Source organism: Ovis aries, chromosome 2 (assembly GCF_016772045.2).
Source record: "Ovis aries strain OAR_USU_Benz2616 breed Rambouillet chromosome 2, ARS-UI_Ramb_v3.0, whole genome shotgun sequence".
Taxonomy (NCBI): Eukaryota; Metazoa; Chordata; class Mammalia; order Artiodactyla; family Bovidae; genus Ovis; species Ovis aries.
The window spans coordinates 242,068,589-242,642,537 of record NC_056055.1 but is presented as its reverse complement, the minus strand read 5'-3'; the positions used below and the strand labels follow the sequence as shown (position 1 = coordinate 242,642,537).

Here is a 573,949-nt window from a genome sequence, read left to right as displayed (position 1 = left end):
CAATTTATTAGTCTCACTGATTTGAAATCCTGCACAAGCCCCTGTGTCCTTGTCTTTAGAAGTAAAATGCTGACTCAAGTGTTAATAATTGGTAAATATGAAGATGTAGAGAAAAAACAGCTGGTGGATTGGGGAACTGGTAACAATTTAGGCTATAATTCAGCCACATAGCAGAATCACCGAACTCATAGTTCTCTGAAAGAGATAAAAAAAGGTCTGACACACGTTCCTAAGTTGTTTTTACAGGAAGCAGACCTCCCTCCAGATGAAAACTGCTGACCACAAGAAGATAGACTCTAGACTGGTTGAAACCAGAAGGTTGATGATGCTTGAAACTTCATCTCGATCCCAACCAGCCCCAGAATTGTCCACGAGCTGATTATGCCGTGCTCCTTCAACGCTATAAAACTCCTCACTATCCCCTACTGGGTGCGTCACACAGTCTTGGCATTAGCCTGCTGTGGCCCCCTTTGCCAGGCAAGCTACTAAAAGCTACTCTTTTCTATGTTACCCCAAATGCTGTCTCCATGTTTCTATTCAGGGAACAGAGCCTGAGTTATGGCAACAGATTCGATGTTTAAATCTTTTCCTGTTTTAAGTTGAATTGAGTGTGTGTGTGCTAAGTCATTTCAGTCGTGTCCAACTCTGCGACTCTACGGACTGTAGCCCACCAGGCTCCTCTGTCCATGGGATTCTCCAGGCAACAGTACTGGAGTGGGTTGCCATTCCCTCCTCCAGGGGATCTTCCCGACTCAGGGATCGAACCCGTGCCTCTAATGTCTCCTGCACTGGCAGGCAGGTTCTTTACCACTGGTGCCACCTGGGAAGCCCCATAAGTTGAACTGTGTCCCCCCTAAAAGATCTCTTAAATTCCTAGTCCCCAGAATCTCAGAATGGGCCCTTACTTGGAAATAAGGTGGTTGCTGGTGTAATTAGTTAAGATGAGATTATGCTGAAGCAGGGTGGATCCTTAGTCCAATACAGTGTAGAAAGATGACGTGAAGAGACAGGGACCCACAGGGAGAACATGGAGGCGGGAACTGGGGAGATGCAGCAGCAAGCCAAGGAGCACGAGGCTTGATGGCCCCCCAGAAGCTGCGATGAAGGAAGGGAGATTCTGTCCAGAGTCTCGGAGAGAACACAGCCCTGCTGACACCGTGATTTTAGACTTCTAGCCTTCAGAACTGTGAGAGAATGTATTTCTGTTATTCAAGCCACCGTATCTGTGGCACTTTGTTACAACAGCCTCAGGGCACTTAGACACGCCCTGGTGCATTCACTCTCTACCAAGTCACCAGACTCCCATTTTGCTGCAAGTCTTTGAACTGGTCCCCCAGTTTCCAGTGTTGCTTCCTTTCCATTCCTGCCCCAGATAACAGCCTGGGTGAGCTTTCTAAAGCTCAGGTTACTCTCTTGTTTACACACATTTCAGTGGCTTCTCAGTATTCTAAAGATAAAATTCTGAACTCCCTTACCTGATACAAAAGGCCCTGTGTACCTTCCCAGCGGCCACTGGTCCATGCTGTTCAGTTCCTTCTGATACCTGTGAAATCCCCTCAGTGTTCCTACCCACTTTGACCCCTGGCTTTAAATCCCATTAGATGTCTTTTCTCCCAAAAAAGCCATCCTCGACTCTCTCAACACGGATATCGCCCCCGCTGGGTGCTCCCTTAAAGCCTGGCTCTTCTCTATCAGAACACAAATCCTGTTTGTTATGATGCTTGCCTGCTTGTCTATCCGCCTCCTTAGTCTGCAAGTTCCTGGGAACAGGGGCTGCATCTTCCCCGGTAAGACAGCATTGGTGACCAGCAGTGACTGCCCCATTTCAGGTGTTCAGTACATTGGACTGATGGGAACAGAGGGCTGACTGCTTTTCTTATCTTTCCCCTGAGTTTCAGGTTTTGAAAGATTTTAACCACGAAACACAATTTATTATTTAAGTTAACCTATTTGGTCTTATCCAGAGGTTCATGCATGGCTTTCTTTTCTTTCTTCTTACCTTCTTTCCCTTTTTCTTTCTTTCGTGTTGAAGATTGCTTTCAAACTGTTTTCCTTTTGAGGAATAACTTGGGGACCTAACTATCCTGATTTTTCAATCTAGTTCATCTCCCTGCATTTAATAGACAAGGAAACTGAGGCCCCGGGAGATGAGATGACTTGCCTGAGGTCGAAGTGAGTTAGTAATGTCACCAGGCTAAAACTCAAGTTTTCTGACTTCTATCAGGATTCTTTCTGCTCTTTTACAATACTGAGCCAGTTGTAGGTGCAACGTTTAACAACCGGCTCTCAATGGGAAACAGAAAAGAGCCTCAATTTGCATTTATCAGTTTCTGCCATTTAAATGCTTTCACCTTGGCTAATTTCAAGCTACCTCTGTAAAGTCACTGAATATGGGAGTTGCTTCCAGCAGTCTCCAAATTCCACGCTTTCTTCAAGGTTTGTAGCGTTGGAGGCTTCGCTCTTCTGAAAGTGGCTGTTGCCAGAACTTGCTAAATTCTGGCAACGAAATGCTGTAAATGGCTATAAATAAAAGTAAAGGATCCCTAAGGAATGACCTGCTGAAAATATGACAAGATGGAAAACTCAAATGAACAGAAAATGTTGTTCATTGTGATGGGTTGGAACCAAAAGCTAGTGATAACCTCTGCAAATATGAGTTAGTGAAATAGAAATACAAGTCCTCAAACAGTCCCACCCCTACTCGGTAGCTTTTCTGACTTACCTCAGGCAGAACTAATTCCTCCTTCTTTCAGTAGTTCCCGTATATTTATAGTCAGTCGCTTTTTCTTATTTTTAGAATTGCCTACAGAATGGGTCCAAAGTCCCTAGCTTGGCAAAGAGGTCTTTTACCCAATGAATTTTCAAAGGAGGTGGGGTGGGGGCAGCAGGAGGAACTCGGGCTAGGGGGCTTGTCGATTCTGGGTTCACCTTTTGTCCCACTTACTGCTCTGCAGCCTCAGGCCAGGGTCTTGACGTCAGTTTCTTTATTCTTGGGTACGTTCTTTGTGAGGCTGATGCAGGATGAACCAGTGTCAGAATCTCAGGTACCTAACAGGTCACCTTGCACATTCTAAGAGGCCAGAAATACCTGTTCTCTCCTTCAATAGGTTAAACATTTCCTGCCTGTACAAATCGTCCGTACGTTTTTTAAGACTTGTTTTCCTATGAATGAATGAGTTCATTTGCTCACTCTTGCAACAAATATTCAGAGAGAGAAAAATGCTTCTGTGGATCAACTCTCTGATTCCACCGTCTTTAAGATGTAGTGGTTTTGCAGAAGAAGGACACAGGTAAGTTCTTGAACTCAGGGGTCAGGGTGGCCAGGTAAGAGCCCAGGAAAGTTGCTCTTAAATGTGGACCAAAGTGCAGAAGTGTGGTAATGAGGAGCCTGCTCATGATTAAGTCGCACCAAAGACTCTGTGAGTTGCCCTAGTGCCCGCACTAAGGTCTGGGCACCTAACTCACAGCCTTACACCCCCTCCTTTATCCCTCCTTTAGCTTCATGGGTGGAGAAGGCAATGGCACTCCACTCCAGTACCCTTGCCTGGAAAATCCCGTGGACGGAGGAGCCTGGTAGGCGGCAATCCATGGGGTCACAAAGAGTCGGACATGACTGAGTGACTTCACTTTCCCTTTAGCCTCATGGGGGTAGAATTATCCCCATTCTGCTGATGAGGAAATTGACGCACAAAGTCCACGCTCTGTTGTGTTCCTTGTACATCTACTATGTGCCAGGCACTGTTCTGGGCACTGGGAAGAGAGCATGGACAGACAGACAAAAAGTTCTGCCCTTGTGGGACTGACATGAGCAGGGCAACAAACAAGATGAATAAGGAAGTATATACAGCATACGTCAGGTGGTGCTAAGTGCCCTGAAGGAAAATAAAACTGAGCAGGAGGTTTGGGGCAGGGGAGACTGCAGTTTGATGTCAAGTTGTGGGGAAAGGTCTCAGGAAGAATGTGGCCTCCGGGGAAAGAGGAGACAGACTGGGCCAAAGGGATAACTAGCTCAGAAACTTGCCCGAGGTTACTGGGAAGTGTCACTGGCACTGGAATGACTGTGTGTCAGGCTCTAAAGCCAAGGCTTTCATTTCATCGAGCCTCTTTTCCAAGAAGCAGTGCCACTGTCCTCTAAGCACAGCGTATGTGTGGGTGTGTGTGTTTCTTTGTCTGTCTGTCCATCTGTGAAAGTGTTCCATTTCCCTGGGCTGATCCCTGTGGGCCCCCCTGAGCTTCCCTGACAGCTCCCAGGGCCCGAGGCCTCATGTTATTGGTTTTCATGGAAACTTGGCAACTTTCTCTCTACCCGCCCTTTGCCCTGCAACCACATTCCAATGGCTTTATTTGTGTGCCTTGGAGCCGGGCCAGGGCTGGGCCTGGGACAGGTTGCCATGGTGATCTCCTACCCCTTCCAGATAGAACTTCTCAAGGATGTTGCCCTTGGGCCTGAAATAGTTCAGGCCTGCTCTCAGCTGCAGCAGGAGAAGCTGAAATAGGGAGCCTCACTTCCTCACCTTTTCAGCTCACAGAAACCGAACCTTGGGTGAGAACAACTTCTGGGGGGTCGTTCTCCAGGGCACCCTAGATTTAGGATCGGGGATGGGTTTTCCCTTGGACTGCAAGGAGATCCAAATAGTCTATCCTAAAGGAAATCAGTCCTAAATAGTCCTTGGAAGGACTGATGCTGAAGCTGAAACTCCAATACTTTGGCCACCTGATACGAAGAGCTGACTCATTGGAAAAGACCCTCATGTTGGGAAAGATTGAAGACGGGAGGAGAAGGGAATGACAGAGGATGAGGTGGTTGGATGGCATCACCGACTCAATGGACATGAGTTTGAGTAAACTTCCGGAGTTGGTGATTGACTGGGAGGCCTAGAGTGCTGCAGTCCATGGAGTCGCAGAGTTGGACATGACTGAGCAACTGAACTGAACTGAACTGAGGTGTCATATTCAGAGCCTGTCTCTGAGAGTCCTGCAGAAACAGAACAGTTTTTTAAAAACTCTGCTGAGGAATGAGCATCCAATATAATGCACCCATTTTAAGTGCAGGGTTCCATGAGATTTGACAATGCATACACTCGTGTAACGACGACCACAATTTAAGGTATAAAACTTTTCTCCCCCACCCAAGTTTCTTCCTGTTGCAAAGCAACAGGAGTTCAGTTCAGTTCAGTTCAGTCACTCAGTCATGTCCGACTCTGCGACCCCATGGACTGCAGCACACCAGGCCTCCCGGTCCATCACCAACTCCTGGAGTTTATTCAAACTCGTGTCCATAAAGTTGGTGATGCCATCCAACCGTCTCATCCTCTGTCATCCCTTTCTCCTCCTGCCTTCAATCTTTCCCACCATCAGGGTCTTTTCCAGTGAGTCAGTTCTTCACATCAGGTGGCCAAAGTATTGGAGTTTCAGCTTCAACATCAGTCCTTTCGCGGAATATTCAGGACTGATTTCCTTTAGGATGGACTGGTTGGATCTCCTTGTAGTCCGGGGACTCTCAAGAGTCTTCTCCAACACCACAGTTCAGAAGCATCAGTTCTTCGGTGCTCAGCTTTCTTTATAGTCCAACTCTCACATTCATACATGACTACTGGAAAAAACATAGCTTTGACTAAATGGACCTTTGCTGGCAAAGTAATGTCTCTACTTTTTAATATGCTGTCTAGGTTGGTCATAGCTTTTCTTCCAAGGGGCAAGCGTCTTTTAATTTCATGGCTGTTGTTACCATTTGCAGTGATTTTTGGAGCTCCCCCCCAAAATCAAGTCTCTCACTGTTTCCATTGTTTCCCCATCTATTTGTTATGAAGTGATGGAACCGAATGCCATGATCTTAGTTTTCTGAATGTTGAGTTTTAAGCCAACTTTTTCACTCTCCTCTTTCACTTTCATCAAGAGGCTCTTTAGTTCTTTGCTTTCTGCTGTAAGGGTGGTGTCATCTGCATATCTGAGGTTATTGATATTTTTCCCAGCAATTTTGATTCTAGCAACAGGAGTTATTGGATGCTATTTGCAGTTAGTGGATGCTATTTCCTCAGTAGAGGAAATATACAGAATAACCCATTCTCAAGGTTCTGAACTTTAAAGGTATAACACTTTCCTCTTTATATAGAGATGAAAAGTTGCAGAACAGAGAATAATATTTGTTTGGTGGAAGGTTTATGGGAACATTGTGACCTGACCTATGTGGACAGCTACAAGAACAAAGGATTCCAGCACCAAGAAGTTTTCAATAACCACCCTCCTTCCCCTTTCAGTATCAAAGATGCCGCAATTCTACTTCAGGTAAGCTGGTTCTTTGGGACACTAGTCTTCTCAGCCTGCTGGCTTTCTGAATAAAGTTGTTCTTCCTTGCCCCATCTCTTAATCTCCCAATTTATTGGCCTGTTGTGTAGTGAGCAGTACCAGCTTGGACTTGGTAACATGATCACAGCTTGTCCATTCTCTTATTGTTAGGCATCTGAATTGTTTTTCACCTTTTAGTTCAGTTCAGTCGCTCAGTCGTGTCCGACTCTTTGAGACCCCATGAATTGCAGCACGCCAGGCTTCCCTGTCCATCACCAACTCCCGGAGTTCACTCAGACTCACGTCATTCGAGTCAGTGATGCCATCCAGCCATCTCATCCTCAGTCGTCCCCTTCTCCTCCTGCCCCCAATCCCTCCCAGCGTCAGAGTCTTTTCCAATGAGTCAACTCTCCACATAAGGTGGCCAAAGTACTGGAGTTTCAGCTTTAGCATCATTCCTTCCAAAGAAATCCCAGGGCTGATCTCTTTCAGAATGGACTGGTTGGATCTCCTTGCAGTCCAAGGGACTCTCAAGAGTCTTCTCCAACACCACAGTACAAAAGCATCAATTCTTCGGTGCTCAGCCTTCTTCACAGTCCAACTCTGACATCCATACATGACCACTGGAAAACCGTAGCCTTGACTAGACAGACCTTAGTCGGCAAAGTAATGTCTCTGCTTTTGAATATACTATCTAGGTTGGTCATAACTTTTCTTCCAAGGAGTAAGCGTCTTTTAATTTCATGGCTGCAATCACCATCTGCAGTGATTTTGGAGCCCCCCAAAATAAAGTCTGACACTGTTTCCACTGTTTCCCCATCTTTTTCCCATGAAGTGACGGGACCAGACGCCATGGTCTTCGTTTTCTGAATGTTGAGCTTTAAGCCAACTTTTTCAGTCTCCTCTTTCACTTTCATCAAGAGGCTTTTTAGTTCCTCTTCACTTTCTGCCATAAGGGTGATGTCATCTGCATATCTGAGGTTATTGATATCTCTCCTGGCAATCTTGATTCCAGCTTGTGTTTCTTCCAGTCCAGCGTTTCTCATGATGTACTCTGCATAGAAGTTAAATAAGCAGGGGGACAATATACAGCCTTTATGTACTCCTTTTCCTATTTGGAACCAGTCTGTTGTTCCATGTCCAGTTCTAACTGTTGCTTCCTGACCTGCATACAGATTTCTCAAGAGGCAGGTCAGGTGGTCTGATATTCCCATCTCTTTCAGAATTTTCCACAGCTTATTGTGATCCACACAGTCAAAGGCTTTGGCATAGTCAATAAAACAGAAATTGATGTTTTTCTGGAACTCTCTTGCTTTTTTCATGATCCAGCGGATGTTGGCAATTTGATCTCTGGTTCCTCTGCCTTTTCTAAAACCAGCTTGAACATCAGGAAGTTCACGGTTCACGAATTGCTGAAGCCTGGCTTGGAGAATTTTGAGCATTACTTTACTAGCATGTGAGATGAATGCCATTGTGCGGTAGTTTGAGCATTCTTTGGCATTGCCTTTCTTTGTGATTGGAGTGAAAACTGACCTTTTCCAGTCCTGTGGCCACTGCTGAGTTTTCATCTTTAGTTATTACAAATACAGTTGCTATGTACGTTTATATATAGATCTTTGTGTGAATACACACTTTCATTTCCCTTGGATAATACCCAGAATGGAAAGGCTGGGTCATGTGATAAATACTGTGGAATGTTAGCAGAAACTGCCACATAACATGTTGGCCAGTAGCACTGACTGGGCGCAATTGGGTTTTGCTCACAGGGACTAGAACTACTGAAACCCAGCTCCCTTAAAACAGAGTTCCCCTGCTGAATTCGTGGTTAACCTCTCTATCCAAAACTGTATCTCTTTGTTGTCCTGTTCCTCAGGATTCGTTCAGTTCAGTTTAGTTCAGTTCATTTGCTCAGTCGTGTCTGACTCTTTGTGACCCCATGAATCGCAGCACGCCGGGCCTCCCTGTCCATTACCAACTCCTGGAGTTCACTCAGACTCACGTCCATTGTGTCAGTGATGCCATCCAGCCATCTCATCGTCTGTCATCCCCTGATTGAGGAGAATCAAAGAGATGGTTGGATGGCATCACTGACTCAATGGACATGAGTTTGAGCAAGCTCTGGGAGTTGGTGATGGACAGGGAAGTCTGACGTGCTGCCGTCCGTGGGAATGCAAAGAGTTGGACATTACTGAATGACTGAACTGAACTGAATTGAAAGTAAAGGGGGGATTGAAACTGAGCAGAATCCTGTGGGACCCTCCCAAGTACAAAAGCCCCTCTGTGTTTCCTGTTTCTTGATCGTAGGAAAAGATCTTAACCCCCTAGTTTCTGTTCCCTAAGTTTCAGAGAACAGACTCGAGCAGTTACTAATTAGGGAGGTGAGGGAATGAAGAAACAAAGGAAAAGCCATCAAGAAACAAGATTTTAGGACTTCCCTACCGATCCAGTGGTTAGAACTTTCCGCTTCCAATGCAGGGGGCCCAGGCACCATCCCTGGATCAGGGAACTAGATCCTGCATGCCGCAACTGAAATAACTGCCATGCTGCAACCTAGGATCCCGCATGCTGCAACAAAGATCAAAGACTTCATGTGCTGCAATTAAGACCCGTGAAGCCACGTTAAGAAAAGACAAGAAACTCTTCAACAGATAGAGGCCTAGTTCTTCCTCAAGGGATGTATCAATACATAATAATCTGATGCGTATTTCTGAGTTGTTCTGCAGAAACTAAGATCCTCACTCAGCTGGAGGATGGTGACAACATGCTGACCACAATCATGTAGACTCTAGACTGGCTGGAGCCAGAAGGTTGATGGTTGAGATTCCTGAAACACCAGCATGTAGCGTCACCACAAACCAATCCGAAGAAAGTCTATGAGCTGCCACAGTCACTGCAAGTGCTGTCTTTAAAAACCCTCCCCCGAGCACCATCTGAAGGTTCAGATCTTTTGAGCCTGAGTTGCCTGTTCTCCTTGCTTTATGTCTTGCAGTAAAAGCTCTACTTTGCTTTATCGCAACTGATGTCAGTAGACTGACTTTGGATGAGCAGACCCATGTTGCTTTGGTAACACTACCAGTACCTTGTGAGAAGGGCGGAGCAGGGATTTCAAGGTAGCAAGAGGGAGAGCAGGGGCCTCTATCAATGAGTAACTTGTCTGCCTATTTAGGGAAATTTCCGTGAATACCTACTGGTAGGTAGCTAAGAACACGTTGGGGAAGAGTCAGGTAGTGAAGTGGCCACAGGGAGGAATGTTTGAGGGCAGTAGGGTGAATGGGTGAAGGGGACTGTGGGGGCTTCAGAAAGATGTGTGTGTAGTGGGGAAGGGACTCAATTATAGATCCCCCAAATCTCAGTACAAAGTCTGGCTTTTGGTCATTGATGGTTCTCCTTAGGGCAGCTTGCTTTTCTGTCCTGTTTTCCACTTCTGAGTATCCCCTACTATCCAGGAGAAAGGAAGGCAAAAGGAAGAACACAGATTTGTTGTGTCTGCTGTGTCTGGGCACTAGACATACTTTTCTTGTTTAATCCTCCTGAAGACTTGGCAACGTCTGTGTTCTTTATCCAGTCTTTGAGATTAAAAGAATTTTAGTGATTAGATGTAAATACTCATCAAAGGAGGGTATTAGGCAGAGTCACTGCTCTTCGTAAAAAGGAGATAGCTGGACCAGGGCGAGTGGAGGGGTCAGACTAGCAGGGGATCAGCAGCTGAGAAGGGGAAGATGTGAGAGAGAAAGAAAGACGGTCAGAGACAGGCAGCCAGAGACAGAGGGAGGAGCAACTGTGGCAGCTGCTGAAGGGAGAGGAATTTGAGGAAAGAGCTGAAAGGCTATGGAATATGCCACCCCAAAACATGACTGTAGGCATTTAGGACTTGCTATGCCACCAAAGTTCCACTCTAATGGCAGAAAACGAAGAGGAATTAAAGAGCCTCTTGATGAGGGTGCAGGAAGAAAGTGAAAGAGCTGGCTTAAGACTAAATATTAAAAAAGCCAAGATCATGGCGTCCAGCCCCATTACTGCACGGCAAATAGAAGGGGAAAAGGTGGAAGTAGTGACAGATTTCCTCTTCTTGGGCTCTGAGATCACTGCGGATGGTGACTGCAGCCATGAAATCAGAAGACGATTGCCTCTTGGCCGGAAAGCGATGACAAACCTAAACAGTGTGTTGAAAAGCAGAGACATTACTTTGCCAACAAAGCTCTGTATAGTCAAGGCTATGGTCTTCCCAGTGGTCACTTAAGGTTGTGAGAGCTGGACTATAGAGAAGGTGGAGCACCAAATAATTGATGCCTTCGAACTGTGGTGCTAGAGAAGACTCTTGAGAGTCCCTTGGACTGCAAGGAGATCCAACCAGTCAATCCTAAAGGAACTCAACCCTGAATATTCACTGGAAGGACTGATGCTGAAGCTGAAACTCCAGTATTTTGGTCATCTGATGTGAACAGAGAACTCATTGGAAAAGTTCCTGATGCTGGGAAAGACTGAGGGCAGAAGGAGAAGAGAGTGTCAGAAGTTGAGATGGCTGTATGGCATCACCAATGCAACAGACACGAACTTGGGCAAACTCCTGAAGATGGTGAGGGGCAGGGAGGCCTGGCGTGCTGCAGTCCATGTGGTCGCAAAGAGCAGGAGGCAGCTGGAGAACTGAACACCACCAACAACATCTCAAAGTATTCTGCTTTGGAATATCCATTATTTTGAACTGTAGATGCTTGAAAAACAGCAAGGGCATGGAGAGACTTTCTTTGAACTCCCCTATCTGCCTAAAGATAAATTCTCCAAAAGGAACTGAAATGTCATAAATTCCCTCCCTGGGATTTTCATCAACCAGGGAAGAGTCGTTCTTATCACAGAAGAGGAGACTGGATGTCAACAGATACCCAGACAACATTGTCAGGACCATCTTATCGCCCACATAGTCTTCTAAGGGCCTGTTCACCTTTCCTAAACATCACGTACCTTAAGAGGCCTACATTCTCTTTCTTTTCTCCCTATTAACATAGCATTGAATCCTGAATTCCAAAACCACCTCTTTAGGGTGCTCCTTTTTCCTGGGTATCTCCCATGTATACACGACCCATACATGTTAATAAGCTTTTGTTTGTTTTTCTTTTACCCTTTCTTTCTCTTTCATTACAGGGATCTCAGCCAAGAACTCATAAATGTAAAAAGGAAAATTATTTCTTCCCCTACAGAGTCAAGGTTTTCGGGAAGTTTTGCTATGGGATGGGTACTATAATTTTAGCAAAAATACTCATTACGCATCTTTGCCTTCAGAAGTTGCGTGTGTCTGTGTGTGTCTGTGTGTGTTTTAGTGTGATTATGTGTGAGCTTGATTTGAAGTCTTTAAAAAACTTTTTAAAATTTTGAAAGTATGATAACATTTACAGAAAACTTGGAAAATACAGAACAAAGTTACATATAGTTCCACTGTATATTAGTTATTTTTTAAGTAGATGATTTAAGATTTTTAGTTGGAGTTTCAATATCAAGCTCTCAAAAATTAATATAATGAATAGATAGAAAAGTAGAAGCATACAGTAGACCTGAAAAGCACTATGAACCAATTCGGAATAATTAATATTTATACAATTCTCACACAGTAGCAGGATGCAAATTCTATTCAAGTTCCCATAGACTACAAACGGAGAGACGCTGGAACATATCCAGGGACATAAAACAAGATACAAAAATTCCATGGCTTAAAAGCATTGAAATCGTACAGAGTTTGTTCTCTTATCACTGTGGAATTATATTAGAAATCAGTTTCAAAAAATATTTGAAAATAGCCCTCTTATTTTCAAGTTCAGCGTGACATTTACCAGGAGATCTTTGACCTAGCCATTGAAAGCCTCAATACAGTCAAGAGACTGAAGAAACAGAGGATGATTCCGGAAAAGAAAGTATTTAAATGAGAAATTAGCATCAAGGATACTTTAAAAGCCCCATGAATTTGGAAATTAAACATCCACTTTCAAATGATGGGTGTATCTAAGAAGCTGTATCAAGAAAAAATAGAAAATATTTGCAACAGAATAAAAATGAAAAGAGAATTTATCAGAATTTGTCGCATGCTGCTGAAGCTGCTCACTGCAAATAAGTACAGTGTGGAATCTTGACTAAGGTATGAAAACAAATAATGGAAACTAGCCTAAAATTTTGTGAAATTTGAACAAAATCTGTACTTTAGTTAATAATACTATATCACATGTTAAATTCCTTTTTTTTATGACATAGTATTTCTTTATATTTTTAGAATTGGATTAGAAGTTTCAAGTCTCATTCAAGTTATCTTTTTTTTAGAAATCACTAAAATAATAAGCTTTCTAGACTTTTAGCAGTAATATTGGACGCCAGAATAAATGGAACTATATCAAAAGTTTTGAGCGAATATAAATTAAAAATCTAGCATTCTATTCATACTTGGTCAAGCAAGTTATTGGAAAACATAAGCTAAATGAAATGGGAGCAGTGAATATAAAATGGAAACAGTGAAACAGACCAGATAGAAGATCTTCATATAGGCCAGTTGTTTTTAAATATGGTGACTTTATGGAGCTTTGGAGAAAAAAACAATACCTGGGCATCTGTATTTTTCAAAAACTTCCAAGATAATTGTACTGTGCATCTAGATTTTTAGAATGTGATTACAGGTCTGTCTATTAAATGGTGCATGCATACACACACCATAACTTTCATCAATTTTTCAAAGCCTTCAGATCCCCAGAGGGTTACAGCGCACTGATCAAGACAGAAAATGAGTAGAGTCTCATTCCTGCCCCAAGCCTGGAAGCATACACCTCCCATCTGGGGGTCAGGAGGCAGAAACCTTCTAATTCATAGTTAGGAGGCAGTTCCTGCTTGTACTGACATGCCCTGGAGAAGATCTGGATGACAGGAAGGTCCCACCTCAGCACAGACTCTACCTCTAGGGGCGGCAGTCCTGATTCGGGGCTCCACACTGCACTAAAGTGCGTACTGGAGTGGGGTGCCATTGCCTTCTCCAAAAGAAGGTGCCAGTGCTCAGCAAATCCTGCCTCCCCCGAGCTGCTTCCTGATGAGCGGGATGATTAAGGGACGAAACCTACAACAGCACCAGGGCTTCCCAGGTGGCGCTTTTTGTTAGTTGCTCAGTCGTGTCTGACTCTTTCTGACCCCATGGGCTGTAGCTTGCCCGGCTCTTCTGTCCTTGGGATTCTCCAGGCAAGAATACTGGAGTGGGTTGCCATTTCCTTCTCCAGGGGATCTTCCCCAGCCAGGGATTGAACCTGCGACTCCTGCATTGAGGGCCATTTCCTTACAGTCTGAGGCCCCAGGCAAGTCCCCAGGTGGTGTTAGTGATAAAGAATCTGCCCTTGGGTGAGGAAGATATCTTGGAGGAAGAAATGGCAACCCACTCCAGTATTCTTGCCTGGGAAATCCCATGGACAGAGGAGCTTGGTCGGCTACAGTCCACGGGGCTACAAAGAGTCAGACACGACTGAGCACGCACAGGAGCACCAGGGGAAATAACATGAAATTTGGTCTCACTGTGGCGTGAACTTCAGTTCAGTTCAGTCGCTCAGTCGTGTCCGACTCTGCGACCCCAGGAACCGCAGCACACCAGGCCTCCCACCAACTCCCGGAGTCTACTCAACTCATGTCCATACAGTTGGTGATGCCATCCAGCCATCTCATCCTCTGTCATCCCCTTCTCCTCCTGCCCCTAATCCCTCCCAGCATCATTTTTTTCCAATGAGTCAACTCTTCGCATGAGGTGGCCAAAATACTGGAGTTTCAGCTTTAGCATCAGTCCTTCCAATGAACATGCAAGACTGATTTCCTTTAGGATGGACTGGTTGGACCTCCTTGCAGTCCAAGGGACTCTCAAGAGTCTTCTCCAACACCACAGTTCAAAAGCATCAATTCTTCTGTTCTCAGCTTTCTTTACAGTCCTACTCTCACTTCCATACATGACCACTGGAAAACCATAGCCTTGACTAGACAGACCTTTGTTGGCAAAATAATATCTCTGCTTTTGAATATGCTGTCTAGGTTGGTCATAATGTACATCACCAGATGGTCAACACCAAAATCAGATTGATTATATTATTTGCAGCCAAAGATGAAGAAGCTCTATACAGTCAGCAAAAACAAGATTGGGAGCTGACTGTGGCTCAGATCATGAACTCCTTATTGCCAAATTCAGACTTAAATTGAAGAAAGTAGGGAAAGCCACTAGACCATTCAGGTATGACCTAAATCAAATCCCTTATGATTATACAGTGGAAGTGAGAAACTTATTTAAGGGTCTAGATCTGATAGACAGAGTGCCTGATGAACTATGGACGGAGGTTCGTGACATTGTACAGGAGACAGGGATCAAGACCATCCCCATGGAAAAGAAATGCAAAAGAGCAAAATGGCTGTCTGAGGAGGCCTTACAAATAGCTGTGAAAAGAAGAAAAGCGAAAGCAAAGGAGAAAAGGAAAGATATAAGCATCTGAATGCAGAGTTCCAAAGAATAGGAAGGAGAGATAAGAAAGCCTTCCTCAGTGATCAATGCAAAGAAATAGAGGAAAAGAACAGAACGGGAAAGACTAAAGATCTCTTCAAGAAAATTAGAGATACCAAGGGAACATTTCATGCAAAGATGGGCTCGATAAAGGACAGAAATGGTCTGGACCTAACAGAAGCAGAAGATATTAAGAAGAGGTGGCAAGAATACACAGAAGAACTGTACAAAAAAGAGCTTCATGACTGAGATAATCATGATAGTGTGATCACTCACCTAGAGCCAGACATCTTGAAATGTGAAGTCAAGTGGGCCTTAGAAAGCACCACTATGAACAAAGCTAGTGGAGGTGATGGAATTCCAGTTGAGCTATTTCAAATCCTGAAAGATGATGCTGTGAAAGTGCTGCACTCAATATGCCAGCAAATTTGGAAAACTCAGCAGTGGCCACAGGACTGGAAAAGGCGTTGAACTTACCAGGTCATATTTGCTGTGGGGGTGGGAGTGGAGAGGGTGGTGGTGTTAGTGGATCCCCATCAGCTAAACTGTAGGTGGAATTGTGAGGCAGGGAGAGGCGACAACAGGGACGCCGGAATCTGGCCGTGCCAAGCTCAGTGACGGGGCCTTGGACGAGTGTGGGTAGTGGTTCTCTGCCCAGGGGGAGGTGGTAGTTGGAGCTGCTGCTGGCGGCTCACGGTTACACTGGGGCAGGAGGATCCTCTGGGTGTCACAGCCGAGCGAGGTGTAGGATCAAGCAGACAAGTAGCAATAGCAAGGTCAGTAGCCCCGGGGTGGGAATCTGGTGAAAGGGAAGAAGAGATGCAAGAACTCTTGACTCTTGATGACTCAGTCCAGACCCCTGCACTAGGAAACCTGGCCCAGCCTAGCTTGGCTTCTAGCAGTTTAAGGCTGTATCCGTGAGGCCCCAGGGCCCTCTTTTGAGTTCCTGTCTGGCAAAGCTCAGGGCCATCAAAAGAATTTACTGTTTGTTTTAACTAATACCTGACCGAAGTCTCTCACCTCCCTTTCTTAGAGCATTTACTAACAAATTTATTCCCAGAGCATTTATTTTCCCTCTATCCCTTTGAGATGTATATGTAATTCTTACAACTCAGTGGCGTCTTTCCCAAGGACCTGAGAGTCATCCTCTTGAAAGGTATCACCAGAAAGGATGGGACCTCCGTCTCCCAGTCTCTTCCCTCCATACTCCCTCCATTCTCTATTTAAAATGCCCTGATCAGGGACTTCCTGTGTGGTCCAGTGGCTAAGACTCTGTGCTCCCAATGCAGGGGGCCTAGGTTTGATCCCTGGTCCGGGAGCTAGATCCCACAAGCCACAACTGAGACCTGGCCCAGCCAAAAAATAAACAAATAAATAAAAATGCCCTAGTCACCTAGCACAAATATCACAGAGCTCAGCAGTGTCCCTAATGTTGGTGTGTGTGTGTGAAGTCGCTCAGTCATGTCTGACTTTTTGAGACCCTGTGGACTGTAGCCTGCCAGGCTCCTCTGTCCATGGGATTCTCCAGGCAAGAATACTGGAGTGGGTTGCCATTTCCTTCTCCAAGGGCTCTTCCCAACTCAGGGATCAAACCCAGGTCTCCTGCTTTGCAGGCAGACTCTTTATCCTCTGAGCCACCAGGGAAGCCTAAATCTGGCTTCATGGAGAAGGAAATGGCAATCCACTCCAGTATTCTTGCCTGGAAAATCCCATGGACAGAGGAGCCTGGTAGGCTACAGACTATGGGGTCACAAAGAGTCAGACACGACTGAGCAACTTCACTTTCACTTTCATTGTTTTAACTCAGATCCAGCTTTGTTTATCTTTGACAGTTGCTAAGGAGTTGGCAACGGCCTGGGGAGCTCAAAGCTATAGAGGGCGAGTCAGAGGTGTGCTGGTGTCCAGGCCAGGGTGACGATGACCGATGAACCGCTGCCTCGGACGGCAGTGGTCTGGGCAGTGACTGAGGACACAATGGAGGCTGCACACGGGGGCTTTGGTCCAGAAGCGGCAACAAAGTGTGCAGTCCAGAGTGGATGGATGTGGGCAGAGAACATGGGAGATTCAGTCTCTTGGAAGCCCTCGGAGAGAGGCAAGAGGGGGCCAGGAACCGCAGAAAGGAGGCAGCTGGCATTCTGCTTCTGCACTGGTGTCGGTGTTGGATCAGAGTCTTTCTCTCTGTTGATGGGGCCGCATTTGGGCACACAAACAGCAGAAGCAAACCCTTGTGTGTTATTGTGGCAGTTCTTGGAGATTCCTGTTCACCCATGAATCTCTTTACTGGAGACCATTTCTAGAGGTCATGATCATTGACCTCTTGATTGAAAGGATTTTTTTTTTTTCCCCCTCTTTTTCCCAGCAGGAGGGAAAAAGTTCCTTTAGAGGAGAAAAAATAGTGAAAAGAAAATTCTAGTAAGTAACATGGAAGGCCCTTCTTGTATGTGGTAGCTAAATGAATGGGTTCTCAGAGTGAGGTCAGACTTTTGGAAAATTAAGAAAGCCCTATTGAGGGCAGGAGTCTTCCCAGGTGTCGCTCGTGGTAAAGACTCTACCTGCCAATACAGGAGATACAAGCGATGCGGGTTTGACCCCTGAGCTGGGAAGATCCCCTGTAGTAGGAAATGGCAACCTACTCCGGCATCCTTGTCTGGAATATTCCATGGGTGGAGACAGGAGCCTGGCAGGCTACAGTCCATGGGATTGCAAAAGAGTCAGACATGACTGAGGACTTGTCAGCAGTGATTCCAGGGAGGGGAGGGGCAAGAGAGGTGGAAACAGGGGACAAAACCGAGAACCCAGGACCAGAAGGCTCCCTGCCTGCCTTCTGGTGACTAAGGGTTGTAATTTCAAAGCTGAATTTGGAGTGATATTCAATTTCTATATATAGGCTTCATATTTGCTATAGTTCAGCTCAGTTCAGTTCAGCCACTCAGACGTGTCTGACTCTTTATGACCCCACGGATTTGCCATAGTATTTGCAGTTAATTATGTTTCCTCCTCTAGTTTTGTGCTAAGAGGAATCACTGTTGTTCCAGATATTTTTCTCAGATTAAGTTGTGGGGAGCACATGCTATCTGAAGTGGGGGTACCCCAAAAGGAAATGGTACTTACCCAACACAGGGCTTCAGGTGGATGAGCTTAGTCATCTCACAACCTATCTTCAAAAGTAAACATCAAAAAAATTTTTTTTAATTTATTTTTTAATTTATTATTTTGAAAGAAATTAAAAATAAGTTTATTTGGTTGCACTGGGTCTTAGCTGGGACATGCAAGATCTTTAGTTGCGGCATGCAGACTCTTAGTTGCAGCCTGTGGGATCTAGTTTTCTGACCAGGGATTGAACTTGGGTCCCCTGCATTGGGAGCGTGGAGTCTTAACCACTGGACCATCAGGAAGTCCAAAAACTTTTTTCTTAATTTCAAAATATATTTAGGGTTACATAAAAGAAGCAAGATTCAGAAAGGTGATGCTGTATAATTCCATTACATGAAGCCCAAAAACAGGTAGAAACTAATATATGATTGTAAAAATCAAAATAGCAGTCACGTCTGAAAGGGCTTGACTGTCAAGGGCTCATGAACGTTCATGAAGAAACTAACTGGGTTGATTAAAATGTCTTTCATCTTCTTTTAAATATGGGTATTCTTGTTTTATATATTTTTCAAAACTCAACAAAATATACACTTAAGACTTACGTATTTTCTGCATACAAATTATATTACAACAATAATTAAAAAAATTTTGTTAAGGTACAGTGAGCCTTCAAGTTTTAGATGAACTAGCTTGGATTACTAGCTCCTTTCCTTGAAATCAAACCTGGAGAAACTATGGAAGCCGGAAGGAAACAGACTCCAGAATCAACGGAAAATAACGATGAGGCCACCAAATTAACCACGAATTCTCTCTGCACCTCTGCCCCTACCCCAGACGGAGGCTGCCGTGAACCTGAGTGTGGGAGGTGGGTGCCTGCAGGCTGTGTTAGACCGAGGAAGCCTGCAGTGGGGGGTGAGTCTGGAGGAAAATGGTTTTGCTTTTTTTTTCTTTTTTGGATCTGTGTGTATATTTGGACAACTACCTGTTTGATCCAGACTTGTTTTGGTTTATGTGTCTCCTTTGCTTCTCCTTGCCTTCTGGTGTCTTAGAACGAAGCTTCACCTTCCCAGGGTAGGTACCTGTTGCAGGAAAAATAGGGCACCGGGTGATGGTCATGTCCCAGGTCTCGGGCAAGTCCACGGGATAGGCTGCCAAGTGAGAGTTCTTGGCTTCTCGAGAGTAAGAGTTCAAGATCGAGTCACAGTAAGGTGAAAACAAATTTATTTAGAAACACATTCCATAGACAAAATGCAGGCCATCTCAGAAGGGGAGGTGGCCCCAGGGTACAGAGTCATCTTGGAAAGTGATAGCACCCCAAAATATGGCGTGGTTAGTTTTTATGAGCTGGGTTATTTCACAGGCTAATGAGTGGGAGGACTATTCCAACTCTTTTTGGAGAAGGGATGGGAATTTTCAGAATTTGGGCCACCACCCAATTTTGACCTCTTATAGTCAACCTGTCTTGGCGCCTGTGGGTGTGTCACAGATTATGCTAATGTATTACAGTGAGCATATAATGAGGCTCGAGGTCTACTGGAAGTCACATCTGCCATCTTGGACCTCGTACGTTCCAAGCAGTTTTCATCCAGTCCTCCACGGCTGTCATTCTCTTAAAGGTTATGCCCTGCCCCTCTTCCCTCCTGTCTCATGCGGGGTGATGTTGGCCTTTCAAAAGCCCTACTAGGGTTAGAATGCAAGTGGAAACATGATTTACTCTTGCTTTCTCCGTCGGCAGGGCTGGGGAATCAGTTTAGGGAGACGGCTTCCTCTTGAGGTTTCTTCTTTCTGAGGGTTTGAGGGGAAAGTGTGAGCAGTGTGAGCTGCATGGTGGGGTGGCTAGGCCACCAGGCAGCACTCTCGGTCACCTGGGGATACCTGCGGTGGGGGTGCTCCTGGACCTGGGGTCGTCCCCTTCCTTCTTAAGGGTTCTTAAAGGTTGATGTAATTCGAACTTTAACTTTCCACTTCCTGCTACTGCTGCTGCTAAGTCGCTTCAGTCGTGTCCGACTCTGTGCGACCCCATAGACGGCAGCCCACCAGGCTCCCCCGCCCCTGGGATTCTCCAGGCAAGAACACTGGAGTGGGTTGCCATTTCCTTCTCCAAGGCATGAAAGTGAAACGTGAAAGTGACTTACCTCCAGACAAATTAGCTGATCCATAGCTAATCCGATTCTGATTATTTAGCAACACGTTAAAACTTGGTTCCATTTAATCAGTCTCACTTTCCTTTTTTCTAAAAAAGATATTTAAATGTTTATTCATTTATTTGTCTCAGTTTAGGCACACAGGATCTTTGGTTGCAGCCGGTGAACTCTCAAACTCCGGCCCCCTGCGCTGGAAGTGCAGGGTCTTAGCCCCTGGACCACCAGGGAAGTCCCTCCTCATCTCATTGCTGGCTAGTTTGGATGGCATAGACACAGCTCTTTTCCTCTATTGCATGCTTTATTTTTTTGCTCTTTAATATCAGTCCCACCTTGGCAATTCCTTCCAGATTGTAACTCCTATAACTCTCTGTTCCTCATTTTCTCACCTCTTGCAAACTAAATATCTCTACATTTGGTATTTTTGTAATTTTGCCTCTTACTAGTGCTTTCAAGATTATCACAGGCTTTATGCTTATTGGGTATGATGGGGCTGATGATGTGTGAAAAATTACTTGGGCACAAAGATATCAACACGGTTGAGTGAAGGACTCTATTGTGCAGAGGCAGGTCTGAAATGACCTTTCACTATACCCGGTGCCATCTGTCGGTGGAGGAAGGGTTGACATTCTTTTTTCTGTTCTTATTTCTGTGAATCTATAGATGTTGAAATTTAAGTGGAAAAGTTTCTCTCTATATATTCATCTGTGGGTTTAAAAATAATTCATCCTAAGGGAGTAGAGGAGGGATGGATTGGGAGTTTGGGGATTATATATCTTAATTGCTCAGTCGTGTCTGACTCTTTGTGACACTATGGACTGTAGCCCACCAGGCTCCTCTGTCCATCAGGATTCTCCAGGCAAGAATACTGGAGTGGGTTGCCATGCCCTCCTCCAGGGGACCTTCCCAACCCAGGGATCAAATCTGGGTCTCCTGCACTGCAGGCAGATTTTTTACTGTCTGAGCCACCAGGGAAGCCCAGTTTGGGATTAGCAGATGCCAACAATTATATATAGGATGGATAAACAATAAGGTCCTACTGCATAACATAAATATTCAATATCCTGTGATACCATAATGGAAAAGAATATGAAAAATAATGTGATATATGTATATATGTATAACTGAATCACCTTTCTGTATATATGTATAAATGTATAACTGAATCAGCAGTGGAATAAGCAGTGGCTCAGACAGTGAAGCATCTGTCTACCATGCGGGAGACCTGGGTTCAATCCCTGGGTCAGGAAAATTCCCTGGAGAAGGAAATGGCAACCCACTCCAGTACTCTTGCCTGGAAAATCCCATGAACGGAGGAGCTCCGTGCAGGCTACTGTCCATGGGGTCGCAAAGAGTCAGGCATGACTGAGCGACTTCACTTTCACTTTCACTTTCAACTGATCATTACTTCATGATTTTTAAGTCCTGCACAATATTACAAGATATGGCTTTATTACAGCTTACCCAGGTAGCCCTTGATGTTGGAAATTGTTTCTTTACAAATCAAATGTTTTCTTATATCTCCTGAGATGTTCTTTGGGGGTAGGGCTTGTGTAGCTGACCAGCTATCTGAAAAAATCTTGCAGTTAATGAACTGGTTTTTGTCATGCTCTTGGTTAGGTGGTTTCAGATATTAGTGTTTTAATGTGGAGACAGAGAAGCATAGTTTTTGAACTGTATGCTCAAACACTGAGTGCCAGCCAAACTTCTACACTCTGCTTTATTATTCTAAAGAATAATGGTCAAATTCTAGTTGGGTAAGCTTTATATCAGAACTACTTGTTTCCTTTTTTGATTGATGTATGTATTTGGCTAATTGTCTTTTTGATGAAGACTTGCTTTAGGAAGTCCATAGGAAGAGTTAGTTAAGATATCAGTATTTGTCATATAAGAGGAAACACGGGCATGAAACTAATAGGACAAAATTATTTAGTATTTGAAAGTTTTTTTTTTCTTCCTTAGTGTTCATCAGAGGCACTTGTTCAGTTTGTGGAGCTGACTAGAATAACCTTCAGAGAGCAGCTTTTGCTTCTCATTGGTTCGTTCTAAGGTGTTTCTATTGATTGATGAAGCTGTAGCATATTTGATAGATCTGAGCACATACTTCTCTTGGAGCAGTCAGCGGGTGACTATAGACTTTCTGATTTCTATTTTTTTAAATTTTAGTTATTTATTTTGGGCTGTATTGGGTCTTAGTTGAGGTGTGCGGTCTTCTCTCTAGTTGTGGTGTGTGGGCTCCCGAGCGTGGGCTCGGTAGTTGCACGGTGAGGACTTAGTTGCCCCACGGCATGTGGGATCTCAGTTCTCCATCCAGGGATCCACTGCATTGGAAGGTGGATTCTTAGCCCCTGGACCACCTGGTAAGTCCTTAGACTATTTGATTCTTATCACACTTCCTAAGAAAAGATGCTTACCTCCCTCCTTTTTTCTCTTTTTCTTTTTTCTATTGAGGGATAACACACGTTACAAAATTCATAGCCATGCTAATCCTGAATGCTTGATGGATTCTCACATATGTACCTATCCACATGAATATCACCCAGGTCAAGGTGGAGAATGCTTTCAGTAATCCAGCTAGCTTCCTTGTTACCTTGGAGGTAACCACAGTCTGACTTCTATTATCATCAGTCTTGCCTGTTCTCGCACATATGGTATGTGCTCTTGTGTGTGGCTCCTTTTGCTCAATATTTCTGTTTTAGCGATTCATGAAAGTTGTTGAGTGCATGACAGAACCAAACTTGAGGCTGCTCACCCATGTATCAGTAAAGCTGATCTACTGACGCTGGGCTGTGGTGAAGGTAAGTGCAGTGTTATCCATGGGCACCAAGCAAGGAGTCCAGGCAGCGAGTGCTCAGAAGGCTCCAACTCCTCAATGACTTTCAGAGGAAGGTGTTTAAAGATAGGGTAAGGGAGGAAGATTGTAAGGTGTGTGATTAACTCGTGAACATTCTTCTGATTGGTTGGTAGTGAGGTAATTGGGAGTCAACATCATCAACCTTCTGGTTCCAACTGATTTGGGGTCTATGTACTTCTTCCATCTGGTGGGGGTTTCAGTATCTGCAAAACCGCTCAGAAGATATGGCTCAGAATATTATCTATAGCCCTTGAGGAGGAACGAAAGGTCTTTGACTCCGTTTATTGGCTAAGCTATTATTATTTTGTCTTGCTTGACTGTTTCCTTCACTTCTGCGTTTTCTTACTTCTCTAATTAAATTAATTCTTTGGAACTTGGGGAAGGCCTAAGAGGCTAAAGTTTTCCTACAAACAAGAGGCAGGTGGAGGGCGTGGGGAGGTCTGTCCTGGGAAGGTCCCACAGGTTCCCACTTGGTTACAAATGTACGGATGTCTGTTTCATTGTTGCTGTTGTGTAGCAACCCACTGTATGCCTCTGCTGCAGTTTGTGTATCCATTCAGCTAGTGACTGTGAATGTCATCTAGTGCCATAGTCACTGGCTATTACAAGGCAAGCTATCAAGAACATCTTCCACATGTCTTTTCGTGCAACCATTTCTCTTGGGCCTATACACAGGATTTGCATTGCTGAATGAGAAGGTAGCTGTATATTTCGCTTTAGAAAAATCTGCTAAACAGTTTTCTAAAGAGTTTGTACTATTTATATTCCTGCCAGCAAGATATGAGCATTTCATTGCTCCAGGCCCTTGTGTGCTAAGTTGATTTAATCATGTCTGACTCTTTGCAACCCTATGAACTGTAGGTTCCTCTGTCCATGGGATTCTCCAGGCAAGAATACTGGAGGGGGTTACCATGCTCTCCTCCAGGGGATCTTCCTGACCCAGGGATTGAGCCCGAGTCTCTTACATCTCCTGCATTGCAGGTGGGTTCCGTACCACTAGCGCCACCTGGGAAGCCCGCTAGGTGACTTCACCCGTCATAAATTCCTCAGATCAGGTATCTTTTCAGTTTTAGGAAAGGAGTTGGTCCCTGAGAGTCAGTTTAAAGTATCTGTTTACACAAGACTGGGAATGGAAATATGAGAAATTAGAGCAGTCCTGTCTCTTAAATATAAATCTGGGTAAGAAAAGCCTGAAGGAGTGGATTTTCCTGGTCCTGGACAATTACTGGCAGTGTAGTAACTGTCTTGAAGACATCTTGGATAGGCCAATTGTTAGCTTAGTGGTATGGCTATCACCTTCTCAATGAGAAAAGAAAGAAAGAAAGTGAAATGGCTCAGTCGAGTCTGACTCTTCCTGATCCCCATCGATCTGTAGGCCACTACCAGGCAAGTCACTTCCACTCCTCATGGGACCAGGATCCTCTGTCCCCAGGCAAGAGTACTGGAGTGGGTTGCCATTTCCTTCTCCAGGGGATCTTCCCAACCCAGGAATTGAATCCGGGTCTCCCACACTGTAGACAGACACTTTTACCATCTGAGCCACCAGGGAAGTCGCTCTTCTCAATGAGGCCCACCCTGATTGCCCTATGTAATACATAACACTCTCCTAATCCTCTTTACCTTGCTCTTCTCTTTCCCCCATGGCCCTTATCATCTTCTAATCTAATTTATCTGTTTATTATTGTGCCAGTTACACAATAATAAGCTGTTTTAGCTGTTTTAGCTCCAACCCACCTTCCTATGCTCTCTGGGATGCTGGGACTGGGACTTTGCAAACTACATTTCAGCTTGGCCAGCTGGTTCCTGTCAACTCTGCATAGCGTTAGTCACTCAGTCACGTCCAGCTCTTTTGCAACCCCATGGACTGTAGCCCACCAGGCTCCTCTGTCCATGGGATTCTCCAGGCAAGAATAGTGGAGTGAGTTGCCATTTCTTCCTCCAGGGGATCTTCCAAACCCAGGGATCGAACCCAAGTCTCCCACATGGCAGGAAGATTCTTAATTTCTGAGCCACCAGGGACTCTGCATAGACAATGCCTGCTGGAGGTTGCAGGGATAGAGGAGGAAGAAGGGGCTTGCTCCTTCCACTTTGCTTCCTGTTCCTGTGAGCATCTCTGTAGCTACAGATCTTCACCCTGGCAATGGCAGTTCCTTCCTGCAGCAGCAGTTGAATCCACTTTGCAGTGTTTTTTACATCTGCAGAAGCAGCTTCTCTGTATCCCCCTCAGAGATACCAGCACCAGCCAAGCAGTGGCCCCTCCCTGTCCACCCCTTTCCATCCTCACTATAATAGCAGCTTCTTAAGGGCAGGGATTGTCTGTTTGGCTCACAGAGCTATTCCAAGCAAGTAATGCTGCACCTGGGCATCTTGCTTAATAATATTTGTGGGCTGAATGAGTGGGTGGGTACATGGGTGGATGGTTGCTCATTTATGATTTCATGTGAATTACTTGTTTGGCTGACTTTTCCATTTTAGTTTTTGTCATTCTGAGCCAAGATTAACTGTAAAATGAGGTTTAAATAAATTAGAATGGCATTTTCTTTTTTTTTGAGATAGATGCAGTTCCTAAAACTTGAGTGTTTTGACTTAAGGTTCACCTAGCGAAGTTTTGAGGACATCCCTGGATTGGGAGACAGAAAAAGCAGGATAAAACTACTAATGACAGGGACAGAGGCATATTCCCGTGGTCAGTGGTTGGCTCAGGAAATCAATGTATTTAACAAAACATGTTTGGAGACAAACTCATTCTGGACCAACTAATAGCCTTGCACTGTTTTGTTTTGTTTTTGTTTTTTTTTTTTTTAATTTTAAAGAAACTAGTGTTTTATGGTCAGGGCAAGATCGCTGGTAGAGGATTCTGAGTCATGGAGACAGGAATAGACAACAATCTCTCCAGCGAGAAGCAACAAGACAAATGAAGTCACAGTGGCCACTTGTCCAAATGAAATTACTGTGGTGGTTTTCCATTTGATCAGAGAACCACTGAGTGATTAGGATCCAAGCGCTCACTTCAGCAGCACCCATAGAACTAAAATCGGAACAATACCGAGAAGATTAGCATGGCCTCTGTCCAAGGATGAGAAGAAAATTCAAGAAGTGTTCCATGATACTGAGCTCCCTCAGTTTCCATTGTGCAAGGACACAGCAGGAGATAAACCTCTAGGGATCAGGAAGCAGATTCTTATCTGCAGGCATCTTGATCTTCCCAGTCTCCATTTCTGCAGGAAATGAATATTTGTTCTTCAAGCCCAGAACAAGCAAAGCAAAACTAAGCAAAACAAAAAACCCCGCAAAGGTATCTTGAGACACCAGTGACTCAGAAGTTCACTGTTTATAAAGTAACTTTTTTTTTTAAATACTAGAATTTTAGTTCATCAGTCATCATTTAGATAGCTTTAGATTTTTAATTTGGATCTCTGAAAACTCTTTAAAAGATCTTATTGTCTATTTTTAGAGTTGTAAACATTGTCACAGGCCTCAAGGACAGTATAGAGTGAAAATATGTTATTAATACCTAATAGCAGCACAGGCCACAGAGTTGCTTCTTTAAGTTCTGGCTTCCTGTGAAGAAAATGGGATTATAGAGTAATTTTGGTTACTTTGTTAATGTGTGTATGTGAAGTTTAACTCATCGTGATGTTGCGCACAGGTTTGGTTCACTCTTTTTATTACTAGCGTTGTTATGCCTACTATAAATGCTTTAAGAAAAGAGTCTATGCCGGGGTCCAGCCCCAGTGGATCCAGGGAATTCGAAGGGTGGATGGAGTTGGCAAGGAGAGATTTATTTAATTAGACATATAAGATTAGATTAGGAAAGAATAGTGTAGTAGGAAAATTAGTGGAGAAAAGAGGCTGAATAACTTGGTTTACGTGGAGAACTAATAAAACCTCGAGGCAAGAGGTTTGCACCATCTACGTTAGGCCACTGGCACCTGTTTGAATAGTGGAGGGTGCCCTGCCTTGGGCTCCCTTTCGCGTGGGTCTTAAAAGCCAGGGCAAGTAAGTAGACACGGCGAGCCTCCACGCCCCAGATGGGAATTCAGCCAGAAATTAAAGAAGACACGGGGAGACCAAGCTGCTTCGGTGAGCGAGGCCCCAATAACTTTATTTTTTAAAAGGACTTTTGTACCTTTCCCACAAATGATGTTGTGTACATTATCTTCTGGCCTTGGAGTCCTGTGAAACATTTTAAGACCCCACTTTGGTAAAGGCTGTTCAACCAGAAGACTTATTTTCCCTTGAAGTGTTTTTTCTTTGTATTTCTAATCTATGTCAGCCTCAGAAAGTATCAAAGTTACATTTTCAGGAAGCAGAGGTGCAGTAAGTTACAACAAAGAAAGAACCAATTAGCTCAAAAGTCTGATGCGGTCAGTTTCAAGGCTACACTTGTTTTTTCTTACATTCTAACTATGTTAACCAATGTGCTCCCAGGTGTACAGCGGATAAGAGATATGGGAACTTAGCAACGAGCATTGGCTAAACAGTGAAATCTTACAGCAGCGCTACTCTAATAACTTTTAACTCTTTGAAAGGCTTTCCATGCCTCTCACAGATGGGGGTCTGTAAATAATCACATGCGTAGTTGTAAAAGATGGCAAATTAGAGAGCCATCAGAGGGGTTTGAGCTGAAACATTCCTTTCAAATGTGGAAGACTGAAGCCCTAAGTTAACGTTTTCCAGAGAGTGTCAGAAGACTGGAAAAGCACAGTACAATAAAATCAGGTTTTATTTAAACCGACTCTGGTTTTTGGGGGTAGATGTTCAGGAAAACTCAGGGGGAACCCCTGAAGCCAGATCACGCCTTTGCGTTTTGTCGGGCTTCCTTCCTCATGATTTGCCATGGGTGGGATTCCTCACGCTGGCTCCCGGCAAGTCTGGTCCTCTTGAGTGTTTGTATGGGGTAGATGGGTTTCTCAGGGGCCGCTGGTGGTAAAGAACCCTCTTGCCAAAGCAGGAGATGTAAAAGACTTGAGTTTGATCCCTGGGTTGAGTAGATCATTTGAAGGTCTTTTGGGGCCTGTTTTCTTCTTTCTCTCTCTCTCTCTTTTTCAATAATAAGGGTAAATCAGGATTTTTTTTTTTTTTTTTTTCTGGAGAAGGCAATGGCACCCACTCCAGTACTCTTGCCTGGAAAATCCCATGGAAAGAGGACCCTGGTAGGCTGCAGTCCATGGGGTCGCTAAGAGTCAGACACGACTGAAGTGACTTAGCAGCAGCAGCAGCAGCAGCAGCAGGATTCTTTTTTATACGTGTTCTTCTGATAAGATGGTATGGGCTCCTATTAGTTTACCTGTTGGAATTTCTACAATGCTTATTAACCAACGTGCTAAATTGCTCCAGTCGTGTCTGACTTTTTGCAACCCTATGGACTGTAGCCTGCCAGGCTCCTCTGTCCATGGGATTCTCCAAGCAAGAATCCTTCTTCAGGGGATCTTCCCAATCCAAGAATCTAACCCATGTCTCCTGCATTGGCAGGTGGCTTCTTAACAACTAGCACAACCTGCTGCCTCTGCTAAGTCGCTTCAGTCGTGCCTGACTCTGTGACCCCACAGACGGCAGCCCACCAGGCTCCCCCGTCCCTGGGATTCTCCAGGCAAGCATACTGGGGTGGTTGCCATTTCCTCCTCCAATGCATGAAAGTGAAGCGTGAAAGTGAAGTCGCTCAGTCGTGTCCGACTCTTAGTGACCCCATGGACTGCAGCCCACCAGGCTCCTATGTCCATGGGATTTTCCAGGCAAGAGTACTGGAGTGGGGTGCCATTGCCTTCTCCGAGTGCAACCTGGGAACCCTTTATTAGCCAGAGGGGAGAGATTTAGGCCACTTAACACTTGTGGCAGCGTGTATTTTAACTAAATTTGTCTTCTAGAAAAAAAAATGTTTAAATGCTTCTAAACTCTGGGCATCACAGAGACAATATAAAGTGTGTTGAATCAGGAGGAATTTTGAGGTGTTTAAAACTAATTTTTCAAGTGAAATGAACACCTCTTTGACATGGAGAGGATTGATCTCCAGTGGGGACTCATATTATTAAGGAGTTTCTTAGCCACAGTGGCAGAAGCAATATTTGTGTAGAGGAAGGCTTTAATTATCCCAGGGGGGAGAAAAGCCCCACAAAACATCATTTAATTGTGAAAGGTGACTGATAGAAACTGGCCTGGGAAAATTAAAGGAACATCACTTGGAGATGCAGGAGAGGACCAGGAGACCTTGCTTCACCATTTACCATCTTTACAGGCTGGCCTCATGGTGAACTAAGTTGGACTAAGTGGACTTCCTTGACTGGGTCATCCAGGAATCTGTGTTATGCAGAAACAATACTAGCTCTTTGCATATAAAAGTTTAAAATTTTCAAAAAAAAAAAAAAAACCAAAAAACAAAAAAAACACCACCCCCCAAAACCTGGTAGGTTTGGCAGACAGGGTAATTAAAAAATCCTGATCCAATGTGCTGTAAAAACTTCAGAGTCTCATCCAGTTTTATGCTTCCCTTTTCCAGGGTCAGAAGCCTGCAGAGCAGGAAGGTCGTGTGGTTGGCGTCTTGTTTTTAGCCTCCCCCCCCCCCCCCCCCCGGCTGCTGTTTTGGGTCCCTTTAGGGCCTCCCTGGTGGCTCAGACAGTGAATAATCCGCCTGCAATGCAGGAGATCTGGCTTCGATCCCTGGGTTGGGAAGATCCCCTGGAGGAGGGCATGGCAACCCACTCCAGGATTCTTGCCTGGAGGATCCCATGGACAGAGGAGCCTGGTGGGCTACAGTCCATGGGGTCACACAGAGTTGGACACAACTGAGTGACTAAGCACAGCACACACAGGGCTGGGGCAGGGGGAGGGAGAGAGCCTTTTTGGTGGCTTCACTAGCAATCTGGCATTGTTACTACTGAAGTTGTGGAAGTTGAAAGATGGTTGTCCTGTAAAGTGATTTTGTGGAATTTTTTTGAGGTCCTTTCTTTGGGGACCCCACTTGCAGTTCCATGGAGTGGACAATGCCTCCGTGTTTGATCAAAGCAGTTCCGTGTTTGGTGGTCTGAAACCCAGCCTCTTTCTGCTGATGTCATCTGACTTCTGGCAAGAAACTGTCTTGGGCAGATTTCTTTGTAGATATCCCACTCCTGGCAGTTTCCTGGGGACTGCCCATGGAAAGCACTAGTCTTTAACTTGCTGTGGGTCAAGCTTCTCCATGGAGACAGGTATTTCACCAGCTTCTTTTCCGATCTTTCTAAGGATGGTGTGGTGATGGACAGGGAGGCCTGGCGTGCTGCGATTCATGGGGTCGCAAAGAGTCGGACATGACTGAGCGACTGAACTGAACTGAAGGATGGTGTGGGTTATTGTTTGTGCTGTTAGTTAACTATGTATCGTGTCTCAGCATTAAAATCACCCTTCACTGCCCTGCTCTGTGGTAGTTAATCTGGACCCTGTAACTCTTTGCCCTCTGCCAGCCGGCGTGATGCTCGGGCTTGTCTGTGGAGCATGAGCAGGGAACACTGCAGGAGGAGGGGGGCTTCCCATCAGGACTTCTGTGTCCTGCTGCTGCTCCTGTCATGCATGACGGCCAGCAATGTGTAGGGACCAGTGGTATGTGGGACGACCAGGGGTACTCATGCCAATAAGTTTATTTTTTTCAATTTATTTCATTGAAGTATGGTTGATTTACAGTGTGCTAATTTGTGTGTGTGTGTGTGTGTGTTGCCGCGGGCAGGTGGGACCCTAGTTTCACACCACGGATCGAAGCCCCCGCACCGCCCCCTAGTGGAAGCGCAGAGTCCCAACCACTTTACCTCGAGGGAAAGGGCAGGTTCCCAGTGAGTTTCAGGGGCACCACATAAGAAGAGGTGGCAAGAATACACAGAAGAACTGTACAAAAAAGATCTTCACGACCCAGATAATCACGATGGTGTGATCACTCACCTAGAGCCAGACATCCTGGAATGTGAAGTCAAGTGGGCCTTAGAAAGCATCACTACGAACAAAGCTAGTGGAGGTGATGGAATCCCAGTTGAGCTATTTCAAATCCTGAAAGATGATGCTGTGAAAGTGCTGCACTCAATATGCCAGCAAATTTGGAAAACTCAGCAGTGGCCACAGGACTGGAAAAGGTCAGTTTCCATTCCAATCTCAAAAAAAGGCAATGCCAAAGAATGCTCAAACTACTGCACAATTGCACTCATCCCACATGCTAGTAAAGTATTGCTCAAAATTCTTCAAGCCAGGCTTCAGCAATTCGTGAACCGTGAACTTCCTGATGTTCAAGCTGGTTTTAGAAAAGGCAGAGGAACCAGAGATCAAATTGTCAACATCCTCTGGATCACTGAAAAAGCAAGAGAGTTCCAGAAAAACATCAATTTCTGCTTTATTGACAATGCCAAAGCCTTTGACTATGTGGATCACAATAAACTGTGGAAAATTCTGAAAGACATGGGAATACCAGACCACCTGACCTGCCTCTTGAGAAACCTGTATGCAGGTCAGGAAGCAACAGTTAGAACTGGACATGGAACAACAGACTGGTTCCAAATAGGAAAAGGAGTCCGTCAAGGCTGTATATTGTCCCCCTGCTTATTTAACTTCTATGCAGAGTACATCATGAGAAACGCTGGGCTGGAAGAAGCACAAGCTGGAATCAAGATTGCCAGGAGAAATACCAATAACCTCAGATATGCAGATGACACCACCCTTATGGCAGAAAGTGAAGAGGAACTAAAAAGCCTCTTGATGAAAGTGAAAGAGGAGAGTGAAAAAGTTGGCTTAAAGCTCAACATTCAGAAAACGAAGATCATGGCATCCGGTCCCATCACTTCATGGGAAATAGATGGGGAAACAGTGTCAGACTTTATTTTTGGGGCTCCCAAAATCACTGCAGATGGTGATTGCAGCTATGAATTAAAAGACGCTTACTCCTTGGAAGGAAAGTTATGAGCAACCTAGATAGCATAATCAAAAGCAGAGACATTACTTTGCCGACTAAGGTCCATCTAGTCAAGGCTATGGTTTTTCCAGTGGTCATGTATGGATGTGTGTGTTGGTCTGTGAAGAAAGCTGAGCGCCAAAGAATTGATGCTTTTGAACTGTGGTGTTGGGGAAGACTCTTGAGAGTCCCTTGGACTGCAAGGAGATCCAACCAGTCCATTCTGAAGGAGATCAACCCTGGGTGTTCATTGGAAGGACTGATGCTGAAGCTGAAACTCCAATACTTTGGCCACCTCATATGAAGAGTTGACTCGTTGGAAAAGATTCTGATGCTGGGAGGGATTGGGGGCAGGAGGAGAAGGGGACGACAGAGGATGAGATGGCTGGATGGCATCACTGACTCGAATGACGTGAGTCTGAGTGAACTCTGGGAGTTGGTGATGGACAAGGAGGCCTGGCATGCTGCGATTCATGGGGCTGCAAGGAGTCGGACACGACTGAGCGACTGAACTGATCCTTGCTTCATTCTTACTTTTAAATTTCTGTTATTTTATGTTTGTCTGGATCTTCGTTGCCGCTTGGGCTTTGGTCCGGTTGCAGCACGTGGGCGTCTCGTTGCGGTGGCTTCTTTTGCGGATCACAGGCTCTAGGGTGTGCGGCTTTAAATAGTTGCAGCTCCAGGGCTCTAGAGCACACAGGCTTCGTTGCTCCACGGCACGTGGGATCTTCCTGGACCCAGGACTGAACCTATGTCTCCTGCACTGGCAGGTGGACGGGCTTCCCTCATGGCTCAGTTGGTAAAGAATCTGCCTGAAATGCAGGAGACCCTGGTTTGATTCCTGGGTTGGGAAGATCCTCTGGAGAAGAGAAAGGCTACCCACTTCAGTATCCTTGGGCTTCCCTTGTGGTTCAGACAGTGAAGAATCTGCCTGGGAGACCTGGGTTCGATCCCTGGGTTGGGAAGATACCCTGGAGAAGGGAAAGGCTACCCACCCCAGTATTCTGGCCTGGAGAATTCCGTGGACTATATAGTCCATGGGGTCGCAAAGAGTGGACATGACTGAGTGACTCTCACGTCTTCACCACTGAGCCGTGAGGGAAGCCCTTGCTTTACTTTAGAGTTTCACTACATATGCACACGCCTGCCTGTTAGCATGACTGATGCCATCTTGGGCCCATTCAGTTCTTGCCTTCTTCCACTGACCCTACCTAGGGATGTACTGCGTAGTAAATCTCTTCTTCGTCAAGGACTCTGTAGTTGGTAGATATTGTTCATGATCGTTAGGTCCAGGTGGCCTCCATGCCCCCATGTTCGTTCCCAATGATTAGACCTTGTCTGACGTATTCCCAGTGCTCACCAGCCTAGTTACCCATCCATAGATCTTGACTTAGGGAAGCACTCTGTGTTTCCAAGCACATACTCCCCACACCCTAGGTTAACTATAAAATTGTCCCAATTTTGCCTCCTTGCTATAGAGCATGATTGTGAATGCTTTCAGATTGTCATCTGCCCAGTCCTACTCTGTGAGCAAGTTGTATGATAAACTGACCCATTGAGTATATGGAGCTGTCTGTCTCATTTTTCAGTCTTAAGGTACTCTCAGCTCAGTGGGCACTGTGCGTCCTCTTTGTCTTCCAACAGTATGTATCCTCAAAGTGTAATTATATTTATTTTTAGTTCTATATGAATACAGTCTTACTGGATGTGTGTGTGTGTGTGTGTGTGTGTGCGTGTGCGTGTTTAGCTGCACCCATGTGGGATTCCCTGGTAGCTCAAAGGGTAAAGAGTCTCCCTGCAATGTGGGAGACCTGGGTTTGAACACTGGGTCGGGAATAACCCCCCTGGAGAAGGAAATGGCAGCCCACTCCAGTATTCTTTCCTGGAAAATCCCATGGATGGAGGAGCCTGGCAGGCTATGGTGCATAGGGTCACAAAGAGTTGGACACGACTGAATGACTTCACATGTGGCAGGATCTTAGTTCTCCAACCAGGGACTGAACCTGCATCCTTGGCAGTGAAAGTGCTGAGTCCTAACCACTGGACCACCAGGGAATTCCTTGGTGTATTCTTTTATCTGGGACTTCCCAGGTGGCACTAATGGTAAAGAACCCACCCACCAGTGCAGGAGATGAAAGAGACATGAGCTCGAGGGCATGGCAACCCACTCCAGTAATCGTGCCTGGAGAATCCTATGGACAGAGGAGCCTGGCAGGCTGCCCTCCATAAGGGTGCAAAGAGTTGGACACGACTGAAGCCTCTTAGCGCGCAGGTACATTCTTTTATGTTTGTGAGATTTATCCCTGTCATTGTGTGTGGCCCTAACTCATCCCTGTATAGCATTTCGTCGTGCGAATGTGTAACATCTAGGGTATCCATCTTATGGGTGATGGGCAACAGAACTGTCACAGTTTTTAGCTATTGTGAATATTTCCCAACAGGTCTGCTACACTGGGCTCCCTCGACAGCCAGAGAGCCCCTCCCTGGCGTTGTCTCTGCCTGCAGCATCCTCCCCACTGGGACATTCTCTGCTTGGCTGTGCCTCTCTCACATATCAAGTCTCAATTCAAATGTCACCCTCTCAAAGAGACCTGCCTTGATAATGCCACCTAAAATAGCTCCATCCTCATCCTTAATCTCCGGCACCTCACCCCATTCGCATGCTGCTATGTGAAATTGTTAGCTTTTTTCAGTTGATTTTTTTATTGTGGTAAAAATATATATAACATACAATTTACCATTTTAACCACTTGTAAGTGCGCGATGCAGTGACTGTACATTCACAATGCTGTAGAACCATCACCACGATCTATTTCTAGAACTTTTCATCATCCCAAACAGAAACTCTACACCCATTAAATAATAACCCCCCATCCCTCCTCCTCGCAGCTCTGGTAACCCCTGTCCCACTTATTTTTTTTTTTAAACTGTTCTGTGAGGCTCGGGGAATCTTAGTTCCCCAACCAGGGATTGAACCCAGGCCCCCTACAGTGGAAGTGTGGGATCTTAACTATTGAACTTCCATGGTTCAGATGGTTAGTCTTAACCATCTATCCCACTTTTTGTTTCTATGAATTTGCCTATTTCTACGGTCCTCATTTAAGTGGAATTGTATAACATTTGTCCTTTTGGGTGTGGCTTTTAAGATTAATTTAGGTTGCAGTGTGTGTTAGAATTTCATTCTTTTCAAAGGATAAATCGCATTCTATTGAATGTATATAACACGTTTTGCTTATCCAGACTCCGGTTTGCTTCTTCATTTGGTGGTTGTGAATACTGATGCCATAAAGTGTACAAGTTTGTTTCAGTCCTTGTTTTCTATTGTTTTGGATATATATCTTGCAGTGGGATTAAAATGATTGTTTAGACTTTCATTAGGCTACAGTAGGCCCCAATGCTACAGCAGTGTCTGACTCACAGTACGAGCTTAAAATACATTTTTGAAATGAACAAATTTCCAAGGTAAACTGAACAGGGCATTATTATAGTAACCTACGTCATTGTTAAGGAGATTAAATGCCACATATCCTAGCATGGGGCCCTAGCATCTGATCACGGTTCAGCTTACATTAGCCCTACGTGACAACTTCACTCAGCCCAAGTTCCTAAAGTTGATGCTTGTTTTGGGGCTTCTATTTAGCTCTTTGTTGCCAGCAAAGATTTTTTTTTTTACATTTTTCCCATTTGCTGAAGGCCCTGAAGGTAGCAGATATCAAGATGGTCAAGGCCCTGCCCCTGTTCTCAGGTTTTAATTTTAATGCAATTTGTTTCATAACAGACATAACAGACAGTGTGACTTGGGAGGCCTATTCAACGTGGGTGAAAATAGAGCAAAAAATCGTCCACTGTTTGTGTTCTGTGACCTCTGATGATCCCGGTAGGATCCCAAGTCCTGAGCTAGAAGGTGACACCGCCCTTCAGCTTTACACTTCACCATGCATATTGAGTGACAAGTTGCTTAAATTTTGCTAAACTGCACTCTTGTTTCACATTCCTTGGAATTGTAATATGTGAATCTTTGCGGAAATCCTGGGTTTGGCAGGGGGAGTGGAGAGATGAAGGAAAAAGAAGCAGGCAGGGGTTGTTAATAATAGACTTTAAACAAGTTTCAAACCAACAGGTTATGATCAAGTGTCTACCGTATGCTTACTGCGAGGCAGTGAGACTGGAGCTGGGGGACAGAGAAATTCTGTCCTCAAGGAGTTTATGATCGAGGTAGAGCAGATAGAACTTTGGGCTGAGAAAAGACGTTAGTAAGTGCTGAGAGCTGAGAGAGTTGCTGGTACGAACTTGGACTGTCAGGGTGGAAGGATGCACTGAAATAATCGGATCTCATTTTAGAGAGGGGAAACTGAGGCTCAGAGAGGGTGAGAGGTTTGCCTAAGGCCACACAACTAGATGATGCCAAAGCTAGGGCTTGAACTCAGGTCTCCTGACTTCTCCACCAGTGCTTTTTCTTTTTTAAAAAATATTATTTATTTATCTGGCTGTGCTGGGTGTTTGCTGCAGCACGCGGGATCTTCAGTCTTCATTGTAGCATGCAAGATCTTTAGATGCGGCATCTGAACTCTCAGTTTTGACACGTGAGATCTAGTTTTCTGACCAGGGATCGAACCAAGGTCCCCTGCCCTGGGAGCAGAGAGTCTTAGCCACTGGACCAGCAGGGGAACCTCTCTGCCAGTGTTTTTTCTATTGACTCACAGATGTCTCTGTTAATTCAATGGTCTAGCTTGGCTCTGTCCAATAGATAAAATTCTGTAGCATGAGCCATATACAGAATTAAAAAATTCCTAATAGCCACATTGGAAAAAAACCAAAAAGAAACCAAAAGTGAGATTAATTTTAATAACATGTTTTATTTAAGCCAATATATTTGGAATATGATCATTTCATCTGCAGTCAATATAAAAATTATTAATGAACTATTTCATATTTTTCTCATTGTACTAAGTCTTAGAAAACTGTTAGTTGTTCAGTTGTGTCCAACTCTTTGCGATCCCATGGACTATCGTCCGCCAGGCTCCTCTCTCCTTGGAATTCTCCAGACAAGAGTACTGGAGTGAGTTGCCATTCCATTCTCCAGGGTATCTTCCCGACCCAGGGATGGAATCTGGGTCTCTTGCATTACAGGCAGATTCTGTACCGTCTGAGCCACCAGGGAAGTCTTAGAAATTGGTGTATATTTTATACTTCGGCACATTTCAGTCTGGACCAGCCACGTTTCAGGTGTCCACGGGTCACACGTGGCCAGTGGCTGCTGTGTTGGCCAGGGCCAGCTAGCTATTTGAATTGAATAATGTATGTGCCAGGTTTTCAGGGGATATCTTGAAGAACGTGAAAGGTGTTATATAGACATCGTGGTTCACAGTCAGAAGAGCCTTAGAGCTGGCAGCCTGGGCTTTGACTCTTAGCTCAGTTGAGCCAGGCTGGAGCCTGGGGCCCTTTGGTGCAGTGCTGCAAAGCTTGCACCTGAGCACACCTCTCCTTGAGCAACAAAGTACAAAGAAACGGTATGGGGCTAAAAATAGCCGAGTTGGCACATGTGCTGCTGCTGCTGCTGCTACTCTGTGCGACCCCATAGATGGCAGCCCACCAGACTCCCCTCGTCCCTGGGATTCTCCAGGCAAGAAGACTGGAGTGGGTTGCCATTTCCTTCTCCAGTGCATGAAAGTGGAAAGTGAAAGTGAAGTCGCTCAGTCATGTCCATGCAGTTGGGGCCAATTCTGGACAAAAGACACAAGGAGACCAAAAAAGCCAACTGCCACTTTTGAAAACCCTAGAGCAAAAGCAAGGTACTGTGCATGCCTCCTGTACACAGCGGTGTACAGCGCTGGGTGCTAAGCAGTGGGCAAAACACCTAAGCTACCCCTCTGGCCCAACCCCTGGACATACCCCTACCCTCACTCTCATATAAGGAACAAGCTCGCCACTCCCCTTAAGGAGCGACCAAGCAAGGGAAACTATTGTTTGTCCCCCTTCCCCCTGCTGTAGCAGGGGCCCCAACAAAACCTTGCCTGAATTTCTTGTCTGGCCTCTGATCAATTTCTATTGATTAAGGAGGCCAAGAACCCTGGTTGATAACACAACCATCTACTAGCTGTGTGGTCGTCAGCATAAATAAAATATATATAAGTACCTAGGGCTCAGCGGTAAAAACACCTGTGGCGCAGGAGACGAAGGAGACCTTGAGTTTATCCGTGTCGAGAAGATCCCCTGGAGGAGGGCATGGCAATGCTTTCCAGTACTCTCGCCTGGAGAATTCTCTGGACAGAGGAGCCTGGTGGGCTACAGTTCATAGGGTCACAAAGAGTCGGACAGGACTTGAGCGGCTGAGCACACATGCCCTCACACGTACTGCATATGATGTGTAATTGTATACGTGTGCATGTGTAAAAATGATTTGCTAGTGCAGCATCTGGTACTCAAAGTATTATTCTTATTTCCTGAGAATACAAAAGATTTAGAAATATTGTCATGTGGTAAGCGCCAGATGGATAAGACAACTTTATTAAGCAACTTTAATATCCTGTGAAATTGGTACCAAAGCAAGAGGGAAGCAACTAAAGACGTCACAGGAGTCAGAGCTGGGAAAGCCAGCTCATGCGGTCAAGGTCAGGAGCAGCAAGTCTTGCTGAGCCGCCAGTCGCTCTGCCCAGGGGGCCCAGCCCCAGCTGCCAGCTGCCAAGGAGAGCTGAGCTCTCGGGCCAGTGAGCTGCGTGTTGTGTAATCTGTTCTGTTAACATATTCACTTCAATTTCAGATTCAGAGTTAAATAAGGAAAAGCTCTGCTGGAAGCTGAATTGCCTCAAAACCCAGCTCCAACCAATCCATTGAGAATGGGGAGACTTAAAATCACCGGCGTAGGTAGGCACGCTTGTTGTCACCGCTTGGCAGATGAAAACACTGAATTCTGTGGGAGGTTGGGATTGACGTGTATACGCTACTGTGTATAGGGTAGATATGAGAACCTACTGGAGAGCACAGGGAGCTCCACGCGGTGCACTGTGGTGACCTACACGGGGAGGAAGTTCAGAAAAGAGGGGATATATTTGTGTACGTATAGCTGAGCCACGGTGCTCTGCAGCAGACAGTAACACAGCATTGTGAAGCAGCTACTGCAGTACAAATTTTAAAAGAAGAAGAAAAGAAAAAACCGAAGTCTAGAAAGGCTAAGTGATTGGGCCAAGATAGGTGAGCTGAGATTTGAACTCACATAGCCTGTCCCCGAAGCTGCCTTCAGGACCAGAGATTGTTACTGGAGAAATACCAAGTAAACTAAGGGCTGTGAATTGCCTTCTCATCTTCAGAAAGCAATCTGGAATCTGCTACTTTAAATGGTTCTGTTTTTAGTTCTTCACCTTGGAGAAGGCAATGGCAGCCCACTCCAGTACTCTTGCCTGGAAAATCCCATGGACAGAGGAGCCTGGAAGGCTGCAGTCCACGGGGTCACTAAGAATCGCACAAGACTGAGTGACTTCACTTTCACTTTTCACTTTCATGCATTGGAGAAGGAAATGGCAACCCACTCCAGTGCTCTTGCCTGGAGAATCCCAGGGATGGGGGAGCCTGGTGGGCTGCCATCTATGGGGTTGCACAGAGTCGGACACGACTGAAGCGACTTAGCAGCAGCAACTGACTTCTCCTTGTGGGTTATACAACCTCCAGCCTCTTCCTGTTGTCATTTTGATATGCTGTATGTGTTTGAGCTTCATAAACATCTTTTCTTTTCCATCAGCTTTCCACAGTTATCTTTTGATCTCTAATACACAGAGTTTACATATTTATCATTATGTAAATAGAGCCAAGTAATGTGCTAGAATGGCATTTTCTTTTCTGCTAATTCAATGTCACTCAAGAAGAATATCCCCAGGGTTAATTTCAAGTGAATTCTTTCATACACATCACCAATTGTTTAAAATCATGACATATTTTATTTTTTGATCATGTCTTTCCCATATCATTCCCCCTCAATTTTCTCCTTGGGAGTAATATAAATTGATAATTAAAAGGCGCTTACTCCTCGGAAGGAAAGTTATGACCGACCTAGATAGCATATTAAAAAGCAGGGACATTACTTTGCCAACGAAGGTCCGTCTAGTCAAGGCTATGGTTTTTCCAGTGGTCGTGTATGGTGAGAGTTGGACTGTGAAGAAAGCTGAGCGCCGAAGAACTGATGCTTTTGAACTGTAGTGTTGGAGAAGACTCTTGAGAGTCCCTTGGACTGCAAGGAGATTCAACCAGTCCATCCTAAGGGAGACCAGTCCTGGGTGTTCTTTGGAAGGAATGATGCTGAAGCTGAAACTCCAATACTTCGGCCATCTCATGCGAAGAGTTGACTCATTGGAAAAGACCCTGATCCTGGGAGGGATTGGGGGCAGGAGGAGAAGGAGACGACAGAGGATGAGATGGCTGGATGGCATCGCCGACTCAATGGACATGAGTTTGGGTGAACTCCAGGAGTTGGTGATGGACAGGGAGGCCTGGCGTGCTGCGATTCATGGGGTCACAAAGGATTGGACATGACTGAGCAACTGAGCTGAACTGGATCTGTTTTTGAGCAATTATCATATGCTGGGCACATTACAAAGTGCTTTACACATAATGATTAATTTAATCATCACAGCTAGCTATCCAAGGAGGAAAGTACAATAGAATCCCCATCTTATGGACAAGGAAATTGAACCACAGATAGGTTAAGTGGTGGAGCTGGGGTTTAATGCAGACTCTAATTGGCACCCATGTCCAAATGCTTAACTACAATACTGTTCTCAAAGGGGACATGAGCCATCTTCCCCACATTCCTAATCTCCACCCGCTCTGTGTATTGCTCCCCTGTTCTAATTTAGATCTGTTTCTTTACATTTGGACTATGTCTTTCTTGTCCAGCTTTTAATTTAATAAATTAAAATTTATTTTATTTATTTATATTTAATTAATTAATTAATTTTAATTGGAGGCTAATTACTTTACAATATTGTAGTGGTTTTTGCCACACATTGACATGAATCAGCCATGGGTGTACATGTGTTCCCCATCCTGAACCCCCCTCCTATCTCCCTCCCCATAAAATTTATTTTAAATGGGCATGTTTGAAGAGCCTTTATTTTGTCTTCCACATCTGCAGAAGCGGTCCATGTGGTCCTGGAAGTGAGCCGGAACCATTTGATCAGAGAATTTTGAGTTCTGGGTACTGTATGCACAGTTTGGCAAGGGGAGATGTCACGGGCTCTGTGCAACCACGTTCCCTTGGCTCCAAAGACTCCTTGGCCCATGGAAAAGGGTGTAGCCAGCAGAGGGTCAGAGTGCTCACGAAGCATGAAAGTAAAGTGAAAGTGTTAGTCACCAGTCGTGTCTGACTGTGCGAGAAGGGAATGGCCCAGGATGAGTTTCTCATTTTTAAATCCCTTGTAGCATACTGCAGTCAGCACTGTTTAAAGGGGCACATTTCCAAATGTTCTATGTCTTACATCTAACATTTCAATAGAAAACCTGCAGCATTTCTGACCTGAAACCCCAGAGGACAGAGCTGAAGGCAATAACAGCTACTGAAAAGTGAGGGGGAAACCCTGGCAAGGTGAGAGACAGAGAGAGGAGTTCTTTGTAAGCTCTGTACCAATCTCTGGCCAACCTCTAACTCATACATTCGTAGGACAAAACTTCATCTAAGGCTAAAAGAAGCGAACCAACACTTGAACGGCTTGCCCAATGACCGTGTTTATTATTTTGAGTTACCCAAGTTAATTACCTGGCAAAACAATAACTGCAAAAATCAGCACTCTGCAGGGGCTATATAACACAATCCAGAGTCTTCATAACGTAATACTCAAAGCGAACTCCAAAGCTATTTGACACACAAAGAAAAGGAAAGCGTGATTCTTTTTTCAAGAGAAAAGATGATCAAAAGAGGCTGACACTGAGATGATCAGACAATGAATTTAAAGTAACTGTTATAGCTAGTTCTTTACTGTAAAGGAAAGTAGGCTCATAATGAAAGACAGGAAACTCTTGATAGAGAAATAAAAACTCTAATAAATAAATAAAGAAAGAACCAGATGATAATTCCAAAATGGTGAAATTCAGTATCTGAAATTTAAAAGCCATTGGTTAGGCTTATGTCTCAAATGATTGTGAAGTGAGGGTGCAAGCGCTGATGGGTGATGGTGTGAGAGTGAAAAAAACAGGATCGTGGAACCAGGAGTGCAGAGACTATGGAGAGGCTAGTTTGGCAGAGATGGGGTGCATATCTGTTTCGTTTTTTGCACCACACTGCTTGGCACATGGAGCTTCCCAGACCAGGGAAGTCCTGCGGTAGCTTTAAAAACACTAAAAAGTTTTGTTTCTCTCTCTTGTTTAAAATATAATGCAAGTTTATAACAGAGATTTTGAAAATGTAGATAAGAAAATAAATATCAATGATAATCCCACCACTAGAGAATTCACTGTTAATATTTTGATGTTTATTCTTCTAGTCTTCTAAAATATATACAATTTTAATTTTCATTAAATATGTTCACATTGAATATACTGTTTGAAATCTGCCTTTTGATTTTTAACATCTATCCTGAACATCTCTTCACACGTTTAAATATTTTTCATTATTTTTGATGATTGCATACCAGTCATGAAATATTTGGACAGTAATTATATGTTAAGCATGAGCCTTATATTTTCTATATAGATCCCAAATATTTTTCTCAGTTGGTTTTTGCCTTTTAGCTTTATGGTGAGCCTCTCCATTCATTAGTTGGCCATGGTTCCAGAAAAACCAGTCACCGTCCTTCTGGGCAGCCATCTGAGAAATGGTATTTCCCATGCGGGCAAGATCCACGTCTGTTTCAGTAATCCTTTGTCAGACAGAAAGGAACCAAGAAGAAAAGCAAAAATATCCATAAGAGCAATAGACTTGTGGTTGCCCGTGGAGGTGGGGAGAGGGAAGGATTGGGAGTTTGGGACTAGCAGACGCAAACTATTACTGTGGATGGATTAACACCAAGGTCCTCCTGTATAGCACAGGGAACTATGTTAGATATCCTGTGATGAAACATATGGAAAAGAATATGAAAAAGAAAATATATTTGCATAACTGAATCGCTTTGCTACAGAGCAGAAATTAACACAACATTGAAAGTCAACTATAAATAAATAAGAATAAATCCACCAACCAGAAATAAGTACAATGGAATAGCTGTTTAATAGCTATCCTAACAGATATTGCCACCTCCAGTATCACCAGTGTCTAGGAGAAAGCCTGGAGTGAAATAGCTACTCCATAAATGTGCACTGGGTGATTGACCAGCTTCTGATTTGTGTCCCTGCGGGGAAGCCCAGGGCACCATCAGTTGGCTGCTGGCTTCCACTCCTGCCATGCAGCTAGTCTGCTTTCGACCTAGTAATTCATGTACTTTGACTCAGTAGTTCCTTTTCTAGAATCGTAGAGAATTTTTCAGAGATGCAGGCAAAGATTTATACATAAGGATATTCATCTCAGGCTTATTTATTAGCAAAAAATTGAAAACTATTTCTGGCAACATGGAAATGATATATAGTTACATGACAGACAAATATTAACATGAGGTTTTGGAATTTTTCGGGTGATGTGAGAAAAATTTTACAATTTCATGTCATAGGAAAAAACAGAGAATGTAAAATTATGTGTAAGATTTCTCAATTCTGTTAAGACTGGTAAGAAATATATCAAAAACATATTAACAAGTTGTATGTGAAGTTTAGCTCAAAGGATTGGAAACCTTGAGTTATGGTGCCTTTTCACTTATAAAGTTTTCTGGGGATCTGAGGATCTGGCATCAGCAGCTTGGTGACGTTGGGCTGGCGACTCTGCAATCCTCCTTTCTTTATGGTCACCAAATGGCTGTCCCAGCTCCAGGCATCATGTCCGCATCTGAGGCAGGAAGGAGGAAGGGCAATAGTCTGGTGTCTGCAGCGTCTGTCTCCTTTATCAGGAACATGAAGACCCTACCAAAGGGCCCCAGCAGATTTCTCTTTAGGTCTCTTTGACCAGAACTGGGTCCCATGGCTGCTCCCAGCTACAAAGGAGCCTGGTGAAAGGGAATAGTTCACTTCCCAGTCTCTAGAGGGGAGGTGGCAATGGAGAAGAGGTGGAGGTGGAGGTGGCAATATCTGTTAGGATAGCTATTAAACAGCTATTCCATTGTACTTATTTCTGGTTGGTGGATTTATTCAAAAAAATTTTTTGAATATAGTTGACTTTCAATGTTGTGTTAATTTCTGCTCTATAGCAAAGCGATTCAGTTATGCAAATATATTTTCTTTTTCATATTCTTTTCCATATGTTTCATCACAGGATATCTAACATAGTTCCCTGTGCTATACAGGAGGACCTTGGTGTTAATCCATCCTCTGTAATAGTTTGCGTCTGCTAGTCTCAAACTCCCAATCCTGCCCTCTCCCCACCTCCACCGGCAACCACAAGTCTATTGCGCTTATGGATATTTTTGCTTTTCTTCTTGGTTCCTTTCTGTCTTGTCCAATTTTTCTACAACAACCATTTATCATTCCTATCATTGGAAGGGTACAACAGATGCTACTTTAAAAATTCCCTGTGAGGTTGTGGGCTCTTGTCTCTGGAAGTGTCCGTACTGTCATCAGTCAAAATAGTGCAGAAGGAACCATTGAATTCTGTGGGAGCTGGATCAGCCCCTCTATCTTCCCCAGCGACTGTGACTGCAGGGAGTGGGTGGGTGGGGAAATATGCCATTTATTTCGGTCCTCTTAGGCTCCACTCCAGTTACTCAGCACGCATCCCCTCATTTAATTCTCACAGCAGCTTTCCTTTACAGACGAGATACAGAAACTTTAAATGACTTAATTAAGCCACACACATCAAGTAAAGCAGAACTGGATCTCAGATTATAAGCACCAAGCTTTAGTTCTGTATATTCTTGCCACATGGTAAACTCAGCCAAGCTTGTGCGGAATGAATGCAGAGTCAATGGGATCACTGGGACGTGCAATTAAAAAAAAAACAAAAAACCCTATAGTCATGACTTGATCATTATTTCTTTCAGGACACCTCAGTCAGTTCAGTTCAGTCGCTTAATTGTGTCCGACTGTTTGCGACCCCATGAATCGCAGCATGCCAGGCCTCCTTGTCCATCACCAACTCCCGGAGTTCACTCAGACTCACGTTCATTGAGTCGGTGATGCCATCCAGCCATCTCATCCTCTGTCGTCCCCTTCTCCTCCTGCCCCCAATCCCTCCCAGCATCAGAGTCTTTTCCAATGAGTCAACTCTTCGCATGAGGTGGCCGAAGTACTGGAGTTTCAGCTTTAGCATCATTCCTTCCAAAGAACACCCAGGACTGATCTCCTTTAGGATGGATGGGTTGGATCTCCTTGCAGTCCAAGGGACTCTCAAGAGTCTTCTCCAACACCACAGTTCAAAAGCATCAGTTCTTCGGTGCTCAGCTTTCTTCACAGTCCAGGACACCTACATTGCCATTAATTTTAATTTGTGAGATTGAAAAAGAGCAGGCTGTATAAATTGCTTGCCAGAGACCAACAGCTGTGCTCACTCACCTGTGTCTAAGGTCCTTGACAATTAGACACCTTGTGTCCCATTGCTGGATAAACGCCTCAGATGACTCCAGATGAAAAGATGGCCAAGGGTTTGTTTCTTGTGGAAACTTTAACGTTTTTTTTATTATGAAAAAAATTCTAAATAAGTGCAAAAGTAGAGAGCATGGTACCCATGTACCCACTACACATTTCAAGAATTATCAGTGTTTTACTTTTTCTTTTATTTCCCTTTATTCCTCTTCCTCTGAAGTTTTTTTTTTTTTTTTTTTAAGCTGGAGTATTTTAAAGCAAACCCAAAGGCTCCTTTCACCACCAACATGTCTATAATTGGAATGAAAAGGCTCTTGTGTGGCCCCGTGTTTCTCTTTCTTTAGAACTGCTAGGACAGGAAGCTGCGCTAGAAAAAGTCAGCCTGGGGGTGCAAGGGCTTCTGGGAGGCCCTGGAGAGGAGGGGCACATTCCTTGCAGGCTGTGCAATTTGTTTTGCTCTCAAGCCAGGGCCCTTCTTGGCTGAAACGCCTCCCGCCTCAGAATCGAAACTTTTCTCAAATGCTCAAAATAAACTATCTGGCTTCCTCTAGCTAGAGACATCTGGGGAGTGTGGCTTCTGAAACTATTTTTGGCGTGCAAATATCACCCAAGTTGCTTGAAGTGCTTTGGAAGTTTTAAGGTATTGAAAGCATCTGATGAGCGGTGGCTGAGGCCCAGTGGGGAGAGGTTAATTATTACACAGGCCAGGCATTTTTCCCAGCAGGGTTCTTGCGTCTCATGCGCTTCCTGTTTACAGCTCTCAGTGCTTCAGGCCAAGGATCAGTGCCTGGGGTTGGTGTGTGAAAGGTGGCATCATGGGTGTGGGGGTGGGGGCTGCTGGGGTGATCAGGGGGGAACCCACTGGCTGGTGGGCCTTCCTTCAGCCTGTGTCCGGCCTGGCTCCCTGGAAGCCCAGCAGGCCTGGAGGTCAGTGGAGGGTTCCTGGAGATCAGTGGAGGGTTCCTGGAGAGTGCTGGGACTGTGTGTCGGCTGGTAGGCTTTGCCAGATGGGCTTTCCTGGTGGCTCAGTTGCTAAAGAATCTGCCTGCAATGCTGGAGACTGGGGTTCGACCCCTGGGTTTGGAAGATCCCCTAGAGAAGGGAATGGCAATCCACTCCAATATTCTTGCCTGAAGAATTGCATGGACAGAGGAGCCAGGCGAGCTGCAGTCCATCAGGTCGCAAAGAGTTGGACACGACTAAGCGACTTAACACACACAGATAAGAGACAAAAGTTCCCAAATTTGTAAGGCCCAAAGGTGTTACCAAACCAAGCTTGAGTCCCCTCGCCAGGGAGCAGTAGATCCAATCTATCGACAGAAGAATATGATGAAGGAAAACGCAGCATTTATTGTAAAGGAAGACGGGTGGCTCGTGCTCTAAAACCCTGAACCCCCAGAAGGGTTTCAGCAAACCTTTTTTAAAGGCGAAGTGTGGGAGGGGCATCCCAGGGTGTGGGGTGCACTCCTGCACAATTCTCTGATTGGTTGAAGGTGCTCAATCTAGTGCTCAAGGCACTAGAGGGTCTGTGAGCTATGTACTCATGATCATCAAGTAGTCAAATTTTCCCCATTTGATTGTGGTTTTAGTATCTGAAAAACTCAGGAAATAGGCATCAGATACTATTATCTAGGTACTTCAGAGAGGAGCTAATGCAGAGGATATGGGCGAGAGATCTGTCTTGGGAAGGCACCATAGGGTTTTGCTCGGTTACGAGGGTACCAGGGATCAGGCAGAACCCAACTGAGACGCTTCCCAGGATGAGCCAGTGGAGCATCGTAGCTATGGAAGAATCAGAGGGGTCCAGAAAGCGGGATGCTGGAAGTAACCCAGGCTGGCGGCAGGAGTGGAGACTATCGGGGACAGGTTGAGGAGAGGAGAATATAGTCAAGGCCAGTGGTTCAGACTGCAGAATATGAAGGAGGTGAAGCTGGGGTGCCTGGGTTTGTGGAATGATGGAGTGCCACCAACCACCTACCCTGGGCTCAGGAAATAGAGAATAGATGGAGATGGAAAGGAACCCATGGGGAGGTGGTCGACTCATAACTCTGAGTTGCTTTGGCTCACAACACTTCGGACACAAAATGTGTGAGTTTTTTCAACACCAACAACCAGTTCTCCAAGTCTGCAGACGCCAGCTGGGTGCCCCACAGTTCAATTCAGCTCTGACACTGAGCGCACAGAGGTACATTCAGACTCCACAGGCTTAGAGGCTTCATCCCTCAAGGCTGCCTGCACGTCAGACGCCAGCCCCAGGTCGTCACCTGACTTCTAACCAACTGGCTATAAATCAGGGGTTCCCATGACTCCTTTCTCAGTGGATAATTTGCAGGAATGGCTCACAAAACTCAGGGAAACCTTTTACTTACAGTTTCTGGTTTATTGTAAAGAATACAAAAGAACAACCTAGATGAAGAGGTCCCCAGGGTGGGGGTAGGGGCTTGGGGAGCTCTCATGCCCTCTCACGTCAACCACCCTCCCAGCACCTCCATTTGTCCACAAACCCAGAAGCCCCCCACAATCTTGTCATTCAGCCATTTTTAATGGAGGTTTCAGCACTTAAGCATGATTCATTAAATCATTGGCCATTGATGAGTAACTCAATCTCTAGTCTCTCTCCCAGCCCCAGAGGGCAATGGAGGTGGCTAGGTGTTGAAAGTTCCAACCCTCTAGTCCTACCTCGATCTTTCTGGTGACCAGCTCCCATCCTGATGCTATCTAAGGGCCTCCAGTCACCAACCATCTCATCAGCATACAAAAGACGCTCTTTTGTCTGAAGACCCGTCTGGAGACCCCACCCTGGAGATCCCAAGGGTTTAGGCGCTATATATTCCAAGCCAAGAGCAAAGACCAGACAGAAAGTTTTTTGTTTTTGTTTTTTTAATCACGATATTCTTTAGCAAGGCCCCTTCTCCCACCTTGTAGTTCAGTGGTTAAAGAGTCTGACTGCAATGCAGGAGACTTGGGTTCGATCCCTGGGTTGGGAAGATCCCTTGGAGAAGGAAGTGGCAACCCACTCTGGTATTCTTGACTGGAGAACCCCATGGACAGAGGGGCCTGGCGGGCTACAGTCTATGGGGTGGCAAGAGTCGGACACGACTGAGCGACTAAGCACGCGCATGGGCAGGGTTGTAGGGTCATTTCTCCCACCTGAGTGGTACTTGAGGTTTACTTGGGGTTAAGTGGGAGGAGCTGAGACAGAGAACAATGAAAGGTCCTAGGGACCTCCATCCCCACTGCCCCACCCTTGACCTTCCCTGTCCACAGTCCTCCTAGGTGAGGGCCCAGTGGAAAAACTGGCTGAGCCTGGCTTCTGTAGAAGGTAGAGTAGAGAAAAGAGAGCAGAGCAATTAAGGACAATGAGGAGCCCGGTCTTCAGCAAGATTGCTCCGGGAGGCAGGGAACCCTAACCCAGGAGACTGGACAAAGAAAAACTGTCCATATGCAGCACAGCAGGGACCAACTCCTGCTCCCAAACTGGCTTGTCACCAAATCAAGGAGCTCCCAACATCTCCAGTCTAACGATGCACTGCTTTTGATGACTGCAAAACCTACTCCCCACCAACAGGGGGCGATCACACCATGTTTTAATCAGGGCCAACCGGAAGGTGCTTCTCTGGCAAGAACACGACAAATTGCTGCGGACACTTCCAATGCCTTCTGCTTCCCCGTGGAGAAAATTTTTACCGTTTTGGACACGGGGGCCAAGAAGCCACCTCCATTTATACACCTGTTCACTGATCTGCTCACTCAGCACTTTGGCGATTCTCAGGGGTTTAGTGAGAACCACAGCAAGAGTTCACCTCTGGGCTCTGGACTTTGTTAAGGTGAAAGTCATGTGTGACTCGTTGCGATCCCATGGACTATACAGTCCATGGAATTCTCCAGGCCAGAATACTGGAGTGGGTAGCCTTTCCCTTCTCCAGGGGATCTTCCCAGCTCAGGGACTGAACCCAGGTCTCCTGCATTGCAGGCGATTCTTTAGCAGCTAAGCCACTCTTTGCGACCCCATGGACAGTAGCCTGCACCACGCTCCTCCGTCCATGGGATTGTCTAGGCAAGAGTACTGGAGTGGGTTTGCCGTTTCCTTCTCCAGGGAATCTTCCCTACCCAGGGATCGAACCCAGGTCTCCCACATTGTAGACAAACAGTTTACCGTCTGAGCTAACAGGGAAGTCCATAAGCCACAAGGGAAGCCCCTGGACCCTGTGTACCCCTCTGCACGCGTAGCAGAGCAGAATGTCCTCCCAACCAGGACCCAGGGAGTCCGGTTCTTGTCCTAACTTTGCCGTGTACCACTTCGGTTCTCAACTGTCATGTCATGTCTGTAAAAATGGGGCCGATGATGATGTTCCGTTGGATCTGACAAGCACTGAGACACGAGAATGCTTCATAACCTTCTAAGTGCTGTGCCTGTGAGATTTATTGTCTCCATCAGAGTGTCGGCCTGCCTGCTGCCCTGTGTTGGGGTGATGATCATATGAAGGAGAAGAGGAGGTGCTCTGTGTGAAGATGAAGAACCTACGTAAGCATATGTCAGGCTGCTCTGGTTTTACGAATAAAGTGCATGGATACTGTGCATCCCGATTTCTTTGAAATTTGAAACATTTTTCACGGACAAATGAAAGAAGCCGAGTCTCTCCTCTGAGATTCCAAGTATGAGACTGGGAGAGTGAATGAGGGCAGGACCTTTTTCTTCATCCCATTGTCATAAGAAGAGAAAAGCAAAGGGGAACCAAGTTCTGGGGAAATAATCAAAATCTTAGGGTCAGCTGAAAGGGCCTTAAAAAATGATCTTTCAGATTTGTTTTATGGATGAAAAATCAAGGCCCAGAGAAAGGGGGGAAAAAAAATGGCCAAGATCACACAGAGAGATCTTGGCTTCAAGCCTGTCTGTGTTTGCCTCCAAGACCCACTCAATTCTCCATATTGATTCCCAGCCAGGCACGGCAGGACCCCAGCTCCTTGCCTCCCACCGCCATCACTGAACACCTGGCCTGAACTGCACCTGTTGCTGCTGGAGGTATAAGCTTCCCATCATGCCTTGATGCGCATGTGGGTGGTAAATGCAGGAGTGATTCATTTTATCTTTAAATTCGGAAATCATTTCAGCAATCAGAGGTGGGTGTTATGTTCTGGTACTGAGAGTGTAGATGAGTTTTATTTTCTCCTTCATCATTTTCAAGGTTATCCAAAATTTTACAACAAACATCTCTAACATAAATGCCCTTCCCTCCCCATCTGATTTTAAACAAGGAAATGGGAGGGTGGTGAAATGCTCAGCTCTGTATTGAGGTCTGGGAAGCAAGGCCAACCAGTATGCGTCCTGCCAGGCAGAGGCCCTGAGCTGGGAGTCCTGAAGGTCTGAACTCTGCAACGTGGTGTCCCAGGCCGCCCAGGTGGTATCACCTCCACGCCTCACCTTTGCTCTCACCAGCCCCTGCTCCCGAAATCTCCTCCCATGACCATCACCAAATCCCACTCATTTTTTAGGACCTAACAACCCATTCCGCTAGTTCCATGAAGGTGTTTCAAAGCTCACCTTCCCTAGTTGGGACGAACACCTGCCTCCCTCCTCTGACCACCAGTGGAACTTTATCTGGACCTTTTAGAATTCCGATCATCTGACTTGCCCTGGAGTCATCTGCACCCAGGTCTGTCTCTTCTGGGCTGAGGTGCCCTTGAGGGTGGGGCCTACATGTTATGTATCTTTGGGCTCCCAGTGCCATCCACAAGCCTGGCATATGCAACATTTCAAATGAATGTTTGCTGAACTTCATTGAAAATACAGCATCCTCAAAAAGGCGTATTGTGATATATCCATTTATGGCTGTGCTCATTAGCCTCAGCACTGTTGTCATTTAAGGTTGAATTCTACGTGGCAGGGAGCTATTATATTTAGCAGCATTCCTGACTTCTATCTACTAGACACCAGTGGACACCCCCAGTTGTGACAACCCCAAATTTGGACTGCCGACTGTTTCCTAGGGGACAAAATTGCCTCCCATTGAGAACCACTGATATATGATTTCAAGGAGTTTTCATAAAGAATCCCTAGGAGTAGGAATTCCTATTTGATAGATGAAAAAGGCAAGGCTCACGGAGAGTTTAGAGTTGAAACAGTCCAGCACATAAATCCTCCAGTCCAAGTCCAGTCCTGATTCTGCAATCCTGGAGGCCTCCCAGCACCCCATCTTTGCTTCTCCACTTGGGTGTGTCCACTCCACCCACTCCCATGCCCTGGGTTATGCCCTTTTCCCTCCCCTCCAGTCTCATCCCTGTGGCCTGTGCCAGGCTGTGACCCACTGGTTGACCCTCCTAGTCCACACAGACTAGACCTCAGGCTGTGCTTGAATCCGACCGTCACATCTGCAGCACCTTTTCCTCCTCCCCATGCTTGAACACGCTGATGGTGACCTGGCCTGTCTCAGACCCGTACTTGTTCTTGACAAAGACACCGTAGCGCCCGCTGTCCTCACTGTTGACCCTCTCAATGGTGATGGTGACCTCCATCCCCTTCACATCCATGTGGTAGCGGTCCAGGAAGGTGACAGGCTGGTCGTTCTTCAGCCAATAGATTTCAGGGGCAGGATCTCCTGAGACGACGCAGGTCAGGCACAGGGTCTGTTTGAAAGGACAGGAAAGGAACAGTCAGTCTCACCCTCTGGGACTAACCCTTGGCATTGCCTTCACATTCCCAGGGAGCTCCCATACGAGTTGCTCCTTGTGACAAGTTAATTATGTGTGCTTTATTGTAACCCATAAAGTAATAACATGAAAGGGAGGCATTTTACTGCAGCCCCGCATCCTCCATTCTCAACTTTATTCTAGAGGAATGCTTGCTAGAATTTCAGATCTTTATTACTTGAGCAGCGACCTGCCCTAGAGTGGCATGGACTTCGCTTTATTGCTTTCTGTTGTACACTTCATTATCATTTTACCGGGCAAATAAGCCCAGATTGCTTTTAAGAATTGAGATAAAATAAAGATTTTAAGAATGGAGTTTGAAAATTCTCAGGAGAGCAGTCCTCCATGCAGAGCACTGTAGTGTAATGGGCAAATGCCCAGAGTCTGGAGCTGGGCTGTCTGGGTGTGACTCCCAGCTCTGTTCCTTTAAGCCGTGTGACCTTACCAAAGTCCCTTAACCTCTCTGGGCCTCTGTTCCCTCAGCTATAAAGGGTGACTAGTAATAACATACTGTTCCATGTGGTTGCCTCCATGGTTAAAAAAATGGAACAGTGCCTGGTACAAGGTGAGCAACATGAAGACGTTAGCTGTTCTTTGCTAGAGTATTAGGCTTGCATGATTTCAGTCTGGAAAGGGCTTTTTCGGGCTCATTGAGTCGAACTCCTGCAGAAACTGAAGTTCACGGAGAGAAGCCTGTGACATCCGGGGCCCCCTGGAGAGATGGGGTGAAGCTGGGAACAGCACCCCGCCCCCAGGCCACACACCATACGTGTGACCAGCGAGGGGTGGCCGCTAAGCCAGACTCTGGCGGAACCAGCCCCTCCGGCTCTGGGGTCCACAGAGCTCTGTTGATTTGTGCTCTTTGACGGATGTGGGAGGGAGCCCAGGGTGGGACTGCTGGCTGTGGGCCAGGGGCCGACGGTACCTTATCTTCCATGATTGTGGCCACGTCTGGGAGCCCCCTCACCACTTTGGCACGATCTGGAAGGGAAAAAAACAAGATCCCCCACCCCGTGATGAACGTTTACCTGGAGTTGAGGTTTATTTTTCAGCAATGCTTCCTTTCCTATTGGCATTGTTTGGGGTGGACATCTTTAAACCTGTATTACGTTATTTCTTTGCCTTTACAAACAGAAGATAGAGGACATGTTTCTGTCATTGCCTTGAGGTTAATATCATGGTCGGTGGTACCTGGAGGTGATAGTGAGGTGCCCTTCCCCTTGAGAACTGGGAGAGAAGGTGAATAAGATTGCTCTGAGCCTTAAACTGGCGAAGTGCACAGAACAGGTGTGACGATCCCGCTAAGGGAGGGAACAGGAAGGAAGCTTTGGGGACACTGATTCTGGTCAAGGGAGGGGAGCCGGTGGCCCTGGTGGTTGGGCAGGAAGAGAAGGTGGCTGTAAATCTCTAAGCAGAAAGCCAACATATCCTGTATGCTGAAGTCAAGGCTGTGGGAACGGCCCCTGGATCACGATCAGGGATATGCAAAGAGCCTTGAAGCGGTTGGTGTCCGCAGTGGAGGTAGGGGAGGAGGACCCTAGATCAGGGTTGCGGGGAGGGGGAGAGATGGACCTTCATGTGGGCTTAGTGTTCACCAGGCAACAATCCACCACCCCAGACTCTGGACTTCACAAGTCCCGGCGACCACAAATGGTGAGTGCAGGCTCCCGCTGTTAGGGTCCTGCAGTGGGTGTCCTGTCCTGAGACTCGGAATCCCAGGATGGGTTGTGGGATGGAAATAATTAGACAGAGATGTGATGGGCTGAGTCGGGTCTTCAGCCTCTGGTCCTCTCACCAAGCTGGGCCGCCCCCTGTGAGGGCTCCTCACTGCCCTTAGACCCCAGATGTCTGACCCCCTTCCAGATTTCAGTTACGAACAGCCTGCGCTTCCTGCCAAGTGGGGACATTTGGGAACAAGAAGCCATATAGGGTTAATCCCTCCTCCTACACATGACCGCAAATGGTCAGTTTCTTTTCTCAGGTTGTCCGGAGCTGCTTTGCTCTGCTGCCTGAAGTCTTTCCCTCTTGAAAAGGCCCATAGTGACTGCTGGGTCCGTGGGACCGGTAAGCCAGCCTCCTGGAACGGGGTGGTTTAGCACCGGCTGTGGGGACCTGACAAAGCTCCAGCGCATGGACTTGGTGGTGCCCCTGGGCAGCTCAGAGGCTGTGTCCTGGATTAGCTGAGACCCTAGTGCCCCAAGAGCCAGAACCAGTGTCAGCTTTAAAGGCGCCCCCTCCCAGGCCTCGATCAGAAAGACCAGCGCAGCCTCGGTCCTGTCCGCCCCTGGCTTTGGAGTCCCTCTGACGTCAGCCGAGTGGATGCTGGGTGCATCCACGGTCTCAGGTATCCTCGGACTCCTTATCCACCTGTCTTCATGCTGCCGCTGCCACCCAGGTCTCCTGGCAGCTCTGTGACAGCCCAGAGCCACACAGCCACACAGCTGGGCAACCGGGCTCCAGCTGCCTTGCCAGGAGCTGTGAGCGGCTGGGAAGTCACCCCCAACTCAGAACAGGAAACCGCGGAAACATGGCTGGACTTACTCTTCTCGATGATGGCCAGGGCTCTGGAAAACAGAAATGGAAAAAGGGCTTGGGGTTCCATCATGTAAAGGACAGTCCTGCCCGCGGTTGGGGGAGGGGTGGTAGGGGAAAGGCGGATCCAGCCAGCTGCACCTCCCAGGAAGGGTCCTGTGTGCAGGCACCCCAGGGGCCTTGATCACGCTGGGAACTTACTTCAGTCTCTGGTGCTCAGCCATGGCATCCTCAAAAGCTACGAGAAGGAGGGGAACAGCTGCGTCAGAGCATCCCCCCCACCATCCCTCTACTCCACCCCCCTGACCTTTGCAACCCACAGGTGCCAGCCCAGCTGTGACTGCTCCTCCTCTCTGTTCCAGCATTCTCTTGGGGGCAGTGCCCCCAAAGATTGTAGGGTTTTCTAAACAGGTTTCCACACGGGTGGAGAGATCACCTTGCCCTGAGAGATCAGCCGAGAGCTGCCGGACTTCCTTCCCAGCCGTGATCTCCAGGATGTATTTGCCCTTGTCTGAGTCCTTGGGGTCCAGGATGTGGAGCCAGATCTCATCCAGAGTGGTACCAGCCCTCACCCGATCGCCACTCTCCAGGCGTTTCTCTCTGAACGTGAGGGCAAAGCAATGGTTAACAGGGCTGTGTCCAGGACAGGCTGGCTGCCTGCCCAGCTGTGGGCACCCCTGCCCCAGACTCCTCTCCCGGGGTTTTGTTTCTAGATGTGTGGGGACATTCGATAAGTATCTACCCACTCATCCACTCATCATTCACCAAGGCTTGTGCCTGTAATGCGTCTCTATTTGCAACATGTCCCGCAGGCTGGGACCTTGAGAAAACGGTGCTCCAGGATCAGTGGCCACCTCCCCAAACCCAACCCATGGGAGCCACTTCCTCACCTCATCCTTCTCCTCATCTTAAAAAACCTCCCAGGAGCTCTTCCCACAATAACTGGCCCCAAGCTCTTACAAACTGTATACACTCCCTTCCTTCTTTACTTAAATTTCATACCTAAAGACACCTGGCCCACGGCCCCAGTGTCGTGCTGCAAAAGTGACACTTCTGGGCTTAGTCACGGGGCTCAGAGAGCCTGGAGAAGGAGCTTTGTTGTTCTGAAATTCAACTTGGCCTTGGTCTCACTCACATGACAAGTTTGAGTAAGTCAGTCTAGCCTCCTCCCCAGAATGGCTGCAATAATGTCTGCTCCACGAGGCTGAGGTATGCACGTAAGAAGCACTGGGAAAATTCTGCTCCCAAACTCTCTGGGGTCACTTAGCTCCGGCTGAGTCCTCAATGCCTGATCCTGCCTTCAAGGCCTGGCCCTGCGTTAGCTGTCAGCCCCCAGGTCCCTCTGCCTGCCTGTCTCCCCTCAGCCTGGCTGCCTGAGTGTGCTAAGGCTGCGGAGACCCACAAAGGCACCACGACCCACGTGACCACCTGGTATTCCTTCCTTCCTGAGTCCTTCCCTCGCTCAGTTCCCAGGTGCTGCTCTAAGACAACAGTCCTCCCGTGGCCATGGAGACACTGAGAAAACGTTCTCAGCACCAGGGTGCCCACCTTCCCGGGGGAGCCTCCCTTTTGCGCCTCTGACAGCTGTTCCCTTCCTGGGCTCCCTCTGTGGACCGGGGGTGGGGGTGGGCGGTGGTCTCTGCCAAGCCCTTAGGACTGGGCTCGGGGGCGGGTGCTGGCCCCCTCCCTCCTGGAACTCCAGGGCAAGGCCAGCGTACTTGTGGAACCAAGTGGTCTTCATGTACTTCACATTGTAGTACTTGACCTTGCTGAAGAGCCGGATCCCTTCCTCCGTCCCCTGGATTTTCAGTGGGGTCGCAGAGAGAGCTGGGGGTGGGAGGGGCAGAGGAGAAGGCTGAGTCTTCCCCAAGGCCCTTTGGACATCACATCTGAGGGGCAGCCAGCTTGCCCCTGCTCTGGGGTGCGGTGGGGGGAAGGCAAGTGTGGTCACGGGGCAGGAATGCGACCCCCCACGACAGTCTCTGAGGTTGGAGTCTAAACCCACCCCACCCTGGCAGCCAAGGATGGCTGGAGGCTCCCCCGAGGCTCTGTGGCATCAGGGCAGGGCTGGGCAAAAGTGGGTGGGGCTTGCTTACCACCGATCCTGCCCAGCTCAGTGAAGATGGCATCCAGGGCTGGAGGGAGAAGAGGGAATGGTCAGCTGATATGGGGGGCTCCCCTAGGGACACACCAGGGTGGGCTCGGCCTTGGAAAAGGCTGGTGGAGCTTATGAGCAGCTCTGAGGATGCAGGTGTAGGAGCGAGGAGGGGACCCAGGGCACTCCATGACGGATGGGGTGGGGCACGCAGATGGAGGACAGATGGGCTGAGCTGACGATTTTCCTGCAGGCTGAACCTGCCGGCCTGGTGAGGACCCTGGGGCCCACTGTGGGGCAGAGCAGAGGACCCAGACTCCACATCAGGAAGCCTGGGCTTGCTGTGGGGCAGGGCAGTGAGCGCAGGCTCCGGCATCACACAGGCTGGGCCCTCCCTGGCCCTGACCTGCTGTGCAGCTGTGGGTAGGTCACCTAACCCCCCCTGGGCCTCAGTTGCCCCCAGTGACACGGGGATCACAGACTGCATCTCTTGGTTCAGCGAGAGACCCTTCTGGCCCATCTCTGACATCGCCAGCTCCTACCTTCATCTCTGAGGTCCAGGATGGTATCGTCCTCCCCTCGATCGTCGGAAACCTCGGCTCTGTAAACACCCTGGTCCTCTTTGGACAGCTGGAAGGAAGGAGGAGAGAAGGCAATATCAGCGTGGGTTCCAGAAAGAGCGATGGATGCAAATCAGGAGGCCTGGGCTCAGGCCTGCCCCTAACTCCTCCCGGGGCTCAGTTTACCCCCCTGTGATGGGCTGTCTCTGACTCCTTCCAGCTCCAGAGCCCTTTGATTCCAAGCTCTCAGTTTGCCTGGGCCTGGAGGTGGGGCAGGGAGGCGGGCCTGAGGGCAGAAACAGACGCCCCCTTCCCTTCTCCCCTCCCCCAGGGGGATTCTGAGTCAGTTGCTCTGAGCAGAGCAGAGAGTCCTCCTCACAGAGCCGGGCTGAGCCGGGGGCACCCTCCACCAGAGCTGCCCTGCTTCTGTGGGGCCCGGGATGGAGGGGTCTCTCTGCATCTCTCAGAAGAGGTGTGCTTTCTTTTGCTCAGGCCAAGGGGGCCCTTATTGGCACATGCTTGTCAACCTCGAGAAGCCTGGGTCAACACTTAGCAAAGCAAGAACTTGGGCTGTGCTTTGAAAGCAAGGTCAGAGTTCAACTGTGCCCTCTCATTACGCAGCATCTCCTCCAAGGGCTGGGTGGGGGGTGGGGGGCGGGACGATATCTGCCTCCCTGACCTGCCAAAGGGCCCCTTGCAACCATCTCCACATAGTGTGCTTTGAGGCAGGATTCGAGGCAGACACATTTCTTAAAAAAAAAAAAAAATTATTTCTTTTTAGTTGGAGGATAGTTGCTTTACAATATTGTATTGGTTTTTGCCATACATCAACATGGATGAGCCATAGGTATACATATGCCCTCTTTCTCATGAACCTCCCACCCATCCCACCCCACTCCTCAAGAAGCATCTCTTAACCCAGGGATCAAAGGACTGAAAACCCAACAGTCCTCCCCTGTGTTCCCTCCCCGCTCCTTCAGTGAAGGCGCCAAAGCCCCAGCCACATTCTGTGGAGGGTGTTTGGAGAGACTTTTGGGTCCACTCTCCAGCCTTGCATCTTGGTACTTAAACTCCCTGAGTCTCAGTTTACTCATCTGTAAAATGGTGGCATAAACTTTGCCCTGACCACGTGCTACAGTTTCCAAGAGGATCAAGGGAGATAACTTTTCGGAAACCAGAAAGTTCTCGCACGAATAGGCCAGACGGTTATGACAAGACTCAGTAGCAATAAAGCCCCTCCTTGAAGCCAAGCCCTGTGGAAGGGCCTGCACTGTGACGACAAAGGCCAACTTGTCATTATTTTGGCTGAGATTTGGGTGAGGACCCTGAAATCATTAGTTCTTTCCTTGTCAGCAAACCTGCATTTGCGCAGTACTCCTTGGCACATGGGCCACAGAAATCAGTGGCAGGGCAGAAAAACATTGAATATTTAAGAACGAGCTTTGTATTTCTATCTTAACCAGGTCACACTCCTTTGAGGGCCCTGGGGAGGAAGTGGGTAGGAGAAGTGAGCTCCAGGCCTAGAGCTCTGCCCAGAACGGCCTCCCATGGAGACAGTCTTCCTGCCCCAATCTCAGGCTGCAGCAGCAGGAAGGAATCTCATGACCCTCTCATGTTACAGGTGAAAACTGAAGTCAGAGAGGGACAGTGACTAGCCCAAGGCTACATGGTCGGGGGCAGGGCCAGGACTGGAATTAAACAAAAAGTAAAAATCAGTATGACTGAGCCTGTCTTTATTTACAATTTTGGTATTGCTTTCCCCCATGGTCTTTTATTTTGGCATTAATTTGATTCTTACTATTGCCTAGAAAGGGCTTCCCTGGTGGCTCAGATGGTAAAGCATCTGCCTGCAATGCTGGAGACCTGGGTTCGATCCCTGGGTCAAGAAGATCCCATGGAGAAGGAAATGGCAACTCACTCCAGTACTCTTGCCTGGAAAGTTCCAGGGACAGAGGAGCCTGGTAGGTTACTGTCCACGGGGTTGCAAAGAGTCGGACACGACTGTGTGACTTTACTTACTTACTTATTGCCTAAAATGCTATTTATCTCGATTACTGAGCTTTTTAGTGCCCCCTTAAAGTGCGTGCATGAGGTGAGTGCCTCACTTGCCTCGCCTTGGTCCTGACTCCCTGCCCAGTGCTCCTGGCACTGCAACTCCATGAGCTCTCAGGTCAGGGCTGCACTTACCTCTTCGATGCAGAGAAGCCCTGCTCCAGTCTGCGGGTCATACTGACCAGCTGGGAACTCTCTCTTCTGGAAGAACCACTGGAAGCGGGTTTCTTTCTTGGTATTGGTCACCTGAGGAAGGTCAGGAGTGAGGAGACTCCTTCAGGCTTCCTCTTTTAAGTGAAGCCTCAGTTCATCTGAATTTTCTTTTATAAGAACGACTCCCCCTCCCCCTCTCCCACCTTGCTCTCCCCCTAAATCTCAGCCAACCCCTTCCTCACACCGCATGTCTTTTCTGATGGCTTCTGGACTCTGGGCTTTTGCTAATGGCATTCCCTCTGCTTCTTGATCCCTTTCCTACCTTATTTTTCTTTGTAAATAGCTGTGTTACCTCCTCCAGGAAGCCTTCCTTTCTGCGCCCCAGAGTGCCCCCTATCATGAATAGTAAACTTCATGCATGTCTCCATCACAGCACAAGGCATGTTGTTTGCACAGGCTCTTGCTTTGGACTGTGGGATGCTGGAGGCCTCAGGAGACCACTTCTTCGTTCTTGTAGGCCCAGGGCTTGCAGAGTGCTTCATTTTGCTGAATAGATGCCCTTCTGGGAGTGCGCCGTCCCCTAGTTATCTGCAAGGCTGCAGGGTGCTGAGAAACAGCAGCACCAGCTCTGGAGTCAGACACACTCGGTGAAACCCCGGCTCCAGGCTCTGCCTCTTACTCTGTGGTCTTGAGCTACTTACCCACTTGCTTTTTCATCCTAAAGTGGGGATCCTAACGCCTCTCTCACAGATGGTTGTGAAGTAGATGAGATCAAATAATGCTATAAAATGCTGGGCATAGTGTCTGGCGGGACACAGGGACTCCCCCTTTATTTACAGAGAGCTCTCTTTCTTCCAGACTCCTGGCCTCCAGACTCTCCCCAGGGCAGCTAGGAGACCTAGCTCAAGGCTGACCCAGCGCACTCTAATTCACTCCAACTCTGCTCCCTGGGCTTTTGTTTTCTCGGGTAAAGGCAAAATGCCTGGGGCTACTTCCCCTGCTTGGGATCAGACTTAGCGCAGAGTATGGAGTTTCCGGGGAGTGGGGCAAGACCGACTCTTTGCGACCCCATGGACTGCAGCATACCAGGCTTCCCTGCCCATCACCAACTCCCGAGTTTACTCAAACTCAATGTCCATCGAGTCGGTGATGCCATCCAACCATCTCATCCTCTGTGTCCCCTTCTCCTCCCGCCTTCAATCTTAAGACAGCCACTGGGCTTGGGGAAAACCACTGGTCTGGGCCCACGTGGCCCGGGGACAGGGCTGGAGGCGGGGGCGAGGCTTTGCCTTGCAGGTCAGCAGCACTTGGCAGTCGTCCGTGACCTTCCACTGCAAAGGCTCCACGAAATACGGACCTGCAAGGGCACAACGACACGCCCGGCGGTCAGAGCGCCAGGATCGGCTCGCGCGCCACCTGGTGGCGAGACGGGGGAAGGCGCCTGGGCGGGGCGCCTGATGCCCAAAGGCCCCTCAGATTCCGGGATCCCGCCCTACCCTGGAGGGGCCTGGGGGGAGGCCCCTGGGGTGCAGAATTTAAGGAGGCGCTCACTCTAGGGGTTGGGCACATTTTGGCACGAGGACAGCACTGGCTCAAATGGCAGCGGCCCTCTCTAGGGGCCCCAGCAGGACGGAGGGATCTATTAACCCACTCGTGCGGCGGTTCCCCAGCGCTAGTGGCCGAGGGTTTTGGACTTTGGACCAGCAGCTCTTACCCTGTTTTCTCTTCCAGTCTCTTCTCTTAGCATCTGCAGCCCTGAGAAGTTTGTCGAACTCTGTGAACACAGGGGGTGGGGGTGGGGGGTGGGGAACTGGCGTGAGCCAGGAGGAGGTCCGGGAGTGGGTTGGGGGGCGTCTGGATGGAGCGGGAGGGACCCCAGGGCTGAGAGCTGAGGTCGGGGGCCGGGGCACTGCTGACCGTCGTCCACCAGCGCCAGAGTGATCTGGTTCTTGGCTTTTCCGTCTTGGAGCTGGGCAGTGTACGACCCTTTGTCGTCCTCTGTCAAGGGCTGGATGATAACTTCCACCAGGCCCTTCTCTGGGACGAAATTGATTTTGCGGTTCTGGGGAGAACAAAACACGAGAGTCTGTTCTGCTGTCTTCCAGTTATAGGGAATTTGTGTTGTGGGGGTGCAAATCGGGGTGTAGTTGGACTTGGGGTGGTAAAGTTAGAAGCCTTCAGGTTTGGGGAAGGGGTCCTGGATACCTCTCTTCATGTGTATAGACACACCCGGCTCCTGAGAACACCCTGGAGCCCCGCGGGCACAGGAGAGTCTTGTGCCCCAGTCAATTTCAGTTCATAATAATCCCCCAATCTCCTACTGTGCCATACTTTTTGGGTTATTTTCTACTTTTTTTTTTTTTTTGCAGTTTAATAGACAAAAGTTCCCCATAAAATTATAAAGGGTGTTATAAAAATCCTGTGTGTCTGCTACCCAGAGTTAATACTTGTTTATATTTTGTCACATTCTAACAATTTTCAAAACGTTTTGTTTTCCACATTTAGGACCTTCGCTCTGGCTTCACTTGTATGTATGATTTGAGGGAACTGCTAGTTTTGTTTTGTTTCTCTATAGTCTCAGTGCTGTGTGCTGAGTCCAGACTTTGTTACGCTTCCTCTATCATGAGCGAAAGTCATGCGTGCTTCATCTTTATGCAAAACTTTCTCTATTTTCTCATTTGTTCCTCCTGATCCTGGGGCAACCAACCCCATTGTACAGATGCAGAAACTGAGGCACAGACAGGTGAAGAGACCTGTCCAGGGGCACACAACCCACAGGAGATGAACATGAACCTTCTGACATCTAGCCTCGAGTTCTTTTCTCCTTTGTCAGAACCAGCTCCTCTCTTGATAACACATATGTAATGACGGCCACTTGGCCATCTGGAGATGGAATTCACAAATAAGATCATTTTATGATTAAATCTCTCATGAGATTGAAATTGGCATCTTTGTAAGTAAAACAGTTGAGTATGGGCAACTTTTATGGTTCATTTAGTACAACTTATTGCACACAAAATTTTTTAAAAAGCAATGTAATACCACAACTATAATAGGAAGAGGAAGTAAAAGTAATGTTTTTCAATACACAGATGCTCATATCACTCACTGGTGCTTCATGATTTACAATGAATTTGTTTTAATTTAAGAGAAGTTAGAAAAGCAAAAAGATTAAAACTATTCTGTATGGGGGAATTCCATGGTGGTCTAGTGGCCCAGGTTCAATCCCTGGTCAGGGAACTAAGATCTTGCAAGTCAAAGTAAACAAAAACTATTCTGTACAAGAACAGGAAAATGAAAAAAAGAGCAGAAGTAATGTGGCTAATAGAATAAAACTCTCTATCAGTGTGTATTAACACTGCAAAAAAGTTAAAAAAATTGTGTTTGTGTCTCAGAGTTAGAGTCTAGGCTTGGATAATTACAAGCATGAATGTAGGTTTTTCATCTTGTGAATGTTTGTCAGGATACTCAAAAATTGTGGGGGTATGGGAAATTCTTTGTGGGAGTGTCCCTTGCATTGGCAAATGTCTAGCATCCCTGCCCACCCCCCCACCCCCCCAGGTACTAACATCCAGGTGTCCCCACCTCAACTCCTTCACTGTGACAGCTGAAGCAGGTGGCTATTTCTGAAATGTCTGCTAGGAGGAGGTGCTGGCTGGTAGAGGCCACTGCCTGCAAGGCCACCTCATGGGCCAGGGACCTCATTTAGGGATTCTGAGCCCCCAGTTACCGGTGAGCTGAAGATTTCCTTCTCGTTGAAGATTAGATGCAGCTCAGCCGCTGGAGACAACTTTTCCACTTCCAGCCAAAGCCGCACCTCTCCTTGCTCAAGGATTTCAACGTTCCAGCCGGAGATCAGCTTGATCACTGGGAGGGAGAGGACAGGAAGGGGTGGGCAGGGCACCCTTCTCCCCTCCTCACTCCCAACAGCCCCACCTTGAGCACTGCGCGGACATGCCATGTGCAAAGTGCTTCAGAGTCTGGTGGAGACATAACTAGGGTGAGGGTCTGGGGAGGGTTTCCCACATCTGGTCACCCTAGATTGAATTCATCTCAGGGAATTCACCCTCCTCCTATGGCTTTGAGGCTGTGCATCTCACCCTGGCTGGACACCAGAAACGTAAGGACTTTTAAAAAACATGTAATTTCATTTATTTCTTTTCATTTAGAAATCATTTGACTTGAAAAATGTTGCAAAAACAGACATAAAATTCCAGTATCCTGAACTTTCCCAAATCACTGTATATTTTTTTAAACCAGGAAATTAATATTGATACTATTCTACAGATATTCAAATTTTGGCACTATTTACTAATATGATTTTTTTTTTTTTCTGGTGTGGGATTCAATCCAGGATCCCACACTGCATCCATAAACTTTCAAAATATCTGGCTCCCGTTCCAGAGATTGATTTATCTGGGGCATGGCCTGGGCATTTGGATTTTGAAAAGCTCCCGGGGTGATTCCAGTATACACCCAAGTTTGTGACCCCTGCCACAGGGACTATAAATGCTACTCCTTGCCAGTGGAGGAAAGCAGGGGTTTAGATGATCCACAATCCAAGAGGAAGAAGAAATCATTCACTCTGCCCTCCCTTGCACCCCACATGCTCCCTGCTGGCCACTCTTTTCCCTTTATGGACTGAGGACTCCCTGGGTGTCTGACCCTCCAGCCCCAAGATGACCCCATCCTCCCCTACCCCCTACCAGCCTAGTGTCTAGCTCTTGGCTGACTCAGCTCTGCTCAGGACACCCCAGTGGGCCTGGCATGACTGCCCAAGTCTGGAGGCTTGGATTGCTTACCTGGGTTTCTGATCTCATGGCTCAACTTCTTCAGCTTGTTCAGCTCTGGGACAGGGAGGAGCAAGAAAGAAACCAAAGAGAATGAGATCCCTGGGCTAGTGGGGGTCATGGGAACTGTTCTAGCATCCACACTGGATGAAAGTCCCGAGAGACTCAGCTCGGGGTCACTTGGTTGCCAAACAGGTTGATGATGGCTATTGCGAGCCTTGGCTCTGGGGCACCAAGGGGCCTTCAAGGGCTGCTGTAGGCCCCCCTGAGATCGCTTATTCTCCTTGTCCTTCAAGGCCTGATCAAGTGCCACTTCCCCAGAGGAGCACCTACTGTCTGCCAATCTCTGCATGATTTCAGTGATCCTCACACCATGCTGTGGATGGTGAGCATTACTATCTGCCTCCTGAGCCCCCTTGTTAATCCACTGTGACATGCTGTCCTAGAATCTGAGGGTCTGGCCCCTTCAATGAGTACTTCAGGCAACACGTGTCTGGGGCAGGTCGGCACAGTGCTATCTCATTGCTAACTGCTTCCTTGTGTTAGGTTTGTCTCTCCTGCTAAGCTGAACTCTGGACCTACATGGGTGTCTGGAACACAGCAGGTGCTCAGTAAATGCGTGTTGCACGAATGAACTGGCAGAGGCAGAGCCCATATCTCATTGTCCCTTGTAAGCTTAGAGTCCAGAGTATGATGAGTCTGGACACATGGCAAGCATCCAATCCCAAACCAAAAAACGAATCCCACTGCTCTTGTGGATGGTTTTATGCCTTTGTGGTTGGCTTTAGCTTGCATGGAGCCACGTAAGTGTATCTGCATAACAACATTGTTTCACTTGGGGTATCAGGGGTTATTACCACCCCCTTTTACAGGTGAGAAAACTGAGCCCAGAGAGGGATCATGACTTGCCCAAGGTCAAGCAGCCAGGAAATTGTGGAACTGGAATAGAAATCTGGATCCGCCTGCTAACTGTGTCTTAACAAAATCAAAGGGCCCCTTGTGTGTTCAGCAGGGAGAACAATGGCTGTCCCAGTTGCTATGGAGACAGCAGAGGGTGAATCTCAAGGACAATGAGTTTAGGCCCAGCCTCCCCTCTCTGGTGGCCACGGCCCCTACTGCTCCCTGTGGCCATCCTCACCCCTTAGACTAACTGCCTTTGGCAGTTTATCATTCCACTTACACTGTTGTTTTTTTAGGCTACGGAAAGAAGTGAAATAATTCACTGGTACCTTTGCTTTTATCAATAGTAGAAAAAGGAAAGAGAGAGATGAGAATAGTATGAGCTCCATCAGGCAGCGATTTTTGCCAGTGGGGTTCACTGATGTGATTCAGTGCGGTCGGTGCTCAACTGATACTTATTCATGGGCCTGCTGACTGAGTGGGTGGGAGAGGACCTACTTCTCTTGAAATCTCTGCTTTACTCATTTTTATGGCTTCTTGCTGGCCCCTGGGGTATTTGTGTTTGGTACTCTGGGCCTGTCTCTCTGGGGTGGTCGCGGCGGAGAGGGGCCTCACCATCCTCCGTCAGCGTGTGGCTTGCTGAGATGTCTTCGTCAGCATCTGTGACCACCACCGAGTAGGTGCCCAAATCCTCAAGGCCGGGATCTTTCAGGATGATCTTGGATCTGCAGAGACAGCAGAGCAGAGGCTCTGAGAGGGGACTCGTGACCTGGAAGCCTGGGAGCTGGGGAGTCTAGGTCGACCTTGAACGCCCTGCATCCCAGACGCAGACCCTGGCCAAACAGGGGCGTCTGCCTCCTTACCCGTTCCTGGGGTCCCCTGCCCAGAGCCAGTCTGGCCTGCCGCCCTCAATGGCCCTTGCTAGCCAGGCTCTCTGGAACAGTCTTCATACTGTCCACATCCCCCAGGCCTGCCTCTCCTTGGGCTCAAGTCATTCATTAGCTTTGTCTCCTGCTGGACGGGGCTGAAGCCAGAGCTGCTATGGATGGAGGAGCAAGACCTGGAGGCCCTTGACATCCTAACCCCTCTTTTACTGATGAGGAAGCTGAGCGCAGAAAAGTTCCAAGAGCAAGTTGCTGGTATCCAGGCTAGAAACCAAATCCTGAGCGTCTCCTTGGAAGCAGCCACATAGAGGCACATTTCTTGCAGAAAAAGGATCTCCAGATGAGTATCACCGTTTCAGCCCGTCTGTTGCCCACTTCTCCCCGAGGTGGCAGTCAGCATCCTTCACGGGAGACCACGCAGCCCCCTCAAGCTCATCACTGGGGGTCCTGCCAGGTGGTCTCACCTGTGAGCTTTTACCCATTCATCCGATAACATCCAGGACCTGTGCCCTAGGTGTGGTGCCCTTCCCCTCACTTACTTGTTAGCCTCCTCCTTGACCTTGACCCTCTCTGGGTCCGGTGGGCCCTTGTAGTCCTTGGACCACTGAAACTCGGCAGAGTCGGGGGCCTCTGGGGCTTCAAAAGCCATGTAGATAAAGCCCTCGTCATCCACACCAACCTCGATCTCCCGGGCATCTGAGGGCAGGATTCAATGGAGGGTACCAGACATTTAGAAATAATAAACCAGATAAGACCTGTTCCCCACTTAAAGCCTCCAATAGCTGCCCATTGCACTCGAATAAAATAGTAAACTCTAGACTCTTGTGGCCTCCAAGGCGTTGCATGATCAGGCTCTTTCTCAGCTCAAATGTCACCTCCAGAGGCCCTTCTTGACTACTCTGGCTAAAGTAATGCCTACCCCACCCTATCACCCTGTTTTATTTCCTTATCACTTATCATTGACTTTTTCAGCATTTACATGTTTACTGTCCCTCTGTCCCCACCCCTGTCACTAGAGTGGGAACCTTGCTGTCTCATCACTGCCTTGTCCCCAGTGCAGCGTGGGTGTCGTCAGATACTTGCTGAATGAATAATTAAAAGAATGGGGAAAGAACACACTTCATAGTGAGAAGAACTGAGCAAGTCCGGCATACACGAGCTGTGTGACTTGGTCATTTAACTTCTCTGAGCTACAACAAAGTCAGTTCTTAAGTGGGGGCAATGAGGGCTTCCCTGGTGGTCCAGGAGTTAAGAATCTGCTTCCCTGCCTGGTCCAGGGAGATCCCACACGCTGTGAGGCAACTAAGCCCATGTGCCACAGCTAAGCAGCTAGAGAGTAGTCCCTGCTCGCTTCAACTAGAGAAAGCCCTCGAGCCGCAACAAAGACCCAGTGCAGCCAAAAATAATAAATAAATAAACATTAAAAAAAAGTGGGGACAAGGACAGCTCTCTCAAGGGCTTGTTGGGAGGGTCAGACAGTGTAAGGACCTGACATAGCGTCTGGCCTGTGTGGTAGGAGGGGACCCAGGAGGGACCTGTGACTGCAAGGCAGACAAAGCCACATGGTGTATCTGAAATGCAGCTGGTTATTATTTTAAATATCCACGTTAAGAGTTGTAAGAGTTTAGGAACCTGGCGTATCAAGGATAGAGGACCCATCTCGTAGAAGAAGACCATGTGTTCAGATTTCAGGATCCATCTCAGGATCCCACAGAAATAAACGAGAGTGGGGGCTGGGAGAGAAATGGGCAGGAAGGGCTGTAGCGGGGAGGGGAGGCCCAGCCGGTCCATCTTCCTGCTGCGGATTCTCCCCTGCCTTCCCCCTACCTGGCTTGTCCTCCAGGAGTACTGGGTCGGTGGGCATGGATGGTTGCCCTGGGCCCGCTGAGTTCACAGCCTGTACTTGGAACATGTAGGTCTTCCCCGGCTGCAAATCGGAAATCTGGAGGAGAGGAGAGGGTAAGAGTGAGTCCCGAGGAGGGCAGAGGCTCTGGCCACGGGCTGCAGGGGATTGATCGATCACCATCCACCCCTGGGGGGTGCCAGGCTGCCGGGGGAGGGGACAGGCTAGGGGCTTGTTCCTTTCTTGAGCTCCAGCTTCAGACAGGCATCTCCACTGAGATCACCTCGCATGCCTGTGACGCCCGGAACTCCATCTGCTTGGAGCTTAGCTTACCATCAGCTTCCTCACAAGAAAACTCTTTCTCCTCCTGGGCCCCCCGCCTCTCCTCCATCCGTCACCCCAGAAAGAAGCTTGGGGATCATCTCTGACATCTTTTTCTTGAGCCCTACACCTCTCATCACCAAAGTTCCCATTGTATTTCCCTAACGTTTCTTTTTTTAAAAAAATTTATTGACTGATTTTTGGACGTACTGGGGCTTTGTTACTGCACGTGGGGCTTTGTCACTGCACGTGGGGCTTTGTTACTGCACGTGGGGCTTTGTCACTGCACGTGGGGCTTTGTCACTGCACGTGGGGCTTTGTCACTGCACGTGGGGCTTTGTCACTGCACGTGGGGCTTTGTTACTGCACGTGGGCTTTCTCCAGTGGCGGCGGGCAGGGCCTGCGCTCTAGGTGCCGTGCGCAGGCTTCTCACTGCGGTGGGCTCTCTTGTTGCAGAGCACAGGCTCTGGGCCGTGCAGACTCAGTAGCTGCGGTGCATGGGCTTGGTTGCTCCGTGGAATGCGGAATCTTTCTGGACCAGGGTCAAACCTGTGTCCCCTGCACTGGCAGGTGGATTCTCATCCACTGTACCACCAGGGAAGTCCCTCTAACGTTTCCCGAATGTGACCTCTCTGTGTCCCAGCCATGCCTTGATTAAAGTGTTATTTCTTCTCACCAGGGTTAGTGCAAGTTTCCTAAATGGCACCTCTGCCTCTAGACCCACCTTCCTGGTCTATGTTTCCCTCTACCAATCTTTCCAAGATGCCAGTCTGATTGCACTTAATTCTTTCAGTGGCTTCAGGGTGAACTTCAGATTTTGTGGCTTCGTACCAAAGTCTCCCTCACCCAACCATCTTCAGCCTCCATCTTCTTCCTCCGCTCTGTGCCCCCTTCACTCCCTGGCTCCTCAGGGTCCCCCATGCATCACGTTGCTTCATGCCTCCCTGCCTTTGCCCTCGCAGAGCCCTGTGTCTGGAATGCCCTTCCCTCCTCTTGGTCTAGCAACTCCAACTCATCCTCAGCCACTCAGCATGGCACATGGGACGAGTCCAGGAAGAGTCTCTTACCTTCTTCCTTGGAGTGCCCAGAATCCCTTGAACCTACCTCGATTGTATGACACACAGTATTGTAATTGCCTGTTCCCCAAGGCCTGTGACTTGAGTCTTGAGCTTTTTACATCCAGGATCTAGTTCCCGGTCTGGCACTAAGGAGGTGTCCAGAAGTGTTGAGTGAATGCCGGCCAATCATCCACACGCAGGAACGGCACCAAGTCACTGAAGCTCCCTGACCCTGGAGGGCAGAGGGACCAGCCATCTCCTGTGGCTCTCGAGGGTCAGCTGTCCGGCACTGGCTGACTCTATCGCAGGGAGCTGGCTCCCATGGGGGCAGCTGCTGCAGAATCTCAGAGCATCCCATGGGCTCTCATCCCTCTGTGATTCAGTTAAGACTAAATATTATTGTCTCAAAATGAACTATTTTAATTTTTTTCTGACTATGAAAGAAATGTATGCTTGTTGGGGAAAATATCAAAGCAATAGAAAAGAATATAAAGTGAAGGCTCCCCTCGTATTTCCACTCCTAGAGATAACCAAAGTTGCCAATATTGTAAAAATCCATTAGTGCTTGTATTAAATGCATGTAAACCATGTTGAGGGCTTCCCTGGTGGCACTAGTGGTAAAGAACCCTCTTGTGGTAGGAGACATAAGAGATGCAGGTTCGATCCCTGGGTTGGGAAGATCTGCTGGGGGAGGGCATGGCAACCCACTCCAGTATCCTTGCCTGGGAAATCCCATGGACCGAGGAGCCTGATGGGCTACAGTCCATGGGGTCCTAAAGATCCGAACATGACTGAAGCGACTTAGTACTCAGACCATGTTGAGATGTGACGCGCACCGTAGTCTGCTTGCTAGTGTCTTCTTTCCACATCGTTTCAGGCCTCTCGAGCATGCTTTTCTTTCCTCTTGGTGCTAACAGGGTGTTCACCTGTGGGGCTGAAACCCACACACCCTCCTGCCTGCTGGGAGCAAATATTCCCTCTCTCCTTAGCACTGCAGAAGATAAAATTGAATACATCTCATGGAACTTTCTTTAAACCAAGGAGGCCTGTGAGACATGTTGTTTCCAGAGACAGATACTACGGCCTGGAAGTCTGTGATCCGATGGATTGTCTGTTAGTAATTTGTGTCTGTTAAGAATGCTACGGGCTTCCCTTGTAGCTCAGTTGTTAAAGAATCTGCCTACAATGCCGGAGACCTGGGTTCGATCCCTAGGTTGGGAAGATCCCATGGAGAAGGGCAAGGCAACCCACTCCAGTATTCTTGTCTAGAGAATCCCATGGACAGAGGAGCCTGGCGGGCTACCCCATGGACAGAGGAGCCTGGCGGGCTACAGTCCATGGGGTCCCAGGAGTTGGACTTAGTGACTAAATCACCACCAAGAATGCTTCAGCGGACACCCTTGTTTTCTGACAAGACAAATATGCGGGAGTCGTCTTTGTTATGCCAGAAGAGCGTTGTTTGTGTTTCCCCTTCTACACATGTGGAAGTGAAAACAAAAGCCACAGGTGCATAAAACCAGTGATTCTGCCACATTTATCATTTATCCAAAGAGTTCAGAGTTTGCTTCTCACTGAAATTAAGAAACATGTATATGCATACGTGGTCATTAATATACAATGTGATATACATATATTACGTGCTGCGTGCTCAGTTGCTCAGTTGTGTCAGCCTCTTTTGTGAACCCATGGTCTGTAGCCCACCAGGCTCCTCTGTCCATGGGATTTCCCCAGGCAAAAATGCTGGAGTGGGTTGCTATTTCCTCCTCCAGGGGATCTCCTCAACCCAGGGGTCAAACCTACGTCTCCTGCATTGCAGCTGGGTTCTTTACCCATGAGCCACTAGGGAAACCCCTATTAAATGTTATCTAACATAAGGAAGCAACTGGACATGGAACAACAGACTGGTTCCAAATCGTGAAAGGAGTACGTTAAGGCTGTATATTGTCGCCCTGCTTATTTAACTTAAATGCAGAGTACATCATGAGAAATGCTGGGCTGGAAGAAGCACAAGCTGGAATCAAGATTGCCGGGAGGAATGTCAATAACCTCAGATATGCAGATGACACCACCCTTATGGCAGAAAGTGAAGAGGAACTAAGAAGTCTCTTGATGAAAGTGAAAGAGCAGAGCGAAAAAGTTGGCTTAAAGCTCACCATTCAGAAAACGAAGATCATGGCATCTGGTCCTATCACTTCATGGGAAATAGATGGGGAAACTGTGGAAACAGTGTCAGACTTAATTTTTGGGGGCTCCAAAATCACTGCAGATGGTGACTGCAGCCATGAAATTAAAAGACACTTACTCCTTGGAAGAAAAGTTATGACAAACCTAGATAGCATATTCAAAAGCAGAGACATTACTTTGCCAACAAAGGTCCGTCTAGTCAAGGCTATGGTTTTTCCAGTGATCAGGTATGGATGTGGGAGTTGGACTGTGAAGAAGGCTGAGCGCTGAAGAATTGATGCTTTTGAACTGTGGTGTTGGAGAAGACTCTTGCGAGTCCCTTAGATTGCAAGGAGATCCAGCCAGCCTATCCTAAAGGAGACCAATCCTGGGATTTCTTTGGAAGGAATGATGCTGAAGCTGAAACTCCAATACTTTGGCCACCTCATGCAAAGAGTTGACTCATTGGAAAAGACCGTGATGCTGGGAGGGATTGGGGGCAGGAGGAGAAGGGGACGACAGAAGATGAGATGGCTGTATGGCATCACCGACTCGATGCACATGAGTTTGGGTGAACTCCGGGAGATGGTGATAGACAGGGAGGCCTGGCGTGCTGCAATTCATGGGGTTGCAATGAGTCGGACACGACTGAGCGACTGAACTGAACATTTAAATATCCTGCTCTGTATTGTGCATTGTTTTAGCCACATATGACGGATACATTTTTGTGTCAAAATGTACAAGTAGCTCTACCTTGTTGTACATACTATTGCTACTCCTTAAACTCCCACAGTCTTTACTCCCTGGCACTGAGTTCGCATCAAGGATACCCTGTGATCTATTTAAACAAACCCACTGCTGATGGACGTTTAAGCTGTTTCCAACTTTTGCCTTCATAAACAACACTACAGTGAGCATCACTGTCCTGAGGTCTTTGTGCATTTGACTAACTGCTCCTCTACAGTTCAGTCCTAGAAGCAGAATTCCTAGCTTGAGGGATGTGCCTATCAAGGATGTCCCTGGTGGTACAGTGGATAGGAATGCACCCAGCAATGGAGGGGACATAGGTTCAGTCCCTGGTCCGGGAAGATGCCACATGCCACAGAGCCACTAAGCTCCGTGCGCCACAACTACTGAGGCTCGCATGCCCTAGAGCCCATGCTTTGCAAGAAGAGAAGCCACTACAATCAGAAGCCAGTGTACCATGACTAGAGAGCGGCCCCTGCTCCCTGCAACAGGAGAAAACCCCCTCTCAGCAGCAGAGAGCCAGCACAGCCAAAAGTAAATAATAAATAAGTGTTTTAAAGTGGGATATGCACACCCAAAGGCTGCTACACCTTGCTGATTACAAGTGAATTTTTAGGGAGGAGTCTACTCAGCCTCTCGATGAAAGTGAAAGAGGAGAGTGAAAAAGTTGGCTTAAAGCTCAACATTCAGAAAACGAAGATCATGGCATCCGGTCCCATCACTTCATGGAAAATAGATGGGGAAACTGTGGAAACAGTGTCAGACTTTATTTTTGGGGGGCTCCAGAATCACTGCAGATGGTGTCTGCAGCCATGAAATTAAAAGACGCTTACTCCTTGGAAGAAAAGTTATGACAAACCTAGATAGCATATTCAAAAGCAGAGACATTACTTTGCCGATTAAGGTCCGTCTAGTCAAGGCTATGGTCTTTCCTGCGGTCATGTATGGATGTGAGAGTTGGACTGTGAAGAAGGCTGAGCGCTGAAGAATTGATGTTTTTGAACTGTGGTGTTGGAGAAGACTCTTGAGAGTCCCTTGGACTGCAAGGAGATCCAACCAGTCCATTCTGAAAGAGATCAGCCCTGGGATTTCTTTGGAAGGAATGATGCTAAAGCTGAAACTCCAGTACTTTGGCCACCTCATGAGAAGAGTTGACTCATCGGAAAAGACTCTGATGCTGGGAGGGATTGAGGGCAGGAGGAGAAGGGGATGACAGAGGATGAGATGGCTGGATGGCATCACGGACTCAATGGACGTGAGTCTGAGTGAACTCCAGGAATTGGTAATGGACAGGGAGGCCTGGCGTGCTGCGATTCATGGGGTTGCAAAGAGTTGGACACGACTGAGCAACTGAACTGAACTACTCAGCACAGAGCAAGTTAAGGCCAACCTGCCAGCCAGACCTACTGCGAACTCGCTGTGTGACCCTGGCTAAGCCACACCCCCTTTCTGATCCTCTGCTGCCAGTAAGCGAGGGCAGTGACCTCTGAGGGCCGGTCCAGCTTTGATGTTCTGGAGTTGCTGGATCCTGTGGCCGTGGGGTGACTCACCCTCAGGTGGGTACCAGAGATGAGGTCTGGAGTGACTGGCTTCCACTCCTCAGAGCCTTCCTCCTGGAAACTGATGCGGTAGCCTGTGACAGGTCCCGCCCCTTGGTAGAGAGGGGGCTCCCACGTCAGCATCAGGGAGGTGGCCCGCACCTCAAACACCCGCAGGTCATACGGGGGCCCTGTGGGAAGACGGGCGAGAGAAGGAGATGGGCAGCCAGGCACCCAAATGCCAGCCACACAGTCAGGAGGCAAGCGGGTGGTAAGTCAGCAAGCTTGTCCCTCTTCCGGTCCCTCCCAGGCCTGGAAGTGCCTGCTCAGGGCCTGGTGGAGACCTGGCCCGCCTTGGCTTCATGGCAAAGCTTGGTCTGCCTCGGAAATAGAGTTAACTCTTCAGAGTGTGCCCAGTAGCACTTCCTCTGGGAAATATCCCTGATCCTCCTCATTCCCAGCCCCCACACAGCATTCATCCATTTGATCTCTTTGCCATTTCAGTGTTTAATGTAGAAGCTCAGGGTGTGGGGTTCAGGTCCCAGTTCCACCCTTTCAGGCCATGCAGACTCTGGGCAAGTTACTTCACCTTTATGCTCTTGTCTCCTCATCTGTAAAATGGGGATAATAATAGTTCTTATAGAAAAGTGCTGGTGTGAGCATTAATGACAGAATATACCTGTTAGTATCCAGTAAGTATCAGTTGTTTATAATGTTGTCTCAGGCCTCACACAGAGTGACTATCTGCCATTCAGGTAAAAGGTTTGTGCAGAAACAGAACTGAGCTGAATGGAAAGGTGGGAAGTTGGCATCCTCCCTTCCTAAGTGGGAGGTAAAGGGCTACCTTGTGAGAACGCTAATGTGGCTCTTTGTCCAGGACTGGCACACGGGACTTTTGATGATAATACGGGGAAAGTGCTGGGCAAACTGGAATGAGCTGGTCACCTAGCCATGTGCCTTTGGGGTTTGAGACTGGCCTGTGGTGAGAATCAGAGCTCCGATGGAGTGCTGAGCTAGAGAGTTAATTTGGACGGGGTTGCAGGGTCAGTCAATGGCCAACCAAGGTCAGAGCTCTTGACCTAACTGGGTTACGGCCATCTGTGGATAAGATTATGGGCCCATTGGTAGAAGAGGATGGGGAAAGAGAGCAGGGCGGTGATGTTCATCTTCACTGGTTAGCTTTGGGGAGGGAGGCAAGGACTGGTACTGGCCTTTGGCTCCTCCCAGCCACTCACCTGGTTGGGGCATCGTCCACTCTTTACACTCAAACAGCTTGCTGGGTGCCGACAGCTCGCCAACACCTGCCCAGTTTACGGCCCGGGCACGGAACTCATAGAAGTGACCTTCATGGAGGTTGCTGACCTTGAAGAGCAGAAAGACAGACTGTGAAGGCTGAGGCTGGGGAGACAGAGGATCGAGCTCACAGCGGGAGGTCTGTGGGGACTTTTGGTGAGATTGGTCTGCCCTTGACAATCAGCTGGATCGTGCAGGCCGAGGAGCCTGAGGTCTCTCAGTCTCAGAACCTCCAGCCCCGACCTCTGGTCTCTGCCTGCGTAAGTCAGGACCTCAGGCCGGTGGCCGCCTTCTAGCCTCACCTTGCAAACCTGGGTGGGGACAGGCTGCTGGTTGACCGCGTGCCAGTCCAGCTCCTCGGAGTCGTGCTGGTCCAGGAAGTAACCCAGGATCTTGCCCCCTCCACGCTGCTTCGGGGGTTTCCATCCAATGACCATTTCATTTTTCCCGCAGTTCAGGAGGGCGAAGTCATACGGCGCAGACGGTGTAGCTACAGGGAGGCAAGGGGGTGAGGGTCACTGCTCCCAGCGCGTGGCCAGACTGGGCAGGGGGGCCCGAGGGAGGTGGTGAGCCTCCCCTGGTGGGTGCCCACCCTCTCTGAGGGTGCTGACTTAGCTGGCGGTGTCCCTTGATAACTCTGACTCTGCTACACGGAGGACACCTGGGCCTCCATGCTGGTCTCAGGCCACTGTTACTCTCTCCTCAAAGGATTGGGTGGTCAGGGGCAGCATCTTATCCCCCGGGAAGGCTTCTGCCCTGTGGTCTCTGGATTGGACCCTCCAAGAGATGGTCAATAAGCCCCCAGCTCTCTGCCCAGGCCACGGCCGCCCACCCTCCAGGCTTGCAGGCTGCACCTGCCCTGTGGACTCACCCAGAGCCTGCTTGACCCTGATGGGTTCGGTGATGGCTGAGCTCTCCCCGACTCCAGCCTCGCTGACGGACCTGATACAAAACTCATACTCCTTCCCTGTCCTTAGCCCGGGAATTGTAAACCTAGGAGAGAAATGTGCTGCCTTCAGGGACGGCCAAACACTTTGGAGACATCCCTGAAGTTTCTAGAACAACCCTGTGTGGGATAAGTGGCCCCCAGCGTGGGAGGATTGGAGGGCCTCAGTTCTCACCTGAAGACCTTGCCCCTGCCCCCAAAGTGATGCCTGCATCCTAGAGGGTGAGGTCCTTAAGATTTTAAAGGCTGTGACTTCTAGAGCCTGTCATTAAAGTGCAAACACCCTGAGGACTTCCCTGGTGGTCCAGTGGTTAAGAATCTGCCTTGCAATGCAGGAGACATGGGTTCAATCCCTGGCTGGGGAACTAAGATCCCACATACTACAGGGCAACTAAGCCTCACTGCCACAATTACAGAGAAGCCTGTGCACCATTGCAGTAAAATTAAAAAAAAAAAAAAAAAGCAAATACCTTGGGAAAGGTACCATTTGAGGGCCCAGGTAGCCAACCCCTGAACCGAGCAGTCTAGTAGACCTCCAGGACTTTGGGCCTCATCCTGGGAACATGAGTGGTCTTTTTATCTGTACAAATGCTGTGACTCTAAAACAGAGTCCCTTTAAAGACCCCCAAAGAGAATAATCAGCCAGAGGCATACAAGGATACTCTGGCTTAGAGAAAAATGTCCTCCCATCCTGTCCCTTCTTAGTAAGACTCAGATTGTGAACCCTTCTCCACTTATCAACATCCTCCTGGAGCAAATCTCGTTCTATAGGGAGCTTCTCTCGGTCAGTTGACCTCAAGGGGTTGAATGTTGGAAGGCTGGAGAGGCCCTTATGGATTAAACCAGTTTCTTCATTTTACAGGTAGGGAAGGTCTTCTGCAGGAGGAATGAGGTGAGCCAAGAGCACACAGCCCATCAGGAGTGGGCTGCAGCCCAGGCCTCCTGAGTCCCAGCGCAGTGCCTGCCTGTTCATTCTTCGTTCATTCAAGTCTTTTTTGAGCATCTCCTGTGAGCCAGCTTCTGAGGGGCTCATGGCATGGTGGTGAACCAGGACCTGCCTTCCAGCTGAGCTTGCTTTAGGCCATCACCTCAGGCAACACCCCTGGGCAGCTGTGTTTACCCTCTTTCCGGCCCTGACATGCATAACCGATGAGATACACATATGTGATGAGCTCTCTGGATGTACCAGAGGGGCATGCCACTCCCATGTGTGACACGTTCTTCCGACACGCCACTCCTGTCACGTGACTCTCGCTCAGCCCCCGCCCCCACCACCAGGGATGCCCACCTGGATGCAAGTCCTTGGGGAGACGACATTCCAGGGATAACTTGGACTCTCATTTGACCCAAACCCCAAATTTAGCGGTGACAAAGCGTGAGTGACTGCGAGGCACCGTGAGCCAGTGGGGCACCAGGTCCTGTCTCTTTCTTTGGGTGAAATGATCTTGCAGCCCAGGGTGAGGGGAGCGCTCAGGGCCTGGTCAGTCGTCAGATGGAATGGGGGGATATGTGTCATTAACTGAGTCCCTGATCCCACAGGGCCTCAAAATGGAGAGAAGTCATGAGTCCAGCAGCCTGAGGCTCCTGCCTGCAAGGATGAGGCCACCGAGTGAGGAGGGAGGCTCAGAGGGGAGTAGGGGGGCGCACAGGCAGGCTGAGCTGAGGGTCAGAGAGGGCGAGTCTCTGTGCAAAGGTCCCTGGGGAGCGAGGGTGGGTGAGGAGCCTAGACCCTGGCCTTCCGGCCTGTACGCTCTGCCTCTCTGTCTCTAAGCTTCCGGAAGGACAAGACCTAGCCAGTCCCTGCTATCTCCAAATAGCGTGCCCTTAGAGAGGGTTTGCCAGAAAAGAGGCCGTCTGGGGCAGGTCCTGGTTCCTCCACTCACTAGCTAAGGAAGTTTTGGTAAGCTACTTATCTGTGCTGTGCCTCAGTTTCTTCTGTGCGATGACAATAAAAATAACAGTCCTGGGACTTCCCTGGTAGTCCAGCGGTAAAGAATCTGCCTAGCACTGCAGTGGACTCGGGTTTGATCCTTGGTGGGGGAACTAAGATCCCATGTGCTATGAGGCAGCTAAGCCTGTGAACCACAACTAGAAAAGCCTGTGTACCACAATGAAGACCCAGAACAGCCAAACAAACAAGCAAAAAGGTAGCCCTAAGTTCATAGGATTGCAGGTAGAACTAATTGATCTAACATATGGAAAAAGCTTAGGACAGTGCCCTGTGCCCAACTGTGTCTTGAAAGGCAGGCTTCATCATTATTACTGTTATTATTATTTCTGAGGCAGGAAGGGTGGGCGCAAACTCACCTGCTGCCCTGGATGGGTTTGTTGTTAACTGTTCGCCACTCAGATGATCCTGCCTCCCGGGAGTAGATGTAATAACCCAGGAGCTCTGGGCTGTCTTTCACTGGATCCCAGGTCAGGGAGACAGAGGTCTGTGTGTCTCGGAAAGCTTGAACTTGCGTTGGAGGTGGGAGAGTGGCTAAGACACAGAAATATGGGCCGAGTGAAGATGCTGTCACATGGCCGGGAAGGGGGAGAGGTGTGGGAGAGGCAGAGAGGCATGGGGGGTGGGGGTGGCTGGGGGTGGCCACAAGCCCTTCAGACATGCCCTGGGGCTTTGGGCAGCTCTTTCCTAGTCCCAGAGGTGCGGTCCAGGCTCTTGTATTCTGAAAGTCCTGTCTTCACCTCCAAACATTTCCACTTCCTCATTAAGATTCTTTTATCAATCCTTACTGTCACTTTCTCTCTTAGAAGTTACCAGATCTGACAATTTTCCTCAGCCCTTATCTCCAGTCTCTAGGAAACATGGTTTGTTTCCCCTTGAAATGTTATTTTTCATGGCTTTCTCAGACAATGTTCCTTGAGGTAGGTCTGCCATGATTTGTTAAATGAGATCTGGATGGATGGATGGGAGAATGGATGGAGGGATAGATGGATGAATGGATGGAAAGATGGACAGATGGATGGATGGATGAATGGATGGATGGACAGAGGGATGGATGGATGGACAGAGGGATGGATGGATGGATGGACAGAGGGATGGATGGATAAATGGATAGATGTCAGATCAGGACCTTCCTAGTACTCTTTGTATTTCTCAAACTCCTTACACACCTGTTTATGTTTTCCCCTCTTCCCTTTGTCCCTAAATCTGGGACTCCTCCAAGCTTCAGTTCCTTGACTTGCTCCGTTTCTCTTGAACTCTTTTCAAGAAAGGCATGGAGGGTCCACCTATGCTCATGGCTTCAATCCTCACCTCTCTGCAGGTGAATCCCCAGGCTTTACCACCAGCCCTGTTTTCTCTCTTGAATTCTAGAGCCTCGTCTTCCATTTCCCCTGGACATTCTCCTTGTGTTTTAGTGGTCCTTCAAAGTCAACAGGCAAAGGTTGAACTCAGCAACCACCCAACACAAACCCAGTATCTACTGAGTGCCTACTCTGAGCCAGGCTCTGTACTTGGCCCAGGGGAGGTACTGAGATGTAGACTTGGGGTCCTGGGCTCAGGAGGTCCCATCAGAAACTTCAGCCTCTCAGGCTGAAGGCAGTGTGGCAGTAGATGGATGCTGGGTGGTGGGGAGAGGCTTGAAGGAGGCCACGCAGGGACCATCCAAGAGACCTGATTCTACCAGTGGGCAAGAGCTGGAGCTGAGGGCATCCATGTATGGAGTCGTCCTCACACACTAGAATCTTGATTTCAAGGAGGATTTCAAGACCTGAGGATGTGTTTGTGATATAACATTAATTTTAAAAAGTAGAATGCAAAGCTCTACATACGGCTTGATTGGACTTTCAAGAAGAGGCACTGGTAGGCACGTGGTCAAAAGACCAGAAGCCCAGGTACCTGGATGCTCGCAGTGGTTACCCTGCCAGCGGGATTTTGCGGGGTGGGGCATTCTTGCCCCTCCTTCCCTCCTTCCTTCCTTCCCTCACTTCCTTTCTCTCTTTCTCTCTTGCTTCTTTTGTATTTTCCTACTTTGGGCAATACTTTCGCTTTCATAATACAAGTCAATTCCTTGTCTTTTTTTCCTCTCCTCCCCTCCTCTCTCTTCTTTTCCTCTCCTTTCCTTCTCTGAAGTGTACCAGAACCTTGCCCTAAGGCTACCTTGTGGTCCAGAGACTGCCCACATCCAATCACAAACCACTCACTGGCTGAGACCCTGAATCAAGCTTAATCGTTAACCAGATTAGAATGAAAGAAAAAACTCCATCTGCCCACCAACCTACTTATACTTATGATGAATATGTACATGCATTCACGTGGGCTAAGGCTCCTCTGTCCATGGGGATTCTCTGGGCAAGAATACTGGAGTGGGTTGCCATGCACCTCCTCCAGGGGATCTTCCCAACCCAGGGACAGAACCTGCGTCTCTTACATCTCTTGCATTGGCAGGCAGGTTCTTTACCATTAGCACCACCTGGGAAGCCTGAATATATGCATTTATATATATACATATATATATCTTTTTTCTACATTATTGAGCACTATAAATCTAGGACTTGGCAATCTTCCCCACACAGGCCTTGCAGCACACCAGGCTCTTCTCAGATGGGCAATGCTGCAGTTGGTTTCTTAAAAGACTCGTTGGTGATGGCAGCTCCAGGGACCTGTCTGGTCTTATCAAAGAGAAAGACCCCACAATCCAGAGGCCTCAGAGGAGAGAGGGCACCCTGGCAAGTCAGGATTAGTGTGGAGCTGCCGCTGGGAGGCTCAGGAAAGAGCCAGAGGCAGGGGCGGTAACCAGACCTTCAGAACAGTAGGTTTGGGAGGGGAGGACATCAAGGTTTGCAGCTCAGAAATGACCTGCTCAGGTCCATGCTGTGCTGCTATTGAGAGGGGTCCCACCTGATGAGGCAGAGCTAGGGGGTGGGACCAAGGAGAGGGTGGGAGGCCTGCCTAGGGGGCCCAATCCTGGCTGCACGAGGGGGATCAGGCTCTGATTGGAGACCTTTAGCCCTGAGGGGCCATTGGTCACAGACAGCTCCTGTCTAGACCCAGCTGGATTCTGCAACTCACGAATTGTTGATCTGAAAAAAGAAAAATGCCTGTACTTCCAAGAGCCTCTTGCTCAGGGAAATGTAATTCTTGATGTTCTGAAACTTTACAGGCCTGTGATCACGTTGCTTCTCGGCTGTGTGATAGGTAGAGTGGTCAGGAGCAGAGAAATGTGCGTGGCTCTGTCCCTGCAGCCACTGGGGGCTGGGTGCTGACAGCCTGGCCTGGCCTGCTCCCCTCTCCTGCATCCCAGGTACCTGGCTTCCCCCTCAAGGCGATGGGCTCGCTGGGCTCCGAGGGATCGCTCATGCCGTACTGGTTTATCGCTCGCACTCTGAAGACGTAAGACTTCCCTTTCTCCAGATCCAAAAGGGCGAATCTTGGGGATTTCACAGGAGTTTCTGAGTTGATGGCCTCCCAGGTGCCACTACCTATGACCGACTGTGACAAAGGAGAGAAACTTGGCGTTGGTTAAGTGGGAGAGCACTTCCCACACGAGCTCTCATTAACCTCTCTCCCCACCCCTGGATGCCCCTCAATATCTGAGCTTTGGATTCACCTGCCTCCGTGATGTCTCTACCTGGATGCCTGTCGAGCATCTCACATTCAGTGGAACTGACCCTGAACTTGCCTCCACGCCAGTGCTGCCCACATCTAGTCAAAGGCACCCATCCTTCCAGCTGCTCAGGTCAGAGTCCAGGAAGCCTTCCTGGATTCTTTCTCTCATTTCTCACCCTCAAATATACTCCACCAGTGAATTCAGTTGGGGAAATTCCCTGGAGGTCCAGTGGTTAGGCTTGGGGCTTTCACTGCCAGGACCCAGGTTCGATCCCTGATTGGGGCACTAAGACCCTACAAGCTGCACAGTGCGGCCAAAAAACTAAACAAAACAACCAACCAAAAATAACCCCAAATCCAAAATCCAGCTGGCTCTGCCTTGAAAATTTACCCAGAATCCAACCATGGTTTGCCTCTCTCAGGCTCCGTTCCAGAACCTTGATCCAGAGCCACCATTGTCTCTCACCATCTGAGAGGCTATCTCAATAGCCTCTGATCCGGTCTGCCTGTTTCTTCTACCTTTAACTCCCTTCAATCTTTTCTCCAAATGACAGGCAGAGGAATCCTTTTACAGCACAAGTCAAATCCCATCAGTGTCTGCTCAGAACCCTCCCAAGCCCCGGAGTAAAAGCTGCTTTGTGGTCTGACTCCTGCCATCTGTCTGGTCAGGTTCCACGTCCCACTTTGTCCGCCCACCAGGCTCCATGGCCCCCTGCTGCTCCCCGATGGTGCCAGGCTCCACTCCTGCCTCTGGGTCTTTGCACTTGCTGGTCTTTTTCCCTGGAATGTTCTTCCCCCAGAAATCTCTGGCTGGCTCAGTTGTGTCCGACTCTTGCGATCCCATAGACTGTAGCCTGCCAGGCTCCTCTGTCCATGGGATTTTCCAGGCAACAATACTGGAGTGGATTGCAATTTCCTTCTCCAGGGGATCTTCCTGACTCAGGCATCAAACCCGGGTCTCCTGCATTGCAGGCAGACTCGTTACCGACTGAGCTTTGAGGGAAGCCCCATTTCCTTTGGGCTTTTACTCAAAACTCACCTTCTCGGGGAGACCTCTCCAGTTCCTCCATCTAAATATCAGTAGCCCCTTCCCCTCAACACTTCGAATCCCATCCAGAGCTGTAGATAATCTGAAAAGGTCATTTAATCCAACCCCTGCCTCAGTGTAGGGCTATGTTCAGGACTTCCAGACAGGAAATTCTCTTCTCATTAGGGTTCCCCAGGGGATGCTGCTGGGGTCTCTCAGCACCTCCCTGGACCTCCACTCCTCCTCACATCCTGGTCCCACAGTGTTTCTATTTCTCCGGCTGGCCTGGAGCTGGAGCCCTAGGGGTCTCCATACCTTCTCCAGGAAGTACGTCAGCGGGGCTTTGCCTCGGGGTCTTGGCTCCTCCCAGCCCAGAACCACATAGGCCTCACGGATCTCGCTGGCATGGACATTAGTCGGGGGTGAGGGGATGGTCACAAAGTCTGGAATCAGAGTCGCCCAGGGGCTGAGATGTGTGGGCCCTCAGAGACCCCACATCTCAGCCCCCTACTTCATAGAAGAGAGGGCCAGGGCCCAGAAGAGGGGCAGGAACTTGCTTCAGTCACCCAGGAAGTCTGCACAGGGCAGGGCCGGAACCAGAGCCCGGGTCTCCCCATGTCCTGCTGGAGACTTTCCCCAATGTCTGCGTCCCCCAGGAGGGGCGCAGTCACCCCCCTGAGAGCCTGGCCCCCAAGCTGGGTCCCCGCCCACGCTCACCACCCGACCCATGCCCACAGACAGCTTCTGCCTCGGGCCAGTTTGTCCCAGCTTCCAGATCACAAGGAGGGTGGTGCTGCAGTCTTGAGGCCAAGTGTCAGGGGGTTCACACATACCGTCAAAGTCATCTGTGCTGACCATGATGGTTTTTCCCATATCAAAGGGGATCTCTAGGGTGGAGAAAGGAACCCGTTAGTGGAGAACTAAGGGCTGCAGGGTGTGTGGCTGGGTCAGCCCTGCTCTGGGGGCTAATTCCTTCCCTGCTCCTGGTCCTGACCTCTCGGCCCCTCTCTGTGTGTCCTCGGGCAGGTGGTATTCGCAGACCCCAGAGGCGCTCTGCCTGCTGGGGGCAAAGGGGCACAGAAAGGAGGAGCGATGGGGTTGGATTCCGAGGGCACAGCACACCCACATCAGGGTGACTCCTCGGGGCTGAGAGGGCTGCGTCCCCCACTCGCTGCCTTCCCGCCTCCACCCTCCAGGCTGGGAGCTTCTAAGTCAGGGCAGTTTCCCTACTGCAGGTTAAGGGCATCTGAAGAAGGTGCTGAGGTTTCACCCAGATTAGCATCTGGTGCTAAGATTTGTGTTTCTTTCAGCAGACAAGCTCTATCTCCCCCTCAGGCGAGAGGCTGCTAAGGACAGCACCATGTCTCCTCCGTCAGACTAGGGGTTCCTGAGACTGGGTCAAAGCTATGGTTTTTCCAGTAGTCATATTTGGATGTGAGAGTTGGACTATAAAGAAAGCTGAGCGCTGAAGAATTGATGCTTTTGAACTGTCGTGTTGGAGAAGACTCTTGAGAGTCCCTTGGACTGCAAGGAGATCCAACCAGTCCATCCTAAAGGAAATCAGTCCTGAGTGTTCATTGGAAGGACTGATGCTGAAGCTGAAATGCCAATACCTTGGCCATCTGATATGAAGAGCTGACTCACTAGAAAAGACCCTGATGCTGGGAAAGATTGAAGGCAGGAGAAGGGGACGACAGAGGATGAGATGGCTGGATGGTATCACCGATTCAATGGACATGAGTTTGGGTAAACTCCAGGAGTTGGTGATGGACAGGGAGGCCTGGCGTGCTGCAGTCCATGGGGTCACAAAGGGTCGGGCATGACTAAGCGACTGCACTGAGGCTGTGTCTCCTCCATGAGACCAGGGGCTCCTGAGGGCTGGGCTGCGTCTCGTCTCCTGGACCAGGGCTGGGAATGGGGCCCGGGCTCCTGTCTCCTGGTGTGCCCTGACAGACACTCTAGCATGTCCCTCAGGGCCTCTGTGCCCACCTGTCTTCCTCTGAGCTTCGTCGCGGTCGCCCATGACAACTGGCTCAGAAGCCTTGGAGGGGACGCTGCTGCCCGCTCTGTTGAGGGCTCTCACCCGGAACCGGTAGCTCTGGCCTTCAATGAGGCCTTGGATTGGGCACCGACAGGTCCCGCCGGGAGCCTGGTGGCATGGCACCCATTCCTCGGACTCTCCCTGGCACCTGTGGGAGAGAAGCCCCGGCTTCAGCCCCTGCCCGTGACTCACACCCTCCCAGTCTGACCCTCTACCAGGACATTCCCCCACCCTGGGCTGCCTGCTCAGCTCGTCTCGGCCAGGGAAACACCTGCTCTCCATTTAAAAGCCCGGCTCCAGCCTTGGGTCCGCAGGAGGCCTTCTCACCAACCAGGATGCTAATCAAAAGAGCTAGTACCTTTCATGGAACTTTCCTGTGGGCTGGAGCTATGCTGTGCCCATCACATCCATCATCTTGTTTAATCCTGAAGGTCCTTGACGTCAGGTGTGATTACTTTCATTCTACCAATGGGTTCTGAGTTTAAAGAGTGAGATGACTTGCCCAAGGTCACATGGCTCATGAGTGGGTGACTTAGCATTTCCCTCGAGGACTGTCCACTCTCCTGCTGGTGTGTGTTCTAGAGTGACCCTCAGAGTCTGGGATCTCTACACCCTCTGGGTACTGCCTTTCCTCACACTGGCTGGATGGGGCAGTGTACCTCAGTTTCTCCATCTGTAGAATGGGGCATTAGAGCATCCCCTACCCCCTCAGATAGGGATTGTCGTAAGGATTCTAGTGGTTGGATTAGGCCTTACCTCCAGCTAGGGTCTTGGAGCTGGCAGGTGGAGGAGGCGGCGCATCCGGGCCCTCCCCTTCCTGGGAAGCCCCCTCCCTTCAGGCTCAGGGCGGCGAGTAGCCACCGAAGCCTTGTGTGCTCTGGCTTCAAGCACTGATGTTTGCCCCTCCCAGGGTCAGCTCGTGCCATAAAGTGTCCAGGGGCAGTGGCTGCCTCCAGAGGTGGACACCCTCCTGTTGCCCCTAAGTAACACACCTACCTCCTGCCCTGTCCCGAGGAGAGACATGGGGTCCGTTTCCTGTGGCCCCGCCCTTGTTCTCACAGGACCATCTCCCCCCGTGGGCTCTGCCACTGAAGAGATCCACTCACAGCTCGATGGAGTAGCCGGTGATGGGGTTGCCCCTGGTGTCACTGGGCGGGGTCCAGGTCAGGATGAGGCAGTCTCTGTTCACATTCAGGCATCGAACGTTCAACGGGGAGCCTGGGACCCCTGGCTTCTCGGCTGCAGCATCTGAAACCCGGGACAGCGGGGGACGCGAGAAGAGAGTAGGGGTGGCTCTTCCAGTCGATGTCCACTCGGCAACCAACCCCCTCCCATTCCCATCCATCATTCCTCTTCTTACGAGCCCCCCAGGGGTGCAGTTGATCTTGAAGACCAAGACCTGAATGACAGCCTGTTCTTTTAAACAGCAGCATTTAGGGGTGGGTGGGTGGGAGTCCAGTTTACTAGGGGCCCATTCTACACCATCAGCCTGAGCAATTGGCACAATTCATCTTTGAGTCCCAGAGCAACTCTCCATTTTGCAGGTGGGAATACTGACTCTTCTAGAGGAAAAGCCAATCGCCCAAGGTCACCCAGCCGGTGAAGCGGCAAAGCAGGACTAGAAGGATGCCACCCCACCCTCAGCCCTCCTCTCCAGCTCCCTCCGAGCCTGAGACTCTCAGGCTGGGTCCCTTTGGAGGGTCATGGGCAATCTTAGAAAGACTCTGCCTCAACACCCTCATTCACTATATAGCAGGGACACCGAGGCCCCGAGGAGCTGGGGGCTTGCCCACATGTCCCACAGCAAGTCGGTCAAGGCAGAGTCTTGGTCCCTGGGCTCTGGCTGGGCACCCTCCCCCAGCCACCCCTTACCTCTCACAAACACGTAGGCGCTCTGCTCCCGGAGCCCAAAGGGCGAAGGCACCTGGATCGTGTAGAGGCCCTCATCCTCCTTGTAGGCGCAGGCCACCTTCAGGACTGCCTGGCGGTCAGAGTAGAGGATCTGCCGGCGACCCGAGGACCTCAGCAGCCTCCCTGCGGGGAGAGGGGTTCCAGGGTGAGCTCCTGGGCGATCTGGAGCTCACCCGGGAAACTGTAGGTGCTTTGGGGTTCACAGGCAGAGATGCGGTTGGCTGGGCTAGAGACCGAGGCTCTGCTGGGGAGTTGGGGAAGGGGGTGGTGACCTTCAGGACTCTGCCAAGGTGGTCTATGAACTCTCCTCTGTAGCAGGCTTAGTGGGGGTGGGGGTAGGGGGTGAGGAGCGCCTGAGGAAGGGGCCGGGGGCTGCTGGCTCGGTGAGGAGTTGGAAGTTCTCTGAGGAAGTGGAAACAAGAGCCGTGGGGGCCTGGTGTGAGAGGCAGAGGCTCTTTGGGAGGCTGGGGGCTCAAGGAAGGAGATAGGGCTTGGTGGGTGGGGGTTGTGAGCTCAAGGAAGGGAGGGGGCTTGTTTGGGGGATGGGGACTCAGGAAAGGGGGAGAGGACTTAATGAGAGGGTTGGGGTGTTGGTGAGGAGGGTCAGGGTCAGGGAGGAGGGTGGGAGGTCGGCAGGTGGGACTTTTGGGAGAGGGCCGGGGACTCAGGGCAGGGGCCAGGGGCACCAGGCCTTGCCCGAGGTCCTGCTGTGCACCATGCTGCTCCTTGACCCCACAAAGGCCCCTCCTCCCTGTCAGCACCTCTGTTCCCGAGGATCTGTGGGTTTGGGGGACATCTTGGCCTGTTGTCACAGCTGTTTCTTGGGGCTCGTGGCTTCTCTACTCCTCTGCCCCTAGCCCCCCAAGGGGCACCTCCCTAGGCTCAAGCTGCTGGGGGTGCTGCACTCGCGGCCCTTCGGCTGCCGGCTTGGTCAGGAATAGGGCAGGAGGTCCAGCCGTCTGTCTCCTCCCTGGCTGGTCCGTCTCTCTCTGCCTGAGCTGACTGGGCCTTCCCCAGCCCTGGCCTGTGATCCCCCAGAGGTCTTCCAGCTCATGAGTAGCAGTTCTCGCCTGCACCCACAAACGGACTCTGAAAAGCCCGAGGCAAGTGCCCTGACCCTCCTTAGGCTGACCCGCCTCCTGCGCTTGGCCTCTGTTCCTGTTGCTTCATACAGCCTCGCCCGGGGGTGCTGATGGCGGTCGTGTGTGCGTAAAGGGCTCTCAACCAGAGGCTCTAGAGCGGCAGAGGCTGCAGCTGTTTTGGCTTCCCGCCCTCTCTCGGATGGAGGGTCCCCTGACTTCATGGCGTGTCTGTGCCTACCCCTGCTCTGGCACCCAGTGCAGGGCTTGGCACCACGAATGCTCAGTGGCCCTTTGCAGGGTGATTTGATCTGAGCCCACCTGGCTTGTTCAGCTTCCCTCTGCCTCGACCCCGCTCATCACTCGGCTTGTACGTGTTGGGGGAGGGGCATAGCTGAGTTCCTCTCTCCACCAGGGGTCTATCTCCGCCTCTGCAGGCTGGGGGCCGGGACCGGGGTTCCTCACCGTCTCGGAACCACTGGATGTTCTGCTCGGCGTCCAGCACATCTTCCGAAAATAGGCAGTTCAGGGAGAAGGTTTCCTTCTCACGGGCGAAGACGGGCTTCAGCACTGATGTGAACTCCACGCTGGGGCCAAACATCAGTCCTGGTGGGAACAGAAATTTAGGACAGCAGTTTTCTGAGGCCGTGTCGGCTTAGCCTGGGGCTTAGATGGGAGTGAGGAGGACCCTTCTGGGGTGTCCCCACTCCTCTGGGTCAGGATTCACAGTTTTCCAGGTGGTCTTAACGAGAAGAGCCTGATGCTGGGGGCTGCGGCGTGGGGAAGAGATTTCTTTAGGTGGGACCAGGTGAACTGAAATGGCAAATATCTGTTTGTCTGGCTTTGCCTTTTTCTCATTCAGCTTTGGCCACTGGACAGCCCAGCGGATAGCGGCAGCTCTGGGGTGCTTAGGGGCCCCCAGAAGCCAGTCCACCAGTATTAACAGTTTATAGGCAATCCCCACGTGGACATCCCTTTGTGGGGAATGGATGGTTATATTCTAAAGGGACCCCACACACCTCTTCCCTGAAAGCCCATCCCTCCCCAGCCTCCTTACTTTTATACATCTCCGAATCGAAGCCAGCGTCCTTCCCCAGGTAAGCTGAAACCCAGAGCAAATGGGAGTTGGAGAAGGCTCAGCACCCTCACTCCTACTGGGCTTTGGGGGCGTGGCCTTTGGGTGTGGGTTCAACTCCTGGTCTAGCAGGGCCTCCCTCTAAGGCTTGGAGAACATTCCTTGGCCTATCTGTGCCTTTGTACCTTCCTGAGTCCTACCTGGTGGGGTTGGGGCTGGGTTCTGAATACCTGAGTTCCCATGAACAAAGCCCTTAGCCGGACCCTGGCATACAGTTGGTGCTCAATAAATGGTGTTTTTCTTCCCAAGGGCTTCCCTGGTAGCTCAGCTGGTAAAGAATCCACCTGCAATGCAGGGGACCCCAGGTTCGATTCCTGGGTCAGGAAGATCCCCTGGAGAAGGGATAGGCTACCCACTCCAGTGTTCTCGGGCTTTGCTGGTGGCTTAGATGTTAAAGAATCCACCTGCAATGCGAGAGACCTGGGTTCGATCCTTGGGTTGGGGAGATCCCCTGGAGGAGGGCGTGACAACCCACTCCAGTATTCTTGCCTGGAGAATCGCCATGGACAAAACCCACCCACTGCTAGGATCAGAGTCCTAGGGTGGAGCATGGTCAGACTGGGATTTCTGGTAGGTTCAGGGCAGCACCAGGAGAGTCTCCTGGAGGCTTCAGGGTGAAGTCCAAGTTGGTGTGGACACGGATCACCAGGGGACAGTGAGAACAGTTTTTGTTCACATAGTACGCACCACGTGCTCTTATTAACTCATTTAATCCTCACAGCAGCCTTGTCTGTTGGTGACATCATTATCCTCTAATACAGATGGGGAAACTGAGGCATGATCACCCAGCGAGCACCCCAACCAGCCTGAAACCACCACATGACACTTGTCCCTGGGAAGGCTCTGATGGAGGGAGGGATAGGGATTCAGAGGAGGTGATGGAAAGGAGAGGTGGACAGAGGGAGGCAGGGTCTGAGGGCCTCATGCCTGACCTTGCACTCGACTTTGGACGGCTCAGATTCCACCCAGAGAGCCTGGCCCGGCAGCGGGGACAACTGCCTCCCAAGAGCTATTTGGGGAACAGGGAAGAGGGGTGGAGAGGCTGTGAAGGACAGTTTAACAAGGAATGATGAGAGCTGGGGGGGTGGGGCTGAGCTCCAGCCTGCCTGCCACCCAGTATGTGTGTGAGTGTGTGTGTGAGTGTGTGTGTGTGAGTGTGAGTGTGTGAGTGTGTGTGTGTGAGTGTGTGTTTGAATTTGCATACATGGAGTTTCTCTCTCTGGGTCCTTAGGGCAAGGCCTTGGGCTAATCAGTCCATTCTAAAGGAAATCAGTCCTGAATATTCATTGGAAGGACTGATGTTGAAGCTGAAACTCCAGTACTTTGGCCACCTGATGCGAAGAGCTGACTCGTTTGAAAAGACCCTGATGCTGGGAAAGACTGAAGGCGGGAGGAGAAGGGAACGACAGAGGATGAGATGGTTGGATGGCATCACCGACTCAACAGACATGGGTTTGAATAAACTCCAGGAGTTGGTAATTGACAGGAAGCCTGGAGTGCTGCATTCCATGGGGTCACAAAGAGCTGGACACGGCTGAGCGACTGAACTGAACTGGACTGAGGCTCAAAGGTGTGGCCTCCTTGGCTAGACTCTGCCTGGGCCATGGGCTGATAGGGTGGGGAGGAGGATTTCTTTCTCCAAGAGCTTGCGGCAGCCAAGATCTGCCTGAGTGAGTGAGTGGAGTGAGTGAAGTTGCTCAGTCGTGTCCAACTCTTTGCGACCCCATGGACTAGCCCACCAGGCTCCTCCATCCATGGGATTCTCCAGGCAGGAACACTGGAGTGGGTTGCCATTTCCTCTACCTAAACCAGCTCATTTAACCCACGGGAGCATCTGAGGTGGCAGGAGGGCTCCCCGTTTGCAGGTGGGGAGGTCAGAGAAGCAAGATGGCGCCCAGGCTCACACGGCCCATCAGCATCAGAGGAAGCTTGTGGTCTGGGGTCTGGTGGACTCGAGGGTCTCTCCTGCTTTGGGCTCTGATAAATGTCCAGGAGGAGCCTGAGCTAACACACCAGAAGCTAAAAAGGGCAGTGAGGGTCAGCAGGGGAGGTGGTAGGACTCGGCCTTTGCCCCCTGAGGACTGCTGGGGGCCACGCTGCCTTCCCAGAGGTCCTGAGCTGGGTCTGGACCCAAGCCCAACCCAGTGGGATAAGCCTGCTCTTGAACAGGCACTGAACTGGGATATAGGTTGTATAGCCTGAGGGTGGATAATCTCACTTGCTCTGAAGGCCTCGGGGAAGCAGGAGTCCGGGTGGCTGCTCTGATTACTCAATCCCAGGACAAATACCCCTGCCCGACCCCGAGTCTGGCTCAGACCCGCGTCCTCATCTGCCCACTCGGGGTTTGCTGTGGGCTGCCTGGCCTGTTGGGCACGGGAGGACTCACTGCGGACAAGGACTTTGGCAAAGGAGGAGGCCTGGCCGTAGGCGTTCTTGACCTTCACTGTGTAGGTGGCTGCATCCTCAACGGTGCATCTGAAAAGGAGGGAGGGAGATGTTTCCCTGAGGCTGCTGGGCTCCACGGAAAACTCAAGTCCTGAGAGCAGGGTGGGTGGGGAAGGGGGTGGTTACGGGAGGACTTTGGGCTCTAGGTCAGGGCCTGCCCCGAGAAGCTGGGTGCCTTTGGGCTGCCCCCGTCCCTCTCCACACCTCCAGGCCCTCCTTTGAAAAATGGGGAAAACATAACACGGCGGCTTAAGGTGAAAGCGCTTTGAAAATACGATAGTTAGGATATCATTTGAGCTAAGTGACTGGTCCAGAGTCACAGAACAACTGGAATTCAGCCCCACTTCAAGGGGACAAGCCCGCTCTCGGGCACGGCCTCCCTGCTCTGTCAACATATCCCGGGCAGAACCCTGGAGCAGGAGAAGCCTGGGCACACTGCCAGCCTGTGCCAGACCTGGGCCAGTTGCCCAGGTGTTCTCAAGCCCAGGCCTGGGGCTCACCACCAGCCAGGCCAACCCTGTTCCTCGTGGAGCCTGGGGCTGGCTCCATCCCAGGGCCACCATGGCGGTAGGGTGTATCTGGCCCCATCGGCAAGCAGAGAGGCCCCTTGGTGCCCTCTCTCCTCCTCTGCTTGCTCGGAGCAGGGATCCCTCTGGTTTCAAAGGTCAGCTCCACCTGCTCCCCGAGGCTGCCCCGGCCCTGCGTGCTGTCCCTGATGGTGCGGTCCACAGGGCACCTCCCTGTGGAGCCTTGTAGGGTCAGGCATTTATGTCCACGTGGCCCCACTTGGCTTCTGGAGCCTCCTGTTTATATTCGTGTCTCCCAGAGCCCCAGAGGGTTGAGGTGCAGGGTTTGGTGTATTGGAAAGAACCCAGGTAAAAAGAACTGACTCAATCCCAGGCCCTGCCCTGTGTAAGTTGTGCAAGAGCCTGAATCTTTCAGAGCCTCAGTTTTCTCATCTGTCACATGGATGCAACAATGCTTCCTTGAGAGAATGAGGGTGGGCCTTGACAACTGTATTGAAAGCAGCGAGCACAGGGCTTGGCGCCTGGAGGAATTCGGCGCCTGGCAGTTCCTACGAACAGGGCGTACTTTGGGGAACACTGCGCTCATTTTCTGCAAGCACGCTGTCTCTTCCTTCAACACTGTGCTTAAGACTCACTACCTCCTGAAAGGCCTACCTAACTCTCTCTCTTCTGCTTCCCCTTGCACGCGTGCGTGTGTATATGTGTGTGTATTCTCGCCCCAGCAAGGAACTCTCCCCACATGCCTAGCTACTAGCCAAGTCCAAATTTCTCACTGTGTATTCTAAGACATTGGAATCACATGGGGGTGTCTGTTAAATACCAATTCCTGGACCCCACTTCAGACCTATTTAATCTGACTTTATAGGAGTTAAAGAAGGGTCCATCCCACATTCACTATTTTGAGGCTGACATGGTTCATAGCTCTGAAGAGGGTTTTGGACCTGCTCTGGCCTTGGTAGTGCTGGGGCTTGGGACCATGGGCCTCTCTGGGGCTCACGGTCTCACCTCCTGATCTCCAGTGTCAGCAGTCCATAGTTGTTGGTGATTCGATACTTGCCGGCAGGAAAGAGGCGGGGATCAATTCTCATGTCATTTTTGTACCTGTGGAGACACAGTGGAGCGTGGGAGGCAACGTGGTTCTGAGCGGGAAGGATCCTGAGCCTCTTAGACCTCGATCCCAACCTCAGTTTTGTGCTGCTTATTCATCTGTGTGACTCAGGGCAGCTCCAAACCTCAGTTTTTCTCATCTGTGAAATGGGAATAATCGCACTGATCTTGCAGTGTTGTTGTGATGATTAAATGGGATAAGATATGTAAAGTTTGAAGCCTGTGGATGCTCAAGGGTTTATTCTCTTCTGGAGGGCAGAGAAGAGGGAGCCATAATTAAGGGTATCTGCCCCTTCCCTTCGGAGAAGGCAATGGCACGCCACTCCGGTACTCTTGCCTGGAAAATCCCATGGATGGAGGAGCCTGGTAGGCTGCAGTCCATGGGGTCGCTAAGAGTCGGGCACGACTGAGAGACTTCACTTTCACTTTTCACTTTCATGCATTGGAGAAGGAAATGGCAACCCACTCCAGTGTTCTTGCCTGGAGAATTCCAGGAACAGAGGAGCCTAGTGGGCTGCCATCTATGGGGTCGCACAGGGTCAGACATGACTGAAGTGACTTAGCAGAAGCAGCAGCCCCTTCCCTTACCAGGGGTACCCTGAAGGACCAGTCTCCAGCTTTTCCTTCCTCTCTGAAGGGGTACCAAGGAAAGTTCTCCATCTCTTCCTTTTTGTCAACCCCCAGGACAACAGTTCTTAATCTCAGTTCTTGTTAAAATCACCAGTTCAGTTCAGTCACTCAGTCATGTCCGTCTCTTTGTGACCCCCTGGACTGCAGCATGCCAGGCCTCCCTGTCCATCACCAACTCCTGGAGTTTACCCAAACTCATGTCCATTGAGTCGGTGATGCCATCCAACCATCTCATTTAAAAATCTCCATGCTCAGAGTCTGAATGTAAGCCTCTGAGAATTTGCATCAGAATCTGCTCATTGCAGGGACTTCCCTGGTGGCCCAGTGGTTAAGAATCCGCCTTCCAGTGCAGGGGATGTGGGTTTGATCCCTGGCTGGGAGCTAAGATCCCTCATGCCACAGGACAGTGAAACCCTTACACTGCAACTGGAGAAAAGCTGCAACTAAGACCCAGTGCAGCCAAGTATAAATTAAATAAATATTAAAACATAAACTTCTCCCTGTCCTCCACCAGCCATTCTCCTCTTATTCTAAAGTAGATCTAACATGTTTCCTAGTCTCTGCTTCTGCTAGGTGTGACCACGTGACTAAGTCTTGTCAACAGAAATAAGTCCAAGCGTCACACAGCTGCTTCTGACAACACTCTCTGCCTGTTTTCACATCATCTTTCCTTCCAATCTTGAGGCAAGAATACGGCCATAAATACGGCTGCCATCTTGAACCAGGAAGACCCGAGGTCTCCAGCAGTGCATGGCAACAGGCCTGAGTCCCTAAGCTGAGGGGTGGAGTTGCCATGCAGCCCCGCCCTGTCTACATCAGACATTTACATGAAAGGGGGAAAAATATCTATCTTCTTTAAGTCATTAAAAAAACTCCATGCCCAGGCTTTAGCCCGGATCCATGAAATCAGAATTTCTGGGCGTAGAATCTGGGCATCAGTTATTTTGAAACTTGCCAGGTGATTCCCAACCACGGCCCCACCCCACTGTACCCTGGATACTTCCTTTCATTTTCTGTGAAGTTTTTCCCTCTGCTGCAAGCCCTGGACAGCCAGGTGTCTTTGCCTCTGCCCACAGCCCGCTGGGGTATGTTCTGGAGATCTGATGAGTGAATGTCTCTGAAAGTTAGGAGGCCTGGGTTCCTGACACTGTTTGCTGTGTGACCTTGGACAAATCACTCCCCCTCTCTGGGCCTCTGTGTCCATGAGGCCTTTGTGTGAAGAGTCAGTCCCAGAGGTGTGCGTGTGAGCATGCTCAGTCGCTTCAGTCATGTCCGACGACACTTGGCGACCCTATGGGCTGTGGCCCGCTGGGCTCTGTCCATGAGATTCTCCAAGCAAGAATACAGGAGTAGGTTGCCATACCCTCCTCCGGGGGAATCTTCCCAACCCAGGGATTGAACCCTGGGTCTCCTGCATTGCAGGCGGATTCTTTACCATCTGAGCAACCAGGGAAGCCTGGGTCTCCTGCATTGCAGGCAGATTCTTTACCATCTGAGCAACCAGGGAAGCCCAATAATACTGGAGTGGGTAGCCTATCCCTTCTCCAGGGCATTTTCCCGACCCAGGAATTGAACTGGGGTCTCCTGCATTGCAGGCGGATTCTTTACCAGCTGAGCTACCAGGGAAGCCCAGCCCCATTGGCAGTTGAGGTCAAAGAGGAGGCCTTGGCCAAAAGAGGGCGCCCCAGCCTCAGTATATCACCTTCTTTGGACCTGCCCACTCCCCCATGCCCTGTTTGTCTCCATGGCAACCAAACACTGCTGTACCCACATCCCACCTTACGGCAGCCGTAAGGCCGTGCCCTCTTCTGAAAGGAGCCCAGTTAAATCTTCTGTGGGGAGGGTGGTGCCTAATCTGGATGCCCAGTCTTTCCACCTCTCCCAGGCCTGGGGGGCCAAGGTCAGCCCCCCCCCCCCCCATCCCCCAGCTGTCAGGAACATTCCAAACACCTCAGCCTGGGCCAGCCTCTGCCTTTCCCAGAAAAAGCAGCAGCTGCAGCTCTGAGCATGACCTGGACAGCCCGGGACCTCAGCTCTCTCTTTGCCCAGCTCTGGGCGTCAGTCTCCTGCTGGTCCCTCAGGCCCTTGAAGGCTTGGCTGCGTGGATGAGGCTGAATGGCTGCCAATCATAAAACAGCATTAAATGAGACAGCTGAGGTAGGTGCCCAACCCAGAGCCTGGCTCAGTGAGGCCTACATAAAAGAGTGAGATTTTTTATTATTTATCCAAGTGTATTTTCCCTTACATATTCTAGTGGGTATTTTTCCTCCCGCCACCCCCAACCCCTTTTATAAATTAAAAAGTTTTTTGACTGCGTGGCTTGGGGGATCTTAGTTCCCTGACCAGAGGTCACACCTGCACTCCCGGCAGTAAGAGGACTGAGTCCTAACTACTGGACGGCCAGGGAATTTGCCGTATTTTGGTGTCAGCTTTACTTTTGCAGGTGGCTTGACCTGGGAGAGTGATTCTGATGTTCATGAACTGTGGCCAGGACCCACTTCCGCAGAGTAAACACAGCCAGCCTGGACCTTATCTGACGTGCCCTCTTGTTGCCCCTGCATTCAGGAAGTGCTCAATAATTGCTGAATGAATGGACTCTTCTGAGAAGCCTGGGGAGCCAGGATCATCCTGTTGACTTGGGCTGGGTCTCTACCAGGGTCTGCATGAAGCTTTGGAGGCCAATCCAGGATGAGCTGGCCCTGCCAGAGGTGCCTGATGATAGGAAACCAGATCCCCAAAGCCTGGAGCCCTGGGGACCCCCTGAGTCCCTCCGGTTGGAGGTGGGCCTGGCCTTGGCCTCCACCACTTGCAAGGAATGCTCAGCTCCTTGTTGTGGCAACCTTGCTGGCAGGGGTGGAAACAAGTCTCCCTCCCAAGAGGCTCCCATGGAATGCCTTAGATGTGGGCCTCGGTGCCAGGGTAGGGCAGGGCTTGGCTGCCAGGCTGACTGCCACTTAGCCCAGGTCTTCCTACCGCCTGCCTTGGTCCCCACAGAATTTGAGTGAATGCCATCTGGCAGTGACCAGCAATGACACTTCCCTCAGGACATTTTTCTTTATTGTTCTTGGCCTAAGTTCTTTCCCTTTCTCTCACTTCAGAGGCATTATAGGTGCTTTAAAGAAAAACAAAACCCCCAAACACCTGTAATGATCACTTTCCTACTCTCTTGGCCAGTAGAGATCTGGGCTGAGAGGCAAGAGACCTGAATTTGAATTCGGGTTCACACTAGCTGTGTGACCTTAGACAAGTCACACTACCTCTCTGAGCCTCTATATCCGTACCTGTGAAATGGGGATATAGTCCTAACCTCATGAATGGTCCAGAGGCTCAAATGAGAGGAAAAGTCCTGGGTCAGTGTAAGGGAGGTTCAAGTGTAAGATGTTGCTTTTTCCTTTGTGACCTCAGTTATTTATGTGCTTATCTTCTCTCTCCTACCAAAATCCTGGTCTGTACACCCTTGAGATCGGGCTTATATGTCACCTCGTCTGAGAAGCCTTCCTGGATTCTCCAGGTGGAGGCAGCTACTGTCCTCCTTCACCTCCACTCTTATCTCAAATATCACCCTTGGACATATTTTTCATTGTGTTGACATTTCTCTTCTGGACTGAGAGTTCCTTGAGGTGAGATTGTGTCTGGGTCATTTCTGTGCCTTACTGCCTGAGCCAGGGCCTGGGACAGATTATGTTCTTGGTAAATATTTGTTGAAATTTTTTCCTTGTCTCCCAGCATACTGACAATGGGCCTTAGACCCTGGGGAGCTCAGGACAGACTGAACTCAGCTGTGTGAATGACACATTTCTCTCTGGGGTGAAGTGAGACCCCAGATGCTGCCATGCCCACCTCCTGAGGTCCCTTCAGAAGACTCCTGCTTCTGCTCCCCTCTGCCAGCAAGGCCTCGACTCCATGGTTCTGTTATGAGTACATTCCCAGGAATGGCACCTCCTGCTTTCCCAGCAGCTTTCAAGTTCTGAGGGCTTCCACATTGTCATGGCATTAAATCCTTACCACAGGCAAGCTGGACAGGAGGGCTTCAACCCATTTCACAGACCAGGAAACTGAGGCAGGATCAGAGAGGCTGAATCATAGCTGAGACCACACACAGAATTAGCAGAGAGCAAGCTGGTCCTGGGCTCCTTCTCACTGAGAGCCCCCACCCTCCCTGCCTCCTCTCCTGCCCTGACCCTGGGCATGCCTCTGCCATCTTCCTGCAACCCTGGAGACGCCCAGCTCGGGGCAGCTGCCTTCTCATGCCACCAGAATCATATTTTCACAAGTGCCGGCTCCCTGGGTGGCCCAGAGCTCTAGCCCCAGGATAGCTGGGAGGCAGCTAAGAATAAGCCCTCCTGAGCTTCCTCAGCAGCTGCTGCCCTGTTTTGGGGGGAGGGCAGAGCTCAGGGCTGTGGATCTGTGGCTTTTCTAAGGCAGTGGGATCTTCTGGGGAAGGGACCGGGCCCCTGGAGGGGAACTGTGGGTGTAAGGAAGTCGCATTCAAGGGATCCCTGAGGCCTGGAGCCTGAAGGCAGGGCAAGGACCCCTTCTCCCCTACCCTGGGGGCTTACCACGTGACCTGGGGTGGAGGCGAACCCTGCACGGTACAGGTCAGCAGGACCGTGGTGTGCTCCCAGACCGCGTGGGAGCGCAGAGGGATCCAGAACCAGGGCCCACGGCCGGAACACAGCTCCCGCAGCTCCTTGGCCTCCCGGACCTTCTCCTCTGTCTGGAGGCAGGAAGGGCCTGTGAGTCCCAGGAGCCGGGGCACCACCTCCCTGGTCTTTGCTGTTACCTCTCCCCTGACACCAGGCTGGACTCTCCTTGCCAGTGGCTGAGAGGCAGCATGGCATAGGGGGCAGGGCGTGGGGCTTTGGGACCTGACCTGGAATCAAGGCCAAACTCTGCCACTTACCAGCTATGAGACCAACCATAGGCCAGGCCTCTGTTCCCTCATCTGTAAGATGGGGATGATAATCATATTGCCCCACCCTCCTGTGGGGTTGTAGGGAGGATTACTTAAGTCACTGTGTGGAAAACATGGGCAGTGATAACAACCATGTAAGTATTTACAGCTGTTCCTGTCCTGCCCAGGGATGGGGTACGGAGGTGGCTTCAGATCGCTGACATTTCCCGAGTGTCTTCTGTGTTCTAGGCACTGGGAAAGTGGTTTTATAAGCGTGTTCTTATTTACTTCCCATGTCAACGCTCAGTATTGGACCACATACGCCCATTTTACAGACGAGAAAACTGGGGCTCGGTTAGAGTCATTGCTTTGCCCAAGGTGCAGCTGGAAGGTGGGGGCCCTGGGAGGTCCAGCTTTTCTGGAGAAGGGGGTGGGGTCGGGGAGGGCAGCATGAGAAGGGTTGCAGGTCCCAGGGCCCCGCCCAGGGCCCCGCCCAGCCCTCTCACCCGCCGTCTCAGCGCCTTCCGGTCTCGTCTCTGGCGCAGCAGCCACTGGGTCCGTAGGAAGGCGATCTCTGTCCTCTCCCAGTCGTTGCCGAAGCCCACGCGCTTCTGCCCCCGCTCCTCCAGCTCCACAGCGCTGGTCTGGCGCCTCAGCTGGGCCTCCCTGCGGTGACAGAGGCCGTCGAGGCTGAGAGCCCGTGGGGTCCGCCCTGGCCCTGCCTCTCCTACGCCCGGCCTTGCCGGCCACGCTTGAAGCTTCTTGAGGACAAGGGCAACTTTAATCTTTTCTTGCCTCCAAAATCCCCTGAATGGGTCTGGGTTTTAGAAGGTGGAGCAGGGCGTGGCAACCCATTCCAATATTCTTGCTTGGAGAATTCCAAGGACAGAGAAGCCTGGTGGGTTATAGTCCATGGGGTCACAAAGAATTGGACACAACTGAATGACTAATGCTTAATATTATCGATACTGTTCACAAGGGTCTTTCACAAGCCATGGTTCCTCTTTTTTTCACTACAACCAAGCGGACAGGCTTAGTCTCCCCATTTGACCGGGTAGAGATTTGCTTTATAGGCTGAGTGACTTGCTCTGGGCCAGCCAGGAGCAGGACATAGGCCTAAGGATGCTCCCAAGCTTGGAGGCTATCCCATCTCAGGGCTTGGGTTCGACATGTGGGCTGGTTTACTTGCTTCTCCTAGCTCTATCCCTAGACTCCTTCCCCGCCATGGAAGCTGGGTGGTGAAGCACGGACCCCCATCCTCTCCCCTAGGGATGGTCCCTCGCTACTGCCTGTGGACCCATCAGAGGGTGGTGCAGTGGGCTTTGCCATCAGTCAGCCCTGGGCTTAAACCTCCGACTAGTCACCCGCTCTAGGTGTGTAATTTCAGGCACTTTTTTTTTAAGCTGAGTGTGGGAGCCCAGTAGGGAGGCAGGGGACTGGACAAGATGACCTCTTCCCAGCCCAGGGCTCTCTGGAAAGGTCACTCGACTTACCATGTTGTCTCTGAGGAGGCTGTCAGAGCCAAGGCTGCTGCGAGGGCGTAGTCTGCAGCGCTGAACTGATACTCTTCCTCACTGCCCCAGGGAAAAGAGAGTTCGTGGCTCCTGCAGATTTGGCTGGGGTCTGGCTGGGGGCTCCATCCACCCACCTCAGGGTGCTAGCAGGCACAGATGTGCTGCCCTCCTCAAACCGTGGTCTCAGAACAGGCCATGCCTCCTCTCTTTGACTGGGGGCTCCGCAAAGCAGAGCTGTGCTTCCCGTCTCAGACTGGGTTCTCCAAAAAGAAGGGTCATCCCTCCCCTTCCACCAGGACTCTCGCAAGGTCAGGGCTGGGCCCCCCGCCTTGGACTGGAGGCCTCCAGAGAGCAGGACTGTGCCTCCCCGCTTGGACTGGAGTATGCAGAGCTCAGGCTGTGCCTCCCTGGTCAGACTGGGGGTCCTGGGGGAAGGGCGGTGGCTGGGCGGGGCGGGGGGCGGTCCCTGATGCCCCACCTGCTGCGGAAGGTCCGTCTCCGCGTCGAGGAATCCATCTGCAGGCTGTGCTGCCGCTCCTCCTGCTGCTCCTCCTCCCGGCGATGCTCCCGCCGGTGCACTTGCACGGCCTGCGGGGGCCGGGGCTCCCCCACACCTCCCGGGCTGTGAGGCAGAGTCATGGCTGCGAGAGCAAAATCCTGCAGAGCCGAGGAGCACGGTTACTCCACCTGGTGTCCACCCGCCCCCTCCCCGTGGCGTCCGTCAGCATCTCTCCGGAGGTCTGCGGGTGGCAGGGGAGGGGGTGTCTCTCTATGGTGGGCAGGCAGGCGATCTCAAGACCCAGCAGGGAGCCTGGCTCGCCCACCACCCCATGGGCTGCCCCTCATTGAGGAGCAGGCCCTGACTTCCAGCTGTGCTCTGTCCTTGCCCCTCCACGTGGTCTGAGCAAGGCCTTCCCTTCTCCGGCCTCAGCTTCCCACACGTGAGGGACTGAGCACTGTGATGTTCAGGGCAAGGAGAATTGGGGAGGAAAGTGGTGCCCCAAGCTAGCTGGCTCTGAGTTCTTGCAGTACATTTTTTTCCGGATCTGGGGTACAATGTTATCCCCGGGCCTCTGAGGACCTTCTGATGCTGAAGCCCTAGGGTGCTTCTTGGTGGAACCCCTGGAATTGGCTTCCATGCTCCTCCAGGTGGGAATTTAGGATAGGCCTCTTACCTGGAAAGTCCTTACTGGGTTTGGCCCTGATGTAGACCCTGGGCACGAAGGAGACAGGAGGGGAGGCCCGCACCTTAGCCCTCTTCCGCCTGCTTCTGTGAGGTTAGGCTCTGCCCTGTCCCCGCCTCTCCTGCGGGGCCTGCTGGCCAAGCTAGAGGAGTGTGTGTGTGTGTATTGTGTTCTGACCTGAACACGCCTGTGGAGGGCCATGTCTCTAAGTCCGTGATGTGGGAGGTGGGCATGCTGGCCTCATCAGAGATCCTTGACCTGGAAAGGCCTATTCTGGGGTGTCAGAGGGCTCAGGCTGCCAAGGGTCAGTCTTAAAGGGAATTTATTTCTTCTGGTTCCTTAAAGTTTGCTCCCTTTGGGCATCCAGAAAAGAACCCCCAGGAGAGCCTGGGTCACTCTGCAGTGACCTAGCTGGGACCAAGGACTGCCCGTGAGGCTTCCTGTAATGACCTTGCTGAACACAACAGGACGTCATCTCTCGGCCTTCCTATCCAGCACCCCCACACCCCCGAGGAAGAGGCTGCCTGCACCCAGACAGTGACTGGCCTGCTCTTTCTGCGCCTTCTTCCCCTCAGCCCAGAAGAGAGCCTCTGGGTGCCAGCAAGGGAGGCCCTGGCCTGCCTGGGACATGGCCCTGGCCCCAGCAGCGGAGGGTTAACGTTCCCTGGCCTCAGCTGCTGGCTGTTTTCCCCGGATGCTCTGTTCCTGACGGGCGCAGCGGGTTGGGCCTGGCGCTCATCCTTGACCTCCTGGGCTGCCCGCAACCAGACCCCTGGCTTTAGGGATGAGCCATCGGTTCTTTTTAAAGCGCTGACTGAGGCTTGGGATTAGGTCGTGAGCAGATTGCAGCCTTCCAGCCCTCTCTCTCCAGAAGGCAGTGTGTGCCTGCTGGGGAGGGGTCAGCGATGCGTGGTGGGTCAGGAGGGGACCTCGACCCCCATTGCCCTCCCATGAGGGTGCAAAGCCACCAGGGGTCCTGCCCTGTGGCCTTCCCCACCCACTCCATTTTCTCCACCTTCCTCCCAAGCCTCTGTCTGGCCACTGCCCTGTCTGCAATGCCCCCCCACCATCCCCCAGCTCTCTGACAGCATCTCCCAGTGAGAAGGGTCAAGGAGGTCTCTCCAATTCCTCAGAATGGGAAGAGAAGCGTATGAGCCCGAGAGACTCTGAGCCCTGACTGCAGGAAGCTGGGTCCTGCGGGCAGGAGTGGAGACACAGCCTACCTGGGGGTCTGGGCAGGCGGGGACGCGCTTAATGCTCCCCACCAGTTTCTGAGGCGGGAGTGCTGGCCTGGGTTTGGTGCCAGTGAGTCCAGGCTGGATGAGCGCCCTCCCAGCCCTGCGATGTGGGCCCCGCGGCCTTGCTCTCATCCCCTGCCCGCTGGGCGGGCCAAGCAGGGCTCCGCCAGGACAGCTCTAGGTTGGCCGGACCTGCCAGCCCACCCGGGTCCCTGCTGATCCTCGATGCCTGCAGGAAAGCCTCCACTTCCCAGGGCATCCCCAAGGGATCTGGGCGGGGTGGGGGGTGTGTTGTGGCTTTCATATCACAGAAGGCTCAGCTCGGAAGACCCAGGGCCACACAGAACAGTGAGGCAGGGCAGGGATTTCTTTTCTAGAATCTCCTCTCATTTCCATGGCTGAGCATAAGTCTGCCTCTTCTTTTCTGATCTCACAGAATCCCCCCCGCACCCCCCACACCCCTACCGTACTTCCGAATGAAAAGCTGAGGGTCTCACTATCTGGAGGTCTCTCTCCTCTCCCCTGATCTCTGGAGGTGACTCACAGAAGCAGCTGTGCTCACTCAGGTGGCTCTGGGGGGACGATTCCTGAGGATGAGAGGGTCCTTGGCTTCTTCTTGCCCCAGACTCAGCGGGGACCGGGAGAAGAATGTGATCCTGGAGCTTGCATGGGCCTTAAATATAGCAGTGTGATGACAATGGCTGAGAACTATGGTGGGGAGGTGAAGGGGAGGGGCCGTTCCCTGGGTCCAGCATTGCCGGGCCGCAGTGACGGGTGGAGCTGTCCCCACACCCCCCACCCACGTCCCGCAGACAGCTCCTCCCCTGGGTTCCATCCCTTCCCCAACCCTCGCCCCCTGCTGCAGTGGAAAGAAGCTCATAGCTCAGGCCTGGGTGTATGGAAAATGGATCAGGGACAGCTTTCTCAGCTGCTGGGAGTTCTGCTCTGAATTCCTCCCCCGGCTCCCCCCAGTGACAGGTGCTTTGGGGAAGACACGCAGCTTCTCAGATCTGATTCCCCTTCTGAAAGTGGAGACAGCGAGGCTGGGCCCCCAGACATCAGGAAGACATGATGTGTGACTGGAAAAAGGACCCTTTAGTGCTCATAAGGTATCACTGCTAAAATAAAAGTGGGTTTCTTCTCGTCTCTATACCCCCACTCGGCACACAGCAGCTACTGACTGGCCCTGCTCGCCTATGGTGAGGGGCGTGAGGGTGTGAGTGTGTGTGTTTGTGTGAGGGTGTGTGTGCGTGTATGTGAGGGTGCACAGGTGTGTGTGAGAGTGTATGTGAGGGTGTGTGTGATGGTGTGTGAGAGTGTGTGGGGTGTGTGTGTGAGGGTATGAAGTGTGTGTAGGTGTGCATAAAGGTGTGCAGTTGTGTGTGAGTGTGTGTGTGAGGGTGTCTGGGTGTGTGAGGGTACGAGGTGTGTGTGGGGTTGTGTGTGAGATTGTGTGTGGGCTGTGTGTGTGCGGGTATGAGGGTGTGTGTGTGGGTGTGTGGGGTGTGTGTGAGGGTATGAGATGTGTGTGGAATGTGTGTGAGGGTGTGTGGGGTGTGTGTGTGGGTATGAGGGGGTGTGGGTGTGTGGGTGTGTGGGTGTGTAGGAAGGTATGAGATGCGTGTGGGGATGTGTGTGATATTGTGTGTGGGCTGTGTGTACGGGTATGAGGCTGTGTGTGTGTGTGTGTGTGTGTGTGTGTGTGTGTGTGAGGGTATGAGGTGTGTGTGGAGTGTGTGTGAGGGTGTGAGGGTGTGCGATGGTGTGTGTGGGGTGGATGAGGCTGTGTGGGCAGTCTGGGGGACGTGGCGCAGGCAGCCGAGGAGGGCAGGTCATTTCCTCCTTCCCCATCCAAAGTTCCCAAGCTTCCGGAGTGGCCACTGGGGAACTTTCTTCCGGATCTTTGCTCCTCCTCCCCGTCTCAATCCTCTCCCCTCACGGATATTCACACCTAGGCCTGCAGGGCACTAGGGAAGCAGAGGAGGAGAGAGAAGATGCTGGCCATTGGGATACAAGTCTCATCTAGGTGGGGAGACAGGCAGTTACAGCAGGGGGTGATCAGGAGGGGCGCCTGAGCCAGTCTCAGGGGATGCGCAGGTCTGGGAAGGCGGTGCTGGCTCCACTCCAGAGACACAGCTCCCTGCCTGGCCTCTTCCTGGGGCCTCAGGGGCCCAGCAACGCTGAGCCTGTCATCCTTCCCAGTGCCCTGGGGACTCACTCCTCAGGGGAGAGAGACAGACAGACAGACAGACAGAACACACAAGTGAGTGCTTCAGCCAAAATCTCAGCCTCCTAAAAGGGAACTCTCATGTATTTCTCACAGGAATATAAATTGGTGCAGCCCCTATGGAAAATAATATGAAAGCTTCTCAAAAAAATTAAATAGAACTACTATATGATCCAGCAATTCCACTCCTGGCTACATATTTTAAAAATGAAAAGATTAATTAAAAATATGCACGAACCTCAATCTTCATAGCAGCATTATTTACAATTGCCAAGATATGGAAGCAACCCAAGTGTCCATCAGCAGACGGATGGATAAAGAGGATGTGGTAAGAATATACAATGGAATACTACTCAGCCAGAACAAAGAATGAAGTTTTGCTATTGGCAACAACATGGATGGACTTGGAGGATGTTATGCTAAGTGAAATAAGTCAGAAAGAGACAGACAAATACTGTATGGTCAGTTCAGTTCAGTCGCTCAGTCGTGTCCGACTCTTTGTGACCCCATGGACTGCAGCACACCAGGCTTTCCTGTCCATCACCAACTCCTGGTGCCTGCTCAAACTCATGTCCATCGAGTCGGTGATGCCATCCAACCATCTCATCCTCTGTCGTCCCCTTCTCCTCCCGCCTTCAACCTTTCCCAGCATCAGGGTCTTTTCTAATGAGTCAGTTCTTTGCATCAGGTGGCCAAAGTATTGGAGCTTCAGCTTCAGCATCAGTCCTTCCAATCATACTGTATGATATACCATCACTTATATATGAAATCTTAAAAATGAAATAAATGAGTGGACATAACAAAAAAGATACAGACTCACAGATATAGAGAACAAACTAGCGGTTACGCTGAGGACAGAGGAAAGGGGACGGGGAAGATGAAGGTAGGGTATTAAGAGGTACAAACTATTGTGTATAAAATAAATAATGTACAAGGGCATGTTGTACAACACAGAGAAGATACAATATTTTATAAAAATTATAAATGGAATATAACCTTTAAAAATTGTGAATCACTGTCATACATCTGAAACTTATGTAATATTGTATACATAAACTATACCTCAACAAAAACATTAATATTAAAATAGAAAATCTTAGTCTCCTGATCTTTTTGAAAACTCTTTCCTAAGCATTCTCCCTTCATCCCTGACCGCAGTGTTAAGAGCCCCTTTCGGGGGAGATCATTTGGCTGCTCTCTCCCATCTTATACTGATCCAACTTAAGAAGGGATTTCCACATTTATGCGTTCACTGTGAGGAGTGAGTGTGAACCTGTATATAAAACCAAGAGGTGTGAGTTTCCAATCCAGCAGGAGACAGCCGTTTAAACTGGTTCTATAAACCCCTTTCCCCCAAAGCAGCCTGGTGGAGGAGCTCCTGATCACTATGATCTTGAACAAGTTCTATGATCTTGAATAACTTCTAAATTATGATCTTGAACAAGTCACTAAGCCATTTTGGTTTTATCACCTGTACAATGGGATCAGTGATGCCTGCCTTGCAGTCTGATTGAAATGATTAAATCAGGAAACTTGAAGCCTGTTGCACAAAGTCTACTGCCAATAACATTAAATGAGAGCTCCACCAATAACTTCGAGACTAAGAAAACGGAGAGCTTTCTCTGCCTTCCTTTGGGTGTGGTGTTCCCATGTAACCCTTTGCAGACCAAATTCCAGTGAGGCCCTCACTCTTCCTGGGGTGCCTTAATGTGAGCACAACCAAGCCTCAGGCCGTGAGGTAGAGCAGAGGTCAGACTTGGTGCTTTATGAACCTTGGTTTAAATACCAACCTCTGGCACCTGTACTTACTAATGGGGTGAACTTGGCCTCCTTTCTGGGCTGCTTCTTTATCTGCAAATTGTATGCAAGCTCTGAGACAACAAGAAATTGCCTGCCTATCTTGTTCACTGTATCCCCAGCCCCAAGAACAGTGCTGGTGTACAACCCGGTCTCTGATATATACTTGTTAAAAATGAATGAATGAGTGCCTGTCTTGAAGAATGTTTACGAGATTTAAATCAGGTTAAAATGCATGAAATGCCTGGTATAATACTTAACTCACGGCTTGTTGTTGTTTAATCGCTAAGTTGTGTCCAACTCTTTGTGGCCTCATGGATTGTAGCCTGCCAGGCTCCTCTGTCCATGGGATTTCCCAGGCAATAATACTGGAGTGGGTTTCCATTTCCTTCTCCAGAGGATCTTCCAGACCCGGGGACTGAACCTGTATCTCCTGCATTGCAAGCGGATTCTTTACCTCTGAAGCACCAGGGAGGCCCTTGCCTTCTGGGAAGTTCTAACCCATGGGTAGTGCTTCTTAAATACTTCATACCCTCTCCCCTTCCTTTTCCTTTTCATTGCCCTCTTTGGATTTATGAACATTAAGGATACTCATCTGAATCTTATTTTTTTTTGTAAATTAATTAATTTATTTTAACTGGAGGCTAATTACTTTACAATATTGTAGTGGTTTTGGCCATACATTCACATGAATCAGCCATGGGTGTACATGTGTCCCCCATTCTGAACCCCCCTCCAACCTCCTAATTTACCTGCCGACCACCCTGAACTGCCACAAGGGTTTCTGGGACAGCAACCAAACTGTCTTTGGCTGATGGCTCCACCTGGTGGCCAAGGGGAGAACTGTCTGGTCCAAAGCTTTCTCCTACCACCTCCTTTCGTCTCTCCTCTGTCACCCTCACACTTCAGTTAATTCCCATTACAGTTCATCTCATACTAACAGGTCAAAACGCATCTTCCTCGTGCCCCTTCCTCATTAGAGTGGAAAGGGAAAACTGGCTCAAGCAGCTGAAGGGCTGAGTCGGGGTGGGGGTGCGGGGGTGGCGGATGGGGCTGGGGTCTCAGAGCTGTGTCCCTCTGTCCAGGCTGACACTCAGACTGGGGAGGGGCACAGAGGGATCCAGCCTTGCCCTGTGGGACCGTGGAGGAGCCCTCATCCCCAGTGGCCCTGTTCTCTGGGTGGAAACTCAGGCAAACCACGTGCATTCCTGGGGTGGGGGGTTTGGGAGGCCAGGAGTCTTCAGATATCCCAGTCTGAAATACCTACCCTCCCTGCCCCACCTTCTTTCAGCTCTCCACCCTCATCTGGGGGGTTAGATGGGGGTGGCTCTAGGGGGATATTTGAGACCAACGGATAAGAGAACTGTTGATATAATAGCATGGGTTCCTCCACTGGCCTAAGAGGAGTCACTAAAGGACTTTATTAAAAGCCTGATTCCCTAGGAGCTGTGGACCCAGCAGGTCTGGGCTAGAGCTGAGGAAGATGTATTTTTTGTAAGCTTCTCGAGGGCTTTTCATTGTGAAGCAAGTTTAGGAAACCTCACCTAAACCCCAGAGAAGGCAATGGCATCCCGCTCCAGTACTCTTGCCTGGAAAATCCCATGGACGGAGGAGCCTGATAGGCTGCAGTCCATGGGATCTCTAAGAGTTGGACATGACTGAGTAACTTCACTTTCATGCATTGGAGAAGGAAATGGCAACCCACTCCAGTGTTCTTGCCTGGAGAATCCCAGGGACGGGGGAGCCTGGTGGGCTGCCGTCTATGGGGTTGTACAGAGTCGGACACGACTGAAGTGACATGGCAGTAGCAGCAGCAGCACCTAAACCCTCTGAGCCACGTTTTCCTCCTTTGCAGAATATCATGATGCAGCCTATCAGGGCAGGTTAAGGGAAGAATGAGTCATCCAGAGCAGGAACTTCGCGACAGCGAGACTGAGTCCCTCCTCCTCTTACTACTCCTTGTCGGGCTCTCCTGGACTCTTATTCATTTGCTTCTGGGCTGGGCTCTGCGTGACTTGGAGGCTGGTGACACCAGACTCACCTTTCTCTGGCCTGGGTGGGGCCAGGCTGCAGTGCGGTCAAGATCTAAGACACTCAGGAATGCCAGTGCCCCAGCCCAGCTCCGGGGCCTCGGACACTCTGCCCTCTGGCTGGTCCCAGCTGTATCTGTAGCCTGAGTTTCCTGCCTGGCAGGCTGGAGACCTGAGAGGGGACAGAGCCTAGTAGATGCAGGGCCAGGCTGAGGGGGGTCACAGGACTCAGGGACTCATGGACTATAGGAACAACAGTTACCCCAGGGAGCTTAGAGAGCTTTGTGGCCTTGTGAATTGGAAGAGATGTTTACAGCTTTTAATTAAAACGTCTCTGACACCCTGACCCACTCACCTGGTGAGAAGAGTCCAGCTGGTGAGTTGGTTTTCATGACTAAACCAGGTGAGACCGTCAACCTTTGACCAAGTTCACCCCGAGTGACAGGAAGCAGGCTTATTTGCAGTGTGCGGGCAGGAGCAATCATCAGGGCCAATGTAGCAGCTGTCGGGAGGAGAATGGGCCTGCCCACCCTCCGCCAGGGAGATACTGGGTCTAGACCAGTGACCCCGAAGAGATGTTAAATATTAATTACAGATAAGGATGGTGCTGCCTGGCGCTGTGCTGCAGGGAGGGGAGGGGTGAGGAACAGGAGGGGAGACGTGCTGGGCGCACAGAAGGGAGGGCATTGCCCACCCAGAAAGGGTCTCACCAGGGCAGCTGCACTTTGACCCTGTTGCTCAGCTATGTTCAGACAGGGCTTCAGGATGTTCAGAGGGGGATGGGGGCGCTGACCCCTCAGGGTCCCCATGGGGCCCTCCCCTCCTTATGTCCCTGGAGTCTCATCCTGCAAAGAATCCAAACTGCTGTGGGAAGTTCCTTCTCTTGATGAAGACAAAACATACTAGGTTGGGGGACTTCCCTGGTGGTCCGGTGGTTGAGACTTCCCCTTTCAATGCACAGGTTGTGGGTTCAATCCCTGTCCAGGGAGCTCAGATCCCACATGCCTCGTTGCCAAAACACCAAAACGTAAAACCAAAGCAATATTGTAACAAATTCAATAAAGAATTTAAAATAATGGTCTGCATACAAATTTTTTTTTTTTTTAGAAAAATCGCTAATTTTAAACTCCAAATGTGTTGTAGCCTCAGCAGGGGCCCAGTGGGGAAGCCCCCTTCTTCTCCTTGGGCCTCTGTTTCCTCATCACAAGGATCACAGGAGATGCAGTGATACAAAGCATGTGACTGCATGCTGAAAGCTCAGATGAGAACCTGCTTTTACGGAGGAGCAGAGGCAGGGGCAGAACAGTGGGGTAGCCCTGCCCTGCCTCTGGGGGTGGGGGTGCTGGGGAGACAGGTCCTCTGAGAAGGCTGCTGCCACCCCCAAAATAGCTTCCACCTAAGAGCTCAAGGCAGAAAGTGAAAAGGAACTAAAAAACCTGTTGATGAAAGTGAAAGAGGAGAGTGAAAAAGTTGGCTTAAAGCTCAACATTCAGAAAACGAAAATCATGGCATCTGGTCCCATCACTTCATGGGAAGTAGATGGGGAAACAGTGGAAACAGTGTCAGACTTTATTTTTTTGGGCTCCAAAATCACTGCAGATGATGATTGCAGCCATAAGAATGTTATAACCAACCTAAATAGCATATTCAAAAGCAGAGACATTACTTTGCCAACAAATGTCTGTCTAGTCAAGGCTATGGTTTTTCCAGTGGTCATGTATGGGTGTGAGAGTTGGACTGTGAATAAAGCTGAGCGCCTAAGAATTGATGCTTTTGAACTGCAGTGTTGGAGATGACTCTTGAGAGTCCCTTGGACTGCAAGGAGATCCAACCAGTTCATCCTAAAGGAGACCAGTCCTGGGTGTTCATTGGAAGGACTGATGCTGAGGCTGAAACTCCAATAATTTGGCCACCTCATGTGGAGAGCTGACTCATTGGAAAAGACCCTGATGCTGGGAGGGATTAGGGGCAGGAGGAGAAGGGGATGAGAGAGGATGAGATGGCTGGATGGCATCACTGACTTGATGGATGTGAGTCTGAGTGAACTTCAGGAGTTGGTGATGGACAGGGAGGCCTGATGTGCTGCGATTCATGGGGACACGCATGAGCGTCAAGAGTTGGACATGACTGAGCGACTGAACTGAACTGAACTGAGCTGAACTGAACTGAACTGAGCTGAAGAGCTCAAGGAGGAGGTTCCATGTGTCTCTGGGCCCCTGTTTCCTCCGGTCCCTTCCCTGGCCTCCTCCTAGGCAGTCCAGCCCCTCTGACCTGGCCTGGAGCAATTCTGAGGAAATCAAGATAATCTGAGAAAATGCCTGATCCAAAATCAAACTGAATTGGGGGTTAAAAAAAAAAATCGCAACAGGAGACAGCTACTAGTTTACTGGGCACGGCCCATGTGCCAGGCGCTGTGAAACATATTTTTTTTGCGGGGTGTTTATTTATTTATTTATTTTTAATTTTATTTTTTTACTTTACAATACTGTATTGGTTTTGCCATACATTGACATGAATCCACCACAGGTGTACATGAGTTCCCAACCCTGAACCAGACATGATTTAATCTCAGCCTCACCACAACCCCATGCGGTAGGTGTTACTATCCCCATCATACAGATGAGGAAACTGAGATTTCAAACAGCGATTCATTTGCTTGTAGCCACGCGGCCGGGAAGCGTTAAGGCTGGAGCTGGAACCCGGGTGGGCTGAACCCAAGGCTGAGTTTCCAAAGTTGTGAAGTAAGTACAGTTGTAATTGTGTCTCCTTCAGGCGCCCCGTGGCCCCATGTTCCTTCCAAACCCCGCTCCCAGGATAGGGTCTGGAACTCCTGCTGACAGACAGGGTTTCTGTGTTCTCCCTGCCTGGTGGGCCTGCACTTCACCTGGGGTCCAGCCTCCAGCAGAGGATGGAAGCTGAAACAGTGCAGTTTCAGGCAGTAGGCCTGGGTGGGGCTGAGCCACAGGCTGCACTCGGCCCTGGAATCTTGCCATCTCGCAGGTTGTTCTGGTTCTGCCCAGTCTGCTGCGAGGCGTCCCTTTTCAGGCTCCTTTTTCCCCTCTTCGGGGAATCACAGAGGAGGCAGAGACCTCAGTCTGTTGAACCAGACTATGAAACTGGCCAGGAAAGGAATGAAGAGGGGTAGGCTCCAGGAGAAGTCTGTATCCAGTGTATTAGGAGCCGGGGCCCTGCACCTCTGGGAGGTCTCCTCGCATCAACTCCCTCTCTCTGACTGTCCTGCCCTGCAGAGCTTGGCGTGCTCCAGCTCATTTGCACATGATACACCTCTGAAACTGGCTGGAGCTCTTCTCACGTCTTTTTTGCTCCAAAGGGATCTCAGCCTAGGCAAGGGTCCAGCCTCCTCCTCTGCTGGTTCCTCGAGGGCACCCACCTGGGGAGGGGCTGCAGAGTGCGCAGCGTCCCTGGATACAGGAGTGAAGGCCCAGGATGTGAGCTGAGGGGGTGGTGGGGACAGGAGGAAGCCCCAGGCCTGCCCTGTTCTCTGCTCAGGACTCCCACTGCACGGTTAGGGCCAGGCCTCGGAACAAAGAGTCCAGCTCCGTGGGTGACTCCAGGTCTGGGGCCTGAAGGCCTGGGCTCTCAGCCTCAGTCTTGGATGCCGGATCCTCATCACTGGGACACACGAGAGACTCCAGCAGGCCCCAGCGACTTGGACCCTCATCTGTGGGGGAACATGGGAGGGAAGGAGTCTGCAAAGGGAGGCACCCGGGGTGGCCCTCGATCTGGACAGAGGAGAGGAGGGGCAGCTGGCCCTTTAGGGAGCTTCGTGTTCCTGGCTCCCTTTGGCCTATGGTATCAGAGTCAGAGTCTGAGTCGGTGTGAACCCCTAGGTGCTGGTGGGAGGATTTTGCTTCTTGGGGGTCCTCCATGGCCAGGGGTGTCACCCCCTGTAGTGAAAGGCCACCTGGGCTGCAGCTTCCAGCTGGCACCTCTTTCTGGAGCTGCCCCTTAGTTCCAAGGTGTTTTGGACCAAAGCGTGTCACAGGTGGGGAGTCTCTCCCAGACTCTTCCCCGCACATCCCGTAGGAAGGAGGCCAGCTGTCTGGGGTGGCCTGCGGGGTGTAGGAAGGAAGCTGGGCCTCTGAGACAGCCTGCGGAGTGTAGGAGGGCGGTTTAGCTTCCAGGGTTCCCTGAGGTGCATAGGATGAGGGCCTGCCCTCGGGAGCAGCCTGGGGGGCGTAGGACAGCGTGGGGAGTGCCTGGTGAGGTGGTCCTCCAGAGGGCCGGAGGACGGGGAGGTCTGGCTGCCCAAGGTAGGCGACCTCAGGCAGGCCGTGCCGCGGTGGGTGTCCCAGGGGCTCCGTGGGGTCGGAGACCTTGACTTTGGAGTACTGGACAGGCTGGGCCAGACCGCCGGAGCTGCTGCGGTCGAAGACGGGGATCAGGGTGTGCTCCTGGATGAACCACAGAGGCTGGAAGGGCAGGATGGGCTGGACATCCTAGGCAGGGAGAACAGCACGCCCGTTAGAGTGCCTTCTCAGCCCCCCGCCCCTGAGGATGCCGTGGGCTCCACGGTCCTCCCCAGGGGTGGGGGCGAGGGCAAAGGTAGACCGCCTGAGGGCTTTTCCAAGATCCGTAATCCCTGCCTTCTTTCCCAGGGATTTCTCTTAGTGCTGGGGCCTCTGTGAAGGAACAGAGCTCTGGCCCTGTTAGCTGAGGGCCACTGCCTGAGTCTGGCTTGGCCAGGGAGAGCGGTGAGTCAGGCTGTGATTTCTCCAGGAGGTGGGTATTCTGGAAGGAGTTGACTCAGATTTGGGATGACCTTGGGTGATGCTCCCCAGGAGGTGCTTCAGCTGCTCTTCAGCTCCCGAAGGGCCTCATGGAGGGAGAAAGGAGGGGAAGGGAGGGGGAAGCGGAGGCCGGGAGAGTTTTCAGGAAATGGCTCAGATGGGCTTTGACTTGGAGAGACCGATGGGTCCGACTCCTCCAGCCCCAGACTGTCCAGGCTCTGCAGTGGGCAGAGATGCCGTGCTGGGGGCCAGACTCGGGCTGCTGATACGACACATGAGGTTTGCTAAGGCTTAATTTAGAAAAATTAGTTGCCAAGACTTGAAACGTGGGAGAGTTCACATTACCATCTGAACTTGTGACTTCATTGGTAAAAAATGCAAAGATGTGGCCGCACTGGGCCTGTGATCCCAGGTGGCAGAGCCTGTCTGGGCTGCCCATTCAGACAGGGCACGTGTCCCCTTGAAAACGACATGGCTTTTCTGTTCCACGCCTTCTCTTCCTGATCCCCTAGCTCTTGTCAGTCCACCCCAGGGGCTGCCAGCCACGTCTCTAGGTTGGCGGGAGAAGCAAAGAGCCGGGGGTCCCTGAGCCCATGCCCTCCCCGGGGCCCCTGCTCACCAGGGAGCTGGGAGGTGGAGGCGACTTGGTGATGTATCTGTAGCTCAGGTAGCAGAGCCCTGCGACCAGGAAGCCCATGGAGAACAGGAAGGCGCCGGAGAAGGAGTAGGTCCACGTCCGATCTGGGTCAACGAGAGGCAGAGCAGGAAGGCTGAGGCTGTCAGCGTGGGTGCTGGCAACTCAGGCCTCGACCCCCAACCCCACCTCTCGGGACAGGCTTGGGAAGGCCTCTTCCACTCCCAAGACTTACGGGGCCGGGGCGAGGGCACAAATGGAGGGCCACACACCATATGTCTAAATATTAAGAATTTATAAATTGTGTTCTTGCATTGTTAAGTAAAATCTGTTCTGTGCCCCCTCCTTGACAAATATACTTTTCATAACAACCGGGAAGGCTTGAAGCTTGCTTCTTGGACTCCTTGGGGTGCAGAGTGGAAAGAAGGAAGTGCAGGGGGGAGTTCCTGCAAGCCCAGCCTGGCTCCAGTCCACCCTGCCAGGGGCCTCATGCACAAGGATATGGGCTCATGGTCAAGTTCATCCAAGGCCCATACAATGCCCGTCCTTTGGCCACCCTTTGGGCCGCAGGCTTGTCCTCTGGAAGAAAGACCCAAGGAGGAGACCTGCCGAGATTGGACACAGGCTCCAGCCATTGATGCAGGGAATTTCGAGGCTCTCAGAGTCCGTGGGGACCTGCCCTCTTGGACTTAAGGACCCTTCATCTTGTGGGGAGGGCCATGTCCAGGGCAGAGCTGGAGCAGGACCTTACAAGGGCCCCTCTTGTCTGGGTCTAAGGGAAGTCCTGCCTTTCTGGTGGGGGCTTGGGAAAAGGGGAAAGGGAGGGGGGATGGACAGTGAGAGGGGCCTGGCTTGCCCACATCTCAGTCAAGATCTGAGCTGGGTATTGGGAAAACCTCACTCAGGGGGGGAGCCTGGGAGGCATCACCCTTTCTAAAGCAGAAGGAGAGGACAGATGAGGGCTTTAGTGCTGAGCCTCCTCCCTACAGTCCTGTGTCTTTGGAATGGGTGCCTGCAGCCAGTTCTTGGCATGACACACTTCCTGTCACCAACCCAAGTGGGACTGGGAAGTAGCTTGGTAAAGAAGAGGTAGCTGGGGTTTTCGTTAAAACTGGTGATTTGGGACTTCTCTGGTGATCTAGCAGTTGAGAAGCCATCTCCAATTCAGGGAATGCTGGTTTGATCCCTGGTTGGAACACTCAGCTCCCACATGCTGCAGGACACTAAACCACTGTGGCACAGCGAAAGAAAGCCTGCGCGCTGCAGCGAGGCCCCAGCGCAGCCAAGACAGCCAACAGAAGGCTGGCGATCGGGATTACCCAGCGGTCTTGGCTTTCCAAGTCACCCTCCTTCGGTTCCTGGCCCCTGTGTGGCTTCAGCTTGGGTGATCATCAGTTGCCAGCGACCTTGGCAATGACTGTGAACCCTGGGAATTGTTGGAGACTTTACTTCCAGCCCTCTCCTTACTCCTTCCCAAGCCCCTGTGGCGTGGGCCTCTCTGGGTAGCTTCACACTTGAGTGATACCCTGTCCCCTGCCACATGACACTCCCATCACTGTACTGGGGAGAGGACCGGAGCCACATGTTTCTACACGACATGCCTAACGTGACCAGAAAACTGCAGCTCCCCGTACCAGGACAGGGACTTGGAACATTTCTGCCATCTCACTCATGGAGAAGTAGGAAGACAATACAGAAACAGCACTGGAAAGTGGGGAATTAGAGGTTGGGCTCAGCCGCCGATGTGCTGAGCTACTCTCTTCTGCATGACCCTCTCCGGTCTAAGATTTATTATTAATAATAACAGTAGCCAGTGATGAGCGAACTCTTACTACATGCCAGGCACTGTATAGAGTGCTCCACCAGTGCCATCCTACCAAACAGGTGGCTCTGTATGGCCCCTCCTTACAGATAATGAAGCTGAGTCTCAGAGAGGTTGGGTGACTTGAACAAGGTCCACAGCTACTCAGTGGCGAAGCCAGGGTTGACATGTGTAACTCCAAAGCTCATCCTCACAGCTGCTACACAATGATACCTTTGTTTCCTTGTCTATTCAATTAGGATATGGGGTGAGCCAACCCTTAGACCCCTTTCCAGCATCAGGATGCTGGGATGATGGGCCAGACATTCGGAGAGGTAGATAAAGGAGGGGCCCTGGGCTCTGGGGTAAGACAGACTCCTGGATACCTACTGACATCATTAACCTAAAGATGATGACTAGGGTGGAAACTGTTTTCCAAATCCATCCAACCCAGGGGTATCGCTTTCATCCTCTAAACTTACAGCATTACATTTCTATCTCTATGAAAATAAACACAAATAAAAATATCACGATGCTCACAATGAGAGTCGAGTTTCAATGTGCTGGAGGAAAGGAACACGGGACGCCACCTCCTTGAGCCAGTGACTCAAAACTATTTCTATGGAAGCGTAGTAATGAGAGTGTCTTCCCTGGTATTAGGCCTCGTTCTGTCTGTCACCACCTGCGCAATTTGGGGCAAGTTACTTAACCACTCTGTGCCTCAGCTTTCTCAGTGGAACCAAGATGCTTCATAGATAGCTCATGAGAACTGTGTTTGGAAGTGTCTGGTCCCTGGCTGGTCCTGCAGAAATGCTATTATAATCACTGCTATTTTCATTTGACCTGGGAAGGTAATGAGGGATCTTTTAATCTTTTCTGCTCTCCCATCAGCAGATTATTTCCCAGGATGTCTCACTTGAGTTAATATAAAGTTGAATTTGGTTTGCCAGGATACGCATGCAGTTTGCCAGAGAGAGGAAATTCAGATGTAGGCTGGAGGGTGGAGAGTAAACATTTGCTATGATAACCCACCAGCTAACTCATTTATGGATAAACAAAGATTGACTTTAATAATACACTGATCATCCTTCTGTGTGTGTGTTTTGAAAGAGCATGTTCAAGCCTCACCCGGGTTATCGGGAGGAAGGAATTCAGCAGTCCCACCTCCCTCTGGCTTCAGCGGAACTTACCTGGCAGCGTCTTCACTTGGCACCTGTAGGGAGCGCTCTCCTTGAACAAGTTTGGAATACAAATCATGACGGACCCATGGAACTCCGTGTCAGGGGTCAGGCCGAAAAACTCAAATTTTCTCTCCTTCTCTTCAACGTGCTGAATTTGACAGAGAACGCAGAGCAACATCTCTTATACACCAACCTCCATAAGGAGCCTGCTTATAGCTCCGCCAGGATCATTGACTTAGTAAAATGGCATGACCAGCTGCCCAAACCACACACTGGTAGGTCAGTCTGCGGCCCTCCATTCCCAGTCCCCTAACTTCTGGTTTCTCCCTAAAGCCAGTGAGTTGCAAGCTCAGTGTACTTTCACTTGGAACAGTGTCTGGCATTTAGTATGCACTCTATAAATACTAGGTGCTGTTATGTTACCACCGTCAGGGTGGCACCAGCACCACCACCACCACTGGCACCAACACCATCACCATCACTGTCACCAACACCATCACCATCGTGACCACCAGGACCACCACCACCACGACCACCACCATCACCACCACCACCATCACTATAAAGGACAGAAATGGTACGGACCTAACAGAAACAGAAGATATTAAGAAGAGGTGGCAAGAATACACAGAAGAACTGTACAAAAAAAGATCTTCACGACCTGGATAATCACGATGGTGTGATCACTTATTTAGAGCCAGACATCCTGGAATGTGAAGTCAAGTGGGCCTTAGAAAGCATCACTATGAACAAAGCTAGTGGAGGTGATGGAATTCCAGTTGAGCTATTTCAAATCCTGAGAGTTGATGCTGTGAAAGTGCTGCACTCAATATGCCAGCAAATTTGGAAAACTCAGCAGTGGTCACAGGACTAGAAAAGGTCAGTTTTCATGCCAATCCCAAAGACAGGCAATGCCAAAGAATGCTCAAACTACCGCACAATTGCACTCATCTCACATGCTAGTAAAGTAATGCTCAAAATTCTCCAAGCCAGGCTTCAGCAATACGTGATCCATGAACTTCCAGATGTTCAAGCTGGTTTTAGAAAAGGCAGAGGAACAGAGATCAAATTGCCAACATCCGCTGGATCATGGAAAAAGCAAGAGAGTTCCAGAAAAACGTCTATTTCTGCTTTATTGACTATGCCAAAGCCTTTGACTGTGTGGATCACAAGAAACTGGAAAATTCTGAAAGAGATGGGAATACCAGACTACCTCACCTGCCTCTTGAGAAACCTATATGCAGGTCAGGAAGCAACAGTTCAAACTGGACATGGAACAACAGACTGGTTCCAAATAGGAAAAGGAGTCCGTCAAGGCTGTATATTGTCACTCTGCTTATTTTACTTCTATGCAGAGTACATCATGAGAAATGCTGGGCTGGAAGAAGCACAAGCTGGAATCCAGATTGCCAGGAGAAATATCAATAACCTCAGATATGCAGATGACACCACCCTTATGGCAGAAAGTGAAGAGGAACTAAAAAGCCTCTTGATGAAAGTTAAAGAGGAGAGTGAAAACGTTGGCTTAAAGCTCAACATTCAGAAAACGAAGATCATGGCATCTGGTCCCATCACTTCATGGGAAGTAGATGGGGAAACAATGGAAACAGTGTCAGACTTTATTTTTGGGGGCTCCAAAATCACTGCAGATGGTGATTGCAGCCATGAAATTAAAAGACGCTTACTCCTTGGAAGGAAAGTTATGACCAACCTAGGCAGCATATTCAAAAGCAGAGACATTACTTTGTCAACAAAGGTCTGTCTAGTCAAGGCTATGGTTTTTCCTGTGGTCATGTGTGGATATGAGAGTTGGGCTGTGAATAAAGCTGAGCACCAAAGAATTGATACTTTTGAACTGTGGTGTTAGAGAAGACTCTTGAGAGTCCCTTGGACTGCAAGGAGATCCAACCAGTTCATCCTAAAGGAGACCAGTCCTGGGTGTTCTTTGGAAGGACTGATGCTGCGGCTGAAACTTCAATACTTTGGCCACCTCATGGGAAGAGTTGACTCATTGGAAAAGACCCTGATGCTGGGAGGGATTGAGGGCAGGAGGAGAAGGGGACGACAGAGGATGAGATGGCTGGATGGCATCACCGACTCGATGGACACGAGTCTGAGTGAACTCCGGGAGTTGGTGATGGACAGGGAGGCCTGGCGTGCTGCGATTCATGGGGTCGCAAAGAGTTGGACACGACTGAGTGACTGAACTGAACTGAACTGAGCCACCACCACCATCACCACCATCATCACCCTCACCTCTCCATTCTTCCTTCTTCTAGTTCTCCTTTTCCTCCTTTTTTTTTTTTTGAATAAATTAACAAAACCCTTTGACTGTCCATCAGTCCCTTACCTCCTCATTGCTTCTGTCTTGCCTGGACCTCAGTATGATTGCCCTGGACTCTTGCAGCGGCCTCCTTACTGGTCTCCAGTCTCTGGTCTCGGCCCTTCCACTTTCAAATTTAACCTGTGTCACAGTGATCTCTCTAAACAATCAATATAATTGCAAAGCTCCTCTATTCAAAATCCTTGATGGTCTAGGTCATATTACAGAGTGAAAAACCCTGGTTCCTGCCCACCTTGTTCATCCATCTCTCCTTACAGCTCACCTAAGTGTTGTTTTTCTGAAAGTTTCACTCTTCATCTATTTTTTTTTTCTTCTTCCATGTGTTTTTTTGTGGATTTTTTCTTGATCTGTGGCTCCTGTGATCACCAATGTGTGGATAACCCCTAAACTGATCTCAGTGAGATCTATGGAATTCCTGGGGCACACTGCCAGCTCTCTCCTTAACATCTGTGGCCTTCTCTAACTTCACATGTCTAAACATCCTGATCTCTCTCTGGGGTCTGTCCCATCCCCAACCCCAAACTGGCAACTGTATTTGATTCCCTAGTTCAGTTCAGTTCAGTCACTCAGTGATGTCTGACTCTTTGAGACTCCATGGACTGCAGCACACCAGGCTTCCCTGTCCATCACCAAGTCCCGGAGCTTACTTAAACTCATTTCCATCGAGTTGGTGATGCCATCCAACCATCTCATCCTCTGTAGTCCTCTTCTCCTGTCTTCAATTTGTTAATAATGTCTTTCTTGTTCTAATGTCCAAAGCATAAACCTTAAAGCCATTTTTCAACAAATGCTCTCTCATATCCTTTGTATATAATTGCCCTGAAACAATCCATAAACTTTTCTTTAAAGGTCTAGGACCTATGTTCTTGGGAGTTTAAAGGCTAATACATTTCTTCTTTGGTTCTTTGCCTTTCAGCTATGCCTTCCCTTTTCCAGGCACGTGGAGGCCAAGGGTTAGGGTATTTATGGTTTTTCTTTTGAAGGGGGTGAAGAAGTGCATATATGGATTTAACAGCTTATTATTTTATGGAACTCATATGGTTGAAATGATCATGTGATACAATTCCAGTAGAGTTTTCAAGGTCCAAAGAGTCCTTCCTTCCCCCGTTTTTTACTGCTTCCATCCTGGCTCAGGCCCTCAACATATCCAGCATGTACCATTGCAGTAGCCTTCTGATTTCCCACCCTGATCACTCTCTCATTTCTATGTTTGATCTCTCTTCTTTCTCAGTAATTTACAGCTTCTATTGGACCAGACTTCCCTAAAATAACAACTATAAATTCTGGTCAAAATGAAAATTACTTTTAGGTATTGGAAAGTACGTAAAGCAGGCAGATACTGGAGAAAGGCGGAAGGGGTAGCACTGAATGAATTTCTCTCTCTCTTTAGTATCTTTGGGCCTGAGGACAGGACTCCATTTATACCCTCTGGGATGGGTAACAGCTAGACAAAACCTTGTGATCTTACCGGTTTCAATAACCAGAAGACAGAGTTTAGGGCAATCATGAACGTTAGAAAATGCGGGCAGAAACCACAGATAGGACAAGTTCGTAGAGAGGGAGGCCTGAATTCTGTGTATAAACTTTGTCCAAATTCTTGGCTGATACCTAAAGTATGCACTAATGGAGTAGACTCCAAGCAGTCCAGGTAAGGTTTAAACTGAACATTACACAGCTGAGATTTTGGAGCTTGAAGTTCAGCCAAATTAAGCGCCTAGTAAGGGACGGAAGAGCCTTGTAGGCTGCGGTCCATGGGGTCGTGAATGACACGACTGAGCGACTTCACTTTGACTTTTCACTTTCATGCACTGGAGAAGGAAATGGCAACCCACTCCAGTATTCTTGCCTGGAGAATCCCAGGGATGGCGAAGCCTGGTGGGCTGCTGTCTATGGGGTTGCACAGAGTCGGACACGACTGAAGCGACTTAGCAGCAGCAGTAGCAAGACAAATAAAAATCAGTATTCTTTGTAGGAACATAAGAGAACCCAGTCCTTTCAACATATCATTCACAATTTCTGGGATGCTTTCCAAAATTTTTAGGCATATAAAAAGGAGAAAATGTAATCCATACTCAAGAGAAAAGACAGTTAATTATGACTTACCCCCAAGATAACCAAAATGTTTGAATTAGCAGACAATGATTTTAAAGTCAGTTCAGACACTCAGCTGTGTCCGTTCTTTGTGACCCCATGGACTGCAACACACCAGGCTTCTCTGTCCATCACCAACTCCAGGAGCTGGCTCAAACTCATGTCCATCAAGTCGGTGATGCCATCCAACCATCTCATACCCTGTTGTCCCCTTGTCTTCCCGCCTTCAATCTTTCCCAGCATCAGGGTCTTTTCCAATGAGTCAGTTCTTCACATTAGGTGGCCAAAGTATTGGAGCTTCAGTTTCAGCATCAGTCTTGCTAATGAATATTTAGGATTGGTTTCCTTTAGGATGGACCAGTTGGATCTCCTTGCAGTCCAAGGGATTCTCAAGAGTCTTCTCCAACACCACAGTTCTAAAGCACAGTTCTTCAGCACTTAGCTTTCTTTATGGTCCAACTCTCACATCCATACACAACTACTGGAAAAACCACAGCTTTGACTAGATGAACCTTTGTTGGCAAAGTAATATCTCTGGTGTTAATATGCTGTCTAGGTTGGTCATAGCTTTTCTTCCAAGGAGCAAGGGTCTTTTAACTTCATGGCTGCAGTCACCATCTGCAGTGATTTTGGAGCCCAAGAAAATAAAGTCTGTCACCATTTCCAATGTTTCCCCATCTATTTGCCATGAAGTGATGGGACTGGATGCCATGACCTTATTTTTCTGAATGTTGAGTTTTAAGCCAGATGTTTAACTCTCCTCTTTCACTTTCATCAAGAGGCTCTTTAGTTCTTCTCTGCTTTCTGCCATAAGGGTGGTGTCATCTGCATATCTGAGGTTATTGATATTTCTCCTGGCAATCTTGATTCCAGCTTGTGTTTCATCCAGCCCAGCATTTCTCATGATGTACTCTGCATAATCAGTTAAATAAGCAGGGTGACAATACACAGCCTTGATGTACTCCTTTCCCTATTTGGAACCAGTCTCTTTTTCCGTGTCTGGTTCTAACTGTTGCTCTTTGAACTGCACACAGATTTCTCAGGAGGCAGGTAAGGTGGTCTGGTATTCCCATCTTTAAAAATTTTTCACAGTTTGATCCACGCCATCAAAGGCTTTGGTGTAGTCAATAAAACAGAAGTAGAATGTTTTTCTGGAATTCTTTTGCTTTTTCTATGATCCAAAAGATATTGGCAATTTGATTGCTGGTGCCTCTGCCTTTTGTAAATCCAGTCTGAACATCCGGAAGTTCTTGGTTCATGTACTATTCAAGCCTAGCTTAGAGAATTTTGAGCATTATTTTGCTAGCATGTGAAATGAGTGCAATTGTGTGGTACTTTGAGCATTCTTTGGCATTGCTTTTCTTTGTGATTGGAATGAAAACTGTCCTTTTCCTGTCTTGTGGCCACTGCTGAGTTTTCCAAATTTGCTGGCACATTGAGTGCAGCACATTAATAGCATCCTCTTTCAGGATTTGAAATAGTTCAGCTGGAATTCCATCACCTCCACTAGCTTTGTTCGTAGAGATGCTTCCTAAATCCCACTTGACTTCCTGTTCCAGGATGTCTGGCTCAAGGTGAGTGATCACACCATCGTGGTTATCTGGGTCATGAAGATCTTTTTTGTACAATTCTTCTGTGTATTCTTCACCTCTTATTAATATCTTCTGCTTCTGCTTAGGTCCATACGTTTTCTGTCCTTTGTTGTGCCCATCTTTGGATGAAACGTTCCCTTGGTCTCTGTATTTTTTTGGAAGAGATCTCTCGTTTTTCCCATTCTATTGTTTTCCTCTATTTCTTTGCACTGATTACTTAGGAAGGCTTTCTTATCTCTCTTTGATATTCTTTGGAACTCTGCATTTAGATAGATTTATCTTTCCTTTTCTCCTTTGCCTTTCACTTCTCTTCTTTTGTCACCTATTTATAAGGCCTCGTCAGACAACCAGCTAATATAAGTATGTTAATTAAGTATGCTAATATAAGGAAGTTAAGGAAAATGTGCTCATAATGAATGAATGATTTTTCAGTAACATATAGAAACTATAAAAATTAGAGACTTCAGAACTGAAAAAAAAAAATCTAAAATAAAAATGCCCACCGAATAGTCTTAACAACAGATCGGAGATGACAGAAGAATCAAAGAACTTGAAAACAGATCAATAGAACAGACAAAATTACATAGTGGTGACGGTTGGAAAATTTCTTGAATATATGAAAAACCACTGATTCCTGCCCTTTAAAGTGGGTGAATTTTACGGTAGCTGATTATATCTCAATTCTTAAAAAGGGAAAGACTATCAGAATGCTGCCTAAAGACATACATTTTAAACATAAAGGCACCAGCTGGAAGGTTCAAGAGGGAGGGGACACATGTACACCTGTGGCTGATTCATGTTGATGTATGGCAGAAACCAGCACAGTATGGTAAAGCAATTATCCTCCAGTTAAAAATAAAATGTAAAAAATAAATATAAAGGCACTGATAGATTGAAAATATATAGATATAAAAAATATACCATGCAAATTATAGATATAAGGCTTTGTTGTTGTAAGCTGCTAAATTGTTTCTGACTCTGCCCATGGGATTTCCCAGGCAAGAATACTGGAATGGATTGCCATTTCCTTCTCCAGGGGATCTTCCTGACCCAGGGATCAAACCCACATCTTCTGCATTAGCAAGAGGATTCTTTACCGCTGAGCCAGCAGCGAAGACCCAAATACAAGGCAAGAGTCCCTATATTAATAGTAGATAAGGTACAGGTCAATAAAAAGAGTATTACTAGAGATAAAAGGGGACAATTCATAATGATGAAAGGGTCAATTCACCAGGAGGCTATAACAACCATGTTTGTAACTGTCTGATAATAAAGTTTCCAATATGCACAGAATTAAAGGGGAAAAGAGACAAATCCATAATCAAAGCTGGAGATTGTAATACTCTCAGCAATTAAGAGAACAATAGAGCTCCCCCAAATCAGGAAAGACATAGAAGATTTGATTAACACTCTTGGCCACCTTTATCTAATTGATATTTGTAGAGCACTCCACAAAACACCCGCAAAACACCTATTCTTTTTGAGGGCACGTGAAACATTCACCAAGAGAGCCCACATGCTGGGCCATAAAACAAGTCTCCATAAAGGAGTGAACTCATACAGAGTATGTTCTCTGGTCACAAACTGAATTAAACTGTAAATCAGTAACAGTAAAATATTCATTCAAACCCCAAATATTTGCCAAAAATGAGTTGTGATAAAGCCTCTTCCTGCTCAGTAATCGCTACTCACTCCCCTTGGTGACTGAAGCAAATAAAGACTCTTGATTCCTCCATTTGCCCTCCAGACATCTATAGCATGGCCCCAGCCTGTCTTTTTAGGGTTAGCATTGTTCCTCTCCATCAGTGGTTCTTAAACTTTAGGGTGATCACTGGGTTCATACTAAAATTCAGATCCCAGAGGTGAAACTCTAGAATTTGATGAAAAGAGGGCCCAAGAACATGCATTTTAAACCAAGGCAGTAGGAGACTGTGATGCCATTGGTTTGGGGCCAGGTTCATGTATTGAGAAACTGTTCTACATGTCCCTAAGATTCAGCTCAAATGGGTAGTTTTGTTCTTTCCAACACTATCCTAAGTTTCCCTGCTTTTCTCTCTGATCGTAGTGGGACCAGGTAAACTGGTGAAAGGGGGAGGGAGGGGAGGAATGTGGGCTTGGAACAGAGCTGGCTTGGAGTCTTGACTGTGCTATTATTTGCTGACCAGTCTTGAGCAAGTGACTTAACCTCTCTGAACCTCCGTTTTCTCAGTCAGAAAATGGAGATAGAATCACCTACTTCACAGTGTTGCGATGAGGGATAAATGGCACAGTCAGCATCTAAAACCTGGTACACCTCAGAAACTGGTCTAGGCACAAGAAAGTCCTCTGTTCTAGAGGTTCTTTCCAGTCTCTCTGCGCTGACACCTCTTCTCTCATTCCAGCTGCCCCGTCTCTCACACACTCTTGTTTCCCTCTACCTCTGGCTATATAAATTCTTGCTTTCATTCTTGCCACACACATTGGATTATAAACTCCTTGAGTGCAGGAATAGCCATTCAGTGGAATTATGGATTAGTGGCTCACACTGCAGGGGGTGGGGGGGGAACATACTTCATATTTTATTTTCTGAATACAAAAAGAAATGTGTAACATTTGACAATTTATGCCCCTACCTTCCGCCTTTCATTATTACTGACCTTAAGACACTGCTTGTATGCAGTTCCCTCAAAAAGTGGAGAGTCAGCAAAAAGAATTGCAGCAGTAGAAACTGATCCCTTGAGTACAAAATGAAGCAGGCAGGGCAAAGAATAACAGAGTTTTACCAAGAGAATGCACTGGTCATAACAAACACCCTCTTCTAATAACACAAGAGACAACTCTACATATGGATACACCAGATGGTCAATACCGAAATCAGATTGATTTTTTTTTTTTTTTTTTTTGCAGCCAAAGATAGAGAAGCTCTCTACAGTCAGCAAAAACAAGACTGGGAGCTGACAGTGGCTCAGATCATGAACTCCTTATTGCAAAATTCAGACTTAAATTGAAGAAAGTAGGGAAAACCACTAGGCCATTCAGGTATGATCTAAATCAAATCCCTTATGATTATACAGTGAAAGTGACAAATAGGTTCAAGGGATTAAATCTGATAGACAGAGTGCCTGAAGAACTATGGATGAAGGTTTGTAACATTGTGCAGGAGGGGGTGACCAAAACCATCCTCAAGAAAAACAAATGTAAGAAGGCAAAAAGTTTCTCTGAGGAGGACTTACAAACAGCTGAGAAAAGAAGAGTAGTGAAAGGCAAAGGAGAAAGGGAAAAATTTGCTCAACAGAAGGCAGAGTTCCAAAGAATAGCAAGGAGAGATTAGAAAGCCTTCTTCAGTGAACAGTGCAAAGAAACAGAGGAAGACAACAGAATGGGAAAGACTAGAGATATCTTCAAGGAGTTTGAATAAGCTCAGGGAGTTGGTAATGGACAGGGAAGCCTGGTATGTTGCAGACCGTGGGGATGTAAAGAGTCGGACACTACTGAGTGCCTGGACTGAACTGAACTTCAAGAAAACTAGAGATACCAAGGGAACATTTCATGCAAAGATGGGCACAATAAAGGACAGAAACAGCAAGGCCCTAACAGAAGCAAAAGATATTAAGATGAGGCGGCAAGAATACACAAAAGAACTGTACAAAAAATGTCTTAATGACCTGGATAACTATGATAGTGTGGTCACTCACCTATCACTTAGAGCCAGAAATCCTGGAATGCGAAGTCAAGTGGGCCTTAGGAAGCATCACTACAAATAAAGCTAGTAGAGGTGATGGAATTCCAGCTGAACTATTTCAAATCCTGAAAGAGGATACTATTAATGTGCTGCACTCAATATGCCAGCAAATTTGGAAAACTCAGCAGTGGCCACAAGACAGGAAAAGGACAGTTTTCATTCCAATCACAAAGAAAGGCAATGCCAAAGAATGCTCAGACTACCACACAATTGCACTCATTTCACACACTAGCAAAATAATGCTCAAAATTCTCCATGCTAGGCTTGAACAGTACATGAACCAAGAACTTCCAGATGTTCAGACTGGATTTACAAAAGGCAGAGGCACCAGCAATCAAACTGCCAATATCTTTTGGATCATAGAAAAAGCAAGAGAATTCCAGAAAAGCATTCTACTTCTGTTTTATTGACTACACCAAAGCCTTTGACTCTGTGGATCGCAACAAACTGTGGAAAATTTTTAAAGAGATGGGAATATCTTACCTGCCTCCTGAGAAATCTGTATGCAGGTCAAAGAGCAATAGTTAGAACCAGACATGGAACAACAGACTGGTTCCAAATTGGAAAAGGAGTACATCAAGGCTATATATTGTTATCCTGCTTATTTAACTTATATGCAGAGTACATCATGAGAAATATTGGGCTGGATGAAACACAAGATGGAATCAAGACTGCCGGGAGAAATATCAACAATCTCAGATATGCAGATGATACCACCCTAATGGCAAAAAGCAAAGAGGAACTAAAGAGCCTTTTGATGAAAGTGAAAGGGGAGAGTGAAAAAGCTGGCTTAAAATTCAACATTGAAAAACAAAGATCATGGCATCTGGTCCCATCACTTCATGGCAAATAGATGGGGAAAAAGTGAAAACAGTGGCAGATTTTATTTTCTTGGACTCCAAAACCACTGTGGATGGTGACTGCAGTCAAGAAATTAAAAGATGCTTGCTCCTTGGAAGAAAAGCTATGACAAACCTAGACAGTGTATTAAAAAACAGAGACATTGCTGACAAAAGTTCATATAGTCAAAACTATGGTTTTTCCAGTAGTCGTGTATGGATATGAGAACTGACCCATAAAGAAGGCTGAGTGCCAAAGAATTGATGATTTCGAACTGTGGTGCTGAAGCAGACCCTTGCAAGTTCCTTGGATAGCAAGAAGATAGAGATCAAGCCAGTCAAGCCTAAAGGAAATCAACTCTAAATTTTTGTAGAAAGGACTGATGCTGAAGCTGAAGCTCCAACACTTTGGCCACCTGATGCCAAGAGTGGACTCATTGGAAAAGATGCTGATGCTGGGAAAGATTGAAGGCAGGGGGAGAAGGGGAGGACAGAGGGTGAGATGGTTGGATGGCATCACCGACTCAGTGGACATGAGTTTGAGCAAACTGCAGGAAATTGTGAAGGACAGGGAATCCTGTGGGGCTGTCCATGGGGTTGCAAAGAGTTGGACATGACTTAGGGGCTGAACAACAAAAGAAATTGATTCCAGTATTTTCCAAAGTGGACATGTGAGAATATTAATAGAAGATGTTCTTCAGAATGTTAGAAGGCATTAGGCAAAACAAATCAAAATATGTAATGAAAATAAGGGGACTTTCTCTGATCAAATACATGTGAGAACAGTTGTATTAAACAAACTGAAACTGGAGTCTTGAGTTTGCAGGACTTGTCAGAGACTTTAGCACGCTATTGTGTGTGTGAATCTATAAAAGGTAGGCTGTAGATGTATTCTGGGAAATGCTGATTTATATAACACATCTCATTTCTACTTAAAGCAATGCAGAGAGGAAAATAGGTTTTGGAGGCAGGGAAGGGCCATGGTGGTATGTATATTTATCCTTCATTTACCATTTGGTAGGTATGGTTGATGTGCAGGTTGAAATGGTAGCGTAGGTCCTGGAAGATGTTCTCCAAGGTCAGCTGGTGGCCATTCCGTGCACGGATCACTGTGTAGGGGGGATGGACAGTCATCTGGATAGATCTCACCTTGGGGATGCAGGTCACATCAGGTGGTTTGATGTTAGCTAGAAAAGGGAGAGAGAAAAAAGAAATGAAACAGTTGGAATCAGCCAGAAGTGTCTGAGAGGCTGCCATGGACCTTGGGAAATGATTGCTTCCCACCCCTTCCCACCCCAACCCCAGCCATGCTTCTGAAAGCATCATCTAAATTAACAGGTGAGAAGAGAAGCGATTGGTGCTTGGGTGTAAGGCTGGCAAAGGGGTAACCAAGGGTGGTAGGAAGAGCCCAGGGAGAGGGTCCCGGCCCCCTTAGGCTGATCATACCCCCCTCCACACACTCCCAGTCTACTGGCAATGAGAGTTTTGGGGAGTGATGTTTCAACTATGCATCCTGAATTTCCAGTATCATTGATGTAGCCTCAAAGGCAAGGCCTAAGACTTCAATTTCTCTCAAGATGAATTTTCCAAATAACCAAATGACCTTTCCTGGTTTATAGAACCTTTTGTAAATTTGATGAATGCGTGGGCGGCTGTGATGGGTGCACTAAGCGCGGCTGAAAGGAGTTACCCCACGTCCGAGGTCCGGGCAGAAGCCTGGAGGACCCCATGCCTGAAGGGTGGCGGCCAAGAGGAGTTACCCCATGTCCGAGGTCAGGGGCAGTGGCCGACAGTGCCAGGCTGCGGCAGTGCAGGAACGCCGAGAGGAGCTACCCCGCATCTGAGGTCAGGGGCCATGGCCGGGAGGAGCTACCCTGCGTCCAAGGCCAAGGGCGGAGCCGGGAGCAGCCAGCCCACGTCCAAGGAGTCCCACGTTGAAGGTCAGGAAGGGTGGCGGTGAGGAGATACCCCTCGTCCAAGGTAAGGAGCAGCCGTGAAGAGATACCCCATGCCCAAGGTAAGAGAAACCCAAGTAAGATGGTAGGTGTTGCAAGAGGGCATCAGAGGGCAGACACTCTGAAACCATACTCACAGAAAACTAGTCAATCTAATCACACTAGGACCACAGCCTTGTCTAACTCAATGAAACCAAGCCATGCCTGTGGGGCAACCCAAGACCAGCGGGTCATGGTGGAGAGGTCTGACAGAATGTGGTCCACTGGAGAAGGGAATGGCAAACCACTTCAGTATTCTTGCCTTGAGAACCCCATGAACAGTAGGAAAAGGCAAAATGATAGGATACTGAAAGAGGAACTCCCCAGGTCAGTAGGTGGCCAACACGCTACTGGAGATCAGTGGAGAAATAACTCCAGAAAGACTGTAGGGATGGAGCCAAAGCAAAAACAATACCCAGCTGTGGATGTGACTGGTGATAGAAGCAAGATCCGATGCTGTAAAGAGCAATATTGCATAGGAACCTGGAATCTCAGGTCCATGAATCAAGGCAAATTGGAAGTGGTCAAACAAGAGATGGCAAGAGTGAACGTCGACATTCTAGGAATCAGTGAACTGAAATGGACTGGAATGGGTGAATTTAACTCAGATGACAATTATATCTACTACTGCAGGCAGGAATCCCTCAGAAGAAATGGAGTAGCCATCATGGTCAACAAAAGAGTTCAAAATGCAGTACTTGGATGCAATCTCAAAAACGACAGAATGATCTCTATTCATTTCCAAGGCAAACCATTCAATATCACAGTTATCCAAGTCTATGCCCCAACCAGTAACGCTGAAGCAGCTGAAGTTGAACGGTTCTATGAAGACCTACAAGACCTTTTAGAACTAACACCCATAAAAGATGTCCTTTTCATTATAGGGGACTGGAATGCAAAAGTAGGAAGTCAAGAAACACCTGGAGTAACAGGCAAATTTGGCCTTGGAATGCGGAATGAAGCAGGGCAAAGACTAATAGAGTGTTGCCAAGAAAATGCACTGGTCATAGCAAACACCCTCTTCCAAGAACACAAGAGAAGACTCTACACATGGACATCACCAGATGGTCAACACCGAAACCAGACTGATTATATTCTTTGCAGCCAAAGATGGAGAAGCTCTATACAGTCAGCAAAAACAGGACCAGGAGCTGACTGTGGCTCAGATCATGAACTCCTTATTGCCAAATTCAGACTTAAATTGAAGAAAGTAGGGAAACCGCTAGACCATTCAAGTATAATCTAAATCAAATCCCTTATGATTATACAGTGGAAGAGAGAAATAGATTTAAGGGTCTAGATCTGATAGATAGAGTGCCTGATAAACTATGGAATGAGGTTCATGGCATTGTACAGGAGACAGGGATCAAGACCATCCCCATGGAAAAGAAATGCAAAAAAGCAAAATGGCTGTCTGGGGAGGCCTTACAAATAGCTGTGAAAAGAAGAGAGGTGAAAAGCAAAGGAGAAAAGGAAAGATATAAGCATCTGAATGCAGAGTTCCAAAGAATAGCAAGAAGAGATAAGAAAGCCTTCCTCAGCGATCAATGCAAAGAAATAGAGGAAAACAACAGAATGGGAAAGACCAGAGATCTCTTCAAGAAAATTAGAGATACCAAGGGAATATTTCATGCAAAGATGGGCTCGATAAAGGACAGAAATGGTATGGACCTAACAGAAACAGAAGATATTAAGAAGAGGTGGCAAGAATACACAGAAGAACTGTACAAAAAAGATCTTCATGACCGAGATAATCATGATGGTGTGATCACTCACCTAGAGCCAGACATCCTGAAATGTGAAGTCAAGTGGGCCTTAGAAAGCACCACTATGAACAAAGCTAGTGGAGGTGGTGGAATTCCAGTTGAGCTATTTCAAATCCTGAAAGATGATGCTGTGAAAGTGCTGCACTCAATATGCCAGCAAATTTGGAAAACTCAGCAGTGGCCACAAGACTGGAAAAGGTCAGTTTTCATTCCAATCCCAAAGAAAGGCAATGCCAAAGAATGCTCAAACTACTGCACAATTGCACTCATCTCACACGCTAGTAAAGTAATGCTCAAAATTCTCCAAGCCAGGCTTTAGCAATATGTGAACCGTGAACTTCCTGATGTTCAAGCTGGTTTTAGAAAAGGCAGAGGAACCAGAGATCAAATGGCCAACATCTGCTGGATCATGGAAAAAGCAGGAGAGTTCCAGAAAAATATCTATTTCTGCTTTATTGACTATGCCAAAGCCTTTGACTGTGTGGATCACAATAAACTGTGGAAAATTCTTCAAGAGATGGGAATACCAGACCATCTGACCTGCCTCTTGAGAAATCTGTATGCAGGCCAGGAAGCAACAGTTAGAACTGGACATGGAACAACAGACTGGTTTCAAACAGGAAAAGCAGTCCGTCAAGGCTGTAATATTGTCACCCTGCTTATTTAACTTCTATGCAGAGTACATCATGAGAAATGCTGGACTGGAAGAAGCACAAGCTGGAATCAAGATTGCCAGGAGAAATATCAATAACCTCAGATATGCAGATGACGCCACCCTTATGGCAGAAAGTGAAGAGAAGCTAAAAAGCCTGTTGATGAAAGTGAAAGTGGAGAGTGAAAAAGTTGGCTTAAAGCTCAACATTCAGAAAATGAAGATCATGGCATCTGGTCTCATCACTTCATGGGAAATAGATGGGGAAACAGTGGAAACAGTGTCAGACTTTAATTTTTTGGGCTCCAAAATCACTGCAGATGGTGACTGCAGCCGTAAAATTAAAATACGCTTACTCCTTGGAAGAAAAGTTATGAGCAACCTAGATAGCATCTTGAAAAGCAGAGACATTACTTTGCCGACTAAGGTCCGTCTAGTCAAGGTTATGGTTTTTCCTGTGGTCATGTATGGATGTGAGAGTTGGACTGTGAAGAAGGCTGAGCGCCGAAGAATTGATGCTTTTGAACTGTGGTGTTGGAGAAGACTCTTGAGAGTCCCTTGGACTGCAAGGAGATCCAACCAGTCCATTGTGAAGGAGATCAACCCTGGGATTTCTTTGGAAGGAATGATGCTAAAGCTGAAACTCCAGTACTTTGGCCACCTCATGAGAAGAGTTGACTCATTGGAAAAGACTCTGATACTGGGAGGGATTGGGGGCAGGAGGAGAAGGGGACGACAGAGGATGAGATGGCTGGATGGCATCACTAACTCGATGGACGTGAGTCTGAGTGAACTCTGGGAGTTGGTGATGGACAGGGAGGCCTGGCGTGCTGCGGTTCATGGGGTCGTGAAGAGTCAGACACGACTGAGTGACTAAACTGAACTGATAGTTCTTTGCTCCTCCAAAATGTACATATACAAAAATCTTGCAAACAGTTTCAGGGATTCAGGTCTCCCCCTGATGCTAACTTATAAAAAGTCCTCAAGGGTCCATTGACCTCTGAGATTAAAATGATCTGCACTAAAAGAATGTTTGCTTCAGTTATTTATTAAAAAACAACAAAATCCTGATTCCTTCCAAAAGGGAAGTCAAGTAAAGTACCTCCGTAGAATGGATCATTTTTGTAGTTGTGAGATATCATGATGCGGAAAAGTATTTCATGACATGGGTAAATGTTCATGATACCATGACATGAAAAACAAACCACCAGAACAGAAAAGCGTAGACACAGCTGCTAGTAACTGCGGTTATGTTTAAGTGTTCAGATTATTTGGGCTTAGTTTTATTTTTCTTTGCATATTTCTATATTTTCCAAATTTCTTACAGTAACTATGCATTAATTGAATAAGCTGAGAGACAATATAAAATAACTTGCTGACTTTTATTTATTATTTTCTTAAAACACCATATGACTTTTAAGTCAGTTAGTGACCATCACCCGCTTAACTTGTGTGAGGAGTTTGGCCACTCATCCATTTATCCACCCATCCATCTAATCCTTCATCAGTTACGTATGGAGCATCTCCTGGAATACAATGGGTCCCACGCCCAGGCACGCCTTTATGAAGCTCACATTTCAATTCAGATGATATCCGTGCAAGCAAACGATAAAGACAGATTATGATCTGAGCTCTGAAGTCGGTGAACAGTTTATGGTGATGGAAAATAGCAGGTGATGGCCTGTATAGTACAAGGGAGTTGTTGGGGCTGTGGGGTGGGGATGTTCACTTAGGAGGTGATGTTGAAACTGAAACCATGACTGGGGATTGAAAAAGAGTCAAAGAAGGAGTAGGGGGATGGAGTTAGGAAGCCTTGGTTGCGCTCAAGTGGCAAGGTGAAGGTCCGCATACAAGAGGTCTAGAGATGAAGAAAGATGGAGAGCCACACAGGCGATGCTGTCCAGTCTGGAGTGTCTTCCCTAAAAGCCACATCCTTAACTGGCCCTGAGAGGCAGAGCCCTTCTGGACACTCCACCCCCTCCAGAGGGGAAAAGGCCATCCTCCCGCCTGCATCCCGTGCAACGAGGGGCCCCCACTCACTGTCCTGCAGTGGGCTGAAGCGGTTGGTCATCTTGGTGGCAGACCGGCCTGCCCCGTCAATGGCGGTGACCCGGGCGTAGTAGAGCTCAGTGAGGTTGCTTGTCTCCACGGTAAGGTTGCAGGATTTCCAGGTGATCCGCTGGCAGCCCTCCTTTTCCAACCACTCTCCCTCTCCATACCTGTGGGCAAGGGAAGGGCTGGAGCACACCTTTCATGAACAGGCTTGGCAGCCAGCCTGTGGTTTATTAATATTGATAATGATATCAAATATTTACTTAGCATGTGTGTCCTAGGCTTTTTATGCAGATAATCTGTTAGTCTTCAGACCAACCTCACAACAGCGTTGTGAGGTTCACACATTATTAATATCTTCCTTCCTTTTCAAGTCAGGAAGCTGGGGCTTAAGGAAGTAAAATTTGCCCAGGTGTTTTCATCATGCATGCAGGGAGACAGGATGTGAACTCAGACGGTTTGAGTTCATGTTCTGGGCACCACTAGGCCCATTTACAGGCCAGGGACCTGGGCCTCGGAGAGGGCAAGTGACTTGCCACGGGATGAAGTGGCAGGATCAGGAATGGAACCCAGGTTTGCCGATTCCTGAGCCCATGCTACCTCACCTCTCCTGCCTGGGAAGGGAGATGAGCGGGAATGGGGCTGAGTGGGGGCTGGAGGGGTGAACATGACTTTTTGTTGACTTGCGTGCATGCGTGCTAAGTTGCTTCAGTTGTGTCTGACTCTGTGCAGCTCTATAGACTGCAGCCTACCAGGCTTCCCTGTCCATGGGATTCTCCAGGCAAGAGTACTGGAGTGGGTTGCCACACCCTCCTCCAGGGGATCTTCCTGATTCAGGGATTGAACCCACGTCTCTTATGTCTCCTGCACTGGCAGGCGGGTTCTTTACCACTAGCGCCACCTGGCTGTTGACCTAGTCTTCCCCAAACAATAAAGCAATGATTGGGCGTTGGCTCTTTGCCAGGCACACATGCTAATGACTCATTTAACCCATCCAACAACCCTAGGAGGAAAGTATTATTGCTATCTTTACTTCATGGATGGGAAATGGAGGCTTGGTGCATTTATCTACCTGCCCAGGGTTATAGGACGAGGGGCTGGTGTTTGCCTCCAGAGCCCATACTTGTAACCATCATTTAAACCTCTCCCTGCAGAAGAAACATCAAGGAGCAAAGCCATGTCTTGGGGGAGAGTTGCTGACTGACACCAGTCTGGGTGCGAGGGAGGATGTGGGGACATATGGAAGAGGGGAGGGTTTTCTTTGGTTTCAGAGCAGAATCAAAGGGGTAATGTTGCTGGGGAGCCTACGTCTTATACTGGACGCTGTAGACGGTGTCGGGGGCACTCTCCAGCTTGCCGTCCCACGTCAGGATGTTTTCGAAGTTGCTGGACTGGAACTTCACGTGCTGAAGGAGATCTGAGGTGTCCTCAGTGATGTGAGCTGCCAGAAGTGGGAGCAGGGTGAGCAGATGGGTGCATAGACCCTGCGCTAGCCCCCTTTCGAGCTGCCCACCGAGGGAGTGAGCCAGCAACCACTTAGCAGGAGACTGTGCTAACCGACCCTCCTGCTCCCCTTCACTTCTTTTTTTTCCCCTTTTTATTGAGCTATGAGTCACATTCCATACAATTCACCACTTACGATCATACAGTTCTGTGGTCTTCTAAATATATTCACAAGGTAGTGTAGACCACTGCCACAGGTCTAGTTCTAGGACGTGTTCATTGCCCCCAAACAAATCCTGTATCCGTGAGCTGTCATTCCCAACCCTCCCCTCCTCCCAGCCCCAGGCAACCAATAAATAATCTACTTCCTGTCCCAATGACTTTGCCTATTTGGACATTTTCTATAAATGAAGTCATCCAGTTGGCCTTTTGTGTCTGGCTTCTTTCACTTGGCATCATGTTTTCAAGGCTCATCCATATTACATAGATTAGCACTTATTTCCTTCTTACTGCTGAATCGTATTCCATCGTGTGGACAGGTCACATTCTGTTTATCCTCCATCAGCTGCTGGGCATTGGGGTTGTTTCCACTTTTTGTCTATTTTGAGTAATGCTGCTGGTAGTGGTAGTGCACAAGTGTTTTAAGTGGACACAAGTTTTTGGTTTTCTTGGGTAGGAGTGGGATTTCTGGGTCATACGGTGATTCTACGTTGAACTTTTGAAGAGCAGCCAAACTGTTTTCCGGAGAAGTGACTGCACCATCTCACATTCCCATCAGCGATGTTTGACTGGGTGCGGTTATTTCACATCCTTGTCGACACTTGCTGTTGTGTTCACTCATTTCGCAGCACCATCTAAAATCAGTGTTCTCACCAAGGGAATATTTTAGAGGTTCTCAACTAATGTCTAAGAAGTAACTTTCCTAGAATCAGTAATTTCAAGCAAGGGCGGAGAAGATGTTTGTGAATCCCTGCCTCTCTGTCTGTGGGTCCAGTCCCTGCCCACCCACCACAGACCTGCTGAAGAGGGCAAAGGCGCCTTCCCCAGCTCCATGGGTTTCACAGGGGCAGGATACTGACTGAGGCCACGCACAGGTTCATGGGGTCGCAAAGAGCCAGACACGACTGAGCAACTGAACTGAACAGGCAGCGTGTCCTTGGGGAAGCTGTTTAAGCCATTAGGACTTCAATTTCTTCAGCTCTAAAATGGAAATAATTGGACCACAGCAGCAGCTGCCATGTCTGAAATGTACGTCAAGTGCCAGGCACTGGGCTAAGTCTCCTCATCAAGTCCTCCTGACCACCTGATGAGGCAGGTTTTGCCCATTTTATGGATGAGGAAAACTGAGGCTCAGAGAGGCAGGGTGCAATACTCGTCACAGTAGTTAGCCTGCTTTTGGGGGCAGATACAATGGGCCGAGGAAGGCGGAGCAAAGGCCAGAGCCCCAAGAAGAGGACCCAGGAGGAGGCATTGACCCTGAAGCAAATCTTCACTGTAAATGAGAGCCCTTGACTTATAGATCTGCTCTCAGCCCTCCCAGCTTGCTCTGAGGGAAGGAGGAAAGCACAGGAAAATGGTAACCAGAGTGGCAGCTGGCTCTGCGCATGCTCAGAGGGCCTGGTTGGCTGGGGTGGGAAATAGACAGGTGTAGACCCAGCTGAGTCAAGGCCTTGAGGCCTGTGTGCACGTGTCTTTGATGTGATGTGTGCCTTTTCCCCACCCCCAACCCAGTCAGTGACGATGACTGCCAGAAGGTCCAGAGAGTGAGGGAGTGGAGAGTTATTTACTCCATACAGGATTTCTGCAAGAGGGGTCCATGGGCTTGGGAGGCATTTGTGGGGAAAGGAAAGTATCTCAGGATAGCCCAACTCTGCTGTGTATCCGTCTGCTAAATCTAAGGCCATATCCCTCTTGGAATCTGGGTGGATCAGGCAGTCCCAGCAACTGCAGAATTCTTTGTGTTCTCAGAACCCCTAGACTGGGGTCTTAGGGGCCGGGGGTTTCTTCCTGCCTCTAGCCAATGTGATGGATATGGTGCTGAGTCCCACGGTGTGGCTGAGATCTTGTTTGGATCTGAGTCTTGGCAGAACTGGGGTCTGTTCTGGAGCAAGGGACTTCCAGATGGTGCTAATGGTAAAGAAGCCGCCTGCCAATTCTGGAGACAGAAGAGCTGCGAATTCAGTCTCTGGGTCAGGAAAACCCCCTGGAGGAGGGTGTGGCAACCCCCTCCTCTAATTCTTGCCTGGAGAATCCCATGGACAGAGGAGCCTGGAAGGCTACGGTCCATAGGGTCACACAGAGTTGGACATGACTTAGTGACTGAGCATGCACTCACTGAACGGAATGAGTGAGAGAAGTCGCTCAGACGTGTTCAACTCTTTGCGACCTCATGGACTGTAGCCTACCAGGCTCCTCTGTCCATGGGATTTTCCAGGCAATAGTACTGGAGTGGATTGCCATTTCCTTCTCCAGAGGATCTTCCCGACCCAGGGATCGAACCCGGGTCTCCTGCATTGTAGACAGACGCTTTACCATCTGAGCCACCAAGGGAGGGGTCCTGGATTCAGAACTGGGTCTTAAGTTGAGGCAGGGAGCCCACTTGAGGTCAGAACTCAAGGGTGACTTCAGGCAAGGTGGTGAGGTCAAGAGCAGGCAAGAGAGAGGGATTTGAGAGAAGGCCAGGGTGTGCCCGGGGGTGGGCTCAGCTATGGTCTGCTGGGGGAGGGTCTGATTGGAGTCGGTATCTTGGGTGGGCCATGTGGGTTTGGAGGAGGCAGGTGGCTGAGGCTGGGACATGCTAGGGAGGTGAAGGGCCCAGGTTGGATGGAGACGGGGACCCCTTTCCAAGAGGGAAGTGAAGTTGGCTTCCTGAAGTCAGGTGGGTGGACCTTGGCAGACCCCGCTCTGTTAGGGGCTGTTGAGGGCTAACAAGATCTCCCCCTTTTCTCCTGCCTACTCATTCCTTTTCCCTCTCGAATTCATTATCGGCTCCTCAGCCCACGACATCTATGTGCCTCCTGGGTAAAAGTCTACATTGTGAAATCGTGGGGAGACGTGTATTGTCTAGAGATTGACAGCCTGGGAGGTCTGATCAAAGGAAGTTTTTGCATTTGCTAGGAAAAACAACTCTACGTCAATCAGTTGGGAAGTTAAGGACGAACAAGCAAAAGCCATTCAACTTGCTCTGAAATCAGCCAAAGAATTCCAAAGAAGGCGTGTGGGTCTCCAGAGTGAACTTACAGACTCCTAACAACTTCCTAAAGGCAGGTACCCCCGGGTCCCACATCGTGAAGGGCCGATGGCCCCCAGCCAGGATGGGCGGGGGTCTGGAGGGACAGATCTGGGGTCTCTTGGGGGGGAAGCATCAAGTCTCCTGAACTTATCATGAATTCAGTATGCTGGGAATGCCCGGCTTGATGCCCAGGGGAGGGTGAACTGGAGGGCTGGGACAGCAGCTGGAAGCCCCGTGGATTTGCGCAGCACACAGCAGGCACAGTATTGGAGGGGCTGGCAGTTCCAGCCCTTTATGGCCTTCACCCTGCACTTGAGCTTGAAGGGACCTTGCAGCGGCCACCCCTCCCCCTTCTTCAGCTGGGACTATGCTTTCACTTTCTCAGAAAGTTCCCTGAATTTTATTAAACATCTCAGGGAGCAGAGAGACAATCTAGGATCTCAAGCATTGGTCCTGAAGTTCTCCATAACCATACATCAAAGACTCTACTTTATTGGCTGTGAAGACTATGCCCTTGAGTCCCGTTTTCTTAAGAGCGCTGGTGTTTGAAGACCTATTAGTGCAACAGACCTGAGCACTCTGTGAGAAAGGGCTCTTTCAGGTCTGGCACAAGGGGCTGGAAGAGGCTCCCTTGGGGAGCATGGAAGGAGGCGATGGCCGGACTCAAGCTTTGTCCATCCTGAGGCTTCCTCACCTCCCCATGTCAGGCCAGCGGCAGCCAGAAGCAGAGGAAGAGAAGCACAGCTTCTACCGGAAAGATGTGAGCTGTCCAAGGATGTCCGTCTCCCCCAAGCTAGTTCTCCATCCGCTCAGGTGGGAGCATCCACAGATTCAGACGGGTGAGAGTCTTGAGGGTCAGTTTAGTCTCTGGAAGAACCCAAGATCTGAGAGACCCTCTCCACCCCTCTCAGCAACCTGAGCTGGTATCTACTTCTCCTCAGAAACTCCCAGTGCAGCCCAGCAGAGAAGAAACTGAGACTGGTTATGCTGGGGCTGGATGGGGTTCCGGGGGGGGGACAGCCCTGATCATCGGCTCCTGGGTAGGGGCACGTCTGAGCGCAGGGTGATGGGCACTCACCGAGCAGGGAGCCCGCCGCCAGGATGGTCAGGAGTGTCCTCATCGGGGCCAGGCACAGGGCCCTCTTCCGGTCTCTACCCCAGACTGAGCCCAGAGGGAGGGCTGAGAAGCTTTGGCGCCTTGGCAGCTGGCTCCACCCAGGCACGAGGGCGGGGAAAGGAGGAAAGGTGGGACCTGGGCAGTGGGGAGCTGGGTACAAAGGTGCCTGGTCCGTGTGCTTCGGAATTCCAGGTCCTGGGCGGGACCCAAGGGAGTTCCCTTCCTAATTGCAGAAAACAGCAACAGTGACGGACTGGCTTGTTTATCTGGTCCAGTGGCTGATTCATCCTAATACTCTTCAGTGCTTTATTAGGGAACTGATAGGCAGAAAAGACAAAAATAATCCATGATGTACAGCCTTATCTGGGAGCAAGTTGGCACTGGGTATCAAAAGCTTGTAACTTACAAACCACCTTTTGCCCCAGTGATTCCATCCACAGGGATTCACCCTGAGGAAAGCAACTAGAGCAGAGGCAGGAGCAGAAGATATGTTCTGGAATGTTCCTTGAAGCAGAGGAAAAGCTAGACTCCTTGGTTTTGTTCTGGCAAGAAGAGATAAATGTATTTGCTTGTGTCTTGTGCTATGTATTGACGTTGGTCCGCCATGATGCATGCTGGGCTTGGGAACAGCTTTCTACCCAGAGAGGCTGCTGGGGGTGAGAAGCCCAGGCCCTCCTACCTTGAGCCTTTGGACTTTGGAACCTGCAAAACATTGGGGAAAAAAAAAGGATCTGAGATTTCAGTGACTCTTTCTACTGTGCTAGAGATGGGGGCACAATTCAGGAATGGGCTTTTGGTTGGGGACCATGAAGATTCAAACTGCTCACCCAAGCTGTCTCACCATGTGCAGCTGGATCTATAGGGATTACATGATATCCACTGGGATGGGTGTTTAGGCAATGATTTTCCCCTTCTCACTGGGCCTCAAGAGAAGGTTGAAGGGGCCTGGACTCTGATGAGGGTGGACACTGTCAGAGATCTCTGCCTCTGTGGAGAGTTTGGCCTGCCCCCGTCACACAACAGCTGGCTGAGTCCTGTAGCAGGACAGCTGGGTCCTCAGGGAGGGTATAGGGGCCTTGGTTTTAGGATGTAGGAGGCTGCGATGGCCAGGAATCTGTATTTAAGTTTTTCTTTTCTGTGTTGTACTTGTTTTCTGTCAGCTCTGAGTCCTTGGTAAAATTTGTTTGACTAAACAGCCACAGTTAAGGTGTGTTTTGGGGGAATTAAGGCATGGCTTGGGACTTTATTATTTTTTTTTTTTGGCTCCAGAATCACTGCAGATGGTGACTGCGGCCATGAAATTAAAAGACGCTTGCTCCTTGGAAGGAAAGTTATGACCAACCTAGACAGCGCATTAAAAAGCAGAGACATTACTTTGTCAACAAACGTCCATCTGGTCAAGGCTATGGTTTTTCCAGTGGTCATGTATGGATGTGAAAGTTGGACTATAAAGAAAGCTGAGGGCAGAAGAATTAATGCTTTTGAACTGTGATTTTGGAGAAGACTCTTGAGAGTCCCTTGGACTGCAAGGAGATCCAACCAGTCCATCCTAAAGGAGACCAGTCCTGGGTGTTCATGGAAGGACTGATATTGAAGCTGAAACTCCAACACTTTGGCCACCTGATGTGAAGAGCTGACTCATTTGAAAAGACCATGATGCTGGGAAAGATTGAAGGCGGGAGGAGAAGGGGACAACAGAGGATAAGATGGTTGCATGGCATCACAGACTCAATGGACATGAGTTTGGGTAAACTCTGGTAGTTGGTGATGGACAGGGAGGCCTGGCGTGCTGTGGTTCATGGGGTCGCAAAGAGTCAGACACGACTGAGCAACTGAACTGAACTGAACTGTGCCAGCCCTGTCCTGTTAATTGCAGGAAACTGTATTTCCCAGACTCCTTTGCCAACGGCTTCCTGCTAGGTTCAGTGCCTTGGGAGGCACTGGAGGGAGACAGGTGAGCTGGAGGAGAGGAGTCAGGGGATTTCTCCCCCTGTTCCTCCACTTTGAGTGGCCTCCCCCAAAGGCAGTGTCTCCTCTGGGGCTCCCGCTGCCTCCAACCAGGCAGCCGCCACCATCTTTCTGTCAGGTGGCCTGGGCTCTGATAACATCTCCTTCCATTTTCGCCTTTTGTTCAAAGGATGCAGCAACTTCCTGCTGTGGTGACTCTCTGGGCTGCTTCTCAGTTCCTGAGTGAATTCTCAGCTCTTTCATCACCTGGGCAACCAACTCCCTTATGTGAAAGTCTCTTGGTTTGAAAGACTCAAGAGGTTTCTGTGCTCCTGCCTGGACTATGATGGCTATAGGGCCTTTGGTGACTTTAGGGACAAGGGGTTGTGGGGAGATTGCGGTCAGAGAAACAAGTTACAAAAATGCCAAGAAGGGCTCATCAGGAAAGGAGCAGTCGCTGGAATAATCTGGGCTGGTTGGATGAGAGGACCGGCTGCAAGCCTGTAGGTCTGTGGAAAGTGAAGTCTTCCTTGGGGACTCTCAGAAACACCTGGAAGAAGGAATCTGTGAGAGAACTAGGCCCCCCCATACTTAGGCTGGACTATGATTACGGGACTACTAATGACAAGGAAGACACCTGGATTGTTAAAGAACTTGGGAACATCCAGACATCATTTCTAATAGTAAAAAATAAAAGAGAACAGCATTCACATCTGACTCTAGGGGTTTGGTTAAACACATAACTGTTAAGTCCATCCATTGCAGGATGAACGCGGCCTTCAAAACAACGCTGGAGAAAACTGTTTTGTGACCCAGGTAAAGGGTCACCACATTTTGCTAAATGAAAAGAAGCCTGGGGAATTCCTTGGTGTACAGTGGTTAGGACTCTGCGCTTTCACTGCTAACGGTGCTGGTTCAGTTCCTGGTTGGGGAACTAACATCCCGTGAACCGGCCACAAAGAAGCATAGCATGACCTATGCACCATGTAAGGCTTGTTAAAACACATACACACGCAGAGAAAAATCTGAGAGATATAGATGAAAACAATCATGGAATTATCTCTGGGTGGTAGTAGAATTAAATGTATTTTTATTTTCCTTCCTTTGCTCATTTGCATTTTCTAAAGTTCTTATAGGAAATATATTATTTTACGACTGCAGCCACGAAATTAAAAGACGCTTTCTCCTTGGGAGAAAAGCTATGACCAACCTAGATGCATATTAAAAAGCAGAGACATCACTTTGCCGACAAAGGTCCATCTAGTCAAAGCTAAGGTTTTCCAGTGGTCATGTATGGATGTGAGAGTTGAACCATAAAGAAGGCTGAGGGCTGAAGAATTGATGCTTTTGAACTGTGGTGTTGGAGAAGATTCTTGAGAGTCCCTTGGACTGCAGGAAGATCCAACCAGTCAATCCTAAAGGAAATCAGCCCTGAGTATTCATTGGAAGGACTGATCTGAAGCTGAAGCTCCAATATTTTGGCCACCTGATGCTGATTTGTTGGACAAGACCCTGATGCTGGGAAAGATTGAGGGCAGTTGGAGAAGGGGACGACGGAGGATGAGATGGTTGGATGGTATCACCAACTCAATGGACATGGGTTTCAACAAACTCCGGGAGGTAGTGAAGGACAGGGAGGCCTGGCATGCTGCAGTTCATGGGGTCACAGAGAGTTGGACACGACTTAATGGCTGAACAACAAAACATTAAGGAAAAGTACGGTGGCAGCGCATCGCAAGTGGCCGCTGAAGTGCCTCTGTCTGGGCTGACCCGTCTCTGGGGATTTCTTTTCCCTCAACCAGAGACCCCTTTCTTCACAGCCAGCTGGGATGGTTTCTTCTCTGCTCACAACAGCTCCAGACCATCACAGATTCACTCTAAAAAAATCCTTCGAGAAGATGTGGTATAAATATGAATATATATAATGGAATATTACTCAGCCTTAAAGAAGAATGAAATAACTCATGGATGGACCCAGAGATTACATACCTAGTAAAGAAACACAAATATCATATGCTACCACTTACACCTGGAATCTAAAAAAATGATACAAATAAAGTTGTTTTTTTTTTTACAAAACAGAAACAGACTCACAGATTTAGAAAACAAACTTATGGTTACCAAAGGGGAAAAGGGGAGAGGGACAAATTAGGAGGCTGGGCTTGGCATATATGCACTATTAAATAGAAAATAGATGATCAACAGGCAGATACTGTATAGCACCAGGAACTCTGCAGTGTGGCTCTTCGATACTCTTGTGGTGACTTACACGAGAGGGGGATCTGGAAAAGAATAGATTTCTGTATATGTATAGCTATAGTGCTTTACTGTACACCTGAAATGAAAGCAACACTATATATTAAAAAAAGCAACATTATAAATCAATTCTACTCCAATACAAAATTAAAAATTTAAAAATTCCTTCTTGAACTCTGGTCTGCTGGGTACTTGGCATTGTCCAATATTATTCTTGAGTTGCGCTCATGTTTATGACTGGAAAAAAGAGGCTCTGGCAGGGGCAAAGTGGGGTGCCAGCGTCATCTTCAAATATCAGACAGGCTGCTGCAGGGAGAAGGGTTTAGCCCCTTTTTGGTAACTGCCTCCAAACAGGAAAACCAGAGTACAGAGTAAGGGGACGTATTAAAGAGGCAAGTTCCTTTCGGTTTAAGGAAGCAGCTCTCCCCATGAAGGTGTGGCCGACTTTGTGATGGGCTGCACTTGGTTGCTGTGGGTATTCAGTGAGAAGGTAGGACCACTGGGAGATGCCCCCTAGATGACCTCCTTCTCTGGCCTCTCAGGTTTAAGGTGTTTGTCTCCCCAGTGAGGAAGAAAATGTTCTGAGCGCACAGAGCACCCCCTGTATTTCTCGGTACCCTCCTCTGTACTCTCTCTGTATCCTTTACAGAGCAGCTATCTAGCACCAACTTACAGAACTGACCTTTATCTCAGCAGATTGCCCTTGCTAGCTCTTTGACTCAGACAGCCAGAAAAATGCACGTGTTTTCCCTCTGATAAAATTTTCCAATTACACCTTGCATTGACCTGCCTCTGAGTCTTTGCACAAGCTGTACCCACTGCTCAGAACACCATGTCCATCCCACTTTAATTCCTCTTCATTCTTGACTGCTTCTCAAGCTCACTTCCTCCAGGAAGGCTTCCCCTTGTGATCAGCTCACCTGGGTAGATTAGGAGGCGCAGCTCCCACGGCCCCGTCTCTCCTCCAACCTGGTACGTATCTCACCACATTATTTGTTTCCCCATTTGGGGAACAGAGCATATAACTTGTATCCTGCACGAGCTGATACCAAGCGGGTACCCAGGAATATTTGCCGGACGAATGAATGTGCTGAGGGAGCTGGCCAGGGCTTCAATACTGGCTGCGGAATACCCCTAAGCTGTGGAAAAAGCATTTCCTAAAATGACAAATACTCAGGGATGTGACCTGCTTCTGTCCCTTCTCTGAACACCCAGGGATGCCAGAACCTGTTCTGTAGAAGCAAGAACATTAGCAGGAAGTGGGGTGTGCTTTGGGGGAGGGGAGTGTTGTTTCCATGGTGATTCAGCAGTGAGATGCTTGAAAGGGGTCTCTGACCATTCGTGGATGGGAGGAGCAAGGGATGAATCTGTGACAGTTCACCCCAGAGCCTTTTATTTAAGAAAAGAAGCATCATATTCACTTTGGAGTCATCTTCCTCCAAGTCTGGCTGTGTTAATCAGGGACATTGACTTAGATGTTCCAAGTTGGGAGCCTGGGTCTGCTCCCAACCTTGCACCTGACTCCAGGTAACCTTGAGTAGACTTTGGTCCCTCACTGGGCCTCTGTCTATGAAGGAGGCTGGGGTCTAGGAGTCCTTGAAGGGCCCCTGGGGCTCAAATGGCCTCTGCTTCTATGTCACTTTGAGGTTGGAATCCTCTCCTGACATCCTGGAATTCCCTACCCGGTTGTTGCCAGTGACACAAACACAAATTCAGCTCAGCAGTCACTGACTCTGCTTAGAATTTTAGCTGTCTCTCTCAGGGTAAGGAGTTCCAGCAGCTTATTACATGCTAGCAAGGTCATGCTTGCTCATAAAACATTAAGAATACCCTGCATCTCATGCCAGGATTGGGGAAACAGGTTTGTATGTACCCTGGGAGGCAGGAAGTGAAAAGATTATGGGCCTTGGGCAGACAAACCTAGGTTCAAATCCTAGCTCTGCCAGTTGCTTGCAGTGTGCAGGTGGCTTAAGCTCTCACCCTGAGCTTTCTCATTTACAAACGAGAAAAAGAGCCTCTACTCTCAGTGATGCTGGGAGGGTTAAACAAGCTGATGTCTCTGGGCAGTTTCAGAGGACACTTCCTGCAGTGAGTCTTCTCTGTTACAAAATGAGGAACCAAGGATCAAGAGAGGACCCTTAGAAACCTTGATAAAACACCAGCCTCCTGGGTATGCAGGCATGGAGATGGCAGGAGGTGGCAATCAGGACAGTCATAAATAACCACTTGGAAGTTTGAGTTGGCAGGAGTTTTTGAGGCCAAATTCCAGAGACGGGAGAAGTAAGGGCCTGCATCCTGCAGTTCAGGCGTTGAGGCTGGATTAGAGCTAGAGCCGGCTCACTAAGCACAGGCGGCTGCGGGCCGCCTCACTAAGCGTGGCCCAGAGGAGCTACTCTGCATCCGAGGTCAGGGGCGGGGCCGGGAGGAGACACCCCGAGTCCGAGGTCAGGGGCGGCGGCCGAGAGGAGCTACCCTACGTCCGAGATCAGGGGCGGCCAGGAGAAGCCACCTCATGCCCGAGGCCAGGGGCGGTGACCTTGAGGAGCCAGCCCGAGCCCGAGGCCAGGGCCGGCGGCCGGAAGGAGCAACCCAAGGAGCGGTGGCTGCGCAGGGAGGGCCTAGAGGAGCTATCCCACGTTGAAGTTCAGGAACGGTGGCGGTAAGGAGATACCCCTCATCCAAGGTAAGGAGCAGCGGCTGTGCTTTGCTGGAGCAGCTGTGAAGAGATACCCCACGCCAAGGTAAGAGAAACCCAAGTAAGATGGTAAGTGTTGCAAGAGGGCATCAGAGGGCAGACACACTGAAACCATAGTCACAGAAAACTAGTCAATCTAATCACACTAGGACCACAGCCTTGTCTAAATCAATGAAACCAAGCCATGCCTACGGGGCAACACAAGACAGGTGGGTCACGGTTGAGAGGTCTGACAGAGGTTCACTGGAGAAGGGAATGGCAAACCGCTTCAGTATTCTTGCCTTGAGAACCCCATGAACAGTAGGAAAAGGCAAAATGATAGGATATCAAAAGAGGAACTCCCCAGGTCATTAGGTGCCCAATATGCTACTGGAGATCAGTGGAGAAATAACTCCAGAAAGAACGTAGGGATGGAGCCAAAGCAAAAACAATACCCAGTTGTGGATGTGACTGGTGATAGAAGCAAGATCCGATGCTGTAAAGAGCAATATTGCATAGGAACCTGGAATGTCAGGTCCATGAATCAAGGCAAATTGGAAGTGGTCAAACAAGAGATGGCAAGAGTGAATGTCGACATTTTAGGAATCAGTGAACTGAAATGGACTGGAATGGGTGAATTTAACTCAGATGACCATTACATCTACTACTGTGGGCAGGAATCCCTCAGAAGAAATGGAGTAGCCATCATGGTCAACAAAAAGGTCTGAAATGCAGTACTTGGATGCACTCTCAAAAATGACAGAATGATCTCTGTTCATTTCCAAGGCAAACCATTCAATATCACAGTTATCCAAGTCTATGCCCCAACCAGTAGTGCTAAAGAAACTGAAGTTGAACGGTTTTATGAAGACCTACAAGACCTTTTAGAACGAACACCCAAAAAAGATGTCCTTTTCATTATAGGGGACTGGAATGCAAAAGTAGGAAGTCAAGAAACACCTGGAGTAACAGGGAAATTTGGCCTTGGAATGCAGAATGAAGCAGGGCGAAGACTAATAGAGTTTTGCCAAGAAAATGCACTGGTCATAGCAAACACCCTCTTCCAAGAACACAAGAGAAGACTCTACACATGGACATCACCAGATGGTCAACACCGAGATCAGATTGATTCTATTCTTTGCAGCCAAAGATGGAGAAGCTCTATACAGTCAGCAAAAACAAGACTGGGAGCTGACTGTGGCTCAGATCATGAACTCCTTATTGCCAAATTCAGACTTAAAATGAAGAAAGTAGGGAAAACCGCTAGACCATTCAGGTATGACCTAAATCAAATCCCTTATGATTATACAGTGGAAGTGAGAAATAGATTTAAGGGTCTAGATCTGATAGAGTGCCTGATAAACTATGGAATGAGGTTTGTAGCATTGTATAGGAGACAGGGATCAAGACCATCCCCATGGAAATGAAATGCAAAAAAGCGAAATGGCTCTCTGGGGAGGCCTTACAAATAGCTTTGAAAGAAAGAGAGGCAAAAAGCAAAGGAGAAAAGGAAAGATATAAGCATCTAAATGCAGAGTTCCAAAGAATAGCAAGAAGAGATAGGAAAGCCTTCCTTAGCGATCAATGCAAAGAAATAGAGGAAAACAACAGAATGGGAAAGACTAGAGGTCTCTTCAAGAAAATTAGAGATACCAAGGGAACATTTCATGCAAAGATGGGCTCAATAAAGGACAGAAATGGTATGGACCTAACAGAAGCAGAAGATATTAAGGAGAGGCGGCAAGAATACACGGAAGAACTGTACAAAAAAGATCTTCACGAACCAGATAATCATGATGATGTGATCACCAATCTAGAGCCAGACATCTTGGAATGTGAAGTCAAGTGGGCCTTAGAAAGCATCACTACGAACAAAGCTAGTGGAGGTGATGGAATCCCAGCTGAGCTGTTTCAAATCCTGAAAGATGATGCTGTGAAAGTGCTGCACTCAATATGCCAGCATATTTGGAAAACTCAGCAGTGGCCACAGGACTGGAAAAGGTCAGTTTTCATTCCAATCCCAAAGAAAGGCAATGCCAAAGAATGCTCAAACTACTGCACAATTGCACTCATCTCACACGCTAGTAAAGTAATGCTCCAAATTCTCCAAGCCAGGCTTCAGCAATACGTGAACCGTGAACTTCCTGATGTTCAAGCTGGTTTTAGAAAAGGCAGAGGAACCAGAGATCAAATGGCCAACATCTGCTGGATCATGGAAAAAGCAAGAGAGTTCCAGAAAAACATCTATTTCTGCTTTATTGACTATGCCACAGCCTTTGACTGTGTGGATCACGATAAACTGTGGAAAATTCTTCAAGAGATGGAATACCAGACCACCTGACCTGCCTCTTGAGAAATCTGTATGCAGGTCAGGAAGCAGAACTGGACCTGGACCGATGTAGGATACAGCATGCTTGGGGCTGGTGCACCGGGATGACCCAGAGGGATGTTGTGGGGAGGAAACTGGGAGGGGGGTTCATGTTTGGGATCTCATGTACACCCGTGGTGGATTCATGTCAATGTATGGCAAAACCAATACAGTATTATAAAGTAAAATAAAGTAAAAATGAAAAGTTAAAAAAAAAAAAAAAGAACTGGACATGGAACAACAGACTGGTTCCAAATAGGAAAAGGAGTGCGTCAAGGCTGTATATTGTCACCCTGCTTATTTAACTTCTATGCAGAGTACATCATGAGAAACGCTGGCCTGGAAGAAACACAAGCTGGAATCAAGATTGCCAGGAGAAATATCAATAACCTCAGATATGCAGATGACACCACCCTTATGGCAGAAAGTGAAGAGGAACTAAAAAGCCTCTTGATGAAAGTGAAAGAGGAGAGTGAAAACGTTGGCTTAAAGCTCAACATTCAGAAAACGAAGATCATGGCATCTGGTCCCATCACTTCATGGGAAAAAGATGCGGAAACAGTGGAAACAGTGTCAGACTTTATTTTTTGGGCTCCAAAATCACTGCAGATGGTAACTGCAGCCATGAAATTAAAAGACGCTTACTCCTTGGAAGAAAAGTTATGACCAACCTAGATAGCATATTCAAAAGCAGAGACATTATTTTGCCGACTAAGGTCTGTCTAGTCAAGGCTATGGTTTTTCCTGTGGTCATGCATGAATGTGAGAGTTGGACTGTGAAGAAGGCTGAGCGCCGAAGAATTGATGCTTTTGAACTGTGGTGTTGGAGAAGACTCGAGAGTCCCTTGGACTGCAAGGAGATCCAACCAGTCCATTCTGAAGGAGATCAGCCCTGGGATTTCTTTGGAAGGAATGATGCTAAAGCTGAAGCTCCAGTACTTTGGCCACCTCATGCGAAGAGTTGACTCATTGGAAAAGACTGATGCTGGGAGGGACTGGGGACAGGGGGAGAAGGGGACGACAGAGGATGAGATGGCTGGATGACATCACGGACTCGATGGATGTGAGTCTGAGTGAACTCCTGGAGTTGGTGATGGACAGGGAGGCCTGGCGTGCTGTGATTCATGGGGTCGCAAAGAGTCGGACATGACTGAGCGACTGAACTGAACTGAGAGGAGGCTCGACTGAAGCGACTGAGCGCGCTGCACGTGTCCCGTGACAGGGCTTCCCAGGTGGCGCCAGTGGTAAAGAAACTCCTGCCAATGCAGGGGACATAAGGGGTGCGGCTCCCTGGGCAGAAATCGGCCCTAGCAGCAACCAGTATCTCTTGAGTAACTGATTCATGGAACTGAATCACTCATTTAGGCAGAGGTATAACTTCTCGAAAAAGTAAGAGGGTTCCAGGAAAACATCTACTTCTGCTTTATTGACTATGCCAAAGCCTTTGACTGTGTGGATCACAACAAACTGTGGAGAATTCTTAAAGAGATGGGAATACCAGACCACCGGACCTGCCTTCTGGGAAATCTGTATGCAGGTCAAGAAGCAACAGAACTGGGCATGGAACAATATACTGGTTCCAAATAGGAAAAGGAGTATGTCAAGGCTGTATATTATCACCCTGCTTATTTAACTTATATGCAGAGTACATCATGAGAAATGCTGGGCTGGGTGAAGCACAATCTGGAACCAAGATTCCTGAGAGAAATATCAATAACCTCAGATATGCAGATGACACCACCCTTATGGCAGAAAGTGAAGAAGAACTAAAGAGCCTCTTGATGAAAGTGAAAGAGAAGAGTGAAAAAGTTGGCTTAAAAATAAACATTTAGAAAACAAAGGTCATGGCATCTGGTCCCATCACTTCATGGGAAATAGATGGGGAAACAATGGAAACAGTGACAGATTTTATTTTTGGGGGGCTCCAAAATCACTGCAGATGGTGACTCCAGCCATGAAATAAAAAGATACTTGCTCCTTGGAAGAAAAGCTATGACCAACCTAGATGGCATATTAAAAAGCAGAGACATTACTTTGCCAACAAAGGTCCATCTAGTCAAAGCTTTGGTTTTTCCAGTAGTCATGTATGGATGTGAAAGTTGGACTATAAAGAAAGCTGAGCACAGAAGAACTGATGCTTTTGAACTGTGGTACTGGAGAAGACTCTTGAGAGTCCTTTGGACTGCAAGGAGATCCAACCAGTCCATTCTGAAGGAGATCAGTCCTGAATATTCACTGGAAGGACTGATGTTGAAGCTGAAACTCCAATACTTTGGCCAGGTGATGTGAAGAACTGACTCCTTGGAAAAGACCCTGACGCTGGGAAAGATTGAAGGCGGGAGGAGAAGGAGAAAACAGAGGGTGAGATGGCTGGATGGACATCATCAACTCAATGGACATGAGTTGAGTAAGTTCCAGGAGTTGGTGACGGACAGGGAAGCCTGGTGTGCTGCAGTCCATGGCATCACAAAGAGTCGGACATGACTAAGCAACTGAACTGAACCTATAACTTCTCATCTGTTTTTTTTTTAAATATTTATTTATTTGGCTGCACTGCATTTGGGTTGCTGCACGTGTGATATTCTACCTTCATTGTGCCATACGGGGTTTTTTTTAGTTGTGGCATGTGGGATCTAGTTCCCTGACCAGGGATTGAACCCCTGTATTGGGGGTATGGAGTCCTAGCTGCTGGACCACCAGGGAAGTCGTTGGTTTTTTTTTTAAACCCCAAACTCCCATCACTTTAGCTTGATTTTGTGCACACAGGAATAAACTCCAGGAAGCTGTAAGCGAGCAGTCAAAGATGCTAAGTTTACAGAAAATAATAGATTACAGGTGGGGGCTTAAGGGCTTCCCTGGCGGCTCAGACAGTAAACAATCTGCCTGCAACGCGGGACACCTGGGTTTGATTCCTGGGTTGGGAAGCTCCCTTGGGGAAGGAAATGGCTACCCACTCCAGTATTCTTGCCTAGAGAATTCTAGGGACGGAGGAGCCTGGTGGGCTATAGTCCATGGGCTTGCAAAGAGTTGGACATGACTGAGTGACTAATCCTGGGAGGACAGAAGGGAGAACTCTCCTGCTCCACCTCTTGCTGTCAATTGCAGACTCCCCAGAAAGAGACATAACCTTGCATTGCCCGACAGGAAGAGGGCTACTATGTTACTGCCCAGGGGGAGGAGGAATTTCTCTTTGCCTGGCAACAGCCTAGCCAATGAGAGACTGTCCTCACTCGGCCAATGAAGAGCCACTATCCTTCGAACTCCCAGTTTCCTCCAACAGATGGTTTATAGTGGCCCCTCTTTCCCCTATAAGGGAACATTCCTCTCCTGTTCTTGGGACTCGCTTGTTGTTCACCATGGATCGCATGTCATCAATGGCAATTCTTTGCTCTTTCTGAATAAATCCATTTAGCTGGTAAAATGACGGGCTTTTTTTCTTTTTTGTTTAGGTTTTCAGAAGTTACCCTGAGGGAGAATTGGTGGGAGCTGGGAGACCCTTCCCCAGTAGAGAGCTACTAGAATGAGTTTGGGCTCATAAGGCTGCCACATAGGGTATTCTATATCCTTCCGTAGGCCGTTGTTGCAGAAAGGTAAGCAGCCAGGGTGGTGGGCGCAGCTCTGGCAGCACTGTGGCACTCATCTTCTGCCCTCAGTTTGATGGACTCCAACTGCAAGTACCCGCACCTCTCTGGGAGGGAGTGGCTCTCTACACAGGACTGTTAAGGGTTGGTGGATAAATTCCCCAGTTCCTGCCCCTGGTAGTGGAACATATCTAGGGGGCCCAATACTGAACTCCCAAAGCTCCCTAGGAGGACAGAGTCCCACTTGCTCAGAGGCCTTGCCTGTCTGATCGTGCACCTGGACTGGCCGCCTCCCCTCCCTCTCTTCCGCTCTCCTGTTGGTGCTTTCTGAAATCACTGCACTGCTGTGTACCCCAAGTCCTTGTCTCTGGTCTGCTGCCAGGGACCCAACTGAAGACCTTATCCAGTAAAGCCCCTACGTATGAATCTTCAAACCGTGAACTTTCAAAGATACGAACATGCATCCGATTCCAGCAAGGAACCAGAAGCTATGTCATCAATGTCAGACATGAGTGAAACTGCAGCTTGTGCTCCATCTCCTATTGCTGACAATCCTTCAGCTCTACCACCTCCCATCTCCTCTCTCTCTTCCAGTCAGTAGTCCTTTTTGCCTGTCCACTCGGTGCCAGCCCTGTATGCCAGCGGTTGTACCTTTCAAGGTACTGTGCATGGGTTCAGTTGTGTCTGATTCCTTGAGACCCCATAGACTGTAGCCCACCAGGCTCCTCTATTCATTCTTTAAGGAAGAATACTGGAGCGGGTTGCCGTTTTCTGCTCCAGGGGATCTTCCTGACCTGGGGGTTGGACCCTCGTCTTCTGTGTCTCCTGCACTGGCAGGCAGATTCTTCACCACTGTGCCACTCGGGAAGCTTCAAGGTACTGTACTGTAAAGTGAAATATATGTTATGTTTTTGTGTTTGTATGCATTATTTGTACGAGAAATATTACAAATCTATTACAGTACAGTATAGTGGAGTTAGCTGGGTACCTAGGCTAACTTCTTTGGACTTAATGAAAAAATTGGACTTACCAATGTGCTTTCAGAATGGAACACATTTGTATGTAGGGGACTTCCTCTAGTCTTAACAGTCAAGACTGGTGAAGAGCCTTTGAGAAATAAGAGCACATACTTTTCCATTTGATTTTGCCTTTTTCTCTAAAAATAGAGCTCTTTATTTAAAACAGTTTAGGGTAGGCCCCAACAAGCATTAGGAAATTATTTAAATATAATATAAACATAAAATAAAGCTAGAAATAAATACAAATATCTCAGAGCAATATACAAACTTCTCAGTAACCTAAAGAATCGGAATGTTGCTTTTACTTAGGGCATCGCCTGCTCCACCCCTGTTGTCCTTCATGTGTGGCCTGGAGCTCAAGCTGTGCAGTTCCTGGCCAGTGAGTTTATGAAAGGGCTTTGTAAACAGTTCAGTGCTGAGTATACCTAACACATGATAATATTGGCCAGCATGTTCTTTCCTAATGCTGCCCATAGTTTTTTGTTTATAACTTAATGACCGTGAAGGAGCTGGACTTTTAGAATTCAAGGAGGGTTCAGCCTATGTCAGAAATTAAACTCTGAAAAAAATACTTAGAAAACACACAAGGTTTCAGAATACAGTGCTTAGTTACTTGACACCAGCCTAAGACAACAGTGATGATAGCTTTTAGGGACTTGGAATTACCTCCTTGAAGCAGCTTGACAGGTTCCAGAAAGGACACCAGGCTTGGTCCGGGTATTTCCCTGGGAACTGGCCCTGGGCCTTCCCCAGTGCCACGGGTACAGCTTGTTTTTCTTCTCCTGTGTTGAGTGATGGATGTAGACAAGCCTCATGGGAGAGAAACCCCTGCAGACAGGCACGTGTGTGTGCCTGAGCAGGCAGGCATGTGCACGCCTCCCAGTGGTGGTGAAGGCCCCTGCGACCCCGTGCCCCTTGCTGAGACCTTGGTACTGTCTACATGGCCAAGGGGATCGGGGTTGCCCAGGCGGGCCAGAGACCTGACCTCACTCTTAGCGACATATACAGTGAAGTCAACATTTCTGCTTCCTCATCTGAAACAGAAGACAGGATTTCCTACTTCAAAGGGGGTTTGCTAACGTTTTCTTTAGCAGTGGAGACTCCCAAGCACCATTGCATGTGGAGAGTGCTGGAGAAAAAGGAGGGGTCCAGGGAGGCTGCTCTGGTTGAACCTGGGGGAACCTCTAGCTTCCCCTGAGACTGAGACTCCTCCTCCCGTGAAGCCCAGGGTCTTTCGGGAGCACAATTTGAGAAGGCCTGGAAGTTTGAGAAGCTTTTCCAGATCATTCTCTCGACGCTATACTTTTATGCTGACTTCTAAACAGCACAGCCCTGTGGGTACAAAGCTTATGAAGATGCTTTTTGCATCAGTGGAAAAATGTATTAAGTCCTGGCAGGTGAAATGGCAGAGCCAAGGTTTGTTCTGATCTCTGTGGTGCCTGCAGGGCCACAAAGCTGACAAAATTAGGTTACCGAATCAGTTGTTTGAGAACATCCATCACTACCCCTGGGGAAGAACAGTCACCTATTTCCAGAGACAGTGGTTTCTCAAAATCGCAAGGGGAAATGGGACATCTTTACAACCACAATGGGCAACTGAAGGGTCTAAAGTGCTAAACTGGGGACCACAGGCCCGGGGGCCCAATTCCCTGCTGGGCTGCTTCCCCACCACCAGTTAATCAGACTCCCTAGACAGTGGGCCATTTGGTTCTTTCTTTGCCATGAAAAGGGAGAGGAACCAGGGACCCCCTTGACTGGGCTTCAGCTTTTGAGAACTCAGTTTCCTGACCACAAGATGGGGGGCAGTGAGGGCAGGAGGTAGGTGGGAGACTTGGAGTGAGAATCCAGTCCCTCTGAGTTTGGGGTCACAGGTGGGAGATGCCCAGTGGTACCCCACCCGCCTGGAGCCTGGGTGGATGGGAGAATCCAACTGGTCACCACGTGATGAGTGCCAACGATGTGGCAGGCATCACGCATCTGTTGGACCTCTCGCCATGCCCCAGGGGGTAGCTGCGGAGGGGAGACTCAGGCACAGGGGAGGAGGGTGTCTCCCTGCCAGCCACACAACTGGTAAATGGCAGGGCTGGGATCTGGACCCAGGTCTGTCTGTGATATTCTAGATTGTGAAACGCGTGACTCAGAGACGGCTTTCAATGACAACGCCCTTCCCCTTCCTCTGCCTCTCCAACACCCTCGGCCAACTAGATTTTTCTTCACCGGGGCCCACCCTAGGGAACTCATAAACCAGAAGGCTGAGTTCTGCGGAGGAGGACGCCCAGCGGATGCTGGAGAAAGCTGCGAGTCTCTGCCCCACCAGGTGTGCCTCCAAGTCCTCTCCCCAAAGCTGGATGGGCCCTTGTGCTGTCGGCCTTCGTGTCCGCTGGGACCTGACGTTGCCCGTTTCACGTTGTCCAGAGATAATCTTTCCAGCTGGCCTATCACCCCAGGGGCAGTGGGGTGATCTACACCCAACCAACCTCTGACCTCTGCCCATTCTTATCTCCACCCCTCCTGGTGCTTGGTGCAAAGCAAGCAGGTCATAGGGCGGGTGGCTTCTGACAGCTCAGCCTGGTGGATGGCTTCTAATAGCTAGGGTTCCCCAAGGTGCTCTGAGGACCCTCTGCTGCCCCAGCAACGATGCTCCTGGGATTTCAAGTCTTGGTGATGTCTTGGGTTCTCAGAAAGCTCAGCAGCAACTGGACTCAGAGGCACAGCTCACCTGGCCAAGTAATGCCCCAGGGGTCTGACCTCGGTCCTCTGGAGGCTCTTAGCCCCCCAGCTGCCAGCACTGCTGTGCTCACTTTCTGACTCCCTCCAGCCCTCTTCCTCCTCTTCTTCCTCCCCCTCATCATCCTCAGGACTACTGTCCCAGCAGAAAGTCAGTGTCCGAAGAGAAACCGGGGGTTCCCCGGGGACTAGATTCAGCCCTGGTGATGATAAGCCCCAGCTGGTCCAGGAGGAGAGGTTGTCTTTGGGGGGCTCCCCCAGGGAACTGGAGTCCTCGGGTGGTGGGAGAGGCTTCTGGTGTTCCTCCCGACCCAGCCCCTGGCCTGGCCCCTTCTTGGCCAAATAGCCAGAGGATCCAGCCTCATCCCAGGGGGACGAGGACCCCGCAGTGCTGGCCCAGCTTCTGCCTGAAGAACTGCAGGTAGAGGAGCCTTCCCCTTGGACCAGAGGAGTCCAGGGCCCTCCTGCCTCAGTGGGCCCCGGGTTCTGGGGTTCCTGCCCCAGGAAGGGGGGCGGTTCAACATAGGGCTGGAAGCTGACACCAGGATCCAGGTCCTCTTCATCTGTGTTCTCACCGTCCTCCTCAGTGCTGTCCTTCTCTGGTCTGGCCTGGACGGGGGCTGGGGCCCTGACTCTAGAAGTCAGCCTGACCCTTCTGGTCACTTCCTTCTGGGGACAGAGGATCAAGTCGTGCAGGCACTCTGGGCCACTGGGCTGAAAGGCTGCCCCATGGAGTCTGTGTCCGGAGAAGTTCTGATTTGGGGAGAGGAGAGAAGAACAGAAGATTCAGCCTTTCAGGAAACATGACTGTTCTAATCTGGGTTCCCCGGAAATAGACAAGGAAAGAGACAAGGAATTCAAATGGAAGTCGTTTCTCTGGGAAGTGATCCCGGGGAGTGACAGCAAAGCACAGCAGCCCGCAGCGGGGTATGATGAGTCAAGTCACCTCGAGGGAAGCTGGAGCTGAGCCTTGCTGGGGACTTGGAGCCGCTTCAGTGCTCAGGCCTCAGAGCACCAGCGGGGCAGGGATGGAGGGGCTGGTGGCGTGAACTCCCTGGCACACACAGCCTGTGATTTGCACAGGCAGAGTGGGCACCAGAGGCCAGAGAAAGCGTCCAGGTTGCCGGCGCTGGCTTTAGGAGGTTGAGCACCGTTACCATGTAATGGAAGGTGGACAGAGGAGCTTGGTGGCTACGGTCCATAAGGTCGCCAAGAGTCGGACACGACTGAATCGACTACGCACGCATGCATGCTCGGGAAGGTAGAGGGATGGGGCCGGTGCAGGTATGTCTCACACAGAGGTAGTCCTCCAGTTAGTGGGAATTCCCTGCAGGTCCAGGAATGTCAAACACTTCCGTCTGGCAAACCCTCAGAGCCTATCCTCAAAGTTCCCACCCAACCCAAGTGCCCACCGAGCCCCATGTATGACTCAGCTTCCCTTTCCAGGCCTTCACTGAACAGATCTGACCTCTCCAGGCTTCCCTTGTCCCTGTGGCGGGTTCTAAGTGAGTGAGCCAGCAGACCAATGAAGAAATTGCAGGGTCTGCCTGTGCAAGACTTACCCTCGGTTAGACGGTGAACAAAGTGCTGGGACCTTTTTAAGATGTCTCCTTTCCATCCCACCCTCCCCGCCTCCTCTCCTGGCATCTCTCCTGAGTCCCAAGGCTGGGGGTTCTGCTCTTGGCACTTGACAAATCCTTAGCAGGGATGAAGTTATTTTAAAAAGGAACTTAAGGCACTTGTCCCTCCCAGGCATATCTGCTATTTTAATTTAGTGCCAAAGGAATGAATCACTAATGGTGAAAATTTAGAGGGGCAGATGGACGTTTTGCGGTCTAGGCCATCTTAATATCCTACCTGAACTACCTACCAAGTCTAGCTCCACTTCCTTCCTCTTGGATAGCCCTCCCTCTCTGTCCCATGCCCCCAGATTTGCCATACCAGGGCCTGTGGCATCTCTGTCTGCTGAAGCCAGGGGTTCCCCCTGAAGGTCTTCCACATCACAGGCCCTAAGGCAACAGCCAACAGCAGTGGAAGCAGAAGTGGTAGCAGCAGCAGGAGGGCCCGGGTGGATCCTAGGAAGAAAAAATAACAACTAGAGACACGGGGCTCCTGTCTATCAGCTGCATCTGAGCTGAGGCTTCACAGACATCATCCTGTCTAATTTCCGTAAGAATAAACCCGGGACGTCCCTGGCGATCCAGTGGTTAAGCATCTGCCTGCCAACGTAGGTCACACAGGTTCAATCCCTGGTCTGGGCAGCACACCACAACCACTGAGGCCCACAGTCTAGAGCCCGCGCCCCTCCGTGAGAGAAGTCGCTGCAATGAGAAGCTCCTGCACCCCCAGAAAAGCAGCCCCCACTTGCGGCAACTAGAGAAAAACCTCTAGCAGCAGTGAAGACCCAGTGCAACCAAAATAAATGAAGACATAAAACTTAAAAAGAAAACAAAAACTGAATTAAACCCATCCTACAGATGGTGGAAAGCAAGGTTCAGAGAGGTATGTAAATTGCCCAAAGATACATAGTGAGCAGAAGTGAAGCTGGGATTTTAATGGAGGCGAGTCTATCTCTAGACTTGGGCTCTTAACCGCCGCATGATGAAGATCCTAAGGCCCAGGGGGAAAGTCCTCACTTCTGTACCACCTGGCGCTCACCTGGGGCCTCCAGGAAGAAGCAGGTGGGCTCAGAGAACTCGCTGTATTTAGGATTGCCATAGGTGTAGATGGTTCTGGCACTGAGGCAGTGGTGCCCTCTGGTGTCTGGCTGGAGAGGAATCTGGACTGGCTGGCCATGGGGAGTGGCTGGAAACTGAGTCTGTGTGGAGAGAGAAAGAGGAGGATGGACCTGCGGGGGGAACTGGCTCCATGCGGTCAGGATGGGGTAGGCTTGGCAGGTATGGCACAGCTGGGATTCCCACAACTTCTTTACTTGCGTTAAGGCTTAAGCCTTCACAGAGCACTTCCCAACACTATCTGGCTTCTCTTCTTCACTGAGTCTCAAGGTAGAGATGGTCTGGGTTCAAAAGCAGCCCTGCCACTCAGGGTCACTCCCAGGCACACCCGACCAGGGCCCAGTGGTCCTCACTTTCGGGGGCAGATGCCTCAGGTTTTCCACCCTGAGGGCATGTCAAAATATTAGGGTGGAGGAAATCATCCCTGAAGATTCACTGGAAGGACTGATGCTGAAGCGGAAGCTCTAATACTTTGGCCACCTGATGCGAAGAGCTGACTCATTGGAAAAGACCCTGATGCTGGGAAAGACTGAAGGCAAAAGGAGAAGGGGGCGGCAGAGGAGGAGATGGTTAGATAGCATCATGGACTCAACGGACATGAATTTGAACAAACTCCGGGAGATAGTGGAGGATAGAGGAGCCTGGTGTGCTGCAGTCCATGGGGTTGCAAAGAGCTGGACCCGACTTAGTGACTACACAACACGGGGGTAGTCCCTCAGCCATTACAGACACAGAAAACTCTAGGGCTGCTTGTCCAACACAGCAGCCACTGGCCACATGGGGCTACTGAACACTTGAAATGTGGCTGGTATCAACCAAGATGCACTCCAGTATAAAATACATACCAACTTTGATGGGAGACCAACCCAAAAATCTCAGTAATTTTTATATTAACTACTTGTTGAGATGATTATATCCTAGTGAATGAAATAAAATCTACTATGAAAACTAAATTCACTTGTTTCTTTTCACTTAACTGAATGTGGAACATTTAAACGACACACTGTGTTCTACATTATCTTTCTACTGGACAGTAGAAAGAACACAAGAACACCTGTGAGGTTCTTGAAGGCAAGGACCACATCAGATGAAGATCTGGGATCCAGAGTGTGCAGGAGGCCAAGGGTGAGAGTCTGGGTTCAGTAAAAGACAGAATGAATAAGAACAGGGGTCCGTAGACTTTAACCTCTCCTTTCTTTGAAAATAGTTTTCCTGGAACATGGCTATGCCTCTTCATTTACCTATTTACTTAAGGCTCCTTTTGTGTTTCAGACTGAGTGGAATAGATGTGAAAGACGATATGGCCTGCCAAGTCAAAAATATTTATTCTCTGGCCAATTATGGAAAACATTTGCTAACCCCTGCCATAAACAAATAGATACTGATATAAGCACATGCCTACACAGAAACAAGTCTGAAACTATATACACCAAAGAGTTATTTGAAATCATCTCTGAATACTTTCGGTTTTCTTCCTAGAATTTATTTGAATTTTCTAGTTTTTTTTTCCCTAATGAATCTGGTGCCTCAGCAAGTAGGCCTCCCAGAGCCCATCATACTTCAATCAGATTTTATTTTTTTTTTAAGTTTCATAATAAAAAAAAAAAAATAGAAAACTGTTCTGTTGTTACTAGCTGTAATATGCAGGGGAAGGATGTCCTGGATTTGGCCCCTTGGGGGCGGGGGTTTGGAGCAGAGGTGAGCCACAAGTCAATCACCCTGCAAAGTCAAGGGGGTGACTGCAGCAGTGAGGGGTAGGCATGGAAGGCTTCCTGGAGGAGGCATTCAGGAACAAGGCTCGGAGGGTGAGGAGCATGGGGGTCTGCTGGGAGAGTGAGGAAGGAGATTCAGCTTGCGGGGGCATGAGAGGGGCTTCTCACCTTGTTCTTAGTCCCCTCCTTCCAGAAATCCACCTCATAGTTCAGATCTGGTTGGGGCACACAGTGTGGCAGCTGGTATGTAGCATTGACAATCAGAATCTCCTCTGTCTGGCTGAACACCAGGACGGGTGGGGCTGGCTCCACTGGAGGAAACAGAACGGGACCTGTCAGGACCTTCCGCAGGCCACAGAGCACGCATGCCCCTGCCTCCAGGCAGGCCTGCTCCTCACCCAGCGCGGAGACAGTTAACCTGCCTTGACTGGTGTGGTCCCTTCCCCCTGGGTGCCCTTCCCCTGTCACTGGCCTGTCAGCATCCTGCCCGTCTATATCAGTATTCTGTTGCTGCCATAACATTGCCACAGCCTTAGTGGCTTATATCAACACAGATTTATCATGTCACAGTTCTGGAGGTAAGAGTCTGGGTGGGCTTGATGGGGTTCTCAACGCTAGGTGGAAATCAAGGTGTCAGTTGGCCTGGGCTCTCCTCTGGGATCTTTGGGGCAGAATTCACTCCCATACTCAATATTGTTGTTAGCAGATTTCAGTTCCCTGTAGCTGTGAGGCTGAGGTTTATTTCCATGCTGTTTGTTAGCCAGGGGCCTTTCTCAGCTCCTGAAGACACCTGTGCTTCTTTCTTCTCTTTTTTAAAAATTTTTTGGCCACACTGCATAGCATTGTGGGAATCTTAGATCCCTGACCCAAGACTGAACCCATGTCCCCTGTAGCTGAAACATGGAGTTTAACCACTGGACTTCCAGGGAAGTCCCAGCAACTGCATTTCTAATCATGTTACCCCTTCATCTTCAAAGCAGAAACACCACATTGAATCCTTCTCACATTTCAACTCTCTCTGATTTCCCTCTTCTTCTGCACCTCTTCTGCCTCCAGCTGGAAAAAGGTCTCTGCTTTTAAGGACTCAAGGGACTAGACTGGGCCCATTTGGATAATCCAAGATACTCTCACTATTTTAACACCCATAAACTTAAGTAAAATCCCTTTTGCCATCTAATATTAGCATTTAACGTATTGAGAGGTTCAGGGATTAAAGCATGAAGATCTTCGGGGGGAGTCATTCTGCCTGTCATGGTCCTCCGTCTGACTCCTGAGAGACAGACGGAAATTCCTGTCTCTCTCAAGGGCAACGTACATTCACCCCATCCTGTGCGTGCGGGCTCGGTTGCTCATCTGTGTCTGACTCTTTGTGACCCCCACGGACTGTAGCCCACCAGGCTCCTCTGTCCACGGATTCTCCAGGCAAAAATATTGGAGGGGGTTGCCATTTCCTTCTCCAGGGGATCTTCCCAACCCAGGGACCAAACCTGCATTTCTTGCGTCTTCCACACTGGTAGGCGGATTCTTTACCATTGAGCCATCTCACCCCATCCCAAGGCCCCCCCAGGGTCTCATCCCATTACAGCATCAACTCAAATTTCAAAATCTCGTCTTCTAAAGTATCTAAATCAGGTTCAGGTGAGAGTCTGGGTACAATGCATTCAGCATGACTCCTGGACTCAATTCCTGTCCACTTGTGGACCAGTGAAAATAAAGTACAAGTTATCTGCTCCCAATATAAGGGGGTGGGATAGGCAACAGATAATAATCATGGACATTTTGGTTCAAATAGGGGGAAACGGGAGGTAAAAAACTCACTGAGCCAAAGCAGTTTTGAAATCTAGCTACACAAACTATTAGATTTTTAGGCCTGGGAACTACATCTGCTTGGCTTTCAACACTGCTCTCTGGGATCTTGGTTCCACTCTCTGAATAATCCTTCTTTTTCCTGAAAGATATTTGCAGGTAAATAGTTTACAGTCTGCTTCTTTCCAGTAGAAATTGGGGGACCAATAGCCTTCTTCCATTTCATATTCTCTCTGCTCCTTTTCATCCAAACTGACACTGTTTCTGCTGATATAAAATTCTCAAGAAGCTTATGGATCTCCTACAGATGTCATGGGGACCTACTGCATTCGAGAGAAGCCAGTTCCACATATCTTTTTTGAGAAGAGCCGTTTCTATTTTTGGCTTTAGCTGAGCTGGCTGAGGGATAACACTTCAGCTTTCTTGATTGAAGGCAACTGTATGTCATACCCTTAAATCTCTTCAAAGAGCCCTTTTTCTGGACCAAACACTTCGATCTTTCTGAGGTTTTAGTAAATGGCTGTACAATCATGTGGGTGTGTGAGTGTTCAGCTGCTTCAGTCACTTCCAACTCTTTGCCACCCTGTGGACTGTAGCCTGCCAAGCTCCTCTGCCCATGGGGATTCTCCAGGGAAGAATGCTGGAGTGGGTTACTGTGCCCTCATCCAGGGAATCTTCCCCACCCAGGGATCAAATCCGCATCACCTATGTCTCCTGCCTTGGCAGGCGGATTCTTTATCACTAGCACCACCAGGAAGTCCAGGTGTACAATCACATCCTTGGCTATTTCTCTGCGTCACACTCCTGGAAGATATTTCTTGATTTTAGTATCTTTTGCCATTCTGGATAGGTTGAGAATTTTCCGGACGTTCAAGTCCTGGTTCCTTTCTGTTTAGGCCCTTTCCTCAGTTTCTCTCTTTCCTCCTTGCATGTTGCTATAGTTGCCAATAATAAACCAGATCATGCCTTCAATATTTTGCTTGGAAATCTCCTTGATGAATGACCAAATTAATCATTTATAAGTTCTGTTTTCCATGTCCATGCAGGACACAATTTTGCTCATCGTCTTCCAGTATATAAGAGGCATCTCCCTTCAGTAACATAGTCCTCACTTCCTTCTGCGGGGCAGTACCTTCAGTATCCATACTTCTACTAACAGTCTGCTCGTGATGATTGAACTGTTCTTGAAAGAGATTTAGGCTTCCTAGATGGTGCAGTGGTAAAGAATCTGTCTGTCAACGCAGGAGAGGCAGGAGACGAGAGTTTGATCCCTGGGTTGGGGAGATCTCCTGGAAGAGGAAATAGCAACCCATTCCAGTATCCTTGCCTCGAAAATCCCTTTTCAAGACAGAAGAGTCTGGTGGATTTCAGCCCAAGGGGCCTCAAAGAGTCGGACATGACTGCGTGGCTGAGCACACACATTCCTGAAGGGAATGTAGGTTTCCTCTATGATGCTCTTCACTTCCTTCTGAGCCCTCACTGGCAGAATCTTTACTGTCCATTTCAACGGACAGTCTGATCAAGGTTATCTAGGTTTGACTGATGGTTTGAAGATGGAGGGGGCAGTGACAAGGAATAAAGCAACAAGAGAAAATTAATACACCATTGTTCCAGGTCCAGCTGAAATGCCACTATTTCCATGCAGCCTTCCCTGCCAAACAGCAGGAGCCTTGACCTCACTGGTCTTCCCTGCTCTGTTGTGCTCAGGGAAAGCATGGGGCTTCTGCAAGGTGCCACCACTTATGTGTTCAGGAAAACACCCACTGGACTCTGATACGTATTAAGCCCTGGGCAGGGAGCTGAGAGAACCGGGGAGACGAGGCCCCCATAAATTCTGACCTCAGGGAGCTGGAGGAAATTAGAGGGAAATGAAATATTCAAATTAAAAAAAACTCAAGAGAGAAAGTGACCCGGGTCACAGTTGAGGGCAGAAAAAGGCAGGAAGGATCATTCAAGCTTGAGGTGTGGTCTAGGAGCATCAGAAGAGCTTTAGGGAGGAAGAAACAACAAAAAAATTAATTAAAGAAATAAAAAAGTAAGCACCTCTCTGCATCTGTCCCTTTATTGTTCTAATTCTTATTCCTATTCATCCATCGTTCTTCTAGGCAGACAAACTTTCTGTCTACCTTCCCAGCTTTCTTTTCCTTTCCACCCATCTATCCCCCTTTCGTGACTATGCTTCTTTTCCTTCCCACCTACACATCCTTCTCAGCCGTCCTTCCTTCTTCCTAATTTTCCTACCTTGCTTTCTCTCCAGCTGACATTTCTTCCTTCCTATCCATCCTGTCTTCCTAATCATTTATACCTTCTTTCTTCCTTTCTTCTAGCCAATCAGCCTTCTTTGCTATCCCTCCATCCTTTCTATCCATCTATTTTTTTCTTTCCATGTATCTTTTCTTCTTGCTTTTCCTTTCTCCTTTGCCTTTCCTTCCCTCTCCCCCTCCCTCCCTTGCCAGGCACCCAGCCTTTCTTCTGTACTCTCCAGCCACTGACCCAGCCATCTGAGTTTCATTTGTATCCTGTACTTCACCTATACTAGTCCCTTCATTGTAAGCACTTATCCATCCTTCTAACCGCTTCCTTTCCATGCGTCCATCACTTCCTCCTTATCGTTTCCACACTTCCTTTCTTCTCATCCATCCATCCATGCATCCATCCTTTTGTCCATGTGTCAATCCACCCTGCCAGCTTCTCCCATCCCAATCATTGCTTCTTCCTTCTCTGTCATTTCCTGCCATCCCTCATTCAATCCTTTCCTCCCCTCCCTTCAAGCCCTATTTTGTCCTCAAACATTTTGAGAAGCCTGAGTGATAAGTTACAGATTGCAGCTCCATGAAGCTACTGTGTGAGTATTTATACTCCCTTTCTTACTCTTGACCCAAACCAGCATCTTGTCCAAGATCAGAAAGAACCATTTGACATCACATCTCTATCACTTACAGTTTCTTAACTTTTTTGAGTCTTGATTGTTTAATTTTTTAAAAAACATGGGTGGATTAAAATGAACCTCACAGGCCTATTGTGAGGATCAGAAATAAAACACACTGGAGAAAAAACTGCTCTCTTCACTCATTGTTAACAGTGGTGATTCCTGAAGGTTATAAGCATGGGGAATGTTCTCCTTCCTATTCTTATCTCTCTTTCCCTTGAAATTTCTATGGTGTACAGAAATTATTTTTTCAACTAAAATTAAAAAAAAATTGTTTCTGAAAGAGAGAGATTGAACATTAACAAGAATAGGAATAAGTAAAATGCCTTGTGTAGTTCATAACCAAGGTTGTACACAGTAGAAGATCATGAACCTCATTCGTTGGAGGTACAAACAGAACTGGGTTTTCCTGGTGGCTCAGATGGTAAAGAATCTGCCTGCAATGCAGGAGATCTGGGTTTGATCCCTGGGTTGGGAAGATCCCCTGAAAAAGGGATAGGCTACCCACTCCAGGATTCTTGCCTGGAGAATTCCATGCTCAGAGGAACCTGGTGGGCTACAGTCCATTCAGTCACAAAGAGTCAGACACAACTGAGCGACTCACACACACACACACAAACTGAACTGCTGGGGCTGGCGAACTCCTCTGATTCCCAATCGCAAAGTCAGACTCCTTGGGCCCATGGCGGATGGCTCCAGAGCTGCCCACCGCTTTGGGGAGGTGGAGGGCAGATGGCTAGGACAGCAGGGCCTCTGAGCTGAGCTCCTGGGCAGACAGTCTGCCTCTCACAGGTCCCTTCCCTACCTTCAAAGAAGTAATCCATGGACTTGGACTCTACCCAGGGGGACCTGGCGCTGGGTGAAACTGCTTGCACACGCCCCTTGAACTTGTTGCACAGGTCTTGCTTCTCCAGGCACATCAGAGAGCACACCAGCTCTTTGGTTCCTGCACACGCTTTCACCCTCCGCCATCGTCTGGGGGGCACAAAGCTGAGGAAAGAGACAGAAGAGTGTGGGTCACGGGTTCGGCCCCTTGGGGGGAGGAAACTTGGAAAATACACGATTTCTTGCCCCTCCATCCCACCTGATTGTCCATCCATCTATCTGTCCGGCCAGCCAGCCGTCGGCTGAGACAGAAGAAGGACCGTCCTGTTAGGAGCTTGGGCTCGAGAACGACAGACGAGGGTGGGAACCCGGGCTCTGCCCGTCACTAGCTCTGGGACCTTAATGCCCCCAAGGCTGAGTCTCCTCATTTGTGATGTCTCCCTACAGGGCTGCTCTGCTAGTAACCATTCTCCACCACGTTTATTCATTCAGGCAGTTACAGGCCGCCTGCTGTGTGTCCCACTCAGTGCTGGGTGCTACGTGAACGTCAGAGGGGACACCCAAGACCATGACTCCAACTTCCTGAGAATACTAAGGTGCAAAGGAGGGATCCGCTTGCTGGGCATTGTTCGTGGGGAATGTGCAATTCCTGGAAGACAGGTCCTGCCTTCAGGAACTGACACTAGAGGGAGGGGCTTTCCCACCATCGGCACATCGACAAGATAAATCCAGGAGCTGGTAAGTGCGGTGATAACAGGGGAAGGTGGGGTGACTACTTTCTAAAGGCAGCTCAGGAAAGGCCACGAAGACAGTGCTGAAGCTGAGGCTTGGATGCTGAGAAGGGAGCCAGGAGAAGGGGTCGGGGGAAGGAAATCGCAAAAGCAAAGCCTTGCAATGGGAAGGGACTTGATCAGTCCAGAAAAAAAGCAAGACCAGGGTGGCCAAAGCCCAGTGGACAAGGAACAGAGAGGGTGGGCAGACAGGAGATGAGGATGGAGGTGGGTGGGCAGAGCAGGCAGAGTCTCACCATCTTGGTTTGGAGTTTGGATTTTATTCCGTATGTCATAGGAAACTGCCAGAAGGTTCTGAACAGGGGAACTGAGGTTATCCGATTTATGTTTTTAAAATATCACTCTGATAAGCCAGCGTTTAAATGAGTTTAGGCCCCTAGTCTGGCATTTTGTCGTGGCAGCCCTGGCAGACTAACACATCAGCTTTCTTTTCTTTCGGTGTCCTAAGAAATGTGAGCCTGACTCAAGGCCACGAAGATCCTCTCCTGTGCTTTCTCCTGTGAGTCTTATAACTTGAGCATTTACATTCCAGGTCTCTTTGCGTTTTAAAAGTTTCTCTCTTCTCACCTTCTGTTTCTCTCAAGGCATTACCTACTGTATTGATTTGCTCTTATATTTCTTCTAATTTATTCCTCATTTATGAAACAAGGTGGTAGTGTGTTGTCATCTGCAGCAACATGGATGGCCCTAGAGATTGTGACACTAAGTGAATTAAGCCAGACAGAGGAAGATAAATATCATATGAAGTCACTTATATGTGTAATCTTAAATGATACAAATACACCGATTTCTCACGGTTCTGGAGACGAGAAGTCCAAGATCAAGGTGTCTGCAGACTTGCTGTCTTCTGAGGCCTCGCTCAGGAGGTGGTCACCTTCCTTCTCCCTGAGTCCTCACCTGGCCTTTTCTCTGTGTGAGAGCAGCCCTGATGTCTCTTCCTCTTCTCATAAAGGTGCTAATCCTATTGGCTTAGGGCCTCACCCTCAGGACCGCATTTAATCTTAACTGCCTCTTACACCTTAAATACGGTATACTTGTGACTCTGTCACCAAATACAGTCCCCAAGGGTGTTAGGGCTTAAACACATGAGTGACTAAGGGGTGGAACACAATTCATTCAGTCTGTAACGGGGAATTATGAATTAAGCTGCCATGGAAGTTCACATACAAGCCTTCATATGGTCATGTTTTCACATCTCTTGGATAGAGATCTAGGAGTGGAATCTGGGAAACGTGGTCACTGAATGTGTAACTTTACCAGAAACTGTGAAGCTGTTTTCCAAAGTGACTGTATCATTGTAGTTCCCGCCCACAATATATAGTCAGTATCCACAAGGGATTGGTTCTAGGACCTCCCCCACTGATACAGAAATCTGCGGAGTTCAGTTCCTTTATCTAAGGGGCTTTGTATCTGCATGCGGCACACGCACATTCTCTCATATACTTTAAATCATCTCTAGATCACTTATGATATTTAATATAAATGGAAGCACTATGTAAATAATTGTAAATATGATGCAAATGCTACATAAATATTTGCTACTGTGTGGCAAATTCAAGTTTGTCTTTTGGAGCTGTCTGAATTTTTAAAAAATATTTTTGTTCCATGGCTGGTTGAACCTGTGGCTGCAAAACCTCCAAATATGGAGGGCCATATGCCTCCATACCCACTCCAGTATTCTTGCCTGGGAAATTTCACGGACAGAGGAGCCAGTGGGCTACAATCCCTGGGGTTGTGAAGAGTTGACACGACTTAGCAACTAAACGACAGCAAAATGCCCTCCACATGCTTGCCTATATTTAGCACCATCACACCTTTTAATTCTAACCATTCTAGTGGTGTGTGTATTTCCTGTAGCTTTAATTTGCATTTCCCTAAAGACTAATGATGTTGAACATCTCTTCATACGCTTTTTGGCCATTTACATATCTTCTCTTGTTAAGTGACTATTCAAATATTTTGGGGGTGATTCATCTTATTTTTGAGATGTAGGACTTCTTTATCTATTTTGGATATAAGTTCTTTGTCAGTGTATGCATTGTGAATATATGACTGACTTTTTCATTTTCTTTGGGGTTTTATTTTTTTAAAGAACAAAAGTTTTAAATTTACTGAAACCCAGTTTACCAGTACTATTGACTAAATTGTACAGCACCCCTCACCCCGTCCCAGTTCATATGTTGAAGCCCTAACATCCTAATGTGACTATATTTGGAGACAGGGCCTTTAAAGAGGTAATTAAGATTAAACACAGTCGTGAGGGTGAGGCCCTAAGCCAGTAAGACTAGCGCCTTTATGAGAAGAGGAAGGGACACCATGGCAGCTCTCACACAGAAAAAAGGCCAGGTGAGGACACAGAGAGAAGAGAGGTGACCATCTCCCGAGAAAGGCCTCAGGGGTGCTAATGTAACAAACACCTAAAAATGAGTTAGTGGCTTTGCAGTTGGGTTATGGGTAGAAGCTGCAAGGGTTTTGAAGTTCATGGGAGCAAAAGCCTAAATTGCCTTGAAAAGACTATTGGTAAGAATATAGATCCCCTTCGTGGATTACAGCCTTGTCGTGGTGAAGGGGCTTATGTAACTCAATGAAGCTATGAGCCATGCCATGCAGGGTCACCTAAGATGGACGAGTCATGGTTAAGAGCTATAACAAAATGTGATTCTAGGAGTGATCAGATGGAAAGGAGGAATATCTTATTGGAAACTGGAAGAAAATTGATCCTTGTTATAGAGTGGCAATGAGTGTGGCTGAATTACATCCTAGTGGTTTTATGGAAAATCAGAAGTGGAAAGTGATGAACTTGGATACTTAGCTGTGGAGATTTCTAAGCAATGTGCTGCAGATATAACCTGATTTCTTCTTACTGCTTACAGTAAAATGAGAGAGGAGAGAGAGACAGACAGATAGAAGGAATTGCTAAGCCGAAAGGAACCAGAACTTGAAGATTAGGAAAATTCTCAGCCTATGAATATTGCAAAAAAATAAGAAACCATGTTCTGGAGAGAACACCAAAGTTGCGGCTGGAAAATTATTTGATAAAGAGATCATGGGTGTGACTTGCGGATTTAATCAGCCATCTCAGTAGAAGCCAGGAATAGAGATGGGATTTTTTATACACATCACCCAATTCTGTTCACTGAAAAGCTCTCAAAGCAATTGGGCATTAGTGATCAGACAGCTACACAGTGTTCTTTAAAACCATTTTTTACCAAACAGAGACATGGTTGATTTCAGGTTTTAGGTCAGGAATTGTGCAAATGAGTCTGGACTATCTATTTGCAACAAATGACAATAAAGAAATTAAGACTCACTAGGGTCAAGTTCAAAGGACTAAGGAGCCAACCTGAAGGGACTTTCATTGGCCAAAGAGAGACAATTCAAGCTTCAATGAGTAGAATCAACTGCAATGAACTAAACCATTAGATATGTTTAACTACTTGAGTTGGTGATAATTTAAAAAAAAAAAACAAAAAAACAAGGCAATCACCTTTGGGACATGATAGGGAATCAATTCATTATCTTCCAAACTGGTAAAGAAAAAAGTTTCAAGCATTTATTCTGTCTTGCCTGTATGAACAGTACTACTGAATATCAAATATTACATAAAAGGAAGCATCTCTTTGTAAAATAATTCTAGCTAATAAATGAAAAAATAGTACCATTAGAACATCACAGTTTTGGAATCTGCACAGGTGTTTCAAAAGTGTAAAAGGAAAGGAAAATATCATGAAGGTCTGAGGTGAGGCTTTCAATTCTTTAATCAGTGTATCCCACCTCCACTATGCCTAGCTGTGTGGTTTTGAGCGAAACACCCTCTTAGTGCTTCAATTCCCTCCCCGGTAGAGCGGAGTCCCTGAATCCTTCCTTGCAGGGTGGTGTGAAATTAAATACGTTTCACGCACAGACACGTGCAGACACACAACCAACACACAGGCCACGCTGGGTATTTTCTGCCTCCTGACACAGTTCTGCGCCATTCTCTCTTTTTCTTTCTTTTGGCCGCACTGGGTTTTCGTTGCTGCGTGTGGACTTTCTCCAGTTGTGATGAGCTGGGGCCACTTCTCAGTTACGGTGGATTCTAACGCTGTGGAGCATGGGCTCCAGGGTGCACAGCCTCAGTAGTTGTGGCCCACGGGCTTAGCTGCCCTGCAGTATGTGGGATCTTCCCGGACCAGGGATCAAACCCATGTTCCCTGCATTGGCGGGCAGATTCTTAACCACTGGACCACCAGGGAAGTTCCCATTCTTTCTTTGGAAAGCTCTCTACAGGTATTGTTCTTTCCCAAGCCAGGCGCCCACCGTTCACATCTGGAGGCTACAGATGGAGGCACTGTGATAGAACTGAAGAGCACAAGCTTTGGGGTCGGACGGATGTGGGTTTTTCTTCTGCTTCCATCACTGACTTCTTTACTCAAGTCACGGCCTGAGTTGTTCCTCACCTCTAACACAGGGGAAATGCAGAGCCTGCCTGGCAATATGGGGAGGCAGAAGGGAGGTACTCATGCTAGGCTCCTAGCACTCAGCCTGGCACAGGAAGAGTCCTGAGTATATGGCAGTTTTTCTCCTTCCTGCCTCTTCCTTCCCACCAATTCTAGATTAATGCTGCTGAATATCTGCTTTTATTAGCTTACTCTCTAATGAAAGATCTTCAGATGAATTCCACCTATGTGCAAAGATGAGAAATCTGCTTTCACTTTTAGACTTTTAGACTCCTCTGCATTAGCGATGGATGCCTGGGCTGCCAACGTGAGAAGGACCCCAAGGCTCTGTGCAGGGTCTGTGGGGAAAAGGGTGATCATTTCACCATGCCCAACACAGCTCTGCAAGAGATATCTCTGCCTCCTTTACCGGCTATAGTGTCAAGCACTTTACCCAGGCCCTCAAGAATTCCATTGTCGGGCCCTCACAGCTCCATCCATGCCCTGCTCTGACTTTTTTCAAAGACCCTGCCTCGCTCCTGGCAGGTTCATCACCTGGGCACTGTTCTCCATTCAGCATCACCCCCACCTCCAGAACTTTCGTGAATACCCTCTCCCAATACCTGCCGCAGGCCGTCACCCATGGGACTCAGAGAACCAGCGGGTGCTGTCCACACTGAATGCAGCTATTCATCGCAGAGAAGCCCCTCCGGCCCCTGCCCACCTCTTCAGGCCCACCCCCCTACCCCACCAGCTCAGAGGCACCCCTCCACCTTTGATAGGCCACAAAATAGGTCACGTTCTGGGGGTTTCCAGGCCCTGGGAGCCACGTCAGGTACACACTGAAGTTCCGGGAAAGCAGCGTCACGTTCTGGGGAGGGGCCAGGAGGGGCCGCCCTGTGGAGGAGAAAGAGGTCATGAAGCCTGGAGCCATTCTGATCTGAAGAGTGGCATGGCAGGCAATTGGGTGCTTGCTCAGTTTAAGAACCAGGCATTATCTGGGGTGGCTGAAGCAGATGGGATGTGATGTAGGCTGGGGCCCTGGGGGGCATGATTCCAGTTATAGCTGTGTGACCTACAGCCCCTTCCCCTCCTTAGACCTCAGCAGTCCATCTGTGCCAGGTTGGGAAGCCCACCGTGGCACTTGAGGGTCCCAGCAAAACAGCACAGAGCAGGACCACCTGACAGATCCCTGGACTTCAGGAAGGAATGGCCCTGAGGGTCTCATGGAACGGAGGCTCTGTCCTGTCCTCAGCCATGTCCCCAGCGTCTGCCTGCAAAGGTCCCTATGCAGATAGCAGGTGAACAGTGAAAATCTGTTGAGTGAATGAATGCTGTGATGACTTGGATTATCCCTAAGGGCTCCTAACTGGTGTCCCTGCTTCCAGCCTTGTCCCCTCAATCCATTTGCCATATGGCAGCAAGGGTTAAAATGAAAGTCAGATCGTGTCACCCTTTTGCTTTAAAGCCCCAGTGGCCTCTGTTTCACTCAAGGTAAAACCAAAGTCTTTGCCGTCACCCACAGGACCCTACCCAGCCCAACCCAGGACTGTGTCCCCTCCAGCCACACTGGCCCCTTCCTGTTCCTAGAGTGTGTGGGCCTATACTCACCTCCAGGCCTTTCCACAAGCTATTCCTTCCGCCTAGACTGTTCTCCCCCGGATATTCCATCTGGCTCACTTCTTTGCTTCCTTCACATCTCTGCTCAGATGTCACCGTCCCAGTGGCTCTTTCCCTGACCGCCTCTAACTGCCCCTAACTTCCCTCCTTGGCACTTCTTCCTTCTCACTGCTCATCTTCTGAAATATGCATCTGCTTACACAGCTGCCCAGTTCCTGCCCTTCCCTTGCTCTCAGAATAAAGTCCATGTTCCTTATCAGGGTTAGTGAAGCCCTGCCCAGGTTGGCCTGGCCATCTCGTTGACATCTTCCTGACAGCTCACCAACACACCTTACCAGGCTGCAACCAATCTTCCTTCTCGCCCTTCTCAAACCACTGCATTCCTCTGGGTGTCCTTGAACCTGAGTGTCCTCGACAGCGTGGCATTCACCATCTAATCCTTTAAAGACTTGATTCCAATGTCACTTCCTCCGGGGAGTCTTCCTGACATCTTTCAGAAGTGGTGGCGATGCTGCTGCTTCTCGTGATAGCAGCTAATGTGTACCGTGTCTCAACTATGTGCCAGGCACGATGCAACTATGTTAGCTGCATTTTCACGCAAACTATGTCATCTGCACTATCTGCCCCACATCTCCAGGAGGCAGGTACTAATTGTGAGCATCACATTACAGATGAGGAAACTGAGGCCCCCTCAGCTAATAAGTTGCAGAAATGGAATTCAAATCCATCCAGGCCTAGTCAATCCCAAAGTCTGAGCTCTTTCTTTTTTACATTTTTTAAAAATTTGTTTTTATTTTTGGCTGAGGTCTTCATTGCTGTGGGAGGGCTTTCTGTAGTTGTGGGGGCTGGGCTCTTTGTTGTGGTGAGTGGGCTTCTCTTGTTGCGGCAAACTGCCTCTAGAGCATGAAGGCTTCAGTGGTGGTGCGCTGGCCTAGTTGCTCTGAAGCATGTGGAATCTTCCCCAACCAGAGATCGAACCCATGTGCCACCAGGGAAATCCCCAGAGTCTGAGCTCTTGATCACACCTCCTTCCCTAGGTTCTCATGGGCCCTGTTGTTCTTCAGCCACGAAGTCGTGTTCAGCTCTTTGCAATTCCACGGACTGCAGCACGCCCAGCTTCCCTGTCATACCTCCCGGGGTTTGCACAAACTCATGTCCATTGAGTCAGTAATGCCATCCAATCAGCTCATCCTCAGGTGGCTAAGGTATTGAGCTTCAGCTTCAGCATCAGTCCTTTTCTCACAGTGCACAAAACATCCATTCTTGTCATTGAGTAACTGCATCCATCCAATCAGCTCATCCTCTGTTGCTTTTCTTCTAGCTTCCCAGTGGCTCAGATTTTGCCCTCAAAAGACCTGGATCACGACTGAGCGATTTCACTTTCCCTAGGTTTTTCAGAGCTTTTCTTCCAAGGAGTAAGTGTCTATTAATTTTGTGGCTGCAGTCACCATCTGCAGTGATTTTGGAGTCCAAGAAAATAAAATCTGCCACTGTTTCCACTATTTCCAACTATGTTCAGCATTATTCTTCCAACATCTGTGGCTCACTTCTGGTCAAGAACATCTCTCGATCACTGCATGCCAGAGGTTTCAAAGAGGGCTACAACTCCACTCCTGCCCTTTAGGTGCTCATGGTCCCATGGAGAATTCAGTGACCCGAAGGGTCACATGTGCCGTGACAGAAATCCATAGAGTTTACAGACGGGCATCGGGGAGGGAGGGGTCCATTCTGCTGATTGCCCTCAGTTCAGCCTCACATCCTCGCCCTTTTAGACCCAAATGTGGGTTCCTGCTTTCACCCCAACCTGGGTCCTCTCATTGGGACTGGATCGCCAGGACTCTGATGCTGACAGTGCTCCCAGTTTCTGGACTTTCCAGCAGGTGGCCGGCAGGAGGCCAAAATCTGTCTACAAGGGGCTTATCTGAGAATAGGCCTCACGTCTGAACTTGGCCACAGTGGAGAAATAGCAGCCCTCGAGGTGCTCGGTCACTCCATGGTGTCTGACTCTTTGTGACCCTGGACTGTGGCCCACCAGACTCCTCTGTTCATGGATTTCCCACGTAAGAATACTGAAGTGGGTTGCCATTTCCTTCTCTGGGGGATCTTCCCGACCCAGGGATCGAACCTGTGTCTCCTGCATTGGCAGGTGGATTCTTTACGCCTGAGCCCCCGCAATCCCAGTTACCCTCTACTGAGCCGTCAAAGGGTGCCAGGCACAAGGGTGGCATTCAGTCAAATCCCCATTCAATCAAAATCTCATTCAATGAAAACCTCATTCGGTCCTCAGGACAAACTATTCTGTGGTGTAGGTGTCATTCCCCTTCCACAGAGACAGAAGGGGCTACACACCCTTTACAGAGTAATAATTTAAGAGCTAGAAGGGCCCTTGGACATAATCTAATATTAATGGTAAAAGCCAACATTTGTCTGGGCAACTTCTTTGTGCTGGGCACCACATTATTCTAGTTAAGTGTCACAAAACCCAACTGCCTGAGTCTACACACCCATTATGTGTGGGAGCCAGGATTAGAACCTGGATTCAGCTTTGCTTCACCCTAAATCTTCACACCGCAGCTTATGTTCTGTACATTAAATATTCATCGCGTGTAAGGAGAGCTAGGGCTAGACAGCAAAGCTATTGAGTTTGGTGGTGAAAAGGGAAGTACAGAGGACACCCTCCCCTCCCACCACGTAGGTACCCTATTCCTCATCAGCTGCTGTGACGTCCCTGAACTGACTTGGGTGGAACGACCAGCCGCCCGCCCCACAGCCAAAGCTGGCCACACTCGCTTCAGCCTCAGGCTTCTCTGTTCTGTGTGTCTCACCACTGCCTCCCTTAATTGCTCTGAGCCTCAGTTTCCCCATCTGAAAAGGGAGAAAATACTACCTACATTGTAGGACAGTTGGGTTGTGACGCTTAACTAGAATAATGTGGTGCCCAGCACAAAGAAGATGCTCAGACAAATGTTGGCTTTTAACTTTAATATTAGATTATGTCCAAGGGCCCTTCTAAGCTCTTAAATTATTAGTCTAAGATCAGGGTGATATCCTGGGGCCAATCTGGGGTCCTTCTCCTGGGATTGGCTGGGCTTTGGGGGTTGGATCCCAACCACCCAAGGTATTCCGTACCCTGTCACTTTATTTACTAGCAACGGTGCAGAAAAAAAAAAAGGTGCCTTGTTAAAACGGTAGCACAGCTTAGACTAAGCGGGTGCTCCTTCCCCTCAGGCCTGGGTAGAACTTTTGACCCCCCCAACCCCTTCACACCCCCCACCCTCCCAGCCCCCACCCCCGTCCCCCGCCAGCGAGGGCAGAGCACTTCTGCTTGGTTTCCTGTACCAATGAGGGTCAAGTGTGGTGGTATTCGTGCAGCGGACAGGGCTTTTAGGAAACCTTAAAAATCGCTTTATAAACAAATGCAGCTGACTTTTTTGTTTTTCTCTGTTCACCTGGGGCTGAACTGGCACTAGGAAATTGGATCAGTTCCTTCTCGTAAAGGAATTTCACACTCGAGTCTGTTCAGTCCCCGGTTAGAAGAAAACTGGAGGCGGCGGGTTGGGGGAGTGGGGAGAATGGTATCTGCGGATTCGCACGACCCGGGTTACCCCGCACAGACCTCTGCCCGGCCACTCCCTCCCTGGGTCGGTCAGAAGGAGCGCCCCCGCGGCCCCGCGCCCGCCCCGCCGCCCCCCGCCTTTACCTGGAGCGGACTGCAGCAGACACAGGAGCAGGGGGGCCCAGCGTCGGGCCCCCGTCATTCCGGTCCTCCCGCGGCCCGGGGTGGGACCAGGTAGGCCTCCCACACCTCGGGCCTCCTGGTTCACACCCGGCAGGTGATGCGACCGGCAGCCAATAGGAGGCCCAGCCGCGGGCCCGCCCCTCCGGGGGCGGGGCCTGGGAGACTCCGGGACTTCCCCTGGGGCCGCCCGGCTCAAACCCTCCAGGAGCTCCCCAAAGCCTCTGCTTCGTTTTCTTCTGCGCGATCCGGGAGAGGGGGTGGAGTGGCGGGGGGCGATCAGTAAATCCGCCTGTGGAGGGAGGGGAGAAGAGGAAAACTGTTCATAGTTGATAACCACAGGAATTTCAACACGGGACTTGAAAGAAGACGAACTAGTTCAGGGCCAGTTTAAGAACGTAGCCTCAGACACCACTGGCTGTATCCGGGCGCGCTCCAAGTGCCAGGTTCCAGGTCAAGCACTTTGTCCCGTTATTTACTTTAATTCCAGCGACAACCGGGGGAGGGGGGGCGGGGTCTATCCTGTTATTCTCTACATCCTTCACGCGGGGGTGACAGCTACCAGAGGTTCCTGGGCATGTTCCCGGGAACACTGGTCCCTCTGATGCCAAAGCCTGTGGCGTGGTACCTGTCACTGGAACAGTAATCGCTTCCAGACAATGGAACAAGCCTCACCACAGAAGAGTCTACAGTCATTAAAAAAGATGTTGCTAAGACATACGTAGTCACTCAGGGATGTTTACTCAGTAGCAGAAAAGCAGGTACCAAAATATGAGCGCTTTAAAAAAATGTGTGCCTATAGGCATTTGTGGGCTTCCCAGGTGGCACGGGTGGTAAAGCACTGCCTGCCCACACAGGAGATGCAGGAGACTAAGGTTCAACCCGTGGATCGGGAGGATCTCTTGGAGTAGGAAATAATGGCCTGCTCTGGTATTATTGCCTGGAAAATTCCATGGACAGAGGACCCTGGCAGGCTACAGTCCATGAGTTTGCAAAGAGTCAGATATGACTGAGCAGGAACACACCCATAGGCACAGAGAGATTTGGAAGGGTATAACACCAGTATATTCCAGTAGTCACGTATGGATGTGAGAGTTGGACTATAAAGAAAGCTGAGCACTGACGAATTGATGCTTTTGAACTGTGGTGTTTTAGAAGACTCTTGAGAGTCCTTTGGACTGCAAGGAGATTCAACCAGTCCATTCCAAAGGAAATCAATCCTGAATATCTGTTGGAAGGATTGATGCTGAAGCTGAAGTTCCAATACTTTGGTCACCTTGTTGGAAAAGACCCTGATGCTGGAAAAGATTGAAGGCAGGAGAAAGGGATGACAGAGGATGAGATGGTTGGATGGCATCACCGACTTAATGGACACGAGTTTGACCAAGCTCTGGGAATGGTGAAGGACAGGGAAGCCTGGTGTGCTGCAGTCCATCTGGTCGCAAAGAGTTGGACAGGACTGAGCAACTGAACTGAACTGTACTGAACACCAATATGTTAGCCTTTGTTATCTCTCAATGGTGAGGATATATATATATATTTTAAGTTTTCTTCTTTCTGTTTATGTCTAACTTCTAAAGTTAAGTAATTAAAATAATCCAACACTAATTTCTAATTAATATATGTTGCTTTTCCAACAAGAAAAGTCACTTGTATTCTAAAGAAAAATCATACCTCTCATTTATGAACTCTATTTTCTGTTCTTCCACAACTCTCGAAGGAGGTTTTGCTTCCTCTTTACAGATGAGGAATCTGCCATTCTGAGAACCCTGAGAGCTCACGCAGGTGCTGAACTCTGGATTCAGTCCCAGGCCTGTCTGACTCCGTGGTTACACTGCCTCTGGGTAACTGCTTTGTTCATTCTCTGGGTCTCAGTAATGGGCCTGGTAACTGTTGATCAGTTGTGACCAAGCCCATGAACCAGTGATGCTGCAGAGAGAATTCTGGAGCTCATTTGATTGTGTTCCAGCAGTTCTTGGGAGAGAGAATGCATCTTCTGGGGACTTGGTTGCCCTGTATTTGTTCCTGGGTGCAGATGTTCAGACATTTCAGGAGACTTCTGGGATTTGCATCATGCATTGAATTCAATCAGCTCTTCTTAACATGGGCTCACAGAAGCATGTCCAGATCTCAAAGGTGAGCGAGATAGAAGCAGTCTCATCTGGGAGCATACTTAAGTATCTTTGAATTGTCCCTGGAACTGTGGCTTCATCTGACCAACTGCATTTCTTTCAGACCCAGAATCCCACTGAACTGGGAGCAGTTTAGCAGGGGGCACAGAACGGTCTTTCTTTGCCACCTGTTCCACATGTGTGGCTCATCTGAATCTGGCACCTGTTTTTTTTTTGACAAAACCTGCCACATGCTTGCTTTCCCTTGTTCCCTTTCTCCCCACCCCGTAATTTCAAATTAGGAAGTTGTGTGTCTGAATGCCTTGTTGTAACTGTTCAAAAGGACAGCTTGTGACCACAGAGGTCGGGTAAACATCTCTCAAAATGTTAAAAGACCTCATCTTGAGAAAAAAGAAAGATGAAAGAGAAAATCTCAGCTAGTTACCACAACCTAGCCTCTATGTAGGTCCTCAGGGAGCTGCTTCCGTTTCTTTCCGGTATCTCAAACACTGATTTTAAGTCCATTCTGGAGTAAACTGAGTGTATCTCTATTGAGATCTCTTTACCTGAAACAGCATTCAATAGCATTAATATATATTGGAGTCCTTATTATGCAGCGGGCACTACAGTCTACATGTATTATAGTCTTTAGTAGACACAGCAATCCCATGAGGTGGGTGTCAATATCTCTTTTAACTGATGAAACTGAGAGGTTACATTGCTTGCCCAAGGTCACACAGCAGATTAGTGATGGGGCTAGCGTTTGGATCTCAGTTTGACCTGTGTGTTTAAAACGTCTTCTACTCAGCCTCCTGATGGTTAAGTGCAGACGAAAATAAAATGCCCCAATCTTGATCACTTCCTGATTTGCAAAGATCATTAGCACTAAACTCACCAGTAAGCTGGGATGCCGGCTTCCTCTTTGGTGAGAGCAGAGGTGCTGGTAAGTGTTTAAGGACTGGGTCTCGTGGGGCAGGGGAAAGCCCTGCTTGGTAGCATTTGCCAGTTTCTGTGGTATAAATACCTCCATCAGGGTCAATTTCAGTTTGAAGCCACTGAATACAAAGTTGGAAAGAAATGCACGCCATGGGCTCTGCTGAGTCTGTGGTGGCTGGCTTCTACACAACACAGGGTGGAAGAACCAGAACCGAGCTTCTCCATGTTTTCAACAAACCATACCTCAAGACCCAAGTGGCCCATAGGGATCGAGTTGAAGTCTCTGGTCCAGACTCGTGATCCCTTACGTGGCAGTCAAATGCTTTTACAGCGGGGCCTCCACTGACCTTTTGAACCTCCCTCTGGTTCTCTGTTCACCCACACAGAGTCCTCCTGGAGCCTCTCTCTGTCTCTCTCTCCTTCCTCCTCTCGCTCTCACTCTCATGCTCACTCCCTCTCATCTTTCAAATACTGTGCCCAGGGTTCCCTTCCCCGGCTCATCTCCCCCAGAGTCTTCTAGTGTTCTTTTACCCAGTTCCTATTCTTGCTTCCTGTCTCAGCTCATGAGTCACTTTCTCAGGGAACTTTCCTTAACCCCTGACTTTGATTTGTTCTCAGTCCTCAAACATGTTTCCTTTGGCAGTACTAATCACCATTTCATAGAAATCATTTTTGTACTTTGAATATTTCTCCGCCTGGATATATCCTGACAGCTTAGCACATAGTAGGTATTCAATAATGAGTAACAGGCTTTATTTGTTCTTAGCTTTTTGTTTTATACTGGCGTACAGCTGATGACAATGTTGTGATCGTTTCAGGTGGACAGCAAATGGACTCAGCCATGCATATACGTGTATCCATTTTCCCCCAAATTCCCCTCCCGTCCCAGGCTGCCAGATAACATTGAGTGGAGTTCCCTCTGCTGTACAGTAGGTCCTTGTTAGTCATCCATTTTAAACAGAGCAGTGTATTCATGTTGATCTCAAACTCCCTAACTATCCCTTCCCCCCATTTTCCCCACTCAGCAACCATAAGTTTGTTCACGAACAGACTTTCAATGTCTGAAGTTCAGGCAACACATTTCCAGATGCCTGAGACAACTCAGCCCCACTCCTGGCTCTTAGCTGACACATGGTAGTTACTCTGCAAATGTGTATTAAGCTGTACTTGGTGTATGACTCATAATTGAAAGACCTTAGTATCTCTTCTGAAAGTATGATTTCACAGTCATGCCTTGCTCCATAGACGGGATTTTACAATCACACCTCTTCTATTGACTCTGAGACTGATCTGCATAAATCCACATTAATGGACAAGGAGTTACACCTTTCTTCTTTCCTTCCTGCTTCCAGGATCCAGCAAGGTTGGATCAGGATCAGTGGACTTTGGAAAAGGCTGATGAGGAGGAAAAAGCTAGGAGCCAGCTGGGGCTTAGGTGTTTGGAGAAGAAAGAAGCAAATTTAGGAGCCAGCCGTGGTGACTATGAGATGAGAGAGATGGAGAAAACAGATTTTAAAACTTTTCGTTCTGTTTTGGGACTGGCATCTCTTTTGGCATTTTCAAAGAGTCTAAAGATTTTAAATGTTTGAAACCACTGTTGTTTTGTCTGTTGTTTTTGTTGCTCTTGCTGTTTTAATGCAATTCCAGGCAGGCCTCAAAACAAGGACAGAAAGCCCATTTTTGTATATGGGAGTATTCAGTTCAGTTCAGTTCAGTCGCTCAGTTGTGTCCGACTCTTTGCAGCCCCATGAATTGCAGCACACCAGGCCTCCCTGTCCATCACCAACTCCCGGAGTTCACTCAGACTCACATCCATCGAGTCAGCGATGCCATCCAGCCATCTCATCCTCTGTCATCCCTTTTTCCTTCTGCCCCCAATCCCTCCCAGTATCAGAGTCTTTTCCAATGATTCAACTCTTCGCATGAGGTGGTCAAAGTACTGGAGTTTCAGCTTTAGCATCATTCCTTCCAAAGAAATCCCAGGGCTGATCTCCTTCAGAATGGACTGGTTGGATCTCCTTGCAGTCCAAGGGACTCTCAAGAGTCTTCTCCAACACCACAGTTCAAAAGCATCAATTCTTCGGCACTCAGCCTTCTTCACAGTCCAACTCTCACATCCATACATGACTATTGGAAAACCATAGCCTTGACTAGATGGACCTTTACTGGCAAAGTAATGTCTCTGCTTTTTAATATGCTATCTAGGTTGGTCATAATTTTCCTTCCAAGGAGTAAGCGTCTTTTAATGGTAGTATTACTTAAAACATTTTTTAATGGTAGGAACAGAAACCCCAAACTATCTTAAGCCAAAAGGGAATTCTGCAGGCTCACCAGATTGGGAAATTCAAGAATGGATGTGGCTTTGAGAAGGCTCTGGCAGAAAAAGATTGTGATTGGCTTGGCTCGGGTCAGGTGCCATTCCCTGAGCCAACCAGTGTGGTCAGGGTCAGTTCAGTGGCTCAGTCGTGTCCAACTCTTTGTGATCCCATGGACTGCAGCACGCCAGGCTTCCCTGTCCATCACCAACTCCTGGAGCTTGCTCACACTCATGTTTATTGAGTCAGTGATGCCATCCAACCATCTCATCCTCTGTCGTCCCTTTCTCCTGCCCTCAATCTTTCCCAGCATCAGGGTCTTTTCAGATGAGTCAGCTCTTTGCATCAGGTGGCCAAAGTATTGGAGTTTCAGCTTCAACATCAGCCCTTCCAATGAACACTCAGGACTGATCTCCTTTGACATGGACTGGTTGGATCTCCTCGCAGTCCAAGGGACTCTCAAGAGTCTTCTCCAACACCGCAGTTCAAAAGCATCAATTCTTTGGCACACAGCTACGAAACAACAGGGATGGGGTGGTGGTTGGCAATGGGACTCATGGGGCAGTCTAATTGACTAGTCTGGGTAGTGTGCCCTCCCCTGGGGTGTGAGGCCTGAATGGAACACCCTGGTGCCACCAGTTAGTAGCAAGACTTTACTATAAAAAATTAGAATGTGCTCAGTGTATAAAATTAGAAAGGAAATTTAAAAAATATAGCCCCCTCCCTAAAGAGACTCATTGTTGCCATTTATGTGTCTATCTTTGATTTATGTGTATATAGATAGTATTTTTATACACATTTTGATACTAATTTTTCCCTTACCATTATATGATGAACATGCCATTTAAAACATTAAAAAAATCAACAATATCCCAGTAAAAAAATTAAAAATAAAAACCATATTTTTTAAAATCTTGACTTTTTAATTTGAACTGCTTTCAGAAAAGTTGTACCAATTTGGGTTGCCCTGGGGAGGCTTTGAAAGGAGCAGCATGGCCCTCATCCACTCTGGTCTCTAAGGATTGGAAGACTATATCTAGGAGAGAGTTCCTTTGAGAGGGTTGTCAGAGGAGCCCCAGGTACCATCTCCACTGGCTCTTCAAGCTCACAAGCCACTGGGAAAGCCCCTTCAAGCTCACAGTTCAGTTTAGTTGCTCAGTCATGTCGGACTCTTTGTGACCCCATGGACTGCGGCACACCAGACTTCCCTGTCCATCACCAACTCCTAGAGCTTGCTCAAACTCATGTCCATCGAGTCAGTGATGCCATCCAACCATCTCATCCTCTGTCATCCCCTTCTCCTCCTGACTTCAATCTTTCCCAGCATCAGGGTCTTTTCTAGTGAGTCAGTTCTTGGCATCAGGTGGCCAAAGTATTGGAGTTTCAGCTTCAGCATCAGTCCTTCCAATGAATAGTCAGGAGTGATTTCCTTTAGGATGGACTGGTTGGATCTCCTTGCAGTCCAAGGGACTCTGAAGGGTCTTCTCCAACACCACTATTCAAAAGCATCAGTTCTTTGGTGCTCATCTTTCCTTATAGTCCAACTCTCACATCCATACATGACTACTGGGGAAAACATAGCCTTAACTAAACAGATCTTTGTTGGCAAAGTAATGTCTCTGCTTTTTAATATGCCGTCTAGGTTGGTCACAGCTTTTCTTCCAAGGAACAAGCGTCTTTTAATTTCATGGCTGCAGTCACCATCTGCCTTGAGTTTGGAGCCCCCCAAAATAAAGTTAGCCACTGTTTCCACTGTTTCTCCATCTATTTGCCATGCAGTGATGGGACCAGATACTATGATCTTTGTTTTCTGAATGTTGAGTTTTAACCCAACTTTTTCACTCTCCTCTTTCACTTTCATCAAGAGCCTCTTTAGTTCTTCTTCACTTTCTGCCATAAGGGTGGTGTCATCTGCATATCTGAGGTTACTGATATTTCTCCCAGCAATCTTGATTTCAGCTTGCGCTTCATCCAGCCCAGTGTTTCTCATGATATACCCCACAAATAAGTTAAATAAGCAGGGTGACAATATACAGCCTTGACGTACTCCTTTTCCTATTTGGAACCAATCTGTTGTTCCATGTCCAGTTCTAACTGTTGCTTCCTGACCTGCATACAGATATCACAGGAGGCAGGTCAGGTGGTCTGGTATTCCCATTTCTTTTAGAATTTTCCAGAGTTTATTGTGATTCACACAAAGGCATAGTCAATAAAGCAGAAATAGATGTTTTTCTGGAACTCTCTTGCTTTTTCAATGATCCAGTGGATGTTGGCCATTTGATCTATGGTTCCTCTGCCTTTTCTAAAACCCACTTGAACATCGGGAAGTTCACAGTTCACGTACTGTTGAAACTTGGCTTGGAGAATTTTGAGCATTACTTTACTGGTGTTTGAGGTAAGTGCAATTGTGCGGTAGTTTGAGCATTCTTTGGCATTGCCTTTCTTTGGGATTGCAATGAAAACTTTTCCAGTCCTGTGGCCACTGCTGAGTTTTCCAAATTTGCTGGCATATTGAATGCAGCATTTTCAAAGCATCATCTTTTAGGATTTGAAATAACTCAACTGGAATTCCATCACCTCCACTAGCTTTGTTCATAGTGACGCTTCCTAAGGCCCACTTGACTTTACATTCCAGGATGTCTGGCTCTAGATGAGTGATCACACCATCGTGATTATCCGGGTCATGAAGATCTTTTTTGTACAGTTCTTCTGTGTATTCTTGCCATCTCTTCTTAATATCATCTGCTTCTGTTAGGTCCATACCATTTCTGTCCTTTATTGAGCCCATCTTTGAATGAAACATTCCCTTGGTATCTCTAATTTTCTTGAAGAGATCTCTAATCTTTCCCAATCTGTTGTTTTCCTCTATTTCTTTGCACTGATCATTGAGGAAAACTTTTTTTATCTCTCCTTGCTATTCTTTGGAACTCTGCATTCAAATGGGTTCAATATGCACTCAATATCTTTCCTGTTCTTTGCTTTTTGCTTCTCTTCTTTTTACAGCTACTTGTAAGCCCTCCTTAGACAGCCATTTTGCTTTTTTGTATTTCTTTGTCTCGGGGATAGTCTTGCTCCCTGTCTCCTGTACGATGTCATGAACCTCCGTCCGTAGTTCATCAGGCGCTCTGTCTATCAAATCTAATCCTTTAAATCTATTTCTCACTTCCACTGCATAATCGAAAAAGATTTTATTTAGGTCATACGTGAATGGTCTAGTGGTTTTCCCTACTTTCTTCAATTTAAGTCTGAATTTTGCAATAAGGAGTTCATGATCTGAGCCACAGTCAGCTTCCGGTCTTGTTTTTGCTGACTTTCCCCTCAGACGCTCTTAGAAAATCAGCTGCATTTCCCATAGTGAACACCAGGAGGCACCACCACCAAAGGAAAGTAACCCTGACTGGGCGATATGTTGTATCAAGAGCGTTCTTGGGCCACTCTAAGGCAGATAGTGCTTCCCTGGTTCCTCAAATGGTAAAGAATCTGCCTGTAATGTCGGAGATCTGGGTTTGATCCCTGGATTGGGAAGATCCCCTGGAGGAGGGCATGGCAACTCACTCCTACATTCTTTCTTGGAAAATCCCCATGGACAGAGGAGCCTGGTGGGCTACAGTCCATGGGGTGGCAAAGAGTCAGGCATGACTAAATGACTAAGCACAAGGCAGAAAGAAGGTCCTTTCTCCTGACTTCCTTGACATGCTCCTGCAGCCTCTGGGGAGGATTACCCTCAGATGCGCCCATAGGAAGCTCTGGGAGTTGGAAGGGCATGTCTGGGAGCACCATGGCAGGGTGCAGGATGGTGGTAGGCGCCACGGTCTCCAGTTTTCCCATTGTGTGTCTTTGGGCCAATCACCTCTCTGCTCTGAGCCTCAGTTTTCCTCATCTGTCAAGTGGGAATGACAATTCCCTGCCCCCTCCCCTTTTCTTTCTTTCTTTCTTTCTTTTTTTTTTTTTTTTCTGTGTGTAAGTTATATAAAAGTATTCAGTTGGCCAAAAAGTTTGTTTGGGTTCCAAACTAACTTTTTGGCCAACCCAATACTTTGAAACCAAGGCATAGGGGCTCTTCAGTGTAAACTGGAGAGGGCAAGCAAGTGGCAGGACTAGTTAGATGGCTGCCACACCAGAACAGGGCAGGTGATGATGCTGGCAGCTGTGGAGGTGATAAGCCGCAGTTGGATTCTGGGTATATTTTAAATGTAGAACCAATGGGACTTGTTGAAAGATTGGATATGCCATGTGAGAAAAAGACAGGATCAAGGTGATATCAGAGCTTTTGGCCCGAGCAGAGACCAGCGATGCCTGGTACTTAGATGGGGAAGATGGTGCAAGGATGGCTTGGAGGTGCAGGGATGGCTTGGAGGTGCACGTCGAGTGTTCACATTTGAACGTGGTAAGATTGAGATGCCTTTTCGGTCACTGAGTGAAGATAGAGGTCAGAAGATTGAACCCTGATCCCTTTCTTCGGGTACTAAAAAATATCCCTGACATCACATCCCTTCCAGCATCCCTGGCAGGCATCACTGACAGGCATCACTGACTCATCATGACAATCCTTCTCAGCCCAGGATTTTACCAACCAAGTGGAGGTGATACAAAGGGGAAAGCTCTCCATCATCCTTGGACTTGATGGGGGGCTTGAGACCCTGATGCTGGGAAAGATTGAGGCGAGGAGGAGGAGGGGACGACAGAGGATGAGATGGTGGGATGGCATCACTGACTCAATGGACATGGGTTTGAGTAAACTCCGGGAGTTGGTGATGGACAGGGAGGCCTGGCTTGCTGTCGATCACGGGGTCGCAAAGAGTTGAACACGACTTAGTGACTAAACAACAACAACTGAGAATGTAGTTAAAACCATAGATTAAAAAAAATTTTTTTTGGAGTATAGTGGCTTTACAATGTTGCGTTAGTTTCTCAGTTCAGTTCAGTTCAGTTGCTCAGTTGTGTCTGACTCTTTGCATTAGTTTAGTTAATTAATTTAGTGTTAGTTTCTGCTGTACAGCAAAGTGAATCAGTTGTACATATATATATATCCCCTCTTTTAAAAATATGGAACACTTCATGAATTTGTGTGTTATCCTTGTGCAGGGGCCATGTCCTGCCAAAGTGACCACAAAAACCATAGGTTTTAAGTCAGAAAGACCTGGACAAGAAAGCTAATCTTGCCACACACGAATCTGAGACCTCAGCAAAAGAATTTATTCTTTCTGCCTCACTTTACTCATTCGAAAAAAGGGATTAGTAATAGTTCTTATCTCATGGGTTTGTTGTGAAGATTAAATGAGATAATACAAGAGGCCTACTTAGCACAGCTTCCCTGGTGGCTCAGATGGTAAAGAATCCATCAGCAATCGGGGGGACCTGGCTTTGATCCCCGGACTGGGAATTGGGAAGATCCCCTGGAGGAGGAAATGGCACTCCAGTATTTCTTGCCCCACGGACAGAGGACAGAGGAGCCTGGCAGGCTACAGTTTATATCGTTCCCAAGAATTGGACAAAACTGAGCAACTGACTACGCACACATGCTCTTAGCAGAGCACTAGGGACGCAGTCAGTTCTTTATCCGTATAAGCAGCAGCAGCAGTAATAAATCATTGACCTGTATTGTTCCAGCTCAAACAGTCTAGATTTCTTACTTGCTATTTCTGACCTCCAGGACAGAGATGTTGTAATGCTAGGCCTTTCCAGCAGGAGGCACTGTTGACATTTACATCTCCATTGCCTGCAGAGATTCAGGAAGTGGGGAGAAAGTTTCTCCAGGGGCTGTCCTCCAGGCACAGTCCTGGCAGCTGCCTAGACCCTTCCTTCGCCCAGCTCTTGGTTCTTCCCGAGCCACAGTGTCTCAGCTTTCTTCACTGGGTCTGGTCTATCTTCCTGGGTACACTTCCTGGCCTCCTCCCGCTGTGGTCCATCCGAGCTACTGAATCTGGCATCCCAGGCCCCAGCCAACCTCTCCTCACTGTCCAATTTCCCCAAGGCGACCAGGTGCATACTAGCGGCCTTCCCTTTGCACATCGTGTCCACTTGGTATGTGTCTCAGGCCCTCTCTCTTCCCCTCAGCTCTGTAGGAACCCTTTTCCCAATTCCTCCTCTTTGGGGCAGGAAAGAGACGGAGGTGGGTTAGGAGGGGCAGAAGCCAGACACGTGTTCCCTGAACCGCCCAGTCTCGGTCATGGGTGAGCTCAAGAGGAAACCAGAACCCGGGTCTCCCCAGCCTCAGGCGTAAGTGAGTCACTTGCCACCCAGACCGCATTCATCTTCCGACTCAGACTCTTATTTGGCCTGTGTTAAGCACCTGTGACTTGCCAGGCCCCGTGCCCAGCGCTGGGTCAAATGGAGATTGAGGAAGACCTTGTGCCAGGCCTCAAGGGGCAGGACCGTTTCTGGGTGGGGGTGATGGGTACCACTCCAGTGGGCCACGACAGTGCAGAGCAGATGCGCTGTAATGGAAGGACGGGCCCCCAGTGTGTGGTCGGGGGGTGACTTCTGCCTGTCTAAACAGCAGATTCAGTGAAGCACGCGCCTGTTTTAAAGGGTCGCTCTTGGATCCATCTTTTCTCACACTCGGTGGCCAAAATGGACCCTTCCTCAGCCTCCATATGCCTTTCTTGGCCAAATATCACATCCTTCCCACTGCCTTCAGCACCCCCAACACAATCAGACACATACAGACACACACACACACACACACACACACACACACACACACACACTGATGCTTACAGTAAGATGACTTCATGGGAAAGCCCTGGAGGGGGCCACTCGCTTGGGAAGTAGCCTCTGAAACTGCCCCCTCTCTGTCCCTCCCTTCCTGCTCCCCTGCCCACCACCCCTTTCCATGGGTCCCCTCCACGGTTTGGCATCCTAGAGGATGTCTGTCCCCAACCTTTATCCCTCTCCACTGGTAACCCCAGTTTGTACACAGAAGATGCCAGGACTTATGGCCTGATGAACTACAGCGTGCCTCTGCCGCCCTCCCCTGCCCAGCCCCCGCCCTCCAAATATGAAATCGGCAATCTTGGGCATGTGTTTGCTGCACAGAATGCCCCCAGGAGGTCATCGGCTGTCACGATGAACAAACGAGAAGGAAAACAAACAACAAGCAGTGGGCTGCTTCTCGGGGCTCTGATGCCCCAACCGCAATGGCACGCCTGGAGGTTTCCAGTGGAAGGGGGCACGGGGTCAGCGTAGGTGCTGGCTGGGGTGCCATATGAGCTGAAGTGGGTAGCAGTGATTCTATAGGTTAATTAAAGTAATCTCTTTATTTCTTCACATAAAAGGATATATATTAGATATTAGAGAAACTAGGAACTAGACATTTTCTGGGGTTTTTATTTTTTTAAGGAAATAGACATTTTTGATATAACAAACAAAAAGCAAAGGCATATGGTCCCCCAACCACACAGTAGGGGCTTCCCTGGTGGCTCAGATGGTAAAGAGTCTGCCCACAATGCAGGAGACCCGGGTCTGATCCTTGGACTGGGCAAATCCCCTGGAGAAGGAAATAGTAACCGACTCCAATATTCTTGCCTGGAGAATCCCTTAGACAGAGGAGCCTTGCAGGCTACACAGTTCACGGGGTTGCAGAGTCAGATATGACTGAGCAACCAACACAACATTTGGAAATGATCCATTCCTGGGAATTTCACACAAACCACACACTTTTCTTTTTTTCTTTGTACTCTTACTGTAGAAGCTGCCTTTTTTTTTTTTTTTTTTTAAAAAGGAACAATATATCATAAGTGAAAAAAACTAACACTGACTGACTCTGTGTAAGGCGCAGTGGAAGCACTTTGTATATGGAGTTTCATTTAGTCAACTGTGTGAGATTATTTACTGGCCCCATTTTACGGAGTCAGAAAGTCAGAGTCAAGTGCTCTTTTGACCCTAAAAGGCAGTTAAGAGACAGGCAGAAGCCTGGCCTGGGAGGTGGCAGACCAGGCTCCAGCTCATCTTTTCCCTGGTTCAGGGCCTCAGTCTTCTCATCTGAGAAACGGGAGAGCAGGGCCAGAATGACCTTCCCCATGTGGAGGGGGTTGCAGACCTCTTCCCCACTTATGGAGGTCACCTCCTCTGAGGCCTTGCTTCACCCTTGTTCTGAGGCTGACTGCGATCGCTCATGTTCACTGAGTCATGTGCCAGGTCATTCTAAGCTCTTCTTTTTATCCTCCCAACAGTCCTAAGAAAACCTGGGTTATTTTCATTGCCTGCCTTGACAGGTGAGGAAACTGAGGCATGGAGAGCTAGAGAAACTTGCCCAATGTCATTTCATGAGTAAGGGTCAGTGTCCAAATTCAACCCTAGATCCGATCAGCCGCACATCTGTGTTCTTAACCGCCCCCAGTTGCTTTTCAATGCTTCCTTACCCATGGGAAGACAGACACTTTACCTCTTGACTCAGTAAACACACGTATATCAAATTTTAACTGGGATACAAATTTCATGAGCTAAAATCATATCTGTACAATGTGACATGCTCTCAATGTGGTTTATGTATTTCATAAAAAGAAAAAAAAAATCCTGGCTGCAGCTGCTACCTTTGGGCTCAAAAGGGGTCGTGACCCTTAGTTTGAGAACCATTGCGTATGCAGTCCCTTCTCTGCCCTTGGAGGGGAGGCCTTTTTAATGGGTTCACAGTCTTTCTCTTTTGATCCTAGGAAGTAGCCAGTAGAGGCACTGTGACCTATCTCAGAGAGGAGGGAACTAAGGACCGAGAGGGGTAGGGCAGGTCTTGCCGGGGGCACACAGGGAGCCCCGGGGTTCCCACCTAGGGCCAGGCCTGGGCAGACGCAGGCCAGCTGACACAGCGCCTTTACTGATCAGCTGCTCTTTGTAGGCAGTCACATACCTTACAGCACAAGGCTTAGGTCTTTAAACTTCTCACCACCCAGGGTGAGGGAGAGATTAGGGGCCCCTTGTTACAGATGAGACAGCTGAGGCTCAGAAAGGTTGAGTGACTTGGCCAAGGCCACACAGCCCGGAAGAAGCCAGGCCTGGTCTGGGTCCCCACCGAGTTCCCAGGACCACGCTGGGGACCTGAAACCTAAGAGATGTTCTAATGAGTGTGGGCCTCTGGCCGGCCCCAAGCCCTCTCCCTCCCGCTGCCCACTGCCTGCAGCCAGGGCTCCGTGATTTCCACTTTGGCCCTCTTTTCTGGGAACACGGGCCCTGGGCGTGGATGGCTCCCCCGGAGTTCGGGGCTTGCTGGGGCTCCGCCTGGGTGAGGGTCCCTGGGGTGCGTACTCTCCTGAGTTTCGGTTCCAGGTCCCTGCACGCTCGCTCACTGGCCCTGCCCTGTCGGCTGGGAGGAAGGGAGGGAGGAATCGAGACCGCTCCCCTGGGCTTGGGGTGGAGGAACCCTGCTGGCGCCTCTGCCACTGGGCCTCTCCCACCCCGCCTCGCCTCTCACTCCCAGGCTGGGTTCTGGGGCCTCCTGTGGGGCCCAGGCCCTCTCTGGTCCTTCCTCCAGCCTAGGTAGGGGCTCTCCCTCTCGGTCTGCCCTTTTCCTTGGGGGAGAGATCCCAGGGAGAGGGTTGAGCTTCAGGTCTGACCCCTGAGCCGAGGTCAAGCTTCCCCCGTGGAGAGGAGCAGACACGGAGTCTTGCACCCTCTGTTCCATTCTCGCTTCGAAATGTCCCTGCCCCAGAGGAGGGGAGCCCCTGGAGTCCTGAAGCTAACCCTCCCTTCCTGAGCAGGAAGGGGTCTGGCCCCACCCCCCTAGCAGGAAGCCCAGAGCTGACTCAGGACACCTTCCAGACCTGGGAGGGGAGGAGGGGGAAGGAAGGAGGGCTGGAAGCCAGGGCAGAGGGCCAACAGCTGGGCTTTGACAGGGTTCCGCATGGTGTGGAAGTGCCAAGTGTTCAAGGGGAGTGCCATTTTCACCTCCACCCTCCTCCCTGCCCATCTGGGCCTCACCCCTCCTAAAGAGCTGGCTCAACATTGCCTTCCTCCAGGAAGCCTTCCTGGGTTGACCCCACCTCACACTGCCTGGCATCACTTTGCATCTTCCGTGAGGGAAGGAGGTGAGACTAAGACCCAGCACTGCATACACTCACAGCTGGGAGCTTACACGTCTCAGAGGGCTTGGTCTGCTTCCCATCTCTTGCACAAATGTTTGAAAATGACCCTCTGAACCCGTTCGCAGATAACACACACACACAGGCACACAAGTACCTCTATCATTTCTTGACTGTCCTATCTTGGTTTTGGCCATAGCTGATGTTTCCAAAGTGAATTCTGGACTGTCCACAGATGTTAATCCACCCACCTGACTTTTCTACCAGAATAGAGAGTCCTGTGGTCAGAGAGACTTGGAGCCCTGAGATTTAGGGATTAAGCAATGCTAATCTGATTTATGTACTACAGGCCTTTTCAGATCCTTTAACAGTTAATGCACACTGTGAATCTCCGAGTGTCTACAGTTTCCCAAGTTTACTTGACCTTAGAAATTTTGTATAGTGGAGCATCTTATGTCTAGTGTGCTACTGAGCACCCTTTGGAAAACATTGGGATATGGAATGTTCTAGAAAGAGCCAACACAACCGAGCAATAACTTATATCAACACACAATATACTTCCATGGACTGAGTGCTTACTCCCTATCAGGCTCAGTACTAAGCCTTGATGTGATAGATCTTAGCAAATTCTCAGAGCAACTCGTGAGATGAATATTATTTTGGAAGTAAAGAGGATTTTCTAAGTCATTTGGTAGGTTAATTCATGACGATCTCCTAAGCTATGGATTCTGCACTATCTGAAGTGATATTCAAAATATTTATCAACCTACATGGCACTGATGAATTTATTAGAGATCTCAGATTCCTGGATAGACTAAGCATTTGTCCTTTACTCTTTGGGTTGTGAGGAGACCTGGAAGATTCGAGTGTAGGAACAAGGATCTCTAGGGTGATGAGGAGGGTGCATTCAAAGTTAATTCCACCAAGAGGGATTTGGTCCAATTCTCTGGATGTTGAGACCTGGGGATTGGTGCCCTGGGGAACCACAGGGTGTTTTCTGCATGGTTCAGAAGAGAAGCAGCACTGCCCGTCTTGGTTGGCTTGAGGTGTGACCTAGCTTCAGAGGCAGAGGCGTGGATGACCTGGGTGTCCCGGAAGTGCAGCACGGCCAGTATGCACCACAGCCAGTATGCACCACGGCCAGTATGTATGGCTGACCTGCTGGACCTGCAAGTCTCCCTGGATAAGTCACTTTTCCTCTCTGGCCTCAGCCTTCCCATCTGTCTGATGAGGGTGCTGGAGATGTGATTGAGTTTTGGCCCTGTCCCCAGAGTCAAGCATGGTCCAATCTTGCTGCTGCCTCTCAACTGACACTCTCTCTGTTAACCAGATCCTGGGCTGTGTCTACCCTGACCCCATTCTTTCTCTCCTCTCCACTTCCCTTCTCCCAGAGCTGCAAGATCTGACTAAACTCTCTTCTCCTCCTAGAAGTCTAAAGTCCTTCTGGCTATACCAGCCTCACTCTCTCCAATGGTTTCCACTTGTGGAGCCAGAGCCTCTGAACTTTCTCCAGGCTTCTGGAAGATTAACAACAGCTCATGCAATATAGCATGTTTATGTGCCAGGTACTGTACTAAATGTTGGATGTTGATTGATCTAATCTTCACAGCAGCTCCTCTGCTCTTATTTCCAATTTGCAGATGGGAAAAGTGAACCAGAGTTGTTCAGGAACCTGCCCACAGACACACAGCCAGTATGTGTTGAAGCTGGGATACAAACCCAGATGGTGTGGCTGTTAGGGCTTTGTTGTCCAATGAGGGAGCCTCCTCCCTCATAGCCACATGTGGCTATTGAGCCTTGGACATATGTTTAACTGAGATGTGCTGTAAGCATTAAACGCACAATAGGTTTTAAGGTGTGGTATGACACAAAGAATGTAAAATATCACATTAATATTTTTTGCATTGTTTGTATGGTGAAACGGTATTTTAGACTTATTGAATTAAATAAAATAGATCTTTAAAGTTAATTTCACTTTTTCTTGTTACTTCTTGACTGCTTGAAAATTTAGAGTTATACATGTGGCCATTTTATATTTCTACTGGACAGTGCTGTTCTAAACCCTGTGCTCACAGGCACTCTGTTGAATTGTCTGCTTCTTGGGAGAAGGGAGGTGGGGCAGATGATGAGAGTGGTAATGGTAGTCATGGTGATGGTGGTGATTTGTTGGTGGTATGGTGGTGGTGATGGTGGTAGTGGTGGTGGTGGTGGTGGTGGTGGTGATGGTGGTGATGGTGGTGATGGTGGTGATGGTGATGGTGGTGATGGTGGTGGTGATGGTGGTGGTGATGGTGGTGATGGTGGTGATGGTGGTGATGGTGGTGATGATGGTGGTGATGGTGGTGATGGTGGTGATGGTGGTGATGGTGGTGGTGATGGTGGTGATGGTGGTGATGGTGGTGGTGATGGTGGTGGTGGTGGTGATGGTGGTGATGGTGGTGATGGTGGTGGTGATGGTGGTGATGGTGGTGGTGATGGTGGTGATGGTGGTGATGGTGGTGGTGATGGTGGTGATGGTGGTGATGGTGGTGGTGATGGTGGTGATGGTGGTGATGGTGGTGGTGATGGTGGTGATGGTGGTGGTGATGGTGGTGGTGATGGTGGTGATGGTGGTGATGGTGGTGGTGATGGTGGTGATGGTGGTGATGGTGGTGATGGTGGTGATGGTGGTGATGGTGGTGGTGATGGTGGTGATGGTGGTGATGATGGTGGTGATGGTGGTGATGGTGGTGGTGATGGTGGTGATGGTGGTGATGGTGGTGATGGTGGTGGTGGTGGTGGTGATGGTGGTGATGGTGGTGATGGTGGTGATGGTGGTGATGGTGGTGATGGTGGTGGTGGTGGTGATGGTGGTGATGGTGGTGATGGTGGTGATGGTGGTGGTGATGGTGGTGATGGTGGTGATGGTGGTGGTGATGGTGGTGATGGTGGTGATGGTGGTGATGGTGGTGATGGTGGTGATGGTGGTGGTGATGGTGGTGATGGTGGTGATGGTGGTGATGGTGGTGGTGATGGTGGTGGTGATGGTGGTGATGGTGGTGATGGTGGTGATGGTGGTGGTGATGGTGGTGATGGTGGTGATGGTGGTGATGATGGTGGTGATGGTGGTGATGGTGGTGATGGTGGTGGTGATGGTGGTGATGGTGGTGATGGTGGTGGTGATGGTGGTGGTGGTGGTGATGGTGGTGATGGTGGTGATGGTGGTGATGGTGGTGATGGTGGTGATGGTGGTGGTGGTGGTGGTGGTGATGGTGGTGATGGTGGTGATGGTGGTGATGGTGGTGGTGGTGGTGATGGTGGTGATGGTGGTGGTGATGGTGGTGGTGGTGGTGATGGTGGTGATGGTGGTGATGGTGGTGATGGTGGTGATGGTGGTGATGGTGGTGATGGTGGTGGTGGTGATGGTGGTGATGGTGGTGATGGTGGTGGTGGTGATGGTGGTGATGGTGGTGATGGTAGTGATGGTGGTGATGGTGGTGGTGGTGGTGATGGTGGTGATGGTGGTGATGGTGGTGGTGGTGATGGTGGTGGTGATGGTGGTGATGGTGGTGGTGGTGGTGATGGTGGTGGTGGTGGTGATGGTGGTGGTGATGGTGGTGGTGGTGATGGTGGTGGTGGTGGTGGTGATGGTGGTGATGGTGGTGGTGGTGGTGGTGGTGATGGTGATGGTGATGATGGTGGTGGTGATGATGGTGATGATGGTGATGATGTTGATGGTGGTGATGGTGGTGGTGGTGATGGTGATGGTGGTGGTGGTGATGGTGGTGGTAGTGGTGGTGATGGTGATGGTGGTGGTGGTGGTTGTGGTGGTGGAGGTGATAATGAGAGTAGGGAGGCAACATTAGTGGGGTGGTAATGGATGAAGCTATCTCATTTATAGCATCTAATATTTTAAAAGAAACATCTTTTTTTTAAAAAAATACACATCCGTTATAAAAGTGCTTTCCGAGTGGCTCAGATGGTAAAGAATCTGCCTGCAATGCAGGAAACCCGGGTTTGATCTCTGGGTTGGGAAGATCCCCTAGAGAAGGGAATTGCAATCCACTCCAGTATTCTTGCCTGGAGAAATCCATGGACAGAGGAACCTGGTGGGCTACAGTCCATGGGGTCCCAAAGAGTCGAACACAACTGAGTGACTAATGTAAAATATTATCCATTATAAAACTGACTTGAACAATAGAAAGTGAAAGTCTCCCTCTATCCTTTTACTTCAGAGATTACCAGTAGTTTAACGGGTGCGATCCCCTAGCCTTTCTCTAAACAGAAACAGCAAGAAGATATAAACTTAAAAAAAATAGATGGTTTGTTAATACATGCTGTCCTGTAATCTGGTTTTTTTTTTTCCTTACCTATCAATGCATTGGGCCTATTTTTCTCCGTCAATACAAATGAACTTAATTCAGTCTTTTTTACCATCTTATAAGTATTTCATATGATTCTGTCCAAGTTATTTAACAAGCCCTATATTACTGTTCATTTGAGTGGCTTCAAATTTTTACTATTTAAGCAGAGATAAAATGGCTCTCTCATATACCTGGTGTATCTTTGAACTTTTGAGACAACATCTCTGTAGGACTGACGTGCCAGAGCAGAGCTGCTTCACATTTACTATTTTGCTTGGATTGCCCACTGGCCCCTCAGAAACTAGCCTCCAGAGCACACGTAGGCCCCTGCCCCATCTCGGCAGCATCAGTTTCTGCTACAACGTGAGCATGAGCCTCTCAACTCTCTGTCCACATTCACCTGCCACCCTCCTGGTTTTCTCTTCACAATAGCCAGAGTTGCCTTTTCAAAACACAGATCTGATCATGTCATTACTTGTCACCTGCTCCAAAAAAGCCCCTTTGAGGTCAGACTGCCCTTGGGTTAAAGACAGAGTCCTTCCCACGCCCCGGAAGACCTGTAGTGTCTGGCCTCCGCCCAGCTCACCAGCTGCTTCTGATGCACGTTCTCCTTCAATCTCCGCAGCCACGTTGGTTCCCCGCGAGTGCCCTGCATTCTCTGTTTTTTTTTTTTTTTTTTACCACCTCAGGGCCTTTGCACAAGCTGTACCCTCTGCCTGGAACACCCTTTCCAGCCCTTATTCTACCCTTTCGCCTATGTAACTCCTGCTTATCCTTCATCTCCCAGCCCAATAGCGCTTTCTCAAGGAAGCCCTCCCTGATGCACCCCTAGACTAGGCTCTCAGAGGGCACCCCACCCCCACATCAGCACACTCCTCACTATTGCTGAGTGCACAGTTGTCTATATGATTCTCCTCCTCTTTGAAGACCAAGGCCCCTCTCCATGGAACCCAGGTTCCAGCACAATGTCTGGCTTCCAGACATTCAGTAAAGATTCATTGGATTTTTTTCTTTAACCACATCAGTTCAGTTGAGTCGCTCAGTCGAGTCCAACTCTTTGTGACCCCATGGACTAAACCACATACTTGTTCATAAAACCCTAACCCATAGGATGTGTTATTTACTTACTTGTTTTTGGCTGCACTGGGTCTCCATTGCTGCGTGCGGGCTTTCTCTAGCTGGGGCAAGTGAGGGCTGTTCTTCGTTGCGGTGCATGGACTTCCCATCACGGTGGCATCTCTTGTGGAGCACAGGCTCTAGGCCTGGTGGCTCAGTGGTTGTGGCACACGGGCTGAGTTGCTCCACCGCGTATGGGATCTTCCCAAGGATCGAACCCATGTCCCGTGCATTGACAGGCAGATTCTTAACCACTGGACCACCAGGGAGGTCCCATGATATGTTCTTGTTTGACTCTCCCTATGACTTTGCAAGGTAAACAGGGGTATTGCAGCCATTTTACAGAGGAAGAAACAGGTTTGGAAGAGGAACCTGCTTTGGCTAAGATCCCTCAGCAAGTAAATGGCCCGGGTGCAGGACTCAAACCCACCTCCCGCTGATACTTCTCATATCTGGACTCTCAATCTTTCCTTTACTCTCTGCAGAAAATTGCACCTTTATCATTTTTATTTTGCATCTATTTCTGACCTTCCACCTGGCCTCGTGTGAAGGGAAGCCAGTGGGAAGTCCTGGGCAGCAGAGTCATACAATCCAATTTATAATCTTAAAATACCACTCTGGCCGCCATAGGCAGATGGACTGTGGAAGGGCAAGGGTAGATGGGACACAGGTTAGAAATGATTGGTGATTCGGACCAGAGCGGTGGTGGGGGCAAGAAGTGGTCAGGTGTGGAGTATATTTTAACAGCAGACCTACAGGAGGTGCTGATGAATAAGCTGGGGGTGGCAGTGGGAGGGGGTGTGAGGGAAAACAGGGGAATCCAGAATGACTCCTGGACTTTCACCCTGAGCACCTTTTACTGGGTTGCAGAATCTGGGGAATTAACAGCAGTGGAGTGATGATCAGAGTCTGGGGGCATGCTAAACTCAAGACATCCAAGACAATGAGCAGACAGGTAGAATATGAACCCAGCCTAGGGCAGGGGTCTGAAGAGGTACACATCTGGGAATCATCAGCTTAGAAATGGGACCAGGGAGGCATCTAGACTCCTGGCCCAGTGCTCTTTCCACTGTTTCTCTTTCTGTCTGGCCCTTTCTTGCTCTCTCAGATCCCTGGCACATCCTCTCAGGAGCAAGCAGCTGGGTGGGTCTCTGGGGTGACACAGAGCCCTGCCCACCATTTCCCCCACCTGCCCTGGCCCTGTTCCCTTGGCAAACAGCCCTGGGCCCCCTGGGCTGCTGTATTTCAGAAAAGCGTTCCAGTTTGGCAGAGCAAATACAGCCGAGGAGAAAGACAACACCTTGCAAAATCGCACCAGGCCCTCAAAGGAGAGTTTTCTTGGTCTTTTCTTTAACTTTCTCATCTGGCCTCCAGCCAAGAATGTGTCCTGTATTTTCTTCCTTGGTCCCTCCCCACCGCCCACCCCATCCCTGGTGTCTGCAATTCCCAGAGTGTTAATCTCCCATCACGAGACTGGGAAATCTCAGAAATGGCCTGGAGCTGCACAGCTGGCCTGGGTCCCTCCTCTGCCCTCCCACAAAGCCCTGGCTTCCAGTGGAGTGCCTGGAAGGAGTGTGGGCCCTGGAGTGGGGGTGCCTGGACTTCAGTCCTAGCATGTGGCTGTATGACCTTCGGCAAGTTACTTCCCTCTCTGTGCCTCAGTCTCCTAATCTGTGAAATGGGGACAATAATAATACTACTTGACAGGCTTGTTGTGAGGTGTGCGTGAGTTAGGATAGGTAAAGCCTAGAATGGTGATAATTATGATTTCTCTGGGTTAGGTCAAGATAAAGTACACAGGCCCCAGAGGGGTACTGCCTGAGTTCAACGTCCAGCTCCACGCTTTCTACTTAATCCCTGAGTGCCTTGGGTTTTGTCTAGGGCAGAGCTGTCCTCACAGGTGTGGGGGCCTATGCAGGTGCTGCAGGCAGAGCCCTTACCAGCACCTGACACGCACCCTGAGTGCTCTGTGGATGTTGACTTAATGGGAAATCACTGTGCTTTCTTATCTGGGCTTTCTAAATCTGGCCCAGGCCTCTGACCTCCTCAGCCCAGGCTGAGATCACTCCCTGGCAGGCTTCTCTGCCCAGACTTATCCTGCTGATGCCTGAAATTCCACCATTATTGCCTCACTTCTTTGGCTTAACGCTTTGCCATCATTAAAATGCAGATAGCCAGGGAAAGGGTCACCAGTTCTATATTCTGTCTTTTATTCCTCAATGTGAGGACAGTCATCAGCGATTTTCCTGAGAGGGATAGGGGAAGGAAAAGCATGCTCTCCCATCATGCCCCCTGCCCTGGGCTTGACCCCAGGCTCTCCTGTTGCCTCTGAGGGGAGTCCAGTCTCCTTGCCCTGCCCCCCACAAACCCTGCCAGGATCTGGTCCAAGCCCATCTCTCAGTGTGCATGCCCCACGTGACCCCTTGGCCAGCCTGGATGTCTTGTCACCCATTGTTGGGCTTTCTGGCCCCAGTGTCTTTGCTCATTCGAGTCCCAGCACATAAACTATACCCCATTCTCCTACTCGCAGTGTTCTTCACCTCTCTGGGAGGGTCTGCGTCATGGCTCCTGAGCCTCAGCACTCCTGACATTTGGGACGAGATAACTCTTTGTTGCAGAGACTGCCCCACAGCATGCAGGGTGTTGAGCATCATTGCTGGCTCCTACCCACTCTTGTGCCTCTCCACGTGTGGCAGCCCCAAGTGTCTCCAGACACTGCCCAGTGTCCCCTGGTGTGGGTGGGGTTGAGAACCACTGGTGTATAATGTATGACTAGGGGTTTGGAGTTGGCTAGACCTTGGGTTCATGGCCTGCTCTGCTTCTGCTAGCTGGGGGACGGGTGGTTCGTCTTGGTTTGCTCAGCTGCAAAATAGGCACCAGAAATCCTGTCTCATAGACAATATTTTAAATTTATTTTTATTCATTTATTTAGGCCATGCTGTGTGACATGCGGGACCCTAATTCCCCAACCAGGGATCAAACTCATGCCCCCTGCAGTGGAGGCATGGATTCTCAACCATTGGACTGCCAGGGAAGTCTCCAGACAACATTTTAAAATGATAACTGTTGCAAGGTTACATTGATAGATGCTTGAAAATGTGAAGCAAAGATTCAAATGGCAACCATGCCATCTGCTCAGACTAAATTCATCCCGTCTCCTTTTTTTCAGGAAATGCACCCCTGGCCTTCTACCCAGTACTGTCAGGCCCCAAACTCTGGAGGCTTCTTTGATTTCTACACCCCTCCATCTGTCCATTTGCAAAAGATTTGAGCACCTCCCAAACCAGTCCCAATCCAGCCCTTCTACCAACTTCCACTCCTCTCATCACCCCAAATCTCCACTGTGGGCATCACAGCAGCCTCCCTAACAGCCTCCAGATTCCACGCTGTCTAGTCCACCATCTACACAGCAGCCAGAGGGCTCTTCTTACAACAAACTCGAGTTAAACCTTAGTTAACCTAAAACTCCATCCCAGGACCTCTAGAGCCTCCTGCTTGGCCCTGCCTTCGCCGCCCCGTGCCCAGCAGACAGCATCCTCCCTGGTCTCTTCCTGTTTCTCAGACAGCATTGTGACCACTGCTGTCCCACCAAGGCCTTCACACTGGTGGACACCCTGCCTGGCACGTGGGCCTCAGTGCTTACCTTGCTGGCACCTTCACACCCATTCTATCCCTGCTCCAGTGCTGTCTGGGGACCTTGCTTGAGTCCCTACCTACAGCAACCTCCCCCACCCCAGTTACACTTGGTCCCTTTATCCCACTTTATTCTCTTCACAGTCTTTATCATGATCAGAAACTATGCTCTTTATTTATTTACAACCTTGCCTGTTAATAGTCTTCCCCAACCAGAACGGTCAGCTTCTTGGGAGAGGAGTCCTGTCTACTGTTACATCCTCAGGGCCAAAGACAGCACCTGGCACACAGCAGGCATCCAAGAAATGCTCGATGGATATGTGAATCCAGTTGTAAAATTTCATCATCTTTCAAATGCAGCCCAGAGGCCACCTGCCTATAGCCCATCCCTCAGTGGGAGCCATATTCCTCTCCTCTGAGCCTCTGAAGGATCTGTATCTCTCCCTTGGCTGAATCACTTGGCCCTGTTACTTTCTTTTTATTAAAAAAAAAAATTATTAGACTGTGCTGGGTCTTACTTGCATTATGTGGGATCTAGTTCCTGACCAGAGATCAAACCGGGGCCCCCTGTATTGGAAGCACAGAGTCTTAGCTACTAGGCCTCTAAGGAAGTCCTGGCCCTGTTACTTCTTTATGGAAAACGGCCCATTTCTCCAGATGTACTGTGAACTGGAGGGCAGGGATCTGGACAGGCTTATTTCTGTATCCCCCGTAAGCTTGGCACAATAAATACAGATGGGGACAGTGAGTACTTAGGGAGGAGTAAGAAGGGCTCTGTGATTTGCTGATCATTTCTGGAGCTTGGCAGACAAACTTCATCTCCCCTGCCGTAGCAGATTAAAGATGGCTGCAAATTCTTTGACTTTCCTCCCATGGAAAGGTGGGGTCCAGGTCCCCTTCTCTTGAACCTAGATGGGCCTGTGACTGCTTTGACCAACAGAACTCAGCAGAAGTGGTGCCCTTCTAGGCACTGGCTCAGGCCTTGAGAGACTGCAGCTTCTACTTGCTGTCAGGTGGAATTTTGAGCTGTGCCATTGACAGGTCTTACTACCCTGGGTGGTGAAGTCCCACACAGAGGTCCCAAGACTGCATGGAAAGGGAGAGCAACCCACCTGGGCCCAGCCAGTGTCCATCAAGTCGCCAGGAATGTGGGTATTACTGAGGGCCCTGCAGATGAGCCCAGCTGCCAGCTGCATCAAGCAACCTCAGTAACGCCATGTGGAGCCAAAGTATTGCTCCACCGACCCCTGCCTGAATTCCTAACCCACAAAATCATGAGACGTCATAAAATGCTTGTTTAAAATCTCTAACTTTGGGGAATTTCCTGGTGGTCCAGTGGTTAGGACTCGGCGCTTTCACTGCCGGGGCCCTGGGTTCAATCCCTGGTCAGGGAACTAAGATGCTGCAAGGGGCCTGTGATCTATTAGTGATGTCTGCCACGGGTACAGAGGGGAGTAAGAGGGGTTATCACCTGTGATTCACTTTTCATATGTCTGGCCAATTCATGTTGAATACAGCTAACACATGATTTCGTTTAACCCTCATAGGGTAGGGCTTACCATCTGTATTTTGTATTCTGTGTTTTTTTGAATCTGTATTTCCTTATAAAAGTGGAAAGTGAGGAACAGAAAAGTTACACAGCTTGCCTAGCAGTTTACTCAGCTCATAGGGGCAGAGGAGATTCTGGGGCGCGAAGTCCACTAAACAAGGCAAGAACGCAGGCGTTTCCCCAGAGGCAAACCTCCCGCCCTTCCTGATTGATGGCTGACCCCTCACCCGCTCTTCTGTTTGCTAGCGCTCAGCCCGGCTTTACTCTGGGACTGAAAAGAGTTGGCACTTAGCCAGCGTCACCAGGGCCCCAGAACTACTGACTTTCCCCGCCACCCCCTCTTGTCATGGGAGGCTGGTGCTTAGGTATCTCTCAAGGGTGGAACCATCTAAGTTTGTAAAGAGCTTAAGGTAATACCCGTTTCACGTCCCCCGGCTCCCAGAGCCAGGCAAAGCCAAGCGCGCTCCCCGTTCAAGGTTCTTAGAGAGCAGTTACGCAAAGCTTTCCCGGGTCGGGGGGAGTCAGAACCCAGGATGGGGGGAGGGTGGGGGAGGGGTTGAGAGCTCAAGCCCCGCTCCACCCCTTCCTGGAGGTGTGATCCTGCACAGGTGACTTCACCGTTCCGACTCTCAGTTTTTTCATCTGTCAAGTGGGGATTATTAGACCTACCCTGCATAGTAATTTTAAAGATAAAGGGATTTAATGTGAGTAAATTCCTAGAGTCACGCTTGGCACACATGGGTGCTTATTAAATATTTCTTGATGAATGAGTGAATGAATGAACAGCTGGGTAACACTTTACCAGGCTGAGGTGTATACTTAGCTCTGGATCCCAGCTGGCTGGCTCCCTGTACTCACTGCCTGGCACAGCGAGGGCACCTAAGATATGTTTGTCAAAATAATTCTTCTAAGTCTAATCTAAGGAAGTCATTTCCAGGCACACACACACACACACACACACACACACACACACACACACACAAATCATACCGTACTGTACATTCCAAAGCAGAAAGAATTTATTCAAGTGATGATAACACTTATGCTCTTCAGACTCCATATCAGGCAGCCTCATCTGTGAATCAGGAAATAAGCCAAAAAAAAAAAAAAAAAAAGACCTCTGAACACGAAACAGACAGCATAAAGTTCATGCACCGATACCTGTGGCTTTTCTCCTGAAAGTAACCTCTGGTCCTCATTTTTAACCTAGTAACTCTTGGTTAACAAGCAGATCCAACAAGCATCATATGATGGTTTTGAAATCCACTTTTCTCAGATGAGAAGGCACAAGCTGGAAATGAAGAATGAAGAGACACCCAGGAGGAGATGATTCCCAAGGGAAATGGGGTTTTGCATCCTTAAGATAGGAATGATAACAAAATCCAACAAAACCCCACAATGATACAAATTCTGGCCAACTGAAACTGGCAGTTGGCTCCTGGTCCCCTGTAAATTATGATCATCTAGCTACCAGGCTACTCTAAATTTGCAGTGCACAATCTTGCACGTCGCGTGATTGAATCTAACCCCTACCACCATCCCATGAGATGGGTTATTATCCTCTTCTTACAGGGCAGAGTTTCTCACTGAATTTAGGGATGATATTGATATTTGATATCAGTTGACATCAATTGATATTTAGGGATGGATAGTTCCTTGTGGGGAGAAGGAAATGGCAACCCACTCCAGTACTCTTGCCTGGAAAATCCCATGGATGGAGGAGACTGGTTGGACATGAGTGAGCAACTTTACTTTCACTTTTCACTTTAATGCATTGGAGAAGGAAATGGCAACCCACTTCAGTGTTCTTGCCTTGAGAATCCCAGGGACAGGGGAGCCTGGGGGGCTGCCATCTATGGGGTCACACAGAGTCGGACACGACTGAAGTGACTTAGCAGCAGCAGCAGCAGCAGCAGCAGCAGCAGCAGTTCCTTGTGGGGACCTGTCCTGTGCGTTGCAGAATGGTTAGCAGCATCTCTGACCTCAGCCCACTAGATGCCAGAAGCACCTCCCCACTCCTGACTTGTGACAGGAGTGTCTCCAGGCATTATCAAACACCCCTGGGGCAGAATTGCTCCCATCGAGAGCTGTTAAAGATTTAGGGATTGAGGTTCAGAGAGAGTCAGGGTTGTCCAAGGTCATACAAGTCCATGGAGCAACCTAAGCTCTGAGCCCTTAAAAATTATGCCAAGTCACACTTGACTGTATAGTCAAAGCTATGGTTTTTCCAGTAGTCCTGTACAGATGTGAGAGCTAGACCATAAAGAAGGCTGAGTGCCAAAGAATTGATGCTTTTGAATTGTAGTACTGGAGAAGAATCTTGAGAGCCCCTTGGAAAGCAAGGAGATCAAACCAGTCAATCCTAAAGAAAATCAACCCTGAATATTCATTGTAAGGATGGATGCTGAAGCAGAAGCTCCAATACTTTGGCCACCTGATGCCAAGAGCCTATTCATTGGAAAAGACCCTGGTGCTTCCTTCTCCAAGACAGCAGGAATCTGGGAGAAGGTGAGTCTGGAACCCCAGGACCTGGAGCTTCCCTGCTCAGTGGCCCACCGTGGAGGCTGGGGGTTTTGGCAGGCAGATTCCTTGTAAAGCACCGTGCTCCCCAAGATTAGGGGCTGATTCAGATCTTGAGGGGGAGGAATCTGGGAAACATCTGAACACAATCACACCCGTATGGCTCCATATACAGGTCACAGCCCCAGGTGAACACTTGAAACAGCCCACTGTGTATGGAGACCACAGATGCTGCATATTCAGGGAAGCTGCTTTCAAATAGTCAGACGTTTTATTCCGAACCGTTAAATGACAGAAAGCTTTAAAACAATGGTAAGCACAAACCTTTTCTTGGGATGAATGAATTCATTCAGTAAATGTTTATCGAGCACCTCTGTGTGACTAGGATACTATCAGGCATGGCACTGAATAGAACAGAGAAAGATCCCTGCCCTCTCCCTCGAGTAAGAGAGACAGACAATGCCAAGCAAGAGAGTAAAACAGAGCACATGTTACACAGTGTTGGTGTTAAGGGAAAAAAACAAAGCAAGGAAGAGTAGGTGAGGTGGGAAGTGACATATTAACGGAAGGAGATGACAATGAGAAAGTGGTTGTCAAGTAAAATCCTGGAGGACACGAGGGTGCCAGCCAAGGGATAAGAGGGGAAGAGCATTCCAAGCAAAGGAGACAGCAAGTGCAAAGGCCCTGTGGTGGGCGTGTGCCCGCCTCATAGGAGGAACATCTGAGCGCCAGAGCAGAGGGTTGGGGGGGGAGGTTGGAGGGGGCAGAGACGTGAGAGGCCCAGGCTGTGCTGAGTCCACAGAGTGTGGTAAGGAATCTGAATTTCCCTCTCAGCACAGAGGCCATGTCGCACAATCCCCGCCCCCCCCCCCAACAGGAAGTAGAATTTTGGATAATTTGTCTTTGTTATTTGTGTGTTTGCCTGTTAATACAATGAATATCCACTGCTTTTAGAGTAAGAAAAAAAAAAAAAAAAGCCAAACAGCTTTCTAGTTTGAAAAGTTTTGCTGAGTTTCAAATATTTTTGAATATTTCCAAAATATTTGAAAGTATTTTGCTGAGTTTTCTGTTTTCACACTATATTTTAGAACAGTTCTTAAGAACATCACAAAATTCACTTTGCATTATGAAAGATTTTCCACAGAGGAAAAACCCACCGGAAGTCTTTAATGGAATGAATTGGGTAAAAATTAATTGTATTAAAAATACAAAGTAGAGGGACTTTCCTGGTGGTCCAATGTTTAAGACTCCACGCTCCATGCAAGGGGGCTCTGGGTTCAATCTCTGGTTGGGGAATTAGATCTTGCATGCCCCAACTAAGACCCAGCACAGCCAAATAAGGTTTTAAAAACACAATGTATAATATGTTTATAGGGTAGGAAATACGTTTTCCTCCAACCCAATTATTAAGGGTGTTCCCAGGGTATAAGGAATGCTGAGAAGGGTGCGGGCACTCCCAGAGAGCCTGGGCAGTGGCTAAGGGCACTGGCTGGGAAGCTGACTGCCGTGTTCTAGTGCCTGTTCCCACTCTGCCACCCTGGTAGCTTTCCTAATCACCTGAGGCTCAGTTTTCTCATCTATAAAAAGAGAATAACAATTATGCTTATGATAGTGTAGGAAACAGAAGCCACTCAAGGTTCATTGAACAAGAGGGATTTAACACAGGGGAGTAGGGGCTTATAGCATTGGTGGAAGGGCTGAAGGAGAAAGCTCTAGGATGGGCCTCTGGGAGCTGTGTCCAGAAGTGACCCATCAGGGGGGCTGTAGCATCTGAGATTGTGTTCAAGACATACCCCCCTCACTGCCAATCACAGAACAGGAAGGCAGAGTTTGACGCCACCATTACAGTTGCCTCCTGGCCCCTATGTTTAAGAGGCACAGGAATTCATTGCAGAAAAGCCTCATATCTTCCCAAACTTCATTGGCCAGCAGAAATAATTAAAAGCAGAGGAAAAGGGGGCCCTGCCTCTCTTCAAATCTCTCACTAGAGCAACTAACTGGCAGAATCTAATTTATAGCTAGAACCCTAGGTGCAAGGGAGTCTGGGAAATGTAGTTTTTAACTTTCCAACCTTTTCACAAAAGGTGAGATCATCTGGGTCTTCTGAGAAGCAGAGGCCAAGACAGAATATTAGGAGAAATGCTTGAGTAGAGTAGAGAAAATAAAGTAGTAGGTAAAGGGCTGAGTGAGGCTGGAAGAGTTGTCAGGTTGCAAAGCAAGCTGACTTAGTGAAGGGGAGATGAGAGAAAGTTGGGTGGAAGCATTTGAGGAAGTTTCAGCAACTCAGTCTGAGAATCTCTGAACCAACCTTGGTTTGCAAAGTAGTCCACGTCTCCAAGGAAGGAGTCTGTCTTAGCATCTCCATTATTGTCAGTCATTCGTGGCATCATTCCATGGGGATGGGTTACAAAGCACCACTGCTGGGGTCCCTAGGCAACTATACTCCCTGTAGTTGGACGCCTTCTGGGCCTGTTTTCATGGCTCCTCATAAGGATAGGAGGTCAGGCAAATCAATCCACAGAGCCTACCCTGATAACAATACCCGTTTCCTGGGGTTCCTGTTCTGTACCTACAGGCATGCTCAGTCGTGTCTGACTCTTTGCGACCCCATGGACCACAGCCCGCGAGGCTTCTCTGTCCATGGAATTTTCCAGGCAAGAATACTGGAGTGCATTGCCATTTTCTCCTCCACGGGATCTTCCTGACCCGGAGATTGAATCCATGTCTCTTGCGTCTCCTGCATTGGCAGGTGGGTTCTTTACCCAGGGTAATGTAAGGGTTAAATGAGGTACTAGAAATAAAGTGCTAAGAATAGTACATGCCAGAGAGTAAGTGCTCAGCAAATGTGCGGGGCAGGTAGGAGATCACGGAGGCCCCTCTGGCCCTCAAGGCCTTCCCCACCTTCTGTGGGAGACCTTGCTGAGTGTCCTGGAAACAAATAAGGAGAGGACGATGTACTGCAGGCAGGGAGGGTGTACATGGCTGCCTGTTCTTAACAATAGGGAAGCTTATCACAAGACGGTTTCCAGGTCCCGCCCTGGGAGTGCTGATTCAGCTGGTGGGAGGTGGGGCCTGAACACACACAGTTTGCTCATGAGGCCTGGGGCTCTGAGACCAGTTGCTTTGGGATCCCAGTTGTACATGTCAGAGGAAGCAGTACTTAGTGAGGTAGCGGGTAAGGAAGAGAAGGTAGGAAAGACTTTGAAGAAGAGATGGAGCCTGAATAGGGTCTAGAAGGATGAATAGGAGTTGAAAGTGAAGGAGCAGAGGACATTCCAGGTGAAGGGAACAGTGTGCATGAAGCAAAGTGGGTTTAAAGAGCTCAGGGTGTTTAGGAACCCGCAAGGTTTGGTGTGATTAGGTCAATGATGGTTTTTTTTTTAATTGAACATTTACCAATGGCAGGTTCAGTGCTAAGGATTTAACACGCTTTATATTACTGAGTTCTTACAACAATTCTATGAGATCAGTATTATTATCCCTCCCATTTTGCCGATGAAGTAACTGAGGCTCAGAGAGGTTGAGTGACTTCCCCTAAATCACACAGCTATTTTAAGATGAAGTCAGGGTTGGAATTTATTTGTGTCCAAAGGCTGAGCTGTTGACATTCCTGGGAGAAGAGGCTAAAGAATCAGGTAGTCATCTGCACAGGACATTTGTGCAGTTGGAGTGTGATGTCTGTTGATAGGAACACAGGCTTTGATGTCATCAGAAGAGGGTTCACACTGCCCTTACGGGCTCTGGAGCTTTGGGCAAGTTAGTTAGGCTCTTCAAGCCTTGTTTTCTTCATGTGTAAAATGATGTAATAATGCCCGTCTTAGGGTAGGTCATGAGATGGAATGAGTTATGGAACACACCAAGCACAATGCCCTTTTCATGCTGTTCACGGGGTCCTCGAGGCAAGACTACTGAGGCGGTTTGCCATTCCCTTCTCCAGTGGACTGTGTTTTGTTATTCATTGGAAGGACTGTTGCTGAAGCTGAAGCTCCAATACTTTGGCCACCTGATATGAAGAACTGACTCATTGGAAAAGACCCTGATGCTGGGAAAGATTGAAGGCGGGCGGAGAAGGGGACGACAGAGGATGAGATGGTTGGATGGCATCACCGACTCAATGGACATGAGTTTGAGCAAGCTCTGGGAGTTGGTGATGGACAGGGAAGCCTGGTGTGCTGCAGTCCATGGGGTCGAAAAGAGTTGGACACCACTGAGTGACTGAACTAAGCTGAGCACGATGCCTGGTTCTTAATAAGAACATGGTGATTGGCAGCTATTATTATTAACTCTAGCAAATGTGTTGGGACTTCAACTTGTAGAAGCTGGGAAACCTAGAGGGTTTCAAGCCGAAAGATCATAAATAACTCTAGAAGGTCCATGAGGGAGCAAAGCCCTGAGTTCAAGGAATGCTACTCAGATGGTGAGCTTTCAGGCATGAATTGGGGGCCCAGGAGGCTTTGGGGGCAGGTGTGATCACAGAGCCAGTTGACTCTGTGAGTTTTCTGGAAGTCTCACCAAGTGGTCAGTTACCCACTGCCCAGTCCATCAGAGAGCATTGGATATTACTTTGGAAAATCTCAGGAGGGGCTTCCTGGGCTGGGTTGAAGGAGAAGGCCATCTCGCGGTGCCCACTGCTGTAATGTCGGGGTCACAACCCTATAAAGACTCAGTTCCCCAAATACTAGAACAAACACCAAACTGTGACATATGCGTCTTCCATGGGCGGTGGAATCACTGGGGGTCCCTTTTGCGTTTTTGCATGTCTTCTACCCTGAGTATGTACTGATTTCTGTTTTTTGAAATAGCAAAGTAAATGTTATTTTAAAAGGAAAAAATAGGGACTTCCCTGGTGGCCCAGTGGTTAAGAATCTGCCTGCCAATGCAGGGGACCTGGATTCAATCCCTGGTTCAGGAAGATGCCACAATCCTTGCAGTAACTAAGGCTGTGTGCCACAACTATTGAGCTTGTGATTGAGAGCCCATAAGCTCAGATTACTGAGCTCACATGCCTAGAGCCCGTGCTCCACAACAAGACACAGTGAAAGTCGCTCAGTCGTTGTCTAAATCTGGACTCACCCATGGAATTCTCCAGGCCAGAATACTGGAGTGGGTAGCCTTTCTCTTCTCCAGGGGATCTTCCCAACCCAGGGGTCGAACCCAGGTCTCCAGCATTGTAGGCGGATTCTTAACCAGCTGAGCCACAGGGAAGCCACTGCAATGAGGAGCCAAGCCCTGAAACTAGAGAGTAGCCCCCACTTGCCACAACTAGAGAAAAGCCTGACCACAGTGTGAGAACCCAGCGCAGCCAGAAATAAATACTTAATAAATTGATTAAATGAAAAGGAAAAAATAGCCCTTGCATGGGAAGGCTGATTCACATCTCCCGCAGCAGCCCATCAAGAAGGGCTGTGACCACTGCCTACCCTCACCCCACCCTGACCTCCTCTGTGGGAGCAGTTCCATTAAAACCCTCCGGGGCTGACAAGTCCTTTATCCTCATCAGCAAGCCGTTGGTGGCGTGACTGTGTGTGTGTGTGTATGTGCGTGTGTTGGTGTGAGCGGGGGTGAGGGTGAGATGAGGGAACGGTTAGGGGAGCCATTCTCAAACTTCATCGTCTCAGGATCAGTTTACACTCTTAAAAAATGATTGAGGAATTTTATGGGTTATATCCCTGCTAATTTACCTGGCTCCAAATGTCGGTATTGCTGTTGTTCAGTTGCTAAGTCCTGGCCAACTCTTTGCGACCCCTTGGGCTGCAGCACACCAAGCTCCCCTGTCCTTCACTGTCTCCCAGAGTTTGCTCAGATTCAAGGAGGTTGCCAAACCCAATTTAAAGTAAAGATAATAAACTTTCATAAAAAGTAGCAAATTTTTCCAAATTAAAAAAATTAGTGAGAAGAGTGGCTTGTTTTTAGATTTTTGCTGATCTCGTCTATGTCTGATTTAATAGACGACAGATGGATTCTTGATTCCACAGTTGCATTCAATCTGTTGTGATATCACATGTCATGTAGCTTCTGGAAAACCCCAGAGAATGAGTTTTGTCAGAGAATGAGAGTGAAAAAGACAAATAACATCTCAGAACTACTATGAAAATAGTTTTGACCTTGTAGACCCCCTCCGAGGGTCTCGGGGACCCCCAAGGAGTCCACAGTCAACATTTGGAGAACTGTTGCTCTAGGCAGACTCTCCCAGACTGTTTCCAGAAACAACCATTGTGATTTAGGTGTGAGCACATCTGGCCCGCTGTCCCAGGGGGAGGGCGGTGGGGGGGAAGGGATTGATGAAAAGCCAAATGTGTGTCTGCGCCCCGAGCAAGCACAGCCCCCTTCTCTCACCGCATTACCGTGTCAGCTGCTAGACAATCCGTGGAAATTTCTAATGACAGCTCTCACGTTTCACCTCTGCTGAGAAAACAACAGGCCAGACAAGGGGGGATAAAAGGCCAGAGAAGAGAGTGTGGGGGAGGTGGCTCTGTTGGCTGTTCCGAGGGGCAGAAAGGGGTGCTCTGGCTTTGGGGTCCCTGTGGGGTGTGCGTGTGTGCAGAGGGCCCACGCCTTGAGCCAGGCCCTGGGAGCAGGCCTTGAGGTGGGTCGCCTGGTCTCTGACTCTCCCACCCCAGTTTCACCGGATGCAGCTGGCTAATTTTTGGAAGGAGAGAGGGAGCCCCAGTCTCTGCGGCCCAGGAGGGGTGAGCCTCACCCCTCTTCTCCGAAGAGGCCACGAATCCAAGTCGGGAAGGGTGGCCCCCTCGGTCTTCCTCTGGGCTGCATCCTTCCTGGTCCCCACACCCCCTCCCCAGGTGGTGGAGGCTTCCAGCTGCCATTCTGGGGGGCTGAGGAAATAGGAGTGTGAGGGCATTTACCGAGCGCTTGCTGTGTACAGTGGGCTCTGAGCTAATTCCTTCCAGCGCCTGCTGCATTTAACCCTAACCTGTGCTGTGGGAATCATTACTATTCTTCTCCTTTTATTTTATTTTTTAATGGTTAAAAGGGCAATCTTATTTAGATGTTACTTTTGCATAATCTTTAGTAAGATAGACAAACAGATAAAACTTGTTTACCAGGAGGCTTTTTTTTTTTTTAATATCACTTTAAATTCAGTTTACAACAGCATTGGTAATACTGCAAGATGACAGGCTCCAGTTTACAAAACGAGGATTACTTACTACACTGGTTGATACGTTCCCATGAGTCTGCAGTGGATGAAAATGTGTCGTGAATTTCAGCTGCAAATTATTACAAAGCTTTCACAATCTAGCTACTTGATGCTCAGAAAAAATTTCTGAATTCTAAAATGTACTTAAGTGAAAGTGCTAAGTTTCCAACAGTGTGGTTGATTTTCTGTTGTTAATCCCAAATTATTCCCCCTTTATCTGTGAGGATACAAAGCCCAAGGAGGAAATGACTTGTCCATGTGCCAAGCCAGGGACTGAAGCTGGGATTGGACTAGGTTTCTCTAGACCCATAGCCCAGACTAGTAACCTCTCCTCTATAAATTGTTGTGCTAAGAATCAGGCTCTGTGGCTCAGTTGATGAAGAATCTGCCTGCAATGCCGGAGATGCAGGTTTGATCCCTGGGTTGGGAAGATCCCCTGGAGAAGGGAATGGCAACCCACTCCAGTATTTTTACTGGGTTAATCCCATGGACAGAGGAACTAGGTGAGCTATAGTCTGTGGGGTTCAGGAGTTGAACATGACTTAGCTACTAAACCACGACGAACCACAAAAATCAGGCATTTACTAATATACCAGATTACTGAACCCTGGGCTAGCTGGCCCCACACAGAATGAAACACATCCCTTGCCCTCCTCCCAGCTTGTGGTGTACTTGGCTAGGAGATGTGGGGTGAGTGAGGGCTGAGCAAGCAAACAGGCAATGGCAGCTGGTTGTGCCAAGACCTGTGATGGGGCGAGGAGGGCGAGGGAGCTAGAGGAGGTCCTAACTCAGACTGCCGAAGGGGTGCCAAGGATGGCTTCCTGGAGGAGGTGGTGTGTAAGTGAGAGACAGCTTGGGACCTCCAAACAAGGAGGAGGAAGAGAAGTGTCCCAGGGAGGAATCGCAACTCAGAGGCACACAGCAGGTGACCGTGTTCCCCTTTCCACTCATTCCTGGGGCATTGCTTCCCAGCCCAAGAGGAGTTCCAGGATTTTTACCGAGTCTTGACCCCCGTTTATATTCTATTTCTGGAGTGAGAATCAGATGGTGGTGCCAGCTGAGAGAGCAGCTGCAGCCTCTTCCCCTTCCTGGAAGCTGGGGCCAGCGGTGGGGATGGGGTCTCAGGCTGGCTTCCAGGGCCCAGGGCATGGGAGGTCAAGCCACTTTTAGAAACTGAAATTTGTACATGGAGCCTCTTTTCATGTCAGGCATTGACCTGGGCTTTCCTTGTGGCTCAGCTGGTAAAGAATCCGCCCACAATGCGGGAGAGCTGTGTTTCTCTCCCTGGGTTGGGAAGATTCCCTGGAGAAGGGAAAGGCTACCCACTCCAGTATTCTGGCCTGGAGAATTCCTGTATAATCCATGGGGTCACAAAGAGTCAGACATGACTGAGCAACTTTCACTTTCATTGACCTAGGTCCTGAACATAAAGTATATCATTGGAATTTGACAATCCCCTTGAGATTCAGGATGAATTTGTTTTAGGCAGGAACATTTTCACTAAAACCTTACTTAATTCCAAATGCTCGTGGTACAAGATCAGTCCTTGCAAAGACGTCTTGTGTTTTTGTTTACCATCCAAAACATCCAACCATGAGGCTGTGGTGTGTAGAGGCTACGTGCTCAGCCTGCTGTGAAATCATGTGGGTTTTGATGCTTTTCTTGTGGGAAGGAGCCGCGTATACTCTTTCATAGTTTGGGTGATGTTTTGTTAACATGTCCTTGTACTGCACAACCTCCTTCTTGGTACCATCACTAACACCACTTTGCAGATGAGGGAACTGAGGTTTTGAGAGGTTAAGGACCAGCCTGGGGTAGATAGTGGAGCTGGAATTGGGGCTCAGGCAAACTGACCCCCAACCTCCCAATCTTTGCCCTGCTTCTCTTGTTCTAGAAACATCCCTGAATCTGGGAAGACCTCCCTCCACTGTTCCTGAGCCTCCCCTGGCCTAACTCTTAGATCACTTTTCAGAGCTTTCCTCTGAGAGAGGGAGCAGCAGTGGGAGAGGGAGGAACCTGCCTTAAAGCGTGTGTTTAAGACTTTCCCAAGTGACTGGGGAAGAATCCTGGGGGTCCATTGGACAGCAAGGAGCTCAAGCCAGTCAATCCTAAAGGAAATCAACCCTGAATGTTCATTGGAAGGACTGATGCTGAAGCTGAAGCTCCAATATTTCGGCCACCTGATGCAAAGAACTGACTCATTGGAAAAGACCCTGATGCTGGGAAAGATTGAGGGCAGGAGGAGAAGGGGACTATAGAGGATGAGATGGTTGGATGGCATCACCAACTCGATGGGCATGAGTCGAGAGATAGTAGACAGAACTCTGAGAGGTAGTGAAGGACAGGGATGCTGCAGTCCATGGGGTCGCAAAGAGTTGGTCACGACTGAGCGACTGAACACCAGGTGACTCTGGGGCTGGGCCCTTAGAGTCAGCCCTAGCATGTCTGGGCAAGGCCCCCTGTCTCTGTCCCCCCTTTCCTCAAACTAGGGAATGAGTGTGAGGCCAGATGGGGTGAGAGGCTGTAAGAGGTGGAGGTGTGCCAGTAGTGGGGATAGAATAAAAAGATCTTGAAACTGATCAACAGGAGTGAAGTCATTTCTTACTGATTCATAATAACTTCTCCCTCCTCCAAAAATAACAAAGAAAACTCAGAAACTCCTGAGAAGCCCAAAGAAGACAGTGTAAAAATCCACAATCCTAGCACTCGTGCAGAAATGCTGTTAGTATTTTGGGTGTGATTCCTTCCAGCCTTCTTCTGCGCACCTATCTTTAGACCTTTTTATAGTTATAATAAAAATGTATTCATAATAACATTTTATTATTGTCAAAATAATACACGTTCACTGTAGAACAGTTAGAGAGTAGAAATGAACAAAAGAAGGAAGTAAAAACGTTAATCTTGGCTAGCATGACTTTCTAGGTTTTTCTCTTTTTTCTCTTGATTGTGCTATAATTCTATTATTAATAATAAAAAAAAAGTTACCAGCATGTAGGCAGGTTTATTGCCATCATTTCTCCAAGCCAACAATTTGAAGATAAAGCTGTGGATTTTAGCCTCTTTTAGGTCGCAGAGGCTCTTGAGGATTTAAGAGCAATGGGCACACTAATTGCACATATAAAGTCTCCCTAAACTGTCAGGGGATCTGAAAACTCCCTAGAACCCCTGCATAGGCAGGGGAGCCCCAGTGTGAGATTTGCCCAGTTATTCATGAATTATTACCAAGTGAAGAAGGGCTTTCGCTTCCCTCAAGTTGAAAGGACAGTTACACCCAAACCCTCTGCTGCCCTTAACTCTCCTCTTTTGCATCTGAATTTGCTACCATTTTTATTCATTTATTTATTGCTGGCTGCACTGTGCCTTTGCTGCGGTGTGCAGGCTTCTCTTGCTGCAGAGTGCGGGCTCTAGAGTTCCTGGGCTTCAGTAGTTGTGGCACAGGGGCTTAATAGTTGCAGCTCCCAGGCTCCAGAGCAAGGCTCAGTAGTTGGTGCTCGGACTTAGTTGCCCCAAGGCATGCGGGATCTTTCCGGATCAGGGATCAGACCTGTATCTCCTGCACTGGCAGGTGGATTCTTAACCCCTGGATAACCTGGGAGGTCCCTGTAAGGTGCTTTTAAACTGTAACGGTTTCAGTCCTCACCTCTAAAATGGAAAAATGATAGAGTTGTAATATTGAAAGAGCTAGTATGTGGACCAGAGCACTAGCTGACCCTCATGGAGTCTCGGTGATCATCCCCAGGTGGGGCCAGACCTGCCTGCAGAAGGGCTGAGGAGCCCATGCCCTGCGCTGAGCGGAGGCTGAACAGCAGTGAGAATGGTCCAAACAGGAAAGGCCACCATCACGAGAGGCCAGGAGGCCACTTTCTCCCCAAGACTCTGCAGGAAGGCTGGATCACTAGCCCCCTCCTCCGGCTCCTCAATAGGTGAGGGAAAACGATATACTCAGACACATCTGCTGGACTTGAGTCTCGGCCCCAGAGATTTCTCTGTTGAGAATTGATGGGCGAGGTCGCTGAGGGGTGGGGCTGGAACCCGCAGCACTGTGGAGGGGGGTCTGAATTTGGTGTATGGGCACACGTGTCCACAGGCATCACACAACACTCAGGATGTAAAGACTGGAGTGTGGACGGTGAGGATCTCCATTTTTGTGTGTTTTTTTTTAAGAATGATGGAGAAGTATCTTACTTCGATATTGGGACAGAGGTTGGTTCACACCATCACGAGACCATAGCCTCGGGTTTAGGAGGGATCTCAGTGGTCGTTGCCCACTCTTTCTCACTCCTTCTCATCCTTTTCAGGAAAATAGAACAAGGCTATAGGTAAATTCAGGTTTCAGACCACAGGCCTGGGTTGCAATCTGGTCTATTTCGGCAATGTTTCAGATAAATCATGCGTTCTTTCTCTCCCTCACCTCTGCGCCTTGGCACATGCTATTCTATCTGAGCTGTCTCCTTCACCCTTTTATCAGACCAATACCCACTCCCTTCTTGAGACTCAGTGAAGATATCATCTCCTCCAAGGAGCTTTCTCTGACCACTGCTCACCCCATTTCCCCTGAGTGTAAGACCTTCCAAAGATGTTGGTTTCATCCAGCATATTACTTGTTAGTTTGAACATTCTTTGGCATTGCCTTTCTTTGGGACTGAAACAAAAACTGACCTTTTCCAGTCCTGTAGCCGCTGCTGAGGTTTCCAAATTGGCTGGCATATTGGGTGCACCACTTTCACAGAATCATCTTTTAGGATTTGAAGTAGCTCAACTGGAATTCCAAAATCACTGCAGATGGTGATTGCAGCCATGAAATTAAAAGATGTTTACTCCTTGGAAGGAAAGTTATGACCAACCTAGATAGCATATTCAAAAGCAGAGACATTACTTTGCCAACAAAGGTCCATCTAGTCAAGGCTATGATTTTTCCAGTGGTCATGTATGGATGTGAGAGTTGGACTGTGAAGAAAGCTGAGCACCGAAGAATTGATGCTTTTGAACTGTGGTGTTGGGGAAGACGCTTGAGAGTCCCTTGGACTGCAAAGAGATCCAACCAGTCCATTCTAAAGGAGATCAGTCCTGGGTGTTCATTGGAAGGACTGATGCTAAAGCTGAAACTCCAGTACTTTGGCCACCTCATGCGAAAAGTTGACTCATTGGAAAAGACTCTGATGCTGGGAAGGATTGGGGGCAGGAGGAGAAGGGGACAACAGAGAATGAGATGGCTGGATGGCATCGCTGACTCAATGGACATGAGTTTGAGTGAACTCCAGGAGTTGGTGATGAACAGGGAGGCCTGGCGTGCTGCAATTCATGGGGTCACAAAGAGTCGGACGCGCTGAGTGGCTGAACTGAACTGAACTGAACTGAACTGGAATCCCATCACCTCCACTAGCTTTGTTTGTAGTGATGGCCCTCCTGACTTCACATTCCAGGATGTTTGGTTCTAGGTGAGTGATCACACCATCATGGTTATGGGTCATGAAGATCTTTTCTGTACAGTTCTTCTGTGTATTCTTGCCACCTCTTCTTAATATCTTTTGCTTCTGTTAGGTCCATACCATTTCTGTCCTTTATTGTGCCATCTTTGTGTGAAATGTTCCTTTGGTATCTCTCATTTTCTTGGAGATCTCTAGTCTTTCCCATTCTATTGTTTTCCTCTATTTCTTTGCACTGATCACTGAGGAGGGCTTTCTTATTCTCCTTGCTATTCTTTGGAACTCTGCCTTCAAATGGGTATATGTTTCCTTTTCTCCTTTGTCTTTAACATCTCTTCTTTTCTCAGATATTTGTAAGGCCTCCTCAGACAAGCATTTTGGCTTTTTGCAATTCTTTTTCTTGGGGATGGTCTTGATCACTGCCTCCTGTACAATGTCATTAACTTCCATCCACAGTTCTTCAGGCACTATATCTATCAGATCTAATAACTTGAATCTATTTGTCACTTCCACTGTATAATCATCAGTTCAGTTCAGTTCAGTCGCTCAGTCGTGTCTGACTCTTTGCGACTCCATGAATTGCAGCACGCCAAGCCTCCCTGTCCATCACCATCTCCCGGAGTTTACTCAGATTCATGTCCATTGAGTCGGTGATGCCATCCAGCCATCTCATTCTCTGTCGTCCCCTTCTCCTCCTGCCCCCAATCCTTCCCAGCATCAGAGTCTTCTCCAATGAGTCAACTTTTCGCATGAGGTGGCCAAAGTACTGGAGTTTCAGCTTCAGCATCAGTCCTTCCAAAAAAATTCCAGGGCTGATCTCCTTCAGAATGGACTGGTTGGATCTCCTTGTAGTCCAAGGGACTCTCAAGAGTCTTCGCCAACACCACAGTTCAAAAGCATCAATTCTTCAGCACTCAGCCTTCTTCACAGTCCAACTCTCACATCCATACCTGACTACTGGAAAAACCATAGCCTTGACTAGATGGACCTTAGTCGGCAAAGTAATGTCTCTGCTTTTGAATATGCTATCTAGGTTGGTCGTAACTTTTCTTCCAAGGAGTAAGCGTCTTTTAATTTCATGGCTGCAATCACCATCTGCAGTGATTTTGGACCCCCCAAATATAAAATCTGACACTGTTTCCACTGTTTCCCCATCTATTTTCCATGAAGTGATGGGACTGGATGCCATGATCTTCGTTTTCTGAATGTTGAGCTTTAAGCCAACTTTTTCACTCTCCTCTTTTACTTTCATCAAGAGGCTTTTGAGTTCCTCTTCACTTTCTGCCATAAGGGTGGTATCATCTGCATATCTGAGGTTATTGGTATTTCTCCCAGCAATCTTGATTCCAGCTTGTGTTTCCTCCAGTCCAGCGTTTCTCATGATATAGTCTGCATAGAAGTTAAATAAGCAGGGTGACAATATACAGCCTTGACGCACTCCTTTTCCTATTTGGAACCAGTCTGTTGTTCCATGTCCAGTTCTAACTCTTGCTTCCTGGCCTGCATACAGATTTCTCAAGAGGCAGGTCAGGTGGTCTGGTATTCCCATCTCTCTCAGAATTTTCCACAGTTTATTGTGATCCGCACAGTCAAAGGCTTTGGCATAGTCAATAAAGCAGCAATAGATGTTTTTCTGGAACTCTCTTGCTTTTTTCATGATCCAGCGGATGTTGGCAATTTGATCTCTGGTTCCTCTGCCTTTTCTAAAACTAGCTTGAACATCAGGAAGTTCACGGTTCACGTATTGCTGAAGCCTGGCTTGGAGAATTTTGAGCATTACTTTACTAGTGTGTGAGATGAGTGCCATTGTGCGGTAGTTTGAGCATTCTTTGGCATTGCCTTTCTTTGGGATTGGAATGGAAACTGACCTTTTCCAGTCTTGTAGCCACTGCTGAGTTTTCCAAATTTGCTGGCATATTGAGTGCAGCACTTTCACAGCATCATCTTTCAGGATTTGAAATAGCTCCACTGGAATTCCATCACCTCCACTAGCTTTGTTCATAGTGATGCTTTCTAAGGCCCACTTGACTTCACATTCCAGGATGTCTGGCTCTAGATGAGTGATCACACCATAGTGATTATCCGGGTCATGAAGATCCTTTTGTACAGTTCTTCTGTGTATTCTTGCCATCTCTTCTTAATGTCTTCTGCTTCTGTTAGGGCCATATCATTTCTGTCCTTTATTGAGCCCATCTTTGCATGAAATATTCCCTTGATATCTCTAATTTTCTTGAAGAGATCTCTAGTCTTTCCCATTCTGTTGTTTTCCTCTATTTCTTTGCACTGATCACTGAGGAAGGCTTTCTTATCTCTTCTTGCCATTCTTTGAAACTCTGCATTCAGATGCATATGTCTTTCCTTTTCTCCTTGGCTTTTCACTTCTTTTCTTTTCACAGCTATTTGTAAGTCCTCCCCAGACAGCCATTTTGCTTTTTTGCATTTCTTTTCCATGGGGATGGTCTTGATCCCTGTCTCCTGTACAGTGCCACGAACCTCATTTCATAGTTCATCAGGCACTCTATCTGTCAGATCTAGGCCCTTAAATCTATTTCTCACTTCCACTGTATAATCATAAGGGATTTGATTTAGGTCATACCTGAATGGTCTAGCAGTTTTCCTTCTTTTCTTCAATTTGAGTCTGCATTTGGTAATAAGGAGTTCATGATCTGAGCCACAGTCAGCTCAAGGGATTTGATTTAGGTCATACCTGAATGGTCTAGTGGTTTTCCCTACTTTCTTCAATTTAAGTCTGAATTTGGCAATAAAAAGTTCATGATCTGAGCCACAGTCAACTCCTGGTCTTATTTTTGCTGACTGTATAGAGCTTCTCCATCTTCGGCTGCAAAGAATATAATCAACCTGATTTCAGTGTTGACCATCTGGTGATGTCCATGTGTAGAGTCTTGTGTTGCTGGGACAGGGTGTTTGCTATCACCAGTGCAGTCTCTTGACAAAACTGTTAGCCTTTGACCTGCTTTGTTTTGTACTCCAAGGACAAATTTGCCTGTTACTGCAGGTATCTCTTGACTTCCTACTTTTGCATTCCTGCCCCCTATAATGAAAAGGACATCTTTTTTGGGTGCTAGTTCTAGAAAGCCTTGTAGGTCTTCATAGAACCGTTCAACTTCAGCTTCTTCAGCATTACTGGTTGGGGTATAGACTTGGATTACTGTGATATTGAATGGTTTGCCTTGGAAAGGAACAGAGATCATTCTGTTGTTTTTGAGATTGCATCCAAGTACTGCATTTTGGACTCTTGTTGACTATGATGGCTACTCCATTTCTTCTAAGGGATTCTTGCCCACAGTGATAGATATAATGGTCATCTGAGTTAAATTCACTCATTCCAGTCCATTTTATTTCACTGATTTCTAAAATGTTAGTGTTCACTCTTGCCATCTCCTGTTTGACCACTTCCAATTTACCTTGATTCATGGATCTAACATTCCAGGTTCCTATGCAATATTGTTCTTTACAGCATTGGACTTTACTTCCATCACCAGTCACATCCATAAGTAGGTGTTGTTTTTGCTTTGGCTCCATCTCTTCATTCTTTCTGGAGTTGTTTCTCCGCTGATCTCCAGTAGCATATTGCGCACCTACTGACCTGGGGAGTTCCTCTTTCAGTGTCCTATATTTTTGCCTTTTCATACTGTTCATGAGGTTCTCGAGGCAAGAATACTGAAGTGGTTTGCCATTCCCTTCTCCAGTGGACCACGTTTTGTCAGAACTCTCCACCAAGACCCGTCCGTCTTGGGTGGCCCTACATGGAATGGCTCATCGTTTCATTAAGTTAGGCAAGGCTGTGGTCCATGTGATCAGATTGGTTTGTTTTCTGTGATTGTGGTTTTCATTCTATCTGCCCTCTGATGGAGAAGGATAAGAGGCTTATGGAAGCTTCCTGATGGGAGAGACTGACTGAGGGGGAAACTGGGTCTTGTTCTGATGGGCGGGGCCATGCTCAGTAAACAATTTTCTGTTGATGGGTGGGGCTGTGTTCCCTCCCTGTTGTTTGACCTGAGGCCAAACCATGGTGGAGGTGATGAAGATAATGGCGAGCTCCTTCCAAAGTTCCCATGCAGGCACTGCCCCACTCAGTGCCCCCAACCCTGCAGCAGGCCACCACCAGACACTCCTGGACACACACAGGCAAGTCTGGGTCAGTCTCTTGTGGAGTCACTGCTATGGGTCTCTTGGGTCCTGGTACATACAAGCTTTTGTTTGTGCCCTCCAAGAGTCTGTTTCCCCAGTCCTTTTTAAGTTCTGGTGGCTCTATTGTGGGGTTACTGGCAATCTCCTCTAAGAGGGCTTATGCCATATCCAGTTCTACTGCACCCAGAGCCCCTGCCCCAGCAGCAGTCCGCTGCTGACCCGGACCCCCACAGGAGACACTCCGACACAGTTCTGGCTCAGTCTCTGTGGGATCTCTGGGTCTTGGTGCACACAAGGTTTGTTTGAGCCTTCCGAGCGTCTCTGGCGGGTATGGGGTTTGATTCTAAATGTGATTTTGCCCCTCCTACAGTCTTGTTGGGGCTTCTCCTTTGCTCTTGGACAGAGGGTATCTTTCTTTGGTAGGATCCAACATTCTCCTGTTGATGGTTGTTCAGCAGCGAGTTGTGATTTTGGAGTTCTCGCTGGAGAAGAGTGCACGTCCTTCTGCTCCATCTTGCCATGTTATAGCATAGCTCTGTATTTTTCTGCCTCTGCTGCTGAATGTATAATCCTCAAAGGCAAGGCTTTTTGTTATTCATCCTATTGACTTCCCACTAGTCTCCCCTGCTGTAGCTCTGGCCACACACAGGTACATTTGGTGAGTGGCTCAATGGTAAAGAACCCACCTGTAGTGCTGGAGACATAAGAGTCATGGGTTCAATCCTGGGTCAGGAAGATCCCCTGGAATAGGAAGTGGCAACCCATTCCAGTATTCTTCCCTGGAAAATTCCATGGACAGAGGAGCCTGATGAGTTATAATCCATGGGGTTGCAAAGAATCGGATATGGCTGAGTGACTGAGCACGCACACACACACATACACACACACACACAGGCACATCAGTCAGTCAGTCACTCAATTCAGTCGCTCAGTCATGTCCAACTCTTTGCGACCCCTTGGACTGCAGCATGCCAGGCCTCCCTGTCCATCACCAACTCTCAGAGCTTACTCAAACTCATGTCCATCAAGTCGGTGATGCCATCCATCCATCTCATCCTTTGTTGCCCCCTTCTCCTCCTGCCTTCAATCTTTCCCAGCATCAGGGTTTTTTCTAGTGAGTCAACACACACACACACACACACACACACACACACACACAAATATGATGCCAGGCACCGAGCTGAAGCCCCCAAGTGCATCGCCTCTCCACCTCTCACAGAAATCCCCAGAGTGGGTCACGTTAACCACATTTTACAGATGTGGCAACTGAGAATCAGGAAGTGGAAGTGATTCAAGTAAAGTCACCCAATGAGGAAGAAGCAGCATCAGGTTCCAAGGCAGGTCTGTCTGATTCTGGAACCTACGAGGCTGATCACTGAGCCACCCAGCCTAGCTGAGAAGTTGTGCAGTTGAGTCAGTCAGCAACCAGTGTGGCATGAGGCTTGTCACCTGCACTTCCTTAGCTCCAGTGGCACCTGAAAGAGACTTTTCTCTAGTCAGACTCTTTCTCCAGGGCCCTGGAATCAGGCTGCTTTCATGGGGCCAAGACCCACCTCCCCTAGCCCCACCAGTGGGGGCAGAGGGCTTGGCACAGAGCTGAGCATAGGGTAGGTACTCCAGTCACCTTGTCAGCTGATGGATAGAGCAACTGGGTGACGCAGAGAGCCCATGGGTTACGGCCCTTGTTGTGAAACGGCTCTGGGCTCTAGAGCAGGGAAAATTCCTTCCTGCCCACCCTGGGAGGGATGGGTTGCCAGAGGGCCAAACACCCCGAAATTGAAGGCAGTCATAGGGACGGCCGCAGGTGTGGTAGATGGTCACGAAATTTTCCAGTCCCTTCCCTCCTCCTAGTCCTGTGAGCATAGCCAGCTGCCAGTCATCCCATGCACTGGAGTTCACAACACGCTTTCACATCCATGAGCCCGTCTCCAGGTAGGCGTGGATGGGAGGCAGCTTGGCCTGGTGACAGAACGCAGGTTGTGAAGTCCTCAGACCTGATTAGACTCCAGCTCTGCAGCTTACTAAACTGAAGGCTTTGGGAAATTTACTAAACCTCTCTGAATCTGGGCATTTTTTTTCTGTAAATTGGGGATAAGACTAGTCCCTTCATCATAGGGTCCTGTGGGAATTCAATGATAGTTTTCACACTTGCAAGAACTAAAAGAAAAAAGAATATTAAAAAAATTAGGTATGCCTTATGTAATGATGATAAGATTCTGTGGCCCATTGTATACGTGACTTACCCAAGGTCACCCAGCTCATAAGTGGTGGATCTGGGACTGACACTCAGTTCTGCTGATCCTGCTGCAGGGACAGTACCAATAGATGCTTTTAATATAATCCAGCCAAGCTGAAGAGGCTTGAAGAAGGGTTTCAGGCTGTCCCTCAGCTTTTATCATGCTTCTCAGGGACAGGAGAGGGCACAAAGCTGGGAAGCAGTCTGCCGCTCAGAGACAGCAATGTGGGAGCAGGGAAGGGTGGGAGAAAGCAGGGATCCCCTATGATGTGCTTGCCTCCTTTCCATGACCCCCCCCCCCCCCAAACCTCCACTGCCTAAGGCCTCCTTCCTGCCCGTCTTCTGCCTGGTGCTGAAACTTTCCAGTCTCTTAGTGATTTCCCAAGAAGAATGCACCACGCCTCAAAGAAGCTATTTGCCTAAATCATAGGATGTTCTTGGCTCACTCAATGAATGAATATTTATGAAATATCTACAAAGGCAGACAACCCTATAATCAGGGCTGGAGGGCGGAGGTGCGGGACCGAAAAAGATCTGGGCCCGCAAGGATCTTCAGATATAGAGGTGGACCCAGGAAGTAGTACTGGGTGGAATGTATTTCTGTCCCCTCCACCTCATTCCTGGTTCACACACAGTCAGATTCTTTTAAAATCAGTGTCAGTCCTTCTGTTTAACTGGCACTCCGTGGGTGGAGTTTGGCTTCTTTTAGTCCCCAGGGTCTGTCTGGCTGGGTGGGTTTAGAAGGAGCCAAGAGCAGACAGCTATTTAACATTCCCTGGGAGAGGGTGAAATGACTCACAGGTTGTCTTGGTCGGTGAGTGCCAACGGGCCCAGTGTCATATCAATATCCGGGAGTGGTAGACTCCATGCCCCTGGCTCTCAGGCCCTACCTTGAAGGCAGCTGGCATTTCTGGGAGGAAAAGATGTCGGGCAGAAGCCTGGATGCCCTTAGCCTCGTATCAGCATCTTCTTAAGCCTGTGGTCTCCTTTGTCCTAGGTTTTCACCTCCACGGGATGGGACAAACTTGAAAATATGTTGTTGTCAAGGCCTGTTGGGCCCACTTTCATTTTCTCTCTACCCCTTAGAAAGAAATGAGATGTGGAGAAAAGGGCACCCTCTTTCACTGTTTGTAGGAATGTAAGTTGATACAGCCACCGTGGAGAACAGTGTGGAGGTTCCTTTAAAAACTAAAAATGGAGCTATCATATGACCCAGTAATCTCACACCTGGACATACACCCTGAGAAAACCACAAGGCAAAAAGCTACATGTAGCCCAATGTTCATCGCAGCTCTATTTGCAATCGCCAGGACATGGAAGCAACCTAGATGCCCATCAACAGAGGAATGGATAAGGAAGCTGTGGTATGTATACACAACGGAATACTACTCAGCCGTAAAAAGGGACAAAACTGGGTCATTTGCAGTGATGTGGATGGATGGATGGCCGTCATAGAGTAAGTCAGAAAGAGAAAAATAAATATTGAATATTAATGCATATATATGGAATCTAGAAAAATGGCACAGATGAACCTATTTGCAGGGCAGGAATAGAGATGCAGACACGGAGAATGGGCGTGTGGACGCAGAGGGAGAAAGCACGGACGGGACAACCTGAGGAAGTGGCGTTGACATAAATGCCCTACAACGTGTGAGATAGACAGCTAGTGGGAAGCTGCTGTAGAGCACGGGCAGCTCAGCTCGCTGCTCCGTGATGACCTAGGTGGGTGGGAGGGGGCTCAAGAGGAAGGGGATATATGTGTACATATGTATATATGCCACTCCAGTAATCTTGCCTGGAAAATCCCATGGATGGAGGAGGCTGGTAGGCTGCAGCCTATGGGGTCGCTACGAGTCGGACACGACTGAGCAACTTCACTTTCACTTTCCTGCATTGGAGAAGGAAGTGGCAACCCACTCCACTGTTCTTGCCTGGAGAATCCCATGGATGGAGGAGCCTGGTAGGCTATAGTCCATGAGGTTGCTAAGAGTCGGACACGACTGAGCGACTTCACTTTCCCTTTTCACTTTCATGCACTGGAGAAGGAAATGGCAGCCCACTCCAGTGTTCTTGCCTGGAGAATCCCAGGGACGGGGGAGCCTGGTGGGCTGCCGTCTATGCGGTCGCACAGAGTCGGACACGACTGAAGCGACTTAGCAGCATAGATGATTTACTTTGATTGTGCAGCAGAAACTAGCACAATATCGTAAAGCAATTATACTTCAGTTAAAAAAAAAGGAAAATGAGTCACTTGAGTATTAGACAAGAAATACACATCTACACAATATGAAAAAGGGAAAAGTAAAAAGAATTTTTAAAAACTATGTTTAGACCCGCCACCCAAAGTCAGCTACAAAATTTGGCATATTTTATTTGAATCCTTTTTATAGTATCATTTAATAAAAACTTTGATGCTAGGCTTAATGAAATAAGCCAATTAGACAAAAAGACAAATACTGCGTGATTCCACTTTTCTGAGGTATCTAAAGTAATCAAATCAAAGAAATAGCAAGTAGGTGTGGCCAAGACCTTGAGGGTGGGAGACATAGGGTGTTGTTGTTTAATGGGTTATAGAGGGGTTATAATGGTTAAGATGAAAAAATTCTAGACCTCTGTTGCACAACAACACACTTGCAGTTGGCAATACTGTACTATACCCTTAAAAACTGTCAAGAGGGTAAATTTATGCTTTGCATTTCCTGCCATTATAATAATAAAAAAAAATTTGGTCTTACATGACTGTTCTGGTATACATGCAGCTTTTTATCCTGCCTTCTTCATTCAATGTAAAATATGCAAATAAAACCACATTCTTTAGTAGCACTATTTTTAGCAGCTCCATAATATTTACTAGGTAGCAATTTCATAGTTAGCATTCTCCTTTTGAATATTTAGGTTGTGACTTTATTGAACAAGCACTGATGCAGTGAGTATACCTTCTCTAAATATTTTCTCAGTTTAAGATTTCCCAAGTTAGTCTCTCTAGAGGGAAGGTGCAGGATCGAAGGATGTAAACATACCCTGGCTTTTGCTACATTGCCACGTTGTTTTCCAGAAGGGCTGCACTAATTTCCACTCTGACTAGCAATGACAGAGAGCGTTTCACCACGCCTTTGGCAATACGGGGTGTTATCATTTTCTCAAATCTGGGCTGATTTAGTAGGCAAACATTTGCATCTTGTCCTAATTTTCATTCCTTTGATAACTAATGAGAAGGAACATCTTTTGTGAATTGTTCATTCCTATCTTCTAACCATCCCTTTAGCATTTGGCGTCTTCAGAGTGTTTTGGATGGAGTTGCGTAAGACCGTCTTCCCAGGACTGAGCTTTTGAGCCATCACATAACTTCCATGGAGTGGTATGTGTCCCATCTTCTCTTCAGACTTGGGGTGGCCCTCTTCCAACTTCTGCACCTTCTTCAAGGCCCTGTTAAGGCTCCTCTTTCTCTCCGAAGCCCACCCTGCTAGCCCCACCCTCTATTTTTCCTTTCCACTTTGTCCAGCACAATCAGGCTTTCACAACTTGGTTGTGTTTTTTAGAGTTGTTTGGGTGGGTCTCTAGTGTTTCACAGGGTCTCAGCTTCCCAGGGAGCCTGGTCTCCCCTGCACTTTTGCAAGACATGCAAAATGCATGTTGAATGGATTTGGCAGACACCTGCCAGCTCTGAAACTCTCAGACTTCCTCTGCTCGGTGCCCAAACCACAGCCAACCCATGGGTCCACTTCAGGAAAAGCAGTGATACGTGCGGCTTGGGTTTGAATTCCAGCTTCTCTACTGACTTAGTGTGACTAAACTACCCATACTTGCTGGGTCTCTGTGCTTGTCCTTCCAGGGTCTCTTCTCTCAGCTGGCAAACGGGATGATGGTTTCTACTTCACTTGTTGAAGCAGAGGTTAAATGAGATATTTTGAAACAGAGTTTTGAGCACTGCTTGGAGCAAAGTAAACACACATACACAGGAGTTCTTCTGATTTCTTCACCGCTGATTCACGTCTCCTCATTCAGGAAACTCAACTATTCTGAGATGACATGCGTATTAGTTTCTTGATATTGTGTTCTCTAGCACTTCTGAAGGTCAGAAGTCTAAAACTGGTTTCTCTGGGCCTTAATCAAGATATTAGCAAGGGCCCTGTCCCTCTGAGGCTCTAGGGAAGAATCTGTTTCCTTCCCTTTTCCAGCTTCTGGAGGCTCCCTGCATGCCCTGTCTCATGGCTTAATCCCCCATCTTTAAAAAAATTTAAAAAAAAAATTTAAAACCAACTTCAAGCACTTTAATATTTATTTATTATTAGAACAGTGACTCTGGGGTAAAGAATGACTTCTATATCTTTAAATTTTCCTCACGCATAACCTACAATCCATTCCCGTACTTGTTCTTACAATTCTCAAATGTGCTTTTCCAGAATCTGCAATTTGGGAGGCATCTACTCTCTTCTAGCCAGGTTTCCCTGCTCATGCAGTTGAGACATCACTATTGTATTAGTCAGTGAGAAGTGGCAAAGGCAGTGATTAAAAAAAGCTAGCATCATCTTGAGGTAACTATTTTGAGTGAGATTTTGCACCGGCTCAGGGCTCTTCCTCCTTCTTTCAAGCACGGTTTCTTCTCGCATGCTGCTGACTCTCCCGCCTCTGTCTTGTAAGAACCCTTGTGATTACACCTGCCCCACCAGGTAATCGTTCCATCTCAAAGTCCTCAACTTAATCACATCAGCAAAGTCTCTTTTACCTAGTAGGTTAACGTGGTCACAATTTATGGGGATAAGAGGTGGGCATTTTGGGGGGCCTTATTCAGCCCACTGTATCCCCATGCCTGCCTGATTTGGCTTCCCACATCCGGTGCGCTTGGCTGGTTTGCGTTCACACAGGAAGAGACTTGGAAGGAAACATGATTGATTACGGAGTGATTCTTGGGGTAGGTGACCTGATTCATCTGGGGGTGGAGATTCTTACAATGCCATGCGGAAATCAGGACTCAGAGAGGCTCAGTGCCAGCCCAGGAGCAGACAGTGAACTGCAGACAGAGCCAGAGCTGGGCCCCAGCAGGGCCGCCTGTGTCTGGGCTGTCCTCAGTTACCACCTAGGTGTCTATGGAACGATATTCTGCATTTATCTCCTTTAAGATGGGGCTCAAGCCTGTGTCTGGGCTGTCCTCAGTTACCACCTAGGTGTCTATGGAACGATATTCTGCATTTATCTCCTTTAAGATGGGGCTCAAAGACCGCTATCTCCAAGAAACCCGAAGAAATTAATTTTCTTTTTTTTCTGGACTTCTGTTTTTAAACATTTATATTTATTTTTTAATTGAAGTATAGTTGATTTACAAATTGTGTTAGTTTCAGGGGTACAACAAAGTGAATATATATATATATATACGTTCTTTTTCAGATTTTTTCCTGTTATAAGTTATTATAAGATGTTGAATATAGTTCCTTAAGCTATACAGTAAATCCTTGTTGTTTATTTTATGTGGGATAGTGAGTATCTGTTAAACTTATGCTCCTAACTCATCCTTCCCTTCTCTTTCCCCTTTGGTAACCATAACTTTGTTTTCTTTGTCTACGAATCTGTTTGTATTTTGTAAATAAGTTCATTTGTATTATTTTTTAGATCCCACATATAAGTAATACAGTATTTGCCCTTCTCTGCCTGACTTACTTCTCTTAGAATGATAATCTCTAGGTCCATCCATGTTGTTGGAAACAGCAACATTTCATTCTTTTTTTGTGGTTGTGTATATGTGTGTGTGTGAACGTATATCACATTTTCTTTATCTATTCATCTGTTGATGGACGTTTAGGTTGCTCCCACGTCTTGGCTATTATAAATGGTGCTGTTGTGAACATTGGGGTGTATGTATCTTTTTGAATTAGAGTTTTCATCTTTTCCAGATATATGCCCAGGGGTGGGATTGGTGGATCATATGGTGACTCTGTTTTTAGTTGTTGCTTTTTTTGTTAGAGGAGCTTACGTACTGTTTTCCATAGTGGCTGCACCAATTTACCTTCCCAATAGTGTAGGAAGGTTCCCTTTTCTCTACAGCCTCTCCAGCGTTTATTATTTATAGACTTTTTGATGATGGCCATTCTGATCAGTATGAAGAAATTAATTTTCCATGTTTTCAGAATAATATGCTTGGATCTCTACCATGGATAGCTGCATATAAGCACTGTAGTCTAGCATTTGAGTGTGGGCTCTAAAGTAAGATAAACCAAGCTTTGCCCCTTATTAGCTGTGAAATGGGGGTCATAACTCCCCCCCCACAGTGTTGTACAAACTAAATGTAAAAATAAACAGAAAACATTTCACAGTGGCTGGCAGACAGTAAGGGCTAAACACAAGACCATTCTCCCCTACTACCCTCTAAGTCCTTTTATGACTGGAAGTAGACCTTATCCATCCCTGTATCTCCCAGAGAGCTCAAAGGAAAAAAGGAAATGAAATAACCGGTGACATTCATTTACTGCATGTCAGCATCTTGCTGCATACACATATTTCCTTTTAATTTCCACAACAACTGGTATTATAATTATCTCCATCTTACAGGTGAGGGAATAGAGGCTCAGAGAAGTGGAGTGACTTACCGAAGGCCATGCAGAAAGTAACTGGCAGAGCTAAGGTCTGAGTCCAGACTGTGTGCCTTCAGAGTCCAAGCTGATTCAATAATTCACCCACAGTTCAATGCAGCTTCAGTTCAGTCGCTCAGTCATGTCTGACTCTTTGCGAGCCCGACTCTTTGCGAGCCCATGGACTGCAGCCCACCAGGCCTCCCTGTCCATCAGCAACTCCCGAAATTCACTCAAACCCATGTCCAGTGAGTTGGTAATGCCATCCAACCATCTCATCCTCTGTCATCTGCTTCTCCTCCCGCCCTCAATCTTTCCCAGCATCAGGGTCTTTTCTAATGAGTCAGCTCTTTGCATCAGGTGCCCAAAGGATTGGAGTTTCAGCTTCAGCATCAGACCTTCCAATGAATTTTCAAGACTGATTTCCTTTAGGATGGACTGGTTGGATCTCCTTGCAGTCCAAGGGACTCTCAAGAGTCTTCTCCAACACCACAGTTCAAAAGCATCAGTTCTTCAGTGCTCAGCCTTCTTTATAGTCCAACTCTCACATTCATACATGACTACTGGAAAAACCATAGCCTTGACTAGATGGACCTTTGTTGGCAAAGTAATGTCTCTCTCTGCTTTTTAAAATGCAGCTTAGTGGGTCCCTTAGAAACCACTCAACTTGTGTGGCAGTTGTCACTTTAATTATGTTTCCTTGAGAGCAGATTCTGTGTCTTACTTCTCTTCACATCTCTGATAGAACCAAGTGTCTGTAGATTCTGTGCCTTGGACACGGACATTTGCTGCATGGATGGATGGGCTGATGGATGAGTGAATGGGTGAATGGATGGATGGATGGACAGGTGGATTAGTTAACGAGAGGAAGAACAGAAGAGTTCCCAGATAAGGTACTTTCACACCAAGCGTTCCTGTTTAATAGCTTTCTACTCCCTTTCCCAGGGACAGGCTTAAAGTGGAAAAGGCTGCAGGAGACAAGTGCGGAAGGAAACACTCCATGTGATGACCAAGCCTCTTTCAAATGTCGTCATGGGGTGGATACAACAGCAGTCAGATTCTAGCCGTGACAGTCATGCCCACCTCTTGGATGCCACCATGTGGGACAGGCTTCCCAGGCACTCATCAAGCATGGCGCCAGACCTAACTCATTGTTTAGCTCTTTCTTCCGCCTCTCCCTCCACCAGCACCCACTGCCCTACTACAATTCTAGAGCATAAGAAGAGAGGCCGTGGATCAGATTTTGCCACCAGAGCCACCAAACCCCCAGAGAGGCCCTGAGACCAATTTTGGCCCAGGAAGTAGGTCAAAAGCCACTGCCTCATTATTGAAATAGTAGCAAAATCCTGAGATGCTTAATCACCATATTGAGCTGATAGCATCTTTGCCTCCCCATGACAGATACCCCAGGGGGAAGGGCGGGAACCCAGGGCAATGAAGATATCTATCTTCAGCCCACACTCCCTTGCTTGGGAGGGATAAAGGAGAGGATGCATTTAAGCGCTTAGTGCAGAACCTGACTCATAGTAAGTGCTCAATAGGTGGGAGCTGCAAATATTTGTGTTATCAATTATGACTAAAGATGATTAACTGCTACTGAGGGGGCACCTTACTCTGGCTACATTTAGAAAGTATTTGAAGCCCATGGTTTCATGTCCGAGTGCATGTCACACCCTAAAGAAGTGGCAATAGATATAAAAAGGAAAGATTGGTTTTGACACCAGGCAATCTATAGAGTTCTGGGGAGTTTTCAGTTCAGTTCTGTCCAGTTGCTCAGTCATGTCTGACTCTTTGTGACCATATATACTGCAGCACACCAGGCCTCCCTGTCACCAACTCCCGGAGCCTGCTCAAACTCATGTCCATCGAGTCGGTGATGCCATCCAACCATCTCATCCTCTGTCATCCCCTTCTCCTCCTGCCTTCAATTTTTCCCAGCATCAGGGTCTTTTCCAATGAGTTGGTTCTTTGCGTCAGGTGGCCAAAGTATTGGAGTTTCAGCTTAAGCATCACTCCTTCCAATGAATATTCAGGACTGATTTCCTTTAGGATGGACTGGTTGGATCTCCTTGCAGTCCAAGGGACTCTCAAGAGTCTTCTCCAAGACCACAGTTCAAAAGCATCAGTTCTTCAGCACTCAGCCTTTATAGTCCAACTCTTACATCCATACATGACTACTGGAAACACCATAGCTTTGACTAGACAGACCTTTGTGGTAAAGTAATGTCTCTGCTTTTTATTATGCTATCTAGGTTTTTCATAACTTTCCTTCCAAGGAGTAAGCATCTTTTAATTTCATGGCTGAATCACCATCTGCAGTGATATTGGAGCCCCCCAAAAACAAAGTCTGTCACTGTTTCCATTGTTTTCTATTTGCCATGAAGTGATGGGACCAGATGCCATGATCTTAGTTTCCTGAATGTTGAGCTTTAAGCCAACTTTTTTACTCTCCTCTTTTACTTTCATCAAGAGGCTCTTTATTTCTTCTTCTCTTTCTGCTGTAAGGGTGGTGTCATCTGGGTATATGAAGTTACGGCTATTTCTCCCAGCAATCTTGATTCCAGCTTGTGTTTCTTCCAGTCCAGCGTTTCTCATGATGTACTCTGCATATAAGTTCAATAGGCAGGGTGACAATATACAGCCTTGACATACTCCTTTTCCTATTTGGAACCAGTCTGTTGTTCCATGTCCAGTTCTAACTGTTGCTTCCTGACCTGCAGACAGATTTCTCAGGAGGCAGGTCAGGTGGTCTGGTATTCCCATCTCTTGAAGAATTTTCCACAGTTTGTTGTGATCCACACAGTCAAAGACTTTGGAGTAGTCAATAAAGCAGAAATAAATGTTTTTCTGGAACTCTCAGATGACACAGTGAATATTGGCAATTTGATCTCTGGTTCCTCTGCCTTTGCTAAATCCAGCTTGAACATCTGGAAGTTCACAGTTGAAGCCTAGCTTGGAGAATTTTGAGCATTACTTTGCTAGCATGGGAGATGAGTGCAATTGTGTGGTAGCTTGAACATTCTTTGGCATTGCCTTTCTTTGGGATTGCAATGAAAACTGACCTTTTCCAGTCCTGTGGCCACTGCTGAGTTTTCCAAATTGGCTGGCATATTGAGTGCAGCACTTTGACAGCATCATCTTTTAGGATTTGAAATAGCTCAACTGGAATTGTATCACCTCCACTAGCTTTGTTTGTAATGATGCTTCCTAAAGCCCACTTGACTTCGCATTCCAGGATGTCTGGCTCTAGGTGAGTGATCATCATGGTTATCTGGGTCATGAAGATCTTTTTTGTATAGTTCCGTGTATTCTTGCCATCTCTTCTTAATATCTTCTGCTTCTGTTAGGTCCCTACCATTTCTGTCCTTTATTGAGCCCATCTTTGCATGAAATGTTCCCTTGTTATCGCTCATTTTCTTAGGGGAGTTGTTAAAACCATGGAAGTTACTGCATGTATTGCCAATATTCCTACCGCTATGCTTCAGTGTTCAGGTATGAAGTCAAGAGGACCTGTGAGCTTCGTGAGTCACTTATACTCCCAGAGCCTCAGTCTCCCTCTCTGTCAAAGTCCTCTTTGTGGACTTGTTAAATGATTTGATGAGTGCTGGTGTCCCTAAGCCTGGCAATTGAATGAGAACTTCGGGAATAATGACACAAATACAAATCCTATATCTCCAGCAAGCCCCTAGGCAGGTCTAATGCAGCGGACAGCATATCTGCTTTGGGGAACCGTGGAGTCAACATTTGCAAACGAGCTTAGCACAGTTCTTAACATTAGTGAGTACTCAGTAATGTGAGAGTTGGACCATAAAGAAGGCTCCGCACTGAAGAACTGATGCTTTCAAACCGTGGTACTGGATAAGATTCTTGAGAGTCCCTTGGACAGCAAGGAGACCAAACCAGTCAATCCTAAAGAAAATCAACCCTGAATATTTTTTGGGAGAACTGATGCTGAAGCACCAATAATTTGGCCACCTGTTGTGAAGAGCCAACTCATTGGAAAAGACCTTGATGCTGGGAAAGGTTGAAGGTGGGAGGAGAAGAGGGTGGCAGAGGATGAGATGGTTGGATGGCATCACCACCTCGATGGACATGAGTCTGAGCAACCTCCAGGAGATAGTGGAGGACAGAGGAGCCTGGCGTGCTGCATTCCATGGGGTACCAAAAGGCAGATAGAATTTAGCAACTGAACAACAGCAACAGTAATAAGAATGACCACTGTCACCAGCAGCCTCTGAGGTGGCCTTGAGCTCTCTATCCCTCACCTCTGTTGGCTGACTTCATCAGTCAGTCAGTCAGTTCAGTCGCTCAGTCGTGTCTGACTCTTTGCGACCCCACGAACCACAGCACGCCAGGCCTCCCTGTCCATCACCAACTCCTGGAGTTCACTCAAACTCATGTCCATCGAGTCCGTGATGCCATCCAGCCATCTCATCCTCTGTCGTCCCCTTCTCCTCCTGCCCCCAATCCCTCCCAGCATCAGAGTCTTTTCCAATGAGTCAACTCTTCGCATGAGGTGGCCAAAGTACTGGAGTTTCAGCTTTGCATCATTCATTCCAAAGAAATCCCAGGGTTGATCTCCTTTAGAATGGACTGGTTGGATCTCCTTGCAGTCCAAGGGACTCTCAAGAGTCTTCTCCAACACCACAGTTCAAAAGTATCAGTTCTTCGGTGCTCAGCTTTCTTCACAGTCCAACTCTCACATCCATACATGACCACAGGAAAAACCATAGCCTTGACTAGATGGACCTTTGCTGGCAAAGTAATGTCTCTGCTTTTGAATATACTATCTAGGTTGGTCATAACTTTCCTTCCAAGGAATAAGTGTCTTTTAATTTCATGGCTGCAATCACCATCTGCAGTGATTTTGCAGCCCAAAAATAAAGTCTGACATTGTTTCCACTGTTTCCCCATCTATTTGCCATGAAGTGATGGGGCCAGATACCATGATCTTCGTTTTCTGAATGTTGAGCTTTAAGCCAACTTTTTCACTCTCCTCTTTCACTTTCATCAAGAGGCTTTTGAGTTCCTCTTCACTTTCTGCCATAAGGGTGGTGTCATCTGCATATCTGAGGTATTGATATTTCTCTCAGCAATCTTGATTCCAGCTTGTGTTTCTTCCAGTCCAGTGTTTCTCATGATGTACTCTGCATAGAAGTTAAATAAGCAGGGTGACAATATACAGCCTTGACGTACTCCTTTTCCTATTTGGAACCAGTCTGTTGTTCTATGTCCAGTTCTAACTGTTGCTTCCTGACCTGCATACAGGTTTCTCAAGAGGCAGGTCAGGTGGTCTGGTATTCCCATATCTTTCAGAATTTTCTAGTTTATTGTGATCCACACAGTCAAAGGCTTTGGCATAGTCAGTAAAGCAGAAATAGATGTTTTTCTCTCTTGCTTTTTCCATGATCCAGCGGATATGGCAATTTGATCTCTGGTTCCTCTGCCTTTTCTAAAACCAGCTTGAACATCAGGAATTGCACGGTTCACGTATTGCTGAAGCCTGGCTTGGAGAATTACGTCTAGATCCGTGCAGCGCTCGCCACGTCTGCTGTGCACGCCACGTGGATTCCTACGCTTGGTTTCCTCGCTCCCGTGCTTGGTACCCCCTGAGTCTAGTACTCACCAGGAAGCCGAAATAATCTTGTTTTTCAAATGACTAAAATCAGATCTTGATACATAAATCAAAACCCAAACCCCTCTCCATGATTTGCAAGATCTAGTCTCCCCCATCTCTCCAACTGTATCTTGATCTCTCACTCAGCTCCGGCCACACTAGCCTTCTTGCCGCTCTTAGACCAAAGCTGTTCTCACCTCAGGACATTTGTACTCACTGTTTCTTCTGCTGGATCCATTCCAAGGCTAGCCCATTCTCAACATTCAAGACTCAGTTCACCTCCTCAAAGAAGACCTTTATGACCACCTTTACAAATGTTCAGTTGTGTCTGACTCTTTGTGATTGCATGGACTATAGCCCACCAGGCTCCTCTGTCCATGGGATTTCCAAGGCAAGAACACTGGAGTGGGTAGCTATTCCCTTCTCCAGGGGATCTTTCCAACCCAGGGATCTAACCTGAGTCTGCTGCATTGCAGACAGATTCTCTACCATCTGAGCCACCAGGGAAGCTTTTTCAAATGTTGCCTTAACATATTGTATTGCTTTCTGCATTTTTTTTTAATTTAAAAAATTTTATTGGAGTACAGTTGATATATACCTGTTAGGTTCAGGTACACAACAAAGTGTATTTGTTTACATATCTCCACTCTTTTTTAGATTTCCCCCCCCAATATTGGTCATTACAGAGTATTGAGAAGAGTTCCCTGTGCTGTACAGTAGGTCTTTTTCATTGCTTATCTATTCTGCATGTAGTAATATGTATACATTAATCCTAATCTTCCAGTTTATCCTCTCCTCTTCCTACCCCATCCCCCTGCTGGTAAATAACCATAAGTTTGTTTTTTTACATCTGTGATTCTATTTGCATTGTTTTCTTTACAGCACTACCTGAAATGAAAATTTTAATTTATTTTCATTTTATGGTTATCGCCATTATAACTCCAGGGAGGAAGAGACCTTGTCTATTTTGTCTATTTCTATATTCTCAGTGTCTAGAGAAAGGGCCTGGAAAATATTTATGGATATCATAAATATCTTTCTAAATCAATTAAGGTATTGTTACTGTTGTTATTGTTAATGTATTAAAATGTCTGTGATAGACTAGGAGTAAAACGTGGGTTTTAAGACAGAAGGTTGTGGGAATTTCCTTGGTGGTCCAGTGGTTAAGAATCCTCCTTCCAGTGCAGGGACGCAAGTTCCTTCCCTGGTCGGAGAACTAAGATCCTACATGCCACAGGGCAACTAAGTCCTTGCATCGCAACTAGAGAGAAACCTGCATGCTGCAATGAAGACTCATCACAGCCTCTAGATAATAATAAATAAAACAGTAGGTTGTGATTCTCCTTTTCCTAAACTTTCATTTCCAAAGCACACACATGCAAGTAAAATTTTACACACCCATATATGCATGTAAATCTGCAAGGGGACAGATCAAAAAGTTGACTGTTTTTTGTTTACAGTCAAGATGCACATATTTAAGATCAGAAACAACCTATAAAACAATTTCTATTTTGAACAAAACAAGGTTTAAAACCTCTACTAAAAAAAAAAATAGAGCAACCAACAGGAAAAAGAGAAGTCTCATTGTACCTAGAATCTGGGCTTACCATGTGAACCTCACATTTCATCTCATTTCTAAACTTTTCACTGCCAAGGAGGTATGGAGCTGTCACAAGGCAGCCTGTGTGTTGGTCCCAAGAGACACACTCTCTCCTAGAGTTTGGCTCTGGGCAAAATAAAGCATGGGAATCTTGAGATAAAGGAAATTGTGCAACTTGGTGACTAGCATGCTCGCCAGTAACACCGACACATTCTTCAGTGGCTGTTTGTCATACCCACCCTCTATAAAAACTGAGGGAGAGTATCATATCGCAACTCAGCAAAGGCATTTTTGCATGTAGCAAAACTAAAGGAACTTGGGTACGTTGCCTAATATACAGCGCTCTCAGACACTCCTATGACGCTGACAGCAGCTTCAGCTAGGCTGCATGCCAAGCACTTTATATGCATTTGTTCTTCAGTCTTTCGGTTGTGTCCGACTCTTTGTGACCCCACGAACTGAAGCACGCCAGGCCTCCCTGTCCTTCACCGTCAGCTCAAACTCATGTCCATCGAGTCGGTGATGCCATCCAACCATCTCATCCTCTGTCGTCCGCTTCTCCTCTCGCCTTCAATCTTTCCCAGCATCGGGGTCTTTTCCAATGAGTTGGTTCTTCGCATCAGGTGGCCAAGGTATTGGAGTTTCAGCTTCAACATCAGTCCTTCCAATGAACACCCAGGACTGATCTCCTTTAGGATGGACTGGTTGGATCTCCTTGCAGTCCAAGGGACTCTCAAGAGTCTTCTCCAACGCCACAGTTCAAAAGCATCAATTCTTCTGTGCTCAGCTTTCTTTATAGTCCAACTCTCACATCCATACATGACTACTGCAAAAACCATAGCTTTGATTAGATGGACCTTTGTTGGCAGAGTAATATCTCTGCTTTTTAATATGCTGTCTAGGTTGGTCATAGCTTTTCTTCCAAGGAGAAACTGTCTTTTAATTTCATGGCAGCAGTCACCATCTGCAGTGATTTTGGAGCCCCCCCAAAATAAAGTCTCTCACTGTTTCCATTGTTTACCCATCTATTTGCCATGAAGTGATGGAGAAGGCAGCGGCACCCCACTCCAGTACTCTTGCCTGGAAAATCCCATGGACGGAGGAGCCTGGTAGGCTGTAGTTCATGGGGTCGCTAAGAGTTGGACACGACTGAGCGACTTCACTTTCACTTTTCACTTTCATGCACTGGAGAAGGAAATGGCAACCCACTCCAGTGTTCTTGACTGGAGAATCCCAGGGACAGGGGAGCCTGGTGAGCTGCCGTCTATGGGGTCGCATAGTGTTGGACACGACGGAAGCGACTTAACAGCAGCAGCAGATGGGACCAGATGCCATGATCTTAGTTTTCTGAATGTTGAGTTTTAAGCCAACTTTTTCATTCTCCTCTTTCACTTTTGTCAAGAGGTTCTTTAGTTCCTCTTCACTTTGTACCATAAGGGTGATGTCATTTGCATATCTGAGGTTATTGATATTTCTCCCAGCAATCTTGATTCCAGCTTGTGCTTCATCCAGCCTGGCATTTCACATGATATATTCTGCATATAAGTTAAATAAGCAGCCTTGATGTACTCCTTTTCCAATTTTGAACCAGTCTGTTGTTCCATTCCTGGTTCTAGCTGTTGCTTCTTGACCTGCATACAGGTTTCTCAGAAGGCAGGTGAGATGGTCTGGTATTTCCATCTCTTGAAGAATTTTCCAGTTTGTTGTGATCCTCACAGTCAAACGCTTCAGCATAATCAATGAAGCAGAAGTAGATGTTTCTCTGGAATTCTCTTCCTTTTTCCTATGATCCAACAGATATTGGCAATTTGATTTCTGGTTTCTTTGCCTTTTCTAAATCCAGCTGGAACATCTGGAAGTTCTCAGTTCACGTACTGTTGAACCCTGGCTTGAAGAATTTTGAGCATTACTTTGCTAGCTCGTGAGACAAGTGCAATTGTGTGGCAGTCTGAACATTCTTTGGCATTGCCTTTCTTTGGGATTGGAATGAAAAGTGACCTTTTCCAGTCCTGTGGCCACTGCTGAATTTTCCAAATTGGCTGCTTTAATCCTCATAGTAGCCCTATGTGAGATAAATACTGTTACACAGCTATCACCATGCCCATTTTGCTGAAAATTTCAGCAACATGACTAAACTTGCACAGATAGCAGATGGGTTTGGACCCAGGTGGCCTGGCTGTTAACCATCAAGCAATACTGCCTCCAAATGAGTGGCTTCTGGGGCAATTATGCACCTCTTTCAACTCACGATGATTTCCTCTGTTCCTGTTCACACAGGTATTTTGATGTTCAACTGTTTTAATGGTCATTGTTCTGGCCAGTTCTCTACCATATGGTCCTGTTCTTTATTGAAGTGTGCCTGAGGATGGCTGGGCCAGTAGGGTGGGAAGGTAGGAGTGTGAGCTTGGGAACCAGACTGCCTAGGATTTGAACCCCAGTTCTAACATTTTCAGCTGTGTGACAAGTTTTTTTTTTTTAACTGTTCTTCACCTCAGTTTCCCCATTGAGAAAATGGGGGAGCCCACAATTACCTCTTATGGAGGTTGTAGAGATTAACCGAGATCATCAGTATGAGTGCGCCTGTTCGGCAACCTGGCTCTATCAGCAAGTCACTTGATAAAAACAAGTTCTTCTCTGCTGGGAGCCAAGTCCAGCAGCCATTCACTTATTCAGCTTCCTCCTCCATCATAAGCTTCCTTCCATCATTCAGCTTCCTCTTCCATCATAAGACCTAGTTCATGAGCAGTTCTAGTGACTTAATACAATAATGGACCTGCAGTGCTTAGCAGGGTCCCTGGTACATCATCCACACTAACAACCATTAGATACCCTCGTTGTCATCTCTGTGGTGTTCACATAACAAGGTGGGTAAGAGTAGGGGCTCTCCAGGGTCTCCCCCCTGGATTCTGGGGCAAATTCCTTCACCCTTCTAAGCCTCTGTTTCCTCATCTGAGAAATGGGATATTAATAACACCAAATGTGACATTGTGTCTAATGCTTTGGCACACTGCCCTCCAATGAAACCCTCAGCTACCCCACTTACTGACGTGTGTTTACCCAGTGCCCACTTGGTCCTAGGCACCCGTTCCTCTGTGGTAGGAGTTGGGCTGATTCTCCATCTCTGGGGTCCTTAGCTTGTAGACCGCTTGCCCTGTGCTTGCCACACACTCTACAACAGATGAATGGCTATCCTGGGAAAGCTAGCCTGGGCCCTGGCCGAGTGGGCGGGTGGAAGAGATTCTGGCTTGACGCTCAGGCATGAGCGCATCCCAGTGCTTCTGTGCTTGGCAGACATTGTTGAAAGCTGAGGCCCAATTTCAGGGCTGGGCCTTGGCCCCCGGCCCAGAGGAAGTCCTTGGTCTTGCCGGTGCCCTGAGCGCACACTGGGTTTAGGTCCGTACAGAGCTTCCTTTGTGCGGTGACAGTGGCAGGTAGCTACTCCTGGGTGGCAAGTTCCTCGGCAGAGGGCAGCCATCAGCTCAGTAATTGGGGGATCACAGGGCTGAGCCAGCTGGGCCACCCCAAGGTGCCTGGGCCTGGAGACGGGACCTCAGGGCCTCAGAGCTCGGGCCCTTTCACCCCAGGATGTCCAGCCTCTCCCAAAGCCCGAAGAGAGATGAACCAGAGGCAGAACAGGGCCAAGGGACAGCTGCTATCTCCACAGTGCAATCTGCAAACTTCTAGGAGGGGATGGTTCTCAAACCCCGCTGAGGTCCTTAAGCCAGCCAGTCTCAAGTTCATCTAGTCCTCACAGCAAGCTTTTGCCAGGCAGGAATGTTTCTCTTCACTTGGATGCTGAGGAAGTGAGGCTCAGAGAGGTTGTGGCTGGAGGGTCCAAGGGTGCCCAGCTGACCACAAAGCCCTCCTCCCTGCCCTGCCCAGCGGTGCTGAAACAAGAGGAAGACAAAGAGGGCCAAAGCCAGTGTTTCATTCCACTGAACGTTCAATGAGCCTTCACTCTGTGACGGGTGCTAAGCCAAGCAGTGTGTGTCCATTGTCTCATTCAACCTCAACATTTCCTCTCTGAGGTGGGTATATTACCAGGCCTCTAACAGATGAGAAAAACTGAGACCCAGGAAGGTTATTTGTCCCAGGGCACACAGCTAGTACGTGGCAGAATGAGAATTTTTACCCTCATGCCTCTGGCCCCAAAGCCTGAGTCTTTCCTTTCCATTTTACATTACTCTTCCACATAGTGTAGAACCTGGGAGAATGCATTTCAGAATCAGGGGTGGGGGCTGCACTGGTGGAGGAGAGGGTGGGGTGGAGTTGCTGGGGAAGAGGGTGAGGAATAAAGGCCCGAGGAAGTGAGCGAGCGGTGAGTTGTTACTGTAGACTGATTGAAGCAGGTTGGGTGTTATTACTGTAGACTGATTGAAGCAGGTTGGTAGTAGTGTGAGTCTTTTTAGCATCTTTTTTATCCGCCTTCTCTGGTGGTGCAGTGGGTAAGAATTCACCTGCCGATGCGGACGACACGGGATTGATCCCTGGTCCAGGAAGATTCCAGATGACTCAGAGCAACTAAGCCCGTGTGCCGCAGCTACTGAACCCCACGCACCTAGAACCTGTCCTCTGCTCAACAGAAGCCACTGCAATGAGAAGCCCGCGCACCGCAGTGGAGAGTGGCCGGCACCCACTGCAACTGGAGAAAGCATGCGCAGAGCAACAGCAAAGATCCAGTGCAGCCAAACGTTTAAAAAAATAATAAATAAATAAAATTATTTTTAAAACTCATTTCATTAAAATATAATACCCATACAGAAAAGGGTAATATACATTAAAGTGTACCAATCACGAATTTTCACAAACTGAATACTCCCATCAGCACCTAAGAGAAGAAGCAGAAGATTTCCGTCAATCCAGATGCCTTGTGCCTCTGTCCTGACCACGTCTACCCACATCAACTGGGCGTATTTAATTTGTTCCTTAGCTGAATGAAATCACACGTCATGGATTATTTTGTGTCTGGCTTCTTTCATGCAACATCATGTTTCTGCACAGCCAGTGTGTCCGTCAACATTTTATCTCAAACATTTTCAAACAGAGCAAAATGGAAAGAATTTTACAGTAACTCCCACAAATCTGCCACCTATATTCTGCTATGAACATTTTGCTGCACTTGACTTTTTAAAAATTTTATTTATTTATTTATTTGGCTGTGCCAGGTCTTTGCAGTATACACTTGTTTTTCTTAGATATAAAGCTATCTCTCTATCCATTGATTAATGCCTATTTTACTATTCACTTCAAATGAAATTCAGTACCCTTCCCCTAAATACTTCAGCATGCATGTCATTAAAGAGTTTAAGGCTTGCTCACAATGTTTGTATTTTTTGCCAAAATTTATATACAATGAAATGGACAAATCTTAAGTGCACAGTTATTGAGATCTGATAAACATACATGTGTAACACCCAACCCTATCATCCCATCACCTTAGGAAGTTCCTTCTTGCCTCATCCAAGTCAGTGTTTATGCTTACCACCTTCCAGTCCTCCACCCTACACCTCTAGGCAACCATCATTCTGATAGCTTTCTGTAATCGATTATTTTTCCTATTCTAAATGGAATCATACAGTATAGACTCTTTTGTGTAGGGTTGCTTTCACTCAGCTTAATGTTTCTGAGACTCATCCATACTGTTATACATATCCATAGTTTGCTCCTTTCCATTGGGTAGTATTCTCCTGTAGTGATGTACTGCAGTCTATTTGTCCATTCTCCCATTGATGGACACCTGGGCTGTTTCCAGCTTGTAGCTAATGTGAAAAAGATGCTATGAACACTCTTAAACAAGCTCATTTAGAAATATATGCTTTCATTTCTCTTGAGTAAGTACTGAGGAGTGTACTTTGTTCTTATTGAAACGCTGACATTCTTTTCCCAGTGGTTGTATCACTGTCTATTACCGCCAACAATGAATGAGAGTTTCAGTTGCTCCGTTGTCTTGTCAACATTTGATATTGTCAGTTTGCTTTAATGTTTCAGATGGGTTTGTACTAATATCTCATTGTTGTTTTCATTTACATTTCCATGAAAAGGTGGATATAGCTCCTTGCTGAGGCTCACAGTTTAGTGAGTAGAGTCCATATTCTCTTGTACAGACCACATCCTGCCCAACTGTACAAAACATCTCTGTTTCCGGTCCCCCTGGCTGCTGGGCACAATGAATAAAAACCAGCTCTTGAAGTACCACCTTTATTTATTTTAAAATAGCATTTATAGTGGTTGAGAATGGTTGGACTGCCTGGATTCAGATCCCAGCCTCGCCACATACCAGGTGGATGATGGTGGGCAAATTGCTTAGCATTTCTAACTCATTCTCTCAAATCTTTTCATAGGTTTGTAATGAGGATTAACAAGATAATACACATACTATGCTTAGCTCCATGCCTGGCACACAGTTAACACCAGAAAATTCAGTTGTTTCATTATTTTTGAGTCTGATTAGAAAAATTATACATAGTTACTGTAGAAATTTTAGAAAATAATTAAAAGTAGAAAAAAGTTTAAAGTCATATTCACTCTACCACTCAAAGATAACTGTTATGAATATTTAGTGCATTTTTTTAGTATTTACTATGTAAAATTTTTTAAAAAAAAATATGATTGGTATCATACGCTATATGCAATTTCATATTCTCTTTCCTACACTTAATGCTACGTGGTTGACGGCTTCCCATGTCATTGCATCTTCTTTGAACAGTTTACTCTTAAAGAATATTCAAAGAATGTTGATGTTCTGGCAAGAAATGTAGCATGTTTGGAGTGTGTCCTACGTGTGTGAGGCTGTAAGGCAGTGGGTTCAAGATCAACAACTCTAGATATAGCCTTGACCACACAGGATATTTCCTTAGAAAAATTTTAAAGTCATTGATTAACACTACCAAACAGGGGCACCATGTAAAAATGAATCTTTTCACTTTTCCCTGAACATAAAAGTATGAGGCGAGAAAAAAAGAAAACTGTGAAAGAAAAAAATGAGATAATATATAAAAATGTGAAAAAATAGAAAGTAAAATCTTCTCCTCCTTCTGATAATTTCACTATTAAAGGACAACCACTTTGACACGCATACTTCCAAACATTTTACCTATAGAGGTATGACCATAGGTCATATGCTAATAATTGACCCCAAGGGTAGCGGGGGTTCTGGATCCTACCCAAGGCCAGTTCCAGTCCTGACTATCTTGTGGTAACTATGTGACCTTGGGCAAGTTAATTAGTGTCACTGGGCCTTGTTTTATCTCTTTTTTTCCCCATTAATTTTTTTTAAAAAATTACTTTATTTTTGGTTGCACTGGGTCTTCCTTTCTGCATATGGCTGTCTGCAGTTGTGGTGGTGGTGGGGGCTACTCTCTAGTTCCGGCACACAGATGTTTACCTGCTCTGGCCTCTCTTGTTGCAGAGCACAGGCTCCGGGGTGCTCAGGCGCAGTAGCTGTGGTGCCCGCGCTTAGTTGCCCCGCGGCATCTGGGATCTTCCTGGACTGGGATCAGTCTGTGTGCTTTATGTTGGCGGGCAGATTCTTAACCACATAACCAGAGAAGACCCCTGGGCCCCATTTTAAAGACTGCAGGGATTTTCAAATGTCTCCAGGGCCCTCAAATTTCTCAACCCTGGAGAGAAACAGGAAAGTGGATAAGAGCCCATACTTGAAGCTGGGAGTCACCTGAACCCCTTGGACCAGACTTTCTCCTGCTGAACTGCTCCCTCAGGGTACTGGCACCATGGGCAAAGTTGGGGCCCCTAGAATTTCAGCAGGTAGAATGGATTCACCTGAGCAAATGGGCAATTGCCTAGGCAGATGGGTGGCTCATGTGGAATTACCCAGTGCTCACCCAGGAGGATGTGGTTACCTGGGGAGAGGTGGATGTCTGGGCCTCACATACCGCTTAGAGGCCCCAATCCTCATCACCCTGTCCTTGTCGAGGGGTGGGATGGGGAATGCCACCACTTAGAGCTTCTTCAAAAACAGCATCACCTTCTCTAGCCTGGGGAGTCAAGCTGTGGTTGTCACCATGGGAGAGGGGGATGACTCATCAGATGTTTTTTTAAATTTAATTTTTATTTTAAATTGGAGTATAAGTGCTTTACAATGTTGTGTTAGTTTCAGGGGTACAGCAAAGTGATTCAGTTTTATATATATATATTCACTGTTTTTCCGATTCTTTTCCCATGTAGTTCATTCCAAAATGTTCAGTAGAGTTCACTGTGCTATGCAATAGGTCCTTGTTGATTATTTTATAAATAGTAATCAATCAGTTCAGTCGCTCAGTCACGTCCAACTCTTTTCGACCCCATGGACTGCAGCACGCTAGGCCTCCCTGTCCATCACCAACTCCCGGAGCTTACTCAAACTCAGGTCCATCGTGTCAGTGTGTTAATCCCAAACTCCTAATTTATCCAAGACTTCTAAAGAAACATGGAGCAATTCACAATGAGTGACCCTCATCTCATTTAGGTCTTTACCAGGAACTGCCAAATGCCCACCTTCAGCTTACTCCTTCTGGAGCCCAGTTACATTGGTGTTTTTATCACCTCTCCAAGCTGACCTTATTCCACAACACAGGGAAAATCAATGGTGTGCTTAATTATTAATCAATGTCATGAGGAATTAAACTAAAACTCCAAGACACTCTCTGTTTTGTCTGGAGACTTCACAGAGCTGCTTCCTCTGGGAGGAGGGAACTGGGTCTTTTGTTTGGTTTGTTTACTTACCTGCACACATCTGGCCTACTACACTGCATGGTGATTCATTTCAGGAGAGGTTAATCAGATGGGATGGCATCCAAGGAGGAACCAGGCTGGGAAAGGATGCTGGCGTCCCAGAACTGCCTTCCCAGTAACCGCAACAGCAGGAGTCTCCTGCTTTCCATTCACCCTCTCTCTCCTTCAAGTGAGTTTCCTCCCTGGAAACCCCATTAACCCTGAGACTTTCTGAACATTTTTGAACATTTTCCACATTTTCCTTTGGGGGGAGGGGTTTTCCGGGAAAACCCTGCGTGCTCCGGATGCACCAGGGAAGGTGACCTAACCTCCTCGAACCTCAGTTTCCTCATCTGTAAGAGAAGTTTCCTCATGGGGTGTCGTAGGGTTTCAGAGCATTGACACCGCGTCCCAGGCTTGCTTCTGGGCCTCAGCACATGCTGTGGCCTCTCCCTGAGACACAGTTCCCCTCTGCCCGCCACAGCCGTGGCCCCTCCACTTGACTGACACCTGTAACAATCCTTCCAGCCGGAAGCAAGAGCTGTTTCTTCAGAGAACACCCACAGCCGGTCAGGAGCTGGGTAAAGAGCACACCCTCCTTCTTTCCCTCCCAGCCCCATCACAGCTGGGGTTTGAGTAACGCCCGCCTCCTTGGCCCACACTGGGGACCCTGCGGAGGAGGGTTGGATCTGTGTGGCTCATCCATCCCTCCATGCCCAGTCCCTGTATAGGTCTGAGCCTTGGCTGACACTCAGGAAACATCAGCGTCCCTTTCAAAACCATGGCCTGTGGATCTGAAACGTCCAATACCAGCCTGAGGCCTTAGGCTTGGCACCTTGTGGGATAAAGTTTGGGCAGAAGCCAAGGAGGCTGTGGCAGAAAGCTCGGAGTTCAGCCTGGGGTGCCTCATGGCTCTGGGCCCCGGAATGGGCTCCCCTAGAACTTAGGGTTCAGTCGGTTCCCTGATTCTGTGGTGAGATTAGGGGTGGGCAGGCCCGGACAGGCCAGTTCTGAGGCAGAGGCCGCTGGGGCGGGCAAACCCTGGGCCTCACCCTGTACTTGGCGCACACGCAGGCTGCTACACGCCTGGCGAAACTCGGAGGGCTGCTCCCCTCCTGCAGTTCCACCTCATGTCCATCTCGAGAGAAAGGAAGTGCCTGAAGGAGAGCGCGGTCCAATCAGGCTCCTACGGATGCGTGGGCCACCAGGCACATGCGTGCACACAGACACACTCCGCTCAGAGAGCACTTTGGAGCAAGGCCCAGCCCTCTGCTGTGCTTTTTTATGGGCTCAAACGTCTCTCCTCTTTGGGTTATGGGCTAAATTGAGGATTCTGATAATCATGGCCCAGGGCCACGGGGACCTGAGTGTCTGTGTGCCCTGGGGAACTGTACTGAGAATAGGAATAATGCCAACAGAGGCAAGCCTTTTATCAAAGACTTACTGTGTGCCAGGCCCTGCACAGACTCCTGGGAGACAATAATGAACAAAAGAAGTAAGATCCTCTGCCCTTGTGGTTGGAGAAGACCGCTGATGAATGAACTAAATAAGTAAGATATAGAGTTAAAGGGGCTTCCCAGGTGGCACTAGTGGTAAGAACCCACCTGCCAATGCAGGAGATGTAAGAGAAGTAGGTTCGATCCCTGGGTCGGGAAGATCCCCTGGAGGAGAGCATGGCAACCCACTCCAGTATTCTTGCCTGGAGAATCCCAGGGACAAAGGAGCCTGGCAGGCTACAGTCCATAGGGTCACAAAGAGTCAGACACGACGGAAGTGACTTAGCACGCACACACAGTGAGGAGAAGGTGACAACTGCTTGTTGCTGTTCAGTTGCTAAGTTGTGTTCAACTCTTTGCTACACCATGAACTTCAGCACACCAGGCACCTCTGTCCTCCAATATATCCCAGAGTTTGTTCAAACTCATGTCCAGTGAGTTGGTGATGCTATCTAACCATCTCGTTCTCTGTTGCCCCCTTCTCCTTTTGCCTTCAATCTTTCCCAGCATCAGGGTCTTTTCCAATGAGTTGGCTCTTCATATTAGGTAGATAAAGTGTTGGAGCTTCAATCTCAGCATCAGCCCTTCCAATGAATATTCAGGGTTGACTTCCTTTAGGATTGACTGGTTTGATCTCTTTACTGTACAAGGGACTCTCAAGAGTCTTCTCCAGCACCACAATTCAAAAGCATCAGTTCAACACTTGGCTTTTTTAATGGCTGAGTGCTACAGACGAAAATAAAACAGCAAAGAACGATGGGCCTGAGAGTCTAAACAGTGCAATCAGGAAAGGCTTCCCTGAGAAAGTGACCATCTACCATCTCATGTCATCTTTTTAAAAACTGTTATTTTTTACTTTTCTGGCAGCACTGCAAGGCATATGGGATCTTAGTTTCCTGACCAGGGATTGAACTTGTGGCCCCTGCATTGGAAATGCAGAGTCTTAATCACTGGACCACCAGGGAAGTCCTGCAACCTTCTTAACAAGCTCCTGATGTTGTTACAATTTCATTCTCATTTCATGGATGAGGGAACTGAGGCTGAGAAAGGAAATGATCTTGCCCAGGGACTCTTGGCCTGTGAGGGCAGAATTGGGATTTGAACTGAGGCCTCCCTGATATTAAAGCCTTGACCTGCCCTGAGATCCTGCCTGCCAGGCCCTTCGGAGTGCAGGCCCCAGCAATCAGAGCTGTGTTCAAAATTCCAGCTGTTGGGTTACCTGAAGAGGGACGGGCATGTGTCTCCAAGTCAGACCTGTTTGGGCTGGACAGCCCAGCCCCTGAAAAAGTTCTTTTGTGCTTTCTCTAAGGGCCTCACAAGAGGGTTAAACACCCTCACATTACTGCTAATTTGGGGCTGACTTTCCTATTCAGCCAGTGACAAAGCTGGGTGTTTGCACAAGCCTGAGGAATGGGACCACACGCACGGCGGGGAGCAGGCCCCGTGCCCACAGCCGCCCCGCCCTCTCAGGCACCTGTTTCTCTCAGTGGAGATTCCCAGTCCTCCGGCTCTAGCTCTCTCTGCTGTGTGTGTGCTCAGCAGCTTATCGTGTCCGACTCTGTGCAGCCCTATGGACCATAGCCTGCCTTCATCTGAACAGGCCTTTGTCTGCCTTTCCCGACCCTGCCACCCCAATCCCCGCAAAAACCTGCCGAGAAGGAATGGAAGCCCCATCTACAAAGGATCCCATTGGGCCTTGATTCAGTAACGAATCCCCATTGCCGTGAGCCAAAAATGTCTGTCATAATGAAAAATGAACAACCTAAATGTTCATCGAAGGGGGAAATGGTTAAATAAATGGGAGGATATGCATGCCGCAGATATTAAAAAAAGAGTGAGGCAGATCTGTGGTACAGGAACACAGAAAGTGCCACACAGCTTGCTGTTATGTGAAGAAAGAAAATTGCAAAATAATATATTTATAGTTGTTGTTGTTGTTCAGGGCTAAGTCGTGTCCAACTCTTTGCGACCCCGTGGACTGTAGCACGCCAGGCTGTCCTTCACCATCTCCCAGAGCTTGCTCAAACTCATGTCCATTGAGTCGGTGATGCCATCCAACCATCTCATCCTCTGTTGCCCCCTTTTCCTCTCGTCTTCAATCTTTCCCAGCATCAGAGTCTTTTCTAATGAGTCAACCCTTCCCATCAGGTGGCCAAAGTATTAGAGCTTCAGCTTCAGCATCAGTCTTTCCAATGAATATTCAGAGTTGATTTCCTTTAAGACTGACTGGTTTAATTGATCTCCTTGCAGCCCAAGAGACTCTCAAGAGTCTTCTCCAGCTCCACAGTCGGAAGGCATCAGTTCTTTGGTGCTCAGCCTTCTTCATGATCCAGCTTTCACATCCATAGGCTCTCATTTAGGCTAATTCAAAACCAGCCCCAAGTAGGTGCCTATAGCCTTTAATATGATTGTAAATATGTATGAATTTGATTTAAAAGATTTAAAAATCATTGCTCTTTCAGAAAAAATAATAAAAATATGCTGTGCTCAGTTGCTCAGTCATGGCCAACTCTTTGCAATTCCATAGACTGTAGTCTGTGGGGCTCCTTTGTTCATGGAATTTTCCAGGCAAGAATACGGGAATGGATTGCCACTTCCTTCTCCAAAAAATATGCTACAAATGCTTAAAAATAAAGAGGGTCTGAAAAGAATCCTTCAAATTGTTGATGGGAAAAAAGCAATTGGCTGCAGGTGGGGATGGGAAAATGAAGGTAGACTTTCAATGTTTTGACATATCAGCGTTTTCTTTTTAGATATTTTTGGAAGGTTTTAAAATAATAGGAATATATGTATATTTACACATATGTATGTATGTATGTTTATCTGTGGAGGGGGCAGGGGAGAGAGAGAGAGACTTTTAATGAAGAATTCTCATTTATGTTCTGCACAAATCTCATTATTCATGATACTTATGTCCTCTAAAGTTGCCACGAACCAATGAACTGAATTGAATGAGCCAGTGCTGAAGCACTGATCCTATAGGAAGCCTCTGATCACAACATTTTCATTCACTGATCAACATACCACCTGGTTTTGTGTGTTTCTGTTTAAATATATCTCATTTAATATAAATAGCTAGGACTTCTCTGGTGCTCCAGTAGCTAAGAATCCACCTTCCAATGCAGGGAATGTGGCTTCCATCCCTGGTTAGGGAACTAACATCCCACATGCTATGGGGCAACTAAGGCTTTGTAGTGCAATGAAAAATCCCTTGTGCCACAACTAAGGCCCACGCAGCCAAACACACACACACACACACACACACACACACACACACACACACACACACACACACGTGCATATACAAATCGCTGACTCAGCTAATGTCGACCCCTCTAACTCATGGCCCAGCGGCTTCTGACTCATGTGTGAGCTCCATGCGCCCTGTCATGGCCTTCCTGCTGCAGGGCACCAGTCAGCACTATGCTTGGGAGCCATTTTAAACAGTGAAATCAGCAAGAAAAAGCACAAAAAATGTGAAAAGAGCAATACCAAATAGAGCACAAAAAGGACCCAGGTTTACTTACTTATTTTTCCTTTTCATTTTCCGGCCACACCCCATGCTTGTGGGATCTTAGTTACCCAACCAGGGGTTGAACCCAGGGACTGAACTAGGCGTGGAGAGTGCAGAGTCAAACCCACTGGATCACCAGGGAAGTCCTCGGGACCCGGGTTTACAGTGTAAGAACTGACACAAGAAACCAGCCTTGGCCAGGAAGATGCTGCTGAGGGCCACTTAGAGTTTTTGCCACTCTGAGCGTGTCCCGGGGTGATCATCAAAGTGCCTTGAGGGACTTCCCTGGTGGTCCAGCTGTTAAGATGCCACACTTCCCCTGCAGGGCGCACAGGTCTGATCCCTGGTTGGGGATCTAAGGTCCCACATGTTGCTCAGCATGGCTAATAAATAAATAAGAAAGAAGGTGCTCTGAGTATTGATTTGGGGATTGTAAGGAATTTTTAGCAAGGAGGCAAGTTCACAAAAATAGAATCTGAAAATAATGAAGATCAACTGTGTATAGTGCAGCCTTCCTCCCACGCCCAAGATCATTCTCATTTGGGGTTTTTAAGGTTCTGCTTGGCTTCTGCAAGTTCCCTAGTGCCTGCCACTGGCAGGCTGTGTGATCAATATCTGAGCTCAGTTTCCTCTCCTGTGCAGAGTCGAGCACCTGCACACTGCCTACTGAATTGCCTGACACATAGTAAGTACTCAAAAATGGCACTGCCGCCACCACCGCCGCCACCTGTGTTGGGCACCGGGGGTTCCACTGAGGTTTGGCAAAAGGCTGTCCACACCAGAACTCCAGGCTGGCATCCTTTCCATGTACTCTTTGTCCCATCTTTCCCTGCTCCGGCTGCACCTACAAAAGCAGACAACATCTGATTATTGGATGCGAAGGGAAGTGAAAGTCGCTCAGCCGTGTCCGACTCTTTGTGACCCCATAGACTATACAGTCCATGGGATTCTCCAGGCCAGAATACTGGAGTAGGTAGCCTTTCCCTTCTCCAGGGGATCTTCCCAACTCAGGGATCGAACCCAGGTCTCCCGCATTCTGGAGGCTGAGCCACCAGGGAAGCCCAAGAATACTGGAGTAGGTAGCCTATCCCTTCTCCAGCGGATCTGCCCGACCCAGGAATCGAACCAGGGTCTCCTGTATTGCAGGTGGATTCTTTACCAACTGAGCTATCAGGGAAGCCCATGATTACTGGACAATTGAAGCCAATAAAACTGTGACACCAGCTCCAGTGGGAACTTGTCCCCTTTGCAATGCCAGCCCCCTATTCTCTCCCATCACATCAGGTGTGGCCCCGGGGCTCTGCTCTCACCTTGGGAGTCCTGCGAGACTGCCTGGCACAGGATCCCTCTAGCTTATGGTTAACAGTCCAAAAAAGGCTCAGGCTCAGGGCCAGACTGGCAGCTTACCAGGGCTGGGCTGCCACTCACTCAATACTCCTGTATTGAGCACAGGCCTGGCGCAGATCTATGCCCTGTGAAAGGCTATCCGCTGAAAACACAGAGCCCAAGTGTACCGAGCTTCCTGCTCCCAACCTCCTGAGGCACCAAGTAGAAGGCAACATGTGTAGACACACAGCAGAGTGTTAGTGCTCTGGGCTCTAGAAGCGGTATCTCATGCTCCTGGTTTTTTCAGCTTAGTCTAGTTCAGCTTAATCTAAATTTCCTAAATGGCCCTAAACAAAAAATTTCTTTCACACTCATGAAACTACTATTTCATCAGAAATTTCACTCTAAGGCAACCTGGGAGAATAATGGGAACTGCAATTTTTAATTTTAAGAAACTTTTAACACTGGAAAGAATGGTTAAGAAACGAAGGAAGCAATGGACAGAGCGAGCACTCAAGAGTATATCCGGTCAGTCAAGGCAGGAAAAGGGAGGAACCTAAATGCCTGACAAATGGATGACCAAACTAGCAAATGAACCAACTTGTGAATGAAATGGAAACGCTACAGCACTCCTTCCCCTCCCCCACCCCCACCAAGGGAAAAGGAGAGCAGTGCAGCGAGTCGGCCAGGGGAGACACGGGCCTTAGCACACTGCTGTGTGACTGGCTCTGTGCCATGCCTTTCGAGTATATTAACTAATTGAACCTTCATGTCAATTCTAGGAGATAAGTACTACTGTCCCCATCTTACAGATGCACAAACTGAGACCCCTGGGAAGCAAAGCAACTGGCCCAATGTCGTAGGGCTGGTTAGCAGGGCAGTTGGACTTGAACCTGCATGGCTGTCTCTATGGGAAGTTGCCTCCCCAGCCACTAGCAGATACTGTCCCTCTGGGCTGTGATGGTTCTTATCCCTCAGAGGCACTCCCAGGAGGCTGACACCCTACCGGGTGGTGGGAGAGTGGGGCTGTGTCCTGCTCAGGACGGTGCCCAGATCCCACTGCCCAAATCACTGGGTGTCAACAGAATTTTTAAAATCTTATGTCTGTCCACTTCTTGCCTCGAAACGAATGCTGGGCCCCAACCCAGCTGCTCCCTGGCCACACCCATGCATTCCTGTCTCTCTGCCTCTCCCACTGCTGTTCCTGCTTCAGCCCAGAATGTGTTCTCCCATCCTTGTCTATCGCCATCTTCCCCACGTCTCTGAGCCAAGCTTCAGTGCCACCTAGTCCGTGCAGCCCTCCCTGGTTGTCCTTGCTGGGACACATCATATCTTGCCTGCCTGCTCCTGGGTGTCAGTAGTTAACTCTGCATCATTGCCCCTCCTCCCCCCTCTCCCCTCCCCCCACCATTCCCGCCCTAAGAAAGTCTCCTCTGCCAGCAGCCTGGGCCGCACCCCCTCCCCACCGCTGACCTTAGGATGCTGGAGAGCCAGGAGCTTTGTCCGGTTCATGCTCTCGTCCCCCAGCCTGGCACAGAGACTGACACAGGAAATGAACTCTTGGATACAAGGAGGATATTGACAGTAAAAGTCAATGACAGTTTAGGGCTTTCCTGGTCATCCGGTGGTTAAGAATCTGCTTTACGATGCAAGGGAAATGGGTTCGATTCCTGATCTGGGAAGATCCCACATACCTCGGAGCAACTAAGCCCAATTGAGCCACAACCACTGAGCCTGCGTTCTAGAGCTCTTACCTACTGAGCTCAGTCATGTCTGACTCTTTGCGACCCCATGGACTATAGCCCGCCAGACTCCTCTGTCCATGGAATTCTCCAGGCAAGAATACTGGAGTGGGTAGCCTTTCCCTTCTCCAGGGGATCTTTCCAACTCAGGAATCGAACTGGGGTCTCCTGCACTGCAGGTGGATTCTTTACCAGCTGAGCTGCCAGGGAAGCTCCTCGACTGCTGAAGCCGGAGCCATCTAGAGTCTGTGCTTGGCAACAACAGAAGCCACAGCAACGAGAAGCCTGAGCACTGGCATGAAGAGTGATCCTCCGACTGCTGCAGTTAGAGAAAGCTGGAGCGCAGCAACAAAGACCCACCACAGCCAAAAACGAAAATAAATGAATAGATCTTTAAAAACAATTTTAAAAAGTCAACGACGGTTTAAAAGTCATCTCCTCAGTAAGTTAATGTTCAGCCACTAGCTGCTAATAACATGCTGGTGTTTCAGATCTTGGAGTCCAGGACTCAAGGCTCCCTCGGTGTACATCACTTTTCATCACGCCTTTGTGCCTTTGCCTTGCTGTTCCACTGTATTTGAAATGGCCTTTCCCATCTCAGCTGTACAGAGAATCCAATCCTTGCAAACTTGGTTCAAGTTCCCTCCTCCAAGAAACGTTCCCTAGCTACTCAGCCCCTTCTTTTGCCCCACTTCTTCTTCTTTTTAAAAAAATGTTTTGTTTTGTTTTTTAATTTAGCTGTACCGCATCTTAGTTGTGGCATACAGGAATTTTAATTTTGGCATGTGGGATCTAGCTCCCTGACCAGGGATCAAACCCTGCCCCCCTGCACTGGGAGTGCAGAGTCTTAGCCACTGAACCACCAGGGAAGTCCCCGAACTACTTCCTGTTTCCAGTTGTCTCTGCTGTTTACACCAACCTGGGTGGTGACTAAGCTTGCTGCTGGACTGCAAAGGATTTGTCTGTGTGTCTGTCCCTTGACAGCTCTTTGAGGCCAGGAACATGTCACATCATCTCTCTGGCCCCAGGACCAAACACGGTAATTTTCAAGCATATTTAAGGGTAGACTTCTTTTTTTCAAAAGATTCTTTACTGTTCAGACAGTAAAGAATCTGCCTGCAATGAGAGAGATTCAGATTTGATCCTGGGGTTGGGGAGATTCCGTAGATAAGGGAATGGCAACCCATGTATTCTTGCCTGAAGAAATCCATGGACAGAAGAGCCTGATGGGCTACACAGTCCATGGGTTCGAAAAGAATCAGGCACCACTGAGCAACTAACACTTTCAGTTTAAAAAAATACAAGAAAAGCAGTTCTGGATGGAGATAGGAAAGGGGGCCAGTGGGATTCCTCAGACCCTGCCTGAGGACCTCCCTTGTAGTCCCCAAGCTTCTACAAAAGCTTAAAAACTCCTGACTCAGTACAATGCCAGGAACAAGGCTTGTTGTTGTTTAATCACTAAGTTGTGTCTGACTCTTTTTGACCCCAGGGAAGCACTCCAGGCTTCCCTGTTCTTTGCTATCTCCTGGAATTTGTTCAAACTCATGTCCATTGAGTCAATGACGTCATCCAACCATCTCTTCCTCTATTGCCTCCTTCTCCTCCTGCCCTCAATCTTTTCCAGCATCAGGGTCTTTTCCAATGAGTTCGCTCTTTGCATCAAGTGGCCAAAGTATTGGAGCTTCAGCTTCAGCATCAGTGCTTCCAGTGAATATTCAGGGCTAATTTCATTTAGGATTGACTGATTTGATTTCCTTGCAGTCCAAGGGACTCTCAAGAGCCTTCTACAGCATCTCAGTTCAAAAGCATCAATTCTTCAGCCCTCAGCCTTCTTTAGGTCCAACTCTCACATCAATACATGACTACTGGAAAAACCATAGCTTTGACTAGATGGACCTTGTTGGCAAATTTAATATCTTTGCCTTTTAATATGCCGTCTAGGTTTGTCTGAGGAGGCCTTACAAATACCTGAGAAAAGAAGAGAAGTGAAAGGCAAAGAATAAAGGGAAAGATATACCCAACTGAATGTAGAGTTCCAGAGAATAGCAAGGAGAGATAAGAAAGGGTTCTTAAGTGAACAACACAAAGAAATAGAGGAAAACAATAGAATGGGAAGGACTAGAGATCTCTTCAAGAATATTGGAGACAGCAAGGGTCAGTTCAGTTCAGTTCAGTTCAGTCGCTCAGTCGTGTCCGACTCTTTGCAACCCAATGAACCGCAGCACGCCAGGCCTCCCTGTCCATCATCAACTCCCGGAGTTCACTCAGACTCACGTCCAAGAGTCCGTGATGCCATCCAGCCATCTCATCCCCTGTCATCCTCTTCTCCTCCTGCCCCCAATCCCTCCCAGCATCAGAGTCTTTTCCAATGAGTCAACTCTTCACATGAGGTGGTCAAAGTACTGGAGTTTCAGCTTTAGCATCATTCCTTCCAAAGAAATCCCAGGGTTGATTTCTTCAGAATGGACTGGTTGGATCTCCTTGCAGTCCAAGGGACTCTCAAGAGTCTTCTCCAACATCACAGTTCAAAAGCATCAATTTTTTGGCACTCAGCCTTCTTCACAGTCCAACTCTCACATCCATACATGACCACAGGAAAAACCATAGCCTTGACTAGACGGACCTTAGTCAGCAAAGTAATGTCTCTGCTTTTAAAGATGCTATCTAGGTTGCTCATAACTTTCCTTCCAAGGAGTAAGCGTCTTTTAATTTCATGGCTGTAGTCACCATCTGCAGTGATTTTGGAGCCCCAAAAAATAAAGTCTGACACTGTTTCCACTGTTTCCCCATCTTTTTCCCATGAAGTGATGGGACCAGATGCCATGATCTTCGTTTTCTGAATGTTGAGCTTTAAGCCAACTTTTTCACTCTCCTCTTTTACTTTCATCAAGAGGCTTTTGAGTTCCTCTTCACTTTCTGCCATAAGGGTGGTATCATCTGCATATCTGAGGTTACTGATATTTCTCCTGGCAATCTAGATTCCAGCTTGTGTTTCTTCCAGTCCAGCGTTTCTCATGATGTACTCTGCATAGAAGTTAAATAAGCAGGGTGACAATATACAGCCATGACGCACTCCTTTTCCTATTTGGAACCAGTCTGTTGTTCCATGTCCAGTTCTAACTGTTGCTTCCTGACCTGCATACAGATTTCTCAAGAGGCAGGTCAGGTGGTCTGGTATTCCCATCTCTTGAAGAATTTTCCACAGTTTATTGTGATCCACACAGTCAAAGGCTTTGGCATAGTCAATAAAGCAGAAATTGATGTTTTTCTGGAACTCTCTTGCTTTTTCCATGATCCAGAGGATGTTGGTAATTTGATCTCTGATTCCTCTGCCTTTTCTAAAACTAGCTTGAACATCAGGAAGTTCACGGTTCACGTAATGCTGAAGCCTGGCTTGGAGAATTTTGAGCATTACTTTACTAGTGTGTGAGATGAGTGCAATTGTGCAGTAGTTTGAGCATTCTTTGGCATTGCCTTTCTTTGGGATTGGAATGGAAACTGACCTTTTCCAGTCTTGTGGCCACTGCTGAGTTTTCCAAATTTGCTGGCATATTGAGTGCAGCACTTTCACAGCATCATCTTTCAGGATTTGAAATAGCTCAACTGGAATTCCATCACCTCCACTAGCTTTGTTCATAGTGATGCTTTCTAAGGCCCACTTGACCTCACATTTCAGGATGTCTGGCTCTAGATGAGTGATCACACCATCGTGATTATCTGGTTCGTGAAGATCTTTTTTGTACAGTTCTTCCGTGTATTTTTGCCACCTCCTCTTAGTATCTTCTGCTTCTGTTAGGTCCATACCATTTTTTATCGAGCCCATCTTTGCATGAAATGTTCCCTTGGTATCTCTAATTTTCTTGAAGGGATCTCTAGTCTTTCCCATTCTGTTGTTTTCCTCTATTTCTTTGCATTGATCGCTGAGGAAGGCTTTCTTATCTCTTCTTGCTATTCTTTGGAACTCTGCATTCAGATGCTTATATCTTTCCTTTTCTCCTTTGCTTTTCGCCTCTCTTTTTTTCACAGCTATTTGTAAACCCTCCCCAGACAGCCATTTTGTTTTTTTGCATTTCTTTTCCATGGGGATGGTCTTGATCCCTGTCTCCTGTACAATGCCACGAGCCTCATTCCGTAGTTCACAGGAACTCTATCTATCAGATCTAGGCCCTTAAATCTATTTCTCACTTCCACTGTATAATCATAAGGGATTTGATTTAGGTCATACCTGAATGGTCTAGCGGTTTCCCCCACTTTCTTCAATTTAAGTCTGAATTTGGCAATAAGAAGTTCATGATCTGAGCCACAGTCAGTTCCCAGTCTTGTTTTCGCTGACTGTATACAGCTTCTCCATCTTTGGCTGCAAAGAATAGAATCAATCTGATCTCGGTGTTGACCATCTGGTGATGTCCATGTGTAGAGTCTTCTCTTGTGTTCTTGGAAGAGGGTGTTTGCTATGACCAGTGCATTTTCTTGGCAAAACTCTATTAGTCTTTGCCCTGCTTCACTCTGCATTCCAAGGCCAAATTTCCCTGTTACTCCAGGTGTTTCTTGACTTCCTACTTTTGCATTCCAGTCCCCTATAATGAAAAGGACATCTTTTTTGGGTGTTATTTCTAAAAGATCTTGTAGGTCTTCATAGAACCGTTCAACTTCAGCTTCTTCAGTGTTACTGGTTGGGGCATAGACTTGGATAACTGTGATATTGAATGGTTTGCCTTGGAAATGAACAGAGATCATTCTGTCGTTTTTGAGATTGCATCCAAGTACTGCATTTCAGACTCTTCCATTGACCATGATGGCTACTCCATTTCTTCTGAGGGATTCCTGCCCATAGTAGTAGATGTAATGGTCATCTGAGTTAAATTCACCCATTCCAGTCCATTTCAGTTCGCTGATTCCTAGAATGTCGATGTTCACCCTTGCCTTCCCTTGTTTGACCACTTCCAATTTGCCTTGATTCATGGACCTGACATTCCAGGTTCCTATTGCAATATTGCTCTTTACAGCATCGGACCTTGCTTCTATCACCAGTCACATCCACAGCTGGGTATTGTTTTTGCTTTGGCTCCATCCCTTCATTCTTTCTGGAGTTATTTCTCCGCTGATCTCCAGTAGCGTGTTGGGCACCTACTGACCTGGGGAGTTCCTCGTTCAGTATCCTATTATTTTGCCTTTTCCTACTGTTCATGGGGTTCTCAAGGCAAGAATACTGAAGTGGTTTGCCATTCCCTTCTCCAGTGGACCACATTCTGTCAGACCTCTCCACCATGACCCGCCCGTCTTGGGTTGCCCCGCGGGCATGGTTTGGTTTCATTGAGTTAGACAAGGCTGTGGTCCTAGTATGATTAGATTGACTAGTTTTCTGTGAGTATGGTTTCAGTGTGTCTGCCCTCTGATGCCCTCTTGCAACATCTACCATCTTACTTGGGTTTCTCTTACCTTGAGCTTGGGGTATGTCTTCACGGCTGCTCCAGCAAAGCGCAGCCGCTGCTCCTACAAACGCTTTTTTTTTTTTCTTTTTTTTTTTTTTTAAGAAAGCCATGTTTACTTTTTGTTTATTTTTGGCTGCACTGGCTCTTTGTTGAGGTCCCCAGGGGCTATTCTCTAGTTGTTTCTCATTGCAGCGGCTTCTCTTTCAACAAATACTTTTAAAATGATTTGAAGACCAAATACCTTCAGGACCCAGAAGAGAGAATTCCTTAGAGTACAATTTCAGACCCGTTGCCTGGAATAGGAGACACAGGAGGGCTTCCGGTCAGCAGTGAGGGATTGGGGGCAGCCCCATCATTCTCCAGCCAGGCAGGGACCTCACCTCCTGGACCACAGTTTTCTCTTTCATACAGTGAGAATAATGTCACCTCACCCAGGCTGGGCTGTGATTGTTGATTATTTCTGGGGTTGGGGCTGTGTGCCCCTCGCTTCTCTCCCAGTCATATCATCCATGTCCACCTGAAGGAAGACAACCTGGGAGGTAAGAGGTAGGCCAGTCTGGGATGATGATTTGAGCTGGGGCTTTATTCTGAGTTTGATTGGCTGTGGATCATCTCTGAGCCTGAGTTTGCTCACCCGTCAAATGGGGACAAACAGCAGTTCACAGGGTGCAGAAGTCTTACTGTGCAGGAGGCGCACATGGGCTCAGGTCTGGACTGCCCTGCTCTGAGTCCTGGCTCTCTCATTTTCTAGCCCTGGGGACCTTAAGCAGGTTAGGTTATTTAACATCTTTGAGCCTCAGTTTCCCCATCTGTAAAAACAGGGTAATATTAGAACCTACCTCATATGACTGGATAAATGACTGCACATGAAGTGCTTAGGACAGTGTCTGGCATGTAATAACTGCTATGGATAGACGAGCAATTGGTACCACCCAATGGGGCTGCAGATGGTGACTGCAGCCATGAAATTAAAAGACACTTACTTCTTGGAAGGAAAGTTATGACCAACCTAGATAGCATATTTAAAAGCAGAGACATTATTTTGCAAACAAAGGTCCGTCTAGTCAAGGCTATGGTTTTTCCTGTGGTCACGTATGGATGTGAGAGTTGGACTGTGAAGAAAGCTGAGCGCCGAAGAATTGATGCTTTTGAACTGTGGTGTTGGAGAAGACTCATGAGAGTCCCTTGGACTGCAAGGAGGTCCAACCAGTCCATTCTGAAGGAGATCAGCCCTGGGATTTCTTTGGAGGGAATGATGCTGAAGCTGAAACTCCAATACTTTGGCTACCTCATGTGAAGAGTTGACTCATTGGAAAAGACTATGATGCTGGGAGGGATTGGGGGCAGGAGGAGAAGAGGATGACAGAGGATGAGATGGCTGGATGGCATCACGGACTCTTGGACGTGAGTCTGAGTGAACTCCGGGAGTTGGTGGTGGACAGGGAGACCTGGCGTGCTGCGATTCATGGGGTCGCAAAGAGTCGGACACAACTGAGCAACTGAACTGAACTGAACGGGGCTCTGATGTGGATTAAATCAGAGAATACTTAGAATATGCCCTATCCCAGAGCCTGGTATATGGTAACAATTTAATTGACAAAAGCTGTTATTTAGCATTAATTTAGCTCTAATTCAGCACATTACGTATGATCTCTTGGCGCAAAAACAAACAAAGCTGGACAGGAACTCCAAGGCTTTCGATCTCACTGTGCGATCTCCTGTGAAAGGGGCCTGGGTGGGTGCCCCGCGGTGAGGTTCTGGGTGTGTCCCACCCCTGCCTCAGAGAAAGGTGCCCCCTCCCACCTGTTCCCACTCATCTCCCTCAGAACCCTGTGTCTGCCCATCTATGTAGCGATCAGACTTGACCCTGGAGAGCAGCAAAGATCCTATCACTGCCCTGGGGCTGACAGGAGGGTTTATAATTATGGGTTTCACTGAAATTATGGATATGATGAACAGTGCTTTCTGTGGCTCCTCTAAGGGCTCTGCGGGCCCCTCCCCGGCCCCTCCCGCCTTGCCCCCAGAAGCCAGCACTCCACCATGTGCGCTAGGCACTTTATGTGAAGTATCTCATTTTGATCCTCACACAGGGCGTCATTTCCTCCACTTTTCAGATGAGGAAACTGAGGCTCAGGGAGGCCAAGTGATCCACAGTGAAGGTGGTGGCCAAAACAGGCTCCAAGGTCTATCCAGCCCCAGGGTCTAGGAGCTTAACCTCCACCCCAGCGTGCATCCCACATGGGACCAAAGTCTGGTTGTAATCGTCCAGGTAGGAACCTGGGCTCCGGAGCCCAAGAGCCCTGGGTTTGATTCTTGGCTCTGACCTGTGTCATCCTGGGCTGTCATATCTCCTCTCTGAGCCTGGGTTTCTTCCCATGTGTGTTGCAAGGACTAGCTGAGAAAATGGCTCTAAGTGCCTGAGACAGATAGGGGTTCAGTAAGAGTCAGATATCATTCAATCACTGCTGGTGTCGTTAGGCTGCATTGATGAAGAACACGGAAATCACTGTCTTCACAGATATAGACATCAGAGCGTTAGGAAACCTCTTGCTATTAGACCTGCCGTGTGTGACATTTTCAGTTTTGTCCAGACCCTGAGTCATGAAGAGGTGGACTGAGTCACGGGGTTTCCCTTTTGCTTTTATTAAGCCATCAAGTTGCCAGCCGTACAGTAAATAACAGGATCTTGAATGGAGAGCAAATGCAGTGGATCCCCGGGTTGGCTGTGTGAGTGGCGCTCAGTCCCTGAACCTCTCTGTTTCTGAGTTTCTCTCTAAATGACTGTGTTGATCTTTTGCCAGGAGGCTGGCAGTGACCGCAGGGTAAAGCCCGGAGCTCTCAGCGGGAAAGGGGTTTTAGAAGTCCTGTGTCATCCTGGCCTTGTTCTCCTGTTTCCATGACTACCTGGGAGGGGAAGATGCGCAACAGGGAAGAGAAGAGGGAGGGGACAGTTATTTACTGATCTGGGAGCATCTCTCCAAGGCAGAGCACTGAGGCTGATCGTCTCCTGTGACCCATTCCCTTCTGTGGCCCAGAGCAAATATCATCCTGGCTGGTGGTGACTAGGCTACGGTCGTTTTGCTCCAACTTATTCACCTCTCCCGGCAAGCCAGGAAGGAAATACCACGCCTGGCATTGGGCAACGCCAAGGCCCAGGCAGGGCTCCATTAAGCCCCAGAAGGAACCCCGATTCCCGTCTGCTGGGCCCCACCCGCACAATGCTGGAGCTTCGTCGCTAATTTATGAGCTTCTCCACTTTGCCTGTTATTGTGTTCCTCTTATTAATGAGCGGGCTTAGCATATTCAGGACTTCCTTAATTAGCGCTTCCTCCTTCCTGAGCGTTCTGTCTTTGGACTTTTATAGGTCCTTTATGGCCTTGCACAGTTTGGCATTGTGCCAGACAACTCGGTCTTCCCACTGGAAAGCACAAAGCGCGGGATGAGGGGCCGAGATGACCACCTCCTTCCAGTGGGTGGACTGGGTACCATGTCAGCTCAGGCCCAGAGGGGTTCTTGCTCCCGAGGGCCACCAGCCCACCAGCTCCTTCCACGGAGGGCAAACACCACATATGACCAGCATGGAACTAGGGGGATTCTGTACACACACTTCTTTAAAAATTCAGAGGCCTTGAGTTTGGTCTCTAAAGGTGCATGCGTGCTAAGTCGCTTCAGTGTGTCTGACTCTGTGCGACCCCATGGACTGCAGCCCACCAGGCTCCTCTGTCCATGGGGATCCTCCAGGCAAGAATACTGGAGTGGGTTGCCATGCCCTCCTCCAGCGGATCTTCCCGACCCAGGGATTGAACCCATCTCCTGCATTGGCAGGCGGGTTCTTTACCACTAATTCCACCTGTGTAGCAGACGTCTATCTGGTTTACAGCTCTTTTGAGCTTCCTGGTTTCTGAGGTAGGTCTGTGGGGCAGCTTTTCACTTTGGAGGCACTTTTCCCTCCATTTCTCTCTGGCTGAGGTGGGTGGGGGGAAGGATCGGAGGTGAGGGGACACAGTCCCAGGGAACAAAAACGCCTTTCTTTTCATTCCGTGGCGCTCCAAAACACACCGGCACGCTTAATAAAACAGGTGGCAGGCCCAGCGAATCCAGGTGCTGACTCAGCCCTGACACCTCTTCCTTTCATCTTGGGCCTCGACTGTGTTACCAGCCGTGCTTAATGAGAAGCGAAGGAAGAGTTCATCTCCTTAACACACCGCCCTGAAGCTGCTGTGCGTACCGTGTTCCTCTCCCAGGATACTGGAGCCGTCATTCCTGGTTGTATTAATAATTTACCTGGTCTGCCCAAGAACTACTGATAGGGTCATCCTGAAAACAGCAACAACAAAGCCAAACCATTGATACGGTTATTTTTTTTAGGGGAGGGGTGAAGCAAGTTTATAAAACACAATGGCTGATGTGCAATTCCGTATTTTTGGTGGAAAAAAAAGATTCCACTCATGGACAGAAGTACAGTTAGGAAGGTTTAAAAGATTAGTATTGAATGGTGGTATAATACATTAAAAATTTTTTTTAGGTATTGATTGCCTTTGGTAATTTTGAAAATTTTCTCCAACCGGGAGGGAGGTGGCAGGGGGGTTCAGGATGGGGGACACATGTACACCCATGGCTGATTCATGTCAGTGTATGGCAAAAACCACTACAATATTTCACAGTAATTAGCCTCCAATCAAAATAAATAAATTAAAAAAATTTCTCCAACAAACATACATTAGATTTTTTTTTTTTTTAAAGATAAATCCACAAACCTCAGGATATCCATGGTTATTCAAACCTGGACTTAGTTTAAACTGTCTCTAGGATACAGACAAAAAATCTATATGTCAGTAGCTAATTTCCACTTTTATCCCTCCTTCCTCAGTTCAGACCCGCCCTCCCCCCCAAGCCCAGGGGGCTGAAGCTAATGAGAAATTAACGCTCATTATCTGTTTGACTCTGTAGCGCATTCCCCTCCCGCCCAAGACCTGGCTTCTTCCCATAGTGAGAGCTGTCAAAGAAGTGCGTGGTGGTGGGAGAGGCTGTCTTTCCACAGCCCTAAAATGTTTGGTTTCCCTAACCTCTGCTTTCTCCTGAAAGGCTGGGGATTAGAGCTACTATCTGTTCTCAGAGGGCATTTGTTTATAAAAATTTTCTGTTCAAACCTGGGTTGAGACAAGCAGAATCTCGAGTGTGGAACCAGGCTTCTCTCTTCCATCTGTCTGGAGCTGTGTCCTCTGCAAAAGCCAGGAGAAGGCCAGGCCTCAGAGAGAAGCTTCTGGTCTAAGTGTCTCCAGTTTTCTCGAAAATGGCCTGCCTCCGCACCTGCAGTTAAGCCTTGGTGAAGTCTTGGTGTCACCCCACTTTAAGGAAGGAGAAGAGATTATAAAACAGACCTAGAAGACTGGGAAGGTGACAGCCAGTCATTCAGGAGCAAAACAGCATTTTTGGTTGATGAAGTTTGAAAACTGATTTTAAAACCCCAGATGGCAGTTCCCAGGAGATGAGGAGCAATGCCCTCCAAGCAGGACTCAGCTACGGGAGCCGCTGCTTCCCGGAAGTTCTCCTGCGCCTCCCTTCCACTCACAAAGCACCGAGGTCTGCGAGGAGGGCCTTCTGAGAGGCCCAGCGCTGCCTCAGGCTTGCTGCCCTGCTGCTGTTTCAGCCGAGAGGCTGCAAACTTCAGAGGGAGGCGACCTCCCAGGAGACTATATTCACGCCAAGGAAGGCTTGTGTGAAGGGGGCTGAGGGAAACGGTGTTTGAATGAATACCAGCTCCACAGTGGGCACTCAGTAAACAAATCTTGGAAAGTTGTCAATAAGAACATGACCTCTGGGACTTCCCTGGCGGCCCTGGGGTTAAGACTCCCACTGCAGGGGGACACAGGTTGGATCCCTGGTTGGGGAACTAAGATCCTGCATGCTGTCCAGGGCAGGGGAAAAAAAAAGAATGTGGACTTTGGAGCTGGTGGATCTGGGTTCACGTCCCAGCACAGGCTCTGAGAGCTGAGTGGCCTTGAGCAAAGGAGAGCCGTGTGCCCGCCATACAGGGCTGCTGCGGAAGTCAAGTAGGAGCGCTCTCATGCAGTGCAGAAGCGGGAGTGTCAAACAGTAACAGGGCAGCAGGAGGGGACTTGGGGAGGGCCAGCACCCTTCTGTATCTTGACTGTGCTGGAGGACACACAATAGCGTTGATTAGTCAAAACCCACGGTTTGTACACCACAAACAGTGAATTGTACTTGATGTAAATTTTTTTGAGAAATTGGTTATCTCGATGATTCCTTCTGGTTTTGACATTCTTTGGATTTCCTCACCTGTAAGACAAGAGCTGTTGTTGGAAAAGAATGATAAAACTGACATGCTTTCACATCATGGTGGGGGAAAAAAGACACGTATGCTCTTACAGCTTCATTCATTCACCTCGGTGTCCTGGTCGAGTCTGCCCCCAGTCCCTTCTGGATTTATCAAGGCCAGAGATGGATAAAGAAGCCAGTTAGAGTCTCAGGTGGTGACCTGGAGCCGCCATACCTCAAAGCTGCAGCATCCAGGATAGTAGCCCTGGTACACCACTTGCCTAGTGCGGCTTGAAACGTGGCAACTGTGACTGAAGAACTGAATCTTAAATTTCATTTCATTTTAATTAATTTACATTTAAACCTAGAAACTGAATCACTGTAAAATATTTTCCTATTAAAAACAGCTTTATTCAGACAAAGACAAATATCATATATCACTTATCAGTTCAGTTCAATCACTTAGTTGTGTCCGACTCTCTGTGACCCCATGGACTGCAGCACACCAGGCCTCCCTGTCCATCAGCAACTCCCGGAGTTTACTCAAACTCATGTCCATTGAGTCCGTGACGCCATCCAACCATCTCATCCTCTGTTGTCCCCTTCTCCTCCTGCCCTCAATCTTTCCCAGCATCAGGGTCTTTTCAGATGAGTAGCTCTTCACACCAGGTGGCCAAAGGATTGGAGCTTCAGCTTCAGCATTAGTCCTTCCAATGGATATTCAGGACTGATCTCCTTTAGGATGGACTGGTTGGATCTCCTTGCAGTCCAAGGGACTCTCAAGAATCTTCTCCAACACCACAGTTCAAAAGCATCAATTCTTCAGCTCTCAGCTTTCTTTGTAGTCTAACTCTCACATCCATACATGACTACTGGAAAAACCATAGCCTTGATTAGACGGACCTTTGTTGGCAAAGTAATGTCTCTGCTTTTCAATATGTTGTCTAGGTTGGTCATAACTTTTCTTCCAAGGAGTAAGTGTCTTTTTATTTCATGGCTGTAGTCACCATCTACAGTGATTTTGGAGCCCCCAAAAATAAAGTCAGCCACTGTTTCCACACCTATTTGCCATGAAGTGATGGGACCAGATGCCATGATCTTAGTTTTCTGAAAGTTAAGCTTTAAGCCAACTTTTTCACTCTCTTCTTTCACTTTCATCAAGAGGCTCTTTAGTTCTTCAGTTTCTGCCATAAGGGTGGTGTCATATGCATGCTGCTGCTGCTAAGTTGCTTGAGTCGCGTCTGACTCTGTGCGACCCCATAGATGGCAGCCCACCAGGCTCCCCCGTCCCTGGGATTCTCCAGGCAAGAACACTGGAGTGGGTTGCCATTTCCTTCTCCAATGCATGAAAGTGAAAAGTCAAAGTGAAGTCACTCAGTCGTGTCCGACTCTTCGTGACCCCATGGACTGCAGCCTACCAGGCTCCTCCGTCCATGGAATATCTGATGTTATTGATACTTCTCCCAGCAATCTTGATTCCAGCTTGTACTTCATCCATCCCAGCATTTCTCATGATGTACTCTGCACATAAGTATCACTTATATGTGGAATCTAAAAAAAAAAAAAAAAAAGATACAAATAAACTTATTTACAAAACAGAAACTGACTCACAGACTTTGAAAACAAATTTATGGCTACCAAAGAGAAAGGGCGGGGGATAAATTAGGAGTTTGGGATTAACATATACACACTAGTATATATAAAATAGCTAATTAACAAGGACAGATGGTAAAGAATCTGTCTGTAAGGCGGGAGACAGGGGTTCAATCCCTGGGTTGGGACGATCCCCTGGAAAAGAGAACAGCTACCCACTCCAGTATTTCTGCCTGGAGAATTCCATGGACCGTATAGTCCATGGGTCACAAGGACACGACTGAGTGATTTCACTTTCACTTTTTTTTACTGCGTAGCACAGGAAACTCTACTCAGTACTCTGTAATAACCTACATGGGAAAAGAATCTGAAAAAGAATAGATGTATGCATATATATAACTGAATCACTTTGCTGTACCTGAAACTAATATAACATTGTAAATCAAATATACTTCAATATGAACAATAAACTGAAAAAGGACAAAAAAGACAGTTTCACTGTTTTTGTATGAGTGCATTTTACTTTTAATATATTATATCATTTATTTTTAAAATCAAGATAGAATTCCTATACCATTCAATTCACTATTTTAAAGTACACAACTTAATGGCTATCAGTGTATTCACAAGGTTAAACACCCATCACACTTATTCCAGAGCAATTCATCCCCCCCTAAAGAAACCCTGTCTCTAGGAGCAGTCACTCCACACCCCACCTCCCCAACTCCTAGCCCCCTGACAACCACCATCTGTCTCCTTGCTCTATGGACTTGCCTATTCTGGACATTTCCCATAAAAGGAATCATTCAATATATATATGTGGTCTTTTGAGTCTGGTTTCCTTCCCTTAGCCTCTATTTTTTTTTTTTTCAAGCTTTCCTCCTGTTGTACTTTATTCTTTTTTAAGGCTGAATAATGAAAGTGAAAGAGGAGAGTGAAAAATTTGGCTTAAAACTCAGTATTCAGAAAACGAAGATCATGGCATCTAGTCCAATCAGTTCATGGCAAATAGGTGGGGAAACAATGAAAACAGTGAGAGACTTTATTTTGGGGGGCTCCAAAATCACTGCAGATGGTGACTGTAGCCATGAAATTAAAAGATGCTTGCTCCTCGGAAGAAAAGCTGTGACCAACCTAGACAACATATTATTAAAAACCAGAGACATTACTTTGCTAACAAAGGTCCCTCTAGTCAAAGCTATGGTTTTTCCAGTAGTCATGTATGGATGTGAGAGTTGGACTATAAAGAAAGCTGAGCACTGAAGAATTGATGATTCTGAACTCTGGTGTTGGAGAAGACTCTTTTTTTTAATGAAAGCTTTTATTATGATTTATTTGGCTGCACAAGAGTTATTTTAATTGCAGCATGTGGGATCTAGTTCCCAGACCAGGGATTGAACCTGGGGCCCCTCCATTGGGAGTGCACTGTCTTAGCCACTGGGCCACCAGAGAAGTCCTGGAGAAGACTCTTGAGAGTCCCTTGGACTGCAAGGATATCCAACCAGTCCATCCTAAAGGAGATCAGTCCTGAATATTCATTGGAATGACTGATGCTGAAGCTGAAACTCCAATACTTTGGCCACCTGATGCGAAGAGCTGACTCATTGGAAAAGACCCTGATGCTGGGAAAGACTGAGGGCAGGAGGAAAAGGGGACGACAGAGGATGAGCTGGTTGGATGGCGTCACCGACTTGACGGACATGAGTTTGAGTAAGCTCAGAAAGTTGGTGATGGACAGGGAAGCCTGCCGTGCTGCAGTCCATGGGGTCGCAAAGAGTCGGACACGACTGAGCGACTGAACTGAACTGAACAACTGTATGGATATACCACATCTTGCTAATTTACCAGCTGGTGGACATGTAGATTTTTCCACTTTTTGGTTCCTAGCCCTTGAAAATGTAGCATCCAAAATAAGCTGTGTTGTAGTATTAAAATCTATATCAGAGTTTAACAATTTGTACAAAAAAATAAGATCCCCTCATTAAGCGACTTAGCAGCAGCAGCATTAATGCTTTATGTATATTGACTACACACTGAAGTAATACTTTTAATATGTTAGGTGAAATGTATCATTTTTTATAAAGACAGCCTAAGAACAAGGCAGGGAAGAGTGAGCTGTTGAGGAGGGGGCAGGGGCCCGTTCCCCCCGGGATCTCATACTCCCTGCCCAGTGCTGAGTCTGAATGGGGAGCAGCGTGGGCCTGGCAGCAAGAGCAGCCAATCTCACAGTCCCCCTGCCTCGGCACCCAGGGGAGCTCCAGAGAGGACAAGTCCAGGCAGGAGCTGGTGGATGACCGTCCCCCTGGGAGGGGACCCAAGACTGGAATGACTGCACAAGAGGAGTAATGGGAGCAGCCAGCGACAACAGCGGCTTCTCTGAGCACCTGGTCTGTGCCTGGCCGGAGAGTCGATCAAGTCCCCACAAGCTCCTGGGCTCCTCTCCTTGCCCAGGAGGGAGGGCAGTGACTGGGCAGAGACAGAGGCTTCTTTCTCTGGGCACCCGGCAGCAGGGTCCCGAGCAGCCATGGGGAGGCTGGAGCCCAGGCCCTGTTCAGTCAAGTACCTTGCGTACGTGTCCGTAAGCAAGTCCATTCCACTCTCTGGGCTCGTCAAGACTGGATGAGATGACTTGGAAGGTGTTTTCCAGCTTTAATATTTCAGGTTTCTGCGAAAAGTCCTGAGTGAGATATCGTGAGCTCAGTGCAGGCTTTATCCTTCCCAGCTGTGTGACTTCTATGCTCCTTATTCCCCGTCTCTAAGATGGAAAAGTAATCATTACCTCACAGTGATACTGCAAGGTTTAAACCAGACAAGTTGTTGCTGACAGTGCTCACTATGTACCAAGCACTGTCCTAAGGGATCTGCACAGATGAGTTGATTTAATCCGTCCACCAAACCCTCTAAGGCAGGGGTCCCCAACCTCTGGGATCTAATGCCTGATGATCTGAGGTGGAGCTGATGTACTAATAATAGAAATAAAGTGCATAATAAATGTAGCACGCTTGAATCATCCAGATACCACCCACCCACCCCACACCACCACCATCCTGCTCTGGGGAGGTCTTCCATGAAACTGGTCCATGGTACCAAAAAGTTTGGGGACAGGTCTCAGAGGAGTCCCATTGTCCAAATTCATATAGTGAGGATGCTACAGAGCAAGGGTTTTGAACCCAGAACACCCAGTTCCAGAGTCTGTTTCTTTACCCACAGGCCAACCTGCCTCCAGTGTGGATGGGAGGCATCATATTTCCTCAATAAATGTTGGAAAGGGGAGGGAGGTGATATTCCATGATGGTTAAAATACTTCTGGCAGAAACACTACTAAGCCGATAGGGACACCAAGCCCAAAAGGATGAGGTGACGTGTCCTGGGCCACCGCCAAAATGGTGACAATGCGAAACCCGTCTCCTGGCTCAGAGCTCCCCTGTGTATTTGAAACTGGAGTGGATCTCTAGTTATGCATGCAAATGTGTTCGCAGGTATGTGGCCCTGGCCCAGGCTGATTTCGGCTGATTAAGACCCGAATATCAGGGCAGTGCTTCCGGAAGCGCCTTTGCCTTCTGTGCACAGTCTCTGAATTTCCTCCAGGTGCCATTTGTAGTCGTTCAGTTTTGCGTTATTAAGAACTGGCTGTTCAGGGTGCTTAAAGCTACTCTTGTCTTCAGAGACTCAGTTTAGGTAGTTCATGAGTGTTTATTGTGTGAAGAGCATGTACTAGGCATGGGAGCTACACATGGAAGGACCTGTTCATACCTCCCTGCCCTGCCCTCTGGGAGTTCCAACTGAATCAGACAGACAGAACAAATCCCCTTGCTCAAGCAAATTGCTTATAGATGCAGCAAAGTGATAAAAACCAGTGTTGGTGATGATATAGGGAAACAATCACTCTGGTTCCCTCTTGGTGGGAAAAGAACTCAATATAACCTATCTGGAGGGCAGTTTGGTAACAGGTATCAAAAATCATAAAATTGTGCCTACGCTAAAACCCCCCTGAAATTCTACTTCTCGAAATTGGCTCCAAGGAAATAATGATGGCTGGACACAAAGGTTCAGTTGCAGTTCATGTAGCACTGTTTATAAAAATCCTGGGTACGTCCTGAATACCCATTGGTGGGGGACTGATAAATGAGGCCATATCTTCCATACAAAGGTCATAATGGAACATTTGATGTTGGAAAGCGATTCACATTGTCAGCTAGTGGGGGTAAAAAGCAGGTTATAAACAGGATCTATGGTGTGACAGCAATTTTTTTCTTCCCCAAGAATCTGCATTTGCTATAAGAACAGCTAACATTTGTTGAACTATGGATGGAGGTTCATGACATTGTACAGGAGACAGGGAGCAAGACCATTCCCAAGATAAAGAAATGCAAAAAAGCAAAATGGCTGTCTGAGGAGGCCTTACAAATAGCTCTGAAAAGAAGGGAAGTGAAAAGCAAAGGAGAAAAGGAAAGATATACTCATTTGAATGCAGAGTTCCAAAGAATAGAAAGGAGAGATAAGAAAGCCTTCTTCAGCAATCAATGCAAAGAAATAGAGGAAAACAACAGAATGGGAAAGACTACAGATCTCTTCAAGAAAATTAGAGATACCAAGGGAACATTTCATGCAAAGATGGGCTCAATAAAGGACAGAAATGGTATGGACCTAACAGAAGCAGAAGATATTAAGAAGAGGTGGCAAGAATACACAGAAGAACTGTAAAAAAACATCTTCATGACCCAGATAATCACCGTGGTGTGATCACTCACCTAGAGCCAGACATCCTGGAATGTGAAGTCAAGCGGGCCTTAGGAAGCATCACTACAAACAAAGCTAGTGGAGGTGATACAACTCCAGTTGAGCTATTTCAAATCCTAAAAGATGATGCTGTCAAAGCACTGCACTCAATATGTCAGCAAATTTGGAAAACTCAGCAGTGACCACAGGACTAGAAAAGGTCAGTTTTCATTGCAATCCCAAAGAAAGGCAATGCCAAAGAATGCTCAAACTACCGCACAACTGCACTCATCTCACACACTAGTAAAGTAACGCTCAAAATTCTCCAAGCCAGGCTTCAGCAATACGTGAACTGTGAACTCCCTGATGTTCAAGCTGGTTTTAGAAAAGGCAGAGGAACCAGAGATCAAATTGTCAACATTTGCTGGATCATCCAAAAGCAAGAGAGTTCCAGAAAAACATCTATTTCTGCTTTATTGACTATGCCAAAGCCTTTGACTGTGTGGATCACAATAAACTGTGGAAAATTCTGAGAGAGATGGGAATACCAGACCACCTGATCTGCCTCTTGAGAAACCTGTATGCAGGTCAGGAAGCAACAGTTAGAACTGGACATGGAACAACAGACTGGTTCCAAATAGGAAAAGGAGTGTGTCAAGGCTGTATATTGTCACCCTGCTTATTTAACTTATATGCAGAGTACATCATGAGAAATGCTGGACTGGAAGAAGCACAAGCTGGAATCAAGATTGCTGGGAGAAATATCAATAACCTCAGATATGCAGATGATACCACCTTTATGGCAGAAAGTGAAGAAGAACTAGACAGCCTCTTGATGAAAGTGAAAGAGGAGAATGAAAAAGTTGGCTTAAAACTCAACATTCAGAAAACTAAGATCATGGCATCTGGTCCCATCACTTCATGGGAAATAGATGGGAAACAGTGGAAACAGTGTCAGACTTTATTTTGGGGGACTCCAAAATCACTGCAGATGGTGATTGCAGCCATGAAATTAAAAGACACTTACTCCTTGGAAGGAAAGTTATGACCAACCTAGATAGCATATTAAAAAGCAGAGACATTACTTTGCCAACAAAGGTCTGCCTAGTCAAGGCTATGGTTTTTCCAGTAGTCATGTATGGAAATAAGAGTTGAACTATAAAGAAAGCTGAGTGCTGAAGAATTGATGCTTTTGAACTGTAGTGTTGGAGTAGACTCTTGAGAGTCCCTTGGACTGCAAGGAGATCCAACCAGTCCATCCTAAAGGAGATCAGTCCTGGGTGTTCATTGGAAGGACTGATGCTGAAGCTGAAACTCCAGTACTTTGGCCACCTGGTGTGAGGAGCGGACTCATTTGAAAAGACCCTGATGCTGGGAAAGATTGAAGGTGGGAGGAGAGGGGGATGGCAGAAGATGAGATGGTTGGATGGCATCACTGACTCAATGGACATGAGTTTGGGTGAACTCCGGGAGTTGGTTATGGATGGCGAGGCCTGGTGGACTGCAGTTCATGGGGTTGCGAAGAGTCGGACATGACTGAGCGACTGAACTGAACTGAACTGAACATTTGTTGAGTCACTTTTAGGTGTTATTTCAATCGTATAACATAGATGTTCTCTTTAAAATTAAATATATATATATATTAATTTTCATTTTACAATTGAGGAATTGAAGCTCAGAGGGTTCAAGAGACTAGCCCACATGTATACAGCTAGGGTTAGAGTCCAATTGGGGAAGTTGTGCATTTTATTGCAGGGCAGTGGTCTTCCTCTAAACAGGTAAAGTGTAGGGAAGAACAAAGGTGGTTCTCTTTGGATAAAATTTCTTCATTATGTGCATTGATTTTTTTTTTTCCTTCTCAAAGACCATGGGTTTCTTCTGAAATAAGAAAAAAATCATTTTTTAAAATTTCAAATAACCTGACCTGTTGAATTCTACACATCAGAGACGAAAAGCATGACCTGTTGAGAAGACTTTTCCCCGGCAACTCCTCCACCTGCCAGACAGTTGTTTTAGGTTGAAGGCAGAACACCCTAAGGTCTGGTCTTTAAAACTACAAAGGGGGACCCTCATCCTCAGCCAGCCCCCCTCAGGCCCATCAGCCCCTGAACTCCAGGGCCTAGACTTCACCTGCAGTTCTAAGGTGGGCACTTGGGTCACAGTGGCCCTGTTCTTTGTGTTGTAAGGCTTCGACCCAATCCATTTCAGAAAGAGTTAGGCAAGGAGAAGCCCAATTAAGGAGCCAAAGATTCTTTTTTTGACCCAAATCATAAAGATTCCCTGGAGTCTTTCCCACCAGGGAGTTGGCTGGGATTTTTTGTTTTGTTTTCTTTTATTCCCTGAGCTGACTGGCTACTCTAACGTGCTTGTGATAGAAGTATCTGTCAAAATGGCTTAGATGACTATATCCTGCATTTCAAAAGAATTCTGTGTGTGTGTGTGTGTGTATGTGTGTGTTTGTAGCACGTGGGGAATGGGAGGAGGAGGAGACAGGGAGTTGTAATCATAATAGCAAAATGATAACACTAATAAACTCAACATTTACTGAGAACTTACACATGCTGAGAGGTTTATATGTGTTATCTCACTGAAGGAATCCTCCCTTAAAAGCCATGAGGTAGGCACTGTTATACCAATCTTGAAGGTGGGAGAACCCATGCTAGGTCATATGAAACAATTTGCCCATGGTTATGTCATGCAACTGATAAATGGTGAAGTCAGAGTTACAAACCCAAGTCCTCCTCTAGTTAAGCACCCACTTCCTGGAGCTGTGGGAGCCCTCCAAAGACTTTACACTTCCCAGAAATACACACACACACACACACACTTTCAATTTCAGGGAAACCGCTGTTTTCAAGTCTCACATTTCACCTGGATTTAAGTGTGCTACTTTGGAGCTAGTCCAGCTTAATGGCTCTGAGATCAGGCAGTCCTGGATTTATATCCTATTTCTAGAAGGCAATGGCAACCCACTCCAGTACTCTTGCCTGGAAAATCCCATGGATGGAGGAGCCTGGTGGGCTGCAGTCCATGGGGTCGCTAGGAGTTGGACATGACTGAGTGACTTCCCTTTCACTTTTCCCTTTCATGCCCTGGAGAAGGAAATGGCAACCCACTCCAGTGTTCTTGCCTGGAGAATCCCAGGGATGAGGGAGCCTGGTGGGCTGCCGTCTATGGGGTCGCACAGAGTTGGACACGACTGAAGCAGCTTAGCAGCAGCAGCAGCAGCAGAATACATTCCTCTGACCTTAGGCCTCGGAATTCTTAGTGTAAAGTGGAGACTGATAATAGTAATACATACACACACATACATAATCACATAAAGCTTGGACAGTTCACTGCAGTCTCTCAGTAGTGTCTCTTTGCGACCCCACGGAATGCAGCACGCCAGGCTTCCCTGTCCTTCACCAGCTCTTGGAGCTTGCTCAGACTCATGTCCATCGAGTCAGTGATGCCGTCCAACCATCTCATCCACTGCACATAGATACTATTGTATAGTTGCAAAGTCATGTCCAACTCTTTGCAATCCCGTGGACTGTAGCCCGCCAGGTTCCTCTGTCCATGAGATTTCCCAGGCAAGAATACTGCAGTGGATTACCAGGGGATCTTCCCAACACGGGGATGGAACCTGGGTCTCCTGCATTGCAGGTGTTATGTTTACAGTCTGAGACACCCTTAATTTGCCTATGATGTAGTATAGCTAATGTACATAATGTAATATAGCGAAACCATTCACATTTGTGATGCAGACTTTTCTGTTTTCAGACTTAATGGCTACCCGGTATCTCATGGGGATTAAGTGTGTGTGTGTGTGTATATATTTATTTTATATATTTTATATATATATATATATCAGGCTTCCCTCATGGCTCAGTTGGTAAAGAATGCACCTGCAATGCAGGAGACCTGGGTTTTATCCCTGGGTTGGGAAGATCCCCTGGAGAAGGGAAAGGCTACCCACTCCATACGATGAGATGGTTGGATGGCATCACCGACTCAATGGACATGGGTTGGAGCAAGCTCCAAGAGTTGGTGATAGACAGGGAGGCCTAGTGTGCTGCAGTCCATGGGGTCCAGGCCTCCCTGTCCATCACCAACTCCCAGATTTTTATTTCTAGATTAAATTTGCAACACAGGGAACTGCACAGATCTTAAACGTACAATACAATGAATTCAGACAAATGTCCACACTCGTGTAACCACCATCGGAATTAAGGTAGAGGATCTCTCCATACCCGAAGGGCCCCTATGCACTCTTCCCCTTCCAATCAAACCCTACCCCCCAAAGGCAACCACAGCTCTGATTGTTTTTTTTCTCACAACAGATTAGTTTTTGCCTATTTTTGACTTTTGTCTAGATGGAATCATTCATAATGTTCTCCTTTTGTGTCTTGCCTTCATTTAACACGGGTGGCCGGTCCTGAACTGAGCCTCGAAGCATTGCTAGGACTGACTGACTACATGACAGTGGGGGCAGGGGAGGAAATCTGAGTCAAAAAGAATCGCTCGGGAAAAGGCAGGACGGAAGAAACACTGTATTTGGGGAGGTGGGTGCGACTAGAACGAATACCCAATGGGAAGGAGTAGGAAAGAAGGATGAAAAGGTAGGTTGGAGTTTTGCTTTACAGAGTTTTAAATGCCAGGTCAAGGCATATAGACTTTATCCTGAAGGAAGCAGGGTACAGGATTCCTGGACAACAAAGTGGACTGATGAGATCTGGGGTTTGAGACCATATATATACAGCTGGTAGCATAAAAATGGAGTGGGAAGAGCCTGGAGGCCAGGAGACCAATTATTAGATCATTCATTCCTTCACCCTAAAAGTATTTATCTGATACTGGGATCTGGACTTTGACTTTTCTCCATTGCATTCCACCCCTGGCTTGGTCCTCAGAATAGGAAGTGAATAAAAGTTGGTAATCCCTGTCTGCTGGTTGTTTCAAATTCTACTCCTCCTCTTCCTTCAAAACCCCTGATTTTTTCTGGAAGTAGCATCTTCATCAAATTATGTTAAGAGACTCTTCGTCCCCATTGAGTATGTCTTTCTTGAAGACCCTGCTGATCAGATGTCATCTTAGATTATTTTGCACGTTATGTTAGATCAGCCCAGAGAAATAGGAAGGTCAACTTTATACTCTGGTGGCAGGCTGAGGGTAGCATCTAAGTATGTTCCACAGTGGATCACTGGTGCTACAGGTTTTATAGGTATACAGTAGAGATGGGGGGAGATGATTTCATGGTCAGCTCAGTTTGTTGAAAAAACAAACGAAACAGGCTTTCTCACTGCAGAACTCTTTGGTGACTTGGCTTGATAGCAGTATACGGTTAATTTCTAGAAGAGTCTGGTATGAAGCTTCCCCCAAATGTTTCGATCCCAGAACCTTTTCTGCCTGGAGCGTCTTGGGCATTCTTGTGTCTCCCAGGATACATTTTTGGGATTCCCTGAAATGACTTCAGAGGATTTGGAAACAGTTTGGGTCCAGGAGAGTTATGGAGCAAACGGCACAGGAAACTGGAGCCAGAGCAGGGCAGAGCCACCTGCTGTGAAGAAAAGACAGCTGCTTCCTCAGGAAGGCACAGGGACAGGAGGGAAGGGAGCAGGCTTGCCTTGGGCAGAGCGGTTACACAGGAGCAGGAAGAGGGAAGACACTTCCCAGCTAGAGAAGGAACGAACAGTCTCAGGGTTGGACTAGAGCTGGAAAGGGCATCCATGCTGCAGAATTCCTCCAGACTCTTTATCTTCAAAACTGGCTGTATTTGGACCTGGTATTTGCTGGGCAGGGGGGAAAAGTCCATGGTAACTGGCCGTTGGACATGCCAGTGACCAGGAAACAGCCTCTTCCACAGACAGAAGTGAAAGTAAAAGTCGCTCAGTCATGTCCAACTCTTTGTCACACCCATGGACTATACAGTCCATGGAATTCTCCAGGCCAGAATACTGGAGTGGGTAGCCTTCGCCTTTCCCTTCTCCAGGGGATCTTCCCAACCCAGGGATTGAACCTAGGTCTCCCACATTGCAGGCAGACTCTTTACCAACTGAGTCACAAGGGAAGCCCAAGACTACTGGAGTGGGTAGCCTATCCCTTCCTGAGGGGATCTTCCTGACCCAGGGATCGAACTGGGGTCTCCTGCATTGCAGGCAGATCCTTTAACTGGGGTCTCCTGCGTTGCAGGCAGATCCTTTACCAACTGAGCTATAACGGAAGCCCCAAGAGCCCTGAGCTATCAAAGGACTAAAAAGCGATCAGGTAGGTCTTCTAGAAAACTGAGCCTGAGGTTTCATGAAAGGTGGGCAGATCTCGGCCTGGGCACAGCTTCACCAATAAGGCTCCACTCAAGTCTGCACGAAGTCACGGCTGCGGTGGATGCCCTGCAGTAATACAAGCGCCAGCTCCGCCACTGACTCTGGGCAAGCCACTTTATTTTTCTGGACCTCAGTTTTCTCACCTGAAAAATTAAAACCATATTTTTCCCCCTACAGTGAAGCCAGTAATTTTTTAAGTAAGATAATGGATGTAAGATGTTTGGCACAATGCTGGGTACTCAAGACTTCATAAAAGGTCCCTCTGTTTGCTAGTTACCACCAACAAATTCCTCTTAGACCCACTGTCTCTGTAAAGGTAAATTTGTTCCGTTAAAATGGTTAAGTGATGTTTTACTGTAGAGGGTAAAAACTGGTAGAACGAGTTGAAACAAACTGCTTTTCATTTTCGGCAAATCCCACCCGGCTCATCCCCTGGCGGCTTCAAACAGAGCATAAGAATAACTCAGTGGGACTCTGCACTCATGGAGACTCTCTGGGGAGGGACTCCCCAGTCCTTAGGGATGCTGGCCGCCTCCCCCTTTCCCAGCATCTGCCTCCTGCAGGGGGCTGCTGAGACAGCCAGGCGGGCCAGGAAGGGGGGCAGGGTCAGAGGTCGCTAGACCAAGAAGAAACTGTTCTATTTCCCTGGCGGGGCCTGTTTTACAACAAATCAGAACATTTTCAGGCTACAGAGGAAACATCCCTTGCCATAAACTAATCCTTTCTGATTAGACTCTTGCCTAAGGCACAGAAGGGTAAAATCCTGGGGTATGGTGTTGGGGGCTGGCTGGCTCATTGTGATGCGGTTCATTGTGATGCCCGCTTTGCTTTCTTCCCTGAGGCCTGGCTGTGGCTCTAGTAAGCTTCTTGGGCTCTTTCTAACAGTTCCTTGGGTTGAGAAGGCTCAGCCTAGAGGCTGCTGGATGGGATGGCTTTTGAAGATGGTGTCAAGAGTCCTGGGAAATGTAATTTTGGCAGATGAAAACATCTGGTACGTTTTTTCCCTTCTGGGTTTATATATATATAATAAGGTGTATGTATATATACCTTCAAAGTCACAGCTCACAGATAGTACATAGGTAAAAAGAACCCAACTGACCTTCAAACCCCAGACTTTCATTTCACAGTTGAAGAAACTCAGAGATGGGGAGTTAACTTGCCTAAGGTCTACACAGCCAAAGAGCAGCAGGGCTGGAACTCATACCCCAATCTCTTGACTCTGGGTTCAGCACCTTCTCCCTCATTGCATAACAACAGGACTATGTACCAGGCACTATATTAAATGCTTCACATGCATTTAATCCTCATAACCACCCTATGCTGCTGCTGCTGCTAAGTCGCTTCAGTCATGTCTGGCTCTGTGCGACCCCATGGATGGCAGCCCACCAGGCTCCTCTGTGCCTGGGATTCTCCAGGCAAGAACACTGGAGTGGGTTGCCATTTCCTTCCCCAATGCATGAAAGTGAAAGGTGAAAGTCTCTCAGTCATGTCCGACTCTTAGCGACTCCATGGACTGCAGCCTACCAGGCTCCTCCCTCCATGGGATTTTCCAGGCAAGAGTACTGGAGTGGGTTGCCATTGCCTTCTCCAACCACCCTATGAAGTAAATAATATTATTATTCCCATTTTTACAGATGAGAAAACAGACTCCTGAGAAACAAGTTATGAAGCTCAGGGTCCCAGCTAACGAAAGGCTGAGTCAGGTTTTGAACCAGGGTCTTGAGACCTGTAGCTGGTCACCATTCATAGGAAACTATCTAAGGAGCAACAAACCTTCTAAGTTGACAGCCTTAACTTTCAATCCCCCAAACCACCTCACAGGCCGCAAGGAACCTCCAGCAATTGGAGAGTGGAAGAGAGTGAAACAAACATAAGCTCCCGAGCTTGTCCCATCCAGACGGTGCTTGTGTCTGAGTTGTCACTTAGTTCAAGGATGGCCAGATGAAATCCTGTGGCCCTAAACTGAGCCATCAGTCAATTCAGAGACCACTAGGAATTTGGAAGTACAAACAGTCAAAGCCACTGGCTAGAGAGTCAAGTTTCTATCATCTGCCTATCAAGATTCTGATCTCCAGGGAGACTTCCCTAGGGTCCACCAGTGGGTAAAGCTGTGGGGATCTGCGCATGACCTAGGAGGGTATGAAGGACGGAGTTTATTGCGAAAGGGGAGTGGGTTGAGGCTGAAGGAAATCTCTCTTTAGGGAGAGCTGCCGAGGCATGACTCAGATTTCAGAGGCGCCTGGGCAGAGGGGAACGTTCATGCTCACGTCCCCTGTGAGGCTGGGGAGCCTGGTGACTAACTCCCAGGCACACCTGCCTTGGGCTGAGTGTCCTGGGTGGCAGGGGCAAAGGAAGAGACGAGACAGGAACGCACTGTTTCCCTGGGGAGGCCAGCTAGGCCCATCCCTAACGATGGCAACAATAGCTCACATCACTAGGACTCAGTGTACAAGAGTGGTGTAAGCGCTTTGCATGTGTTACCTCATGTAAAGCCTTACAAAGCAGAAGCTTAAAGATGAAGAAACGGAGGATCAAAGAGACCAAAGGACTTGCCCAAGGTCACACAGGTAGTAAACGGCAGACTCAAGACCGGAACTCAAGTAGCTCATCTCCAGAATCGAAGTTCTCAACCAGAGGAGCTTTGCTATGTGTGCACCGAGGCGGGTGCGTCTGCAGATGACAGTGAACGCTCATGGAATCCTCCGGCACACACGAATCACTGTCATCTGAGAGCAGAACTGATTTCACAAAACTACAGCCACAGACAGAGAAAGGTGGAAAGGTTTTCCCCAACAGACGAATCTGATGAAGGTTCACCCACCAGGCTTCTGCCTGAGCAGAAAGAGACACATTGTTCATTTCTCTCCCCACCCTGTATATAGATGCTTGGCCAGAGCTGGCCCTCATCAAGTTCACGGAATGACTGCTTTTTCAGGCAACAGAAAATGGTGGTTCAGGGATTGAATTTATGAGCCAAACAGCCTGGGTTCAAATCCTGGCTTGGTCACTCAATTCCTTCACTCCTTTGAGCCTGTTTCCACACCTATAAAGCAGAGGTGATGACTGTACCTCAATCTTTGGGCAGTTGTAAGGACTGAGCGAAACAGGGTAGGTAACATGCTTAGCCCAGTCTGATATATAGTTATGTGTTCAAAAAATGAGAGCTACTATTATAAATTTTAATGATGAAACTTAAAAAATCATTATAATAGTACTTTGGCCACCTAATGCAAAGAACCGATTCATTGGAAAAGACTCTGATGGTGGGAAAGATTGAAAGTGGGAGGAGAAGGGGACGACAGAGGATGAGGTGGTTGGATGGCATCACTGATGTGACGGACGTGAGTTTGAGCAAACTCGGGGAGTTGCTGCAGTCCATAGGGTCACAGAGAGTCAGACACGACTGAGCGACTGAACTGCATGATGAAATAAGTCTCCATACTCACTGAATGAACAAATGAATTGACATGTGAACACAGCTGGATTCCAGAGCAATTGGGGTGGGGGTGACGGAGCCAAATAAATGAGCCTGGTCTGGGAGGGAAAGCTGGCCATGCCACCGCAGGACACGTGGCTAGGCCATATGGGCAGCCTGTCTGGAACGCAGTCTGAAAGGTGAGCTGGGGCAAGTGAGGCGTGGTGAGTGGTTGCTGACCTTCCGAGTTAACTGCCCGCCTGAGGGACCTGATCTTGGTGTAAGATATGGTTCGCAGGTCCCTCTAGGCCAGTTTCTGAACTATTCCCCTTTCCTTTCCCCACTGCTTCACCATCTTAACCCCAACTGAGAGACTTAAAAAAGTCTTCTGGGCAGGCCAGCGTAGGATTCAGAAAAACCCTCCCCTCAGTGAGCAAGGTCAAGCACTTAACCTCTGACCACGTGGCCTCTGCCTTCCCCAGAAGGTACAGAGCTCCCCTCCTACTACACCCTCCTCCAGTGAGATGAGATCTAAACAAACATCAGAGGCAGCCTTAGAAGGAAAACCCTTAAGGAAAAGGAAAGGACTTTATGGGTTAATTGTACCTATCTGAACCTCCCTAAGCCTGGAGCAGGCCACACCTGTCCCAACCACCCCACCCTACCCCAGCTCCCTCTAACCTAGGATGGCAGCCCTGACCCCAGACCCTCACTTCTTCTATTCAGCAACTGGGGATCCAGGATCCTCTCTGTGCAAAGCAGGCCTTGGACATTCTTCCTCTGTAGTTCCTCAAGGAGACCGTCATCTGAATACCCAAGTCCCCAGGGTGACCCCTTCAGATAGATGAAATACAGAAGGAAACACATCTTCAGCCTTGCTTGCCAGGGTGGTGGTAGGGACTAAGGTGCTTCTCACTTACTTTTACTTGAAGCTCTCATTTATTTGGAAGCGGGCAGTATCTGGTTTAATGACCTTTTTCTGAAGTGGGCTGGTGATGGCCCACAGTGGTAGGAGGTGGGCTACTAGGGCCCGAGGCCAGGTCCCTGGAGAGAGTGAGCCTCAGGGGCTGAGCCAGCCGGGTTCTGTTCTTCCCAGTGGGTCCTCTCCTTCCAGGACAGCAGCCACATTCTTCCTGGCACTGGTCTCTCTGGCTGCCTCCTGTTCTGGCTGGTTCCTGGCAACAGAGAAAGAATCTCCAGATAGCAGTCTGGCCACTTCTTCCTTCTCAGTTCAGGGATAAGCCTTCTCTGACTTGCTATTCCTTAATAACTATAAAGAGTCTCTCTCTCTTTTTTTCCCCCTATTAATGGGAGAAATAATGTTGACAGATATACGAAAAGAATAAACTATAAATCGCCCCTGATCCTACCACCCCCGATACTCTCTGGTGTGTGCCTTTCCTGTTCTTTCTCCACTCATGGAAATGGGTTTTAAAAATAGGAAAGGACTCATTTACTAAAGGTAAAGAGTAGCTGAAAGACTTAAAAGTAGGGAATCAGACCCAGGTTCATTCGAGACCAGCTCAGAGATCCCCGGAAATGACTTTGGGTGGAGAAAACACCGGCAGATGGTGGAGGACAGGGAAGCCTGGTGTGCTACGGTCCTTGGGGTCACTAAGAGCTGGACTGAGAGACTGAACCACCACCAGACATTTCTCTGCTAGGCCCCACTTCCCTTGCTTGTCAAATAAAGATAATAGTACTTACTTCACTTGGTTGTTGTGAGGATTAAATGAGACTAAACAACTGAGCTCAGTGCCTCGAACACAGTAAAGACTCAGAAACGCTAATAATTGTGCTGTAAGCATAGGAAGTAATTTCCACGGTGTTAAGGGGCTTTCTGTCGCATCCTTTTGAACTGTGATTCAATATCCAACTATATTCAAGGATCTTAATTTACCTCACTGAGCCTCTGCTGAAGGGTATTTATATTAATTCTATTTTTTCAGAATTATAAACAACGCTCTGATGCATATCCTTGCAGATAACTCTCCACACACAGATTATTTGCTTAGGCTAAATTCCTATGAGTGAAAATGTAAGATCAAAGGATGAGTTGAAATCTAACTCCAAAGTCTGGACTGATTCACACTCCCTCCAGCAAGGAGACAGCTTGCTTTCTCTCACCCTTGCCAACACCATTTTCTTTCATCTTTATCAACTTGATAAGTGGGGAAAAAAAAAAACAAAACTTGCTTCTCTGTTTCCAGATTTTTTTTTTTTCTTTTAAGGGAGCTCTCAGGATGACTTTAGACCCCATGATTCCTCATGTCCTTCCATTCCTCTCAGAAGGAATGTAGGTGGTGTTATTGGCAGAACTGTGATAAAAATCTAAAGTACAGAGTGTAAAAGGGCCTGGAGGCTGCCCACTCCTTGTCCTGGTTCTTCATGAGTACAACTTCCAGGTCCTTCCATGCCTTCTAGTTAGGGCTATATTCTGAATGTTGGATGTGTGGCCTGTCCCTCCACTTAAGTCCAGCGATGGGGTAGAGAGGAATATCAGGATGAAACAGGGCTTTAGGTGCACACCTAGGACAGTATTACGGGACCCACAGGATCCATAATGGTATCTATGGTGATGCTCTGTCCCAAATCTGAAGTTCCAATCCAAACTCCTTTGCTTCAGTAGGGGTGTTTTCTTTAAGCCTCAGTTTACGTATCATGTGGGGACAGTGATAACATTCTGCCCTGCCTCTCTGTGGCTTTATCAGAGAAGATAAACCATAGGAAAACACTATGTAAGCTGAAAAGAGCTTTACACATAGAAGAGGCCTTTTTTTTTTTTTTCCCTGACTGCACTGAGCAGCTTGTTGGATCTTATTTCCCAGACCATGGATTGAATTCTGGCCTCAGCAATGAAAGTGCGGAATCCTAACCACTGAACCACCGGGGAATTCCCTGAAGAACTGTTTTTAAGGAAGGTTGAGTGCTGAGTGCCATAAACTGTGTAGTCAGGCCGATAATAGTTGGTGGCTGGGGATCCCTTTCTAAGCTGGGTGCTCACCTATAAAAGCAGCTACCTACTCCTGGCCATTAGGTCTACATGGAGATCTTATTTACTCCGCAGATCAATCCCACTGAGGGACGATGGGGACCCTGAAATTTACAGACTGAGTCACTGGCCCAAAGGTATATGCTAATAACAGGAAGGGCAGGGATTCAAACCTGGAGGTCTTTCCTTGGGGGTGGGGACAGAAGGCAACAGCTGATATGCCAGAATGTCAATGACCTTGTGTAAATTATACACATTTGTTCATTTTTCATTTACTCAACAAATATTTCTTGAACACTTGTTGAGATCTGGGACAAAGTACCAAGGGAGGTTTTTCCTTGTATAGTTCCTGCAGTCCAAATGCTAACAAATCCGTCCTTACCTTGGAAGTGCTATCAACCAGCCTATCTACTTTCTTTCCCTCCTTCCTTCTTTCCTTCTCCCCATCCATCCATCCATCCATGACTTTGTTCCAAAAGGGAACGCAGGAGGTTGAAAGGACTGTGCCCATGGCTTTGGGGTCAGGTAGAGCTTGATTTGATCCTACTTGAATACTAAGTCGATAGCCAAGTGATCTTTGATGAGTTACCTCACCTTTCTGAGGCTGCTCCTTCTCTGTAAGACGGGGAAAATTATGACAACTATGCCACGGGACTCAAGACAATTACATGATATGTACTAACACACCTAGAACTGTGCCTGGCACATACTAAGGACACCATGTTATCTCCTTTAATTCTCACAGTGATCATTTCACTGAGGAGGAAATCTGAGTAATGAGGAGGTGAAGTTGCTCGTCCAAGGTCTTGGGCAGCTGACTCTGGAGTTGCTCAATACTCTAGGAGTTGTCTGTCTGGAATGAATAACGTGATCCCATTTTGCAGGGAGGAATGACACAGAGCATTTAAAGAAAGCATCATAGAGTAAGTGCTCAATAAATGATAATAATTCTAATTAACATCTGATCTGATTCCTGATTTCACTGCCCAGAGCCTTCAGGTTGGAGAGCCCTATTCTCCATTCATGCATCTTATAGGGAAGCTCTGAGCAAGGACTCTGAGCTTTTATTCTCTTTATCTCCACTTTTACTCCAGGAAGAATGGGACATGATGACCATTCAGTCAAAGGGCATGTGATTTAATTATGGCAGAAAGTGAAGAAGAACTAAAGAGCCTCTTGATGAAAGTAAAAGAAGAGAGTGAAAAAGTTGGCTTAAAGCTCAACACTCAGAAAACTAAGATCATGGCATCTGGTCCCATCATTTCATGGCAAACAGATGTGGAAACAGTGGCTGACTTAATTTTGAGGGGCTCCAAAATCACTGCGGATGGTGACTGCAGCCATGAAATTAAAAGACACTTACTCCTTGGAAGGAAAGTTATGACCAACTTAGACAGCATATTCAAAAGCAGAGACATTACTTTGCCAACAAAAGTCCATCTAGTCAAGGCTATGGTTTTTCCAGTGGTCATGTATGGATGTGAGAGTTGGACTATAAAGAAAGCTGAGTGCAAAAGAACTGATGCTTTTGAACTGTGGTGTTGGAAAAGACTCTTGAGAGTCCCTTGGACTGTGAGGAGATCCATCAGTCCATCCTAAAGGAGATTAGTCCTGATTGTTCACTGGAAGGATTGATGTTGAAGCTGAAACTCCAATACTTTGGCCACCTTATGTGAAGAGCTGACTCATTGGAAAAGACCCCAACGCTGGGAAAGATTGCGGGCAAGAGGAGAAGGGGACAACAGAGGAAGATGGTTGGATGGCATTACCGACTCAATGGGCATGAATTTGGGTAAACTCTGGGAGTTGGTGATGGACAGGGAGGCCTGGCGTGCTGCGGTCCATGGGGTCACAGAGAGTCAGACACGACTGAGTGACTGAACTGAACTGAATGACATTTAAACTGGGATTTTGTTTATAATTCCTAATCACAAAAGCACAATCAATGCAGAAACTTTGGTCAGGGAGGAGAAGGATAGGGAAACAATTAAAATTTTGTCATCCTGGGGAATTCTCCGGTGGTTCAGTGGTTAGGACTCTGCGCTTTCATTGCTGTGGGCCTGGGTTCAATCCCTGGTCACAGAACTAAGATCCCCAGTTGGGGATGTAAGATAACACAAGCCGCCACATGGCAAAAAAAAAAACAAATAAATAAATAGAATTCTGTCATTTTGGCACCCACAGAGGAACACTGTTGACATTTGGGCATTTGTCCTTTCCATGTTTTTATATAGGTCAATAAATAAGTGTGGAACAACCATAAAGTTTTAACATGTTAGAAAAGGAAGAGCTATTAGCAGGGCATCCACGCTCAACACTGCAAGGCCCCTACTGTAAACAGCGCTGTGAGTGTGCAGCGCACAAGCTGCAGAGACATACAAAGCAGCTCTGGCTCTCAGCAGTCACCTAACTCAGTGGTCCTAACCTTTCAGTTCAGTTCAGTTCAGTTCAGTTCAGTCGCTCAGTCGTGTCCAACTCTTTGCAACCCCATAGACCGCAGCACGCCAGGCCTCCCTGTCCATCACCAACTCCCGGAATTTACTCAAACTCACGTCCATTAAGTCCGTGATGCCATCAAACCATCTCATCCTCTGTCATCCCTTTCTCCTCCTGCCTTCAATCTTTCCCAGCATCAGGGTCTTTTCAAATAAGTCAGTTCTTCCCATCAGGCGGCCAAAGTACCGGCGTCTCAGCTTCAGCATCAGTCCTTCCAATGACTATTCAGGACTGATTTTCTTTAGGATGGGCTGGTTAGATCTCCTTGCAGTCCAAGGGACTCTCAAGTGTCTTTTCCAACACCACCATTCAAAAGCATCAGTTCTTCAGCACTCAGCTTTCTTTATGGCCCAACTCTCACATCCATACATGACTACAGGAAAAACTATAGCTTTGACTAGATGGACCTTTTTTGGTAAAGTAACGTCTCTGCTTTTTAATATGCTATCTAGGTTGGTCATAACTTTTCTTCCAAGGAGAAAGGGTCTTTTAATTTCATGGCTGCAGTCACCATCTGTGGTTTTGGAGCAAAAACTTTCCTAAGTTACTGAGTGCTATGTGTCAGACTCAAATTCATGTCCATTGAATCGGTGAAGCCATTTAATCATCTCATGTTTTGCCATCCCCTTTCCTTTTTGCCGTCGATCTCTCCCAGCCTTCATGGACATGAATCTGAGCAAATTACTGGGAGTCAGTGGAGGACAGAGGAGCCTGGAGTGCTGCAGTCCACGGAGTGACCAAGAGTTGGATATGACTTATCGACCAAACAACAACAACAAAGTGCCAGGCAGGCTTCCCTGGGGGCTCAGTGGTAAAGAACCCGCCTGCCAATGCAGGAGACACAGGGCTGATCCCTGGGCCAGGAAGATTCCCTGGAGGAGGAAATGGCAGCCCACTCCAATATTCTTGTCTGGGAAATCCCATGCACATGGAGCCTGGACTACATGGGCTGTAGTCCCTAGGGTTGCAAAGAGTCGGGCTCTACCGAGTGACTACACAGTAACAGTGCACTTCATCTACATTATCCTATTTAATCCTCATCAGAACCTTACGAGGGGGATACTATGTTTATAACCATTTATAGGTGGGGAAGCAGACTCAGAACGCTGAAGTCATTTGCCCCAAATCACACAGCTAGTAAACAGTTGGGCTAGGATCTGAACCCAGGTCAGCCAGTCTCAGAGTAATACTATCAGAGAGCACAGATAACTCTTAGCACTATGCTTGTAATATACAAATATGAAATAAATTGCAGTCATCATTACTTACTGTTATTATTGTGAGTACAATCATTATGTCACATACAATTGGTGAGTCTCTGTTTTCAGTCTCCTCTGCCAAGAAACCAAGAACTGGGCCAATCCAAGAAGGGGAAGAGATGCCAGCCCAGCTGCGCCCTGGGCTGTGCCCACGCCACACAGGAGTAGGAAAGGGGTAGGAGTGGGGGGAAAGCGCGGGTAGCGTCTCTCTAAGAAACCTGGCATCTCTGAATCCTTCAGCGAAGGCCTACAACAGCCCACGCCCTCAGACTGGGAGGCTTAGCTCCTGCTGGAGGGTCCTAGCGACCTTATCAACTGGCTCGTGGTACCCTGCCAACCTACCCTGGACCACAGTCCCTCCATCTCATCCAGGTGCCTTCTGGACATTCCATGTGTGGAGACGTTAAAAACCCTCTGCCCCACAACCTGCTGATCTCTGTAGATGGGTGAGGGCGATTAAAGAGGCACGATCCAGAGGTGTAGAGAGAGAGGACCCATTTTAAAAGCCCAGCGAGCACAGACACGCTGCCTGGGTTCCCAGTCTCCACCTGAGCCCAGCCAGCATGAGTCACCCCCAGGCCCTTTACCTGGGAGTTGCAACAGAGCTGAAAGAAGCTTCACAGCCTTCCAGGAGGCGGGCAGACAGGGGCACAGACAAGTGTGCCATCCTTCGGGCAGTACTAAGCTCTGCAGTTACAGCTGGCACCAAATGGCCCTCCTGCCACCAATAAACCCTGCCAAGGGCTTGGGCATCCAAGCTCTGCTCTCTGATCAGATCACAACTCTAACGCTGCCACTTCTAGGCCATGCAGCTTGAGGAACTTATTTAATCACTTCATACCTCCGTCTCCTCATCTCTAGAACAGGGATAACACAAGGGCCTATGGCATAAGCGGTTTTAAGGAGACAAGGTACGCAAAGGCTTAGCACAACGCCTGACGCGTGAGGTGCACTGGGCACTGACCGTGTGCCAGACACCATGGAAGGCGCTGGAGATTCAACAGTGACCCAGACAAGGTCTCTCCTCTTACAGAGTTTACATTCTAGAAGAAGGGATGAAAGACAATAAACAATTTAGAGAGATGTCCGAAAGTCACAAGGGATTCAGAGAGCCAGAATTAAGTGATGTGATAGAGTGACTGAATGTCTACTTTAACAAGGGTAGCGGGAGAGGCCTGCTCTGAGGAGGTGGCTTCATTAGCAATTATTATGATTATTTACTGTTTATTTGTCAGGACCCCCTCCGTTATCCCCAACATAGCTTCCAGCGAGGAACGAACCTCTGACAATTCTCAAACCCAGTATCCTCTCTCCACAGGCCTGACCACACCCCAAGAGGGCTCCTCTGGATTCTGGCCTTACCTTGAAAACCTCCATCAGACTGGCAGGAGTAGCTGAAACTCCACCTTTCCCTGAGAGAGAAAGGAGTGGGCCAAGGTGAGGCTCTCAGGAAGACAGAGCAAAGGGATGATGTGTCAAAAGGTGTGTGCGTGTGGCGGGTGGAGGTGGGGGGGGGGGGGGGGGGAGGAGAAAAGAAAGAGAGAGAGAGGAAAACAAAAGATACCAAGACTGGCCTAGACTTCAGCTCAGATTATTCGTGGTGGAAGCTCTATAAAAAGTTCTAGCATTCTCCTGTTTGTTTGTTGGATCTTCTGGGTTTACCAACCTTGTTCTTTATGGACGACAGCTCATGGCAATCATTCCACAGTTACTTAGTCTAACAGGCAACTGATTTCTCCTGCGTTTCCAATGCAGAATGAAGCACCTACTGGAGTTTGGGAAATGACCGGCTAGCTAAAGTTTTCGAAGGTGATCGACTTCAACTTTTCCATCCCTTGTGTGCTGGCCAGAGGTATGTGGTTTGCTGACATCTCATTCAGATCTGTATCACACCAAATAAAAGGCTGCCTGCCTCCTACACCCCCACTCCTGGCCACCAACACACACACACGCACCCCAGATCATAAACTCCAAGAGCAGTGACCCTGTCTTTTTGACCTGTCTCCCCAGAACCCAGAGTAGGGCCTGGCACACATTAGGTGTTCCATACATGTCTGCTGAATTGAGGCCAGTGACTTCAGCTCAAAGGGACAGCCACATGCGGAGTGAGATGACAAGATTCAGATCTGGGCTCTGACACTCACTAGCTCATGCCCTTGGGCAAGTCACGTTTACCCTCCGGCTTCCATTTCCTCACCTGTGAAGTGTGTGTGTTGGGGGAGGAAGAGAGCGTGCTACCACAGTGGGTTGCTGTGAGCCGTCAAGAGAAATCACCTGAATAACTGTAAAAGACTATTCAGAAATAAGTTTTCCCTTAAAGGGAGAGCTCTAAGGAAAAAAGAAAGGGGACTTGCGCAGAGGCCCTCAAGGGAAGATCTGCTCTCTCCTTTGGGAATTCCCTGGTGGCTGTGAAGTAGTCCATGCTGGGTAGGGGAGGAGGCCAAGGGAATTTGGCAGGGTGGTGGTAGCGTGGGAGGCGGGTGGGGGGAAGGATGTTCCAATGTTCCAAGTATCCAGGATACTAGAAACAGGAATCGAGATTTCCTGCAGCCAAGTATCTGTCGGTCCCTGTACTTTTCCTCTGGCTATCTTCTCTCCAGCATTTTTTTTTTTCTCCTCCCTCCTACCTCATCTCCACCCCCACCCCCTCACCAAGGAAGGAATTGGCCAGTTCCACCCAGCCAGCCCCCCCAAGGCTCCGCCCCCAACTCGGCAGGCCAAGAGTTAACAGCTGCACCTGTTGAGGTATACCTGCTGTCGCCGGCACCTGTACCTGTAGCCAATCAGCGCCAGCACTGCCAGGAACCTACCTGTCAGCAGAATCCCCACACTGAAACCTCAACATAAATCAAACAGTTCCCTGGGCAGGGAATGTCTGTGTCAGGCGAGAATTAGAGACGAGCGGTCAGCAGAGCCTCGGTGCCCGGTGCCGATCCATCGTTCCAGCCTGGGAGCCTGGGAGCAGGAAGATGTCGAATGAACTTGAGTGAGTAAACAACCGTGGATGCCTGGCGCTCTCTGAGCAGGGAGGCTGTATGGGGTTTCTAGAAGGGGAAAGGGCAGGGAGACCGGCGCCAAGATTCACAGAGCAATTTGTAAGGGTAAATGAATGGGCTGACGATCTCACTCTAGCGTGTTGAGGCAAGCCCCATTTCAAGCGAGAGCTGAGTGTTTCCCTGGGAAAATCTTTTTTTTTTTTTCCTCCTTTCTCTCTCTGCTGAGCAGTTTCGAGCCAGGTGGGGAAACACAGGACTGAAACTGTGAAGGCTTTCGGCACCACTTTCTGATACACTGAAGGGGCCCTGGAAGTCAGAGACAGCGGCCAATCCTATCTAGGCTTTCCATTTTCTTGCCCCAAAGAACTTTTTTGAGGTGGTTCTAAGAACTATCTTAGGCAGAGAGTTGGGTTTTTCTAAAGGGACTTGCTTGTTGAGCTAGAACAGTCCCAAGTGGGAAAGTTAAGTGTGCTGGTTAAACATATGCACTCTTTAGTTGGCTTGACCTATGTTCGAATCAAGGCTCAGCTCCTCATGTGCTGTGTGATCTTGATTTGGACAAGTCATTGAACTGATCTGGGCTTCATTTTCCTCATCTAGAAAATGGGTATAAGAATGTTCTGTAGGATTATTGAGAGTTAAGTGTGATAAACTCTTAGCACAGAGCCAAGGTCTGAAAGAAGCATTCAATAAAATGTGGTTGACTTCATGCAGAGGCTGTTCTAAGGCTGAGGAGGCTGAGCTGTGGTTTTCAGTGAGGTCATCTCTATTGCCTGACAGGACGCAGGTGACTTCTTCCCCACAGCTGGGATTTAGAATCCCTGCTGGCTGATGCTGACTTTCACCATGGACTCCCAGCTCGGGGTCCAGACCTCAGAGAAGGTGGGATGAGGCTGGGATTCTGGGCTGCTGTAACCTGAGTTTAGGGAGCTGGCAGAAACCAGGCTCCTAAAACACAGACTGTCCTTTTCCTTCCACCCTCAAAGGTAAAAGGGCAGAGTCAAGGATTGAACAATATTTTTTTTCCTAGCTACTCCTTAATAGATTATTTTAAGAACATGAAGACCTAACAGCATAGCGTGTGGTGGGGCCTGACTGCAGACAAGTTTCCATGATACCAGTCAGCTCTTGGATTCTCCCGGGTTAGCTATCTATGTCCATGGTAGAATCACTCGCCATCAGATTTCTCTGGAATGGGCTTCCTGGGGTTGATAACATGGTAACAACTGGAATAAGAGCAGGTCAATGGAGCTAACACCGAGGTTCAAGTTCCAGCTCTGCCACTAATCAGCTGTGAGACTTCGGCCAAGCCACTTCACCTGAGGGTCAGTTTCCTCACCTGTAAATTGTGGTCATATTGGTACTCACTTAATGGAGCTGTTGGGGTATCCAATAACTTTAGAAAAGCAATTGGTTTAAATCCTGGTTAAGGAGCAATCTAAAATACCTTTGTTACTTCATACAGAAATAACTAATCAATGAGCATTTCTTGCTCTCTATTATTATTTCTAATATTTTAAATAATTCTAATTTAATATTTCTAGTGTTCTTTCAATATTTTATTATTTCTTGCTTTCTATTATTCTGTGCTTTGAAAACAAACATCTGCTGTGTCTCCATCCCATTTAGCTCTGCTAGTCAGCACAGCAGAGACTGCAGACAGAAATGTATTCATTGGTGTTGCTTAGGGCTAAGTGTCTTGAAGCTGGGCTACTTGAACAAAAAGTTTTCCTGCATTTCTCCTCCTTAATGATTTGAGTCTGAAGTCAGAGTGCCTGACAGTGGAGGCTTCTCCAGTTGGGGTGGGGTGAGGGGAACCTGTGCCTGCTGAGTAATTGCAGGTAGAGTCTGAAGTCATCACTAAAGATTACAATGACAGAGTCTCAGTGCCTGGGGGCTCAAGTGCCTTTACTGATAAAGGGGGGTTGGGGGCGGAATCAACTGCTTGGCTTGCAAGTTTTGAGCTGCTTGTGCTGCGGGTACTGTCTTGCTGCTGCCCTGCCCCAGAAGTTCAGTTAAAGAGAACTGGTCCTCGCATCCATCTTGATCCTGAAGGAATGATCACCTCTTGCCAGGCCCTGATATAGTGGGAAAAGCCAGACTTGCACAAGAGTCTAAAGTCTGCCACTTAGTAACTTCAGGATCCTAGTGAATCTGCTTCTCTTCCCTGACCCTCAGTTTCCTAGTCTCTCCAGTAAGGAAACAGACATCTACCTGGTCGGGAAAACAGTGGGCACCCGTAGGTGGGCCACCCAATCCGGTGGAGGAGCTCCATAAATGTGAGAGCCCAATTACTAGGCCACTTCGAAGGCTGGCTCTTGGCGGGCATGGAGGCCAAGCAGTGGAGTTAAAAGCCAGCTCAAAGCAGCTGGCAGGTGGGGCGCACGGGACTTTTCATGTGGTTGGGGCTGGGCGCATCTGCCAGCCTCCAGCCCGTGGTTCCTACCCAGCGCCTCGGGGGCTGGAGCCGGTCGCAAGGGATCCTGGGGCGGCGGGGGCGCCGGAAGTCGCTGCCAGACGCCCTTTCTCGCGCGAAACGGCTCCACGAGAGAGCTATACGGGTCGCAGTCAGGCTGCCATGTTTGGAGAAGCATCTTTGTTGAATGCGAGGGCGTATTGGGCGCCTGGTTGGCCAGTGCTGTCCCGTCCCGTCCGTTGAGGAAATGAAGGGTGTAGAGATTAAGTATTCAGCACGCAGTAGGTCTGTGGAATGAAGGAAAGAGAGGGAAGAGAGGGAGGCACGCCGGGATTCCCCTCTAGCCGCAGTCTGGCCCCCACCAGCTGTCTGAAACCATCTTCCTCCCCGAAGCTGTCTGAATCTGAAACCATCTTCCTCCCTGAAGCTTGGAGTGCCTCAAGGGAGGGTAGGAGGGGGACCCGACCCATCCCATCCCGGTCTGTGACCTCAGGCCTCGCCGCCGCCACTCCACCCAGGCTCCGAGAGCGCTTGGGCTCCAGACTGCCTGCAGCGCTGAAAGAGTTAACCAGGAACGCCTCCCGCTGTGGTTTTGTGGTCGAAACCATGATTGCCAGGAGCAAATTTTTGTCGTGTTATTAAAAGTCAGAGCTACGCTGCTGGTGAATGAAAAGTTAAAAACCCTCGGTAAGACCGGGCTGTAAAACAGGCAACTGGGCCGAGAGGCCCCTGCGAGGACCCTAAGGGCGGCGGCGCCTGCCACTCGGTCTGCTGCCCTCTCCTAGTAGGAGCCTCCTGTCGGTGTCTGGAGCCCAGAGGGTCCTCAGGGGTCCACAGGGAGGACGACGGGAAGGAAGAGTCTCAGGACTGAAAACGCAAAGAGCGTAGCCAAAGCACCCTTCGGTTAAAACAAAAGTAACAGCCAAGTCTTTCTTTGAGCGCTGACTTTACAGTGGACACAGGGTCCGGTATTTGATAAGGAATCATCTCCTGTAACCCTCTCAACACTTCAGTGAAGGATGGGAGTATAAATACACTTTTGCAAGTGAGGGGATTTCAGCTTGTCCCAGATTCCCCCAGATCTCGCTGAAGAGCTGGGATCTTATAAGGGGCCAAAAGGATGCTCCACACCAATGTGTCACCCTGCTTCTCACCAGCATGGATGTTGAAAATTGATGAGATACTGCCAGACTGTTAACTGTGCTTATCTCTGAGAAGAGGAATGTGGGTGAATTCTAGTCTCTCTATTCCAATTTTTCTGTATATTCCATGTTTTATATATTGTGTTTTACAAAGTGACCCTGTGTCACTTTTGAAATGAGGAGAGGAAAGAGTCATAGTTTTTTAAAAGAGAGAATTATTGGTTCACCTTAAAAAACAAAAAATCGGTATTCTCAAAAGTGTGATCCTTGCACCAGCGTCATCAGCGTCATCACCTGGGAACTCCGTAGAAATGCAGATTCTCAGCCCCACCCTAGAGCTACTGAATCAAAAACTGGGGGTGGGGTTCAGCAATATGTGTTTTAACAAGCCCTCCAGGTGATTCTGATGCATGATCAAGTTTAAGAACCACTGGCCTAGAAGACCTGGCAAAGGATGGGAAAGCAGGAGGTTCCCAATTCCATGCTGACCTGCAGTGTAGTTGCTGAGTCAGCAGGCTGAGAGCTTTGCTATGGGGTCACACCTGTGTTTGAGCCCAGCTCTGCCAGGTAGGATCCCCTGGTGGCTCAGACAGTAAAGAGTCTGCCTGCAGTACGGAAGACCTGGGTTCGATCCCTGTGTTGGGAAGATCCCCTGGAGATGGAAATGGCAACCCACTCCAGTATTCTTGCCTGGAGAATCCCATGGACGGAGGGTCCTAGCAGGCTACGGTCTATGGGGTCGCAAAGAGTCAGACAGGACTGAGCAACTTCACTTTCCTTTCACTTTTCCTGCCAGGTACAGAGTGGGTAACTTTTTGGATGGGCTCTTTAACCTTGTCAGTGTTTCTGCATATGTAAAGGGGTGATAACACCCGCCTCACAGGATGTGGATGAGAATGAAAAAGCACAAGGCCTGACTTATAAAATAACTTAGTTGCTTTCCTTCCCTTGTCTTCCTTACCCTGTCTGAAACTCAGGTTTTTGCATTGGTGGTGGTGGTGGTTTAGTTGCTAAGTTGTGTCCAATTATTGGGACCCGGTATACTGTAGCCTGCCAGGCTCCTCTGTCCATGGGATTCTCCAGGCAAGAATACTGATGTGAGTTGCCATTTTCTTCTCCAGGGAATCTTCGCTACCCAGGAATCAAACCTGGGTCTCCTGCATTGCAGGCAGGTTCTTTACCAACTGAGCTACAAGGGAAGCTTTGTTCCATTTATAAAATGGAACAAATAATCCTGGCTGGCTATCCACCCCCCACCCCCCCCCCAACCCCATTCCTTTTGCCTCTTTTAAAAGGTCAAAGCAACTGATCTAGTGAAAGTCTTGAAGGGAATGGCTTTCACCAATATTTGGGCCTTCCTAGGAGGTTTGCAAGAATGGGGAACTGTTGAGGGCAGGGGCAGCATGATATTTACTTTTTATGTCCCAGTACCGAGCCTGTTCAACAGAGTGAATGAATGAATGAATTAAGGGATGTAGCGCCTTGGGTCTCTAGGTGGAGTGCAATTTCTTTCACATCTCACCTGAATTACAGGAAAGAATAGGAAAATTGGATAGGAAACCAAGAGGAGAATATAGCGTGAAAAAAAAATTCCCATCGAGGGAAGAATTTTCAAAGAGGAGAAAGTGAGTTTCTGGTATAATTAGAAAATGGCACATAATTAATTTACATGCAGCTAAAAGTGTTGGCTGGAGCCTGATGGCTGTTGGATAACTTGCCCACCTGGATCCAGATGATGAAGCTGGCGATGCTTGCAGCTCTTTATCTGAGAATCTCTGAGTATCTGGTCTCCTTCTGTCAATAGTAGGAGGAGAAAGTGAGTCTGTGAGTTGTCATGCAGTTTTCTGGGGGCTACCCCACAAAGTGAGTATTAGGAAGAATAACTCGTGTTATTATGTGTTGGCACTATGCTGATTACTTCACCTTCATTATCCCTTTGCATTTTCCAACAGTAATGGCTCACAAAGGAGTAAAGAGTAAACAAAAAAATGACTTGAAATTGTTGGGCCAGCATCTGGCACTTGATAAGCCCTCAATGAATAGTAGCTATCACAGTAACTCTTGATGTTATTGCTGTCATCTTCTCCTATTTTTTACTGGTAAGAAAGTTGAGGCACAGAGAAGTCAAGTGTAAAGCCACACAGCTAGTCATAGCAGAGCTTAAACTGGAACCAGCTCTGCCTAGCTCTGATGCCTACTCTATAACTATTTACAAAGGTAAATACCATATTGTCCCTGCCCTCAGAAGTTCCCAATTCTTGCTAACCTCCTTATTCAAACGGGGGTCATTATAGAGCCATTCCCTAAGCACTGCCATTTCCCCATTGAGGCCCCCAAATGAGCCCCCAGCAGGTGACAAGGCACGTTTCACAACCTGTGCATCCAGAAACCAGATGGGCCACTTGCAAGCACGACAACCCTGGAGCAGTCTGCCATGCCCAGGGAACACCTTCCATGGGGATGACTGAAAAATGATTCCTCCGTGAGCAGCTGTGGCAGGGCCTCCCCGTGGGTAATTAGTGAGTGTGATTGATCACTGCTGATGAGCTGTGTGGCTTACAACAGGGTTTGACAAGTCATTGGGTGTATCTGGGTGTCAACACCCAGCTCAGGCAGACCCTGGAACTCTTCCTCCTCAGGCTGGAGTGAAGTGGGGCCCAGATGCCAGGATCTGTCCTGTTTCAGGGACCTTCTTTAGTGGGGCTTGAGGCTGTCCCCTTGATGGTGAGTTTTCTTCCCAGAGGCCTTACTTTTCCATCTCTGAATTATAGAAATGCCTTTGAGATAAAGTAGTGATTGAGCTGAGTACTGGACAGGAAGCTAAGAGACTTGAATCCCAATCCTACTCTGTCCTGTGTGTCCTTCGGCAGGTCACAGTTGCTGCCAGAGATTAGATTTCTAGGGACTTCCCTGGCAGTCCAGTGGTTAGGAGTCTGCGCTTTCACTGCTCAGCAGCTAGGTTCCATCCCTAGTCGGGGAACTAGGGTCCCACAAGCTGGGTGATGTGGCCAAAGCGGACAACAACAACAGAAACTAAAAAAGGGAAACTAGATTTCTAAAGTCTTTTTGCACACTAACTGGAACACCAAAAAAAAACCCTCAACTAGTGGCTTTACATTTACTTAGTCTCCTTTGGATTCTTAAGTGGCTTGGCCAGAAAGCTGTGGGTATTCAGAATCTGAAGGACTTGAGATGAAACCATACTTCACCACTGTAGGCATGTCACCCTTCTAGGTGTCTGAGGAGACAGCCTTGTCAAGGTTCTTGATGCTAGAAGACAGAGACCTCTGTTCTATGCCTGGTGCCCTGAGATACCAGCTAATTAGCCTTAGGCAAGCCGGTGGCCTTCTCTGTGGCTCATTTTTTGCTGTTATCAAATGGGGATAGTCATACCCTCCCTCCCTACCTTACAGGAGCATTGCAGGATCAGAGATGATGACAAATGTATGAGAAGCATGTTGAAAAATATAACACACTATGCAAATATGAGGGATTGTCAAATCTCACACTTGAGTTTCCTCCTCAGTGGACTGGCCTTCCTTGAAACAAGGCAATATATGCAAAAACCCTGGCACACAGTAGGCGGACAATCTTTGGGAGCTGTCCCAGGCTTATGCCTTTGATCTAGCCTTTGATCTGGAAGGTCAAAAATCCTCCCACACCCATCTCCACATTTCTTCTTCCCCTCCACCGCTCTTTTCAACCAGCATCTAGTCATTCCCCAAAGTTGAAGCAGGTCAGAAGTCCTCTGGCTTCTTTCCCGTCATAGCTTTCTTCACCTGATAGTAGCTGTCCATTTGTTTTTGTGGTCATATTTGTCTTGCCTGCCACTAAACTGCAACCTCTGTGACAATAGAGATCTTATTGTCTCACCCGCCCAGGACAAAGCCTGGCATGTAGTATAATAAATATTGACAAATATTTATTAAAATGAGGCATAGATGGTTAGGTGGATGGATGCCATCCAGCTTTATTGTTCTTTTCCCTCTCTTTTGCATCCCTTCTTAGAAACTAGTGGTTGGTGGATAAGTGGCTAGTCGTGGAGTTAAATTCCAGGAGGCTGGCTTTTAACTCACTGGGCCAGTCCCCTGGAACAGGTCACCTAACGTCTCTGTCGTCTGTCTTCTGGTCTGTAAAGTAGAGATAATAACACATCATGTATGTTGGGAGGCTCCATGAGATAATGAATGTGAAAGTCAAGGCAAGGGGTTATTACACTGTCTCTTTTGTTTTTGACATGGAACCTGGTTCACAGACAGGATGCTGGGAGAGGATGTTAATTTAAGAACCTCAGGCAGTGTGTCCCCTTTTACTCTCATTTAGGGGTTCTAAGAAAATGATGGTCATGATGATGATGACGGTGATGATGGCTGTTATTTACTAAGTGATTATTCCCTGGCAGGCTCTAGGCTTAGCACATTTCTCATGTTAATACACTTAATTTTCCTAACAACCCAGAGATTATCCCCACTCTAAAGTAGCCAGCCCTGGTGATTCCATCACATGACTGTGTTCTAATTTTCTTCACAGCGCTTATCACTAACTAAAATTAACTCATTTACCTACTTGTTTATGGTCTGTCTTCCCCAATTAGATTGCAAGTTCCATGGGAGCAGAGCCTTATCTGCCATGCTTTTGGCTGATTCCCCAGTGCCCAGAAGAGTCCCTGGTTGGCACAGAATACACTCAATAGACCCATTTAACAGATGAGAAAATAAGCCCAGAGAGGTGAAGTGCCTTACCCAAGGACACACAGTTACTTTGGTCTGTCAGGCTATGACCCTGATGTTATAATACTTTCTCCCATGGTACTATGGATTCTTCTGTGCTGTACCCTGGTGAAGATCTGATGACAAGAAGGCTGCCCAGAATCATGTCCTCTCCCTACACTCTCCTCCCTCATCCCCTTTCCACTTCTGTTTGTTGAGGAGCTCTGCTTTGGACAGGGACACCAACAGAGAGTTTGCAGAGGCCCCCAGGGAAGGTGACTGGTCTCCCCTCTTTGTTCTGGCTCTGTCTCCCACTAGGAGGGCTCACACCTTCCTGGAACCCTTTCACATCCGTTCCCCACCGGGCCTTCAGCCCTCACTTCTAATCTTTAGGAGAACAGGGAGCCAAACATTTTTAGATTTCAGTATTTGGCACATGAATCAATGCTCATTAACCTTATCCATAGCCAAGTCTTTCTAGAAGCCAAATACTTTGTCTTGGTACATGACATTGATTGGTAGCATGAACAGGCTTGGGAACCAGAACTCTGGAGCTCCCCACCCCCACCCCAGCTGCCCTTAGTGCCTGGCCAGAAACTTCCAGTCATCTCGCTTCCTCACTTAGGCCCCCTTGCCTTGTGTGGGTGGGAAATCCTTTTCTGTCTAGCAGTGGAGTATTGGTTCAGTGTATTCCAGAGGAGGGGAACTGCCAGAATAAAAAAGGCATTTGAAAGGAAACTAGCATGGGGTTAAGAGCTGCATCTTGGAGTCCAACAACGCCAGGTTCAAGTTGCGCCTTTGCCACTTACTAGCTGAGTGACCTGGAGGTAATATCACCTGAGTCTCAACTTCCCCCAAACCTATTGTGCAGAGTAGATAAGACAATGCAGAAAAATAGCTGTTGGAGTGGTGTAAACGCTGTTGAATGCTTGAGGTAGGGTAGCTGCTGTGTATCAAGGAATCAGACTTTGGGGTCTCCACAGGATGGATTAGAGACCCTCACAAGCCAGAAGAACAGCAAACATTGCCTGTCTTTTTCATTTCTGATGCCACTTTATCATTGTCTTCTAAAATTGAATTTTTGAATAAGGTAAGATAACTGATAGCTCGTTAAAGCTGATAAGGGTCATTCCACCAGAGTCAGCAAATTGGCCCTAGGAACAGCTACCCACTTCAGTATTTTGGCCTGGAGAATCCCATAGACAGAGGAGCCTGGCAGCTATGGTCGGGGTTGCAAAGAGTCAGACACAACTGAGCGACTTTCACTTCACTTCCACATCTGCCAACGACTTACAGGGTGACCATGTCTTGTACCACTTTGCAAGCGCTCGATGTCTAGCTCCAAGCTGGGCCGAGAGCACGATTAATTTTTTGCACATTGCTTCTTTATTAGAAATTATAAATGAAAAGTTATTTCAACACCTGAAGACCAAACTACAGCCTGAGTGAGTGAAGTCGCTCAGTTGTGTCCGACTCTTTGTGACCCCATGGACTGTAGCCTACAAGGCTCCTCTGTCCATGGGATTTTTCAGGCAAGAGTACTGGATTGGGTTGCCATTTCGTTCTCCAGGGGATCTTCCTGACCCAGGGATCGAACCTGGGTCTCCTGCATTGCAGGCAGAAGCTTTACCATCTGAGCGACCAGGGAAGTCTAAACTATAGCCTAAGGTTCCATAAACTCAAGATTTTTGACATTCTGGAATGAGCTTTCTGTAACATATACCCTTTCTGTGGCATGAAAGCATCATTCTTTTTATATTGCTACTGCTAAGTCACTTCAGTCATGTCCGACTCTGTGCGACCCCATAGACGGCAGCCCACCAGGCTCCCCCGTCCCTGGGATTCTCCAGGCAAGAACACTGGAGTGGGTTGCCATTTCCTTCTCCAATGCATGCAAGTGAAAGGTGAAAGTGAAGTCGCTCAGTCGTATCCGACTCAGTGACCCCATGGACTGCAGCCTTCCAGGCTCCTCCGTCCATAGGATTTTCCAGGCAAGAGGACTGGAGTGGGGTGCCATTGCCTTCTCTACTTTTTATATTAAGCACTTGTTATGTTCCAGTTGTGAGCATTCTTCCTGTGACGGGGTCACTCAGTCCTCATTGTCCTACATGGCAGGTGCTTTTATTTGACTCATTTTATAAACAAGGAACGGTGCTAAGTGCTGGGATTCCCAGATGACCCAGAGAGTGGGGTCCACCAGGCCTTTCCCTGTTCCTTCTGTGCCCTGTTGGTTTGGGAGTTCCATTTAGGCTGAGACTTCGAGTGGTTGGGGGCAGCCACCTGGGCTGGCTCTGTAAGTTCCTGTAACCCCAGGCCCAGGAGGCAGCTGGTAGGGGCCTTTTCTCACCTCTCCATCTTAAGGCCCATGATTTATCGCAGCAGAAACTTGGGGTGTGCTTCCCTCTCCATGTCCCTGGAGCAGGAAGGTTTCTGTCATTTCTCTTTCCTGTGTGACAGCTCCCTCTCCCTCCCTTTCAGAGCCTAATACCCCACACCCCGGGGCTCAGGGGGATGGGAGACACTGCCCTGGAAGAAGGCCCTGGGAGAGAGCCACCCCCGGCCTGTCTGCGTGTGGGCCCGGCTGCTGCTCCCACTCTGTGTCTGAGAATGCAGGCTTGAGCTGCGGGCAGCACGAGGGCACTTCCTGCGGTGTGATTCGTGAAGGCCCTCGCCCACCTACCAGTCTGCCGCAGTTGCCTGCAGTTCCATAACTAGAGCATTTTCCTGTTGTGACAAGGACTGCCTTCTTGCACTGTAGGAAAGCAGTGTGCCTTAGTGGAAAGTATGTGGCTTGTGTACTCGACAACCCGGTTGTGCCATGGCCTAGTTGGGTGATTTGAGGGGCGTTTCCTCCAAGTCTCAGGTTTCTCCATCTGCAAGATGAAGCAAATGATCCTCACATCTAATGTTCTTGTAAGGAGCCGAGCTGATGAGTGAAAACATGCATTAATACCACAGTGAACGGTAGCCGACGTTACTCCTGCGTCCCTTAACGGGAGAATCTGTGAGACTCACCTAGAAAGGGGCCATCAGGGCACCAGCAGACCAATCTGCCCACTTCATCTCTGGGGCTCTCTTTTCCCATCCTGGCTGTCTGCTGTTTCTCACCTACTGCTATCCTCCCAACATTCTTTGCTCTAAAATGAACATAACCAGAAATTCCTCACCTCTGTGCCCTTGCTCATGATTAAGAGCATGTTCTACACGAATGATTCACAACGTGTGGTCCCCAGACTACCAGCATCAGCATTACCAGGGAACCTAGGTGTGGGGCCTGGAAATCTGTGTTTTAACAAGCCTTCTGTGCCATTCTGATGCAGCGAAAGTTTGAGAACACTATTCTGTATTACAGCAAACATCCTGCCTGAGCTTGAATCCCCTCTGGGCCACTCACTAACCCTCTAACTGGAACCCTGGGCAACTCCCTTAATTTCTCTGAGCTTCAGTTTCCTCATATATAAAATAGGAACAATAGTAGTACCTGCCTCACAGGGTTGTTGTGAGAATTAAATGAGATAATCCTTAAAAAAGTGCTTATCTCAATGCCTAAAACGTGGTCAATGTTCAGTAAAGATTAGACATTCTTTTTATTATCACCATTATTCTATATTATGTGAATATATATATATCAGTTCAGTTCAGTCGCTCAGTTGTGTCCAACTCTTTGCGACCCCATGAATCGCAGCACGCCAGGCCTCCCTGTCCATCACCAACTGCCGGAGTTCACTCAGACTCACGTCAATCGAGGCAGTGATGCCATCCAGCCATCTCATCCTCTGTCGTCCCCTTCTCCCCCTGCCCCCAGTCCCTCCCAGCATCAGAGTCTTTTCCAATAAGTCAACTCTTCACATGAGGTGGCCAAAGTACTGGAGTTTCAGCTTTAGCATCATTCCTTCCAAAGAAATCCCAGGGTTGATCTCCTTCAGAATGGACTGGTTGGATCTCCTTGCAGTCCAAGGGACTCTCCAACACCACAGTTCAAAGCATCAATTCTTCGGTGCTCAGCTTTCTTTATAGTCCAACTCTCACATCCATACATGACCACAGGAAAAACCATAGCCTTGACTAGATGGACCTTAGTCAGCAAAGTAATGTCTGAATATACATTTAGAATATATATGTATGTGAATAAATATATATATTCTATATTCCTGGGACCCTCCCCATACATATTACATAGTGATATAATTCCCCAAGTTGAATGTCCTCCAAAGAGGAGGACATTCTTGATCTTTCTTGATCACTTGCCTTTGAGCCCATGTGGCTTGTATTTGCCAATGTTCTCAGTGAACTGCCCAGGTTCTGCCTGCCTTGTGCCCTGCAGCATTCCACTCCAGTTCCTGGCATCTGAGCAGCCGCTTGGGCACTGTACAATAAATGTTGGTCTGATATGCCATTTACCAAGACCGAGTCTGCCTAGGGGCTTCCTCACTCTGGCTTTCTCTGTCACTTGCCACATGCTCTAAGTTGAAATGATCTCCAGCCTTCTGTGTCTTTCACAGTCTCGAAGAGAATGTCATCAGAACTCATGCTGAGTTATCTGGAAATTTTATTCTTTGCACCTTGTCATTGTTATTTCCTATCCTTGCTACACTGATTCCCCTTGAATAAGTATCTACCATGGAAGCATTTTCTTGAATCTTCTCTCAAGCCTCGCAAGGTTGGCATTGCAGTCTTCAGTTGTAGCTGACGGAACTGGGACCCCAAGCCTACAGCTTCTACATGGCAACATTTGGTGGTGACCCAGAGCACTTGGCTCGAGTTTAGATACTTTCTACTGCCCCCTCTGTCCAATGATGACAGAATAAGCATTTCAAGTTTTCAAGGCTGGTAGCTCTCTGAATTCCTGAACGTTGGTCTGAGGCTGACCATTCACAGACCTTCTGCTGTGCACGCATGCTCAGTCACGTCCGACTCTGCAACCCCATGGACTGTAGCCCACTAGACTTCTCCGTCCATGGGATTCCCCAAGCAAGAATACTGGAGGGGGTTGCCATTTTCTTCTTCAGGGGATCTTCCTCACTTAGGGGTCAATCCCACGTCGCTTGCACTGGCAAGTGGATCCCTTAGCACTGAGCCACCTGGGAGGCGTGCGCATGCCTTCTGCTGGGACAGCCTACATTTGACCCGCCTTACCTGTCTTTCAGTTTCAGATCTGTTCGGCTGCTAAAGAATGACCCGGTTAACTTCCAGAAGTTCCCCTACACTAACGAGGATGAGGCCTGGAAGACCTACCTTGAAAACCCTCTGACGGCGGCCACGAAGGCCATGATGAGAGTCAACGGTGACGACGACAGCGTTGCGGCCCTGAGCTTCCTCTATGACTACTACATGGTACGCCCGCCACCTCTGGGCACGCCCCACCTCTGCCTGAACACGCGTCTTCGCTCTCAGGCTTCATGGCTCTCCATCCCACTCTGACCACCCCTAACCCTCACCACGTTCTCTCACACCTCTGGGCCTTTGCACATGCTGGTCCCTCTGCCTGGCACACTCCCCTCTCCCCTGGTGAAACCCTGCTCTCAGCTTTAAGTTACTTCATCCATTCCCTGAAGGTGGGGAAGGATATCTGGGCTTTCCCATTCCGTGCCTCCTCTGGGCACCCTCAGCAAGTACCGTCATTTTCCGTGACGCCGTCTTCAGAAGCTTGCTGTTTGTGCATTTACTCCTCCATCTCACTTATGACACTGAGCTCCTGGAGGGCAGGAACTATATCCTGGTCATGACTGAGCCCCCAGTACCCCACACTGCCTGCCACACAATGCTCAGTATGTATTGATTGAATGGATCAGTTCCTTGGCCATACACACCACAGCGATTACCTCTAATCCACCATCTTTCTGTCCCTTAGGTCATCCCAGTTGCCCTGTCCTCCCCACCTGCCTATTCCAGCCCCACCTCCTAGAACATGCCTTCTGCTCTTGAGTTCATTCATTTCCTTCAGGGCCCTTCCCAAGGCCCAGCTTCTCTTGGAAGCTCTCCCCTCATATCGCCTCTCCCTCTCCTGAGAATCTCACTGTCGTTCATACCCTTGCTGCCATCATGCACGTTGTACCACTTCTGACATACCATCTTTTATTGTTCTCTAATTGTTTCTGGGGCCTTGACTTTGAGACTGCCAGTTCCTAAGAACAGAAATTAGGCCTCTCACATAGGAGAAGTGTGCTTAAACCTATTAGTAACCACATGACATCACCCCCTTCCAGTGCCTTTGCCAGACACTGCTAGTGGATTACAACCTGTATTCTCACTGAAGATACACAGGACCACAAAATCTTTTTCAGCCTAGTAACTCCAGGCAGCCCCTACCCATCTGTCTGAATTGTCATATGACAGCAAACTTTCTTGCTATCCCTGCTTATTGCTTCTAGAGACTTTCCCAAATTGGAGGCTGGGGACATGAATAGCTGATTGTTGTGATAACTGAATCTGAAGTTGAAGATTTAAAGCCACCTTGTAAATAAATCTTCAAATTCACTGGCCCAAGAAGTAGTTTATTCTACACAAAGGAAGGTAAATTCTGCAAATTCAGAGACCAAGTTGGAGGAAGTGGTCTCAGATACAAAAGAAACCCCAAATTATCTCTCTGGCTTTTGGTTCTCATCTAGGAGTGGTATGGCTACCCTCCCTTCCCTTCTCCCAGAAGACTGATGATGGAAAAGAAATTTGAGTTGAATGACTCAGCCCAGTCCTGGAATGTCTGGGACCTCATAGGAGCCAGAATTCTAGGTCTGAGCTTAAACGCCAGCCTGGGATATATCGCTTGAGACTGGGCCATAAAATAAAATCTAGCACTGTCTCCCCTGAGCAAGAGCCCACTCCCAGCGCCAGAATGGTAGGTGACACTTGTAGTGGTTTATTGCAGTCCAGCATCCCGGGGAGATACACTTGCCCCCCTCCCCCTTCCCAGAGCGCATTAGGTCAGAGGAGCACCGCTGATAGTCAGGGCACGGTCTGACGGTGTGGAAAGAGCACCAAGTTGGGAGCTGGAGACCTGTTCCTACCACACGCTGGCCATGTGACTTTGGGCAGTATAGTCCTAAAGGTGACCACTTACTATTTCTTACTGAATGCTGGGCACTGTGCCAGGCACCTTTCCTCATGCTCTCCCATCAGTCTGATTAAAAACCCAGGCGCTGACATCACTAGACTTGGCTGGAGACCTTGTTCTGGCTTTGTTAGCTTTAGGGAGAAAAGACCCGAATTCTCTAAGATAAAACAATATTAAAAGTATAATCATGAAAGGTAGCATTTACATAATGTTCTCCCTGTGACAGGTGCTAGTCTAAGCACTCACAAAAATCCCACGGGTTGGTATTGCTATTATTCCTGTCGTAAAGATGGTGACAAGGTGCAGAAAGGTTGAGGGACTCGCCCAAGGTCACACAGCCGATATGTAGCAGATCTAAGAACCGTACCCAAGAAATCTGGATTCAGTCTGTGCTCCTAATCACTAAGATGACAAAGCCTGTCTGGACTTGAGTTTTCCTCATGCATGTAATTGGGATAGCATTAGTAGACGTCACAGAGTGGTTGTAGAGATTAAATTATAGCAGACAGAGAAGCCGCTTAGCACGGGGCCCAGTTCATAGGAAGTATTCCATTAAAAAACAGTGAGCATTATCTTTATTAATAAATCTTCACAACCCACTTGAGGGAGGGATTGTCATCACCCACTTGACATATGAAGAAGCTAAATCTCAGAAAAGCACAATCATTTATCCAGAGTCACACAGCGCTTTTACATAGTAAAGCTAGAACTTAAACTCGGCCTGCCTGACTCCAAATTCCATGATTCTTAAGTGCTAATTTCAGGGTACTTCTTCTCACTCTGGAACTTGGGGGCTCAGACTAAATGGCCTGCTAACTCAAAGAACTGGCGGGTTTTCTCCCAATGACCAACATAGCTCCCCTGCATGGCCGAGTCCCCTGGAAGGGGTTGAGGCTCGTGACAGTCAGATCTTACCCAAGAGCCACACATAAATCCTTTCTTCCTTTCTTCTCAGGGCCCCAAGGAGAAGCGGCTACTGTCCTCCAGCACTGGGGGCCGGAATGACCAAAGCAAGAGGTGAGGCCCGCCCTCGCCACCATCCCCGCCCCTCTGCCCTCCCCCCACCGCCAACCTCACCTCGGTCCCCTTATCCACTGGGCACAGGGGGCATAATGCCAGTACTAGGGTCCACGGTAGCCTTGTGCTTAGGCCCTCAGTTGTGTCCAGCTCTACAACACCATCGTCCGTGGGGTTTCTCCAGGCAAGAAATACGGGAGTGTGCCATGCCCTCCTCCAGGGGATCTTCCCAACCCAGAGACTGACCCAGGTCTCCCACATTGCAGGTGGATTCTTTACCATCTGAGCCACCAGGGAAGTCCACGGTACCCTTAGGGGCCCACAAAAGTATTTTATCTATTTTAAAATCAGAAGAAAATGATACAATCCAGCCTGGTTTGTATTTGTATTTATACTGAGGATTGTTAAAGGTTTTTTAAACTGCTTTTTATGGAGGAAGGGACCTATGATCTCAAAAGAGACTGGGGCCCACAGTCACAGTGAGACCCTGCCTAAGTGCAAGCACAGACGCAAGTGCCTGCGGGCCACGTGGCTAAAGTTTACTAAAAACACGCTTCAAAGCCACAGTGGTGGAAAAGCCCTGCTGGAAGCTTTTCTGTCCTAGCTTCAAAACCCTCCCTGCAGCCTCAAGGGGAGGGGACACCTATGTTCCCATATTTCTTTCCCTTGGCTGTCTTGGGCCTCTGCCTGGCACTGGTGCCTCGGGGCATGAATGTTCCTTTTCTTGTAGAGAGCAGCCCAGGCCATATTCATGGCCAGATGGGCACTGGAAGGATACTGCCCCCTTTCTCTACTTTCCCTTACCCCCAGTAGGCAGGGCTTCTGCTGGGAAACCTTCTGGGCCTCTCTCTCCTTTCCGGAAAGCCCAAACTGCTCAGGCAGGCATTGAGGCGCTTGCGGCTGGCTCAGGGCCCTCCACTGCTACAAACAGTAGGTTTTTGTGCATGACATTTCCCTCAAAACAATTTTTTTTTAACGTTGTTAGCTTTTCTGATTGTAAAATAATACCTGCTGGTTATAAAGTATTCAAAGTCTATAGAAATGCATGAAGTGAAAAAGGAAGGAAGGGGAGGAGGGAGGAATGAACTGGTAGATTATGTAATGTATTTGTTCATTTGAAGAAAATTGTTTATAGGTGTATGACAATTTTAGGGAAATTATGGATAAATAAGTAGAAAATTCTAAAATGAGGAAGCTCAAGTTAATATCATAACTCCAGTAGCGACAGAGGTCGTTCTAAGAAAACTTATCATAGTAAAATATTTAACCAGCCGGCAAACAATATTTGTGTAGTTATAACAACTAAACTATCTATTGTTGAAACTGTTTTTAAATTTAGTTTACTTTTCAAAAACAAATTTGATGTAGTAACAAAATGAATACCCATATTGAGGCTGGCCCTTGAGAATCAGAAGTATGGTGATGGAAATGAAGACTGGCACAATTACAGGAGGGCACCCACTGATAATAGAATCATCTTATAGTGAGGTCTGTGTGTTCACTCAGTGTCTCTGATTCTGTGACTCTCAGATGTGAAAATAGTTTATCTGGCTCTTTTGACAAAGTGAGGACTGTATGCAAAAATTCTTTGGATTCTGTATAATGAAATGCATTAAAGACTGTTATTTTTGCTTCAAAATATAAAGTAAAAAAGTAAAAGTTTCTTGCAATTCTACTTTCTTATTTCCCTTAATAGTTTGGGGTATATCCTTCCAGATCTTTTTTCTTAATGTACACTGTCTGTACTCACAAATACCCAGTCTTGCCCTCACCTGGAATGACTCAGTACAGTTATTTTAATGTGGGGACATTTGACTCTGGATAAGGAATGAATAAACTTTCAGTTTTTTAAATTACCAAGTACTGTAATGGATAAAGCAGGCATTTGCCCCCTGAACCTTGATCCTGTACCTGGTTCCTCCCTGCTTCTCCCTGTGACACGCTGGGCCCGCTGCAGTATCTCATTTCAGGCATGTTGGGAAGACCTAACGTTACCTTGGATTAAAGAAGTCAATATGTCAGTGTGGTGGTCACCCTGCAATCCAGCCCAGGACCCCCTCTAGGCTCCGAGAAAAGTGGTGTACCCACTTATCCCTCCTCTCTCTCCTCAGGTACTACCATGGCATGGAATATGAGATGGACCTCACCCCCCTTGAAAGTCCCACGCACCTCATGAAATTCCTGACAGAGAATGTGTCTGGAACCCCGGAGTACCCAGATGTGCTCAAGAAGAATAACCTAATGAGCGTGGAGGGGGCTGCACCCACGCCGGGCAAGGCAGCTCTCCTCCCCGCAGGCCCCAGCAAGCTGGAAACCAGCTCTGTGGACAGCTACCTGCTGCCCACCAGCGATGTATATGATAATGGCTCCCTCAGCTCCTTGTTTGAGAACATTCATGGGGTGCCTCCCACACAGCGCTGGCAGCCTGACAGCACCTTCAAAGATGACCCACAGGAGGTGAGGGCCCACCCCCACACCCCTGGGTACTTGCATGTACAGAGGGAGAGAAGACAGTGAGGCGGTCAGAGCTTTGGAATCACTGGGGGAAAGAGTCCTTGAGCTGAGGCAGGGCTGCCATGCACTGTTGTCCAGGTTGTGCACTCTGCAGCCTTCACAGCTGTATGTAGTGGCCCTGGGTTGAGGTCCCAGTGGAACTGAATGTGAGCATATATTTTCCCTGGATTGTGTTTCTCTGCAGTCTCTACTCTTCCCAGATATCCTGAAAACATCCCCAGAACCCCCAGGTCCAGAGGACTATCCCAAGAGGTAAGTTAGCCTCTCTGGACCCTTGACCACTGGTCAGCGGGCAGGGGATTGCAGACACTGTCCCCAGAGCAAACATCATCACTGAATGAAAAGAGAGAAGTAAAGGCATGTAAAAGAAAAGAGTGCTTTCTACATCTCTTTCCCAGGTTATAACAAGCAGCTCAGAACTGAGCACCACGTTAGAAAACTAAGGTTCCATTGTGTCCTGGTCTCCCTGTGACTTGGTCACCCCTCAGGGCTCTCTCATTTCCATTATTCGTTATTCAGGAGGACTGTGCCTCAACAAAGCTGTTAAATAGAAGCCCTGAAAACGGGGAGATGGAGGCCCTGGAAAGTAGAGTGATTTAGTGAGGCCGCATGGTAAATCCATAGCAGAGCCTCAGGCTTCCTGCCCCACTGCCCTCTGGGATACTCCATTCAGCCTGGGAGCCCAGCCTCACTGTCCTCCCCCACCTCTCCACAGTGACTTTGAGTACACCCTGGGCTCCCCCAAAGCCATCCACATCAAATCAGGCGAGTCGCCCATGGCCTACCTCAACAAGGGCCAGTTCTACCCCGTCACCCTGCGGACGCCAGCGGGTGGCAAAGGCCTTGCCTTGTCCTCCAACAAGGTCAAGGTACGTTGGCTGCCCTGGGACTGCTTGGGGAGCGGGTGGGGTGGTCAGGTCAACCCTGCCTGCCGGGGTCTCCAGGGAGAGGGTGCTTTAGAGGACTGCCCATTGCCGCGGGGAGGGGCAGCCCAGCCAAAGGGCAGGGCCGCCTGACCCCGGTTCCAGGAAAGGATGAGGCTGCCCAGGCCTCTCCCGAGGCAGGGGGTCACAGTGACCACTGTGCTTGCAGAGCGTGGTGATGGTGGTCTTCGACAACGAGAAGGGCCCAGTCGAGCAGCTGCGCTTCTGGAAACACTGGCATTCGCGGCAGCCCACCGCCAAGCAGCGGGTCATCGATGTGGGTGAGAACCCACTCACACCCTCCACCCCAGTGTCTCTCTCTCTAACTCTCTGTCTCACACCTCTCTCACACGCGTGCACGTGCGCGCGCACACACACACACACACACACGCCAGTCAGACCTTTCTTGCTGTCCCCCTTTTCCCCACCCCCTTCTGACCTCTGCAGGGCTTATTTCTGACTCCAGCCGCCTGCCTGGCCCCTGTCTCCAGGTCATAAGCTGTGGGGTTTGTGGGGATTTGCATGTTGACTGGAAGCAGTGACCTCTTTTCTTTGTTGCTTTGGGATAAACAAGGCTCTGGGGGCCTGGGGTGCTGGCTGGCCTGTCCCCATCAGGGGTCTTGGCCAATTGGGATACAAATGCATGAGGTAACTGCAGGCAGTGGGTGAGTTGGAAGCTGGAAGCACAGTGCCAGGGCAGCTCTGTTTGGAAGCTGGAACCCTTGTGCTTTGAAGGCAGGAAGGGAGCTGGGGAAGGCCTTCTGTGTGTGCCGCCAGTCCCGGCCCTGAGAGGGTGGGAGGCGCGGCGCGCCCTCGCACCTCCAGGCCCTGGCTCTGTCGCTCTCTTCCTGGCCGTGTGACCTGTGTCACCTCCCCTTCCTGAGCCTCGGTTTCTTCAACTGTCACCTGGGAAAATACCAGCTGCCCCATCTGCCTGCCGTGCAATTTCTGCCTTGGAGCCACATGTGCTAGAGAACATGACCCAAATAGGGACAATTCAGTGACTTCTCTGAGAGCCCAGACGGCAGTGGTTCGGAGCCCGGGCTCAGGAGCCAGAGAGAACTGACCTCCAGACCTTGCTCTACCTTTCATTAGCTGTGATCAGACTTCTCTGAGCTTTGTTCTCCTCATATGTAAGCTGAATATTCATAGCATTGTCAGTGTATAGCTCAGTTCAGTTCAGTCGCTCAGTCGTGTCTGACTCTTTGTGACCCCATGGACTGCAGCACGCCAGGCCTCCCTGTCCATCACCAACTCCCAGAGTTTACTCAGACTCGTGTCCATTGAGTCGGTGATGCCATCTGACCATCTCATCCTCTGTTGTCCCCTTCTTCCACCTTCAATCTTTCCCAGCATCAGGGTCTTTTCAGATGAGTCAGTTCTTCACATCAGGTGGCCAAAGCATTGGAGTTTCAGCTTCAACATCAGTCCTTCCAATGAATATTCCGGACTGATTTCCTTTAGGATAGACTTGTTGGATTTCCTTCAGTCCAAGGGACCCTCAAGAGTCAAGTGTGTAGTAGTACTATCATTTATTTGATATTACAAGTTCAATACTGGTAGTACTGATTTTACTATAGTTATGACTACCACTATGACTTTGATGACCATTTTACCTGGGAGATCTCCTAAATCACAGTCCCACTGAAAAGAATAAGCTCCACCCCAAAATCATGTGGGCCCTGGCCTAGTTGGCCAAGTTAAGGAGTCCCTCTGGGATTTGGGCAGATCTCCTTCCCAGACTGGACCTCAGTTTTTCCATCAGTAGCCCAGGGCACAATGAGTAACTTCCTCCCTAGTTTGAAGCATGGTTCTTGTGGGAGAGGATCCAAGTCCCTGCCAAGAATGGGGCCCAGCCCCTAATGACCCCTCCCCATGGTACCCCCAAATCCCTTGTCTCCTGACTCTCCTCTGGTCTCCTGTGGTTTCAGCTGACTGCAAAGAAAACTTCAACACTGTCCAGCACATTGAGGAGGTGGCGTATAATGCACTGTCCTTCATGTGGAATGTCCATGAGGAGGCCAAGGTCAGTGCTGGGGGCATGGCTTGGATGGGACTGGGCTGCCAGCAAGTCCCAGGAAAGGGACTGTCCTTAGGATTGTGGTAGCTCCTCCGGTGAGGGCACCAGGGAGGAGGCAGGGTACAGGAGTGAAGATGAAGCACAGGCTCTAAGCTAGAGTGGCCGGGCCGTTATCCCACCTCCGTGACCTTGGACAAGGGCCTTAGCTGAAAATTGGGAGTGTAACCTTAGCATGAACGGATAGGTTGGCGTGAGGCTCAGGTGAGACGAGAGGAAGGTAGAGCACAGCCTGGCGCTGAAGTGGTGGCTGTTGTTGTTAGTCCAATCCACCTATTTGCCAGATGGGAAAACTGAGTCTTGGTGCAAGCCATACAGCAAGATCCTGCTGCTGCTGACACGTGGGCCAGTGCAGAGTGTTGCAGGAGAAGTGCTGTGGAGTCTGGTAGATGAAGGCTGAAGTCTGTCACCTCACTCGAGGAGCCCATAGGGAGGGAAGAGCAATCTGCCTCCTAGGGTGGTGAAGATCCGAGGAGATCATGCAGGATGGAGCAGCGGGCGCTTTCTATGCCAAGCCCATTGGAGAGGCCTGAGAAATAGGGCCTCTGGCAATATATTTTTTTCATACCAATGATGAAGCCACATAGTGCTGGAGACCAGCCTCACACTCGCCGGTGCTGCGGGTCCCTCTGTGTCTCGGTCTTCTGTTTGGACAGGTGGTATCGTGGAACGGGCACTAGTCAGAGGGTCAGGGGCTGGGTGACCCTGGGCCTGTCCCTTCACCTTTCGGGGCCAGGCTTACCCCATCAGACCAAGTTTGGGTCAGGCTCATGGCAAAGGCCCTTCTGGCCTGGGAAAGCTGGGGAGCTTATCCCCGCCTCCCCGCCTCCCCTCATGGGGCGGTCCAGGTTGCCTGGAGAAAACCAAGGTGAAGGGGCTCTGAAAACAGCAAGGAGAGGCACAAAGGCAAGGGATTATTATTATTCAAACAGACACCCGGGACTGGGGAGGAGCTGGGGCCTCCAGTTCAGGGAGTGGGGGAAGAGTTTCGTGGGAAGGGAGAGGTGGGTTTCGGTGGGGATTTTCTCACAGCCTCTTAAGCCCCCAGGCTTGGGTCTTTGTCAGGTGTGAGCTGGGTGGGGGCGGCATCAGGGCTGAGCTGGCTGAGGGGAAGGTATGTCTGGCATGCATCTGGGGGCCTGCCCCCCCACAGCCAGGGAAGGAAGGGGGTCTGTTCCAGCACCACCCCACCCCCACTTGTTCAAGTCAGGATCGTTTCCAAGGGAAGCGTCCCAAGGAATAGGGGCCAGCCTGGAGTGGGCTCTGGCCTGGAGTCCCACACAGAAGCCAGCAGTGGGCAGTCAGTAGGTGAGCTTGCTAAGAGAGGTCCAGCTAAGACTGACCCCAGGTTACCGTCAGCTGGACACAGGCTTCTGGCTGAGGCGCCATCTGTCCCACTCACAACAACGGTTACAAAATGTCTAAGCCCCCTGGGTATTCAACCACCCTCACTGCCACAGGAGGTAGGTTTAATTGTCCTCATTTTGCAGATAGAGAAACTGAGGCTCCATGAGGTTCAAGGACTTATCTAAAGTGACATGGCTTGAGGGGCAGAGTCTGAGTAGCCCCACGTCCAAGCTCATTCCTCTCTGCCAGCCTGCCCAACTCCCTGTGGAAGCGTTAGCAAGTCACATCCATGCTCAGAGCCTCCATCTCCTCAGCTGTAAAAAGCGGGTGACTGGTTCAGCTGTGGCTAGAGCTGGTCGTCCAGGTGCACAGGGGCAAAAAAAAAAAAAAAAAAAGAGAAAAATGAGGCTCTGGATTTTAAATTCCTAAAGGACCCTTAATCTCCCTCCCAGGCCCTTGATCCTTTGGGCTGCCCTTGGCAGTCTAGTGGGAGCTGCGTTGTCCACTGGTGACACCCTGAGCTCAAACTCCAGCTCCCTTATATGCTCCCTGTGTCGCCCTCGGACAGCGGCCCTCTCGGAGCATGGGTTTTCCCTGCAAAAGAGAGCTGGTGAGGTTTGCCTTCCAGGGGCGCTGTGAAGCTGAGGGTGCCCGCCAGGCGGCCGGTAGGCCCCACGGTGCTCAGGAAGGTTGTGGGACCGCAGGTCTGGTGACCTGGGCCGGCTGTTTAGCGAGCTCCCGCCTCTGTCCCCAGGTGTTTGTCGGCGTCAACTGCCTCAGCACAGACTTCTCCTCACAGAAGGGGGTGAAGGGAGTCCCCTTGAACCTGCAGATCGACACCTATGACTGCGGCTCCCCCAGCGAGCGCCTGGTGCACCGAGCTGTCTGCCAGATCAAGATCTTTTGTGACAAGGTGGCTGGGCGACCCTCTGCTGGACCCTGGGCGGGCGGGCCAGCCCACCTGCGTGTCCTCCTCAGCCACACTGGGTGCACCTGTCTCTGCTTCTTGCTCTCTGAATGCCTCCGTCTTTGTGTGCTTGTCGTTTGTCCGTCCTGCTCTCTGTGGCTGTGTTTCCCTCTGCTCAACCCTTCCTCTTGCTACACGTCTCTTTCTAGGTCTCTGTACAAAGCTGTCCAGGTTTCTTTTTCTCCGTGTCTGTCTTTTTCACTTTTCTCTTTCTTCTTACCTCTCTCTGAGCTCCTTTCTCTTTTCTCTGTTTCTTTCTCTGTTCTTCTCTCCCTACACCTGTCTCCCTTACTTTCTTATTTCTCTGCCTCTCTGTTTCTCTCTCTCCCAAGGCTTTGCTGACCTCAGACAGGGCTGGGCCGCACTTGATTGGGCCCAGTGCTGGTACCTTCCCATTTCCTGATCTCACCCTGGGAAGAAAGCAACCTCGGAAGTCCCATAGTTGCAAGAAAAAGCAGCCAGCCCTCCCAAGACCAGTGGTGACCCCCGGCCCCCTCTCTCCCGCAGGGAGCAGAAAGGAAGATGCGGGATGATGAGCGGAAGCAGTTCCGGAGGAAGGTCAAGTGCCCCGACTCCAGCAACAGTGGTCAGTGGGCCTGAGCTGGGCTGGGGTGGCATGAAGGGGAGAGGAGACTAGAGGGCAGACGCATGAGCAGAGGGGCCTCAAGGCACAATGCCTTCCTCTTCCCATCAGGCATCAAGGGCTCCCTGCTAGCTGGCTTCAGGGGCAATGAGACCACCTACCTGCGGCCTGAGGCGGACCTGGAGACCCCGCCGGTGCTGTTCATCCCCAACGTTCACTTCTCCAGCCTGCAGCGTCCTGGAGGGGTGAGGGTCTTGGGCTGAGAGAGGGTCTGGGCCTCTGGGTGGGCCGTCTTAGCAGAGACTGGCAAGGAGCAACCCGCCACTTAGCAGGACAGGCCAAGTTAGAGGTTGATAGGTCCTGACATCACCAACATGGAAATATCTTTATTGAATCCAGGGGGACTAAAAAAATGTATATACGGTCATATAAGTTCAGGGACCTTTTCTACTGAAGAGTGTTCGTGAAGAAACGAACTTTCACACACATTGAAATGTTCACTCTTGAAGCACACACGGGAGGTTTCTAATGTCCGAGCTCCAAGTTAGACCACAGCCTTGTCAGAGCTGGGTGGATAGTGATCATCCCGGCAGTGCTTGTGAGGCTCGCTTTACACTAGGCGCTGCTCTTTGAGCTCTCCATGCGTCATCTCCTTAACCCTCATTACCTGCTTATGAAGCTGGTAATGTCATTCTCCCTGGATTCACGGGGTGGAAATTGAGGCACTGAGACCAAAATTACACAGGCCGTGGCAGAGCCAGCACTGGAGCCTAGGCAACTGGGCTTCAGAGGCAGTGCCCATCACCTTGGGTCACACCACCTCTCAAGACAGGAAGCCGCTCACCAAGCACCTTGACCGGACAGCCTTTGCTGCATCGTCTCGTTTCTCCATCACAGGCATCCTTTGGGGTACAGGCTGTTATCCCCATTTTTCCTGACAAGTTCATACGAGTCAGTGGCAGAATCAAGGTCCCAGCTCCTGCCTATTACTTTGCTTCCATATTACACAGTTTGACCGTTTCCACCCATTGAGCTCCCCACCGTTTAGGTGGGAATGTTTACAGAAACGGCCATCAGTTCACAAAGGCGTTCAGCGCATTGACTCCGAACAATAAGACAGCTTATGGAGCAGCCAGTCCTGCTGTCGGCCTTGGCACACATTTAAAGCCTCTCAATGTCCACCACACCCCCTTCTCTGCCCTGAAGTGATTCTGTGGCCCCCATAGCTCAGGAGGCTGCATTAACCCTCTCTTCCCCCAACCCCAACCAGGGGCCTCAAGTAGGGAGACGCCCACTCGAGGGATGGAAGCCCCCATCGCCAGGCTGCCAGCTCTCCTGTGGGAGGAAGTGGGGGACCAGTCCTTGTACCTGTGAGCCTGAGAGAGGGGACCCGCGGAGCGGAAAGTCCCGGTCCTGCCTCCTGGGGGGTTGCTCTGGAGACGGCCCTCTCAGGGCCCGGGTGTCCTAACCCGCAGGACGAGCGATGGCTGCACCAGATGGGCAGTGCCAAGTGCTCAGGAGGGCTCGACAATACTGCCTCTCCCCCTTCCACTCGCTTTGCCTCAGCTCCAACTACCTAGTTCCCGGCTGCAGGCCAGCCCGCAGTCCCAGCCCTCCTGCGTGAGCTGGGACTCACTGATGCTGCCACCATTCCTTAGCACCTCGTGTGTTCACCGAGTCCTGACTCAGCCACCTGGGGCTTGGTGCGTCCTTTCAACTCAGGGTCTCAGCTCACTTGAGGGGACTTATCTGAGAAGAATGAGCTGGAAAGGCATTAGAACTGCCTCCCCGCCACAGGCCCCCACACAGATTGTTTGTCCCAGAAAGCCTCCAGCAGCTGAAGGCTCGCTCATCTTCCTGTGTGTGTGTGATGGAAAACGTCTCTCTCTTCCTTGCAGGCAGTGCTCTCAGCGGGACACAGCAGCTCCAACAGGTATGGAGAGAAGCAGCCAAGGGCCTCGCCTCCCTCCTGCCGCCCCTCGTTTGCTCCCAGCCTGCCCTTCCCTCTGCTGTCCCCCAAGCCAGAGGCTGGGCCCAGAGGAAGTACCCGGGAGACTCTGCCCCCAGCCCCCAAGCTAGACTCATGTTCCTTTCTCACTGAAACTGCCCGAGTTTTTATGGGTTTGTTTTATTTGAAAAGTTGGCGAATCTTTGGCGGGACACCTGCTTGTAAAACGGGAAAGAAAAAGCCTCTGAGATGGTGATGCAGATTTGGAGCATGAGGAGGGCAGCTGTGCGGGAGGACGTAGGGGAAACCACCCGGCGGCCCGCCCCAGCAGACTCCAAGAGGCCCCGGAGGGGCCTGCAGCCCAGGATGGGCCTCTGCGTCCTTCCCTCTGTCAGCTACAGTCACTTCACAGCTTCAGCTAGAAATCTGTCAGAGGAGGAAAATGGGCTCATGAGGATGAGGCAGGTATGAGAGACAGCATGGAACAGAACCTCTGTAAACAGGAAAGCACTTTATGGCGATCACGTATTGTTGGTATCAGTCCCTTCTGTATAAAAGGAAGTACTTTCACACCAAATTACATCACTTATCACCTCACAACAGCCCCAGTGAGTCAAGCAAGCAGGGGTTATTACTTCACTTTATAGACAAGGAAACTGAGGCTCAGAGAAGTGAAGTGACTTGCCAAAGGTCACACAGCTATGAGATAGCAGAGGCAGGCTGAGACCTACATCTGACCTATTCCAAAGCCCACAAGCTTCCCTCCTTCTACTGACTCACATCCAACTTGATTCTTTAAAAAAAGAATAATGTTGATGATGAGACAGTAGTCCATGTTTATTGAGGCCCTACTGCCTGTCACACAGTGTTCTAAAAGCAGCGGGCATTATCTCCTTCAACCGTCCAACTTTAGGAAGCGCCCCATTATAGACTGGGACCCTGAGACGCTGTCACCCAGCTAGGAAGGGCAGGCCTGGGATGTGAACCCGTGCAGGCCAGCTCCAGACCTGCTGCTTTACCTCTGTCCTACTGCTTTGCGCCCACCCTCTTAGGGTCTTCTCTTCCTCTGGGGCCCGGCAGCCTCTGGGATCCTCCCGGGTTCCTCACAGGCCTCTCCCTGCCTTCCCCACAGGCTGTCTCTGAAGCGCACCTGCTCGCCCTTCACCGAGGAGTTTGAGCCTCTGCCCTCCAAACAGGCCAAGGAAGATGATCTGCAGAGAGGTAGCCTCCTGCCCCCCATTTGTCCTCCAAGCTCACCCCCGCCCCAGCTCCCCACAAGGCCTCCCCAGGGCCTCCACCTGATCCTGGTCCAGGAAGCCAGGGCCGTACCCGCCCCTACCGGGAGGGCTTGAGGGGTTCTTTACTCTCTGAGGCTGGGGCTGGGCCAGGATTTGAGAGAAGGGCAGACAGCCACGGAGCTGGAGGACTTCTGCCTGGTCTGACCCTGTTGGGCGTGGGCGTCCTGGGGAAGCCGTAAGGCAATAGGCTTGTGGTGTTGGGCAGTCTCCCCACTTCCTAATAGGGGGAGGAGTGGGTGGGCTTTCCATACCTGGCATTCTGGCTTTGACACAGTAAATCTGTGACTTCCTGGGAGAGAGAGACTGGAGCTAACCATCCAGAAGAAACCAACCACCAACTACGATCAAAAGCTTCTAGCAACCTTGAACTGAGCCTTGCACCCTACTTGGTGTCATATCAATACTGCCCACAACAACTCTGGAATAGCGGGTGGAGCTGACTCCATTTTCCATCTGGATAAGATGGGGCTTAGTGATGTTAAAAGAACTTCTTCAAGGTCACAGAGCTGGCAGGTGGCAGGACAGGGATTCAAACCCACCGGAATCAGCAGAGTCTGAGGAAGTGCGGGGATCCACAGAGCCAGGTTGGGTGTTTCCCAGCTGGGAACAGACCCTGAGCAAGGATTTGCTCTTTTTGCAGAAATTAGCCTTGGGTTAGCCCCCTAGATGTTCCTTTGTACCTCTAAAAGCCACCCCTTTGCTTCTCAGTTCTGCTGTACGTGCGGAGGGAGACTGAGGAGGTATTTGACGCCCTCATGTTGAAAACCCCGGACCTGAAGGGGCTGAGGAGTGCGGTAAGAGGCCTAGTGGACCCTGCCCTGCCCTGGCCGCACCCCACTTTGCACTCCCATCTCCCTGCCATTCTTCGCCATCCAGTTCTGATTTCCCACAGGAAGACTCCGGGAAGGAATATTCTGGAACGTTGACTTTCTGCTGGCCCACCCATCCCGCCCCATCTGAGGACGCCTGTGGGGCCTGGCTGTGGGGTGGGGGTGTGGGGAGGTGTGCCTCTGAGATGTTATCTCCCAACCAGACCCTTGGCTCCACCCGGGGAGCTGCACACACCATAAATCCTCCTTAATCTGATGCCTGCTGTCTGACAGGCCTGAGCTTTTTGTTGGCTTTGCAAACCTGTTTCTGTTTTAATGGGAGTGAAACCCCAAAAGGCCAGGCCCCAAAGATACTCTTTTTTTTTTTTTTCTTTCCCAGAGGGCCTCATTTCTCCAGCTTGTGGTTGGCCAGGGAGGCACTGGCTGGGGCAGCTAAAGGTGGTGTCTGGGCAAGGAGACCTTCCCCAACGCCCTGAACTGCCAGAGAGTGGGTGAAATAGCCCTAAAGAAAACCCACAGCAGCTCTGTGGTTCAGCTAAAAACTGAGCAAACACAGCCTCCCCGGGCCAGCTGTGCTGACAGGTTGAACCACGCAGAAAAGCCAGGTGGTTCTAAGATGTCAGGATGGGGAAGGAAATGAACGGAAAAGCACAGCTGCCTTTTATTGAAGACCCACTGTGTGGCAGGCATCCTGTCAGGCACGCTGCATTTGCTAGCTTACTGCACTGATTTAACAACTCTGAAAAGTGGGTGCTAGTAACAATCTCCTCATTTCCCATAAGGAAATAGTCTCCCAGAGGTCAGGTGACGTGCCAAGGTTACTAGACGTGACAGAGCTCTCTCCACTCTGCTGTGTTACCCTGGTCTCTTCACATTGCGTCAGCCCGACTTGGCACCAGGCCCAGGAAGTTGGGCTCACAAGAGGCCATTAACGTCGCTAGAATATATATAGACTCCAGATCTTTGGGTTGGATAGTACCTTAAGGGGTCAGCTCCCCATCCGGTGCCCAAACTCTGTCCTCAGTAACTCTTCCAAGAGGATGCCCACTCCTGACTGTATGCGTCAAGGATGAAGGGGCTCATTGCCTGTGGGGCAGCCAGACAAAGCAATTGTCTGTACAATATATAGTTGGCAAGTTCCTAAATTCTTGCTTAGACAGACTTGAGACTTTCCTGAGAGCGTCTAGCCACATTGCGATTACAATAAGTAGTCTGAGAACTTTTCTTGCCTGGAGCAGCCTCTGTCAGGGCAGAGACCAGCTGAGGAGCCAAATTGGCTCTTCTTTTGGAAAGAGAGGAAGGGCCCAGAGAGGAGGACCTGAGCCTCGAGCCTGTGGCCTGCGCTTCCTGGCGGCTCCACAGCAGCCAGCAGTCCTAACCAGCGCCATCTGACTCCACTCACCCCAGGGATGGTGCTGGGCTGGGACCTTGACCTAAGCGTCTCAGTTCTTGTACAGAAGCACCCGTGTGTACATTCCCATCATGACCCATTTTACAAAGGACGAAACTGAGGCTCAGCAAAGTAAGGGGACTTGTTCAGAGTTCTGCAACCCCAGCTGGTGGAGCGGGGACCAGACCAGTTCTGTCTGCCCTACAGGAAGTGTCAGAGGCCTGGGGACACATGGGCCGATTGGCTGGGTGAGCTCAGCCAGGCTGCTGAGGCCTCTGAGCTGCAGTGTCCTCTCTGGTGGACTAAGCTCCAACGTGCTGGGATGTGATTGGGGCAGGAAAGCTGGGCTCCAGGCTAGGCCTTGGGCACAGACCTTATTCTTCTCCAAGCTCAGCATCCTCGCCCATCAAATGGGGTAAATGATTCCTGCTAGGAAGGGTAAGTGGGTCATCTCACCCCTCACAACAACACCAGAGCATCCTCATCGCTCCACTTCTGAAATAATAATGACCATTTATCAAGTACTGACGTCTATTTAGTACATAGAGGAGCTGTCCTAAGTATTACACGCAGACCGGTTCATTTAATTCTTTCAGTGACACTATGAGCTAGGCCTGTTTCCACCTCCAGGACTGGTTTGCACAACTGGTCAGCCCGCTGGTGAGCAGGGAGCCCTCAGCACTGGAACGATCCGGATGTCTGACCGTGGCGAGGATTGAGGGGAAATGGTGGACACCCTTTGGGACAGTCTACAAGCACTAAACACGCTATTTGTCAACAGTTAGTTGTGGTGAGGGAAGGCTTATAATGTACAACGATAAGTGAAGCTGCCTCTGGGGGACATAAAAACACCTGTACACATGGCCGAAAGGCAGGAAGGAATACACTCAGATACTGCTAGTGTTATCTCTGGGACACAGGATTACAGATGATTATCATTTTCTTCATTGTATTTTTCTACAATCTGGGTATATAGTTTATGATCCGGAAATTAAAAGCCATCATGTTAAAGACTGCTGCAAATTTAGTTTTTGGCAGCAGACGTTGAATCTCCTGCCTTTCTCTTCCAGATCTCTGAGAAGTATGGGTTCCCTGAAGAGAATATTTACAAAGTTTACAAGAAATGCAAGCGAGGGTAAGTGCCCAGCACAGCTCTTGCTCCTCACCCCCTCTCCTGACCTTGCGCCTTTCCCTCCAAAGCGTTAGCTCAGGGAGCTCCCAGCAGGTCCACTCTGCCTGGCAGAGGCCCGCGGCTCAGGGCTGAGCTGTGCGTGTACGTGGCTTTGTGGAGAGGTGGAGGCGAGGTGGAGTTGGGGTGGAGAACCTTGGCAGTCAGGCCAAGGCTGCCTGCAGAGACCAGACACTGGTCACTGTTGGGAAGGAGAGACGTGGGAGACAGTGGAGAGGGAAGCGCAGGGCCATGCGTCGGCAGTAAGCCAGGCGTCTGACCATAATGGTGATGATGATCGTGACTGTCGCTTACTTGACCGCCTACCCGCCACGTGCCAGATACTGCGTTAAGTTTCTCTCATTTCTCCCTCGCGGCCACACCATGAGGTGGATACCATTCCACACTTTTCACAGACTGAGAATTGAGGCTTGGAGGTGCCAAGCAGTGTAGAGAGGGCGGAGCAGTGGGTAAAGGCACAGTGGCGGGAGGCCCAGCAGAGTTGCTCCCAAGAAGGAAATGCAGGCGATGAATCCGGGACAGGAGTTGTGACTGGACTTCGTGTTGAGGGCACCCAGCCAGGGAGGCTCCACAGGCTTCCTCCACCTGCAAGTCTGGATGAAGCTGTAGCTTTCAGGGGGGCGGACAATGCCTGCCATGTCCCATGGGCTCCGGGGCATGAAGGCTAGGGACCGTGGTAGCCTTGCTCTCTGCCCAGGAGATCCCTCCTCAGCAGGGGTGGTTTAGGAGGGTGGAGTTGGAGGTCCACTTGGTGACCACCTTCCCAGGCTTCTACCTAGCTTCAGAGCCGGTGAACCTGGCCTCTGCAGCCCTTGATGCCTCGGTCATTTTGCCAGCCCAGCAAGGGAACCCCTGTGTGGTGAGGAACGGTGACTGCCACTCCCTGCTGAGAGGACCCCGGACCAGGGCCCTGGGAACCAACCCCTCATCCCCACCCACAGCTCCAGACACACTACGGCTCATTTCTGATATTCTTCCTGGCTGTCCCTGGAAGGTGCTCAGGCTTTGCCCCATGGCGGTTGTCCGTGGCTCTCCTTTTGGAGGACCGCAAACTGAGGCAGATTTTGTACTCAAGCTGAGGCCCCAATCCTGTCAGCCCGGGGGCCACCTCCTTCCTCCCCTCCTTCCGTGCCCCCTGCCCCCGCGCCGCCCCCTCCCCTTTGGCTCTCACCCAGCCTCCTTCCCAGAGAAGGCTGAGGCGGGGGAGGTGGGCAGCCCTGCAGCCCCTGGAAAGGATCCTTTGGTTTTGGTTGTATGTGTGTCTAGGTCTTTGTGTGTGTGTGTTTTTTTTTCCTTCCGAGTTTCGGTTTCAAACTGGGAACTGGAGCTTACACGCTCTCCAGAGCAGAATCCACCTCATCGCAGAGGGCAGGCTCTGCTGTGCGCAGACAGGCCCAGCCCCACTTCCCCTTTGGTGCCAGTGCCCACACCCCCTGGCTGCCACCCCACCTGCCACCTCTGGCCTCTCTTCCAGATCCCACTTCAGGCTGGGCGAACGGGCTGGGAAATGAATGCCTTTGTGCCAGGTTCAGGGGGGTGTGCACACAGAGATGCCCAATAGCCCCAGCGGCTGAGTTGCATAGTCTTTCCCTTAAGCCCCAACCAGACATTTCAACCAAAGTTATAATAACTTCCATTTGTGGAGCACTTCCTACTTGTCAGACGCTGGGTTAAGGAACCCCAAGCCCTGTCTCATTGACCCTTAGAATTTGCTGTTTCTACAAATGAAGAAACGGGTTCAGAGTAGTCCCTGGGTGATAGAGTGAGTACCTGGCAGGAATCCTGGCTTGTCTAAAACCCATGCACGCACCCACTATTTTATCTTGCCTGCTGCTTGTTCCTCTAACCGCTAAGCAATGTGCAAATAAATCCAGGCCAGCGGATTTATTTTCCCAGCCCCGTAGCCCAGGGCATCACCCAGCAGCCCTTCAGAAGCACCCACACCCCATACACGCCCCAACCATGAAAACCCCAGGCCTAGGATCGTCTGAGATGCCTAAATGAGAAGACTCCCCCAAAAAGAGGGGAGAGCAGAGGCCAGGCTCATTAGCTGCCTCCCTCATCTTTGGAGCAGGCTATTGTCAGCACCGGCCTGGTTTATTTTCACAGACCCTTCCAGAAAGTCCTTTGGACAAAGGTAGATACAATCAGCTTTACAAGCACCACTGAGTGCTTGAAAGATTAACAAATACATTGTTTTTGCTGGCAGCTGGCCAGGGGTTCTCTGTGAACCAGGACAGAGGACAGCCTGAAGCTGGCAAGTGACAGGAGGCCCACACTCTGGGCAAGTCCCTGCCTCTAGGGCCCGGTTGTCATTGACCCCTGAGGGGAAGAGGTCTGGGGGCCTGGCTGGGATCCCTTGTGTGCGGGAGTGTGCTCTGGGCCTGCTGGGAGGCCCTGCCTGAGAGGTTGGTGCACACAGGGCCCTTAGCCAGCGCCCGGCAGCTAGAAGCTCTCAACAAATGCCGCTATCGGAAACTAACAAAAAGCCCAGTACTGACAAAGCACTCGCACTTCCAGCCTCTGGTCTCCTCGGCCTGTCTGCAGCCTGCACGTCCAGACCACGATCCCTCTGTGAAACGGAGGCACTGCATTCAGGACCCAAGGAAGCCAGACCTTAGAATCAGATGCTGGCAGTCTGCACCCAGGCCTCGGAGCCTGAGCCCAGACCTCCTTCCAGAGAGCAGCAGCTGCTCAATGCTGCTGCAGAGACGGCCCACAGGCCACAGGCTTCAGCTTCCCTGTCTCCATTGCCTCTCCTGATCCAGGGGATTCAGGGAGGACAAGGTCACGCCTCTCCTGGGATCCCTGGGAAGCAGACGGCTGGCTACCACCAGGAGGAGGAGCATGGGCGACTCAGCCCCACTCCTGCCCAACGCAGATCATCTTGCCTGATCTTGAGCTCTCCCCCAGCCCTTGATTTTACCTTCCTTTTATATGCCCATCCTAGCTTGTATTTATAGGGTTTTATTATTTTTCTTTAAAAAACGATGCAGTGGAATGAGACAAAAGTCCAGATTCCAGTCCTGCCATTTCTTAGCTGTGTGACCCCAGGCAAATGAGTGCTCAGCTTCCCCATCTGTGAACTAGAGTAATACGGTTATCAGGATTCATTCTCCCAGGCCCTACTAGATTTGAAACTTCTAGAGGGAGGGACCTGGGATCTCTGTGTGTGGGCCCCTGTGTTTGTTTGGAACAAGGCCTTGCACTTGGCAAGACCTCAGCAGATACTGGCGAAGTGAATGAGGGGAAACATCCACCCCCATCACAAAAAGGAAGCTGCCTTGCACAGGTCAGGTCACAGCCCGGAGGGTCCTTCACAGGGGAGGCGGCTCCTAGAGGGATGCCCTTGGCTACCCTGTGGCCTTGACCCCTGCGGAGGGCCGCAGCCCCAGAGGCTCTGTCCCTCTCAGGATGGCCCAGGTCCTTGTCTGAAGAATGTGAGGGGGAGAGAGCCATGCCCCTCAAGTCCACGATGGCACCCCTGAGATGTCCGCTTCCTGGGGTGGAACTGAGGGGCCCCCTGTGGCACCGGCTGGGGGATCGGGGCGGGGCGACATGCCACAGCCTCCTGTTGAACCCACCCCTCGTGGGCCCACCACCACACTTGAGCTCACACTCCACATCCAAGTGCACAGCCTGGCCTGGTAACTAAGGAGTGCTGCGTCTTCTCCACATCTGGGTGTTATTTGCTCACACACAGTGAGTGTGGACACTTGTGAAGAGAGGCAGTCTGGTGCAGTAGGCGGGGGGCAGCCACCAGCAGGTCCGAGTTTGAGTTGGGCTCGTCCTCTGGGGAATTGTGTCCCCCTGGTAAAGAGGGGCAGTGAATGCCCCCCATCTGGGCTGTTTTGAGGGTTGGAGAGCAAGTCCAAGAGGCGCTGGAAGTGCTGGGGGCCCCCGCAGATGGTCGCATGTCTGTCACCCTTCACTCAGAGGCCCTGTCGGGGAAGAGGCCCTCACCCTCTAAGCACACGTCTCCTCTCCTCCTCTCCAGAATCCTGGTCAACATGGACAACAACATCATCCGGCATTACAGCAACCATGTCGCCTTCCTGCTGGACATGGGGGAGCTCGACGGCAAGATCCAGATCATCCTTAAGGAGCTGTGAGGCCTGAGCGTCCACACCCACAGGCCTCTTGACGTGGGCTCCGGGTTGGGGGAGCCAGCTGGGTGGTGGCCCTGAGCCACACATGACCTCTCCTCAGGCCCCAGCGCCGCTACTTGAACGTCTTCCCTGAGTGAAGAGGCCCTCGACCCACAGGCATCAAGGCCCGGAGGGGCCCTGGGAGGTGTCCTGATCTAAAGCCCCACCTCGTGCTTGAATCTACTCTCTGCGCTTCCGGGCAGATGACGCCGTGTCCGTTAACCAGCCCAGCGGCCTGTTTGCTCCTCCTCAGACCTTCTCCCCAGCCTGTCTCCCTCAGGCTGCCCGTTCAGGCTGGGGACACCAGCCCTGTCTCCCCAAGCCGACTTGACCCTTGGACCCATTCTTGACTCTTCCGTCAACTTCAGACCAATGACTTCTCACCCTTTGGTCACTGAGTTAACTGTCTAACACTTGATTTTCCAGTGCAAATGACTTTTAAAAAGACAGTGTAGTGGACACACTCTCCACACAGACTTAACTTCCTCCGCACAGGTTGGAAATCAGAGCTGATCGACTGGAACAAAGCAGCCCCTGTGTGGAGCAGCCTCCATCCCCACTCACTGTTGTATACATTTCTTATTTACCATTTTCATTTATGTTATATATATATAAGTATATATTGTACATATAAGCAACATTTTATATTTTTCATGGATACATTTTTATCATTTCAAAAAATGTGTGTTTCACATTTCTTGGATTATTTTTTTAGCTGTTACTCAGTTATGCGTTTTGTATACTCATATGCTAGTTAGTAATAAAAGTCTCCACACGTCTTACTTCAGATGTCACACTGGCCCCTCTTGTGAGAGTCTTCCAGAAGCAAAGGGTGCAAGGAAACAGGGACTCTCTCCTGCTCTATCCTGTGAGCAGTTTCCTTGGACTTAAAGGATGGTGATCAATGCTGCGTCCCGGCGAACCAGAGGTGCCACCCCGCAAGGCCAAGGCTCCTGATTCCCATCGTGGGCCCCGTGAGGCCTGTCCCGTCTGGCCCCACAGGCGGACATCACCACCTCAGTGTCACTGACTCTGGAGATGAAAGAGACCTAGGATACCCTCGCTGAGGACCTCACAGCGGGGCCGTGGACAGAGCTCTCCACCAACTCGCTCTTTCTGGAGCCGGCTCCTACCCGCTCACAGACTCGATCGTGAGCTCCCCCCAGCTCTGCAGTCAGTGACGTCAGTAGGCTGGAGAGAGTGTTTACACCCCAGGAATTGACAGGTGCTACAAATCAGGCTTCATTTCCCCTGGAGAACGGGACAGATCAGAGCATCCTTCCTTCCTCCCGCCGTTCCTTCCTTCCGGCTTACCCACCCACTCCCCCTCTAGTCCTCAACTTCATCGGCTATAAAACGACAGGCATGTTCTACCTGAGTCACCAGGTAGCTGCCATCTTTAGAGCCCTGGGGCTCACTGGTGGGTCTCAAACTCCCCACAATGTGGGGCATGGGACAGCAGGCAGTCCTTGGGTGTCCTCCCCAGACTTCAGTCACAGCTGCTCTGCTTTTCTTCATGTGCACAATAGAGTTTTTATATTAACTTTGGTCTGAACTAAAAAAGTTTGAAAACCATGGATGTCTCTCCAAGGGCCTTCCAGCTCTGACAGCCAATCCAGAGTCCTAATTCCCAAAGCCCTGGGGCCAGGACTCAGGTCAAGCCAGGGAGGCCCAGCCCTAGCCAAAGAGCTCAGTAATCAAGCTACATCATTGTCCAATGCAATGCTTTTGAAATTAAGGCCAAAAAAGATAAAATATCAGAACTTTGAAGGGAGTGTCAGTATGCAGATGTTTTCCTTTGGCCTCAGGCTCCAGCACCGCTTCCCCAGCACTGGAAGGGACTCCGCGAAGCACCCAGGCTGCTCAGCCCACTCCAGGCTTCGCTGCTGCCGCGACATCACCGGGAGGGTGAAAGCGCAGGGTGTGTGGAGTGTCAGCACGCTGACAGGCAGGCCAGAGGTGCTCAGCATCTGTTCCTTTCCTTCCGGAACCACCGGAAGCAGGAAGGTGGTCTTCTCAACCTTGACCGCACCTTGGAATTCATCACCCCAGCAGCTTTTATCCCTGCTGCCCAGATCACACCCTACAGCAACTATATTAGATTTTCCAGGATTGGGGCCAGACTTCAGTACCTTTAAAGTACCCACCCCCCATCCCCCGATACCACACTGTGCACTCAAGGTTGAGAACCACTGCTTTAAAGAGGTTTAGAGCAGTGGTTACCCCGGCCTTGAGCGCACATTGTGGTATCAGTGCTTATACAGACCTCGCCACCTCTGAAACCTGCCAGGGTCTGGAAGGGACTCAGACACACAGGGAACCATGGGGGCCAGGGCACTGCCTGCTGCTGAGCTCAGGAGTAGGTCCCGGGGCTCCCCATATATGCCCTTCACTGCCTCCAGCAAAACCTCTGAGGCCCACTGCTCGCCCCTCCACACGGAGAGACAAGGCAGTCAGTGCCTTAGGAAGGCTGTTGGGAACTCAAAGAAAGAGAACCCTGGAAGCCTTGAGGAAATGCTGCCTTGCCCTCAGAGAACATCAGGGAACAAAGGGCAGCTCCTGAGGCCGACAGCGGCCATTCGGGGTTTGCCTTTCCTTCAACGAGTGGAAAAGGCAAGAGGATGAAGGTAAGCCCTCGCCAAAGATGGGTCACTGTATAAAGCCAGCTGGTAGGGATGCCATCCTCTGCCTGTAGGAAGCTTCGCGTGGTAGATAATGAGTGAGCAAGGGGAGAGAGGGATGGGTGGGGGCCTCAGGAGAGAGGGAATGAAGGAGTAGTGAGGAGATGAGGAGAAGGAAGGAGCGAGGGAGGGGAGGACAAGTAAGCTGGCAGGCAGATGGATGAACGCAGGGAGGGCCAGACGGAGAGTTCAACAGCTGAGTATTCACTGCACCTTTGGGCTCCCCTGGGGGCTCAGTCAGTAAAGAACCCGTCTGCAATGCGGGAGACCTGGGTTCGATCCCTGGGTGGGGAAGACCCCCTGGAGGAGGGCATGGCAACCCACTCCAGTATTCCTGCCTGGGGAAGGCCATGGACAGAGGAGCCTGGTGGGCTATAGTCCATGGGGTCGCAGAGAGTCAGACACGACTGAGCGATTCAGCGCAGCACTAGACCCTTGCTACTTTTAAGTGTGGCCCATGGACCAGCAGCATCAGCATCACCTGGGAGCTTGTTCAAAACACACCTAAAACTAGTACAATGTTTTATTTCAATTATATATCAATTTTAAAAAAGATATGTAGGCTCTCAAGCCCCACCCAGGTCTATAGAATCTTGGAATAAGATCTCCAAGTGATTTTCATGCACAATAAAATTTGGAAAATACTTTATTAAAATATCAGTGTATCCTAACCCTAACTAGACTCTTTGTAATCACACCAAGAACTTTCACAAAGATACCACAGCCCAAACCCTACCTCAAGTCAGTTAAATCAGAACTGTGAGGCTCGGGCCTGGGCCGTATGACTCTCAAACGGCTCCCGAAGTGATCCTACCACACAGCTGGGGCCTGGGGATCCTGGGGCTGGACGGAGCCGTGAGCAGCCTACAACATCTCCAGAGAGGCTGGGTACCACTCAGACACACCCTCAGAGCTCAGGGTCTCAGCTCCAGCCCTGTCTTCTATGGAACACAGGTCCTGCCTGGCCAAGAGCAGCCCTGACGGTGCCCCTGCCATTCTCCTCCCAGAGTGCCCACTTTCCTGATCCCACTGCGAGGAGTTTCTACAGAGGCAGTCCTCACCTGCACCCGGCGCAGGCCCAGGTGTCCCCGACAGAAGCAGCCGGTCTTCTTTTCCATGCAGTCCCACCAGCCTCAGCCTGCAGGGACCCCAGGGCTGGTTGCTTCCAGCCCAGGGACCAGCTAAGGATCCCTGGGGTCAGAGGGACCTAAAAGTCAAGGCCTTTAGGTCCAGCCATATTGTCAAGAGTCAAAGAAAGGTGTGGCTTCAAGTGTCAGCCTTAAAGGGGTCTTCCAGGATTCCTAGTGCCCAAGTGGACAACTGATGACTGCAAAAGAGTCTCCTTTAGCCTGAATAAAAATTTTTTAATTGAAATAAGGTTGTTAACATCTCCAATCGAGAAGTTTCAGGTTTCAAAATTTCCCAGGTTCTCCTGGAGAATCTGCAGATCTGGCGATAGGTAGCAGGCCTTTAGAGGGACACCGGCCTCAGCTCCCAGACCTCCTCTTGCCTCACCTGTTTCGCTCCCTGCCTTGCCCACCCAGCCCTGGAAGTGCTTGACCTTGAGCCTCCAAATTCTGCTCCAACCTGACCCCTAGGACAAGCTAGGACCAGAGTGGATGCAGCACAAGGTGTCTGCCTTTAGGTCCCGACCCTGGACGCTCCTGGGGCCACATTCCAGGCTGCCTCCTGGTCATCCAGAGCAGTGGGGCGCTTGCCGGGAACCTAAGGTTTACAGCAAGGCCAGCTTTTGTGAGAAATGAGAACTCAGTTTAACTGGACACGCTGTTCCATCCTCCTCCTGCCCTCTTCCTCAGCAGCCCTTCCCTGAAAGGAGAAATAGTCAGTGGCCAGTTCCGAGCTAAAAGTCACAGAGCAAAGTCTAAGGAGAGAGTCAAGGGCAAGCGGGGGCACCGGCAGGTGTAGGAGAGGGCGCAGGGGGCTTCCACTTACAAAAGGCAAAGCCATGGGGGCGGCTAGGGAAGGAGGGCTGTGTGGTTAACTCTTGCTCCCCTGGGTTCCTTGAGAATCCCTTCTCCTTGCCAAGGGGGGGCTGACTTGGCAGGCCCGAAAAGGCTCAGTCAAGATCATATTCAACTTGAGCAGGGGTGAGGGGGACAGAGACCGGGCCAGGGAAGGGGAAAGCCGGGTGAAAGGACCTACAGGCGCCCCGCAGAACCGCTGTGCCCGGGACTCTGGCCCCAGAGGGTCCTGCCTGCACCTGCCCCTTGGGCACAGAGCCAATAAACGGATGGGTTGGCCTCCCCTGAGGGCGGGTGATGAGCTCACGAGACCACGGTGATGCCCCCACGCTCTCCCTGAGGTGAGACACAAGGCCTGAGCTGGGGGACAAGGGCCAGGCAACCCCTCCAGGTCCCTGTCACTGTGCCTCTGGGCCTTCCTGGCCCCTAGAATTCTGGGAGGGATGTGGAGGTCAAAGGCCAAAGGATGGGAGGGTGCTGAGGCCACGGCCGCAGGGCCCCGGCTCAGCATCAGGCTTCGGGATGGGGCATTGGCCGGCGGCGGCCTCCTCTTGAAGGCCAAGCTTCGTGAGCTGCTGGCAACTGAGCAGGGAGGTGTGCAGAGCCATCCTGGATGGATGTGAGGGGTGAAGTGACCGAGGCGGGGGCTCTGTCCACCCCTCGCTTCTGCTCAGGAATCCATGGGGCTCAGTGCGGGGTGGGCGGGGGTCTCCATACTCCAGGGGGCAGCTCAGGACAAGGACAAGCATGGCAGTCCGGTTGCAACAGCAGGCAAGGGATGAGGGGAAGGGGGCAAGGCCACCCTGTGCCACCAGCTGGCACATACACACGAGATGGGCATTCCCTGCTGACTCCCTGGGGTGCCTGGGTGGGTGGCTGGGGGTCTCCTTGAGCTCGAATGCGGCGACTACAACACTGGGATCCATTTGTTGTCCTCATTGTAGAGAAAGGACTGCTTGCCAGGGAATTCCGGCCTGTACGTGGCTGTGGAGAGAGAGAGAGTGTGTTGAGAAAGAAAAGGCCAGTCCTCAAGGCCCTTACAGTTGGTGTCAGAGAGGGCGGGACCCCCTGATCAGGCCCCCTGCACCCGACATTGTGGGGAGCCAGGGAGGTAGGGACTGGCCCAAGGTTGTCGGGCTCTGAAACTGGACTCAAACTCTGGTTTCCCACCTTCTTCAACTCACTAGCTTCTTTAACAGAAGAAAATTTGCAAAAGAGTTGTATAAAATTTGAGGGGGGCTGCGGAAGGAGGAGAGCAATAGTCTTAAAGAAGCTGAGGGTCAGCTTAACAGGGTTTTGCTTTGATTTAGTTCAGAAATTAAAACAAACAAACAAACAAAAAAAACACCCTGACAACAGCAGTCAGGATCACGCAGGGCTTGGGAACCACAAGCTGGGGTGACTGGAAACTCTTACACTGACGCAGATTTGGCTCACGAGGGAGCCGCTGACAGGAAGCTACCACGGCTGTCTAGGAGGGTCTGCATACACCGGAAGCCAAGAAGGCAGATGTTTGCAGGTGCTTAGGCGGGGGGCCCGCGGGGAAGCCCACCTTGGCCTAGGGGAACACAGCAGCAGGAACGAGCCTGCACCTGCGCTCCAGGCACCAGCCTGGAGAAGATGCTCAGAGAAGGCTCCTAGAGGACCGGGCCAAGCAGGGGCAGACCAGGATCCTGCTGTCCCCGGGGTCCCCACGCTCACCACTCACATGGCGCCTTAGTACGCTTGCCGGACCAAGCCGAGCTCTGCCTGGACTGGCCAAATGAGCCCAAGGTTGAACCTCTGCCATCTAACTGGCTTGATTCTCACTATATTTCCAGGGACAGAGCCATGGGAATGCATTCTTCCTGTCCGGTCTACCTTACACCTTACTCACCTGTGTGTGTGGAGGGATGGGGACGCCTTTGGGGGCTGGCACCGGACTTGAGTCATCTTTGCCTCCCTAGGGTGGGAGCCTCAGAGATACTCATTGGAAGACTGACCTTCACAGGCCTGGCAGTCCCCGAAGTCCTGCCGTCCCCCTCCCATGTCACCTGCCCACCAGCCCACCTGTCAGTCCCCAATGCCATCAACTCTGCCATCATGGGGGCCGTAAATGGCTAAAGAGCTCCACTGAGAACTACAAGTAGGTGTGGGGGTGGGGGAGTGCAGACCACCCGCTGGAGCAAGTCCCCCGGCTGTCAGCTCTCAGGCAGATCTTAGGGGAGTGGGTGAGTAAGCGGGTCCCACCACTCAAGCTCACCTGTACAAGGGAACAGAACTAGGTGGCTTGAAAGAGCTGCTCAGGTGGAGCCCTGGTTTATTTCAAGACAGATAAGGCATCAAGGGAAGAGAGTCTGGGTCTCGGCCTTGAAACTCCTCCTCGGGCTGTGACACCTCGCTCTCTGGGCTCTCCCCATCTGGGAAGTGACCCCGTCAGATTAGAACCACAGCTTAAACATTTTTAAGAACATGAACTTTTTAGACAAAAGCTGTGGCTCTTTCCCCCAGAAAATAATGTCTGTGTGCTCCAAATCTGCAGGCAATTTCAAGGTCACAGACCCCCTACAGCCCATCTTTTTGCCTCTTGAAAACGGCATTCCTGTTGTCGCTGTTGTCTAGCCACTAAGTCATGTCCGACTCTTGCGGCCCATGGACTGTAGCCCACCAGATGCTCTGTCCATGGGATTTCCCAGGCAAGAATACTGGAGTGGGTTGCCACCACCTTCTCCAGGGGATCTTCCCAACCCAGGGGTCGAACCCACATCTCCTGCATTGGCAGACAGATTCTTTACCACTGAGCCACCAGGGAAGCCCCTGAACATTCACAGCTCTCATTTGCAAATCCTTGGCCTGGATCATCTCTAAGAGCCCTTTCACCTTAAAAAAAAAAAAAAAAAAAAACACCTTTCCTACTCTGAAAGTGTAAGCTGAAAAGTCTTCTCTATCCACTCTAACCCCTGTAAACTGTTTGGCAAACAGCCTATAAATCCATGGCATTTGAAGGCCCAGGAATGACAGACAAGTCCAGGTTTAGTTTTTACAATCACTGAAACCAGTCCTCTGACCTGGGCCGGGCAGGCCTGGCTGGGACGGCCCCGCTGTCCACCGGCTGGTGTTGGACACGAAAGACGCACTGGAGATGAAGTGCTTGCGGGGCCCCGTGTAGTCCACGATCTCGTACTGCCCGGGGCCTGGCAGAGGCGGCTTCGGGGGCAGAGGCAAAGGCTGGGCGGAGAAGTTCAGGATGGGGTTTCTCCTTTAGAAAAGACAAATCGGGAAGGTGTCACTAAGTCAGTCTGCGGAGGAAGTGGCAGGTTTTAGCTGTAGCGCTGAGGCTCTACAAGAGGACTGGATGCGGCGTAGGAGACCGGTTTCTGCTTTCATCTCCACTGCCAGTGGTCTGGGGGCCCTGGACCTCAGTCTCCTCACCTGCACAAGGGTGATCACAATAGGACCTACCCCATAGGCTTGTTGTCAGGGGTAAACGAGATGACACCCTTAACACATGGTGGTCAGGACAGGGCCCAGAACAGAGCGAGAGCACGGTACACAGGGTTGCTGAGGGTGGCTGATGTCATCGAGCTGATCGGGAAAGGCAGACAGCATCAAAGCCATGGACCAGCTCTGATCATGTGGTCGTGCCTGGCTGGAGCTCAGGGTAAGGAACTGAGAAAGCTTCCATTAGGTTAAACAGCTAGCTGAGGGAGGGATTAACTTTTCCTTCTAAACCACATGCCCTAGCCCTTGCTTCAGCCCTTCACTTTATGGCAAAACTGAAATGTGAAAAAAAGTACAGGGCGGACACACAGTGCACATTCAAGGAACATACTTTTTAAACGAGAGAGAGTTTTCTGGAAACCGCTTTTAAATTGCTCCAACTTCATGCTTCCTTCCCTCATCCATTCCCACAGTAAGAAACAAGAAGTGCCAAAGAGCATGTATATTTTAAGACTAACAGCTTTATCGGTCTTTCAATTTACCATCTAATTTTTAAAGGGACTTTTACCCTTGTGCTAAAAATTCTAAAAACACATTTGATCAGAACAAAATGCAGATTGACTGGAGATATAAACTGATATGGACAAGCCCTGCCGGGGTTGGTTTCACTTATCCGTCTAAAATAAATTTAAACGTCTCTAAGTGGGATTAAAAATAACTGACATAATTTGCTGGGCACAGCAAAGACATGAAATAAACTAATATTTTAACAGGGAAAAAAAAAAACTAAGGCCTCACTTGGGCTCAACGGGAAGAACATTAGTGAGCCTCTTGTGATGCCTACATGGCCAGGAAACGGGATAGGCACCCAGAATTCCCAAGGTTTGCCTTCCCAAGATTAGAGGTTGCCCTGGCATTGATGTTTCACAAACATATTCAATGTTTTTCTGGCAAGGCAGGAGGTAGGAGTGGAGAAACACTGGGTTGGAAATCAAGAGACCTCTGGATAACAATCACCAACAACTGAGATTTCGATTGGTTTTAGTTCTGTCTCCCCGTCCTTCAGGAAAGGGAGTCTTCTAAAGCCTGTGATTGAGAGAATAAAGAGAGATGAAACCTGTACCTGAACCCCTCACTCTAATTCACTCTGAGACTGAGTCTCCCCATCTGTAAAATGAGGGGGTTGGACATGATAACCTCTAAGCTGTGACCTCCCATAGGGCCTTGATTCAAAAAGTCCCACCAGGGCAGGGGAATGTGGGCCCCTCTCTGGGGAACTAAGATCCCACATGCCACAGGGCAACTAAGCCCAGGCGTCCTGAAGCCCATACACCGCAACGAGAGTCCACGCGCCCCAAGGAAAGATCCCGCATGACACAACGAAGACCTGACACAGCCAAACAAATAAAAAGAAAAGAATAAAGAGAGAAAAGCGCTCAGGTAATGAGCACAGGTGAAAACAAAAAACAAAAAACAAAGAGATCCACTGGGTTGCCCAGGAACCCTGAGATTACAGTGAGGATCCCTCTTCTCCCCCAGCCACGCCATAGAAGGGCTGCTCACTCCCACCTTCTCCTCAGGTCTTGCACCAAAAGATAGGAGAGGTTTCTCAGAGCCCCGAGTGGCCCCGGGAGACGCACCCCAGCTTGACATCAACCCATCCAAACAGAAGAGGGACTGAGATCCCCAGCGCAGGAATTCCGGTGCCCTTTGGCCAACATCTTCTGAAGAGAGGTGTTCTTAGACTCGGAGAACTATAGGTGACCTAGAGATGTCTCATCCAACCTCCTTATTTTGCTAAAGAAGTTGGGGCCCAGAGAGAGGAAGTAAGTCACCTGATATGACAGAGCAGGTGGGGAGTCGTGCTGGCTCTGGAACTCAAGTCTTGGTGCCTAGCCACGTGCAGAGGGCCCCTTGGCAGAGGGGTGTTCTTGATTTTCAGAGTCACATAGGCCTGAGTTGGAATGCCAGTCAGCCAAGTCCCTGGACCTCTCTGTTCCCTCCTTATAAGGGGACGGAAGACTGGAGAAAAGCTACGTCAGGCCCCCAGCAGAGCGCCAGCACACAGTACGTGCTCAGTAAAAGGAGTCATTGTTATTCCTGCCATCCCCTGCAGTACCACTGCCCGCTGCCTGATCCCACATGGGCAACAGAGCCTCTGAAAGTGAGGTTAGGGGACCCCTCGCCAGAGTTACCTTGAGGCAGGGTGGACACGCCCATTGCCAGGGGGTGGAAGGAGTGCTGTGGGCAGCCTACTTGAGGCTCACATCTTGGGAAGGAGGAACAGCTGGCTTGGATGCTTGTATTTAGAATAAAGGTGTCCCCGGGGAAAGGAGGAAAAATACATTGCCTTCTGGAGTTTGGGGGAGAATAGGTACATGTATATATATGGCTGAGTCCCTTCGCTGTTCACCTGAAACTGTCACAACATTGTTTGTGAATCGGCTACACCCCAACACAAAATTAAAAGTTTAAAAAAATTAACTGAAAACAACCATAGCAAGAAGCTAAATTAGTCCATGAAGTTTGAAAATGAAGATGAAAGTCTTAACAAAGTTTGAACTTCCCCCAGATCACACCTCCCACAGGGCCAGGTGACCTCCCAGCCTTGCTCACTAATGTCAACACCACCCGGGGCTCATTTTGAGGGAATAGCTTAGCCCAACCACTTCTACCAGGTCTAACCTGAGGCTGGACTATGCCACTAGCCATTTTAGGGAAGTATATACATCTTTATATACTAGGAGTTGCCTGAATAGCATATACATTTATGCAAAATAAAAATCACAGGTGTGCCTGAAAAAAAAAATACATTGCCTCCTTTCTTTCCCTCCAGTTTGCATGGAAGAACTGATTATATATAGTGTGATCCGCCACTCTCGCCTTATTAATAAAAGCTGGAGTCTAGCTGTTCTGAGCACCTTCAGGAGTTTGATGAGTGTGTGGCTGGCATCATGATTCCTGGAAGTCAGAGCTGGAATGGGCCAACCACCATATGAGGTCACCCCATGGGTCTGGGTCACCCCGAGCCCAGTTCTTTGAGTAGACTGAAGTGTCTACTCTCCTGACCAGCAATGGCCTGCAGGGGGCTGGGCAGGTGGGATCAGTCTCTCACCAGATTCTTGCTGAGAGTGAGTGAGAGCCGTCCTTCACCCTCCCCTCCATCCACGTGTCCAGGAGAGGCTTGGCCCCACCAACTCAACTTGTGGATCTTTGGAGAGCGTCAGCCCCATATATGGCTCTGTGCCAACACTCTGGGGAGTCCAGACTGTAGTGGGCTAAGACACAGACCCTGAATGCTCCCTAGGGTTGACAGTCCACTGCTAGGGACAATCACGACTGGTGATGACTCAAGGCAGTACAGGCTTTGCACTCAGACAGGCTTGAGTCTGAATCTCCACCTCCCAGTCCACTAGCTGTGCATCCTTAGAAAACTCTCTTAACCTAAGCTTGAATTTCTTTATCTGTAAAGCGGTAGATAATAATACCTGCCACCCAGGGCTGTTATGAAGATGAATGAGTGCTGCTCAGTTCAGTTCAGTCGCTCAGTCCTGTCCGACTCTTTGCAACCCCATGGACCACAGCACGCCAGGCCTCCCTGTCCATCACCAACTCCCAGAGTTTACCCAAACTCATGTCCATCAAGTCAGAGATGCCATCCAACCATCTCATCCTCTGTTGTCCCCTTCTCCTCCCGCCTTCAATCTTTCCCAGCATCAGGGTCTTTTCCAATGAGTCAGTTCTTCGCATCAGGTAGCCAGAGTATTGGAACTTCAGTATCAGTCCTTCCAAATAACACCCAGGACTGATCTCCTTTAGGATGGACTGGTTGGATCTCCTTGCAGTCCAAGGGACTCTCAAGAGTCTTCTCCAACACCACAGTTCAAAAGTATCAATTCTTCGGGGCTCAGTTTTCTTTAGAGTTCAACTCTCATATCCATACATGACTACTGCAAAAAACATATCATTTTTCTAAAACGTGAAATGTTAGAATAGATTCCAACTGGGTGAATCCAGAAATCTCCCTTAGAATGGGTAACATTTGCCCTGAAAAGTAAGCAGGAGTTCTTTGGGTAGAAAGCGTGGACAGCCAGTCATGCTCAGTGTGTGCATGCTCAGCCATGTCTGGCTCTTTGTGACTCCATGGCCTGGAGCCCTCTAGGCTCCTCTGTCCGTGGGATTTGCCAGACAAGAATACTGGAGTGGGTTGCCATTTTCTACTCCATGGGGTCTTCCCAATCAAGGGATCGAACCCATGTCTCTTGTGTCTCCTGAGAAGAGGGCATTTCCTACAGAGGAAAGAGCAGGTGCAAAAGCCTGGAAGTGGGACAATCCAGGACTGGGCACAAGGAGCCAGAGGCTGGGCCCTGGACCGCCTTCAAGCCTCCATCCACCCATCAATTCTGGGTTGTTCGCTTGGGTTTCTGACCATCCCCCTTACAGACCCTGATGGAGAGTGAGGAAAACTCCTACCTATGGCCTGTCAATGCCACCTAACTCCCAGGTCACCTCTCAGAAACACCCAGCACAGTGCTATCCAACAACTCCAGGCCTTGCTGTGCTGGTCCGTTTTCCAGGAGCACCTCCTTTCCCTGGGAACTCTGACCCCCTCTTCACTTCTCACCTCCTCCAGGGAAACTCTCCCAGCCACATTCCTCCCCGTTTCCCACCTTCCTTCCCTGGCTCCACAGAGGAGCATGGGTTTTGGAGTCAGAGAGACCTGGATTCTCTGCTCCACCTCCTGAGTGAATCTGGATCCTCTGTGAACTCTGTGTAACCATCCCGACCAGTGATGGAGCTGGAGAACACTAGACAGTGTGAAAGCTCTGAGCACCGCGTGGCTGGCCCCTCAGAACACAGCAGCCATTCTTCTCTGCAAGAAACACAGTAGCTTTTCTATGCTTTCGACTTTCCTAGCTCTCTAGCAGAGGGGACGGTGCCTTATAAGATCCTCTGGAGGAGGGCATGGCAACCCACTCCAGTATTCTTGCCTGGAGAATCCCATGGATGGAGGAGCCTGGTGGGTTACAGTCCATAGGGTCCCAAAGAGTTGAACACGACTGAAGCGACTTAGCACGCACGCCTGGTGTCTTATCCATCTCTGAGGCCCTGGTCCCTATTCCTGAGAACATTTGCCTGACTCCCGAGAAAAGCAGGGGGCCTGAAGCAAGTAGGGGAGCCCAGGCATCTAAACCCCGCCTGACAGTTTTATCGTCATCCAGGGCTGATCCTTCTGTGTCACTGTGGGGCTGGGCAAATCACTGGGGTCAGACTGGATCAAGCCCAGGGCAGCCACAGTGCATTGTGACCAGGGCTGTTATGAGCCTCTTCACCCAGCTATAAAAGCCAATCTGGTTCTGCCCGGTGGAAAGAAAACATCTATCAAAGGCTCTGAGTTGGCCGCAACTGGATTAAGTTGTGTTTGCAGCTTCCAATGTGAGCTATTTGCAAATCACCCTGAGAATAATGAATGTCTCCCAGAAAGACTCAGCGGGTCACTGGGGGAGGGCATCGGAGACCCTCGGGACACTCCCAGGCACAGATTCACTCTGCCTCAGGGATTCCCAGGGTCGGGAGGAATAAAGGGGCAATTTTTTCTCATCATTAAAGGGCAGCCGATTGCCTCTAGGGTGGAATGTGGTATCTGTTTAACCGGGTAGCGGGTGACAGATTACAGCCGCTTGGGAAGAAGCATCCCATATCTAATTGAAAATCCCAGGGGAACTTTAGGTGGGTCCAACGTAATTACCCAAATTGGAGCAGGGCCAACGGGGCTTGATTCTTCGGCTCTGGCTGTGACAGGACAGCGTGTCTGAGCAAAACCAGTGGCTTAAAAACTCCAGGAAGCAGATCAAGGGTTAGAAAGATGTCAGTGGGTGTTTCACCTGGTTGCTGGCGTGAGTTGGAAGGCAGCACCTAGGAGGAACTATTTTGATCTCCAAAAAGCCCTCACCCTGACTCACCCTGAGCCCTTGAGTCATCACTGTGACAGATACTGAAGACCTGAAGAAATGAAGCCCTAGCTGATGTGCCTCCTCCAAAGACCCCCTGGGAGCTGCGAAATCCTCTTAGCTTTTGAGTCAGCAACGTGGCCATAGCAAAGAGATGCTTGGTGATGTGTTCTGCAGCTGAGGAGCCCAGAAATGACCACACCAACACCCCTCCAGCCCCGGCATAGTATCTGCCCTGCAGGACCACTCGAGAAACATTAGGTGAGTGTAGAGGACTCACTTGTTCACACATTTCAATAAAAGTACAAGCCACACTCATAGAAAGCTTATAGTGTGCCAGAACTAGTGAACTGCGTGGATGGACAAAGGAGCCTGGTGGGCTCCAGTCCATAGGATCTCAAAGAGTCAGACACGACTGAATTGACGTAGCATGCCTGCACAAGCCCATTATAAACTGTCAGTTCAGTTCAGTCGTTAGTTGTGTTCGACTCTTTGCAACCCTATGGACTGCAGCACACCAAGCCTCCCTGTCCATCACCAACTCCCAGAGTCTACTCAAACTCATGTCCATCGGGTCGGTGATGCCATCCAACCATCTCATCCTCTGTCATCCCCTTCTCCTCCTGCCCTCAATCTTTCCCAGCATCAGAGTCTTTTCAAATAGTAAAGTGTTCTTGCCCCAATTCCCAGAGGGCGAATTTGAATTCCCAGGGAGTTAAGTGACCCTCAACCCTGCCCCCAGCCTCCCAGGGGCTAGTGAGCGGGGAAGACAGGAGTCTCGGGGGCCTGAGCCCCTGCATGTGCTTATGCCCATGACGCCACAGCCTCTTCAGCCATTCCCAGCTCAGGAGGCCAGCAGCGGTCAGTGACATGGGCTCAGCCACTCCTGCAAGAATGACCATCTCCCCTGTCCTTTCTGCATCCTGAAGAAAGCAGAGCCCAAAATACCATTTTTTGCAAACTGGAACCCCACCCGGGAACAGAGAAACATGCACGTGGCAGCAAGAGAAATAAGGACAGGCCCCCCACGTCCCGTCACATGCACGTGACCCCCGGGCTTCCAAAACAGAGACATGGTGACGATGCTCAGATTCTCCACCGCTGCCCCACACAGCCCCGGGGATCTGAGTATGAGGAGGCTAGGCGGAGCAAAGTCTCAGAATGTTGATGGGGAGGAAACAACGCAGACCTTCTCCGGGGCCTGGCAACCCCAGGACAGGACAGGTGCTCCTCCCTCTCCCTCCTCCCCAGGGTCACAGGAAAGGAAACAGAATTTGAATGTGAGAGACTGTGAGTTTGGATACTCTTAAAATGTGAGAGACTGGCGTTTGGATGCTCCTGAAATACTACCATATCCAGCTGTATCTTTTCTTTATATTATATCCCTTTCTCCATCATCCACCATCAACAGATGGATGCTATTTTGGAATAACCAACAACACGCTTTAGCTTTATCTCTTTGCTTTAAAAAATGAAATTACGGATTTCTCGATTTCACCCTTTCCGTGTCAACTCAAAAGGATATCCCGGACCTTCCTCTGTGGGTCCAGGCTGGCTCCATGTTCACTGTCCCCAGATGCTCTCCTGAGGGACAGACACAATGAGCAAAACTGGGTTATGGAGTGTCAGAAATGGAAAGATTTCCCCTCTTTTCACACATGGAGAAACAAAGTCCCAGGGAGGCACCAAGGGCAGCCCCCGACCCCAGAGCCTGCCATAGAAACTGGGGTGCCATCCAGTCACCAGAGTGAACCCAAGTTTAAGGGACACTGGGTCTGATGTGTCCCTTTACTGCAGCACCTGTCAGAGCCTTGAACAACTTAACAGACCTTCTCAGAGCCCTTAACAAGTTCATGTGCACTGCGATGCTGCCAGGGGCAGAAGGATGGTGTGCAGCAATGCCTAGGTTTAGTAAGGAAGCACCATCCATTCAGGAGGCATCACGGAGAGCCAGTGGGCCCAGACTACCGCCAGATGCGCCAGCAGCACTGCCCTGACCCTGCTGGAAAGATGGCCCTTGAGGATGTGTGTGGCCACGCAAACTCGGGGCCCCACCACCCCGCATTTGGGGGCACATTCCTCTGCCCTGCTCTGGAGTTGTTCCTGGAGAGCCTGGCTGAAGGAATGCAGGGTGTTCTGTTCATCTGAGCTCCCCAAAGCCTCCAGCTCAGCACCAGAAACGGCTAGGGCCTGCTGACCGATGGAGGCAAATGCCGTAAAATGAGACTGTTCTAAACCACTGGTCCAAACTCCAATGAAGGTCAAATGACACAGCTCCGAAGAAGACAGCTGAACACGCAGCACTCTCCCCTCTCCTCTCATGGGTTCCCTGAAGAAGCTTCCAGAGTTGGGATGGGGGCTTGAGCTGCCACACCACAAAACAACCGCCTCCTCTACCCTCACAAACCCTCTCTGGGATATAGAAGAACAGCGGCTGTAATAAGAAGAGTGAACGATTTTCAAGCCCTTTCTCATCTAATCCACACAGGTTCTTATGCTTAGTCACTCAGTTGTGTCCAACTCTTTGCAACATCATGGACTGCAGCCCGCCAAGCTCCTCTGTCCATGGGGATTCTCCAAGCGAGAATATTGGAGTGAGTTCCCATGCCCTCCTCCAGGGGATCTTCCCAACCCAGGGACCAAACCCACCTCTGCTGCACGGCAGGCAGATTCCTTACCGACTGAGCCACCAGGGAAACCCAAGAATACTGGAGTGGGTAGCCTATCCTACTCTTGCGACCCCATGAACTGCAGCTCACCAAGCTCCTCTGTCCATGGGGATTCTCCAGGCGAGAATATTGGAGTGGGTTGCCATGCCCATCCCACAGGGGATCTTCCCAACCCAGGGATCGAACTAGGGTCTCCTGCATTGCAGGCAGATTCTTTACCAGCTGAGCTACCAGGGAGGCCCTGGTTCTTATCTGTACTTAATAACACAGGTTCTTCAGTTCAGTTCAGTTCAGTTCAGTTGCTCAGTCATGTCCAACTCTTTGCGACCCCATGAATTGCAGCACGCCAGGCCTCCCTGGCCATCACCAACTCCCAGAGTTCACTCAAACTCACGTCCGTCGAGTCAGGGATGCCATCCAGCCATCTCATCCTCGGTCGTCCCCTTCTCCTCCTGCCCCCAATCCCTCCCAGCATCAGAGTCTTTTCCAATGAGTCAACTCTTTGCATGAGGTGGCCAAAGTACTGGTTTCAGCTTCAGCATCATTCCTTCCAAAGAACACCCAGGGCTGATCTCCTTCAGAAGGGACTGGTTGGATCTCCTTGCAGTCCAAGGGACTCTCAAGAGTCTTCTCCAACACCACAGTTCAAAAGCATCAATTCTTTAGCGCTCAGCCTTCTTCACAGTCCAACTCTCACATCCATACATGACCACTGGAAAACCATAGCCTTGACTAGACGGACCTTTGTTGGCAAAGTAATGTCTCTGCTTTTGAATATGCTATCTAGGTTGGTCATAGCTTTTCTTCCAAGGAGTAAGCGTCTTTTAATTTCATGGCTGCAGTCACCATCTGCAGTGATTTTGGAGTTTTTATCTGCACTTAATTACATGGAAACATGGAGGCTTGGGGAGAAGGAGTCTCTGCCAGAGAAGGAGCTGTGATCCCCACTCAGGTCTGCTGACCCTGAAACCTGCCCTCTCTCCCACTCCACTGAGGGGCAGCGTTGCCCAAGCCAACCCAGAGGCAGGGAGCCCCTGACATTGGAAAGAGCCTGTTCTTGGAGACTTTCCCGGTCCCAAGCCTTGCAGCATGTGAAAAATGTCAACATACAGAACCCCAGATCCTTAGGGCATCAGGGACTTAGCTGGAGGACTCCATCTGAGGTCTGAGTCCCGGCTCCAGGTCCTGGGTTGGACACAGCAGGCTCACATCTTGCTCCTCTCCCTGACCCCTGACCTCTGACCCCTTGTCCTGGGCTGATGGTCTGATCAGACCCAGTGTTGCCAGAGTTCCTGGCCTGCCCACCCTCTCTGACCCCCTGTGGCTATGGGCCCCACCAGCTGCCTGACCTCTCTGGAGGGTCCCAGGCGGCCACACCTTTAGTCCCAGCCCTGCTGGTCAGCCCTCCCTACAATCACTGCTGCCTGAGAGAATTATGGAGGGGTTCGGACTTAGAAATGACAGGATGACTGACCTTGATGGTCTTAGTTCTAGAAGTTCTAGACCCGTTTTGAGGAATATTAAGCCCTGTGAATTTTTGAGTCTCTGAGGGGAAAGAAAGTAACATTAAATGTATGGGAAATTAAAAACAGTAACAGAAATCCCTATCATCACGTTCAAAATTTGTTTTGAGTCACCATTCGTACCTACTATGTCAATACTTGGTTTTCAATCTGAAAGCAAAGTTCAGATAAATTGTCCCCACTTTACAGTGGAGGGCGTGGAGGCTCAGAGGGGTTAGGGCAGGGCTGATGGTCACACAGCTCAGAAACAGCAGAGCCAAGGTTCAAATGCAGGAGGTCTGACCAACTCTAGAGTCTAGGCTTTTAACCTATCAGTACAAGACTATGAGAGCATCATTGCTCCCATATATCCTGCCACCCCAGTGGAGGTTTTCTAAAAAATAGAATAATATCAGCACCAGGGGAGTACAGCACTGTGGGGAATGTTGGACGATCCAAACAGTCCTGAGCCCGAGTCCCAGAGGCACCTCCTTTTAGCTGTGTGGACTTAGGCAAGCCTCTCAGCCTCTCTGAAGCCTGACTTCCTTCTCTATGAAGCAGAAACAATCATTCCTACAATAAAGTTGTCATGATCTTTGAAGATGTTAAGTTCCTGGCACACAATAGTTGCTCAATAAATACGATGCACTCAGCAAGTAGTTCTTGAGCACCTGCTGTGTCAATAAGCGCTCCATGAGAGCTACCCAGCCTGTGTCTGCCGAACTGTGACACCCCTCTCTTTCCCCCCATGTTGGGGTCCTTCCCCAGAAACACCTTTCAGAAGAAAGATCAGAATAATCAGGACTCACGGGATCAGAGTCTTTTTCTGAACTTTGGGATGACCATTTGGGTTGTAATAACCGGGTCCTGGGCCTGTTGACGTCAGCTTTAATCCACGGTTGGTTTTTGATTTGAAACAAGACATCAATATTTTTGGCGACTGCTTCACAAGGGATTCATTGACATCATAATGCCCTGAGAGGAAAGAAATTTTAAGACAGAATAAATAACCCTTCTCAAATAAATAAAAAGCAGTGCCTTACGCCTAAGAATACATTTAATAACTATAAGGCAGTATCGCTCCAGGATGGTCAAGTAATCGGGTCCGCCTGGAATAACTGAAAATAACATTCACCATTTAAAGAATGTGTGTCCATGCATCACAGACTTAACTCATTTAATCCTCACAGCAGCCCTGCAATGTGGGTATTAGCACATCCATTCTGAACATGAGGAAACAGACTCAGAGACATTCAGTACCTTGCCAAGAGACATTCATCTAACCAGAGGCTAAGCCTAGCGTCTTCCTGTATAAACTAAGGACAATAATTCTTCCAACAACCGGGAGGCTACGGTAGTAAAAGAACCTTTTAGGTTCCTGGAAGGCGGTAGCTGTTCAGTAACTGGTATGCAGTTTGTTGTTGTTGTTGTTATTTAGTTGCTAAGTCATATCTGACTCTTTTGGGACCCCATGAAATATAGCCCGCCAGGCTCTTCTGTCCATGGAATTTTCCGGGCAAGAACACTCGAGGGGGTTGCCACTTCCTTCAGGGGTTCTTCCCAACTGAGGGATTTAACTTGTGTCTCCGGCACTTCAGGCAGATTCTTTACTATTGAGACACCTAGGGAGCCCAATAATTCTTAATTATGTAATTCACAAATATTTATTGAGCACCTTCTATGTGGACCCAGAACCATCTGCCTTCAATGTCCACTCATTTCTATCATACCCTGTCTCAAGAATAAAAGTACATTGTGCACAAAGCTATAAGGAAGAAGAGAATGATCTGGGCTGAGGTAAAGAGGGAGCAATCTCACCCCTAAAGAGCTGGTGGATTAGTTACTTAGCTGTGTCCAACTCTTTGCAGCCCCATGGATTATAGCCTACCAGGGTCCTCTGTCTGGTGGATTCTCCAGGCGATAATACTGAAGTGGGCTGCCACGCCCTTCTCCAGGGGATCTTCCCCTCCCAGGGATTGAACCTGTGTCTCCTGCATCCCCTGCAGTGGCAGGCAGATTCTTTACCACTGACCCACCTGGAAGCCCAAAGAGCTGGCAGCCCTGTAAGTGGGTACAGGCATTTCAGGGTGCAAAGCAGCACTAGTAGGCAAAGGCCTTGAAGATGCTGCCCACTTTAAATATATTTATATATTGATATGTAAAAATATATGAAAGAAAGTGAAGTCACTCAGTCGTGTCCGACTCTTTGCGACCCCATGGACTGTAGCCTACCAGGCTCCTCCATCCATGGGATTTTCCAAGCAAGAATACTGGAGTGGGTTGCCATTTCCTTCTCCAGGGGATCTTCCTGACCCAGGGACTGAACCTGGGTCTCCTGCGTTGGAGGCAGACGCTTTACTGTCTGAGCCACCAGGGAAGTCGTGTGTGTGTATATACTTGTTTGTGTCAGGTCTTAGTCGCATCACATGGGGTCTCAAGTTGCACCACATGGACTTGCCAGTTGTGGTGAGCAGGTTCAGTAGTTGCGGGCTCAGATGTACTTGCCTCGCGGCACATGGGATCTTAGTTCCCCAATCAGGGCTCGAACTTGTGTCCCCTGCATTACAAGCCAGATTTTAACCTCTGGACCACCAGGGAAGCCCTCCAAGATGCTGCACACTTTGACCCTGGTTTCCCATTACTTGGAAATTGAGAAAATTATTCAACATGATGGAAAAGCTCTAAGCCTAAAGATACACACCACAGCAGTAGCTACAGTGTGAGACATGGGGACGAGCATAAAGGTCCAGGTTCAAGGCAACAGTTATGAGGGAAAAGCCCACTCTGGTGTCATATCAGCCCTGTGGGTAGTAAATGCAAGGACTGTGAGGCCCATGGCAGTGTTCTTGAAAATCAAGGTGAGAGAAAACAAGTAAAATAAAGCCTAACAGTCTATACTGCATGTACTATATCAATGCACAACTGGATACACATGAATTAAAAATAGGTGGGAACCCAGAAAAGTGGGGGAAACTACATTAATGGTGGCATTGTGCATGCCAAAAAAATTGGAAACTTTCTAAACATCCTAAGGCTCATTTTGTTTTAAATGAAATCAACTTTTCCATTGCAAGATCACTGAAAACAGCAATATGGGATCTATTAGCAAGATTTTACTTAAATGGGAATAGTGATGGCAAAAGTGAAGGGAAGAAGAGTCTTCGTGGAAGCAGGTGGATAGATTATCTCTGTGCTGAAGGGCAATTTGGTCACAAATATCAAAAACCTTAAATATTTTACATACCTTTCGACTTAGCAGTTTCACGTTAGGCAATTTATCTAAGGAAATAATCTCAATTGTACACAGGTGTGAGCTATAAGGATGTTTGCTCCACTCTATTTATATGAGTAATCGGTTTAAAACAACCTAAATCTCCAACAAGGGAGCATTTTTTCCCCTTAAGTTATGGCACCACTGGATAATGGAATACTACACAACCATCTGGGCTTCCCAGGTGGCACTAGTGGTCAAGAACTCGCCCGCCAGTGCAGCAGACTAAGAGACATGAGCTCCATCCCGGGGCCGGGAAGACCCCTTGCAGGAGGGCATGGAAATCCCACTCCAGTGTTCTAGCCTGCATAATCCCATGGATAGAGGATCCTGGTGGGCTATGGTCCACAGGGTCAAAAAGAATCAGACACAACTGAAGTGACTTAGCACACGTGCATTAACAAAAGATGTTCTAGGAGAATTTTTATTTTTTTAAATCAGAGGATAATTGCTTTACAAGATTTGTGTTGGTTTCTGCCATACATCAGCATGAATCAGCCACAGGAGGGTTTTTAATGACATGAAAAGATAGTCCCAATATACCCTAAATTTAAAAAAAACAGATGTCCAGTTAGCAGCATTTATAATACTGGTATATGAGATGGTTAGATAGCATCACAGACACAATGGACATAAATTTGAGCAAACTCTGGGAGATAGTAGAGGACAGAGGAGCCTGGCATGCTCCAGTCCATCGGGGTCTCAGAGTCAGACACAACGTAGCAACTGAACAATAAAACAATATTTCTCTCAAATTATCTTCCTGTTTCATTTACACACATATTTATTTTTTAATTTTTATTCCCCTTACCAAAAAAAGAAAGTTTAAAGCAATGCTTGATTATAAAATGTTAAAAAGCAGAAGCAAGCAGGAAAGGCATTTATGCTCTCACAGCCCAGAAAAATCAGGTGAATACTCTGCTGCAGTTACTCCTGGTCCTCTCGTGCACCAGATGCTGGCTCACGGCGCTGGGCCCACAGTTCGGATTAAATTGTGTCACCCACCCTTTTTCTTTTTGGAAAGCTATTCTTTATTTTTTGTTGCATGAACAGTATCTTATTGCTGCTTTCATTTGTATTCCTTTGGCTTTTATTTATTTTTTATAGCTTATTTACTAATTATTTTTGGTTGCACTAGCTCTTCATTGCTGCTCTCAGGCTTTCTCTGGTTGCAGCGAGCGGACCTACTCTGTGCTGCAGCGTGTCGGCATCTCGTTTCGGTGGCTTCCTTGTTGCAGAGTGCAGGCTCTAGACCTGTGGGCTTCAGTAGTTCCACGTGGGCTTTAGTTGCTCCATCACACGCGGAATCTCCCCAGGTCAGGGATTGAACCTGCGTCTCTAGTTCCCTGCATTGGCAGGCAGATTCTTATCTACTGCGACACCAGGAAAGTCCACCCCCGTTTTTCAAGTGACACTTTAAGACAGAAGTATTTCCCCATGTTCTTATAACTTTAAAAAAAAAAAAAAGAGGAATAGAGAGGAGATCTGGGAAAGGTCAGTTTTCATTTCGGTCCCAAAGAAGGGCCTTACCAGGGAACGTTCAAACTACTATACAGCTGTGTTCTTTCACATGCTAGTAAGGTCATGCTCAAAATCCTTCAAGCTGGGCTTCAGCAGTTGGTGAACCGAGAACTTCCAGATGTAGGTTTAGAAAAGACAGAGAAACCAGAGATCAAATTGCAACATTTGTTGGATCATAAAGAAAGCAAGGGAATTCCAGAAAAACATCTACTTTTCCATTGACTACACTAAAGCCTTTGACTGTGTGGATCACAACAAACTGTGGAAAATTCTTAGAGAGATGGGAATACCAGACCACTTTACCTGTCTCCTGAGAAACCTATATGTGAGTCAAGAAACAACAGTTGGAAGCAACCAGACATGGAACAACTGACTGGTTCAAAATTGGGAAAGGAGCATGACAAGGCTATATATTGTCACCCTACTTATTTAACGTCTATGCAGAGCACCTCATGCGAAATGCTGGGCTGGATGAATCAGAAGCTGGAATCAAGATTGCTGGGAGAAACATCAATAACCTCAGCTATGCAGATGACACCACTTTATGGCAGAAAGTGAAGAGGAAGTAAAGAACCTCTCGGTGAGGGTAAAAGAGGAGAGTGAAAATGCTGGCTTGAAACTCAGCATTCACAAAACGAAGATCATGGCATCTGGTCCCATCACTTCATGGCAAACAGAAGGGGAAAAAGTGGAAGCAGTGACAGATTTTATTTCCTTGGGGTCCAAAATCACTGCAGATGGTGAGCGCAGCCATTAAATTAAGAGAGACTGGCTCATTGGAAGGAAAGCTATGACAAACCTTGACAGCATATTAAAAAGCAGAGACATCGCTTTGCCAACAAAGGGTCATCTAGTTAAAGCTATGGTTTTCCCAGTAGTCATGTATGGATGTGAGAGTTGGACCATAAAGAAGACTGAGTGCCGAATAACTGATGCTTTCCAATTCTGGTTTTGGAGAAGACTCTTGAGAGTCCCTTGGACAGCAAGGAGATAAAACCAGTCAATTCTAAAGGAAATCAACTCTGAATATTCATTGGAAGGACTGATGCTGAAGCGGAAGCTCCAATACTTTGGTCATCTGATGCAAAGAGCTGACTCATTGGAAAAGACCCTGAAGCTGGGAAAGATTGAAGGCAAAAGGAGAAGGCGGCCGCAGAACATCAGATAGTTAGATAGCATCACTGACTCAATGGACATGAATTTGAGCAAACTCCGGAAGATAGTGTAGGACAGGGAGGCTGTTGTGCTGTAGTCCGTGGGGTTGCAAAGAGTCAGACATGACTTAGCAACTGAACAACAGCATCAACAAGAGAGGAGGACGGTGGGGAAGTGCCTGGCCTTGTGCTTGGAGCTTCCAGACTTTAGAAAATCCTGTCAGCCAATGTGTAAAGGTGGGCATTCTACTCAGAACTGAAGGCAGACCAGACAGGGCCCTTAGCCCCGGGGGGGCCAGGCGCTCAGAGCAGCTGCAACACAGCAGGAATTCCAGTCACAGTTCCACATCTGGTTTCTTTCCACACCGGGAGAAGCCGAAACCACAGCGTTTTCCCAAGAGGTCTAAGCGGGTTGCTTCTGTCAGCGGAGCCGATTCCCCAGGCTCTGGCCTCTGGCAAACTGGGGGACACTGGGGGAGTCTTTCAGGAACCAGGCCTCAGAGCTGGATAAGGGGCCTGGATTCAAACCCGGGTGTGGAACCCTGTGCCGGTCACATGCTTTCTGTATATCATTTTTGCATGTTAAGTAGGGCTGTGATAATAATAATGCGTGCTAAGTCACTTCAGTCATGTCCGACTCTTTGCGACCCTATAGACTGTAGCCTGCCAGGCTCCTCTGTCCACGGGATTCTCCAGGCAAGAATACTGGAGCAGGTTGCCATTCCCTTCTCCAGGGGATCTTCCCAACCCAGGGATCGAACCCACATCTCTTACGTATCCCGCATTGGCAGGCAGGTTCTTTTACCACTAGTGCCACCTGGAAAGACCAATATGATAATAATAATAAGCCACATTCTTTGAGCACACAGGTGCAATGATCCCTGGGGCTTTGAAAGCTTGTGACACACAGTAGGAACTTAACAGATGCTACTGCCCATGTCTCCCCTGCCTGCTGTGTTTCAAGGGGCCCCTGAGGACCCTCCCAGAGGGAAGGGCTCCCCACATTCCTAGGCTCACTGGTGGGACCTCTGGCCCAAACCCAGAGGTTTGTTCTGTCTAAACAAACAAGGTGGGGTTTTGCCCGTGGTGATGCAAGGCAGGGAGCTTTAGCTGGGGCTGAACCTCCTAATTAGGGCTGGTTTTGTTATTCAGCCTCAGACTGATCTTCTCAGCTTTAATCTGGATTTGCTGAAATCTGACATGTGCTGCAATTTTATCCACACCCTGCTCCGAGAAGCGTCACTGCAGAGACACTCCTTCCCGGCTCCTCCTCTGGGCTCTGGGGCCCAGAGCTCCCTCGGGGGTCTCTGGGACCCATTTGGGAAGGTCTAATGTAACCAGTGTTCCTGGAGTGAGGACTGTTATGTCACCAGATCTCTCTGGAAACTTTTCACTAAGGCTGGTGCGGGGCACAGGACGGGCGCAATGCCTGTCTCCACCCAGCAGGGAAAACGTTTGCCAGCAAGCCCTGTGCGTTCCTGAATCCCAGGGTCAGAAATCGCCTCGGGAGGATGGGGGTGAGAGGCTCCCCTGGGCTGAGGCCTGCCATTTCTTAGCTGTGTGGCACTGAGCCAGTTGCTTCGCCTCTCTGGGCCTCCTTTGCCTCATCTGAAACATAGGACTAAGAGTACGGCTCTTGGAGGACAGGTGCGTGAGGACCGCGTGCAAAAAGCACAGCGTAGGCGCTCTGTGAACAGAGCGGTTTCCCAGCGATTTGATGTTAAATGATGAGGCTGCTGGCCGGCTTGGGAGGAAAGGAATATCGCAGCCCAGTGCTCAGGGGTCGCCCTGCCTTCCCCCCAGGGTCTGCGATGGCACCTGGGGTGTGCGCACAGGCACCCTTCAGGCTCGAGAAGACACCTCTCCAGCTGCTGCCCGAAGCAGGTGCGCCGGGTCTGAAAGGGAGGCAGACCCCGGGGGCCGGCTGTTCTTCCACTGAGTAGGGAGCTGGTCCCCTCCTCTTCCTATATCACCTGCCTGCACCCCCACACCCCGCAAAGCCTGATGTGAAAGTGTTAGTCTTTCCGTCTTGTTCAACTTTTTGCGACCCCATGGATGGTAGCACTCCAGGCTCTTCTGTCCTGGGAATTCTCCAGGCCAGAATATTGGAGCAGGTAGCTAGTCCATTCTCCAGGGGATCTTCCCAACCCAGGGATTGAACCCAAGTCTCCTCCATTGCAGGCAGTTTCTTTACTGTCTGAGTCACCAAGGAAAGAGACTCCCCCTGAAGGAGCGGGTGCCCTGCTGATCAGACCTGAAACAGGAAGCCTCAGGTCAAGGCCAGTACAAAGCAGCTGCTTACCTGGGGCAGGTCCTGTTTTAGAAACAGTGAAAAATCCTCTCTGGGTTTTGGACACGAACCCAGCTCGGGCACAGACGTTATTTGCCTGCTTGCAGCAAAAGTCGGAGGCCTGGGGGAAGAAAACAAGAGCAGCACGCTCAATGCCTTTCTTTTCTTTGTCCCTCTCGTCATGTCAGGATGACTGGCACTTTGGAGTTAAAAAAAATTTTTTTTAAACCCGTTCTCAGGAAATAAGCAGATGTGAGTGGAAAGGGTCACACTGACTGTGCCTTCACCTTCGCCCCAGCTGCAGGGGGGGACGACTTTTCATCAGCAGCCAGGGCCTTGGGGACCAAACGCAACACCGAGGACGGTGCCCTGGGCCAGCCTGCAGACTGGGCTTCCCTGACCACCTCCCTCACTCAGGGAGGGGCACCCTGCTCAAGCTGTTTAATGTCTCTAGATTTGAGTTTTTTTCTCAAGATGGATCAGATTATTCTTGCTCGACTTGAGGCAAAGAGCCATCGGGGTGGGGATGGGGGAATGCCCAGTCATAAATCACCTGCCAGAAAGTGGGCTTTTTAAAAATGTATAATGTTACATATAACTAGAATATGAAGAAAATCACTAAAATTTTTACTGAAAGACATAAAAGAAAACGTGATAAATTGAAAGATAGATTGCGTTTCCAGATTACCCAAAGCTATAAAGATTTCCACCCAATTTATCTGTAAACTCAATGCAATTGCATTTAAAATCCACTGGGACATTTGTAAGTTGACAAAAGAATCATAAACCTAGAAGGTAAACATGTAGGAAAACTTAGAATACGTCTAGCGATATGGATTTGGTTAAGATAGACACAGTAAATTCACCCAAAGCAACACTTTGCACTTTGAAACGTTCGTGTAGCTATAAAGTTATTGACATGGGAAGATGGTCACAAAATAGTATATTGGAAAAATCTGCAATATGTTTAGTTTGAGCCCAGTTGGGTAAACTAAACACACAAATAGAAAAATAAAGTTTAATAAATAAATAAATAATAAATAAATTAAAAAAAAAAGTTTGTAAAGGTACCTAGGCAAATTATTTTCATTACTTTTTCCTCTATGATTCTCATTCTTTTTGAACACTGAGTCCTACATATCCCCATTCCTCACTGCTCAAATAATCCTTCTATAATTGCAGGATATAGGACTTACAAAGAAACCGTGTAACTTAAGATTGTGATGAGATTTACAAAGCACTGTGTCGTCTTGACTTTTCTGGACTGACCAGAAGATAAGAATTTTGGTCGACTCAGGCAGTATACAGTTGAGAGTGTTCAGAACTCTAAAAATAATTCTGGAAAAAAAAAAAAGAACCCTGAGATCGTTCTTACGATGAATCATAAATATGTTAAATGCCAATTGGCAGTCAGTCTCCCATATTCGTTAGATAAAAGATGCGATAAAGTTGTACCTGCCATGGCTGGGACTATTTACTGAATGAGTGAAACTGTTTGCTGGGGCCAAGATGGCTTGATTTTCTGTGATACTTCTTTGTCCAAAAAAAAAAAAAAAAAAGTTTCTGAAGAAATGCAGATGGCATTTTGATTTTGTGTTGACAAAGGTAGAGGAATTCAGTTTTTCTCAGGGTACCAAATGGCCAGACTGCCTGCAGAGAGGGCAAACAAAAAGATCAGATGGGCCAGGCTAATTATTGGACACGGGGAGAGGAGCCGGATGCCGGAGAGGAAGTAATAACAGGGCCCGAGGGAAAGGCTTCGAACAGAGAATCTGGGGGACTACACTTTAGCAAAGCCAGAGAGAGGCCTTGACAGCCTCAAAGCACAGTGTGGCTAACAGGATTACTGCATTTCTGCTGCTCGCCCGTTGACTCAACCATTGTTCTCCAGGTCTGAAAAAAGCCTCCTGTAGACAAAACACTGCTTCAGCTTTATTCTTCGCCGAGACAGAAGAGCAACAGAAAAGGGGGACATTTTTGTAAACCTACACTGACTGTATGTCATGTGTATTTCACCATTAGACTAAGAAAAGAGTCAGCTCCACTGGCAGATTAAAAAAGAACGAAACAGATTGATTGTATTGCCATAAGAGGAAGAAAAACCTCAGATATTATTAAGAAGAAATGCATGCATACGATGGACAGTATAATCCCAAAACTGAGGGGGGGAAGAGGACAAGAGTATGAACAAAACTGCCCCTGGTTCGGTTTGGTTTTGTAATGTATTTATTTATTTAAATTGGAGGATAATTACTTTACAATATTGTGATGGTTTTTGCCATACACCAGTATGAATCAACCACAGGCATACACGTGTTGCCCCTGGTTTTTGATGGCTGTTTGAGGAGCAGAATGATAAGGGACTTCTACTTTCTGGTTTGTGGGTTTCTGTGATGCTTGGATGTATCTTATGATGAGTGTGTCTTACTTTCAGAGCCACATTAAAACAATAATGAACAAAAAACCTGCAAACTAAAATTGATCTGTTGGCAGGAGGACAGAGTTCTGACTTGGGGGGTGGTTGTTCCTTGATTAACAAAGGAAGTTATGCCTTTAAGATATAAGCATTTATTGCACGCTTACTGCATACCAGGATTGGAGCTGAGCCTTCAAGGAACAGTGGATTGGGGACATGAAGGCATGAAGCGCTAACTAGAGCACCCTTCAGCTCCCCCCAGTAGGTCGCAGAGAGGGGGCACTCACCTTCTCTGACCACTCAGTCTAAAATATATGCCTACCTCCATACCGCATACATATTCTCTTTCTCAGGCGCCAGCTGTTTGTCTTCCTCAAAGCTGGCCACAGTTTGCAGTTATTTTCCTTGCAGGTCTACTATTTCTCATCTTGAGTTCCCCACTGGATTCTAAATTATATCACTGGCCCAGAGAAGTCACACGACTTATGAAAGGAAGCCCAGCAGGGCTGGAACATGGAGACTCTGATCACTCCCCAGTTTTAAACCTCAGCACCTAGCTGTTCTCACTGGTGTGCAAATGGTCTCTTCAAGCTGAGTGACTTTGCGCAAGTCCCTTCACCTCTCTGAACCTCAACTTCCTCTTCTGTAAATTGAAAATAAGAGAATCCACTTCCAGGTCCTTGTGAGTATGAAATCAACGAATACACAACTCTTAGAACAGAACACAGGCCATGAGAAGTGCTTCATCATCTCATCATCAGTATTATTTTCAGGCTCTGATTACCCTAGGAGAAGAGTGTCTGGAGCTATACTATCCCAAACAGAAGCTACCGGCCACATATAGCTATTGAACGCTGGACACATGGCTGGTCCACATGCAGACGGGCTGCAGGTATAAAATACATGCTGAATTTTAAAGATTTAATATTAGGGAAAGAATGTAAAACATTTAATTAGTAATTTTTATATTGATTAGATATTGAAATATCTTGAACATACGGGGTTAAATAGAATATATTATTAACACTAATTTTACCTGTTCCTTTTTTACTTTTAAATGTAGCTACCAGGAAAACAGCAGAGACATCACTCTGCCAACAAAGGTCCATATAGCCAAAGTTATGGTTTTTCCAGTGGTCATGTACGGATGTGAGAATTGGACCATAAACAAGGCTGAGCACTTAAGAATTGATGCTTTCTGATTGTGGTGCTGGAGAAGATTCTTGGGTGTCCCTTAGACTACAAGGAGATCAAACCAACCAATCTTAAAGGAAATCAACCCTGAATGTTCATTGGAAGGACTGCTGCTGAAACTGAAGCTTCAAACTTTGGTCACTTGATGTGAAGAGCCGACTCATTGGAAAAAACCCAGATGCTGGGAAAGATTGTAGGCAAAGGGAGAATGAAGGCGGCAGAGGACAAGAGGTTTAGATAGCATCACTGACTCAACAGACATGAATTTAAGCAAACTCTGGGGAATAATGGAGGACAGAGGAGCCTGGCGTGCTGCAGCCCACAGGGTTGCAAAAAGTCAGACACGACTCAGCAACTGAGGAACCCAAACAACTAGGGAAACAAATTACTTCTGTGGCTCCTGTTGTATTTCTTTTGGACAGTGCTGGCCTAACAGGCACTTATATTGCTTTGAGCACGTTATAATTGGTTGGATCCACTGAAGAAGGTGGGCAGGATCTTTGTAGTTGGAAAAATAACCATTATCTATAAGTACCATAAAAGAAAAAGGAGATTTAAACTGAAGCATTCTAAGACCAAAATATTTGGAAATTATAGCTTAATAATGTAACTGCCTTATGTGCAATTCATGTCTTAGGTATTTCAGAGTGCTTTCATATTGTGCTCTCATCTACTTCTGATAATAACCCTGTTGGGCAAATATCATTAATTCCATTTTACAACTGAAACCTGAGAGGGATCTTGACTTCCCCAAAGACAGTTCTACTGATTTCTGTGTATTGTGGAATCCTCATGCGCCAGGGGCTGTGCTAAATAAGCACTAGGCCTAGGCTACCTGGTTTAATAGCATTAGGGAGTGGACGTGAAACCCCACTTTGCGTGTGTTCCAACTAAGTTACTTCAGTTGTGTCTGACTCTTTTCAACCCTATGGGCTGTAGCCCACCAGGCTCCACTGACCAAGGCATTCTCCAGGTAAGAATACTAGAGAGGGTTGCCGTGCCCTCCTCCAGGGGATCTTCCTGATCCAGGGATCGAACCCATGTTTCCTACATCTCCTGCACTGGCAAGTGGGTTCTTTACCACTAGTGCCACATGGGAGGGCATAGCCCCATAACCCCACTTTACAGATCAATAAACTGAGTCCTGAAAGGTTAATGGACTTGCCCAAAGCCACACACACGTAGAAAATGGCAGAGTCAAGATCTGAACCCAAGCCCATCTCTCACCCATTAACCACACTGTTCTGCTTAAGCAACTACAAAGTGATGGGAACTAGAGACGCACTGAAAGGGAAAGTAGTTCGGTCGTGCCCGACTCTTTGCGACCCCATGGACTACACAGTCCAGGGAATCCACCAGGCCAGAATACTGGAGCGGGCAGCCTCTCCCTTCTCCAGGGAATCTTCCCAACCCAGGGATCTAACCCGGGTCTTCTGCATTGCACGCGGATTCTTTACCAGTTGAGCCACAAGGGAAGCCCAAGAATACTGGAGTGGGTAGCCTATCCCTTCTCCAGCAGATCTTCCCGACCTAGGAATGTAACTGGGGTCTCCTGCATTGCAGGCAGATTCTTTACCAACTGAACTATCAGGGAAGCCCTGGAGAAGCACTACTGTTAAAGGAACCAGTTTTCCGATATGGAAAGATATAAGTTTATTTTCCCTGTAACAATCTAAAAAGTAAGTGAATAATACAATCACTGTTACAGATGAGAAAACCGTCCCAGAAAGTTATGTGATAGGTTGTTGTTTAGTTGCTAAGTTGTGTCCAACCCCATGGACTGCAGCATGCCAGGCTTCCCTGTCCTTCACTGTCTCTTGGAGTTTGCTCAGATTCATGTCCACTGAGTCAGTGATGCTATCTAACAATCTCATATTCTGTAGTCCCCTTCTCCTTTTGGCTTCAATCTTTCCCACCATCAGTCTTTTCTAATAAGTCGGCTCTTTGCATCAGGTGGCCAAAGTATTAAAGCTTCAGCTTCAGCAACAGTCCTTCCAATGAATATTCAGAGTTGATTTCCTTTAGAATTGACTGGTTCAACCTCCTTGCTGTCCAAGGGACTCTCAAGAGTTTTTTCCAACACCACAATTGGAAAGCATCAATCCTTTGGCACTCAGCCTTACTTATGGTCCAACTCTCACATCCGTATACAACTACTGGAAAAACCACAGCTTTGACTCTATGGACCTTTGTTGATAAACTGAAGTCTCTGCTTTTTAATACACTGTCTAGGTTTATCATATTAGCTTACCTTCCAAGGAGCAAGCATCTTTTAATTTCATGTCTGTGATAGGAGCGACTACAGTAAGAGTTTTCCAGGGCAGAGGTTTTTCCACAGCTCCATACTGACCTCCGTGTTGCCCACAGCTTTCCCTGGGTTCAGAAAATTCCCTATGAGAGCCTTGCACGGCTTCGTGTAGCCACTGCATAGTCAACAAATGCTAGCTAACTTACCAGTTAGGTTAAAGGCTATTTTCCAAAGCTCCCCACATCCCTTCTTCTATTTTTAGTAAACCATTCACTCAATATATGTCTAAGAAGCATAAGAAGTGTTCTTACATTGTACTGGTTTGGTGCTGGGGTTTCATATTTGAGCACTTTCTCACAGCTTGGCAACTGGAACATGCTGGAACAGGAATTGCTGAAGTCTTTCTTTGAAACAAGATGAGATGGGATAGTGTACGCGTTAGCTGCCGGGTATTTAGAAACGATGGTGTCCAGTCGGGCACACTGCGAGGAGAAAGTCAAAGGAATCCACATCATCGTGTATCTTATGGCTTCCAAGGACAGGTATCAGAAAGATGGTGCTCAGCACCAGGTCTAAAAACATTTCATAAAAGGTGAAACCCTGGCAGATAACACAGATAAAATGACCTCGGGCTTTGAGGATTTGGTCTTGGAAAATGCAAGTTCAGGCATGTATTAACTTCTGTAAACTAACTCGAATTATTCATCTTATGTTTGGGACTTGGCAAAAGTAATTTTGCCATAAAAGCATTTCCACCCAATCCCGTTTCAGGCCACTTACACTTGACTCATCAGCTGGTGGGTGATTTATATGATGGGAAGCTTTCTGCTTTCTTCTTCCAACCTTGGTTTTTCCTTTGAGTGAAACTCTCACTTCTTGTTTCTAAGGTTAAATAATCTGAATTTCCTAAATAAGAAGTTTGCTTCTCGCGCCTGAGAGGTCCCAGGGCTTGCCTCCTACCTATGCCTCCCATCCCCCACCAAGCCACTGATTTCATAAAACCTCACAATTTTTTTTTCCTGCTGTTTCAACAGAAACCAATCCTACTCCTTCCAGAAAGCCATGATTAACTATTTTCAGTTAAAAAAACAAACAGAATCAATGTTTGCCAAATGAAAAGGGACAAAAGCCATAAAAACTAGGTGATAACATCACCTTACCCTGGGATAGTATGGTAAGTATTGAAGTCTGATTTAAAAAAAACAACAACTTGTTTTTTCATTATTTTATGGTTAAAAGCTTGAGAAAATTGCCCTTGGTTTCCTCCACTTGACAGGGGTCAATAACCACACAAACACAGAAAGCAGAGGAGGCTGGGAAGGCCTGAGCAGCCCAGCTGACTCCTCTCTGTGCATGCCGGCCATGCTTCTCGCCATCTGGGTCATGGGCCACCACCTGCCACCAGAAGCAGGGCTGCTCTGTCCAGCGTCCGGCCTGGGCTCGAGTCCCAGTTCTGCCTCCTCCTACTTGCAAGGATCCATCGATGTTTCCAGGAGTAAGGTCACCCCAGCCTTGGACTCACTTTAGCTGTGCATTTGGGGCAATAGTTAACTGAGTACTTTGCGGGGGATGTTCCATCGAATCCGAATGACAAGCCTGGCTCGAGGAAATTATGATTATCCCCGCTTTACAGACGAGGACCCCAAACTTCCTCAGCTAGCGAAGTGGTGGAACCTCCACGAGACGATACGGATCAGACACCCATTCCGAGGAAGAGTGGGCTGAGAGGAGTCACAGCCACGTGTTCTCGGCTACAAGATGAGCAGCTGATACATGCCTATGGGAAGTTTTAGCTCAGGAAGAATCACTATCTGAAACCGCCTGTGCTCATCGGTACAGACACACCTCTGCTCTCCTGCTAACTTCCAGAGAAGAAGGGTGCAAGGTCAGACCATCCTCAGTGCTGCTGCGTGTAGCGTGTCTCTCCTGAGTCGCCAAAAGACTGGGCAAAGCGTGTTTTGCTAAAGCGCTATTTCCCTGAAGTGAAAGCAATACATTGTAGTCAAAGTTTGAATGGAAGAGCCTGCCGCTGTTGTTCCCCATTTGGATGTTGCTGCTCACATTCCCTTATTGAGCCTACATCTTCGTAAGCTTTTTGGCAGCTTATATATTGAACACTTCAGTTTCATGGTCGAGAGAGGATCAGAGCCCATGGATACTGACAACTGCTTTGTCTGTTTTCTTTTGTCTTTTCCCATGACTGTATCTATTGCCTCATCTTGATTTACAAGCAACATCTAGCAAACCTACAAAAATAAGCGTTTTGCGGTTTATCTAGGAATAATACAGAAAACATTGCTGCTGGTTTTGGTGAAGAAAATCAATTTTGTATAGTTTATTTCAACTTAAATAAAATGTGAGTTTTGTTTAAAGTTCAGGTACATTTTTTTTGGTGGGGACAAAACAGATTCTTGTGGTAAATTATCTTTCCAAAAATATTTTTCACCTTCACAATTGAAGATAAATTTGTTTTGTTTTGTGTTTTGGTAGGTGGTTTACTACTAGGGAAATTTAAAAATCCATTTTAATTGTGAAATTATTAAATGTAAGATTTATCTAACTTTTAAAATATTATATGTTGTAGGACCCCTGAAAAAAAAAAAATAAACAAAGCACTATTTTCCAAAGTGTGTTCCTTGGCCTTCCAGTTCTATGAGATAAGGTTGCGTTGGTGGCAGCAGCAGCAGCAGCAGGGAGATAGTTCCAGGGTCAAATAAGCTTGAGAAGCCTCACACCATTCTGAAGATTCATAACACACACTGGAGTAGAGCATGCACTGAGAAGGCCGGCAATAAAGAAATCTGCCTGTGTTGAAACAGCCATTCCCAAATTTCTTCCATCATAGGATCTTCTTGGCTTAGAATACCTACTAACATTCTCTTTAGGAAAAACTGCTCCAAAAAATTCCCATCTGAGGCAAAGTTTCATCAATCATCACAAGAGAATTAGTCTGAGTCTAGCTGAAATGACACTCACTCATCAGCCTACGCCTTGGCTTTCTTTTAATTGCCAGGCCTCCGGTCTCCAACCTAGCCACATGCTGGCATTCATGAACCTCTCTCCAGCACATAACAGCCTTTCCAGAGACACTGAAGACTCCGCACATATACAGAAAAGCCATGGAAATACCCAGCCGCCCCCCCCCCCCACACACACACACCTGCCTCATTTGACTTCCTACCCAGTCCTGTGAATAATTCTGGAACAAAGCTGTGGAGTATAGTCATGAAGCTCTCCAGATTATTTGAATTTAGAGGGAGGACAGGTCCTCTCAAAAGGCTGGGTGCAGTTGCTCCAATAGTCATCCAGAAGTTTCTAAAATGTACTGACCCACAGCATTTTTTGGTCAGCGCCACCGGGAGTCACGCTTCTGACGGCCACACCAGCATCAGTAAGGCGGACCTTTCTCTGATGTGGTGGTGGCTGTTTTTAGTCACTAAGTCGTGTCTGACCCTTTTGTGACCGCATGGACTGTAGCCTGCCAGACTCCTCTGTCCATGGGATTTCTCAGGCAAGAACACTGGAGTGGGTTGCCGTTTCCTCCTTCAGGGGATCCTCCCGATCCAGGCATCACACCTGAATCACTTAAACTGCAGGTGGATTCTTTACCGCTGAGCCACAGGGAAGCCCTTTCTGATGGGGGCTGCTCTCAATCCCTCTAGGGTCCAGGATCTGGAAACAAAAGCCGCTAAATGTGAAAGGCACAAAAGAAGGGGTGGAGGAATGAAATTGGCGACCAGTTCTGGAAGGAACTAGGCGAAACGTGGGAAGCTCCTGATAGAGCTCCACTTAGGGCCCCTGCCCGAGGATACAGGGACTCATGTGTTTAGAAACATAAATATCAACCCCTATATCCGTCACAGCAGGAAGAAGAAGCCTCAACAGCTCAGCGTCTTTGGGGTTTGGTCTGAATTTGGTAAAGACCTGATTAGATCCTGTCACACACAGATCTGCCCTTGGGCCCCTTCTCCTCCAGACGGCCCAGCCTGGTCATTTGGAAAGTTACTGCACGTACAGCCTAGCAGGGAATTGATGGTGTGCTCTGATTCAGCACCTGCTCTGGCACCAGGGAGGAGTGGGCATTGCCACTATTTGGCAAAGCTCTCAGAGAGAAAACCTAGGTGTTGCAGGAAGTATTGTTTGTGACTCAGGTGGCAACAATCATAACACTGAACATGTTTATAAGGCTCTGCAGTTTCAAAGACTATTTCAATCATTGCAACGTCAATTTGCCCAGGGCCTCTGGGGAGTCTTCACTCTGTGAGGCAACTGGGACACAGAGGGTGACGTGCTTGAGGTCACATCGAGGTTGAACCCAGAGCTGAGTCAGGATCAGGTCTTAAGTCTTGTCTCTAGTGCCAGGCCATTGTGAGAGGGCATGTCTTTGGCCCATTGCTTTGTAGTCTCGTTACTCACAGGGCTGGAGGTAGATGTGCGGCTGATTTGTGAACTGGCTCGGGGCTTGTGCAGCCCGAACATCTTAGCTGGTGAGGAGTTAACTCCCAAATCGGTTTGCTCCTTGAGCATTCAGCTCGGTCAAGCTCGAATTCCAATGAGTGGCTGCATTCAGTGTGACTTAAATGGTCTCTTTGTGTATGTGTGCGAGTGTTTTAAATCTATTCCAGTGTCAAGTATCATAATACATGTTTGCAAGAGATTATTATAACTCTTAAAGGGACAGATGGCACAGGCATCTTATTGATGCTGGAGTTTGGATTTGCTTTCTTTTTCACTTTCCTACCTCAGAGAGTCTTACCCTACTTTGACTCCCCTTGTCGTATCTATTTTATCTTATCAACAGATAGATGTTCAAATAAAGACTATCCTTGCCCAGGTCAGGTCAGAGACACTGGCACTTCATTTAGCTACTTGAGGTTTGGAGCCATCCACAAAGATAAAGACCCACATCTTACAAAGAAGAGAAATGGAGAGGAGAGGAATATTCCTAAATTCCCGGCCTGCTGTCTGCTTTCTTTTAGGTCCCGTCAGATTTCTCAATAACTCGAATAACCCAGTTAGACTAAGAGGTGTAAAAAGTCCTGCTAGGGCAAGATGTATCATAAGAATTTTGTCTCGGTTTAGGAGTCCACTCCATGCTGACAAAATTGATTTTGGATGATCAGGTTCTGAATATGCTTCTAGCTTCTCTTCCCACTCAGGGAGTGGGTAGCAGTGGGGGAAAAAAATTACTTAGAGATCTAGGCTCCAGTTTACCTGCATGAAACCTGGGCAGACCATTACTCTCCTAATTAGAACCACAGGTCTGTGGAGAAAAGGGCCCGGATGTCCAATATGTGATTAAGGAAGGAAGCAAAGTACTGAGCAGTTAGTGCCCTTATTCAGAGAAGGGGCTCTCACCATAGAAGGGAAAGTGCATGTCCCTTTCTTGGACAATGACACGCTGTCGATCACAGGGGACTGGTGAATGACGTTGTAGAACCCCGGGCCTGGGATATCATCCTGAAAGGGAAGGGAGCATGGTGTCATCGCAAGACTTTCCATTCCACGGTGCTTTTCTGCAAGTTTTACATCCATTAACCCTAAGCTTCATTGGAATCCTCCCAGACAGGCGGAGATGCTACCTCCCGGATGACAGCCCAGCTCCACCAATTCCTGACCTGCCCCGTCACCATCGCAGTTCACAAGTGCTGGGGCCGGGACTCCAGCTCAGGTCTGGGACCGGCCCCCTGCCTGCCCCCTCCCCAACCAATCACAGCCCTTGTTCTTTCCACTATTCTGTACTGCATTCTAGCAGGATGCTATGGTTTCTTCGTGCCAATAGAGGCACGAGCAGAAAAACGGATCCTGAGTACATCGGCGCTGTGCAGGTCAGCGTGGGCTGAACTGGGTCTGCCAAATCCGGGGCGAGAGAAGGGTGACCGATTTCACGTTCACCACACCCCACCTGACTCAGCTTCCTCCCCAGCCTTTCAAAGGAGAAACCAGGGAGTGTTTCTGTTTATAAAGCAAAGCGAAACGAAAACCACCTTCATTCCAAACAAGACCATCTCTAACTCTCAGACAAAAAGAGGTGGGCTCATGGGGCTCAAGTGCTCAGTGATGTGGGTGTGTTAGACAGAAACAAACAAAAGCTTGATTTCTAAGCTCATTTCTGCTGCTGCAGTTAATTGGGTTTGCATCTCATTTCCTGGGCTGGTTACCAGGGGGAGGTAAATGTTGACAGAAGTTGGCGAAGAAAGCGACATGAAACAACAAGGATGCTCCTCTGTCTCGAGGGTTTACTGGGTGCCTCCTTGGTGCCAGGAGCTTTTCAAAGGTTGTCCCATTTAATCCTCCAATGAGAAAGGGATGCCCCCATTTTATAGATGGAGACACTGAGGCCCATGGAGATGAACTTGCCCCAGGGTCCCACTGCGTCAGTGGCAGCACCTGAATTCAGTGTTATGTGACGGTGTATAGCTTTTTGCAGTAGAAATACTATCGGGTCCATTATAACGAAAGTGAGGCCCAGAGATGTTGGGGCCACAGCTAATAGACGGGGAAGCATAAGTTTAAACCTGAGCAGTCTGACTCTCCTCACTACCTCCAAGGTCTGCCACCCAGCTCCTCTTGGCCCCAGCCATCCCTACTGCCTTTCGCAGAGCAGAAAGAGAGCTCAAGTCTCCGTGGGGCCCTCCCCAGACTCTCCAGTCTGGATCCAGCCGTGTGTGATGATGGGTTAATATAAGGATATGGTCATCGGGGCTGTTAAGATTCTTCTGGGACTTCGCTGGTAGTCCAGTGGTTAAGAATCCACATTCCAGTGCAGGGGGTGTGGGTTCAATGCCTGGTTGGGGAACTAAGATTCCATGTGCCCTGGAGCAACTAGGTCCTCCTACCACAACTAGAGCCAGCGCTGCGCTGCAGAAGCCTGTACACCTCAGTGAGAGAAGCCCGGACGCCGCAACAAAGATGCAGAGTGTTCAAAAAGAACAGCAACAAAAACCAGAAACCACACACACAGAGCAGGTTCTCCTGTGCTGTTTTAAATGCAGTGAAGCCTTTGAGTCTTGCTCTGTCGAGGTGGGGGCAGGGAGGCTGACTCCTACCTTGCAGTGATGACGATTCCTAGTGGACAGAGAGGGGGCTGACTACTGGAGGGTGGCAGGGGGGATGGGGGGGAGATGAGGCAGGCTGCGGGGAGATGCGGCCCAACCAGAACCCTGGCCTGTGGGTGCGATGTGAGGGGCTACAAGAAGAGGAACAAGAAAGAGGCTTTTTCTAGGGGGCTGTTTGCAGGATGGACGTGTTTATTGATGGTCACTGCATGCCGGGCACTGTGCTAGACTCACTCACGCATTTAATCCCCACGTTAAAGATGAGAAGACAGAACCCAAAGGGATGAGGTTCAAGGTCATGAAGCTAGTAATGGTCAGAGCCTGAATCTGAATCCAGGAGAGTCTGCTCTTGACCATTAAGACCAACTAACTCTCAGATGAGTGTAGGATAAAATGTGCATGATAGAAGGAAAAACAGTCCCACTGAGTTTGGAATCAGGAATTCTAGCATCGCTGCTGGTGCTGTCTAAGTGATCTTGAACTCTCTAGACTTCAGTTTCCTCACATGTAAATTGAAGATACTGCACTAAATGCCTTTGGGTACCTTGCAGCTTCCGGAGTCCCTCCAGGGAGGGAAAGCTGAAACAGGAAATGTGATTTTTCTAGGTTCAAAGAAAAAAGAGTCTTGTACATCTCCAGACCCCAGTCTCCTGCCACACTCCCGATACCAGGATCAGCCAGCCCACAAGAATTTTCTGCCCACCTCTGTGAGTCTGAGGGGCTAGGGTTGCCAGCCAAAGCACAAGCCTTCAGGGCCGCTCCATCCCACCCTGCCCGGTCAAATGTGAATTTCAGATAAACAGCAAAACACTGTTTTAGTATGACTAGGGCCCAATCAATATTTGGGATACACTTGAAACACAAGCTGGAATCAAGATTGCCGGGAGAAATCTCAATAACCTCAGATATGCAGATGACACCACCATTATGGCAGAAAGTGAAGAGGAACTAAAAAGCCTCATTCAGAAAACGAAGATCATAGCATCTGGTCCCATCACTTCATGGGAAATAGATGGGGAAACAGTGGAAACAGTGTCAGACTTTATTTTTTGGGCTCCAAAATCACAGCAGATGGTGACTGCAGCCATGAAATTAAAAGACACTTACTCCTTGGAAGAAAAGTTATGAGCAACCTAGATAGCATATTCAAAAGCAGAGACATTACTTTGCCGACTAAGGTCCATCTAGTCAAGGCTATGGTTTTTCCTGTGGTCATGTATGGATGTGAGAGTTGGACTGTGAAGAAGGCTGAGCGCCAAAGAATTGATGCTTTTGAACTGTAGTGTTGGAGAAGACTCTTGAGAGTCCCTTGGACTGCAAGGAGATCCAACCAGTCCATTCTGAAGGAGATCAGCCCTGGGATTTCTTTGGAAGGAATGATGCTAAAGCTGAAACTCCAGTACTTTGGCCACCTCATGTGAAAAGTTGACTCATTGGAAAAGACTCTGATGCTGGGAGGGATTGGGGGCAGGAGGAGAAGGGGACGACAGAGGATGAGAGGGCTGGATGGCATCACTGACTCAATGGACATGAGTTTGAGCAAATTCTGGGAGTTGGTGATGGACAGGGAGGCCTGGCGTGCTGCGATTCATGGGATCACAAAGAGTCGGACATGACTCAGCAACTGAACTGAACTGAACTGAACTATACAAAACAGTTTGTTATTTATCTGAAATTCTAAATTAGTTAGGAATCCTGTATTTTTACTTGCTAAATCTGACAACCCTACTGGACCTTAATCATATTTTAATTGCACCACATTGCAAACTGGTTTGCGTCTCGGACAAATAGGATGAGAACTGTCATCTCTTACCCTGGAGGGAGAGCGTGCTCTTTGCACTTAGTGAATATCCTAGAAGGGGCCTCCAGGCAGCAGGTTGGCTGGTGGTGGCTCATGAGGGCGACTTAAATATTCAGAAACGTTGCTAGTGGTAGCTTGAAACTGACCAGGGTGGGGGTGTTTACACCACAGACATTGGCAAATGCTATACATAGGACTTTTCTTTGTGGAGGGGAGAGGTGGTTTGCCAAGACACCATCACCTGCACTCTACACTGAGTAGGTTTCCAGGCTGCCCAGAGGGAAAGGTCCGGCTGCAAAGAATTCAAGTGTTCTCCAGCAAATGTTAGAGGTGGCACACGGCCCCTGGGAAGGTAATGCCAGTCCAATCTTTCACCTCTGGGATAACAGTTCATGTGACTAACATTACAGGATGTGGATGAGTTCTGACCTCTCGGCATCTCCCAAACTCAGCCAGCCCTTGGCTTCTTGGCCAAGATGAAAACTAAGAAGGTGAAAATCCAGTAAGCCAATCCAATAAAATGGGTATATGGAGGGAGAAGGGAAGAGAACTGTTTATTTGAGCTCTACTGACTGCTTTTTGAGTGTTTGTTACAAGGGAAGATCTGGGCAAGGGGTACACCTGTTGTACCCTGGGTCTTCATCACAGCGTGAGGATTGAATGAGTCAATGGACATCCCATCAGCTTCATCATTACTAGTCCGCAATAGCCTCAGTGAAACTAGGACCTTCCCTCTGGGGTTAAAAGACCTTCAGAGTAAGGATGGAGTGAGAAATGCCAGGCCAATGTCCTCCCACCCCCCACCTAAGACACACAGGCAACATTGGGTGGAAATGCACTTTAAGCACCCTTTGGAAGGAGGGGCTTCCCAGGTGTCAAAGTGGTAAAGAATCCACCTGCCAACACAGGAGACAGAAGGGGGTTCGATCCCTGGGTCAGGAAGATCCCCTGGAGCAGGAAATGGCAAAGCACTCCAATATTCTTGCCTGGAGAATTCCAGGGACAGAGGAGCCTGGTGGTCTACAGTCCATGGGGTTGATAAGAGTCAGACATGACTGAGCGTGCACACACACAAGTCCCATGGGCAGCCTTAGCACTTGCCAAGGGCCAGACACAGATCAACGATCATTCAACCCTGGGACAGATTTAAAGAGGTGGTGAGGAGGAGGGGAAGAGAGGGAGCTGGGCATTGACCTCCTCACCCTAGAGGGTTTGGAGGGGTATGGGAGAGGCTAGTGACCCACATCCTGGAGCCAGTTACATTTGCACACAGCCTGGGTTCTTTAGTCTTGATTTCATAGGCTCTGTCCAACCAAGACTTTCAGGTTTGCAAACCCATTTCCAGATTGGAAAATGTGGTCTCTGCTGGATCACTGGCCGAAGCTCCCACTAGAGCTGCCTTTTGAGCCTTCAGGGATGTCTACCCTGTTTCGGTCAGCTTAGGGGTGGCTAGCTCGTGTTCTCAGGCGTGCACTAGATGAGCAGAAACTAGGCTTCTGCTGAAGGGCTGGAGGTATACAACCGGAGGACGACACACTGGGGGTGGAGACAGAGCCCTGGCCTGTGCTTAACCCACTGGCAAAACTGCTCAGAAATGTGGGTTCCTGAGGGAGCAAGCTCCTTTTACAAATGCCTCTGGTCTCAGGGTCTCGGCAAAGCATCCGTCTGCCTATTGACTTCATCGAAGGCTAGAAAGCCTTTTTACAGGCTCATGTGGCCACAGTGGCAAGGCAAGCACGGGCCAGCAGACAGGAGAGCCAGCGTCCGCCCCCAGGGCACATCCCCTCACTGGGCCTCCGTCTCCTCATCTGTGAACCTGCGAAGAGGCAAGTGCAGTGTCAAGACCTAGGGTTTGCACTCTGGGCCTCCACGAGGAGTCCAGGGAAAGGAGGCCCGAGTTGGCAGTGGCTTCAAGCAGCAACTCCCCACCCAGAGAAAGCCATAATTTGAGAAGATACGTGCAGCCCAAGGTTCACTGCAGCACTCCTTACAACAGTCAGGACACGGAAGCCAGCCAAGTGTCACTGACAGAGGGAGGGATAAAGAAGGAGTGGGCTACCTATATACACTGGAATACCACTCAGTCACGCAAAGGGACAAATTGGGTCATGTGCAGAGACATGCATGGACCTAGAGACTGTCATACAAACTTAAGTAAAGCAGCAACAGAAAAACACATATTATGGATTGACATACATATGTGGAGTCTGAAAAGATTGGTATAAAGCATCTTATCTACAAAGCAGAAATAGAGACACAGGCATAGAGAACAAAAGCATGGATTCCAAGGGGGAAAGCGGAGGGGATGGATGAATTGGGAGACTGGGATTGACGTTTGTACACTATTGATACTGTGTACAGAATAGATAACTAACGAGAACCCACTGCACAGCACAGGGAACTCTGCTCAGTGCGCAGGGTGACCTCTGCTCAGTGCGCAGGGTGACCTCAATGGGAAGGAAATCCACAAAAAGGGGGGTATATGTATACACATAGCCGATTCACTTTGCTGTACAGCAGAAACACAATGTTGGAAAGCAACTATACGCCAATAAAAATTAATGTGAAAAAATCATTAAAAAAAAGAAAAGCAGCAGCAACTCCTTTTTACCTGCTCCACCAAAGGGCGTCAGCATGGGATGCTGTCACAGATGGGGCCCCTCTGCTGTGCCCAGAGATTCAGGGGTCACTGAAGCCCTTCTGGTTCAAACTGTCTACAGTTCTGAGATGTGCCCCTTGTAAGACACCCTTCTTCTTTTCTGCTTTCTTCCCCTTCCTCCCCACCACCTCCCAACTCCATACACTAATGTCTGCCATCAAAGTTCTTTGCCCATCACTGGCCTGGCTGGGTTGGAAACACAGACAAGAGAAGCCAAACCTGCATTTTCAAAGCGTCAGATTACATGGGCCTCATCTCTGAGCATGGCCCTCTCTTGCAGAACCCTCCTCTTTGTTAGGGCTTCCCAGGTAGTGCAGGGCTAAAAGAGCCTGCCTGCCAACGCAGGAGACACAAGACACACAGTTTTGATCCCTGGGTCAGGAAAATCCCCCGGAGCAGGAAATGGCAACCCCATCAGTATTCTTGCCTGGAGAGTTCCATGGACAGAGGGGCCTGGTGGGCTACAGTCCGTGGGGTGGCAAAGAGTCGGACATGACTGAGCAACTGAGCATGCATGCCTCCTTATTGAATCTGGTGGCAGCTCATTAGCAGTCCCTGGAAATCCCGAGTTGAATGTGGGCAAAAAGTCAATTCAGCAGGCACACGCTCAAGCCTGCTGAGGGCCAGGGCTGGGCTAAGGAGCCAGGATACAGGCATAACCGACTGGCAGCCTGTATGTATGTTCTAGGAACAGAACAGAGGCGATGTGGCAAAACAGTGTAAGGTGGACGGCGTGAGTTACCCTGACTCGATGACAAAGGCCTGGACTTGAGATGGGGTCACTCATTCGACTGACTTTTGAGGGGCTCTGGGGTCTGGAAAGGACACTGATCAGATGTGCACATCCATTACTGCCCCACCAAGCTGAAGGTGGTGGGGGGCGTTCAGGGGAGGGGGTGCGTTCTCCATGCCTCCTGCTCCCCCTCCCATCCGCCCCCCCCCCCCCGCCCCCGCAAAGATGCTGGGAAACAGTCTGGGAGCTAGGACCTGCCGCCTGGGTGGTCCTCACTCCGCCTGACCTTGACTATGCAAGTTACTTTACCCTCTTTACATCTCAGGGTTCATTGTCTGAAAAGTGGGGGTAACGGTAGGACTTAGCTCATGGTGATTATGGTGATTAAATGAGGTCAGAAATGCCATATCTTCAAGGGGAGCCTGGTGTGCTGTCTGTGCGGCCACCGGTTTGCACTTCCCACCCGTATGCCCTGCAGACGCCTGAGGAAGGGGTGCTGGTGACTGATGTGGAGGAGAGGCTTCCAGAGCAGGAAGGTCAGGCAGAGCTCACTGCAGCTTCAAGCATGCAACAGAGGGCATGTGTAGGAGGGCTTATCCCCCTGAACAAGGTGGTCTCTGCAAACTGCACTTCCTTTCACTGAAAAATCTCTGACTTTCACTGAAAAATCTTCCTTTCACTGAAAAATCTGTGAAATATCCCTGGTCTGGTGCCTGATCAAGGTAATAAGGAAACAGTGCTAATTTTTCACAATTTCATCACAATTAAACACTGTTCTGCTTAGCACGAGGAGGGTGGATTTGCCATCAGGCTCTGTCTGAAATTAACATATATTTTTAAATCATGGCTACTGGTAGGACACACAGACCCTACCCGAAAAGGGGTGTCTGTATAATACTAGTACCCATTCATCTGTGCCTGGAAGAGATCAATCAAGTTTAGGATTATGGAATAGGAATCCCTGGCAAGGGCCTACCTATGATTAATATAGCATCCTTATTTTCGCGATGAGGAAATGGAGATGCAAAGACTTTCAGTGGGTATCCTTAGTGTTAGCCAGCTTGGGAAATAGTGACCCCAGTCCACGGTGACAGTGGGACAGAATTGGGGAGGCAGGGGAGGAAAGCGTCCTTTGGGTTTCTGGGCTAGGCTCGGTCTTAGATTAGGCATGTCTCTTCATGCATGCAGAGTCTGTAAATAATTGTAAAATGTTTGGGGAAGCAGACTTCACTCCTAGCAGCCCAAATTGCCAGTCCAGACACCGAGCTCAGGAAGGATTCCTTGTACCCAGCAGTCAGATTCTTACGGGGAATGCGAGCTGGGCTGTGGCGCCCTGAGGTCTCTCTGCAGAAGTCTGGTTAAGGTAAGTGCACATTTCAAAGGGCACTCATGCTCCACGTTAAAGTTGTGCTAAATGGGTCACAGGCCTGATGTGAGGACACAACCAAGTTATGAGATCAGGCCCAGGGTGTGTACAGTTAATGTTATAAGAAGGGTGGTGAGGCACTGGAGTTTTAAAATCTGCTTTTAATTTGCATTGCCTCACTAAATTATTGGGTGATGTTAAACATGATTCTTAGCTTCTCAATGCTCAAGTTTCTTCAGGAAGAATGAGAATTGTGAGTGTGGATTAAGGTATTTTTTTTCCCTGTTTTTACAGCTTAAAGAACCTAAAATATTATAATAACCTGAATGGTATATTTCAGATGAGGAAACTGAAGCCCACAAAAAGTCAAGGGAGTAGTCTAAAGCCACGCAGCTAATAACAGAATTCCGGGGACCTGGTTTATGGATCCCATGCCCTTTCTATAAAGTTCCATACTTATTTACAAAATGCTTTCAAATGCTTAGATGAACGTTTTCACGTTGTCGAACCAACACGACCACGTTTAAAAAGTCTGGATCAAATTTCTGAGCTATTTCTCTCTATATCAGATGCTGCCTATAGCTTTGGCTGGCTGGCACCTTGATTCCTTCAGGAGAACAATTTCTACCAAGTAGAAATCTCTACTTTTTCAATAGTAGTTGAAAATGCAGACTTTAAAAACCAGACCATTCACGTCTCTGGATTTGAGTCTTCACACCGTGATCATCTGGAATGGGGCCTCACACGTGACACGTTCCCCTGTTTTGAGCTTGGTCTGTCCGGGGGAGGCCGTTTCAAAACCGCGCTGGCTCGCGGTCATAGATGGACTTGATGACTTTGCAGGCCACACAGGGAGGTGTGGTGTCATGTGTAGACAGAGCGTGAGGTTTTGCAGTGAGTTGAGCCTGGGTTTGAGGTCTAATTCTTTCAACATTGATTCAGCAGATATCCATGTGAGGGCTCTTATGTGCCAAATCCTGCATTGTGAGACCTTGGGTGGATCACTTAACTTCCCTAAGCCTCGGTTTTCTCTTCTGTTAAAAGTATAAACCCTTCCTTTTCGCACTGTTCTCAGGATTAGAAATACGGTCTAAAACTGATTTCATAAAAGAAGGGATCGGTAAATGGTGGCTGCTTTTTTTTTTTTTTTAATTGAAGGACAATTGCTTTACAGAATTGTGTTGTTTCCTGCCAAACGTCAACATGAATCAGCCATGGGTATACCTATGTCCCCTCCCTCTTGGAGGTCGGGCTGCAGATATCAGAGAGATGGACAGTACATGCTCAGTAAATGGATCAGACCAAAAGGGAGAGAGACAAAGGGACAGTTGAAACATAAGAGAGAAGGAAGAAATCTCTTGAGTAAACAAATAGCTTATTTATCACCTTTGGAGAACACCTACAAGTAATTAAAAATATGTGTGTGTGTGTGTGTGTGCACAAGCTATATTATTTGCTCTTTGGAATCCTAAAATAGCAGAAGTAGAAGGAACTTAAACATTCCCTAGCGAGCGCTCTTGCTTAAGAAGGAGGAAACAGGACAAAGGGCATATGGCTTGCGAAGGACTCATCCGAGTTCAGGACCCAGACCTCCCCGTTCCCTCTCGCCACCGTGGCCGCGGGGGTAGGATGAAAAACATTTTTAGAATGCAGCGAAAGGTAACTGACATGACGGCTCCTCCAAAAGAATGCTATTCTGAAGGTCCTAGTTAGAACAAGGGAACGATTTTTAAAGGCTCTGGCGTCTGTGAGTTGCTTCCGCCCCCTGCTGGTGAGAGGAGAGAACGTCAGACCTGGGCCTTCAGCGGGTGAAATTTCAAGTTACCAGGGGAACACCTTCCCGAGGAGCCAAAGAGAATCTTCCAGATCAGAGAGGAAAAGAGGCACAGATATCTGGGGAAGAAGGTGAGACTGGGGGAAATGCAGAAACATTATATAGCACACTGCTGAAGCTTAAGAAAAAGAGTGGATGTACCACCACAAAGGTAATTGTACATTTAGTGTGTGTGTGTGTGTGTGTGTGTGTGTGTGTGTGAGTTGCTCAGTTGTGTCCAACTCTTTGTGACCCCATGGTCTGTCCATGGGGCTCTTTGGACAAGAATACTGGAGTGGGTAGCTATTCCCTCCTCCAGGGGATCTTCCCGGCCCTGGGATCAAACTCAGGGTTCCTGAATTGCAGGCAGATTTTTTGCCGCCTGAGCTACACAGCTCGTTTACTATTTGAAGAAAGTCTTGTTAATTCCTGTCAAGTTTTGAATAAGGCTGAGGAGAGAGGGAGGAAAGGATTTTTTACTTTTTACTTCATATACCAGAGATTTTTGTATTTTTCATTTTCATAATAATTTTAAAAAGTACATTTTCTGTTAAAATTTTTTTTGGTTTCAGTATGGCCCAAGAGACCAAAAAAATTTTAAGAAAAAATGTATTTTAAAAAATTATTATGAAAATGAAAAGTACAAAAATCTCTGGTATATGAAGTAAAATCACGTTGTTTCCCGCTGGACTTCATATCCTTTCAGCTCATTCTTAACAATCCGGACGGAGCACAGCGGCGTAGAGGGCGCTGCGGCTCCTTGGGTGACACTGCCCTCTGCTGGTCATGGGGACAGACTCACTAAAATCCAGACTAAAAGTAAGACAAGGCCGTTCATTTCGTTACCTGTTTGTGGTAAAATCTCTTGGCTTGACTATTAAATCCCTTTTTTTCTGATTCTGGGATTATCAAAGGCTGATATTTATAAGGAATGGAGGATTGTGTTGGATACGCAGCAGTAAAACCTAAACGATAAAAACAGAATAAAAATGAGCTCAAAACAAAGAATGACCGACACGTGCAGAAAACACAGAGCTACATGTTAACATTTTATTCTAAGTGGAATAAAAGAGAAGCCTGCCTTTGGACAAGAGATAAACGTGAAACTGGATTTTTTTAAAGACTCTATTGGTAATTTTTTGGTGTTCCCTCCTCCCCCTCCCTGCCCCCCCGCCCCCGCCAAGCTCTTACACTAGTGTTGGTCTCACAGCCAAAGCATTTTGTCCCAGAGAAGGGGAAGGATCTGACAGGAAAGGCATTCTTGCCAAGGAGGAAGGGGACACAAAACCATCTGGGGCAGCCTTGAAGAGAAGCCAGGCCGGGGAACAGAGAGCCCTCACTCTTAAGCCCAGTCGCAGGTGAGCAACGCTCGGTAACGATACAGAGAGGCTGATAAATCTCAGAATGGGGCTCCTGGCCATTCAGCACACAATGCAAGACAAATGTAAGTTTAAGTGCCTGCTTTGGGCAGACTTGGGGTGAAAAAGCAGAAGAGGACCATTTATAGAAAACAAGTTTTTATCTGCCTGGATTGTGAGGTATCAGTGATAGATAAACTCCCCCTTTTCCTCCCTCCCACCCCGCCACGGATGGTGCAGAGGAGAGACAGCTGCACAGAGGAAGGGTCCTGGAGGCCTGCACTGGGCTCCCCTCGAGCAGTTTCCTGAGCATCGATCAGCACAGGCACGCGAGAAAGCTCCACAAGGCTGGGAAAAGACTCAACTGAAACATCAGAGTGGGACAGTGAGGCCTGAACAGTAGGAACAGCAGCCACTCCCATCCCCACAAGTCAGAGTGGAAAACTTCATGATTGGCGCAACAGAGGGAAAGACGCAGAAGGGTTTTGCCTCAGAGACAGGGCAGAATTGTGTGCTGTGCGCTCAGTCACGCCGGACGCTGTGCGGCCCCATGGACTGTGTAGCCCGCCAGGCTCCTCAGCTCGTGGAGTTTTCCAGGCAAGAATCTTCCTAACCCAGGGATCAAACCCTTGTCTCTTGCGTTCTCCTGCATTGGCAGATGGCTTCTTTACCACTGTACCAGCTGGGAAGCCCAGGGCAAAATTACCCTTAGACTAAGTGTTGCTCTGGTTCCAGCTAGCAAAACTTAAAAGCAAGAGTCATAAAAGGTCAAACTGTTTCCAAGTAATTTAAGTGCATCCCAGAACAAAGCATAACAATTTATAGGACTACTAAAACATACAGTACTCAACAGGTAAAACTATCCAGCATTTGACTAAAAAAAAAATGATAGGCATGCAAAGAAGGAAAAAAATGCAATTCACAATGAGGAAAAAATAAACACATGATTAAATCTAACTCAGAAATGATGGAATACAAGAACATTATTACATTATTAATAAAACATTATTACAATAATAATTGTATTCGATATGTTCAAGAAGCTAGAAAAAAGATTGAACACATTAAGAAGGTACGTGGAAGATATAAAGAAGATCCAAATCAAGCTCCTGAGGGTGAAAACTAAAAAGTCTGAGATTAAAAATACACTAGATAAACGGTTTCCCTGGCAGTTCAGTCAGTACAGAATCCAGCTGCCGATGCAAGAGAGCTGGGTTCCATCCCTGGGTCGGGAAGACCCCCTGGAGAAGGAAATGGCAACCCACTCCAGTATTCTTGCCTGGGAAATCCCATGGACAGAGGACCCTGGTGGGCTACAGTCCATGGCGTCGAAAGAGTCAGACATGACTTAGCAGCTAAGCCAAAACCAAGATAAGATTAACAGTAGACTAGATACTGCAGAAAAAAAGATGAGTGAACTTGAAGATGTTGAAATAGAAACTATCCAAAACAAAACACAGAGAGAAAAAGGACCAAAAAAAAAAAAAATACAGAGTATCAGTGAGCTATGTGGAAATGTCAAGGAACTAATATACCGGTACCTGGGCTCTCCAAAGAAGCAAGGTGGGAGAGAGGAACTAGAAAAAAATATTTCAAGAAAAAAGTGGCTGGAATTTTCCAAATTTGATATAAACAAACCCACAGACCCAGGAAAGTCAGTGACCCTCAAGCACACGAAATAAGAATTAAACTGTACCAAGGCACATGATAATCAAATTTCTTTTTAAAAGAAGCAGAAAATCTTAAACTCGGGCAGAAGAAAAAAAAAGACACATTATACACAAAGGAACAAATACACTTACTGTCAGAAACAACTTCTGTAAAATTCCAGAAGGGACAAACTGTCACTCCAGAATCCTCTGCCCAATAGAAATATCTCTTAAAGATGAATGCAAAATAAAGATTGTTGAAGACACCCAAAACCTGAAGCAATCAATCACCAGCAAACTGGGACTATGAGAAATGAAAGGAGTCCTTCAGGCAAATGAAAACATACCAGCCAGAAATCTGGAGCTCTGTAAAGGAATGAGGAGTGCTGGAAATAGTAAATATGTAGGTAAATGGATACATTTAGATGTAAATATAATATTTGAATCATTTCTAAACTAGTTGACTATTTAAAGCAAAAATAACAACACTAATGTGGCATTTATAATGTATGCAGAAGTTTGACAACAGCTCAAAGGCAAGGAAGGAAAAGCTAAAAACATACTGTTGTAAGGTTCTGCTGTACATGAAGTGTAATAAAACCACTTGATGGTAGAATTTGATAAAATTAAAGATGTATGTTAGAAACTCTATAGTACAGATCAGTAAACGTTTTCTATAAGGGCCAGAGAGTAAATATTTAAGGCTTTGCAGGCTGTATAGTCTCCGTCGCAACCATTCAACTCTGCCATTCTAGAGCGAAAGAGCCACAGACAGCACATAGACAAACAGGCTTAACTATGTTCCAATAAAATTTTACTTATAGAAACAGGCAGCATGTCCAATCAGGCCCAAGTGGCCAAAGTTTTCAATCCTTGCTCCAAAGCAACACTATGAAGACACTGCAGAAGTTATTCCTAAAACGCCAACAAAGGAAAGAAATAGAAGCAAACAAACAAACAAAATATTCAATACAGAAACATCCAGAAAATGTAAATAAAGAACAGATGGGGCTGAGACTTCCCTGGTGGTCCGGTGGTTAGGAATCAGCCTTCCAATGCAGGAGATATGGGGATCGCTGGTTAGGGAACTAATATTCCCACATGCTCTGGGGCAACTAAGCCTGTCTACTCCACCTTCTGAGCCTGAGTGCTCCAGAGCCCGTGTTCTGTAGCTAGAGAAGCCCCCTCATGACATCCAGAGAAAGCCCACATGCCACAACAAAGACCCAGCACAACCAAAATCTTTTTAAAAAATTATAAAAAAGAGCAGATGAGACAAATAGAAAGCTAACAGATGGTAGGATTAAGCTCGCACACCAATAATCATATTAAATTTAAAGTCTAAACATCCCAGTTAAAAGACAGAAATGGTTGAGATGGTTAAAAAAGGAAGACCTAACTACACGGTGTCTGCAAGAAACAGACTCTAAATATTGATACAAACCCAGGATTAGGTTAAAAGTAAAAGTATGAGGAAAAGATACACTATCCTATCAAGACAACGCTAGATATTAATGTCAGACAAAACAGATTTCAGAGCAAAAAATATTACCTGCAATAAAGAGGGTACAGTAATTTCATAATGATAAAGCATTCAATTCTGAAAAAGAATACAACAATTCTAGACTCTGATATACTCAATAACAAGAAATTCAAAATATAGGAAATAAAAAATGATAGAACTGCATGAAGAAATAGAAAATCCACAATACTTGCCAGAGATTTCAAAATCCCTCCCTCGATAATTTAAACAAATAGGTCGAAGATCAATAAAGATATAGAGACTTGACAATACTATTACCTAACTTGACCAAACTGACATTCACAGACCACTTCACCTATCAATTCTGTACAATCTATTCCAGAAAACTGAACAGAAAAAGTCTTTCCCAAATCATTCAATGAGGCCACTTATTACCCCGATACCAAAACGAGACAGAGTTACTACAGGAGGTGAGGGGGATCATTATAGATTGTTAACTCTCATAAATATACATGCAGAAATTCTTATTAAAATGTTAGCAAATTAAACTCAACAGTATACAAAAAAAGATGATGCGCCATGATCAAATGAGGTTCATCCCTCATTTGATAGATTGACATTTGGAAATCAATGTAATTCACCATATCAACAAACTAGACAAGAAAGACTATATGATCATCTCCACAGATGCAGAATGGAATCACATAATATATACTTTTTTTGGTCTGGATGATTATACATTTTTTGGGGGGAAGGGCTTCCTTGTGGCTCAGATGGTAAAGAGTCCGCGGGCAGTGCAGGAGACCCTGGTTTGATCCCTGGGTCGGGAAGATCCCCTGGAGAAGGGAATGGCAACCCACTCCAGTATTCTTGCCTGAGGAATCCCATGGACAGAGGAGCCTGGCAGGCTACAGTCCATGGGGTTGCAAAGAGTCAGGCACAACTGAGCAACCAACACACTTTCATAACTTTAACTTTTTAAAAACTGCCAAACTCTTTTCTAAATTTGTTGCACTTTTTTACATCTCCACTAGTAGTATATAAGAATTGCTGTTCCTTCATCTCCTCAGGGACAATGGGCAGTCTTTCAAATTCCAGCCATTCCATTAGGTGTGTAAAGGCATCTTGAAGGTGAAGTCACTCAGTCGTGTCCGACTCTTTGTGACCCCGTGGACTGTAACCTACTAGGCTTCTCCGTCCATGGGATTCTCCATTTGCATATGCCTATTGGCTAATGATGCTGAGCATCTCGTCATATGCTAATTGCTATTTGTTTATCCTTTATGCGGTAAAGTGTGTTTAGTAGATGGAGAAAGCGTTTTATAAAACTCAGTGTTCAATGATTAAAAGAAAACCCTAGCAAACTAGGAAAAGAAGCAAATTTCCTTAATCTGATAAAGGGTATCGATGACAAAGCCTATAGCAAACATAATTCTGAAAGATTTCTCTTGAGATAGAGCATGAAACCAGGCTGACTGCTTCTGTTCAACATTCTCCTGAAGGACTCTAACCAGTGCAGAGGTTGAGAAAAACAAATAAAAATGTATAAGATGAGAAAAGAAGGAAATAAAGCTGTCTTTATTCATAGATGATAAGATTATATAGGGAGAAATTTCAAAAGAATCTGTAGGTAATGTATTAAACATAATAACTGAATTTGGCAAGGTCAGTATACCAAAAAAAATCAATTTATTTTATTTAGATACCAGCAGCAAGCAATAGAAAATGAAATAAAAATAGTACCATTTACAATGGTATAAAAATCAAATGCTTAGAAGAGATATATAGAAGATATGCAAGTCCTCTACATAGATAACTATAAAACATTACTGGGAAAAATTTAAGAAGACTGAAATAAAAGAAAGGATATACGTGGACTGGAGAACTCAGTGCTATAAAGATGTAAATTATCCCTAACTTGACTTCCAGAAGCAATGCAATCTAAATCAAAAAGACAATAGGATATCCGCAAATCAATCAATGTAATTCACCACATTAACAAATTGAAAAATGAAAACCATATGATTATCTCAATAGATGCAGAGAAGGCCTTTGACAAAATTCAACATCCATTTATGATAAAAACTCTCCAGAAAGCAGGAATAGAAGGAACATACCTCAACATAATAAAAGCTATCTATGACAAACCCACAGCGAACATTATCCTCAATGGTGAAAAATTGAAAGCATTTCCCCTAAAGTCAGGAACAAGACAAGGGTGCCCACTTTCACCGCTACTATTCAACATAGTTCTGGAAGTTTTGGCCACAGCAATCAGAGCAGAAAAAGAAATAAAAGGAATCCAAATTGGAAAGAAGAAGTAAAACTCTCACTGTTTGCAGATGACATGATCCTCTACATGGAAAACCCTAAAGACTCCACCAGAAAATTACTAGAGCTCATCAATGAATATAGTAAAGTTGCAGGATATAAAATCAACACACAGAAATCCCTTGCATTCCTATACACGAATAATGAGAAAGTAGAAAAAGAAATTAAGGAAACAATTCCATTCACCATTGCAACGAAAAGAATAAAATACTTAGGAATATATCTACCTAAAGAAACTAAAGACCTATATATAGAAAACTATAAAACACTGATGAAAGAAATCAAAGAGGACACTAATAGATGGAGAAATATACCATGTTCATGGATTGGAAGAATCAATATAGTGAAAATGAGTATACTACCCAAAGCAATTTACAAATTCAATGCAATCCCTATCAAGCTACCAGCCACATTTTTCACAGAACTAGAACAAATAATTTCAAGCTTTGTATGGAAATACAAAAACCTCGAATAGCCAAAGCAATCTTGAGAAAGAAGAATGGAACTGGAGGAATCAACTTGCCTGACTTCAGACTCTACTACAAAGCCACAGTCATCAAGACAGTATGGTACTGGCACAAAGACAGACATATAGATCAATGGAACAAAATAGAAAGCCCAGAGATAAATCCACACACATATGGACACCTTATCTTTGACAAAGGAGGCAAGAATATACAATGGAGTAAAGACAATCTCTTTAACAAGTGGTGCTGGGAAAACTGGTCAACCACTTGTAAAAGAATGAAACTAGATCACTTTCTAACACCGCACACAAAAGTAAACTCAAAATGGATTAAAGATCTAAATGTAAGATCAGAAACTATAAAACTCCTAGAGGAGAACATAGGCAAAACACTCTCAGACATAAATCATAGCAGGATCCTCTATGATCCACCTCCCAGAATGCTGGAAATAAAAGCAAAAATAAACAAATGGGATCTAATTAAAATTAAAAGTTTCTGCACAACAAAGGAAAATATAAGCAAGGTGAAAAGACAGCCATCTGAATGGGAGAAAATAATAGCAAATGAAGCAACTGACAAACAACTAATCTCAAAAATATACAAGCAACTTCTGCAGCTCAACTCCAGAAAAATAAACGACCCAATCAAAAAATGGGCCAAAGAACTAAATAGACATTTCTCCAAAGAAGACATACGGATGGCTAACAAACACATGAAAAGATGCTCAACATCACTCATTATTAGAGAAATGCAAATCAAAACCACAATGAGGTACCACTTCACACCAGTCAGAATGGCTGCAATCCAAAAATCTGCAAGCAATAAATGCTGGAGAGGGTGTGGAGAAAAGGGAACCCTCCTACACTGTTGGTGGGAATGCAAACTAGTACAGCCACTATGGAGAACAGTGTGGAGATTCCTTAAAAATTGCAAATAGAACTACCTTATGACCCAGCAATCCCACTTCTGGGCATACACACCGAGGAAACCAGAATTGAAAGAGACACATGTACCCCAATGTTCATTGCAGCACTGTTTATAATAGCCAGGACATGGAAACAACCTAGATGTCCATCAGCAGATGAATGGATAAGAAAGCTGTGGTACATATACACAATGGAGTATTACTCAGCCATTAAAAAGAATTCATTTGAATCAGTTCTGATGAGATGGATGAAACTGGAGCCGATTATACAGAGTGAAGTAAGCCAGAAAGAAAAACACCAATACAGTATACTAACACATATATATGGAATTTAGGAAGATGGCAATGACGACCCTGTATGCAAGACAGGGAAAGAGACACAGATGTGTATAACGGACTTTTGGACACAGAGGGAGAGGGAGAGGGTGGGATGATTTGGGAGAATGACATTCTAACATGTATACTATCATGTGAATTGAATCGCCAGTCTATGTCTGACACAGGATGCAGCATGCTTGGGGCTGGTGCATGGGGATGACCCAGAAAGATGTTATGGGGAGGGAGGTGGGAGGGGGTTCATGTTTGGGAATGCATGTAAGAATTAAAGATTTTAAAATTTAAAAAATAAAAAACTAAAAAAAAAAAAAAAAAGACAATAGGGATCTTTTTTAGGACATTAATGTGCTGATTCTAACATTTATAAGGAGGCACCTACCACTGCAGCGGACACAGGTTCAGTCCTGGTCTGGGAGCTGAGATCCCGCAAGCCGAGGCGCGACTAGGCCCACTTGGTGCGAATACTGAGCCCAAACCAGTGCTCCACCAGAAGCCCCCACAATGAGAAGCCCGCACACCACGACTAAAGAACAGCCGCCACTCACCACAGCTAGAGAAAGCCTGTGCAGAGCGACCAAGACCCAGTGTAGCCATAAATAAAGAAATCAATAATGAAGTTTATACGGAAATTCAGTGCAGCCAAGAGTAGCCAAGACGAATATAGTACACGGTGGAAGGACTTATGCTACTAGATTAAAAAAAAAAAAAAGCTTGTTATATCGTTACAGTAATTAAGGGCGGTATTTGAACAGCCTAAAGGATACAGAGGCAGACCTGCATATACATAGACAAGGTTTAGGGCAATGATGGCAGTGCAGAGTGGCCGAAAAAGAATGCCCTTTCAGTCAATGGTGCTGGGTAACTAGATATACATACTGAAAACAATAGATCTGGACATTTTTATATCCTACACACAAACAACTCCAAATGAATCATAGGTCTAGATATGAAAGGTAAAATAATACAGTTATTAGGAAAAAAGCTATTTTGAGATAGGCAAAGATTTCTTAAATAGGACAGACATATACACTACCTATGGGGCTTCCCTAGTGGCTCAGATGGTAAAGAATCTGCCTGCATTGAGGGAAACCCGGGTTCAGTTCCTGGGTTGGGAAGATTTTCTAAAGAAGGGAATGGCTACCCACTCCAGTATTCTTGCCTGGAGAATTCCATGACAGAGGAGCCTGGCAGGCTATAGTCCATGGGATTGCAAAGAGTTGGACATGACTGAGCAACAATTTCACTTTCATACACTAACTAAAAGGGGAAATACTGATATTAATAAAATGGGCTATAGTAAAATCAAGAGCTTCTGTTTATTAGCATACCACCAGTCCATCCTAGAGGAAATCAGTCCTGAATATTCATTGGAAGGACTGATGCTGAAGCTGAAACTCCAATATTTTAGCCACATAAAGTGAAGAACTGACTCATCTGAAAAGACCCTGATGCTGAGAAAGATTGAAGGTGGGAGGAGAAGGGGTCGACAGAGGATGAGGTGGTTGGATGGCATCATGGACTCAATGGACATGAGTTTGAGTAAACTCCGGGAGTTGGCGATGGCCAGGGAGGCCTGGCGTGTGGCAGTCCATGGGGTCGCAAAGAGTTGGACGTGACTGAGCGACTGAACTGAACTAAACTGAAGAGAATGTAAAGCAAAGTCACAGACTCAGGGAAGGTATTTACATATAGCCAAAAAGGATGCATTTCTAGTATGTTTTTAACAACGCCTAAGAGAAGAAAAACCCCATAGGAAAAAACTTGAACAGTCACTTCTCCAAAGAGAATATCCTAAAGATAAGCCAACATATGAAAAAGTGCTCAACCTTACTAACCAAAGGACAATACAGTTTAAAAGCATCAGCTAAAAATGATGGGGATGATGTGGAGCAACTGGAATTCTCATACACCGCTTGCAAGGAAATAAAATTGGCACAGCCACTCTGGAAAACTGGTAGTATCAACTAGGTTGATCATAAGCACACTCTATGACCCAGCAATTCTCCTAGGTGTAGACCCAAAGAGTATATACACGTATGTCCAAAGACAAGAACAAGAATAGTCATGAAAGCTTTTAGTCATAGCTCAAAACTGGAAACAATCCAAATGTCCTTCAATAGTATAACGGATAAACAAATGATGGTACATTCAGCCAAAGAAAAACTTCACAGCAATGAAAATGAGCTAATTACTGATAACATGAAACATGAAGTTACATCTGTCAAACGTACCTCAAGGGAAGAAAAAAGCCTGAAAGAGTTCATACTGTATGATTCCAATTTATAGGAAGTTCAAAACAGACTAAAGTAATTAATGATATTAAAATGATAAAGTCGTTAAGGTAACCTGACATGAAGAGTCAGGTGAGCTCTGGTGTTGACACTTGCAGAGAAGAGGGACGGTGCCCATGAAGGACCAGACAAGGACTTCTGGGATGCTGTGGAGTGTCCGTTTCTGGGTCTGAGAAGTGACTCCGTAAGTGGTGCTTTCTTTGTGACCATTAGGCTGAACAATTATGATTTATTTTCTGAATATACATGAAGCTTCAATTTGAAAGTATTCAAGAAAAAGTGACAGCAATACATCAAAAGATGGGAGGAAGGAAGAAAGGTCCAGCTCTGGGTCTGAGAGCAGCAGAGACTGTAGAAGCCTACCAGGGAGGTGGTAATAACCGCCCTCCCCCAAAAGAAACCGCAGTGGAGTGAGTGAGGATGTCAAAATCTGCAGCTGCAGCCATGATTCCCCAAGTCCAGGTGTCATCCAGGATTAGTGCATCCTAACAAAACCAGAAGAGTACACGGGCTGAGAGAGAGCATCTCCCACCTACCTGCATGGGTGACCCATGACCACATCGCCTCTCTCCACTGAGAAAGATTGAAACCTTGAAACAAGTCATTTGTGTCAAATTTTCCAACAACCCAGCATGGTGGGGGCTTGGATTAAGTTTTAGGAAATAAAGTAAGATCTCTTCCTCCTTCTCTCTCCTCCATCCTTTCTTCTCATGGTTTCTTTCCAATCATCACCCTTGAAGCAGTGGAGGGATGACTGAAGCAATCTATTTGATATCCTTAAGAACAGCCTTGTGAATATAAACCAGCACTTAAAATTCCCCTAAAATTTGCTCTTACATACTGAAATAGACATACGTCAGGAGCTTGCTCCTCCCCCCCCCCCAAAGACCTCTGTTATGAAGTTCACTAGACCTTTCTGTACTTTGTTAGCCTTTCTGGAATATTTTTTGCCAGAGTGTTGCTCTTTTTGTGTGGAGTTGTCCATCTTAGCAAAGTTCTGCAATATGTTCCATTTGTTTGATGAGAAACTTGACTACATGTTCTTCTAAGCACCTGAAACAGCAAAATACAGCATTTGTAGGAATCATTTCACGATTTTATTAATCATGTTAATTGGGTTCTGTTGTATTTGTTGGGTAGACAGGAATCTTGTGGGTAGAGGCTGAGATTTACCAATTTCTACAACCCTAAATCCCACGTTGCATTGCCTGTAGTAGGAACTCTTTAAAGTGTTCCTTGCTGATGTTGTTTACAGAGCTCCTGAAGGCTTGAATTTCACACATTTATCTTATTGATATAACTCACATACATGGGAATTCATTAATTCAAAGTGCATGTACAATTCTAAGTTTTGGTGAATGTTTACAATTGTGTAAAATACCACCAAAATTAAAATATAAATATATTCATCTCTCCAAAAAGCTCCCTATGTCTCTTTGCAGTCAATACCCACCCCACAACTCTGGCATCTGGCAACCACTGCTCTGCTTTCTGTCACAATAGTTGCCTTTTCTAGATGTCATATATGGGTAATTATATAGTATATACCATTTTGTGTCTCTTTTTTCACTTAGCACAATGCTTTTGAGATTCTTCCATGTGGTTGCATGCATCAGTAATTTGTTACAATTATTAGACATCCTCACCAACACATTTGGTAAATCATATTAATTTTAAATTAAAAGATGCTTGCTCTTTGGAAGACAAGGTATAACAAACGTAGACAATCTATTAAAAAGCAGAGACATTACTTTGCCAACAAAAGTCTGTATAGTCAAAGCTATGGTCTTTCCAGGAGTCATGTATAGATGTGAGAGTTGGACCATAAAGAAGGCTGAACAACAAAGAATTGATACTTTTGAACTGTGGTGTTGGAGAAGACTCTTGAGAGTTCCTTGAACTGCAAGGAGATCCAACCAGTCCATCCTAAAGGAAATCAGACCTGAATATTCATTGGAAGGACTGATGCTGAAGCTGAAGCTCCATTTCTTTGGCCACCTGATGCGAAGAGCTGCCTCACTGGAAAAGACCCTGATGCTGGGAAAAGATCGAAAGCAGGAAGGCAGGAGGAAAAGGGGACGACAGAGTATGAGATGGTTGGATGGCATCACTGACTCAACGGACATGAGTTTGAACAAGCTCCAGGAGATGGCGAAGGACAGGGAGGCCTGGTGTGTTGCAGTCCATGGGGTTGCCAAGAGTCGGACACGACTGAGTGACTTCCATTTTCACACATGGTGAATCCAGAGCAGTTTTTATTCTGAGAATAAATTAAGCTCCACTACTAAGACATGATGTTTCTATGGACTCTACCCAATCAGTCCTCATCTAATATAGTGTCTCTCTATTCTGACTTGTGGGAACATCAAGTAGTCCCAGTTCTGTGTAAGAAAGACCCAGAAATTGTTCAGGTGATGGGACGAACTGGGCGATTGGAGTTGACATGTAATTGCTGTTACATAAAGCAGATAACTAAGGAGACCCTACTTCACAGCACAGGAGCCCTACTCAGTGCTCTGTAGCGACCTAAGTGGAAGGAGATATGAAAGAGCAGAGAGACGCATATGTACAATTTCTGGGCCTTACGCTGCTTTCGGCGGCTCTTTCCCAAGTCTTAGGTTCTTCACATGCGTGTGTCCATTATTTCTCTTCCTATTTCTGAACTTTTTCTGTGCAGGCCCGTCCATTACCTGTAATTCCAGCCTCTTTGTTCTCCCTGAATCCTGACTTCTATCTACCCAGCTCAGATAGCTGGACTTTGTGTGGGTTTCCCTCTCCCTGAACTGTGGCCTAGAAACTCCCTCCAGCATTAGCTGGAGCAGTTGTGGGGCTCACCCTGTTTTTCTTCTCTCAGGGATTACAGAACTGGGGTCCCTGCTGTTCACTGTCTAAAAACCATGCTTCATGTATTTGTCTGTTTTTAGTCATTAAGAGCAGGAACATAATTAAATTTTCATAGAGTTAATCTTTCATAAACAGACTTGAGTTTTATTTTGTTCATCTTTTTTTTCTCCCTAAGTAATTTACATCATTTATAAATACTAATGAATAAAGAATGGAATAAATGATGTTCAGTTCAGTTCAGTCGCTCAGTCGTGTCCAACTCTTTGCGATCCCATGAATTGCAGCACGCCAGGCCTCCCTGTCCATCACCAACTCCTGGAGTTCACTCAGACTCACGTCCATTGAGTCAGTGATGCCATCCAGCCATCTCATCCTCTGTTGTCCCCTTCTCCTCCTGCCCCTGATCCCTCCCAGCATCAGAGTCTTTTCCAATGAGTCAACTCTTCACGTGAGGTGGCCAAAGTACTGGAGTTTCAGCTTCAGCATCATTCCTTCCAAAGAAATCCCAGGGCTGATCTCCTTTAGAATGGATTGGTTGGATCTCCCTGCAGTCCAAGGGACTCTCAAGAGTCTTCTCCAACACCACACTTCAGAAGCATCAATTCTTCGGCACTCAGCTTTCTTCACAGTCCAACTCTCACATCCATACATGACCACAGGAAAAACCATAGCCTTGACTAGACGGACCTTTAGTGTGCTATAATTGTGGGTGATTAGAAAAAATTAAACCTTCCTATGACAATGGTGATATGTGCATATTGTCCAGTTTTGGGAAAGATAAGAAGTTTAAAAGATTTTAAAAACAATCCATTCCTACCACCCAAAGACAACACTATTAATAATGCTTTCCAGCCTCCTTACTGCATACCTGTGGAGCCAGGATGAGAGCAGGTGCAGCCCAGGTGTGGACGGAGCACTGCCCAGGTGTGCCTCACTGGTGCACTTGCTCGTATAACTGTTCATGACAGGATCTCATGGGCCTGGAATCTAAGAAAGAGCAATGAAGACATATCACCTTCCTAATTAACAGCATATGCTCAAGCAATTCTCCAGTGAGGGCCAGTGCAATGATCAAGAGTATCCATTCTGTGTTCAAGGTTAATAGTCCTGGGTTCTGCCACTTAATAGTTCTAATTTTGGATGAGTCACTTGACCTTTTGAATCCATTTTCTCCTCGATAAACAGATTGGTAACAGTACCTTCTTCTTAAGATGCTTGTGAGAAATAAATATGATAACCACAAGAAGTAGTTAATGCTGCCTGGCCTACAGTAGGCTTTTATTAACTTTAGGTTTTAATATATGCACATTGATAATATATTAACAGTTTAAAATAATAGCTATCATTTCTTGAGCCCTAACACTCCTAGATGCCTTTATAGAATATTTTATACAATCCTTCAAATAATCCAGTGAGGTATTATCCCCATTTACAGATAAGAAAACTGATGGTCAGAGGGAGGGGTTATGTGACTTACTCAAGGTCATACCACAAGTAAGAGGTAGAATCAGACTTTGAACCCGGAAGTCTGACTTCTGCTTACTCTGAACCACTCTAATAGTCTCCAAAGCAGCGCACATTAAATGTTAGCATGCTAAATGTTGACATTGATCACCCCTGAGTGTGTATGATTGGTCTCATAAAAACTAGGATATTGCATAGCGTTTTCAAAATGTAATTTTCCCAGGATGCCGGGGTTCCCCAGAACTCAGTTTGAAAATTCCTGAGGCAGTTCACTGTTAAGAGTTCTAATTGCTAGAAAGTTCCTGCCTGAATGAGCTCAGAATAAGCTTCACTCCTCTTCCACATTGGTGAGTTTTGAAATGTAGGTCACAGCTTAACAGCCTTTAGTGAAGTTTTTGTTACATGAATGCTGGGTCATAATATAAAATATATTTCTTACCATGGATCACAGTCAAAAAGGTTAAAAGACACTGTTCTATGAGACTGTTCTTCAGATATTTGAAGGCAGCAGTCATAACCTATCTCTTAAAAACTAATCGTCTTCTCCATGAGGGACCTCTTCAGCTTCTGCGAAACACTTGTAACATGGGGATTCCTCCCTTCGCTATACTGGGCACCATCTCACCCTGTCACCAGATTTATCTGGGTCAGTCCTCAAACTGCCTTTGGGATGACTTCCTTGGCCACTCTCTCTTGGGAAGCACCACCCATGTCTCTCTAGCCCCATCTGAGTCTGCTTTATTTTTCTCAAAGCACTTTTCACTACCCACATTATATTTTATATTTTATATATATAATATTTTTTGTTTATGATCTTCATCAATAAGACATTCATCACTGAATCCTCAGACTGTTTCCTGGCACACAGCAATTGATCAATAAATATTTGTGGCTTGAATGAATAGATGAATACTAGGAATAGACACATTTTATCTAGAATGAATGGGCTTCCCTTGTGGCTCAGCTGGCAAAGAATCCACCTCCAATGCGGGAGACCTGGGTTCGATTCCTGGGTTGGGAAGATCTCCTGAAGAAGGGAAAGGTTACCCACTCCAGTTTTCTGGCCTGGAGAATTCCATGGACCGTATAGCCCATGGGGTCATAAAGAGTTGGACATGACTGAGCAACTTTCACTTCACTTCTTCACCTAGAATGAATACAGATGTACTCATAATACAACTCTTTCCATCAGGAGCTACATTCTTTAAAGATTTAACTCACATGACTACAACTATAGCCATGTTTTAATTCTACCATCTCTGTTTAAAAAAAAAACCTTTCCGTCTGAACCACCAGGGAAGCCCCATTTATCTTATAGTATTACATATTTCATACATTTAAATGTGTATATTACTGTACAGGTATACCAATATATACTGCAAGTATATACAATATATACTATTGGTATATATTGGTATAAGTATACCAATATATAAAAGTATATACAATATATACTATTAGTATTGGTATAAGTATACCAATATATACTAATATATCACATATTCTGTTACCTTTTAGGTAATTCTATGGGGTTTACATGAGTAGTTTTGACTATATGAGATTTTTATTGATTCAGTTTTAATGCTATAGTGCATCTTGGAAATATTTTACATTTTTCTAAGCACTCTCGGGTAAACAATCCATTTGATATTTTTCTTTAGCTGAGAAAAGTGATTCTAAGAGCTGGAAGAAACTTTAGGAGCTGGCTAGTGCCCGGGTTCGATTCCTGGGTCGGGAAGATCCCTTGGAGAAGGAAATGGCAACCAGCTCCTGTATTCTTGCCTGGAGGATTCAATGGACAGAGGAGCCTGGCAGGCTACAGTCCACGGGGTCACAAGAGTCGGACTCGACCTAGCCACTAAACCACCACCACCACCAGTGATCTCTAGATTCCAATCACACCCTTTCGTGTTACAGATGAGTAAACCAAGGCGCCCAGCAAGGAAGAGGGACACCCCAGGAGATGGAGTGGACCCAGGATAAGAACTTAGCTATTTGCCGTCCACCTGCTGCCAGATGCCCCCAAATGTTTGTACATTCGCCTGGACTGAGGTGGGTGAATCAGTAGCCTACGCCCCTCACCGGAGCTCCACGGGGAAGGCATGCCCTGGTTATTATCGCCACTTTTCAGGTGGGGACTCTGAAGGCACACTCCAGGGAGGGGAGCTTCCAACAGTGGGTTCTTAGGCTCTCGCGGAACCACCTAGCTTGGCATGGGAATTTCGCACGGGGCAGGTGGGGGTCTCAGTCGACGTCTAATGCTGTGCGCCGGGTCCTCCTCCCCACGACCCAGCATTCGTCCCCCAAAAGGGACGGCTTCCTACCTCGTCTGTCCCCCTGGGCTGAATCTGGCCCGCCGGCCTCCTTGTCGCTATGGCAACCACAAGCCTAGCGTTCTAGCTTCCACCTTCTGCCAGCTTCCTGATGAACTCGAGCCAATGGTATCCTCCGTTTCTTTAGCGTGAAAAGTTGTTGGCCAATGAGCAGAGGCATTTCAAAAACCGCTGGGAAGCGGCCAGAATTTTGGGGTTCAGGTTAACTACGTCAGGATGGGCGTGGAAACTTAATACGGGCTTGTCTAGACAACCTCCTAAATCTCGTGATAGGCGCAACGTCTTAGAATTTTGCTCACCCAGAAACCCTGCTTCAAGGAGTAAACCTAAAAGAACAAACATTCACTGACGCCCTGGTAGTCAAAGACAAAAGGCTGATAATGGGCAACAACATACAAGGACAGCCATGGAGCTGCCCAGGTCCAGGCCAATCAGGGATCTTGTCACTCCCCCACTTAGAACCCTCCAAGGGCTCCCCTTTAAACTTAGGGTGAAATCCAAACATCTTCATGTCCCCAGCCCTCTGATCTCAGCTCCTCCCTCCCACGCCCCCAGAAAAATCTCGCACCTGCCACGCTTTCCTTTGGGCAGCTGTTACAATTCTGTCAACCTCGTTCCGCTGACCCGTGTTCTCTCTGAGCTCACTCGGTGTCAGGGTTTGCACCACAACTGCCTCTATCTCACAGTTGAGGTCTCTATCCAAATATCATGTCTTCATCCGTAAAACAGGCGTGAGCCCGATGTCTCACTCAGTGGGTTGTTGAGAGGATCTGGAATGAAATATGAAACAGCGAAGCTCCCTGCACCTGTTAATTATTTTTTAAAATACATTTTATTTTTCAAAAAATTAATTTTTAGTTGAAGGATAGTTGCTATATGATATATTACAGGTGTGCAGTATAGTGATTCATGATTTTTAAAGGTTATACTCCATTATAGTTCTTATAAAATATCGGCTAGACTGTTGTTCAATATAGTGAACAATGTATCAGTTCAATAAGAAGGATATATTGTTCAATATATCCTTGAATCAGTTAGAACTATTACAGTGGTACATTACGGAAGCATTCATCAAGTGCTAGGCTATGGGAGGACTTTTAAGTATTGCTATTGGAAGGACTGATGCTGAAGCTGAAGCTCCAATACTTTGGCCACCTGATGAGAAGAACTGACTCATTTGAAAAGACCGTGATGCTGGGAAGGATCGGAAGCGGGAGGAGAAGGGGAGGACAGAAGATGAGATGGTTGGATGGCATCACCGACTCAACGGACATGAGCTTGAACAGGCTCCGGGAGCTGGTGATGGACAGGGAGGCCTTGCGCGCTGCAGTCCATGGGGTCGCAGAGTCGGACACGACTGAGCGACTGAACTGAACTGAGATGCAGATGTTACCGGGAGGGTGTACTGTGCTGCCAACAGGCGTTCCAGGAGGACAGGCAAGGAGAGGTTTTTTTATGGCCTCGGGGCTGTGGCGGGGAGGGGGAACCGGGCCTTGAAGGATGTGTAGGATTTGAATACCTGGTGAGATCGTGGGGTCGGGGAACAGCGGGAGCAAAGCCGGGAGAGGGCTCCGAGTGTAAAGGCGTGGGGAGGACACCCGGGCAGGTTCCCCATCTATAAGGGCCGATGCAGTGAGCAAGTCACCTGGAGCCTTCCAGACCCAGCCCGACGTCCTCCCTGTGGCCGCTAGAGGGGGCCCTCGCCAGGTGAGCTCGGCGCTCCAGCGGGGCACCGCCTCCCCCCCTACGCGTCCGGCGAGCTCCGCAGTCCAGCCAATCAATGCCCGAGGGCTGTCCCTCCCGCCTCCTCCTCGAAGCCACTCGCCGGCGCCAGATGCCCGTCAGTTTTGACTGACAGGCAGCCTGACAAATCGAATCGCGGCTTTGGAAAGCACAACACAGCAGCCGCTCTGCATCTCTTGAGACGGGGAAGGAATTTAGGAGGGTTGTGCCTCTGGCTTGCTCGAGGAGTCCACGTCCTGTCTCGGAAACCTCTGATCGGTGGGCCTTAGCGGAAACGCCGCCGGTGAGTAGTGATTTAGACTTAAGGCGGGGGTGGGGATGGGGTTGAATTCAGCCTTCGGTTTCAGGAAAAGCCAAGGCATTTGTGATCCTCTGACGTCCCCAGTATACACATCTTCCTTCTTGCTGTCACCAGCCTTGTCAGTTTGGGTCTTGTTGGCTCAGAATGCTGCCTTTTTTTTTTTTTTTTTTTTCCATTTCGCATCGAGGAGAGGGCCATGGGTTTGCCTTAATAAAGGCGATGCCAGGTTTGACCAAATCAGGAAGCGAAATGGAGTGACTTCGTCACAATTGTGCCTGTACACACCGGTTCGGGCTTCCAAGGGAAAGCAGACAGTGGAGTTAGCAGGTGCATGACGAGGGCTGGGGTGGGGGTGGGGGACGCATTCCTGGTCCGTGCTGGCCGCTGGAAGTCATTTCCAGCACACTGGGTGGGGACTGAAGAGTGTAACCCTTTCGTGAGCCAAAGCCCAGGAAAGGGAAAGCTTGTAACTGGCACTCAGCAACCAGAAGCTGAACCGGCAGGTGGTGGGAAAGGGCGTGTTTGAATTATTTCTTTAGAGCCAAATTCTAACTCAGACCCTACTCTTAGGAGCCAAGACCGATGGTTCTCTAATCTAGGAAACCTACTTTGTGGGTTGGTGAAATAATTCTCAGATGAGGACTAGGGGGTGGAGTGAAAGTCATCCTTTAGTGGATTTATCTTTCCCTTTTTGAGTCAGTGACCCCCGTGCTCATGGATGGCTGTGTGGGCCTCAAACTTAAGGGGTGGTGAGCAACACAGAATTGGTTTTCTTGCCTCTGGGGCATATGTTAGACCTGGAAAAGTGTTTTGCAGTCTGGAAAAGAAAGTCATTAGGCAAAGAATATGTGCCTTATAAGGGAAGACAGCTTGCACAGAATTCTTCCAAGGCTTTCTGTCCAAAATGCTACCTAGCTGAAGGGGGAGTTTTCTATCTTTGTGGGCCCTGATGCCTCAGAGGCCTGGGGGCTCCTGAGGCAGAGAGGGAAGCTACTTTTTAAAAGATAATTAAATAAGAGCAACTGCAGCCACCACGAAGGAAAGCAAATACAGAAACCCACCTGGAGAAACCAGCTGATCCTAAGGTTAGCAGGCCTGGATTCCCATCACTGGCTTGGCACATCCTGTGGCTTCTCTGACGTGCTGTGGGTGGGGCTGGCTCTATGGGTTTTATCTCTGGAGTTGCGGTGGGTGAGGCCTTGAGTAAGCCATTCCCTTCTCAACTGTGAAGCAGCCAAGGTGTACCAGGTGCTTCACTGGCCTGTCTAAAGCCAGTCAGTGGGTATGTATGGAGGTCCCCATGCGAGGCTCTAGGCTAGATCTTGGGAGGCAGCAATCAAACAGGGGATTCAGCAAATAGCTTCCCAGAATTTTTGCTTCGTGCCCCTTCACCTCCAGGATGAAAGCCTCTAGGAGTGTCTCAGGGGTTGAAGGAGCCACTCTTCCTTTCTAAGGCATAAAAGTATAGTGAAGAATAATTATGCTTTTCACAAGATTACAAACATTCATAGGGCTTTACAGTCAGGGACGTCTGGTTATGGGGATTTGAGTTATAAGCTTGTCTGATAAGTATATTTCAGGTATATATATATATATATATATATATATATATATATATATGTACTGATTATATAACCTCGTCTAGAGGCAGCAGCAGTCATTTAACTTTGAGGCTCTTTGACAAAGTGAGTCTGGGTTAGATGGTCTTTGTGCTGCCCTTGGCTTGAGCCTTGCATCTGATGTCTCCTAGACACTGAATGCAGTGTTAGTCCTATATCATAGGACTGTGCTGTTCATGCCAGGAGCCAGAATTCCTGGGCCTGGGGCTAGATAACAGAAGGAGCTGGAGGCTACTGGTAGGATGGTGGTGGTTTAGTCACTAAGTCATGCCCGACTCTTTCCAACCCCATGGACTGTGGCCCAACAGGCTCCTCTGCCCATGGGATTTTCCAGGCAAGAATACTGGAGTGGGTAAGCCATAGGAGGCATCTTTCTGATGCCTTGAAGCATGTCAGAAACTTTGTCTGTTTGGAATGTAATAAACCCTCAAACGTGTTGCTTGAGACAAAGAGAGATGTATTCATAAATAAATTAAATAAACTGGTAAGAATAAAATTAATAATAACTGATATTCATTGACCATTTGCTGTACATGCATTTTGTATGCATTATTTCACCAAATTCTCACAACAGTACATAGATGTGGAATATCCATATTTCATAGCAGGGGAAACTTGCTGAAAAGTTAAATGACTTAGCCAAGGTAAAACAGGTAAGCACACAACAGGTCAAAAGTAATGTAAAATATTTTTATATTAATATAAGAAGCTTTGCAAGTATAATACTCATTTGTATGCTTTTTTTTTTTAAACATGAACCTCAAAGAAACCCTTAGCCCTTGTGGTAGGTGTTTTGGCCATGCTCCCCAAAACACTAGGGGTGAACTTTCTCTTTCTTCTCTATTTGGTAGAAAAGCTTGAGATGCCCTGAAAATGTCAGTCCAATGAAGTTAATGAGCATTTCCATCATTGCTGGTTTTACTTAAGGCCATATTATTACCCCTGTTCTACAGGTGAGGCAGCTGAGACTCCCAGAGGCAAAATGATCTGGTCCCTTAGGTCTTCCGCCTCCTGGTCTAATGTTATATCACCCTAGGCAGACCCTCAGGAGCAGGCCAGTTTGTCCATCTTGCATGGAGATAACTTTTCTTCTCATTCCTTCTTTCCTAAGTCAGAATGCAGATGGTTTGTTGTTTTTTATGGCAGAGGAATTTTTTTCTTTCTTTCTTTCTTTTTGGAGTCCTAGAGAAGTCAAAAGAACAGGCCATGTTCTTCTTATATAGGGGAACCTACGGAAAGGTAGCATTTAAATTAGGATATGATGGAAGGAGGGCTTCCCTTGTGGCTTAGATGGTGAAGAATCTGCCTGCAATGCAGGAGACTCTGGTTTGATCCCTGAAAAAGGAAATGGCAACCCACTCCAGTATTCTTGCCTAGAGAATTCCATGGACAGAGGCGCCCAGTGGGCTACAGTCCATAGGGTTGGAAAGAGTCGGACATGACTGAGCAACTAACCCCCACACATATGTATGATAGAAGGAAGGAAGTGAAAGAGAAGAGGAAAGGGGATTTTAAAGGACTGGGGAAAATGGTTTTGAGGTAGGTGAGCCATATCTTTATTAAGTGGCCAGAGGCATGATGTGATTTTTTAAATGGCCTCACTTCTCATGGCAGCTTGTGTTTTGTCCTAATAGTAATCTCTTCTCAGGTAACAAATCCAGCTCAGTGTTTCACTGTACATGCATTTTTAATGTTCTTCCCCTTCTGCTAGGGCACCACGAGAGTCAGGAAACGTGTCCCCATCTGTCTGCCTGAGAAGAAACCTAGAAACTGGCACGTCTCTGAGTGAAGATGAGGAAAAGGCTGTAAATTGGCCAAAAGAGCCTTGAAGTACTCTTTCCACATGAGGAGGCGATGGCTGGTGGAAGGAGGTGAACCTCGCCGGGAAAGATGGCTTAGCAGCACCTCCAGCTACGGATCTAGGCCAGCTGGCCTGTGCCCTTAGCCCGCCATGGACGGAGCTTATGGTGCAGCCCTACAGCTCCAGCAGCTCCTGCCCACAAGCAGTGCCAACCCCGTGAGAGAGGCTTCCTTCTCCTACAAGGCAAGAGCTTTTATTATTTTTTAGATTGGGGATTTTATATTTTTCTAATGAGACAGTCACATGGGGAAGTATTGGCTAACAGATACATCCAGGGTCTGCGTGCTTATCACTGACAGAAACAGGCAGCCCCTTCATGTGTACAAGAGAATGTGTAATCTAAAGAAATGTTCATTGAAATACATAAAAAGGAATTCATTCCCCCTAAGAAGGTTTGACTTTAAAAAATCACCGGCTCCGTTACTTGGAGACAACCTTTGTTCCTGTTTTTGTAAATTTCCTTCCTGTCTTTTTCCGGTATTCCAAATTTGCGGTTGGAGAGGTTTGTATCTCAGTTGTTTTCCTTAACCTTGTTGATGGACTATTTCCCTGTGTCACTGAGTGGTGGTTGGAAGTGTGCTTTCTGAACGATTGTCCAATCTGTTGAGCTGCTGTATCAAAGTCTGTGGGACAGAACCTCCTATTGTTGGCTGTTTAGCTTGTTTCTAATCTGGGGTGACTGCAGATGCCACCGTGAACATCCCAGAGTGCATGCCCCTTTGCTATCTCTAAGAATTGGGTAACTCTGAGAGAGGTAGTTTCTCCCCACGTAGCAAGGTCACAAATGCCAGAGCATCGAAAATACAGAAAATAAGAAAGTAGAGTTCATATAATTAGCCTTGGGGTGAATGGATGCCAAATAGACAAACACAGAATCTAAGAAGACATAGAACACGTTCCCTGATGAGGTGTCTAATAAGCTTTCATTTTTATCCTCAATTCAGTTATTTATTACAGAAATATCTTCCTTCCAGAACAAAGATAAATAAGTTGTAGTGACTCTCCCAGAAAGCTTAAGAATTGAGGTGTCAGACAGGCATGGGAACAAAGGGTGATGAACTGACCTGAAAGGGTGGGGGGAGCAGGGATAAAGGAAAGAAGATCAGTCTTCAAATCCCTACCTGCTCCCACCTCAGTAACCTTGGACGTAAGGCTTAACTAACCCTCAGAGCTTCTCTTATGGGTAGGATGACGGCAGTAATACCTCCCTCCACCCTTCATTCCTTTAGGGCTGCATAAATCAACGAAAAAGCACCTAGCCCAGCGCTAGGCATGCGGGAGGGGTTTGACTCACTGCTTGACTCAGAAATATCTCATGGTTACAAACAGCAACAGGTGAAGATGCACAGAGCAGAGGAAGGAGTAGTTCATTCCGCCTGGGGGTAGGGGAAGGGGTTTCTAAGGGGAAGCTTGCTCTTTCCTTCTTGATTTTGTTCAGGCTCTTTTAGTTGCAAGAAATAAAGGTCCATTTCAGAGAAGCTTAAGCAAAAAGAAAATATAAGGCTACATGGTAGCTCATAGAACTCAAGGGCAGGAAGGGCAGTGAGGCTTGAAAGGTACTAGAAAGAACTCTTACACCCACCTTCAAAGGAAGGAGGATCTGATTGGCCCAGCTTGGATCAGGTGTCTCCATTGATCCAATCAGTACTGGCCGGGGGTGGAGTCCTCCAGCAAACAGGATTTTTGCTTGCTGTGGGCTTGAGTCTGGATGGGCTGCTCCAATGTCGTCTCTTACCTTTGGGGAAACCATTGAGAGGATGCAAGTGCAGCTTGATCAGCGGGCTGACCTCAGAAACAAGCCTGTGCCCTGAGTTATAGCCCCGCCCTCGCCCACCCTAGCAGAGAATGGATTCTGATTGTTGAGGGAGGGTGGTCTGTGAAAGAGACCAGCAGGCTGAATTGCTGATGACTAGCATCCCCAAGGGTCTCTGACTCTGGAAGCTTTACCTCAAACTGCAAGAGTTGGACCTTAGTTTCTTCTGTTTAGCAAGTAGGAATTTCAGCTGAGCTATATGCATAGCTATATGCATGCCTCTGCTGACTGGGATGGGAGCTATATAGGTCACTGAGATGGCTTTTCCCTAAAGGTGTCTAGGAGGGAGGCGGGGAAAACATTTCCATAAGTAACTACCCTTCCGGACAGAATTTGGCACAAAAAGAGAGATCCAGTAGGCTGTTAAGAGCATGGCCTTTGAAATCCGGGAGACCTGGCTTCCAGCCCCAGTTCTATCCCTTTGTGGTACTGTGTGCGCATGCTTAGTTGCCCAGGCATGTCCAACTCTTTGCAACCCCACGGACTGTAACCTGCTAGGCTCCTCTGTCCATCGGATTCTCCAGGCAAGAATACTGGAGTGAGTTGCCACGCCCTCCTCCAGGGGATCTTCCCAACCCAGGGATCAAACCCGAGTCTCCTGCATTGCAGGCGGATTCTTTACCGTCTGGGCCACCAGGGAAGCCCTTCTGGTATTACCGCTTGGGGAAGGTCATGTAATTCCTTTGCATGTCCACATTAAGTTCATCCTATAGGGTGGTCATGAGAATGACCTGAATTTGCAGATTAGGAAACTGGAAACTGCCTGCACCATTCCCTGTTTTCTGCCTGTGGAAATCCTACCCACCCTTCCACCTCCAACTCAAATATCACCTTATCCATGAAGCCTTTGTCAGTCTTCCTGGCGGGAAAATATAGGTCCTTTATACTTTTATAACCAATTCACAGTTACTATGGTTGTCGTAATAATAGCAGCTAGCATTAGTTGTGTTTGCTATAACAGGAACTGTTCATTCTCTAAAACTCCCAGAAGGTAGGTACTTGTATTTCTGTGTTTTACAAATGAGGAAACTGGCGCACAGAGATTAGTTAACTGGCCCAAGACCACACAGTTGCTTGGCTGCAAAACTGGGATTTGAATCAAGTCTGTGTGCTGCCAGAGCCCTTGGTTTTATCCACCACTTCCTGCTGCCTGAGCTTCCCTGGTGGCTCAGCTGGTAGAGAATCCGCCTGCAATGCAGGAGACCCTGGTTTGATTCCTAGGTTGGGAAGATCTGCTGGAGAAGGGATAGGCTACCCACTCCAGTACTCTTGGGCTTCCCTGGTAGCTCAGCTGGTAAAAAATCCGCCTACAATGCAGGAGACCCTGGTTTGATCCCTGGGTCAGGAAGATCCCCTGGAGAAGGGAAAGGCTACCCACTCCTAGTATTCTGGCCTGGAGAATTCCATGGACAGAGAGGAGCCTGGCAGACTACAGTCCATGGGGTCGCAAAGAATTGGACACGACTGAATGACTTTTACACACACACTTCCTCCTGCCGACGTTGTGCCAGGCACTACATGAGGCCCCTTCTCTCCCTGATACTGTTTAGTAAGTGTCGAAATGGCAGTGGAGAACGTAATGCCTCACTTGCTGGGGAAGGTAAACGTCAGGGAGCTGGCTTGAGGCCAGGTCACAGGTGTTGTAGAGACTGTTAGCCGGTCTGCTGCGTCCATTGCATTTGAATGTGAATGGCTCAGACAGTAAAGAATCCACCTGCAATGAAGGACCCCTGGGTTCGACTCCTGGATAAGGAAGATCCTCTGGAGAAGGGAATGGCAGCCCACTCCAGTATACTGGTCTGGAGAATTCCACGGACAAAAGAGCCTGGTGCGCTATAGTCCATGGGGTCCAAAGAGTTGGACACGACTGAGAGATTAACACGTTCACACTTTCAACCCTCAGAGCAAGCCAGAATGCAGTTTATACTTAACTGTTAGCATTTTAAGTTCAAGGGACTATGGGAAGTCAGCTTAAATAGCAGGCAATGAGTCTTGTCACCATAGTACGGTAAGTCCCCTCTGTACGAACCTTCGAGTTGTGAACATTCAAAGCTGCAAGCATGCCCCTGTGTGCCAGCTGTTGTATTGTACTACTGTACTCTTCAAGGTACTATACTGTAAGGTTAAAGATGTTTTCTTTATTTTTTATGTTTGTTGGTTTTTTATGTACTATCTGTATGAAAAGTTTCATAAACCTATTACAATACAGTACTATATAGCCGATTGTGTTAATTGGGTACCCAGGCTCACTTTGTTGGACTTACAAATGAATTAGACTTTTGAACGCACTTGTAGGTAGGGGACTTACAGAATTTAAATAGAGGCTCTTGTTGGCAGATGTGAAGAAGGCATTAAAACAGGAGATCTGAGCTGAGGTTTCACTCCGATACCAATATCCAGGGTATCGTGCCTCTGTGACCTTTGGCTGCTTTTCTGAGAATAGTTTCTTTTCTTTCAGAGTTATAGCTGGTGAAAGATCAATTCTTGGATCAGAGCATATCAGGGCCAGAAGGGTCCTTAGCGGTGTTGCTAATAACAATAATGATAAAAAAATGAAAATTATAAAAATAATAATAGCAGCGGCTAGAATTGTTTTAATATTTATTACCTGTCGAGTGATGTTTAAGCATTTGCCTTATAACGTGACATTCCTAGGAGTGTACAGTCAGCTCCATTTTTCAGAGGGGATGCTGAGGCTCAGAGAGTTAAGGCGATTCTTTTGAAGTCACGTAGCCGTCAGTGGCAGAGGCAGTAACCCCAGCCCAGGTCTGCTGACTTTCGAAGTCTGTGTTGGTAAGCTGAAGCAGAGGGGAAAAAGACTCCGGGTTTGCTGGTCCTTCCTGCCTTTGGGTCTATTGGAGCCATGGCTAGAACCTGCCCCTTGGTGAGAGCACCGAGGTTTCAGTCCGCACCTTTTGTTTTCATAATGCACAGAGTCACTGATCCCAGGGTCAAATCCTCATTCTGGGTTAGCCATTCAGATGTACTCATGAGCACTTAACACTTTAAATAACTTCAGTGAAAACCCTTGGGGTGGTTCTTCAGCCAAAAGCAGAGCCCGATGGGTGGAGAAAGCTCTTAGTGGTGTTCAGAGATGAAGGCCGCTGGCCGTGTCCTCTTCCCTCCCTGCCAGCAGGCCTGGGTGCTATTTCACAGTTTCCAGTGCTGAGGTTTGGAGGAGGAACTTCATGTCAACTTCTCTGAGCCTTCCTTTGCTCATCACTAAACTCCTTCAAGCTCGTGTGCTAAAACGGGACTCAGAGTAATACCCACTTCACAGGGTTATGTGTGGCTCAGAGGTGATGTGCCGAAAGGCCTTAGTGCTATGCCTGACATATACACATATATAATACGTATAACTGCTCCATAAATAGTGTCAGGTGCCCTGCTGGTTGTCATCTCCACTCTGGATCTCCCTCCACCAGGCACTTGAGGGCGGCTAGTAGATGTGTGTTCAAATTGTGTAACCCCTGGGCCGCTGGCAACTTCCTTGCTTGACTTTAATTCTCTTGAAATCGAGCCAGTCACAACTTCACAGGGCTTTGGGGCGTAATTAGGGTTGACGAAGCCCTTTGAAACACTCGGATGAAAGGGTGTTAAGTTATATTGCTGTTACTAACCATGTCTGTCTGTAGCTACTTGTTAGGTGTGGAGATTCATATGCTTGTAGAAATGGCTTTTAAAAGTAACCTCAGCTGCTTGGGGCATCAGTGGGAATGTAGCACTTACAAGGTGGGGACCTTTTTTTCTTTTTTGGCCACCTTTGAAGTCCTTCAACCTCAGAGAACACAGTGGGAGACAGAGTGGAGGAGGGATTCTCATCAAGAGACTGGAAGTCAGACCTCTAGTCTCGCGTCCTCCGGTCCTCACCTTGGGCACCTTATTTCACTTCTCTGAGCCTTCCTTTGTACATCGCTAAACTCCTTCAAGCTTGTTTGCTAAAACAGGACTCAGAGTAATACCCACTTCATAGGGCTATCTGTGACTCAAAGGTGACGTGCAGAAAGGCCTTAGTGCCAGGCCTGACATATATACATATGTAATACGTATAACTGCTCCATAAATAGCAGCCTTTATTATTTTTAATTTATTTTATTGAAGTATACTTGAATTAGAATGTTGTGTTAATTTCTACTGTACAGCAGAGAGGTTCAGTTATACATATATATATTTATATGTATAAATATATGTATATACACATATAATTATATTCTATATATATACACTCTTCTTTTCCATATTCTTTTCTACTGTGGTATCACAGGATATTGAATATAGTTTTCCGTGCTATATAGTAGGATCTTGTTTATCCATTCCATATAAAATAGCTTGCCTCTGCTAATTCCACACTCCGAGTCCATCCCTCTGCCCCACCACCCCACCCCCTGCTGGTGGCAACCACAGGTCTGTCTTCTGTGTCTGCTCCTGTTTTGTGGGTAAGGTTGTTTGTGTCATATTTTAAATTCCACATATGAGTGGTATATCACACGGTAATATTTCTTTTTCTTTCTAACTTCACTTAGTGTGGTAATCTCTAGCTGCGTCCATGTTGCTGCAAATGGCATCGTTTCATTCTTTTTTTTTTGGCTGAGTAGTATTCCATATCTCTGATACCATGTCTTTATCCAGTCTTCTGCTGATGGACATTCAGGGTGTTTCCATGCCTCAGCTATTAGAAACAGTGGTCCAGTGAACACTGGGGTGCATGCTTCTTTTCAGATTAGAGTTTTATCCAGATGCATGCCCACGAATGGGGTTGGTTTGGTCACATGGTAACTCTGTTTTTAGTTTTTTAAGGAAACTCCACACTGTTTTCCATGGTGACTACATTTACATTCCCACCAACAATGTAGGAGGGTTCCCTTTTCTCCACGTCCTTTCCAGCATTTGCTATTTGCAGACTTTTTAATGATGACAGTTCTGATTGGTGTGACGTGATACCTTGTTATAGTTTTGATTTGCATTTATCTGATAATTAGTGACACTGAGCATCTTTTCACGCGCCTGTTGGCCATCATATTGTTACATCTTCTTTGGAGAAATGTCTGTTTAGGTCTTCTTCTCATTTTATGATTGGGTTGTCTGGGGTTTTTTGTTAATTGAGTTATATGAGATGTTTGTATATTTTGGAAATTAAGCCAGCCTTCATTAGTATAGTAACCTTTTAGCCTTGATTTTGATGTTGAGATGGGTTTATCCTTGTTAGTTTCACAATTTTCATTCCGGGTTTCACACCTCCACAGCCTCCTCTCTGATTGACTTGTCTGTTTGGCCACAGCTGCTTATGTCCCCTCTTTACTGCCCTTTGGCAAGTTGTTAACAACACTGTCAACCTAAATAAACCTAGGGAGAAATAATCAAACAAAAAGAGTTCATTTGGAATTCGAGAACTGCAGTCCAGGGCATACAGATTCAAGTATCAATTCAAACAGTAAGAGTCAAGGGCTTTTAAAGGTGAAGGGAGGCTTGCGTTACCAGGGATTTTCATTGGAGTTAGAGACAGAAGCTCCTTGTGGCTAAGTGTGGTTGAGCTCTAAGGCCATCACTGGAGGTGGGGGAAGTCGTTACTGTGACAAGTTGCACGTGGGCTTACAGAGTCCTTGGAGGTCACGGTTCCATCCTGTGAGGATGTATGTAAGGTCCATCTCCTTAATGGCCTCACAGCCCCGTTTTAAAACCCCTTGACTTAAATGAGTCTATTTTGTGCCACATTTCACAGCACCTTCTCCAACAGCCATGTAGACTTAGTCTTTTCAGAGGACAGCTTGGTCTCCCTGGTGAAAATAATACAGCGACTACCAGTTATAGGTCGAACCATATGAATCTTCCACCTTTGTAGGTCAAAACTGGTTGGATATCAGCCATTTCATATGGTTCACCCTAATTCTAAGTTGCTGTGTTAAGTGTTTCTTCCAAACAATCTCAAAAAGTTTCTGCACCAGCTCCGGCAGAGGAGCACTGCCCTTCCACCCAGCAGAGCAGAGAGGAGCCGAGGCTCAGCAAAGCAGATCCCACCATCCTGCCTACCCTGAGCCTGCACATGTGCGGCCCATACCTGCCCTCTGAACAGCACCAGCCGGGTCTCAGTTTCTGCACGACTCCTGGAGCCTGTTCCAGCTCTCCTCTGTCCCCCACTACGGTTTAGATAAGGCAGCTTTGAGGTGTTGTTGGAGCAGGAACCAGTCTTCTACCTGCCCAAGACAGTTCCTGCAAAATTACTGCCAGTTTACAACAATTTGCTCATTAGCATAGGTAAACTGAGTTATTAGGGTACCTGTCTGGCCCCAAGATCTTTGCCTGTTATGAAGCTCATGTTCTTGCTTTCAATCCTAAGAACCAAACACAGAGTGAAGGACTTCCTTTGAAGTCCTCAAACTTGACCCTCCAAGGAAACAATGTATTTTCTCACACTTTCTTTTAGTAGACATCTAAAACTTAAAACTTTTCAGTACAGATTTAAATATCTGCAAGGCATATAGTTCCTAGAGCATTTAAATTCTTTTTTTTTTTTAACTCTCATATATACTTAACTAAAGCCCCCAAACTAGAAAGACCACTTGATAACATACCATCAGTCTTCTGAAAAAACTCTTCTTTAACAGTTGGAAATTCTACATCTTTCCTTTTCCTCCCTAAGTTCCATTTCCCCCACAGAATATTATCCCAAAAATGTGTGTTGACTTAAAAATTCACCACGCAAGAGTTGTGAGTTTAAGTTTTATTCAGAGACCTTACTGAGGACTATAGCCCAGGAGACAGCTTCTCAGTAGCTCTGAGAAAGCTGTTCTGAAGAGGTAGGGGGGATAACCAGTTTATATGTGATTTTTTACTAGGAACACATGCAGTAAAATATACATCTGGGTAAAAGATTATTGCTAGTCCCCCAAAACTCTCAAGTTAATGATTTTTGTGCTTTATTTTTTTTTATGTGTGGGAAGATTCAAGAATCTCGGTTCATTAAATTTTTTCCTGAGATATGCATTTAACTTTCTAAGGGGCCTGTTTATCCAAACACAGAGCATCCTGTTGTTTTCTTAATGTTGATCAGCCACTGCAACAGATTGCAGCCTAATCCTTGTAGAATTGGGTGGTGAGCAAAAACACTCTTTGTTCTTCTTTGTTTACACGTGTCTGTCTTTTAACAGTTAAAATTTTTACGGAAATACCTATCATACTTCTCTACAAGAAAAAGTGTAGAGTATGTAACCAAATTTCATTTAAAAAATTTTCCTTTGACATAAGGTTCATAGGTTTTGATTCAAATCAGAATTCTTTATATAATTGAATAAAAGCAATTGATTAATGCAGTAAAAATTTTATCATTTTTGAGCAAAAAATAATATTGTTTAGAAAAATATATCTGAGAAAAATAGGACTTTCTTTTCAATATTTAAGGTGCATATTACTAACTGGTAGATGAGATAGAATTTAGCATCTGTTCTGTTGCAAGCTTTGGTTATTATGGCTAGAGGAGCTTCTATACATAACCAGAATGGAAGAAGTGTAGTGAATCACTGAATTCTTTCAACTCCTTCCGAGTTTTGTGCTAAAAATCAGGTAGTGATAAACTATTTTTATTGACCTATCAGTTAACAGTATGTTTAAGGCCTCATTCATTTGTGTTTACAACGACATACTAGACACACTTAATTTAAAAAGGGGTTTGTTTTTGCTTTTACAGTTTCCATGACGTTTACCCAAAAAGCACTATCAATATGCTAGTAACTTTTTTCACTTAGGGCACCTTGCATTAACCTGATCTATCCAGAAAAGATTGGGGAAATTGAAATATTATAAATTTAACTATACCTTTGCCCTTACTGTATTGTAAAACATATATTCACACATGTATTTTAGCTATATGGGCTTCTCCAGTGACTCGGTGGTAAAGAATTCACCTGCTGATGCAGGAGATGCAGGTTCAATCCCTGGTCTGGCAAGATTCCCTGGAGAAGGAAATGGCAACCCACTTCAGTATTCTTGCCTGGTGAAACTCATGGACAGAGGAGCCTGGCAGGCAACAATCCATGGGATCACAAAGAGTTGGACACAACTTAGCGACTGAACAACAACAATATATATTTTAACTATAGAATATAATTCAAATATTTACTATAAATATTTGTACATGTATTTTAATTATAAATACTTTATACTTTGCCTGAATATATTTTTTATGAAAACTTAGAACTGTGGATGTAACCTAATTAACAAAGCTAGTCTTTATTGTCCAAACATCAGTTAAATCAGACTTTCTGATTTCAAATATCCTAACAAGGGCCAGAGTATCCTATTCTAATGCCTGTCATACCTTCACAGAAATATGTATGAGAGAGGAAGAGAAGATAATTCCATGAATTGGCATTTATCACTAATGAAACCTCCCAGGAAACAAAATTTCAGAATTCCCCTGGGTTTCTTAGTGGTTTTACAGCTTGGGGCAGTGTACCAGTGTAAGATTGTACGTGAGTGAGAGACAGGCCCTTCTTTGATGAACTTGGAAGAAGCTATTGAGAAAAGTGAGAAAGGGACGCTGTAGGAAGCCAGCGAAAAGCCTGGATGGAAATGAGGGTCTAGTGGCTGAATCCCTTACAATGCCCAGTATCAGCAAAACCTTTGTAAAAGAAGGCCTCTAGGGCCCCCAGTCTGAAGATTACGGCCTTCTAAACCTTGCCATCCTGATTTCTCTCTTAGAAGCAGTCGTAATGACTCAGAGTCTCCCTATTATCTCCAAGCCCCAAACCAAACCGTATGAGATAGAAAAGCCCCCTCCCAATCCGGCCAGCCCACCCCTTAAGCCCTATCCCTCTACACTCAGTTTTCTTCTGTCTTTGCTAGAAGATAGCCCCAGCTACAGAGAAATCCTCACTGGTCCTCCAACTCACACACACACATCCCCTTTTACATCTCAGGGCCTCTGAGCCCATTTCCCCCGAGCCCATTTCCCCCCTGGATCTTATACCTCCACACCACCTTTCCATCCCTCAAAGGTGCCATGCTCATTCCCACCATACGGGCTTCCCGCAGGATGTAGAATGGCTTTCTGCACCTCACCTCCACCAGTCTACATCTTCAGATCTCCTTGTGAAACTGTTCTTCAGAGGGGCTTCCCTGATTTCCCTTAATCCTGCGTCTCTCACACACTGAATCAGGCCTCTGTGCTTCTCTAGGTAGCGCTAACTGAAGTGTGATTGCTAATAATCAGGTGTTTAATATATATGGTCTGAGGACAGGGACAGTGCCTGGCACGTTGACAGTCAGTGCATGGCATACACTAGGCAGTGATTAAATGAATAAGTGTCTGGAATGCTATTCTTCCCTTCTCTGTAAAGTGTCTGTATTCTGCACTAGCCTAGGAGCCTTTGAGTCAAGAACCGATTCCCCAGTCCTTGAGAATAGCTGCTAATTACCAAGTACCTATCCTGTGTCAGGCATTGTTCCAGAGCTTTATACATCACACAGTTTGACATAACAGTTAAGAGCATGGGCTCTAATGTCAGACTACCCAGGTTCCAGTTCTGCTTCATCAGCTTTCCAGCTACCTCATACCCTCGGTGCCTCAGTTTCCTTCAGTTCAGTTCAGTTCAGTTGCTTAGTTGTGTCCAACTCTTTGTGACCTCATGGACTGCAGCACGCAAGGCCTCCCTGTCTATCACCAACTCCCGGAGCTTGCTTAAACTCATATCCATTGAGTTGGTGATGCCGTCCAACCGTCTTATCTTCTATCGTCCCCTTTGCCTCCTGCCTTCAATCTTTCCCAGCATCAGGGTCTTTTCTAATGAGTCAGTTCTTCACATCAGGTGGCCAAAATATTGGAGTTTCAGCTTCAGCATCAGTCATCCCAATGAATATTCAGGACTGATCTTCTTTAGGATGGACTGATTCGATCTCCTTGCAGTCCAAGAGACTCTCAAGGATCTTCTCCAACACCACAGTTCAAAGCATCAATTCTTTGGCACTCAGCTTTCCTTGTAGTGCAACTCTCACATCCATACATGACTACTGGAAAAACCATAATTTTGATTAGGCAGACCTTTGTTGGCAAAGTAATGCCTCTGCTTTTTAATATGCTGTCTAGGTTGGTCATAACTTTTCTTCCAAAGAGCAAGCGTTTTTTAATTTCATGGTTGCAGTCACCATCTGCAGTGATTTTGGAGCCCAGAAAAATAAAGTCTGTCACTGTTTCTATTGTCTCCCCGTCTATTTCCCATGAAGTGATAGGACCAGATGCTATGATCTTAGTTTTCTGAATGTTGAGCTTTAAGCCAGCTTTTTCACTCTCCTCTTTTACTTTCAAGAGGCTCTTTAGTTCTTCTTTGCTTTCTGCTGTAGGGGTGGTGTCATCTGCATATCTGAGGTTTTTGATATTTCTCCCGGTAATCTTGATTCCAGCTTGTGCTTCATCCAGCCCGGCATTTTGCATGGTATACTCTACATATAAGTTAAATAAGCAGGGTGACCTTATACAGCTTTGGTGTATGCCTTTCCCAATTTGGAACCAGTCAGTCGTTCCATGTCCAGTTCTAACTGTTGCTCCTTGACTTGCACACAAATTTCTCAGGAGGCAGGTCAGGTGGTCTGGTATTCCCATCTCTTTAAATTTTCCACAGTTTGTTGTTTACTGTAAAATTAAATAACAGTACCTACCTTATGTAGTTATTATGAGGATTAAATGAGTTGATATGTATAAAGTACTTTAAACAGTATTTGGCATGTAGTAAATGCTCAATAAATGTTGTTGTTTGTCATTATCATTATCGTTTCTGATCTAAACAAGCCTGGTCTGTCAGTTTACAAAGACCGAGCTATCTCTAGTAGAAGAGCTGGCCAGCCATTTGAAAAGAACTCAGCCATGTAAAAATCCAAGACCCTGGATTTCGAGTATGGCCTTCCACTGCATCTGCCACACGATACTGAGCCAAATACTTCCTTGTGACCAGAATGAGTTCCTCCTTTAAAATTCCACCCCTTCTTTTGCGGCATGTATCACATTCTCCCATTATTTCCTTTTATTTGTGCTCAGATTAGGCCATTTATTCAGGAAACATAAACTGAGTATCAGCAAAGATAAGTGAGAGATGGAGAATCCAATACAATATCTTTTTAAATGAAAGGAATGCAAAAGATAATGAAGAAATTTGCAACCTAAGGGGAGAAGGGAGAGATGCTACATAGGAGCGAAGTTTTGTATACTACTGAAATTAAGATGGTAATTATAATCACTTCACTTTCATGCATTGGAGAAGGAAATGGCAACCCACTCCAGTACTCTTGCCTGAAGAATCCCAGGGACGGGGGAGCCTGGTGGGCTGCCGTCTATGGGGTCACACAGTCGGACACGACTGAAGCGACTTAGCAGCAGCAGCAGCAGTGTAATCACTAGGAAGACAACTCAAAAATATATGGTAAAAGGGAATTAAAATGGTACTCTAGAAAATATATCTATTTGACGTGAAAGAAGGCAGTAATGGAGAAATTGAGGAATAAAAATAGACATACAGGGGGAATAATAATGAAATGGCAGAAGTCCCTCTTATCAGTAATTATATTAAATGTAAATGGATTAAACTCTGCCCAATTAAAAGGCAGAGATTGGCAGAAATGATTTTTTTTTTATATGACCCAAATGTAGCCTATCTATAAGATGTCCTTTAGATTTAAAGATACAAATAGGTTGATGGTAAAAAGATGGGAAAAGATATTCCATTCATTGTAACCAAAAGAGAGCTTGAGTGGGTATATTAACACTGGACAAAATAGACTTTAAGACAAAAATTGTTATGAGAGACTAAGAAGGACATTATGTAATGATGAAAAATTCAGTCCATAAGAAGATATAGCAGTCGTAAAATATATGCACCTAACAGAGCCTTAAAATATATGAAGGAAAAATTGACAGAATTAAAGGAAGAAAAAGTTCAACAGTAAGAGTTGAACACTTTAATACCACGTTTTTAATAATGGATAGAACAACTGGACAGGAGATCAGCAAGGAAATAGAAAACTTGAACAATACCACAAACCAATTAGAGCAAAGAGACATCTATAGAACACTCCACTCAAGAGCAGTAAAATACACGTTCTTCTCAAATGCACATGGAACAGTCTCTGGGATAGAGCATATGTTAAGCTACAAAACAAATGTCAAGTAAAAGATTGAAGTCATATAAAGCAGGGGTCCCCAACCTCTTGTCGGTAAACTGGTACCTGTTCATGTCCTGTTAGGAACCAGGCCCTGCAGCAGGAGGTGAGCAAGGACAAGCAAGCAAAGCTTCATCTGCTGCTCCCCATCATTCCCATCACTTGTATTTCCATCTGAACCACTTCTCTCCTCTGCCCGCATCCTTGGAAAAATTCTCTTCTACAGAAGTGGTCCCTAGCTCCAAAAAGGTTAGGGACCTTTTTGATTCAAAGCATGTCCTCTGATCACAGTGGGATGAAATAAGAAATCAATAACAGAAGGAAATTCACAGCAGCAAACAGAGAAACTCACAAATATGTGAAAATGAAGAAAGAGAAATTAGAGACCAGCTGATCCTACAAGCCCATGGAAATACCAGGGACTCTAACTAGCCAAAACAGTCTTGGGAAAAGAAGAACAAAGTTGGAAGACTCACACTTCTTGATTTCAAAAATTTTACAAAGCTGCAGCGATCAATGTGTTATTGGCGTAAGGATAGATATGCAGATCAGTGGACTATAATACAGAGACCAGAAGTAAACCAATACCTCTGGGGTCAACTGATAGTTGACCACGGTGCTAAGACCACTCAACAGGAAAATAATATAGTTTTTTCAAACAGATGATGTAGGGTCAACTGGACATCCACATATAAGAAGATGAAGTTGGATTCCTTCCTCATATCATGTAAAAAAAATTAATTCAAAATGGACCAAAGACCTAAATATTCTTGGAAAGAGTTTTTGGAAAGAAAGAGTCTTGGAAAGAAACATAGGTATCAATTTTTGTGACCTTGTATTGGACAGTGTTTTTTAAAATTATGATGCCAAAAATCACATAGCAACAGAAGAAAAAAATAATCAATCTTAAAACCTTATGTTTGTCAAAGCACACTGTCAAGAAAATAAAGCTTTGACTCATAGAATAAGAGAAAATATTTGCAAATCATACATCTGACAAAGGTTTAGTATCTTGTAAAGAAAGCTGAGCACCGAAGAATTGACCCTTTTGAACTGTGGTGCTGGAAAAGGTGGTGTTGAGAGTCCCTTGGACTCCAAGGAGATCCAACCAGTCCATCCTAAAGGAAATCAGTCCTGAATATTCATTGGAAGGACTGATGCTGAAGCTGAAACTGCAGTATTTTGGCCACCTGCTGAGAAGAACTGACTCATTGGAAAAGACCCTGATGCTGGGAATGATTGAAGGCAGGAGGAGAAGGGGACGACAGAAGATGAGGAGGTTGGATGGCACCACCAACTCGACGGATATGAATTTGACTAAACTCTGGTAGTTTGTGATGGACAGGGAAGCCTGGCTTGCTGCAGTCCATGGGGTCGCAAAGAGTCAGACACTACTGAGCGATTGAACTGAACTGATATAAAAAAATCTTATAACTCAATACTAAAAAGATAATAAAAATAATAAAAATCTTTTAACAAATATACAAAGAAATCTTACAACTCAATAATAAAAATTTAAAAATATAGGCAAAGGGTTGCACAACATTGAAAATGTACTAAATGCTTACTGAGTTATATGTTTTAAGATGATTAATAGCCTATTTTATTACATGTAAATTTTAAAAAATAGGCTAAGATTTGAATAAACAATTCTCTGAAGAAAATAAAATAATGGCCAATATATAGCTGAAGAGATACTCAACATCATAAGTCATTAGGGAAATGCAAATCAAAACCACAATTAGATACCATTTCATACTCTTTGGTATGGCTATCATAATTTTTTTTGTTAAGAGGAAAATAGCAAGTGTTGGCAATGATATAGGGAAATTAGAACCCTTGTTTGGTGGGAATGTAGATTGGTGTAACCACTATAGAAAACAACTTGGCAGTTCCTCAAAAGTAAAACATAGAGTTACTATGTGACTGAACAACCCCACTCCTACTGGAATAGTCCCAAGAAAATTGAAAACACACACACACTTATATATGCATACATATATGCACACACATATAATGTACACAAATGTTCATAACAACAATCAAGATAGACAAAAAGTAGAAATAATTCAAATGTAATTGAAGGACAGATAAACAAAATGTGGTCTATCCATATAGTGGAATATTACTTGGCCATAAGAAGGAATGACGTGATGATTTTGTTATATCAACCCTGAAAACATTATTCTAGGTGAAAGAAGCCAGTCACAAAAGACCACATATGGTAAGCTTCCATTTATGTCCAAAATAGGCAAATCCATAGAGACAGCTAGTAGACTAGTAGTTTCCAGAAAATGAGGGTAGGGGAAATGGGGAATGCTAAAGGGTTTGGGGTTTCTTTGGGGGGGTGATGGAAATGTTCTGGATTTAGTCATCAGTATGGCACAATTTGGTGAAAACTGGACGTTTTTGAAGTTATGCGGCAACTTTGCCTAGAGGTCCAGTGGTTAGGGACTTTGTGCTTTCGCTACTGAGGGCCCAAGTTCAATCCCTGGTCAGGGAACTAATATCCCACAGGCTATGCAGGGTGGCCAAACAAAAACAGATTATGTGGCAGCTCTGGAAATCAGATCCAGCCCCACCCCCGCAGCCCCTGTTTGTTGTGATTTGTTATTGTTTGCTTGGTTAGTGATTTTTCTCAACTTTTTTTGGTAAAGTCTGTATTTTCCGTTGTGTGTGGCTCACCCAAGTCTGTGTCTGTTAGCTTGGGGGTCCGTTTGTGTTTCAGTAGAGTTCCTTGAATGCCTAGAGCAAAAATAAAACAAGACAAAACTTTCCCAGGCTTTGCAGACTGGCTCTGCTGGGGCACTGCTCCAAGGATTACCAGTCTGCTTACAACTCTGTCTGAATCCTTGCTGCTTCTCCTCTGCCTGAAGGCTACCAGAGGTGAAGGCTTGGCATCTTCGCAAGTGTTTTATGGAGCACACATCCAGCCCTGGGTATGTGAATTGTCTTCTTGATTCCCCAGGATCCTTGGGAGCTTTTGAAAGCCCTTCCCAACTCACCTTGTCCCCCTGTATCTTCTTTCCTGGCCTCTTCCTGCCCAGGCTTTCCCTTCTGTCTATTGTTCATCCCTGTGCTGTCCCTTGCCCCAGGCTGCAGCATCCAGTACTTGTGCCTTTAAATGCTTTTGGCAATAGCATCCTGGAAGCTTCCCACCAACCCTGGACCGCCTCCAAGTCAGGCAAAACAAAGGCAAGCCTTTGTGCCAGACAGGTCAGAATCCACAACCACAGTTTCTAAAAAATAAAGTCCTTATTGCTCCCTCTGTCCTCATGACGACCATAGGTCTGTAGTTTAAGGGATAGTTGGCAGGTGATTTAAAACGCCGCAGTGCTCTCTGCCCATAAAGCAAACGCTTCTTTCTTCACCAGGCCTTCCCCTGCTTGTTATAAGTTTTTAACTAGACTCCACAGTTCTATAAAAATTGATTCAGACAGTGTTTACGAGTTCATTCATGGTTTTTCTGGAAGGATAGTTCCTTGGAGTTCTTTTATTCCACCGTTTTCAGTGACATTACTTGTAACAATGTGAATACACTAAAAAACAAAACATTTTGAAAAGGTCAAAATGCTGACTTTTATGGTTTTTTAATTTTGTCTCAATAAAAAAGATAGTGACAAGTTCAGATATCTGGGTTCATAGAATGTCCTTAAAAGGCTTTTAGAGCCAGACATTAAGATGGGACGACATTAAAATACCTTAACTGAGCAAAAAAGTGGGAAACCACCAAACATAGAGTGATCCAAAGTCAGATCAGTGGAAGATCAAAACCACCCGCTTGTAAACATCTGGAACAGGGTCACACCTTCAGTCCTAGCCCAAAACTGCTGGATTGTTAGGCGGCCTTGGTCCACCAAGGAAGCTCATCAATTAGCTGTTGCTGTATAACAAAACAACCTAAGTAGCTAAAAACAACAACCATTTTACGGCTCACAATTCTGTGGGTCAAAAATCTGGATAGGATCCAGAAGAAGTGAAATCAAGACTTCAAGGAGAGATTGGAGCTCTATTGTTGATTGCAGCATTGTTGGCAGCAGTCAAGATGTGGGAACAACCCAAATGTCCATTGATAAATGAAGAAAGAAAACGTGGTATATACTACAATGGAGTGTGGGATGTTGTTGTTGTTTAGCTGCTAAGTTATGTCTGACTCTTTGCAACTCCATGGACTGTAGCCCACCAGACTCCTCTGTCCATGGGATTTCTCAGGCAAGAATACTGGAATAGGTTGCCATTTCGTCCTCCAGGGGATCTTCCTGACCCAGGGATCAAACCCACATCTCCTGCACTGGCAGGCAGATTCTTTACCACGGAGTCACCAGGGAAGCCCACAATGGAATATTACCCAGCCTCTAAAAAAGAAGGAAACCCTGTAATATGCCACCACATGGGTTAACCTTGAGGACATTATGCAAAGTGAAGTAAGTGCTAGACTGAATGTGCCTCTTGTCCTTCCACCCTGATTCATTTGTGGAAGTCATAATTCCCAATGTGATGGTTTTTGGAGATGGGGACTTTGGGAGGCAATTATGAGAATAAGGCCTCCATACATGGGATTAGTGCCATTATAAGAGAGACAGGACAGACTTCTCTTTCTCTACCGTGTGAGTACATAGCAAGAAGGTGTCCATCTGCAAGCCAGGAAAAGGGCTTTCACCACGAACAGAATCACCCAGCACCTTAATCCTGGTCCTGGTCCTCTTAGCCTCCAGATCTATGAGAAATAATGGCCTGTCACATTTGTTACAGCGGCCCAAATTGACTGAGGCAGTAAGCCAGTTACAGAAAAACAGATATTGCGTGATTCTACTTATATGGGGTATCTTAAATAGTCAAACTCATAGAATCAGGGGCTTTGCAGGTGCTAGTGGTAAAGAACCCACCTGCTAACACAGGAGACAGATGGGGGTTCGATCCCTGGGAAGATCCCCTAGAGGAGGAAATGGCAACCCACTCCAGTATTCTTGCTTGGAGAATCCCATGGACAGAGGAGCCTGACAGGTCACAATCCATGGGGTCGCAGAGTCGGACACAACTGAAGTGACTTAGCACACACACACTTTGGGGAGTGCATTTATAATATCTTAGGTAAAGGACCAGGTTATCATCTTATTTCTATAAAATATATTAACATTTCTATTGACATCTAAATTTATGGACAGAAAATTTTTTACAAAACCCAAAGCATTTGCAGTAACTGTGATTTTTTTTATCTTCTTGCATTATTGTTCTTTTCACTTATATTTCCTAATTATTCTATAGTGAATATATATTTGGTTATCACTGTATAAAGTTTTTTTTTAATGTCATGCTAATGGATCTGAACCTCATTTTTAAGGTGACATAAATTAAAGTTTTATAAATTAAATAATTAAAAGTGTCCTCAACAACTTTGCCAGTTAAAAGAGTCTCATTGAGACCCCTCTGGGAAGAGGAAGACTCCATTGATTAGATGGTAAATGTATCCCTGCCTGTGTTTTTCTTGTAAATTCTAACTTCTGTGCCAGCCTATGCCAAGTCAATATAGTAAGGAGACTGGGAGAGCAGACTTAGGCCTTATCAGATCCTTGGGGTCCGTGGGCAAAAGTTGGTGCTTTCTGGTGGTGTCCAGTTCCAGGCCGTGGTCTCTGAGCTAGCAAGGCAGCCAGATTAAACTCGGGCAGAAAAATTCCAGTAGAGGGTCTGGGGAGGCGTGGTTTTGTGATGAAAGTGGTTTTTCTGATTTTGTGTTGGAACAGCAAACAGTTGGGTTCAAACTGTTTGAACAGTTTGTGTCCTAGGGCCCCTTGGCTTAGGCCCAGCTCATTCATGTCTGCTTCTGTGAACTTTCCTTACAGGAAAACTTGATCGGCGCTCTCTTGGCAATTTTCGGGCACCTTGTGGTCAGCATTGCGCTGAATCTCCAGGTATGTTTTCATCACCAGCACTGCCTGGTGCCAAGATGTAGCCAGAGTCAGGTTATCCGGTGCAGGCGCTGTCTGCCTCCTCCCAGTGGGATGCTGCCTACCCTGTGCCGGGGTTGGGACAATACCTAGTGGGTTGTTCCAGGATACTCTCTTGGTTCTATGCCCCCACTTCATCCCTCATCACCCCTCAACTATGAAGGCAGAGCTCTCTGTTATTTAGAAGTCTCTAGGTGGGGTGGGGAGTGCCCTGGAGCAGCTGCTGTAAACGCCCTGCCTCACGTGCCCTCGGCCTAGTTGAGATCCCAGGCAGCTGTGGTTTGGAGTGAGCTCAGAACACCGTGGGAATGACCCGCACTGGCTGCGGGTGCAGCTAGACAACCAGCTGTGTGTGTTGGGTGCTGGTGGTGGTTGTTAATGCCCCAGGGCAGCCTTCAACCAGTAGGGGTTGGGAGTCAATGGATAAATACCCTCAGCCCCCCGTCCTTGGGTTGGATGGTTCTGAAGAGTGTTCACAGGGTCTCTTAAAGGGTCCTCAGTGGAACTGAGCCACAATTGCCTTAAGCACTAACTCACCCTCTAGTGTACCCTTCAATGACCTTCTTCCCTAGCCTGTCTCACTTTCCACCTCCCTGATTTTGCTTCCTGGAATCACCTCCCAAATCTATGTCCTGCTTCCTAGCCCTTGTTTCAAGGACTGCTTCTGGGAAGCCCAGCCTGTCTTGACACCTGAGACCTCCCTGGGGGTCCAGTGGCTAAGCTCCATGCTCCCCATGCAGGGGGCCCGGGTTTAGTCCCTGGTCAGGGAACTAGACCCCACATGTTACAACTAAAGATTCCACATGCCACAACTTAAAAAGAAAGAAAGAAAAAAAAAAAAGACTGGACGCGTGCAAGCCAGACAAATACTTTGCCTCTCTAGAGCGGGCACATGATCACTCCGCTTCCACACGTGCACACGTGTGTTTCTGAGGCTGCGTGGTCTCTTGGCTCCTCGTCTGGCTCCCTCTCCTCCCTCTGTAGACCAGCTCCTCTGCTTCCGTATCTGTCTCTACACAGCCCCGCACCATGATCCAGCCCACGTCGCAGACTTGACCCTCTGAGTCAGCATGCCTTTTGGGCTTTCCTTAGTCACTGCCTCAGGGTCTGTGTGCCTGAGTTCACATTTCCAGAACCAGGAATACTGTCCCTGCTTGGGCCAAGTGTCCACCCGAGGGAGGGGAAGACCTACTAACCCTCACAGCTGCCCAGCAGAGCTGCGGGCATTTCTCCAGAAAGAAGTGTATCCATGTGGGCACCCTGAACACAGGGACTTCTGAGCCTTGCAGTTAGAGGGTCAACCTGAGGGCCGGGTTAGTAGGGGTCCATAGGTCATGGCTATCACCCCAGGCTGCCCATTGCCTGTGCTGTACATCAGAAATGCACATTTCCAGGCCTTGGCCACACCTCCCCTCTGAGAATGAGGCCCAGACACATGTATTTTTTCAAAGCTTCCCGGAGAATGGAAAGCCTCGCAGCCGGTATGAAAGCTCTTGTCTCAGAAGATCAATCTAAGATTTAGAATGCCAGTGTTTACTCTTCTCTGAGGGAGGACTCAGAAAAATCTGACAATCTCCCCCAAGTTATTCTTAAGAGTGGGGGGTGGTGTGGATTTAGGGTTCACGTGCTGTAGCGTCTTTTCCCCAGAGATCTGGACGAATCGTGTTCTTTCTTGGACTTCTAGAAGTACTGCCACATCCGCCTCGCAGGCTCCAAGGACCCTCGGGCCTATTTCAAGACCAAGACATGGTGGCTGGGCCTGTTCCTGATGCTTCTGGGCGAGCTGGGCGTGTTTGCCTCCTACGCCTTTGCGCCCCTCTCTCTGATCGTGCCCCTCAGCGCTGTCTCTGTGATAGGTAAGACACAGCTCCCGCCCCACCCCTCCCCTGGGACTCGCCCACCTCTGTGATCAGTGTCACCGCCAGGATCAAACAGACCTGTTCAACAAGCCAGCTTTTGCTTCGCTAATAAAACCTAACACTTACAAAGGGCTTCGTACACAGCAGCCCCTACTCTAAGCACTTTACAGATACTGATTCTCTGGCAGCCTTTTGAGGGAGCTGCTGCTGCTAAGTACTGTTATTATTCTCATTTTACAGATGAGGAAACTGAGGCACAGGGTGGTGAAGCTGCTTTTCCCAAATCATACATCTAGTAAGGAGCAGGGCTGGGATGCACACCAGGCTATTTGCCTCCCAGACCTGTTTCAGATTCAGAACATTTATCAGAGTTGCTTTTTATTTCTACTGCAGAAGGAAGATTAACCTTGACCTGTGCATCCTAACACCATGAAAATAAACTAAGCTTTCATAGAATTCAGATGTCTCACACCATCTAAGCCAGCAGAGAAGCCCCTGTAAAAAATTCATAGTCAGCTTATTCGCTGATCTTTTTACATCAACCAACATTATTTTAAAAACATCATCAACTTTTTCATCTGCCATTTCTTCTGTAATTTCTGTAATCACTGAACCAGTGTTTCAGAACGTTTAAACCGTCTAGAAGACAAAGGAGTTTTGATGTTCATGAGGTCACAAATAACATAGAATTATAAAAAATTCTTTTTTTGTTCAAAGATTTTAGTAGATTAGTAGACAATAGTTTTTTGTACATAGGAGCAAGAACAGTGAACTTGCTTTGAAATATTTCCTTTCATCTTGCTGGCAAGGATTGCAGTGCTGAGAAGCTTTTCCCTGCTCTTAAAGGAGAAAATCATATTCTGAGTCTTAATCCTCCTGGAATTAAGAGGCCCTTTTAAGAGGGCCAGCAGGGATGGTGTATGCCATTATGGCCCCTCTTGAACCCAAGGCAGACATCACTAATCAACCATAGCCTTCCTTTCTCCTGAGCCTGGATGGGCCCTCAGAATCCTCAGGGCTTCAGGCAGTCATTACCAATTACCAGGAGTTGGCAAAGGAGTGGAAACTTATTTCCTTTCCTTCATCCTATTTATTGAAAGCCCCTCTTTCTTACCCAGGGTGGATAAACAGGCAGCCTACAAGATGACCAAGATCTTCAGGCATGCCGTGTTCTTACCCACACAATATTGTTTCAAAATATCATTTGAGTGCCTTTCGTTGAGGCAAGTTGTCTACCATAGTCCTGACTTCTCCTCCTGTCTTACGTCTGGCCCATGTTGCACACCTGTGTTGCTGCTCAGACCCAACAGGGTTTTAATAGTTTTGTCCTCTGCGCATTGCTGATCCATCCAAAGGGCTCTCAGAACCTTTATTCACAAAGAAGAATATGTGACTGAATGACAGGTGCTTTAAATACGAGCCTTTAAAGTTCAATAATGATCAAATAACCAAATTCTTTAAAATAGACCAAATTATAATGATGGAACTTCAGGGATCAGCCCTTGGAAATTACGGGGCTCTTAGAGCGTCTTAGTCACCCGGCAAAACATATCATTAAAAATAAATAAATATTAAAATAATAACCACCGTTCATTGGGTACCTATTACATATTAGTCACTGTTCCAGATGCTTTAATAATAATAATAATAGCTCAGTTACTGATCACAAACTGTGTGATAAATAATTTGCATGTGTTATCTCATTTAATTGACCCTATAACTCTGTGTGCTAAGTTGCTTAGTTGTGTCCAACTCTTTTGCAACCCCATGGACTATAGCTCGCTAGGCTCCTCTGCCCATGGAATTTTTCCAGGCAAGAATACTGGAGTGGGTTGCCGTTTCCTTCTCCAGGGAGAAATAGGTATTTTCAGTGATGTGCTGATAAACTAACTTGAAAGAGAGAAAATGAAAGAAGAAAGAGAGGAGGTAGAAGGAGGTAGGGAAGGGACAGAAAAATGAGAAAGAAAAGGAAGACCTGATTTGTAGTGTTTCTGGTATAAATACTCCCACCGTGGCTGATTCCAAGCTACGAGCAACTGAACTGAACTGAATTAAATGGTTTCCTGACTATTAACGTTCAGCCCGCTGGCGCAGGCTGGATCCAGAGCATGGTTTCAGTGACTAGGAAGTGAATTCTCAGGTGAAGTGACCTACCCAGAAAATGCAGCCAGAAGAGGCAGACCTGAGACAGTAATCCAGGGCTATTCACGATCAATGCCAGCCTCCTCTTTTAGGACAGTCATAAAGAAGTTTGAATACATCTGCAATCTTGGAAGAGTCAGGAAGAGAAAAAAACCAGGGGGAAACATCAGAGGTGGACATTGCCGAGAAGGAGCAGGACCCCTGGCCTCCAGCCTCCAGTCCTAGTTTTAGCCTTTCCTTGCCAGCTGCATGGTCTTGAGGGATTCCTTTCCCTCTCTCAGCCTCCGTGTCCCCATGTTTCACATGGAATCATAATAGTGCCCACCCCAAAGAGTGAATGTGCCAGAAAGAACTGTGTGAGTTGCCAGTCACACAGCAAAATAGTCAACCCTCGGAGCTCCTGGCCTTGTAGGAAATTCTCAGGGAGGCTCAGAAAGGAGCCTCTGTTTTGAAGATGGACATTACAAGGGACTGAGCTCTTGGGGGCATAAGTGAGAGCTTAGGAAGTAGCAAGCTCCAGTGCAAATGAGCCAACCCAGAGGGCGTGGGTGCAGGGACTCGCATTTGACTGATGGTAGCTTCAGTTCTCTTCTTCTTCTGCTATTTTTTCCTTACAGCCAGCGCCATCATAGGAATCATATTCATCAAAGAAAAATGGAAACCTAAAGACTTCCTGAGTAAGTTCGTTGGTTTGAGCCTGTGTTCCTAGTTTTATTCTTATGCTTTTTTTTCACCGTAAATCCAACTCCTCCCAATCTAGAGATCATCCGTCTCCTTCTCCTCCGTGTGGTTCTATATCCCACCCTCAGCAGGCTGCGGAGAGCTGGGTTTTTTAATCAGTGGTTCCCAAACCTGGCTATCCATCAGAACCATCTGTGAGGCTTTTTTAAATGGGCTTTCATTCATGGCATATAATCAGTATTTATTGAACATCTATTGTTGGGATTTTAGTAGGCCCAATAAAAGGCTCCCTCTTTCCCTGAGTTTTAAAGCAGTGGGAACTAAAGAAGGAAGCCAAACAGGAGATCAGAAGTTCTGCCTTATTACTAACAAAAGTTAGATTGGAACAGGCAGCCACATGAACTTGTTTCCATTCTCCTCCAGTACACCCCAGCCCCCACCTAGACCTTAGGCCAGTCTCCCAAGGAAGTATTTCAGTTTACAGAATGGAACACTTATCCAGAATTACTGCCGTGCGTACATATCCTGTGGCAGAGAAGGGAGAAAAGAGAACAAAACCCGAGTGTTTAAATTCTTTTTATAGACTGTCTCCATTCAGTTGAGAAATGTGGACCAATGGGGCAAGAAGCAGAAGTGTGGGTCTGTTGGAGGCCCCTGCACATAGAAACCCAAGGGGTAGGGAAGAAGTTACCTACTAAGTCCCACCCTCTGCTGTGGGTGCTGAGGATATAGCAGTAGGACAGATGGAGGTTACAATCTAATGTATATATTATATATATGTGTGTGCGTGCAGACATGCTGAGTCGCTTCAGTCATGTCCAACTCTTAGACCCTATGGACTGTAGCTCGCCAGGCTCCTCAGTCCATGGGATTCTCCAAGCAAGAATACTGGAGTGCGTTGCCATGCCTTTCTCCAGGGGATCTCCCCAGCCCTGGGATCAAACCTGAGGCTCTTGCATTGCAAACAATTCTTTACTGCTGAGTCCTATATATATATATATATAGGAATATATATATATATATATATATATATATATATATAGGAATATATATATATATATATATGAAAAGCCCTATATATATGTATACATCTGTATACATGTTTATATATAATAAACAAGTGAACTATATGACTAAATCAACAAGATAATTCTGGATCTTAGTGAGTGCTTCAGAGAAAACAATGCTTTTTGGTGGGGCACTGGGAACATGGGTATAGTTTTCCTAGACTGATCAGGGATAGACTCTGAAGAGGTGGGGCCCAGACCCAGGTAATACTGAAGAGACTACCGTTGCCCAGGTCTGTGGGCAGTGTTCCATGCAGAGCAGGCAGCAGGTGCAGAGATCCTGAGGCAGGGATGAGTTTGGTGTATCTGGTGTTAGTAAGGCCAGCATAGCTGTAAGGCGATGAGTACAGGAGGAAGGAGGACATGAGAGCAAGGACGCATGAGGACTGGATGATGTAGGACCTTACAAGCCACGCTAAGAAGTGACATAATGGTGGATCCAGGCTGTATTCCCAGAGACTTTGAATCTGGGCTGAGGGCCTTAGGCATTTGCATTCTTACAAAGCTCCCCAGGATGAAGTATATTTGTCTGCAACTTGCTTTGAAATATATCTGAAAATAACCTGGCTTGAAGAACGAGTGGAGGGATGAAGAAAATGGATCGATAGCCGATAAAGCAAGTGTAAGAAAATGTCAATTTAGAATCTTGGTGTGGGACTTAGGGGTGCTTTCTATACAACTCTTTCAACTTGTCTGTGTGTCTGAAAGTTTCTAAATACAAAACGTTAGGGAGAAGAAGCTCCCAAGATGCTGCAGACACAGTCAGGTTTGAGAACCACTGTGCTGAATCATTGGTGAAGAGTAAGAGCAAGATGGGAAGAGGAGGTGGAAAAAGAAAAGAATCTTACTCTGGAAAGAGCAGAACTACTGTTCAGCAAGTCTAGTCAAAGCTATGTTTTTCCAGTGGTCATGTATGGATGTGAGAGTTGGACTATAAAGAAAGCTGAAATTTATGCTCTTTTTTTTTTTTAAATAAATTTATGCTTTTGAACTGTGTTGGAGAAGATTCTTGAGAGTCCCTTGGACCATGAGGAGATCCAATCAGTCCATCCTAAAGGAAATCAGTCCTGAATATTCATTGGAAGGACTGATGTTGAAGCTGAAACTCCAATACTTTGGCCACCTGACGTGAAGAACTGACTCACTGGAAAAGACCCTGATGCTGGGAAAGATTGAAGGCGGGAGGAGAAGGGGGCGACAGAGGATGAGATGGCTGGATGGCATCACCGACTCAATGGACATGAGTTTGAGTAAACTCCGGGAGTTGGTGATGGACAGGGAGGCCTGGCGTGCTGCAGTCCATGGGGTTGCAAAGAGTCAGACACAACTGAGCGACTAAACTGAGCTGAACTGAACTGTTCAGCAAATAAACCATGCTGCAAAGACTCAGAATGATTTGTAGTAATTCTGCGAAGGAGAGGGGTGGGGCTGGGCTGGTTCAGAGACCAGTGTAAAGGTTTATGTCTCTTCCAGGGTCATTCTAGGTGGTCCTGGAATGAGCAGCACACCCTATGTGAATTGGAAAAAGATGCCCCTCTGGCCATCTGTGGGCGTCTGCCTTGGTGAGCAGAGCTTGGGCTAGATTTTAGCCCTCCTCGCCACCCTTGTGCAGTGAGCAGCCTGCACAGTTGTGTGTGGCCACCCTGCTTAAGAGTTCCATTAAATTCAGCAAACATTCACCCAGTGCTAGTCCTCTGCTGGACAGTGCAGGCATATTGATGAGTAAGACCTGTCCCTGCCTGCAGAGAACTTAAAGAAATAGGCTTGCACAGAACTTACCCTGTTGAGTTTAACCATGACTGCTTCATTTGCTGAGCGATTTAATAACTAATTCTTTTTTTTTTTTAACATCTTTTGAGGCCTAGAATGAAAATCAGTTCAGTTCAGTTGCTCAGTCATGTCCGACTCTTTGAGACCCCATGAATCGCAGCACACCAGGCCTCCCTGTCCATCACCAACTCCCGGAGTTCACTCAAACTCGTGTCCATCGAGTCGGTGATGCCATCCAGCCATCTCATCCTCTGTTGTCCCCTTCTCCTGCTGCCCCCAATTCCTCCCAGCATCAGGGTCTTTTCCAATGAGTAAACTGTTCGTATCAGGTGGCCAAAGTACTGGAGTTTCAGCTTTAGCATTAGTCCTTCCAATGAACACCCAGGACTGATCTCCTTTAGAATGGACTGGCTGGACCTCCTTGCAGTCCAAGGGACTCTCAAGAGTCTTCTCCAACACCACAGTTCAAAAGCATCAATTCTTTGGTGCTCAGCTTTCTTCACAGTCCAACTCTCACATCCATACATGACCACTGGAAAAACCATAGTCTTGACTAGACGGAGCCTCAGCCTCAGAAGCTTTTCAGCAACCCCACAAGGTTCAACCAGAGTGTGACAGGACCCTGGGGAAGAGTCAGGAGACTCTGGACCTTAACCCAGGAGCATGCCTCCCGGGCCACCGACAGTCTCTGACAAGTCTGTGGAGTAGTGTTGATAGTATTTAGATAATCCCCTTGGGAGTAGTTCAAATAGCTCCTTCAGTCTCACTGCTCTGTGTTGGTCCATGTGTGAATAGGACACAATTTATCATTTCTACTGTTGATGGCATTTACGTAGTCTCCAATCTTGAATTATAACAAATCATGTTGCCATGAAAATTTCTGTGCCTGTCATTTGGAAAACGTAGGCTCTGAAGGTTTGCTTTTGAGGGTTATATATATATACATATATATATATTTTTTTTTTAATCTTGCCCGTCTAGCTTTAGAATGTTCCTTGGAAAATACACGTTAAACCAGAGCACAATACCAAAACAACTAAAATGAAGAAGAAAAACTATGCGGTTTTGCTCATACTCTGCTGGTGGGAGTGGAAGCTGGGGTACAGCTTCTTTGGAAAACCGTGACAATAACTACTAAACTGAACATCTGCACGTCCTGTGACCCAGGAATTCCACTCCTAGTTTCATACCCAACAGAAGTACATGCGTTTATTTTCCAAGTGACACGCACAGGAATGTTCACAGCAACATGATTTGTTATAACCCAAGACGGGAGACTACTTAAATGCCCATCAACAGTAGAAATGATAAAGTGTGTTCTATTCACACGTAGGCCATTTCCTCATCCACCATACAGCAGTGAGAATGAAGGAACTATCACCACAGGCCAGGATACAGATGAACCTCACAAACATGACCTTGTAAGAACACAGACACGAGAAAACATAATGTATGATTCCATCAGCATAAAGTACAAACCCAGGCAAACGATCAGTGCCGGTAGAGGTCAAAGTGTTACCCTGGGGGCGGAGTCTACTGATGGGAAGGGGACACAGGTGAGGATTTGGGGGTCCTGCTAACATTCCTTTTCTCCACCTGGGTGCTGGTTACATGGGTGAGTTCACTTTGTAAAAATTCATCAAGCACTTTTTTGTTATGCATGCTATACCTCATTAAAATTTTTTTTCATGTTAAATGTTATTTTTTTAAATGACATTCATGGAGATATTCTTTTTTTTTTTTTTTTTTAAGTAAAGAAAAACCGAAAATTCAAACCACTGCAGGCCTTCCTGTGTTGCCCCAGAGGCACGTGCTGGCCTGGCCAGGGCCTGCAGTGAGCCATGTGACACTCCTTCTCCCTGCAGGGCGCTACGTCGTATCCTTCGTTGGCTGCAGCCTGGCCATCGTGGGTACCTACTTGCTGGTGACATTTGCCCCCAACAGTCATGAGAAGATGACAGGCGATAACATCATCAGGCACCTCGTGAGCTGGCCTTTTCTCCTGTACATGGTACGAGAAATTCCGGTCCTTCCACCTGAGATGGTGGGCGTGGGGATGGAGTCCTAGAAACCGAAAACCTGAATTCCCAGCGAGACGGGGTTCATGGGAATCACGATGTATCTCACAGCACTGAACACCATGCTCGCAGGAGTATGTAGTTCCTGGTCAAGTATTTTCTTTTTTCCCCACTGTGTCCTGAGTAATGTCTAAAACTGCATGTATAATATGACAACTTGACTTTTTAGAGGTATTTGTAGGTCTGTACCATATCTGTAAAATACTGGACAGGAAAACAGAAACTCCATCAGTAGTTGTCTCTGGGAGATGGAATTATGCTTATGTTTTTATTTTGTCTTTATCTTTACATATCGCTACACTGAGCATTTAAAACAGTTAAGGTAAGAAAAAAAAGTTAAAATTGTAAGCAGTTATTTCTTTTTGCCCAGTATCACACAGCTGATAGAAGCTGATAGAAAAACGAGAGACAGTGGGAACTTTATTTGCTAAACCCCCAGCCGGAGCTCAGTCCTCTGCTCCAGTTACATCCTGGCTGGGTCTATGAGTAGAGTGATCAAGGAAAACATCGAAGGTATTTGATAAAGCTACTGGTATATTCCCACTCCATGCGTGGCACCATGTTAAATGTTTTTAAATATATTATCTGTCACCGAAAATAATCAATAAACCAGGAGTTTTATATGAGCTAGACTATGGACCATAGCCCAGGAGACAGCCTCTCAGGTCACTCTGAAGATCTTCTCTGGGGAAGCCTCGTTTTCAGCACAATTTTGTTATCTTGTCAGGTCAAAGAACATTAAACAAGTCAAAGATAGGTTCTTTCAAGTTAACAAAACAGATCAGCATGTACACAGCAAGTCAGTTTGTCCTTGGTACCTGGGGAAGGAATCTTATCATCGAAGGGGTAGCAAAAAGGAAAGCATTTAACTTTTTTTTAACATAAACATTCTTTACTTCTGGTCAATGTTCCCTTTTCTTTCGTAATTAAAACAGACATACAATGTGCGTAACAAGCTGTTTTAGTTAGCATAAAACTTGAGTTAAACCATGTATAAACCAGAATGACTTCCCCAGACCACAGGATGTGAAAATTTGTTTCATCACGTCTCAGATTCCCTCAATAGTCCTATAACACAGGCGTTTTTCTCCCCATTTTATGGACTAGAAAACTGGATCTTAGGGTTAGTGAGGTTGCCCAGAGTCCCCCGAGGGCAGAGCTGGACCCGAAGCCTGCCTGCCTGGCCTCATGGGTCACCACAGCCTGCTGACCATGGCGTTCACTGTTTGGTCTTGCCTCAGCTGCCCGGGCCCACTGCAGAGGCCCCAAACGTCCTTTCCCCTCAGATTTCCCACGAATCAGAGGACTTAGGTTTCCCCAAGGTTGGGGCTATGTCATCTCCCAACTGCCACCGGCCCCAGCATTGACCTGGTGGGCCTAGAAAAGTGTCTGCCAGGCAGAGCCAGAGGCCCACCTTTTCAGGAAAAGCTTGGCCCCGGAACACAGACTTCTCTTTACAGTCCTGGGCTCGAGTCCATTCCTTACTGTGCAGCCATTGCCAAGGCCCTTGGCCACGCGTTCTGCCTGCTTCTCTGTAAATTGGCGGACCCCTGGACCCGCAGTGGTTGTCGGGAGAGACAGATGGTGTGGGAACCACCTGGCCCGTGACTGATGCTCAGTGACCCATTCAGTTCATCTTCCTCCATCATGACTGCGATGCAGCTGGAGGAATTTGGCCAAATCAAATTCAGTAAATGAGTGTCTGCTCTGTGCCAGACACTGTGGATATAAAAGCTAAATGAGACGTACTCACAGAGCTCGTGGTCTACCAGGACGCAGCAGCGGGCTCACAGTCAGCTCACGCTAGGATGCCAAGCGCTCCCCCAGGATGCATTCAAGCATCATGGAAATGGTGGGGAAGTTGGCCCCACCCCTACCCCCAGCCAGAATCCGTGCTCATAAGTTGGAAATACTGAGGAATGACTGTGCATCTGCTTGATGGCATATTTGTAGCAGTGAAAGATAATTATGTCAACTTCATAAAACATGAAAATTGTTTAGGTAACTAAAAGTGTCCCAGCACAAAATTGAGCTTGGACGGTGATAACAAGTAGATGAAACAGGTATTCACTCTGACAAAGACAGAAGACACAGGGAAATGAAAGCCACTGCGTTTTGTGGTCTCATAATTACGAGGAATTTTAAAAAATGGTTTTCTTTTTAAAATGCCAATTAATGTTTCTGTATTGGTTTTTATGGTAATCAAACTTCAGTGGGAGGTCAAGGCAGGCAGATGAAGCTGAGCTGTTGTTTTAGTTTTGCTGGACACTGGGCTTGCTTCACTCCCTGGAAGAGTATTGCCAATGTCTGGACCTTTTTAAGGAGTAGAAAGGACAAGTTGTTGCTGCAAGGGCGGGGAACTTCTCAAACTTCAGAGTTCTCTAATTTTCCATTTTCTGGTAGGATTCTTTGCAACCCCATGGACTGTAGCCCACCAGGTTCCTCTGTCCATGGAATTCTCCAGGCAAGAATACTGGAGTAGGTAGCCATTCCCTTCTCCAGGGAATCTTCCAGACCCAGGGATTGAACCTGGGGAGCATCTTCTGAACACAAGGCACAGGGCCCCCATCTGCAGGCAGCATAGCCTAGTGGGAAAGCTCATGTGTCCTGGAGCCAAACTGTCTGGGTTCAAATCCCATTTGCTAGCTTGGGATTGCAATAGTATCTGCTTCCTAGAATTATGGTGCTGATTTAATGAGTTGAGGGAGTAAAGATAACATGGTTAGAAGAGAGCCGGGCAGATTCATGGGCTTGTTAAGCATAAGCTGTGATCATGGCCCTGTGAGTTAGAAATTATTGTCATTACCCCCATTTCACAGAGGCAGTAACTGAGGTTCAGAGAACTTAAATGACCTGCACAAGGTCACCCCGCTAGTTTAGAAGGAGGTCCAAGCTCAGAACCGGGCCTCCCTGACTCCAGATGTCCTCTCCTTTCGACTCTGCCAAGCGGCACACAGTAGTGGCCTGGTTAGTGGGCAACTGGTATATGTAGACTTACGTACTTTACTGAAGAGCTCTTCTCAGCAGACAAGCGTCTCCCTCTTGTGACTGGCTCCCCAGTTTCAGTGGGCGTTATCATGGAGCAGTGAAGGGGGACACCAGCCCAGCCTGGTGAACCTTGACCGTCCAGGACAAGGTGGATGTGAGGCTGGCACAGCACCCTCAGAGCCCCCCCAAGAGGTGGACTCGCCCCGCAGGGTGGGGGTTAGAGGGACTCAGAGTTCCCTGCTTCCCTGCAGGATATCTAACAGTGGTCTGGGAAATGTTTCGATTCTCTTTCCACACGGAGGGCCTGCGGCTGGTGTGGTCCGCAGCATAAACTCCAGCCCAGCCCACCAGGGTCCCCTGTTCTCGCCCGTGGCCCCCTGCTGACCTCTCCTCTTGCTGTTCTCCGCAGCTCGTGGAGATCATTCTCTTCTGCCTGCTGCTGTACTTCTACAAGGAGAGGAACGCCAACAACATCGTGGTGATTCTCCTCTTGGTGGCCTTACTCGGTAAGTGAGGGCCCGGGTAGTTGAGTTTTGCCACTTCCCTGGTGGCTCAGACAGTAAAGCCTCTGCCTACAATGCGGGAGACCCGGGTTCGATCCCTGGGTCAAGAAGATCCTCTGGAGAAGGAAATGGCAACCCACTCCAGTACTCTTGCCTGGAAAATCCCATGGAAGGTGGAGCCTGGTAGGCTGCAGTCCATGGGGTCCCAAAGATTTGGACACGACTGAGCCACTTCACTTTCTTTTCTTTTTCTTTAAGTAGCACCAAAAGGAAATAATGGGTTTTGTTTACCGAGCTGTGGGCCGCTGGACCCAGGAGCTGCTGGAGGCCAGCTCAGGCTGGTCCCTCTGCATCAGAGGCTGCAAAGGCTGGGTTCCTGCTAACCAGACACAGACCTTGTTAGTTTCTTTTATTTTTTTCAATTTATTATTTTTTTAATTGGAGGATAGTTGCTTTACAATATTGTGTTGGTGTCTGCCAGGCATCAGCATGTATCAGCCATAGGTATACATCTGTCCCCTCCCTCTTGAACCTCCATCCCACCCCTCTAGGTGGTCACAGAGCCCTAGTGTGAGTTCCCTGAGTCATATAGCAAATTCCCACTGGCTATCTATGGGCCTCATCGGTTTCTTTGTTAGGGTTCAGTGTTCAGAGTTCTTGCTCAAATACCAAGTTTCCTAAGTGCCAGGAGAGGTGCTGCAAACTAGCTAGAGCAGTGAGCCAGCCCGAGAGCCACCCCTCCGCTCAGACTGCTGTTATTCTAAAGGGAGGAAGATGGCAGTGAGTGAGTTGGCAAATATATAAGTAGTGTTACGTTTGAGCAGTGACAATTAACAGTGACAAAGAAGAAAGCAGAGTAAGGGTGGAGGGGGCGACTGGAAATTAATTCAGAGAAGTCAGGGGTGAAGCGGGCTCCAACAGCGGAGTCCCTAAGGATGCTTGTAAGACCCGTCAAAGGTGAAGACTTAATTCTGGATTTAAAGGCAAGAATTGATTTTGATTTCTCTCTCTCTCTCTTTGTTTCCTTTTAGAGGCACAGTGGGTACAGAGGGGGAAATGGCTCCTAAATCAGACTGGGGCAAGGCTCTCAGCCCGCATAGAGTTAGAGCTGCTAAGAAGAGCTGTGAGAAGCACCCCTTCCTCCTGGAGAGGGAAAAGTGGGTGCCACCCCACCACTGCCTCTGTGTGTCAGCCACACAGTCCCCTAAACATGGGCCTCAGAGAACACCCAGATCTCAGGGCCGGGAAGGGGGTTAAACAAGGTGAGCACTGATCCCCGGTGTCCTTCTGAAAGCAAGTCCACTCTAGCAGCAGGCCGTAGACCACGCAGATCCCTGTCATTGTTCGATAGGGTTCCACTATTTCTTTTTTAACAGCTTTGTGCATGCTGAATTGCTTCAGTCGTGTCCGACTCTTTGCCCATGGACTGTAGCCCACCAGGCTCCTCTGTCCATGGAATTCTCCAGGCAAGAATACTGGAGTGGGTTGCAATACCCTCCTCCAAGGGATCTCTCCAACCCAGGGATCGAACCCACATCTCTTCTGTATTCTGCATTGGCAGGCGGCTTCTCTACCACTAGTGGCCACCTGGGAGGCCCTTAAACAGCTTTACAGAGATCTTATTTGCATACCATAAAGTTCACCTGTTTAAAGTGTATATAATTCAGTGATTTTTAGTATATTCACAAAGGATATAACCGTCATCATAATTGAATTTTAGAATGTTTTTGTAGCCCCCCAAAAGAAACACCAGGCCCACTGGTAGTCACTCCTCATTTCTCATCCTCCCAGCCCATGGAAGTAGAAGTAGAAAGTGAAGTCACTCAGTCATGTCCGACTCTTTGCGACCCCAGGGACTGTAGCATGCCAGGCTCCTTTCTATCCATGAAATTCTCCAGGCAAGATTACTGGAGTGGGTTGCCATTTCCTTCTCCAGGGGATCTTCCCAACCCAGGGATCAAACCTGGGTCTCCTGCACTGCAGGCAGACTCTTTACCGTCTGAGCCACCAGGGAGGCCCATGGCCAGTCACTAATGTACTTACTGTCTCATGGATTTGCCTCTCTGGACATATTATATAAGTGAAATCATACACCCTGTGGCCGTTTGTCACCGGCCTCTTTCACTGAGCATCGTGTTTAGAGGATTCATTCCTGTTGTAGCATGACTCAGGGGCCCATTCCTTGATGATTTTGTTTGCAAAGTGGGTTGGAAGATCATGGTCCCAAACCTTCTCTCCTGGTGAATCAGAAGACCAGAGAGTTCTGAGGCATGTTGGCCAGTTCCCTTCTGTCCCCTCCTCACTAACAAGGGCAGTCTGGAGGAAGCGCTTATTTAAACTGGCTGCTGACATTTGAAAACTGCGGCCTAAGTAGCTGAGGGGCCACCAAAAGTCACTGTGTCTGATGGGCTGTTGGCAGGAGAAGGCAAAATGTGCAGGAGCTGAGAAAACGGGAAAGCAGAGCGTTGCAGCCAGAACAAGGACCTTTAGCTATGCCATACTTCGGAGCTGCTTTTGACTTCTGCTATGGCAGGGGGAGCCGATAGTTTAGAGTGAGAGGTCGTTTCTGCGGTGCTGGGTAAAGCAGTGGTCTCTACAGTGAGGCCAGCAAGACAGTCCACTGGGCGTACAGGAAGAAAAAGTATTCAAACCGGTATTCATTTTTATCTTCACCTTTTAAGTGAAGGACATATGTTTCCTGCATCTGTTTTATAATATACATACTATAAAAGCTCAGAGTTAACTTGACTCTAATTTTAAAATAAAGAAACATACATATTTGAAAAGTATATACATATGCGTAGGGGTGTGCATTCTAAAACCTCTAGTCTAAGGAGATGTTTTTAAAAATACAACTGGGTAAGCATTTTAAAAGACCGGAAAGGGACTTCCCTGGCATTCCAGTGGCTAAGACTGCACACTCCAAGTGCTAGGGACCCGGGTTTGCTCTCTGGTCAGGGAACGAGATCATACATGCAGGCAACTAAGACCTGGGCAGCCAAATAAAATACATAAAAATAAAATTTTTTAAAAAGACCGAAAAAGCTCTTTACACATCGCATTTTCCCTGAGATTGCCTTGAGATCGTGTTCCAGACACGGCGCTGCCACTCTAGGGTTCCATGTGAACTCACTGCCCTTTTTTGGTTGAGTTCAGAAGGGACATTTGGAAATGCCTGTTGGGGTTTTGCTTGCCTAGCTGCTTCCACAGGAGAGCACAGAAGAGCTTCTCCTGTGTAAATCACCGGCTGGGCTCTGCCCTGAGGCTCCCACGTGTCCTTGCTAACCTTCCGCAGGCTCCATGAGTGTGGTGGCGGTGAAGGCTGTGGCCGGGATGCTGGTCTTGTCCGTACAGGGGAACCTGCAGCTCGATTACCCCATCTTCTACGTGATGCTCGTGTGCATGGTGGCGACTGCCATCTATCAAGCCGCGTGAGTTGCCAAGTCCTTTTTCCCCTGGGCCTCCCCACAAAGGTCTCTTCCAGCTTCTGGGTCCAATTGCAGTTGTTTTTGAAGTTGTAGGGAAGGGAGAACGTTCACAGGCAGCCTGTCACCAGGGTTTGGCATCCACCGTGGAGTGAGAAGGGTCGCTCATTTGCTGAGTTATCATATGGAGGGCCTTTTGTGCCACTTGAAAAGCCTCGATTGGATGTGTTTTTCTCTCTCTGCCTCAAAAATGTGAGAACCACATGATCAGAGTCAGCCTCCCTTCCCACCTGGATCGAGACAGGTGCCCATTTCAGGGCTCTCCAGAAGGAGCTGTGCCATCCCCATGAGGCATTTGTTTGTCATCCAAGAAAGAGCAAGCAGTGGTTATTTCTTGTGCTCAAGAAATCTGTCCAAGTAGAAGAGCAAGATGACAGTTTCTTCCTCAAAAGCAGGAGTCCTGAGGTTAGGAGGCCTGGGCCTCGTTCACATCTGAGATCGGTGACCAGCAGAGAGCCTGGGTGGGTACGTGACGGATCTGCGTGGGTACAGAGGGTGGACAGTGCAGGACTCAGTATGGTGTGTGTGGCAGGCCAGGCCCCGGACTCCAGCTGCTGGGGCTCACTGCCCCCCACAGCACCTCGGGGGACCGTAGGGGTGACCGCTGCTGCCCAGGTGCTCTGCTCTCACTGCCGTCCCACGAGCTTGAATTCATTTGGCCCTCACAACAATGACGTCATCCTCATTTTGCACTTAAGGAAATGCAAGCATCCAGAAAGTGGTGGAGCTGAGAGTGAACCTAGCCATCTGACTCCCTCCCCTTCCCCCGCCCCTCACCCCTCTGCCCTAAGCCCCCTCCTCTAAGCTTCTCTAAGACAGAGAGCCCTCATCTGCAGATGAGAATAACCACGTGCATGCATGCTCAGTCATTCCGTCCTGACCAGCTCTTTGTGACCCCATAGACTGCAGCACACCAGGCTCCTCTGTCCATGGAATCTTCCAGGCAAGAATATTGGAGTAGGGTGCCATGTCCCACTCCAGAAAATCGTCCTGACCCAGGGATCAAACCCACGTCTCCTGCATCCCTGCTTTGCTGGTGGATTCTTTACCACTGCGCCACCTCGGAAGCCAAACCGTAGCTTCTTTTATGATTTTTGTTACTATTATTATGCCAATTATTAAGGTGTTACAGAAAAACCCGAATGAACTTTTTGATCAAGTCATGACTATGCTTAGACCTCCTACGGTGATTCTGGTCATCATCCCTGAGCTTCTGCCCAGTGCAAGGCTCCGTGCTGTGTCCTCCGCGGATTACAGAGATGACCGGGAGGCTTCTCACTCAGGCACTCGGCACACATTCACCGAGGCCTGCTGTGTACTAGGCCTGTGCTGGGCCTTCTGCACACAGAGATGTGAGCAGTAGTCACTGAACTCAAGGCGCTCACAGCCCTGGTCGGGGGACAGCTGGGTAAACAGACGATTCCAGTTGGGTAGGAAGTGTGTTTTGGTGTAAGCAACTTTGCAATAATAACCACAAGGCTATGCAGTACAGTTACAATTCAGTCACTTAGTCATGTCCGACTCTTTGCGATCCAATGGACCACAGCATGCCAGGCCTCCCTATCCATTACCAACTCCCAGAGCTTGCTCAAACTCATGTCCATTGAGTCGGTGATGCCATTGAATCATCTCATCCTCTGTTGTCCCCTGCAGATAATGGACAAAGAATATACTCCTAAATGACAGAGAGTTTTTTGTAGATGGAGAGATGGGGAATGACTCTAATTTCCTCTCTCCTTTTTCCTATATTTATCTCAGTGACGGTTGAATTAAGAAGAAAATTTGTTTAAAAAAAATAACGACAGCACAAGGCAGTTAATGATAAGTTCTCCAAGCGTTTCTTGGCATGTTTAAGGGATCAGGAAGGGCTTTTTAGTGGGTTGGGGATGCGGGTCACACAGAGGCGAGGAGAAGGGCATTGCAGGGATGAGAACCATGTGGGCAGAGGGGCTGCAAGGAGAAGGGGGTGAGCTGCAGGCTGTGTGTCCAGGGGAGGAATGGGAGCTAAGTGTGGACCCCAGCCCGGGAGGCACACAAGGCTGGCATCTTTCTAAACCTGCAGAAGGCCCCTTCGTGCCTGGTTCGCTCTTCACACCAAGCCTGCAGTCACTGGCTTTCTCCTCTGCCCTCCGACGTCCCCCTGACGGCCCACTGACTAGAGTCTTTTGTGTTGAAGGTTTTTAGGTCAAGCCTCACAGATGTATGACTCCTCTCTGATCGCCAGTGTGGGCTACATTCTGTCCACCACCGCGGCCATCACAGCAGGTGAGGGTGCAGACGCCAGATTTCTGTCTTCCACCTTGACCGCAGGTTCGTTCCCCTGGGGTGGGGGAGGGAGCACCACCTCCGTCCGAAGGCCGGTTCTGCTGAGCTGTTCTGCCTGTCACAGTTGTAGATGGTCTCATGGGGAACGAGAGACCTGGGTTTTCACCACAGCACAGACACAGAGCTGTGTGGCTCTGGGAAAATCACTTCGCCTCTCTGAACCTCAGGTCCACATTTGTAAAATGGGAGTAATAATACTTTCCTCCTAGAATTGAAATATGAACGTGTTAGTTGCTCACTCACAACCGACTCTTTGCGACCCCACGGACTGTAGCCCGCCAGGCTCCTCTCTGTCTGTGGGATTCTCCAGGCAAGAATACTGGACTGGGCAGCCATTCTCTTCTCCAGGGGATCTTCCCGACCCGGGGATCGAACCCAGGGCTCCTGCAGTGCAGGCAGATTCTTTACTGTCTGAGCCACCAGTGGAGCCTAGAATTGAAATATGTATAGTCCAAATGTCCCTTACTTTGTACTGCTTGTGCCAGGTTTTATTAATAATTTTTACCATCATCTGCTAATTACCATCATCTGCTAATTCCACAGCCTTCACTGGCCAAGTAACCATGTATTTCTTCTATATATTTTTTAGAGATCATTTATATATATATATATGTATATATATATATATATACACACACACACATACACGATTATATATATATATATAACAAGTTTATATAGATATATATATAAAACAAGTGCTCAATAAGTGATTTTCATTATTACACTCCCCTTCTCTTCTATTTCACCTCCATATTTTGTTTCTTTTTCTTTCTGAGGTGGCTTCAGAGGCTATAGACATATCAGAGTTTGTTGTTTGTAAGAAGCAGTGGTGACTAAAGTTTTCAGAGTAAAAAGGCCAGTGAGGGCCAGTGTGCCTCCCTTTGGGGAAGGCCCAGCGGCACAGCCATCTGCTTTGCCCTGCAGTATGTTCAAGTGGTGCCCAGACCTTGCTTACAGAGATCAGGATAAGAGGGCATACAGCCCGCCAAGCCTGTGCCATGAGCGGGACCAGGGACTGAGTAGGGTTTGACCCAGAGCAGCCAGAAAGCTGACCTCATGTGGATCGCGTGGAAGTTTCAGTCATGGTCAGTGACTTCAGTCCAGGCAAGGGTGAAAGGAATATGAACACTGTGGTTGAGCTGGGAGTCAAGCGGGAGCTCTGGGTGCAGCAAGAGGCGAGTAGGGTCGGGGGTGGGGGGCTGCGGAGTGCTGAGATGAGTCCAGACTGACGCCGGCTGCAGGGTGAGGTCAGCAGGCCCTTGGCACTTCACGCCACAGGGCGTGACATCTGCCAACCACATGAGGTCGGAAAGCTCCAAAGGCTTAACCACAAAGCCTTGGTTTTCCATCTTAAGAAAGATGAGGGAGAAGAGTTGCGTAAAAACTGCTAAGTAAGGTTTTTAGCTCATAGTGTCATGTCACTGGAGGATGCCTGCTGAAGGGTGTGCAGGGAACTCTGCTGCTTCTTTACATCTGTTAATAACTCTATTTCAAAAGAAAAGAAAAAAAGGTGGAGGTAAGAGGGGCGGTAGGGGAGGAAAGGACAGTCTATTCTCCCAAAGGCAATGGCAACCCACTCCAGTACTCTTGCCTGGAAGATCCTATGGATGGAGCCTGGTAGGCTGCAGTCCATGGGGTCGCTAAGAGTTGGACACAACTGAGCGACTTCGTGTTCGCTTTCAATACCTTAGCAGGCGCAGTCCTGGTATGTTGGGTCCCTCTGGTTTCCTGCAGGGAGGGGAGGCCACCAAATCCTAGGCAGACTGGCCAGTAGGTGATTTGAAAAGAGCTCACTTGTATTTTCCACTGTTCGCTGCTCAGGCGCCGTCTTCTACCTGGACTTCCTCGGGCAGGATGTGCTGCACGTCTGCATGTTTGCACTGGGGTGAGTCCTGTCCTGCACACCCCCCAGCCCCCTTATTGCAGGCAATTTGCCTCTCTCCCCACACCCCTGCTCCAGCCTCTAAGCCAGTCCCTTCGAGCCAGAGGAGCAGCTGGCAGTGGAAGCTTTGTCCCCAGAGGTGAGCATTTCACCCCCTAAAGGGTTTTATTTTTCCTCGCTTCTCTTTCGGGCTTTCATCTCCTTGTCATTTTGAACACATCACATTTTGACCCATGAAAAGACTCTCAGCCTCACCTCTGATCAAAGAAATGCATATTGAAAAAGAATTTTAATAAAAAGAAATACAGATTGAAGCTACACGGAAAAGTGAAGTCGCTCAGTCGTGTCTGACTCTCTGCGACCCTGTGGACTGTAGCCTGCCAGGCTCCTCCATCCATGAGATTTTCTAGGCAAGAGTACTGGAGCGGGTTGCCATTTCCTCTCCAGGGAATCTTCCCGACCCAGGGATCGAACCCAGGTCTCCCACATTGCAGGCAGATGCTTTACCATCTGAGCCACCAGGGAAGCCCCAAGACATCACACAAGAAGCCATGATTTTGCAAAATCTAACAGGATGAGTAATGTCACACTTTGGTGAGAGGAGGAGATCAGCTGTCTGCCACAGTGTGAGAAGTTCTTTGATGTGGGAGGACAATTTGGCAATATCAGCCACGCTTTTTTTTTTTTTAATTTTCAGTTGGAGGATAATTGCTTTACAGTGTGTGTTAGTTGCTGTTGTACAACAGTGTGAATCAGCCGTAACTATACATAAATCCCTTCCTCTTGAGCCTCCCTTCCACCACCACCCCCATTCCACCCCTCTAGGTCCTCACAGAGCACTGAGCTGAGCTCCCCGTGCTACACAACGGCTTCCCACCAGCTACTTATTTCACACATGGTGGTAGCCTATATATGTCGATGCTGCTCTCTCAATTAGTGAAATGTTTAAGTGAACATGCCTCTTGTTGCAGCTTTCCATGTCTAATCATTTATCTCGGAAAAGTAATTGAAATGGGACATAAAGACACGTGTATAAGGGTGTTTATTCATTTTTAAATTGATGGTATAAGCACATAATTGAAAGCAACCTAAATGCCTATCAGTAAAATACAAGTTAAATAAATTACGCCGGGGTAGGGAGGATAGAAATGACTCCTCTGTTGACCTGGGTGGTGATCCCACTAGTGTGTACACAGGTAAGATTCACTGAGCTCCACATTTTGGGATTGTGCATTTTGTGGCATGTAAATTACACCTCAGTTTTTAGAAAGTGTGCTTGTTTATCTAAATTCTTGGAGGAAAGAACAAAACAAAACAAAAAGACCGGAGACCCTGGAAGAATATACACCTATGTTGCGGCCTGGGGTTTGTATAGGGACTTTCCAGTTTTTACTTTCTCTGTTCCTATACTGGTTGAATTTAGGCTATAAAGAACTTTTTAATTTTTAAAAAAAAACAAACCCTTTTAAAGGCAGAGGACTGAGATGCAGGGTAAGTGGAGGTGAAGAATTGGCCCAAGAGAACCTGGTTTGTTCTGATTGAGGCTTGTGTGGGCCACACGGCCTGTTAGTATTCACCTCCCGCTTGCTCTCTGCGGATCCCAGGCCTGGCCGCCTCTCGGGGCCGTTCAGCAGTGAATCCCTCTCTGCAGCCTGCAACCCACCTTTTCCCTTTCCCCCATTACCTGCGTTTGAATGCATCCCTCCAGCCTCACTCTGGCCTTGCTTCTCTTCCTCCCTCATGTGTGTTCACCAGGTGCCTCATCGCGTTCCTGGGCGTCTTCTTAATCACACGGAATAGGAAGAAGGCCATTCCCTTCGAGCCCTATATTTCCATGGATGCCATGCCAGGTAACGTCAAATCCCATGTGTCTAGCTGGCCAGCCCATCTGCGTAGAATGACTGCTACTTCTATTTAAAAAGAGACAACCGGCCTCTGGGTTTGGTTCCAGGGAAGATGTGCTGTGCTATTATGGTGTGACTGTCTCTCTTTTTTGTTTTTAGTTTTTTTGTTTACTCTCGGTTTGCAAAAGAGGAGGCAATGGCTAAGGCACCTCGATTGGTTTTGAGCACATCTTGTCAGTTGTCACATCTGCTGGGGGATCTTTTAAAGACCATCCTGATCCACACTGGGTATAATTATGACCCACAGCACGTGACTTCCTGCCTACAAAAGGAAAAATCCATTCATCCCAGTGGAATGGAATGATCAGAGAGGGGAAGGAAAACAAGATGATTGAAATTCAAATACCATAACTTCATTCCTCAGATTCACATGGAAGTAGATTGTTGTGGAAAGCCTAATACCCCAGGGAGCTCAGGGTTCACACTGAGAAGCATGCGTTCACACGGTAGGAATGTAACTGTACGAATCAGCTGAATACTGCGCAAAAGGGAGTGGTGGGGCTTGTGGAAAACTGGACAGTTCTTCCCAGCCTCAGGGGATTCAGGTGAGAAGTTTACGATGTTGGCCCAGCCCTGTCTAGATTTGCTAGATTTGTCTAGATTTGTCCAAATTCGGGATGCAAGTGAGCACTAGCTTTCACACTTTGACTCAGATTTAATTTTTATTTTAGATATAGGAGATGGAACTCTCTCCAAAACATAATCTCCCGCCCTCCATTAAGACAGTCTCGTGAACAAAATACAGTTGCAGTGATGGCGTAGAATCCTACTTAATAAAGCACTCGAGAGGCAGGCATATTCTCAGGGCTGACCGAGGTGCCCCTGATCTAATTGGCCCAGGATTTATGTGTCCACTTTTTATATTATTTCCTCATCTCTTGCTATTAAGCTGTTGTCTGTTGTTCTTGCTGTTACCAGCCTGCCTGTTAATAGCAACTCTGTGTCAATCTTCTCATTTGACCCAAGTTGTTCAAATCCCGTATAAAATTAAAATAAATAAGCTCTGAGTTGGGGCCTTAAGATTTCTCCTAGGAGTTAAATGCATGAGCTTTGGTGCATGGACCTTTGAAACATCTAATCTGGCTGCTCAGATGCCTTTTTTGCTTACTTCCTTGTTTCTCGGCTGTGTTCCGGATAGATGAGGGCGCTGGATAGCTGAATTCCAGATAGGTGAGGTGTCAACTCTGTGTGTGTGTGTGTGTGTGTGTGTGTGTGTGTGTAAGTATGTGTATGTACATGTGTGTTTGTGTGTTTACAAACCGTGTATGTGTATACATCTATATAAGTATTTGCATATGCATATATGCCAGATGTGTTTTCTGGTAGAAGATAGAAGGTAACCTAAGGTAATCTTCGATATCCACATTCTGTGATCTGTTTGTGGATGTGGCTCTCGCTTTCTCTATGTGCCTCGTGACCTGTGGGAAGTTGGGTGTTGGAGAAAGGAGACCCTGCCCTCCTGGCATGGCATGTCAGGACTGAGTAGGCCTGGGTCCTGTTCTATGAGGTGGAGCATGGGCTTGGAGTTCAGATGACCTGGATTCAAATCCCATCTCCCGTATCTCAGTGGGATAGTACATTAAAGGTCCCGTGCACAGTGTTTGGGATATGGTAGATGCTTGGTTCAATTTCACTTTACTTTTGCTTTAAAAAAAAAAAAAAACTTTGAGAATTCCAAACCTTTGTTTGACCTGATGCCAGGTAGAACAAGAAGAAAACCCTTGAACAGAGTTTCCTCTCCAGATGCTTGGTTTCCCTGGTCCGCATCAGGACCTTCCTGGCTTTTGGTCTCACCAGACTGACATCTTCACAACCAACCAGTAGCCACCATTCAAGAGGAATTCAAGTTCCAGAGATTCAGTCTATGTCACAGCTGTGAGAGGCTTTAAATAATTCCAGAACCTGCAAGACTTCTAGAAAATGAGGAGAAAAACAGTCCCTGACAGCAAGGAGCTGGCCTGGCTCTCACGGTTGGGCCTTGGGGCTCCTGGTTGAACATAGAGCATTTCACAGAACATCAGCATCAGACGAGGATGTTCTGTGACCGTGTTGGATCAAAACACAAACAGGACCACACCACTGTCCCGTCCAAACACAGACAAAACACAAACATTGTCTGAACGATAGAGACCAACCATCCACCTAACATGAATGACTCCTGCTTCTTTACCAATCACAGTTTTAGTCTCCATCTCATCTTCTTTCCTTCTCGATAACAATCATTAAGATCCCCATTTATAGAATTAGCCCCACTTCCTGACCACATCTAATCCAAAGCAAAGCCCTGCTTCCTAAAACCCTCCTAACATCACCCTTCACAACGCTGATCCTGTAATAGTTCCTTTCTGATACCCACTTAGTGAAACAGTTGCCCATGATATACATCTCCTTCACTGCCATGAGTCAAGAAACCCAGATTTGTTAGACTGTAGGTGTATTCCTGGTGGGTTTGGGCTGGAGAGCATTGACAAAGCTAAACTCTGCCTGTGAAGCCAACTCCCTTCCCTGAGAAATAGGCATCCCCTCATCTCCTCCAATTTCCTCCCCTAAATCCAAACTACACATTTTTAAACTGTACCCTTCAAATTCTCATCAGCCAGGGCTTATGCAGTGTGAAGGTAAAGGGCCTCCCACAGACCAGGACTTCCCAGGCTGTTTGTAAAATAGGTAAAGAGCAGGGGCTTTGGTGTCAGATCCCAGCTCTATCTCTCATTAGCTGTGTGTCCTTGGGCAAGTTACTTCACCTCTCTGAATCTCTGTGTTCTTACCCGTAAAAGGAGGATAGTAGCATATTTCTGTCCCAGGATTTGGGGGGACTGAGGTCTGCAGGGAGCCCAGACAGCATTCTGGTTAAAAGTGTAGGCTTCAGAATTTAAACCTCTGAATCTGAACCCTAGAACTGTCACTTACTAGCTTGTGACCTCAGGCAATCTCCTTAACCTCCAACTGCCTCATTTTCCTAAATCAATAGTTGTGAGAATCAAATAAGAGAAAACTTTATAATGTTATAACTTTATGACATCTGCCACCAACTAAATGCTCAGCCCCTTTATACAATGCCAGCAACATTATTGCTCTTATTGTTACTGTTTAAAGCACTTAGCCCAGTGCATCAGGCATAGGAACCAGTCAGATGTCAGCTGTTATTATCATCATAGTTTCATGGGAAGTAATTTGCATTCAGGATGTTTATTACTCAACCAAAGGGCAAGAGAATTTAAAGTGTCTTAATTCCCTCCCAGGAAAAAGAATTGGCCTCAGAGGAGGCTAGGTCCCACCTGACTAGGGGAATTGTAGAATACATTTAAAGGAATTAACAACTAAGATATTTGCCCTCAAATATAAGTAGAAATTCAATATCAATGTGCCCAGAAGCAATAAGCAAAATCACACCTAACCCCGTATGTGGATCAGGGATGATAATGTCAAAACTCTCCCTCTGAGCATCATGATATCTGTGTATCACGTATCTGTGACACGAAAGTTATCCTCTTAACAGTATAATGACGTTTTTCCAGATCCTGATCTAAATCAGCAGTAAAGTGTTGGCATCTACCACGTTCAAAGCACAGTGCTGTTTCCCCTCTGACCCAGACAGTCTCACCTCCTTCGAAGCCAACCAATGGTTCCTCTTGACAGTGGCTGGCCTGTGTGCATATTTCCTGAAGATTCATCCCTTGTTGCTTAGCAACTGTAGTATTTCTAGTGTGTATTTATGGGTGTTCTTTTTTTCAATCTAAAGCATTCAGGAAATTGACAGTGCACACGGTTAGCTCCTGAGCACCATAGTTAGTCCATGGTGGGATAGGCCCAGCCTCCTTTGGCTCCCGTATCACATAATGATTTGGGGGGATGGATTTTGTTTCAGGTATGCAAAACATGCATGACAAGGGGATGACCGTCCAGCCTGACCTCAAAGCTTCTTTTTCCTACGGGGCCCTGGAAAACAATGACAACATTTCTGAGATCTACGCTCCCGCCACACTGCCCGTCATGCAAGAAGAACATGGCTCCAGAAATGCCTCTGGGGTTCCCTACCGCGTCCTGGAACACACCAAGAAGGAGTGAGCCCACCTTGAAGGAGACCCCTTTCCTCTATTCACAGCTGCTCAAGCCGTACTGACAGTGGTTCAATCCTTAATTCTAAAACCTGCCAAGTCTTTTTTTTTTTTTTTTAAATCCGCGAACTCTAGACGAGCATCTTGAAAAGCCTTTGCCTCGGACAAAGGGTAGATTACCTTGGTCCTGGAAATTTCAGATGATGAGGGTGGGAGTAGGGGGATGAAAGCGGTATTCTAGGCAGGCAGGGCAGAGTTCAGCCTCTGCCTGGTTTAGCCCAACCAGACTTGGAAAGCCTTCATCATCCTTGCAGACGGTACCCAGGCAGTGACCTAGGGTGGCCACGTTCTTCAGAGCTAAAGCCAGGCAGACATTCTGCCCCTACTTTCCAAGTCCACTGGAAGGCTGGAAACCTCTAGATCTAGTCTTCCCTCACCTCATGTGCAGGCCTGGCCTCTACCCACCTCCCTCTTGATTCTGTACCTGTGATAACCTTCATGTCACCTTCACTTGGCATGGAGAGCCAGCCCCTGGTGTCACGCTCTGTCACTCACCTGTAAGGAGCTCACATCTGCTTTCTGAGTGTCTGTGCCTCTCCAGGGAAGACGTGCTTGATGTGTTTGTACTGGGTCCACCCTGGAAACTAATTTGATTCTGGTTCTGCTGCTTTTTTTTTTTTCCCCTCAAAGGAACTGAGAAATTAAGAGAAGGGGAAGAATAAGAAAGAGTAGGAGTGATGAGCCCTTAAAGGAAGAAAAATCCCTTTTCATTTGACAAGAGGTGACTGCATCACTTATCAAAGGACAGACAGACAATCTGGTGTTTTGTGTTGTATTTTCCTGTACCCCAGTGCCCTCTGGGAAAACTAGCGGGGTGGAGGGGGGAGGTGCTTATTTCAGAGACAGCCTTGCTCACCTCTCCTCCATCCTCTCCTGTGCTGATCGACTAACCAAGCTTGAGTCATTGGCTAACTTCCTTGGGGTCAATAGACTCTTTGGGTCCCCATATACATACATCTTCGGGAAGCAGGAATTCTCAGAAATGGGGCTGCTGCCGGCTGGCTGCATACACAGCTGTCTTCCCTTAGGCTGACTGTATACTTCTGAGAATAGCAGGTTCTATAAAGTTCTGTAAACTTTAATGAGAGTAAGGATCCCTTAGGGAATTTATTTAAAATGCAGATTCCCACACCCCAACCTCAGATTAAGTGGGACTGGGACCAGGCCCAAGCATCTGCATCCTTGGGGCTTCCCTGGTGGTCCAGGGGTGAAGACTCCACACTTTCAGTATAGGGGGCACAGGTTGGATCCCTGGTCCAGGAACTAAGATCTCACAAGCCGAGTGGTGCAGCCCCCCCCAAAAAAGAGTCTGCGTTCTTAACTGGCAGCACAGGTGATTTTGAGACTGGTAACCCAAGTATCACATACCTTGAAAGTCTAATAATTGAGGGAGCCAGTCTGCTAAAATCCTGACACCCCCACACCCAACCCACTCTCCGTTGGAAAGCTGGAATTCTCATTCCTTGCTTCCTCTTGGGGGTTCATTTGGCAGGCTCAATAATCCCCATAGGATCCGTGGCATTTCTCCATCCAGCGATTACCTCTTAGAACTGCACTTCCTGCTTCTCTAGGCAGCCTTGAGCTAACAGGCAAGATAACAGTGTTAACAGACCAGTGTTGATAGATCATTAACCTTTATGGATTGTGCTTAATACTGCTTTAGTACCTTGTCTTTGAAGCTGATGTTTGTTGCCTGGGATAACCAGTTCTGTATTGTGTCTTACATGCCCAGGAAGGCAACAATGACTTTTTTTCCCTCTTTAGGATAGGTATCAACTCAGTTCAACAATGTTTTTGAGACACTGACTATGTGTTAAACATTTGGACAGTGAGGGCTACAAATAATAAGACCTGATTTCTGCCCTCCAAGCCAGCAGCAAGAGACACGAATATGTGGTCGACTATGGCAGGGCAGGCCGAGTGTGATAGTGGACCACAGAAAGTGGCAGTTGCGGAGGCCCGCTAAAGGCAGGCCCTGAGCCCAGAACTGGGTATTCAGGATCGGAGATGGTTTTGGCTAGACTCCCTGATGGGTGGCAAATCTGGCTAAGATTTGAGTGAAATGTAGCAAGTAGAGTGATCACCCCCAGGCCGGAGGGCAACATTTGCAAAGGCACACAGATGGGTTGGGGTGGGGGCAAAGGAAGAGCCAGGGTAGGTGATGGGAGATTAGCCTGCAAAGATCAGCAGAAAGAGGTGGAATCATGGAGAAACTTGAAGGCCTGGCTGAGGGGTTTAAAGCGTATCCCAGAGACCACAGGAGCCATTGATGGTTCATGAGGGCGAGAATGGCATATTGGAAAGGAGGCTTTATGCAGAGCAGAGGAAGAATTTGAAGGGGTGATAAAAGTCACTGTTCAAGGTCAGGCTGCACGCCTGCAAAAACAAAACACAAAAGGGGAATTAAAATCCAGTTTCACTGCTACTCATATTTTCCCAGTGATGTTTCCAGTGTGGGTCGTGGACCAGGAAGGGATGTGAGGGTGGAGTGGATGAAAGAAAGGTAAGCAAGGAGGCCATTTAAATGTGTCAAACCCAGGTGATCAGCGGGCACCTTGTATGCTCCCAGCCTTACACTGTCTTCTGCCCTTTGTTTGGTGATGTCTTTTGGAGTCAGGCAAGAGTGGCTAATGGATACAAGTGCGCTGTAATCTTGGGTCAGCCAACAATTGCGGGTTCAGCGCCACCCAGGAGCTGCTGCTGGGGCCTGGGCAGCATCTGCCTCCAGGTTTAAGGTAACAGCATCATCTTACGAGGCGCAGTACAGGAGGGCTGGGCAGAGCTGCATGTTGGCTGCCGGAGTGGAAGCCAGGGGAGGTCACGTGGTCCCAGGAAGAACGGCTGATGTGGAGCCATGGCACCCAGAATTCTGACTCTGGTCTTGGGCTGGCATCTCCCAGTCTATGTGCCCAAGTGTAAAAGGACTGTTTGCCGGTGACCAATAAGCAGCACTTGCTGTTAGGATGGGGGACAAGGACATCCATTTTCCATTCGCAGCCCTGATTCTTTGTTTCTCTCACGGTCCTCACATCCCCAAACCCTCTCGAAGGCTCCAAGCAACGTGACATGTCCCGCCAGAATCCCGTTCCCTGCCACCAGTACGTAAGGCAAGGTCACCAAACTTGGGTTTCAACTTTCCAGTTGTTCTCCAGCTTTCTCTGCCCGCCCCACTCCATCCCCCTCTCCTAAAGACTGGGATTCTGGAGTCCCTACTCAGACATTAATATCGGTTCACAGATGGGCACCTGCAGCTTTTAGAGAGCTTAGCCCCACTCCACTGGCCCCCACCCCTCCCATGGAGCTGCAGGTCTGAAGATGCCATCCCATGAAGCCTCAGGTGGTGGGAGGGTTTTGCAGGATGGAACTAGATACTGGGAAGGCAAGGGTGAATCGACCTCTCTCCATCGCTTTCCTGGTGGAAACCAAGCAACGGGATGGCACAGCGTGGAGACAAGATGCCCAGCAGGGTAGTGTTGGGGAACCTCCAACCTGCAGCCTTGTGAATCCCAAATCCGGTCCCACGCTGGCTGGTAGGCAAAACCGTTCTACTGATTCTACTGTGTGTTTCTCTGAGAAGCTGTGTAAGTGAAGTCACCTTAGAATATATTCTATGAGGATGCTCACATTTTGTTAATTTAATGACTAATGTATGGCATGTTGTTATTTTTCAAAAAGGTGTGTGCTAGGTACAAATAACATTATGAAGTGGTATTTAATTAAAAACAAAATCCACATGACACCTGTTGGGTCTGAGTCTTTCATCTGATTTCTAGAGTTGCCTACCTCAGTGCTGTCCAGTAGAACTTTCTGCCATGACGGAGATGTTCTATGTCTGCTGCCCAAATTAAGCATGTTAGATGTGGGAATGAAACCTAGGAACTGGGTTTTTCATTTTATTTAAATTCAGTTCCCTGAAATATCCCCATATATAGCTAGTAGCCCCTGTAGGAACAGTGCGCATCTAGAGGTGCCCAGGATTGCAGCTAAAGGATGAATTAAGCACCTTTTTTTTTTTTTTTTTTTGTAGTGGTGAAGAATATAGATTCTTCACCCTGCTTGGGTTTGGTTCTTGGCTCCACTACTTACTAGCTGTGTGGCATGGAACAAGTTGGTTAAATTCTTTGCGCCTGATGTGTAATAGCAGGATAGTAACAGTAGCTTCCTAAGGGTTATTATGAGGATTAGGTGAAGTAATAGATGTAGTCTTAAATCCATCAGGACACTATATTACACTGACCGATGGTTTCTGTATTTACTTATTCACTTCGGGATGGTGGTTTAGTCGCTAAATTGTGTCTGACTCTTCGCAACACCATGGACTGTAGCCCACCAGGTTTTCTGTCCATGGATTTCCCAGGCAAGAATACTGCAGTGGGTAGCCATTCCCTTCTCCAGGGGATCTTCCTGACCCAGGAATTGAACTCCAGTCTCCTGCTTGGCAGGCGGATTCTTTACCACTGAGCCACCTGGGAAGCCTTACTCACTTTGAAATTGTATAGTGAACACTTGTGACTTTTTAAAAGTAATTCTAAGCACACGTGTCTCTCTTCATTCCAAGTTTCTAATCTGTAAGGCAGGTGTGGAATAGTGCCTGAACATTTATGTGTACACACACACAGAATAATGTATACCCATATATTTAACAAGCACGCATATGCCACAAACTATGCTAAGACCTCATGTACGTCTCAATTATTTTTTATAACAGTTCCGTGAGGTAAGTTTTAATATTATCCCCATTTTACAGATGAAGAAACTGAGACTCAGGTCATATAACTGGTAAGTAGTAGAACCAGGATTTGAGCCCAGAACTGCCTCCAAACCTTGAGCTCTTTACCCCTCTGCTGCACGACCTTTCCTGCTATTGTTGGGCTTCTACGGGGTGAGGTCCACCACATGTTAGGATTTCACGTCTGAAACAAAGGATGTAGAGTTTCGATGAAGGATACAGACTTACGGAACAGAAGCTCATCAACTGAGTCTCTAAGGATCACATTGGCAGTGTCGCCCATGTCAGGCACACGGGAATAAAATTCAGAACGGGGTGGTGGGAGGATTTTAGAATTCTCCATGAGCCTCAGACTTTCTGATTTCATAAAACAGTTCAATTTAAAAATAGAGATTGGGGAATTCCCTGGAGGTCTAGTGGTTAGGACTGCAGTTTCACTGCCGAAGACCTGGGTTTGATCCCTAGTTGGGGAACTAGGATCCTACAAGTCATGTGGTAAGGTAAAAAAAAAAAAAAAAAAAAATAGAGATTAACAAAGCATTACCAACTCCTTGTAGTTACTCTTGTTCTCATTAAATTTTTTGTTCTTTAACTTTCCTTTTTCTAAAGATTTATTCCTTTATTTTTGGCCGTGCTGGGTCGTCTTTGCTGCATGCGGGCTTTCTCTCATTGCAGCGAGCGGGGGCTTTTTCTAGTTGCGGTGCTCCGGCTTCTCATTGCAGTGGCTTCTCTCATTGCGGAGCACTGGCCCTAGAGTGCACAGGCTTCAGTAATTGCAGCACACAGCTTCTAGAGTGCTGACTCAGTAGTTATGGAGCACGGGCTTAGTTGCCCTGCAGCATGTGGGATCTTCCTGGGGCAGCGGTTGAACCAGTGTCTCCTGAATTAGCAGGAAATTCTTAACCACTGAACCACTGTTGCCAAAATCTTGGCTCCCTGTCCACCAATGCCAAATAGTAGGCTAGGGCCTCAAGAATTGTTCTCCCCTCTCTTGGGAATAAGGAGAGGTTTTTATATCCTCATGAAGGTTTGGATATTTTTTTCTTTCGCAAAGTTTCAAAATGGTCACAGCTGGCATCAGACAACTCAGCCACCAGCTCTGGTGTCCCTGAAATGATTAACCCATGACCATCTTTCTGAGATGCAGAATGTTACCAGAGAGTATAGGGGGAGAAGAACGCCACATGAAGAGTATAATCCATATGGAGTCAGAGAGTAGTTAATGAAGCTCTGTGGAGAAAAATCTAGCTACAAGTGTTTGTCAGCAGTAACAGCTAAAAACTAACCAAGACTGTTAAACTCTTGTGGGTCTGTTTGGCTTTATTATTGTTCAGTGGCTCAGTTGTGTCCAGCTCTTTGCAACCCCATGGACTGTATCACGCCAGACTTCCCTGTCCTTCACTATCTTCCAGAGTTTGCTCAAACTCATGTCCATTGAGTTGATGATGCCATCCAACCGTCTCATCCTCTGTCACCCCCTTCTCCTCCTGCCCTCAATCTTTCCCATCATCAGGGTCTGTTTGGCTGGTATGTGCCAAAGGCTGTTTGCCAATTTCTGTTTTTGCTACATCACCACCAGGGAAGCCTTAATTTATGGTTCCATAGAATCACAAAATCTAAATAGAGATTGGCAAAGAGTCACTAACTCTTTTTGTGGTTAATCTTGTTCTCTTTAATATTTTTAATTTTGTATTTGTTTACTACAAAATAAATTCAGCTTTCTTTCAAACAAATAAAAACAGAAAAGAAAAGAAACCATGGCCCAAGTCCTGTTCAAGAGAAAGACTGTTTGGTATAGATGTGCCAGTGTGCTTTCATAGTCTTGTTAAATATAAAAATTGAAAGAGACACATGTACCCCAATGTTCATCGCAGCACTGTTTATAATAGCCAGGACATGGACACAACCTAGATGTCCATCAGCAGATGAATGGATAAGAAAGCTGTGGTACATATACACAATGGAGTATTACTCAGCCGTTAAAAAGAATACATTTGAATCAGTTCTGATGAGATGGATGAAACTGGAGCCGATTATACAGAATGAAGTAAGCCAGAAAGAAAAACACCAATACAGTATACTAACACATATATATGGAATTTAGAAAGATGGCAATGATGACCCTGTATGCAAGACAGCAAAAAAGACACAGATATGTATAGCAGACTTTTGGACTCAGAGGGAGAGGGAGAGGGTGGGATGATTTGGGAGAATGGCATTGAAACATGTATACTATCATGTAAGAATCAAATCGCCAGTCTATGTCCGATGCAGGATACAGCATGCTTGGGGCTGGTGCACAGGGATGACCCAGAGGGATGTTGTGGGGAGGGAGGTGGGAGGGGGGTTCATGTTTGGGATCACATGTACACCCGTGGTGGATTCATGTCAATGTATGGCAAAACCAATACAGTATTGCAAAGCAAAATAAAGTAAAAATAAAAATTAAAAAATATATAATAATGCAACTAGCATTAAGGTTGTCAATATAAATAAATGCAAACCAAAAAAACAATCTTTTTTTTCACTGTGAGGCGATAACTCCTGGAGATAGTGAATGACAGGGAAGCCTGGAGTGTTGCACTTCATGGACATGACTGAGCAAGTGAACAGCAACAAAGGTGTTCATGCAGGAGCACAATTAGTTCTGTGAAGATTGCTCAGCCTATTGCTATAGGCTAAATGTTCCCGCCCCCACCCCACTCCTCCAGTTCATATGTTGAAACCTAATCCCCAGGGTGATGCTTTTGGAGGTGGGATTTGGAGGAAGTGATTAGGACATGAGGTTGGAACCCTCATGAATGGGATCGTTGTTCAGTCTCTCAGTTGTGTGTCTGACTCTTTGTGACCCTGTGGACTGCAGCACGCCAGGCTTCCCTGTCCTTCACCATCTCCCAGAGCTTGCTGAAACTCATGTCCATGGAGACAGTGTTGCCATCCAGCCATCTCATCCTCTGTCGTCCCCTTCTCCTCCTGCCCCCAATCCCTCCCAGCATCAGGGTCTTTTCAAATGAGTCAAGTCTTCGCATGAGGTGGCCAAATTATTAGAGTTTCAGCTTCAGCATCAGTCCTTCCAATGAACACCCAGGACTGATCTCCTTCAGAATGGACTGGTTGGATCTCCTTGCAGTCCAAGGGACTCTCAAGAATCTTCTCCAGCACCACAGTTCAAAAGCATCAATTCTTCGGTGCTCAGCTTTCTTCATAGTCCAACTCTCACATCCATATATAATCACTGGAAAAACCATAGCCTTGACTAGACAGAACTTTGTTGGCAAAGTAATGTCTCTGCTTTTTAATATGCTGTCTAGGTCATAACTTGGTCATAACATTCCGTCCAAGGAGTAAGCGTCTTTTAATTTCATGGCTGCAATCACCATCTGCAGTGATTTTGGAGCCCAGAAAAATAGTCAGCCACTGTTTCCCCATCTATTTGCCATGAAGTGATGGGACCGGATGCCGTGATCTTCATTTTCTGAATGTTTTCTTTAAGCCAACTTTTTCACTCTCCGATTTCACTTTCATCAAAAGGCTCTTTAGTTCTTCTCTTTCTGCCATAAAGGTGGTATCATCTGCATATCTGAGGTTATTGATATTTCTCTGAAAATCTTGATTCCAGCTTGTGCTTCATCAGCCCAGCTTTTCTCATGATGTACTCTACATATACGTTAAATAAGCAGGGTGACAATATACAGCCTTGACGGACTCCTTTTCCTATTTGGAACCAGTCTGTTGTTCCATGTCCAGTTCTAACTGTTGCTTCCTAACCTGCATACAGGTTTCTCAAGAGGCAGGTCAGATGGTCTGGTATTCCCATCTCTTTCAGAATTTTCCACAATTTATTGTGATCCACACAGTCAAAGGCTTTGGCATAGTCAATAAAGCAGAAATAGATGTTTTTCTGGAACTCTCTTGCTTTTTCGACGATCCAGCGGACGTTGGCAATTTGATCTCTGGTTCCTCTGCCTTTTCTAAAACCAGCTTGAACATCAGGGAGTTCACAGTTCACGTATTGCTAAAGCCTGACTTGGAGAATTTTGAGCATTACTTTACTAGCATGTGAGATGAGTGCAATTGTGCGGTAGTTTGAGCATTCTTTGGCATTGCCTTTCTTTGGGATTGGAATGAAGACTGACCTTTTCCAGTCCTGTGGCCACTGCCGAGTTTTCCAAATTTGCTGACATATTGAGTGCAGCACTTTCACAGCATCATCTTTTAGGATTTGAAACAGCTCAACTGGAATTCCATCACCTCCACTAGCTTTGTCCGTAGTGATGCTTCCTAAGGCCCATTTGACTTCACATTCCAGGATGTCTGGCTCTAGGTGAGTGATCACACCATTGTGATTATCTGGGTCATGAAGATCTTTTTTTACAGTTCTTCTGTGTATTCTTTCCACCTCTTCTTAATATCTTCTGCTTCTGTTATGTCCCTACCATTTCTGTCCTTTATCGAGCCCATCTTTGCATGAAATGTTCCCTTGGTATCTCTAGTTTTCTTGAAGAGATCTCTCGTCTTTCCCATTCTATTGTTTTCCTCTATTTCTTTGCATTGATCGCTGAGGAAGGCTTTCTTATCTCTCCTTGCTATTCTTTGGAACTCTGCAATCAAAGGGGTATATCTTTCCTTTTCTCTTTTGCTTTTTACTTCCCTTCTTTTTACAGCTACTTTTAAGGCCTCCTCAAACAGCCATTTTGCTTTTTTGCATTTCTTTTTATTGGGGATGGTCTTGATTCCTTTCTCCTGTACAATGTCATGAACCTCCATCCATAGATCATCGGGGACTCTATCTATCAGATCTAGTCCCTTAAATCTATTTCTCATTTCCACTATATAGTCATAAAGGATTTGATTTAGGCCATACCTGAATGGTCTAGTAGTTTTCTCCACTTTCTTCAATTTAAGTCTGAATTTGGCAATAAGGAGTTCATGATCTGAGCCACAGTCTGCTCCCAGTCTTGTTTTTGCTGACTGTATAGAGCTTCTCCATCTTTGGCTGCAAAGAATACAATCAATCTGATTTCGGTGTTGACCATCTGGTGATGTCCATGTGTAGAGTCTTCTCTTGTGTTGTTGGAAGAGGGTGTTTGCTATGACCAGCGTGTTCTCTTGGCAGAACTCTATTAGCCTTTGCCCTGCTTCATTCTGTACTCCAAGGCCAAATTTGCCTGTTACTCCAGGTGTTTCTTGACTTCCTACTTTTGCATTCCAGTCCCTTATAATGAAAAGGACATCTATAATGAAAAGGACATCCCCTATAATGAAAAGGACCAGGGAGGTAGGGATGGATAAATTAGGAGTTTGAAAACAGCAGATATAAACAACTGTATATAAAACAAACAAGGTCCTACTATATAGCAGAGGAAACTATAGGCAATATCTTATAATAACCTATAATGGAAATGAAGTGAAAGTTGCTCAGTCGTGTACAACTGTTTGTGACCCCATGGACTGTATAGTCCCTGGAATTCTCCAGGCCAGAATACTGGAGTGAGTATCCTTTCCCTTCTCCAGGGGATCTTCCCAACCCAGAATCGAACCCAGGTCTCCCTCATTGCAGGCAGATTCTTTACCAGCTGAGCCACAAGGGAAGCCTGAGAATACTGGAGTGGGTAGCCTATCCCTTCTCCAGCAGATCTTCCCGACCCTGGAATCGAACCAGGGTCTCCTGCATTGCAGGCGGATTGTTTATCAACTGAGCTACGAGGGAAGCCCCATAATGGATAAGACTATGAAAAAGAATATATATATATAAATATATATATAACTAAATCACTTTGCTCTACACCAGAAACTAACAGAAGAAGAAGAGGTCAGAGAGCTGACTTGTGCTCTCCCCACCACGTGAGGATATACAAGGAGACGCCTGTAAACCAGGCAGAAGGCACTCACCAGAGCCTGATCATGACCTTGGATGGCTAACCTCCAGAACTGAGAAACAGTTGATAAGCTACCCAGTTTATGTTGTTGATAAGCCACCCAGTTTATGGTGTTTCGATACTGCAGCCCAAGCTGATTAAGACAGCACATCCTTATCAAGCTTTTCTCTCTGCTCTAAACCCACCCTTCCAGGAGATGGCTTTGAGGGTGCCGGGGCTGAAACCACCTTTCTGCTTTGCCAGTTGCTGCTCCCCGTGAAGGAGACTGTGAGTCTGCAGGAGGAAGAAGGGACTTGCACCTTCCTGTCTATCTCCCGTTCTATCATAGCCCAGTAACACTGCTTCATTCTCGCACAGCAGCAGCTTCCCCTAGTTCTGCAGTTCTTTCCAACTCCTGCACACCAGCTTCATGGCCACCTCTTAGAGACATCAGCACCCTCTCCTTAGAGGTCTGGGGCCCATGTCAACTGTATCATCCCATTATATATAGATATTGTAACAGCTTTAATGACATATTCACATACCATACAATTCACTCATCTAAAGTGTACAATTCAACGACTCTTAGAATACCCATGGATGTGTGTGACCATCACCATCATTGCAGGGGTTAATAGGCAGCCATCTGTTGCCCTGGCTAAGCCATGAGAAAATCACCATGGAAAATGATTAAAAGCAAAATATAGCAATGTGGCATAGCCCAAATAAAAGTAAACTGTGTTGATTGTTGGAGTCGTCATACCCTACTAAGCTAAGGAAAAACATAGTGTGGACCTTGGAACGCCAGGTCAGCACAAGTTCGGAACACTGTTTGTACACACACCAAGATGTTTTCCCAAGGCATATGCAAGTCTATGACCTCCAGCTAGGTGATAGCCCTTGTACAAGAAAATAACAAAGATAGTTTAATCGATAAAATGGGAGACGTGACTGGGGACGTAGGAGGCTGACTTCATCCGGGAAACAGGAGGCTGACTTCATCGTAGCATAGCAGACATTTCTGCCTGCCAAGACCACTAAAGAAAAGTAATATGTCTCCAAGGAACAGAGCTCTTGATCCAAGAGGTCTTGGGTCCCCCGGTCCCATCTTTCAAACTTTAATTCTGTCTCTAGTTTCTTTTTCCCAAACTGTGAGTCAACCACCTCCAATCCCTACCTGCTGCACTGGGTGCAGCACACCATTAACTTTAGAACAATTTCATCACCTCGAAGAGAAGCTCTGGGAAAGAAAATAACAGGTGTTGGTAAGGACGTGGAGACGCTGGGACCCTGTGCACTTCTAGTGGGGAGGTAAAATGATGCAGACACTCTGGAAAACAGTCTAGCGCTTTCTCAAAAATTTTAAAATAAAGTAACCATATGATCCAGAAATGCCACTTCTGGGTATATACAAAAAAGAACTGAGGCTTCCCTGATGGCTCAGTGGTAAAGAATCCCCCTGGCAATGCAAGCGACATGGGTTCAATCCCTGATCCGAGAAGATCAAACACGTCACGGAGGACCTGTGCACCATGGCTACTGAGCCTGTGTCCTAGAGCCTGGGAGCCACAGCTACTGAGCCCACACGCGGCAACCACTGAAGCCCGCGTAGCCTAGAGCCTGTGCTCCGCAGCAAGAGCAGCCGCCACAATGAGAAGCCTGTGCGTACAGCTAGAGAGTAGCCCCTGCTCGCCACGACGAGAGGAAAGCCTGTGCAGCCAAAAGTAAATAAATAAATGAATACTTTTTAAAAAGGAATTGAAAGCAGGGACTCAGATATTTGAATATACATGCTCACAGTAGCATTATTCATCATAGCCAAGAGAAGGAATCAACTCAGTGTCCATTGACAGGTGGGTAAACACAGTGTGGTGTCCAGATAAAGCAGAATACTATTCAGCCTTATAAGGAAAGAAATTCTGACATATGCTGCAATATGGATGAAACCTGAAAACATTATACTAAGTGAAATAAGCCATTCACAAGAGGACAAATACTGTATGAGTCCACTTATATAAAGCACTTAAAGTGGTCCAATTCATAGACACAGAAAGTAGGGGATGGGAGTGGCCAGGAGCTGGGGTAGGGGGCAGTTAACTGGGTAGAGAGTTTCAGTTTGGAAAGATGAAAAATGTTCCAGAGATGGATGGTAGTGATGTTTGCACATCAGTGCAAATGTACTTAGTGTCCCTGAACTGCATACTTTAAAATAGTTAAAACGGTATATTTTATGTTGTACGTATTTTACCACAATTTAAAAACACCTGTACCCTGTAGCTATCAATGCCCCCCCTCCCATATTCCCTATGCCCGCTAATCCTACCCTCCCAGCCACTGGTAACCACCACTCTATCTTATTTGTAGATTTCTCGGTTTGGGACTTTGACGTGAATGGAATCATATAAAACGTGGACTAGTGTCCCTGGCTTCTTTCACTCAGTTCCTCGAAATCGTAGCATGTATCCATGCTTCATTCCTTTTTATGGCTGAATATCCTCTTATCTTCTAAGTGTTAATAATTGAGTCTCTTCTTTTGGTATCCTTCATTCTAGGAATGGGAAGCTGCTTCCTGCAGTTGCAACCTCTGTGATCCCTTAGAGGTTTTTTTTGTTTGTTTGTTTGTTTTAAACCCATTTAGGCTTCCCCGGCGACTCAGTGGTAAAGAATCTGCCTGCAATGCAGGAGACGTGGGTTCAATTTCTGGGTCGGGAAGATCCCCTGGAGGAGGAAATGGCAACCCACTCCAGTGTTCTTGCTTGGGAAATCCCATGGACAGAGGACTCTGGCCGGCTACAGTCAATGGGGTCCCAAGAGTTGGACACGAATTAGCGACTAAAGAAGTTACTAGTTAATATCTTAATATGTTGGGTAACAATTACTTTATCTTAAATTCTTTTTGTTGAAATCACTGGTGTGATTTCTGTCTCCTAATCAAACCCCGATAGTCTGGCAAAATCAAAATAATTGGAACTCCTGGGCTATTCATGCAGCTGCTGGCATGAATAATAACGTTCCGTTTTCTTCCTTTGCTCTGTGTCCCACCCCCTTTTCTGATTAGGGTCATCTAGTTCTTATTATCTTCCACCCATCTGCAGCTCAAATTAATCAGGAAATAATATCTCCTCCTAACAAATTCCAGGAATGAAATGTTTAAAGAATGGCTCCTTCCAGCATGGAGTAGTTCTGCTTCTCCTGAACCAATCTGCAGTTAATTTTGCAGCCTTTGAGTCTGCAGGTAAGTAGGACTGATTCTTTCTGATTTGAAGAACATAACTGGATGAAATTGTTCAGAGCATTCAGGCTTCAGAAACCGCTAATACACCTTATCTTACAAAAAGATTGCAAAGAAATATAGCAAACTATTGAATAATCTCTGGACCATGGGGTTGTAAGTGATTTTCATTTTCTTATTTATCCTTTTGCTTTCAAACTACCCATAAAAGCCAAGTCTAGCTTTGATAATGAGAAATTTCTCAGTATTAAAAATTGACATCACGCATCCTCCAACCAGTGTTGAATACGGTGCTGGTTGCATTGTAACTCCTTGGGGGAATAACTGATTTTTCCAAGGGGAGACAAATTAAGGTGTTACCAGGGAAGCAGGCTAATTTAAGGCTCTTCAGGAAAAGGTGCCATGTGCGAGGCAAAACCCACAGGACATCGAGTGTGTGTGGCAGGTCATGAATTTAAGTACCTACTATACCCCAGTACTATGAGCCTTTGAGACAGAGGCTGAGACCAACTGGCAGGCACACTTCTATTTCCAGGCCTCCTGCTTTCTCAGTACGTACTCTCAGAAGCAGCTGTTTCCTCCCTCCCTTTCTCTCTTCCACATTTATTAGCACCTACCACACACAGAGCCCCGGTGGCTCAGACAGTAAAGAATCCACCTGCAAAGCAGGAGACGTAAGAGACGAGGGTTCAGTCCTTAAGTGAGGAAGATCTCCGGGAGAAGGAAATGGCAACCCATTCCATTTTTCTTGCCTGGAGTATTCCATGGGCAGAAGAGCCTGGCAGGGATCCATGGGGTCGCAAGCGTCGGACCGACTTAGCAACTAATGCTTTCTCTTACCACTTACTTACCATATACTAGAACCAGATATTGTTACAGAAGCTGGGTATGTATCAGTGGACAGACTATTCCCTGCCCCCACAGAACTGATATTCTAGTAATATGAGCTTAGTCGCTCAGTTGTGTCTGACTTCTTGTGACCCTACAGACTATAGACTTCCAGGCTCCTCTGTCCATGGGATTCTCAGGGGAAAATACTGGCATGGATTGCCATTTCCTCCTCCAGGGAATCTTCCCAACCCAGGGATCGAAGCTGCATCTCCTGTGTCTCCTGCATTGCAGGCAGACTCTTCGCCAACTGAACCATGGGGAAGCCCCTTTAGTAATGAATTTAGGTCATTAAACCAGTAATGGCATAATTATTTCCTTAAATACAATTGAGAGAGATGCCATGAAAAGTAGTATAGGGAACTGTGGGGTCATGCACAAGGTGTATCAGCTGGGATTAGGTTCGGCTGCAACAGACAAACAGAGAAAGAATGTCTCTCTCCCGGGTAAAGGCAGTCTGGATACAGATAACCCAGGGCTGATATGACAGCTCCGGGTCACAAGGGATCCAGCATCCTCATCTTTCAGATCCACCACCCCAGAATGTGGCTTCCATCTTCAAGGTTACTTCCCAGTCAAAAATGACTGCTGGAACCCCAGCTATCATATTCAGATTTCAGGCTACAAAACAAGTGCACAGGGTACTTCTCCGACCTAAGTCAGCTTCCTTTTGCCAGTATTTCACTAGGAAAAATTCATGCTTAGCTGCAAGGGAGGCAACACCAGTCCATCCTAAAGGAAATCAGTCCTGGGTGTTCCTTGGAAGGACTGATGTTGAAGCTGAGACTCCAATACTTTGGCCACCTGATGCAAAGAGCTGACTCATTGGAAAAAACCCCAAGGCTGGGAAAGATTGACAGCAGGAGGAGAAGGGGACGACAGAAGATGAGATGGTTGGATGGCATCACCGACTCAATGAACATGGGTTTGGGTGGACTCTGGGAGTTGGTGGTGGACAGAGAGGCCTGGCGTGCTGCGGTTCATGGGGTCGCAAAGAGTCGGACATGACTGAGCAACTGAACTGAACTGAACTGAACTGAATGTTTACTGAGTGATTGTAATGTGTCTGGCACTTTATAAAACAAGCCTGCGAACTTTCGTGGTGGTGCACTGGTTGGAAGTCCGCCTGCCCATGCAGGGAACACGGGTTTGATCACTGGTCCCAGAAGATCTCACATGCCGTGAGGCAACTAAGCTGGGACCCCACAACTACTGAGCCTGTGAGTCCTAGGGCCCTTGTGCTGTGAGAAGGGAAGCCATTGCAAGGAGAAGCTGGGCACTACAGCCAGAGTGCCCTCCCACCCTGTGCCACAGCTAGAGAAAGTCCAGGGGCAGCAGCGAAGGCCCAGCACAGCCGCAAATAAGTTAATTTTAAAAAACAAGCCTGCAATGCACACACCATCACTGTCATTCAACAGACTGGAAAAGTGAGGTTCAGCGGGTTTTAAAAAACTACTTGAAGATCATGCCACCAGTGATGGTGGAGCTGACGTCCTGAAGCCCACCAGCTTCAGAAGCACAGCTCTTTGCACTGTATTTTGCTGCCTTTCCACCAGCAACTGAAAAATGGAGAAGAAAGTTCCTCATGCTTGTCACTGGCTATATTTAAAGAAAAGCTACCTTTTTTTTTTTCTATTTAAAATGCATAGATGCTTTGCAGTCACTGTAAAGAACTGAGGCAGATCTGTATAAAAGCAGGAACATCATTTGTTTTGTTCACTGCTGTCTTCTCAGTGCCTAGAATGGTGCCTGGCAAATAGCAGAAATCCAGTAACGATGAATGTTCCCAGAATGTTCTTTCGTATCCCTTCCCAATCAATCCCTAGCCCTCAGCCCATCCACCATCCTGAGGCTGATCACCATAGTCTGGCCTTCTGTTTAAGTTCATGTGCATATATATTGTCCATCTTTAACTCTTTGATGTCTGCCTTCTTTTGGCCCAACAATTGTTTTGAGATTTATTTATGTTGTTACGTGCGTCAGTAGTTTATACTTTTTATGGCTGCGTAGTATTCCCTTGTTTGAATACACCATAGTTTGTTTATCCATTCTTCTTTTCATGGACATTTAGACTATTCCAAGTTTGGAGGTATTATGAATAAAGATGGTAAGAAAATTGTTGTACAAAGCCCCCACTTTGGGGGAACATTTGCTAACATTTTTGTTGAATATATATCTAGAAGTAGAATTTCTGTATCACAGGGTAGGTGTACATTTAGCTTAAAAAACTGGCAGTTTCCAAAAATTGGTTGTCTCCTTTTACATTCCACCAGCAACACTAGAGTGTGGGATGGAGATCTTTTACCATTTCTATTAATTCCAGAGCACAAACCAATAAGAACTTTTTAAAGTTATGAGTTTTAAGTCTACTTAAATAAGAATAACCAAATCTGCAATAAAATGATCTGTCTGGAAATTCTCCTCCAAGGCAAGAGAAGAGATACTCAGGATCTGATGGGTTCTGTTTGAATTTTTCAGGACAGAAAAATACTTATCAGTCTTGGCCCAGGTTTCATTGGAGATCAATTTCTCTCGTGTTTTTCTCTGCCTGTAACTCAAACCTCACAGTGATGCAGAGGAGAGGGAGTGACTGTTAGAAATGTAAAACCACGTGAGGTTCATTCATAACTTAGCACACACTGGGGGCACAATGGTAAGAGGAAAAACGTGGGAGATTCCATCCTTGCTCTCAAGTTACCGACAGCCTAGTTGATGTCTACAAGATGGCACCTCTTCCCCTGCTCACCATGTAAAGACTGAGGTTGTTTTGGATTCTGCTCTTCGCCCTTTTTGTGTTTTTTCCCACCTGCTCCTCCTGAGTCATCTCACATGAGTCAATAATTTCAACTACCCAGCACACCTCCTTCCAAAATCACTGCCCTTCATCTGAGCCCACTCCTAGGCTCCAGATCTGTGTCTTCTAGATGCTTCCATCTCTATTGCTCATAACCTGCATTAATTCATCAGGAAATTTTGTTAACTTTGCCTTTAAATATCACCAGGAACATACTATTTTTTACCACTTCCTTGTCCAAGCCACCGTCATTTCTGGTCTGCCTCATTGTAATAACACCACCAAACCAGTATTGCCAGCTTATCGTTGTTGCCTGATCTTTACTCATTTCCCTTTCTTTGGGTAATAAAAAACTTGAATTATCTTTGGTGAGTGTAACCGTCAAAGTTCCAGCAGAAGGTTAATCTGAGCTGAGTTTGGTAAAGGGTGTGTACAAATGTGTGGGCAGGGTTAAGGGAAACAGAAAGGAATGATGGGATGAAACCCCAAGACTGCCAGCAGAAGGGAGCTATTAATACCACCACTTAGGAAAAGAGAAGGGAGACCACCAGAACCAGGAGCGAGAGCTGTGTGGAGAGCGGCACACAAGAGAAGACTCAGCAGAGGTATGTAGCCAGCCTGCAGTGACTCAGAAGGGCAAGTCCCGTGGAATAATACTCTTACTTCATCCTCCTCAACTCTCTGAGATCTTCCAATGTCTTTTATGGATAAATCTGACGATAAGCCAGAGTATAAGGGACCCATTGAAGCAGTGTATGCAGGTCACCTCCAGAGACACAAATTAGGAAGAAAAAAATTAGAGTAGATAAAGGAACCAAAAAAACATTTTGGTCACAGAGAAAGTCCCCTTTCCCCAGTTCTCAGAGATGTAAGAGCTGCTGATCACACCTTAAGGGTTTCCCAGTGGCTCAGTGGTAAAGAATCCACCTGCCACGGCAGGAGACATGAGTTCCATTGTGGGTGAGGAGGATTCCCTGGAGGAGGAAATGGCAATCCACTCCAGTACTCTTTCTTGGAGAATCCCAAGGACAGAGGAGCCTGGTGGGCTACAGTTCATAGGGTCACAAAGAGTCAGACACGGCTGAGTGACTGAGCGTACACGCATGCACACGCGGCCACACCTTAGCTCTGGAGGTTAGCACGTGCCCCAGGTCTGGGCTGTCGGAGTACTCGATCCCCCTTCTGAAGAGAGTGGCTTAATGACGCACAAGAAACCCAAGTTAGATCAACAAAACGCAGTTCTGGGACTTTCATTCATAGCACGGAGGAAAAAAACCTCTCTGCCAGTAAGATATGATTTGAAGTTGTTAGCAGTCATTCTGCCATCTCCTGAGGAAAGACAGCCTGAGAATGAAGCCAACACAAAGGAAAACAGAGTGAAATGGAAATCAAATTCTGATGTCATACTTCTAAGCTCCTAGATCCAGCCATGCCTGAAGCCCACATTTCTGAGTTACATGAGTTAATGAATTCCATTTATTGTTTAATCCAACTTGAGTGGCTTATTACATGCAAAAACACTTTTGAATAATATTTAATACTTATCCCAGAGACTAATGCAAAGATATATCTTTATATCTCTAAATATACCACTATCTCTAGGGAATGTCCTTTTCCATATTCTTCACCTAGAAAACTCCTCCTCAAATAACTTCTTAATGCAAAGCCTTTCCTCAATTTTCCAGGTAGAATTGCTCTCGTCTTCCTCTGTATTGTCAGCACTTTGCAAATGTCTCTATTTGTATATATAAAACTGTGTTGTGGTTACTTGTTTGCTTATCGGTCTCCCCTACCTGTGAACTCCTGAAGTGTAGATTTGTATAAGCCTAGTACCCAGCACAAGGCCTAATATATCAGGGAAACCCTGAGTCGAACAAGGCTAAATCAGTCTCTTTTAGCTTTGACTAGACGGACCAATAGGTCCATCTACTCAAGGCTATGGTTTTCCCAGTAGTCATGTATGGACCCGAGAGTTGAATCATAAAGAAGGCTGAGTGCTGAAGAACTGATGCCTGCAAACTGTGGTGCTGGGAAAGACTCTTGAGAGTCCCTTGGACATCAAGGAGATCAAACCAGTCAATCCTAAAGGAAATTAACCCTAAATATTCATTGGAAGGACTGATGCTGAAGCTGAAGTTCCAATACTCTGGCCACCTGATGTGAAGAACTGACTCATTGGAAAAGACCTGGATGCTGGGAAAGATCGAAGGCAGGCAGAGAAGGAGACGACAGAGGATGAGATGGTTGGATGGCATCATTGACTCAATGGACGTGAGTCTGAGCAAGCTCTGGGAGCTGGTGAAGGATATGGAAGCTTGGCTTGCTACAGTCTGTTGGGTCGCAAAGAGTTGGACGTGACTGAGTGACCGAACAACAATAAACCAGTCTTTTTACTTTAGGATCTCTCAGAGCCATTTCTGTGGTAAGACGCATTAATGGATCCCCATGCAGGGGTACAGAATGCAGCAGTTTCCAAATTCATTTTAAATGAAAAACTCAATTTTTGCTGAAGTTGCTGTGTTTGAGAAATTTATAGAAGAAAAACTGTGGTTCTTAGGGGGACTGTAACAGATGAAGTGGCTCTTGGTAGATGTTTTTTAAGCATATAAAAGTGAGAACTTAGTAGGGGGTAGAAGGCAGCAGGGTTGTAAGCAGCAGAAACATCAGAAGCAATGAACTGGAAGCCAGAGGGGTGATCCCCTGGACATATCTCTGTGATAGTGCCAGGTCAATTGTTAAGAGTGATTGGGGCCATAACGCAACCCTGTTTCCTTAGTTTAAATCTAACAGAGATTACATATATTCTACACATATTATTTTTTAATATTTATTTTGTTTTTGTTGGAATATAGTTGCCTCACACTGCTGTGTCAGCCTCTGCTGTGAATCAGCCATAATTATTCATATATCCCCTCTTTTTTGGATATCCTTCCCAATTTAGGTCACCACAGAGCACCTAATAGAGTTCCCTGTGCTACACAGTAGGTTTTCATTCAGTTCAGTTCAGTCGCTCAGTGGTGTCCAGCTCTTTGCGACCCCATGGACTGCAGCATGCCAAGCTTTCGTGTCCATCACCAATTCCCCGAGCTTACTCAAACTCAGGTCCATTGAGTTGGTGATGCCATCCAACCACTTCATCCTCTGTCATTCCCTTCTCCTCCTGCCTTCTATCTTTCCCAGCATCAGGGTCTTTTCCAATGAGTTGGCTCTTTTCATCAGATGATCAATGTCTTGGAGCTTCAGCTTCACAGTCCTTCCAGGGAATATTCAGGGTTGATTTCCTTTAGGACTAACTGGTTTGATCTTGCAGTTCAAGGGGAAGAATATATATACAAATACACGATAGTTCTTTTTCCCTTTCTGACTTAGTTCATTCTGTATGAGTCTCTAGATCCACATATTTTACACACCTTAACCCTTCTTCCTGTCCCCGGAACCCAGAGGCTAGGTGCCTAACAGCAGGGCTTCCTTGATTTTGACCCTCAGTTTGCTTCACTTTGCCTCAGAAGCGGCTATGTGTGAGAGATCACAAACTGGTTTTCTTCTAATTTCACATCCTTCAGACAATTCCCTTCTTGTTCTGTGCCACTGTTTACCTCTCTGTGAACTAAGAGAAGGAGACGCAGGCTCCCTGCCAGGCTTGGCTCAGATGCCTGGGGGGAATTTTTTTTTTTTTTTAATAACCTGCCAAAGGAAACCTCAGTTCTAAGACTGTAACTTTGAACAACTTATTGAACAGCTTAGGCCTTTGATCTATTTGTAAAAGAACATAATTATGCCTCACTGTTTCCGGAGAATTCAGGGAGATTCAAGAAAGACTGTGTCATGAAAAGCGTTTTGCAAACAAGAAATAAAATATTAGAAATGTAAATATTGTTAGTATTGTACATACGATGGAGAGAAGGGAGGGGAGAGTGGAGAGGAAAGGCAGGTGAGAAGGCGCCAGAATTCCACCTTGGCTCAGAGCGCAGAATAAGGCACAGCACTCCGATGCAACCTATAGCTCAGCCACCCACATAACTAGCTGCCTCTCCATGGGCAATTAAGCCCCTGGAAGCCCATCTTATCTATAAAAGGAGGATAACATTGTTCGGTTCGCTGCTTGCGAGGTTACATGAGGTAAATCCTGCAAAGCAAGCGGTGCAGTGTACATAGTAATTGGCTCGCAGTAAATGTTCGTAATATTACTACTAATTATTCTTGCCATCGACATAATGGGGCCAAACAGGAAAAAAAAAAAGAGAGAGAGAGATAAGCTATTTTTGGTCACAATCGCCTAGACGCAAAGATCGCCTAAGGTCGCGCGGTCGAGGGAACCTTAACACCACCCACCCAGCGTGACAGCCCGAGCCCCCAAGCTCTCCGCGGAAGAGAAAACCCCGGAACGCAAGCCAAGAGCGCGCGGCCGCGCCCCGCCCACACGGCCGCTCCCAGCCCACACGGCCGCACGCGAGGGGCGTGGCCGCTTCCTGTTGGCGTAGGGGCCCGGCGCGCCCCTGCCGGGCGCAGACCTCGAACGCCTGCGCCGCGCGCGCTCGCCGGAGGCGGAGCTGAGCCGCGCGGGGCCGGGCGCGCGCGCCCGACGCCAACCGCCCAGCTCGCCCGGTGGCCGCTCGCGCCCTGCGCCCGGGGAGTAGCTCGCGCCGGGGTCGAGGGCGTGGCGGCCCGGCAACCGGCGCCGCACAGACTCAGCCGCGGCCATCTCCCGCCGTGTCTCCCCAGAGGCCCAGCCCCTTTGCGACCCCCGAGCTCCCGCGTAGCCCGTCTGGCAGCCCCGGCCTCTCCTTCCCTTACCTGCCTGCCTGCTGCGGCGACCACTCGCGCAGGTGAGTCTCGCTTCGCCGGGTGGGGCCCGCGCCCGCCTCTCCGAGCAGGCTCTGCACCCGGCTCGGGAGGATTGGGGCGCACTGGGTGTGGAAAGTTAAAAAAAAAAAAGACAAGAAAGAAACAGTCCGCCTGTGCCCTGGAGGGGTGGGCGCTCCTGTGCGCCAGACCCCAGAGATGCTGCGCCTTTGCCTCCCAGGTCCAGCCCTTCTCGCGCCCAGGGTCTTCTCTGACAGCTCTGGGATGATGTATTTGCAGAACACAACCAAGAGAAAGGATTTGCCTCCCAACAGCTGTTTGACCCTTTGAAAAGCTGACAGGTCCAACCTGCTCCTGAACGCAGAAGGCGGGCAGATGGTAAAACGGGGCGACCAGAAGGTGGAAGCCCATCTTTGTTGTTGTGGTTGCTCTCTTTTCTCAGTGGTGCGTGTGTAACCATCGCATTACCTGTTGGATAACTTCTTGAAACTTGTCTGTCTGCTTCCTTCTGCTGCCTGGGCCAACACCAGGGATAATCCCAATAGAGCAGTAGTGGTCTGTTTTCAGCTTGCTTCGTCTCAGCTTCCGTGCAAAATCTGATCATCTCCTTCAGGAGATTAGGAGCCTAGGGCAGGGAGCAGTTCAGGTCCGTGTTGCAGATACTAACCGAATTATTTAACGTGATGCTTTACTGCAGTGCTCAAAAGTATTAACTCCCTCTTATTGAAAGTTACCTGTTGTTGTTTAGTCTCTAAATCGTGTCCGACTCTTTGCGATCCGACGGACTGTAGCCCGCCAGGCTCCTCTGTCCATGGGATTCTCCAGGCAAGAATACTGGAGTGGGTTGCTATTTTCTTCTCCAGGGAATCTTCCCAACCCTGTGATGGAACCCACGTCTCCTGCACTGGCAGTTGGATTCTTTACCGCTGAGCCACCGCAGAAGCCTGAAGTCTCTGCATTTCATGGAGTCTCACATGTACTATTTGATAATTGATTGAGGGATTCCCTGGTAAAGAATCCGCCTGCCGGTGCAGGAGACTCGGGAGACGCAGGTTCGATCCCTGAGTCGGGAAGATCCCCTGGAGGAGGAAATGGCAACCCACTCCAGTAATCTTGCCTGGAAAGTCCCATGGTCAGAGGAGCCTGGCGGGTTACAGCCCATGGGCTCACAAAGAGTCAGAACCGATGGAGAACACACGCATGACTCGTTGTAGCTGTGATTACATAGGATTTAAAATGATTAAGACTGTTTCATTAGTTGTGATTCAAAATACTAAATTATAAAACACAAAATATTAAGACTCAGAATATAGATGTTTGTGTATCACCTGAAGGTCGTGCTTTTTGGTGGGGATTTTGTATTGGTTTTCTTGAAATGGACTTTTGATGCAGGAAGACAGTGAAAGGCTTGAAAACTCAGGTCCCCATCTTTAGCCACGCTGTCAGCTTTATGTTTTACTGGGTTAGCAAAACTTCTTTCTTAGAGTGGGAAGAGATCTCAGTGCTTTTTGAGAAGGCAAGATTTTTTTTTCCGCTATTGAATTATAACATTTGTAAAACATCTAAACACGTGCATGTTAACGGTTACAAGTGAGTACAGATTTTGTATGGTGCTGGAGGATATAGCGGTTGAAAGCATCATGAAAAACAGTGTGATCTGGAAATCCATTAGGCTGAAGTCTGTGAAATAATGGGAGCTCTAAAGTTCAATGCCATTTATTATCTAGACCAGAGAACTACAGGAGGTGGAGGCCAGACAGACAGTGTATCTCCACTTTTCCCCTCGAATGTAAAGGTTATAGTGAAGGGAAATGAATTATATGCTGTGAAAGAAATAGCATCAGTCCTTATATCTGTACTTCAGTTGTTCTTTAAAACCAGTTATTTTCATTTGTTCTGTCAGTTCATTCTTGTTATTTCTCTCTCCTGCTGAAAAGTACTTCACTGCATCTCAGTAATTATAACAGGACCCTTTCTGAATTACATATGAAAAGAGGGCACAGGCCGTTGAAACATACAAAATTCAAAAATCTAATTTTCACCTTTACTATGGCACGATTTTTTTTTCCTTACCACAACTACTAGAAAGTAGTAAGATTTTCTGCCTGTAAGTAGTGAATGGGGAGGAAGTGAAAGATAACAGACTTGCAAGAAAGCTATTTGAAACCCTCACACTGACAATCCAGAGGGTTCGTTTTTTGAAAAAAAAAAAAAAAAAAAAAAAGGAATTTAGTCTAAACTTATAATATGGAAATTTTAAAAGGTATCTAGTAGTTCAACAACATCTCTGAGTATTTTCCTCATTATATATTGAGAGGAAAAATGTAACCCAAAAAGCCAGATGACTTTTCCCAGGTTATTCAGCAGGGCACTTGTGGAGCTGGAAATAAGGTATTTGTTTGCTTCCAGTATTGATTGATCACGTCAGAAAATAATAAGTTGCATCTAGCTAAGGTATGTTAAATATTCACCAAGTTGAGAAGCATACTGTTTTGAAAAATTATTATTATTTTTCAATCCTGGAAGAGGAATTTACCTTTTCCTGATCAGAGTTTAAAATGCAAAGTCAGATTCACATGCTTGACATTTTCCCTTGATGATCACTTTTGTCACAAGGCTTGTATCTGAGCAGATGGTCATGCTACTTGGAGTTTTCCACTCATTTGATATTTCCATGAGGAAACAATTTGCCAGAAGCCAGCCACAGCTACAGTTGTGCTGCAGATGATGCTAAACCCTGATTACCGCAGACTTTTGCTTATAAAAGCAGATGGATATTGGTCCAGCCCTTTCCGATCTATTTTCCCTGAGTTAGGAAATTGAGGGACACCTTAGTCTTGTAGGGGTTGCAGCAGAGCAGAGTTAACAGACTCCTGTAATATCAACATTGAAGCAGTGTACTTCTGTAAATTCTTTTCTTAGTAAAATCAAGCTATTTCTTAAGTACCAGCTGAAATAACTTACGATTTCTTTACAGATGTGCTAAGGTTGTTTTTTCCACTGGTTGATTCTGATCATATCTCTGTTCACATGTAGCTGCATTTGTGATATCAGAAAATTATGAAATGGTTGACAATGTTGATTTAAGCTATATCCCCCCCCCAAAAAAACCTCTCACAGCAGGCCTTTAGCAAGAGAACCATCAGGTGAAAGATGATGTCTCTAATACTGCATGCGCTGAATTACAACCTAAAGTTCTTCGAGGTCCTTGAAAAGTGCACCATGGACTTTTTCAGCTAGCTCTGGTTTTAAATGTTTACATGGTTTCATACTGGAGCTATATCACCACACCAGTCATTGCTCTGGAGCTGGTTTTATTGATAGCTGCGACTGAACAGTCTTCATGAAATGATTCAAAGTGTTAGTTTTGGTTTTTTAGCTTTATTTTTGTCCTTTTTGTTACCTGGCATTAGATCATTTAGGTGTGTATTTTTCTCATTTTGTAATTTTAATATCAGTTCCATCAAAGGTTCTAATGTTATTGGGATCCTTTCCACCCAAAAATATCTTGGCATAGATTGTGCCTATGTAAAAATAGTTAATTATTGATCACCAACTATATGCAAAGCATCATTCTGAGCACACAACATGTATTCTCTGATTTAGAACTTCTAATATCCTTATTGGATAAGGATTATTATTATCCCCATTTTATAGTTGAGGAAACAGAAAAGGAGGTGTACTAATGTGCCTAACATCGAGCACTGGGGGCAGGCTTCCCAGGTGGTGCAGTGGTAAAGATTCCACCTGCCGATGCAGGACACAAGAGACGTGAGTTCAATCCCTGGGTCAGGAGTACTCGGGGCAGGAGACAGAGTTTAAATCTAGAAAACTCTGATTATCAAGCCTGAATCTTCCTGAGATATATATTTAAAGATTGTTCTGACTTATTTGTAGGGATTTCATTAATCCATCCTTTTAAACTGGATCAAATATACACTAATGTATTGGTGAAGAAAATGTAGCAATACTATAAAGATCATTGAAATAATTTTTGATGAAAGGCAAATAATTTAACAATCATCTAAAAAAGCTGAAGGGGAAATACCTGTAAAATAACCTATGTAAGTTATAGGGGATAACGGGCAAACCTTGACAATAGACTCTGATTTCAGTAACAGTGATATATCATTGTTAAAGTCCTTGGTTGTGAGAATTGAACTGTGGATTATACAAGAAAATGATCTTGTTCTTATACAGTGAAGTATTTGAGAGTGAAAGGAGCAATACTGTCTTAATCTCAGTGGTTCTAGGGAAAAACGTATATATAGAAAAATGAGCGAATGATTTTTAAAATGGGCCAAAATGTAAGTAATTGGTAACTCTGAGAAAAGGGTATACAGGAATTTCTGGTACTATTCTTATAGTTTTTCTGTTTGAAATTATATCAAAAGAAAAAGTTGCCCTGAAATGAAGGTAGAAAACAGGAAATGAAGGTATAACATTCTAAGAATTTTTTTTTTTTTAAGTCAGGTGAAGGATTGTTTCTTGTGCTCTGATTTTTTTTTTTTTCTTTTTGGAGGTTGGAAGAAGGTACTTGAGACCAATAGAAAATCTTACCAAATATAGTTTGACTTTCTCAAATTTTAAAATCTAGCCATTCAGAGCTCCCTGACTCTCCAACCAGGCCCAGTGTTTTCCTTGCCTCTTCTTAATGGGGCGGGGAATAAAGCATTCGTGTCTCTTAAGAGATAAGAGATAAAAAGACCGCCCACTTGTAGTCATACTGAAAGTTAAATTGCCTAAAACCTTCACTACCATGCTGATATTGACTGAGTTTTAAATTTTCGTCTCTTTTTGTCTGCACTGGGCCCTCACTGCTGCGCACGGGCTTTCTCTGGCTGTGGGGTGTGGGGTTCTCGTTGTGCTAGCTTCCCTAGCTGGGGAGCTCCGCTCTAGAGTGCAGCCTCAGCAGTTGTGGCGCCCGGGGTCAGCTGCCCTGCGGCATGTGGAGTCTTCATGGACCAGGGATCAAAACGGTGTCCCCTGCAATGGATTCTTAGCCACCGGACCACCAGGGAAGCCCTAAACTTGGCTAATTTCTATGTCAGAACTCTGCAACCCTGCTTTCAAGGCAGCCCGGCCCAAGCCCACCTTTCTGACTTTGTCTCCCGCCATCCCCACCAAACACGGTCTGCTCCGGCCACGGCAGACCTCATGTCTTGTGCCTGCTGACCTTTCTGTCTCCCCGCCTTTGGCCATGGACTGGTGACTTCGCCTGGAATGCACCCCATTCTCTTCCTGCTGAGATTCTCTTCTGAGACGCTGTCTTTCATCCTCATGCAGAATTAAATTTTCCTTTGTCTGTGCTGCCGTATCACAACGCTATCTGCTTTCATTCAGCAATCCGTATTAAGCATATACTGTGAGCTAGAAACTGGGCCAGGGACTAGGGATTCAAAGGCACTTACGCTCTGGTGGCTAAGAGTGATTTGTGAACAATCGTAAGTACTGTACCAGCGAAATGAACAAAGTGCTGTGAAACCTACAGACTACCCTACACAACTTGGTCTTGAAAAGGTTACAGTGAAAGTCACAGTGAGATACCATGTGCCCCCATCAGGCCGCTTTCCAGATTGGAGATTTCCAGCACAATAATCTACTGGAAGAAATTTTAAACAGTTGTAGTTGCCTGTGCGCTACCCAGTTAGGCATATTCAGTGGAAGGCTAAAAAGACGAGTCTGCAAGTCTAGATCTCAGGAGAGGCGGAGTCCAGGTATGTAACTCACACAGACCTGTGATTTTCCGTGTGCAAAGGCAGGAAGGACTTGAGGGCAGATTAGAATCTCTCAGGGTCACGTTGTTTTTCAAACCACCATCCCCTCCAGTGCCCAAGATCCTGCTTCCCCCTTCACTTCGGTGACATCTTTCCTGGCTGAAGAATAATTGTTGGAAGCAAGAGACTGTCTTGATAGACACATGTCATGCGGGTGAACCACAGGGAAGCAGGAAGCAGAGTTGAGAAACACTGGTGGCAGCGTAGTTAAATGCTGGGGCGTGGATGAAAGCGCTCAGGAAGAGTAAGATGACAAAGAGGATGGGGTTGAAACCTCAAGGAGACAGAGTTGTAAAGGCTGAGTGGAGAGAGAGGAGCCACTTTGAGGACAGATGAGGAGGAAGGAGAGCTGGGAGGCAGGGGCACAGAGACATCCCACGGTGGATGGGTGGGACCGGGGCCGTCCGGAGGCAGGTGCCAGCCCCGAGGAGGCTGCTGCTGTCCAGTCGGGGCCGGTTCAGCCGGAAGGTGGTGACAGGAGTCCAGCTGCCTGGAATTCAGGAGTGATGGGAGTCAAGGCGATTCCTCTTTCCAGGATGCCTCTAGAAAAGGGGAAGCAGAGACACAGGGAGGTGGATTGAGGGGCAGGCAGACTCCAAATGGAAAATTTTTCTTTTTTCAAAACTGGGGTGGGGTGGGGGCAGGGACTCAGGTAGATGTTTGCTAAGGAAGAAGAAAGACTGGGTGGAGACCGATACATTAAAACTATAGGAGGCAGGGCTTCCCTGGCGGTCCAGTGGTTAAGATTGTGTGCTTCTAATGCACGAGGCACAGGTTCGATTCCCGGTCAGGGAACTAAGATTCTACATGCTGTGCAGGGCAGCCAAAGAGGGGGGAAAAAAATTCTGAGCTCTAAAACAGTGACCCGAGTTTGACCCCTGGTCAGGGAACTAGATACCGCATGCCGCAACTAAGAGTTCACATGCTGTGAAAAGGAATGAATTTGACTCAGTTCTAGGGGAATGGGTGAACCTAGAGCCTTTATACAGAGAGGAGTAAGTCAGAAAGAGAAAAATATATACTAACATGTATATATGGAATCGAGAAAAATGGCACTGATGAACCTACTTGCTGGGCAGGAATAGAGATGCAGACAGAGAGAACAGATTTGTGGACACAGCGGGGGCTGGTGGCGGGGGGCCAGGAGGAAGGAGAGAGAGGGAAGAATGAGAGATGAGCAGAAACGTATGCATTACCGTATGCAAAATAGATAGCTAGTGGGAAGTTGCTGTATAACTCAGGGAGCTCAACTAGGTGCTCTGTGACAACCTAGAGGGGTGGGATCGGAAAGGGGGTGGGACCTATGTGTAGCTACGGCTGAGTCATGTTGTTGTATGGCAGAAACCAACACAACATTGTAAAGGAATTATCCTCCAATTAAAAAAAAAAAAAGAGTTCTCATGCTGCAGCTAAGACCCAGTGCAGCCAAATTAAAAAAAAAAAAAAAAAGCACACAGAAAACAAAAAAATGTGTGGGTGCCAAGATCCTTTTGAGGTGGTTGGTGTCGTTGAGGAGAAATTCTTGCTGGGTGGGAGCTCCTCGAGGATAGGAACCATGCTTTATTCATCTCATGGCTCCCTGTACCTGGCATGCAGTATAGATTCGGAAAATGTTTGTAAAAACAAGTGAAGATTTACTTTTTAGAATTAGCCTTTCCTGATTGATATAGTGTGATAACTGGGGGAAATCACTATTTTTTCCCCATAATTAACATTCTATATTGTACTCTTTGTAAGCAATCTATTTGCAACTTCGTGTTCTTTGAAATAAAAGAGAAAAATCACAGATTAGGTAATATTGAGGTAGTAATAATCATGCTTATTTAATTTTCTTGCGCCTGATAGGTAATGACTTAAATTCCAGCATCTTGAAATGTGTAAGGTTCAAGGCACCTGCCTGGTGGGTGTCATGTGCAGTTCATCAGAAGAGATAAAAACGGGTAAAAATAGTCTTATAAGGCAGTTGCTGTCCATTATTTAACAGAGGGACACTATCCGCTCCATGCTGGTAAAGGGATTTATTTTTAAGCATTCATTGAAAGGACATTTTTTAAATTGTCTTCTATGTCAGATTTTGCCTGTAGCTAATATTTCTGATATTAACAAGGACCGACTTTATATAGAGCTTTGGGTTCTGTGTAACTTAATTCTTCGAGAGTATATTCAAAAGAACAGATTGGTTAAAAAAGGTGAAGTCAGCTCATTGCAGGCCATATTTCAGGGTGCAGATGGTGAGTGAATCCGTGTGGGTTTTCTTCTGCTCTGCCAAGTTTCAGTGTTGTGGACCTAAATCCCAAACAAATATGGGAAGGAGGTTCTGGTTCACGTTTTCCTTCCCCCTGCTTGTAAACAGATGTGTATGTTGATAGTATCTCCTTTTGTATTATCCGCCCCCTGCCCCCACCACCTCATTTCACTAGGAAACTTCCAGCCTTTATTTTTCATAATAAGTCATTGCCTGTGAAATATCTTATGTAAAATATGCTAAGCAAATCAAATTAGTATATATAGAATTCATTGCTGAGGACCCTGATGAGTTGATTGATCTTTCCTGAATAAAATTGCCTCCTTTGATGAATTGCTGTCTTGAGAATTGATTGGAACCTTATTGGACCTTCAATATCTTATCTCTGTTGTTTTCTCTTTTTTTAAACACTTGATGCCTGGTAGACATCCTCGAACTTTAAAAACGGAGACGATCTGCTTTTAGAGGAAAATGCTGAGGGACGCTATGAAGTCTTGGAATGATAGCCAGTCAGATCTTTGCAGCACTGACCACGAAGAGGAAGAAGAGATGGTTTTTGGTGAAAATGAAGATGACTTGGAAGAGATGATGGATTTAAGTGACCTGCCTACCTCACTTTTTGCTTGCAGAGTCCATGAGGCAGTGTTCGAGGTGCCGGAGCAGAAGGTAGGCATACCTCCTACCTTTCTCTGTCTTTGCTAGTGTGTTGAATGTGTGTGGATTCGGGGAAGCAGTTGCTAGCTGCCTATTTGCAAAATTTGTTATTGGTCCATGGCAGGTAGAGAAGTGTGCACCAAACTTTAGACATTGCTTTGGCATTTTGGGGCTCACTGGTGGCTCAGACACAGTAAAGAATCTGCCTGCAATGAGGGAGACACAAGTTCGATCCCTGGGTTGGGACGATGCCCTGGATTAGGGTATGGCAACCCACTCCAATACTCTTGCCTGGATAATCCGATGAACAGAGGAGCCTGGAGGGCTGCAGTCCATTGGGTCTCAGAGTCGGACACGGCTGAGCGACTTTCACTTTCAGCCTTCTGGGATTTTTATTATGTTTTATGAGAATATCAGAGAAGGCAATGGCACCCCACTCCAGTACTCTTGCCTGGAAAATCCCATGGATGGAGGAGCCTGATGAGCTGCAGTCCATGGGGTTGCTAAGAGTTGGACACGACTGAGCGGCTTCACTTTCACTTTTCACTTTCATGCATTGGAGAAGGAAATGGCAACCCACTCCAGTGTTCTTGCCTGGAGAATCCCAGGGACAGGGCAGCCTGGTGGGCTGCTGTCTGTGGGGTCTCACAGGGTCGGACACGACTGAAGCAACTTAGCAGCAGCAGCAGCATGAGAATTTCAGCCTGCAACAGATAGAAAATGCTTAAAATCCGGCCCTAGCCCATAAATATTTTGAGAAGCACTGGTTTATAGTGAATGCTGAATGAAGTCTTAATAAGTTCATCCATTGATACACTCGGTCGTTCATTTTTGTAACTTGTGGTTAAAGAAAAGCTAAGTGACTTTTAGCCTCACTTCTTATTACTTGGTAGTAAATTCACAAAAGAAGAACTTATTTTAAGCCTTTTTCTGAGGCTAATAACATAATTAGGACTGTTTATGATTTCATTTGGGGCTTCCCAGGTGCCTCAGTGGTAAAGGATCCTCCTGCCAGTGCTGAAGATGCGGGAGACATGGGTTCAGTCCTGGGTAGAGAAGATCCCCTGGAGGAGGAAGTGGCAACCCACTCCAGTTTTCTGGCCTGGAAAATCTCATGGACAGAGGAGCCTGATGGGCTACAGTCCACGGGGTTGTAAAAGAATCAGACACGACTTAGCTAACTGAGTATGAGCGCAGTGATTTCATTTTAACAGAGTTCTCAGTATTTCTTTTTTTGCTTGCTGCAACCTGCCCCAGGGCAAAATGATTGAGTTTATTTATTTATTTTTTTGCAGATGTCTACTCTTTAGCTCATTCATTATTTACCTATAAAAAAGAGAACGTGTGTGTGCGTTTCATTCCACGGTGGCCTGGTGGGGGAAATTGGAGTGCTTCTCCTTGCTGCTTTGGTCTGTGTGTCTGAGGGATCTTGGTAAACGTTGATGCAAAGCAGCACTCCCGCTGGGACCTGACTTTATAAAGAAATGCATGTCGCTTTTGGATTAGTCTGTTTGCAAAGCACTACCCTTTGTGCATAAAACTGCTTCTCCTGACCTACTTACCATACAATTGTAGATTTGTTTTTCTAACGACAAAGTTTGGGATATATTAGGGCATCTTTGATTCTGTAAGATATTTGTTGAGGATTAGTGATACAGAGTTATGATGGAGAGACAGACGTACTGAGCTCAGTGAGGTTCAGTAGTGCGTAGGAGATTTAGCCTGAAATTATGATTTCAGATACACTGGCCCAAATTTCTCTCTGGTCCGTGTAATCATATGCATGATACAAATCTTCCTGTCAAGCATCTGGTTTCTATATCCTCCATTTAAAGATTAATAGAACATATTACTTAAGAAAAATAAATGATATTTAGAAGTTAACTGAAATCCTCTGATTCTCCTAATCAGTTGTTGAATGTTCTGATACAGCGTTCAATCCAGAAGAAATAAGTCTTTTGAGGAAACTGATTTGTTTGAAATCTGGAAATTGAAAAGGGAGATTCAAAGGAAGAATGTTTCTATTTAGTGAACTGTATTTTTAACAGTGCCTGGAAGGTAACACAGTTTCAGTAAATACTTAATTGAATCTGTAGTACCATTCTGGCCAAGAATTAGTAAAAATTTAGTTAACGTTAAGGCTAGATTAAATACTAGAGAATCATAGAAGTTTAGAGCTAGAAGAAATCCTATTCAGGTCTTCTATACAGTCATTTCAGAGTAACAGAGTAATTGAGCTTGCTTTTAGAACCCATTTTTCACTTATTCACTGAAAACTACAAAATATTGCTGAAAGAAATTAAAGATGATACAAAAAAATGAAAAGATATTCATATCTGTGGGCTGAAATACTAAATATTGTTAAAGTGTCAGTACTACCTAAAGCAATCTACAAATTTGGCACAGTCGCTATCAAGATCCCAAAGATATTTCCTGCAGAAATAGGAAAACTCTTCCTAAAATTTGTAGACTCTCAGGAGACCTCCAAATAACCAAAGCAATTTTGAAAAAGAACAAAGTTGGAGGACTCAAACACTTTCTGATTTCAAAACTTAATGCAAAGCTATAGTAATCAAGGCAGTGTGGTACTTAATGTCAATTGTATCTCAGTTAAAAAAAGAACAGTGTGGTATTGGCATAAAGATGAACAAACAGGGGCTCTGTGTCAACCTAGAGGGGTGGGATGGGGAGGGAGATGGGAGGGAGGTTCCAGAGGGAGGGGACATGTGTACACCTGTGGCTGATTCATGTTGATGTTTGACAGAAAACCACAAAATTCTGTAAAGCAATTATCCTTCAATTAAAAAATAAAAAAAAGAAAGCCTGCCACAAAGGTAGATGTATTGACAAGTTAAATAGAACAGAGAGTCTAGAAATGAATCCTTGGATATATGGTCATATGATTTTCAACAAGGATGTCAAGACCATTCAATGGGGAAAGGACAGTCTTTTCAACAAATAATGCTGGGAAAACTGGAAATTCACATGCAACAGGATGAAGTTGGACCCTTACCTTACACGGTATACAAAAGTTAATTAAAAATGGATTCAAGACCTAAATGTGAGAGCTAAAGTGATAAACTTAGAAGAAAACATAGAGGGAAAGCTTCTTGACATTGGATTTGGTGTTAATTTCTCCAGTAGGACACCAAAAGCACAGGCAGCAATAGAGAAAACAGACACCTTAGGACTTCATCACAATTAAAAATGTGTGCATCAGTTGACACTGTTCATAGAGAGAAAAGGCAGCCTACAGAATGGGAGAAAATGTTTTCAAATCATGTATCTAATAAGGGGTTAATACCCAGAATATATAAAGAACTCCTAAAATTCAACAACAAAAACCAAATTGGGTATATACAACCAATTATTGGGCAAAGGATTTGAATAGACATTTCTCCAAAGAATGGCCAGTAACCACGGAAAGATGCTCAATGTCACAAATAATTAGGGAAATGCAAATCGACTTGACCAGTGCGGGGGCCAAAGCCAGTGAGTAAGTCCCTCCTTCTCTGACTCTCCAGCCCCCAATTCCTTGGCTCCTTCCAGGGCTCATAGCAGGATCAAGCCCCCGTTGCTCACAGAGGTGTCCAGCTTGGTAATACAACCTGGACAGGAGGACAGACTTTTCCTGTCTTCCTTCTTCCAACCTTATCCCATGGGGTTACTTCCCAAAACAAGCTTCCTGTGTGTGCCCTTGCCTTGGATTCCACTTTCCCTAGGAGCCCAGGGAAGACACAGGCTAATGACTTCCAAGTTTGGTGATTCTTCCTGTGCGGAGGCACTATCTCAACCTCTCAAAAAGGGGGCAGTTTCTAGGTTGTGTGAAAAGGTAAAGACTAATGTAAAGGAAAACTACAGGCCCACCCAATTTAGCAAATAAAATCTTACTAATACAGTTGAGCCTCTTGTCTCTTCTCCCAGAGATAACCATTATCCTGAACTCTGTGTTTATCATTTCCCATGGAATTTTAACCTTTTATTATAGTTCAGTTCAGTTCAGTCGCTCACTTGTGTCCAACTCTCTGACCCAATGGACTGCAGCATGCCAGGCCTCCCTGTCCATCACCAACTCCTGGAGCTTACTCAAACTCATGTCCATCGAGTCGGTGATGCCATCCAACCATCTCATCCTCTGTCGTCCCCTTCTCTTCCCGCCTTCAATCTTTGCCGGCATCAGGGCCTTGTCCAGTGAGTCTGCTCTTGGCATCAGGTGGCCAAAGTATTGGAGCTTCAGCTTCAGCATCAGTCCTTCCAGTGAATATGAAATTGGTGTATTTGTAGGCCAAAATGGTCTACTTTCCCCCTCTCTCTGAAAGTAGTTTTCCTATGAAATCTTTTATAAGCTGAAATGGTATAAAGCAGAAAAGCAGTTCCTTGGGGGCAGTCTTGCTAGCAGATGCGCAAAATAAATTAAGGTAAAGCACAGATGCTCACAGACCCAGTTCCAGGCTAATGTGCTTGATGCTGGAAGCTGAGGGTCGTTTCCTAGGAAGGAGCTTGGTGGAGCCGCTCTCGCCACTCCGGGGGCATGCTGCCTCCATGACAGCTGCTGCAAGACAGATGCTGAATGTGATTTTTCACCTCTTTTCATAAAAGGAAAAATCCCCCTTGGACTTCTTTCTGTTACGGAAAATAGGTTCTAGTGCAGGTCCTTTGTGAAAGCAAAGTGGCATAAAACAAACTTTTAAAAACTGGCAGATACCTGCACTGGCATTTCTTCCAGTTCAGACGTAATACTCTGTGTATGTGTATGTGCAGTTCTTAAATTTTGCTCCATTTTCAGTTGACGTGATTGTCTCTTTAGAAAGAAATCTACACAAAAACTGTGCTAATAAATGAGTTTGACCTTTTATACAGGCATCCTGTAGTCCACGGGGTCACAAAGAGTCAGACATGACTGGGTGGCTGAACAACAACGAGAAGTGAGTTTAAGAAGTTTGTAGGATACAGAGTCAATACATAGAAGCAACCACATGTCTGTTTACCAGCAGTCAACATTTGGACGTTGAAATTTAAAGACATTACAATAGCACCATGAAATACTTAGCTCCAACAGAGTATATGCAGGATCCGTATGCTGAAAACTATTAACACCAGTGAAATACATAAGATTTTACATTTTTAAATTTTATATAAAAGGCATAATTAGATCAGTTTTTTTTCTCAATGTTGTATCTATAAGATTAGTCCATATTGAAATATATATTGCATTTCCCTTGCTATAGATACTGTCCTAGTTTACAAATATACCATTATTTACTCATTCTTATGTTGGACATTTAGGTTATTTTTGAGATGTTGCTCTTGCAGCAGCGATGTTGTGAATGTTCTGTGTGTCTTGTGTACGTCACGGTGGAAGTGGGGGAGTCTTCTCAGGGTATGTCAACAGGAATGATATTGTTGGCTCGTCAGGTTGTGCTTTTTCACAGTCTTAGCCGAGACTGTCAAATAGTCTGTGAAGCTGCAACTGTTTGCATTCCTACCAGCCCTGCGAAAGAGTTCCCATTGCTCTGTAGCATCACCAGTACTTTATTTTTTCAGAAATAAATATTTTTGCCAGTCTGGTAGTTAACATTTGTATTCCTTTTAGCACGCTTTTGCATAAACTGTAGATAAAAGCTTCTCAAATGTATTGCTTTGTGAAGGACCAGGTTTTCCCCCAGACTATCACAGATTTATAAAATGCAGTAAGAATATTATAGCAGTGCAAACTTTCTGTAATGTTCCTAGACGTTTCCTCTCAATTTCTGTACCAAGCATTGTTGTGGACCAGAAGCAAAGTTCCTGGACTCGTGTTGGGTCCTCTGACACCTCGTCTTAGATAGAACATTTCGGAATTTTCAGACGTAAGATTTTGAAATGAAACTATCTTCATTTATCTTCTATTATGTTTGTAGCTTCCCTTGTGAATACTTTGTCTCAAAAACAAGAGTTGAAAAGTGTCTTAGATCATTTAGTTAGGAATTTAGTTATCCGAACTGTCAGGCATATGAAGAGATCACTGAATATAGTCAGGTGAGCTGTCACATTCTTGAAGACCATCGGTTTACAGACTCTACAGCTGACCTTGATTTGTGTATTCAGTAAGTGTTTAATGAGCGTTGTAGCAGTCATGGTTAAAGGTTCTAGGGAGACAGTGGTGGACACAATGAAGCTCCAGCTCCAGCGGAACATTAGAAGAGGAAGATATTTAACATGCAAACAAGTGAATCAGAAGTTCAGATAATACAAGTACAATGAAGAAAATGGGCTTCCTCAGTGGCCCGGTGTTAAAGAATCTGCTTGCCGATGCAGAAGATGTGGATTTGATTCCCTGAGTTGGAAAGATTCCCTGCAAGAGGAAATGGCAACCCACTCCAGTATTCTTGGCTTGGGAAATCCCATGGACAGAGGAGCCTGGCAGGCTGCAGTCCACAGGGTGCGAAGCATCAGGCATGACTGAGTGACTGAACACACACATGAAGAAGAAAGCACTGTGGAGCGGGGCTTCCCTGGGGGCTCAGTGGTAAAGAGCCCACCTGCCGGTGCAGGGCACGTGGGTGCAGTCCCTGACCCACGACGATTCCACAAGCCGCGGAGCAGCGAAGCCCCGTGCGCCGCAACCACTGAGCCTGCTGTGCTGTCGAGCCCAGGCGCCGCCAGCACGGAGGCCACGTGCACTCTAGGGCCTGTGGGCCACAAGGAGAGAAGTCAAGGTGAGAAGTCCGTGCATCACAGCTGTAGAGTAGCCCCCACCGGCTGCAACCAGAGAAAATCCTACCCAGCAGCGAAGACCCAGCACTGCCAAAAAGAAATAAACAAAATTACTTAATAAAAATAAAGACAGAGGAGGGCTAGAGACTGGCTTGATGGGTGACGATGTTCAACCAGAGTGGTCAGGGAAAGCCTGTCTGCAGAAGTGACACTTGAGGTCACTGAATAATAGAACTGCTTTCACTAGTTTGGGTGTACAAAGGACTTTTTCTCTAAACCATTCTAAGGGTCAGTTGCCAGCCATGGTGACCATTACCCCCAATATTTTAATATGTATTTGCTGCAAACAAGGGCATTCTAAGAAAACAAAACAAAAACAAAATTCAGGAAATTAACATTGACACATTACACGGTTCTAATCCTCAGACCCCATTCAAGTTTGCCCATGGTTCCAGTAATGTCCTTTATAACAACAAAAATCCAGTCTCTTTTATTTCGCCTCTTTCAGCCTGAAACAGTTCCTAGTCTTCCCCGCCTTTCAGGATGCTCACACTCTTGGAGACTGCAGGCTGAACTTGAACTTCCCTGGTGTCTCCTGCTTCGTGGGAGAGCGAGAAGGAGGAAGTGAGGATCCGGGCGGCCACCCTAGAGAGGGGCTTTGCAGGTTTCCTTGTGCAGTCGCACCGGTGGACAGTACTGCCCTTGACAGCTGCAGCCTGAGGACTGGGAACAGAGCGACTGAAGCTGTTTCCTTGTTGCTGGGGAAATTCTCCTGGTTTTTAGGGGAAGAACTCATGTTTGTGGTTTTCCTCAACCTCTGATGTTTTAGATCAAAATTGTGGGAACTTCCCTGGTGGTCCAGTGGCTAAGACACTGTGCTCCAATGTAGGGGGTCTGGGTCAGGAAACTAGACCCTATATATCACAACTAAGAACCCAGTGTAGCATAAATAAGCAAATAAATGTTTTTAGAAAAAAACTGTTTGAGCCCAGGTACCTGGATGCGTTTGCAAACCTGAAGTGTTTTTGCAGGCCGCTTTGAGTCTTAGATTGGCTAACTGCCCTGTAATCGGACTGCTTCTTCAAAGCGCCCATGAAAACAGTAGCTCAGTGGGGTGGCCAGAGGACCGTTCACTGGAGACAGAATTCTCTGCTTCTCCATTTGTCCTTTCTCCCTACTTTTGTTCCACCTGTGCTTTCCTCCAGGAGGCCTTAAAATCTGCTACTCTGTCTTCCCTGCTGTCTTTAGTAAACAACTAAACAAACTTTAGGCTGAAAAAAAGCAAAAAGGCAAAAGCCATGGGTGCTGCTGGGGGGCTGTCAACAGCTGGGACCTCACTGGAAGTTCTCATAGTTATGGTTTTGAAGACTGTGCATCTCTAATAGATATTCCCCAGAAAAGCCAAATGGAGTGTTTTTGTTTACTGATGGGCTGCAGGGCTTGAATATCATTCATTGAGTGCAGTCAGTACCTTTGTGACTTGCAGATTATGTGAGGGAGTGTGTGAGTGAGTGTGTGTGTGTGCACAGGTGTGTATGCGTCTGAGCTTAGCTGTTAGTGTGACCAGGTGGTGGCTGTGGTTGTGGGTCTCGCTCGCCTCCTGAAGTGGCAGTCTGCGTTTTCTCGGTGTTTAGGGTGAGCAGTTACCCGCTCAGCTGCTGGAAAATGACTTCTGCACTGTGCACACATCTTCTGTAAAGTGTCATCACAGAATCCTTTCCACCTTAGCCATGGGGAAGAAAGGCAAAACCAATAACCTTGCCTCTGGCGTCGGTGAACCCGTAGCCACTGGACTTCTGGATGGGTGGAACTTTCTATCTCAGATTTACAGAAAGAGAATGTGAAATTCTCTTGCCTTAGGACTCCAAAGATAATTTCACTGCTGAATGGATTGAAACGTCACTTCTGTGCTTTCCTGATAGCACAGTTGGTAAAAAAAAAATCCTCCTGCAATGCAGAAGACCCTGGTTCAATTCCTGGGTTGGGAAGATCCGCTGGAGAAAGGGATAGGCTACCCACTCCAGTACTCTTGTGCTTCTCTTGTGGCTCAGCTGGTAAAGAATCTGCCTGCGATGCGGGAGACCTGAGTTTGATCCCTGGGTTGGGAAGATCCCCTGGAGAAGGCAAAGGCTACCCACTCCAGTATTCTGGCCTGGAGAATTCCATGGACTGTATAGTTGCAAAGAGTCGGACACAACTGAGCGACTTTCACTTTCCAACTTAATGTACAGAAATGATGGACGCCTCAGCATTTTTTGGTTCAAGGCAGACGGGTGCAGCAGAATCATTTTCATAGCTTGTTCCTCAGTGAATTGATGAACACCACCTTCTCTGCCTTGGGCAGGGGACCGAAGGGTAGAGCAGCCGTAATTCTGGAAAGGTTGAGAAACGTGCTTCTAGCAGCTGTCCTTACCTGTCACTCCCTGAAGCCTATTTTCCTATCTGGCCTTCCCGTTTTCCCCTTCAGTGATTTTAGTGCACCCAAGGCCCAGCTGCAGAGTAACCTCGAGTTCCCAAGAAACTGTGTTGGTTGTGTGTTATCCTTAACATATTTTAGGTGCAAGCTATTTGTAGTCATTTTTACTGCTCATTTATTGCATGAGTGATTTCTGCATATGAAGGCAGCTCTGGTCTCTCTTTTGTGGAAAACTTACATAACAGGAAAAGCCTGGGATTTTAGGCCAAATTATTTGCTTTCCTTATAACTGTTGTACTGCCAGAGATGAACAATAAGTGACCTCTGAAGAAGTAGAGTGGTCAGTGATGCTCTGGATTTTATGGGATCCTCGCGATCTTCTAGGGAATAAATGTGCAACTGTCCCCTGTTTAACAGGATGGTGTTACTTTTATATCATTAGGGAATTCAGGAACCTATAAAAGGGAATTATTTCTACAGCTTCCCTGGTGGTCCAGTGGTTAAGCATCTGCCTGCCAAAAAATAAGATCCCGCATGCTGCGGGGTAATCAAGCCCGCTCAGCACAAGGACTGACCATGTGCGCTCTGGAACCCCTGTGCCCCAACTGCTGAGCCTGGGGACCCTAGAGCCCCTGCCCCACAAGAGGAGCCCACACACCGCAGCTGGAGAGGAAGCCACCCTCTGCAACCAGAGAGAACTCGAACCCAGCAATGGAGAGCCCACATGCCTCAGTGAGGGCCCAGGGCAGCTCCAGTGCATTATTTCTAAAACAGTTTAAGGAGGGGGACAAGAAGAATTTGGTTTCTGAATGGATTCTGTTTGTCCCGGGTGCTTTCAAGCCCATGTCCATAGAAGAAGCCCTTGCCTCCTGTCTCTGTTCTTCTAAAGCCCTTTTGTGCTGTTAACGGGATGTGAGGGACAGCTCAGGAATCCACGTGCTGATGTCTGTGGACACAGTGGGGGGGCAGAGCCACCAGCCAAGGGCGCTGACCTTTTTCCTCAAATAGGAAACAGGGAAAGTTCTGCCTCTGCATTAACTGTTCATATCTTCTGCTCACCTCGGACCTTAGAGTCACACAGTCCATAAGCTGGGTTTATGCCGCATTAAGGGGGAAATGCATGTGAAAGAGAGGGGAAAAAAACAGCAAAACTTAGAAAAAGTCTCATCAACTCCTGATTGGCTGCATTTTTTAATAATTCTTGATCAGTGCACACATATTGGGATTTAGAAGAGAGAGATACCTATAACTTATTGCTGTCATCTGCATGTTACATTCAGTTATGGCGTATTTCTGGAATGCTTTTAACAATTGTTTTGAAAGGAAATAGGAAGAAGGATGTGATTATCAAGTAGCTAATTATCTACACACGTTTTTAGGAGGTATATTTAAAACAGAATACATAAAGTTCAGAAATAAAGGATAGGAATTGAGTTCTGTGCAATATACAGTTGACTCTTGAACAGCACAGATTTGAACTGCACAGGCCCTCTTATATGCAGATTTTTTTCCCCAGTAAACTATAGTGCTATACAGGCTGCATGGTTGGTTTAATTCATGGGTGTGGAACCGTGGATGCGAAGGGCCCCTGCAAAGTTATATGCAGACTTTCAGCTGGGCAGGGTTGGTGACCCTAACCCTTGGTTGTTCAACAGTCGACTGTATGACCAACAGAAAGCTACACCAGCTGTATTAATATCAGACAAAACAGCCTTTAAGACAAAAGACATTCCTAGAGAAACAGAGAGGCTGCTAATGATAAAAGATTTAGTCCACAAGGAAGACAAAACAATTCTAAACTTGTTTTTTGTTTTTCTCATTGTTTAGTCACTAAATCATATCTGACTCTTTTGTGACCCTATGGACTCTAGGCCGCCAGGCTCCTCTGTCCATGGGATTTTCCAGACAAGGATACTGGAGCAGGTTGCCATTTCCTTCTCCAAGGGCTCTTCCTGACTCAGGGATCAGATCTTAGTCTCCTGCATTGGCAGACAGATTCGTGAACATATCCGTAAAAATGTATGAAGCCAAAGTGAGCAAATTACAAGGAAAAATAAATCCACCTAATAGTGGGAGATCTTAACAAGCCTATTGGTAATCAGTAGTTCAAACAGACACCCCGTCTAAAAGAAATCAGTATATAGAACTTCTAAAGAACACGAGCTTAATATACTGAACATATTTATGGCCCGGCACCCAACAGCTACAGAAAGACATTTCAAGCACACATAGCAGATTTATGGAAATGGATGAAATATTGTAACAAAAGCAAGTCTCAAAAATATTGAAGGATCGATATCTCTATGGATAAAAACCTCTGATCATAATGAAAATAAATGAGATGTTAAAAAGATAGCAAGCAAAATCTCCCACCTATTTGGAATTTAAGAAATATCTAAACAGTTCATGAGACAAGGAAGAAATCATAATGGAAATTAAACTAAATATTTAGAATCAAATAATAATGAAAATATATATTCAAACTTGTGGGAATAGCTAAAAAAATAATATTTAGAAATATATATTCCTTAAATGTTTCTATTAAGAAGGAGAAAATTGAAAAATTATAGACTCAGCATCCATCTTAAGGCAATAGAAAAAGGAAAAACTCAAAGAACAAAGAGTAGGAATTAATGAAATTGAGAGTAAATATACATAGAATCAATAATGTCAAACAGGTGATTCCCTGAAGAGGAAGTGGTTGTGTCTCTACTTATTTGGGTCTTTAATTTCTTTCAACTATGTTGACTAGTTTTCAGCGTACTGAGGGAAGGATAATTATTTCAACCATGGGTGCTGGAACAAAGGGATAGCCATATGGGGAAAGAAAAAGTGAACTCTAACTCTTGTCTCACATACAAAAAGTAACTTGAAGTGGATCCTAGACCTAAATGTAAAAACTAAGCTATCAAACAACTACAAGAAAACATGGGAGAAAATCCTAGTGACCATGGGTATGGCAGAGATTTCTCAATTTGACACAAAAAGCACAAAGTAGTTTTTTAAAGTCAACACATGGACTTTATTAAAAAAAATTTTTTTATTTGCTTTTTAAAAAATACTTTTCATAATGAAAAAGGAAAGCAAGGACAACATTTAAAACACATAGATTTGACAAAGGACTTATATCTAAAATATATAATAGAATTCTTACCACTTAATAAGGTAGCCTAAGTCAAAAATTAGGCTTCCCTGGTGGCTCAGAGGTTAAAGCCTCTGCCTGCAATGTGGGAGACCTGGGTTCGATCCCTGGCTCAGGAAGATCCCCTGGAGGAGGAAATGGCAACCCACTCCAGTATTCTTGCCTGGAGAATCCCATGGACGAAGGAGCCTGGTGGGCTACAGTCCATGGGGTCGCAAAGAGTCGGACATGACTGAGCAACTTCACTATCACTTTTAAGTTAAAAATTGGGGAAGATTTGACCTAGAGATGGCAAAGTTATAGAGATGGCAAATACACTTATGAAAAGATGTCAGTGTCAGGAATCATTAGGGAAATATGAATTAAAACTACAGTGAGATAATTCTGTACTCCCAGTAGAATGGCTGAACTTAAAAAGACTGGCCATACCAAGTGCTGATGAGAATGCAGAGCTGCTAAAACTCTCATACGTTGTTGGGGTGAATATACAACAGCTCTGAAAAACAGTTTAGTAGTTTTTGAAAAGTTGATCGTATGCCTAGCATATGATTCAGGTATTTACCCAAAAGAAATAAAATCATATATCTACCCAAAACCTGTACATGAATGTACATAGCAGCTTTATTTGAAATAGTTCAAAACTAGTAACAACCCAGTTGCCTGTCAGCAGGTACATGCATAAATATCCTTACAGTGGAATTCTACTTGATAATAAAAAGGACCATAAAAGACAACCCAATAATATGACTCTCAAAATGATTATGCTCAGGGAAAAAACCCAGGACCCTCCCCCCTGCCAAAAGTACATTGATATGAAATACTAAAAAAATACAATCTGATCTAGAGTGATAGAAAAAAAGATGGTTACTGGTGGGAGTGGGGTGGGCATCTCATACACTTCAGTTTTATGGAGAGTATGGAGTTAAATATGAAAGGTGACAGTGAAGTCGCTCAGTCGTGTCCGACTCTTTGCGACCCTGTGACTGTAACCTACTAGGCTTCTCCATCCATGGAATTCTCCAGACAAGAATACTGGAGTGGATTGCCATTTCCTTCTCCAGGGGATCTTCCCGACCCAGGATCGAACCCAGGTCTCCCGCATTGGAGGCAGACGCTTTAACCTCTGAGCCACCAGGGAAGATAAATATGAAAGGTAAAACCATAAAATTTTAAGAAGACAGTCGGGGAGAACATCATTGTGATCTCAGAGTATACAAGGATTTCTCAAGACACAACGCAACACAAGAGGAAGATAATGGATACATTTCAGTTCAGTTCAGTCGCTCAGTCGTGTCCGACTCTTTGGGACCCCGTGAATCGCAGCATGCCAGGCCTCCCTGTCCATCACCAACTCCCGGAGTTCACCCAAACTCACGTTCATTGAGTCGGTGATGCCATCCAGCCATCTCATCCTCTGTCGTCCGCTTCTCCTCCTGCCCTCAATCCCTCCCAGCATCAGAGTCTTTTCCAATGAGTCAACTCTTTGCATGAGGTGGCCAAAGTACTGGAGTTTCAGCTTCATCATCTTTCCTTCCAAAGAAATCCCAGGGCTGATCTCCTTCAGAATGGACTGGTTGGATCTCCTTGCAGTCCAAGGGACTCTCAAGAGTCTTCTCCAACACCACAGTTCAAAAGCGTCAATTCTTCAGCACTCAGCTTTCTTCACAGTCCAACTCTCACATCCATACATGACCACAGGAAAAAACATAGTCTTATACATTTAGCAAGGTTCAAATTTAAAACTTGTATTTCTCAAAAAAAAAAAAAATTGGGAAAAAGTACTTATGGCACCTATAATTAACAAAGAATTAGTACCCCTATAGAACTCCCATTCCTCAATTAAAAGAGACAGCCCAGTAGAAAAATGGACAAAAGATATGAGCATGCGTGTCATGGGTTCTGCAGGCAAGAACACTGGAGTGGGTCGCCGTGCCCTCCTCCAGGGGGTCTGCCTGACCCAGGCATCTAACTGCTTCTCTTTTGTTTCCTGCGTTGGCGGGCAGGCTCTTTCCCACTAGCACCACCTGGGAAGCTATATCATGAAGAGGAACCCAAGAAGACCCATGAACATGAAAAGAGGTTCAACGTCTTTATTTTTCAAAGAAATGTGAATTATAACCAAAATTAGAGCCTATTTCATATTCCTTACTTTGCATTAGTAAAAATTTAAAGTTCTGTATCAAATGCTGGCGTAGATATGAAGCAACTAGAACACACTTTCACTCTTAGACAGTAAATTGGTACAAACACTTTGGAAAACTATTTGGCATCATCTACTAAAGTAAAATATATGTCAGTGTTGAGGCCCAGGATGCTTGCTTAAAAGACGCTTGCTCCTTGGAAAGAAAACTATGACAAACCTAGACAGCGTATTAAAGAGCAAAGTCGTGACTTTGCTGACAAAGTTCCATATAGTCAAAGCTATGTTTTTTCCAGGAATAATGTACGAATGTGAGAGTTGGACCATAAAGAAGGCTGAGCACAAAAGAACTGATGCTTTTGAATTGTGGTGCTAGAGAAGACTCCTGCAAATCCCTTGGACAGCAAGGATATCAAACCAGTCAATCCTGAAGGAAATCAATCCTGAATATTCACTGGAAGGACTGATGATGAAGCTGAAGCTCCAGTACTTTGGCCACCTGATGTGAAGAGCTGACTCACTAGAAAAGACCCTGATGCTGGGAGGGATTAGGGGCAGGAGGAGAAGGGGGTGACAGAGGATGAGATGGTTGGATGGCATCACTGACTCAATGGACATGAGTTTGAGCAAACTCTGGGAGATAGTGACGGACGGGGAAGCCCGGTGTGCTGCAGTCCATGAGGTGTCAGAGAGTGGTGCATAACTCAGTGAATGAACAGCAAAGGCCCAGTAATTCCACTTGTAGTGTGTATACCAGAGAAACCCATGCACATGGGTACCAAGGATGTTCATAACAGCATTGCAGTAGCAAAACCTGAAGGCAGTCCAGATTCCAGCAGCATTAGAGGAATTGTGGTATAGCTGTACACTGGAATATTATACAGTCCTGAAGAGGGTAGCTCACAGTTACACACAGCAACAAGGAAGAATCTTAGGAAAAAAGGCAAGTTATAGAAGAATATATGCAACATGATTCAGTCTGTAGAGGAGCTTATAAATGTTGTAAAACGATAAATAAAAACAGAGATAAGCTTGAAATTCCAGAAAATAATTACTTTGAAGCTAAAAAGGAATAGGACGGAGGTAAAACCTCTGGCATGCTGAGGACTTCAAAATGATAGTGATGTTCTTGTTCAATCATTGGTCATGTTTTTATCATTTTATACCGTACATTCATTTTATCATACTTTACATTTGATTTTATAATATGAACTCTACATAATATAATCTTTCAGTTCACTTCAGTTCAGTCGCTCAGTCATATCTGACTCTTTGCGACCCCATGAATCGCAGCACGCCAGGCCTCCCTGTCCATCACCAACTCCCAGAGTTCACTCAGACTCACGTCCATCGAGTCCATGATGCCATCCAGCCATCTCATCCTCGGTTGTCCCCTTCTCCTCCTGCCCCCAATCCCTCCCAGCATCAGAGTCTTTTCCAATGAGTCAGCTCTTCGCATGAGGTGACCAAAGTACTGGAGCTTCAGCCTTAGCAACATTCCTTCCAAAGAAATCCCAGGGCTGATCTCCTTCAGAATGGACTGGTTGGATCTCCTTGCAGTCCCAGGGACTCTCAAGAGTCTTCTCCAGCACCACAGTTCAAAAGCGTCAATTCTTCAGAGCTCAGCTTTCTTCACAGTCCAACTCTCATATCCATACATGACCACTGGAAAAACCATAGCTTTGACTAGATGGACCTTTGTTGGCAAAGTAATGTCTCTGCTTTTTAATATGCTATCTAGGTTGGTCATAGATTTTCTTCCAAGGAGTAAGTGTCTTTTAATTTCATGGCTGCAGTCACCATCTGCAGTGATTTTGGAGCCCCAAAAAATAAAGTCTGACACTGTTTCCGCTGTTTCCCCATGTATTTCCCATGAAGTGATGGGACCGGATGCCATGATCTTTGTTTTCTGAATGTTGAGCTTTAAGCCGACATTTTCACTCTCCTCTTTCACTTTCATCAAGAGGCTTTTTAGTTCCTCTTCACTTTCTGTCCTCTGCATATCTGAGGTTATTGATATTTCTCCCGGCAATCTTGATTCCAGCTTGTGTTTCTTCCAGTCCAGCGTTTCTCATGATGTAGTCTGCATAGAAGTTAAATAAGCAGGGTGACAATATACAGCCTTGACATACTCCTTTTCCTATTTGGAACCAGTCTGTTGTTCCATGTCCAGTTCTAACTGTTGCTTCCTGACCTGCATACAGATTTCTCAAGAGGCAGGTCAGGTGGTCTGGTATTCCCATCTCTCTCAGAATTTTCCACAGTTTATTGTGATCCACACAGTCAAAGGCTTTGGCATAGTCAATAAAGCAGCAATAGATGTTTTTCTGGAACTCTCTTGCTTTTTCCATGATCCAGCGGATGTCAGCAATTTGATCTCTGGTTCCTCTGCCTTTTCTAAAACCAGCCTGAACATCAGGGCATTTCACGGTTCACGTATTGCTGAAGCCTGACTTAGAGAATTTTGAGCATTACTTTACTAGCATGTGAGATGAGTGCAATTGTGTGGTAGTTTGAGCATTCTTTGGCATTGCCTTTCTTTGGAATTGGAATGAAAACTGACCTTTTCCAGTCCTGTGGCCACTGCTGAGTTTTCCAAATTTGCTGGCATATTGAGTGCAGCACTTTCACAGCATCATCTTTCAGGATTTGAAACAGCTCAACTGGAATTCCATCACCTCCACTAGCTTTGTTTGTAGTGATGTTTTCTAAGGCCCACTTGACTTCACATTCCAAGATGTCTGGCTCTAGATTAGTGATCATGACTATCTGGGTCATGAAGATCTTTTTTGTACAGTTCTTCCGTGTATTCTTGCCACCTCTTCTTAATATCTTCTGCTTCTGTTAGGTTCATACCATTTCTGTCCTTTATTGAGCCCATCTTTGCATGAAATATTCCCTTGGTATCTCTAATTTTCTTGAAAAGATCTCTAGTGTTTCCCATTCTGTTGTTTTCCTCTATTTCTTTGCATTGATCACTACAAAAGGCTTTCTTATCTCTTCTTGCTATTCTTTGGAACTCTGCATTCAGATGCTTATATCTTTGCTTTTCTCCTTTGCTTTTTGCTTCTCTTCTTTTCACAGCTATTTGTAAGGCCTCCCCAGACAGCATTTTGCTTTTTTGCATTTCTTTTCCATGGGGATGGTCTTGATCCCTGTCTCCTGTACAGTGTCACAAACCTCATTCCATAGTTCATCAGGCACTCTATCTATCAGATCTAGGCCCTTAAATCTATTTCTCACTTCCACTGTATAATCATAAGGGATTTGATTTAGGTCATACCTGAATGGTCTAGTGGTTTTCCCTACTTTCTTCAATTTGAGTCTGCATTTGGTAATAAGGAGTTCATGATCTGAGCCACAGTCAGCTCCTGGTCTTGTTTTCGTTGACTGTATAGAGCTTCTCATCTTTGGCTGCAAAGAATATAATCAATCTGATTTCCGTATTGACCATCTGGTGATGTCCATGTGTAGAGTCTTCTCTTGTGTTGTTGGAAGAGGGTGTTTGCTATGACCAGTGCATTTTCTTGGCAACACTCTATTAGTCTTTGCCCTGCTTCATTCTGTACTCCAAGGCCAAATTTGCCTGCTACTCCAGGTGTTTCTTGACTTCCTACTTTTGCATTCCAGTCCCCTATAATGAAAAGGACATCTTTTTTGGGTGTTAGTTCTAAAAGGTCTTGTAGGTCTTCATAGAACTGTTCAACTTCAGTTTCTTCAGCGTTACTGGTTGGGGCATAGACTTGGACAACTGTGATATTGAATGGTTATTTTTAAAATAAGTGCAAAGTGCAGAATTTAGCATATGACAACAGGACACCTGTTCTTGTGCACCTATAGGAAAAGAATGCTTCTTGGGGAAAAAAAAAAAAAAAACAAATTATAATGAATTCTACTCCACAACTTATGTTTAATGATTTAAATTTCCTCTTGGTAAAAGCTTTCCTCCCCCCACCCACCCTTATTCTCTCTGCTGTGCTGCCCCTCACTTTGTAGGAGAGATTCGAAGCGCTTTTCACCATCTATGATGACCAAGTTACATTTCAGTTATTCAAAAGCTTTCGAAGAGTCCGAATAAATTTCAGCAAGCCTGAGGCGGCAGCACGGGCTCGAATAGAACTCCACGAGACAGACTTCAATGGGAGGAAGCTGAAGCTGTATTTCGCGCAGGTACTTACTTCATTGTGCAGAGGGCAGAGTGGGCTGGACTTGTTTTCCTCCATCCAACGACGCTGTCAACTCTCCGTCTTCTCTATTATCGTATCAGAGGTCTTTGAAATGAACAATCCCGATCAGCAAACCATGGAAACATATTTTCCCTTTGTTCTACAGATACATAAACATATATGTTTATTAAGCATATTTGCCCTCCTAACTTTGTTTTGCATAGCCTAACAGAGGGCTTCATTTTTTTCTGGCAGCTTTGCTCAACTGGGGTTGAGAGGGTTAAGCCATAACACCTTAAGGTCACTGTTCTCCTGTCGTCTAGAATGGCACTTGTGATGGGACCTCCTTGGAAGACGTGAGAAAAGCAGTCTCTGGACTCATTTCCGTGGGCTGTGTGTGATTCCTAAGAGGCGCCCTGTTGAAACTGGCTCCCAGCCCAGGGGCGAGCAGGGAGCAGACAGCATATACAGAGAGGCTGTCCTAGACCTTAGAGCTGCAGAGGGCCCTGCAAGTTGATGAGACTTGGCCATCCTCATTAGTCTAATCCCCCATTGATAAGACTCTGACAAACCAATCGCTTCTTGGAAGAATTAGTGAAATAAAAGCATTAGATCAGCTGTTAAGTGTACTGTTTTAGTTTTCACAAAGCATTTTTTTCCTTTGGTCTAGCTTTCAAAATTAAAAAAAATTAAGATGGGATTTGCCGTCTGACATTACAAATGAAACCTATGTTTGGATACGTCTTGGTGGAGTCGATGGTGACGGTATAACCTAATCTCTTCTAAAACTGGAATTCAGTGCTTAGTACGGTTCATTGTCCAGTCGTCTACTCATCGATTTTTCTTTCCATTTGACGAATATTTATTGGGCACCTGATGCTCTGTGCCATGCACTAAGTGTTCAGTGGTGAACCAGACAGACTCTGACCCAGCCCCTGGAAGCTATGTAGCCTGTCAAAGAGAAATTTTACATTTTCTCCAAAGAGGTGTTATAGTTAATGGGACGATGAAAGTGAAAAACATAGCCTGGTCATAAACTGTGAGTATCTTCCCCCCTGCAGGTACAGATGTCCAGTGAAACACGGGACAAGTCGTATTTACAGCCGCCCCAACCTGCCAAGCAGTTCCTCATCTCCCCTCCTGCGTCACCTCCGGTGGGGTGGAAGCAAGGGGAAGATGCAACGCCTGTTATAAATTATGATTTACTCTGTGCTGTTTCCAAATTGGGACCAGGTAACAAACTTCTCTCTCCCCTATTTTTTTCTCTAAGAAACTTTTGCTTTAAAGCCCCCATTCATCTAGCTATCTGTGTTCTAGCCAACTAGTGGCAACACGATCAGCATGGAAGTTAAAGTCACACAAACCTGGGTTCAGATTCTAGCCTTTGCTAACTTTGTGATCTAGAGCAGGTTATTTAGCTTCAATTTTCTGAGCCTCTGTTTTCTCATCTAAAATAGGGATCATAGGAACTACCCTTCAACATGGTTATAAGGACTAAGGGCTTTCCCAGGTGGCACAGTGGTAAAGAGTCTGCCTGTCAAGGCAGGAGACACAGGAGATGCAGGTTCGATCCCCAAATCGGGAAGATCCTCTGGAGAAGGAAATGGCAACCCACTACAGTATTCTTGCCTGGGAAATCCCGTGGACAGAGGGGCCTGGTGGCCTATAGTCCACAGAATCACAGAGCTGGACACGACTGAGCAAGATTGAGTGCGCGCGTGCGCACGCACACACACACACACACACACACACACACAAGAACTAAGTGATATATACGTAATAGTAAATCTAACTGCAGTTTTTACTGCTCCAAATTCTAGTACATGCCAGATTATTAGAGAATATTAGTTGCCATCAAAATAGCAGACAGACAACTTTCTACACTGATTAGTTTATCAAGGAATTGGTGGGGATACCATATCATCCCTTCAGAGTCTTCTCTTGTATTTCTTTTCCACTCTTCTTTTCCTTCTGTTTAATTTCTCTCTCTCATCCCTCCAAAATAGTATAATAAAGCAGTGCCATTGTTGGTTCATCCACCTAAAATAATGTTGTGTCTTCATTAACATTAGGGGATACAAAAGGCATTTGAGGGGAAATTGTTTTTAGACAGGAGAGCTGTATCTTGGGTCCCTGAGGTCCTATAAGAGATTGCCGATGCTGCCTGAAACCTTACAGGTGTCTCCCAAGGGGAACCCAGAAACCATTACGAAGTTAAGCAGGAACACTTGGCGTTGTTCATAGAACAGTAATTTGCACTTGCATTTTAACTCCCGAGACCTCACTCAGTACTCCTCACTACTAATTTGTTGAAATGCCAGAATTTTTTAAGAACCTTAAAAAGCATTAATTCTCTAATGTCTAAACAAGATAAAGTACTATGACGTAGGATTTACAGATTGAAAAGCCAGTAATCAGCAATGCAGACATGAGCAGAACAAGAAGTTTGAAGGTTCAGAACCCTTCCTTTGCTGTTTCCCTCCGCAGGAGAGAAATACGAACTTCACGCAGGAACCGAGTCCACACCGAGCGTGGTGGTTCACGTCTGTGAAAGTGAAACTGAAGAGGAAGAAGGAACAAAAAACCCCAAACAGAGAATCACCCAGACACGGCGCCCAGAGCCTCCGACCGCAGCGCTGGGCGAGCCCCGGGCCTTCGACTGTGCGCTTTGAGGCTTTGGTGGTGTGGCGCGCAGCCACTGCCCACCTGGCCAGGGATGGCGGGGACATGCCCACCCATACCATGACCACTGCTCAGCCAAGGGGAGGCCGGGGGGCACAGGGCACCCACACTGGGGACAGTAGGGCATGGAGTAGCAGTTTTAACTGATCAGTTAAAAGCACAAGTTTTAACTGATGTTCTGAACAGCATATTACTTTAAAGGATTAGCCCCCACCACGTGGCAACTCTTGACCAATTTTAAACAGCAAATTAGGAGAATGGCTTCCTCCAGAAACATTGATTTCCCTGATTCTGGACAGCACAGGGTACCCCAAAGTGAAAATGGTAGTCACCCAGGGCAGTTCCATTTTTGAGAACTTAAAAATAGTCTTAAAATAATAATAATAAAAAGTATTACATTTTTAATAATCTAGTTGAGTATATTTATAATGGTCTATTGGCTCCCAACGTATCTTTTGGTCAAAGATTAATCGGTATTCAATATACATGGAATTTTTTGCCCAGAAAGAGACCTGACATAGAGAATAATTCACAGAAAATCTTTTTTTTTCTCAAGTGGTTTTTTTTTCTTTAGCTTTGGGGAAGAAATGCCCAGTTCCCTTCGACTGTCAGAATCAAGGTGACCAAATCTACATGCACACTGTTCTCATCACAAAGTGATACGTAATAGACCCCAGTTCCTGATAAGGCCACCCGGGCAAAGAGCTGCTGCTTTGGAAGCGAGACGCATCACCTGTGAGCTTGATGACCGTGACCTTGATGACTGTGATCTCAGGCGGCTACCGCGCTCTCCCATTTGTGACACATCCCGGCCTGTAGCTCGGCCCGTCTTCAGCTACCAGCTGAGTGGTCATTCTTCGTGTTTGTGTGTCATCATTCATAGACTTTAAATCAGAAAAAGTACTGATAAGATTTTCTGAAGACTGTTGTTAAATTGTCCATTTAAACATTCTTCTGTTTGCTTTGACAAGAGGAGTCACACACACTGTTTTTCTGTGAATTAGGGAAAGATGGAGCAGATATGGATAATTCATTGGTCAGAGTTTCTTTTGGGTGGAATTTGTTTACTGTGGCTTCCAGTTGGCACTTTCCCTTAAAACAGAATTGTTTCCTACTTGTGTTTGAGGGTGTATCATTGAACAGACATCTTCTTAACTCTTTTGAGGTCTGATTGAATCTCGAAGTCCTTTTTGTAGAAAAGTGTCGTAACTAAGAATGCTTTGCTTCAGGTCAGGTGGCCGTACTGGTTCTCTGCTGCCCCAAGGTTTTCTTTGTAAGGCAAGTGTCTGGGGCTCCTTGCTGTGTCTGTGCAAGGACTTTTGAGTTTGGACTAATAAACCAGTGTGGCTGCCACGACAACGAAAGAAATTCAGAAATGCAGAAATTCAGATTATGCTGTCGAAACATTTTTGGTAACGTGTTTCTGTGGTCTAGATGTTCTTATTGCGGTTGAATTTATTTTTAAGGACTTAAACTTTATTGCAAAATAAAAAAGTTTTCTATATTTTCCTTACCTTCAGATATGCTGAGATGATCAACTCTTCTGTTTGTATATATCCACCACTGGTAAGCCTCAATGTAAATTCAGTTGAAATTTGTGATTCTGTAAGCAGCTTATTAAACTTACTAAATTTGTTATTTGGCAGTTTAACTGGCAGCCACTTAATAAATTTACTTTGCAGCTCTAACTTCAGCCAGTTTTTAATCTTATCTGGGTGCACTAACTTATCATTGCAGAACAAACTCTGTAAGTCAGGAAATGTATGTATTTTCAACGTTTGGAAATTTTTGAATTTTCTTTTAGATAATATTTATTCACTGTAATTTTCTAAGTGATCAAAAGTCATGATGTTTTATTGTTTGGCTTGGCTTTCATGCTGTACCTTCCAATTAAAGAATATTCTATCCCTACCTTAAAACTATCTTTTATAGTCCAACAATGCAAATTTAAGTGTTAGTTGCTCGGTTGTATCTGACTCTTTGTAACCCCATGGACTATAGCACACCAGGCTCCTCTGACCATGGAATTCTCCAGGCAGGAATACTGGAGTGGGTTGCCATTTCCTTCTCCAGGGGCTCTTCCTAACCCAGAGATAGAACCCAGATCTTTTGCATTGCAGGCAGATTCTTTACTGCCTGAGCCACCAGGGAAGCCCCCCCAACAATGCAAATTACCTGAATATTTCTTTTTCTCTTTATTTTTTTCAATGCTGAATAAATTGAAGAAAAACTTAAACCAAAATTAAGTATATATTAAATAATATATTTTTAATTTATTATGTGTAAAACTTTTCTGAGGACTTTGCTGGTGGTCCAGTGGTTAAGACTCCAAGCTTCCACTGCAACTTTTCTGAATGGAAAACATTAATATTTTTGTTCTTTCTAGTATAGTGTTTCCACAACATGAGCTCTAAAAGAAAAACTACTAAACCCATTAACTTGTTAAAATTTTTGACTGTACCCCACAGCTTGAGAGAATCTTATTTCCTTCACCAGGGATTGAATCCAAGCACCAAGTCCTAACCACTGGACCTCCAGGCAATTCCTGCCCATTAACATTTTAATATTGTGAAATCAACCAGAATCTCCCTAGGTATTATGATCTCTGATCTTTTTTGACTATTCTGTATCCAATTCATGTATCCATCTTGCGAGAGACAAGTCTCATTCATCTTTTATTTAAGTACATTTTTAAAAGTTTATGTACATTTCTTCCTTGAAACTGAGTCATCACTTAGGTTTAACTGTAAGTATAATAGCCATGGTTTCTTTAGACACCATGATCTCTGATCAGGTTAGGCAGTTGTGAGGGAAGAAGATGATGCTTTTTGTTAGGAAAAACATTTGTAGAAGATAAGAAAATTATAAGAATAAAAATAGTTGACAGAACTTGCAATGCGTGGGCTCCTGTGGTCCAGGTTCTTTCAGTTTACCCACCTGACGAAACCAGAAGTGAATCTGTTATGTTCAGAAGTGTACGCCTCTGAGCGTCTACTAGTTTAGGTAGAAACAGCTCCCTTGCCTTGGAGAGCTGAAGATCAGGTGAAAGCAAACTAGTCTTTTCATATTCTGCTTCTCCAAAATGTTGTACACTGAACCTATCAGTAATTAAGAGCCAAAGAAAAGCTACTGGGAACTTTTAAGTTCAACATAAAGGGTATTTTTTTTTAATTGAAATATAGTTGATTTTACAATGTTGTGTTAGTTTCTGCTGTATAGCAAAGTGATTCAGTTATACATACAGATGCATATTCTTTTTTATATTCTTTTCCATTACGGTTTATCACAGGATATTGACTATAGTGCCCTGTGCTATACAATTGGACTTCATTGTTTATGACGTAAAAGTTTAAATAAGCATTTTGGTTTATGGGATATTCAAAGAGATACCAGGAGATAGCATCAGTCTAGCACTTTCATTCGTCTAGAATATGATTGTTTTTCCCATTCACATGAATCCCATCTTTTTAAAATGTTGTGATATAAAGTTGAAATATTTGATTTCTCAGAATCTCAGTTACAGAGCTGAAGGCAACTTTGGGAATCATGTAGTCGAATCCTCGTGTTGCTTACATGAGAAAGCAGGAGGTGTGACTTGCTACGAAGCCCACAGAAGGCAGCCCAGGTTCTCGAATCGGCACTCCCAACGTCCAGGCTGTTTTCTTGCACTGACTTCTTAAAGACACTCAGAGGCAACGATAACCAGTCATAAGAAACCAAAGGGGAAAAAATTTCTTTTCCCCAATGAGGTACAATGAATAAGAAAAATCTTATCTGATGAAGTCAGTGACTTAGTAATTTCAATGAATGAATTTAATGTCCAACGTTTTGTGTTTTTGTGGTCATTGTACCATTGGATTTGGAATCTACTTAATGTTATTTTGGTAGCCAGGAATTGTGGTGACATTTTATGTAGGCTTTCCTAGATTTTCATAATAATCAGATCAAAATATAAATAGGCAGACTTGAGACATGACTGTAGTGAAGCAGAATGAGATCTAATATGATTTGGAAAGAGCTTGCAGTGGAAGGGCACGCTCACTCAGTGTTTATGAGATGGAATTCTGTTAATGATTGAAGGCCGACCTGTGCTTCGTGTTTTTATATAGACTTGTCTATAGTCCATGGCTTTTTTTTTAGAAGGGAAAATCTAAATCATAATCAAGCATTGGAAACGACAAAATACTTCGGTGTGTCAGGCTCCCTGCCCGATGGATGTCTCTCTTTTCTCCAGAGTTTTGTACTTCATACCTCTCCTGCAGGTGAGATCAGCCAGTCTTTCCCTTCTTGGCTCACTTGCATTTTTATCTTCCTGTAGGAAAGGAATTTCTTACAATAAGTATGCTAATATAAAGAAACTAAAGACTTGGAGACGTAGTTGCCGTCTAGCTTAAGAAGTAAGTCCGCGTTGTAGAACTGTGTCTTTTAAAAGGTTCAACAAATTTAAAGAATAAGATTTATGAACCTTGTCCAACAATTTGATAAATATATGTTTTTTAAACTTCCATCGGAGTGGGGTCAATCAGAGCGTACCTTCATTGGAATGCCATTGTTTTTTAACCGTGAATCAGGGGAAATTGTAATAATTTGTAGAGTGTCGTTATTAATGAATATACAAGCAACTAAGCAACTGAAATTTCCAATTCCTAGATTCACTGATCAAAAAATTATAAAAAGGGTCAAATTAGAACTTTCCAGCCAGGGTTAAAAAGAGCTAATCTTGGGCTAAGTCAAAGTATCCCTGTCCATTTAAACAAAAATTTGAAGGCCTTTTGCTAAATCAGTCGTGTGGTCTATCCTGTAAACCTACATTTCCTTTGGAAACAAAACTGTGTTCTGCAGGCTCTTGGAACTCCTGCGTGGCTTTGACTGACTGTCCATTCTTGTCATAAGGGGAGACTTACATCTATGCACCTAATCTGTGTTGCTTTCTATTCAGTCCCCAGTCTTCCTAACTCAGCTTGGGGACTGAGAGATAAAGGTGGCTAGTCCTGCTAGTGTGCCATACTCCTCCCACCGCTTCTCAGCCCAAGCAGGGCCCCGTGATTTCATTCCTCTTATACTGTGCGTAGCCTCCAAGTTCAAGAAATGTTTCTCCACCATTTCACTTCTGAGTTAACTGAACCCAGGGGTCAGATTCATTATTGTATCTGCAAATGTCTGTTACCTTGTGTTATATTTTGGGGGATGTTACCTTTCTGCTACTATCATCTGTAGTGAATATTACTGTACTTCCAAAAATGGGTCGATAATTCATACATGTGTATTCCACATTTTAGTATCCTTAAAGTGGCAATTCATAGTGTGTAGTACTTTGTTATTTGTCTACTTTGGCGCTTCTGTATTTTGAGGACATTTAAACATTCCTTTTGTCAAGGTGACAAAAGCAGAATGTAATTTTGGGGGAAATCTTTGTGATTAACAGTAACAGTTTTGTTTTTAAAGCTAATAAAGTTAGTTGTTTTTTTTTAATCCTGTGAATTGCGTTTTCTTTGTAGTATTTTAAATAAGTATCGCTTACATTTAGGTAATAACATAGAAAAGGCAGAAAAGTGAAATCTTATGTTTGATTCTTTAACGCAATCCCACTGCGCATGTCTGTGCCAAAGTTAAAGGTGGTGGTGACTCGCCACTGACTCTGGAAATAACCACTCTCATTTATGTTTTTCACCAAGAAGAGTTTTTACCCTGGTTTGCTCCTCAGCTAGAAATGATTGACCTTTGGGCATCCCTGGTAGTCCACTGATGCAGTGCAGGGGATACCAATTCCATTGCTGGTCCAGAGAGACCCTGCACGCCCTGGGGCAGCTAGCCCGTGCCCGTGCACGGCATCTGCTAGGCCCATGTATTGTAGCTGCCAAAGCCCAAGCACCCCTGAGCCCAAGCTCCACAGCAAGAGAGGCCACTGCAATGGGAAGCCCACAGACCGCAACGGAGATCTTCTTTTTAATTATTTATTTTTGGTATTTTCTGTCTCAGTTAAAAAAAAAAAAAAAACTCCAAAATTTAAACTAGAAGAAATGACTATAGAGATTATTTAGTACAATGATTTTTTTATATATACATACCACTTAAAAAAATATTATTTATCTGTTTATTTATTTGGCTACATTGGGCCTTAGTTGCCAGGCTTCTCTCCAGTTGTGGTGCTCGGGCTGAAGAGCACGTGGGCTCAGTAGTGGTGGCGCCGGAGCTTAACTCTCCTGCAGGATGTGGGATCTTAGTCCCCTGACCAAGGACCAAACCTGTGTCCCCGTCATTGGAAGGTAGACTCTTAACCAGTGGACCACCAGGGAAGTCCCCATACCAGTTTTTAAGCCATCTGCTCTTTGTTCAAATAAAATCTTATATAAATCCCAGTGTAAAACCGATTACGAAAAAAAAAAAAGGTAAACAAAGCTGCTTCTTTTGAAAGGAGGCAGGGTGGGGAGAGTGGAGACAGCACCTGTGAGAGCTCACAGAACAGTTCAGAACACATGTATTTCAGTGGCCTCCACTCCCCCGCCCCACGCCTCCTACTCACACCTTTGCAAGCAAACGGCCCAAGAGACATCGCCAAGTTCACACATCTGGATGGTAGCCCACTTGGGAGATCTGAGTTTCTTGCCTCTATCCCCAGGTTCTCTCTACCACACTTTTCTACTCTGTTAAACTGATACTCTTTTGTTTTTCAGGAGGAAACATTCTAGGATTCAAAGGTTCTTAAAATTAGTAGTGTATTTCTGTTTTAATACCATTAACTCAGAGTTACTGGGGACATTGCCATTGTCCCAGATGTTTTCAAGCTGTGTTCTGGGGGGTGGCCTCCAGGTGGAGCTGGGCCTCCAGGTGACCGGGGCCTGGCAGTCTGTTGTACATAATGACCTTAAAATAAGATTTCACTGGAGCCAAAAATTCTTTCCTGAAACAGCAAGTTGGAAAAATACTGCAAATAACCTAAAAATAAAACACTGTTGTAATGCAGAATAGAGAATACAAGAGTTAAGCTTTAGGTAATTTACCTCATAATAGTAGACGGACTTAAATAAAGGAAATGGTGGGGAAAAATAGACTGCTTTAAAAGTTAAATTCAACAGTGTTTGTATTGGAATTGTATTATCACCAAGAAACATATTAACAGATATGAGGAGTGAGCAGTAACCTACTCTGCCTTCACTGAACACATCAAAATATAATTCTAATCTAGAAGGAAAAAAAAAGATTTAAATCTAAAGCTTACAGGAAAGATCTAAAATCTTGCCAAACTTCCCCTGGTCTTCTGAGACATAGAGGCTATAAATACAAGTAATTTGTAGGTTAGGTATTTAAATAGGGTGTATCAAAATTTGTTATTTGGGAAAAGCTTGTTGTCTGAAATGTCTGGAAAAGTTAAACAGCTTCTATATTGTTGTGCTTCTAGGAACTTACAAATTTGTACATTCTGAGTCTCCAAAACTCTGATCAACTATGGAGCCCTTTTGCTTAGGAGAGTTTCATTGCACTGGTACACGAAGAACACTGAAAGAAACTTTCTACTAAAATCCTGACTTTAATCAGTTAAAGGATAGGCTCACAAATTTAAATTTGTTTAATAATTTCTCCCCAATCTAAGTAAGAGTATTCTTAGATTGGGGCACCAGAAGGAAACTTCATGGTTTGATAAATGTGAAGACAAAGTGAAACTATCAGAATCTCTAAGAAGCTACAGTGATGTTGCTGAATAGAATAATTTCTTTCAAAACTCGGTAGCATTTTCTTCCACTATCAATAGCCAAACTGTAAGCAATAAGATACCATTCATAATTGCAACAAAACAGCAGTGGAAATAAACTTTCAAGCTCTAATCGGAACACAGATAATTAAGCATATGCTTTTAAATGTATATGTAATTAAGTATATGCTTTTAATTATCTAAGTCTATGCTTTTATGCTTTTAAAACCACAATCACAGAAAACTAATCAAACTGATCACATGGACCATCTTGCTCAGTCTTGCTCAATGAAACTATGAGCCATGCCATGTAGGGCCACCCAAGAGGACTGGTCATGGTGGAAAGTTCTGACAAAACGTGGTCCACTGGAGAAGAGAATGGCAAACCACTTCAGTATTTTTACCTTGAGAACCCCATGAACAGTATGAAAAGGCAAAAAGATAGGACACTGAAAGATGAACTCCCAAAGTCAGCAGGTGCCCAATAGGCTACTGGAGAAGAGTGGAGAAATACCTCCAGAAAGAATGAAGATTCACAGCCAAAGCAAAAACAACACCCAGTTGTGGATGTGACTGGTGTTGTAAGTCAAGTCTGATGCTGTAAAGAGCAGCATTGCGTAGGAACCTGGAATGTTAGGTCCATGAATCAAGGCAAATTGGAAGTGGTGAAACAGGAGATGGCAAGAGTGAACATCAACATTTTAGGAATCAGCAAACTAAAATGGATGGGAATAGATGAATTTAACTCAGATGACCATTATATCTACTACTGTGGGCAGGAAGCTCTGAGAAGAAATGGAGTAGCCATCATGGTCAACAAAAGAGTCCCAAATGCAGTACTTGGATGCAATCTCAAAAACGACAGAATGATCTCTGTTCATTTCCAAGCCAAACCATTCAATATCACAGTTATCCAAGTCTATGCCCTGACAAGAAATGCTGAAGAAGCTGAAGTTAAACGGTTCTATGAAGACCTACAAGACCTGCTAGAACTAACACCCAAAATAGATGTCCTTTTCATTATAGGGGACTGGAATGCAAAAGTAGGAAGTCAAGAGAAACCTGGAGTAACAGGCAAATTTGGCCTTGGGGTACAAAATGAAGCAGGTCAAAGGCTAACTGAGTTTTGCCAAGAGAATAGCTGAGAAAAGAAGAGACGCTAAAGGCAAAGGAGAAAAGGAAAGATACACCCATTTGAATGCAGAGTTCCAGAGAATAGCAAGGAGAGATAAGAAAGCCTTCCTCAATGATCAACCAAAGGAATAGAGGAAAGCAATAGAATGGGAAAGACTAGAGATTGCTTCAAAAAAAATTAGAGATCCCAAGGGAACATTTCATGCAAAGATGAGCACAATAAAAGAGAGAAATGATATGGACCTAACAGAAGCAGAAGATATTAAGAAGAGATGGCAAGAATACACAGAAGAACTGTACAAATAGATCTTCATGACCCAGATAACCACGATGGTGTGATCACTCACCTAGAGCCAGACATCCTGGAATGTGAAGTCAAGTGGGCTTTAGGAAGCATCACTACGAGCAAAGCTAGTGGAGGTGACAGAATTCCAGTGGAGCTATTTCAAATCCTAAAAGATGATGCTGTGAAAGTGCTGCACTCAATATGCCAGCAAATTTGGAATACTCAGCAGTGGCTGCAGGACTAGAAAAGGTCAGTTTTCATTCCAATCCCTAAGAAAGGCAATGCCAAAGAATGCTCAAACTACCACACAGTTGCACTCATCTTACACGCTAGCAAAATAATGCTCAAAATTCTCCAAGCCAGGCTTCAGCAGTACGTGAACCGTGAACTCCCTGATGTTCAAGCTGGTTTTAGAAAAAGCAGAGGAACCAAAGATCACACTGCCAACATCCGTTAAATCATCAAAAAAGCAAGAGAGTTCCAGAAAAACATCTATTTCTGCTTTATTGACTATGCCAGAGCCTTTGACTGTGTGGATCACAATAGACTATGGAAAATTCTGAAAGAGATGGGAATACCAGGCCACCTGACCTGCCTCCTGAGAAATATGTATGCAGATCAAGAAACAACAGTTAGAACTGAACATGGAACAACAGACTGGTTCCAAATCGGGAAAGGAGTACATCAAGCCTGTATACTGTCATCCTGTTTATTTAACTTATATGCAGAGTACATCATGCGCAGTGCTGGGCTGGATGAAGCACAAGCTGGAATCAAGATTTGCTGGGAGAAATATCAATAACCTCAGATATGCAGATGACACCACTCTTATGGCAGAAAGTGAAGAAGAACTAAAGAGCATCTTGATGAAAGTGAAGGAGGAGAGTGAAAAAGTTGGCTTAAAGCTCAAAATTCAGAAAACTAAGATATTGGCATCCAGTCCCATCACTTCATAGCAAATAGATGGGGAAACAATGGAAACAGTTAGAGACTTTATTTTCTTGGGCTCCAAAATCACTACAGATGGTGACTGCAGTCATGAAATTAAAAGACCCTTGCTCCTTGAAAGAAAGGCTCTGACCAACCTAGACAGCATATTAGAAAGCAGAGACATTACTTTGCCAATAAAGGTCCATCTAGTCAAAGCTATGGTTTTTCCAGTAGTCATGTATGAATGTGAGAGTTGGACCATAAGGAAAGCTGAGCACTGAAGAATTGATGCTTTTGAACGGTGGTGTTAGAGAAGACTCATGAGAGTCCCTTGGACTGCAAGGAAATCCAACCTGTCAATTCTAAGGAAATCAGTCCTGAATATTCATTTGAAGGACTGATGCTGAAGCTGAAACTCCAATACTTTCTCCACCCGATGCAAAGAACTGACTCATTTGAAAAGGCCCTGATGCTGGGAAAGATTGAGGGTGGAAGGAGAAGGGGATGACAGAGGATGAGTTGGTTGGATGCCATCATCAACTCTTGGACATGAGTTTGAGTAAGCTCTAAGCGTTGGTGATGGACAGGGAAGCCTGGGGTGCTGTGGTCCATCAGTGCACAAAGAGTCGGACACGGCTGAGCAGCTAACACTTTCACTTTCATATGACTTCATTTTATTAATATTTTAATTACCTGTTTAAATGCCATATCTCCAAATACAATCAGATTCTGAAGAAATTATATTAGAAGTTAGGACTTCCAACATAGGAATTTTCAGGTAGTGGACAGGGTAGGAATGCGGGGAGTGGAACACAACTCAGCCCATAACAGAAATTGAATTCGGAGTGATCAACAGCCTGGCCATTGCTGAAAACTCACGCAGTTTCTTAGCCTTCAGGTAAGAGAGCCACTGGGCTTCCCGGGTGGCACAGAGGCAAGGAATCTGCCTGCCAACGCAGGAGACACAAGAGATGCAGGTTCAATTCCTGGGTTGGGAGGATCCCCTGGGTTGGGTAGGAAATAGCAGCCCTCTCCAGTTTTCTTGCCTGAAAAGTCCCATGGATAGAGGAGCTGGTAGGCTACCATCCACAGGGTTACAGAGAGTTGGACACAAGTGAGTGAGCACACACACAAGAGGGCCACTCCGGCCTTCGGGAGGGCGGGAGGAGGGCCTGAGACGCCACGACAGCCCTGTGCGGGCTCCCGGCAGGGAGGGGAATGAGGTGCCAGGTGACACGCAGTGACACTGGGCCTGGGAGAGGAAAGATCTCAGGTTTTAGGTAAGTCATCCCCTCTCTGTGGTCAGATGCTCCTCTCCACCCTGGTCACACGTTAGCATCACCTGAATGGTTATAAGAAACGATGTGAATGTCTGGCCCTGCCCTCAGAGACTTAGGTTCCAGGGACTCTGCAGAGCAACTTTGATCTCTTTTCAAAGCACGTGGGTGACTCTGAGGGACCGCCAGACCCCTGGGCTAGAGGATATCCAAGCTCCCTTCCCGGCCCCAGCCATGATTCAAGCTGACTTGGGTTCTCCATTCCTGGGTCACCACATTCTCCATGCCTTTCAGATCTTTTGAATATGCTTTCATTGAACAAAACATTATGATATAATTATCCTTTATATTTGCATAGCTCATTGCTGTTTGAGGAAGTAATTTTACGGACATCAGCTCATTCAGTCCTCACGGCAACTCTTTGGGTAGGCAGCAGACATCACTCGCCCACCTTCCTTTCATTTTTCCCCAAATCACTTACCGCCTTCCAACACGCCCTATCCCTGGCTTATTTATTTTTAGTGTTTTCCCCTCATATCAGAATGTCAGCTTCATCAAGACAGGGCTTATTGTCTCTTTTATTCATTGCTGGCACATAGCGAGCACTCAGTTAATATTTGCATGGATGAATGAATCATAGAAGAGTAAGGTAAAACCCAGAAAGGTTGGGAGATCTGCCTGAGGCCACCCAGAAGGAAACGGAGCGGCTTCTTTGTGTGTGTATACTCCTTCTACTGCTGCTCTGGGTTTCCTAGGGTGACTGTGATATTAGAGGGGACCCGGAGGTACCAGGGGAGAGCGAAGCCAGCAGCAGAGAGAGATGCAGGTAGGCTCTCTGCTGCCAGGAAGTGCTCCTAGAATCCTAGATACCAAGACAGTTTCCTTGCCAAGGTGAGGAAAGGCAGCTTGCCCTGGCGGCCAAAGGGCTTCATTTACAGCCTCTCATTTTCACCCTGGGAACAGAAGATTCTTCCCTGGCAACCAGTGAAATTGAATCATAGGGTTCCTAAAAATTATCATAAAAATGAGGAAGCTGTCAGGTGTGACGAGGGCTGGCTGGTTAAAGGGACAGTCACGAGAGTCACACTCACTGGAAGAAGCCTCAGACACGAAACAGCCCAACCTGCCATTTTACAGATGTGAGAACAGAAGCCTCGAGAGGCCGGCTGGCTTGCTGGGGGTTCCAGAAGCCTGGCTCAGTCTCGGTCACTCTCTCCTTTCTTCACCTTCCATCACCCAGAAGCTCCCAGAACTCAAGTGGGAATTAATCCAAATGCAGGACCACAGCTTGGGGGAATGGGTCCTGTCTCCTCTGGATCACATCTCTGGGTTCCGCAGGATACACTTTTTTTAAAAATTAATTTATTTATTTGCCTGTGTCGACTCTTAGTAGTAGCACGTGGGATTTTTGTTGTGTCGTGAGGGATATTTCACTGTGGCCCATGGACTCTTTAGCTGGGGCACAGGCTCCAGAAGTTGCAGAATGAGCCCTCACTAGTTGCAACTCCTGGGCTCTAGAGCACAGGGTCAATAGTTGTGGCCCACGGGCATAGTTGCTCTGTGACCTCAGTTATGCAGATGATACCACCCTAGTGGCAAAAAGTGAAGAGGAAGTAAAAAAAAATATCTTGATGAAGGTGAATGGAGAGTGAAAAAGCTGGCTTAAAGCTCAATATTTAAAACACTAAGATCATGGCATCTTGTCCCATCATGACATGGCAAATAGATGGGAAAAAATAGATGGGCAGGTTTTGTTTCCTTGGGCTCCAAAATCACTGCCAATGGTGACTGCAGCCATGAAATTAAGAGATGCTTGCTCATTGGAAGAAAAGCTATGATAAACCTAGACAGTGTATTAAAAAGCAGAAACATTACTTTGCCAACAAAGGTCCATCTAGTCAAAGCTATGGTTCTTCCAGTAGTCATGTATGGACATGAGAGCTGGACCATAAAGGTTGAGCACCAAAGAACTGATGCCTTCAAAATGTGGTGCTGGAGAAGACTCTTGAGAGTCCCTTGGACAGGAAGGAGATCAAACCAGTCAATCCTAAAGGAAATCAAGCCTGAATATTCATTGGAAGGACTGATGCAGAAGCTGAAGCTCCATCTGATGCGAAGAGCCAACACATTCGAAAAGACCTTGATGCTTGAAAATTTGAGGGTAGGAGAAGGGGACAAAAGAGGATGGGATGGTTGAATGGCATCACTGACCCAATGGACATGAGTTTGAGCAAACTTCGGGAAATAATGGACAAGGAAGCCTGGCATGCTGTAGTTCATAGGGTCGCAAAGAGTCAGACACAACTTAGCAACTGAAAAACAACAAATGTGGGATATTAGTTCCCAGACCAAGGATTGAACCCATGCCTCCTGCATTGCAAGGCAGATTCTTTACCACTGGGCCACCAGGGAAGTCCCCAAAGAGTGCTATTTATATGGGCAACAGTCACATGGACAGTCACACAGTGTGCACTGTAAATAGTTGAGAATCATGGCTTCTGAGTCTTTTGGCCTTTGTTGCTGTCTTCATTCCCTTGGCTGAGAGGCAAGGCGTTGATTTCAGAATCAACTGGCCTGGGTATGTTTGCTTCCTCTTTTTTGTGTACTGGCTGAATCAGTGTGGACTTGGATGTTTCTGGATTCATGAATCTCTGTGCTTTGTCTCCCCTCGAGATTGCATTCTAATCCTCTGTGACATTTGTCTTGTTTCCCCAGCAACCATCTCAAAAGCCATAAATAGCAGATTAAGGCTTTGAGGGCAGAAGTGAGAGACTGCACAGTTCCAGCCAGGAGATAAAAACCCAGGTGCTCAAAGGCTGGTTTGCAGCAACACCCTCTGCTAACAAGAAAAGGAAGGTTAGCTCCATGCATTTGAGTACCTTCTTTGTGGAAAGAGCAGGGTTTTTTGTTCTTTTTAAATCTCCCAGAGCCTAAGGATCCATATGGTACATCTGAAACAGGGGTGGTTTGTTGGGTAATTTCATGAGCCATTTTCATTCACTTAGAAAACTGTTTAACATAAACACCATCTTCTCTACAGGGAAAAAAGAACACGGAAAATCCCCACATTTTATTTACACTCTGCCAAACTTCAAATCTTCATCAGTACATGGACATTCGTTTTATATACTTGTCAGAGTCCGCACGTGCTGTTTTTATTTTCTGTGTCTGCACTCATGCAAAAAACGTATTCATATCTCCTCCGCTCTCAATAAGCAGCTTTACTGTTGACACTTCTGGGCAGCAATTGTGTTTGAGGAAAGGGGGCGGGGGCGGGGAGGGTAGTTTTCTTACACCAAGCTATTGTGGGACACCAGCAAATGCCCTACAATTTCACTCAGTTCTGACACTATCTCCCCGGAGATAGCATCTGATCCCACAGGTCAAGGGGCTCAGTCCTACAAGACTGACCCTCACTGCAGATGCTAATTAACGGTCCAGGTTATTACCTGTGCTTCTGATGACCTGGTGTAAATCAGAGGTTCCCAGGACCCTCTCATGGGCTTGACTGATCTGGTTCAGTGGCTCACAGAACTCGGGGAAACTGTTTACTTACTAGGTTACCAGATTATTAGAAAGGATATTAAAAGATACAAATGAAGAGCCATATGTATAGACACACAGGGCGAGGTCCAGAAGGGTCCTGACCACAGAAGCTTCTGTCTCCATGGAGCCTGGGGGGCACCACCCTCCCAGCACGTGAACGTAGTCTTCTTTGCCCACTGGGAAAGCTCTCTGAGCTTCCTTTTGGGTTTTTTTAATGGAGGGTTCATTATCTAAACACAATTGATTAAATCTTGGCCACTGAAGATTGATTCAATCTCCAACCCCTCTCCCCTCCCTGGATGTGTGTGTAAGGAGAGGGACACCAAAATTTTCAACCACTCCCTGGTGGTCCAGTGGCTAAAATTCCATGCTCGCCATGCAGGGTCCCCGGGTCTGATCCCTGTTCAGGGAACTAGATTCCGCATGTTGCAACTAAGAGTTTCGCATGCTGTAACTAAAGATCTTACATGGTGCAACGAAGATCCTGCATGCCACAACTAAGACTCAGTGCAGCCAAATAAATAAACACAGAAGATAAATATTTTTTTTAAAATTCTAACCCTCTAATCACTCAGCTGGTCCAGCAACTAGCTCTCATCCTTTAGGCTACTTGGAGGCCTTCCTAAAACCACCTGATCAACAAAAACTCAGATGTGGTTGAAAGGGGTTTGTCGTGAATCACAGACGACACTCATTTCACTCTGAAGTTATTTTAGGAATTGAGGATAAAAACCAAGTATTACAATGAAAGATGCCACTATTACTCTAAGCACTCAAGAATCACAAGGTTTGGGGAGCTGTGAGCCAAAAACCATGGACGAATATTTCTTATTCTAAATCACAATTTCATATACACATGTCTCCACAGCTGGAAAGACTGGAGTCTTTTATACATCTGGTGCATCTATTATCAGAGAAGGCGATGGCACCCCACTCCAGTCCTCTTGCCTGGAAAATCCCATGGACATAGGAGCCTGGTGGGCTGCCGTCTATGGGGTCAAACAGAGTCGGACACGACTGAGTGACTTCACTTTCAAGACCTTAGAAGATCTGACCTCTGTCGGCTTCTGATCTCATCCTGTCCACTCTGCCCTCCGCCCCGACTCCAGTCAACCACACTGACCTTGTAGGCTTTCCCTGCCTCCAGAACGCTGCTCAGCCACAGGTCCTCCTACATCTACCCGCTTATCCTTTCTATCTCAGCTCAGCTGTCTTCTCCCGGCAGACACCCATCCCTGTTTCTGAAGGAGTTCCTGCTCTCCCACCAATAATAATCAAAAACAGCATGTTATGTCCTTCAGGGAACTTTTCAGAGACTGTCCTTCTCTTGTGTTACCATCTTTTGTGCTTGCATGTCAGCTGTCCCCACAGCCCCTCTGGAAGGTGACGTCTACAGAATGGGGCAGGGCCCCCACTGATTCTGCCCCACCTTGCAGAGTACATGGCCTGTAATGAACAGGAGGGCTTAATAAATAAACTGAGAGAAGAAGTTTAGCTGGAGCCTTTTTATGCCTCTGCCTCGCTGAGCTTGGCTTGTGTGTCTGACCCTGGTCAACTCCTTATGAGGGAGGCTGGTGAGAGGAAGAGTTGTTACCAGACTGATCTTGAGTCTGCTCACATGACACCAGCAGAGCCAATCTATGGACAATGGATTGTGCTGAGGGAAAGTACAGCGTTTATTGCAGGGCATCAAGCAAGCAGAACGGGCAGCTAGAATTCAAAAGACCTGAACTCCCCTGGCCTTTAGGCAAGAGTTTTAAAAGTATTATAGCATTAGGGATAGGTCACAGGGCACATGATCAGCTTATGGACATTCTCCTGACTGGCTGGTGGTGAGGTAACGGGGAGATGGTTTTTGAATCTCAAGCATCCACCTTCCGGTTCCAACCAGTCTGGCGTCTGTGTCCTTCTGGTCAGCATGTAGTCCCCAGTCACTCCAGTGAGTGGAGGTGGCTTAGTTTCTGCAGGACAATGCAAGGGTATGTGTCAGACTATTATCTACTTGCCTTCAGGAGGAACTAGGAGTCCTTTGACTCTATTTTCTAATCGCTGACTGCTTGAGTCTGCTGTTTGGAACTGGAGAAAGCCAAACAAGAAGTCAGGGACACAGAGGATCTTGTACCAGACAAGGCTTTGAAGGGTCCTGCTGGGTTTCAGAGTTTCATCCCCAGATCCCTCATGGCAGGTATGTGCAAAGCCATTCTGACACGGCCAGTGTCCTATGACTTGGTTGGCCTCGGTTAACAGAGAAGCAGAGGTTGGGGCAGAGCCATGGATGACAGAAGGCTGAAGATCACAGAACCCCTCAGAGGGGACCGTGCCAGAGATGCTGAGGTCCCCTTGTGTCAGCATGCCCACCTCCCCAGCCCCTACCACTTAGCATAAAGATTCTTCCATTTATCTAGCATTTTATAAGCATTATCTCATTTTTAATTCTCACCACAATACTAGGGTAAGTATATAACCTTCATTCAACTGAAAAAAAACTGAGTCTCAGAGAGGTTTAAAAAACAAACAAACTGCTCCTGCCTTGCAACTAGCAAGCAATGCAATCAGGATTGGAACTTGAGACCATCTGACTTTAGAGCTCTTGACCCCCCTGCACAACCCAGCAAGAGCTTCTGGCAGCATCTTGAGGTGGCCTCATAGATCTCAGTTCTCAAGAACAGAGTGATTTCTGCCTTCCTTCACAGCCCCTGCGGCGAAGACAGTCTGCCTCTCCCATGACAGAGAAGCTGGCTGAAGCCAAAGACCATGTCTCAAGTATTCGGTAAAAAAGCAGAATCACAGGCTGCTCTGACTTCCCATGTCCTGGGGCTACTCTTACCTTCTGAGATGGACAGTATCCTGTCTATGGAACTTGTCTCTTTCTCAATAAACCTGCTTTCACTTAAAAAAAAAATAGAATGATAGAATTACACTTCTTTTTTAATTGACGTATAGTTGATATATCAATATAAGTTACAGGTATACAATATAGTGATTCACAGAATTTCACATTTTAATCAATCCTTTTTAATAAACATCACCAGAGTTTCCTGTGAAAACACAGTGGTTCTCTCTTAGTTCTCAGTCAACTTGGGAGGGAGTTATCAAGGCTTTGACAGCATCTCATAGGCACCAGTGGCAAAGCAATAGGCCCCAAACCACTATCCAGAAATAACTTGGAAACACAGTGGGGAAACCTGACTGTATCCCTGGCTCTGTCACTCCCCTGCTGTGTGACTCTGGGCAACTCACCTCTGCTGCCTGGGCCTCAGCTTCCTGTCTGTAAACAGGGAATCCCCTAAGATCTCTTCTCCTTTTCTATAAATATTGATTGAGGGGCCATTGTGTGTCCATAGTAGAGTGCTAGGCTTCACGGATCCAGCCACAAACCAGCCTGATATAGGAGACTGTCAGATTCTACAGGGCAGAGCTTTTGACACTCGCCAGCGGGCAAACCTCCCATGTAACATTCTGTGATTGGCCAGACCCCAACCTCCCCCAAACCCTTCTGTCAGATTAGCATAATCCCAATTTATTTATTTATTTGGCCTCACCATGCAGCTTGGAGATTTTAGTTCCCAGACCAGGAATGGAACACATGCTCCTTGCAATGGAAGCATGGAGTCCTAACCACTGGATCGCCAGGGAATTCCCCACACAATCCAACTTTAAAGACAGCTATACAGGAGAAGGCAATGGCAGCCCACTCCAGTCCTCTTGCCTGGAAAATCCCATGGACGGAGGAGCCTGGTGGGCTCCAGTCCATGGGGTTGCTAAGAGTCGGACACGACTGAGCGACTTTCCTTTCACTTTTCACTTTCATGCATTGGAGAAGGAGATGGCAACCCACTCCAGTGTTCTTGCCTGGAGAATCCCAGGGACGGGGGAGCCTGGTGGGCTGCCCTCTATGGGGTCGCACAGAGTCGGACATGACTGAAGCGACTTAGCAACAACAGCAGCATACAGGTACAGCCACTACAGAGACTAGTATGGAGGTTCCTTAAAAAACTAAAAACGGAACTACCATATGATCCAGCAAATGCACTTGTAGGCATAAACCCAGAGAAATCATGCTTGAGGAGGTGCCTGCACGCTAGTGTTCACTGTAGCACCATTTACAATAGCCAGGACATGGAAGTAACCTAAATGTCCATAACAGAGGAATGGGTAAAGACATGGCTCATATATTGCTCAGCCATTAAAAAAAGAAAAGAACAAAATTAATGCCATTTGCAGCAACATGGATGGACCTAGAGATTGTCTTACTGAGTGAAGTCAGACTGAGAAAGACAAATATATGATTCAGCTTACTGTGTGATCTGAAAAAAAGGATACAAATGAACTTATTTACAAACCACAGGTAGAGTCACAGGTGTAGAGAACAAACCAGGGGATGGGGGAGTGGGGAGGGATAAATTAGGAGATTGGAATTGACATATACACACTGCTGTATATAAAATAGATGATACTAGTATAGATAAAGTAGATGCTAATGAGAATCTATTGTATAGAATAGGGAACTCTACTCAGTACTCCGTACTGGCCTATATTCCAAAAGAACCTAAATAAAGGGCGGATATATCTATTTGTGTAATTGATCCACTTGGCTATATAAGTAAAACTAATACAACTTCGTAAATCAACTCTACGCCAATAAAAAAAAAAAGTTTAAGGCTACAAATATTATTTAAAAAAAAAAAAAAAAACACCTAACAAACTCCCTGCAGTTCACATCTAGCTAGCCTGGCATATTTGTAAAGCTCCTTCTTTTCGGCCCCGGCTGAAGTGGCCTTGGTGGACCGAGGGGCTGGGGTGGGCGAACTGGAACCCCAAGAAGGACCTGGGCCGGAAGAAGCTGAGGACACGGCCGGGAAGCGCCGCCCAGCCAGTGCCCCGGGCCTGGCGCCCCTGGGGCGGCCCCCAAGGCAGGGACCGAGGGGGCAACGGGGCCCCCTCCCGGGATCACCTGCGCGCGACGGGGCGGGGCCGGGGGCGGGATCCCGGGGCAGCCGGAGCCAGGGCGGCTTCTGCGGCGCTGGCGGGAGGCGGAGCGGGGCGGCGGCCGGAGCGCGGGGCTCCCCCGAACAGGTAGGAGGAGCGGGAAGCGGGGGACCCTGAGTCTCCGGGGGCACGGGCGGTCCGGCTCGGGCGCGGCGGGCCACAATCCACCTGCCGGCCTCGATCCCCGGAGGGGAGCCGGGAGAGGGGATGTGAGGGGTCCCCAAGTCCCACCCACCCCCCGCCCCCTTCGCTGGAGGAGGTGCCTGGGGTCTGCGCCCGGAGGGCGGTGGTTCGTGGTCCGAGTGGAGAGGGAGGTCGGCTGTCTTCTTCGGGCTTTGGAAGTGGGGATGGGGCAGGCGACGCAAGCTCGACCCCCGCGGAGAAGCCTGCGTTTGGGGCGTGTTATTCCGAGCATCCGGCAGGCAAGTCGTTTCCTTGTCCCACCTCCCTCACTAAGCCTTTGGCAGAGGGACCGAGACTCCCCGGAAGAAAAGAGACCCGGCCAGCCAGGAGGTAGAAGAGATTTTAAACCGCTCAGGACCTCTGTTGGCTTCATCTGTGAAATGGGCGTCTGGAAGGGTCGGCCCTGTGCGGAAGCCCCTCTTGGAGGAGGATCTATGAAAACCCACGGCTAGGAGGAAGAACCCAGGGTTCTGGTTCAGATCAGCCAACTCCGCAGCTCCGGAGAAAGGAGGCGGGGACGCGTTCTGTGGTCTGGGTACCTGTCAGGAGGAGGACATGGGTGTGTCATATACTAGGCGGGCTTCGAGGGATCTAGGAATCCCTCTAGTCTGGGAGGAGGGTCGGGAAGGTTCCTTGGAGGAAGTGGGATTGAGTGGCGCTAGTGGTGAAGAATCCGCCTGCCAGTGCAGGAGCTGCGGGAGACAGGTTCAGTCGCTGCATGGGGAAGATCCCCTGGAGAAGACTGCCTGGGAAATGCTATAGACGGAGGAGCCTGGCAGGCTACAGTCCATGGGGTCGCAAAGAGTCAGACACGACTGAGGGACGAAACAACAGCCGTGAAGAAACAAAGCATAGTGCTAAGAGCTGCTGCTTTGCAATCAGTCAGCCTGGGCGTTGGAATCCCTACTTTGCGCCCTAAGTAAGTGTTAGTCGCTCAGTCGTGCCTGATTCTTTGCGACCCCATGGACTGCAGCCCACCAGGCTCCTCTGCCCATGAGATTTTCCAGGCAAGGATACTGGAGTGGGTTGCCATTTCCTTCTCCAGGGAATCTTCCCAACCTAGGGATCGAACCCAGGCCTCCTGCACTGCAGGCAGATTCTTTACTGGCTGAGCTACAAGGGAGTCTTGGGCAGGACTTCACATTTCTCTGTGGTTTGCTTTACTCCGTAAACAAGGCAATTTCTTTGACAGATTATCAGATAGTCCATATAAAGTGCTTAGGACAAGCTCTGTATATTATAGGCACTCAGTAAAAATGAGCTGTTAATTTCCACCAGGCTTCTTGGGGTCAGGGGCCATGCCTCTTTGGTTCACCATTATATGGTGCCCCATGGACAGAGGAGCCTGGCGGGCTCCAATCCCTGTCTCACCGCACATTTGTTGAATGAATGGACGATGAGTGAGTATGTAGTACCGCAGTTGGTGTGTGGCAAGTAGTCAATAAATAGTGAATTTAGACATGGCCAGACCCTAACAGATGGGTATGGATAGGAGACGGTCTAGGTGGATAGAGCAGTGTAACAGACTAAGATAAGCCCAAAGCAACAGATTTGGGGCACCCCTTCTTGAGGGGGGCAAGGGAGTAACATGATAAGCCCAGCCAGAGCGCAGAGTAGGGGAAGGTACACAGAATGCTGGAATCCTGACCTGGCGGCCACATGGAAGTAGATGGAGCAGCTGGAACTCTAGGTAGGTCAGATGCCTTTCTCACATCCTCTAAGTGTCCATCCCCAAGTTGCAGGGGTCAGGGGTGCCAAGAGATAGCAAAGGACGGCGGGTGCCTGATGAGAACGGAAGAGGAAATGGGAAAGGAGCTCCCGTGGCCCCTTCATGGCAGCGGGACCTTCCTCACCTGGTCCTTCTGTGTCCTGGCTGCTGGTGACGTAGCTGAAGGGGGCAGTGTGGGGCCAGGTGGGCCGACCCCCCGGGTGTGCGTGCTGAGCCAGGCTCGTGGGGAGCTGGGCCAGGGGATCATGCTGGGTCTCTGGGGAAATCTGCTCTAGTGGAATCAAAGCTTATCCCCACAGCTGGTTCTCACGTCCTTCGTCTCCTCTTGTGGACCGTGGCCACTGCCGTCTCAGGCCGGGAGGGAGCTGTGTCCTCGAGGTGGAACCACTCTTAGTCAAGTGAGGAGCCTACAGCCTGTCTGACGTTCTGGCAAGCAGCCTGTTGAGGGTTCCATCTCCCTGCGGTGGCTAGGAAAGCAGAGATCTGAAGTGGAGGTGAGAGATTTGGGCAAACACATCAAGAGGACATGGGAGGCACTGTATCTCTCTGAAGAGCCAAGTTCAAAGCGTTTCCTCTTAGCGCTTCCATAATTGCTCACAATCATTCGATATCTGTGTTTCCCACTGACTTGTAAACTCAGGGAATAAGCCTGCCTCCTTTCTCACCATGCCCCACCTACAACAGTGCCCCGCACATAGCAGGCATTCAGTGAAAATCTGTGGAATGCATGAACCCAGGCTGAGGACTGGGGCTCTTGGCTTTGAGAGGAGAGCTTTGATTTTCCAGGGAGAGCATCTCTTTACAGAAGTGATGTAGACAGCCCAAGTTCTCCCCTCCTACCCACCCCCTCACCGCCACCCTCGTCTCCCATCAAATCCCCACCCCCTAGCTTGAAAGGAAGGTGTGTCCCCCATCACATGTTCTGAGCCTCTGCCTTCTCTCCTGCCACCATCAGGGTCTTTTCTCAGGGAAGAATCCCCTGCTGGTAGAATTTGCACCTGAGGGACAGGCCTGGACACTGTGCTGCTCCTCCCAGCCTGATAGTCAGCCCCCTAAAGACCCCCTAGGCTCTGAGAGGAGGAAAGCAACATCCAGTCTGATCCCTATCCTGCAGGATCACAGGGTGTAGGAGCTACAGTTCAGTTCAGTTCAGTAGCTCAGTTGTGTCCAACTCTGTGACCCCATGGACTGAAGCACAAAAGGCCTCCCTGTCGATCACCCACTCCTGGAGTTTACTCAAACTCGTGTCCATTGAGTCAGTGATGCCATCCAACCATCCCATCCTCTGTCACCCCCTTCCCTCCCACCTTCCATCTTTCCAAGCATCAGGGCCTTTTCCAATGAGTCAGTTCTTCACATCAGGTGGCCAAAGTATTGGAGTTTCAGCCTCAGCATCAGTCCTTCTGATGAATATTCAGGACTGAGACTGGTTGGATCCCCTTGCAGTCCAAGGGACTCTCAAGAGTCTTCTCCAACACCACAGTTCAAAAGCATCAATTCTTTGGCACTCAGCTTTCTTTATAGTCCAACTCTCACATCCATACATGACTCCTGGAAAAACCATAGCTTTGACTAGACGGACCTTTGTTGGCAAAGTAATATCTGTGCTTTTTAATATGCTGTCTAGGTTGGTCATAATTTTTCTTCCAAGGAGTAAGCGTCTTTTAATTTCATGGCTGCCGTCACCATCTGCAGTGATTTTGGAGCCCAAAAAGATAAAGTCTGTCACTGTTTCCACTGTTTCCCCATCTATTTGTGATGAAGTGATGGGACCAGATGCCATAATCTTAAGTTTTCTGAATGTTGAGATTTAGGCCAACTTTTTCACTCTCCTCTTTCACTTTCATCAAGAGGTTCTTTAGTTCTTCTTTGCTTTCTGCCATAAGGGTGGTGTTATCTGCATATCTGAGGTTATTGATATTTCTCCCAGCAAACTTGATTCCAGCTTGTGCTTCATCCAGCCTGGCATTTCACATGATGTACTCTGCATATAAGTTAAATAAGCAGGGTGACAGTATATAGCCTTGACATACTCCTTTTCCTATTTGGAACCAGTCTGTTGTTCCATGTCCATTTCTAACTGTTGCTTCTTGACCTGCATACAGATTTCTCAAGAGGCAGGTCAGGTGGTCTGGTATTCCCATCTCTTTCAGAATTTTCCACAGTTTGTTGTGATCCACGCAGTCAAAGGCTTTGGCATAGTCAGTAATGCAGAAGTAGATGCCACCGGGACCCTTAAAGGTAACAGAGGCTCCTTCAGGTGAGGACACTGGAGTGCAGAAAAGATGAGATACACCCGGTGAAGAACTGTTAGGGGAGACCTCAAGCCTCCTTATCCAAGTGCTTTGTCACTACAGTGATCTGGGAGATTCTCTGGGAATATGAATACTACAACACTTCCCTTTACTTTCCAGTCTTCCAATAAAATAGAATGGAAAGTTAAAAAAGGAAAGGTAAAGTGGATTTTTAAGTTGCCCAGTAAATGCTTTTAATTAAAAAGAAGAAAAAAAAAACCCTCATATATATTGAAAATAAAGACCCCAAATTATATATGTTCAATTTACTTTTTAAAAGATATGTTTGGTATTGAAGAAAAATAATCCAAAGCAGGAGCCTCTCTAACCTGGGCCAGGTATTGCTGGCCAAGCAGTGCCTGTGCTGGGGTGTACTCTGCAGGCTACCATACCAGGGCCTCTGCAGGCAGCCCAGAACCAGTGGTGGGTTTGTTTCTCCTGGACCACCTCCAAGCACAGAGAGCACTGCCCTATCGATTTCTGCATCTCCATCCATCCAGCCTCCTGATGCAGTCGTTGGCGTCTGGGTTTCTGATATCCCACTCTTTGCTTTGGGATCTGGCAGGGTGGATCCTGCTTTGTCTTCTTTCAGAGGAGTTCCTCATCAGGACGATAGGTCCTCCGTGGGCAGGAGGAGGCAGGAAGGGAGAAAGGGGACCAAGCCAAGGCCAGAGCCTGCCAGTCAGCAAGTCTCCGTGGATTTACCTCAGCAGGGCTGGGTGTCAGTACAGTTGAGGGGTAGGACCAGAGCGTGGCAGCTGGGCTGGAACCTCTCCTGTGGTTTGAAGCTCCCGGGGGTGGTGGCTGCAGTTTGGCCTAAGGAAGGGAAAGGGGGTGTGGCGATCTCTAAAGACAGGAGAGGCCTGTTCTTCAGCCAGCTGCCAGGCCTGTGGTGAGGGGCCTCCCGCCCGGGTCGGACACTCCTGAGCAGTTGGGGCCCTCAGCAGGGCTGCCAGGTCCTATGGCACCCCATGGGCGGCTCGAGGAGGTGGAGGGGGCAGTGTTGGAAGCTCCTGGCATGTCAGGGGTCCATGCAGACCCTGGATGGCCAGGGCAGCCTCAGCCAGCAGGGAGGATGGGGTGCAGAGCTGAGAAGGAGGCCTCGGTTTTCGAGCTATGGGATTTTGTTCAAGCCACATCACCTCCCTGAGGTTCAGTTTCCCAATTTATTAAAGGGGATGCTAGCCAAGGCCCTTACTTATAAAGGTGAGTTTCCCTTCCCCTTCAGAGAAGCTTGTGTCTTGGTACCTATTGAGTCAGCTGTTCGGGCCAACGAGCATCAGCGTGGTTCAGTTCTTCCACAGTTCACGCATCATTCATTCATTCACTCAGTCACTCACTCATTCGTCAGGACTAACACCTGCCTCTGGCTTGTGCTGAAAGTTCAGAGAGACCTCTCTTTCCTGCTCTATGTCTGGTTTCTTGCAGAGCCCCCAGCACATGGGGCCTGGCCTTCTGCAGCTTCCGCCTGTTCCTCCACCGGGGATCATCTCTTTCAGTCTGCTGTGCAATAAAAAGCAATAGTGTGGGACTTCCCTGGCGGTCCAGTGGTTAAGTCACTGTGCTTCCAATGTAGGGGGGCATGGGTTTGATCCCTGGTTGGGGAACTAAGTTCCCACATGTCCCGTGGCACAGCCAAAAAAATTAACCCTACGAGGACTTCCCTGGTGGTTCACAAGTGGTTAAGACTCCACTCTCCCAATGCAGGGGGCCTGGGTTTGATCCTTGGTTGGGGAACTAAGATCCCACATGCTGCACTGCATGGCCGAAAAATAAATAAAAATAAATGAATAAAAAATTAAAAATGCAATTGTGTAACTTGTTCCCCCAGCTGCTGTCCCTGATCCCCTAACTCTCCTTCAGATATTCCTAAGGTTTTAGCCTTCAGGTCTCAGAGAGAAATAAATGGTCAATGGTTAATGCCTGCTTGCTGTGGGTTTGCTGGGGCCCACACAGCACTAAATGCTCCTCGTGCCTCAGTCCCTTTCTTACCCACGGCAGCCCAGGAAGTGAGTAGTTTCCCCTCGCTCCCTGCTGAGGGTCACAGAGGGCTGGCGGTCGCAGAGCTAACCCAGGACGCCAGTTTGCCTTCATGGGCCCCTTCCTCCATAACAAATATTCAGTTATCTTAATAACTGTATTGGTACATTAAAACGTTTTCTTCATCCTAAAAGTTCCTGTTTTCTTCTGATTTTGAAAGAAATAAGAAACATTTTTTGTGAGCCCCCAAAAGTCCTGTGAGCCCTAGGCACTTAGTCTCCTGGGTCCTGGAGAGACACAGGCCCTGAGGCTAGGCAGAAGCTAGGCTGAGATTCTAGAAAGTCCTAACCTCCTCCCTGTACTGCCCTTCAGCAATTAAGGGAAAAAAAAAAGAACAGGCAAGAAACTGCAGAAAAGGGACTAGTTTTCCAAACTCCTAATGCTTGTGGTGGTATTAGTAGTCCTTTCTGGAAAATGTCACTTGGTTTATTTCCTCACCTCCCCCTCAACTCCTAACCCCTTTCTCACTATTTCTTGACCAAAACTTTTCCAAGAGCCAAGTCCGCTCTGTCCTCTTTTGTGGAAACTGTAGATGCCCTACGTTGGTCTTCGCTCCGGTCTCAGACTTTAATGGTAACTGGTTTGCCCAGAGGACAAAAGAGGATTTATTTATTGTACAGAAGCAGCTCCATGTTCCTACCTAATCGCCAGAAACAATGTCATTGATCACAGTAATAATAACAACAGCAATTCATATTTTTGAGTGTGCTGGGCATTTGCTAATCATTTGTAATCACTTGGCATGAACTGTCTCCTGAAAACCTAACCCTATGGGAGAGTGGGGAGAAAATGAGATAGCTTGTCAGTCCTCCAGAAGAAAAGGTGGCAGAATGTGAATCTCGAATCAAGGTTGACAAATTCAGTTATCTTTAAGCATGAGGTATGTCGATTAAAGAAAAGCAAGATGATATTTTTATCATCTCCATTTTGCAGATGAAGAAACTGAGGCTTAGAAGACTAAGTGAGATGCTCGAAAGGCAGGACAAGGATGGGGACCTTAGTAGGGAACTAGGCTGAGTCTGTTAGTCTGTTGTCAGAGTGTGAACCCTGTGAGGGCAGGGACCATACCCCACAGTCTCCCCCATCATCTGGCACAGTGCCATGGTACACACGCTTCCAGTGTGGAGTGAGTGATTGGCCTGTGCACTGTCCTCTAAAGACACTTACCCGCTTTGGGTCCCTGCTGCTTGTCTTGGGACAGTCACTGCTTCCTGTCCCTGTAGTGCCGAGGTTGGCAGCTACAGCCCTGGCGGAGTCTGTTGTTGTTTCAGTCACTGAGACATGTCCGACTGTTTTGTCACCCCAAGGACTGCAACCCACCAGGCTCCTCTGTCCATGGGGTTTCCCAGGCAAGAATGCTGGAGTGGGTTGCTATGTCCTTCTCCAGGGGATCTTCTTGACCCAGGGATCGAATCTTGAGTCTCCTACGCTGGCAGGCAAGTTCTGGACCACTGAGCACCACAGAAGCCCTTGGAGCAGCTCCAAGCCCTGCTGAGATGAGGAATCAGTCAAATCAGACCAAGGCTCAGGCATTCACTTGCCCATCGATGCCCTTCCAACCCCAGCCGCCACCCCAGCCTGTAGAATCCCACCGAAGGGGTTGACCTCCTACCAAGGCTGCTGCTCCCTGGAACTCAGAGATGAAGCCTGGCAGACACACAGGTAGCGTGCCAACCAGAAGAGAGTGGCTGACGGAGTCTGTGTCTCTCTGCCCCTGGGCTCATTTTTTCTTTTCCAAGTGCCTCTGGCTTTTCCACAGGGCACATTACCAGGCTGAGAGCAAGTACCCTCAGGGGAACTTGAATTCACTCACCAAAATAATTAGATGCCTAAGAAGTACAACAACTGTTATAAAAGACAGCAAATCAAGCAGCTTACGTCATCTGGAGCAGAATGATCGAAGCAGATGGACCAGGATCTTGAAGCAAAGCATGATAATTTTATTAATATTTTAAAAGATAAGGGAAGAGCTTTGCAGAATAATACAAGGACAAGAAGTCCTAGGAGACAACGAAAGCACAAGATTAGCCGTGAAACTTGCCATTGTTGTTGGTTCGTTGCTAAGCGGTGTCCCACTCACTCCTTTGCTGCTCCATGGACTGCAGCCCCCAGGGTCCTCTGTCAGTGGGATTTTCTAGGCAAGAAGACTGGAATGGATTGCCATTGCCTCCTCCAGGGGATCTTCCTGACCCAGGGATCAAACTGTGATGCCTGCTCGGCAGGCGGATTCTTTACCCCTGCACCACCAGGGAAGCCCATGGAAGATACACTATTTAAAATAAAGGACACACCTGGCGGAAGTCCTAGCCTGTCCTCTACTTGGCCTCAGGTCAGAAGCACCACAGAGGAAGGCGCTCTGTTCTCACGGTCTGTAAACAGAACAGAGCTCTGCAATCCAGCTGGACCCTGTGCCCCAGCGACGAAAGAGACATTTCCGTCTTTCCGCCTGTTCTGTTCTCCACTTCGTTCTTCAGAAATGCGTCACATTGCCTTGTTATATGTTTTGGCCCAATATGGCTGTCAAATCAACTCTGAATCAGGCTCTGGCACAAAAGAAAATAAAACAAATTTGTGGTGAAAAAAAAAAAAAAGGACTCAATAGATGGTTAAAATATCAGGTTGGATACAATTAAATTAACATTTCCCAGGTGGTGCTAGAGGCAAAAAGCCTGCCTGCCAATGCAGGAGACATGAGAGACGTACGTGGGTTCGATCCCTGGGTCAGGAAGATCCCTTGGAGGAGGGCATGGCAACCCACGTCAGTATTCCTCATGGACAGAGAATCCTGGCCACGCTATGGTCCATAGGATCACAAAGAGTCGGACACAACTGAACTGACTTAGCACGCATACATGCAGTAAAGAGGAGAATCAGATTGAGAACTGTCCCAGAAGGAAGCAGGAAAAAATAAAGAGATAACAAATGAAAAAGAAAATCAAAGAGAGGAGGATAGTAGAAGTAGGTGTCCTGAAAGGAGAGGAGATGAAAAAATGGAGAATAAGGAAGAACTGAAGAAATAATAGAGATTAAACGCTCCAGGATTAAAGGAAGATGAATGAAATCAGACTGAAAGGACTCATGGAGTCGCCAACAGCAGAAAAATCCACACAAAATATCATGATAAAATCGAAAATCTGAAATACAAAGAAGAAGGGCAGAGAGAAATAGCCTCCCTTACAAAGCACCAAGATTTAGACTGATGTTATACATCTCAATAACAACACTTGATCAAGGAAGTCAAGGAATAATGTTATTATAAGAATTGAAAGAAGACAACCCTTTCAATCCAGAATTTTAAAGGCAGCCAAATCATCATTCAAACATGAGGTCATACTAAAAATATTCTTAGACAAATAAAGCCTTAGAAGGTAGAATACACAAAGACCCACATTGAAAATACTCTGAGGAACTACTTCAATCATAAAAGAAACAAACCCAGGAGCTGCTGCAGGAGCTGTCAGAAGTCAGGGTGTTTAAGTCCGGGGTCAATGCAAGAAACAGAAATAGAACTCAACATTTTTGGTAGGAAGGGATTTTATGCACCCGATTCTTTTAAGATCTTGGAAAGGCTGGAGGCTTCCAAAACACTGCAGACTGGAGAGCTCTGGCACCTGCCATAGTCAGGAAGGTGAAGGAATCATGAAGCTTCGTGGAAGTACTGAACTGAATGATACATGACCACGGTCATGTGATCCAGGGATCCAGATGCTCGTCTGCTGTAACGACCTGGATTCTGAATCTCAGAGTCTGGCTACAACACCCACTCCATTTTTTAAACAGAAGACCTGCCTTGGGCCCAGACACTTCGGGAGGTAACACTGTCCAGCTAGAATGACATTGATCTGTTTCATCGAATTTATTTTGTTGCTTTCTATTGATGGCAAGTTTTCCATTTTCAGAAACAATAGAACATTTCTGTTTACAGGTTATCTTTTAATGTTTTAAAAGAAAAGTCGGTCCAGGGATCTCAAGCCATCATGATTGGTGCAAACAATTATTATAAGTAATCAGAGGTGGAAGAGGTGTCCTGGGGAGGAGAAGACAGTCGGGTGTCATGACCAAGGAAGGTTTAGACTGGGGTAGCATTGGGAAGATGACACTGGAGAAAAGGCCAATTTCCTGATTATCTGTCCCTGTGTAACCAACTGCTCCAAGACTTAGTGGCTTGATGGCTCTATAGGTTGAGCAGACTCAGTGGAGAGGTCCTTGCTTGGGGTCTGACACGTGGTTTCTGCCTGACATTCACATCTCAAGGCTCAGCTGGTCTGGGTGTCTGTGGTGGCTCACTCATGTGGCAGCTTAGTGACACGTGGCTGTCAGTTGGGAGTACAGCTGGGGCTGTCAACTAGCATATCTACCCATGACCTCTGCACAAGCGTGGGGCTTCTCAGAGCATGTCAGCTGGGTTCCAAGAAGGAGCGAGCATTCTGAGACGCAGGAAGCAGAAGCTTCCCTGAAGGGCTTTAACCCCAACAGCCATTGTTGCTTCTGCCATATCCTAGTGGTCCCAGCAGTCATGGGGCCCACCTAGATTCAAGGGAATGGAGAAACAGACTCCATCTCTTCAGTGGGGAGATAACTGTGTAGCTAGTAATAGCTTCCCAGTGTGGGAGGCACAGGTGAGGCATGGGTAAGTTTAAGGAGACAGGAAGTCGCTCATTCCCTGCCTAGGGTTGGGAAGAAAGGGAGGAGACAGGTGCTGGTGGATAAAACTGGAAAAGGTTCATGGAAGATTTTGGATGATAAAGAATGATGGCTTTATTCTGTGACCAGCCAGAAGTAGATGGATGGTATTGGAATAAAAGAGAGACACCATGCAGAAGGCCAAGGTCTCAGCAATTTTTTCTCCAACAAAGGATCCTTAGGGAAGACAGCTAGTAGCTTCTTTTCATTTACAGTAGAATATCCCAGCAGCATGAAGGAGTGGAAAACACACACACACACTGCCCTCAATCCACTAAGCACTTGTTAGACAATTATTGTATGGCAAGTGCATGGCCAGACCAGGCACTGTGGAGAGAAGTCTGCGATTCAGAAACCACTGGGCTATCCTGCAAATTCTGGTGTTTCTACATTCATTCTATAGCTTCTAGTTCTCCTCTTGGACTCCTCGTGGACCCCAAATCCTTTGCTAAGACAATGAAAAGGCAAAAAGATAGGACACTGAAAGATGAATTCTCCAGGTGGGTAGGTATACTACTGGAGATCAGTGGAGAACTAACTCCAGAAAGAATGAAGAGACAGAGCCAAAGCAAAAACAACACCCAGTTGAGGATGTGACTGGTGATGCAAGTAAAGTCCGATGCTGTAAAGAGCAATATTGCATAGAAACCTGGAATGTTAGGTCCATAAATCAAGGCAAATTGGAAGTGGTCAAACAGGAGATGGCAAGAGTGAACATCGACATTTTAGGAATCAGTGAACTAAAATGGACTAGAATGGGTGAATTTAATTCGGATGACCATTATATCCACTACTGTGGGCAGGAATTCCTTAAAAGAAGTGGAGTAGCCATCATGGTCAATAAAAGAGTCCCAAATGCAGTACTTGGATGCCATCTCAAGAACGACAGAATGATCTCTGTTCATTTCCAAGCCAAACCATTCAATATCACGGTAATCCAAGTCTATGCCCCAACCAGCAATGCTGAAGAAGCTGAAGTTGAATGGTTCTATGAAGACCTACAAGACCTTCTAGAACTAACACCCAAAAAAGATGTCCTTTTCATTATAAGGGACTGGAATGCAAAAGTAGGAAGTCAAGAGATACCTGGAGTAACAGCAAATTTGGCTTTGGAGTACAAAACAAAGCTTGTCAAAGGCTAACAGAATTTTGCCAAGAGAACACAACGGTCGTAGCAAACACCCTCTTCCAACGACACAAGAGAAGACTCTACACATGGACGTCATCAGATGGTCAATACTGATTTCAGACTGATTATATTCTTTGCAGCCAAAGATGGAGAAGCTCTATACAGTCAGCAAAAACAAGACCGGGAGCAGATTGTGGCTCAGATCATGAACTCCCTATTGCCAAATTCAGACTTAATTTGAAGAAAGTAGGGAAAACCACTAGACCATTCAGGTATGACCTAAATCATATCTCTTATGATTATACAGTGGAAGTGACAAATAGACTCAAGGGAATAGATCTGATAGACAGAATGCCTAAAGAACTATGGACAGAGGTTCATGACATTGTACAGGAGGCAGGGATCAAGACCATCCTCAAGAAAAAGGCAAAATGGTTGTCTGAGGAGGCCTTAGAAATGGCTGAGGAAAGAAGAGAAACAAAAGGCAAAGGACAAAAGCAAAGATATACTCGTTTGAATGCAGAGTTCCAGAGAATAGCAAAGAGAGATAAGAAAGCCTTCCTCAGTGATCAATGCAAAGAAATAGAGGAAAACAACAGAATGGGAAAGACTAGAGATCTCTTCAACAAAATTAGATATACCAAGGGAACATTTCATGCAACGATGAGCACAATAAAGGACAAAAATGATAGGGACCTAACAGAAGCAGAAGATATTAAGAAGAGGTGGCAAAAATACACAGAAGAACTATACAAAAAAGCTCTTCATGACCCAGATAACCACAATGGTGTGATCATTTACCTAGAGCCAGACATCCTGGAATGTGAACTCAAGTGGGCCTTAGGAAGCGTCACTATGAGCAAAGCTAGTGGAGGTGATGGAATTCCAGCTGAGCTACTTCAAATCCTAAAAGATGATGCTGTCAAAGTGCTGCACTCAACATGCCAGCAAATTTGGAAAATTCAGCAATGGCCACAGGACTGGAAAAGGTCAGTTTTCATTCGAATCCCAAAGAAAGGCAATGCCAAAGAATGCTCAAACTATCACACAATGGCACTCATCTCACACGCTAGCAAAATTCTCCAAGCCAGGCTTCAGGCGAACTGAAGCCAGGTGAACTGTGAACTTCCAGATGGCCAAGCTGGTTTTAGAAAAGGCAGAGGAACCAGAGATCAAATTGCCCACATCTGTTGGATCATCGAAAAAGCAAAAGAATTCCAGAAAAACATCTACTTCTGCTTTATTGACTATGCCAAAGCCTTTGACTGCATGGATCACAATAAACTGTGGAAAATTCTGAAACAGGTGGGAATGCCAGACCACCTGACCTGCCTCCTAAGAAATCCGTATGCAGGTCAAGAAGCAACAGTTAGAATTGGACATGGAACAACAGACTGGTTCCAAATCGGGAACGGAGTATGTCAAGCCTGTATCTTGTCACCCTGCTTATTTAACTTACATGCAGAGTACATCATGCGAAATGCTGGGCTAGATGAAGCACAAGCTGGAATCAAGTTTTCTGGGAGAAATATCAACCTCAGATATGCATATGACACCACCCTTATGGCAGAAAGCAAAGAAGAACTAAAGAGCCTCTTGATGAAAGTAAAAGAGGAGGGTGAAAAAGTTGGCCTATACTTCAACATTCAGAAAACTAAGATCATGGCATCTGGTCACATCACTTCATGGCAAATAGATGGGGAAACAGTGAGAGACTTTATTTTGGGGGGCTCCAAAATCACTGCAGATGGTGACTGCAGCTATGAAATGAAAAGATGCTTTCTCCTTGGAAGAAAAGCTGTGACCAACCTAGACAGCATATTAAAAAGCAAAGACATTACTTTGCCAACAAAGGTCCTTCTGGTCAAAGCTATGGTTTTTCCAGGAGTCATGTATGGATGTGAGAGTTGGACTATAAAGAAAGCTGAACATCGAAGAGTTGATGCTCTTGAACTGTGGTGTTGGAGAAGACTCTTGAGAGTCCCTTGGACTGCAAGGAGATCCAACCAGTCCATCCTAAAGGAAATCAGTCCTGAATATTCATTGGAAGGACTGATACTGAAGCTGAAACTCCAAAACTTTGGCCACTTGATGTGAAGAACTGACTCAAGACCCTGATGCTGGGAAAGATCGAAAGCGAGCGGAGAAGGGGACACCAGAGGATGAGATGGTTGGATGGCATCACGGACTCAACGGAAATGAGTTTGAGTAAACTCTGGGAGTTGGGGATGGACAGGGAAGCCTGGTGTGCTGCAGTCCGTGGGGTCGCAAAGAGTCGGACACTATTGAGCGACTGAACTGAACTGAGGACAAGTGTCCTGAGTTTTGACTAAAAAATTGTGGTGTGAGTGCAAGTGCAATTATTTAGCCTTATATAAATCCGGCATTTGTGAGGGTTTTGCTTGCATAAGGCGTTTAGCAATGCTTTTCAAGCCTCTAGGAGAGTGACTGATGCTTGTTGTTTTTCAGTTGCTAAGTCGTGTCTGACTCTTTGTGACCCCATGGACTGCAGCATGCCAGTCTCCTCTGTCCTTCACTGTCTCCCAGAGTTTGCTCCAATTCATGTCCATTGAGTTGGTGATGTTATCTAACCAGCTCATCCTCTGCTGCCCCCTTCTCCTTTGGCCTTCAGTTTTTCCCAGCATCAGGGTCTTTTCCAATGAATTGGCCTTCACATTCAAGTGGCCAAAGTATTGGAGCTTTAGCCTGAGGCATAGTGGGCATTAATAAATACCAGTTTCCTCCTCCAGGATCTGTCCAAAGTCTCCCCTGGATCTCAAGTAGGTCGATCTTTTCTGAGAATTCCCAGCACCTCATAGGTACTTTGCTTATAGCACTTATCACATGAAAGTGTTATAATTAGCAAACAGGTCTGTCTTCCCTTCTATTTTAGGAGCTCCTTGGGAAATGAATTCATGCACACATAGAGGCTGCATGGAAGAGATGAGTCCGATTATTGTTAGCAATGATTATCTCATTTGATTATTGCAACCAGGAAAGAGACAGGAATCACCAAGTCTAGTTTACAGATGAGGAGACAGGCTCAGAGAGCTTAAGTCACAGGCCTAAAGACACTCAGGTCAGGATTCAAGCCCATTGTTCAGTTATCAAGTCGTGTCTGACTCTTTGCAACCCCATGGACTGCGGCGTGCCAAGCTTCCCTGTCCCTCACCCTCTTCTGGAGTTTGCCCAAGGTCATGTCCATTGCATCTGGGATGCCAGCCATCTCACCCTCTGTCTCCCTCTTCTCCTTCAAGCCCATGTCTAACTCTAAACCCCAGCCTCTGTCGCCTTCACCACACCACCATGTCACAGGAAGGGGAGGACTTTCCAGGAGAGGGACAAATCCTGTGGGGTTGTGGGGGACTCAGTAGTCCCAGAGAACCAAGGTTAGGGGTCTGTGGGTGCCAAGAGGGAATGGGGGAGGAGACAGGAGAGAGATGGGAAGGGCTTCAAATGCCAGGCCTGGATGCAGGGAGCAGGCTGGAAAGACCTGCCCGAGGGTCCCAGCATTCCCCAGATCACACTGTGATCTCTCCTCCCAGCTCACTAGTCGCCTGATGTCCACGTCCTCCCAGTCAGGACTGGGCCTGGAACACAGGTCTCCTGACTCGCAGCCCTGAACTCACCTCCCCCAGCTTCCTCCTTGTCACGGCCTCCCTTTCAGGCTGTGGTGTTTGCTCAGAGCCCAGGCCCGGGGCAGAGAGCAGAAAAATATTTATTTATGTCACCGCCAACCCTGCCTCCTGGAGGCCCCCAAGGGCTCCCTCACAGAGAAGTTCAGTTACATAACCCCGAGTTGACACAGCAGTAAGGAGAAGGACATAAATTTTAATTACTCATTTTTCCGCAGTCTCGGACGCGCTTTGGATAGCTTGACACTTTGGATACCTCTCTTCTTCCTCATCGTACTGACCTGGGGCCTCCAGGGAGACCTTGGTGGTTCTCAGTCAGCCGATTTTAGCCTCATTTCGGGTGAGCCTGGGGCTTTGAGGAGACCTTCCTAGAGGCTGGAGAAGGGAGAGAAATGAGATCTCAAAGGGCTGCTTTATTCCAAGCACTCTGCCAGGGGCTTTATATTCATAACCTTGTTTTTGCCTCATGAAGAAGGTCCTGTTTATTACCTCCATGGTGCGGGAAAGGGATGGAGGCTCAGACAGGTTCAGTAACTTCCCAAAGGATGCTCAGCAGAGCCAGGTCAGGAGCTCTGAGGCTCCTAGTTTTCAAACAGCTCACGTGGAATCTGCGACGTAGGGATTTTGGAGAGAGTAAAGTGTGCTAGCATCTGCCTGTGCAGGAAATTCTTTCATAGCTTAATCCCAAACATCCCTCACATTCACTCTCCACTCTGACCTTCCCTGAACACTCAGCTCTGCTGTACGGGGACCCTCACAGCCTCGCCCCGCTCGCTGCCCCAACCCCTCCCCAGTCTCACACTTCCCTTTCTAAAGTGTTCATCCTCACCCCCATCTCCCAGTCTTCATGCCCACTGTTCTCCCCAGCTACAGTGTCCCTTCTCCTTTCTCCACCTGACAAAATCCTAGTAAAATAACAACAATAATGCACCTTCATAGAGCAGAAGGTGTGGAGTGGAGTGGTTAAAAGAATGAACTCTGGAAAGAGTTAAGAGAATGAAACTCCAGCTAGTTTCATCACTTTTGCAGGCCGTGTGACCTCAGGCAAGTTAGTTAACCTTTCTGCACTACCGTTTCTTCACTTGTAAGATGGAGATAGTGATACCCAGCTGACCTGGAAGAAGGAGAAAAAATGGGATGAAATGAGTTCTAAAAATAAAAAAGATACAAATAAAAGCTTCTTTGTAAATTTCTTAGAAAAGTTCTTGGCACCGAGTAAGTGATCAAATGCTCTTTCTGATGGTCAACCCTTTGAAATGTCGAGCAGACTCTGAAGTCGGGTTGCTTGAGTTCACAGCCCACCTTGGTTGGTGACCTTAGACCAGTTAGTTAATCTCTCTGGGCCTTGGTTTCCTCTGTAAAAAAAAAATTCAACAGCAATGTGCTTTCCACTTCGGGTGGAGGAGACAGTCAAATAGACTTAAAATGCCAGAGGCCTTGGCACTTAGCGACAGGTAAATACGGGGGTTCAGATACAGATCTCCAAGCCCTTATTTAATTAAACCCTTGTTTAATGTTAATTAAACCCTTGTTTAGCTTCCCTGGTGGCTCAGATGGTAAAGAATCTGCCTGCCATGCAGGAGACCCGGGTTCGATCCCTGGGTTGGGAGGACCCCCTGGAGAATGGAATGGCAACCCACTCCAGTATTCCTGCCCAGAGAATTCCATGGACAGAGCAGTCCATGGGGTCACAGAGTCAGACACGACTGAGTGACTAACACTTGTTTAATGACCGCATGGCGCCACTCAGCTTTTCCCTCTCTGTGCAGCTTGTCCTTTTCTCTCGTCCCCTGCTCAGCACCCTCGCCCACACTGGGCTCCATAGCATTCACAGCCTGTCTGTGTCTTAGTGTCTCATTACTGGTGGCCCCTTGTAGTGGAAAGACTCAAGCCCTATGACCTGTGCTTGGTCCTTGCTCAATGCTTTGGTTCAGCCAGCAGTTATTAAACACCACGTGCTGTGAGGGTGCACAGCATGGGAATTTGAAGTGATGTTTGAGTTGAAGTATCAGAAGTGCCAGGAGGTGAGGAAAGAGGGCTCTGGCATATGCAAAGGCCAGGTGGCCACAATGGGACAGAGTGACAGGGCAGAATTCAGACAGGGAGGAGACTGGAGGGGTCTGCAGAATCCAGGTCCTGTGCAGAGGACTGGCTGACCATCGTAAAATTCTCGTGTGAAGTAGAATGGGGTTTTGAAAGATCGCTGCAGCTGCTGTGGAGGACTGCAGGGACCCAGAGCAGAGGCAGCCCTGGCCCGCTGGGCAGCGACGGCAGCATCCAGGTGAGAGAAGACAGAAGCCTGGACCCCAGCAGGGGTAGGGATGCTGGAGGAGACTGGTAAGGAGATGTGTAGGAAATGAAGGTAGTTCTGAAAGGGCTTGGTGGTGAGCGTGGCAGACTGCTGACAGGCAGTGACCTTAGTGGGCTTCTGGCCTCAGAGGCTACGTGGATGGCAGCGACATTTCCTGCCTTGGGGAACTCTGGAAGAGACTAGATTCTGTGACGCGCTGGGGCATGACCAAGCCCAAGACGCTGCCCAGGCCCTCAGGAGGGGGAAAGCAGACGTATAATGATGATCATGATGGTGACCACAGTGGCTGAGTGCAGGATTTGAACCCAGTGGTCCAGCTCCAGAACCTTTGCTGTAACACCCTGCACCATGTAGCCAACAGGCCATCATCTTCATTTTCCTTTTGTTTTTTTTTTCCCCTTTTGGCTGTGCTGGGTCTTCGTTGTGGCACATGGGTTTAGTTGCCCTGAAGCATGTGGGATCTTTTTTTTAAATTAATTTATTTATTTATTTTAATTGGAGGATAATTACTTTACAATGCTATGCTGGTTTTGCCACACATCGACATGAATCAGCCATGGATACACATGTGTCCCCCCATCCTGAGCCTCCCCCCCACCTCCCTCCCCACCCCATCCCTCTGGGTTGTCCCAGAGCGCAGGTTTTGAGTGCCCTGCTTCATGCATCGAACTTGCACTGGTCGTCTATTTTACATACGGTAATATCCATGTTTCAGTGCTATTCTCTCAAATCCTCCCACCCTTGCCTTCTCCCACAGAGTCCAAAAGTCTGTTCCTTAACATCTGCGTTTCTTTTGTTGCCTTGCATATAGGATTGTCGTTACTGTCTTTCTAAATTCCATATGTATGCATTAATATACAGTATTTGTGTTTCTCTTTCTGACTTCACTCTGTATAATAGGCTCCAGGTTCATCCACCTCGTTAGAACGGACTCAAATGTGTTCCTTTATAGCTGAGTAATACTCCCCTGTGTGTATGCACCACAGCTTCCTTATCCATTCACCTGCCGATGGACATCTGGGTGGCTTCCATGTCCTGGCTGTCGTAAACAGTGCCACGGTGAACACCAGAGTACACGTGTCTCTTTCAGTTCTGGTTTCCTCTGTGTGTGTGCCCGGCAGTGGGATTGCTGGGCCGTATGGCAGTTCGGTTCCCTGTTTTTTAAGGAATCACCACTCTGTTTTCCGTAGTGGCTGTACCAATTTGCATTCCAGCATGTGGGATTTTAATTCCCAGACCAGGGATGGAACCCGAGTCCCCCTGCATTGGAAGGTGGATTCTTGACCACCAGGAAAATCCTATCTTCATTATCTAAGTGCCTACTAAGTGCCAAGGACTGTGCTAGGCACTGGGATGTCATCTCTGAACAGCAAAGACAAGCGCCTGCTCTCACAGATCTTAGGGCCTGGAGGGTTGGATGGGTCACAAACGAGATAGTCTCTGCTGGTGGTTGATGTAATAAGGTTAAAGAGTGAGACAGTTCCAGGGGTTGGAATCTTAGAGTGATGACATTTAAACTGACACACTGGTAAAACTGCACAGTCACAGTTAACAGTTCAGATCCCCAGCAGGGATTGGGGGTAGGAGTGAACAAACTGTATGAGGCAATTTTTTTTAACTGAAACATTTGACATAAGTGCTTAAAGTGTTGGAAGGTTTGGGCTTTGAAGTATAAATAGGAGTTCACCAGGTAGACAGGATTAAGAAGTCATTTTACAGAGAAGCATGAATATGAGCAGCAGCATGCAACGCTATGGGATATATGTGAGTTATTGTTCAGTTGTTCAGTCGTGTCAGAGTCTTTGCAATCCCATGGACTGCAGCACGCCTGGCTTCCCTGTCCTTCCCCATCTCCCAGAGCTTGCTCAAACTCATGTCCCTTGAGTCAGTGATGCCATCCAGCCATCTCATCCTCTGTGGTCTCCTTCCCTTCCTGCCTTCAATCTTTCCCAGCATCAGGGTCTTTTCTAATGAGTCAACCCTTCCCATCAGGTGGCCAAAGTATTGGAGCTTCAGCTTCAGCATCAGTCCTTCCAATGAATACTCAGGGTTGATTTCCTTTAGGATGGACTGGTTTGAGCTCCTTGCAGTCCAAGGGACTCTCAACAGTGTGTCGATCACGAGTATAGTTCATGAGCTCCACGTGAGCAAATGCCAGGCCTGCATTGTTCCCTCATTGCCTCTAGTGTTTAGCATATAGCAGATGATTAGTGAATATTTACTGAATGAATACATGCATGAAGAAGTGAACAAATGGGGACTCCCCTGGTGGTCCACTGGTTAAGCTTCCACACTTTCACTGCCAAGGTCCCAGGTTCAATCCCTGGTTGGGGAAGTAAAGGAACAGATGAATAAGCTAATGTGGGTAGGAGAGGCAGCAAAGAAAGGACAGAGTATAAATAAGTGTTGTTCAGTACATTAAAAGCCACATACGTAATTTTAAATGTGGCTACATTAGAAAAGTAAAAAGAAACAGATTAAATTTTGATAACATATTTTATTTGACCCAATATATGCGAAGGGCCTATGACTCATTGGGGAAGACTGAAGGCAAAAGGAGAAAGGGGTGACCGAGGATGAGATGGTTAGATAGCATCACCGACTCGATGGACATGAATTTGAGCAAACTCCAGGAGATAGTGGAGGACACAGGAGCCTGGCATGCTGCAGTCCGTGGGGTCCAAACCGTGGGACACAACCTAGCGCCTGAACAGCAACAACAATCCCAATATTATCAAACATCTAATTGATATTTTTTAACTTACTAAGATAAGCAAGATGTAAATGACTTAGCTCTTTTTCTATGTGCTAAGTCTTTGAGGTCCCAAGTGAAGTCGCTCAGTCGTGTCTGACTCTTTGCGACCCCATGGACTGTAGCCTACCAGGCTCCTCCCTCCATGGGATTCTCCAGGCAAGAGTACTGGAGTGGGTTGCCATTCCCTTCTCCCAGGGATCTTCCCGACCCAGGGATCGAACCTGGGTCTCCTGCATTCCAGGCAGACACTTTAACCTCTGAGCCACCAGGGAAGCCCGTGTTACATGTACAACACATCTCAATTCAGACCAGCCACATTTCAAGGACTCCATAGCCACCTGAAGCCAGTGGCTACCACATTTTTGAGCACAGGTCTACATGCTGAGGGGTTTGGACTTCATTCATCTTAGCTGGTGAAATGTCGCTCACGGTCTAGGCAGAGGTGACCAGGGTCAGATTTGCTTCTAGAAAGCTTGCTCTCTGGGGTGGCTGTGAAGCTTTTTTTTTTTTCTTTTATCCTGGTTGTGCTATGTGGCATGTAGGATCTCAGTTCCTTGCCCTGGGATCAAACCTGTGCCTTCTGCATTGGGAGCAAAGAGTCTTAACCACTGGACCACCAGGGAAGTCCCTAGCTGACGGTTTTCGAGTGGAGTGGGCCCTCTCCAACCTGTCCACTCTGGGTAGAAAGGTCACACTCAGGGCGTACCCCATACCCTGGCTGTGGTGTGACTGGGTGGAGACAGGCGCCCTGCTCCCACCAGAAATCTCCCACCTCTGGCAAACGTCAGGGCCGGAGCCCCCAGCGTGCAATCCTCCTCGGTGACTCTGAGCTCCTCTTTCAGGGGAGGTGCTCCCTGAACAGCACGGGATCGGCCGCTGTGTGTGCAGAAACAGGTGCAGCCCTCCATAGTTCAGTGATAAAACAAAGTGTCTACAGGCATGTCTTGCAGTAACCCCACCTGGCAGAGGTTCTGGCCAGCTCAAGAAATAAACACGGAGGCAAAAGCTGGCACGCTGGTCCTGCCTCCTTCCCTTGCTCTGCCCACCACCCCCAGGAGGTGTCCCTGGCACACTCAACCCCTGACACACCGTCACACCCTTCCCGGCACTGCTCTCCTGCTCATTTTCGTATTTTCCTGGACCCCAGACTCACACTGCCTTGCCATGTTCTGCACACTGTCCAAGCCTCTTCCATGTTCCCGTTGAGTCTTCAAAGATGGCTGGGTAGGTGCCAGGAGGCCCCTGGTTTGGGAAGTTGAAGGCTGGATCCTTACCCTGCTCTGTGACTTTGGGTGAATTGCTTGACCTCTCTGAGCCTCAGTTTCCTTGGCTATCAAGCAGAATGGGTGCAATGAGGGGCGAAGGAGATTATGAATGTGAAGCCCCAAGGACAGTGCTAGACACAGCTGCTGCTGCTGAGTCGCTTCAGTCGTGGCCGACTCTGTGTGACCCCATAGATGGCAGTCCACCAGGCTCCCCAGTCCCTGGGATTCTCCAGGCAAGAACACTGGAGTGGGGTGCCATTTCCTTCTCCAATGCATGAAAGTGAAAAGTTAGAGTGAAGTCGCTCAGTCCTGTCCGAATCTTAGTGACCCCATGGACTGCAGCCTACCAGACTCCTCTGTCCATGGGATTCTCCAGGCAAGAGTATTGGAGTGGGGTGCCATTGCCTTCTCTGGCTAGACACAGAGATGGTCCCAAAAGGGAGCAGTGGTGACTGTGAGTGGTAAGTGCCCATCACCCCCAACCCCAGCTCCTTGAAAGCCAGGCTGACCTACACACCCAGGGCCTCTGGACTATCCCTGCCGCCACACCTGCTGAGCTCCTGGAGCCTGTCAGCCATGAGCAACAGGACTTATATGGCTTTGAAACAAAGATAATGGCAAAAACAAACGCCCGTGGGCTCAGCTCTAGGGGGTGGGGTGTAGGCGTCAGTGACCCACTAGAGCTGCTTCAGAGATGGCACTGGGGGCCCTTCCCGGGACAGGGCAGCCCTGCCAGGACCCTGACCCAACACCAGGCCGACTTACCCACTGGGCAGAGCAGACACAAGGCCATCTAAATGTTTTAATCTCTTTTAAAATCAAGAGGGGGGTGGGAATCCATTTTAGGGCAGAAGCAAATCTCACTTCAGAAAAAATAAAATGTTTTAAGCCCATGAAACTTTATTATGGTGGAAACAGCCTGCAAAAGCCACACCGCAGCCCTGACCGCGTCTTCATTCATTCAACCGCATATCCTGGGCAGGGTACTTCCTGTTGGTTCTTATTTGATCCTTATGGTCTTGTCTGGCGGCACACATATCATTTTTCTCCCTGAGATGAGGAAGATGAGGCTCCTGGAGGGTAAATAAGTTGCCTACAACTTAGGCGTGACAAAGGTGGGATTTGAACCCAGGTCTGCCTGAGTCCAAATGCTTTTCTTCCCTAGACCACGCCCTTTGCAAGTTCATCATCTTATTTGATTTACAGCATAAGGTGGGATAATCAGCCCCAAGTTTTTTGTTTTTTGGTTTTTTTTTTTGGCTGCACCATTCAGCTTATGGGATCTTGGTTCTCTGATCAGGGATCAAACCCACACCCGCAGCAGTAAAAGTGTGGACGCCTCACCACTGGACTGCCAGGGAATTTTCAACTCCATTTTATTTTCTAAGGTTTTTTTTTTAAATGTGGACCATTCTTAAAGTCTTTATTGAATGTGTTACAATATTGCTTCTGTTTGATGTTCTGTTTTTTGGCCACAAGGCATGAGGGATCTTAGTTCCTCTACGGGGCATCCAACCCACACCCGCACCAGAGAAGTCATCTGACCCCATATGAAAGTGGAGGAAACTGAGGCCTGAGGCGAAGGGGACCCCCTTGCTCACCGGGTCCTTTCCTGCTAGTCAGTGAGGGTGGGGAATGAGCCCCCCGTCCCGTGCCCCTCCCTACGTATGGACCCTATCCGGTCCAAAGCCCTTTCCTGCACCCCTCACGGTGCCCACCCGCTGCCCTCACTGCGGGCACCCTGTCCACGTGGCTCGCCTGCCCTTCTTCCCACCTCCCTCCTCCTGTCCGGTTTCCCAGCCCATAGAGGAGCTGCCCACATCCCACCTCCTAGCAAAGCTGCCACCTGAGAATGGGGGAGAGGAGAGCGCGAAGGTTCAGAGGCAAACCTGGGTCCCCCAGACAAACGCCCCTCTGTATCTCGGGCCGTGTTGACTGGCTGCAGGCCAGCGCTCCCTGCGGACGGGCGGCTTGAATGGCCGGGATTGTTCCCGCAACTCCTGTCCCTGTCTGCTGCCCAGCGCCTGCCAGCTCCCCCACCACCACCCGCACAGACAGGAAAGGGGAGGGCCGTTCCTTCTGGAATGGAAGGTGTGGGAGGCAGGCGAGCCGTGGAGGGGGGGCGGAGGGCTGTGTCCTGGACCAAGCTGGGGAGGCGGGAGAGTCACAGGATGGAGGGAGCATGAGAGAGAGGTCACCATCCCAGCCTGCGCCCTTTGCAGGAGAGCAAACTGAGGTGCAGACAGGACAGGTGACTTGCCCAAGGTCCCACAGCACGGCAGTAACAGAGGTAAGACTCGAACCCCGGACTCCTAACTTCCAGCCCAGGGTCCCTGCCCTCCCACATCAGGCCTCACGCTGGGGTGTGGGTGGGGAGCCTGCTGAACCGGTGGGCTGGTGAGCGCCACAGCCTGGGACATTGAGCCGCAAAGGAAAAACGTCATGTAACGCTGCACAGCGCCAGGTTTCCCCTTGTTCTGTAGTCAAGGGCAGATGCTGCACACAGCGTTCACCCCTAACTCCTTCATGACAGAGACTCGGAGGTTAGCCAAGCCCTCGCGAAAGGTGGAGGAGAGACCGCGAATCAAAGGGAGACCTCTGAAAAGTCAACATCAGGGGTAACCTCAGATTATTGGATTTTGTAGGACGGCACTGGCCTGGGTTCTTAAATAAGAAGAAGCTAGCTAGGGGCACTAGGAGTCAGGGCGCCTGGTTCTGAAGAGGCTTGGGTTTGGTTTCTTCTCTGCACTCCCAAGCCCAGTTTATTTTCCTTCGGAGGTTCACAGTGGCCTGCCGATGGTCTACCCACTCAGTTATATCTCTGTGTTCTTGCTTCAGTGGCGGCAATGAAAAGTAACGCGGAAGCCTCAGTTGGTGTGCTTTAGAAATGTAGCAGTTACCAGGCAGGGGGGCCGAGGGCAAAGCTGAGGGGGGAACACTGGGCCAGGTGGGACCTCATTGCGCTCACCGGCCAGGGTTCCTTCTGATTGTCTTTGGTTCTTGCTATTGTTGTTACTGATCTTGTCTTGAATGAATCAGAAAGGAGTTCTGGAAAGAGTAGCCAGTGAATGACCAACGCATCTTCCTGTCTGTGTGCCCCAGGCCCCTCGCTGGCCCCTAGCTTTCTCGTTTGTAAAGAGAGTTTTTAGGGCGGCTTCCACCAAGTCCACTGATCACAGGCGCTGCCTCCTAGGATCACCACAGAAGGTGTGCGGAACCAGGGAAGGAAAACTTGTGGGAAGGGGAGTGGAAGGGAGGCGCCTTTTGGAGGAGCTGGATTTTCCATCATAAGTTCTTCCCCCAAACTCTCCAGCAGAAGAGTGCATCTCCTTTCACTCTGGACAAACACATAGAAAATCGACCAGTTTCACTTTTTTCTTGGCTGGCAGAATTCTCCTGCACCTCCCTCCTCCTCCTAGTCAGACTGGCTACCCCTGGCATCACCCAGGCGCCCCCTGGTCCCTGGGTCCTTTGAGTGTCTCACGCAGTTCACTCCTCCACTTTCACGGGGCAGATCCTCCAGGAAAAGGTGCATGGGGCAGGCTGGATTTTTTGTGTGAAGCTGCTTGTACCCCTAAATGTTGTTCTCCTACCCTTCCACTCAATATTTAGTTTGGCTTCTGTCCACTTCTAGGCTGCAGATAATTTTCCCTTAGAATTTTGGAGAGTTAGCTCAGAGCTTCAGGACTGCTGCTGTCAAATCCACGGACGTTCCGGTTTCATCTGAGTGTTGATCCTTTTCTGGATATTCGGCCTTGCTATTTTTTATAACTGATGGATGTGTGGGACACTCTCTTTACACCCTGCGTTCTGGGAGGCAATGATGATGAGCCCCATTGTGCATCTTTTTTATTTACTTTCCTGGTGGGTCCACAGTCTTCTCATTCATGTCATTCATTTCTGGGACATTTCCAGGTATTCTTTGATAATTGCGTCCCCTTGATTTTTGTTCCACTTAATCACTTCTGAAATTCTTATCAGAAGAATTCTTATTCTTAGAATGTTGGACCTCTGGGAGGAATTTTTTTTTGCCTCTTTTCTCTCTCAGTCTTTTTTGGTTCCACTTTATGAGACATGTTCTCAACTGTCTTCGAACGCTTCTCTTGAACTTTTACATTTTGGGTGTCATATTTTAAATTCCTAGCACTCTTTCTTGTTCTTAGAATATTCTTTTCTTATAGCATTCTGTTCTTGTTTTATAGATGTAGTATCTCATCTTTCTGAGGATGCTGACATTTTCTTATGCCCGTTGCATTGTCTCTGTTTGCTATACTTTTTATGTTATTTTATTGGCAGGGAAGACCAAAGGAAGGGAGGGATTTGAGCTGCAAATTCCTCTTTCCAGCCCCATTTCATACCCTGGCTTTTGGTAGTATCCACAGAATCTTTCTGGGGTTTATTCTCTGCTTCCAGCTTTTGTTCGTTTCCCCAGTCTGCAGGTTTGAGCCTCAGTCTTTGCCAGGCTGCTAAGTCACACTCAGCCTTCAGCTTTCCCAGCTTTCAAACCTGGACTGGACTCTCTCCAATGTGGCTGTCATCTCTCCTTTCCCTTTGACCTCGTGGAGTCATATGTCTGAATTCCTTTACTGCCATTTGTGGGGTGTGGGGTGAGTTTCAAGAGGAAGCAAAGATAATTATATTCCATCTGCTCTGTTTTTTTTTAGTTTTTAATTTTAATTAAAAGACGCTTACTCCTTGGAAGGAAAATTATGACCAACCTAGAGAGCATATTAAAAAGCAGAGACATTACTTTGCCAACAAAGGTCAATCTAGTCAAGGCTATGGTTTTTCTAGTGGTCATGTATGGACGTGAAAGTTGGACCATAAAGAAAGCTGAGTGCCGAAGAATTGATGCTTTTGAACTGTGGTGTTGGAGAAGACTCTTGAGAGTCCCTTGGACTGCAAGGAGATCCAACCAGTCTATCCTAAAGGAGATCAGTCCTGGGTGTTCATTGGAGGGACTGTTGTTGAAGCTGAAACTCCAATACTTTGGCTACCTCATGCGAAGAGCTGACTCATTTGAAAAGGCCCTAATGCTGGGAAAGGTTGAGGGCAGGAGGAGAAGTGGACGACAGAGGACAAGATGGTTGGATGGCATCACCGACACAATGGACATGGGTTTGGGTGGACTCCGGGAGTTGGTGATGGACAGGGAGGACTGGTGTGCTGTAGTTCATGGGGTCACAAAGAGTCAGACACCACTGAGCGACTGAACTGAACTGAATTGATGGGACCAAACTGGGCAAATAAATCCCACCAATGGGATCGAATCCTGGCAGGCATGGGCTAGAGCAGGTGGTCCTTCAGGACAGGGTGAGCTGCAGATGTATTTGTAGTTAGGTTGGAAGTAGGTGCTGAGATGTGAACTTAGCTTGTGCGGCAGGGACAGAATCAGGTCTGCCCAGTTGCCTCTTGAGCCTGCTTCCCATGCCCCTGCCCTGCCTGCCCAGTGTGTCTAGAACCCCTTCTCTGCTCCTCTCACAGCAGCTCTCCTGTACTCAGCATACCTCGTACCTGCTACTCCCTGGGCGTGTCTCATCAACCTCTGCATCTCCCGCAGCACCTGGCCTGTGGGATGTGTCAATTCAGGCAGGACGGGGCCGAGGAAACAGGTGTGAATTGAAGTCCAACAGATATGGGTCTGAATCCTATCTGTGAGGCTAAGTAGTGGCCCCCTCAAAGATATCTGCATCCTGATCCCCAGGTGGCCAAAAAACAAAAAAAAAGAGGAGCATGGTCCTGCCAATGTTTTGATTTTAGCCCAGTGAGACTGATTTTAGGCTTTGGACCTCTAAACAATAAGAAAATAAGTTTGCGTTATTTTTAAAATTTTATGTACTTCCGGCTGTTCTGGGTCTTTGTTGCTTTGCAAGGACTTTCTCTAACTGTGGCGACCAGAAGCTGCTCTTTGTTGCCGTGCGCAGGCTTCTCACTGCAGTTGCTTCTCTTGTTTTGGAGCACAGGCTCTAGGCGCTCAGACTCTCTAGTTGTAGTTCCTCGGCATGGGGAATCTTCCCGGACTGGGGATCGAACCTGTGTCCCCAGCATTGGCAGGTGGGTTCCTATCCACTGCTCCACCAGGAAAGTCCAAATTTGTGTTATAAGTTGTAACTTTGTTACAGCGGCCGTAGGAAAGTAAAGCATCCTAGCTCCGCTATATATTAGCACTGAGACCTTGGATGGGTCACTTAACCTTTCTGAACCTCAGGGCTTTTTTATCTGGAAAATAATGATAATGTAGGTGAGAAAGAGAGTGAAGTCGCTCAGTTGTGTCCGACTCTTTGCGACCCAATGGACTGTAGCCCACCAGGCTCCTCCATCCATGGAATTTTCTAGGCAAGAGTACTGGAGTGGGTTGCCATTTCCTTCTCCAGGGGATCTTCCCGACCCAGGGATCGAACCCGGGTCTCCCTCATGGCAAGCAGACGTTTTTATTGTCTGAGCCACCAGGGAATCCTAATATAGCTAATAGGTGAGAAGATACATACAAGTATTTAGCGTGGTAACTGACACACGGTAGTCACTTGCTAAATGACAGCTGCTGTGTTTGTGGCCACCATTGTCATCACCCTCACCCTTGATGTTACTGGTGGTCTACCCACAGATGTCAGTATAGATTGGACATCCTGTTTGTCTAGACCTTTTTGAATAGAAAGGATAGGAAGCTGTTATGAGACAGGCCTATAGCTCTCCTTCAGCAGTTCTCAACCAGGGGCGATTTTGCCTCCCAGAAGACACTGGAAAACGTCTGGAGACATTTTTGGTTGTCATAGGTGGAGGATGCTACTGGCATCTGGTTGTGAAGGCCAGTCCTACAATGCACAAGATGCCTCCAACAAAGAATGCTGTGGCCCAAGGGTATACAGTGCCAAGGTTGAGAAACCCTGCCATTCTCTGAGGTTCTGTGGCACCTCCTGGCCTCAAAATATCAACACGTAGCGTGTCGCTGTTCGCACCGTTAGCGACGCCAGTTGTCTCGCTGTATCTCACTTACACGCACTGTTCACTGAACCCTTGGTAGTCAAGGTGCCAGCGGGGAAGCTGGAAGAAAACTCAAGGAGCTGTAGGAATTGCTGATGGGTTTATCCTCTCCAGGCTGGCACAGCGGCCATAGCAGCAGACATGCTACAGTCTCTCCTCCCCCGGCAGCAAGTATCTCGTGATGCGCATGCGCAGTGCTTTAGTGCTCTCGGCTGTTCAGTTCAGTTCAGTTTAGTCGCTCAGTCGTGTCCGACTCTGCAACCCAGTGAGTCGCAGCACGCCAGGCCTCCCTGTCCATCAGCAACTCCCGGAGTTCACTCAGACTCGCGTCCATCGAGTCAGTGATGCCATCTCGTCCTCTGTCGTCCCCTTCTCCTGCCCCCAATCCCTCTCAGCATCAGTCTTTTCCAATGAGTCAACTCTTCGCATGAGGTGGCCAAAGTACTAGAGTTTCAGCTTCAGCAACATTCCCTCTAAAGAAATCCCAGGGCTGATCTCCTTTAGAATGGACTGGTTGGATCTCCTTGCAGTCCAAGGGACTCTCAAGAGTCTTCTCCAACACCACAGTTCAAAAGCATCAATTCTTTGGTGCTCAGCTTTCTTCACAGTCCAGCTCTCACATCCATACATGACCACTGGAAAAACCATAGCCTTGACTAGACGGACGTTTGTTGGCAAAGCAATGTCTCTGCTTTTGAATATGCTATCTAGGTTGGTCATAACTTTCCTTGGTGAGAGAGCCTGAACGTGCCATCTTGGATTAGCTCTCTCCCCACACATAGTAAAAATACTGAGCAGAGTCCTGCCCTGGCAGGGCCACTGACCCTCTGAGTAGCCCCAGGAAAATCACTTACCTCCTGGAAGACTAGGCAGCCGCCCCAGTTTGGAAGTAGATCTGAATTTGAGGTTCAGCATTTCCACTCACTTGCTCTAAGACTTTAGGCAAGTCGCTTAACCTCTCTGAGCCTCCATTCCGTTTCAGGAGAGTGGAGATAAAAGACCCACCTTGTCACATTGATTAAGTGAGAAAACACGTGATTGCATAGCGCCTGACGCTTCATTAGCATCCCCTTAAATGTTAGTTTCCTTTCCTTCCTGATCAGAATGTTGGAGTCGAATTATTTTCCTCTGACATATTCCACATGCCATCAACTCTTTACCCTTGTGCCTTTTTTCCCTTGGGGACAGTGGGATACCTGAAGATTTATATAGAAGCTCAGCTATATTTGAGGACCCTTGGAAGCTGGCCCTTGGCTTGAGCCCAAAGACTGAGGGGTAAATGGAAGGCACAGGTCACATTCTGGCTCTTGGTCAGTCTCAACCAGGACGCCCACTGGTCTCCTCCTCCCACTGACTCCTGGCACACCCTATGCCTCCCATTTGGCACCAGGCATAAGTCTGCCTTGTGATCACTTTCGTCTGGGATTTCTATCTGCAATTTTGTACATGAAACTTAGACTTGCAGGTCTTGGGTGGGAAGCTCCTTGAGGCATCTTTCTATACAATGTGGGCCACAAAAATCAGAAACACAGAATGTTCACGCCTGAAATTGACAGGTAGGTAAATAAAACTTACTAGATGTGGTAGACCTAGAACCCAGACTTCCAGATCCGCCCGCCACTGCCTTTTCCAAAGGACTTCAATATGATGTTAATCAGCCACCTCTCTATGATCAAGGCTGGACCAGGCATGAAGGGGATGACCCCCACTAACTACTGATAGAAGGAAATTTCCTTAAAAGAAATAGTCTCATCCTCTTCGCCTGAGCTGTAGAGACATGATCCCCATGGCCCCTCTTTGAATCGTCTCAGAGCTGTGTACATGGTGGGTGCTTGTTGAATGAATGATGGAAAGTGGACGGAACAGGTAGGAGAATGAATGTGAGCACAGTGGGTGGGTGGGTGGGTGAGTGGATGGGAGGATGGAAGAGTAGATGGATAAATGGAACAAGAAATGGGCTTCCTAATTTCTGAGAACCAACAGCAAGGAACATATTCAGTATGTAATTGTGGGTTGAGGGGGGCACTAAGTTCAAGGTAGCATTATGCCAGCTCAGCCCCCACCTTTGGGAGCTCTGACACACAAGGGGACAGAGCCAAGTACAGGCGGAACAATTAGAGTAGGGGGAGATGACATGGAACCCAGCAGGAATGGAGGGTTTAGGAGGGAGCCAGTCTGGATTCAGGCAGACTGGGATCACCATGTACTCAGCAAAGCATTTGGAGGTTCCTAAGGGGCCAATATGCAATCTGCTGTCAAGTCAAATCCCTCTGTAGAGTTCTTGTTTTATTCCAGTCTCAACTACCTTCCAGGAAGGATTCCTGCCTTCCGTCCTGAATTGTACACACCATCTTCCCTCATCCAATATCCCCCGAGTCGATAGCTACAAAGAAAGATGAGCTTTAGGAAGACACAGGTTCTTGAGATCAGCTATGAATGGCTGGTCCATACCCTAGAACCACAGGTTGGAAAGGCCATTAGAGATCATCTCCAAACTAGGCCATTTTGCAGGTGGGAAAATCAAGGTCTAGGGAAGACGATGACTTTCCAAAGTGTTACGGCAAGTGAGTAATAAAAGGAAACCCATGTCTCCTGATTCTCACCCCGGGTTAAGAATTCTAGAATGCTTTTTCCCTAGCAGCCCCCAGGCCCTACCAGTCCCATTAGGACTTTTGCCTGCTTGGGGTTGGTTTCACTCTTTCCTCTGTCTCTACCCTCGGTGGAGATGGAGGAGAAGGTCAGTGTTCCGGATGTTCTGCTGAGTCTCTCCTCAGATCCCTTCCTTGGGATATCAGCCTTCACAGTCTGGCTCCCTGACTTCTTTGTTCATACTTGAGCTGGACCAAGCACAGCAAACACTACATCGGATGGAGAACTGGGGGCTCCAAGAAGAGCAGGGGGAGCACAGGCTGGGAGACAGGAGGGAAAAGAGAAGAGGAACTCAGATGAGCATTCACCGACCACCCACCATCCAGCAGGCACTGTTCATTCTTGTTCCATTGCTCATTATCTAACTCTTTGCAGCCCCATGGACTGCAGCACACCAGGCTTCCCTGTCCTTCACTATCTCCTGGAGTTTGCTCAAAGTCATGTCCATGGAGTCAGTGATGCCATCCAACCAACTTATCCTCTGTCACCCCCTTCTCCTCCTGCAGGCACTGTGCTGGGCAGGTATAACATCTCATTTATTCTCAGGACCCCATAAGATAGGGAATGTTTTATAAATGAGACTGTTTTTCCTGTTTTACAAATGAGAATGCTGAGGCCTAGAAAAGTGGCTTGGCTTGTAGAGCTGGTCTGCAGGGATCCCAAGATTAAAACCCAGGACTCCCTGACCCCAAAGCCCCTGCCAGGTCCGGAGCTCCCAGACCACGTGCTTTGTCACAGTAACATCAAGAGTTCTCAAAGCACCACCAGGAGCTGGAGTTTCTCTCCTAAGGACCCAATCAACGAGGTCAAGGCTAACAGAAATCAGCGCAAAGTCCTGCACAGAAGTTCAAGAAGACAGCTGCACAAAAGTGTCCTGGAGGTCTGGTTACTAGACCACAGCTCATCATAGGATCACCAAGTGTAATACAGCTGCCATTGCCTTTTAGTTCCAAAGGACTCTGAGTGTAGAAAGTCCTAGGCTTTGACTGACCATAAACAAGCATGAGATAAATCAAGAAAAGGTTTGGGGTGGTGTCTCAACAGGGTGTGTGGAGCAGCGGGCTGTGGCTGCCTGAAAAGCTAATGAGCTATTGGTTTGCATTAATCCAGTGTAATATCAATAGTTTTGTGCCCAGTCCCTGTGCTAAATGTATCACATGTTTTATCTCATCTAATTCTCACATGACCCCATGGAGTCTATAATTCTTGTTTTACAGATCAGAAAACTAAGACGTGAAGAAAGTTGACCAAGGTCACGCAGCTAGTAAATAACTGAATTCAAGCTCAGATCTGATCATTGTCAAGAAAAATGACAGTCCAGGTCCCCTTTGGAGTCAAGCATCCACTTTGGGGTATTTTATTTAAGGAAGATACTGGCACGTAGAGAAACGAGGAACCTATTCATGAGGGATACTAAAGACTGTTTAAAGAGGCTGAGAATATTTATCCTGGAGAATAAAATCATCAGAGGACATATAGTTGCTGTTTTCAAGGGCAGAAAGCATCTCTACTTAGAAACAGGTTGGATTCATGGGATATTTGTACATTCTCAGTCATGTCTAACACTTGGCAACCCCGTGGACTGTAAGCCACCAGGCTCCTCTGTCCATGGAATTTTCCAGGCAACAATACTGGAGCAGGTAACCATTTCCTATGCCAGGGGATCTATCAAACCCAGGGGCTGAACCCCCGTCACCTGCGTTGGCAGACGAGTCTTTGCCACTGAGCGGCCTGGGAAGCCCCTCTGGACATGTACCAACCATTTGCTGGTTAAGTTCAAAGGGGCATATTACAGCCAACTGCTGTTGCCACCTACTGGTGGAAGGTAAAAATGACATGCTGATTTCAGCTACCATCACGGTTGCATTCATAGAACCCTAACTTTCTGTACGTAGAAGGGCTTTTAAACATAACCATTGTCGTGTGTAAAAGGTAATAGGTTACCTCTGTCGGAAGAGAATTAGGACCAATGGGTTAAAATCACAAGGGAAGAGATTTTGGTTCCAAAATGAAAGGTACTTTTCTGACAATTAAACCATCCCACTAACCTAAGGGACAGCTTGGGAGTAGTTAGGTTTTTGTCTGTGGAAGAAACCAAGTCAATCTGAATCTCCCATCTCTCAGATGAATGAGAGAAATCAGTCCCAGTGTCTTGGCGGGTCTCAGCACTCATGGCTTCCCTATTCTGAGTTACAGTTGGCCATTTGGGTAGGGGTCTGCCAGGCTTGATAGCCTCTGGGTTTTCTTATGCAGGGAGGAACGTCTAGGCTAGGCCAGACAGAAGGAGGATACCGTGGAGGCAGAGCAGAAGGGAGGGGGATATTCTGGACAGGTGGGGTCTGGCAACAGTGATCCTCGAGTTATGACCTTATGGATTTCCCTGGTGGCTCAGATGGTAAAGCATCCGCCTAAAATGTGGGAGACCCGGCTTCAGTCCCTGGGTTGGGAAGATCTCCTGGAGAAGGAAATAGCAACCCACTCCAGTATTCTTGCCTGGAAAATCCCACGGATGGAAGAGCCTGGTGGGCTACAGTCCATGGGGTCACAAAGAGTCGGACACGACTGAGCAACTTCACTCACTATGACCTTATACTTGACCAAGGAACAGAAAAGGATGGTTCAGTGAGTAAATGGTCATGACTCTCCATCTCTTCCCAAACTGACCTCCCACATGGGGCCATGTGTAAACAACCCAAGGAAACAACATCTCCTTGTAGATTCTGTAAATGTGATTAAGGCTCTGCTGGAGACAAAGGTTCAGAGTATAGGCAAGGTCAGAGACCAGTCTGGGTCAGGGTTAGGTCAAGAGCTCTGCCCTCTCTCTCTTCCACAGCCTGTGAGAGTCTTCTCATTAAAGCCCTACATTGATTTGGATCCCAGATGCTGGCCATTGCACCTTATTCATTCTCTGGGGATCAGTCTAGTAAGAGTTTATGGAGAAGGGACGATGAAATTAGACAAACCCTAGCTTGCATCATAGCATAGCTACATATTAGCCTTGTGAAATTAGATTGCTATCTTATCTGATCTGAGCCTCAGTTTCCCCATCTGTAGAATGGGCACAGTGACTATATTCTCCTAATCAGACAGATATGAGGATTCAATGAGACCTCTCACATAAATCACTGAGTACAGTGCCTGGGCCACATGGTATATTATTATTATTAAATTAACCTCTGTCCATAAAGATCAGCCTCACCTCCCTGTACACTCCCCCATTTTCTGTGGCCATGGGCCCTGGTCATGGACATATTTGATACTGACATCTCCCTGCTGGACCTCACTTGGTTAACAAGAATCACAGGGGCCCCACACATGAAAACACCCACACCCTTGGCTATCAACGCTCCACCACCCTCCCTCCCACCTTCTCTGATGTGGTAGGAACAGAGATGTAATTGAGAGCCCTTGGCCCTTAGATGAGGCAAGATATGCTCTGGGATTACTCATTTTTCTCTCAGAAAGAGGAGCAGCCGGGCCCATCTGAAAGGGAGTCCCTCCTGGAACCCGGCACCCAGGAGGTCACCCTGAAGGACCTGCGGAGGAGCCTGCGCCCTGGTGGCCCTGGGCGGCTCTGTTACTGGTCAGTACGTGTCTGTGTGCATGCGTGCGGGTTCCTGCAGTGACTGGTCTGGAGCCCCTGCCCCCACCCCGGGTGTGTGCCAGGGTCGGGTGGTGTGGAGGGAAGGATACAGGCTTTGAAGTTTGCGGTGCTGGGTTCATTTGCCCAGCCTGCAGCATTCAGGCCATATGGAAAGTCTCAGGGTCCTCATTTGAAACAAGGGGAAAGGAAGACCTAGTTTACATGGCATTCGCTAATTAAATCAGAGGATGGATAAAAAAATATCTGGCACAAGGTCTTCGCACATGGTGGACACTCAGATGATGGCTTCGGTCAATTCTGTGCTTGTTGGTTTAACGGGGAATGAGTTCATGACAGGGTTTAGTTTATCTAGTGATCATGCCATCTCTCTCTCCTTAGGTGACCTTTGGTCAACAGCCGCGTATTTGCCTCTTTTTCCTATTTTTGAAAGGAGTTGTGGGTAATTCCCTAGTGGTCTAGTGGTTAGGACTCGGTGCTTTCACTGTCATGGGCCTGGGTTCAATCCCCGATTGGGGAACTTAGATCCTGCAACCCACAAGGTGCAGCCAAAGGGAATTGTGAGAAAGCATTACTGGTGAGTGTTCTCAGCTTGATATTGGTGGAGACAGAAGCAGAGAGTTTAGGCAAATGCATATTAGAAGTCTTTATGTGCCAAGATAGGGCGTGTGTGTTGCGGGAGGGAGCAGTTCAGCTACCTCTCCCTGGGAGTAGGGGTTGGGGGTGGAAGGTTGGGGGAGACTTTAATTCCATGTTCTCTTATTGGTCCATACTTGTTTTTATAGAAAGAATTTTTTTTTTTTTTCCTGTTTTGAGCCCCTGTCTCTAATTAGTTCGGACTTCCCTGGTGGCTCAGATGGTAAAAGCATCTGCCTACAGTGCGGGAGACCTGGGTTCGATCCCTAGGTCAGGAAGATCCCCTGGAGAAGGAAATGGCACCCCACTCCCGTGCTCTTGCCTGGAAAATCCCATGGACGGAGGAGCCTGGTAGGCTACAGACCATGTGGTCGCAAAGAATTGGACACGACTGAACGACTTCACTTTCACTTTCTCTAATTAGTTCAGCCAATATCCACTAATACCCGCTGAAATCCTAAGGGATACCCTTTATTGAGCACTTAAAAGCACTTTCCATACTTAACCTTGAACCCTCAGTTCCCTTGGGAAAAGCTGCCTCCTTTTACAAAGAGCAAACCCAGCTAGGAGAAGTTCAACCACTCACCCAGGTCCTACCACCCACAAAGGTGAGGAGAGCCAGACTCTTTTTATCTGAAGGAGACAGAAAGATGTGGGAAAAAAGCCAAAAGCAGTTTCTAACTCAAGGGCCTGACAATGAACGCGGAAAGTTGGCTGCCAGGCACAGGCCATTGCGGTGCAGCTTTGCCAAGTGCTGCTGTGGGAGAGCAGAGGGCAGAGGGGTTGATTCCGTCTGGCGGGAAGTCTTCCTGGAGGTGACTGGGCTGAATCTGGAAGGTTCCTTTTGGAAGGGGAGTGGGCAGCAGAGCATGGCTGGCAACCCAGGCCTGTCTAAGGTGGTCGGGAGACAGGAAGTTCAGCCAGGCCAGAAGGCTGGCCAGTGTGGCGATGTCAGACAGTGCTGCAGAGGGCTCCTTCAGGGAGCCTGAGTCATCCAAGTCCTGAGGATCTGGTTCAGGGGAGGAAGGGACAGACAAAGTGGGGCTTGGGTCTGTGACTGAGGCAGGACTTCAAGGCTTAAAGGAGGGGCGGAGACGGTGAAGGCAGAGCCCATCCTGTGGATCAGCAGGCCCGGCCACACGGGGTCATTATGCAGTTGAGAATGGGAGGGCTGGCTAGGAACAGGTCGTCGCCTCCAGAGCCACCAGCCTGGCTGCAGGTGACCCCAATGGAAGGGGTGCTGGCCCCTGTTTCCATCACGAGCTGGCACAGGTAGGGGACCTGGGGGGAGCCACAGCCTGGGGCCGCAGCTCAGAGACAGCAAAGACCAGGAGTGACGTGGGAGGACGGAGTGGCCCATTGTCCCAACAATTTGACAGAGGTTGGTGTGGGGAGCCAAGAGGCTGAAAAGGAGGTTGGAAACAGCCAGTGAAGGGCTTTCACTGCCAGACATTCAGGTGTGGGTACAGGGGAGATGACTTGTTTTTTGAGCCTGGGAATGCCATGATCAAACCTAGGGTCTCTCTCACCAGAATGTGAGCTTCTGGAGGCAAGGAGTTGGCCTTTGGGCCAAGTTCCACATCTCCCTAGCTGGGGGACTGTGGTCGAGTCACTCAGCCACACCGAGCCTCAGTTAGCTTCCCAGCAGCAAAATGCAGTGATTGAGAGCATTAAATGAGTTGACAGATGTCACATATGAGGGCACCTACGGCAGCCTTGTGCAAAGAAGACGCCTTCTTTGCTTGGAGAGTTTTGCGCAACTTCAGTTGCCTCTCGCCCCACCCCCAGCCCAAACCACACCCATCTTTCAAGACCCATTCAGATTAATCTTCTTGAAGTCACTCTTCACAAGCCAATAGCTCATCTCACTGACTGCTTAATAATCATATAGCATAGCTAGTTTTTTTAGCTGCTTCCCCACACCCCCATCTTATATTGTAAAGATTTTGAAACCAGGAACAGCATTTCAGGCACTGTCGTAGGGTGGTCAAAGTCTCACTAGCACGGGCAATAGGTGCCCTGGGTTCAGTTCTCCTGGGTAACTTGGGGCTCCATGTGGTACTGGGGGGCTTCAGTTTCATCAGTAAAATGGCAACAATAACCTTCCTCACACATTTTCTAGAAGATCAATTTAGATACTCGGTGTGAAACATAGTCAGGAGGAGTTGAATAAATATTGTTGAATGAATTGAAACTGCTTTGAAAAATGGAATCTTTAAAAATGTCAAACCTTATTTTTAACTCCCCATTGTTCATTGTTCAGTTGCCAAGTTGTGTCCAACTGTTTGCAGCCGCATGGACTGCAGAACACCAGCCTTCCCTGTCCTCCACTATTTCCCAGAGTTTGCTCGTGTTCAGATCCATTAAATCGGTGTTGCTATCCAACCATATCATCCTCTGCCAGCTTCTCTTTTTGTCTTCAATCTTTCCCAGCATCAGGGTCTTTTCCAATGAGTTGGAACTCCCATGCTGCTGCTGCTGTTGCTAAGTCGCGTCAGTCGTGTCCGACTCTGTGTGACCCCATAGACAGCAGCCCACCAGGCTCCTCTGTCCCTGGGATTCTCCAGGCAAGAGCCCTGGAGTGGGTTGCTATTTCCTTCTCCAGTGCATGAAAATGAAAAGTGAAAATGAAGTCGTTCAGCCGTGTCTGACTCTTAGCGACCCCATGGACTGCGGCCTACCAGATTCCTCTGTCCATGGGATTTTCCAGGCAAGAGTACTGGAGTGGGTTGCCATTGCCTTCTCCGTGGACCCCCCATAGTATATAGTAAAAGGCCTGATGTTTACTTGCTGCCAGGAGAAACTTGCCACCAAAGGTCTGTCTAGTCAAGGCTATGGTTTTTCCAGTAGTCATGTATGGATGTGAGAGCTGGACTATAAAGAAAGCTGAGCGCCGAAGAATTGATGCTTTTGAACTGTGGTGTTGGAGAAGACTCTTGAGAGTCTCTTGGACTGCAAGGAGATCCAACCAGTCCATCCTAAAGGAAATCAGTCCTGAATATTCATTGGAAGGACTGATGCTGAAGCTGAAACTCCAATACTTTGGCCACCTGATGCGAAGAGCTGACTCATCTGAAAAGACCCTTATGCTGGGAAATATTGAAGGTGGGGGGAAAAGGGGATGACAGAGGATGAGATGGTTGGATGGCATCACCAACTCAATGGGCATGAGTTTGAGTAAACTCCGGGAGTTGGTGATGGACAGGGAGGCCTGGCGCGCTGCAGTCCATGGGGTCGCAAAGAGTCGAACGCAACTGAGCAACTGAGCTGAACTGACTGAAGAGAAACTACATGCTTAAATATTTCCTCCAGTCACCCAGATGAAGACCAAAAGAGGCATCACACAGGGATTATAAAATAACTGGTTTTAACCAAAATTTCATCTTCCCTTTCAGCACATCGAGATGACCACAGCCACCCCTTTGGGGGGTAACACCATCTTCTCACTGAACATGACCACCAGAGGAGAAGACTTTCTGTACAAGAGTAAGGTCAACTGGGCTTGGCGGCCAGGGGATCGAGGGCGGGACAGGGTCTGTCTTCAGCTCCTGGTGTCAAGGTCAAGAGCGTGGCCTCTGCAGACAAAGTGCTTGGGTCTCAATAATGCCGTTTGCCAACTGCATGAACCTGAGCACATGACTTCACTGCTCTCGGCTTGTTTCATCATCTGTGTTGCTGTGGTTGTTTACTTGCTAACTCATGTCTGACTCTTTTGTGACCCTGTGGACCATAGCCTGCCAGGCTTCTCTGTCCATGGGATTTCCCAGTCAAGAATACTGTAGTGGATTGCCCTTTCCTTCCCCAGGGAATCTTTCTGACCCAAGGATCAAACCCAAGTCTCCTGCATTGGCAGGCAGATTCTTTACCCCTGAGCCACCAGGGAAGCCCACCTAAGTACTTAATGAGTATTATTATTACTACTATTACTTTTATTTTCATTATGGAGTTTGGGGGCTTAGAGGGCAGTGGGAATTTGAATCTCTTGTAAGATAGCCCTGCATGGGACTTTCCTGGTGGTCCAGTGCTTAAAAATCCACCTTCCAATGCAGGTAATGGGGTCCAGTCCCTGGTCAGAGAACTAAGATTCCACATGCCATGGGGCAACCTAAGCTCATATGCCACAACTAAGACGTAATGCAGCCAAATTTTAAAAAAAAAAAATGTTTTTAAAGGCCCTTACAAGTCACCTTAAAATGACTTTTAAAAGGCCTTTTAAAAGGTCCTTACGAGTCACCTTAAAATGCAACTACTTTCATATTTTCTTTGGAAAGCAAAAACATCCTGTCAATTTACAAAGAAGTCAATGGATGTAGGTGGGAAGAGCTAGTCCTGGAGAGACCTTTGCCAGGAACAAGAGGCCCCCAGAAGGAGAAAAGTGAGGACCACTCTTCAGAAAACCAACTGATTGTATTAGGTGGAGTTTGGGTCCACTTTGTATGTGCGTGTATGCTAAGTCATTTCTCTCATGTCTGACTCTTTTCCACCCTGTGGACTGTATTCTGCCAGGCTCCTCTGTCCATGGGATTCTCCAGGCAAGAATGCTGGAGTGGGTCGCCATGCCCTCCTCCAGGGGGTCTTCCCGGCCCAGGGATTGAACCCACATCTCTTTCATCTCCTGCATTGGCAGGCAGAGTCTTTACCACTATCGCCACCTGGGAAGCCCCTCTCTTTGGTTCATACCTCTGAGGATGGAACAGGCCTCCCAGCACACATGGGGCAGTGATGAGTGATGAGCAGTGATAATCGGCTCCAGACTGTGGTACTGGCAGGGAGCTGGATTCGTGGCAGGGTGTGTCTCTTACATGGAGACCCAGAGAGAGTCACTCTTGGGACGGGGTCTCATGTGTTAGCCTGCTCTTTGCTGGGTGCAGAGACCTACAGAGGCCTGCTGAGGAATGTCTCAAAACAGTTCTAAAGGGAAATGCAAAGCAGATAGAATTACTGTCAGCAAGGTGGGAATAATACTGTTTCATGGTTCTCAACCGGGCAATTTTGCCCCCTAAATAGAATTGCCAAAATGAACAAATAAAAGTACAAGTTACCAATTAAATTTGAATATAAGATAAACAATTAATAGATTTTTAGAATAATGGATATATGGTGTAATATTTCAGATGCATTTTGAAATTTGTCATTATTTATCAGATATTCTAATATACATGGGTATCCTATATTATATCTGACAACTCTACCACCAGGGATATTTGGCAATGCCTGAAGACATATTTGGTTATTCCAACTGGGGGTGTGTGGGGAAAAGTGCTCCTGGTATCTAGTGAGTATAAGCCAGGGATACTGCCAAACACCCTACAGTGCAGAGGTGTTTTGTCCCCATGACAAAGAATTATCCAGACACTGGTTGAAAAACCCACTGGACTCCCCAGGAAGGAAAGGAAAACTCCGTGATGGATTTCCCACCCCCTCCTTTTGTCCCTCCCAGTCTTTCTTCCTATGAATAATTGCACAGGTCTTTTTTTTGTTTAAGTAAACTTTTTTTTGGCCATGGTGTGGGAGGCATGCGGGATCCTAATTCCTTGACCAGGGACCAAACCTGTGCCCCCTGCACTGGAAGCGCAGAGTCTTAACCACTAGACTTTCAGGAAGAAAGTCCAAAAGTAAACTTTTTATAAAAGCATTGCTGCTGCTAAGTCGCTTCAGTCGTGTCCAACTCTGTGCAACCCCATAGATGGCAGCCCACCAGGCTACCCCGTCCCTGGGATTCTCCAGGCAAGAACACTGGAGTGGGTTGCCACTACCTTCTCCAGTGCATGAAAGTGAAAAGTGAAAGTGAAGTCGCTCAGTCATGTCCAACTCTTTGCAACCCCATGGACTGCAGCCCACCAGGCTTCTCTGTCCATGGGATTTTCGAGGCAAGAGTACTGGAGTGGGGTGCCATTGCCTTCTCCGATAAAAGCATTACATACATCGAAACAGCTGGATGAATTTCCACAGAGTGCACACAGCTGTGTAACCAGCACCCAGATGAAGGAGCAGACCGCCGTCAGTGTCCAGGAAGTTCCAGTGCTCCGTGCAAGCATTAGCCGCCGCCCACTCAAGGGAACCCACATTTTACTAATTTCTACCACTGTAGATTAATTCTACCCTGGTTTTTAACTTTGTATACATGGAATCATGTATCTGTATGTTTTGTATCTGACTTCTTTTGCTTAACGTTATGTTTGTGTGTACATATTTTAATGGTTGCAATATAATGTGTATATATGTATACGTGGGTATGTGTATAGTATCATATTCTATTTTCCACTTTTAAATCATAAGTGTTCCATGTACCAGAGTCTTCATAATCATTATTTTAATTACTGTATAATACTTCAAGGGATAAGTATACCATATCTTTTTAACCTTTTGCATATTTAGAATATTCAGAATGTAATAAGCATTTTCATTTATACAGCTTTTTCTTTATTGGGGATTACTGCCTATGATCAATTATCCAAAATCGAATAGATTGGTTTAAAGTGTGACGTTTTCTTATGATTGTTGATACTTTCAATATCAATTCTGGCAAAGATATTGATCTTGAACCTAAAATTAGAAATTGACATTAGGACTGGGTGCTGATATTGAAAGTAGAATCTGAGATATTAAGCTACAAGGACATTCATTATAGCCTTGTTTTTAATAGTGTAAAATTGAATGCAACATAAATATCCTCAGTAAAGAATTGGCAAATAAATTATGGCCAGCCAAACAACGGAGTACTATACAGCCTTCAAAAGTCATGAAGAAAAACATATACCTGTATAGCAATATAATCAGGATATTTTGTTATAAACCAGTTTATGGAACATGGTTCCATTTTTATCAAATACATATTTTTCCATTTTTATAAATATTTTCTTAAGATAGATTTTTAGACATAGGATTATTAAATTATTCAAAAGGTATGGATATTTAATATGTATATATGCAAAAATATGATCATATTGGTGAATGTATACATATGTAGACTCTCAGTGGTTCTCGGGGCAAGGAGGTCTTATCCTCCCCTTCTTTTTGGCTTGTGTTTGTTTATATTACCAAATTATCTACAGGGGCTTCTCTGGCAGTCCAGTGGTTAAGACTTCACACTTTGAATGCAAAAGCATGGATTCAATCCCTGGCCAGGGAACTAAGATCCTACATGCCATATGGTACAGTCAAATATATATATAAATATACAAAAATTGCATATTACTCTTGTATTATCAAAAAGAAGCAAGGATGTTTTTTTCATGCAAGCAGTTTGAAGTATGTTGGGGATGATAAAAGCGGGACTGGACCTTCGGCAGAATTCTGGCTGGTAGTGTGCTGAGGGCCCTCACACACACAGCGGGTAGAGGTGCTCTGCTGCTCTAGAGCGATTCTCCCCTGGGGTCCGCAGTGAGTGTTCCAGCAGTGAGTGTGGCGTTCTCTCCTCTCCTTGACCCAGGGAGGGTGCAGGGTGCCGCCATGTGGGTCCCGCTCCCATCTTCTGAATCCTTCTTTGGACTCCGTTTGCACACTAGCCTGGGCTTCCCTAGTGGTTCAGACTGTAGAGACTCTGCCTGCCATGCTGGAGACCCAGGCTCCATCCTTGGGTCGAGAAGATCCTCTGGAGAAGGGAATGGCTACCCACTCCAGTATTCCTGCCTGGAAATTCCCTGGTGCGCTACAGTCCATGGGGTCACCAAGAGCTGCACACGAGTGAGCAACTAACACTTTCACTGCACACTGGCATGTCCACTCCTCTCTTCCTCGTAGGTTCTGGAGCCATCATTGCTGCCGTTGTGGTGGTTGTCATCATCATCTTCACCGTGGTTCTGATCTTACTGAAGATGTACAACAGGTACGGGATGCCCTGGGCTTTAGAACCATCTGGTCCCTTCAGTGATGCTAGAATGAATGGAAGCTAATGTTTGTAGTTGCCTGTTATGTGCACAGGAGTATCTTTGAGTCCATTTTCAAATGCTCTTACCTTTTGTGGGTCCTTTTTTGATGTTTAGTCTACTGGAAGAATAAACTTGCCTGGGGGCTTGGACGGTAAAGCATCTGCCTGTGATGTGGGAGACCCAGGTTCGATCCCTGGGTCAGGAAGATCCCCTGGAGAAGGAAATGGCAACCCACTCCAGTACTCTTGCCTGGAAAATTCCATGGATGGAGGAGCTTGGTAGGCTACAGTCCATGGGGTTGCAAAGTCAGACATAACTGGGCGACTTCACTTTCACTTTCACTACTGGAAGAACTTCACAGTGACCGTAGATTTTTATATTTGGAGAAGTATTTTCGATATACAATGATGATAATGACCTTTTTTTTTTTTTTTTTGGCCACCCTGTATGACATACATGATCTTAGCCTAACCAGGGATCAAACCCGTGCCTCCTGCATTGGGAGCATAGAGTCTTAACCACTGGACCGCCAGGGAAGTCCCATGATAATGATCTTGAGCTCTGTGATAAACTCATGTGTAATTTACAGATAGTAAAGTGGTGTTTCAATCCCATTCTGTTGGAGAGCCCTCTGTGAGGTTATACTGAGTGGCCCATGTAAGTACTTGGTGTGACAAACACTGAAATGTACATACCTATTTTCTGGCATCAAATAAGAGGAAATAATATAGATTGATTGCAAAAAGAATAAATGTTGTGTTATCACCTCTAGTCACAACTTTGCTAGAAGGTTGTTCTTTTGAGGGAAGAAATCAAAATAAAAAAACTGCATTCAATTACATCATAGAAGACCTAGAAGCCATTAAAAGAACAAAAAGATTTTGTAGAAATGCATTTATTGATGAGAAAAACTGTTTACAACATATTGTCAAAATTTGCAAGGCAGTAGGTATATCATGATCATATACATGGGTTGCACACACACACCCAGGAAAAGTTCAAATAATACACAGCAAGGTATTAACAACCAGTATGTCTGCATAATGGAATTGCTAGTAGGTTAGTTGGTAGGTTGGCTTTTGCACAGTCAGGGGGTGTGCGTCTTGATATCTGCATTGTTTTTATAATGACAATGTTATTTGTAAAGGTAGCTAACATATATTGATCTCTTACTATAAGTGAAAGTCGCTCAGTTGTGTCCAACTCTTTGTGACCCCATGGACTATACACTTGATAGAATTCTCCAGGTCAGAATACTGGAGTGGGTAACCTTCCTTCTCCAGGGGATCTTCCCAGCCCAGGAATTGAACCCAGGTCTCCTGTATTGCAGGCGGATTCTTTACCAGCTGAGCCACCAGGGAAGTTTACTATGTGCTGGGACAATTCTAAGCTCTTTACATGTGTTAACTCAGTTAGTCTTCATAACAGTGTCAGAAAGTGGGTATTCTATATCCCCAGTTGTATACGTTTGAAACAGGCAGGGGAAGATTAAATGACATGTCCAAGTTTACTCAACCCTAGTTGATAGAGTTGGGATTCGAACTCATGCATCTTGTTTCAGAGAAAGTATTCCCACCAGTACACATATAATAATAATAATAATATTTCATATGTTAAAAAATATTTACAATTTGGGTATATTTCAAACCAAGTTGCATCCAACCCTACGGCCTACCTATCATTCCTCTCTATCATTGCTGGAACTCTGAGCCCCTTTCTAGGTTAAAATTGAGATGGAGGCTCCGCTCAGCCCATCCTATTTACAATGATGCCTGAGCTGGGAACTGAGACACCTGGATTTGGTCTTAAGTCTGTCAAAAGCAGTCAAGTTACGGAAGCTCTCCATGCCTTGATTTTATCATCTTTAGAGTGGAAATGTCTCTAAATAGGCATTGCTCCAAAGAAAACACACAGATGGCCACACTCAACATGACTGAATATTAGAGAAATGCAAATCGAAGCTATAATGAGGTCGAGTTACAGATGTGTTAAATATACTTAGGATTGGCAGTTAGTAAGGAGAGAGGGACAAATTGGAAGATTGGGGTTGACATAAATACTATTCTATATAAAAGAGATAATTAATAAAACCCCACTGTATAGCATAGAGAGCTGTGCTCAGTACCCTGTAATGACCTATATGGGAAAAGAATCTAGAAGAGAGTGGGTATATGTATATATATATAGCTGATTCACTTTGCTGTACAGCTAAAATTAACACAATATTGTAAGACAACTATATTCCAATAAAAATGTGAAGGAAAAAAACCCACCTATAATGAGGTATCACCTCATACTGATCATTATAGTTTAGTGGTCCCATTTGTATTTTTGAATATCTTTAATTAAAAGTACTTTTAAGGAAAAATAGCAATTTCCCTTTAAAAATGTGGTGGCCCAGCACCACGTGGTGTTGCTTCCTTCAGGCACTGTAAGTTAAACTCTGCTGCTGCTGCTAAGTTGCTTCAGTCGTGTCCGACTCTGTGCAACCCCATAGAGGGCAGCCCACCAGGCTCCCCCGTCCCTGGGATTCTCCAGGCAAGAACACTGGAGTGGGTTGCCATTTCCTTCTCCAATGCAGGAAAGTGAAAAGTGAAAGTGAAGTCACTCAGTCATGTCCGACTCTTCGCGACCCCATGGACTGCAGCCCACCAGGCTCCTCTGTCCATGGGATTTTCCAGGCAAGAGTACTGGAGTGGGGTGCCATCGCCTTCTCTGAAGTTAAACTCTGCATAGATTAAATTAGACAAGAGAAACATGTTCAGTGTGCGGAATGAAAAAATACACATATACTTTTTAGAAAAAAAAATTTTTTAATCTGCAAATAATACATGCTAGAGATGGTGTGGAGAAAAGGGAACCCTCCTACACTGTGGGTGGGAATGCAAATGGTGCAGCCACTGTGGAGAACAGTATGGAGGTTTCTTTAAAATCTTAAAGTGAGAGTAACCATGCATGAGTGCTAAGTTGCTTCAGTTGTGTCCAGCTCTTTGTAACCCCATGAACTATAGCCCACCAGGCTCCTCTGTCCATGGGATTCTCCAGGCAAGAAAACTAGAGTGGGTTGCCATTTCCATCTGTTCAGTTCAGTCGCTCAGTCATGTCCAATCATTTGCGACCCCACAGACTGCAGCACACCAGGCTTCCCTGTCCACCACGAACTCCTGGACCTTGCTCAAACTCATGTCCATTGAACATCCAACCATCTCATCCTCTGTCATCCCTTTCTCCTCCTGCCTTCAGTCTTTCCCAGCATCAGGGTCTTTTCCAATGAGTCAGTTCTTCACATCAAGGGGCCAAACTATTGGAGTTTCAGCTTTAGCATCAGTCCTTCTAATGAGTATTCAGGGCTGATGTTCATATGAACTAGCAGTTCCACTCCTGGGCATATATCCAGAGAAAAACCATACTTCAAAAAGACACATGTGCCCCAATGTTCATAGCAGCGCTACTTAACAACAGCGAGACATGCAAACAGCCTAAATGTCCAGCAGCAGATGAATGGATGAGGAAGATATGGTATGCGCACAGAATGGAACATACCCATCCACGAAAAAGAATGGAATAATGCTATTTGCAGGACATGAATGCACCTAGAGGTTATCTTACTAAGTGAAGTAAGTCAGAAAGAGACAAATATCACATGATATCATTTATATAAGGACTTCCCTGTAGCTCAAATGGTAAAGAATCTGCTTGCAATGCAGGAGACCAGAGTTTGATCCCTGGGTCAGGAAGATCCTCTGGAGAAGGGAATGGCAATCCAATGCAGTATTCTTGCCTGGCTAATCCCATGGACAGAGGAGCCTGGCGGGCTACAGTCCATGGGGTCACAAAGAGTTGGACACGACTGAATGACTAACACACACATCACTTGCATATGGGATCTAAAATCTGATACAAATGAACTTATTTATAAAACAGAAACAGAGGCTTTCCCTAAGTGTAGCTAAGACGCCACACTTCCAATGCAGGATGTGCCCATCTGATCCCTGGTCAGGGATTCTTTTTGGCAGTGTAGCCAAAAATGAAATAAGTAAATAAGATAAAAGTGAAACAGACTCACAGACATAAAAAACAAACGTATGGTTACCAAAGGGAAAAGGTGGGGGTTGGGGGAGAGGAATAAATTAGCAGTTTGGTGTTAGCAGATACTGTATATAAAATAGGTAAACAACAAGGTCCTACTGTATAGCACAGGAAACTATATTCAGTATCAGTATCTACATTAATCTCCTTGCTGGAGCTGTGGTTACACAGCCTGTTCCACAGGGCACACAACGAGGAAGATTCAGCCCTGTGTGGGTATCTCATTACAGGAAAATGAGGACGAGACGGGAGCTGGAACCCAAGGGCCCCAAGCCAGCTTCCCCTTCTGCCCTGGGCGCAAACAGCAATAGCAGCCAACAGCCTGCAACGGTGACCTTCAGCCCTGTTGATGTCCACATGGAGACTCGGTGACTCCCACGCTAGCGTTGTCTCGGCCACTGTCCAAAGAGCCTTCGGTCAAGACCGAGAAGCACATTTTTCCTCTGGCAGCTTCACGATGAGTCCCTTCTGATCAGGTTGAGGGGGGCATCCCTTACTCCATCCCTTATGCTTCTGGCGACCCCCAGCCCCATCTTGCCAGGCCCCAGCCCAGCTTCATCCATATCCCTGCCACCACCCTTCCTAAAAGCTCTGCTAACATTGGGAATCCACTGATGTGGGTTTAGCTGTCTCCTCTAAACGCAACAGCTAGACGGACAGACAGGTAGGCAGGCAAGCAGATAGCCCAGGCCTCTTCTAATTAGGAGTCAGGAGTCAGGGCGTGCTCCTGAGAGTGTCTGCTGAGGTCATATCAGAGGAAGGGCCCTATCCATAGCTTTGCAGCCCAAAATACTTGATCCCGTAATCAGGCACAGGGGAACTAACTGGGACTAACTAACCAAAACTTAACTTGTTCAAATATAACTTGTTCTAGGACTAAATGAACGCTAGCTAGCTTCTGACACCTGATCTGCATATTTCTCCATCTTTAAGAAAGGTTATAGAAAAAACTGAATTCTCCAAAGGTGTCTACTCTACATCTTTAGTAAAGAGTCAAAGTCAAGGACACAGGATGACCTTAGGAAAACACGGGAAGAATGGCCTCTGGGATGAAAGCGTATTGGAGTGTCCACGCCAAGAATGAGCCTGGAGACTGGCCAGGGTGAGGGCCCTTCCCACCCCAGGGGGTGGTGTGGCTGGGTTAACCTGGACTCGGGCTCATTTCTTGGCTTCCCTCTATCTGGATTCTGAGCAGTCCTCACTCTCCAGTTACCACCTTCCTTCCAAGGTCAGGTATTTAGAGACTGATTAGATTACAACTCTATTTATGTTACCACTACCCTTCCTTGGAGAAGGCAATGGCACCCCACTCCAGTACTCTTGCCTCGAAAATCCCATGGACGGAGAAGCCTGGTAGGCTGCAGTCTGTGGGGTCGCTAAGAGTCGGACACAACTGAGTGACTTCACTTTGACTTTTCACTTTCATACATTGGAGAAAGAAATGGCAACCCATTCCAGTATTCTTGCCTGGAGAATCCCAGGGATAGGGGAGCCTGGTGGGCTGCCGTCTGTGGGGTCGCACAGAGTCGGACACGACTGAAGCGACTTAGCAGCAGTAGCAGCTACCCTTCCTTGTCACTTTACAAAGATTCTGGATATATTCAAAGTACCGTATTCACAAACCATTCCCCTGGACAGAACTTACCTCTTTGACTCCTTAGCCTGGAGAAGAGTTGAAAAGGGAAAGAATTTGGGATTAAAGTGACCTGTTTTCTAAGCCCCACTTCCTGGTCGTGAGACCTTGGGAGAGTGATTTGACTCCTCCCTATTCTGTTTCCTAACATGAAGTGGAATAATGTCTGCCCCACTGGGTGACTATAACAAGCCACTCAGGTGGTGCCTGGCACCCAACAGATGCTTTCCAAATGGGAACCACCATTATTATCATGAATTTCTTCCATTGCAAGACATACACTTGTTCCCATTTTAATGATTCTGAAGTCAGAATATGTTTTAAAATTGATGGGTCCATTAACAAAGTTGTATTTTTTTCCCTCTCAAAAAGCTGTTTTTTAACCAATTGTACATTTTATAATTGACAACATCTTGGAAACAAGGTAATAAATCTGTATTCTGTTACAGAAAGTGACACACTCTGACATTTAATCTTAAATTCTAGGAGTCTCTCCTTGTAGCCAGATATCCCTTTTGAGGGAAAACTGAGGATCTTGGAGGTAGGAAGACTATAGAGCTCCTGTCATCCCACTATAAAAATGCTCACTTCAGTGTGTCTGGAGAGGGGCTTTCCTGGCAGTCCAGTGGTTAATACTTCACTCTCCCAGTGCAGGGGGGCATAGGTTTGATCCCTGGTCAGAGAACTACAATCCCTGAGGGCCATGTGGCCAAACAGACACAGACACACATACATACACACACAGACACACAAGAATATGTCTGGAAAAACACTGGCAAATTCTTTCTTCCCAGACATCTCTTCTCCATCCTGTGTTTAAATATCCACCAGACACTTTGCAAGGAGCTTTCATGTAAGTTTTTCTCCTGGGATTTATCTTTCCCAGTTACCCTGGGAGATATTATTTTTTCCATTTGCCATTGAGAATTTCAAACTCAAAGAGAAAAAGTACTTGCCGAAAGCCTCACAGCTAAAGTTGCAAAGACAAGACTCAGATCCAGTTCTCTTTGACTCCAACGTCCATTTTTGTGCTGTGTCACATTCTTCCCTAACATCCTGGCTCAAAGAATGTGGATTCTTCTGTGAGCTCAACAAGAGGAGGACAGGCTTATTCACGTGTCTGAGTGGAGGTCAGGGTCTAGCTTCCACAACAAAAGTGGAGTATATTCACTTTGGTAGCTTCTTTGGGCTTCTGTACCCAAGGGGGCCTTTTCCAAGTCCATCCAAGCTCTAAGGAGTCCTGCTTCATTCCCCCTACCACTTAGTCTCAAGGAGCAAGGCATGAGATGCCTCAAAGCAGGGCAAAGCCATTTAAGGCTCAAGCCCACACAGATATGTTTCCCCAAAGCATTTTGCTTAAAAAAAAAAAAAAAAAAAGTTGGACCATAAAGAAGGCTAAGCACCAAAGAACTGATTCTTTCGAACTGTGGTGTTGGAGAAGACTCTTGAGAGTCCTTGGACTGCAAGGAGATCCAACCAGTCCATTCTGAAGGAGCTCAGTGCTGGGTGTTCATTGGAAGGACTGATGCTGAGGCTGAAACTCCAGTACTTTGACCACCTGATGTGAAGAGCTGATTCACTGGAAAAGACCCTGATGCTGGGGAAGATTGAAGGGAAGAGAAGGGGACCTCAGACGATGAGATGGCTGAATGGCATCACTGACTCAATGGACATGAATCTGAGCAAACGCCGGGAGACAGTGAAGGGCTGTGTGCTGCAGTCTATGAAGCTGCAGAGGGTCAGACACGACTTAGCAGCTGAACAAGAAAACCAGCTCTAAAACCAAACTCTTCTGCCCACAGTGGAATCTTCCAAGAAAGAAAAGCATATTCCTCTAGTATAAATGAAAGCTTGGAAATGGAAAAGGAAGGTAGAGAGGCGAAGGGGAGGCAAAGGAAAAGGAATTGTTGTGTTTTGGTTTTCACTGATGAACTCAAGAAACGTCCTTACACACAGTAAGCATGGTGCCTGCTCTCAGGGAGGCTGCCGCTGGTCTCCTGAGACAGGCATCTTGCAACACAGTTGCATTTTATTTCTGACAGGTGCCTTTCCGCACTGAGCAGATGGTGCCTTATTTGGCCACTGAATCAATGAAAGATATTAAATGCTTACATCTCTAAAAATAAAAAAATGTTTAAATCAAATATTTGTTGAGTTGATTTCAATTCGGAGCTAACAAATGCCTTTTCTGGAAACTTCCTCTCCTTGACAGTGTAAACAGGATCCTGAGGGAAGGCCAGAGCTGTTTCAAACATTGCACTCTCAGTTCTAAAGGATGGTGGAAAAGATGGACTGTTCTGTGAGCCAGAAAACTTGTTAACTTCATTAAATATTACAAAGGAATTCCATTTCGCAGTAGGCTGAGATGCCAAAGTCTGGAGACCGCTAGGAGTGGAGGAGACATTAGAATGGAACCCAAATCACCAATCATGATGTTTATCGTGAATTAAACTCTTCTGTGTGCCAGGCATAGGATGAGTCCCCTCTACCCACTAGCTCCTTTAGCCATTACAGCTCCCATGCAAAGGGTGAGCATTATTTCTATTTTTTGGATGAGGAAACAGGTGCAAGTGAAACAGGAAGGAAGGGGGCAGGGCACAACCTTTAAAAGAACAGTATAGTCCAAGGACACGAGGTAAACTTATCAGAACGAAATAGGTTCAAGATGGTGGATTTGTCAACTTCCACTAAACCTGGAACCTCAGTGTGCATTCATTATAACACATCAGCAAGCTAAATGACACACTCAAAGGTGCCACGACAATTCCCAGGCAGACTTTAAAGGTCAAAAAGTGGTCGATGGTCCAATTCCTGGAAATCTCCACCCCTTCCCCCAAACAGCTGGAACACTTCTTCCACACGTTAGCCTATGAAGTTACCCAGCCCATAAAAGCTAGCCACACCGTATTTTGATGCCACTCTAGCCTTCTGAGATGACTCACATCTCACATCCTCTGTGTGGAATCTGTTCCTCTCTCTCTAAATAAATCTACTTCTCACCTGTTACTTTGGCTCTAATTGAATTCTTTCTGCCATGAGACATCAAGAACCTGAGCTTCTTTAAGTCCTAAAACCAGGTGTGTGATCTCAGTTGGAAGATCATGGATTTTGGCTGGATTTGAGCCCCTGCACATGAATTCAAGTCCTAAGCTGAGGTGAACAGTCTCAATATCATTGACATTTGTCCTTTGGGTGATGTTGAGTTCATTTGGCTGGTCTAATGATTAAATCGACACAAGACAGATTAACAGGAGAAAAAGGTTAATTCATATGCACAGAGGTCAGAAATGAGACCTCTGAATGGAACAAAGCAGGATGTTTATGCAATATCATTTTTGGTTCATCGTGAGGGGATTCCTTGGTGGCTCAGATGATAAAGAGTCTGCCTGCAATGCAGGAGACCCTGGTTTGAACCCTGGGTCAGGAAGATCCCCTGGATAAGAAAATGGCAACCCACTCCAGTATTCTTAACCTGGAAAATCCCATGGACAGAGGAGCATGGTGGGCTACAGTCCATGGGGTCTCGAAAGAGTCAGACATGAGATGTGACTGAGCGACTAAACAACAGCAACAAGAATGAAACAAAGAGGCTTGGGCTTAGAGTAACAGAGGAGTGAAGAAGTGACATTTGTTTATGCAGTCTTGTTAGTCTTGAATTCCCTAACTCTGCTGATAAGGATGCTCTCTCTCTTCCTGGTACAGGGAGGACACCTTCACATAGGAGATTTATTTCCCACTATTAAGGAGAGAAAGGGCTGTTAGGTTTTTATAAGCATCATTTTTTTTTTTTCCACCAGCTGTTTCTCAAGCAACCTTAAGATGCCATTGTGGTGTAGCTTGGGGCAGGCTACTCTGAGCACCAACAGTGGCCATTCTTATGTTTGGGAAATCGTCTACTTAAAAAGAGGCATCAGGCCACCTCTTGATGTAAAAGCTCGAAAGGCCAGACGCTCATTTTCTCGGAGTCCCTTGCAGCTAGGGGGAGGTCACATGACCTAGGCTCTGCTAATCAGACGCTCCTGCCGTGGACTTCGGATCTAGAGCTGGCAGCATCAAGGGATAGGAACTGTGCAGAATCTGCTCTGGTGGCAGGTGCTGGCACCCTACACAGGGGCAGCCATGTCGGGGATTCAAGCCGCCACAGCAGGCATTTTCTTTTTTTCTTTGTTTTATTGATTAATTAATTTTAGTTTTGGCTGTGCTGGGTCTTCGTTGCTGTATGTGGGCTTTCTCTAGTTGCAGCGATCAGGAGCTCCTTTTCATTGCGATGCGTGGGCTTCTCCTTGTGGTTTCTTTTGTTGCAGAGCATAGACCCTAGGTGCACAGGCTTTGGTATTTGTGGTACATGGGCTTAGCTGGCCCAAGGCATGTGGAATCTTAGTTCCCAGAAGGGAGATCGAACCCATGTTCCCTGCATAGAATGCCCTGAACAGGCAGATTCTCAACAACTGGACCACCAGGAAAGTCCCAGGGGGCATCCTGGAGTCCAGCCCCAGTGCCCACTGGAGCTGGCTGTGTGAGCTCTACCTGACCACCACAGCCATGGGATCTGTGCCCGACTGGTTCTGTAGTGTAATTTTAAGCGTTATGCTGGGCATTATGCCTCTGAGCCTGCTTCTGGCCTTCTAGGAATTCTGGCAACTACCTGACTCCTTTTTCTGCTTAAATCAAGAGTCACTTCCTGCTGCTTGTGGCTAAGTACCGTGTGGCTGTGGGGGACTTGTCTATGGCCACCCACATGGGAAGTGGCTGGCACTAGAACCCAGGTCCCCAAAGCTCTCACTCTTTCCATGCAGATGCTTCCAGGTGTGGGATCAAAGGATCCCACACGGCTATGAGATCATAGAGGAGGTTTAGTTACCATCAATTCCTCTTAACCCAGAGACTGTGTGACTTTTTGAATGCTATTGAGGGAGTATTTTAAAAGTACATGGAAGAATAGGTAGGTTTTTTTTTTTAAATTTTTTAACGGAAATATCCCCCACACACACATACGATGTGTGTATGCAGCTCAAAAAATGTTCACAAATTGAGCACACTTGTGTAACTGACATGCAAATGAAGAAGTAAAGTACCTAGCACCTCCCACCCTACTCACCTCCCGCAAGGGGTACCCACTATCCTATACCCACTATCCTATACCCACTATCCTGTACCCACTATCCTACCTGTACCACCAGAGAACACCTGTGTCTGTAAGTAGGATTATAGTGTAGACTCTTGTTTCTGGCTTGTTTTGCACAGCATGGTGTTTATAATACGTGTTCATCCTGTCACCTGTAGTTGAAGAGCATCAGTTCTCATTGTGGTAGTATTTCATCATGTGACAAAAATTAAGTTTAATTTTTTTTCTTTTTTTTCTTTTTTTTTTTTTTTTGGCCTTACCATGCAACATGTGGGATTTTAGCCCCATGCCCCTAATCCCACTCATTGGAAGAGCAGAGTCTTAATCACTGGATCACCAGGGAAGTCCCTCGTTGTGCTTTTTAACCTGTTTATTTTTAATTGGAGGATAACTGCTTTACAACAGTGTGTTGGTTTCTGCCATGTATCAACATGTCAGTACGGTTTTAACTTGCATTCCCTGATGATGAGCGGAACTGATCACTTTCATGTTTACTGGCCATTTCAATTTCATTGGATTTCCTCTTTTACAAAGTTGCCTTTCCATTTGTCCATCCATTGTTTGTATTTGGTTGTTTCCTTTTTTATCATTGAGTTGCTGGAGTTGTACATCTGTTCTGGATATAAGTCCTCTGTCATCTTATGGCTTGCCTTTTAAAAAACTAACTCTATATATATATATATATATATATATATATAAATTGCGTTCCATCTAGTTCACCCTTTTAAAGTATGCACTTCAGTGGGTTTTGGTATTTTCACAGAGTTGGGCAGCCATCACCGCTCTCAGATTCCAGAAGAGGGTTGAGTTCACCTATTCCTTCTCTGTGGCTCACATTCACAGGCCCTGGAGAGACAAAGAGGGTGGGATAGATGGGGCCCCTGACATCACCGAACTTCCTGTGTAGCAAGAAAGACAATTAAACAAACACCTGCAATATGGAACAATTATTCTCGTGATAGAAGGAAGTTCAGGGTGTTATGGAAGCCTCTTGTCTGGCACCTAGCTCAGCCCAGAGGTTGGCACATAGGGAAGAAGTTTCCTCGGTTGAAACATCTATGTGAAGAGAGAAAGACTGAGTGGGAGTCAGCAGGGGAGGGTAGGAGGAGAGGAAGAGACGAAGAGGAAAGTCCTCCAAGAGAAAGAAACTGCAGCTGAGCAGGTGTTCAGGGAATTAGTGGGAGATGGGTGAGGAAAAGAGAAGAGAGGTTCCAGGATGAAGGATCTTCAGGGCTTCGCTGTCTTAAAGGCAATGCGAAGCCATGGAAGGTGTTGGAGCATGGAAGTGAGCAGATCAGAGCTGTGCTTTCAGGAGATGGATCCTGCAACAGTGTGCAGAATGGGTTGGTGTGGGAGAGACCAGAGGCTGGGAGGACAATTTTGAGTCTATTGCAAGAAGTAACAGGAGCGTCTGTTAATTTTTAAATGCCTTTTCTAAATAACCCTCGAATTATGAAGTTTTGTTCTTTTCCTTGTTTTTAAGTAGCTATTTGTGGGTGTGCAGTAACCCAACAAAAATGTCTCCAGGAATCGTCTCGAGCCCACTGGATGGTAGCACACAGCGGGGCATTGTCTCAGCTCTGTAGCCCTTTGTCCTCAGACACCCATTCCCTGCACAAAAAATTTCCTGGCAAACAGACGAATTACTGTGGTTCAGCAGATACTACTGTCCTGGACTCTGATGGTCTGCCCACGTTCGGGAGGAGCAGGTAAAAACAAAAATGACCTTCAGGTCTCTAGCGACATAAAATCCTCAGTCTGATCACAGCCCAGGTATTAGCAGAAAGGGCCCCTTCCCGGCTCAAACTCAGTCTCTTGAATTGAATGGTACCTGGGAGCCTAGATGCTCTTTAAAGATGCTGCAGTGTCTTAACTGATCTCAGAGAAACAGAGCAACCGATTCATTCATTCTATCTAGCTTTTCAGTTCTTATCTTAGGAGGCATATGGAGTAAAAGAGAGAAAACATTACTGTCTGAGGATTCACAGCATTGATGGAAGAACTGTGAACTGGGCAGTTTGCGGCGTATAGTAAAGAACAGGAGGGGAAGAGAGGGTGCGGTGTTTTGTTTCATTCTGTGTCTTTGCTTCTCCACCCTGCCTGGCCTC

The 573,949-nt window shown here is 47.2% G+C and overlaps 8 protein-coding genes, 1 long non-coding RNA gene, 3 other non-coding genes and 1 pseudogene across 24 annotated transcripts; 6 read left to right on the top strand and 7 right to left on the bottom strand.

The window, feature by feature from the left end:
• The first annotated feature begins 25,868 nt into the window (after positions 1 to 25,868).
• On the top strand, positions 25,869 to 25,978 carry LOC114113345 (U6 spliceosomal RNA). The gene has a single exon (XR_003588397.2). It is a non-coding gene; the product is annotated as a U6 spliceosomal RNA (small nuclear RNA).
• Positions 25,979 to 50,484: 24,506 nt separating this feature from the next.
• On the bottom strand, positions 50,485 to 102,856 carry MYOM3 (myomesin 3). 4 transcript variants are annotated; one of them, XM_027965523.2, is made up of 37 exons: positions 102,670 to 102,856; positions 100,261 to 100,439; positions 99,762 to 99,842; positions 98,775 to 98,934; positions 97,934 to 98,091; positions 92,643 to 92,738; positions 91,052 to 91,140; positions 88,588 to 88,632; positions 87,996 to 88,136; positions 86,413 to 86,574; positions 85,647 to 85,788; positions 84,489 to 84,688; positions 83,333 to 83,386; positions 82,815 to 82,942; positions 81,172 to 81,355; positions 78,226 to 78,400; positions 75,844 to 75,965; positions 75,275 to 75,462; positions 74,915 to 75,041; positions 73,692 to 73,870; positions 67,837 to 67,951; positions 66,549 to 66,705; positions 65,741 to 65,850; positions 64,238 to 64,282; positions 63,166 to 63,302; positions 61,353 to 61,497; positions 61,150 to 61,209; positions 60,725 to 60,792; positions 59,418 to 59,528; positions 57,213 to 57,300; positions 56,672 to 56,710; positions 56,294 to 56,402; positions 55,012 to 55,175; positions 54,777 to 54,813; positions 54,585 to 54,607; positions 52,969 to 53,024; positions 50,485 to 51,980 (listed from the first exon to the last, which is right to left on the bottom strand). In XM_027965523.2, the coding sequence occupies exons 2-37, from the start codon at positions 100,419 to 100,421 to the stop codon at positions 51,720 to 51,722; spliced, it is 4,317 nt and encodes a 1,438-aa protein (XP_027821324.1). In that variant the 5' UTR covers positions 100,422 to 100,439; positions 102,670 to 102,856; the 3' UTR covers positions 50,485 to 51,719. The 4 variants fall into 4 exon arrangements, with proteins under 4 accessions (XP_027821324.1, XP_027821323.1, XP_027821325.1 ...); XM_027965522.2 differs by having other exon boundaries at positions 102,675 to 102,856; XM_027965524.2 differs by having other exon boundaries at positions 102,702 to 102,856.
• Positions 102,857 to 110,681: 7,825 nt separating this feature from the next.
• IL22RA1 (interleukin 22 receptor subunit alpha 1) lies at positions 110,682 to 139,515 on the bottom strand. 2 transcript variants are annotated; one of them, XM_004005119.6, is made up of 7 exons: positions 139,430 to 139,515; positions 134,985 to 135,117; positions 133,665 to 133,843; positions 128,224 to 128,399; positions 116,635 to 116,773; positions 113,629 to 113,750; positions 110,682 to 112,718 (listed from the first exon to the last, which is right to left on the bottom strand). In XM_004005119.6, exons 1-7 carry the CDS (start codon positions 139,470 to 139,472, stop codon positions 111,765 to 111,767), a joined length of 1,746 nt encoding a protein of 581 aa, XP_004005168.2. In that variant the 5' UTR covers positions 139,473 to 139,515; the 3' UTR covers positions 110,682 to 111,764. The 2 variants fall into 2 exon arrangements, with proteins under 2 accessions (XP_004005168.2, XP_042100500.1); XM_042244566.2 differs by lacking the exon at positions 134,985 to 135,117.
• A 13,916-nt stretch (positions 139,516 to 153,431) lies between these two features.
• On the bottom strand, positions 153,432 to 179,844 carry IFNLR1 (interferon lambda receptor 1). The gene is made up of 8 exons (XM_027965521.3): positions 179,619 to 179,844; positions 176,577 to 176,904; positions 172,030 to 172,153; positions 166,028 to 166,212; positions 160,656 to 160,798; positions 158,699 to 158,858; positions 157,982 to 158,115; positions 153,432 to 156,793 (listed from the first exon to the last, which is right to left on the bottom strand). Exons 1-8 carry the CDS (start codon positions 179,751 to 179,753, stop codon positions 156,029 to 156,031), a joined length of 1,974 nt encoding a protein of 657 aa, XP_027821322.2. The 5' UTR covers positions 179,754 to 179,844; the 3' UTR covers positions 153,432 to 156,028.
• A 7,170-nt stretch (positions 179,845 to 187,014) lies between these two features.
• Positions 187,015 to 187,100, bottom strand: LOC114113366 (U6 spliceosomal RNA; annotated as a pseudogene).
• A 15,300-nt stretch (positions 187,101 to 202,400) lies between these two features.
• On the top strand, positions 202,401 to 202,473 carry TRNAE-UUC (transfer RNA glutamic acid (anticodon UUC)). Its single transcript has one exon. It is a non-coding gene; the product is annotated as a tRNA-Glu (tRNA).
• A 64,310-nt stretch (positions 202,474 to 266,783) lies between these two features.
• On the bottom strand, positions 266,784 to 292,153 carry LOC114113250 (uncharacterized). The gene is made up of 4 exons (XR_003588301.3): positions 291,986 to 292,153; positions 283,349 to 283,603; positions 270,553 to 270,744; positions 266,784 to 267,947 (listed from the first exon to the last, which is right to left on the bottom strand). It is a non-coding gene; the product is annotated as an uncharacterized LOC114113250 (long non-coding RNA).
• On the top strand, positions 291,895 to 328,502 carry GRHL3 (grainyhead like transcription factor 3). Its single transcript, XM_027965520.3, has 16 exons — positions 291,895 to 292,161; positions 305,586 to 305,772; positions 308,445 to 308,506; positions 310,618 to 310,963; positions 311,205 to 311,272; positions 311,736 to 311,889; positions 312,113 to 312,224; positions 313,875 to 313,969; positions 316,122 to 316,280; positions 316,842 to 316,920; positions 317,029 to 317,162; positions 318,816 to 318,850; positions 319,998 to 320,086; positions 320,872 to 320,957; positions 323,454 to 323,518; positions 327,570 to 328,502. Exons 1-16 carry the CDS (start codon positions 292,145 to 292,147, stop codon positions 327,682 to 327,684), a joined length of 1,803 nt encoding a protein of 600 aa, XP_027821321.1. The 5' UTR covers positions 291,895 to 292,144; the 3' UTR covers positions 327,685 to 328,502.
• Positions 328,503 to 331,029: 2,527 nt separating this feature from the next.
• Positions 331,030 to 392,979, bottom strand: STPG1 (sperm tail PG-rich repeat containing 1). Of its 3 annotated transcripts, XM_042244563.2 has the most exons (10): positions 392,922 to 392,979; positions 390,002 to 390,120; positions 387,202 to 387,342; positions 376,296 to 376,414; positions 365,378 to 365,479; positions 360,331 to 360,501; positions 354,174 to 354,282; positions 346,735 to 346,900; positions 335,431 to 335,621; positions 331,030 to 333,367 (listed from the first exon to the last, which is right to left on the bottom strand). In XM_042244563.2, the coding sequence occupies exons 3-10, from the start codon at positions 387,272 to 387,274 to the stop codon at positions 333,291 to 333,293; spliced, it is 1,008 nt and encodes a 335-aa protein (XP_042100497.1). In that variant the 5' UTR covers positions 387,275 to 387,342; positions 390,002 to 390,120; positions 392,922 to 392,979; the 3' UTR covers positions 331,030 to 333,290. The 3 variants fall into 3 exon arrangements, with proteins under 3 accessions (XP_042100497.1, XP_042100499.1, XP_042100498.1); XM_042244564.2 differs by lacking the exons at positions 331,030 to 333,367; positions 335,431 to 335,621 and adding an exon at positions 343,225 to 343,338; XM_042244565.2 differs by lacking the exons at positions 376,296 to 376,414; positions 387,202 to 387,342.
• A 1,872-nt stretch (positions 392,980 to 394,851) lies between these two features.
• NIPAL3 (NIPA like domain containing 3) lies at positions 394,852 to 448,895 on the top strand. Of its 2 annotated transcripts, XM_004005116.4 has the most exons (12): positions 394,852 to 394,956; positions 398,305 to 398,637; positions 418,249 to 418,317; positions 420,038 to 420,209; positions 422,972 to 423,031; positions 427,738 to 427,883; positions 431,348 to 431,444; positions 434,737 to 434,872; positions 437,103 to 437,191; positions 439,076 to 439,139; positions 440,892 to 440,986; positions 444,909 to 448,895. In XM_004005116.4, exons 2-12 carry the CDS (start codon positions 398,545 to 398,547, stop codon positions 445,106 to 445,108), a joined length of 1,221 nt encoding a protein of 406 aa, XP_004005165.2. In that variant the 5' UTR covers positions 394,852 to 394,956; positions 398,305 to 398,544; the 3' UTR covers positions 445,109 to 448,895. The 2 variants fall into 2 exon arrangements, with proteins under 2 accessions (XP_004005165.2, XP_042100495.1); XM_042244561.1 differs by lacking the exon at positions 422,972 to 423,031.
• Positions 448,896 to 463,134: 14,239 nt separating this feature from the next.
• Positions 463,135 to 502,852, top strand: RCAN3 (RCAN family member 3). Of its 2 annotated transcripts, none has more exons than XM_004005113.6 (5): positions 463,135 to 463,264; positions 475,910 to 476,150; positions 494,529 to 494,702; positions 495,760 to 495,931; positions 497,186 to 502,852. In XM_004005113.6, exons 2-5 carry the CDS (start codon positions 475,956 to 475,958, stop codon positions 497,368 to 497,370), a joined length of 726 nt encoding a protein of 241 aa, XP_004005162.2. In that variant the 5' UTR covers positions 463,135 to 463,264; positions 475,910 to 475,955; the 3' UTR covers positions 497,371 to 502,852. The 2 variants fall into 2 exon arrangements, with proteins under 2 accessions (XP_004005162.2, XP_027821319.1); XM_027965518.3 differs by lacking the exon at positions 463,135 to 463,264 and adding an exon at positions 467,241 to 467,485.
• Positions 502,853 to 517,253: 14,401 nt separating this feature from the next.
• NCMAP (non-compact myelin associated protein) lies at positions 517,254 to 568,860 on the top strand. 5 transcript variants are annotated; one of them, XM_027965517.3, is made up of 4 exons: positions 517,254 to 517,319; positions 556,519 to 556,609; positions 560,867 to 560,951; positions 565,314 to 568,860. In XM_027965517.3, the coding sequence occupies exons 2-4, from the start codon at positions 556,528 to 556,530 to the stop codon at positions 565,453 to 565,455; spliced, it is 309 nt and encodes a 102-aa protein (XP_027821318.1). In that variant the 5' UTR covers positions 517,254 to 517,319; positions 556,519 to 556,527; the 3' UTR covers positions 565,456 to 568,860. The 5 variants fall into 5 exon arrangements, with proteins under 5 accessions (XP_027821318.1, XP_042100494.1, XP_060267436.1 ...); XM_042244560.2 differs by lacking the exon at positions 517,254 to 517,319 and adding an exon at positions 541,363 to 541,546; XM_060411453.1 differs by lacking the exon at positions 517,254 to 517,319 and adding an exon at positions 552,335 to 552,469.
• On the bottom strand, positions 538,192 to 538,263 carry TRNAS-GGA (transfer RNA serine (anticodon GGA)). Its single transcript has one exon. It is a non-coding gene; the product is annotated as a tRNA-Ser (tRNA).
• Positions 568,861 to 573,949: the final 5,089 nt, after the last annotated feature.

Bases quoted from the DNA above. Each gene is read 5' to 3' on its own strand.
- GRHL3 (XM_027965520.3), top strand. The intron at 305,773-308,444 runs GTACGCCCGCCA...CTTTCTTCTCAG, and splicing joins TCCTCTATGACTACTACATG to GGCCCCAAGGAGAAGCGGCT. The intron at 318,851-319,997 runs GTATGGAGAGAA...CCTTCCCCACAG, and splicing joins GGACACAGCAGCTCCAACAG to GCTGTCTCTGAAGCGCACCT.
- RCAN3 (XM_004005113.6), top strand. From the start codon at position 475,956: ATGCTGAGGGACGCTATGAAGTCTTGGAATGATAGCCAGTCAGATCTT. The intron at 476,151-494,528 runs GTAGGCATACCT...CTCACTTTGTAG, and splicing joins TCGAGGTGCCGGAGCAGAAG to GAGAGATTCGAAGCGCTTTT. The intron at 494,703-495,759 runs GTACTTACTTCA...TCCCCCCTGCAG, and splicing joins TGAAGCTGTATTTCGCGCAG to GTACAGATGTCCAGTGAAAC.
- NIPAL3 (XM_004005116.4), top strand. From the start codon at position 398,545: ATGGACGGAGCTTATGGTGCAGCCCTACAGCTCCAGCAGCTCCTGCCC. The intron at 398,638-418,248 runs GCAAGAGCTTTT...CTTTCCTTACAG, and splicing joins AGGCTTCCTTCTCCTACAAG to GAAAACTTGATCGGCGCTCT. The intron at 437,192-439,075 runs GTGAGGGTGCAG...TTCGCTGCTCAG, and splicing joins CACCGCGGCCATCACAGCAG to GCGCCGTCTTCTACCTGGAC.
- IFNLR1 (XM_027965521.3), bottom strand. From the start codon at position 179,753: ATGGAGGTATTTATACCACAGAAACTGGCAAATGCTACCAAGCAGGGC. The intron at 166,213-172,029 runs GTGGAGGGGTGC...CTCTTTCCTCAG, and splicing joins TATTTTGTGGCCTATCAAAG to CTTTGTGCCCCCCAGACGAT. The intron at 160,799-166,027 runs GTAGGGAAGGGA...TGTTTCCTCCAG, and splicing joins CATGGATTACTTCTTTGAAG to TGGAGCCAGCCCCACCCGTC.
- NCMAP (XM_042244560.2), top strand. From the start codon at position 541,439: ATGAGAGAGAGGTCACCATCCCAGCCTGCGCCCTTTGCAGGAGAGCAA. The intron at 541,547-556,518 runs GTAAGACTCGAA...CTTCCCTTTCAG, and splicing joins ACAGCACGGCAGTAACAGAG to CACATCGAGATGACCACAGC. The intron at 560,952-565,313 runs GTACGGGATGCC...ATCTCATTACAG, and splicing joins TTACTGAAGATGTACAACAG to GAAAATGAGGACGAGACGGG.
- MYOM3 (XM_027965523.2), bottom strand. From the start codon at position 100,421: ATGACTCTGCCTCACAGCCCGGGAGGTGTGGGGGAGCCCCGGCCCCCG. The intron at 60,793-61,149 runs GTAAGAGCTGCT...GTGCCCTTGCAG, and splicing joins AGACTGGAAGAGAAAACAGG to GTCCGTATTTCGTGGAGCCT. The intron at 59,529-60,724 runs GCAAAGCCTCGC...GACCTTCCTCAG, and splicing joins AAGTGCTGCTGACCTGCAAG to GTGACCAATACCAAGAAAGA.
- IL22RA1 (XM_004005119.6), bottom strand. From the start codon at position 139,472: ATGAGGACACTCCTGACCATCCTGGCGGCGGGCTCCCTGCTCG. The intron at 116,774-128,223 runs GTAAATGAAGGA...TGTCAAATTCAG, and splicing joins TCAACCATACCTACCAAATG to CACGTTGAAGAGAAGGAGAG. The intron at 113,751-116,634 runs GTAAGTTCCGCT...TCGTTGACCCAG, and splicing joins CCAAGTGAAGACGCTGCCAG to ATCGGACGTGGACCTACTCC.
- STPG1 (XM_042244563.2), bottom strand. From the start codon at position 387,274: ATGGACAACTCCACACAAAAAGAGCAACACTCTGGCAAAAAATATTCC. The intron at 346,901-354,173 runs GTAAGCAGCTGC...CTTTCCTCTCAG, and splicing joins TAAAACAGGACCTGCCCCAG to GGCATTATGATGTCAATGAA. The intron at 333,368-335,430 runs GTCAGAGGACTG...CTCTCTCCACAG, and splicing joins GCCAGGCCTGCCCGGCCCAG to CCACGTACAGGCCGGAATTC.